This window comes from Anabrus simplex, chromosome 1, assembly GCF_040414725.1.
Source record: "Anabrus simplex isolate iqAnaSimp1 chromosome 1, ASM4041472v1, whole genome shotgun sequence".
Lineage (NCBI taxonomy): Eukaryota > Metazoa > Arthropoda > Insecta > Orthoptera > Tettigoniidae > Anabrus > Anabrus simplex.
In genome coordinates, this window is record NC_090265.1 from 832,391,396 (window position 1) to 832,968,111 (window position 576,716).

Consider the following 576,716-nt stretch of genomic DNA (forward strand, 5'->3'; position numbering starts at 1 on the left):
GCCTGAAGGGCTATAACCCTAGATTTTTACTTACCATTCGTGCACTTTGTCACGCTAAAACAGAGCGGACTATTTCATGCAAGATTCAGCATCAAATTTCGGATACTTTATTCTGTGCTATCTCGTATTTTCTCACAATTTAGAACTATTTTACTCGAAGGCAGCAAAGAACAACTGAAAATTAATGACGAAATATAGAATAGGTAAAAGGCAGATATGCGATAGTTATTTGCGCAGATGTCACGAAAAGTGATTTTTTACGTTACAAGTGAGATGTTAACGCCCGAGCCACAAGTAAGGACGGAATTTCTAAACGAGCAACGTAATCTTATCACTTTAGTGGTTTTGCGTGTAATATTACCTTTCCTCTTCTCCTTTTACTGATAAACATTGAAATTTTGTGTCAATCTTCTGAAATTTGTTCTGTCTTATACTGTAGCGTCTGCTGTTCCAATCTCTATAATATATTATTTTTACTCGTTTGATCCACTGGTTTCCATTCTTTCTCTTGTAAACATCGTTATTATTATTATTATTATTATTATTATTATTATTATTATTATTATTATTATTATTATTATTATATACCAAAGTGGCCAAAGTCATGGGAAGACACTGAATGTGCTGTTAATAAGGAGTTACTCCTCTGCAAGCCCTCAAAACGGGAGCAATATGACGAGGCATCGACTCCACAAGATGTTGGAATCGTTCTGAAGGGATCTGGACCCAAGCATCTTGTCCTGCTAGCCACAATTGGTCTTGTGTAGTTAGTGCGGGGTTCATAGAGCGTACACCAGCATCGGAAGCATGCCATAAATTCTCGACTGGATAAATATTGGGGGATCTACAGGGCCAATCCATTTCACTGGAGTGCCCCTCGAACAACCTGCATGACACCACAGAGCGGTGACAAGGAGCATTTTCCTGTTGAAACATGGCATCTCCATCAGGCTACTCCAGGGCCAGAAAGGGATGAAGATAATAATAATAATAATAATGTCCACATAACGTGCACCTGTCAGCGCTTCCTGCAGCTGGAAAAAGGGGCCTAAATTGCGACCATGAGAGTGCCACCTAGATCAAAACTGAGCCACTTCCCACCTGGACACAACCTTGTTGGCACGCAGGATCCATAGCTTCGTGGGGCATACGCCATACAATCATGCGACCATCAGCTCAATACAACTTGAACTGGGATTCATCGGACCATACCACACGCCGCCACGCTTCCACGGTCCATTGCCGAAGTTCGTGGAACCATGCTCGTCGTTGAGCTCTGTGTCGAGGTGTCAGCGAAGGGACACGAGTAGATCGTCAGCTGGTGAAGCCTATTCGGTACAGTTGCCTCCTTGCAGTCATGGTAGAAATGAGTTACTGGATCCCAACATTCAAGTGGGCGATGATTTGACTCACAATCGCCCGTCGAACGTCCAGTATAGTTCTATGGAGACGATGTGATATCCGTTCGTTAAACACCTGTGGTCTTCCCGTGCGGTGGTTTACGCGGGTGATAATATTCTCCCTGCGATATTGAACATCCACCCGCGACACTGTTGACCTCGTAAACCTGAATTCGCGTGTAATCTCCGCAATGATGCCTTTGCTGGCGAGATGTAGTGTTTATAGTGCACTATGTCTTCTGGTATGGGCTATATCAAATTTGTTACTTTCATTGACCTGTCTCAGTCTCATCCTTGGCTTTGACAATGTGAAAGTGACTGAGGTATGAGTGATGCTAGTAATACAATTCCTTATGCAGCCAGTCCCTGTTATGAATGGTGTGAAAATATCGCTCATAGGGTTGGTTGTTGCATGCATTTCAGTGGGCTTGGCAGACTGATATGTAATAGCAACAGCTGACTCAGTGAGGAAAGCAACGGGAAACTACCTCACTCCTCATTTCCCTAGTACGCCTCTTCAGTGACGCCTAGGCTATTTATGACAGCTGTTGGCGGAGCTGCGAGTATCAAACCAGCCTTCGGGCTGAATACCCAACATACACATACACTCCGCAATGCTACGACCCGTGCGCCGTGCGCCGATGATCATCCCATGTTCAGTTTTCTAATGGGACATCCCTTCCCGTGACTTTTGGCCACTCAATGTGTAGGTATTTGTACCAGGAAATTATTTGATAATAAGGCACGACTAGATATGTCGGAGAATAAATGTCTTCAGTACAGTGTACACTCGGCGTAGACCTGATCTGGGTAGAGAAAGTGGTTCTAGCCACAATGAGTTTCAATTTTTTTAAACTGAATTTATTCACGTAAGGTTCACCTTACTATTGTGCTTGTTACATTGAAGTTGTTTCCATAGATTCTCCTTGATGGACAGCGACACAAAAAACACGATATCTCGTGTGCAGCAACCGAATCATGGAACCACGATCCCTTATAGGCAGCTAACAAACCGTGGAAACATGATCCCTCGTGTGCAGCAACCAAACCATGGAATCACGATCCTTTGTAAGCAGCAACGAAACCATAGAGCTGCTATTATTTGTAAGAAGCGATGGGTCGTCGTTGATTCTTGAAGGTCTCAGCGCAGGGAAACCACTCACTGATTATATTACGCGAGTGTCCATATTTAACTAACTTCTGAGTGTCGGAATGATTCACACAAACCACAGCACTTCGTGAATTGTAATTGTTGACTCAGTTACAATTTAGAACCTAAACGTAAAATTAGAAAAATAAGTTGCACTTGCGAAACTTGTGGTGGCTTTCCACAAGAAAAGAGTTTCACTTCTATCACTTGCATAGAGTATTTATGCCAAATTAATATATGCACTGATCATAGAAACTCGTCACAACACAGTTTAATCCTATTCACGTTGAGAAATAGAACGTCTGATGGAATAACTGCACTTTTAGAATTATAATTCTAAAGAAACCGAATGTATTGCAGCGACCTACTAGAAGCACAGTTCACTTGAAAATTTCACTTGCATGACATAATAATAATAATAATAATCGTATGGCCTCAGCTACCGCTTGCAGACATTTCGATTTGACGCCATCTGGCTGTCTGCTCGTCAATTTCGACGTTCCGGTTTACTCTGTCTGCCATCTAGCAGACCTAGAGTAAACCGGATCTCTCTTGGGCGTCTATGGCTGAGATTTAATTAATTTTGTCGGGTAAATACCAAATGTATCACCAGAGATCTTTTACATGCCGACATCGTACGACATGGAGTGTCGAATGGACTTTTTTCCGCCCTTAAAAAATCCGACTACCTCTGCCGGGTTTGAACCCGCTATCTTGGGATCCGGAGGCCGACACTCTACCACGGACCCACAGAGGCAGCTACTTGCATGACATGAATGTCTATAAGTGCACTTGTGTCCATGTAGTGTAAATCACTAGGAAATTTCGCTATCATTCCTAGCTACTGCATTCTATTATTATTAATATTATTATTATTATTATTATTATTATTATTATTATTATTATTATTATTATTATGAAAAGTATGTTCGAAGGAAAACAACAAATCACTTTCACTACCGCATTTGATAGAATGTCTAAGTGAATGCTTAAACGTTTGTTGTACGAAAGGTAAGTCTGAATATTCTGTTATTCACATCGGAATGTTAAAGTTTAAGTCAAGTTCACTTGGAAAAATCACTATTATGGCTTCTAGCACACAATCAAATGTTAGTTATATAAGTCTCAGAATCACCTTCTTCAATTTACAAGTTCTTCAACGAGGTTCTACTTACTGAAAGCTTACAAGTACCGTAACGCCAGAATTATTCTATGTTCCACAACTCGCACGTTTTTTTTTTTTTTTTGGCATAATCTCGCCCTGCAGGCTGACCCTGTATCATGCAGCGAACGAACGTCGTCGTGTTGCCGGTGTGAACTTGCGTGCCAGGACCATAGTTCTACCTCTGACGTAATGTTTTATAAAATCTTGAATATCTCCGTAATCCCTTGATCGATTTGGGAGAAATTAGCACGAGGATAATTTTCAAATGTGCACTATTAATAATTGCCCTTGTTTCTGAATTGATACTTCAATTGGTTTAGAATGTATGAAAATTCCTTGGATGGATGTTTCCAGACTGTATGACGCTACCTGTCCTTGACACCTCGCTGGACGTGGGAAGACGAAAGTAACGTTGTGTGGGTTGACTACTTGCCCCTGCGAGCCTTAGTTAGTATGAACTCTGAAAATACACTCGTTATACTTCATAAATTCTTTTTTTTCTTTTTTTTTCTAGTTGCTTTACGTCGCACCGACACAGACAGGTCTTACGGCGACGATAGGACAGGAATGGGCTAGGAGTGGGAAGGAAGCGGCCGTGGCCTTAATTAAGGTACAGCCCCAGCATTTGCCTGGTGTGAAAATGGGAAACCACGGAAAACCATTTTCAGGGCTGCCGACAGTGGGCTTCATAAATTCGTTATGGCGTATTTTATTTAAGAAATACTTGATATATATGGTCAGTCCAGGTACAATAAGCCCATTAAGCCTACGCAAAGTACTTAGAGGCATACATTTAACTTCATTTGTGCCCATATTTCTTTCATTCTTTTACTGTGGGTTTCCTTTCTTGTCTTCAGACCAGGTTGTTCCAGTCTTCTTCTTTGATCTTTCCTCTTGGTCAACTTGCCATTTGCGAATTTTGATCTGAAGGCTTCCCTGTCCTCGACATCTGCTGGTGTAATTCCTGCCTGTTTCAACTCGTTTTTGATTTCACCAATCCATTTCATTGTGTATTTTTTTTTTTGCTTTACTTCTGTTTTCGTAGAATTACCTGTTTGGTAAATCTGTCTGGATGCATTCTTTTAATATGTCCATAGAATCTTAGCCTGCGTTTTCTAATGTCACTGGGAATATTTTTGTATTATTTGATTTCCTGTGTGCCTTTAAGTTAGTATTTTCCGTCGGTGAGTTTTAGACCTAGAATCTTAGGATTTTGCGTTCCTTTTTCTCTATGTTGTCAATGTCTACATTCCTGCTCAAAATTAGCGTCTCTGATCCACAAAGACATTCTGGTTTAATGATTGTATTGTAATCTCAGCTTTGTGTGCTTGGGAATACATTTTCTGTTACAGATATTTTGGGTTAGTCGATATGCAGTTCCCACCTATTGGCATCTAATTTCATTGGCTTTCGTTTCGAGTCCATTTTCCTGAAATTTTTCACCAAGATACTTAAAGTGTGATACTCGTTTAATTTTGCCATATTTTGTCTCCACGAATGTTGGTGCTTGTTTCTTGCAGGTCATGAATTCTGTCTTTTAAAAAAAATATCTGAAGGCCGACTCTTTCCACAGTTTCTCTCAGGAGTTCAATCTGACTTCGGGCTGTTCAGATGTATGGGGTTAATATTGCTAGTTGGTCCGCAAATGCTAGGCAATCTATCGCTATTTTTCCTCTGCCTAATGTGATTGGTTGGTGAATTTTGATGACCAATTTCTGTTGCGCAATTCTTGTATCACTTTTTCAAGGACGCAGTTGAAGAGTAAATATGAGAGTCCTCTTCATAATATTTAGTATTATTAATATTATTATTTCACGGTAACATAAATTCAAGTTCTCGTTGCGAAGTGGTGCAGGTCTTTCCAGTTACAGTCCCAGTCGAGTTGAGCTGCATGAACCATTTTAACCACACACCAGTCCTCCTGCCTATCTTAAATTTCTAGCAGTACCGGGAATCAAACTCGCACTTCCGAGGATGGCAGTCAATACTGCTAGCTGTTGTGCTACGTAGGTGGACTAATTTATGGTAAGTTAATCTCTGGAATGGGTTTTCTGATTGTTATGTCATGCATTCCCAATGCTTATTGACATTTCTCCAGTAATACCTTCCGACAAAGTGATTCAGTTCTTCTGAAAGAATGTTATGTAACAGTGGCATTTCGTTAACGTAAGGCAGGAGTACCATATTTTGTCCCCTTAGCAGATTTGAACTCGTATAAATTCAGGAATATTATGGATAACTCTAGAAATTGGTATTTATACATCACTGAATATACTGTACACTTAGGGAGAGTTAACAATGAAACTCTTATAAACGTAAACACTACAAAACTAAAGAACACTTGTTCACAATTTCGTCCCCCATCAAATTGACGAAATGTACAATTCATTTTAATATATTTTTTCTTTCCGACCTTACCGGACACTTTCCATATAATGATTTACTTGAAGGCCATTAAATGAAAATGTTTTCTTTTAGCGTAGTCTTTTAGCGTTGCTCGTACGATGTTAAACGCTTTGGATGCACGCTTTTAACCCATTATCTTGTCCCTCACTGCCTTAATAGCCTCCTTATCCCACTGTTTGCGTTTTCCTATCTGAAAATAATAATAAACATAAATAACAAACAAAATGAAGGAGGTGAAATTACGAACATACCCTGATTTATTATAATGGCCGCTGCAGTAACTCACGCCAACCACCTCACTGTAACGATCACACTCCAGGAACTACACCACACGACTGAAACGCAGTCCAGTATTTCACACACGTATCAGTGCTCACTCTAGGAATAACAAGCTCTTAATTGGAATACTGCACTAACTCAGCTCAGCATGAAATATGAATCCTCTTTGTACACGTAAACTAAACATGGTGCTCACAACTAACTCTCACAACAAGACAACGGGTTGAAGCTACGCGTGAGCGTGCGTCTAAACATTAGGTACCAACCGTACAAACTGAAAATCCCTAGAGGGATGAAATTCTGTGTGAGGACGTAATTTGGTCCCCCTACCTTACGAAGGGAGAAAAGCGATAACAAATTTCGTGATCCCCTCAGATTTTAAAGATGGTATCTCCGAGGAATTGAGAAAACTCTCTTTGTGTTCAATTGTATATTCCATCCTTTTCCCATCCGCATTCATATATTAAGGGTGTTACGCGTTACAGATAGTATTTCTCGTAAGTGATGACCATGGGGAACAGGAACAGTGGACAATGCAAAGAACTGATTGTCTATTGTGACGCCATTAGGTGTGGTTACGGTTGTTTTCCTTATATTACTGGGAATTGTTTGGAAACGCTTATCGAATGCATTGTGTGTTCGTCTTGGGTGATACGATTGTCATTTCCTTTACGTGTAGTATGGAAAGTAGAAAAGCAAGCTGTCCTGCTTCCTTTCCAGTTTCGTGAAGTTATTTCTGGCAAGTAATAATGCGTCCACCTCTCTGGTGTAGTAGTTTGTGTGAGTAGTTGCTACCCCCGGAAGGCCGGGTTCGATTCCCTGCTCTGCCACGAAATTTGAAAAGTGTTATGAGAGCTATAACGGGGTCTGTCAGCCTAGGGAGGTCAACTGTGTACAGTGGGGTTCGATTCCCACCTCAGTCATCCTTGAAGTGGCTTTCCATGATTTCCCACTTCTTCTCCAGGCAAATGGTACCTAACTTAAGGCCACGGCCGTTTCCTTCCCTCTCCCTTGTCTATTCCTTCAGATCTTCCCATTCCCAACAAGTCCTCTGTTCAGTATAGCAGGTGAGGCCCCCGGGAGAGGAACTGGTCTTGCTCCCCAGTTTTATCCCCCGACCCAATGTCTTACGCTCCAGGACGCTGGCCTTGAGGCGGTAGAGGTGGAAACCCTCGCTCAGTCCGAGGGAAAAAACAACCCTCTGGGGTAAACGGATTATGGAAAGAAAGAAAGAATGTAATATTGCTCCTCATAGGAATATATTGGGAACTAAATTAAATAATTAAACTAGTGACCGACAATATTTGACCACCATTACTCAAAGTTATGAAAAATCGTCTGCCTATCCCTTGATATTTCAATGTCGGACGAAAAAAAACAACCCAAATTCTCATAGCATAAATTGTTGAGAATACATGGGTAAGTAGTGTAGTTATATCCGGCTTCAACCATCGGTCACCACTGATTTGCATTTTGGGGCTGTCGGCCAGTGACATATTACCTACCAGTAGTTTACCTAGTCTTTTCTTAAATGATTTTTAAAAAGTTGGGAATTTATCGAATATCTCCCATGGACCGAGCAAGTGGCTGTGAGGTTTGGGTCACGTAGCTAACAGTTTGCATTCGGGGGATAGGGGGTTCGAACTCTACTGTCGGCAGCCCTGAAGATGGTTTTCCGTAGTTTCCCATTTTCACACCAGCCAGATGCTGGGGCTATACCTTAATTAAGGCAGCAGTCACTTCCTTCCCACCCCAAACCTCTCTCTATCCCTTCGTTTCCATAACATCTAAATGTGTCGGTGTGACGTGAAGCAGACTGTTAAGAAAATTCCCTTGGAAATTTACTACAATCACTAATTCTTCTTCGTATAAACGAATATTTGACCCATTTTCTCCTCTTTAATGGCATAAGTCTATACTTATAATATATATCTGCTGTATTTGTCTGTGCAGCGCTTCAAATTACGTTTCAGTCTGTTGCCTAAATGAACAAAATTTTACGCCTCGCACAATCATGTCTGAAGTTCGTCAACATTATTTACTGACAAAGGGTTGTCATACAGAATCTATAGTTTTATCATGTTCTGCACATTTTTAATGCGTAACAAATCTGGGGAGCCAGTAAGCCATTACATGTGAAATCGGGGGTGTAAGTGAAAATTCTAACTAATCGTATAAGGTATTTCTTTCTTTTTATAGTTTGACGTATGTATTAATTAGAGGCCGGATGTTTAGCAGTAAGAGTTTAGAATACAAACTAACCTGGGGTAGTAGGAAGTGCCGCCTAGCCCTCTATTTCGTAACGTAACGAGAGTAGCATATCTTCTAGGGGTTCTAATAGGCCGGACCCCTAATGTCTATGCAAATCTAATAACAAAGCTGTTGTCCGGGCAAGAGTATACTTGTGACTCGTTTCAGTTTTGCATTCCTATCTATAAATGTCTAAACATCCGGATTATAACAATAATTGCACATTACTGTATTTTAGTAACAAGTGGACATAACTGTACTGGAGAAAAGGGAATGATTTATCCTCAAATTTTTCTAATACATTCTCGGGATGTTTTGTGAATTTTCGATTTTCTAAGGATCATTGGGGTATCAGATTCTATGGTACTAAGTCATAAGACCCTGAGGTGACTGGAATAGCCTCATAAACTCTGTTAGTACCGGACTTATGACCCTCGGAATACACTTAGAATGCCAAACTAATGTACAGTGTTTTGCAGGTTTTAATTCAAAATGACTGTATATTGATGAACAATTAAATTAGGGATCGGTTTAGCGAAATGACTGTACGGTACGACAGTAAAATATAATACTACGAGGACCGTTCACATGGGATGAAATTCAACCCCTGGAATATCCTCCAACACCCATTTGTTACCCTAAAGCACCCTGCGAGGGACCTTTACCTAAAGAGAAAATATGCGCCGACATATCGCCCCCCGGATAGTGGTCGTTGAGGATTCTTTTCTGGCCCTAAAAATCACCGGACCTAAGTCCTATAGAGCTAATACTGAATACTGTCGAGAGAGATGTGTTCGCCCCGGGTCCTATCTCCATGCATTATGGGAGGCTATGTGACGTTTATGGACACGTAAGGCTCCCTAATGTTTCTAGTATCTTGTGGAGTCCAAGTCTCATCGCATTGCCACAACCATTAGATGTTTTACGAGACACTAACCAGGTATCTCTAATTCAATTACTCGTCGGTATATAATTAACCAGACTTCCACCTGTAACTTATTAGTAACTAGCTGATATACCCGTGCTTCGCTACGGAATTCTCAGAAAGACTGTCTTTGTGGTTTTCCTACCTGAAGTCGTCAGGAATGTAGTGATTAAAAGCAATGTTATATAAAATATTCGATCAAATTAATAAACCGCACATTTTCTCACTTTTGACGAACAGTACCACGGTGCCGATCTAACAGTCCAAAGTTCCAGTGCTGCAATGACCAGCCCGCAGACAGCCGTAAACACTTCTCTGCCATCATTCAGTTAAATATGCACACTGCTCATTCCAATCAGTGCCTCAGAGTAGGAATTAAATAGCTCGAATGCTATGATGAACCAGTTTGTTACGTATCAGTAGTATCAGAAGTTTATCTAACTCCCCAGCTACTTCCCGCCAATTTTCAGGCAGGCTGTTATACTCGGTACGACTGGGTGAGTTGGCTGTGCAGTTAGGGGCGCATAGCTGTGAGCTTGGATCCGGGAGGTAGTGGGTTCGAACTCCACCGTCGACAGCACTGAAGATAGTTTTCTGTGGCCTCCAATTTTCACACCAGGAAAATGCTGGGGCTGTAACGTAATTAACGTAGGGGCTGCTTCCTTCCCACTCCTAGCCCTTTCGTATCCCATCGTCGCCATGAGTCCTATCTGTGTCGGCGCGACGTAGAGCATTTAAAAAAACTCGGTATACAGCAGTAATTCCATCTATCGGAGATCAATGGCAACAGAGACATAAAGCAAATCACAACAAACAATGGTCAATGTAATGTTATTGTTGATCAATGTTATGAGCTTTTATTCAGTTTTATTTCGACTCTGTAATATAAGGCCGTCTTATAAAATTAATTATAGCGTAGACTGTAGTTCCTTAATCCCCGACTTTACATACTGATTTTCATTCAATTCTGTTTACCCATTTTCTCGTGACGGCGCTGATATGATCTTAGCAACAAAAATACATATTCATGAATATCTCCCTTATCATAGCCGATACAGTCAAAATGTATAAGACATAAATGATCGGAAATGTAATACTATGTAACTTTATTTATATAGTAATTGTCCATAAGACTACTAATAACACAAATATTCGAGAATTAAATTTTGGGCCTTCCCCTACACTACCATTCCGTTCAGCGTGAATAAAGTTATTTATGGCCTAGATTGTAGCGACTTGTTTCCCGACTTTGCGTACCGGTTTTATTTACGATTGGACAACTAATAACAAATATTTGAGAATTAAATTTTGGGCCTTCCCCTAAACTACCATTTCTTTCAGAGTGAATAAGATTATTTATAGTTTACATTTTAGTAACTTATTTTAGAACTTTACGCACCGGTTTTCATTAAGATAGGATCACTAATAATATAAATATTTGAGAATTAAATTTTAGGCCTTCCCCTAAACTACCATTTCTCTCAGTGTGAAAAAGATTATTTATGGCCTAGATTGTAGCGACTTATTCCCGGACTTTACATACCGATTTTCATTAAATTCTCTCCAGCCGTTTTCTCGTGATGCGTGTACATACATACATACATACATACATACATACATACATACATACATACATACATACATACATACATACATACAGACAGACAGACAGACAGACAGACAGACAGAAATTACGGAAAATTTAAAAAATGCATTTCCTTATTACTATGGACGTGACTGATACAGAAATATGATTATTTTCAAATTTTGAGCAATGTGCAGACAAAACTCTTCTATATATATAAAAGCAAGTCGGGCTGGAGCGATGTATATATAAATATTTAAAAATGAAAAAAGACGTGAATTAATGAGGCACTTCCAGAAATCTCAGAAATTTGAAACTTGGTACGAGGGAAACTGATGACCCCAGGATCCCTAGAAAAATCGGAAATTCTCAAAATTCCCTGAAGGGGGCACGCTGGGGGGGCTCAAATTTTGGGCTCAGTATAAGAACACAGTCGTATAGTATATCCAAAACGATAACCTATAGGTTTCGTGGGCTAAAAATTTTCGGGAATTTCCTCATTTTTATCCCCCATCTCCCCAAATCAAGATGGCGGCACAACCTGCGAGACGAGGTAGACAATTGAAATTTGGTGACATTATAGCTTTTGGTCCCTAACCGACGGGAAAATTCCAAGATGTTCAAATTTTTCACTTTTTACCCCCAAAGATATCGAAATATGGAGGCAATTTTAATGACTGTGCAGACATTCCTTTTGAGCTATTTTTTAGCTAAACGGTAAGTCGTATCACATAACGGATGGCACAATGTCGCTTCAATTCGGAGTGATCTACAACTTTTGTCCTGTGACATTTTGTCGTATCTCTCTCCCTTATACGTAAAATTTGGCCGTATTTCTGGATTGTTCGTAAATTTGGTGATTTTTACAAGTATATTTTATTGTTTGACACACTTATAAGAATGATAGGATCATCACGTTGTGTGCGCACATTGGTACGATTAAGGGACATATGTGTACCAAATTTCATGATTCTAGCTTATACATAAGTAGGCAAAATGTAATGTAAAATGTTAAAAATGCACCCAAATTTCACCCTATTCAAAATTTGAACTCAATTTACCCCCTTAATATGGGAGATACGACGAAATGGTTTAGAAACAAACATGTATAGCGATAAATGAGGCGTCTGATGGCGCAAACCGTTTCCTAATATCATAAACCGTTTAGGAGATATTAATCTCGAAGTGGAAGTCTGCACTTTTCAACGTGCTCATGCTTATCCGTCATCTATATAAATAAAATCGTAACGACCGTGTGTCTGTACATTGATTATTTTGGCGAAATTTCCGTACAGTTATCCGTTTCAGGTGTAATAATGACCATCTGCATCATTTTTAGCTTTGGTGTCTGTTTGTCTGTTTGTTTGTCTGTTTGTCTGTTTGTCTGTCCTATAACTTGAAAACTACTGGATATATTTCCACCAAACTTCATATTTAGAATCCACCTGTCCTTGGGTAGGTTTTAGCGCAAAAAATAAAATCGTAACGACTGTGTGTCTGTACATTAATTATTTTGACGAAATATCCGTACAGTTATCCGTTTCAGGTGTAATAATGACGATCTGCATCATTTTTAGCTTTGGTGTCTGTTTGTCTGTTTGTTTGTCTGTTAGTCTCTTTGTCTGTTTGTCTGTCCTTCTATAACTTGAAAACTACTAAATATATATTTCCACCAAACTTCATATTTAGAATCCACCTCTCCTTGGGTAGGTTTTAGCGCAAATATCGTTTATAAATCCCTGAACTGAGTGGGGATTTTTACGAAACCGAAACCGTGATTTTGCACTCCCTCAAAGTATACACAACCGAACTTAATGGAAATCAACCTGCCTTAAGGAAAATTAATTTCTAAACCTGTTTTTCTCATGTGCATCATTTCGATAACAGGATTTAGTAAGGGAGATATCATTAACGGACCGTTTTTCGGTACAAATCCCAGCGGACTTAACGCAAGAGCGGGTGCGTGTAAAGCGTACTTCTTACAACTTGAAAACTAACAAGATATTTGAACCAAATTTTATATATAGCATCCATCTATCCAAGGGTAGGTTTCCTTGGTGTCTGTTAGTTAGTTTGTTTGTTTGTTTCTTTGTTTGTTTGTTTGTTTGGTCTGTTTGTCTTTCTCTAACTTGAAAACTACTGGATATATTTCCACCAAACTTCATATTTAGAATCCACCTATCCTTTGGGGAGGTTTTAGGGCAAATATTGTTTCTAAATCCCTGAACTAATTGGGGGTTTATACGAAACCGAAACCGTGATTTTGCACTCCCTCAAAATACACACAACCAAACTTAATGGAAATCTACCTGCCTTAATGGAAATTAATTTCTAAACCTTTTCTTCTCATGTGCATCATTTCAATCACTTACAGGAAAGATAGTATGATCAAACTCTACACGAACATTGGCCCACCCAGTACCCATATGTGAGCCAAATGCTATGTCACATAATTATCCGAAAAGTAATGCAATGTAAGATAATCTTACACAAATTTCAACCTATTCAACGTTTCTGATTCAATCTGACCCATGAATAGATTAGATGCGAGAAAATGTCATAGGACCAGCCATTTAGATCGCTAAATACTGCGCCTTACGGTACAATCCTTTGTCGATATGACGTACCGTTTAGCAGCAGTTAATCTGTAAATGAAGGTCTGCAATATTGTATACATTCATATACTTTCGTATGTCCATCTGTATATATTCATTGATGTCGATTTGTAGCGATCGAGAAAGGATGTGTCTGCTATTGTAATCAGTACTCCCTACACCGACTTTGACTGCTGGCAGTAGGAATGGGGTCCTTCTCCAACTCCTGTGTAACTGGCATTAGTAAGGAGGGCCTACCATTTTAATGAATAATTCACTTTTCGATTTGTCTTGCAGAAGGCAAGGGATCATGCAGTTTTGTTCGAAAGTCCCCTACTCTATTGTGTTTGGCTCTAGGCCAGGGTACCCGCCATTATAAACAAATGTTCCAATCTAAAATGTGACTAGCATTAGGCATAGTGGCCTGCTATTTTCATGGAAACTCACTAATTCTGTGTGACTGGCAGTAAGCTGGCTAGCAGCAGTAAAAAGGGACTGTCATTATAATGATAACTGCACAACTCAATTTTGACTGGTGGTAGGGAAGTTGCCTGGTATTATAATAAAAACTCCTCAACTGTAACCTGTCTGAAAGTAGGAAATGGGTCTGCCATTGTAACTAAAACTCCCCAAATCGATTGTGACCGCGCAGTAGGCATTGGGGCCTGCAATTATAATGTAAACTTGCCAACTCGATTGTGAATGGCAGTAGGCAAGTGAGCCTGGCGTTATCATCACAACTCCGCAACCCTCACTTTACATTGGAAACAGCGTATGTGGACCTCCCCATGCTATTTCTCGGATAAGGCCAAGAGACATGCAATTTTAAAACAATCTCATTTGCTGCACGCACAGTATTTACGTCGATATCCGTATACAGTGTAGAATACCGTAGCGAAGCACGGGTACATTTGCTAGTATTACATATATAGATTACTATTAGTAATTTACTACAATCGTGGCACTTGTAAATATTTCTTAATTTTTCAGATCTTTTGTTGATGTGAAAAAGTAAATATATTAAGTAGAAGGATAATTAATACCAAAATTCAACTTCTATGGGAATTATTTCAATTTTTCAACAATGCGTAATGTCCAAGGGAGTAAGCACATAAAATATCACACACAAAAAATTATTAGTTATTATTTTATACTTTACTGAACCTAACACAATATCTAATTTAAATAATTTGCGACGAAACAAGTAGGATACTGTCACCCCTCCAATTTAACCACGTTATAAGCAGGGAGTAAGTTGCAAGTTTCAGACATCGATGTCGTGTTGCTAGCACACGAAAGCTTAGTTACATTTTGTTTTACATTTATACCTACCTCAATGTGTCACAATCATTCTACTTTCAATAGGTCTGCTTACTTCCTTATTATGTCGAAAATTTCCCTCAACACTTTTTCGGGCTTCGAAGTTAAGAATTTAATAAATCTTTCAGGAAAATATTAAGGCCACGGAAGACAGTTTTTCACTGGATGAAAAGGTGCTTACACTTGTATTCTTATGCTTTATTGCTTCTGAGCCCCAGTTTCGAATACCTCAATTTAGCTTTCGCAGGGAGTTTCTACACTTCTTTTTATTTCTTTGGTTATATTGGGGGTATCAGGTTACCTGGTACCGATTTATAAGTTTCTAGAGTACTCATTATTGCATGTTTATTTTTATATCTACATTCATAAATCGCTACACTTCGAGCTACATTTTTTAGTATAGATAAGTATTATCTCTTAAAACTACATTCAAGTACGCACAGAGATGTATCTATACTATGAATGAAAATGAGATGGTGTTTGTTTGTTTGTGTTTGTGTTTGTGTTTGTGTTTGTGTTTGTGTTTGTGTTTGTGTTTGTGTTTGTGTTTGTGTTTGTGTTTGTGTTTGTGTTTGTGTTTGTGTTTGTGTTTGTGTTTGTGTGGGAAGGATATAACTCGAAATCCAGGGTCATGCAGAGGATACTATTTTTGATATACGTAATTTTGCCGTTTCATAATAGTGGGGGAATTTACCTGGGCACGTCTCCAATTTGGACAATTTTGGCCCTACATCAACTAATATAACAGGCAAAGGGTTGTCCATACCGAAAAATACAGTGCGCTGTGTGACCTTAAAGTTACATTTTCTACAGTAAACGTTATATGCATTTTTTCGTAACTTTAAAGATTTTCCGAGATAAATTCAGTTATCTTGTGATTTTGGCTGTGGTTGCTGAGACGAATAGACTACTCATTCCTCGTGTAAGTCATTGTTCGTTTTTAAGCAGGTCATCTGAAGAACATATATTTGACGAAACAAACGCAGAGCTACTACTTTTAAACAGCTTCTACTTTGAATCAGCTACAAAAAAAATAAAAGAAGCAGCTTCATAAACACATTGTTTTAAATGCGTCCACTTAACAGCTTCCATCTAAGGAACACAGAGAACCTTGTGAAGCATGGAATAAACCAGAGTGTAACGCAGCTTCTGCTGATTCTACTCCGACTGCTCCTGGCTGCTTATCTACTTTTCCGCTACGAAACTTCTGTCTCTGGTCAACGACAGAAGGGGAGAGTAAGGAATTTGTCCGGACGTCATCCCCGAACTCCGATTAATGAAATGTCCAAGTTGTCGTATGTACGTCATCCTACATATAATCTTCCTCTTGTAAAACCTTCAATTATTACGTTCCATATATTTTTATTATCTTTTGTTAAATGCTAAGTACGACTATACCCTGTAAACATGTATTGTACACTTGTATAACCTTAAATACGTATTGTGAATACGTCTAACCTCAAAATCTGAGCAGTCAAAAACTGTAGAAAACTTTGTAATATTCGTACATTGGGTATAATCCACTATAATTCTCATACATATGGATGTTTCTGGAAACTTACTGTAATGATTTATTTTCCAGATACTTTTCAAAAGATCCTGAATATGATATATTTCGCTATGTGTGTTTGTAAACTGCAATCAAACATTCGAGTTTGATCTACTTCAATCGAGAGTAGTATGTTCCGATGTGTTCCATTTAAAGTGTTTCAAGAACATTTTTAGAAGTCGATATTTGTAGACTGTTTGTCGATCGGTATATATATCGATCTGACAGGACGAGAGACCAGAGAGTGGGAGCACATGAGAGTTTGTTACAGAGAGAGAGAGAGAGAGAGAGAGAGCGGGAGTTAGTGGGAGAGTGTAGAGTGTGGGTTAGAGTGAGTTACAGGGAGCTGAGGATTTGGTTTATATCTGAACTTGTCAGAGTCGATTTGAGTGAGAGAGTAGTCAGTCTTGCCTTGTGATGGTAAAGTGCATAATCAGTGTGTGGACTTGTTGATATCTGTACTTTTCAGTGTGATGGTGAACTGAATGATCAGTGTGAGGAATTGTTGATATCTGTGCTTGACAGTAAACTGCTTGTGTGTTTACCTTAATAGTGTTGTGTTATGTATAACTGTGTGTTGTTCAGGAATAAACGTAGCGGCAATAAAGCGGCTTTATGAAAGGAAGTGAACGTATCTCATGTGATATTTATTTACACCAAAATAAAATCGCATTGAGAACGACAAAGCGACGCTAGAAATCTGTAAATACTATGGTTCCTAGAATAGTCCATTTTAAGCCGAGATTGAAAATGACGAGCTAGACACATATATCGTCCCCACTATGGAAAACTAACGCAGGTGACAAACTAGGAAATGTTTAGTTCTGAAGTTTTGGTCTAGATTTTATTATTTATGTAATACCTACCCTCTGACAAAGTCTCACACCTGCAGCTCGTTCTGTATAGCTAACACATAAAACCAATCATTAAATATAAAATTTTATTTGACATGAGACATCACAAATTATTTCAGATCACCTAATTTTTTGGCAATTTAGAGATTCCTTAGTTTGCTAGAGGAGGGGGGGGGGCGATATTTTGGTCGCATTAAGCAAGGCAACACCTTCCTCATGAAAAATATGTTAATACTACAGAATAGCCAACATCAAAGACAAGGGGTTTCTAAAACAGATGATGTATAACAAAGTACTACAGAATCTGTCTAACCGTGATAAGTTATTATGTTCTTGTAGGAACACTTCACAGTGATGTCTTTTCTTAGTCATACGACATTTAAAAGTTCAACTTACCATATGTAGTAACTTAGGCCTATTGTAATCATTTATGTGAACCTCTTCTGGTGGAAATAATTATATAGCACAAACTAGAGTTAAGATAATATTTAGTGAGAAGTTTGAAATGTTTTTAATGTTTATTTGTCCAACCCTTGTCCAGTTTCTCTACGGGTACGAGGTGAGTTTTTATGACCAGATGCCGTTTCTGACGTCAACATCATCAGAGGAGTTAATCAGATGAAATGAATGACGTGCTATATGATAGTAGATAGGGAGAGGGCAAAAACGGTGCCAGAAAATAGCCTACTCCTGTCGAATAGCACCAAGGGCTCTGCTCGAGGCTTAACTTCCACATCTGACGGACCAATCACCATCAACAGCGGCATATTCCCTCATTCCATATGAGCACCGCGGGGAGGTTTGGAATTTAATCCAGGCTTTTGGAACGCAAATTAGTGATTAGAGATTGTATACCAAAACTTCCCCTATCCTGTCGGCCAGCGTTCAGAAGGTGAAAATGTTTTCGACAAACCGGATAACAACTGTGTCAGACATCAATGCCTTAACGATCAGGGCCACCAGGCGGGGTGAAGAGTTTATAATGGAATGAATATATAAATCATAAATATTATCTACGGTTATAGCCCCAATATAACATATGCAAAATAGGTTTTGTACTTGGATAATAAATAATAATCAAAAACAAAAGAAATAGCGCAACAGCCCCGAAGGTTCTTGTCTTACCAAGAGACCGCTTCTCAGCCCAAGGGCCTGCAGATTATGAGGTGTCGCGTTGTCACCACGACGAATTCCTCGGGCCGTTATTCTTGGCTTTCTAAACCGGACAACAATAATAATAATAATAATAATAATAATAATAACTACGGTTGCCTGTTGCATATATCAATTTATAATTTACTGTCTTCTCTTCTTTAACTTATCAGCTAGTACTTCAATGGTACGTGTTTTAAAAATACCGCATATGGATCTTACATGAACATTTACTCCCTGTCAATATTAGGAATTATGTATATAATACCTAACCTCAATGTTTATTGATAATATGTTTCATAATAATTATAAATGCGTTCAGCAAGTACCCTATATTATCAGTACGAGTTGGACGGCACTGTGATAAAATATATGGCAACAATAAGACGGAGGAGAAAATAACTGATATTCTAAATGTTATCACCGTCACTTCTAAAAGGGCTCATTATATTTACCGCATTTTCACAGTTGCACTGGATAACATTAAATATGTGGGATTTTTAAAATCTGACTGAGGATACATTTTTTATCAAGAGTTTATTTCTTTGTACGGACTTATATTACTATCCCACTTTAACAATTTCCAACATCCAAATTTGATATCACTATATACGCTTATGGTATTTCAGAGGGAAAATAAATTCTGATGTCCGTTTTATTTGTAGCAACACCTTTCACAACGTTCCCTGCTAGTATTTTACATTCTCCTCCTTCACCTTTGTATGAACAAATATAAAACATATACTTTTACTGTTCTTTTCTGTTTTCCTGTGGGAACCTACGAATGTACATTCACTAATAACTTTTTGTATTTCTTCCCTACAAGTAACATTTTTCAGAAGCAGTGTGTCACTTCACAGGTATCACACAGTTTACACAATAATCCCAACTGTAACACACAGAGCAGACATTGTATGTTTTTGTTTAGTATCAATCAAATCATAAATATTTCCTGATATAGTAGCATTCAGCATTTTACAAACACGATGGAAATTATCCCTTAAAAAGCAGTTTACTATTTCTTTTAAATAATGTCGTTTTTAATTCCAAAACTAATACATTATTAATCAGAAAATATGTTTAAAAGTATTTGTCAAAATTTATTTATTTATTTATTTATTTATTTATTTATTTATTTGGATCAGTCAAAATATTAAGATTTTTGAATGTTTTACATACCGATATATACAAAGATGTACGATTACTGTAGCTAATGCCACACTTCAATCTTAGGGATGTCCTTTCTCATAAATTATCTGAATTAAACAAAATTATATTTGTTTTACTTTAACTGTTTAAAATGTACACTTCACTACAGTTGATTAGCAAAAATATCATAAAATAAGAGATTCTCCTTTTTTTAATACACTAGCGATCCCTAGCGTGTTCGCCTGTACTTTTGCACTGGTAAAGCAGATTATAACAAGCAAATATTCGCCTTTGTTTAAATCGTAATAATTACGAAGCAGTCTCAGTACACTGCTACTCTCAGTTCATAAATAGTAGAAGCATAACAATCACAAGCGAAGAGTCTTAACTGCTTAACCAATGAGAAAACGAGATCGCTTCATGAAGCTGCAATTTTGAAGGTGCTTCAAGAAAACAGCAGTTTTTCCCAGCCGCACTGAGGAATGGGCGCGCGTTTGGATTCTACAGTTATGTGGTTGAGAGTGATAAGCATGCTCTTCCATATTATAGAATTGCTATGGCTGTAGTTTATTCTTTCAGCCATTTTCATTATCATCATTGTTTTAGTATCATATGGATATGCCGTATTCCTGTCTTTTTAATACAGTGTATGTTTAGAATTTATATTTAATGGGTTTATAATTCGCATTTCATTTCGCTTCATTATCTAAAGCAGTTAGCGTCATCTCAGAACGAAACAACTTCGAAGCAGCTGAGCGAAGGGAAGTGCATGACGTAATACGTACTGAAGGCCAGTGGGGATGCACGCTATTCTCACACCACACGACATTCAAGCATATATTTTAATTCAATAAATGCACGTACTTGAGTTACTTAATCGTGAAAATGTATTTATTCAGGATTTACTGCCGCAATTTTCCTTTGTCGATGAATAATAGTCTGGCTGGTATACTCTGTAAACTGTGTCCCATTCGCTCCGCATGATCCATGCTCCAAATTATATTAGGGGCGGATTTCTACGACAAGTCATATTTTTCCTTAACATTATATCATGTAGTGTTATATTTTCAATAAGTTTCCAAGCAGGATAATAAAATTTAAACGGGTGCCGTTGGGCATATAAATGCATATTTAGGCTGTTTTAATTTTGTAGCATATTTTGAACAAAATCTCATTATAACGATATACTTTGGTAATTGTCATCTGAGAATCGGAGTAAACTCTAGAAATTAATTTTCAAGGTAGACTGGAACATACTACTACGGAAGAACCATCGAAACGTAGTGTATAGAATGATTCAAACAGGTAATAGCTGTTGTTTCATGGTTGGGTCAATTACTTGAAATCGGGCTATTGTTTTCAAGGAAGCAGAGGAAATTCTGCACTTATTTTCTACAGATTTCCAGAAATTTTCTCCAAGTGATTTAACTCAATGCAAGTACGCTCCCATTACATCTTCTGATGTCGAAAGAAGTTTCTCTCTCACTCTACAAGACGATACTCAGCGACAACAGGGAAGGATTCTCATTCTACAATCTTAAGGTGCATGTGGTCATGAATTGCAACAGTCCTAATAATGGAGACAAGATCAAGTACGAAAGCTTCATTTACAAAGCACATATGTTGCGTATAACGTAAAACTGATTGAATACTGAACAGTGAAAGTAACTGTAGTGCTTATGTCTTCCACAGAGTCCATCATTGCCTAGGAGTAAGCAGTGAAACCTTAAAGAAATCGTGAACTATTCAGCATTATAGTTGATTTTTAGGTTAAGAATTTCGAAAATTTAAAACTAATTTTAACTCTGCATTACTTGCAGCCTGCAGCAATCGTTATAAAAGTGTTTCTCTATGTAATGCAAATTCTATCCATTAAATCATATTTTGACTTTGCATACATATTAGGTCATAGAAATCCGCCCCTTATTATTTTTGTTATTATTATTAATATTAATATTATTAGGCCTATTCTTCTTTCTTTCTTTCTTTCTTTCTTTCTTTCTTTCTTTCTTAATCTCGTTACCCTCCAGGGTTGGTTTTTCCCTCGGACTCAGCCAGGAATCCCTCCTCTATTGCCTCAAAAGCAGTGTCCTGGAGCGTGAGACTTTGGGTCGGTGGATAAAACTGGGAAGGAGGACCACTACCTCGCACAGGCGGCCTCACCTGCTATATTGAACAGGGGCCTTGTGGGGGGATGTAAAGATTGGAAGGCATGGATATGGATGAGGGAAGGTAGCGGTCGTGGCCTAACCCCTACACCACAGAGGCGGACATTAGGCCTATTATTATTATTATTATTATTATTATTATTATTATTATTATTATTATTGTACCGGGCGGTACACCTCTACGACGCAAGTTCAAATCTTGCGCCAATTGAAACTTCTCTACTGGAGAAACCCGGAACTTTAACAACTGAACTAACTCTACTGGTTATCAGAAGATGTCACTGTGTGTTTTTGATTTGCTTTTGTTTTTCATTGACCAAGAAGTGTGGACATTCTCTAACAGATGTCCCTACCAAAAACTATGATAAGGAACTCTGGTGCAAAGGAATGAACCTTCTTGGAGAAATGTTGTATTCATAAGTTTTGTCTTTCCTAAATTTTGTTCTGTGGTTTGTGGGTTGGCACCATTAATCCTTTCCTTCCGCCTGTTTTGAATTTAGTCAATCAGTAATTTCTGTAATTAATTTTCCTCCAATCATAGCTTTCTTCTTCGAATTTCCATGTGTAACTCTTAGTCAACCAATAAAAATTGAGTGGGTGTGTCTACTCATTCCTGAAAGGTCTCGAATTTTCCGCGAGGGTATAAAACTGCTGATTTTCTTGTCTCTGGGCCACTCTTATAACATCTTGCTCAGTGTGTGAATATGTAGCAGGGGGCGGGAAGCGCCTCGTTCTTCAGGCAGCCGTTCTTCAACAAGGTAATGGCCTTTTAACATCTGTATTTCTTGCTATCTCAGCAGTTTAACTCTCGGGGAAGGTTCGAAATCTTTAATATGTAACCTATATCTTTAAATATGTAAGCCTTTTCTACCCTTGTAAAAACTTCACATAACTTGAACTGTAATTCGGGGATAGAGAGTGCTTTACCCTCTCGAGCTCCCCTTCATTTTGAAGTTGAGGTGACTACGTTTCATAACCATTTCTTCTCTTCCTTAATGTATTAAAGTTTTCTCATACGAGTCACCTCCCTAGCTTGGGATTAGCCCCTGTGTAATTGGCCGAGAGCCACTTAGGTTTCAAAATGTGTATTTAGGAGTGCAAGTTCACGCCTCCAGTCCTCTCTGTACTTTGGGCCAGTAACTTACCCTGTTGTTTTTTCTTCATTGCGAAGGCCCTGTAGGTTGGGTACTAGTTACCCCTGTTTATTTATAAGTGTGCCTTAAGGGCAGTTAAGTGTACAGTCTGTTTATGGCCTTCTGATAGGCTTGAATTATTGAGAGCGGGTCTGCTCTTTCCTAAATTTGATCTCTGCGTGCCTCTAGGAGGCTTAACATTGTAATTAGGAGCAAGTGCTCCTTGGTATGATGGCGTTTTCTGCCCCTTAGTTAAAAAGGTACCTTGGCAAAGTTGGGCTTGAAGCTCAAAGATGTAAGGTGGGGCTTGAAGCCCAGGACTTGTAATGAACATTGGACTTGTTCTTTCATTTGGAAAATCATACTTGTACCTGGATTTTGCCTTATGGTAATTTCACCTAGTGAAAATATGTTTAATCGCCTCTAAATTTTAACTTTCCTGGTCTTGGACCTTATTGTTGGTTATTGGTTGACTTGCTGTTATTTGTTGAAGTCTAAAGCTTTGTTAAATCTTGTTAAGTATTGGCATTTTTGAAAATATAACCTTTCTTGAAATTTTAATTCGCTTTTCGGACTTGTAGTTAGACTCATTCCAGCCCGCACCTTCTTTCACCTCTGCCTTCCACGGATAACTCCGTAACAATTGTTGTTGTAGTAGTAGTAGTAGTAGTAGTAGTAGTAGTAGTAGTAACATTGTCTCCATGCAGTTACTGCAAGTACCGCCACTGTATGTAACCCGCCTGTCAGCTGCTAACTTCTCACGCGGCAGCCAGCCGTCGCGAGTGGAACAAGTAGCACCTGCACCTTAGAGCAACTGCTTGATGACGTCTCGTGTAAAGAACCAGTGCGTCAGTCACAGCCGGCTTTACGTGGCGTGCCCCAGAGTGTCGAGGGAACATAGCCCGTACATTTATGTACTGGATGAGAAGGCCGTCAATATTGTCTGTATGATACACATATAATTGCGGCCAGTGTTGCCAACTAATATTTTCATGATCCGCTATAGGATACAAAAATCCGCACAAGAAATTCTATCTCAAATAATAATAATAATAATAATAATAATAATAATAATAATAATAATAATAATAATAATAATAATAATAATAATAATAATAATAATAATAATTTTAAAAGTAAATGTCTGCACTCAGCTGATCTGTGAGTTTCACTGGGATTAACCCCCTGCCTGCGAGCTAAAACTTGTAGGCGTTTTACTGCCGGGTGCAAACTACTGTAGGTGAATCCTCTACCTCAAGGGCCACACACAGAACAGACCCGTTCATTAAACGGTCTTCCTTCATAGCATATATAAATATAATTGCTACTCTCTCACAGTTTCATTATCTGTCGTCATTAGTCAACTAAGAGATAAGTTCCCTTTCCCTACGCATTACAAATTTATGTTACCATGATCTCATAACATCAAATCCAAATACAGTAACATGTTTTCCTCATGTGACTGCTAGCTCCTGACAAGAAATACGGAATAGCTTGGAGACAGACTGGAGTACAAATTTAAAAAAGCGTAAAATGGATAAAACACTAAATTCCGCTATAATAAATCCAAAATTCCGCCAAAAAATCCGCTGTCCGCTAAATTATATTTTTCTCCGCCGACAGTCTTCTAATTCCGCCAAATTTAGCGGAAAATCCGCTAATTTGGCAACACTGCTTGCGGCCCACCTCAATTTAAACACTTTAATCCTTGGTCATAATTCCATACGAAGAACGGGTACGTTAGCAAGTTATTTATAATCAAGTCCACCGTCAAACATTCTAAGCTTTTGAATATGCCCTATTAACGTCGAATTGCAATTAAAATGAAATGGTACTTGATTTGAGAGGTATTGTGTATAAGCGAACTGTAAACATCAACAGTTCCTATACATTCACGTTCATACAGCTGGTCAGAAAATGGGATGCTCCCTTGTTTACCTCATCGTGAGCAAACAGGAGAACTTTGTTCCTGCTCATGTTCAATATTAATAACCGCATGTAACGTTGTCATCTAAAATATTGGATGAGCAGCCACTTTGGAGTTGGAATTTTTCAACTGTTCTTATCGTGGTTATTACATCATAGCTGTAAACTCGTCGAGCTAAAACAATTTCATCTCTCTGAACATCAAATGTTTTTTTGTATCAGCGAAACAGCAGTATGCTATGTTCGTTCTAGCCCTCATACAATCATTTCTTACGCCACTCTGGAGTTATAAAACCACAAATTGAATTCACCAGAGAGGAAACTTCGACCTGAAGGCTATATATCTCCAAGGATGTTTCCGCTTGCCAAATTCTGGAATAAATACACCTTTATGGTGAAGTTTATTATTTTTATAACTGTTAGGTTCTTTAGTCAGCCTAAACTAATTTAGAATCAATAAATTTACAAAATACCTGACAAAGAAACAACATAATTGTTTTAATTTTTTGCAAGCTGCTTTTCGTCGCACGGACACGGATAGGTCTTATGGCGCCGATGGGATAGGAAAGGGCTAGGAATAGGAAGAGAGCGTCCGTGGAAAACCATCTTCAGGGCTGCCGACAGTGGGGTTCGAACCCACTATCTCCCGAATACTGGATACTGGCCGCACTTAAGCGACTGCAGCTATCGAGCTCGCTCACATAATTTATAGAATGAAATGTTTCATTCTTGAAAGGACATCATCAGGTGCTATCAAATCTCACTTGAAATATTCAGAAATATATGAACATTTATGTTTTACTTTTGTCTAAATCCTTAAGGATGAAAATTTGGAACTTATCTTAATGAAGTCCTCTCTTCTCTCCACTCCACCATGGATTTTTGTCAAACCACTCTCCGTTATATTAAACAGCTTTTAAAATAATGATTTTGGTTTGATTTTTAAACATTCAAAATATTCATTTCCCACTTTGGATCTTGCATATTGTTACTTTTTTTTTTGCTAGTTGCTTTACGTCGCACCGACACAGATAGGTCTTATGGCGACGATGGGACAGGGAAGGGCTAGGAGTGGGAAGGAAGCGGCCGTGGCCTTAATTAAGGTACAGCCCCAGCATTTCCTTGGTGTGAAAATGGGAAACCACGGAAAACCATTTTCAGGGCTGCCGACAATGGGGTTCGAACCTACTATCTCCCGAATACCGGATACTGGCCGCACTTAAGCGACTGCAGCTATCGAGCTCGGTGGTTCCATATTGACCAGGCATTATTTTTTAATGCGGACCAGTCAAAACCAAAGTGGTGTAAGTCACATTTGTGTATTGTTAGCTAGTTAGATTTAATTGCTCTCTTTAATAAAGTCAGTTATGTAAATTTACTACCAATAATTAATTTCTTCTTATTAATCTACTTACCCTCCAGGGTTGGTTTTTCCCTCGGACTCACCGAGGGATCCCACCTCTACCGCATCAAGGGTAGTGTCCTGGAGTGTGAGACTCTGGGTCGGGGATACAACTGGGGAGGAGGACTAGTACCTCGCCCAGCCTACCTCACCTTCTATGCTGAACAGGGGCATTGTAAGGGTGAGAGGATTGGAAAGCATAGGCAAGGAAGAGGGAAGGAAGCGGCCGTGGCCATAAGTTAGGTACCATCCGGGCATTTGCCTGGAGGAGAAGTGGGAAACCACGGAAAACCACTTCGAGGATGGCTGAGGAGGGAATCGACCCCCCCTCTACTCAGTCGACCTAACGCGGCTGAGTGGACCCCGTTGCAGCCCTCGTACCCCTTTACAAATTTCGTGGCAGAGCCGGGAATCGAACCCGGGCCTTTGGGGGTGACAGCTAATCACACTAACCACTACATCACAGAGGCGGACAATAATTAATTTACAAGGTAATAATGCCGGCGTTTACAATACCAACAGGAAATATACTACAAACAAGATAAACTGACTTATCTGGTTCAAGCCACTTTCATTAAAATATTCAGAATATTAACAATATAATTCAACTTATCTAATTCTTACCGGTGACTCTTTTGTATTCTGAACAATCTGTAAGAAAAATTTGGCTATTTCTTCAGTATCATCATCATCATCATCATCATCATCATCATCATCATCATCATCTGTTTACCCTCCAGGGTCGGCTTTTCCCTCGGACACAGCGAGGGATCCCACCTCTACCGCCTCAAGGACAGTGTCCTGGAGCTTCAGACTCTTGGTCGGGGACACAACTGGGGAGAATGACCAGTACCTCGCCCAGGCGGCCTCACCTGCTATGCTAAACAGGGGCCCCTTGTGGAGGGATGGGAAGATTGGAAGGGATAGGCAAGGAAGAGGGAAGGAAGCGGCCGTGGCCTTATGTTAGGTACCATCCCGGCATTCGCCTGGAGGAGAAGTGGGGAAACCACGGAAAACCACTTCCAGGATCGCTGAGGTGGGAATCGATCCCACCTCTACTCAGTTGACCTCCCGAGGTTGAGTGGACCCCGTTCCAGCCCTCATACCACTATACAAATTTCGTGGCAGAGCCGGGAATCGAACCCGGGCCTCCGGGGGTGGCAGCTAATCACGCTAACCACTACACCACAGAGGCGGACTATTTCTTCAGTATTATGACGAAATGACTTATCTCGTTAGTGTCAAGAGATAGAGAGCACTGACTGTAGAAGATACTGCAAAAATTTTAAAAAAACAAAAAAAAACAGAAAACAAGACATCTTTCTTTTCCCGGGGTGAGTGATTTGCAATAGATGAAATTCCTCCTGGTAACTTAATTTTTATTTAAAATCCAAAGGCGGGCATGTATATAAGTGGAGGTACATACTTTCCCTAGATACACCGCCACTGTATTGTCCTACAAAAGAGTCTTGCATTGGTGTCTCAACGGTGCACTAACCACCTACGTCTTGGAAAGATGTGGCAATCCAACTAATGAACCCACACCTACACTAGGGCAGAATACAGGTAATTTCACAATTGAAAAGGTCTAAAGAGCTTCAATGTTTTTTAATATTTGCAATCGGTGAAAATAAATTACGGTTTCCTTCTGGCAACTTAATTTTTGATACTAATAATTCTGTCTCATGAGTCATGGATCAATGAAACCACAGAGTATTTTGTTTAAAGGTTTTACACACTGGGATTATCAAGTTCTTTGTGATGTGAGTACAGGTCCCGAGTTAGATATCATTTACACATACAATATTGAACCTATGGTTCGGTTTATACACACGCTAACAAGCCCAGTGAAGTACACAAGGAAAAAAAGAGCATTTAATACGAGCCAACTACCCCTTCTACCGACGTGAATATGGACTGAATAACATCGAGGTGACAGGCCTCAAGCGGAAAATATCTGTTTCTTTGAAGAATTTCGCTCAAGATTCAAGCTGCCAGTCAGATGGAGTTGACGAAGAATGTGGTCCTCAAAGGCTTGAAAAGTTCGCTATCAATGATGAGACATCATCTGTTTATTTTTATTTTTTTGTTTTCTTCGATCTGCTTTACTTCATACCGATACAGTTAGGCCTTAGGGCGAAGATGGGCTAGGAGTTGGAAGGAAACGACGGTTGCATTAATTAACATACAACCTGGTGTGAAAATGGGAAACCACTGAAAACCTTCTTCAGGGATGCCGACAGACGGGTTCGAATCCACTATCTCCTGAATGCAAGCTAATAGCTACGTGACACAAACCGTACGGCCATTTGATCGGTGACATAATCTGTATAGTATTAAAGTAATCAGTATACTTTGTCCTCATAGGCACACTTCTCAGAGGGAAAGCGTTTATTCTCAGAAATCTGATAGATCTGTTACCCTCCAGGGTCGGTTTTTCCCTCGGACTCAGCGAGGGATCCCACCTCTTCCGCCTCAACGGCCGTGTCCTGAAGCTTCAGACTCTGGATCGGGGATACAACTGGGGAGGATGACCAGTACCTCGCCCAGGCGGCCTCACCTGCTATGCTGAACAGGGGCCTTGTAGGGGGATGGGAAGATTGGAAGGGATAGACAAGGAAGAGGGAAGGAAGCGGCCGTGGCCTTAAGTTAGGTACCATCCCGGCATTCGCCTGGAGGAGAAGTGAGAAACCACGGAAAACCACTTCCAGGTGGCTGAAAAGGGAATCGAACCCCCCTCTACTCAGTTGACCTCCCGAGGCTGAGTGAACCCCGTTTCAGCCCTCGTACCACTTTCCGAATTTCGTGGCAGAGCCGGGAATCGAACCCAGGCCTCTGGGGGTGGCAGCTAATCACACTAACCGCTACACCACAGAGGCGGACTATGTTTCATTCGATTACTATAAAGTTGAAGGATTTCAATCCAGGACAATTCAGATCATATTGTCTATGCTGAAGAACTATTATGGTGGCAAATTAAATAGTTAAAATTTCGGCCGCAGCCGAGCTGAAACACCGGATCCCGTGAGATCTCCGAAGTTAAGCAACATTGGGCGTGGTCAACATTTGGATGGGTTGCCACGCGCTGTTGGTGGGAGGTAAGGGAATGGAGGAGCGGAAAGGAATTGGCCACTAGTGTCGTGCAAAACACGCTCTATGCTCGGTTCATATTTGGCGAGTATGGCTACGACCGAGCCTCGCTTCTCACAGGCGAGGTGAGCTGTGTGCATTCGAACTTGCCCCTTCACATTCGCTCTTTCACGCGCTGTCTCAGGCACAGGTAGAAGTGCTCGCTTCCCCTCGTTCTTGTTTAGCCGTACTCTGCTGTTTGTCTCGCACACCTTTATCTATCGAAACATTCGCTTTTGCCTCATTGGTGGACTTATGACTGGGCATGTAACTGTCAATAGTTAAACTCGTATTTTTAGACTGTTATTCTACAATAATTATACTGAACTCGGGCGGCTTCGTATATATAGGTAAGCAATACTGGAAATACTGATTATTATATTTCACTATCTATTCATTCCTCGCCTTCTCTATCATTTTAATATTTAATGTACATCACATTTACCATATTAATCAAAACTTAGTAAACATCGCTCGTGTCGGAGAAATGGCTAATGAATTCCACGTGCTGCCACGTGTATTCCTCCTGGCTGGCATACTTTACTGCTTTTACACGGAAACTAAATACACATTATTAAAGCATAAGGTATATATTTTACTACTAACCATACCAAAGACATTTTATGTCAACTGTTCATGTTAACACGTAAAGTTAAATATAAACCTCAAAAGTAATTTACAAAGTCCTCTTTGTTCAAGGTTTTCTATGGCTAGTGCACAAACTATAGTTCCGAAATGGGAATTAATTGCAAACTAATTACTTATTCTTCTGACTGTTATGAATTAATAACAAGTCATTGACTTGGCCTGGGTCTAGTTGACTCCTACAACTCGTTAAAAGCATTCCAGCTTTACTAAAGTTTTTTTCGCTACTTGCACTGGTTGCTGGGATGCACAACGTACGTCTGGCAATTACTGACAGAATAGGCAGACTGGTTTCGTGTTCCTTCCACCATCGCAATAGGTCGTCATCATCTTCACCAGCATTCACACTGCAGTACATCCCTACTTCATCGCCAGCAGCTGAGCTGTCGCTTATCCATTCACTGAATTTGTTCTTTTCCTTCGGAGCCTCTTGTAGGTTGGTCGATGCACGCACAGTGCGAGCTGAAGGATCTATAGAGAGAGAGAAACATAAAATTAGAAATAGAGAAACTTAACGAGATGTTTGATGGACGTTATAATACAATCACTTAAGTAAATGATATTACGAACCTGATGTATCAGATGTTATACAGACGTCTTACTTTGTGCATTACGTCCTTCCTTTCATCTTCTTCTAACATTTTGAGGTGGCGAAATTGAAGCCATAGAAATGTGGCTATTTTGTGTACAGTTGAGACCTGTACCTTTTCACTTAAGAGCTTGTGAGCTCTGACTTTTACTTTAAGGATTTCCTGAAAGCATACTGAAGGTTCAACATAATATTAATGTCTGGCTATATGCATATTACTTAAGTGACATAAAATGAAGAAGTAAATCATTAACAAATACCTCACTGTCTGATTCACTGACTGAGCAGTGTTGCCGCTGTTTATGGAACCACAAGTGTACTAAGTGAATTGTTGGTGTTGTGTCATGTTCCAGATCATCGGTTGCTGCTTTGGATGGTTTAAGGAAAGCTACTATCTCTTCTGCAGCCTCATAACTGAAGCCATCTAACTTTTGGAAGGCATTATGATTTCGCAACAGCGCAACAATATGATCATACTGTTTAAAAACAGACTGCAACATTGTATAGAGACTATTCCACCTCGTCATTACTTCTTTCTGTACGGCTGTTTGAAACTGGGAAGCAGGACCGCCTTATTTTCAGATATCTCACTACTGCCTTGCAGCGTTTATTGTGTTTGCAGATACTGGAGCTTCTTCCACAAGAAATCTCGTTTCATCGAATACGTGCGCAAGTGCTGTATTTATGCAGTGAGCAGCACAAGGCAGACGTCTATGTTCTTCGAAAGCTTTCTTTATGTTTGAAGCCTGATCTGTTACAAAAAACATGTCTTCATAATCACACTGAGGAAGGTTTAATTCAGACATTCTTTCGTGAACTTCCTCAATTACACTTGCACTTGTTTTCTTTGTATTTGGAAATTTTGTAGTAAAAAGCACATTACTAATTAGCTTCCACTCTCTGTCTGTATGCTGCGTAGACAGCGTCAGATAATGGGTTTGGTTGTGTTGGTCAGTCCACATATCAACAGTAGCCGAGCAACATTTGTCGTGCATAGCAGAAATAATCTGCGGCATTATTTCGCTTCGTATTTCATCTGCCATTGTTTGGATATTTCTACTGATGGTGGAAGGATGCGGTAACACATCAACAATATCTACTTTTCCAAAATTAGCACCGATATTTATCAGTTCTTGTCCTAATTCTTTAAAGCCTTCTCCGGCAACAGTGTTAAACGGTCGGAAATCTTTGGCACACATGAAAACACACGCGCTAGTTATGGCTTGCTTTGTAGTGCCAGGCAATACTTGGCGAGAAAAGCCAGCATTAAATTTGCAAACGTGCTTTTTTAAATGAGATGTACCGGATTTATATGTTAATAGTGCATTGCACATTTCACAGGAAACATACCCTGTCTGCTGACTATCTGCAGTGACCACAAGCAGAAACTTCTTCCAAACATCAGAACAAATCCCATCTCTCTTGATTAGTTGACATTCACTGCTTTGAATTTTACCCATAACGCTGTCCGTCGATTCACGTGACATGGTGAACTTCAGCTAAAAACTAACGGGTAACTCAACCATTCCTTCGCCCTTTTATACCTCCGAATTCCCGGGCTTTGCTCTATGTAAATAAGGAACTCCCTATATCTGGAAAAACCACATTGCTTGCAACGTCCGTAAAGCAAGCAAGGCCATCCTTCCTAGTCAGCATGCTTCGCTTCGAAGATGCCCTGTCGAACGAATTGGAGCAGACTCGAGCATTTTAGCTTACACGCTCCACTCATGCGTGATATTGGTTGCATATGCAGTAAGGCACATGATGTTCTGTCTTGGTTACCCGTCTCAAGTTTGAACAATGCACGACACTAACGGCCACCCTACTGCACGTTAACACCGGCTCAGGCACACCTCTGCGGAGGTTGGGACCTGCCTTCGGGCAGAATGCACTCTTACCTTACCTCTCTAAATGCTTTGGAATTATTGAAGAAAAGACTGGGTAAGCAACAGATAGGGAATCGGCTACCTGGGCGACTGCACTAAATGCAGATCTGATTGATCGACCTCATGTACCGGTACAGTAGAAAACAGGAAATAGATATTTATCATTCATCTATCTACAAGTTCGTTATGAGATATATATTTTTTGCTAGTTGTTTACGTCGCATCGACACAGATAGGTCTTATGGCGACGATGGGATAGGAAAGGCCTAGGAATGGGAAGGAAGCGACCTGGTGTGAAAATGGGAAACCACGGAAAACCATATTCAGGGCTGCCGACAGTAGGGTTCGAAACCACTATCTCCCGGATGCAAGCTCACAGCCACGTGCCCCTAACCGCACGGCCAACTCGCCCGGTATGAGATAATTGAGAGAGAGTGTGTTCGTAAAAGAATGATATAGTATAGTTGAGAATCACTGTAACTTTAATGAAAGAAGAAATGATGGGGACATAAATGTACCGTCTACCTAAAGATGTCTTGCGGAAGATTTATATCGCATTATTTATTGCTAAATGGAGCTTTGGTCGGGGGAACACACACGTGCAGCGATGAGTTTACGCCTGACACGCAACGACGCAGAAGGCAACGCCCCAAAAATAATCCAACCCAGTCAGTCGAGAGTTCGACCAGATTAGGAAGACTGAGTTAGTTTTAAGGATAGAATAATGTGGATCTCTGACTTCAGTGTATAGAGGACTTCATCAGGATCTTAGATGTTTTAGGTCGAAGTAATATTTGTCGTTGAGTTAAACTATTTTAAACAATGGAAAATTACCTGAATGAGAATGTTCATGCAAGCCATTTCTCGGTGATAAAGTAGGAGAAAATAAATATCAAGGCCCAAATATATCTGTTCATGTGCTTGAACTTGCACTGATCAAATGAGTTATGGAAGCTCAAGCTCATTCGTTTTTTTATTAAAACTACAGTTATTACACACTTGTACCTAAGCCTGTCTTCATCAGCCAAAATTACTATCTATAAAGTAATTGGAAATTCTTCTTCTTCTTCTTCTTCTTCTTCTTCTTCTTAATCTGTTTACGCTCCAAGCTTGGTTTTTCCCTCGGACTCAGCGAGGGATCCCAGCACTACCGCCTCAAGGGCATTGTCCTGGAGCTTCAGACTCTGGGTCGGGGGATACAACTGGGGAGAATTACCAGTAGCCCGACCAGGCGGCCTCACGTGCTATGCTGAACAGGGGTCTTGTGGAGGGAAGGGGAGATTGGATTGGACAGGCAAGGAAGAGTGAAGGAAGCGGGAAGGAAGCGGGAAGGAAGCGGCCGTGGCCTTAAGTTAGGGACCATCCCGGCATTTGCTTAAAGGAGAAGTGGAAAACCACGGAAAACCACTTCCAGGATGGCTGAGGTGGGAATCGAACCCAGCCCTCGTACCACTTTTCAAATTTCGTGGCAGAGCCGGGAATCGAACCCGACCCTCCGGGGGTTGTAGCTAATCACGCTAACCACTACACCACAGAGGCGGACAATTGGAAATTCTTATGGATAAAAGTTACAGTTTATACAGCATTTGAATGGAATCAAAACAGGTATTGGAGTATTTCCTTATAAAGCATATCGAGTACAGTTGTAGCTCAGAGTATTACTTTGAGATCTATGGGTCTCCGTACTCTTCAGAAAGCTACATACAACAATCCAAAAGGAATCACCATCAACAGCGACATACGCCCTCACTATATATGAGCACTGCGGTGAGGTTTGAAATTTAATCCAGGCTTTTGGTACGAATTCTAATGATCAGAAATTCTATAACATCACCTCCGAAAACCTACCGTCCAACACCCTTATGATAAAGACATTTTTAACGAACGGGACTCGAACCGACTAACCTGGGTGTCAAACCAAGTAGATCTGACTCGTTAACAACCATGGCCACCAGATGGGCTGCTCTATCTCATGTTTATCGATAAACTCCAGAAGGGAAACAAATTATTCATTCATTTCACTGAAAGGTAGTATTTTTCACTGAACAGTTCAAGTATCATGGTCATCGTAGCATTGTTCTTGAAACCCGTAACTGGTAGGTACCATTTTAAGTCTCAAATGTATCTTTGGAAGGCAACAGAAGTCAGGATGTACACAGTTCGATACCTGCGTCATCATGGCGAATATGCGATAACACTGACAGAAACGTATTTTTCTTTTAAAAAGTACAAAATTAATGATCGTGAGAAATTAAGTGTATTTTCCTTATAAAGAAGGCGTAACATTTTGTAACTGGTACCAATAGCAGGTGTTAAAACCTTCTCGTTTTCTCAAAATCGCTGTGAATGACGGACTGAATTAGACGTTCAATCCACCGCGAAATTTTACTACACGACATGCGGGATCATAGATTCAAATTCTAAAGAAGTTTTGTTTTCTAAATATCCATTTTCACTTCAGGATATACATTATTTGAGGCCTAGACCACTACCCTCCCAATCCCAGTCCTTGCGTCGAAATGATGCGAAATAATCATAGCATCATAGCATAAACATAGAGAATGTTTCATAATATTCAGTTAGGAACTGGCTAATTGAGACAGTGAATGCATGGCCGATTCACCCGGAAGGAACTGGAAGTCGATAACAATGAAAACATCAAAGAGATATTTATCGTTCATCTATCTAACAATATACATGTTCGTTAAAACCTAATTAAGAGAGACAGTTTGTTCGTAAAATTATGATATAGTTGAGAATCACTGTAACTTTAATGAAAGGAGAAATGATGGTGACATAAAAGTACCCTATATCTAAAGATGTCTTCTGAAAGATTTATATTGCAATCTTTATTGCTAAATGGAGCTTTGGTCAGGAGAGCGCACATGTGCAGTGATGAGTTTACGCCTGACACGCAACGACCCCCAAGCCAACGACGATCCTATTGCCTTGAGAAGCTCTTAACCCTAGGATTCACTCGGCCTGCACTAGAAATAGTACCTGGTTAATTCCTGTGGTTGACAATTCTATCCGGCATAGCCTTGAAGCTACGACCAGTCGAAGCCTTTACATTCCACTCCACAAGGGAACCTCAATGATAAGTATGGAAATGGCTTAGCTTGAGTTTTTACTTACCTTGCTCAGTGTTTCATGGTGTGGGTTACAGTAGTCACGTCCTAGTTCGTCAACCATGGCCAACGGTTGAGTGGCCTAGTAAGAGTCCTGAGAGTCGGGACACCAGTTGCTATGGAATGGGAGTGGGCACCTCGGATATATTCATAGTCATCGCCCTACGTGGCTAGGTCTATACAATCCACCGGTGGTCCTTTACCCGTTAGAAGAGAGATCCTCACTTGGACTATGCGTAAGTACGGTAGCATCCTGTTTCATGAACTTACCGAGCTCAAAATATTTTAAGCAAGCCTCGGATCTCTGGGAGTAACGGAGGCCCACTCCCATTTGACAGGCGAGGGACTCCTCGGAAACAACATGGCAAACGAAATGGAAATCGATGGGGAGCTATCAGTGTTAATTGGGCTTATGGAAGAAAGAAAGTAGAACTGGCTGAGTCAGCAAAGTGGATGCATCTTGATGTGCTAGGAGTAAATGCTATCCGGGTAAGAGGAGACATTGAGGAAGAGATATGAGACTATAAAACGTACTTGACGGGAGATAGAAAGGGAATGGCAGAGTGCGGGGGTTGGGCTGCTCAGCAGGAATACCATTGCACGCAACATAGTTTCTGTTAGGCACATAAATGAGTGAATGGTGTGACTAGATTTGGCAGTTGGAGGAATTAGGATGAGAAATGTCTGTGTACTCATCATGTGAGTGTACAGATGAGGATGAATTTGACAAGTTTTATGAAGTGATAAAGATGTCGATTCCCATAGGGAACCTGAAATATTTGTTCCGAATGAGTAAATTTATAATAGGCTACCAATATAGTTGATCAGTTATTGGACATTATAAATTTTCCAAGTAGCCTACGCAGTAGCCTCCAAGGTATGCACTAGCCATGCGTCTTGGTAGATGTGCTATTTACCAACTGACGAGCTCAACATAGCATACTGGGGCGAATGAGTTAGCTGGAAAATTTATAATGTCCAATAACGGACCAGCTATATTGCTATTTTAAGTTATATGAAGCATTGAGTGACATCGTAGTCAGGATCAACAGCAAGAACAGGATAGTGCTAATGGGCGATTTCAGTGCGAGAGTAGGAAATAGAACTGAAGGATACTAAAGGGTGATTGGTAAATGTGGGGAAGGTATGGAAGCTAATGGGAATGGTAAGCCATTGCTGGACTTCTGTGCTAGTATGGGTTTAGCAGTTACGAATACTTTCTTCAAACATAAGGCTATTCACCGCTACACATGGGAGGGTAGGGTACAATCATAATATACTATATCTTAACCTACTTCGAATTCAGGAAGTCTGTTAGGAATGTACGGGTTTTTCGGGGATTTTTCGACAATACAACTACCTGATCTGTAGTGAACTAAGTATCTCTAGGCCTAGGACAGAGAAAGTGAAATCTGTCTGATAACGAATAAGGGAAGAACATCTCTAGGACGAGGATATTAGACAGAAGTACATGGATATGATTAGTGAGAAGTTTCGAACAATGGACAGTAAGCAGGTTCAGGATATAGAAGACAATGGGTACCATACACGGATGCTGTAGAAAAAACAGCAAAGGAATGCCTAGGAAGAACTGCGTGTAAAGACGGGAAAAGCTAACATCCTGGCGGAATGATGGAGTGAGAACAGCTTGTAAACGTAAAAAGAAGGCTTATCAGGAATGGCTCAAAACAAGGGCCGATGCAGACAGAGAATTGTAGGTAGATGAAAGAAACAGAGCGAAACATTCTTGAATCCAAAAAGAAGTCGTGGGAAGATTTTGGTAAAAGTCTGGAAAGACTAGGTCAAGCAGCAAGGAAACCTTTCTGGACAGTAATAAAGAATCTTGGGAATGGAGGGAAAAAGGAAATGAACAGTGTTTTGGGTAATTCAGGAGAACTCATAATAGATCCCAGGGAATCACTGGACAGGTGGAGGGAATATTTTGAAAACTTTCTCAACGTAATACAAAATCTTTCTGGTGGTGTTCGGAACAACCAAGCTCATGGGGATGAGGAGAATAATGTTGGTGAAATTACGCTTGAGGAAGCAGAAAGAATGGCAAATAAACTTCGCTGTCATAAAGCAGCAGGTATAGATAAAACTAGACCTGAAATGGTGAAGTATAGTGGAAGACAGGGATGAAATGGCTTCATAGAGTAGTAATATTATCATGGAGTGTTGGTAAGGTACCTTCAGATTAGATAAAAGCAGTAATTACTCCTATCTATAAATAAATGAACATGAAGGATTGCAACAACTATCGAGGTATCTCATTGATTAGCATACCAGGCAAATTATTCACTGGCATCTTAGAAGGGAGGATGCGATCAGTGGTTGAGAAGAAGGTGGATGAAAACCAGTGTGGTTTCAGACTACAGAGGGGCAGATTTTCAGTATGCGCCAGGTAAATGAAAAATGTTACGAGAGGAATAGACAGTTGTGTTTATGTTTTGTAGATCTAGAGAAAGCATATGACAGGGTACCGAGGGAAGAGATGTACGCCATACTGGGGGACTATGGAATTAAGGGTAGATTGTTAAAATCAATCAAAGTCATTTGTGTCGACAATTTGGCTGCAGTGAGAATTGATGGTAGAATGAGTTCTTGGTTCAGAGTACTTACAGAGGTTAAAAAAGGCTGTAATCGTACACCTTTGCTGTTCGTAGTTTACATGGATCATCTGCTGAAAGGTATAAAATGGCAGGGAGGGATTCAGGCAGATGGAAGTGTAGTAAACAGTCTGGCCTATGCTAACGACTTTGTCTCAATGGCAGATTGTGCCGAAAGCATGCAGTCTAATATCTTGCAACCTGAAAATAGGTGCAATGGGTATGGTAAAGAAATTAGCCTTTCGAAGACTAAATTGATGTCAATAGGTAAGAAATCTGCGAGAACTGAATGTCAGATTGGTGATACAAAGCTAGATAATCTTAAGTATTACGGTTGTGTGTTTTCGCAGGATGGTAATATAGCAAGTGAGATTGAATCAAGATGTACTAAAGCTAATGCAGTGAGCTCGCAGCTCCTGCATGAAACTATCTTTAAATCGGTCTGTTTTCAGATCAACATTGATGTACGGGAGCGGAAGCTGGGTGGACTCAGACTATCTTATTCATAAGTTAGAAAGAAGCGAGGATAATTGCTGGTACAAACGGGTGGGAACAATGGCAGGAGGATATTCGGAATGAGGAGATAAAGGCTAAGTTAGGAATGAACTCGGTGGATGAAGCTGGTACGCATAAAGCGGCTTCAGTAGTGAGGTCATTTGAGGCGAATGGAGGAGGATAGGTTATTCAGGAGAATAATAGACTCTGTTATGGTGGTAAGAGAAGCAGGGGAGACCAAGACAACAATAGTTAGACCCAGTTTCTAACGATTTCTAGATAAGAGGTATATAACTAAATGAAGCCACAGCACTGGTTGCAAATAGAGCATTGTGGCGATGTTTAGTCAATTCACAGAGGCTTGCAGATTGAACGCTGAAAGGCATAACGGTCTATCATGATAATATATGTATTGTACCAGGAAGGCATAGGCCCTGGCACATATAAATTATAAATTTTATTTTCTCGCATACAATTCAGTTCCGCTACATGAACAGCTGTGTGAGAGCATGTTCTCGTACCTACTGCACGACACGAGGGAGAACGCGAGTCAAGCAAGGTCAGGTGACGTCACCGCCGCCTGGAGCTTACTTCCCCTACTGAAATTTCTCGATTGTATTTTATGAACCTTTTAACGCCTGGACCGATTAACACGAGACCAACGCTGAATTATAGCTAATATTCTGGAAGTAAAACCCTGCAAATTTGAAGTCAATCCGTCCTGTGGTTTCCGAGATATGACGATTTAAATTTGGGAGAAATACTCGCCCATATCACCTGATACCAAGCGCTGCCTGCCAGACGTGTATATATAGGCCACTGGGCCAAGGCCATAGTCAGTGCAGTCCCGTGTGCACAGTGTGTGTAGAAAGTAAGCTTCGTCGCTATTTGCGAGGACATAATAGTGGCCGTACTCAAACGCTGTTGAAATAGTAAAAGACGTCGTACCGTACGTGAAGTTTCCGCCGCGCCGCGACGACTGTAAGATTCTAGACGTTTTTCAAGGTGAATTATCGATACTTGTAAATTTATTATAAATGTGAAGCTATAATAGGAAGTAAGAACAGAAGTGTCTAATATTTCACTGACTAAAATACGACACCGTGAACTGTAGTAATTCTACATAATTCTAAACTGTGCTAATGTCATAAATCATTGCGTGTGGTAAACTGAAATCGTAATTTAAAACCACTTCTAAGACATATTGCCCTTACAGTGAACTGTGTGAGACTGTATTTACTCGACATTCGTCCCGTAACAGGGCAATAATCAACTAGTTTCCTTGTGTAATTTCTCGATCTTTCGATCACCACCTTGAGAAATCCAGTGAACATTAAGGACTTTTTCCAATAATATCAAGTAGAACGGACTAGTGTAGTGTGAAAAAAAACATAAAATAGTCTTTTCTGTTCAGCGACTGTGATAGAGACTGTGATAGATTACGTTTTCAAGTGCTTATAAACTGTGTATATAAAAACTGTGTTTTCTGCAGCATGGACTGTGAATGTTAATTCTACGCCGTAAGATCAGTATAAGAATAGAACTGTGCATTACGACGGTGTGTAATATTAATATCCGTAATATTTGTGAATTCAATAGTGCCAATTGAACTTTCCGTGTTCCGACATTATCTCCAAGAACAACGGAAATCTTGGTGAAAGTGCTACGAGATCCTGCTACATCAAACGTCGCTTCCAACGAGGGATTTACATGGTTTCTTCAGTTATGGTACCTATCGAGGGACGTCGACGACAGAGATTGACGTGGTATCTTCACTGAACATCGCCGGTGTTGAGTTCGAGTCTCAGTCCACACTCCGCGGAATGTTCCAGACACCGTACAGCGCAACTCCAACATTAGTAAGATCTTCTCGTAATCTGGGTGAGTAATCACAACTGACTGACTTTTTACAAAGCACTTTGTCCAGTACAGTGTTCTTACAAGTGCCGCGTGTGGATGTCAATTCATAATTTCATCGTCAGTTAAAGAAGTTCATATTTTGCTATAAATTCCTTTCTAAGTAATTGATTAATTGAATACACTTAACCTAGATAAACTTTAGGATTTTCGAGTGCTTTCTTCTTTTAATTTTCAATTTAAACAAACAAAGACATACTGCAAGAGTTCAAATATTTAATTTATCAAACTTTCCATGACAAGTGTGTGTTTATTTTGTGTTTCAAATCTAGAAAGACTGTAGGTCAGCACCATAAATTATGAACTGACAATTTCCAAGGTGCTAAGTAATATTTGAGTGTGTTTGCATTTAAAATGAGAAAGACTGTAGGCTATTCATGATCAATAGAAGAAGAAGAATTATGTTTGATATTATCAAGCAAACAGACGTCAAGAAAATCATAACGTAAATATTTTCTTTTACATTTAGGTAAATATTAACTACCAAATTGAGTTTCAATTGCAGGGTAATATATCTGTGGCTATTATTAATAAATGTCGTAAAAAAGTAATCACCATCTATTATTCGCCCTGCAATACTGTCCGTCTCTGCACCTGCTCCAAGAAACACTGGACACTACCTGATATCCTTCCCATGTTCAAACCCCACAATCATTACTCGATACAGTATGTATGTATGTATGTATGTATGTATGTATGCTCAATGTTTCTGTTAAACGGTGAGCCGACCGACAAAAATGCATTTTTGAAATATTTCATTTAAAACTGAACTTTTCTCTTTATAACAGTGCAAAATGTTTGATATATCCTCAATACTTTTGGAGTTACGACCAAAAACGTGAAGCTCTGGCACTCAAGCAAGACTTTTATCGGTAAGTCTCTACCTCCTTACCCGTAACTGTGTTTTTCATAACCGTTCCCCTGATAACTCCGAAAGTTGTTAAGATATTACAATAAAATTTAGCATGGTTGCACAATTCATAGAAAAGAAGAAGATATTCCAGAATTATTGAGCTACCTTAATTGGTTCAGTTAAAAAAATCGTATAATGAAAATTCCAAAATTTGACTACTTGAAAATAACTACCTGAAAAATATATTTATACTTAATGGACTTGATTGATTCTAGTATATTTTGTAGCTATAACATTAATAATCATAATAAAAAGTGAATCATAGAAAAATATTCACGTGTTTGGAACTTGTCAAGAAAACGGGAAAATAGTGGACATGATACACCGCCATTTCGAATAATTAATTATATATAATGACATAGATTTATATGATTTCAAAATATGTATGCATAATACTAAGGAATATCGTGTTTTTGTCACAGTAAGTTTCCTTTTATTTATTTATTTATTTATTTATTTACTTATTTATTTATGTATTATTATTCTTCCTAATCTGTTTACCCTCCAGAGTTGGCTTTTCCCTCGGACTCAGCGAGGGATCCCACCTCTACCGCCTCAGGGGCAGTGTCCTGGAGCGTGAAACTTTGGGTCAGGGGATACGATTGTGGACGAGGACCAGTATCTCACCCAGGCACCCTCACCTACTGTGATGAACAGGGGCCTTATGGGGGATTCGGAAGATTGGAAAGGATAGACAAGGAAGAGGGGAGGAAAGGGCCTGTGGCCTTAAGTAAGGTACCATCCCAGCATTTGCCTGGAGTAGAAGTAGGAAACCACGGAAAACCACTTTGAGGATGGCTGAGGTGGGAACCGAACCCTCCTCTACTCGGTTGGCATCCCGAGGCTGAGTGGACCCAGTTCCAGCACTTGTACCACTTTTCAAATTTTATGTCAAAGCCGGGAATCCAACCTGGGCCTATGGGGGTGGCAGCTAATCATGCTAACCACTACACCACAGAAACGGACTATTTATTTATTTAATTACATATTTATTTATTTAATTTCATATTTATTTATTTATTTATTTATTTATTTATTTATTTATTTATTTATTTATTTATTTATTTATTTATTTCCATTGCTGCGGGGAAAATGCTTAATACACCCATTTTTTCTATGTTCAAATGTGCAGGTACCTCCTTAAGAACTAAAAGACCCATGTTACTGATTAGAAGGAAAAAAGCGGACAAAGGTACAATGGTGGTTGGTGTAGATGATGGGCGTTCACATTCCATCAGTGGGGCTGCGATTGTGGAGCAGAGTTCTAGTCCTCTTCGGGTATACCGAACTAGCCAGAAGAATATTCCCGAAACGTCGTCATTGTTGTTGCAGCGCCCAGAAAACCTGAACGTACAATTGTAGGTCTGCGTTTTCCCTCAGTGTACTGGGTTTCCGTATGTTTTTAAATGTTTAAGTTACGATGTGTTTGCATCGATTTATACCGGGCGAGTTGGCCGTGCTGTTAGGGGCGCGCAGCTGTCAGCTTACATCCGGGAGATAGTGGGTTCGAATCCCACTGTCGGCAGTCCTGAAGATGCTTTTCCGTAGTTTCCCATTTTCACGCCAGGCAAATGCTGGAGCTGACCTTAATTAAGGCCATGGCCGCTTCCTTCCTACTCCAAGGTCTTTCCTATCCCATCGTCGCCATAAGACTTAGCTGTGTCTATGCGACGTAAAGCCACTATTTCTGTTTGATCCACCTGATATTTGTCACACGCTTAATAATATTAACAATATACTGAGAAAGTTGGCCGTGCGTTTAGAGTATCGTAGCCCTGAGCTTCAATTTAGGTAGATGGTGGGTTCGAATCCCACCGGTTGGCAGCCCTGAGTATGGTTTTCTGTGATTTCCCATTTCACACCAGCCGAATACTGGGACTGTACCTAAGGCTACAGGCGCTACCTCCGCAATCCTAAGTCTTTCCCATCCTTCCGTCGCCGGAAACCTTATATGTGCTACTGCGTTGTAAAGCCAACAGAAAAGAAAATGTTAATGATAATAATAATAATAATAATAATAATAATAATAATTGTACCGGAAGATACACCGGCCACGTTCATTTAAACGAAGCGTCTTAGAAAATGCCATTTTAAATCTAAAACTCGCAACAACTAGCACAAGAAGTCTGAAATTTTGTCAAAAGATGTCTACTAAAAACTGATGTTATGCCCTCCGGTGTGAAGAGGAATTGTTAAAAATTGCAAGTATTTTTATTTTATTTTAGGGTTTACTTCACTGAGTTGATTACTCTTTGCTTTTGGTATGTTAAAGTTGAAAATACTTCGATCTCTTCCCGCGAACTTAATATGTTGACCAATAGAAAAAGTTGTATATTTATTTTTCAGCCAATCAAATTATGTAATAGTATTTATTTATTTACCCAATAAGAATGGGGGATGTGTCAAGCCTTAGACTAGAGCTCTCTAGAACCTTCCTCTCGGGTATAAAAGCTGGCACATTTTCGACCTGGTGGTCTTATTCATCGCTCCAGTCTAGTGTGTGTGTGTGTGTGTTTACAAAGGAGGCGAGGTGCTCGTCCAAATTCGAGCAGTCCATCAGCTCAAGGTAATGGCATTCCGGATTTTATTAAGTGATAGTCTTTGAAAGCTAGCTCGAGGGGAAGGTTTCCTGTTTCTACTAATGTAACTTTCAAACAAGTCAAAAGAACTTAGCCGAGGACAGGGAATAGAGAGTGTGATACCCTCCCGGGTTCCCTATCAATTTGATTTTGAGGTGACTATGATTTTATAACCTTTTTCAGTTTGAATTCCTTGTAATTTAAATATTATCTCCATCTAGTCACCTCGGTAGTATAGGCTTAACGTCTGTAACTGCGGGCCAGAAGCCCAAATAGGGTTTTAATCTTTTAATTGCAAATTTCAAGGAGTGCAAGTGTCCGCCTCCATATCATTTTGCTCTTTGGGCCAGTTACTTTACCCTGTTGTTTTCCACAAAGGCCCGGTAGATTGGGTACTCGATACCCCTGTTAAACATTTTCATTCCACTATAGTTAAGATGTTAGACAGTTGAGCATCTAAGACAGTGAATACTGTTGGAATTTGTAAAATGTAGGTTGTGCCTTTGACAGGCCTGGAAATTTCTGGAAATTGATTCCTAAGTGTAAATTTTATAGAGCATAGATGCTCTTTCTATTCATGTGGAGGTGCTAGTGTAAATATTGAATGAGGCCTTTGGAAGGCTGTAACGTTGTAATGTTTGGAGTGTGGTCTCCTAGATACTTTTGTGGAGCAAAGAAGTGCTCTTGGAAGACTGTTTATTTTTAATACTCTGTCTCCTGGTGATGTAAAAGAAATTGGGAGGTTCGTCCCCTGGACTGTTCCTAGAAGGAGCCGCAGCGCCTTGGAGAATGTATAATTAGGGAGCTGCAAGCTCAGGTTTGCTAATATGTTAGTTGTTGATTGTTCTGATTTTCTGAACGTTTTCACCTAACTTGTAAGCAAATTCTGGTATCTGAAATTGTAAAGTGTAACTTTGGAAAGAAATATAAAAGGAGAAACACCGAGCTCGATAGATGCAGTCGCTTAAGTGCGGCCAGTATCCAGTAATCGGGAGATAGTGGGTTCGAGCCCCACTGTCGGCAGCCCTGAAGATGGTTTTCCGTGGTTACTCATTTTCACACCAGGCAAATGCCGGGGCTGTACCTTAATTTAAGGCCACGGCCGCTTCCTTCCAATTCCTAGGCCATTCCTATCCCATCGTCACAATAAGACCTATCTGTGTTGGTGCGACATAAGGCAAATAGCAAAAAAAAGAAGAAGTAGGAAATATAACTCTAATTTTAAAGTTTTAAATTAATCTTCTGATTGCCCTAGTTTGACCCATTCATGCCCGCACTTTCTTTCACCTCTGTCCACCACGGTATCTCCGTAATAATAATAATAATAATAATAATAATAATAATAAATAAATAAATAATAATAATAATAGTTTTAAGTGGAAGTACGACTGGGCTCCAAACTCTCTCAAACCTAATCAGAGGAAGAAGTGGAAGATAATATACAATGGCGTATGGCCTCCGTAGAGGCGTGGTACAGGTCTTTCTCGAGTTGGCGACCTATAGGTGTCCTGCGTGGCAGCGAAAATGGGGTGCTAACTATGATGGATTCTAATGAATGTACACGATGGAAACAGCCAGCCCCGAGCCGAGGAATTAACGAAATAAGGTTAAAATCTCCAACCCTGCCAGGAATTGAGCACGAGACCCCTTGGACCAAACATCAGCATCCTAACCATTAAGCCATGTAAGATATAAGACCCTTACGGAAATGAACGACCATCAAGTCCTGAAAATGAAAGACACTCTACACCTCTCACAAATCTAATACCGTCAGTGTCGAAAGAGAACAAGAAGTCACCAAGTAAGGTTGGATGGTGAGTATGACAGTAAGGAGCCTGGCAGAAGTAATTGGAAGTAACGACAGATAGGGGATCCGCGTTCGCCTCCCCACTCTTCCAAAGTTGGAATTCCCTGGGGTTTACCCCTTTTAATCGACACTTTCTACAGGCAGGGAATATTGTGGATGTATTGTGCTGCCTCAACCAATAGTGGGGTAAAACAAATCTAAACTAAGTCCCCTTTATTACCCCTTCTCCTTTCCTTTGTACCTCGTAACTTCTACACCTCCTAACTAACCTCTTAATACGAGGGAATGCTGGTCACACAAAGATATGCTACACTGTAGTCTTAGCTGTTACCTCTTGCAACCAATAAATCATAAAATGAAGGAGCTTTACTGTTTCATTTTTCAATTTGCTTTACGTCACACCGACACGGATAGGTCGTATGGTGACGACGGGCTAGAGAATGTCTAGGAGTGGGAAGGAAGCGGCCGTGACCTTCATTAAGGTACAGCCCCAGCATTTGCCTGATGAGAAAATGGAAACCCATCTTCAGGGCTGCCGACAGTGGGGTTCGAACCCACTACATCCCGGTAGCTATTTGACCGAAACCGCGCAGCCACTTACTTCTTCCTAGAATTGTTATTGAGAGGTATGACAAATATATTTTACCGTCAATAATCCCTCTGTACATTTTCCTGTTATGATTTACTATGCATTTTTATTACTGATAATAATTACATTTGCATTGAATGGTTTTTTAATCGTTCAATCAATTTATGCAGTGTAATACGAAGCAATTATTTTCGCTGAATTCAATTTCTGCTCTAATTAACTTAGATTGAACGCCACTCCTGTCATGGAATTGGAGAGCAGATAACAATCTATAACCCTAGGATTGCAGTGAAAATTTACTGTGTATTCTTCAACATAAAGCTGTTTTTGAATTTAATTCTAGTGATTGGAGACACCATGTTCGTATTTTTTGTGTGGAATTTCTTCGTAATGGAAACATCAAGCAACCTTATAGGGGAGTCGTTGTTATAACCACTGTATGGCTAATTCCGCAATAATCGAAATTTAATTTTAATGTGGCTTTGCCCCAGCGTGAAGAAAATATCTGACCGTATTATTATGGCCCTTAAACACCTTGTAGCCTGATGGTAAAGGCTGCACATTTTACAGGGGTTTCTTCAACAAACTTCAATCGTATTCTTATTTTCTTCCGCTTTTCCCATATCTGTGGGATCACAGGTGTGAACTGCATCGCAAATTTGGATTTGGCCATATTTTAATGCCGGATGCCCTGCCTAAAGCCAACCCTTTATATAGGGATGTATTCATTATTCTGTGATGGTTGGTAGAGTAGGGTGTCTACTGAATATGAAGAGAATGTTGGGACAGAGGGAAACACCCAGTCCCCAAACAGAATGATTAATCAGACCAGATTAAAATCCACGAACTGGCCGAGAATCGAACCCGGGATCTCCTGAACCGAAGGTCTCAATAATGACGAATCAGCCAAGGAATCGGACATTTAAAAGGTATCTGTCTCATTGAATTACCAACAGGGTGGTTAAAAATCGAAGGAAATTGTAAAAGGTAGATAACCTACAAAAATGAGAATACGGAGCAATAAATCTATTTCTAATACAATGTGGTTGTGAAAATTAAATATTCGTTGCCGAGCTGAGTAGCTTGGACGTTAGAAGGCTGTTCCGCTGAGCCTAACTTGGCTGGTTCAATTCTGGCTTAGTCCGGTGGTATTTAAAGGTGCTCAGATATGTCAGCTTCGTGTCGGTAGGTTTACTTGCACGAAAAAGAACTCCCGTGGGACAAAATTCCCGGCATATCGGCGTCTCCAAAAACATACAATTTTAGTTAGTGGGACGTAAAACCAATATTATTATTAATAAACTAATGTCAAAAAATTATTTTCTTATAAAAATATCTATGCTTGCATGATAGGGATAATCAGGTTGCCTGAGGAGCATTTGTGTACTGAACCAATGTTAGAACGTGGCACGCAACAGGTGATTCTTCTGCTAGGTTCTGAAAGACAATCATTTTCACAAGGACAGTATGAGAATGTAATTCTTGAGAAGCCATGTAGATTTGTGGACGTGTTTATATCCCTCGTACACAGAATATATATCAGTACGAATGACATAACATGCTGTCACCACAACCATGTGTTGCTACTGTTCTAGAAAGGAATTCTTAACGAGTAAAATCCTTGGGTAGGAGGGCAAGATACCTGTACTAATCAGGGAGTGTATCGGACTTCATTGGCACTTTCTTACTTAAGTGCGGTTTACACGATCACTTACACCGCACGTCTTACCCGATCTCCCTTGTGAGTGAAGGTGGTAGTGTACTAGCACGATATCGCTTAACTGTTGTAAAAGGCGAATAAAGGGGACCACAGAGGATCGAAGCATCGAAAATGTCAGTGAAGAAATCATCACTTGAACATCGTAGCGCTTGCTGAATTATCCAACTTCGATCTGTCCCACAGATTTAGAGAGAAAACTTTAACGGAAGGTGTGCAAACAGGTGAAATCAAGAGGAAAGAACCACGCGCAGATCTCACCTGACAATATTATTCATAAAATTAGGAACACTGCACCACGCGGCAGAACATCTACTGCCAGTAAACGTCAGGATAAATAACACAAGAACAGACTTAAATAACATATTTCTGTAAAAATGCAGAATTCTTGGAAGATTATAGCAGCTTTATTCCACTCTGATCAGAGACTTGCATAACCAATGCTTCACTTCGTAACTCCATAACTTGCCATACATTGCATCGACACAGATAGGAAAGGTCTAGGTGTTGGAAGAAAGCGGCCGTGGCTTTCATTGAGGTACAGACCCAGAAAGCATTTGCCTCGTGTGAAGGTGGGGAAAGCACGAGGAATCATTTCCACGGCTGCTGAAAGTGGGGCTTGAACTGACTATCTCCAAAATGCAAATTCACAGCTCCGCGATCCTAACTGCATGGCCAACTCGTTCGGTATTTTACAAATCCGCCAGCATTGCACAATTCTTTTTTATCAAACAAGACCAACACTATCAGTTTCGTTGTATTATTTGTCGTAAGAAACTCCCTCCTTACAAAATTGACGAATTTCTGAAATACATATAGTTAAACAGCGATGTAGAATTGTCAGCCAGTTAGATTACGATCTTGCATCGTGCACTGACTTATATTGGCCTTTAGCATCTAGCGAACAGTACGAGTAACCAGAAATATACGGTATGTTTAAGTAATTTTAAGTCAGTTTCTCAAATAATCAATGGAAAATACAGTTTCTGTTCATCTATTATTAATCAAGTTGGGATATAAAAATAATAACTAGAGCACCCATGCTGCTCAGCAAATTTCGTTATAAATAGGTCAGATAACTCGTCTTGATATGCCTGTCGTAATCATATTGGTTTGCCTACCATTTTCAATGGTTTTATGAATATTCAATAAGAAGCGTATCACTTCGTAGTCAGAATTCGTCCATTCCGTCGTCAGCATACCGTTTGTTTGGTAATAATCTGTCTATGTATCCTGCAGTTATTGATGTGAAGCTTGGTATTGTGTGGTAGAAGGCAATGGTATTTTTAATCGCAGTTCTTCTATATAAAACGGTTGTCTCATAAGTTCATAGGTTAGTCTCGAAGGAGAGTTTTTGTCAGGCAGAGAACTTTTCTAAGATACATGGCTTTTACTCTTTCTGGTGTAACCGGTTATCCTTCGATAGGTGTTCCCAGATAATGTCTTAGGCGTACGTAATGATGGGACCTGTTTGTACGTAGACTTTTTCTCTTAGCAACATGTAACTTATTAGGAACGCTCTGCCATCTGTTGACTGTGAATAATATTTTTCCCTGATCAGAGGAAGTGTACGCTGTCTGGCTTGACTTGACAGGTGGCTACATGCAGTGACATTACTAAGGATGAAAATCAGATTTTTGTTCTGTACTTAACATCTCTTCAACACGTACTAAATATACGTAACACGACCTAGTATGTTGAAAGTCGGTTTCGATTACTATGCGGTCGTGGAACTTCAATATTCATATCAGAATATTATTGAAAGTGTTAGTCGCTTAGCAACCTGCTAAGTACAGAACAACGTATTGCGGGTTAGGGTAAGCCTTCGTCTGCAATTACTGGAGTGATTATTTAATGATTGATTTTATGATTTCTCGAAGTTCACTGAACTTAGAGACCTGTCAATGTATCATAATTCACCGGCAGGTAATTCTGGAGAAAATAAAATAAAAATGAAGCAAATCGGTCCAGTGGAACGGACGGACGGACTTGCCATAACTCATTTTAGTAAACTTTTTCAATATGTTGATAATAATAACAAAAATAAATAGCAAGCTTTCAGACATTACCAGAGAAAATTAGGATTGCCTTTTATGTCCATTTGTCCATAGAGGTTAATGAAGACAATATTTGATCATTTTTATAAAATTGTCAAAACAAAAATGACGGTTCATCGAAGTTAAGCAGGATATGATTGAGCTGGGTATCACAGGAACGAAATATTAGATAGAATCGTTCTCAGAAGAAACAGAAATCTGTCTGGACGGAGGAAAGAAGGGGCAAACATAGTGAAATAAAGAAGAAAGACATTAAGGAAAAGAGATAATGAAAATTATGAAATTACGTCACGTGGGACACAACTGGCCAAGGTCGAAAAAAAAAGGAAGAAATAATAATATCCGCCCCCGTTTTCGTAGTGTTTGTGTGATTATCTGCCACCTCCAGAGGCCAGGGTTCAATTCCCGGCTCTGAAACGAAATTTGAAAAATGGTACGAGGACTGGAACGTGCTCCACTCAGCCTCGGGAGGTCAATTAATTAGAGGAGATTCGATTTCCACCTCAGTTATCCTCGAAATGGTTTCCGTGGTTTCCTACTTCTCCTCGAGCCTCTGAAGCTATCGGTCACTAATCTAAACTTTGTTCGGTTTAGGATGTCTTCCCGATTTAATCCAGAATGCTCAAGAACCTTTCTTGTCTCCCTGAATCATTTGTCGGGACTTTAGATCTACTGTCAAGTGTTTTAAAAATCTGTTTTTTCAGCCTCTTCTAGTCTATTCTAAACAGGTCCATGTACGTTTATAGACTATAATAATAATAATAATAATAATAATAATAATAATAATAATAATAATAATAATAATAATAATAATAATAATAATAATAAGGAAGGGGCCGTGACCTTCAGTTAGGTACCATCTCGGCACTTTCCTGGAGAAGAAGGAGGAAACCACGGTAAACCACTTCAAGGATGGCTGAGGTGGGACTCGAACCCCATCTACTCATTTGGCAGAAGTCTGCAGGCACTATTCCCAGATAACAGGAGAGGGTCACTCTTCACAATGATGCGATATACTGTAAATTATCTCCTTCTCTTCTTTTGCTTCGCTTCCTTCCTGACAAGAATTAGGTCCAGTGACCTGCTCCGGGTTCATTACATCTTCTTTTTGATCTCCTATGTTTATTTGCCAGAGGAGTATTTCGATCTACAGTTCTGCTTGGTTTCATACGTTCTGTCGGGCTGAGTGGCTTAGACGATAGACCGCTGCCTTCAGAGCCCAACATCACAGTTTCGATCCTGGCTCAGTCCGGTCGTATTTGAAGGTGCTCAGATAAGTCGGCACCAGGTCGGGGCACGTAAAATAACTCCAGCGGGACAGAATTCCAGCACCTCGGCGTCTCCGAAAATCATAAAAATGCAGTTGGTGGGAAGTAAAACAAATAACAGTAGTGGTACCGAGCTGGATAACTGCAGTCGCTTAAGTGCGGCCACTATCCAGTATTGAGGAGATAGTGGGTTCGAACCCCACTGTCGGCAGTCCTGAAGATGGTTTTCCATGGTCTCCCATTTTCACACCTGGCAAATGCTGGAGCTGTGCCTTAATTAAAGCCACGGCCGCTTCCTTCCCATTCCTAGCACTTTCCTGTTTCACCGTCGCCATAACACCTATCTGTGTCGGTGCGACGTAAAGCAACTTGCAAAAAAGTAGTAGTAGTAGTAGTAGTAGTAGTAGTAGTAGTAGTAGTAGTAGTAGTAGAACGTCCGTGGCTAAGGCGGCAGCATGCCGGCCTCTCACCGCTGGGTTCCGTGGTTCAAATCCCAGTCACTCCATGTGAAATTTATGCTGGAAAAATCGGAGGTGGGACAAGTTTTTCTCCGGGCACTCCGGTCTTCCCTGTTATCTTTAATTCCAGTAACACTCTCCAATATCATTCCATTTCATCTCTTAGACATTAATCATAGTGTGACAGGCTTCGGCAGCCGGCACAATTTTGATCGTCGCCGCTAGATGGGGGCTTCATTCATTCCGTTCCTGACCCGGTCGTACGACTGGAAACAGACTGGATTTTCAGTAGTAGTAGTAGTAGTAGTAGTAGTAGTAGAAGTGATAGTAGTAGTAGTAGTAGTAGTAGTAGTAGTAGTAGTATTCATATGTTCTGCATGATCTTCCTTTTTCGTCCTATATTTAACTGTTTGCTCACCAAACGACATGACCGTGCGGTTAGGATCGCCCAGCTGCGAGCTTACATTTTGAAAATAGCGGATTTGTAAGCCACTGTCGGCAACTCTGAAGATGGTTTTCCATGGTTTCCCATTTTCACACCAGGCAAATACTGGGACTGTACCTTAATTAAGACCATGGTCACTTCCACCGCGTCCTAGCCCTTTCCTATCCCCTCGTCACCATCTGTGTCGGTGCGACGTAAAAAATTGTAAAAGAAAAAAGAAATATAGAAGTTTCCTGAAGGACAGGCTCCAGATGAAGTCCTGGGTGGATGTTCTCGTTCGGGAATATCCCTGAAGTCTTCGCAATGAATTTCATTTCAGGTGGTTAGATGTGGCTCTTAACATTGCTTTTCAGCATCAAAATTTCACATTCATATGACACTGTCTTACAAAACTTACAAATTAGACCTATATGAATTTTTGGGGAATGCTTAATGAAACCAGAGGATCAAAACGTTACTCAGCAGCAGACGTACACAACTCTTCACACTGACTCAGAGAATTAAAGCACTTGATTCAGAGCGAGCACTTCGGTTAAGAAGAAGTTAAAGATATATTTGTGAAACAGAACTTCATTTATGAGGCAATAAGAATCAATTCGCAGATTTGCGCCAGAAAAAAACGGTCTCATAATGCTCGGTTAAAAATTAATACTTATTATTTTTTCCATACAGTTTGTTTTATTAAGGCCACAGCTGCTTCCTCCCCACTCCTAGCCCTTTCCTGACCCCATCTTCGCCATAAGACCTATCTGTGGTGGTGCGACGTACGGCAACTTGTAAAAAATATTGCTTTACATCGCAACGACACAGATAGGTCTTATGGCAACGATGGGATAGAAAAGGGCTAGGAGTGGGGAGGAAGCAGCTGTGGCCTTAATTAAGGTATAGTTCAGGAATTTGCCTGGTGCGAAAATGGGGAAACTACGGAAAAGCATCTTCAGGACTGTCGACTCTTGGGTTAGAACTCACTATCTCCCAAATGCAATAATAATAATAATAATAATAATAATAATAATAATAATAATAATAATAATAATAATAATAATAATAATGGCGTGTGACCTCCGGAGGGGCCGACAGCAGGTCTTTCGAGTAGACGCCGTATAGGCCAATTGCACATCTGTGAGGATGGAGCCCTTCCTGAGATGAATTCTAATGCTGAAGACGACACAAAATTCCATCCTGCAAACCAGAGAAATTAACCAATGAAAGTTGAAATCCCGACCCAGCCTGGAATTGAACCCGGAACCCCTTGCACCGGAGGCCAGCGTGCTAACCATTTAACCATAGAACCAGATAAAAAATGAATAATGTAGTGAGGGGTTGGTAATGAAAGCATTTGAAGGAAACTTCCGGTTTTATTTTCTTATTTTTATAAGCAAAATTATAAAGAATTGAAATACGTATTAAATATCCAGTTCCATGAACCGAATTCACTCCTTAGTTTCCTCGTTAGATCCTTCATGTTAAAGCGCCCACACCTTGACGTAATCAACTTGAAGTGCGGCTTCCTCCCACGCCCAGGAATCCTTCCAGTACTTACGATCCTTCAGAAAATCCAACTTCGCCTACAAACAAACAAACAAAAGCAACGTCTTAACAACTCCTCCTATCAATGATAAAACATTTTACAACATACACAAAACATCGTTTTAATATTGCAACTTGTGTATATATGAATCAAAATATTAAACATCAAGTCAAGATTTGCAAGCTGAATAGTCTAAATTAGTTTTTTTAAATATCATTATGCTGTAAATGGGTCATTTTTGACGAGTGACTTAAAGATGTTCCAGCTGGATGTTGGGAATTTCATGAAGAAATGCAATGCCAGTTCATAGATTTTAAGAAAGCATATGGCAAGATATACAGGAAAGTGATATAACAATAGATGGAAACCGCATAAATCCCGAAGAAGCCCATAAGGTTGACAAATATGTGTATTAATAGACCAAAGTGCAAAGTTAATATTGATGGACAGCTGTCGGTCAGTCTGATATTTTATTTTTTACAATTTGATTTACGTCGCACTGACACAAATACGGCGACGATGGGATACGAATGTTACAGCCCCAGCAATTGCGTGCTATGAACATGGAAAACCACGGAAAACCATATTCAGAGTTGTCGACAGTCGGGTTCGAACCCACTATCTCACGAATGCAATCTGATCTAAACCACGAATTTTTTTGCTAGGGGTTTTACGTCGCACCGACACAGATAGGTCTTATGGCGACGATGGGATAGGAAAGGCCTAGGAGTTGGAAGGAAGCGGCCGTGGCCTTAATTAAGGTACAGCCTCAACATTTTCCTGGTGTGAAAATAGGAAACCACGGGAAAAAAACACGAAATTAAGAATGGTGTCAAACAATGTGACTGGCTATCTCCTCTGCTCCTTAACTAGGTTCTTGAAGGGGCAATAAGTAGCCGAACTGCATACGGTTCAGGTATCAAGTTCGGTTTCAAGACCAATACACAGGCTTAGGTTTTCCAAACCGGTGATACGCGTACCCCTAGAGGTACACGATGAGCTCTTCATGGATACACGGAAAATAATCATTAAGAGCCTAAAAATACGGAATTTACAAACCGAACAAACAATTCTCAATGTTTCCATGGTTAGTGGTCTGTGTAACAATTATTACAGACATCTCAGATAAAACAAATATTGTTAGATTACGAGTTTTTGGTTAAAATTAAGAAGGGGGAATGGGAGGGAAATGTTGAACCTAGCATACCAACACCAGATGAAACATCTAGATGATGATTATTGCCTGATGAAAGTGAAAAGCATGCTAGACGGAATAGGAATGGGAGAATAATTGGATAAAGAGATGCACAGTAAAGAGAAGAGAGTCATCAAGAAAGTAAAGATCAGAATGAAGGACATTGAGAAGCAGATGATTATGTCAGAATGTGAGACTAAAGGAAGGTTATCAGAATTTCGTGAAATTATCCAATATATGTCAATAAGTAAAGAAAGGCTCCCAAAGAGAGAACTAAGAGTTGTGGTGCGGTGGCTAATGAGGATATAACAATAAGGGGCTGGGAGAGAAACATAATAATCATTGTTCACTCTGTGGAGAAATGATGTAAAAGACTCATCTATTGACAGTATGTAGAGAAACTGATGAACTTAGAATTAAATATTTTGGTGGTGAATATAAATCAAAAATAGAAAGAGAGAAAGAATTCTATACAGTTACTAAAGTGTTATAAAGTGTTAAAGAAAGAATGGATCACACCAGTACGTATAGCATTTTTTTTTTTTTTTTTTTGTATTTTAAGAAGTATGTAACAGAAAAAAGTAAAAGATATTAGCACTAACTAAAATCATGAAAAGAAACCAAGAACAAAGTCAACGTTTATAATCATGGTTGTAGTGTTATTGTTACTATTAATGTGTTAGATTGAATGTGAATCTGCTGAGCTTGCAATAGATGAACTGTGTCTTCCTCTGCTGCCGGAATTCCGTAGATGTAGGTCGAGAATTCACGGTGTCTGTTGTAAGCTGAGGAGAAATCTGTTCGGACTCATAACAATCAAATACCCGCGCCAAGTAATAGTAAAGGTAAGATACATGTTGTTCTAGACAATAAAACACAATGCCTAGAACAAAAATAAATAGTTTTCTTTCTTTAAACTACAATTTAGAGATTAGGTGAAAATAGTAATTAGCTGTAAGTGCAATGTCTAAGGTAGCAGGAGATAAATTTAAATGTTATTCATGTATCAAAATAATATGAATTGCAATAAATTATCACTCTCTCCTCAGTTCCAGGCGAACCGAAACTTGGGGATGGGAGTATTATATTATGTTCTAAATTTCGAGTTTGTTAAATAATCTTCAATATTCATCATAAAACTACACTTATTTGTATATTATAAATGTAACAAAATTACATCACTGGTTTTTAATTATAGTGCTGTAATTTCTCTTCCCCAACTTATTACCTGACTGAATAAAAGTGCCAGTCTTCAAAAAACAGCTACGAATTAACAAGTAAGGGGCACAATTAATAGAAATCGGTCTAAGAGGGGTACTCAAGTGCGAATTTTGAGCAACACTGCACTATCCACTGTATCTATAACGTATCTCACCTTACTCTACCCCACCCCACTCTTCCAATTAATCTACGTACTAACCTTCCCACTATAAGTCACCCGGCCCTCCAGATCAGTCTTTCGGTCTCTCGGAATGAACGAGACCAGCTCTTCGTGCTCACCTTAGCGGTTGCGCATATCGCCTCCCCACCGCATCGTTAACACCGTTTTCATGTCGCCTCTGTCCTTTTGAGTTGGCCTGGTTCAATGCAGTGGTCCGTATCACCCTATCCTGAGCCTGCAATATATTTTCATCGCTACATTATTGGCATATCCTGCACCCATCCTAAGTTGTTTGTCACACTGATCTCTTGGTCTCTGTCGGCCAATCTCATACGTCTCCCTGCAAAACTAACTGAAGGAATCCTGATAGTCTTAGGAAGTAACCAACTGACCTATCTGTTCATCGAGTCTTCACCAACTATTTGGTTCAGTACTTCTTCGTTTGTGACTTCATCAATACATTTCATCTCAAGCATTATTATTTAACAAACACAAGACAATAATAGATTCAGTAGATCTATGGAAAAGAAATGAAACAACCCCATGGTGCTACAGTCCTGGTCGACCTTGGCCTATCAAGCGACTGCTGCTCAGCCCGAAAGCCTTCAGATTATTTTTTTTAATTTCGTGTGGCTGTTTCTAGCCGGGTGCAGCCCTTGTAAAGCAGACCTCCGATGAGGGTGGGCAGCATCTGCTATGTGTTACGTGTGGTGTGTGAGTTGCAGGGATGTTGGGGACAGCAAAAACACCCAGCCCCCGAGCCACTGGAATGAACCAATGAAGGTTAAAATCCCCGACCCGGCCGGGAATCGAACGCGGGGCCCTCTGAACTGAAGGCCAGTACGCCGACCATTCAGCCAACGAGTCAGACGGCCTTCAGATTACGAGGTGACACATGGTAAGCGAGACGATCCTCTCGGCAGTTGGTACGCTTGGTTTTCTAAACCGCGGTCACCATCTCACCATCACATTCGGCAGCTCCTCGTTTGTAATAACGAGGGCTAAGTGGTCCTCAAACTAGCCCTAGGTAAAAATCCCTTACCTGGCCGAAAATCGAACCTGAGTTCTCAATAGTATGGACACGAACAAAACAGATAGAAAATAAACTCATCGTATTTGAGCATAAGGACCTTAGGGATATATTTAGGCCTGTTAATGAAAACGGGGAATGGAAGAGAAAGAAAACCAGAAAGTTGAGAAAGCTTTATAAGAATTCTGATATCGTACCTGTGATCAAGGGGAGGAGATTATGATGGTATGGTTATGCCATGGGGAAATATGTAGACCAGATAAGAGAATCTTGAAGGAAAGAGATCACCGGGAAGACATAGGAAAAAGATGGTTTCCATCAGCAATACAGGATGCCTGAACAGCAAGCATAGACACTGATGTATGGTCAAACAGGAAACACTGGGGCAATTTGGTTAGCAAGGTTACGAACCGGCTAAAATGAGACATTAAATATTTATTTTCCTTAAATTTCCAGTAATTTGAATATTCCTTTCTATTGAAAATCTACAGCCTGTTTCCAGTCATTCGACGGGTCAGGAATGGAATGACCGAGCGAGTTGGCCGTGCGGTTAGGGGCGCGCAGCTGTGAGCTTGCATCAAGGAGATAGCGGGTTCGAACCTCACTGTCGGCAACCCTGAAGATGCTTTTCCGTGGTTTCCAATTTTCACATCAGGCAAATGCTGGCGCTGTACTTTAATCAAGGCCACGGCCGCTTCCTTCCTATCCCTAGGCCTTTCCCATCCCATCGTCGCCATAAGACATATCTAGTGTCGGTGCGATGTAAAACAAATTGTAAAAATAAAAAAGGAATGCAACAATGAAGCCCCCATCTAGCGGCGAGAATAGGAACTGTGCGGCTGCCGAAGCCTGTCGCACTCCTCTGGGTCAATAATTAATGACTGACTGATGAAATGAAATTATACTGGGAAGTGTTGCTGGAATAAAAGATGGCAGGGAAAACCAGAGTACCGGGAGAAAAACCTGTCCCGCCTCCGCTTTGTTCAGCACAAATCTCACATGGAGTGACCGTGATTTGAACCACGGAACCCAGCGCTGATAGACCGGCGCGCTGCCGCCTGAACCACAGATGCTACTATTCGTTTCTATTATGAAGGATAATTGTGTTAAATAAACAACAATTACTACATTTGGAATCAAATACTAGGTTCACAGTAGGGGACCATAATTTTATTTTCAACGACAGAGGATGTTAATTTATTCACAATCCACATTTTGAGTTTGAGAACCTGAACACTACCAGTTTTGTGATAGTATACTTGTTAATGTAATTTATTTTTCTACGGAAATGGCATGAGTTCATACAAAATGAGTGAACATCGGAATCCTGAAAGAAAAATATTAATATTACCCTAGCTAAAAATATCCAATACAAACGTGAAGAACTTTGGAAACACACAAAATTCCTACTCATCAAACATATTAAAATTACAAATAATACCATAATTTGGAAGTTAAATCGATTTGGAGAAGACAAAGGTGATGATGTAGAATGTTGAGTGAATCTTTAATAACCTAATACAGTACATATGAGCACACTCTTTACAGTATTTAGAATAATCCCAGAACCGTTTAGGTGATTCCACTTGAATTTGTAGATGCAACCTCTGTTTTAAAACGGAAAACCTCCATTATCTATAAGTAACGTCCAGATAGGTATGACAGACACGGTTCGTAAACAGACTTTTTTTATTCCTGTCCACCTCGTCAGCTTGGTTTATATCCCTCTCTCGAATCTTGGCTGACGATTGTTGAACCATCAGATGACACTCAATGTACCTCGATCCCTGGTCAATTCAATCCTCACTATATGGTGTCTTGTGCTGAAGCAATTCACCTTTCGAAAGTTTCAAGCTCGCTGTAGTCTGACAACGGGGGTTTCCCTGGCACTGCGCGTATAGCTCAGGTGTTGTCGGACAGTTTTATAGGGCGTTGGTTCAATCGGAAAGCGGTTAGACCTTTACCGATGATTATCCAATAGTTGTCATTAGGATAGCAAGCGTAAACTTTAACTCTATAGAGTTGCCAAGCATGAGTAGAAACTGTCCATACGTTTCCCCATAAATAAAATAATAATAATAATAATAATAATAATAATAATAATAATAATAATAATAATAATATAAAATAGTATACATTCGGATCTCTTTGTCTCCTCTATTTATCAATTACCTTCAAATCTACTTAATTCGCTATGAATCACTGAAAAATGATAAAATGAATTAAAATATTCTGCGTATGGACTCGTTTTGCCATTTTTGGTAAAACTTGAGGCTTTGAAGTGCATTTTCCAAACCTGTAATTTTAAAATATTCATTGTTGTATCAGTGAAGCTTATTGTAGTTCCATTATTATTTTGTGGCTCCAGCGATCCATAGTTTCTGCCATTGAAGAAATAGCCTACTTGCGAAGAAACCGGTGGCAATAGAGGGTGAAGAGAGATGAGGAGCCAGTGCGAAAAGCAAGATGCCATGTTCGCATGAAGGAGGGGAGTACCGGTGAGAAAGAGAGAATATCACTAAAACAAAACTTACATGCGTGAACTGCGGCCATCATCTATGTAAAAACCATTCACTATCGAAAGTTTTGTATGTGTACTAGGTCAATGTGAAAAGTCTCCTATTCACTATGAACTTCCAGACAGAATAAAGTGCAACTAAGACTATGAACCTTACTGGCAATAATATAATTGTTCTCTATTACTCTTTCATCTGTATCATATTAATTATGTGATAATTAATTGGGTTTCAATAATACATACAATAACATGACTTTAAATATAAATCCATAATTATGAAATAAAAGTATCGGCATTTTTTACCCATGCTTGGTGAAACATGTTATCAAAAAAGTCTTGGTAGGCTTATTGTAGGGTTAACCCCTCTATACCGATATTACAGTTTGTAACCAGCCCGAGGTTGAAAATACTGGTTCTGCAATTCTTAAGGGATGACCTGCCCATTCCTTAGTATAATCATATTTAACATGGCACGTGTCGTTTTTTTAATCATCAATTTATCAACACTGATCTGCATTTAGGGCAGTCGCCCAGGTGGCAGATTCCCTACCTGCTGTTTTCTAGCCATTTTTTACTTGATTGCAAAGAAATTGGAAATTTATTGAACACCTCCCTTGGTAGGTTATTCCAATACCTAACTCCACTTCCTATAAACGAATATTTGTCTCAATTTGTCTCTTTGAATTCCAACTTTACCTTCATATTGTGATCTTTCCTACTTTTAATGACAATCACTCAAACGTATTCGTCTACTAATGTCATTCCACGCCATCTCTCCACTAACAGCTCGGAACATACCTCTTAGTCGAGCACCTCGTCTCCTTTCTCCTACGTCTTCCCAGCCCAAACTCTGCAACATATTTGTAACGCTACTCTTTTGTCGGAAGTCACCCACAACAAATCAAGCTGCTTTTCTTTGGATTTTTACAGTTCTTGAATCGAGTAATCCTGATGAGGTTCCCATACACGGGAACCATACTCCAGTTAAGATCTTACCAGAGACTATATGCCCTCTCCTTTACATCCTTACTGCAACCTCCAAAATACCCTCATAACCATGTGCAGAGATCTGTACTCTATATTTACAATCCCATGTATGTGATTACCCCAACGAAGACCTTTCCTAAGTACTTACAATGATTCCCAAAAGGAAAGTTCACCCCATCAACGCAGTAATTAAAAATGAGAGGACTCTTCCTATTTGTGAAACTCACAACGTGACTTTTAACCCCGTTTATCATCATATCATTGCCTGCTGTCCATCTCATAACACTGTCGAGGCCTTTTTTCAGTTGCTCACAATCTTGTAACTTATTCAATACTATATACAGAATAAAAACATGCGCAAAAATACTTACCTCTGATTCCACTTCTTTATTCATATCATTTATACATATAAGAAAACATAACGGTCCAATAATATTGCCTTGAGGAATTCCCCTCTTAATTATTACACAATCAGATAAAGCTTCGCCTACTCTAATTCTCCGAGTTTTCTAGAAATATAGCCACCCATTCAGTCGCTCTTTTGTCTAGTCCAACAGTCCTCATTTTTGCCAGTTGTCTCCCATGATCTACCCTATCAAATGCATTAGATAGGTCAATCGCGATACAGTCCATCAGACCTCCTGAATCCAAGATATCTGCCACGGGCGCCCAAATGACAGATTGTAGGGGGGTGGGGGGGGGACTAGACCTGGAAATATATAGTATTTTTCATATTTTGAAAGATGAATGGCGACTTGTATTCCGCGGTAGAATAACACCCACGGTATCCCCTGCCTGTTGGTGGGGGCAGTACTACCACTTCCGACTTTTAAATCATTTTCTTGAAAGCAAAACATCTGACTATATTAGATTTTTGCCTTTCCCTGAGAGCTAGGGGGGGGGCACCCCTTGCCCCTGGGCATGAGGGCCCTTGATATCTGCTATATCTTGCCGAGATCCTAAAAGTTGAGCTTCAGTGGAATAATTTTCCCTAAAGCCGAACTGCTTTCTGTCGAACCAGTTATTAATTTCGCAAACATGTCTAATATAATCAGAAAGAATACATTCTGATATGAATCTGGGTAACCACGGAAAACCATGTTCAGGAATGCCGACAGTAGAGTTCGAACCCACCAACTTCCGAATGCAAGCTCACAGCTGCGCGCCCCTAATCTCATGGCCAACTCACTCGGTGAATCTTTATGTACATTTCTGTTCGGAATGATTTGAGAACTTTTGTGAAAGTAAATATAATTTAGGTGAGGACTGTAGAAAACACCATTGAACTGAGAATGGAAAGCCGCACAGGCATTGTCTGTTCCATGTCTAAATGGTTAGCGTGATGACCTTTGCTTCTAAGGGTCCTCGGCTCGATTCCCGGCCGGGTCATGGATGTTAACCTTAATTGGTAAATTCCTTCGGCTCGGGGACTGTGTTTGTGTGCCTTCTTGAACATTAGAATCCATCATCCCCATACTCGAAGTTACGCAGTTCACCTATAAGCGACAATTAGAAAGACCTGGACATACCTCTCCGGAGGCCATACAAAAAAAAATCGTTATTTGGTCAAAATTTATAGATTTTGAAGCTGTTTAGACCCTTCAATACATAACATTGTTTGAACTCTCGAAAAAAATCAGAAAAGATAAAGATGATTTTTATGATGATGAAGATGATAATGATATTTGTTGTAAAGGGACCTAATATCTAGGACATCAGCACATAATGGTACGCAATGATATGATTATCAAAATTCCAAAAACCATCTACTGCCTAGAATTCAAGAAGAACACGATGAAAAGGGACTATGAACTTAAAACAATCAGTGGATCCGACCCGCAATGCCCCACCTTCCCATAAAAACAACTTTAAACAATGGTAAGTTACAAACGGAACAAGGGATCGCTTCCAGAACAAAATCCTACATCGATGATGCTTGTTGTCCAAAGGGGTCCAGGTCTCCGGTCCCTCACAATGGCACAAATTACTGGTAAAGTAGACCATGATGTTCCTCATATAGCGGTATAATCATAGGTAACGTAGACTCATGGTAATTCTCACATTGTGCTACTAATCACAGGTAATGTAAAACCCACGGTGCTCTTCCCCTAATGATACTAATCACAGATCAATGGTATTTCTCACATAATAGTACTACTCACAGATAATGCAGACCCCATGGTATTCCTCACATGATGGTACTAATCACAGGCAACGCCCAGACCGTGGTGTATCTCACATAATGGTACTAATCACAGGCAACGCCCAGACCGTGGTGTATCTCACATAATGGTACTAATCACAGGCAGCGCCCAGACCCGTGGTGTATGGTACTATTACAAGTAATCTAGTAGTACTAGCCACAGGTAATGTAAAACCCATGGTGCTCGTCCCCTAATGATATTAATCACAGACGCATGGTGTTCCTAACAGAGTAGTACTAATCAAAAGTAACGTCGACCGATGGTGTTCCTCACGTAATGGTAATAATCACAGGTAGTCTCATGGTTCCGAAAACATCATCCCTTTGTCGCCTCTTGCGACAAGCAGGGGATACCGTAGGTGTATTCTTCATCTGCGTCCACCACCCACAACGGGTAAAATGTATTTATGTACACTTCGTATATTCGTATATGTCTCCGCGTAAACTCATGTATGGAAAAATGGTCAAAACCGACCATTCGCGCAGCTCAAGAAGCCTGGGTTGAACTCCACTTGTCTAGAACATAATAAGGTCAGGTGCGACTTATCATTCTGACCCTGCTCTGAAGCTAATCACCTAGCAAGGTGACTCACGTGTAGATAAAGGGAACAGCACTGTGTCCGTCCCTCACTACGAGTTTCTCTTCGCCCCATGACTGTGTTCTAAACTGTGAGAGCGTGAAGTATTCGGCATCATCATGACAAATTTACAGTATTCTATCACTATGATGCCGGTATTAGCACTACTACTGCTGTGTGTCCCAACGAGTCGTAAGTACCACCAAATTAAAACTAATGTTATTGTTTTTACGTACCACTAACTACTTGTGACTGTTTTCGGAGACGCCGAGGTGCCGGCATTTCGTCCCGCACGAGTTCTTTTACGTGCCTGTGAATCTACCGACAAGAGGATGACGTATTTGAGCACCTTCAAATACCACCGAACACTGCCAGGATCGAACTTGCCAAGTTAGGGTCAGAAGGCCAACGCCTCAAACGTCTGAGCCACTCAGTACGGCCAAAAGGGAATTAACCAGTAATAAAAAATAGGCTACGAATGCCCTTGAAAGTAAATCTTTCCACAATCTTTAACCTTATCACTGGATAGAATGGTTAGTTCTAGTCTCGGTCGCCTTTACCTTCGCCCCCAGGAATTAAACTAATAGGCCTACTCATTTTTCGATTAGGCTTCTTGATTTTCTTACTATCTGATTTACGGGCAATATGGCGACGATGGGATAGGAAAGGACTATGAGTTGGAAGGGAGCGACCGTGGCCTTAATTAAGGTACAGCCCGAGCATTTATCTGGTGTGAAAGTGGTAAAGCACGGAAAACCATTCTCACGTCTGCCGACAGTGGGGTTCGAACCCAAGCTCAGAGCTACGCGACGCTAACCGCACAGCCCCTTGCTCGGTCGTGTAGGCTAGCTGAATATCAGGGCCATATGTCTTTCCAGAAACGGAAATATCGTTTCTTAAACGTTTCCATTTATTGATATATATTCGAACCCAAATCATTCTGGACAAACCGAGCGTGCCTCTACCGCCTTGAACAGGCAGCTTCTTACTATAAAAATGCATAACATTACACATTCCTTTTTGAAATTTGCTTGATATATTAGGCTGTGTCAAAAATTAAAAATGTTTCCTTTTTGGAAATTAAACTAAATATTTTCCTATATTTTGATTTTTAAAAGGAGTTATTATTCAAAGTCTCCTCATTTCTTTCAGTAATTTAAGTTTACCTTTGTAGAAATTTTAAAGATATATCTGCGTAGAATGCCTTTACTGGTGAGACCTAGTGTTTACAGTGCACTATGTCTTCTGGTATGGGCTAGAGAAGTTTTGTTACTTTCATTGATCTGTCGCAATCTTATCCTTCGCTTTGATAATATGAGTGTGACTGAGGAATGCTATTCCATATGCAGCCAGTCTCTGCTATGAATGGTGTTAAAAAGTTGCTTATGAGGTCGGTTAGCGCATGCATTTTAGTGGGCTTGGCAAACTGATATGTAATAGCCTCTGGCTTAGTGAGAAAAGCAACGGGAAACTAGCTCAATCCTGGTTCCCTAGTACGTCTCTTCAGTGATGCCTAGGTTATGTATCATAGCTAATGGTGAAGCTGTTGAGAATCCAACCAGCCTTCGGGCTGAGAACTGAACATGCATACACATGTAGGTAAAATTGTGAAAGCTCGGAGACGTTGAAGTAATTCAAGTGCTTTGTTTTTTTTATTTTACCTTTTACAGCTGCCGTTACGTCGCATCGACACAGGTAGGTTTTATGGCGACGACAGAATAAAGAAGGACTAGAAGTGGGAAGGAAGCGGTCGTGGCCTTAATTAAGGTACAGCCCCCAGCATTTGCCTGGTGTGAATATGGGATATCGTGGAAAACCATATTCAGAGCTGTCGACACTGGGGTTCGAACCCACTATATTCCGAATGCAAGCTCGCAGCTGCGCACCCTTAACCGCACGGCCAACTCGCTCATTATCTTCTTCTCTGTGTCATTGGCTTCCAAGATATTAAAGAGCTCCTGTGGGACAAAATTCTAAGAGCCCGGTTAAAATTTACAATTGAAGTAATATTGGATAAAATAACACACGTAGTAGTAGTAGTAGTAGTAGTAGTAGTAGTAGTAGTAGTAGTAGTAGTAGTAGTAGTAGTAGTAGTAGTAGTATAGTTTCTAAATGCTGAGCGTAGTGGATTTTTTTGTCGAGAAAGTCCTTGTTGCCTAGTTCTGGGATTTAAGCCATGGTTAGCTAGGTGTCCGTGTTTGCCATAATGGCCACGTTTCATTTGCATACCACATTAACAACTACCATAACAACCCAACACATGGGGCAACAGACTCGAAAGGGCATGGCCTACCAAGCACACGCTGCTCAGCCATAAGGCCTGCAGATTTCGAGGTGTCGTGGGGTCGGTGTGACGAATTCTCCAGGCCGTTATTCATAGCTTTCTAGACCGGGTTTACCAACTAGAATAGAAACGAAAAATAGCATAACACCCCTCCACATAATGGGGGAGGCAGGAAAGACACCCGGTCGTAAAACTGGGCCTATTTCTCTTGTACAAGAAAGATTGCACTTGCGACCCCGCTAGGGTGTGGGGAAAATGACGTAGGAAAGAGAAATACTCTTATTGCCATTCTCCTTTTTTACGGTGAGCCCAGCTAGTGACCACGAGTCATTTTCAATTCATCCTTCCCTGATGTTTTTTCTTCCCTTCTTTCCAGTATTCCTTCATTATTGCACTATGCTTTATTCTTCTCTCCTCAGGTCACTTTGGACTGGGTTTCCTTTTCATTCTTCCTTGGAATCCTTCCATTCTTAAAAACTTTCCTTTTAAAAATCTTTCTATACTCTCCTCTTCTTTTATTTTATTTCTTTCTATGTCTTTCTTGAACTCTTGTATCCAGCCCGTTGTTGACTTTTTCTCCCTAAGATACCTGAACCTGTTTTCTCAACCTGTCATCATCCATTCTATATATATATATATATATATATCCAAAAAATTGCAATCTCTTATTGTTTCTGTCACATTTTCTATGCTCTGGTTAATTTCCTTAACACTTCTTATTTTCCATGGTTCTGTTGTTTTCATTGGTCCTAAGATTTTTCTCATGATTGTTCTTTCCAATACTTCCAATTAATCTAAACCTTAGTTCAAAACTTGACATTCACTTGCGTAAAGACATTCTGGTTTCACCACAGTACTGTAGTACCTTATATTAAGATTTTTAGATAAGCATTTCTTGTTGTAAAAATTCTTAGTGCTGCCATACACTCTTTCCATCTTGTGTAAAATTTCTTCTACAGCAGATTTTTCTAAACAATTTTCTTGAGTAATTTCTCCCGGGTATTTGAATTCCTTTATATTGTATACTTTTTCTATTCGACAAATATGCGCTCTCAAAAATTTTTGTGCGTTTTCTACGTTTTTAAAACATTTGATTTTTTCTACAGAGATTCTCAAACGTGTTTTGTAGACGATTCCTTCCAAGAGATTGATTTGTGTTGTTACACTAAGAGATACTCTGATCTGCAAATGCCAGGCAATTAATTTCAACACCTTTGTTTTTCCCAAAATTTATTGGCGAAATTTTTGGTTATTTTAATTTTTCATTCTAAATTCTTTCAAATTTCTATAGGATGGAATTAAACAGGATTGGCGTACACCTGTGTTTATCTTGATAGATTTTGATGTTTTGACCATAAATTTTACTTTGTAACTGTATCTGTGTTTCCCGTATTAGGTTTGATAATTTATATTTCACTCCAAATTCCCAGTATTGTTTTACTTCAGGTTTCTCCATCAACAGAACCGAAGTATTAGTATTATTAACACATAGAACTTTAAAGATATTGAAAGCTTGTCTCACCGTCAGTGCTGAGCTAAAGGGGCTACTAATCAACTTTCCATTGTGTCAATATCTAATGATATGAGCATTTAAAATTCAGAGATATTATCCGACAAGCACCTCACGGAAAAATTTGCTGTTTTCAAACACACTTCGTTTGCACCATTGTAACTGTTCCACCTCATCAAAACACTTGAGGAGATGAAAGTTATTATCTTGGGACACATGAATATTAAATAAACTATTTGTGGCTTGCCCGCAAATTGCCACGCAAATAGAAACAATCAACATTCCATGGTTCCCCATTTCTCTATGTAATGTTTGGGCGCCATGGTTACAATTTTAAATAAAACTGTAAACCAAAATTTATATTTACTAGCATAGAGACTTATACTTAGATCACAGGGGTAGGATTTTAAATAATTAACCATTAAGTATCGCTTAAGAAAGAAAATTAAGCAATATAAAATACAAATGAATTTATTATACAAAAAATGAGATGAATCGGAAAAGTTTCCTTAAAGCGTGGAGGAATTTATAATTTACTGAATTTACTATTGCTTGCTTTATCTAATTGAAGCTCACCAATTGCAGCTTTCGTTGAAGTCATCTGGTTTCCGTGGTTACTCGTACTCTTCTTCTCGATGTAGACTTTGCTCCATGGACATCCTTCCTTCCTTCTCTGATATGGTACGGGCTATCTGGAATAGCACTCCCTATTTGCCTAGTCTTTAAATTAGACATTGGCCCTATACTTGTAATAACTGATCAGCGTTGATCGTATGAGGAGAAAATTCAGAGATATGAATTTTTCCATATTAGTAGAAATCTCAATCCAAATTCCGTAGACTTGAACTAAACATAGTTCTACGTCCACAATATTTACTGAATATCACACAAGCCATAAGCTTGTTTCGTTTCTCGTAGATCCGATAACATAACCGCACCTAAGTACAGTATCAAAGCGATAATACATTGTACAAAAATAACTCTGTCGCGGAGGGACCACACACTGTTTCAAAAATCAAATCACGTCGTTTAAAGTAGATGTTCACAGTAGAAGTAGTAGTGATGGAGTATCACGTAGTTAGGTTGTAAGGTTGTAAGGCTGTAAGGTCGTAAGGTTCCGTTCTCGTGTTGAGAATCAGTATATATCCGGGCTCACCCCCACTCTTGGTAACAGTTCAATCTCAAAACTCATATACAACGAAGTATCTGATTCGATAGATCGAAGCATCAACTCCCCTCCTCTTCTTCCTCGACATGTCCCGAAGGCGATGATATAGCTGACCAGCTTGCAAGCCTCGCGCACGGGTCGCTGTTTACTAGCCTTGGTCATAAAATAAACCCATGACGCACGCAAAATCCCAAGCTTCAAGAATAACCCTCCGTATACACAAATATGAGATGAAATGAAAACAACTATGTCTCAACATATTGACCGTATTTACAACATAATGAATTCTTATCCTACATAATATAATAATTTAAATAATAAAACGATGTTATCATATATACAATATGATTCCAAATTGCCTTGATTACAAATGATTGACGTTGAATAAATATGTTATTACAAATAATTGCCGATGGCGGATAAACTTGATATCAAATGATATCGCGTAAAATGATATTATATTAAGTTAGTAGGGCTGGAGAGGCCTGGACGGTTACACCATGTCACCGACTAGGACTAAAAATTAATTAATTAACTTGACATTGATTGTCTAGCGTTTGCTGATGATATTGGCACTAATTCCCAAAGACATCTCTGATACACATAAACAGATCTCTCTACTCAAAGAGCAAGCAGCAAAAATAGGACTCTCATATGAAGAAACTAAATTTATGACAAATATAAAAAATGTTCCACATGAACTTACCAACGATATGAATAAAATTGCGAGAGTAAAGGAATTCAAGTACTTGGGTGAATGGATCACAGAAAAATGCAATGAAAATAAATCAGCAGCTTCTGAAATTCAGAAAATGGAAATTTCTTTTCAACACACGAAGAATGTTTTAACTGGATTGGAACAGTAAAATTCGTCATTACTTAACAGTGATCAAACCTGAATCTCTTTATGCTTCGGAAACGCTCAATTTATAACATAAAAACTTAAAGGAACAATTAGATATTGAAGAAAGGAAAATCCTGGAAAAAATCATAGGGCCCGACTCGAAATATTTAAAAGTATCTAAACTTACTCATATAATGAGATCGTGACGAATTCGAATTCAATGTTTAAGCCATTTGGAAAAAATGAATAACACTAGACTTACTTTTTTGCTAGTGGCTTTACGTCGCACCGACGATGGGATAGGAAAGGCCTAGGAGTTGGAAGGAAGCGACCGTGACCTTAATTAAGGTACAGCCCCAGCATTTGCCTGGTGTGAAAATTGGAAACCACGGAAAACCATATTCAGGGCTTCCGACAGTGGGATTCGAACCCACTATCTTCCGGATGCAAGCTCACAGCCGCGCGCCTCTAACCGCACGGCCAACTCGCTCGGTACTAGACTTACTTATCGGATACACAAATTTCTACAAATCAAACGTACGAGATCAAAACGGTATAAACATGTAGAGAAAGTCCTCACTGAATCTGCAGGATAGAAATGTAATCAGGAAAATAGTTTACACAAGGGGATTTGAGGAAGATGAGAAGAAACCAACACGAAGTACTTGGTCGAAGGAACTGAAATTATAACAATCCATGAAAATGAAGAACTACTGGGCAAGGAGGAAAGCTCAACAAATGTTGATTCCGCGTGGTCCTAAGTGAATTACTAACCACGTGCCCAAGGCTTGCACTACATACAGAGTTCCTTCATCTTCTTCTTCCGGCTACATATTTGCTCTACAGTGCACGTAAATACCGGGTGGTTAGTATTAAACTTTCCCTACTTAACTGCCTCTATGTAAAAAACCAGCACCTGTATGAACAAGAAAATTAATACAAGAATTGGCAAGGACTTACGGAAGAGAAATAATGCATGAGCAACTCAAACCAAGGACTTTTAATGCGTCCCCATATCACAGGATATGACTGGATTTTACAGATGCATCATCTATCAGACTACGGTAGAAATAGTGCTCGCTGACCAGCTGCTGCCTATCCGAAAGCACAGTCCGGGTGGCAGCAATGTATGCTCGGATCAGATACGAGCGAGCAGATTACTCAACTCAGTGAATCGAGAGGTTAAAAGCACAATGGTTCTCTTATAACGTATTACACAAAGATATACAGTGAATAGCAAAGCAACTTGAAAAGGAATGTACTGTAAGCGTAATGATTATATCACGAATTGGATGCTTTTCAGAAATCCAGAGTCCGGTTTCTTAACTATTTATGTGACCAGTTAAAAAAATATTCTGTCTAATACTCCCTTCCACGATGATAAACAAACCATTGAAATCATTCTCAATAAAAAGTCCTCTTCTCTGTTTCCTCCAACATTAATTCTTGAACGACAGAAAATGTATATGGATAAGGATTTAGCTTCTTTCTTGCTGCTTTATGTGCTGTGAAGACAGATACGTCAATCTCCTGTGGCACGGATTTAGACGGATTTTTATTTTTACAGGTAGCTGTTGTACCCATGCTCTACTACGAGATTCTCAGAAAGACTGTCTTTGTGGTTTTCTAACTGAAGTCAACATAGGTCATTACCAAAACATCAGTAGGAATGTAGCGATTAAAAGCAATGTTATCATACAAAACACTCGATCAAACGGAAAACCGCACATTTTCTCACTTTTAACGAACAGTACTACGGTGCCGATCTAACAGTCCAAAGTTCCAGGAATGTAAGTGTGCACACTGCACATTCCTATCAGTGCCACAGAGCAGGGATCAAATATTTCGAATGCTATGATGAACCAGTGTGTTACGTACCAGAAGTAACAGAAAATTTATGAATCAGAAAGAAGAAAGTTATCTAACTCCCCAGCTACTTCCCGCCAATATTCAGAAAGGCGATGCGACCGGGCGAGTTGGTCGTGTGGTTAGGGGTGCGTAGCTGTGAGCTTGCATCGGAGAGATGCCGGGTTCGAACCCCACTGTCGGCAGTCCTGATGATGTATTTCCGTGGTTTCCTATTTTCACAGGGGCTGTACCTTAACGCCACAGCTGCTTCCTTCCCACTCCTAGCCATTTCCTATTCCATCGTCGCCATAAAACCTATCTGTGTCGGTGCTACTTAAGGCAAATTTTAAAAAAATACTCCGTACGCAACAATAATCCCATCTATCGGAGATGAGTGGCAACAAAAGACACAAAGCACATCACAACAAACAATAGTCGATGTAATGGTATTGTTGACCTATTTTATGAGCTTTCTATATTGTAGGCCTTTACAGTTAGTTTTATTTCGACTCGGTGATATTAGGGCGTCTTATAAAATTTTATATACCGTTTACTGTAGTTCCTTATTCCCCGACTTTACATACCGATCTTCATTAAATTCTGTTCACCCATTTTCTCGTGACTCGGCGATGGTAAGTGTACCGGGCGGTACACCTCCACGCCGCTAATTTAAAATGTGCGCCAATTGAAACTCCTCTGCTGGAGGAAGTCTGAACTTTATTGACGGTATTAATTTTCAAATTTCTCAGAAGATGTCACTACGTGGAAAATTTGGAGTTTTTGAACTGTGTCATTTTCGACGTATTTTTGTTTTGCTTGTAGAAAGAAGTGTGAACTTTCTTTTCTAGAGGACACTACTTAAGATCAACAATAGTGCACCCTAGTCCGGAGTGAAAGAACTGTTGTTTTTTTTTTGGAGAAATTTTTATTTCAAAAGTTTGTTTCTTGTTAAATTTCTTTCTGTTATTGTTTAAGTTGGCTGTATACCCCTCTCTTTCCCCTTGTTTTGTATTTAGCCAATTCCGAATTTCTTTTATTAATTTCTGACCAATCGGATGTATCTTCCCCCAACTTGAATATGTTGCTGTATCCTACCCAATAAAGTTTTTGTGGGAGGGTGTTCTCATTCCCCTAACGCCTCGAACTTTCCGCGAGAGGATATAAACTGCTGATTTTAGGGTCTCCGGGCCACTTCTGTTCCATCTTTCAGTGTGTAAAGTACATAGCAGGGGGCGGGAAGCGCCTCTTTCTTCGGCGACAGTCAACAACCAGGTAATGGCCGACTAATTACTTCTTTTCTTGCTTGCTCAGCAGTTTAACTCTCGGGGCGGGTCCGAAGTTTTTCCATTATGTAACCTTCCTTAAAATGTAAAGAAACTTGTATCTATTCTATCTTTTAAACTACATATTGGGATAGAGAGTGCTTAACCCTCTCGAGCTCCCACTCATATTGTTTTGAGGTGAACTTATATTTTTCTCAACCTATTCTTCTTCGACTTAATGTAAATTGTTTCCTTCTTAAGTCACCTCTTTAGTATGGGATTAGCCCTTATATTAACGGCCTAGTGCCAAGTAGGTTTTAACAAAGCGTATTAGGATCGCAAGTTCGCCTCCTCTCAAATTGTTATTTTAGAGGTCAAGTAATTAATTTTTTTTCACTTAGTAGACCTCAGTAGGTTGGGTATTTTACCCCTGTGTCTATGTCCAGGGAGGACAACTTGAAGGTGGAGTTTGGTGTGGCCTTTGAGAGGCTTAAAGTTGAGAGCGAGTGGCTCTTTCTTGAAAATTAAGTGTTGTATGCCTCGAGGAGGCTTTTCTGTGTAATTTGGAGCAAGTGCTCTGGAACATGAACGGGGTTTTCGGCCCCTCTGGTAAAATTTATTTTGGAGTAAAGTCGGGCTAATTGCTCAAGAATTGTGAATTTGGGGCTCGAAGCCCAAATCCTGTAAATCCTGTAATTGGAACTGTTGTTGCCTTGCTACTCTGTACCTGCCGTAATTGTTATTTCTTAATTTTGAAAAGAAAATATAACCTTGTTAAATTTTAAATTAATTTTACTTTCGTAGCTTGAGACCTGTTCACCACCCCGCACCTTCTTTCACCTCTACCTACCACCAAAACACGGTAACAGTAAGGACTTAAGCAACAAAAATCCAAATTCATGAATATCTTTGTTATCATAGCCGGTACGGTAAAAATGTATGACATAAATTATCGTAAATTTAATAAAATATAACTTTAGTTATGTAGTATTTATCAACAGGACCACAAATAACAAATATTTAAAGAGTCAAATTTTAGGTTTCCCCTAAACTACCATTTCACTCAGCGTTAATAAAATTATTGATAGCCTGCATTGTAGCGACATTGTAGCGACATACAGATTTTCATTAAGATAGGACCACTAGTAACAAATATTTGAAAGTTAAATTTCAGGCCTTCCCCTAAACTACCATTTCTCTCACCATGAGTAAAAGTATTTTGACCTAGATTGTAGCGACTTATTCCTAGACATTGTATACCGATTTTCATTAAATTCTCTTTAGCCGTTTGCTATTGATGCGTGTACCTACAGACAGACAGACAGACAGACAGACAGACAGACAGACAGACAGACAGAAATTATGGAAAATTTAAAAAGTGCATTTTCTTGTTACTGTGGACACGACCGATACAGATATGCCATATTTTTTAAATTCTGAGCAATGTACAGACAAAACTCTTATTTTATATATATAGAATGAACAAAAAATGCCGCACTTGGAGGTCGGCATGCGATTCCTCATCCCATTTCAAGATAAAAGTTTCTATAGCCAAATCGGATCTGGTGCTGTTGGAACACAAGTCGAAAACGAGAAGCTGGCAACACTGCCACATCCTGCAGCGCATCGGAATGTAATAGAGAAACGTTCATCATCATGCCGCTCTACCGTATCCGCCGTCGCAGCTCACTGAGTAGACTGCTGGGTCATCAAACCCACATGCACCATGGATCTACAGCTCGAATCTACGTCAGGTTGTTGGTTTTTTTTCTTTCTTTTTTGTGTGTGACGTCAGGTCCCTAGTTCCCGTCGCGTAACTGCGTTTGTAAACATGACATCCTGTTGTCACATGACAATAGTCGAACACATGAAAGTGTGATCCATTCAACGCCTGCGGGAAACCGGTAATCTTTCGTCCACAAGTAGTGGACAGAGGTGGTCGAAGGACTAGACGTACTCCACAAACAGAGGACGACATTCTTGAAGCCGTTCACCACTCACCTCGGCGAAGTGCCCGTGTTATTGCAAGGCAGTTCCAGGTACCTCAAACACTGGTTGTTGACGTGTTGCACGACGAAAAACTGCATCCATATCATTACACGTTAACTCAACACCAGCGGCAAGAAGACCGCATTCAACGAGTACAGTTCTGTGAATGGCTTTTGCAACAAGTTGAAGATTACGAACATTTTATAAAGAATGTTGTATGGAGTGACGAATGTACCTTCACTCGGGAAGGTATTTTCAACCATCACAACAGCCATTATTGCTCTGACCATAAGCCACATGTCATCCATAAACGTGGCTTTCAGGCACGCTTTGGCATAAACCTGTGGGCTGGAATCGTGGGAGAGTGCTTTCAGGCCCTTACCTATTGCCGGACAAGTTGAATGCGCCCCGATATCGTACGTTTCTGGGCAATACTTTGCCTGACGCTTTAGAAAACGTTTCACTTGGTGTTCGGTGACAGCTATGGTTACAGCATGATGGTGCACCGCCACACATTGGTATGACTGTGCGTAACTGGTTTAATGAAGCTTTCCCAGGGAAATGGATTTGTCGTGGTTGTCCAATGTTCTGGCCTCTACGTTCCCCGGACTTTAATCCACGAGATTTTTATTTGTGGGGACACTTAAAGGAACGTGTTTATAGTACTCCACCCATGGATGTACAAGACCTAATAGCTCGCGTGCATGCTGCATCGGCAATTGTGGATACAAGTGTGTTGCGTAGGGTCCGGCAAGGTATGCTCCAGCGAGTGGCGAAGTGTTTGCAAATGCCAAGCGGTCGCTTTGAACATTTGCTGTGAAGTGAACTTTGCTTGTAAGTATACGTACCGGCCTTGTGAAGATAAGACCCACCATCATCGCATCTCTACAAGAGGACTGAATTCTCCTCCACAGCAGTCTCTTATTTTTTTCGGTTGGGTGACGCCACAACTATACTTACGCACCCCGCCGACCGCAATCAAGCATATAGGCAGGCACCAAGTTGGAAGTCCGCCTCCCCAACATGTATACCCTCGTCGTCCGTGATGTTAATCCTGCTATTTCCGATGAAGACATCTACACGGAACTCCGCTCAACAGGCATTCATTCCACCTCCATGCTCTACGCCGGACCTGAACCATCGCCTGATGTACTCCTGTTTCTTCGTTCTTCAGACGAATACTTCAATCTTCTAGATAATGGAGCATATATTCACCGCCGTCTACATCGAGTCGAAGCTACTCCTCCGAACATCATGGCTCAACTACTCCTTGACGCACCCGATACGCCTGTCACAATCAATTCATCTACAGCAACCACGCCACCTCCATCAACCACACCATTCCATCCTTCGTCATCTAGCTGCACTACCACTACCACCACCACCACTTCTGCTCACACCTCCCCCAACTTTCCGATAATCACTTCACTTATGTCCCATCCTTTCCCCCTTATGACGTCAACACTCCCCATCCCTCCCCTGATCAACTTCGTCCCGAGTGCACCCTATTTCAGCCACCTGCCGCGGGAACTGCCACCGACACGCCTGCAGATACGGCACGTCCACCATCGCCATCGCCACCGTCCGACCGCCCTACCACCTACAGCTGCGTCGTTCGCAGTGTAAACCCTGGCATATCATCTGAAGACATCGTCCATGAAATCCGCCAAGCAGGATTACCAGTGCGCCGAACGTTCCGGATCTTCAACGCAGATGGACCCACGTATTTAATAAGACTCTAACTTCCTACACTCGACGACGCTCAACGAATTATCAACCACGGTATACAGCTCTATGGCCGCCGCCACCACCGGGTTGAACAGTCTCGCTCTTCTCCTCAGCCTTTAACTCGTCCTGCCACACCTCGTCGCCGCCCCGACCTGGCCCTCATCCTCAACCACTTAGTCCACATAACATCCGACCGTATCCACACCCACCCCGTTACTTTTCGCCACCATCGCCAACCTCTCACCTCTTCACCCTCCTATTCACTTTTCTTCTTAACTTCTCCTCCTTCTATCACATCCGTGCACTTCATCTTATCCCTTGCAACCCTTGTTAAACCTTCCCTCCTTTGCATCTCTCCTAAATATGTATTTTTTAATCTGTCCATAAAGCACTAGATAACCTACACATCCTTAACCTCGTCTTATTAACTTATTCATACCGCCTTTTACCCATCTCCCTCTTCTCTCAATTCTTCCCAACCCCATCTAATCTCCTGGCAAGAGAGAGGGCGTTACCCTTTAGGTGTCCCGCCCCACCCCTTCAGGGTGCGGAATGAAAACTTTTCTTTAAAAATTAAAAAATTAAGAAAAGGATAAGACTGGACGTCACAAGTACATTATGGAATTATTGTGCGTAGCATAATGGGCAATCCAGTGTAGCCTACCTACTGTACTGTATTGTGTTTCCTTGTAGGCATTGGATAGAGACGATGTTACTGTATCCACTATTATGTTCTACGTATTGGCGTTATTTGTGCCATGGACGAAACAAAGTGGTCGTTTATGTCTGTACGAAGTTCATGTTACGTTTGAATGTTTAAATAAAGGTAACTGTAACGGTAAGACAGAACATAGTGTATTGCATAGTGGAGGTGTAAATTGGATACAATTTGATACATTAACTGAAAAAATCGGCGCGAAAGCGACTCGAACATCGGCGCGTCCACACAACCGGCATTTATGGCATTACATCGTCTCATTGAGCTCCGGAAGAGCGCCGAGTTCATGCGACCTGTGCTTGGACACGCTGCACACCGTTACAGCGTTGCCAGAGCCTCGTTTCTTAACTCACATTTCTATTAAACCTATTTGTAGGACTAGGTTTTGCAAGATAACATTTTGTCGTGAATTTCGACGAGGAACCGCATGCCGACCTCCACGTGCGGCATTTTTTTGCTCAGCCTGTATATAGATTTGCTTTACGTCGCACCGACACAAATAGGTCTTAGGTTCACGATAGAATAGGAGTACGAAGGAAGCGGCCGTGATCTTAATTAAGGTACAGCCCCTGAATTTATCGTGTGTGAAAAAGGGGAGACACGAAAAACCATATTCAGGGCTGCCGACAGTGGGGTTAGAACCCGCTATCTCAATTGCAAACTCAGAGTTGCGCGCTCCTAACCGCACGGCCAAATCGTTCGGTGACGGACTTTTAAGGAGCCTCTCGGAAATATCCAAAAGTTCATCTCCCGTTAAAATTGGTACTCTAGCGCTCTTCGGAGCATTTAATAATGTAACGCAGCTCAGAAATGTTCTTATTAAATCTCACACAGTACCACGACGCGGTTGAACGGAGTCAGGAAACCACTCGCAAAATCTTCCGTTCACTGCTTCCGTGAATTTGTCACGTTCCCTTCCCAACACATTGCCAAGGATATGTAGAAGAGAAATAATGCATGAGCAACTCAATGAAGGGCCTTTAATGCGTCCCCATATCACATGGTATGACTGGTTTTTACAGATGCATCATCTGTCAGACTACAGTAGAAATAGTCCTCGCTTCTTTTTCAGGCACAAACGTCGACATGATTACTGAACGATACAACACAGACACTAGTGTTTGATGGACTCAACTTATGTGTTTTGGTGTATGTGTCAAATTCATACGCCGCATACCGTTCGCTGGCGCCATCTCTTAGTGAAACTGGAAATTACGCATACACCTGGTACTTCAAGGAGGTGCTTGACATTCAGTATTGAATCTTACAATATTTTCAAAATAATTCACTCATCGCAGAACAAAACCAGGTAATTAATTTTTTCTCAGTAACCTACTAAGGTTCTATTCCCGGCTCTGCCACGAAATTTGAAAAATGGTACGAGGGCTGAAACGGGGTCCGCTCAGCTTCGGGAGGTCAAGTGAGTAGATGGGGTTTGATTCCCGCCTCAGCCATCCTGGAAGTGGTTTTCCGTGGTTTCCCACTTCTCCTCAAGGCAAATGCCGGGATGGTACCTAACTTAAGGCCACGGCCACTTCCTTCTCTCGTACTTCCCTATCCCTTGCAATCTTCGCATCCCCTCAAAAAGCCCCTGTTCAGCATAGCAGGCGAGACAGCCTGGGCGAGATACTGGTCCTCCTTCCCACTTGTATCCCCGACCCAATCTCTCACGTTCCAGGACACTGCCCTTGAGGCGGTAGATGTTGCATCCTTCGCTGAGTCCGAGGGAAAAACCGACCATGGAGGGTAAACACATTAAGAAAGAAAGAAAGAAAGAAAGAAAGATTTATAATAGTGGCTTCAACCAGTAAGTTTGTCTTGTCTGTAGTACATTTTCTGTTGGTATTGTAGACGTGGACACTATTATCTTATAAGTGAATTATTGATGGTAAATTTACACAGCTGCCTCTGTTAAAGAGGCACAAATGTGACACACGATTTCATTTATACTGGTCCACATAAGAAAATAATACCTGGTTAGTATAGGGCAATTTGGGTTTCATACATGATCCAAAGCAGATACATCTCTTATTAATTGTTTGTTTGTCCAATCCTTTTCTCGCTTCTCTACGGGGTTGGGTATGAGGCGAGGTGAATCTTCGTGGCGGGTATTTATGACCGAATGCCTTTCCTGACGTCAACCTCATCAGAGGAGTTAATGAGATGAAATGTATGCCGTGATATATGATAGTAGCAAGGGAGAGGGTGAAACCCGGTGCCGGCAGATAGCTTACTCCTGTCTAATAGCACCCAGGGACTGCTGAAGGCTTAACGTCCCCATCCGACGGACGAATCACCATCAACAGCGTCATATTCCCTCACTCCATAAGAGCACTGCGGAGAGGTTTGAAAGTTAATCCAGGCTTTTGGCACGCAATCTAGTGATTAGGAAATGTATACCACCACCTCCTCTACCCTTCCGGCTAATATTCTGATGGTGAACGTTTTTCGACCAACGGAATTCGAAGCGGCTAAACACGGTGTCAGACCGTTTAGACTTCAACGCTTTAATGATCATGGCCACTGGAGGGCTATTTTTTGAAAACCGTTATTTACAAAGCTGTTTCATATAACTCAGAAAGGTTTGACAACGTTTGGTAAATCGGTGATTTCGTATTGTTTAAGAAAAATGCTTCCCCTAAGAGCTGAATGGTTTGACAACTTTTGGTTAATCGATGATTTCGTATTGTTTAAGAAAAATGCTTCCCCTAAGAGCTGAACGGTTTGACAACTTTTGGTAAATCGGCGATTTCGTATTGTTTAAGAAAAATGCTTCCCCTAAGAGCTGAACGGTTTGACAACTTTTGGTTAATCGGTGATTTCGTATTGTTTAAGAAAAATGCTTCCCCTAAGAGCTGAACGGTTTGACAACTTTTGGTAAATCGGCGATTTCGTATTGTTTAAGAAAATGCTTCCCCTAAGAGCTGTAATTTTTTACTTATCTCGTTTTTCCCTGTGATGAGTGAATTTTGAATGTATCAATCCTTCCTCTCTCTTACCAGTGAGAGGTAATCTTATTCATTATGAACCAACCACTGAGTTGCATGAGAAATGGTGATTGTTGTTTCAAAGATAAACATAACTAGATATCGAAATCGACTTTCAACCTGCTAGGTCGTGTTACGTACATGTAGTACGTGTTGAAGGGATGTTAAATACAGAAGAAAAATGGCCTAATAGGTTGAAAGTCCATTTTGATTACAATGCGGTCGTGAAAATTCAATATTCTTTGATAAGGCCCACAACGGGCGACTTGCACGCACTCTACAATGTGATGGCAGTAGTGCCAGACCTGTAGTTTAGATCTTTTCTAAAAGAACAAAGATAGCTTAGGCCATTGCTCAGTTGGTAAAGCAACCGACGCGAAATCGGGAGGTGGTGGGTTCGGATTCCACAGGTGTCCGGTTGGCCATTTTTATTCTGTACTTAACATCTCTTCAACGCATACTATGTACGTAACACGACCTAATTGGTTGAAAGTCGATTTCAAATACAATGCGGTCGTAAAAATTCAACATTCAATAACTAGATATCCTTCCCGTCTTAACTCCAATCTGAAGTAGGAAAGAAGAGGTCTGACACTTAAAAGAACGTCGGTATCGGCAAAGTAAGCGAAAGGGTCACGAAGGGTGAGGAAATTATCACTACGCCAGGCACACTTACTATCATCAGGTTAGGAAAAGGAACAACAGGTGACCAAATGGGGTCCGATAGGAAGGATGAGAGAGATGTTTTTCTTTGTTCAAGGAACGAAAACACGAACAGGCACATATCAGTGTATTACCTTCGAAAGACCTTTAGTAACTGAATGAATGAATGGTTAAAATGAATATAACACTCTTATGTCCCAGTCACGGATGACAACGAAGAGGGGAGTGAGTATTCGTTTATTGTATCCTAACAATTGCAATTTGTTAGTATTACAAAGTACCAGGGACATTCCAGTTACTGAAGTTATGCAAAAAAATAATTACTGATACAATACCTATCAAGTACACTGAACACTGCTAGCCTTATGAAGTATTTCCGGAAATTTTTAGTTACAGTATATAGTCAAGGATACATCCTCATTTATACCCTTACTGCAAAGGAGGACGACCAGTACCTCTCCCAGGCAGCTTCATCTGCTATGCTGAACATGGGCCTTGTAGGGGATGGAATATTGGAAGGGGTAGGCAAGGAAGAGGTAAGGAAGCGGCCGTGGCCTTAAGTTAGGTACCATCCCGGCATTTGTCTGGAGGAGAAGTGGAAAACCACGGAAAACCACTTCGAGGATGGCTCAAGTGGGAATCGAATCTCCTGAGGCTGAGTGGCCCCGTTCCAGCCTTCCTACCATTTTTCAAATTTCGTGGTAGAGCCCAGAATCGAATTCGGGCCTCAGGGGATGGCAGCTAATCTCGCTAACCCCTACACTACAGAGGTGGACATTATTATTATTATTATTATTATTATTATTATTATTATTATTATTATTATTATTATTATATTATTATACCAGGGGTACACCTTATCCGTCCAGTTAAACTGCGTGCCTTCTATAAGGCCATCTAGGTTATCCAACTTTAACTGATGTTAAGCAAGGTACTTCGGTGTTCAATTTTTCCCCTCTGGCAGGATCAACTAAAATTCATTCTTAAGGAAAAAATTTATTTTTACCATTGGCTAACCTTAGTTTTTAAGGATTATTTTCTTCTTCTTCTTCTTCTTCTTCTTCTTCTTCTTGTCTACACTTCTGCTGCTTCCTTCTTCAAAAGCTATCAACCAATCAGAATTTTGTAAATATTTTCACTAGCCGATTAAAATCGGGGGTGCGTACTGAAATCCAGCCTATTTGTAAAGATTTCCGGAAACTTCCCCTCGAAATACTATAAAAGCTGAGCGCTTTAGGGCCATAATGTCATCTTCATCGCACCAGTTTAGTGAGTGCGGCGTGTTCTTCACGGTCAGGGGCCGCGTCGGCATTCGGAAGGCCCAGCAACTCAAGGTAATGGCAGAATTTTCATAGCATGTGATAGCCCCGGCAGATAGTGTGAGGGGAAGGTTTCAAACCTCATGTTATGTAAATTTATAAACCTGGTGATTTAAATGTAGAACTTTCGGCCAGTCTGAAGACTCTGTTCTATTCCCAGTTGGGAAATATGTAACGGAAGGGAACAAAGACTGATTACACTCTGTTGATTCCCATTCAACTTAGTATGGGGTGACTGAAGTTTCTAGTTATCTAAAATTCTTAACACTCCTTTTTGTATTTAATATTTCTCATTTGTCACCCCGGCGTAGAATAGGCTTAGCCTCTGTATCTTTGGGCCATAAGCCCAATTAGGATTTTAAAATATTCTAGGAAGAGTGCAAGTGTTTCGCTTCCTAGCCCTTTCTTCGTGGCCAATCATGTTCAACCTTTTTATTCTTACATTAAGGCCATTTAGTATGGGCAATCATTGCTCCTGTTTTTGTTTGTGGAACTGAACGTGAAAAATTGTTGAGCAGAAAATAAGCCCAAACCAGGGCTGCGTGACTGTAAATACCTTATTTGAAGATTGTCAGGTATAACCTTGTGCGCTGCAAGAAACGTATACCTCTGAGAGGCTGGACTGTATTAACGGTTGGAGATTAGACTCCTAGGCTATGTAAATTAGCTATAATGCGCATCCACCTGTATAACATCATGTCGATAATTCTCTCAAGTTTTGTACCTGATGTTTTGGACTTTAAGTCGTTGTTGTTGGGTCTGATGAGCTTATTATAAGTTGTTATTGTTCATTCATAACTTCCATTTATCAAATTTTAAATTTAGAAAAAGGTATAAAATTTCGAATTCCATAGTTAAATTATGCTCTAGATAATTCCTTGTCCGCCCATTCATCCCGGCAGCTTCTTACACCTCTCTGATCCACGAAATTTTGTTAACAATTATTTTGGGTAATATCTATATTATCAACTTATTTCTTTGATCTGTGTCTCAGAAATGAAAACGTACAAGGGATTTGATTATGTTTTTCCTTACTTACAGCATTGCCGACATCAACTATCTCAGCAGATGGAATCGAAAATGATGCCACATCACCGAGAATACCAGAAATGCAAGCACATTTGTCTCAAGAAGAGAAAAGTAAATCTGAAACCGGTCTTAATAATCCATATCAGGAGATTCTATACACTTCAAACCCACCATCGTTCAACAACTTCTATCCTCAGTACGGAAATCCTCTGTCAAGAGAAAACCCTTTGCTCAGTGGAGACCAGAATCGATTATTGTACTCTAATCCGTACTCAAGCAATCAACCACATTTCCCAATTCTCTACAGAACTGAGTCATCATTAACATTGCCCAAGACTAATGCTTTAGAACAGCAGAATGTGCGACTTATTAAGCGAAACCAACGTATACTGAGTCTTCGTAGGGGTCGATATAGGTATCCAGTACAAAATATATATCCAAATCAATTTCCGTACTATAACATTCCAGCGCGCAACTTTATTCTTCCTCCTTCTCTTAACAATGATCAGTCATATCCTCAATATTCCAATACGAACCTAAATCCAGGCGAAATTCTAGTGTATCCAAACCAAAATCCTTTTATTCCACAGTACTCTAAGAATGAACAATCGCAGACATCTTCAAGTCAAAATAGACAGCACGAAATACCTCAGCAAAACACAAATAATGCTCCTTCCCAGAACCAGGAAGATCATAATAGCGATGCAAATAAAAATTCTGTACAGAATCAACCCGGAAATCAGAACGTACCCCAGCAACCTAACGTAAATGAGAACGGAAGTCAAAATCATACTGGAAATCAAAATCAAAGCGATTATCCGTCTTCAGATATGCAAAACGGAGGAGGACAGAATATGTATCCCAATGGAATGTACCCTAATCAATACATCAACCAAACTCCCGACGGAATCCCAATTCAATATGCAGGCCTAGGCTACTATGTACCGGTAATATATCAAAATCCTTTCCCTTTTGGATACCAAACACGAAATCAAAATGTCCAGTATCGCCCTATCTCCACTTAAAAAAATCTATGTGCATAGTCCCAAACATTAGAAAACTATTTTCTGAAATAAAACTCAACATTTCAGGCTGCGATTGATATCAGTGAATAGTCGAGGCTGACTTTTGGATAATTAATGGATCAAGGTATCCCACGTTGTTCTGCTCCATACTGATTACTTTAGTTCAAATATAGTATTTGCATCTTGTTATGGAATGTGATTGTATCTGGACAGCGCAATCTTGGGCCATCTGGTCCTCATTCACCGCTTATGTTTCCGAGAATGGCCGATGTTTCTAAACAACCAGCACTCATTATATGACTGAGTTTTGAGAGCCTTATTTTGTGATTTTACTATGCTAATCAGAAGTTTGCCTCGCTGCAGTCTAGAACGACACTACTGGTAGAGTGCAAGTGCTTCCTCGTACATCATAAGTCAATTTCCTTGAATCCTGAAATTCGAGAAGCACGAAACACATTTTTCATTGATCTTCATCAAAGTGTTATTCGATGCTTAAGGACATCAATGCAAACTCTTAAGGACATTGAGGTTTGAGGAGAACTTTCTGAGGTGTTGGTCAAATCTGGGTGATATGGATGAGAGAGAAACATGACCGTAGCCACAAAGCAAAGCCATCTCCGTATAGACCTCGAAAGACCCTGGCAAGGTAAAGGGTTTCCACTATTCGTAAACCTCGATACTAAGGGGAATAGAGTAGTTAGCCCTATGGCCGGCGATGAATCAACCTTGATCTTCATTTTAACTAAGACTTACGTTCCTGGAAAACGGGTACATGGAAAGGAAAATTTCAAGACGCTGTTAGTGTTTGGGTAGAACGCGTTTATCGTCCAGAGTATTTAACTTACGGCTGTGTTTAGTATCTTAATTGACATTTGAAAGAGGAGGCTATCTCTTGTCCAAAAAAAATTTAAAGCTGAAACGCAGTTTTTATGAAGTAGCGCTTAAAATTAAGGCGAAATTTGTGTTAATTACGTGACGTCACACGCATACTCTGTTATAAGATGGCGCTGTGTTGACTCGCGCGCTCAGTTCGAGGTTACCTAAAACAGCAAAAACAATTTCATAAGTCTACGAAACCCTCAAAACTCTCTAGTCGTTACCATGGTGACAGCCTACCACCAATTTCTTTTGATGCGAACATCGCGGCTACATGCTTCTTCAGAAGTGGAAATTTAATTTCTAAATAATTTGAGGTCCTGGTGAGGAATCGAAACCACGTCCTTCGGGTGAACCGAGCACACTTTTATCACCTCAACTAAACATCCCCCGACGTTAGGCACAATTGAACAATTCTTAACTGCAATCAATTCTTTATAAGGAATAACCTTGCGATGTAGCAGGCTGTGTAAATCAGTGACATTGAAAATATGATCACGTACAGAAAGCTTCTTCGGCTCGGGTTAGCAAGTGCTGGAAACAAATCAATAGATTTTTTTAATTTGCTTTAAGTCGCACCGACACAGATAGGTCTATGGCGACGATGAGATAGGAAAGGCCGAGGAATGGGAAGGGAGCGGCCGTGGCCTTGATTAAGGTACACCCTAAGCATTTTCCTGGTGTGAAAATAGGAAACCACGGACAACCTTCATCAGGGCTGTCAACAGTGGGGTTCGAACCCACTATCTCCCGGATGCATGGTCACAGCTGCGCGTTCCTAACCGCACGGCCAACTCGCCCGGTGAAATGAATAGCAGAACGCGGGAGGAAGAGAGGGAAGTGAGCAACGGTTGAAGGTGTCTCTGTCCTCAACTTACCTCAATTCAATATTAATTACGAGCTTCCCAGAAATAGCTATAATATTCAGAAATGCCCTTCGCGTAATGAGCGTAACTACCCAGAAGTGTATGCTCCTCAAAAAGGTAACAACATTTCCGAAAATATAAAATATCGCGCTCAAAAATTAATAGACTATGTCGTTCAAATAAATCACCTTCTGTATCAGTGTGAAACAGCGGATATCTTTGGAGCTTTTGTAACCTGGTGAAGAAAATTTGCGTCTCTGCCTTTTTGATTCAGAAAGTAAAATTCATTGCAATCGGCAAACAGATGTTGTTATTGCCCTGAACGGAGACACCCTGTCATTTTTCAAATATCTAGGAAGTTGGTTGTCTGAAGAATACGAGCCGAATGTAGAAACCAAATCCAGAATCGGCAATGCAGGAAGTGTGTGAAACTCTCGCCTCCGATTCGAAACACATTAGGATGTCTTGAAAGTGTTACATCGATTCGTTACGATGGTGAAGGCTAGACACTAAAGGTTTCGTCAATGCAGACCTTTAAAGTGTGGAAGGGTACCAGAATGTTCAACACACTATAGCTGCATCACGTCATTATCGAGGAACTCCTCTGTGCTAGGAAATCAATCAAAATCGTAACCCTAGCAAATCGCGGGGAAGTAGCCTACAGTATTTCAGTCATATCTTTCGCGATGATAAATACGACCTGATACAACTGAATTTTGAAGGAAAGTTAGAACCGAAACGTATACATAAGTGGAGAAGGTTATCTTGGGGGTGAATCCTGTGACAGTGGTTACAAATCCACAAAACGGCGATCATGATGCGGGTAACACAAAGTGAGAGAAATTCTGTAAGGAGATGACACGAGAAAAGAAGCCATTTTTATCTGACAGAAAGAAGTGCTGTATCGTTATACTGTGCGTGTTTTCTTCTCCCGAGAATTTAAAGTTTTTCCTAGATCGTGCACTGATACCCTGCCTTGAACGACGTCTTGTACAAGCATGCACTAAAATGGTGTCCGGACATAAACAATCATTCTTTTACATGTTCCTTTACGTCGCACAGACACAGATAGGTCTTATGGTGACGATGGGACAGGAAAGGGTTGGAGTATGAAGGAAGTGGCCGCGGCCTTAAGTAACGTACAGCCCCAGCATGTGCATGGTGTGAAAATTGGAAACCGCAAAATACCATAGAGGGGTTCGAACCTACTATCTCCCGAATACTGGATGCTAGACGCACTTAAGCGACTACAGCTATCGAGCTCAGTCATAAACAATCAACACTGCCCCAGTCCAGTACTGAAAAGGAGGAGAGGGAGGTAGTGAAGGGGTAGTGTTGAAGGCCACTCCAGTACCGAAAAGGAGAGGAAGAGGGTACAGTACAGGGAGGCACAGTGATTGGTATACATCCACCACTGTACCCATTTCAATCACAACAGTCTTGTAGCGGGCTGTCTACCTACATCAGTGCGTTAAGCGAGGAGGAGGGTGCTTAGTTTATAAGAGGACACCATAACTGTGCATGCGTGTACCACGCAAATGTAATAATTAGTGATACAAACTGATCTCCACAGCTTGAAGGTTACAGAAATTGTCTATGTAAAATGGTGCTTACTGTATTCCATTTCCTAGTCCAACAGTACAGCATTCACGGCGTACTTGGCACTATCCCGCCACTCTGCATAACACCACGGAAGTGAACCTCAAAAACTCATACTTGTAGACTGTTTGTTCCGTAATCAAATAGAATAAAACAAAACCTAGTCAATAAAAATGTATATCTGAAATATGAATACGGATCATTACGTAATGTACGTTGCGTAAATAAACTCTAAAATAGTTAAATGGATTTCATCTTTTTACCTGTTTTGAAGTGTGTATCTACATCATTGTATATACTTATAGCAGTTCCTTTTCTCAAAAAAATATTTGATATTTCTAAATCATTGTAATGAAATAAATGTTTTGTTTATTAAATAAATCGAAATAAAAATCGAATTTCGTGTTTAATATTAAGAATGGCTTACCTCCTAATATTATGCCCACACCCCTCCCCACCGCAACCGACTCACCCTCTTTATCCTCTGTTTTCTATACGCTTTCTTCCCTACTGCTAAACAAGTTTTCATTCCTGCCCTGAAGGGGAAGGCGGGCCTCAAAGACGGTGACGCCGTCTCTCAGGCCAGGAGATTTGCATCGCAGAAGGAGATGTGCGGTGAAGGTGTGAAGGTTGAGGGTCGTGGCCTATCCTAGGAACTGTCCCGGGATTCGCCATTCTTCAACTCAGTTCTATCCTGCTAGTCTTCCATGCACTTTATTTTATTTCTATTTCTTCTACCATATTCATCCCTGATACGTCTGATGATCTTGATGTTACTTCGCAACGCACATATGATCTAACAAGAAACATCTTAATTGGAACTTTGATGTGTTATCAGCTCCTACTTGGAATGCCAGCTTATAGTGAGCCATCTGGTGACGGATGAGAGTACCACTTACTAAAGACCAGCGGTAAAGCATTCTTAAATTCAAACCCTCATTATTGGAGAAGTCTTCTTGGTGAACAGTCGGGAATTTCATCTGAAGACGCGGAGCAAAGTTCCCTGCGAAACGTAAAGAACCTTGTTTTCTTGACACGAGAAAAGCCGAAAAGATTATTATCATGTTTACCTCTTTCTACGTGATATAGGCTACTCATTTCAAATTACCGTTACGAGAATAAGTCACTTGCGGTTTCTCAATCATGTTGGTTACATCATTCATGTATATTCTATTTTATATCAAAATACTAGAAAGCTATCACTTTTAAATTGAGTATCAGAGATGATGATGATTTGGCTGTTGATGCAACTCCAACTACTTTTTTCTATACGCCAAAATTATGCCTCAGAAATTAGTTATTTTATGTATCAGCGAATTTCCTCTGTTATGTCTAAGGTAATCTTAAGTTCCTGGGGATGTTGATTATACTTTTTTTTAAATACAACTAGGGAACCATCCGGTACTAACACTAATCGCAAAGCCAAAAGGAAGATATCTCATCCCAAACCGTTCAGAGACGTAAACGGATAGCTAGTCTCGTCACCATCTGATGAATGTTTTATTAAATCACGAACCCGTCTCGTAATCAGATGGCGTTTGTGTATTTCCTTTATCTGTTCGGTGTTGAGGAATAGCTCTATCTGTGCATGAAATCGGGTGTCCTGTGAATCGCGCCCAGTAGGGCCCATATACTGTACCGTACCCAAGGGTAAATACCCTCTAGGACGATGCCTCCATTCCTGTATGAACATCCGACTAACTCAGGGTTGGGCAGAGAGTGGGTTGGTTGTCGGTTGGGTCAGGATAAAAAGTCGAAGTTCTACTCTAAAATATCAATCAATGACAGGAAATGGAGGTATAACACGAATGAGAAACAATCATAAGCGGTAAGATGGATTTATTGATAAATATCCCCGATCATATTACGAGAAAACAATTAAATCAAGAAAAAATATGTCAAAATGAACTCAAAAATGTAGAAAATAAGTGGAAATCAAAACGTTACTTGAATGATAAGACAAAATTTGAAATCAAAAATCAAGTTCAACAAAGAACACTATATACATCAAAACTGAGCTTCTTCTTATAGTCCATTGTTTATATTGTATGGCAACAAGTGTACGCAAACACTGACATGTGGTATTTCCGTATGGAGTTACACACTATCGCATCACAACGATAGTGTTTCCAAATTTAAGTTAAAACGAGAGTCGTCGAAATACTACCGTTAAATAAAAGTTACATTATAAAGAAAAGTTACGACGAAAAAGAAAAATAATTAAGACGCAATGGGACGCTATGTAAGTTATGCAAAATACTAGGAGCATATCCTACACTATATTTACAACAATTTAAATAATCAAACTAAACACATCTATATACATCGGATATCGAGTAAAGTCTTAAATGCTACACAGATTCTAATGTGAATCACGGTTCACTGCAAAAGATCTAGACAGAACTAGATAAACCATCAATACTTCAGCACTCGGGCTGTTCCCTTTTAAAACAACGAGACAAGGTATACAACCACATATAACAATGTAAAACATCATCCTGTAAGGGAAGAACATATAAATAACCCTTGATATCACGAAGAAAGCAATGGGCAACATTGCCTCCTTCTGCTGCATTTGAGCGCGTCAACAGCGCGGTCATCCGTCATCTACTTCCGGGTAGATTAGCAGCTGAAAAGAAATGTTGAACTCAACACTATGCTAAAGTTTGGATTCTGTCTCCCGAGGCTGTCACAAGGAAATATCGTCTCATTCGCGCCTACTAATAAACACAAGGCCAGTAATCAGCTTGCCATGAGATAACGTCTTTCGCCGGCTACACGGAAACTCACGTATATTCATTCCTTCTTAGCATGCTTGTGCCATTTAACATCAGACTCAATAGTCTGGAATTAATACTGTCCATTCTAATCACAAAATACACTCAGAAGACACTTAGCAGGCACACACATCTGCACAATATTCTTTCTCTTGTCAGGCATACAATCAGCCTGCACCAATACATTATAATTCAGCATGCAATCTTTATCTCTTATTTCTCATAAATCCCATTGGCCTTCCACATTTTGAGACTCAATTCGTTTCCTTTGCAGACCATCTGGCGAAACAGATTCCAACTTAACTTCAAAGATCTTATTCTAACAACGACGTTCTGCAGCTCCTTCAGTCAGCTTCCGTAAAATCATGCATCATGCAGAATAGCTATACCTGTCTCTCTGAATAACCGAAATGAAATGAACTAATACGTATTGAACGTTGTATAAAGATGAACCTGTCAATCTAGCCCTTCTAGCATATATATATGGAAAACTCGGAATATCCTGTACTAAGTAACATGCGTAAATAAACAACAACTAATCCTATCAATCCCTCATTTTCCCAATCATCTAATCATAAAGCAAAATGAAAAAAATAAACATGCATTATTCTCGTATCCGAATCTATCATAGTAACAAAATTAAACAAACACATGCCGTCAGGCTTACTTTACATGAAGTTAAAAATTCTATCTACACCGCCCTAGTATCTTAACATAATTTACATATCATGCCATAAATAACACATGCATCTTAACTGAATTCCATCCGACGACTCTCGAGATACCAGGATAGCAGCTTACATCCCCGCTTATTGAGGGATTTACTCCATGTTAATCACAGCATTAACATGTGGGAATGCACTTCCTTCTTCTGCACGCATAGCTATCATCTTGCTGGAAAATAATCCACTGGAACACAGAAGACTATGGTTGACAATATCTTCGCTGCTTAATGCTACGAGCCGAAATACCCTTTCTCTTTACAATATCAGCTAAACACACTGATACATATATAATACACACTTCACTTAAAGGGTGAGAATACAGTTTGAAAAGCAGCACACGGTTCGCCACGAAAGTTCCTCGCGAAACGCGCCCGTCTCGAAGTAGTGAAACAATAGCACGTCTCCACTACACTTGCTACACAGCGGTCACTAAGCACCGTCTTTATATATTGAAAGTAAACTCTGCCAAAATATACTATTCCATTTACTCAAGAACAGTAAAATCTTACAACTGCACAATTTAAATTATCATTTAAAACCAGTTACTGTTACTGGAATAACTACGTTAATCACGATCACCAATTCAGAGTCTGTGCTTCCGCACTATCCAAGCATTTAACACAGAGTGACGCTCTCCAGAGCTTGGGTTACTGAGGAGACTTCGGTGACGCCATTTCAATACTGGGGTTCCCGGGTGTCTGAACCAACCACCAATCAAAAAATTCGTCGTATATGATGACACAATATTTATTGTGATATATTTACAAAACACAGCTCCAACACTAGCAAATCGCTTCCACCAATTTTTATATTACATTTCCAAATATATTTGACTTCTGAAACTGTAGAAAACCGATTACCGACAGAAACTGACTTTAATAACTGAGCACGTTGGTCATTCTGGAATTAAGATTTGGCGCGGTGTAGCCTCCATATTTTCCAAACCCTTAAATTCCCATTGGCTGAAATATATTGCTTGGTCAGCATCTACTACACGTGTCGATCCTTGCCAGCGCTTGGTTACGCCACCCTTTCTCACGGTCATACGGAAATATGAAGCAATGTCCAGCGACTCACTGTCTTGCTCAACATCCGGTATCAACTATCTTGGGGTACGATGCTTTAACATGTTAGACTGTAACTTTTATGAATAAATTTTACATATTGGGTGAAATAATACTCTAATTATTATTATGGGCCGGCAGGATACGGCTCAATACCTACAGTACATCTGTCAACCAACGCATTCTTGGAAGCGTGGTGTCTTGTACATAGCGGTCAATGAGATCTGTACCTGTTAATCAAACGTATACTTGGGCGTGAATGTTTTAAATTTCCAATGTATGAAATTGATACTTTTTGAACTGGCTAAGTTGCAATAGTATATTTTTGTCATTTATGCGTACTTAAAATCAACTCATAAGCATCGTCAATTCTTGAGCCTACAGTTAGCTCTATGATTCTTAAAAGCTACTATTTACATTACATACATTTTTATTTACATTACATTATTCAAATATTATTTACATTTATATTTAACTTATATTTAACTTTCTTTTAATTTAATTTTCATTATCGAAGTTTCTGGAAGTTAGAAATGATTTTCAAGCAATCTCTGATATTACTATCACTCTCTCACATTTTAGCTGCTTCTTTTTAGTCTTTCGTCTAATTTCGTGAAGGGTATTTTCCTTCGTTTCCCTTCCATATTGAATTCTGCCATCATTAGCACACACGCTACGTTTTCTGCTTCTGTTTTCGCATTTTCGATGACGTTCTTGATTCTAGAGTTCGGCTGTGTAAGCACATTGTTCATTTTGTAGCTCACAACTATACCCGCAGTATTAAAAGGAGCGTTTTGAACAAGTGGCATTGCTCGATGTTGCCACATTCCTGCATTCCTTTCTCCTTCCCTTCGCTTCAGCCTCGTTCGTTCGTTCGTTCGTTCGTTCGTTCTGTTGTACGTAACTCAGAAGTGAGAGGATGTACCTAACACTACACATCCCCAACGAGTTCGACTATCAGTTACATTACATATCCGGGACCTGTTGGATTTGCAGTTATTCTTAACATTACGTATCCGAGACGAGTTGGACTATCCGTTAGTTTTAGCATTACATGTCCAGGACGAGTTGGACTATCCGTTATTTTTAGCATTACATGTCCAGGACGAGATGGACTATCCGTTATTCTTAGAGTTACATTTCCGGAACCAGTTGGACTATCAGTTATTCTTAACAGTACATGTCCGGGACGAGTTGGGCTATCTTTTATTGTTAGCGTTACATTTCTGGGACCAGTTGGACTATCAGTTATTCTTAACATTACATATCCGGGACGAGTTGGAATATCGGTTTCATCTAACATTACATATCCGGGGTGAGTTGTAATATTGGTTTCACCTAACGAGTTGGACTATCAGTTACACCTAACATTACATATCCGGGACGAATTGGAATATCGATTACACCTAACATTACATTTCCGGGACCAGTTGGACTATCAGTTATTCTTAACAGTACATATCCGGGACGAGTTGGGCTATCTTTTATTGTTAGCGTTACATTTCCGGGACCAGTTGGACTATCAGTTATTCTTAACATTACATATCCGGGACGAGTTGGACTCTCCGTTATTCTTAGCATTATATGTACGAAACGACTTGGACTGTCAGAACGTTACATGTCAGTGACGAGTTGGGCTATCGATTACACCTAACATTACATATCCGGGACGAGTTGGAATATCGGTTTCATCTAACATTACATATCCGCGGTGAGTTGTAATATTGGTTTCACCTAACGAGTTGGACTATCAGTTACACCTAACATTACATATCCGGAATGAGTTGGACTATCAGTTACAGTTAACATTACTTATCCGCGGCCAGTTGGACTGCCGAATTTACGTCCAAAAAGTAGGGTCACTCTGAGCCAATCAACTTCAGGATGAGACAGGCTGTGTTCGAAGAATAAGGATATCGGCAACACTAAGTGCAGTTTCATGAAGGACGTGAAAATGAGCCTCCCATAGCCTCGCAAACTATTACTGTCGACATCGGAAGAGAACGATAGTTGACCAAGAAAGGTCGGATTGAAGATAGGAGCTGGCCACAAATAAGTGTAAGCAATGCTAAATTGTGCTAGAGCACCCAGGGAACTTCTAGAGTTGGCATTCGTTACAGCAAACATTGCTTCCCACGGCTTGTAAAATAGTGATTGTACTCATTAGTCTGTATTCTCACCAACAGTACTTTATAAAAAGGTTGCAGTGTTAAAACATGATACTCACCTTAGCACCATTGTTCCTCCACGGTTTTGGGTGGTCTCCGACAGTGGTGTTATCAGGGAAATCGCGGATACCTCCTGCTCCTACTCCCAAAGTAATGTAAAACTGAAAGAGAAAATATGTACAATATTAAACTTAGAATTTGAAGTAAAAATGAATCATATGTGCATATACATACAGGATGGTCAGAAACAACGTGTACTGGGTGGATTGGTCGTGCGGTTAGTGGTGCGCAGCTGTGAGCTTGCATCCGAGAGATAGGGGTGTCGAACCCAACTGTCGGCAGCCCTAAATATGGTTTTCCGTGCTTTCTCATATTCACACCAGGCAAATGTTGGGACTGTACCTTAATTAGGGCCATGGCCACTTCCCTTCTACTCCTAGGCCTTCCCATTGTCATCATAAGACCTATCTGTGTCGGCGTGACGTAAAGCAAATTGTAAATAAAAACAAATAACGCGAACAGAGTATATGACCATTAGAGCGTAGGTCATACTGATGGGTAATTTGAAAAACTTGCATCGACATCTCTCGCCGTTGTCATTTTATCGGCTGCTGAAGTTAGCCAATCAGATCACTTCGCGGGCGAATTCAAATGGGCTTTACAAGGCGGTGTTCCTAAATCTGCACGTGTCTTGGTCGAGCGTGAGGGCCGTACCGAGAAGTGACTATCAAACACTAACACACCGTGGGTTCCAGTCAATGCCACCGTAGCGTGCTTGCTATGAGCCTAGTTCAAGTCCCTCCCCTGGAGAAGTTTATTTCTTTTATTGCCGCTCTCAAGCCGGTCATAAACCACATGCAGATTTAGCAACTCCACCTCACAAATCACTCATCAGTATGACCTACGCTCCAGCGATCATATACTTTGTTCACGTTGTTTCTTTCTTTATTTTATAACAACTTGTGAATGAATAGAGTCTATACAACAGTGGATTTGCTACAAGATCTTCAGCCTCGTCTGTTCCTACATTCATAATTCAAAACTGCATCCAGCGATTGCCACACTGGTTTCGTTTTGCTTTTCTTACCCTTCATAATCAAGTCCGCTCTTCTCCTAGGTATTCTCTCCTCCCCCATTTATCTCACATGAATCCACCGCCGAATCAATTCAATTGGTCACCACTGATCTGCTATTAGGGCAGTCGCTCACGTGACATATTCCCTATTTGTTGTTTACCTAATTTTTTCTTAAATACACCTAATTGCAAAGAATTTGGAAATGATCTGAACATCTCCCTTGGAAAATTATTTCACAACCTAATTCCCCTTCCTATAAATGAATATTTACCCAATTTTGTCAACTTTATCTTCATATTTGGATCTTTCCTACTTTTAAAACCACTATTCAAAGTTATTTGTCTACAAATATCATTCCACACTATCTCTCCACTGGCAGCTTGGAACACAGCACTCAGTCGAGCAGCTCGTCTCCTTTCTCCCATATCTTCCCAGCCCGAACTACTCCTTCGTCGGAAATCACCCACAACAAATCGAACTGTTTTCCTTGGATTGTTTCCAGTTCCCGAACCAAGTAATCCTGACGAGGTTCCCATATACTGGAACCATACTCTAGTTGGGGTCTTACCAGAGACTTATATGCCCTCTCAATCGCAATCTTACTACAACCTCTAAATCCCATTCATACGCACAGCCTCATCCAGTCTACAAGTCCATACCCAATATATGTCCTCTTATTGTGAGTGCCCGTCTGCATTGTTACCAGCTATGTGTATCAACAATAATCATGTCTATTATATCCATCTCATCGATAATAAAATAATAAATTAATAATAACCGGGCGAGTTGGCCGTGCTCGTAGAGGCGCGCGGCTGTGAGCTTGCATCCGGGAGATAGTAGGTTCGAATCCCACTATCGGCAGCCCTGAAAATGGTTTTCCTTGGTTTCCCATTTTCACACCAGGAAAATGCTGGGGCTGTACCTTAATTAAGGCCACGGCCGCTTCCTTCCAACTCCCAGGTCTTTCCCATCCCATCGTCGCCATAAGACCTATCTATGTCGGTGCGATGTAAAGCCCCTAGCAAAAAAAAAAATAATAATAATAGTACACGTAGTATTCACTTCCATACAACAAAGACGGCATAGAAAACAAAAATCGAACCCCATGGCACAGTAGCTCCCGAGGGCCATCGTCTATCAAGCGACCGCTGATCAGCCCAAAATACCTGCAGATTACGAGGTGCCGTGTGCTTGGCACGACGAATCCTCTTGGCTGTAATTCTTGGATTTCTAGAGAGGCCGCTTTCTTACCGTCACATAGCTCCTCAATTGTAAACATGTAAGCTAAGAGGACCCCGAACCACTGTCAGATCCGGATAAAAGACATTGACCTGGCCGGGAATCGAACACGGGACCTCCTGGTAAGAAGCAGGCACGCTACACCTACACTTGTAAAGAGAGCAATAGAAGGATTATTTCGTCCGAGAGCTCACCTCACGCAATACTGTCCATCGCAACATTAGCCTTCCATGCCATGATTCGATTTAACTCCTAACAGTTTGAAATAATCCACCTGTTCAGGTTTTGTATTTCATACAAAGTATCTGACCTTCAAACCACCTAGATTTATGCACCTTCGAAATGCTAAATTTCATATCATACTCGCTGCGTTACTCCTCAAACTTCAATATATTAGACTAGCTGTAGTACTAGGCGTTCCCCAGACAGTTTTTGAATGTACCTTTCACATTTGTACTACCAGTTAGTTACGTGTGAAGTGAATTTTTATAGAATTCCTTTTTGAGATGTTGATTGGTATTTGATGATATATGATGTAGTTTTAGAGTTATTTAGATGTGTTTGATTTCAAGTTTTAAATTATTTAATTCCCTAGTAAAACTTTGGCCATGCGGAAGCTCAAATTGACCTGGGAAATATTTGATCCCTTCAAAAAAATAACAAGTGATAACCATATGTATTTACCCGTCGTGCTATAGATATGATGTACACGAATTCAACTGTCATTGAGACCACCAACAATCAGTCTTGCGACCCCAAAAGCAGTGGATTCAACACTAATCTCGGTCATTTAAGACTGTTTAGACCTTTCAGGCCCCCGTCTCAATAGAGGCTGAACCTAGACTTAAAGGGTATTCAGAGCGTCACAATTCGTCTCAGCGACACATAAACAATGGATTCGACATTAATATAGGTGATTTTCTAGTATTTTTATAATAATCCCCTCCCATTCTCCACCCCAGCGGGGCTTGGGATATTTCATCTCCATAGTATTATTTTCCAGATGGTAAGTCATAGGCCTATGTGTACTAAGTTTCGTTGAGAGCTATTCTGGAACATACCCCCATATATTCATAATCTCGGTTATTTTTACATTAATTTTCACCCGTTCTGAACCTCCGTACTGACTGCGGATGAAGAATGACGTAACCATCCACAGTGTCACAGTTGAACTCTGCGACCTCGTAAACAATATGTTCGGCATTAATATCAGTCATTTTTGTTTAATTTTATATTTCACCACCTCCCATAGCAGTGCTGGGTCTGAACTTTGTCTTAAAAGGCATCCAGAGTGTCACAGTTCATCTCATCGACCCCGAAAGGTGTGGATTCGACACAAATATCGATCATTTTCGGTTATATATATATTATTATTATTTGCTTTATGTCGAACCGACACATATATAGGTCTTGTGGCGACGATGGGATAGGGGAGGCTTAGGAGTGGGAAGGAAGAGGCCGTGGCATCAGTTAAGGTATAGTCCCAGCATTTGCCGGTTTGAAATGGGAAACCATCTTCAGGGCTGCGAACAGTGGGGCTGTAACCTGCAATCTCCTGGATGCAAGCTCACATCTATGCGACCCTAACCATACGGCCAAACCGCCCGGTGTTCTTATATTTCACCACTACTCTAGGGCGGAAGGGGGCCTCTTACTCCCAAGGAATTTTATATTTTAGTCATGCATGTGTCAGTTTTGGTTGAGAGCTATGTTGGAACATATACGCAAACATATAATCTCGGTCGTTTGGTCACTTTCTTTTCTTCACCCCCTTCTCATCCCCCGCCAATTGGAGCTGAACATGTACTTTAAAACAGTCCTGAGTGTCACCTGTCTCAGTGAACCTGGAATTTTGGATTCGACACTATTTTCGAATATTTTTATTTCTCTACCCCTCCGAACCCTATCCCTAGGCGTGCTAAGGTTGCCATAACTGCACGCGGTTTATCTTCTGATAATAAGTCATAAGTATACCAATTTTGTTTGAAATAGCTCCAGTATTCCCGAAAACTGTGGATTGGACACTAGCATTTATATTTGTAATTCACCCCTTCCCCCAGGGTTTCTAGGGGTGTCAAACCCCCACAGAATTTTTCACAGATAGTAACTAATATTTGCACCAATTTTTGTTGACAACTATGCTGGAAAATACACACACGCATCCATAATCTCGGTCATTTTGGTCATGTTATATTTTTCTCCCTTTTTCGCCCCTATGCCAAAGGGGACTGAGCTTCAACATAAAATCTTGAGGGTCACTATTCATATCAGTGGCACCTAAAGCTTTGGATTCGACACTATTTTCGATTTTTATAACTCACTCCCTCCTCACTCCCCACCACCTAGGGGCTGAAATTGGACTTACAAAAAATCCGGAGTGTCACTATGAAACTCAGCGACCCCGAAAACTGTGGATTCGACACTAATTTCGATTTTTATATCTCACTTCCCCCTCACTCCCCACCACATACGTGCTGAACTTGGACTTATAAAAAATTCGGAGTGTCACTATTCATCTCAGCGACCACGAAAACTATAGATTCGACACCATTTTCGATTATTTTTTATATCTCACCCTCTCGCGCCCTCCCATCCCTCTAAAATTGTTTGGTGTGTTCTACCTCCCACGCGGTTTGTCTCCTGATATTAAAAGTGTACCAATTTTGGCTGAAATCGCTGCAGTGTTTTAGGAGGAGATGTAATACATACATACTTACAATGACATTTATTTATATACAAACGCCTTGACTCGTTGGTAATCACTAGTTTCTGTTCGTTAGGAGTTAGTGATAACTCTTGTCGTTCCACTGTTGATATTATACATTTTTCACAATTTCTTAAATATTTTCTCACGTCTAACACACAGAACACAGCTACATTCTTCAAATTGGGCAGACCTATCCAAGTTGGTCTTATGACATGAAAGCACATCTCGATCACGGCATGTTAGATTGTAATTTCCAAACAACAGGCACGGTCATGAATCTCCTATCAAGAAAGGTACTTTATAAAACATGGCGGTGTGTTCCCATCCTCCTATACACAGCATTTTTTACCGGACTATCATGATATAGCGTAAGCTGCTGTCGCGTAGCGACAGTCTGCCCGTCAAGTCGATTCAGTCTTGGTGCGGCTTCGCAGTTAAACAAAATTATCTAAAATTGCTCACAAGCTCAGTGGAACAGGATGGGGAGCAAACGCGACAGTAATACGGACGTTAGCTCTTGCCTTGATCTATCCAGTTGCAGAATGCTGCTGCCCTGTGTGGCTTAACAGTGCATATACTTCAAAAGTTGATACACAACTGAATGACACCATGAGGACAATATCAGGCACCATTAAATCGACACCCCTAAAATGGTTACCCGTTTAATCCAACATCCATCCCCCTCACATACGAAGAGAACTGGCTCTTGTAAGAAAATGGCAGTAATGTCGCAGTAATCCTCAACTGCCCTTACATCAGGACTGCAAACCTCAGAAATCGAAGAGATTAAAGTCCAGAAACCCATCGTGGAAGTTAGGCGAGAAGCTTCTGGAAACAAATTTTGATGCTGATGAGATCTGGCATGAAGAATGGACCTCTTCAAATCCTGACCACCTGGGTTTAATTTAGCACCCTTGTAGACCTCCTCCTGGTTTCAACTTACTGAGAAGGGAATGGACATCTCTAAACAGAATCAGGACAAACCATGGAAGGTATAAATTCTGGCTTCAAAAGTGGGGAAAGACCCATTCTGCGACTTTGATAATGTGCCTCAAACCATCCAGCAAGTTGTTGTGGACTGCCCAAAGAGAAGATTCAGTGGATCTGTTCAAGAATTACATAGTGCCTCTATAGAAGCAGTGGACTGGCTGAAAAGTCTGGACATTAAGTTTTGAATGCTGACCTGTAAATTACATACTTATTTAAGAAATGTGTATTTATATGTATTTATAATGTATCCTTGTTTTGCCATACGAAATAAATTAATAAAATCTAAAATTGCTCATTATAACATTCTACCCATCGGATTTCGTTGAAACCACTTCATAATCCTTCTCAGAAGTAATAAGAACAAACTGTGAAATTTTCAGCGAAGTCAGTCCAGTAGTTTTTGAGTCTATTAATCTCAAATATACCAACATCCACTTTTATATATATATAGATTAAAAAATACCGAGAACGAAGAAATATCTTCAATCTGTATAACTATCAGTCTGCAGTGATAATAATGAGGGTTATGAAAAAAGCAGCAATACAGAAAGGAGTGAGGCAAGGTTGCTTTTCCCACCTCCTTTTCAATGTTCATATGGAACAGGCGGTAAAGAAATTCAAAGAGGAATTTGGAAAGGGAATCACTTCTTTTTTTTACAAGTTGCTTTACGTTACACCGACACAGATAGGTCTTATGGCGACGATAGTACAGGAAAGGGCTAGGAGTCGGAAAGAAGCGGCCGTGGCCTTAATTAAGGTACTGACCCAGCATTTACCTGGTGTGAAAATGGGAAAGCAGGGAAAACCATCTTCATGGCTGACGACAGTGGGGTTCGAACCTACTATCTCCCGAATACTGGATACTGGCCGCACTTAAGCGACTGCAGTTATCGAGCTCGATGAAAGGTAATAAAATAATAATCCAAGGAGAAGGAATCTGAACCCTGAGATTTGTCGATGATATTGTTGTTTTATTTGAGACTGCAGAAGATCTGAAGAAATTGCTGAATGGTATGGACAGAGTCTTGGGGAAGGGGTACAAGATGAAAATAAGGAAGTCCAAAACAAAGGTAATGGAGTGCAGCCGAACGAATTCAGGTGATGCAGGAAATATTAGATTAAGAAATTAAGTCGTAAAGAAAGTAGATGAACATTGCTACTTGGATAGTAGACTAAATAACAAAGGCAGAAGTAAGGAGGGCATAAAACGCAGACCAGCACAAGAAAGGAAGGACTTTCTTTAAGAAAAGAAATTTGCTCACTTCAGACACTGATATAGGAATTGTAAAGATGTTTTTGAAGACTTTCGTCTGGAGTGTGGCATTATATGGAAATGAAGCATGGACGATGACTAGCTCAGAAAGAAATATAATAGGAGCTTTTGATATGTGGTGTTACAGAAGAATGCTGAAGGTGAGATGCATAGATCGAATCAAACATAAAGAGGTACTGAATCGAGTTGATGAGAGGAGATCTGTTTGACTAAATTTCATGAGTAGAAGAGACAGAATGATAGGACACACTTTAAGGCACCCAGGATTGTTCAGTTGGTTTTCGAGAGAAGAGTACGTGGAAAAGTGGTAGGGTAGACCAAGGTGTGAACATGACAAGCAGATTAGAGCAGATTGTAGGATGTAGTACTTACGTAGAAATCAAAAGATTAGTACAGGATAGGCTGGATTGGAGAGCGGCATCAAACCAGTCTATAGACAAAAAAACAACAACACAAGCTTTCATGACCGTCTACCATTACGACCAAGTCGTTTACATAATTCTTACCGCCTACTACATTTCCACCAAACTTAATCCCTCGCCTGCGATTTTATACCTTGAAAACTATAAAAAGGAATGGTTAAAGCCTTGTCTAACCCCCAACGTAATCTCTCCACTGGTAGCTCGAATCATTCCGCTTAGCTGAGCTGTTCTTCTCCTTACTCGCAGGTATTCCTAGTCCAAAGTTCGCTATTTTCCCATAATACTACTCGTTTGTCGAAAATCACCCAGAACAAATAAACTGCTGCTACCCTTGGGATCTTTTCGAGTTCTCGAATCAAGAGAATCAAGTAATCTTCGTCTGGGTCCAATACACTAGAACCATCCTCGAACTGAGAAAGGTGCCCGCGCTTACACAGTGAAAATGAAAATACATAGCCAGTTTCCAGTTCTATGACCGAGTCAAGAATGGAATGACCGAGCTCGATAGCTGCAGCCGCTTAAGTGCGGCCAGTATCCAGTATTCGGGAGATAGTAGGTTCGAACCCCACTGTCGGCAGCCCTGAAAATGGTTTTCCGTGGTTACCCATTTTCACACCAGGCAAATGCTGGGGCTGTACCTTAATTAAGGCCACGGCCGCTTGCTTCTCACTCCTAGCCCTTCCCTGTCCCATTGTCGCCATAAGACCTATCTGTGTCGGTGCGACGTAGAGCAAAAAAAAAAATGGAATGGAATGGAATGGAATGGATGAAGCCACCATGTAGCGGCAAAGAAAGGAATTATGCCGGCTGCCGAAGCCTGTCGCACTCCTCTGGGGTAATGATTGATGATTATGATGAGGAGGTTTGTTGTTAAAGGGGCCTAAGAGCCAGGTCATCGTCCCGGCAATGATTAGTGACTGACAGACGAAATGAAATTATAATGGAGTGTGTTGCTAGAATGAAAGATGAGAAGTAAAACCGGAGTACTCGAAAAATGCCTGTCCTGCCTCCGCTTTGTCCAACACAAATCTCACGTGGAGTAACCGGGATTTGAACCACGGAACCCAGGGATGTGAGCCAGGCGCACTGCCACCTGAGCTACGAAGACTACCAACGCTAACAAAACGTTGCTACCAAAATATTCAGTATGTTTGGCCCTACGCATCTGTCTGAACAAAGTTGTTTTCTACGATAAATAAATTATATTGAAGCCACATCCGTAGGTTTTTTTCATGTCAGACATTTACATATTTCAAAAATTGCTTAAGACTAACCGTGCGCAGAACCTGAACCCTAACACAGAAAAGGTCGTCCAACAAGAAAGATGCCAGAGTCTCTAAATCGCCCCGAATAAATGTGCTAAATATGTCGATTTTAAAGTAGCGAGTCGTTTTTCGTTTTATTTATTCCTGTGAGCTGTAACAGATCCATCCAGCTTGTTTGTATATATTTTCATAACGATCGGTGTATTGTTCAAATGTTCACCACGTTGTTATTCACATGAGCTTTTCACTAATTTCGACCTGAATAAATGTACTTTATTATCGCAATACCAAGTACTCAAATTTACAAACATATCTTACCTATGTTTTCTTGTGTATTTTTTGATAGTTCATTTTCAAACGTTCATCCTAGAAACATCTTAAAGAGATACACAAGAAGGAAATAGTACAAACTACACCGCCTCCTGGCGGTTGGTGCTCTACGACATAAAGGCGGCATCGAGTGTATTCCCCGTGCATAAGAGAATGCACTAACTCACGCATTGTGACCCACATAGCAAGCATGATCCACCGATTCCCCTAGCTGTTGCCCAGGAGCAACCCGATTTTGTGGCATTGATTCAGAGTATTACTTTAAGTCAATAGGTACTGATGTCACGGGGTAAAGTTAATTAGCTGACCAATCAGAGATGATATGTGTTATACTCACTTCTCTGTCGAAAGGAGCCATGGCATTACTACCGCCGTCCCACTGGTTTGTGTCGAATATGAGGCCGAAACCGCCAATAACAGCATTTACTGCACCATACACCTCGTTGTCCACAGACATGACCACTCCTTCTAGAAATTTGAAAAGAAAATAATATTAATACGTTTTCATTCCACTATACCATGATACGCTAATAATAATAATAATAATAATAATAATAATAATAATAATAATAATAATAATTTCGTGTGGCTATTTCTAACCTGGTGTAGCCTTGAAAGGCAGATCCAACGAGGGTGGGCGGTATCTGCCGTGTATGGGAATTGCATGTTTTTCTAGTGAAGGACAGTGTTGTGCGTGAGTTGCAGAGATGTTGGCGACAATACAAACACCCAATTCCCGAGCCAAGAAAAATAACCATTTAATGTTATAATCTCCGACCTTGCCAGGAATCGAACCCGGTGACTTTTGAACCAAACGCGATTACGCTGACCATTCAGCCAAGGAGCCGGACAATACGCTAATTACATGTGATGTCAATGTATCTTAATATATATTAAAGTACAGCCATTCATCAAAGTACTGTTGTTATTCCAACAGGAATCAATTTCCAACTAAACATATCTGATATCATTTAATAAATAAAGCGAAGCAATCCTCAATCCATGACAGAAGCAAACGCAAAAGTGACACTGTTTTCGAATCAGTAACACCAACCCACACACCCACTCCCCGAAGATTGCGACAGGAGCGTTGAATGTTATTAGCAATTTATTGCTGGAAAAGTCAAGGAAGATGATGATGAATTATATTCGCAGTTCATGGACTGAAGAAATATTGAGTTATTACCTGTGTTTTAATGTGTAATATTGTTGTTATTTCTTTCTTTCTTTCTTTCTTAATCCGTTTACCCTCCAGGGTTGTGTCTTGTTTTGAGATTGGAATGAGCATATTAGGGTTGTAGCTAATTATAACATTTGATTTGTAGTCAAAAAGTATTGATCTCTCAATCAGTAAGCCACAGCTCTGTTCCGTGCATATCATCCGTTGAACTAGCCGAGAACACTCATGGTCAGCATACCGGGTGGCCCGCTTGCCTCTTGCGATTTATTTTTATGCAACCCGCCGGTTTACTTCAATTCTGAGGGGAGAAATGTCCATCTTCCTGCTCCGGGCTAATACAACGAGATGGTGTAGTTACGTGCTAGAAGATAGCAGGAATTTTGAGCGCCACTATTAATTCATTATGAGCATCCAGAATGAACCCTTAAAACGAGCACAGATAAGAAGAAGTACGCTACAATAGATGGTTCACACACAGACCAGGGCCGAGCTCGATAGCTGCAGTCGCTTACGTGCGGCCAGTATCCAGAAATCGGAAGATAGTGGGTTCGAGCCCCACTGTCGGCAGCCCTGAAGATGGTTTTCCGTGGTTTCCCATTTTCACACCAGGCAAATGCCGGGGCTGTACCTTAATTAAGGCCACGGCCGCTTCCTTCCACTTCCTAGGCATTTCCTATCCCATCGTCACCATAAGACATATCTGTGTCGGTGCGACGTAAAGCAAAAAACAGACCAGGAACAGGTATTGATAGACTGGGAACTGACCGCTGCATACTAAGCCTCACAAAAGCTCACATGACAGACGCGCGGTGAAGGCTATGATAGTAGACTGAGATCGAAGTTTCGAATCCCACGCACGTAATGTATTTTTTACCACCAATTATTGTGGTTATCCACTGGGTTTGTACCTACAGTACATGGAAGATGTACTATATAATAATTTAAATTCGGATAAAATATTGAATTCGAGGAATAAAGAACAGCATATCTATTTTGAATGAGTACACATTTTCTATTACACACCGTAACCGTATCGGTAATTGGCTGAGGGAATCAAGGTGCATTCTAGCTTTCTTTGGTCGTATGGGAAGGTGTGTTGCATCCTATTGCGCAAGACACCCGACTTTGTGGCACCGTCCCAAGCACTTTGCGGGTTGAAAATCCCCGATGAGATAAAGCTAGCTCAGAAAAGAAGAAAGGGGGAAGACAACATTCTAAACGTCCCGCCCGCTAAAATGGCCGAAATACAGTAATGCCAACTTGCTAACTTGATTTAAAACAGGATATTTAGGGATGACTGCATTAATTAATACGTCAAAGATAAGCAAGTCATTCTTCTTCTTCTTCTTCTTCTTCTGTTTACCCTCCAGGGTTGGATTTTCCCTCGGACTCAACGAGGGTTCCCACATCCACCGCCTCAAGGGTAGTGTCCTGGAGCTTCAGATTCTGGGTCGGGGGATACAACAGGGGAGGATGACAAGTACCTCTCCCAGGCGGCCTCACCTACTATGCTGAACAGGGGTATTGCGGGACGATGGGAAGATTGGAAGGGATAGACAAGGAAGAGGGAAGGAAACGGCCGTGGCCATAAGTTAAGTACCATCCCGGCATTTGCCTGGAGAAGTGGGAAACCACGGAAAACCACGTCCAGGATGGCTGAGGTGGGAATCGAACCCACCTCTACTCATTTGACCTCCCGAGGCTGAATGGACGCCGTTCCAGCCCTCGTACCACTTTTCAAATTTCGTGGCAGAGCCGGGAATCGCACCCAGGCCTCCGGGGGTGGTAGCTAATCACACTAACCACTTCACCACAGAGGTGGACTCAGCAAGCCATACGTGAGCATTTTAGACATCTGATAAAAATATAAAAATTATTATTAAGATTCAGTAACATTAACATTGCGCTGCAGAGGATAAGGTACGCCTTTAAAAAAACTATTAATCTTATCATCGACCGAAATATTTTTCGCATGTGATGATCCGCCATGGAATTACGAGCTACACGTTTTGACCGAATCAACAATGTCAGAAGACGATTAGAACAATAGATATGAACATTGGAGTGGGTACGATTTAACCCCCGCATAGCTAGTTGGGAGTAGTTTACTTAAGGAATCGTCCCGAAGCAGGAGCAGAGATTTACTAACTAGTGTTCGAGGGGAGCAGACCTTGTCGCGAATCAGCAGATATATATTACACTGTTCAAAAAAATTAGGGGAACATGTTTTTGAACGTATGCCTTGTCCACAAAACAATACTTCACACCCAGGTATATTACCTTTATTCTTTACTGTTGAAGTATACAAAAAAACATCGATGGATTCGCATTCATTTTCAGAACATAAACGGAAATATCCGAATAGGGGCGAAAATAAAGTGATAGCAATCCTCCAGGGTGGATTTTTATCACAGGTGGAGAGCTTCAGTATGGTGTATGTCCTCCACGAGCATTTATCACAGCTTGGCACCTACGTGGCACGCTCCGTATAAGTCGACGGAGGTCACGCTGCGGTATCAGGTCCCATTCTTCAATTAGAGCCTGTTCGAGGTCTTGGAGAGTCTGTGGTGGAATAGAACGTTCACGAACACTTGTGTCAATCGTATCCCACACATGCTCGATGGGATTAAGGTCGGAACTCACTGCTGGCCATTCCATCTCTTGAATGTCCAGTTCTCGCAAGACAGCTCTGGCGATGTGCGCTAAATGAGCCCTGGCTTTGTCGTGCATGAGTATGAATTCAGAGCCAACACCGTATGCAGTAACCAACACACGCTGTGGAAGTATCTGCTCGATGTACCCCACAGCGGTAAGATTACCACGGACATCGACAAGATCCGTACAGCCATCAATCCTAATGCCACCCCACACCATCACAGAACCTTGTCCGAATCGGTCGCCTTCCTGAACAACATTTGGCATCACGCTTTAACGTCCATCACGCTGAGTAAGGGGAAATTTGGACTCGTCTGTGAACAACAGAGGTCTCCATTGGCGAAGTTGTCGGTTGAAGTGGGTACGGACAAACGGAAGGCGAGCTGCGTGATGTTGCTGCGTTAAATGGGACATTCAAACAGGACGTATGGGTCGTAAGGACAACTCCCTTAACCTGTTCCTTACTGTATGGTCACACACCGAGACTCCAGTGGCACTCCTGAGGCCTTGATGCAGTTCTCTCGCAGTTGCTGGACGACGTCGCAACGCACAGATGGTCAGATATCGGTCATCCTGTGAGGGTGTCTAGCGTCCACGACCTTGTCCAACCCTCTTTGTGAACTGGCCTGTCTCATTGTAGCGATTCCACAAAAGTTGAGCAACTGACGGAGAGACATTGAGATCCAGAGCAATACGACGAAAAGTCCATCCTCGCTGGATCTTAACGACGGCCCTTGCGACTTGAACCTCGTTAAAATTTCTCATGGGATGTGCTGATTTATGTACAACGTGCTCAAATAACCGCAGTAGTCTGTGTACCTCAGAACAACACACAGACGCACTTCTATTCACTTCGTCTTGAGGTGGCACCTGACAGTTAAATGCATGGCTACGCCTATGGATGGAGTATAACTTTGATTTGACATACCCTGAGTAGCTAAGGTCTCAAGGTAGGCTGTACGACCATTGGAACCCCATCTACCGAATTAACGTTCACATACCAGACGTCACAAAATATGTTCCCCTAATTTTTTGAACTTTGTATTTCGTTTTTGCGGGAGTGATAATGAGTTGTGTCGCGAGGTAGTAATAAGAAACAATTTGTATCTGAGATATATTGTGTACGCATATTATTAGTGAACGGAGAGTGTGGAAATTCCGGTGGTGATGTGAAAACGGTGTGTTAAACAAAGCGGTCATTGAGCGATTGCATTTCAGTATTATCCTTGGAGGCTGTGTATCGCGATGTTAAACGCGAGATAGATTCACATAAACAGTGTTGGAGAGATACTTAGATCTTTGTAAACAGTGTTGGGGGAGTAGGTAGATCTCTATAAACGGTTTCAGAGGAATGAATTACTAGGTTTCGATAAAAGGTATTGGAAAAATAGATCTCTATAAATAGTGGATTGTTATAATCAGTGTAGGAGAAGTGACTAATGTTCTAAAAGCACTGTTTGGGAAAAATTAAATAAATTCCATTCTAACTTCAATAACTACTGTGCAAGTGACGAAGGAAGACGTGGTTAATGGAATATTTGATTGTACTAGCCAGTTCCAGTGGATACCAACTCAAGACCATGGATTTGCAGACGGAGGTCGGAAGAGTAAACTTTAAACCAGTGATCCGTGCTATTAACATGCAGTCCTAAACCATCCACCAGGGGCCTCTTCGAGGCTCTAACCATGGACATCCTAATATTATGATAAGTACACTGATTGGAAGTATTCTGTAGTGATGTAAATGCGGGATTTAATTTCTTGTAAAAATGTTAATAATGTAGGATAGAGTTGTAACAGGTAAAGATGGATGTTTGAAATTAGGGAACAACTTTGAGTTGGTTCGTATTTCATGTGTAGGCTACAGATAACTTAGATAGGGGAGAAATTCGGGAGCATGGTGTTATTTTAAGGTCTACGTAATTCCATTTGATAGTAGTGCATGAGTATGGGTTAAATAATAATATATCTTAGAGTGCTTTAGGTAATGAGGAAAAATTGTTATTTTGTTTAGCATCTCAACCGGTCTCTTTTTCTCTCCTCTGTATTTGGGGCATTTTACTTCATGCTTTTAATGCATAAAGACAGGGTCATCTATATGCCTACGCTGGTAGTTATGTAAATATGTGTGATAGCAAAGCACTCTGATTTAAAATAAATTTTTCATGTTCGTAGAATAGTATAATTGGCTGTATGAATACCGTGTGATGTGTGACATGTCTGGAGCTCGATTACATTTTCCTCCAAATTAGATAGGGAATTTTCTTCATGCGGATAATCTTTTCGTACACCGTTAATAATGGCCACGTTAAGAATCTTAATGATGTGTTGTTTATAGGTTAGAAGAAAACCTTGTGTTTATTTTCTATGCGTTCGGTAAGTTTTGAACACGGGCCCCTCACGATTAAATTCTGTGGATTGTTAGGATAAATGAAGGTTTAACGAGATGAAAGGTAAGCGTATAAGTAAGGTACGTAAGAATAATTGTATCAATTGCGGTTGAAATGAAGACTACACCAATGTTTTTTGAGGCTTCAGAATGCTGCGGATTTAAATAGGGATCTGTGTTTATAAAGGGGCAGTTATCGAATAACAGATGGAATATGCCGGAGGGAGGGAGACCTCTCTGCTCGTCTCGTTTTAGGACAAGCTCCACAGAAAGGTATGAAGATGTAAGACCTTACCATGAAAAGAACAGAGCCCGTAGTTAACAGATTGAGGTATTCCCAATTAAATATTATGTTCGATTTGGTGTGGAATATTATTTATTTGTGATACTGAGTTATCCATGGAAGTCAGAGGTGAAAGAAGGTGCGGGCTGGAATGGGTCTAACTACAAGTCCGAAAGATGAATTTAAAATTTAAATAAAGGTTATATTTTCAATAGACCACAAGAGTTAACAAACGTTTACATAGAATTTGAAAACTTAACAAGTCAATCAGGTACAAGACCAGAAAATCAAGGATTTAGAGACAAATTAATGATCTGGGCTTCAAGTCCCACCTTTTACAATCTCTGAGCTCTCAGCTCACAACCACAAAATACCAAAGGGCAGAAAACCCCTAATTACATGGAGCTCTTGCTCCCGCTTAGTAATGTCAAGCCTCCTAGAGGCACCTTCCAACATACCAGAAAGAGCTGACCTGCTCTCAATTTTACAAGCCTATCAGAGGCCACAACAAACTTTACTCCTAACTGCTCTCAAGGCACACTTACAGTGAAACAGGGGTATCTTGTACCCAACCTACAGGGCCTTCGCATGAAGAAAAAGAAAAAAAGCAGGTTAAGTTACTGGCCCAAAGTACAGAGAGGACTGGAGGCGTGAACTTGCACTCCTACATACACATTTTAAAACCTACGTGGCGCTAGGCCGATCACACAGGGGCTAATCCCAATCTATGGAGGTGACTAGTATACCAGATAAATTTAACACATTAAGAAGGAAAAGAAAAACGGTTATGAAAACATAGTCACCTCAAATTCAGAAATGAAGAGGAGCTCGAGAGGGTAAAGCACTCTCTATCCCTGCTTTACAGTTAAGGAGATTGTAGTTTTTACATAGAGTTAAAAAAGACTTACATTTTAAGGGGCACTGGGAGTGAGTTTTCTAATTTCTTTAGTTATTATCCTATTTTAATATAATTCGGTACACTACATTTGTGAGTTATTATATACCATACAACAAAGTTTTTTACTCCTACCTTTAATAGCTTTTGAGATATTGATAAAACATTATTCGAATTACGCAACTTTTCAAAATACCCCCTGCATAATACTAAGAAAGTTAGTACAATTATTACATTATTTTCTGATGTGTTGTTCCTGTACAAATTAATGTAAGCAATCATTTTAACAGTTTTATATTACTTACTGTGATATAGTAAATTTTCTGATACAACTTTTTTTCTCAAAATAATAATATTTTTAAGTTTGGAATGTTTTTCTGAGCAATCCACTTGTTCAACAGCAAAACTAATGCTTTCCATTGTAGAACATGCATCAAAGGACACACATAAGAATTTACAGCTCATTTGCACTGCAAGGAGGAAATTTTATCTTCAAAAATAGAAATAGGAGAAAAATGCATTTTTATGAAAACAAGCAGTTTTTACACTATGTCAGCTTACCTTATCAACTAGAAATGCCCTGCACTATAAGTAACACCTTCCTTCTTCTTGTTTACAGCCTCCTTTTTCAGTTTCTGAACCTTTGTTTTGCGGCGGGCTGTTTTTCTCTTTTGAGAGGCTGACCGGGCACTTTCATAAATCCTGCGACTATCACGTTTCTTCACAATTTCTTGTGTTGCATGAGGGACTTTTCCTGAAGACCTGAGTTCAGTTGCACCAGTGCATCCCATATTGAATTCTGCTACTGCATTACAAACATCAATACTCAGTCTTTTCTGCGAGATGAAAATCTCTTTCGGACACTTCCGCCATATTAGAGAATGCAAACACTCATTCTGATTTCGTGTTGCTCCTCGAACACATCGGGACAATAACTCATCAGATGCCAGTCTCTGATAGACTGGAATTATTTTTAGTACTAATGGGTCTGATAACTTGATGGACATTTTATCATGGCTCTGCGGCTTTATGCCTTGTGCCATACTTTTATTATAGAAGCACCAGCCTTTGGGACATTTGCCATGCTGTGGTTTCACATCTGTTGAGATGTAATGACTGAGAGTGGCATATATGGCTCTTTTCATGTCTCCTACACTAGGAATATGATTAACAATTGCATTTCTGTAGTATCTGGTAAGTTGTTTTTTTTTGCTAGGGGCTTTACGTCGCACCGACACAGATAGGTCTTATGGCGACGATGGGATAGGAAAGGCCTAGGAGTTGGAAGGAAGCGGCCGTGGCCTTAATTAAGGTACAGCCCCAGCATTTGCCTGGTGTGAAAATGGGAAACCACGGAAAACCATCTTCAGGGCTGCCGATAGTGGGATTCGAACCTACTATCTCCCGGATGCAAGCTCACAGCCGCGCGCCTCTACGCGCACGGCCAACTCGCCCGGTGGTAAGTTTTGTAATGACAGCAGTGGTAAGAGCTCCTGTTCCATGACAACCTAGCTGTACCTCTTTTTTTTTTTCTTCCATGACTGCACTACCTGTCTCAAGCCTGTACCCATTCTCATTGCAACATGGTTGATACATTCCTCCTTCTTGAGTGTTACCTCACTACCATAAACATTTTCACTCACAAGATGTTTGAAAGTTTTAGAGTCACCGTCTGAGAGTATTGTAGTATAGCGCATCTTACAATGAGAAATGGAACGCAAATCTATCAGAAGAGGGCGTTTAAAGATCCATGCACCCTACATTTAAAACCTGTGATAGCCCTTTAAAAATGGTGGAGTGCCGAAAAAAATATCACTAATCGTTCCGCAAAGGTTAGAGGCGTATTTATAATGAAAAATCAGAACATCAATTTTTCGACAATTTTTGGATAAATTTCACTCCCCGTGTCCCTTAAAGAGATGGGTTACATATTAAAGGTTTCGAACCCTACCCGAGAGTTAAACTGCTGAGCTAGCAAGAAATACAGATGTTAAAAGGCCATTACCTTGTTGAAGAACTGCTGCCTGAAAAACGAGGCGCTTCCCGCCCCCTGCTACATATTCACACATTGAGAAAGATGTTATAAGAGTGGCGCGGAGAAAAGAAAATCAGCAGTTTTTATACCCTCGTGGAAAATTCGAGACCTTTCAGGAATGAGTAGACACACCCACTCAATTTTTATTTGGTAGACTAAGAGTTACACATGGAAATTCAAAGAGAAAAGCTATGATTGGAGGAAAATTAATTACAGAAATTATTGATTGGCTAAATTCAAAACAGGCGGAAGGAAAGGATTAATATTGCCAACCTACAAACCACAGAACAAAATTTAGTAAAGACAAAACTTACGAATACAACATTTCTCCAAGAAGGTTCATTCCTTTACACCAGAGTTCGTTATCATAGTTTTTGGTAGAGACATCTCTTAGAGAATGTCCACACTTCTTGATCAATGAAAAACAAACCGCAAATCAAAAACACACAGTGACATCTTCTGATAACCAGTAGAGTTAGTTCAGTTGTTAAAGTTCCGGGTTTCTCCAGTAGAGAAGTTTCAATTGGCGCAAGATTAGAACTTGCGTCGTAGAGGTGTACTGCCCGGTACAATTTGAACGCCAGATTAAAATAAAGTCTTCTACCTTCTATAAAATGAATAGGTAGGGATTTCAGTGACCCGATTCTGGTGACATGCAGAAGAATATCCGTTCGAGTGCCAAGGCAAACCCAGAATTTTCGTCACACACAGTTTTCCATGAAATGCAGCCATCTACGTTTTTTCTGGATTGCGTACATATGTTTATTTTATGATGTCCTTTCACAAATATTTTCTTCCTGTGTGTGTGTGTGTGTGTGTGTGTGTGTGTGTGTGTGTGTGTGTGTGTGTGTGTGTGTGTGTGTGTGTGTGTGTGTGTGTGTGTGTGTGTGTGTGTGTGTGTGTGTGTGTGTGTGTGTGTGTGTGTGTGTGTGTGTGTGTGTGTGTGTGTGTGTGTGTGTGTGTGTGTGTGTGTGTGTGTGTGTCAGACTTTGAAAGCGGGTTCTGTCCCGTTATTTGGGTTGTTCTGTGCGATGTGGGTTCGAATGCCGGGCGTAACATCTGTTTATTTTATGTTGTCTATTGTGTCTTGTCCATGTGTATTTGCATTTTATGGCGATATTTACGATTTTTAACATTTCGTTGGGCGACCACTCAAAGTTGGCTCCAGAATTCGAGAGTATAGAATGTTTTCTTCTAATGTAGAAGGAATAGGTTAATGATAAATCACCACACTTACAAATAAATACATGTATTAGGGAATATTTCAAATTAGTGGTCAAGGATTCGATGTGCTTATCGTATGATCCACAAATATAAGACAGATCATTAATCGAACATTGAGCGGACTCATACCTCCGATTTTATAGTTATTTTGGCAGACATGTATAGCATTATATTCAGGATTACAATTTTGTGTGTGTTTTACGGAGAGTGATTAGATATAGTCAAAAATATATTTTTTGCCATTCTCATTTGCCGAAGTCTTGATAGCGTCCTTATTTTTCCCCGTTCTGGTATGTCTATAATTTACTATTATAATTTTATTTTTGCCCCGAACCCACCAAGCTCCCTGAGGCCGGATGTTGTAACTACAGGAAAAGAGGGATGTGCGGTCGATCCTCGCACGGTCTGAAGGGTATTTTTCCACCCATCAGTTTGTATATTTTCCAGATGAGGTGACATTTGACTCCTGACCCAAAAGGTCCCTTACGTTATAGCAGTATGGCATATGGTCGCTATACCATCTCTCCTGTCAATCGTAATCTTTCGGCTGTACTGGGAATCGAAATCAGGCCTCCGAGGAGGGCAGCTAATCGATACTCATTGGTTTCAGATTTCAATGATTATTAAGTTAAATGTCACACAGGTCAAAAAATACACTATCACTGCTTTGTTTGTCAAATCTCTGTCACTGACCGCATATAATTCATTCATGCTACTGACCTTCAACTTTTCTATCCGACTTTCCCTCCTTAACTATATTTTCCTTCTGATTCCGGCAAGGATTTATAAGGCCTAAGGATTTTTTTCACGAATTTGGTGGTCCTTCCCTTGGTTTACCGAAGGTTCCAAGCCTTCCTCTGACCCTCCTGTGAGTCGGGGAGGTTGAATACATCCACAGTATCTCCATCGTGTTGTAAGGGGAGACCAAAATGCGTAGACCCCAAGAGGGCTTGCAACTTGGGAGCATAGGTCGGTCACCATGCGATCCCTATCTGAGAATGGCATTGCTTGGTCAATTCTTGTTATCTTCCGACCTTGACTGACTTAGAGTAGGTTTTCAAGGCGTAGGAAGCATTTCATTTCCACGCCCTTCGTGTCCCTACCCTTTTTTTTCCTACACCATAATCTCTCATCACTTATTCCACTTTTTCCTTTGATTAGTGGTAAGGGAGTATGGAAGTGAGATACAATTAATATGTACTCAATACCGGGTATATAGGTACAAGTTAAACAACATCCTCTGTAGTTACCTCTTAGAAGATGTTCACTCCTTAAATTAACTCGGTATTGAGGAGCGTAGGATTGCACGGAAGTGAAACATGGACGATAACTAGCTTAGAAAGAAAGAGAATAGAAGATTTTGAAATGTGGTGTTACAGAAAAATATTGAAGGTGAGATGGGTAGATCGAATCACAAATGAAGTGATACTGAATCAAATTTTTGAAAGGGGTATGATTTGGCGAAATTTGACCAGAAGAGATAGAATGACGGAGTCTTGTTCAGTTAGTTTTTGAGGAAAACGTAGAGGAAAAAACGGCAAGGAGAGACCGAGGTATGAATATAACAAACAGTAAATATAGTTGTGTACAAATAAAAAGGTTAGCACAGGATAGGGTGGCATGGAGGGCTGCATGAAATCGGTGTATGGACTGATGACCCAAAGACATTCAGAATGAATATCAAACACACAGTGAACTTACGAGAATTAACGTAATCACTGCAACAATACAATTAAGCAACTTTAGCTGTAGTCATCACATAGATGGGTGACCACTTATACACACGTCACGGTGCCTCTCTGAAACAGTAGTACTAGTACTCTTCAATTAATTACAATTACTGTAATCACCGAGATCCTCCAATGCAGACTCCGAAATGGTCGCCTATAGGAAACAATAATATGTATCCTCATTGCGCCTGCGAAAACCGGGATGTTGTAATTTTGGGAGAGAAATACTGACCCGCAGCACAAATATCATGAAGGACGTGAATTATTTGAATTTACTCGCACATAATTGAACCATAGATCATAGAAATTTACGAGCCAAAGTTCTACGCTGAAATATTTTACATAGCGGTTTTCGCGGACGCAACGATGTTGTCATACTTGAATACCGAAAGTGGAGCCCGACTCCTTGGATGAAGGGTCAGGATACTGGCGTTCGGTTCAGAGGAACTTTGGTTCGATTACTGGATGGGACGGGGTTTCTAGTTGCGTAGAGTTAATTCCTCTGTCTATGGGACTAGGTATGTATATACCCGTAATATTAAAAGAAGCTTTTTGACAGATAGGACTGGGGGGAGGAGCATTGTTCGTGATATTACACGATGTTGCCTGCATACATTTCTCCTTCCCCTCACTTGTTCGTTCGATCAGACCGCTGTGTTATGTTGTACCTAACTCAGAAGTGACAGTTTTAGCAGCTCAAAGCAACACGAGTCGGTCAGCAGGCTTAACTCTATGGCAACCGTAGTATGTGCACCCACGTTTCCATGGCAACAAGTCCCCCCTACTCCCTTCTCTCCACCCAGGAAGGCAATAAACGGACCCCCTCCTGTGGGTGGGGGACGCATGGCGAAGAATACACCCACGGTATCCCCTGCCTGTCGTAAGAGGCGACTAAAAGGGGCAACCAAGGGATGATCGAATTAGGACCATGAGACTAATTGCAATTAGTACCATCACGCAGGGAACACCATGCGTCGCTTTTACTTGCGCGTAGTACCACTATGTTAGGTACACAACGGTTTGTGGTTAGTAGCGACAGTGTGTGCTTCCGGCTGGCTTTTACAGTACCTGTGATTAGTACCACTATATGAGCGACACCATGGGTCTGATTTGCCTATGATTAGTACCCACTATGTGAGGAACACCACGAGACAGTACGTGTCCCTGTGGTTAGTACACTTATGTGAGGAACACCATAGGTTTGCGATGCCTGCAAATGGCACCGCAATGTGTGAAACACCATAGGTCTGTGTTACATGTGCGCGTTACATCACTTGTGAGTAGTATCATAATATGTGGAATACCGCGAGTCTACGCTACTTTTTATTAGTACCGAAACATGACAAATACCATGGTTCTACTTTCCTAGCGATAAGTACCATTATGAGGGGCCGATGACCTGGATTTTGGACCCTTTTAGACTACAAGCATCATCGATTCAGCATTGTGCTTTAGAAGCAGCCCCTTGGTCAGCAATACTATTGTTTAACGCTAGTTACTGGGAATGTGGGCCATTGCATATCGGATCCACTGATTGTTTTAAATTCATATCCATCCATTCATTATCCGTCCTCATGTTTTGAATCCTGGTCATTGGAGGATTTTGGACTTTTAAATTGTCATTACATTTCGCCTCATTTCATACCATTAGGGGCCGATGACCCAGATGTTAGTCCCCTTTAAACAACAAGTATCATCATCATCATCATCATCATCATCATCATCATCATCAATAAACGGACTCCCTCTAAGAACTGTCAGAAATAATCTTTTAATATTACGACTATACACACAATACTGCCAAGAGAAACCGCAATAGTGATCACATCCCTCCACATACGGTTGGCGTCAGGAAGGCCATCCGGCCGTAATGGAGACCCAAACTCACATCAATTTCAGACTCGAATCAAACTGGAGAAAATAGTAATAATAAGAAGAAGCTGGAAGAGGAGCACATTTTATACTGGATCTGTAAGCCATCTTCATCTGATTATTATTAAGATGGTATGATTGTCGCTTGATATTTTCTTAAGGCGAGTCATGACAAACTTGGAACTTCTGCTATTTACCACTTATCACAACCAAATTTGAAACACAAGCACATATTAATAAGATATAGTCCCATACAAAATTTGGAATTGATTAGTTAAAGTGTTGTGAAGTTATTAATAATTTTTATTTTACATGGCAAGTGCTCCTTGCAGCAGAGTTTCCATTATTTTTTAACTATAATTTGGCAGACTTGTCAAAATACTCTTAGGCTTAATAATAACTCTGGGTTTTGCAGTCAGTTATAAACTAATGGAGATACACAGCGTGATTCAGCTTAGTTGTCCACCTTAAATATCCTCTGATCCGCTAAAGTTATCGTCGCTGCAGCAGCAAACACCTCATATCCCACAATGCTCTTCCTATCCATTATGCTCCGTAAGACTGGTCACGCCTCCCAACCACCTATGGATATGCAGTCCATTAGAACAATGTTCATTTGCCTTAATTTTCCTATGCTGTTATGTGAAGGAAAATGAACCTTAAGTTCCTTACACTGTAGGAGTGTGTAAATACATTACAAACATACATTCCTACAGCGCGGTACAGTAAGGTTCAACTTCTCTTACAAATGGGCATACGAAAGTGGTGGAAAATTGAATTACACATTTTTTTATACTTCAGATTGACGACGGTCAATTAGAACGCATTTCATAGGCTCCAGTGGTGGAAAGCTAAATTACAACTGTTTACAGTACTTATTCAAGATAATACTGCTCCGGGCCGATAACAACTTGTTCGGGTACGGTTTAACTCTTTTCAGTACATTTTTAAAAAATACAGATTTGTTCCAGGCCGAAAAGAACGGAATCGTGTGTTCAGCTTTTATTCTGCGCAGGTTGGTAATACAATCTGGTTATTACGATTGATGGCAATGGCGCCATATGCAACATTACGTTAGCCAATAGAAATGCTAGTTCGTACTTCAGGAACACACAAAGGCGACTGTTGCTTTCAATTAGATCATAAGAGTAAATGTACATCTGGGGGTGGGATAGTGGTTCCAGGGCATCGCAATGAACACATCTCCCTTGCAAAAGCATTTCCAATTAACATTTCTAATTCATATTAATGTTACTAAGGTTAGAAGTTGTCGGCTTAAGTTTTACCAGCAATCACCACCACAACCATCACCACTTCTCTGATGAATCCAAAAAAATTCTACTAAATAATCAGTGGCGGCTCGTAATATAGGAACTGAGGGGGTGACGCAGATGAGAGCAGAACTAAATAAATAAATAAATAAATAAATAAATAAATAAATAAATAACCTCACGAGGCGCCACTGAACATTTACGATATTTGGAGACGCCAAAGTGCCGGAATTTTGTCCTGCAGGAGTAATTTTACGCGCCAGTATATTTTCAGACACGAGGCTGACGTATCTGAGCACCTTGAAATATTACCGGATGAGCCGGTTTCGAACCTGCCAACTTGAGCTGAGACGACCGGCGCTCTACCGTCTGAAGTACACAGCCTGACATTATTATTATCACTATCTAGATCGTTTATCTTTACAACACAGAAATGTGAACTGCAATGCACAGAATAGAGTACTTTGTATAGTAAATAGTTAACTGAATACACTAAGTACATTGTACAGTAAATAATGAACACTGAATTAAAGAAAGCAACATCATTCGGACGGTTTTCATCCTTACGAAGAAACTACTAAATATAACGAATAAAGTGTTGGATTTATAAATACAGTGGAACCTCGATATCTCGAATCACCTCGAGAGCTAAATTTTATATCGAGATATCGAAATTTCGAGCTATAGAGAATACCATTTTTGACGATTCATAGCAAATAATTGAATCATATGTATCTCAACATCATCATCATCATCATCATCATCATTTGTTTACCCTCCAGGTTCGGTTTTCCCCTCGGACTTAGCGAGGGATCCCACCTCTACCGCCTCAAGGGCAGTGTCCTGGAGCTTCAGACTCTTGGTCGGGGGATACAACTGGGGAGTATGACCAGTACCTCGCCCAGGCGGCCTCACCTGCTATGCTGAACAGGAGCATTGTGGAGGGATGGGAAGATTGGAAGGGATAGGCAAGCAAGAGGGAAGGAAGCGGCCGTGGCCTTAAGTTAGGTACCATCCCGGCATTCGCCTGGAGGAGAAGTGGGAAACCACGGAAAACCACTTGCAGGATGGCTGAGGTGGGAATCGAACCCACCTCTACTCAGTTGACCTCCCGAGGCTGAGTGGACCCCGTTCCAGCCCTCGTACCACTTTTCAAATTTCGTGGCAGAGCCGGGAATCGAACCCGGACCTCCGGGGGTGGCAGCTAATCACGCTAACCACTACACCACAGAGGCGGACATCATATGTATCTACGGGTTTATACTGTATACATTTTTTAACAGTATTTATAAATATACAAACAAACTTTATGTTACGGGATCACTTTAATTATGTCCGGCTCCATGGCTAAATTGTTATCGTGCTGGCTTTTGGTCAAAGGGGTCCCGGGTTCGATTCCCTGCAAGGTCGGGAATTTTAACCATCATTGGTTAATTTCTGTGGCACGGGGCCTGGGTGTATGTGTTGTCTTCATCATCATTTCATCCTCATCACAACGCGCAGGTCGCCTACGGGAGTCAAATCGAAAGACCTGCACCTGGCGAGCCGAACATGTCCTCGGACACTCCCGGCACTAAAACCCATACGCCATTTCATTTCATTTCACTTTAATTATAACCCCTCCTACAGTAACTTTTTAGAAGACAGGATACAGTACACACGGTAGTGAAACAAGAAACATACCTTGGTTAACATCTTTAGAAAAAATCCGTAATCTCTTCTGTTTGTTACTTTCCTCCCTTCAAGTTGAAATTTCTCGTCAATACCACGCAGCCGAAATTTGTAAATGGAGCTTGTCATCCGCGACTTCGGGGGTTGCTTTCGTACGTGACCGGTAATTAATTCACACCAGAGAAACAGCGAGGCTTCGCCGATTTCCCGATCATTAGAAATTTTAGTTTTTCGGTACTCGTCATATTAGCTCCCAGCATCACTGTAAACCATTCTTTACTTGTTAACTGTTCCTTACCAAACAGATGTGCCGTATTGCACAGTTAATGTTGCACAAAATTCGAGTTACAGAGTATTTTTTTGCTTCAAGGGAGGAAATGTTTGCTTTGAGAATTCGAGAAATTCGTGTTACCGAATTTCGAGTAGGACAGAAATAAATACACGTGAAGAATTGTACAAACGGCCGGTAAATTTAAGTTACTTCGAGATACTAAAAATTCGAGTAATGGAGGTTCGAGATATCGAGATTCGACTGTATTACACACCGCACTCGCACTTGCTTTTGCAATTACTTACACACTGACTACAAATAGTACCGTTAGAAACCCTCAGTCCTCTGTCCCCCACAGTGTCAGCAGTGAGTTCCGGAAACATCGAGCTTGTGACCGAGGCCCCTATAATATTCGCAGTGTTCTCCCTCGTCCACATGCCCAGCGGAAAGGTGTCCTTATACATTTCTCATTCAGACACAGCCCGGCTGCTGCATTTAGCACTGGGACTAGCAGGGTAAAAGCATATGGAACATGCAATTGGCTGTATTTATGCCATGATGACATAAATACCTTAATTTCGATTTCTCATTTTCTTAAGTTTCTAGCTGAAAGCAGGGAGGCTCATTGACTGACTGACTGACTGACTGACTGACTGACTGACTGACTGATTCATCATCGCCTAGCCAAAACTACTGGACATAAAGAAATGAAATTTTGGGTATACATTCATATTAAGATGTAGGTGCTCGCTAAGGGAGGAGTTTTGGATATTCCGTCGCTACGGGGGTGAAAGGGGGGGGTGAATTTTTAAAATGAGGTTATCTATATCTCAAAAACTGAAAAGTTTACAAATGTAAAAATTGGTATTTGGAATCCTCTTTGAAAATAAAGAAACACGTATTTTTTTTCGAAAAATCCCATTGAGAGGGGTAAAAATGGGGGAAAAGAGGTTGAACACCTTTTATGAGGAGACTTACATCTCAAAAACTGAAGATGTTACAGAAATGAAAATTGAAATTTGGAATCTCCTTTAAAAATAAAGAAACACGTATTTTTGTGTTTTGGCATAATGCGATGAATAGGCGGTGAACAGGAGAGACTAAGGGGTGAATTTTTCAAAAGATTATCTCCAAATTATCTCAGACTGGTAACATATTACAGATTTGAAAACTGGTATTTGGGATTCCCTGTAAAACTAAAGAAACATAAATACTTTTTTCGGAAAATCCACTTAAAGGGAACTGAAAAAGGGGGTGAATTTTTAAAAGCGTATCTACAGTATATCTCGAAAACTTAACATGTTGCAGACATGAAAACTGGTATTTGGAATCTCCTTTAAAAATAAGGGAACACGTATTCTTTGGTTTTCGGAAAAGAACCTTAACGGGAGGGGGGGTAAAAGGATTGGAAAATTAGTTGAATTATTTGTATGAATGTATACATACCAAAAAGTTAAAGATGTTAAAAACGTGAAAACTGGTATTTGGAATCTCCTTTAAAAATAAATAAACATGCATTTTTTGGGTGGGAGGAACCAACTTAACGGGCGGGGGTGGAGTGATAAAGGAGTTGAATTCCTTTTATGAGGGTACTTATATCTCAAAAACTGAAGATGTTACAGACATGAAAATTTGCATTTGGAATTTTATTTCAAACTAAAGGAACACGTAATCCTTTGTCTTTGGAAAATCCACTTAAGGGGGGAAGTGAAAGAATTACAAAATTAGTTTAATACTTTGTATGAGGATACTTATATCCCAAAAACTAAAGATGTTACAAACGTGAAAATTAGTATTTGGAATCTCCTTTAAAAATAAAGAAACACGCATTTTGCGGGGGCGGGGGGATCAACTTGGGGGCGGGGTCGGTGAAAAAGGAGTTTAATTCTTTTTTTTTATGAGGATACATATATCTCAAAACTGAAGATGTTGCAGTAGCGATAATTGGCATCTGGAAGTTCCTTTATAAACAAGGAAACAAGTTTTTTTTTTTGTTTTCGGAAAATTCACTTAAGGGGGAGGGTGAAAGGAAGTGAAAAATGTAATTCTTTTTTATGGAGAAACTTATGTCTCAAAAACTTAATGTTGCACACGTGAAAATTTTTACTTGGAATCATCTTAAAAAAAAGTAACACGCATTTTGGTGGTGGTGGTGGTGGAGGGAATCAACTTAACGGGCTGGGGTGAAAAAGGAGTTGAATTCTTTTTATGAGGATACTTATATCTCAAAAACTGAAGATGTTAGAGTCATGAACATTTATATTTGGAATCTTCCTTCAAAGTAAAGAAACACGTGTTCTTTTGTCTATGGAAAATCCACTTAAGGGGGTGAATGAATTGAAAAACTAGTTGAATTCTTTGTGTGAGGATACTTATATCTCAAAAATTAAAAATTTTGTCCGGCTCCATGGCTAAATGGTTAGCGTGCTGGCCTTTGGTCGTAGGGGCCCCGGGTTCGATTCCCGGCAGGGTCGGGAATTTTAACCATCATTGGTTAATTTCCCTGGCACGGGGGCTGGGTGAATGTGTTGTCTTCATCATCATTCCATCCTCATCACGAAGCGCAGGTCGCCTAAGGGAGTCACATCAAAAGACCTGCACCTGGCGAGCTGAACTCGTCCTAGGATCTCCCGGAACTAAAAGACATACGCCATTTTATTTCAACTTAACATGTTAAAGACGTGAACATTGGTATTTGGAATCTCATTTAAAAATAGATACAGGCACTTCTGGGGGGGGGGGAATCAACTTAACGGGTAGGAAGGGGGTGAAAACGCAGTTGATTTACTTTCATGGGTATAATTATATCTCAAAAACTGAAGCTGTTACAGACGTGAAAGTTGGTATTTTGAATTTCCTTTCAAATTAAAGAAACACGTATTTTTTGTTTTCGGAAAGTCCACTTAAGGCGGGAGAGGGGTGGAAAGAATTGAGGAACATGAAGCTGAATAATTCTTATGAGTACGCATTTATCTCAAAAACTGACGGTGTTACTGACGTACAGGCTTGAAAACTGGTATTTGAATATCCTTTAAAAATATTTAAACACGTTTTTTTTTTTTCTTCCTGAAAATCCAATTGAGGGGCTGAAAAGAATTGGAAAAGCACATGAATTTTTAAAATGAGTACCGGTATATCTACATTATATGTCGTCCGGCTCCATGGCTAAATGTTTAGCGTGCTGGCCTTTGGTCACAGGGGTCCCGGGTTCGATTACTGGCAGTGTTAGGAATTTTATCCATTATTGGTTAAATTCCCTGGCACGGGGCAGGGTGCATGTGTTGTCTTCATCATCATTTCAGCCTCATCACGACGCGCAGGTCGCCTACGGGAGTCAAATCAAAAGACCTGCACCTGGCGAGCCTAACCCGTCCTGGGATCTGCCGGCACTAAAACCCATACGCCATTTCATTTTACATTATATGTCAAAAACTTAACATGCTAGGGACAAGAAACTTAGTATTTGGAAAGTCCTTTAAAAACACAGGAACCTGTACCTTTTTGTTTACGGAGAGGGCACTTAACAGGGGATGAGAAGTAGTGAAAAATAGTTGAATTATTTTTTATGAGGATACTCATATCTTAAAGACTGAAAATGTTACAGACGGGAAAAAATTGATATTTGGAATCTCCTATAAAAATAAGGATACATGTATTTTTGTTTTCGGAAAATACACTTAGATGGGGTAGGGGAAGGACTGATCAAGGGGTTGAATACTTTTTACGGGGATACTTATGTATATCTCAAGAACTGAATATGTTACAGATGTGGGAATAGGTATTTGGAATCTCCTTTACAAATATGGAAACATGTATTTATTTTTTGACTTGAGAGAAGACTGTTTCTCGCATGTACATTTCTATGTCGCATGGTCGTCTTAGCCCGAAAAGGCAATACCAAAAACATGGTTTAAAAAGAATTTCTGGGGTAAATGAAACTCAATTTTTGGGTGAGTTTTTATACTTTAGGAATTTTCAGATAGTCTCTTAGCACAATGCCGAGGAACGATTACTCTGATCAAATTACGAAATCCACGCGAACGAAGCCGCGGGTAATTGCTAGTATCTTATAAGAGGAAGTGGGGGTAAGGGCACGTGACCCTGTGCCCTTAAAGAGCAGCCACCACTGTAAAAAATTATTACAACTCTGTTCGCAACGTGAACATGCTAAGAGAATACAGTACCTGGTGTCCACTTGAACTTGTACGTGTGAAAGTCTTCGTTCCATCCTTCGTCGTTCTCCCCACTCTTGGTTTTCTTCCTGAGGCACAGCGAGCGATCAGGCTCCTCTGCACTTAAGATGAGACCACCCAGCAGCAGCTTGGACCCTATATCTTCACCGTCACTGGTTAGCAGCTGAGCGTTGCCACGTGACATGGCGATTACCATACGGCCAGAGCTGTAAAACGGGCCGTAGAACTTCTCCTGAGGTTCGAGCCAAATCTCTGAAACAGACAACAAAAGGATACTACTACTACTACTACTACTACTACTACTACTACTACTAATAATAATAATAATAATAATAATAATGTCCGCCTCTGTGGTGTAGTGGTTAGTGTGATTAGCTGCCACCCCCAGAGGCCCGGGATCGATTTCGGGTTCTGCCACGAGGTACGAGGGCTCAGCCATCCTCGAAGTGGTTTTCCATGGTTTCCCACTTCTCCAGGCAAATGCCAGGATAGTACATGCAAGCACAGAAAAGGTGTCCCGACGTAAACAATCAACACTGCCCCACTCCAGTACTGGAAAGGAGGAGAGTGAGTGAAGGGGTAGTGTTGAAGGCCACTTCAGTACCGAAAAGAAGGGGAAGGGCATGAATGGGTAGTGCTGAAGGCACAGTGTGTGTATTGCTGTACATCCTCCACAGTGCCCATTTCAACCACAACAGCCTTGTAGCGGGCTGTCTCCCTGTAGCAATGCGTTAAGCGGGAAGGTGGGGGGATACAATGCTTCGTTTATATCGGGACACCATTTCTGTGCTCGGGTGTACCTAACTCAAGGCCACGGCCGATTCCTTCCCACTTCCTTGTCTATCCCTTCCAACATTCCCGTCCCCTACCAGGTCCCTGGTCAGCTCAGCTGTTGCGGCCACCTGGGCGAGGTACTGGTCTTCCTCCCGAGTTCCATCCACAGACCCAACGTCTCAAAATACAGGATACTGCCCTTGAGGCGGTGGAGGTGGTATCTCTCGCTGAGTCAGAGAAAAACCAACCCTGGAGGATTTATTATTATTATTATTATTATTATTATTATTATTATAACTATACCGAGTACCGAGCGAGTTGGCGGTGCTCTTAGGGCCGCTAGCTTTGAGCTCGCATTCGGGAGATAGTGGGTTCGAACCGCATTACCGGCAGTCCTGAAGATGGTTTTTCCTTGATTTTCCATTTTCACACTAGGCAAATGTTGAGTCTGTACCTTTATTTAGGCCACGCCTCTTCCTTCCCACACCTAGTCCTTTCCTGTCCCAACGCCGCCATGAGACGTATTTGTGTCGGTGCGACGTAAAAGCATGTTTTAATATATTTTTATCCAGCAATTTTCTTTAATACAATTGAATATCCATATACTTTCTTCCTCCACAATTTTCGACCTTGTGCACCTTCCTCACTTAAAACTCTTCTATCTATACTCCTCCGTATACTATCTATAATTTTCCCAGGTTTTCCACATTTCCTACAGCCCTCAGCTCCCCAGTTTAGCATCATCTTGGGGATTCTGCCATCTGTCATCCTTTTCATATAGCCAAGCCATTTTATTGATCTTTCTTCAATCATATAAAATACATCGTTCTCTGCCCACATGTTTTCCTGGACTTTCTTGCTTTATACTATTTTAATTGTTAAGATGCTCTCCTCCAAAAATTCGCCTCTGTGACTAATTATTTGTTTGCATGTTGTATGTTTATTGTCAGATTTCTGCTCCATACAGTAAATTACTCTGCACAACACAGTAGATTAGTTTCTTTGTTCTGATTTAAATGTTTCTAATCCATAATACTAAATTTAGTGCCCGAGTTGTTCTCTTTCCCTCACTTACACGTCTCTCAATTTCAGATGAAATCGTGCTATCAGCTTTATTTGTTGTTTCTAGATATTTAATTTAGTGTATTTATTTCCTCACTTCTAATCTATAACACATTGACAGAATGTATCTCCATGGGGAAATATTCTTACTATAATTCACATTCAGCCTCTGCATCAGCGCCTCTCAAACGCCCAAAGTCTCACGCGTGCAAACCGAGGTTCGTTTCGGACGAGAGTGTTGTCTTGAGGCGACTCTGCTAATCTCGGCTCAACCCTGCTCGGATGGTGGAGGCAGAGCAAGTTGAAGGGAGAGACAGGCGAAGCGAGCGAGACAGGCGCAGAGAAAGAAAGAAAGAAAGAAAGAAAGAAAGAAAGAAAGAAAGAAAGAAAGAAAGAAAGAGCCCTATTGCTCCAAATCGAGTAGTGGGGGTCTGAAAACCCGTCAACCTAGCGAAGTCGTCTTTTGCACCTTGCGCCGTGCAATGCACCGGTGCATACACTCTGAGAGGCCCTCAATTAACTTCTTCATCATATAAAAGGCGCCATCAGTACCTTGGGTCACTATCACTCCTTCGTCTGCAAATAGTAACTGATGTAACTTACAAGCTCTTCAGTCTCTCGAACGCACAGGTCAAATATAAATATTATAGTACAACATACTTGTAAAAATATTATTAAACAATGGATAAAATGCACACTATTAAAAAAGAATGGCATGTTTCGTTCTTTTAAAAAATACATCAGTTTCTATCAAGTCATATTCAAATATTTAAAAATAATGTTTATGTTCAACTCTGTTTAATATTCAGGAACTTAAGTTCTAGAAATTATCATAATGTTGTCCTGCTTTGTCTCCACATCATCATTAACTGCAAGGTGTCTGGATAACCGTTAATCTGTCATTGGCGTGGGTCCAAACTGTAGTCCGTTTACCTACATTCGCCACGTCGCTACGTCATGCCCCTCTCCTTGACACGTCATTGATAGTTGTGTATTACATTTACTCCTGTTATTATTATTATTATTATTATTATTATTATTTCTCGTATTTCAATTATGTATCTAAACTATGCAAAGGTTACTTAATGAGCATGTTAATGATAATGTAATTTACTTTTAAGTGAAATTGATTTCGTATTTTTTTAATTTTGCATTACTATCAATTTATTTACTTTTATCCTCGTTTTATAAAATGTTTACACTCTGCTGTAGTATAATTTTTAATCTCTGTGTTCGTCAGACTGGAGAAGTTACATTTAACTGAGTCAACACTGGAAAGTACGGCTTCCTTCTTAACAAAAAATAGCAACTGATGTAGGAAGTAATTTTGGCTCATCGAAATTCTGAACGGACCACATTTCTTGAACCAGCCGTAAGCAGACGTCTAAATAAATATTCAGTACTAGTGGCGATATGCCGCTGCAGCAAACCTTTTGTTGCGCGGAATTCTATGGATAAGTAACTTCTAACCTTCATCCGACATTTATTATTTGAGTATACGAGGTGTCGGAAAATTTAAGGGGATAATCAACCCAAGAGGTATAGAACTAAATGAGGCCACAACACTAGTTGCAAATCGAGGATTGTGGCGACGTTTAGTAAATTCACAGAGGCTTGCAGACTGAACGCTGAAAGGCATAACAGTCTATAATGATAATGTATGTATGTATGTATGTATGTATGTATGTATGTATGTATGTATCAACCCAATAATATTAGACTGGAACTATAATCCATGTTTTCCTTAAATGTTTCGTTAATCTCCAGTGGTAACTGGTTCATATATCTTATGTCCTGCCATGTAGTGCACTGAATTCACAACAGAACGGTAACGGTGAAGAATGATAATATTAGCATTCGAAATTATCTAGGAAAATGCATGGGGATACATAGAAATGATCAGAATCTCTTCTAGCGGACGGACTACAGACAAGAGCGCGTGACTAAGGATCGTACGCTCTCAGCTGTTTATATGTGCTGTGCAGCTGGCAAGCAATTCAGTACTGTGCATTGCGTGACTCAACACATGTAGGGGAGGGGAGTGGACAAGCGGGGTATCGGGAAAGAAAATTTAAAGCATCCTTTCCTGTAATATTTCGCGTTTGTGTCGTGTGCCGCGTGAAACAAACTACAGAAATAAAATTTAAAATGTTAATATTCACAGTATATACGACACATAAACAATTAACACAACTCAATTATCACTAAGCATATCTCCTCGAAATGGAAAGCCTCGGCATGTTACGCCAGGAAATCTAAATACCATAAAGATGATGTTTGACACTAATAGTGGTGTACATTTCTCATCAACGCCTATCAAAACACAATAGTAGTGCATATTTGTACCTTCTAGTACAGGGGCACTTGCGTATACATGGGCTCTTATGGGACTAACTCAGCAGAGCTGTGCTAGTGCTCCTGATTGTTAGGCAAGATCGCGACCACTGCCCTTACTCTGGCTCCTTTGTTTTTCATAGCCGGATTTCGTTCGTAGCTTTCGACTATTGGTGGAGTGATATAATAACTAGAGCATTTCCGTTTTATTCTTTTTGTAGGTGAGAGGGTGATGGAATGCTGCTGTAAGAAACGGCCAAAAAGGGTACAAGGGGCTCTTAACTTTCGAACGTGGGTTAGCGGCTGGAGGGCCTCGAGCTGAGTCTGGCATTAAGCATAGTTGTTTTACTTTCTCTGAATAGGGAAACAAGGGGTTAGCTAAGTGGCAGATTTTAACTATTCTGACTCGAGAACAATTTACTACAATGACAAGTGGTTTTCTATAAACTGTTGATCCTGTCTACCATCGTAGAGACAGCGTACTCAAGGACTAGGCGTTTCTTACTCAAGTATAGTGCGGTATGGAGATGGGGGTACTAAGCCGCCTGAATTTTATTGGGATACAATTAGGAGATGAGATTATGTGAAGAGGATGTCCGTTTTCTTTCTAAGAACGTTATTATACGTGATACCGACAGCCACGAGGCTTCTGGAATCTGCTGGTAGACAGTAGACAGCTATCTCAGGGGCTCATAACTTGTAACTTTTGACCTATGAGTTTTATCATCCTAACTTTCAGGTACTGAGGCAAGGGCTACTGAAAAGATGTTTGCTATACACTGTTCTTACGGCCTTAACTCTAGAAAACTACCTCAGCGGCTTACAACTTGTAACTTATGACCCATTAGATGTAAGCAACATCCTTGAATAAAACTGATAGTATAACAGTCTGATAAGTAAGATTGCATGAGGTTAAAATTGACATGAATGAAATATCAGACCCAAGCAAGCCTCGACTCTTCGCCTTGGAATTCAGTGTTGAACGCTCGTTCGGAGCTGGGCCAGATGCAAATGGTGATACATTGTTCTTATAGACCAAACTCTACAGAGCTACCTCAGGGGCTCACAACTTGTAACTTATGACCTATTACTTTTATCGGCGTGACATTCGAGAACTGAGGCAAGGGCTGCTAGACGGCAAGATAGCTGCAATACTCCATTCGTATAGACCTAAATAGCTACTTCAGGAGCTCAAATATGTAACTTATGACCTATTAGTTTTATCAGCCTAACCTTCAGGAATTGAGGCAAGGGCGACTATGCAAGATGGCCACTATACTATATTGTCATGGACCGAACAGTAGACAGCTATCTCAGGGGCTCATAACTTGTAACTTTTGACCTATGAGTTTTATCATCCTAACTTTCAGGTACTGAGGCAAGGGCTACTGAAAAGATGTTTGCTATACACTGTTCTTACGGTCTTAACTCTAGAAAACTACCTCAGCGGCTTACAACTTGTAACTTATGACCCATTAGTTGTACGAGTATGTCCGGCTCCATGGCTAAATGGTTAGCGTGCTGGCCTTTGGTCACAGGGGTCCCGGGTTCGATTCCCGGCACGGTCGGGAATTTTAACCATCATTGGTTAATTTCTCTGGCACGGGGGCTGGGTGTATGTGTTGTCTTCATCATCATTTCATCCTCATCATGACGCGCAGGTCGCCTACTGGCGTCAAATCGAAAGACCTGCACCTGGCGAGCCGAGCATGTCCTCGGACACTCCCGGCACTAAAAGCCATACGCCATTTCATTTTTTGTACGAGTATTAGCCTTAAGTTTGGGAACTGAGGCAGGGGCTACTAGGCAAGATGGCTATTGTACACTGATTATCTGAAACTAGCTTTAAGGAGCTGGGCAAGCGCTCATCATTCTAAACAGCTGCCCTTCCTAACTTTAGTCTAGCACAGGGGCTATTGGTGATGCATGGGCTTTATTGCACTAGCTTGGGGAAAGCTGTGCTACGGTTTTTCGCGTATTGGGCTAATTTGGGGGGTTTCATCCTAATAACCGAATGCCCATCCTAACATCAGTCTACCCCAGACGCTCTTGCGTATACATGGGCTCTTAAGGGACTACACGGCGAGAGCTGCAGTACGGCCCTCGAGTAAAGATGGCTGCAATACATTGGTCGTATCAGACTAAATTTAAGGAGCCAGGCCATGGGCTAACGTGTATTAGATTAATACGGTTGCCTCATTGCTGTAACCAGCTACTCTTTACAACCTTTGTCCAGCGCAGGGGAGGCTAGTAGTGATACATTGGCTCTTATGACACTAATTCGGTGAGAGTTGTGCTAGGGCTCTTGAGGTAAGTTACATTGCATACACGCAAGTACATCTGCAAATCCTAATAGATATTAACATGGTACACTTTATAGAAGCATTTACAAGTAATAAGGCTGAGTGAAGCAGAGCAGGTTAGGTATGAGATTGTCTTCTCAGCACAACAGCTCACCTACGAGCCGGCTCATTAACCTGGAACGAATTCCCTGAGGGAGGAAAATGCAAAGTTGATTGTTTCGTATTTAGGTATGTGCGCCTACTTACGATGTTATCGAATTCTGAAAACGGTACAAACATCTACCTTCCGAGTTTGAAAACTGTCTAGCTGAGGGGTATGACTTGAAAAATGCACGGTCATCAGCATAAAGAGCTGATCTAAGAGTGACAGACAGAGGTGTCATTAAAATCATATCAGCATATTAAGCCTATACATAGGAAAAGTGGTAGAATTTTTATCTTGAAAACTGCATGGTTATCAGCCTAAAAGCTGATTTAAGAATGGTAAGCAAAGGTGACGTAAAAATATTGCAGCATATAAAGTCTACATAAACTAAGCCTGAATAGCTCTGAAGGCAATGTGCTAGCCTTTTGGGTCTTAAAAACAGCATGGCCATTAGCCTAAAAGCTGATATAATAATGAAAGGCAAAGGTGGTGTTGAAATACAGCAGTATATCTGGTCTATGTAGATTGATTTAGGCTAAGTGCCTCAGGCGGCCAAGCGCTAGCCTTTTAAATCTTGAAAACATTCCTCATAGACTTGGTAGTTTATGACCCCCTCCTCCTTTTCCATAAATGGTAACAGGGCAAATGGGCTGTAGGACTAAAGCGCTCATTGGCACTGAAGGGCAAAAGGGCTAAAGGGCACCATAGGGCAAATAGTCTTAAATGCACAAAAGAACTAAAGGTCAAAAGGGCTAACGGGCACTAAAGGGCTTAAGGGCAATGAACGATACTAAAGTTTTAACGGATGCTTAAGTCAGGTACACTCAGTCTCTGATTTTAACTCCAGATCTTATAGATTTGAACTCTAGAAACTTATACTGGCCTACAGTACTTTTTTTACTCACTTAGGTATTAAAACTTCGTGTTCAGAACCGAAAACGATTCACTTTACTTCCCTAATGAAAGAAATGTACTTAGAACATTTCTGAGGCATATAACTAGAACATAGCTTTTTAAGAAATAATAATTACCTGTAGCACGAAACAAAAAGAAACGAAAAGAAGAAAGAATTATACTTGAATAGTTGTTGCATTGCTCTTATGAGACTTAGGACGTAGTGTAAAGGATAATGCGTATGCATATCTACCTCAGGGCTCATAACTTGTAACTTAGGACCCATTTTTCTTATCGGACTAAAGCTGGTGGGCTGAGATGTATTGCGTTTACATTTTTCTGGTATTTAGGTTCTCTGTCCTCCTTTATCCGGGCTTGAGAACGGCTCTACAGCTAGAGTTGGAGTTAACACCCTAAGGAGGGGTAAGGTTAGAAAAGAGTCTGTACCAATATAGCTACCCGATCCACTAATGTAACAGAAGGAGGACTTAGGTGAGGGTGAGGGCTGGGAATGTAGGAATGTGTTTAGGCTGCTGTACTATCGAGATAGGCTTACATGTGAGGTCTTCTCTTTGAAGAGCTATTACTCAATAATACCCGCACGTCGTATTTCATTCACATTTCACAATTCGCATCACCTTATATGCGCACCATGCCTATTCATAATTATCCATCCCAAAATATACAAGCACATATATCCGAAGAAACCACCTTATCATCAAATACGTGTTAGAATCATAGTGTTAACCTGACGAAATACTCACATCCTACACGAATCATATGCGTACATGAAAGTTATCATATAAGAAGATCTCGAAACCACACGTAAATCACATCATCAAAGAAGAATTATCTGCGCAGTAACTAGTATGTCATTTCAATTACGAGGATAATATTTCCTACATTCACAAACAACCTCTAGGAAATCCCGGAATAATTACCACGACTGCGTGTTTTTTAAATTTAATATTGCACATTAAACATAATTCCAATATCTCTTTATTGAAAACTTAACTGCAATTACGGTTATCGTTGAATATTTGCGACGATCACATTATTTTATTCAAGTTGTATCTTAATAATGTCACATCATGACAAATAAAAGAAAAATCTATCCTACTGCTACGCATTCTACATGACAGAATAGAGGAAAGACAACATCTTGGGGTACATATCGTCGACGGATTCTTGTAGCTCATCTCCATCCCCTCATCTGGTTGAATTTAAATGTTATTTCATTTCAACATAGTTCCAGGCCTGTCAGGACACTAATCCTGTTCAAGTCCTCATGCTTGATTTGGTTATGGTTTTACAATAACAATCTTCCACCTTCTGACCTGAAACTAGTAAAATCGGAATTAGTACACCGATATGTAACACATAATATTTCAATGTTAATCCGAAACACTCGCCTTATTTCTTATGTTAAACGCTGGATCTTACTATTATTGTTACAATTTCTTTCCGTATTCTCCTCACAATAACTTCTCAAATCTTACAATATTTTAAGTTAGCTTCCTTCTTAAATTAACCAGCAGTTCTTTCTCTCCACCTTCAATCTCAATGTTTACATTATCATTGTTCATTAAAAACAAAATCCTATTTAAATATTACAATAATAACATTGGCTCGCATTATATAATTTCTGAAAAATCGCTGGTTTCTAATTTCCTTTCTATCTGTTTTTGACATTTGAGGAATGCCTTCTATGACAAAGTTACTCTCTTGATTAAGAAATCATGCAAAGGAACACGCTTAACGATATCTTCTTGACGTGTACAATCGATTGTCTCATCAACGCCTTCTTGATCACTGAACCATGGCCTTCGCCGCATGTGCCATGCTGGACCTGAATGTCACATATAAAACTTGCTTTATTCTCCCGCTGATGTTTGATCTTTCATTTACTGGTTTCCGTTTATACACTAGATGATGTTTTATGAATATAATTATCCGATGATCACGGGGTTTCGAGCTTATGAATTTACGCCTTCATCCTATTTCTATCAAAATTTCCTATTCAAATGAGCGAGACGTCTCGGCCGACAGACACAGTTGGACGTATAGCAACTGAACGTACTATGGCTGGACGTATACTTCCACGTAATTTCCATTGGCCTCTTCTTCACCCTAACCTCTATAACTAATTTGGACACCATGGGAAGGTTATACTATATTCTAGTTTTATGCCTCAGAAATGTTGTAAGTATATTTCATTAGGGAAGTAACGTGGACCGTTTTCGGTTCTGAACATGAAGTTTGAATACCTAAGTGAGTAAAAAAGTACTGTAGGGCAGTATAATTTTATAGAGTTCATATCTATAAATCTGAACTTAAAATCAGAAACTGAGTGTACCTGACTTCAACATCCTTTAAAACTTTAGTATCCTTCATTGTCCCTTAAGTCCTTTATTGCCCGTTAACCCTTTTGACCTTCAGTACCCATGAGTTCTTTAGTCCTATAGCCCATTTGCCCTTTGTCCATTTATGAAAAAGGAGGAGGGGATCATACACTACCAAGTCTATGAGGAAGGTTTTTCAAGATCTAGAAAGTTAGCGCTTGGCCGCCTGTGATACTCAGATTAAATCAATCTACATAGACCAGACATGCTGCTATATTTCAACATCACCTTTGTCTTCCATTCTTAGATCAGCTTTTAGGCTAATGACCATGCAGTTTTCAGACCCAAAAGGCTAGCATTTTGCCGCCTGAGCTATTCAGCCTAAGTTTACAAGGACTTGATATGCTGCTGTATTTTTACATCACCTTTGACCCCCATTCTAGGTCAGCTTTTAGGCTGATAACCATGCAGATTTCATTATTAAAATCTAACACTTTGCCGCCTTACTCAGCTAAGTGTATACATAGGTTTATTATGCTGATATGTTTTTAATGACACCTCTGTCTGTCATTTTTAGATCAGCCCATTACTCCTCAACTAGACAGTTTTCAAATGCGGAAGGTAGATGTTTGTACCGTTTTCAGAATTCGATAACATCGTAAGTAGGAGCTCTGAGCTAAATGCGAAACAATCAATTTTGTATTTCCTCCCTCAGCGAATTAATTGCAGGTTAATAAGCCCGCTCGTAGGTGAGCTGTTGTGCTGAGAAGACAATCTCATACTTACCCTCCTTCACCCAGCCTTATTACTTTTAAATGATTCTATAATGTGCACCATTATAATATCTGTTAGAATTTATAGATTTACTTGCGTGTATGCTATGTAACTTACCTCAAGTGCCCTAGCATAGCTCTCGCCGAATTAGTGTCATAAGAGCCAATGTATCAATACTAGTCTCCCCTGCGCTGGACTAAGGTTGTAAAGAGCAGCTGGTTACAAGAATGAGCCCACTGAATTCCGAATTAACCTAATACACATTAACCCATAGCCCGGCTCTTTAAATTTAGTCTGATATAACTAATGCATTGCGGCTATCTTTCCTCGAGCGCCCTAGTGCAGCTCTCACCAGGCTAGTCCCTTAAGAGCCCATGCATACGCAAGAGCCACTGCGCTAGACTCATGTTAGGAAGGGCATCCCATTAAGAGGATGAAACTCCCAAATTAGCCCAATACGCGAAAAGCCCTAGCAGAGCCCTCCCCCAGATTTGTATCATAAAAGCCCATGATCATCAATAACCCCTGTGTTACACTAAAGTAGGAAGGGCAGCTGGTTAGAAAGATGAGCGCTAGCCCAGCTCTTTAAAGCTAGTCTCACATAACCAACGTACAGCAGCCATCTTGCTTAGTAGGCCCTGCCTCATCTCCCAAAAGTTAGGTTGGTACAACTAATAGGTCATCTTACAAGTTGTAAGCCCCTGAGGTAGCTCTCCACAGTTAGGGCCATAAGAGTAGCAACCATCTTGCCCAGAAGCCCTTGCCTCAGTTCCTGAAAGTTAGGCTGATAAAAATAACAGGTCCTAAGTTACACGTTGTGAGCCCCTGAGGTAGCTCTGCAGAGTTAGGCCATTAGCCTCTGGCTCTGCTCGGAACAGGTGTCGAACACTGTGTTCCAAGTCGAAGAGTCGAAGCCAGCTCGGGTCGTATATTTCATTCATGTCAATTGTAACCCTATGCAATCTTCCTTATCAGACTCTTGCCCTTTCAGCTGTGTTCAAGCATGTTGCTTACATAGCACATCCAGGTTCACCATCAGCAGATTCCTGAAGCCTCGTGGATGTCAGTATCACGTATAACAACGTTTTTAGAAAGCAACCGGATATCCTCTTCATATAATCTCATCTCCTAATTACACCCCAATAAAATTCCGGCGGGCTAGCACCCCCATAACCATACCGCACTATACTTGAGTGAGAAACGCCTAGTCCTCGAGTTCGCTGTCTCTAAGAGGGTAGACAGCATCAACAGCTTGTTATTGTAGTAGAATGTTCTCGAGACAGAAGTATTAAAATCTACCACCCAGCTAAACCCTCGTTTCCCTACTCAGGGAAACTTAAACTGTAATTAATGCCAGACTCAGCTCTAGGTCCTCTAGCCGCTAAATCACTCTCGGAAGGTAACATACCCCAGTACCCCTTTCAGTTGTTTCTTACAGCAGTAATCCATCACCCTCTCACCTAAAAAAAATGAAAAAGAATATGCCAATAGTTATTACATCACTTCACCAAGCGTTGAAAGTTACGAAGGGCATGCGGTTAACATAAAAAGCTAGAGTAAGGGCAGTGGCAGCTATCTTGCCTCACAATCAGGAGCCCTAACACAGCTCTGCCAATTTAGTCCCATAGGAGCCCATGTATACGCAACAGCCCCTGTGCTAGCCGCCATCTTGCCTCAGGAGCCCCAGCACAACTCTGCCAAATTAGTCCCATAAAAGCCCATGTATACGCAAGAGCCCCTGTGCCAGAAGGTACAAATATTCGCTGTTCACAATAATAACCTACTGATCAACTTTGCACTTAGTTTTATTAGCCTATATCCTAGGGTACTCTGTTCTAAACTTAGCCACTAATACCTGTCAATACCACAGGACATGCCTGTAATGTTTACTGTAATTACGTAAGTTATCTTACGTGGGTATGTCACTTCAGTAATTATTTTGTAATGTGGCGCACTTTGACATCTGCGAAATGTACCGTGTTTACCGATATGCTTCATAAAACATATTCAGTGTGCTCACCCGAAACCGGGAGGAGTTTTACTACTAGGATTTCAGTTTTGTACACCGCTACCCCACAGGTGTGGGAAAAGCGGTAGAAGAAGAATATTAATAATAAGATGATGATGATGATGATGATGAAGAAGAAGAAGAGGAAGAAGAAGAAAAAATTCAGTTTTTTACGCCAGTCTGTTCAGGATATCATGGCGCCTGATAATCAGAATAAAGACGCTACGTTATCCGGTCGTGATGATCAAATGCTGCTGTATGATTCGCCGCCATTACTAGCAAGTTTCGTATGTGAGCGAGCGACACGTCAGTGTAGCGCACCACCCAAAGTTATCAAGACAGCTTGGCCGGCTACACGCTGCATAGGCTGTCCAAGAAGTTGCTAACGACTTTATTTGTTTTTCTCGTAAGCTTTTACTGAGAAGAAATAACCATCGCTAGCGATCCTAGGCCTTTCCTATCCCATCGCCGCAATAAGACCTATCTGTATCGGTGCGACGTAAATCCACTACCAAAATAACAAGGAAATGCACTTTTTTTAATTTTCCATCACGTCTGTCTGTATGTATGCTGTATGTACGTACGTACGTATGTACGCACGCACATCATGAGAAATTGGCTGAACAGAATTTAATTAAAATCGGCATATGAAGTCGAGAAATGAGCCACTACAATCCAAGCTATAAATAATTGTATTAATTCTGAGTGTAATGGTAGTTTAGGGTACAGCCTCAAATATTTACGTTATTAGTAGCCCTATCGATAAATACTATAAAACGAAAGTTATACAGATTTTTTTTTTTTTTTTTTTGCTAGTTGCTTTACGTCGCACCGACAGAGATAGGTCTTATGGCGACGATGGGACGGGAAAGGGCTAGGAGTTGGAAGGAAGCGGCCGTGGCCTTGATTAAGGTACAGCCCCAGCATTTGCTGGTGTAAAAATGGGAAACAACGGAAAACCATTTTCAGGGCTGCCGACAGTGGGGTTCGAACCTATTATCTCCCGAATACTGGATACTGGCCGTACTTACGCGACTGTAGCTATCGAGCTCGGTTTATACAGAATTAAAGTTACCATCATTTATGTCTGATTAATTTTTACCGTACCGGCTAAGATAGCAGAGATAATTTGGATTTTGGTTTCTACAATCTCATCAAAGCCGAGCTACGAGAAAACGGGTGAACAGAATTTGATGAAAATTTGTATGTAAATTGGGAGAATAAGTAGGCTAACTACACTCTCGGCTCTAAATGATCTTATTCACCCTGGATTAAATGGTAGCTCAAGGGAAGGTGCCTATCTTACAACGTGTACACTACTTAATCTAGAATTCTGTATACAATGTAGTATTTCGTAGCGAAGCATGGGTACATTAGCTAGTACACAATAACCCACATGTACATAAAATCGTGCTCAACATTTACGAACAATGGCGCTCTAAAACAATGTTAGAGTAGAGGAAATGCGTGGGCTTAATAGCCAATCAAATTCCTCCAGCAAGTGACCCGGCAATGTTTTGTCAGCAAAATATTTTTTATATTTTGTTCAGGGAGTAATGTCTAGTAACATACCAATCTATGAAGTATTTCCTTGTAAGTGAAGTCGAATATCGCAATGAAAGGAAAAAGTCGAATGTCGCAGCGCATCATAAGGATTAATGCTTGCCATGTAGCTTTCTAGGAGCACAGTCATATAAATAACACTTTTACCGTGATCAACGAACACAATTCCTATTTTTTTGATTTCTTTGTGCATTTTACAAAAAGGAGACATATGGAAATATGCTCGATGCATTATCTCGCCGCCGAAAGACCACACTGCATTCCTGTACCTCAGTACGGGTTCTTCGAATGTTCTTTTCTGACAATGGAAGAGGTTTTCATTATACTATAGGAATCATTACACAGATTCCATGATACTTAAGATTAAAAATATAAATGTTATTTGCTTTACGTCCCACTAAATATATTTATGGTTTTTGGAGACACCGAGGTGCCGGAACTTTGTCCCGCATGTGTTCTTTTTACGTTCCAGTAAATCTACCGACACGAGGTTGACGTATTTGAGCACCTTCAAATACCACCGGACTGAGCCAGGATCGAACCTGTCAAGTTGGAGTCAGAAAACCAGGTCGTCAACTGTCTGAGCCACTCAGCCCGATTGATTCTTAAGATTAACAATAATAATAAAAAATACCCAAATACATTCATTATAGACTGTTATGCATTTCAGCGGTCAGTCTGCAAATCTCTGTGAATTTACTAAACGCCCCCATAATCCTCTATTTGTAACTAGCTCTGTAGCCTCGTTTAGTTGCGTACCACTTATCTTTAAATCGTTAGAAACTTGATCTAGCATGGACTGTCGGATGGATGTTTTTCCACCATTAAAAACTGGACTACCTCTGCCAGAATTTGAACCTTTGACCTTGGGACCCGAAATTCGACAGTCTACCATTCAACCACAGAGGGAGCTGAGCTTTGTCCACATTTATTGTCGACCCCAAGTAATTAGTAAATGGCGAAGAAGAAGATGAAGAAAAATAAGTTGAGAATCGAGCATGTAGCCATCTTCGACAGTCAAACGCAGATCCTAACACTGTAATAACTAAATTCTAAAACTTACGTGGGTAGAGCCAGTTTCCGTCTGGAAGTTTAGCTCGAATTTCAATTTCACCATACTTGAAACTGAAGGACTGAGTACTTTTGATGCGAGCAGAGAGCACAGGTGGCAGGATGTTGAAGGCTGATGCGCTCTGCTGACACTCCTCTTGAGATTCACCCGTACACCTGAGAGAGAGAAAAACACTATTAGCTAACTGAAGTAAACAAGGAACAAGCTAAACATCTCGACCGTCTTCCAACATTGAATGAATCGTCGCATTGAGGCTGTGTAAACTCCAGCACAGAGCCGACTAAAATCCCGCACTGAGACGGTATAAACTCCAGCACACAGACATAGTAGACTCCTGCATAAGAAGTGAGTAAACACCAGCATCATGAGTTATCCACCGAATTCCATATTTCCTTCACCTTTGTAACATTTTCCTTCCCACTTTACCAGACTTAGGAATGACTTTGCTCAAAGTACATAAGTGTGATAAACGAATATTTGGTCAGTTACTTGAAATTCTTAGTCAAACGTACGAAATAATTTTTTTTTATTTTAAAAGGAAGCCCTTTTGTTGGAATCAAATCAATCTTGTTACGAGGGTGAGTCAATAAATAAGTCGCAAAACTGAATTGAGGCAAAAATAATCAAAGTAACTTTCTGACATTGATTTCACTTCTCCACATATTCACCCTGTACATTCAGTCACTTATCCCATCTCTTTACAAGTCCTTGAAAGCCAGCAGCAAAGAAGTCCTTTGGTTGCTGTTGCAGCCAACGTGTAACCTCATAGATTACGGCATCATCTGTATCAAAATGACGGCCACCCAACTGATCTTCTAGGAGCCCAAACAGATGAAAATCACTGGGGGCTAAGTCAGGACTGTACGGTGGACGTTCCAAGTGCTCCCCATCTCTGATGCTTTTCCTTCCATGGTTAAACTTCTGGGTCCAATTGAACACAGCTTTCCGTGAGAAACAGTTTTCAACTATAGACGGGATGCATTTCGCGATGTACCTCTTCTGTGGACAGTTCTTTGGCCCACAAAAAACGCACAACTGCACGCTGTTCTTCTCGTGTACAGTCATGCACGGTACTTCTTGCTGACTGCTTCAGATCTTCGAGTAGGTTTACACTTCAAAGGGCAATATAGTGCTTGCATCATACATCTTCATTATAGAATGGTACGCTTTTCAGCATTCAGTCTGCAAGCCTCTGTGATTTTACAAAACTCTTCCATACTTCTCTAACCAACTCTCCGGCCTCATTTAATTATATACCTCTTATCTTTAAATAATTAGAAACTGAATCTAATCATCGTTGTCTTGGTCTCCCTCTACTTCTCTTACCCTCCATTACCGAGTCCATTATTCTCCTAGGTAACCTATCCTCCTCCATTCGCCTCGCATGACCCCACCACCGAAGCCAGTTCATGCGTACAGCCTTATCAGTCTAGTTCATTCCTAACATAGCCTTTATCTCCTCAATTCGAGTATCCTCCTCCCATTATTCCCACCTGTTTGTACCTGCGATCATTCTCGATACTTTCGCGTCTGTTACTTCAAACGTGTGAATCTGAAAATGTTCGAATCACGACGATAAGTTTTAGGATACAATATACTGTATTAAAATAAAACATTTCAAAGGAAAGACCGAGACATTTCATACGATAGATTACATCCCTGGTATATTTTGAACCTTAAAGAACTCGTGCCGGACTTATTACGTTTGTGAATTTGTGCTACCTATAGTGAGCAACAAGGACTTACTACAAGGGAGTTTACTATCACTCGATGAAACTAACCAAGCGATATTTTATGGTCTTGAGTTTCTTATGAATTTTATACCCGAGTTTTTAACCGATCGTCCAACATTTAAAAAATCTCTCTGTTTCAGTATGGTATAAACTCAGAATGCTGTTTACTCCATTGGTGTTAAATAATAATGTTATTTGCTTTACGTCCCACTAACTACATTTTGAGGTCTTCGGGGACGCCGAGGTGCCGGAATTTAGTCCCGCAGGAGTTCTTTTACGTGCCAGTAAATCTACCGACATGGGGCTGTCGTATTTGAGCACCTTCAAATACCACCGGACTGAGCCAGGATCGAACCTGCCAAGTTGGGGTTAGAAGGCCAGCGCCTTAACCGTCTGAGCCACTCAGTCCAGCCATTGGTGTTAAATGAGCGATTCTACAGCCTCTCTGTGTATATGGTACTGTTAGCTAAAAGCTAAGAGAATGTGACTGTGAAATTTACTGCTTGTCGTGAAATATAAACTGGTGGTCTAGTAAATTATGTTTAGAAAATATTGTGTTTTTTTTATATATGAGACAATAAAGGAGTAGCATGGTAAGACATTTTCTCTATACCAAACAGTTTGAAAAGAACAGGATAAACATATTTTCCGTTTTAAGTCTGACAAACTACTTTTACGGATTTCGGACATACCGATGAGCCAGAAATGTGTCCTGCAGAATTCCTTTAACGTGATGGCGTATTGAGCTTGTTCATATATCGCCGGACTGAACTGGGATAGGACCTGCCAACTTGGGTACTCTGTTCGATGAATTATGGTATCTAGAAAATCGATATACATTGAGGGTTGGTTAAAAAACGTTCATCTAAGGAAAGAAGAGTAATCAGATGAGTTAGATTGTGTCAAAAAACGTTATTTATATTTTCCATCTGTGGCAATATCACATTATAATGAGAAACTATCTCGACCATGTTTCCAGACAGTAGTAATACTGTATTATGTAAACATAAAAGAATTTGTTATTTATTATGACTTGTGCCACGAAGTTCTGACGACAGACTGGAGATTAGCACATCCTCTTAGTGAAATTACAAGGAAATGTCTACTAAATAACATAAAGAGTATTCTGAAAATTTATGGGATATATTATTTTGAATAGCCCATGCAAAAATTAGCTATCTTGAAACTTTCGAATCCACACTTTTCGTTAAGTTCCATTACAATTATATTGAGAATTAGCTAATCCTCCCGTTAATGATGGAAAGGAATGGATTTCCACACAACAGAGCTGAATTGAATATACATTAACAGCAGGTCGTGTAGATGCTAAAGTGGAAAAATAGCAGTCTCATTGAAGACCGATGGATGGACTATTAACGCCGAACATAACACTCCCCATTGCCCCCATAAGTGTTTGTTTGATGAAAAATCATGAGTACCGTTTTGAAACATAATTCGTCTTTCACATTTGTGATCGCCACTTCACAGACTTCATGGTCCATGTACTATGCGACTTTGAACAAAGCTGGAAACCCGTGTCATTACCTGTTTCCGATAATTCACAGCTAATGACCTTATCAATATAGGCATTTAGTATCTTATATTTGAGCCGTAACGGCACATGCAAACCATGCATCTGCCACTCAACCGAGGACATAAAACAAAGAGTCTCTCCAAATATTTGTCCTTTGATTATTAAGTCAATTAGAGCTTTCAATTTCAAGTAATATAATGTGACGATCAGTGGGTGAATGGCCGTTTTAGACGGCATTTTCCCCCACATTTGGCACATTGTAATTGAAATTTTAATCAAAAGGTAATGATAGGAATATTTACGCATGTAACATATTGAGTTTATTCATGTGTATATCCAGATCCTCCGAAGAAACTGCTTGAAAAGTACAGTAAGCTCTCTCGTCCTGACTCCGGATATAGATGAAAGTATCTCTCAGCTCATTTCGTGAGTTCTTATACAGACTTCCAACTAGAATTCATCAGACAGTTGACGACATAAATGTCAATAATGTTATCAAAACATGGTAAGAATAGGGAGAGAAAGACGGTTTATTTACAGGACTCTTTCGTTCTTTTAAAAGCCCCGCTTTTCACACTTCTTCCACACCATCAATACGACGATATTGTCTGTTGTTGGCTTGTTATAGTCGCTCCAATGACAATAATGACAATATGGTTAATTTTCTTTCACCAGGCAAGTTGGCTGTGCGGTTAGGGGGGCGCGGCTGTGAGCTTGTATCCGGGAGATAGTGGGCTCGAATCCCACTGTCGGCAGCCCTGAAGATGGTTTTCCGTGGTTTCCCATTTTCACACTACGCACATACTGGAGCTGTACCTTAATTAAGGCCACGGCCGCTTCCTTCCCACTCCTAGGACTTTGCTATACCATCGTCGCCGTAAGACCTATCTGTGTCGGTGCGACGTAAAGCCACTTGCAAAATTAAATAATGATATTCTTTTTCAGGAATAAATTATATGTTTTCTTTTTTCAGGACGTTTCTAAATGTTATTTATTCTTAAATTAATTTCAAGAGACTGAATAACCTAACAGTTATACTTTTTATACACCACTTCAATAATTTTGTTATGTCATTGTCGCGAAACACTTCCTACATCAAAGTAACTTTGTGAATGCGGGTTATTGAGTGCAACGAAATTTTCGGTTTGCTATACACACTACAACATCTTGTTTAATCACAACAACTGGGCATAAAAAATTTCCTGCAACAGCCTTTGTGTTTCATTTTTTTAAGGTATGTCATATCGTGGGCTCCTCAAAGTACTTTACACCAGCACCCACACTTCCACAAAGGTATTAAGTTCCAAATTTCAATATACATTACATATGCACCCTTCGTAACAACTATATTTTCCCCACTTATTCTTATATTTCTATCGTTATGGAGATCGAGTTATTTATAATACATGTTTCACACTGACATTCACATAGTCCAAAAGAAACATATCACAAGACATCTCGTGCTGTTTACAGCCGACTGAGACAATTGTTGAATGAAACATGTTCGTCTCGTGGTAACTCACATTCGCATCACATTCTCGCGAATTACTTTCTAGAACAGTTCCCGTTTGATGCTACTGCATATCTCACACCTAAACGACTGCACGTCAACACCGTCCGTAATACATTGCTTGATGCTAGTACACATTTCACTTCTAAGCCGTCATGTCGATACTGGCCGCAATACATAGTTGTGATGCTACCGCGCATCTTCGTATTCCTATACTACCCATCATACATGTAGCTTCATGACGCTTACATCTATCGCCTGTAGTGTTCTTTATGTAAATATCGAAGCAATAATAATAATAATAATAATAATAATAATAATCCTCAAATATAATCCGTGAGTACATGTATTATTAAATACAGATAAATCCCGCTAAAACGGAAGTTCTGAATTGTACTAACAGAGGACAACACACTGAATTTTCATTATGAATTCTTAGCCCATCGCACCCTGTGAACATAAACAGGATCAGTCATCAATGATCAGCATTTAGAGCTGTCACCCAGGTGGCAGATTCCCCATCAATAATTCACCTAGCTTTTTCTTAAACATTTTCAAAGAACGTGGAAATTTACCGAACATTTCTCTTGAAAATGTAATCTGCTATAAATTAATATTTGCCCCAAATTGTCCTCTTGAATTCCAACTTTATCTTCATACTATCATCTTTCCTACTTTGAAAAGCTCCACTCAGGCTGTCGTCGTTCCACGCCAACTCTCCACTGACAGCTAGAAACATACCACCTAGTCGAACATCTCTTCTCCTTACTCCCAAGTCTTACTAGCCCAAAGTTTGCAACGTTTTCGTAACACTACTCTTTTGTCGGAAATCACCTAGAACAAAGCATGCTTCTTTCCTTTGAATTTTTTCCAGTTTTTGTATCAAGCACTCCTCGTGAGGGCCCCATACATTGGGGCAATACGAGTACCCTATCTATGGTCTTACGATAGACATATATACCCCTTCCCTTACACCCATACTGCAACCCCTAAATATTCGCATAACCATATGAAGAGATCTGTAACCTTTCTTAACAACCACATTAATACCACAATTAACACCTACGTACTTATAGTGTTCCCCATGGTGTACTATCACCACATCGACACAATAAATTCCTTCTTGGTGAAACTTACAACTTGACTTCTCAACCTATTTCCATTCATACCATTGTTTGCTGTCCGTCTCACAACATTGTTTAAGTCCCACTGCAGTCGCTCACAATCCTGCAACTCGTGTACTACAGTACTTTATACTGTGTAACATCGTTAGTAAATAGCCTCCTCTGTGATTCCACTTATTTACTCATATTGTTTATACATAAGGAAACATAAGGATGGTGCGGGGTCCTTATACACAGACAAGTGACGAAATATGATATCTACAGGCTAAACGGGAAATAAAAATAGAAACATCAATGGCGTATGGCTTTTAGTGCCAGGAGTGTCCGAGGACATGTTCGGCTCGCCAGGTGCGGGTGTTTTAATTTGATGCCCGTAGGCGACCTGCACGTCGTGATAAGAATGGAATGATGAAGACGACACATACACCCAATCCCCGTGCCAGCGAAATTAAGCAATGATGGTTAAAATTCCCGACCCTGCCGGGAATCGAACTCGGGACCCCTGTGACCAAAGGCCAGCACTCTGACCATTCAACCATGGAGCCGGACATCACTGAACAGAAAATAACTAACATACTTACAAAAGAGCTCCTGAATAATGAACGTCAAATCAGTTACTACAAGAGTATATGAGAAAAGTAGTAGAGGACTGCAGTGACTGAAGCTCGGTAAGAGGCAGAGCCAACAGAAACCTTACGTTCGCTGAAGATACTAGCGTCATAACTGCGGGTGTTAGGGAGATGGAAGTCATAATGAAGCAGCTGATGATAGCCAGCGTGGAGTATATAGTCTAGACCGAGTTGAGCCAAGCTTAGCCGAGTAGCCCAGAGACGAAGCGTTGGTCCGAGCCGAGCCCAGTGGGACCGATGCACTGTGCACAGGAACTCTGCGTCGCTGTTTGGACGCGTGAGATTTTGAGTGTTTGAGCGGCCCTGGTCTAGAGATCAGCCGCCAAAACAAATATTATGGTCGTAGAGAGGACAAACAGTCACTTGCAAAATATCAGAGAGGTAGTGGTTTTGAGGTAAGGAAGAATTCATCTTCTTAGGAACACTGATAACAAACTGCTCTGAAGAAATCAGGGAAAGATTAGCAACTAGAACAGAAACTGCCAAGATGGCTAAAATACTCTACCTGTTCAATTTCCTGATATTTATTATCGTCTTATATGCCGTGGATAAACGGACCATTAAGAAAGCAAATTGGAACAAAATCGAAGCTTTCGCAATGTGGGTATATCGCCTGATCGAACGAACGCGGAACTAACGCATATGTTCTGAACAATGAAAAAGATTCAATTGTAGGGTAGGCTCATTAGAAGATTCTTCGGACAGGTCTCACGAAGACACGATGCCATGCACAATATTATGGTGCAGAGGAAAATACAGTAGAAGTAAAGCAGTTCCGGCCTAGGTATTCCAGCAGGTAGATTGATAGTTGAAAACCATGCTTGTAATATCACCCGATGAGGCGATATAGCAGGTACGGAGCTGGAGAGAATGGCGTCTACTCTGCAGTAATATATGATATGACATACCACTACGATCTGGTCAAGGATGTATGGATTGAAGGGAAGGGGAGCTTGTGAAATGTCTGATTTATTTCAAGCGACCACACCGTAAAATCGAGAGCCAACGATCTGTTATCCACCAATGTGCATGGATAGTGGTGTACAAAGAAATTATTAATCTGTCAGTAACGAACCTACTCTCCAAAATCCTCATTTCCTTATTCACCATCATCATCGCCATATTCCCTGTAGATCGAAATAACATATGATACTTCGGTATTTCAAGTTATATTCTGATGGCACATTTATTTTAGGTCGCACCGATACAGATAGGTCATATGGTGACGTTGGGATAGAGAAGGAAGTGGTCGTGGCCTTAATTACGGTATAGCCCCAGCATTTGCCTTGTGAGAAAATGGGAAACAAAGGAAAACCATCTTCAGGGCTGCCGACAGTGGAGTTCGAACCCACCATATCCCGAATGAAAGCTCACAGCTGCGCACCTCTAACCACATGGCAAACTCTCTCGGTCATAACGTGTTATTATTAAAATTGTATTGGTATATTAATGTAAGAATATTTGAAGCTGCAATGTCTCATGTTAGACGTTAGTGATTTATTTTGTACAAGTAGTTTGGAAACACACAGCTATTTCTAGGTTTGGAAACAATATTATGTGCGCAGATTTATGTACACGACCCGGGAGAGAGGATTATCATGCTCTATCAAAATTCGACGAAGCAATTTTGGTGAACTCTGGCGCCCAATTTTCGGGGCATTTCAGCGAATAATTTTATTCATTCCACGGTTATTATATTTACCTTTATAATACAATATCCACACTGGCGGAAAGTAGAAACGCAACACAATGAGAGGAAACTGACTGGGGTTTGAAATTGAAAATACGCAATAGGCTTAAATATGAGTGCAATATATTTGCTTTCCAGAGCGTTCATAAACCGTAACAAACATTTTCAGAGTGTATACATCATATGTATCCGAGTATTCTGACGTAAAGGTGCTGAATGCACTGCTGCAGCACAGCATCCCGTGTGTGTTCAAGATACGTACCCAACTAAGCAATATTGATGATGATAATGATGATGATGATGATGATTATGCTTGTTTTTTAAAGGGGCCTAACATCTGAGATCATCGGCCCCAACATTCATTGCAGATATTTGGAGACAGCAGATGTATAGTTCCATTCAGTACCACGCATGCTCAATCAGGGAGAGATATGAGATATGATCATAATGAGGTAGGGAAAAGGTGAAACCCGGTGAGGGCACATAGCCTACTCCTGCCGAATAGAACTAAGAGGTCTGTTCGAAACCGAACCTCACCATCCGGCCGACGAACACTATCAACAGCGTCATATGTTAAAATATTTTGGAATGAGAAAATTTCCACCTTTACAATATTATAAATTGTTTATTCGATTAAGAATAACTATAAAGTTAATGGCACATGTTTCTTCTCCTATTTAGAGCTTCAGCCATAGAAATGTGAAACAAAATCAAGATACCGGTATACATTTTTTTAAACGGGTACAAGGACAGAACGCCCTTGCTGGCAGGACCTAGTATTTACAGTGCACTATGTCTTCTGGTATGGGCTAGAGCAATTTTGTTACTTTCATAGATCTGTCTCTGTCTCATCCTTGGCTTTGACAATATGAAAGTGACTGAGGTATGAGCGATGCTAGTAATGCCAATCATTATGCAGCCACTCCCTGCTATGAATGGTGTGAAAATGTTGCTCATAGGGTCAGTTGGTGTATGCATTTCAGTGGGCTTGACAGAATGATATGTAATAGCAACTCTGGCTCGGTGAGGAAAGCAACGGGAAACTACCTCACTCCTCATTTCCCTAGTACGCCTCTTCAGTTATGCCTAGGCCATCTATGACAGCTGATGGCAGAGCTGTTGAGGATCCCACCAGTGGCATCGCTGATGGACTGAACATACATACATACATACATACATACATTACATACATTACATACATTACATACATACATACATACATGCATACAAGGACAGAGTTAAACTGTTCTTTCCATGTAAACGTATCTTGATACGTACACTACTATCATTAAGGTAAAAGATTAGTCATTAAGACAGTCGAATGTGCTAGTATGGAGCATTATTAAATCTAAAGTAAACATGTTTTTAAGATGAAATTGAATCGTGACATTGGAATGCATTCTTTTACAAGTTATATTTTAAGTGTAAAACACGCCCTTCCTGACGGCAACTCTATACGGTATGGAGCGATGTGATCACTATTGCGTGTTTCTGTCGTAGTTGGTAGTGTGATGTATTGTATGAATATGAAGAGGAAATTGTTGGGACAAACACAAATACGCAACCGAGCTGGGTAGCTCAGGCGGTAGAGCGCTGGTCTTTTGGCTGGCTCGATCCCGTTTCAGTCCGGTGGTATTTGAAGGTGCTCAAATACATCAGTCTTGTGTCGGAAGATTTACTAGCATGTTAAGGAACTCCTGTGGGACAACATTCCGGCACCTCATCGTCTCCGAAAACCGTAAAAGTCCACTGGCAAGAAGAATTAATCAGACGCGATTAAAATCCCCGACCCAGCCGGGAATCAAACCCGGGGTCGTCTAAAATGAACGCATCAACTCTGACCACCCAGCCAAGGAGTCGGACCTCCAACAATGCTTATTGACTACCTTTATAAATTAAATTCACGTTTTACTTCTACATAATAAAAATTATAATCGTATTTGACTAAGCAAAATATTCAATGTCACATAATGACCTCAGAAACCAACGATTGTCTGTCTGTCTGTCTGTCTGTCTGTCTGTCTGTCTGTCTGTCTGTCTGTCCATCCGTCTGTCTCAAATAAAAACAAGCTGAAGCAGTGCTGCACCGGCTAGGGCCCCGCGGTTGCCAACTATGCTCCCAGTTGGGAGACCATGGAGGTCCTCCTGCCAGTCACCTCCTGGGATAGGCAGAGGTAGTGGTGGTGATTATTGTTTTAAGAGGAAGTGCACCTGGGCAATTTTCCTCTATTCATTAGTCAGAGGGAGAAAGGAAGAGGTTTGACACTTTGAAAAATCAAGGTATCGGCAAATGAAAGAAAAGAGCTACGAAGAGCATGGAAATGAAAGGCTCCCTTTGAAAGCAAAATAAGAGTAGTGGGATAAATCATTTTTATTTACTTTATTTCATCCGCTTACCTTCCAGGGTTAGTTTCTCCCGGATTCAGCGACGGATCCTACCTCTACCGCCTCAAGGGCAGTGTTCTGGAGCGTGAGACTTTGAGTGAGTGATACAAGTAGGGATGAGGACCAATACCTCACCCAGATGGCATTTGCCAGGAGAAGAAGAAGAAAATTACCGAAACCGCTTCGAGGTTGGCTGAAGTGGGAATCTAAACCCCTCTACTCAATTGACCTCCCGACAGTCCTCGTACCACTTTTCAAATTTCGTGACAAAACCGGGAATCGAACTCGGGCCTCCGGGGTGACATCTAATCACACTAACCACTACATCACAGAGGCGGACAATATTAGAATTGTATTTCAAACATTATTTGAATTAAATCTTCTTTTCTCCTTTAACATATCGAAGGTTTCTGGGGACGCAAGGATAGTAAAGGGTTGGGATTGCGAAGGTAGCAACTATGGTCTTAATTAACGTACAGCCCAGCATTTTCTTTATGCGGAAATGGAAAACCACGGAAAACCATCTTCAGGGTTGCCGAAGGTGGGATTCGAACCCACCATCTACCGAACTCATTTACAGACCTGTTTGTGTGAAAATTGTAATTGCACGAAAAAGGGAGTCCTAGTTTACAGTTTGCACATGCTGTGGGTCCGGTAGGTAAACAGTTTTCTTCAGCAAATCTTCTTCTCATATTTACAGGAGCTTAGATAATATCATTAAATCTAAGCGTCTCAAATACTCAATTTTGATACACTTAACCTACCACCATTCCTTATTTAGGAAGCAAATTGAAGCTAATATCATTGTGCTATCTCTTTCGAACTCAAGCTGGCACAAATTTTATCTTGCATTTCGGTTTGACTGCACTCTCAATTATTGTTATATTTAGCAAGCAATGTGTCATTTATTGGAAAATTAATCTATGTTTATGAAAAATTACATATAATCGTTCTCCAACCATTCATCACTGATCTGCACTTATTGCTGTATCCCAGGTGGCGGATTCCCTATCAGTATTTTACTTACGTTTTTCTTGAAATGATGTCGGAGAAGTTGGAAATATTTCTAAACACCTTCCTAATTACTCTTCCTATAGACGAACATTTTACCCAAATTGTCCTCTTGAATTCCAAATCTTCATATTATGATCCAAGTATTTAATGACAGGTCATGTCTGTTTCCTAGCTTATCATGAAGATGGTTACTTAGAATTCCACGCAATGCAAGAGAGATTTTCGCAATGGATAATCACGTCTCAATCGTTTGAATTCAACGTAAAACTGTAGGTCTGGAGAGATTTTGGAAGTCAAGAAGAACTACCGTATTAGTTGTTCCTCAGAAATTCCCGGAGATACCTAATCAAATGTGAACGTCCTACAATTGCTTCCTTGCGTTATTTAGGTGGAAAAGGAGGTGAATTTTGGACTTTATTATTGTCCAAATTGATAACAGTATAGAGCAATTCCATGTGTGACTGACTGGTATTTGCAATACTCTTCAGCAAATAAAAATCTATATAAACGTTGTGGTGGGTGTAAATTGAAAATTCTAATAACGCAATAGGATAAAGGAACGCTGATAACTGCAATGGCATATAAAACATGGTTTAAAAATAAAAATCATACTAAATACTTGGTTCCAAAGTTTCCGTGACTGACATAAATGTCAACTCTCTATTCGCGTGAGCATGTTTCTTTGCATATTTCTCTGAACGTTTACTTTGAATACTGTTTTCTAAACTATTGTTTGGAGAGCAAAGCTCAAGGTGCACCTTCATAAAAGAACTTATCTGAAACTCAATTTATAAGGACAATAATGTGATACGTTGAAAGATTGCACTAGGCAGCGTTCTTCGCAGCAGTGTGAGTGACATGTACGCGGATGTTGCGTTATGTGTTCCGTTACCATGCACAGATATGTAAACATGTGGTGTGCGAATGACTGATCTCGTTATGTGACTGACTGATATCTCTGAAATTTTACATTTCATACTGAGTTAATTTACTGATTATAATTCTGTATTCACATGATTTTACTCTCAGACAATTTTACAGGCATAGGTTTATTACAAAAAACGTAACCAATACACTGTGAATAATATAAATGCAGGTTTCTCACTTTAAATAACAAAAACGAAAATATAATGAGTGAATAAAATAACATTTTTAACATCAACACATAATGTAGTTGACAGTCAGTCGAGCATGATGCTGTGTTTTATATGTAGTTTGTAATTTACGTCATAACCTTCTTCAATATCTGTGCATGGTAACGGAACACATAACGCAACATCCGCGCACATGTCACTCACACTGCTGCGAAGAACGCTGCCTAGTGCAATCTTTCAACGTATCACATTATTGTCCGATAGTTCTTGTTTTAATTGCGAAACTTGTGAATCCTTCTCACCGACTGTTCACACGAATGATTTGCATATTGCAAAATGTTTTTTCTCATGCTTCCTTCTGTAATAAAGAGATTTTAAACTATACAATCATAATCCTTGAACAAAAAAAAAAAACAACGGTAATATCACTTTGGCAATTTATGCCTCGGTATGACATTCTTGTGTAATCATTCTATACCTTATGAAATCAGTCGTACAGAGTATAACGAAGTAATTGAGAATCATATCTTTTTGGGGCACGCCGTAGAAATTACGGGACCATGATGTAAGGAGGCCAAAAAGCTTTATTGACATGAATGTCAATGAATGTCATCTGAAAATTTGCCTTACGGAAGTGTAACCCTAGCAAAAGTGCAGGGGGTGATGTAAGATATGGATGGCCAAACAGTGTTACCTAGCAACCGTGCAGGCTATGTCTTATGGCTAGTATGTATGTTCAGTCTGTCAGCGATTCCCCTGGTGGGATACTCAACAGCACTGCCACCAGCTGTCATAGATGGCCTAGGCATCATTGAAGAGGCGTACTAGGGAAATGAGTGAGGTAGTTTCCCGTTGCTTTCCTCGCCGAGCCAGAGCTGCTATTACATATCAATCTGCCAAGCCCACTGAAATGCATACACCAACCGACCCTATGAGCAACATTTTCACACCATTCATAGCAGGGACTGGCTGCATAAGGATTGGCATTACTAGCATCGCTCATACCTCAGTCACTTCATATTGTCAAAGCCAAGGATAAGACTGAGACAGATCAGTGAAAGCAACAAAATTTCTCTAGCCTATACCAGAAGACATAGTGCACTGTAAACACTAGGTCCTGCCAACAAAGGCATTTATGGCTAGTGGTCATGTGAAATTAGCAGCCGTTAATGGATGGCCAGGACCGAGAGACATATTTATGATCATTTGATTTTCGCAAAGTAAAAAAGGGTTTTTAGGTTTAAACACATGGGTGACGGGCCCCGAGAAATCTCGGTTTTATTCACGACATTGTTTTCGGTCTTCCTGTGACATCTCTTGACCATGTATTGAACTATTTCGAACTTGCACATTGAGTATAATAAGTCGTAGATGTATATCTGCCACTTATCTTTTATTCACGGCCTCTTTTATTCTTTGATTTAGTTTCGAAACGTCGACTTTCTTTCTGCCGGTTCAGTCAATGACAAGATGGAGCGCCCGCGGAATACGGTGTTACCTGACGACGATAAGAATTATATGCCGACGATCGTTCAAATGGATATAGTGATAATGAATTAATGGAAACTGAATGTGAGAGTGATAGTGGAAGTGATATTCAAGCCTCTACACGCCGTAATTTACCTAGTGTGCTTATTTATTCAAGTGACTCTGACGACGACAACGATGTAAACATTAATGATGTGTTGTTGAATTAACACGCATTTGCTTGCTTATCTTAGATATGTTGAAGTACTACTAGGGGCATTGATGAGTACTCATACCAACTTTAAACATAAAATCTTGACTGGTTTAATATTTATGTACATTTTATAATCAAGTGCACCCTAGTATGCTTAGTAGAAAAATGTCCGGTCCACAGGGTATGTGACAAGCTCAAGCATCCGGTCAGCAATGTGTTAAGGAATTGGCAGACAACTAAATTCTATTGCAGTAGAGCTACGTTCCATTGAATTCCTGCAACAATACACTGGAGTTGCGACTCAGCGAGGAAATGAGGCTAGTGTGATGGGTAAATTCCCTGACATCGCACCATTGGACGAAATTTTATATTGCCTTCAAATTTAATTGTATTTTTAAACTAGTAGTAAGATTGTAAAAATGTTAAAACTGAATATATCGAGCAAGTGGCAACGCGGTTTGGGTCCGTAGCTATCAGCGTGCATTCGAGAGATAGTAGATTCTAACCTCACTGTCGGCAACCCTGAAGATGATTTTCCATCGTTTCCCATTTTCACACCAGTCAAATGCTGAAACTGTACCTTTTCTTAATGCCACAGCCACTTCCTACCCATTATTAGCACTTTCCTATCCCATCATCACCATAGGACCCATTTGTGTCGTTGCGACTTAAATAAAATATTGTAAAAAAAAAACTGAACATTCTACAAACTTCATTACGTTATAAACATTGTATGATGAAACCCACCCTAGCTCAGTCTCCGTCTGCGAAATGTCACAAGTCCCACAATGTTTTCCAGACAATATCGTTTGTTACAATAAAATCTCTCTTTTTTCTTTTTCTTGCAATTGGCTTTACGTCACGCCGACACAAATAGGTCTTATGACGACTGACGACGTTGGGGTAGGAGAGGTCTAAGAGTGGGAAATAAGGGCCGTGACCTTAATTAAAGTACATCCCCAGCATTTGCTCGGTGTTAAAATGAGGAACCACGGAAAAGCATCTTCAGGGCTGCCGACAGTGGGGTTCGAAGCCACTATGTCCCGGATGCAAGCTCATAGCTGCGCGCCCCTAACCGCACGGACAATTCGCCCGGTACGATAAAATCAGCGAGCTCATTAAAATCAGCCTCAGCAGTGTAGCAAGTAACACATCTATATAGATATAGATATAGATATATAAGAACTTGTTCTGACTGACTGACTGACTGACTGATTCATTATCGCCGAGCCAAAACTACTACACATAAAGAAATGAAATTTTGAGGATACATTTATATTACAATGTAGGTGCTCGCTAAGGGAGGATTTTTGGGTATTCCGCCGCTAAGGGGGTGAAAAGGGGGGGCAAATTTTTTAAAATGAGAGTATCTGTATCTCAAATCTTTAAAAGTTTACAGATGTAAAAATTGGTATTTAGAATCTTCTTTAAAAATAAACACATTTTTTGTTTTCGGAAAACCCCAATAGGAGGGGTGAAAAAGTTTGAAAAAAGGGTTGAATGCCTTTAATGAGGATACTTATATCTCAGAAACTTAAGATAATATACACCTTAAAATTGGTATTTGGGATCTCCTTTAAAAATAAAGAAATACGTACTTTTTTAAGGAAATCCACTTAAGGGGGGGGGATTTAAAAATTAGTTGAATTATTTGTAAGCAGATACTATTATCTCAAAAACGAAAGATTTTGCAGACGTGAAAATTGGTATTTGGAATCTGCTTTAAAAGTAAAGAAACGCATATTCTCGGAAAATCCAATGAAGAAGGGGGAGGTGAAATAATAATTGATAAATAAATTGAATTAATTGTATGAGGATACTTCCATCTAATAAAAACTAGAGTTGTTACAGACGTGAAAATTGGTATTTGGATCTCCTTTAACAACAAAGAAAAACGCGTTTAGGGTGAATCATCTTGGGGGGCTGGGGTGAAAAGGAGTTGAATTCCTTTCATGAGGACACATATCTCAAAAACTGAAGATGTTAGAGTCATGATAATTGGTATTTAGAAGATGCTTTACTATTAAAAGAAACAAGTATTTTTTGGCGGAAAATTCACTTAAGGGGCGGGGGAGTGTGAAAGATAGTGAAAAAAGAAGTGAATTATTTTCATGGGGATACTTATATCTCAAAACTGAAGGTAACAGGCGTGAACATTGGTATTTGGAATCTGCTTTAACATAAAGAAACGCGCCTTCTTTTATTTGGGGGCGGGGGGTGTAAATCAATTTAACGGCGGTGGGGTGAAAAAGGAGTTCAGACCAATTGATTTTACTGTCCATAATGTACTTATTCTACTCATAAACCGATCATTTTTAATCTTTCCTGAGTTCGTTTTCAAGAGCCATATTTTCCTTTGGAGAACTTAAAGTTAGATTACAGTAGATTCTCCTGGCATGTAAATAAAAATTTGAACATATTTGAAATAAATGGTAGAAATGTTATTCACCGTGCAATTGTTCACCTCTATAATAAGGTCAATAATGCACGGAAGTATATCATTCGTATCGCCAGAAGTCCCGCGCAATTGCCAACGCGCGAAAATGGTGCTGGTCACATTGTCAGCAATGGCAGCAGATGTAATTTACCGCCAAGTAGCGGTCTAGAACCTTGCTGCGGGATCCAGGGCAGCATTAACAATAATAATAATAATAATAATAATAATAATAATAATAATAATAATAATAATAATAATAATAATGATTATTATAATAATAATAATAATAATAATAATAATAATCTAAATTCAACTAATATCACCCACACTAATAATAATGTTCAGGACCGTCGTCAAAATGTGCGGACAGCGCTGGAAACGGGTCCTGCCCGGGTAATGACTACGAATGCAGTCCAACCGCAGGTTCAGTACTGCCAAGGCACCCAAGAAGACACCACGCCGGATCCCTCCAAGGATGTGATCTATATTAAAAATGCTTATAGGAAAAGATGGCAAAGATGTAAGGACCCAACTGGCCGGGAGAAATAACTCGAGCTAGCCCGAGAAGTACTAAATCGATTGCTGGAAAGAAAGATTGAAAAATGGGAGGAACTTTGCCGTCTCATCGCGAAATTTGGGGGGATTATAAATATAAAATATTAAGCATTCAATCATAAATTTCGGTATAATACCGTAGCGAAGCACGGGTGTCTTGCTAGTTTAAAAAATAAAATACCTTCTTGAACTCCGCTATCTACCATAAAGAAATGGTTGGTAATTTAACTCGTCAGTTGACTTTGTGTGGCCGACGTTTCAGGGCGTACGAAAACCAGATGAAGAAAATTCATTAATAACACTCACCCTTTTTTCCGTAAATCTACACGGCCAGTTTGGGAGAATCTCTGTACATTGTCAGGGACTGTCGGTTTAAGGTGAAGTATCCCATCTTTCACGAAGCAGTTTGCCGGAGAATTATCATACATAACGAATTCAAAATCCTGAAACAAATAACGAAATAAGAAAATGAACAAACAACTTGACAATTACAATATATTAAGGCACTAAAAGAATAAAGTATAAAACGGAACAAGTGGAGTATTATAAAACGTACAGTAAGCAATATACAAATCCAAAAATATGATCTGTTGGAAATATAAATATTGAGTTTGTGACAAAAAAAATTGTAAAAATATAACCCAAAATTTCGAAACGACGTAAGGTATAGAGGAAATAAATATTAATATATATAAAGTGGATAAGTAAGTCTATCATCATATTTTACACACAAAATAAGACATCAAATACAATTTATGGAAGTATGTAATGCCTTACTATCGGTTGTAATTGTTCTAACAATTGTTCTTGTCTGGCAGACCTCCGTATATTATAAATTCAGTTCACATGATAAACAAAACAAATAAATAATCAACCTCCAAGGTGTATATAAAATTGAAAGCGCTGTTTGTTCATTCCAGATCATGACAGTGAACTAAACAATGCAGTGCTGAAAACACAGCGGTTTCTCGCGCCAAGAACATGCATCTTCACATTCTGAAAATAAATAGTTGTACTTCCTTGGAGTTGATTCCCAGTACATTTGATAATAATAATCATGTTACTGGCTTTACGTTCCACTAACTACATTAACGGTTTTCGGGGACGCCGAGGTGCCGGAATTTAGTCCCGCGCGAGCATGTATTTGAGCACCTTCAAATACCACGGGACCAAGCCAGGATTGAACCTGCCAAGCTGGGATCAGAAAGCCAGCGCTTCAACCATCTGAACCACTCAGCGCAGCAGTACATTTTTAAACAAACCTTTATTTGTACGTGACATGACACAAAACATATTTATTCGTTTTCTGATTACCCTTAGATAGGATTGCAAAACGTAGGACTTCCCCGTATTCTTTAATATTTACATATCTCTCGACTTTGAGAATTTCATCAAAATCCTAAGCAGAAGTTCATGTTCTTTCTTCGTAAGTAACACAGGGAGAATGAGACCTCGAAGTGAGAGGGAGTTATGATGAGAATAAACACACACTTCAAAAATTGTCTGCATCTGGATAAATGGAAAATTATAACAATGGTAATGAAAAATGTTCGTGTCCAAAAGACACGCACTATCGTCTCTAGCGGCTAGAGATATAGAGATACAGGCTACACCAATGAGAACTATTTGGTTGTTGAGATATTTTCGTCAGTGAAACGCGTTGCTGAATACAAATAATATCCATTGTATTTTGTACATTCAAATGTAACTCGTTAGCTGAATTCGTGAGGTCTTCGTTTCAAAGGCAGCCGAACATTACGTTCCTTTCTACTTCTCTTACGAATGTGAGTGAATACTGGAGACCACTGCTCTGGGTGCATTCAGAAAGTCCGTACCTACTTGTATTGTGCGTCCCACAACAGCTTCCGTAGCTACTGAAGCTCTCTCTAATATTACTACGCTGTATTGTGGAATCTACAATGGACGTATGAATTGTGTTATTTTTAGAACTACCATCCCTATAAGAGAAATTTGTACTTCAACATGTCCCAGTAAGCAGATAGCTACTGTATGTACAACTCTGCCCAAGAACACTATCATATAAAATGTTAGACATTACCTAGGAGAAAGAAAGACCCGAGTCAAACCCTATTCATTTATCAAGCAGGGTCCTCTCAAAATACACCCACGGTTCCTTAATTTTCGACTGAAGATCGTTCTTATAGCAACGAACAAGGTAAAGTAACAAAATATTTCTTACGGAGTGAGTTGGTCATGCGGTTAGGTACGCGCAGCTGTGAGCTTGCTTTCGGGAAATAGTGGGTTCGAACCCCCACTGTCGGCAGCCCTGAATATGCTTTTCCGTGATTTCTCATTTTCACAACAGAAAACTGCTGGGGCTGTACCTTAATTAAGGCGACGGCCGCTTCCTTCTCTCCCCTAGCTCTTTCCTATCCCATCGACACCATAAGACCTATCTGTATCGGTGCAACGAAAAGCCAATTTTAAAAATCCTTACTTCAACAAACATACATACACACATGTATCTTCATTTTACTCTGTTATCTCTTTCAACGATCAGTTTGCAGTCTTCTGTGAATTAACAAAGCATCTACACAAACCTGAAAACTAAGTTTCCTCATATAGTCCCGAAATCCTCCATTATATAATATAGTATTAAACACATTGTGTACACGCGAGTACATGATTGTTACATTTTACATGTTTACATTGTACATTTTATCAGTCTTTAGCAAATGTGCTGATGGGTTGTGTTCTTTTCCTGCAGGCCATTAAGTGATATCTAGAGCGGGTCATGTCACAGAGGCGACAGGTACACCTTCCGTCCAGAACATGGAATCTAGAGTTTAGACATACCCTTCCATGGAATCCGTGGACACCAAATCATTAAGGACGTAACGTAGCTGGTACTCTGGTCCTCTCCATTCGTCGCTTATCATTACATCAGTGTAGGAGCCTTCAGGGATCTGCTGGGCTTTGTGGGGTCTCTTTCTTCCAGGGCAACTATCAATGCGGCTGTGTCAAGAAGCCCAAAGTCAATTTTATATCTTCTAGTAAAAAGATCCTTTCTTTCTTTCTTTCTTTCTTTCTTTCTTAATCTGTTTACCCTCCAGGGTTGGCTTTCCCTCGGACTCAGCGAGGGATCCCACATCTATCGCCTCAAGGGCAGTGTCTTGGAGCGTGAGACATTGGGTCGTGGGATACAACTGGGGAGTATGACCAGTGCCTCGCTCTGGCGGCCTCACCTGCTATGCTGAACAGGGGCCTTTGTGTGGGATAGGAAGATTGGAAGGGATAGACAAGGAAGAGGGAAGGAAGCGACCATTGCCTTAAGTTAGGTACCATCCCGGCATTTGCCTGGAGGAGAAGTGGGAAACCACGGAAAACCACTTCCAGGATGGCTGAGATTGGAATCGAACCCACCTCTACTCAGTTGACCTCCCGAGGCTGAGTGGACCCCGTTCCAGGCCTCGTACCACTTTTCAAGTTTCGTGGCAGAGCCGGAATTCGAACTCGGACCTCCGGGGGTGGCAGCTAACCACACTAACCACTACACCACAGGGGCGGACGTAAGAAAGGTTCATTTGATAAAATGTATGCCAATTGGTTCTCTGTGAATTTTGAGAGCTGAAAGATTCGCTTTACACTTACAAGTCTTTTTAAATGTGTAACGGTTGGCTTGTGCCATATTAGCTATAATCCTCCATTCAACTCACATGACTGCACTATCTAAGTCATCAGGATCCATGGGTAAATAGCATACTGGCCTTCCTTCCAAAGGGTCCCGGGTTCCATTCCCGGCCGGGTCGTGGATTTTAGCTTTTTATTAGTTAATTCCTCCGGCTGGGGGCTGGGTGTTTGTGCCGTTTTCAGCCGTTTTGCACCAGGCCTTTTCGTAGGCCACTCGCCATTATTATTATTATTATTATTATTATTATTATTATTATTATTATTATTATTATTATTATTATTATTATTATTATTTACATAAATACGTGTTAGGACTGGGGGGGGGGAGATTCTTATGAAAATTGCAGTCACGAAATTAGCTAATATATACAAAATGTGTGATGCGATGTTACCTGGTAACTACGCAGGCTGTCAATTGAAGTACCTATGGATGGCCACGACTGAGCGACATACAAAAGGTTCTTTTACCAAAAAGGCGTCGTCGTCATCATACTCTAGAGCAATTATTTCATTCGCGGTAGTTTCATAGGTCCCTTTCGATGTGATAAATCCTACACTTGTCGACTACAAATTGCATACAGATGTCTCTCGAAAACGATTCGTTAAATTTTAATGTATATATATATATATATATATATATATATATATATGCATGCATAAATGTCATTGTATGTGGCTATGTATGTATTACATCTCCTCCTAAAGCACTGGAGCGATTTCAACCAAACTTGGTACACTTTTGATATACTATCAGGAAACTAACCGCGTGGTGGCAAAACACACCTAGCATCTTTAGGAGGAGGGATGGGGTTGAGGTGGTTGGATATAAAAATAATTTAAAATAGTGGCGAATCCATTGTTATCGGGGTCGCTGAGATGAATAGTAACACATGGGAATTTATAAAGTCCAAGTTCACCCTCCTTCGGTGTGGAGGGGGGCGACGGGAGATATATAAAAATAATAGAAAATGATGTCGAATCCATACCTTTCGGGGTCGCTGAGATAAATAATGACATTCGTATTTGTTAAAGTCTACGTTTAACCCCCTTTCGCATAAGAAGTTGAAAAGGGTAAAAAGTAAATTGTCCAAAATGACCGAGATAATGGATGGAGCCTATGAATGTTCCAGCTTACCTATCAACCAAAATTGATACAACTATTACTTACTATCTGGAGGAAGTATTGTTTAGGATAGGACACTTCTAGAACCACTAGGGAAGGTGGTGAAATTAATTAATTAATTAATAAACACGAACAATAATAATGTCGAATTAATGGTTTTCGGGCCTACTGGAGCGATTCCAACCAAACCTGGTACATTTACGACTTACGATCAGGAGATAAACCCCAGGGGGGTATAACAACCTAAGCACTTCTCGGAGTAGGTGTTGGAGGGAGCGAGATATAAAAATAATCGAAAATAGTGTCACGTCCATAGTTTTCGGGGTCGCTGAAATGAATAGTGACACTCCGGATGTTGTTCAAGTCCAAGTTGAGCCCGACGTTGGCAGACAGGTGAGAAAGAGTGAAGAAAAGAAAATGTCCAAATGACCCAAATTATGGATGCTTGTGTGTAGGTTCCAATATACCCGTCAACTGAACTTGGTACAAGTATTACCTACTATCTGGAAAAAATGCTGTGGCGGCAAGACACCCTTAGAAGCCCTAGGGAAGAGGGCGAAATATAATCTATATAAATAAAATTGTTCGTGTCTGTTTGTTTGTCTGTTTGTTCCACCATCACGTCGAAACGGCTGGATAGATCTCAACCAAACTTCATATTTAGAGTATACTCATCCCGGGAAAGGTTTCGATATGCATATCATTTTAAAATCTTTGAATACACGGGGGTTTATAGGAAAACCAGAATGATTTTTCCACCATCACGTCGAAACGGCTGGATAGATCTCAACCAAATTTCATATTTAGAGTATACTCATCCCGGGGAAGGTTTCGATATGCATATCATTTTTAAATCTTTGAATACACGGGGGGTTTATAGGAAAACCAGAATGGTTTTTCCACCATCACGTCGAAACGGCTGGATAGATCTCAACCAAATTTCATATTTAGAGTATACTCATCCCGGGGAAGGTTTCGATATGCATATCATTTTAAAATCCTTGAATAGCTTGCTTGTTGTTTTAAGGGGCCTAACATCGAAGGTCATCGGCCCAAATCCTTGAATAGACGGGGGTTTATAGGAAGACCAGAATGGTTTTTCCACCATCACGTCGAAACGGCTCGATAGATCTCAACTAACTTCATATTTAGAGTATACTCCTCCCGGGGAAGGTTTCGATATGCATATCATTTTAAAATCTTTGAATACACGGGGGGTTTATAGGGAAACCAGAATGGTTTTTCCACCATCACGTCGAAACGGCTGGATAGATCTCAACCAAACTTCATATTTAGAGTATACTCCTCCCGGGGAAGGTTTCGATATGCATATCATTTTAAAATCTTTGAATATACGGGGGGTTTATAGGAAAACCAGAATGGTTTTTCCACCATCACGTCGAAACGGCTGGATAGATCTCAACCAAATTTCATATTTAGAATATACTCATCCCGGGGAAGGTTTCGATATGCATATAATTTTAAAATCTTTGAATAGACGGGGGTTTATAGGAAAACCAGAATGGTTTTTCCACCATCACGTCGAAACAGCTCGATAGATCTCAACTAAACTTCATATTTAGAGTATACTCCTCCCGGGGAAGGTTTCGATATGCATATCATTTTAAAATCTTTGAATACACGGGGGGTTTATAGGAAAACCAGAATGGTTTTTCCACCATCACGTCGAAACGGCTGGATAGATCTCAACCAAACTTAATATTTAGAGTATACTCCTCCCGGGGAAGGTTTCGATATGCATATCATTTTAGAAACTTTGAATACACGGGGGTTTATAGGAAAACCAGAATGGTTTTTCCACCATCACGTCGAAACGGCTGAATAGATCTCAACCAAATTTCATATTTAGAGTATAATCATCCCGGGGAAGGTTTCGATATGCATATCATTTTAAAATCTTTGAATAGACGGGGGTTTATAGGAAAACCAGAATGGTTTTGCCACCATCACGTCGAAACGGCTCGATAGATCTCAACTAAACTTCATATTTAGAGTATACTCATCCCGGGGAAGGTTTCAATATGCATATCATTTTAAAATCTTTGAATAGACGGGGGGTTTATGGGAAAACCAGAATGGTTTTCCTCCATTTTCTCTTATACTATTGATTTTCTGTAAACTTCGTTTACCGTACGTGAAACGTCTCTTCATTATAAACAACTTTCGTTATGTTCATAATTTACCTTACTCTTTACATGACGGAGAAATTTACAATTTTCTGCTGGTACCATGCTCTGCATTGAGTGACCGACAAACCGAAAACGAACCTACAGGTTACCATGGCAACGTCTCTGACTGCATGTCAGCAGGGAAGTAACGTATTGCAATTTTCCTCATCATGCTTTTAAATTCGTGGTTGTTTCTTAGGTAGAAGGCAATAGAGGCGTCAATCGGCCTATCTGCGGGATATTGGCGGAATATCGTTGGATGTTATAATCGCCTTCGAATAGATTAAGTAATAACACCATTAGTCATCTTCTTATTATTTGTTTACCTAGGAATCAATGGACCTAAATTTCTCCTCTGTTACCGCTTTATTATATCCATAACTCACACTAGCATAATTTATTGAGGGGCATTTGATTTTCCAATACATTAACTTGGCATTTACATATTTGTCGTTATCCGGCTGTCCTCAATTATAATCCATTTTCTATTACTTTCAACTTTCTTAACTGTATTATTTTCTTCCTTAATTACGCCGTATGTACGCAAGTGCTACAAACTACTGGATGTATTTCCACCAAGACTCATATTTAGAATACACCTGTCCTTGATAGGTTTTAGGGCAAATATTGTTTCTAAATCCCTGAACTGACTGGGGGTTTATACGAAACCGAAACAGTGATTTTGCTCTTCCACAAAATATACACAACCAACGTTAATTTAAATCTACCTGCCTTGGTAGAAATTAATTTCTAAACCTATCTTCTCATGTGCATCATTTCGATACGAGGATTAATAAGGGAGATATCATTAACGGACCGTTTTTTTTGTACAAGTCCCATCGGACTTAACTCACGAGCGGGTGCGTGTAAAGCGTATTCCTTACAACTTGAAAACTACTGAAGACATTCGAACCAAAATTCATATTTAGCATCCACCTGTCCAAAGGTAGGTTTTAAACGTAAATAACATTTCATGTTCCGGAATGGACTGGCGGTTTATAGGGAAAAGAAATGGTGATTTTACTCTTCCACAATATATACAGAACAAGACCAACCTGACTGGAAATCGACCAAACGTGATGGAATTCCACCTCTAAACCTTTTTTTCATGTGCATTTTTTCGTCAGGAGGATTAATAAGGGAGATATCATGAATGGTCAGTTTTGCAGGTTAAGTCCAGCGGACATAGCCAAAAAGGTGTTTTACATGGAGCAGATTCCTTATCTACATAAATCAAATCGTAACGACTGTGTGCCTCTACACTGACTATTTTGGCGAAATTTTCGTACAGCTTTCCGTTTAAGGGGTAATAATGACCATCTGCATAATTTTTGGTTTAGTTTCCTGAAAGTCCTAATTTTTACCCCCCTCGCCCAAAATCCAGATTGCGGCATAATCTGCCAGAAGAAAAAGAAGATAATTGTAATTTGACAAAATTATACGTTTTAGCCCGTAACGAACGGAAAACATCCAAGATCATTAAATTTCTCACTTTTTATCCCCGAAGAATATCGAAATATGCAGGCAATTTTAATGATGGTGCAGACCTTCGGAAATTCCTATCACATAACAGATTGCACAATCTCCGTTCAATTTGGAATGATCTACAACCTTGGTCTTATGACTTTTTGCCGTATCTGTATCCCTTTTACGTTTGATTTTTCTCTATTAATGGATGTTAAGTCAATTTGGAATTTTCACATGCATAATTCATACCTTCGATTACTTATATGAAATACAGAATCATCAAACTCTTCACGAAAATTGGCCCACCCAGTAGCCATATATGAGCCAAATGCTATGTATGTAGCTGTCACATAATTATCCGAAAATTAATGTAATGTGCGATAATCTTACAAGAACGTTACCCTGTTCCACGTTTCTAACTCAATCTGACCCAAGAATAGATGACATATCATAGGACCAGCCATTTAGGCCACTAAATCCGGCGTGTCTTATGGTATAATCCTTTGTCGATATGACGTACGTTTAGTAGCAGTTAATCTGTAAATGAAGGTCTTCAATATTGTAAACACGCATATACTTTCGTATGTCGATCTATATATATTCACTGATGTCGATTTGTAGCGATCGAGAAAGGGTGGGTCTGCTATTGTAATCAGTACTCCCCACACCGACTTTTTAGACTGGCAGTATGAAAGGGTTCCTTCTCCAACTCCTGTGTAACTGTCATTAGTAAGGAAGGTCTACAATTGTAATGAATAGTTCACTTCTCGATTTGACTTGCAGAAGCCAAGTGAGCATGCAGTTTTGTTTAAAACTCCCCTACCCGATTGTGTTTGGCATTAGGCAAGGGTGCCCGCCATTATAAAGAAATGTCCTCATCTAAAATGTGACTGGCATTAGGCATAGTGGCCTGCTATTTTGATGGAAACTCACCAACTTGGTGTGACTGGCAGTAAGCTGGCTGGAAGTAGGAAAATGGGCCTGGCATTATAATGATAACTGCACAACTCAATTTCGAGTGATAGTAGGGTAATTGCCTGCCATTATAATAAAAACTGTAATCTGTCTGGAAGTAGGAAAGGCGGGCTACCATTTTAACGAAAACACCCCAAATCGATTCTGTCCGCATAGTAGGCAATGGGGCCTGCAATTATAATGTAAACTTCCCAACTCGATTGTGAATGGCAGTAGGCAAGTGAGCCTGCCGTTATATCACAAATCCATAACAAACACTTTACATTGGAAACAACGTACGGGGACCTCCCCATGCTCTTTCTCGGATAACGCTAAGAGACATGCAATTTTAAAACAATCTTATTTACTGCATGCACACTATTTACTTCGATATTCGAATACAATGTAGAATACCGTAGCGAAGCACGGGTACATTCGCTAGTTATAACTAAAAACGACCCATTAATGTTGAATCCATACTTTTGGGGACTACGGGAGTGATTTCGTCCAAACTATACTTATGAGTTACTATCAGCAGACAAACTGCGTGGAGGTATAACAACCTTAGCACCCCTACGGAGAAAGGGGAATTTAGAAATATTCGAAAATAGTGTCGAATCTATTCTTTTTGGGGTCGCTCCGGATTTTTTTAGAAATCTAAATTCAGCCTACTTTCGCACAGAAGTGAGAAAAGGTGAAAAGCAAAATTTCAAAATAACGGATATAATGGACGTATGTGTGTATGTTCCAGCATAGCTCTCAACCAAAGTTGGACTTACTATTTGGAAAAAACGACATTAGGTATAAGAGAATCCTAGCCTCTGCAGTAGGGACGAAATGTAAAGATTTACCGGAAACGACCGATATTTGTGTCTAATCCATAGCTTTCGGAGTCAGTGAGGTGATTAATGAAACTCCTAAAGTTGTTGGTGAGCCCCCATCGGCATGGAGATGAGAAGGATTGGAAAAGAAAATTTCAAAGTGACCGACATTACGGAAATATGTGTGTTTCTTTTACCACAGCCCTCATACAAAATTGGTACACATATGACTTAATATCTGAAAAAATACTGTTGGAGTAAAACACCCCTAGAACCTATAGGGTAGGCGGTGAAATATAAAAATTAACAAAAATGACTGATATTAATGTCAAATAAATTGTTTACGAGGTCGCTGAGTTGAAACAGTGACACTCTACATGGTTAAATCATACCTCAGCCGCAATCAGTACGGAGATTGAGAAGGGGCGAAACTGAATGTGGGTATGTTCCATAATAGCTCTAAACGAAACATATGACTTACCATGTAAAAATAATACTATGAGGATGAAACATCACAGCCCCCTGGGGGTGGGGAATGGGAAGAGTTGACGTGCAAAAATAATGGAAAATAACCGATATTCATGTCGAATCCATTGTTTATGTGTCGCTGAAACGAAGTGTGAAGCTCTGGATACCGTTTAAGTCCACGTTCAGCCTCCATTGAGACTGGGTGCTTAGAGGGGCTTAAAAGTAAATAATCTAAAGTGACAGAAATTAGTGTTGAATCCACTGTTTTTGGGTTCGCAAGTCTGATTGGTGAACAGTCTCAGCAACAGTTGAAATCGTGTACATCATATCTACAGCGTGACGGGTAAATACATATAGTTATCACTTATTATATTTTTGAAGGGATCAAAATACTTCCCAGGCAATTCGAGCTTCAACAAGGACAAAGTTTTACTAAAAATTTAATAATATAAAACTTGAAATCAAACACATCTAAATAACCCTAAAATATCAAAAAAAATCTCAAAAAGGAATTCGATGAAAATTCAGTTCAGACACAATTAAGTGGTAATAGAAATCTTAAAGGTAAATCCGACTCGTTGGCTGAATGATCAGCGTACTGGTCTTCGGTTCGGAGGGTCTCGGGTTCGATTCTCGGGCGCGTCGGGGATTTTAATCGTTTCTGGTTAATCTTTCTGGCTCGAGGACTGAGTGTTTGTATCCGTCCCAACACTCTCCTCTTCACATTCACACAACACACTGCACTACCAACCACCACAGAAACACGCAATAGTGATTACATCTCTCCATAAAGGGTTGGCGTCAGGCAGTAAAACAGGGCCAAATCCACATATGCGACGCAGTTCGCACCCGCGACCTCACAGGTGTGGGAAAAGCGGTAGGAAAGAAGAAGAAGAATAAATCTTAAAGGTAAACATTCAAAAACTGTCCGAGCAACGCCGAGTACTACAGCTAGTAAATTAATAATTTTCAACTTGCATTTCATTTACTCTAAGACATATTTTTATGGTCATTTGATTTTCCCAAAGGAAATTTGAAATTACTATTTCTTCGATTTTTGCCTACTTTGGACCATGGTAAACAATTGGCTTGTTGGTTATTCCTTTTTTTCTTCTCCCAGAACTTCCTCTTCCTCTCCTCTGACCACATGATCTTGGATTTTTCATTTTATTTTTCTTAGAACCCCTTGAATTTATCAATGTTAGCTCAAAACATACCTCTATCAAAGATTTCTTTTGGATTGATGCCAACTTCCTTCATGTCTTTTTTTGTTTCTTCTACCCATTTAGTTGTTGCTTTTAATTTGACGATGTAGTAAAATATTTTGTTTATTAGTCGACTCCCACTCATTCTTGTGAGGTGCCCGTAAAACTTCAGTCTCCTCTTACGTATGGTGCTTGTGATCTTCTCTGCCTGTCTGTATAGATCTTCATTTCTCCTATTCCTCCATGTACCATCCTTTCCTTCGAGTCCTAAGATCTTCATCAAGTTTTCTGTCCTCTCTAGCTCATTTTCGCGGTGTGAAAATTGAAAACCACGGAAAATCAACTTGAGGGCTGCCGACAATGGAGTTTGAACCCACCATCCCCCGAATTAAAGCTCACGGCTAGGCGACCCTATCACGGCCTCGCTCTGTGTGATCACTTTTAAGGTACGAAGTGTTGTATATTGGTCCGCCTCTGTGGTGTAGTGGTTAGTGTGATTAGCTGCCACCCCCGGAGGCCTGGGTTCGATTCCCGGCTCTGCCACGAAATTTGAAAAGTGGTACGAGGGCTGGAACGGGGTCCACTCAGCCTCGGGAGATCAACTGAGTAGAGGTGGGTTCGATTCCCACCTCAGTCATCCTGGAAGTGGTTTTTCGTGGTTTCCCACTTCTCCTCCAGGCAAATGCCGGGATGGTACCTAACTTAAGGCCACGGCCGCTTCCTTCCCTCTTCCTTGTCTATCCCTTCCAATCTCCCCATCCCCCACCAAGGCCCCTGTTCAGTATAGCAGGTGAGGCCGCCTGGGCGAGGTACTGATCATTCTCCCCAGTTGTATCCCCGATCCGATGTCTGAAGCTCCAGGACACTGCCCTTGAGGCGGTAGAGGTGGGATCCCTCGCTAAGTCCGAGGGAAAAGCCAAACCTGGACAATAAACAGATTAAGAGAGAGAGTGTTGTATATTGTTAGGAATACAACAACCACTGTTTGTTACTCTGAATGAAGCAATTAATACACACAAATACATATACAGAATGGAGCGAAATTCGCGCACTCGGGCGTCGCAGCGTGACTCCTCACATGCCACCAATAAAAAAATCTCTCTCACAAAAGTCCGTCCTGCGAGTATATCCGGCAGAAAAAGGACGTTGAAGAGTGGCAATCTGTCAACACTGTAACCACATGTAGGGTAACTACCTCTGTCAGCACGTATTAGTCGTGCTGTATAGTTGGTACAGTGGATAGAGTTTTGGGTTAGCATGCAGGAGGTCGAGGGATCGAGGGGTCGATCCTGGGTTGAGGCATATGTGTTTTATTTCGTAAATGTAGTCCAGGTGGTATGGTATCTGGCATCTTAATCGTCAACAGCGATTGCAGCGGGTCCTCTAGATAACATTTGCACTTACATACTACGATCGTAGAAATGGACGAACATTCGTTTTCGTTGGTCGGCTTTGAAAGACGCCCTTTCCACGTCGTGGGCGTAAATTTATTCGCACCACTTCATCTACTAGATGCGTTACAACGTGTTCAGCGTTACTAAATTTTGTAAATGTAGGATACATGTGACCTAAGGAACGGTGTCTTACTGTATTACAGTATGTAATGTCCGATGGAAATTAGCAAATAAAAAAGCGCCTCAACCCAGGATCGAACCCTCAACCCCCTGCATGTTAACCCAAAACACCACCCACTGCACCAACTGTACAGCACGACTAATATGTGCTGACAGACGTAGTTGCCCTATATGTGGTTACAGTGTTGCCAGATTACCACCCTTCAACGTTCTTTTTCTGCCGGATATACTCGCAGGACGAACTTTTGTGAGATACTTTTTTTATTGCTGGCTTGTGAGGAGTCGCGCTGCGATGCCCGAGTGCGCGAAGTTCGCTTCACCCTGTATATAGAGGGTTATTCGAAATGATTGTCGGGTTTTCAAAAAATCATAGGCCTAATACACAGTACAATTGACGTAAAAATGCGAATCTTGTTTTATTGTGTACTGTAATTCAAAAAGTTTTTTGTACATACATTACAAATGCTCAATATGTGCGCCTTTTGTCACTCTACACACATCTACTCGATAGTCTAGCTCTTCCCACACACGCCCCAACATGTTAGCGGCGATATTTAAGGCGGCGGCTCGGATGCACTGCTTCATTTCCGAATATTCACTTGTAGAACAGGAAAAAACATTTGATCTTTAACGTATCCCTACAGGAAGAAATCACGCGGTGTTTAATCTGGAGAACGTGGTGGCCAGTTTAAGAGCATCTGATCACAATCCATTCCGTGTCCGATCCATCGTTGTGGTAGTTCTTGGTTTAAAATCTCTCTGACCTCCCTGTGGAAATGAGGTGGTGCACCATTCTGTTGCAACACGTAATCGTCCCTGGCGTCACTAACAGCCATTCTGTAAGTATGTCCAGGTAAGTCGACCTGACAATGTCTGTTTATTGAAGAAGAACGGGCCATAAACCTTTGTCTTCGAAAAAGCACAGAACACATTAACCTTTGGGGAGTAACACACATGTTCCACGTAACAATGAGAGTTCGTCTGTCCACAAATTTGAACATTTTGTTTATGCACCTTTCCATTCACATGGAAGGTTGCTTCGTTGCTGGAAACTAGTCTGTCACAAAAACCATCATCTTCTTCACAAAGTTCTTGCAGTGCGATACAAAATTCTGAACACAGGACTTTGTCATTTCCTGTTAAAGCCTGACGCAACTTCAAGCAGTATGGCTTTATCTTCAGACGCCTTCGTAACACACGCCATAAAGTGGTTTGAGGTACATTCAGTTCCTTTTTTTTTTCTATTTGTTTAACGTCGCTCTAATACATCGAAGGTTTTCGGCGACGGAAGGTTGGGAGATTGGGAAGATAGTGGCCGTGGCCTTCATTAAGAGACGGCTCCAGCATTTGCCTGGTGTGAAAATGGGAACCCAGGGAAAACCATTTTCAGGTCTGCCGACAGTGGGGTTCGAACCTACTATCTCCCAAATGCAAGCTCACAGCTGCGCGACCCTAACCGCACGGCCACTTGCTCGGTACATTCAGTTCTCTGCTGCCTCTTGTAGTCTATTTCTTAGGGCTAGGGAGAAAAGCGCTCCTGATCCTATTCACTCCCGTTTCTGACACAGCGGGACGCCCACGGCTTTTCCCTTAACGCAAACAACCTGTGTCCACAAATTGAGCATACCATCTGCGAATAGAGTTGTCGGAGGGGGGGGGGGGGGTCCTTCCTGTATTTCGTTCGAAAATGGCGCTGGACTATGGTAACGGACCGATATTGATGATATTCAAGAGTACAAAACACTTCGTTCTTACCGCTGACCACCATTTTGTAAAGGGCGTAGCTGCCATCTGATGGGAACTGATGTCACTATAGTCGATGCAGAACAAAACTTTGAGAGTTTGTCTACCCAATGCTGCAACAATAACAATACTATGTTTTCCATTGTGTCTAAAACAAAATCACGAAACCCCGTTAATCATTTTGAATAACCCTATATATACACACACAATTCTAATCAATCATTGCTGGCTATTTACAAGTCTCTGTTCTATCCACACAGCAGGCGGTCCGGCTCGTTGATATTAGCTGGAGAGAGCTATAATTCTATTCTCAGGCTCGCCTTACTTTCACTTCTCTAAGTCCATTTCCCCCTCACAGCAGGTGCGTTCAGACCACTACGTTTGGTCACAGACTACTGGCCACACATTACACGATGACTGTTCCTTGGTTCTACTCCAGTGATTTAAACAGTCGCATACAGTGCACAACTGAACAGCAATAGTTCAACAGTGTCAAACAGCAGACAGTACTTACAAGACCACCATTAACACCGTTAAAATTACACTCACGATAAATGCTCCAGTCGTTGACTCAATTCACAGAAGAATACACACACACACAGTACTTTAAGGCAGCGTACACAGTATTCCGCTCCGTACGTGACGATATCCTGACTCCCGTGGGACAAGGACGGCTGCCAACAGCTGTTCCAGACCAACTATTCACTGCACACTACGACACGACAACAACAACCACCGCAACTCTTCATTCAGACTCCGGTCAGACACTAGCGACAGCCCACTCCGCTGTTGCCCTCAGCCCAGTCACCGAACCCCAGCACACCGAGTCTCACATTGAATCCAACACTCTAACACTGTGTAACACTGACTGTCCGCGGCTAGCCTCCCTGTTTGCAGCTCGGGCGATGTGTACCAGAATATTCGCAAAGTGGCTAGACGGAACATTCTCGTTGCATTTCCCAAGAACTCACAGGTAAACCATCCGACGAGAAAAGCCGGCCCCATCCTACAGGCCGGCTGGGAAATCCCCGGTAGTCTGACTTACCAGCCCCTTCCCCTACTGAAATGGGCTACCACGGGGCTAGCACATAAAAGTATTTTTTGGCAGGTGATCCGTTTATATTTCATTGCCCCGTATTTATACACGTAGTAGAATAGTAGAACTAGCCCAGGATAAAATTCTGGCGCCTCGGCATAACTGAAAACCGTAAAGGTAGTCTCGAATTTTTTAAAATCACACAAATATTAAACACGACATTAAGATAAGGGTTATAAAACACACTAATTTAAACTAATAAATCATGATCGAAAATGCACCAAGTTCGTAAAATGAATCCACGACTTGAAAATCAGATATAAAGTTTAGTAGAACTGTCAGTTATTAGTTGACCTTGAATTTTCAATACATGAGATCGATGGCATCTGAATATGTTTACAAGCGACAACTTTGTGTCATTGACTCTCTGACAATTAATGGATACCTGTGGGACAAATCTGATACCTCATTGTTAGTAGTGGATAAGAAGCTAATATTAATAGAAACAGCAAGGGAATTCTCAAATAACAGGAAATCATAATCTTACAGATAACTAACAGTACATTATTTTATTTCATATTACAACATAATTGCTTTCTCCCGTACACATTCCGCACTGTTTTATTACAAATCGCCTCTGATTGATTAAACTCCGCTTCACAGCAATGTAAACACCTATAGTCAGAAAGATTATGAATCAGCGAACACCAAACTTAACTTTGTGGCACTGTGGTTACGTACCCATCCACAAAAAAAAAAAATGGCGGTAGGTTGTTACTATGGTAACGGCCGCAGGGTTTTGAGGGTTTCGTAGAGTTGCTTGTTAGAAATAAGTGACGATGTATTCACATCGCCATCTTATAAGAGAATATGTGTGTGACGTCAATCTTCCTTTTCCATTATTAAATTTATTGTTCTAAGCAACCGACCACGATGTATTCACAACGATATCTAACCTCCAACTGAGGGCGCGAGTCAACAAAGCGCAATCTCATAACAGAGTATGCATGTAACGTTACATTTAGCACAAATTTTGTCTTACTTTCAAGCACTATCCCATGAAAACTACTTCTCAGATTATCAGTTTATTTATTTATTTATTTATTTATTTATTTATTTATTTATTTATTTATTTATTTATTTTAGTCTGTTGCCATTTCTTGATGAATGCAGTACTTTTGTATCCATCTTTTGGCACAGGCCATAGCAAAGTGTAGCTTCCACCGAAGTCCCAGTCTCATCTCTCGCTGTGACAAGAAGGAAGCTGCTGGGGTATGGGTGGTTGCTGAGTAATGACATTTGGAGCACAACTAGTGTCTGAGTGTTATGAAAGGTGTTGCTCATAGGATCAGTCGTGCTGCAGTAGCACCTTCTGGTCCAGTGAGGAAAACAATGGCAAACTACCTCACTCCTCATCTTGCCTAGTATACCTCATTTGGGCCCTGTCATTGGTTTTTGTGGTTTCCCTATAACTGCATAGCATTTTGTGGTGCTATTTGAGGATCCAACCAGCCTCTGGGCTGATGACATAACAGACAGACAATATTTATTTATTTATTTATTTATTTATTTATATATATTTATTTATTTTCCAATACGTACCCTCCTCTTTTGTCTGCCAATTGAGACATTACAAATAATTGTAAGTTAAATACTCTCAGCGAAATACGAGTTCTAACCAAGGGCCTCTCAAACGCCCAAAATCTCGTGCGTGCAAACCGAGGCGCTGAGGTACTGTGGGCCGTGGATCGGTCCAACTAGGCTCGGTTCGGACCAGTGTTTTCTTTCGGGGCAACTCGGCTAAGCTCGGCTCAACTCTGCTCGGACTGTGGAACGCTGCAGGGCAAGTGAGGAAGGGCGAGACAGGAGGAGCGAGCGAGACAGGTGTAGGGAAAGAGAGATACAGCACTATTGCTCAAAATCGAGGAGTGGGGGACTTCACTCTGGTCAGCCTAGCGAAGTCGTCTTTTGCACTTTGCGCCATGCAATGCACCGGTGCATGCACCCTGAGAGGCCCTGTTCTACCCAAACACTAAAAGCGTCCTAAAATTTTTCTTTTCCACGTATCTGTTGTCAAGGAACGTAAGTCTACGTTAAAAATGGCGTCTCTGCGTTCCCAGATAAAATAACCGGCCGCTATCACCATGTTCACTAATGTGTATAGGTATAATCCATTTTCGTCAGATAAATATTGCCAATATTACAGTATATATGAATTTCGCATTACCTTCATTAACCCAGAACTGGATGACCATGTTTATGACTCTAATAGCTTAGAAGGCTATTCGCTGCCCCCTGTTTTATTATCACATAACTTCAAATACATCCCTCTAATATCTTTATTGGCAACATTCGTGTAAGGAAACAAAACACGTCCCTGCATGAGTCAGGGATTATGTGCGTGGCGACTTGTCAAAAACATTCATAAATATTTAATGTAAGTAAACTCATCACAGTATGAAATAAAATACTGTACTGAACAGCGCACGGTTATAGTAACGATGTAAGGAAGAGGGCATGTAAGTCTCTGGTAAGACCCCTAATAGAGTATAGATCCATTGTTTGGGACCCTCACGAGGATTACTTCATTCAAGAACTGGAAAAATCCTAAGAAAAGCAGCTCGATTTGTTCTGGGTGATTTCCGACAAAAGGATGATGATGATGATGATGATGATGATGATGATGATGATTGGAATTTAAAGGGGCCTAACATCAAGGTCATCGGCCCTTCCGACAAAAGAGTAGCGTTGCCAAAATGTTGCAAAATTTGGGCTGGGAAGACTTGGAAGAAAGGAGACGAGCTGTTCGATTAAGTGGTATGTTCCGAGCTGTCAGTGGAGAGATGGCGTGCGAGGACATCAGTAGACGGATAACTTTGAGTGATCTTTAAAAGTAGAAATGATCACAATATGAAGATAAAGCTGGAATTTAACAGGACAATTGGGGCAAATATTCGTTTTTAGGAAGGGGAGTTAGGGATTGGAATAACTTTTTAAGGGAGATGTTCAATAAATTTTCAATTTCTTTGAAATCATTTAAAAAGCTAGGAAAAGAAGAGATAGGGAATCTGCCGCCTGGGCGACTGCCCTAAATGCAAATCAGTAGTGAATTGATTGATTGATTGATTGATTGATTGATTGATTGATTGATTGATTGATTGGATTGATTGATTGATTGATTGATTGATTGATTGATTGATTGATTGATTGATTGATTGATTGATTGATTGATTGATTGATTGATTGATTGATTGATTGATTGATTGATTGATTGATTGATTGATTGATTGATTGATTGATTGATTGATTGACAGCCACTAAAGCGATAAGCGGACATGACAAAGTAAAATGTCACTTCCCGCTTGTTGCGTAAATAACTAATGAGAGATCAAAAATCTTCACTTACAGGTTTGCTCGCTATCATGATATCTCTGCGCCATCGTGCCTCGTCCAGAGTATTAAAGTCGTCCTGGAACACCAGTTCTTTATGGCACACTTGCTTGCCATTGACGGTGGTTACAGACGGCTCACAGACCTCTCTGGCTGGTCTCTCTGCAAAAAATAAACCAGACAAATTATTGTTTGTACATCGAACATTTCACTATTGCTGACAGAAGGATACACACAAAATATTTCCTTCTTTTTTCTTCATCTGTTTCCCCCCACCCCCAAGTTTGGCATTTCCCTCGGATTCAGATAGGGATCCAACCTCTACCGCCTCAAGGACAGTTCCCTAGAGCGTGAAATTTGGATCGGGGATACAACTGGGAAGGAGGACCAGAACCTCGCCCAGGCGTTCTCACCTGCTATCCAGAACATGGGCCTTGTGAGGGGTGGGAAGGTTGGAAGGGATAGACATGGAAGAAGGAAGGAAGCGGCCGTGACCTTAAGTTAGGTACCATCCCGGCATTTGCCTGAAGAAGTGGGAATCAACGGAAAACCACTTCGAGGATGGCTGAGGTGGCATTCTAATCACCTCTACTCAGTTGACCTCCCGAGGCTGAATGGGCCCTGTTCCAGCCCTCGTCCCACTTTTCAAATTTCGTAGCAGAGCTGGAAATCGAACCCAGGCCTCCGAGGGTGGCAGCTAATCACACTAACCACTACACCACAGAGGAAGACTACGTAAAAACATACTACACAAATTATCATCTCTTTATTTATTTATTTATTTTTTATTTATTTATTTATTTATTTATTTTTTTTTTTTGCTAGAAGTTAACCGCCGCACGAACTCTGATTTTCAGCGCTGAGGACAATGGGGTTTGAACAAACCATCTCTCGAATGCAAGCTAACAGTTACCTGACCATAAGCACACAACTAATACACGTAACACACTCAGTTTAATAATAATAATAATTGTACAGGGAGGTACACCTCAACGCCGCGCATTAAAAATCAGCGCCTTACGAACTCTCCTATCGATCAAAAAGTGAAACTAATAACACAACAAATTGGAACTTTAATAAAAAGATGTCACCACTGAAATATTAAGTAATTGTTTTGTTGTGAAGTTTCCTAAACTGACAAATTCTCCTTGTTTTGTTTTGTTATACATCAAGAAGTTTGGACATTTTCCTACAGATCACACTACTAAAAATTATGATCATACACTCTGGTGCAAAGTGAAAGAACTTATAATTTAAAGAAGTTTTGTATTTCTAGGTTCTCCATAACTGATCTCCGTTCTTTTATTTGTGGATTGGCAATACTTCCTTTTCTTTCCGCCAAATTTGAATCGGACCAATCATAAATTTTGGTAATTAATATTCAACCAATCCCGCATTTCTTGTTCACTTTGTGTTAACCAACAAAAATTAAGAGGGTGTGTCCTGATTAGTCTTGAATGATCTCGAACCTTCCCTGAGGGTTTATAAACTGCGGCTTTTCACGTTTCCTTGCCAATTGATCATCGTCAATCTGTGTGTGTGTTAAAACAGGAGGTGGGGCCGCCTCTTTCTTCAGTCAGCAGAACATCTACAAGGTAATGGCCACATAATTCCATCTTTCTTGCTGTAGCCGCAAATTATTCCGAGGGGAAGCTCCGAAACTTTCCTATGTAACATTTTCTAAAATGTAACTTTTCTTTCGGCTAAAGTAAAAACATAATATCTTTAATTGTAAATCGGGGATAGAGAGTGACTTACCCTCTCGAGCTCCCCTTCATCTTGATTTGAGGTGTCTGCGATTTAGCAACCTGTTTTCTGTAATGTATTACCGTTATTTCCATGCGAGCGAACTCAAGTAGCTTGGGATTAGCCCCTGTTTCATTGGCCGAGAGCCCTGTAGGTTTTAATTTTCATTATCTGGGAGTGCAGTGTTCGCCTCCATTCAGTTTGTGTTTCGGGCCGTTTACTTAACCTGTTCTTTTTCGCAAAGGTCCTGTAGATTGGGTACTGGATACCTGTGTACAAAATGATTTTCAATTTGTAAGTAGTGCCTTGAGAAGCCAAAGATTGTAAATATTGATATTGCCTTGAGTGGGCCGTAAGAAACTGAAAGCCTGTTAGCTCTTTTTCCAAAGTTTGTAAAAGTAACGTGTGCCTCTGGAAGGCTAGATATTGTATTTTGGGAGCAAGTGCTCTTGAATTAGGAGATTTCTGCCCTTGACTAAAGGATTCCTTATTTTAAATTCAAGTTCTGTAAACTGGATCCGGTATATCTGGAATTGTAAAACTACGGGCCTTAAGCCCAGAATCTGTAAGGTTCACTGTTTTTGAGTTTTGCTAGTCTTGCTTCAAGATTGCTTTTGTACCTGTTATGTTCACGTAGTGAAAAATTGTTAAGTTTGAAGTTCTAAAAGAAATATAATCTCCAATTCAAAGTTTTAATTTTGATATTGTAGATAGACCCATTCACCCCGGTACCTTCTTTAACTTCTTTCTGCTCCACAATAATAATATTAATAATAATAATAATAATAATAATAATAATAATAATAATAATAATAATAATAATAATAATAATAATAATAATAATAATTCTCTTCGGCGTTTATCCCTCATGCTGGTGGGATCCGCTACATGGATTCGTTGTCTGCATTTAGTTCTATCCTGAGCCATGTCAGGGTGAAGACTGACGCTCTTCAGATCTTTGTGAAGTGGTGGTCGTGTTAGTGACTATTGTTGTAAGAGGAAGTACAACTAGGTTACCATCCTCTTTATATAACTAATCAGAGATAAAAATTGAAGGGAATAGACACTAAAAATGAAGGTATCAGCCAAAGAGAGAAGGGCACGAAGGGAGTGGAAATGAAAGACTCCCCAGGATTCGCCAACCTAATACCGTCGGGGTCGAAAAAAACACGAGTTGACCAAGGGAGGTTGGATAGGATAGATGAAAGCGAGGAGACTGGCACAAGTAAGTGGAAGCAATGTCAGGACTCAGCTAAAGGGCCCGTGGTCGCCAACCCACGCTCCCGTAATGAGACAATCTGGGGCCCCTTTTAGTCGCCTCTTACGGCAGGCAGGGGATACCGTGGGGGTTACTCTACCACCCTCACCCACAGGGGACAGATCATTGCGAATGGTATCGGACCATCGCTGTATTGGTCGTCCTTTTGGTCTCCTACCGGCGACTGGTAACATGTAACCCGTCTTCGCGATAGTGGCGGCACCTGCCCTTAGAACATGTCCAGTCATCGTAGACGACTCTTGCGCATTTTTTTTTCTTGTATCGCTGCAACGCCAAATCTCTCCCTGCTAGAATCATTGGAGTGACGCCAGCTTCCCATCTCAGCATTTTAGTCTCCATGACCTCTGTGTTTGTCGTAGTCGGCCAACATTCGCAACCATACATTGCAATAGGTCGAATGACAGTACAGTACATTTTTGATTTGAGATTCTCTTAAAATCAAATAATAATAGGAAATTTTACGAACATATTCTTAGAATGAGTAATCAAAGATAGACCAAAAGAATTATGATCCTTGCACTATCAATGAAAGTAAAAAGCAATTGGGTGTTCGAAAGTGGAAAAGATCTTCAGGAAATAGGCATCGCATACGACATTGTATTTGACAGTCGCCAATCAGCGCTTCACACGGCATCCAAGCACTGCCTCCAACGAAACCTGGTCCGAACGCAAGCAACGGCAAAGCGAGAAGACGAAGAGATTAATAAGTTCAATTGCGCTCTTTAGTAGAGCTTAACGAAATAATAATAATAATAATAATAATAATAATAATAATAATAATAATAATAATAATAGTACTGGAGGTATACCAACTCCGTTCATTTAAAGTGAGCGCCTTTTAGAAGGCCCTCTGTTATACGAACAGTTAAACTTATTTCAGAAGAATTTACGAACTTGATCTTCAGTTGCCTCTATTCTCGACTTATAGTGGAGAGATGAACAATTAATTTTCAAAGAAGTATGTAGTTTCTAATTTTGCAAAACTTTAATATTTGTAGATTCCTTTCTGTGTTCTTAGGTTACTAGCACTACCATATCTTCCTTCTTCAAAATTTTCGACCAATCAGGAATTTAGGATCTTTATTACATTAACCAATAGAAATTGTGGGTGTGTATAGGGCTTCGGCCCAGAGATGACTGAAACCTTCCTCTCCGCTATAAAAGCTGGGGCATTTGGGCCATGTTCTCTTTTCCATCGCTCCAGTCAAGAGGTTCAGAGTGTGTCGGAGGCAGGGGGCAAGTGTCGCTCATCGTCAGAAGGCCCACCAGCTCAGAAAGCTGACTTGAGGGGAAGGATTCCAAATTCTTTTGTAATGTCAATTTCAGTCTTTCAATGTAAATTTTCAAACAAGTCTAAATACCTTATTCTAACTTAGGGAATAAAGAGTGGGAAGCCTCTTTTAATTCCCATTCAACTTGATATTGGGGAGACAATGAATTCGTAAACTTTGAAATGTATCTCTTCCTTTTGTAATTTCAAATTTTCTCTCCATCTAGTCACCTCTGTAGTATAGGCTTAGCCTCTGTAACTTCGGGCCATAAGCCCACATAGGGTTTTAAGAATTTTCAAGTGAACTTCGAAGGAGTGAAAGAGTTCGCCTCCTAATATTTTGGTTTACGACCGACATATTAAATGTTTTCTTTTTTTTCACTAAGGAGAGGTAGAATGGGCATCTATTGTATCTGTTAATGTTTAACTATTATTATTTAAATGTAACTTAGACTGTCGAGCGAAGATGACAGTGAAAACTGTTGGTATTCGACAACATGTAAAGTTAGATTTTGCCTGGGAGAGGCTTCAATCTTGTAAATTTTGAAGAGAAGTCTCCTAGTTAATTGTGTGGAACGAAGACGCTCTTTCGAATGTGGTAAATTTTGGAGCTCCGTCCCCTTATTTGTAAATAAATGATTAGAACAATAGCGCTCTTTGTAATAGTGTAACATTTGAGCCACCTAACTCATCTCTTAAAAGTAATTATGTATTGTTCCTGGTTATTCTTAGGTTTTGAAGTAACTATTGTTATACGAGCTGAAGAACCCCCTTTCTGTCTATCCAACTTTTATTTGTTATTGTTTAACAAAGTTTAAAATCTGAAAAGACGAAAAAGATAACAAGGAAAGAAAGAAAATTTCAACTTAAGATTTGTTCTTTTCTCTGACCATCCATTCATGCCCGCACCTTCTTACACCTCTGTGCTCCACGGACAGTCAATAATAATAATAATAATAATAATAATAATCATAAAATGGACCCAAACAGAACTTCAGCACTTACAAACGAAAACAGCAGTTTCACTCACCCGGTACCATATGCACCATCCTAAATCTGCAACCGAACGTCTTACACTCCCGAGATCAGAAGGTGGTAGGGGCTTCTTATCCATTGTCAATTTACATACCAATCTGATATCAAGTCTAAGAGAATATTTCCACTCGAGAGCTGATACATCGTGTCTTCATCATGCTGTTTGCAGAGCTGATATAAACTATACACCACTCAATCTGTCGTCGCCAGAAATACCTGTTTCTACCCCACCCACAAAAGAGATGAATATGGCCATGTGGAAGCAAAAACCTCTTCACGGGAAATACCCCCATGAACTGGATCAGCCTCATATCGACAAACCTGCGTCGCACGCTTGGCTGACCTACTCCGGTCTTTTCCCAGAAACAGAAGGATTTGTTCTGGCCATCCAAGATCAAGTAATTGCTACACGGAACTACCGTAGATTTATCATGAAGGATCCAACAGTTGTCTCAGACAACTGCCGCCGCTGTTCCAGAACTACAGAGAGCATACAGCACGTCATCTCTGGTTGCTCACACTTGGCCAACACCGATTATAAGCACCGACATGATCAGGTAGCAAAAATCATTCACCTGAAACTTTCTGTAAAATGTGGATTTCTTCAGTCACCAACTGCATATTGGAAATATACACCTCCACCCATTCTCGAAAACTCTTCATATAAACTACTATGGGACCGAGAAGTCATAACCGATGTCACGCTCAGCAACAATAGGCCAGATATTATTCTAATCGATAAATCAAAAAGATCTGCATCCCTTATAGAAATTGCTTGTCCAAATACCTCCAATCTGCAAACAACAATAGCCACAAAGATATCAAAATACACAGAACTGGCAATAGAAATACAACGCCTGTGGAAACTAGAGTCAGTCACCACAGTTCCAATAGTAATATCATGTACTGGTGTTATTCCAAAATGCTTGCACAGCTCTCTGGCCGCATTAAACCTGCATCATCACACATACGTAGAATTACAGAAAGCCACCCTCCTGAGCACCTGCCACATTGTGAGAAAGTTCCTAGGAACGACTTTTCCTCTGACTCACGCCAAACATCATGGAGTTCCAGGCCGCAGTTCCAGTAATACTGAAGAACAGATTCCCAAAACGGGGACATAAGAAGTCTGTAGTTGTTTGTATTTATTGTATAAATGTATATGTTGGAATTATTTCTGTTGTAAATATTTGTACATATATGTACCTGTAGTTTCATAATCAAGAGGGTGACTCCTTGCTTAGGCCGAGTCAGCCCATTATGTTACCGGCACAAGCCGAGCCTTCCTAAATTGATACTAATAATAATGAAAATCTACAGCCTCTTTCCAGTTTCAACCTTGTCAGTAATGGAATAATTGAAGCACCCATCTAGCGGCGAGGATAGAAACAGTGCCGGCTGCTGAAGCCTGTCACACTTCTCTGGGGCAATTATTAATGACTGACAGTTGAAATGAAATGATATTGGAGAGTGTTGCTGAAATTTAAGGTGATAGGGAAAAGCTGGAGTACCCGGAGAAATAACTGTCCCGCCTCCGCTTTGTCCAGCACAAATCTCACGTAGAGTGTTCGGAATTTGAACCACGGAACCTAGCGGTGAGAGGTTAGCGCGCTGCCACTATCTAACCATCAGCTAGTTCCTGAAATTTTGTCACTCTGACTGAGTAGACCTCGACTCGAGGCCTAGGGAGTCTTTCATTTTCACGCCCTTCATGGCCCTTGTGTTCCTTTGGCCGGTATTTTCATTTTCCGAAGTGTCAGATCCCTTCCATTCTAGCTCTCTTATTATATAGAGGACTGTAGCCTAGTTATACTTCTTCTTAAAATAATAATCACCACCACCAGCACTATAATACTTCTAATTAGTAAATCTACTAAACCCTCAAATCCCTGCATCCGTTACAATAGTAACAGCCTACCACAATTTCTTTTACTACTTGGTTTACAGCTCACCGACGATGGCATAGGAAAGGGCTAGGGGTGGGAAGGAAGCGACCATGCCCTTAATTAAGGTACAGCCCCAGTATTTGCCTGATGTGAAAATGCTGCCGATAGTGGGGTTCGAACTCACTATCTCCCGAATGTAAGCTGATAGCTACGTGACGCAGATGATGGTGTCATAAGATGATGTGAAAAGATTTGGAGCTTAGAACTGATAGACAATTGTCAAAGTGAGGGAAGCCTTGAGGAAAGTCCTGATCGATCATCATCATCATCATGTCGTCCTTTGATCCTTTCAGCTTAGAATCTTAAAAGATTTGCCTGTATTTAGCGAAATAAAATGTGTATTTAACAACATCGGAAAACCAGCAAACGTTTCGTCAGAGTGTAGAATACAGCGATAATAGCTATTGCAGTGCCTTATTGACACGTGTTATCCTTCATACTCGCAAAATATAAGCGCAAACAACGCGCATGCTACTGAACGAGGTCACATGTGAGCACAGCATATGTATACATGTGGTCAACACGTGTCACCTCAGAATTCTTAAGTAATTTCTGCTCCACAGAATTTACCCTCATCCTGCCTTGACGAACTCGTTATAAAGATAATCACGACATTACTTCGGTCTGAAAGAAGAATAGGACCACTGATTACTCAACAAAGAACAACCCGAGAAATAGCTTGATGACAATCAGAGAAACCGAAGTGAGACAGACGGTGGTGGCCCTGGTAATGATGGCTGGTGTTGATTATTGCTTTAAGTAGAACTGGGCAGCCATCCTCTCTTAGAATTAACCAGCTGGGATTGAACCTTAATTAAGACCTCGGCCACTTCCTTCCCAATCGTGGCCCTTTGCTGTCCCATCGTCACCATAAGACCTATGTGCGTTGGTGCGACATGGAGCAAAATTGTTTAAACAAACATTAATCAGGCGAAAAATCGAAGAATAAAGACATCGGCAAAAGAAAGAAAGAGCCACCAAGGGCGTGAATATAAAAGACACCTCGAAAAACTAAAACTATAGGGATCGGAAAAAAACAAGAGGTGATGAAGGGAGATCGTATAGAAAAGATGAAAATGAAGGGCCAAGCACAAGTAAGTTGAAACAATGTTGGACTCAGCTAGGGACATGTGGTCAACAATCCACGTTCCCAGGACGTGGTGATGGTGGTGGTGGTGGTGGTGGTGGTGGTGGTGGTGGTTGTTTATTTTACAATTCGCTTTACGTCCCACCGACACAGATATGTCTTATGGCTACGATGGGCTAGGAAAGGGATAAAAAAGGGATGGAAGGGGACGTGGCCTTAAGTAAGGTACAGCCCCAGCATTTGCCTGGTGTGGAAATGTGAAAAGAAACCATTTTCAGGGCTGCAAACAGTAGGGTTTCGAACTCATTATTTCCCGAATGCAAGCTCACAGTTGCAAGACCCTAAACGCACGGCCAACTCGCTTGGTCTGCGATGGTAATAATAATAATAATAATAATAATAATAATAATAATAATAATAATAATAATAATAATAATAGATATAATGTAACTGGCTCTACGTCCAACTAACTACTTTTACGGTTTTCGGAGAAACCGAGGTGCCGGAATTTAGTCCCACAGAAGTTCTTCCACGTGTCAAATATACCAACACGAGGCTGACGTTTCTGAACACCTTCAAATACCACCGGACAGAGCAGAATCGAACCTGCCAAGTTGGGGTCAGAAGGCCAGCGCCTCAATCGACTGAGCCACTCAGCCCGGCCCTTGGTCTGTGGTGTTAGTGGTGATGGTAAGTCTCTTAAGCGAAAGTACAACTGAGAAACCATCTGTATTAACACTAATTCGAGGGAAAAATTGGAAGGAGAACGACAGTTCGAAAACTGAAGGTATTGACCAATATAAATTCAAGGGCCACGAAGGGCGTTAAGATGAAAGAGCCCTCGGGTCTCGTAAACCTAAGTCCGTTGGGGTCGGTAAAGAACAAGAGCCTGTCTTCCACCGAGATATTCCGCGGTTTAGCAGCTTCTTTCTCTTCGTTATACCCTCAACCCCGCAACTTTCTTTCTAAAAATAATCCTCTCCATTATGTCCTCTAGTCTTCGTTTACCCGCATGTCTTCATGCACCTCCTTCGACCAGCGGGGACGAGATTTCCATTTTTTTCCTGGAAGCAATGTGTGTGCCGATCTCTCCGGGTTCATTCTTCATTCTCTTCACGTGACATGAAAGGTTAATTATGTTCTCATAACGGTGGTGAACTTTTGGACTCTCGCATACAGTTCCTTGTTTGACCTCAGATGGAAGACAAAACCCTCAGACACTTTCTTAGCACCAAAAATCATTCTGAGGAACTTCCTTTCCTTCTGAATCGACATCTCTTACATTTTTGCTAGTGTTTCTGTAACGTAAAAACATGCCGGTCTGACAACTACGCAGTTTATTATTATTATTATTATTATTATTATTATTATTATTATTATTATTATTATTATTATTATTATTATTATTATTATACCAGAGGTACGCCTTCCTCGGCTACTTAAATTGCGCACCTTCTCTATTGCAATCTATGACAGTGAACACGAACTTAGACGGTTAGATGGCTCCGCCATCTATTTTCTAGTGACCCCTTATGGTTAAACGCAAACTAATTGCTGGAGATATTTCTGTCGTTGTAGTTAGTAAACCTCCTTTTTTCCGATGATTGTTTTTTATGAGGTGTTTATGGAAATGTAATCTATCAGTTTTTTTTGTATTTTGATTTAATATGCAACTTTCCACTACGGAACTATTTAAGGAGAGCACGTTAAAGTCGTCTTGTCTGATTTGGTCCAGTTATTGAGAGTGCGACTTGACGGTGGCTAGAGAGGGCCAGGGGCAGGTTGCGGCTGGCTAGAAGAAGATCCAGCATCATAAGTTAATGGCAGAATTTACCTAAACCTGCAATTGTACCTGCGGGTAGTTCGAGAAGAAGGTTTCAGCAGTTTTCTTGAAATATAACATGCAATCTATCCTTTTGAACTGAAATGTAGGACCTTCTTCGCAGTATTCGGACTCAATTTAGATTCCCTACTGGGAAAACCTTTAATTTAAGGGAGCACGAGTAGTGACCCTCGGATCTCTCCCCTTCAACTTTTGTACTGGGTGACTAAAGTTTACAACCACTTAAGTTTTGAAATCTTGTCTCGGTTTTTAAATTCTCCCCCTCGCCCTTTAGTTACTTTTTAGTATGGGATTTAAAGTTTTCAACCTCTAAAGTCTTGAAATCTTGTCTCGGTTTTTAAATCTCCCCCACCCCCTTTAGTTACCCTTTTTAATATCGGATAAGCCCGTGCATCATTGGGCCTTAATTTCACGTAGGTTCTCTTCTCTTCCAGAACGCTCGCTAAGGAGTGCTTCGCTTCCTTGCCTTTTGTTAATGGCCAGTTGTGTGAAATATTTTCCTTTTACCCTTAAGTCCTTGTAGTCTGGGTAATTATTCCCCTGTACATTCTTTATGGTTTCTAGGGTAACCACTTCTATGTTTTGGTTCCCTTAAGGAACAGGACTTAAAACTGATTGTGTACCTTCGTAATAGAAAAGTCTGCCACGGGGCAATCGATGTTTGAACACTATGAAATGAGATCACCCTAGGGGTTACTGAGTGTAACGGAGATTGTAAACAACAACTAATTGCTCGACTGAGGCAAGCCTCTATTGTACCCTGCAGCTGAGACTCCTATAATATTGTACCTGTTCGGAGTAAGTACGCTCTATCATAATATTGTACCGGTTAGAACCGGTTAATATTGTACCGGTTAGAACTCATTTTCTATAACTCTACGTAGTATGCATTAATCATGGGTAATACACAGGAACAGAACGTACCAACATACACCATGAAACTCTTTCTTACATCAAATATCCAAAATGTCCTCCGTTAGCATTGTATCCTGAAAGCTTGGGCTACCTTATTATTACTCCCTGTAGATAGGCATAGTACGGAAAAGGCATACTAGGGAAGTGAAGAGGGAGATAGTTTCTCGTTGTAAATGATATTAACAGAAGTCAGACTACCAAATCCACTGAACATATGTATATACCAACGAACTTTTTCCTTGGGTAGATGATGTCACCAACGAGCAGGTATTTCGTAATGCCGGAAAATAATGCACCTTCTTATCCATCACAAAATGCAGGAAGCAGCCTATTTCACTCACATCTTCCGAAATCTACAAAAACAAAGTTGTAGAGGGTCCGCTGTCTGTAATTTCGTTTGTATTGCCAGTTTTTCTGATATTTATCCGTTTCAGGTCAACTCAAGACGTATCAGTGGTTTTAATTTTTCGTATCTGTTTGTTTGTTCCACCATCACGGCGAAACGGCAGGATAGATCTTGACCAAACTTCATAATTAGAGTGTATTCATCCCAGAGAAGGTTTTGATATTTATATGCCTTAAGAATCTCTGAATAGATAGGGAATTCATAGGAAAACAAGAACAGTTTTCTTTCTCTTATACTACTGATTTTCAGTAAAATCAGTGGACTATATGTGAAACGTCCCTTCATTAAATTCAACTTTTGTTATGTACATAATTTCGCTTACCGGTACTCTTCAAATGACGGAGAAAATTACTATTTCCTGCGGGTCTCATGCTCTGTACTGAGTGCCCGATAGACCGACAACGAACCTACAGGTTACCTGCTTGCCAGCAGCGAAATAATAACGTGTTGAAATTTTTGTTGTCATTCCTCTAAACTCGTGGTTGTTCCTTGGGTAGAAAGCGAGAGAGACAACAAGCGGCCATCCTGTGAGATCATCCTCGAATAGCGCTAAGGGGTGCTGTAAATATTTGAACAGTGCCGTGAAGTGTAGCCCATTATTTCACACTGTAAGGCGTTTTCTGGCATTTGCTATAAATTTTACTGTATTTCTATTCTACTTCTGTTTTCCGCTTTAATTTCTTGCCTCTGTCTTGCCTTTTAAGGGTCAAGTAATAACACCATAAGTCATGTTCTTATCTGTTTTCCTAAGAAACCCTGGGCCGAAATTTCTCCTTTGTTACCGCCTTCTTATATCCGTAAATCATGCCATCGCAATTTATTGAGGGGCATTTTATTTTCCAATACATCAGCTTGGTATTTACATATTTGTCCAATAAGGCTGTCCTCAGTTATAATCCTATATTAATTTCAACTTTATTAACTGCATTACTTTCTTCCTTAATTACTCCGTATGAATGCGAGTGCTAATCTCGAAACGTGGACAGTCTTCTTTGAGGTAAAATTCCAAGCTCTTCAAATGTATAACTTTTGGCCTCGAAAAATACAAAAATATGGATGCATTTTAACGACGATGCCGACCTTCGTTTCGGGGTAGTTGGTGGCTAAACGGTAAGTCGTATTACAAAACAGACAGCACAATCGCCGTTCAATATGGAAAGATCTACAACTTTGAGCCGTTTGCCAAGTGAGCCTGCCGTTTTAGTAGAAACTCCCATCCTTGCGTCATCCAAAACCTCCAATGTGTTAGTGCGACGTTAATCCACTAGCAAAACAATGTGGTGGTAAGGTGTCACTATCGTAACGGCCGCAGGGTTTTTCAGGTTTTCGTAGACGTGTTTATTTCTATACAACTGACCACGATGTATTCACAACGACAGCTAACTTCCAACTCAGCGCGCGAGTCAACACAGGACCATCTTGTAACAGAATATGCGTGTGACGTCAATCTTTTCCGTTATTCTATCAGGGGCGTATTTTCCTTGCATGCAAGGCATTCATTGCATGCGTTATGATAGCGCAAAGAACTGTCTGAAGTATGATTGTAGGTTGCTTCAAGTCAAGTATTATTAATTTCATCTCTCAGAAGTTCCGCGCAACTGCATTATTTCCGTGTCTTGACTACATGTGGCGCTGGTGTAGTCTCGCCATCGAATCCACCGTCAAAAAAAAGAGAGAGCAAATGGAGAAGTTAAGGAGGTAAGGAATTCAATCTGAAAATTGCATTCGGTGTCAAACATAGTTCTGAAACCCTCCGCATGATGTCACAACACTTGAACTATCCACGTCCTACCCTCTGTCAACTGTTAGCAGCTTGGAGAAAGTCGGAATGTCCAAGGTAACGTCGAGCGAGAAGCGTGGATCACTCTGGTGAGAAGAGCTCCATTTTCTAGGACTGGCCTTATCGACGGCAGCCAGCCCAAAGCTGTGTGGGAGTTTTTAATTGAGATTCTGTTGCTGTCAATCCATTCAAAGAGTTGCCAATATTTCTGTACCTTGTTCTAATGCAGGGGTAGAAGGTCCTTTTAGTCAGCTGAACTTAGTGAAAATAAAGATGCGTAACAGATTCCACGTTAGAACCGCTTCAAGCTTCACGCCATAAAGCGCTCTTAAAAGTGTTAGGAATACCTCTTATACGTAATTATGAATTCCCTGAAAGTTCTTTGCGTAAGATAGGAACCTCAGCTGCATATTCATATTCCAAGTGCAATAACACAATGAGTCCTCCGTCCTCTACCACAGCAACGACACTAGACGAAGAACCTGAGTCTTTAAGTTTTAAATAATTTAATGGTTCAATATTCCCCCCATGTAGATCTAGTTCTCAAAATTTCATGTAGTGACATTTTATTTTAACCCAATTAGTGACTTCGTGATAGTTAGCAAGATTGAAATTTAGAAGCTGTCCAAGTTCAGTAAAGACAACCGAACATACACTTAGCCTAAACTGAGCAAACAGGTCAATTCAATTTACAGTAATATAGGTTTTCCTGCATAAACAAAAGAAAATAACACAAATATTAAAATTTTCATTCGACTGAACAATTTATAGGCTAATCTAACGAAAACGTTAGGGCATATAAACTGGAATAAAAACGTCATTAAACGCAAGATGTCATTTCATCAAACAAAGAGGGCATTTTCCATATTCCTTAAATCATCTTTATCTGTTTATCCTCCAGGGTCGGTTTTATCCCTCGGACTCAGCGAGGGATCCCAACTCTACCGTCTCGAGGTCAGGGGATACAACTGGGGAGGATGACCAGTACCTCACCCAGGCGGCCTCACCTGCTGTGCTGAACAGGGGCCTTGCAGGAGGATGGGAAGATTGGAAGGGATAGACAAGGAAGAGAGAAGGAAGCGGGCGTGGCCTTAAGTTAAGATACAATCCCGGCATTTGCCTGAGGAAAAGTGGGAAACGACGGAAAACCACTTCCAGAATGGCTGAGGTGGGAATCAAACCCGGGCCTCCGGAGGTGGCAGCTAATTACACTAACCACTACATCATAGAGGCGGACTCCTTAAATCATGCCAAATAAAAATGAAATTAATTTGAAAATACATGCAAGTACCAGGCTATATCACCGTTGCGTCTGAAAATATTGCTAATGTGACAGTGTTGCTGAATAAGTACTAACACGCGGCTCATATACCATTAAGAACGATAATTATTTGATATAAATTCGCACAATATCGAACCTTAGATAACTGAACCTTACAAGCTGAAATATTTCACACGAGTTTTCTGGGCACCACACGATGATTGCAAGAAATGTTCATTTTTCTGGCGATTTTCCTAAAGAGCAATTCAGTAAATTGTGCATATTGCTTACAACTATTCCCACTACATCATCATCTGTAGAACATTATTTCTCGGTCCTAAAGCGAATAAAACCTTTCGTCCGCAATTCTCAAAGTTAGAGTCGTCTCTCTGTATTAGTAATGATGTCTATAGAGAAGAATCATCTTGTTGAGATGAAAGCACGTGAGGAGTTCCGCAGAGACGTCACCAAGGAATTCTGAGAAAAAAATCGCCGGGTCGAGTTCAACCTACATGTAATTAGGAATTTACTAAATACATTGTGCTACTGCATGGTTACTAGTTGCATGCCTCAGTGGGGAATCCAGGATACGCCACTGTATTCTATTCACCTGACCACAATGTATTCACAACGATAGCTTACCTCCAACTGAGCGCGCGAGTCAACACAGCGCCATCTTATAACAGAGTATGCGTGTGACGTCACATATTTAGCATAAATTTTGCCTTACTTTGAAGCGATATTTCATGAAAACTTAGTTTCAGATTTTCAATATTTTCTTACAAAAGGTAGCCTCCTCATTTATCTGTCAATTGAGACTTTAAACATAATCGTAAGTTGAATACTTTCGGTGATATACGCGTTCTACCCAAACACTAAAAGGTCTTAATTTCTTTCCGTGTACCCATTGTCGAGGAACGTAAGTCTACGTTAAGAAAAGTACCCGGACCGGTCAGAAATCGAACCTAGCGCCCTCTGAACATAATGCCTGACCACTGACCATTTATCCAAGGAGCCGGGCTATTTAGCAACAGTGTATATTCTTTCAAAATTCACGTCGTTCAAGATAGAGCAGAGTCTGTCGTTGAGTCCAATTTTAGGACGTCAATAAGCTCATTAGTGACCAATACCAAGAATTATAATCCTGAGAAAAAATGTGGGCTGTGTATTAGGTGAAAATAAACTTCCCAGGAAACTTTAAAGGGAGAAGCAGTGGGAGCTGGGAGTTCATAGACCCTACTACACACTCTTCCCTCGGTCGTGTCAACAACCCCTTAAAGAACTACGAAGCCAATTAGAGCAAGGTCATCCAGGCGATATAGACCGGAGTAACCTGCAATTAAGCCGTATCTTTTCCGTGGATGTAAGCAAAACATTAAATAACCAGTTAATGGGGATGATATTGCAGGGTTTGAACCCCCATCCCGAATAACAAAAAAGTGTAAAATTTTAAACAGCTCATGTGTGTTTTCGAAAATTCAACCTATTCGATCAGAACTACAGTATTATGCAAACACTGCAAATTTAAAGAATTGAATTTAATCTAAAAAATGGTGTCCTCATTAAATATTTCTCTACAAATCTAGTTAACAAATTTGCTGCAATAATTAATGAAAATTTTACATTTCGTTTCTTTGTTTTTAATAAATTATGCACCGTTATTCAATTATTTACGGTATATTCCAGACAAAGTTATTCTTGTCTAATTTTCTTTGCTTCAATCTTTTATTAGCATCGCATAAATACGGAAAATAGTAAATATAGTCTACTTTCATAAAAAACGTAAGTCTTGAAATACATTGACTATATACTTGAATGTTTATAAGCGAAAGAATGACAATATTTTGTCTTCAATGTTTGGCATATTTTTAATGAGTTTATGTGCATCATATTTTAGAAATATTGAAGAACCTGATATTTTAAAAGTTAGGAGCATTTTCCGTAATGTACAGTATAATAAAGAGTTCAAATAACCGAGCAGCTTTATAAACAAGGTACGAAGGTTTTTGTTCTCCATTCTTCAGTGTCCTACTAGACTTTGTTTCCAATAATTGTCGTGCTCATGTTTCTAAATGAAAAATTTATTTTTAATTAGTTCCTGGTGTTCAGTAAAAGAAAATGTGTCACTATTTCGAATTTTCCTTTCAGTAACTGCATTTGCAAAATCTTTACCTGAGTCAGTCGATTGACCCAGAAGCACGAAAATAAAAGTTCGCAAAGAGAACCTTTAGCCCAAGGAAAAGGCAACGAATTCAGAGACATAGAATCCACATGTTAGCTGTATTAACTGCCCTCCGCGGGGTTCCGGTTTCGATTCCCTGTATTGGTGAAAATTAAAGGTTGTCAGGGAAACTAAATGAAATGAAAATGTCGTATGGCTTGTAGTGCCGGTATATCCCAGGACGGGTTCGGCTAGCAAAGGTGCATGTCTTTCTATTTGACTCCCGTAGGCGACCTGCGCGTCGTGATGAGGATGAAATGATGATGAAGACAGCACATACGCCCAACCCCCGTGTCGTGGGAATTAACCAATTAAGGTTAAAATCTCCGACCCGGCCGGGAATCGAACCCGGGACCCTCTTAACCGAAGGCCAGTACGCTGACAGTTCAGCGTCAGGAGAACTGATATGTGTTTACAGCAGCTCATCTCCGTTCGGGGCGTGCCTGAAAAGTGCAACACTTCGGGACAAGGACACTAACTTTGCTTCTAGTTAGTCTAGTTGGTCATCGCAAGTCTCACCATCATATAGATTCGACTACCAGTTAACTTGCTAATTTATTATTAATAAGGATAGTTTGATTATGGCCGCCTAGTGGCCATGATCGATAAAGCCGTCTATATCCTCTGATACCGTGGTTAGTAGGTTCGAGACCAATTGGTCGAAAACATTTCACAATCAGTGTGTTGGCCGGCAGAGTAGGAGAGGTGTCTGTATACAGATTCTAATCACTGGATTGCGTGCCAAAAGCCTGGATTCATTTTCACATCACATGGATTAGGGACATACGACACTGTTGTTTGCGATTCCTCCATCAGGTGAGGATGTTAAGCCTTGAGCAGACCCCCGGTGCTATTCGACAGGAGTAGGCTATGTGTTGGCACCGTGTGTCTCTCTCTCTCTCTCTCTCTCTCTCTCTCTCTCTCTCTCTCTCTCTCTCTCTCTCTCTCTCTCTCTCTCTCTCTCTCTCTCTCTCTCTCTCTCTCTCTCTCTCTCTCTCTCTCTCTCTCTCTCTCTCTCTCTCTCTCTCTCTCTCTCTCTCTCTCTCTCTCTCTCTCTCTCTCTCTCTCTCTCTCTCTCTCTCTCTCTCTCTCTCTCTCTCTCTCTCTCTCTCTCTCTCTCCTCTCTCTCTCTCTCTCTCTCTCTCTCTCTCTCTCTCTCTCTCTCTCTCTATACTATCATATATATCACGTTATTCATTTCATCTCATTAACACCTCTGATGAGGTTGACTTCAGGAAGGGCATCCGGTCGCAAAAAATCGCTACAAAGATTCATCTCACTTAATGCACGACCCCGTAGAGAAACGGGATAAGGGTTGGACATACAATGATAGTTTGATTGTGATCTTGTGATTCACTTATTCTAAAATTAGAAGGCACCCAACAGATACATGAATACATACAATATACAAATAACAGTAAATGATGACCGGCTCCGTGACTAAATGGTTAGCGTGCTGGCCTTTGGCCACAGGGGTCCCGGGTTCGATTCCCGGCAGGGTCGGGAATTTTAACCTTAATTGGTTAATTTCCCTGGCGCGGGGACTGGCTGTATGTATCGTCTTCACCATCATTTTATCCTCATCATGGCGCGCAGGTAGCCTACGGGCGTCAAATCAAAAGACCTGCACCTGGCGAGCCGAACTTGTCCTCGGACACTCCCGGCACTAAAAGCCATACGCCATTTCATTTCATTTCATTTCATTTCAAGAGTAAACGGTAATGCAATACATATTTATTTGGGAATGAATGAAATTGCATATGGCTTTTAGTGCCGGGAGTGTCCGAGGATAAGTTCGGCCCGCAAGATGCAGGTCTTTTGATTTGACACCAGTAGGCGACCCGCGCGTCGTGGTGAGGATGAAGTGATGATGAAGACGACACATACACCCGGCCTCCGTGCCAGCGGAATTAACCGATCATAAATGGTCAACACACTAACCAATTTGAAAAGGAGTCGGACTAGAACCCGGGACCCTTTGAACCACAGGCCTCAACGCTGACCATTCAGCCAATGAGTCGGGCATGTTTGATAAATTTCTAACCTTTGAAATCATTTGAGGACAGACTAGGTAAAGAACAGTCAGGGACTCTGCCACATGGCCGACAGTCCTAAAATAGAGATCAAGATTGATTGATTGATTGATTGATTGATTGAAAAGTATTAATTAAAACAGTACATAATTAGTGAATATACAGTACAATCAGTTGCAAAAAAAGAAATGCGTGCCATAAAATATTATTATTGTGATGATGATGACGATGATGATTATGATGATGATGATGATGATGATGCTTGTTGTTTAAAGGGGCCTAACATCTAGGTCATCAGCAGCCGCCATGAAAAAGTTTTCATTTCGCAGCAAAACTCAGCATTGAAGGTGCTCAAATACGTCAACCTCGTGTCGGTAGATTTCTGGCACGTAAAAGAATCTTTCTTTCTAGCAATCGATTTCGTACTTCCCGGGCTAGCTCCAGGAATTCCGCCCGGTCAGTTGGGTCCCTAAATCTTTGCCATCTTTTCCTGTAAGAATTTTTAATATGGATCAAATACTTGAGGATATCCGGGTACCTTGCCGGTACTGAACCCACGGCCGGACTACATTCGCAGTCATTACCCGGCCAGGAATCGTTTCCAGCGTGGTCCGCACGTTTTAAGGACGATCCAGAAAATTATTATTATTATTAATATTATTATTATTATTATTATTATTATTATTATTCATCTTCGCTAATCGGCCAACTAGGGACCACGATAAGCCTCACTTTACATTCTGGCATTTGTTCATTTTTCGCTTGATCCACATCGCCTTCATTAGCTCACTGTGTTTAGCACGACGTTCTTCTGTCCATTTAGCACCAGTTGCCCGTTTTTCGTCCCGGAAAGTCCCAAAAGTCTTGATGGCTGCTCTGAAAAGATTTCGGTCTTGTGCATCTTCTGCTTGTAGGCCCAGTTCTTTAAGATCTTTCTTGACATTAACGTACCGTACCATGACATTGCCGTTTATGGTTTTGAGTCAAATATTCTGAAGATACGTTTCGTCCATCGAAAGTCGATCATCCGTCGTATATGACCGTAAAAGCGAACTTTGTCTTTACGCATTGTGTCCGTAATCTTCTCTATCTTAGAGTATATTTCTTGCCTGGATTTTCTAATGCAGATGCCATTTTTGTAGTTTGGACCAAGTATGGTGTGTAGGATCTTTCTTTCTATCCTCTCTAAATCCGCAAGCAAACATTTCTCGGACAGGATAAGGCATTCAGATGCATACAGCGATACTGGTTTGATGACAGTGTTGTAGTGACGAATTTTTATGTTCAGGGAAAAGCACTTTTTGTTTTATATGTTGCGGGTGGTTTGGAAAGTGACTTCCATTTTCTTGATTCTTGCTGCTATGGCCTCTTTTTCAAGTCCATTTTGCTGAATCCATTCCCCAAGGTATTTAAATTTACTAACATGGTTTATCGTTCAATATTTGGTGTTTATTTGTGCCGTATCATCTTTGATATTTGACATGACTTCTGTCTTTTGAAAGGAAATTTGCAAACCTGTTTGATCAGCTACTTCCTTCAACACATTGATCTGTTCTGTTGCGCTTTCGAAATCTTCTGTCATAAGGGCTATATCATCAGCGAACGCTAAGCAATCTATTTCCACTCCATTTTCTTTGTCCCAATCCTTACGGGTTTGTAAAGGTTTCTTTCTTTTAACGCCTTTCGCCACTCCCGTATTACCTTCTCAAGTACGCAGTTGAACAAAAGAGTTGATAGGTGATATTTCAGTAACATTACTGAAATGCTTAGCCTCCGTGGCTCAGGCGGCAGTGCGTCGGCCTCTCACCGCTGCATACCGTGGTTCAAATCTCGGTCACTCCATGTGAGATTTGTGCTGGACAATGCGGAGGCGGGACAGGTCTTTCTCCGGGTACTCCGGTTTTCTCTGTCGTCTTTTTTTTTTTTTTTTTTTGCTTTACGTCGCACCGACACAGATATGTCTTATGGCGACGATGGGATGGGAAAGGCCTAGGAAGTGGAAGGAAGCGGCCGTGGCCTTAATTAAGGTACAGCCCCGGCATTTGCCTGGTGTGAAAATGGGAAACCACGGAAAACCATCTTCAGGGCTGCCGACAGTGGGGCTCGAACCCACGATCTCCCGATTACTGGATACTGGCCGCACTTAAGCGACTGCAGCTATCGAGCTCGGTCTGTCGTCTTTAATTCCAGCAATACTTTCCATTCTCATTTCATAGCATCTATCATTCATTAATAAAATCACTTTGGGAGTGGCGACCCCATCGTACTAATAGCCTATATATGATTCATTCATTTCATTCTTGACCCGGTCAATGACTGGAAAACAGGTTGTAGGTTTTCATTTACTGAAATGCTTCTAATGCCTGTAAGTATCTACCTTTGCAAAATTCAAAATATTGTAAGAGTTAAAATCAAATAAATTTCTACACAGTTTTTTAAAATTCATAACGCTATAAATGCAAGTTGTAGATCAATGAAATTTACATATAGGCCTAATATGTAAACACAAACAAATTATTACATTAAGAAATATACATTCATATGGCCTTTCTTAAACTTTATCAGTAATAATAGTGTTATTGGCTTTACGTCTCACTAACTACTTTTACGGTTTACAGAGACGCCGAAGTGCCAGAATTTAGTCCCGCAGGAGTTTTTTTTACGTGCCAGTAAATCTACCGACACGAGGCTGACGTATTTGAACACCTTCAAGTACCACTGGACTGAGCCAGGATCGAACCTGCCAAGTTGGGGTCAGAAGGCCAGCGCCTCAACCGTCTGAGCTACTCAGCCCGGCAAACTTTAACATGACATACAGTATAGTAAACATATAGAAATATTTCCATGTTACCGAAGCGCTAGAGGATTTTTTCAAATGTATCAGACTTGTAATCATCCTTAATAATTATAGTGAATAAATGTTAGTTACCTCGACTTTTAAAGAAATGATAGAACGTTTTGTGGACTGACTTTCCTACTTCACTAACTGGGCAGCGCCCACTAGAATGCTATGGACTGACTTTCCAACTTCACTCATTGGGCTGTAAAATGTACAGCACCAAAACTATGAAAAGATTTTTATTCTTTAAAATCTATTCACACACACACACACACACACACACACACACACACACACACACACACACACACACACACACTATGGCACTACAGCCCTTGAAGGACCTTGGCGTACCAAGCGACCGCTGCTCAGCCCGAAGGCCTGCAGATTACGAGGTGTCGTGTGGTCAGCACGACGACTCCTCTTGGCCGTTATTCTTGGTTTTCGAGACCGGGACCGCTATCTCACCGTCTGATAGCTCCTCAATTCCAATCACATAGGCTGAGTGGACCTCGAACCAGCCCTCAGGTACAGGTAAAAATCCCTGACCTGACCGGGAATCGAACCCAGTGCCTCCGAGTAACAGGCACGCACGCAACCCCTACACCACGGGGCCGGCCTTTAAAATCTATTTAATATCCTAAAATACAATTTTTATTTGCCCCCGTAGGTGTTGGTTTTTGGAAGCCCCTCTCCCCCCCCCCACCGGTCCTCCGAAAAAATCTTCTCACCCCAGCCGAAAAAGAAGATCCTGGGTACAGCCTTGACGTAGAGCATGTCGTACTACTCTTCGTCATTGGCTACGGTGTTCAACCAGTCGAGTTGCTTTCTCCAGGTCGGTGTTGACCAGAGTTTCTACTAAGTTAGTCCAACGTGTTGGGGTCCAACTCGTTGGCTGAACGGTTAAAGTACTGGTTGTCATCATCATTTTATCCTCATCACGACGTGCAGGTCGCCTACGGGAGTCAAATAGAAAGACCTGCACCTGGCGAGCCGAACCCGTCCTGGGATATCCCGGCACTAAAAAGCCACACGACATTTCATTTTTTTCCAACGGGGTTAGTGGCCTAACGCGTCGTCATCCTGTCCGATTCACTGAGTGTACTGACCACTTTATCAACTCCAATATTGTGTCGAAAACCCAGGGTTCATATCATCAACATACTAAAGAAAATCAATCAACTGACCAACATGGCTATCGTGTCATTTTTCTATGGATACCAGCCCACAGCGGAATCACCCATAACGAATATGTGGGCAAACTCGCCAAACAAGTGGCAACCTCTGAGATGTACCTTGAATCCACTGGACCTAATTTCCAGGGCTAAACGGTGAGCATATTATATACGAAATGGAGAATAGAATATATCCAAACAACAGCGTGGACGTTGTTATTCCCAGATACAGCCTCATCCACCGTCGAAGGCATTGTTCTTTAAATGGAATTCGAACAGGCGATACATCACATCCATCATCAGAATTAGACTCAATCATGATAGCTTCCGCTGTCATCTATTTCGAATTGGTGTTGCCGAAACCCCGTATTGTACATGTGACAGAGAGTCGTTGGAGAATCCAGAACATACATATTTTTTCAGTGCAACCATTTTATTTCCCAGCAACAAACACTTCTAAGGACAATAGTAGAATCATACGAACCGCTACCAACCAGAATGTCAACTTTGCTCGCCACAAAATGCGCCGCGGTGTACTCCGCTAAACATAATTTTTTAATCCATGAACATTTCTCACATTACCTCATCAACAACGAGAAGTCATTTTGAACATTTTATTTATTTGTGTTCATTTTCAGTGTATTTTACTGTGTTTTAGAAAATGTATCTGAGCTGGCTGTATGGCCATCCCCAGGCCGAAAGTCATAATTTTTTTAACGCGTCATCACTACGCATTGTACTTCCACTGGACCTACATATTCTCCGTGGGGGGAGGGGCGGGGTGAAAATTAAATGATCAAAGAGTGCAAGGATCCTTTTGTGTATCAGAGAGCACTATCTTCCGCGAGGTCAGATGCGTTAGGTCTGTGTGCTGTCCATGCAATGCATTCATCGCCAGCACCACATCTCAAATGCTGCGATACGGTGGCGTCAACGGTGTGTGAATTCGATGTCTCTGATGCTTAGAACATAACACCGCGCTGTTGGCATGATTGATTTTTGTCGCATAGTTTATTGAAGTGCTTCACTATCTTTCGGTCAGCTTCTCTCAGTTCTTTGTATCAATACTGTATATCTGCAACACACAGTCGCCATCATTGTTATAGCCTACGATCTGATTCACTATCTCATGTCTGCTATTTCACGTACATGCTTCGGGCACCGGATTTTCGTTCTCCGGGAAACGTCAGATTAGACTTGCAGACAAGTTCCTGGAAGTAGTGGAGACGTTCAAATACCCGGGGAGTAAATTAATGGAGAATGCTCGACTGGATGGTGAAATTAATAATTAATAAGAGGATTCAAGCTGGAAGCTGTTTCTATCATAAAGTAAGAACCATGTTATGGGACAAAGTTGTGCCAATGAAAGCAAATGAAACTATGGACAAGATGGTTTGGGTGCATAAAGCGAATGAGTGATGAAAGAATGCCCAAAATGGTGATGGCGATGGAAACGCAAATGCAAGAAAGGAGAGGCTGCGGACGACTACGATTGAGATGGAAGGACACAATCCAACGCAGTATTAAAGAAAGAAACCTGGACTGGAACACAGTGTTGGAGGAGGAGTGGTGGAAGACCGAACAAAGTGGAGAGGAACCATATTTGCCCCTACCCGGCTACAGCTGGATAATGGGAAATGATGATGATGGTGATTAACACAATGATGATGATGATGATGATGATGGTGGTGGAGGACGCCATAAGCAACGATATTAACAGTCCGAATGAGGCCGAAGAAACTCGATTATAGCTTTCCGTAATTACTCATCACTCTTTTGTTGTGATTTGAAATAGTTTATTCCGTTATTAAAATATCTCTACAAAAGCCAGAAACATACTTTCCTTAGCATGTAAATGACTAGGGAAAGGATATTTAGGCACTGGTAGGTTAGAATGCAAACGTATTTGAACAAGGCGCTCTACAATTATATAAGTCAGTTGCTTACATTTTAGGGGTTTTGGTAGTTCAGATCGCTAATATTTTTGCAAATCTCAGTGCAAAACTGTTGTGCGGGTAGAAAATATTTGCGCTTGGTTAAATACATAGTTCAACAAAATTAGGGGAACATGTTTTTGAACGTATGCCATGCTCCACAAAACTATACCTCGCATCCAGGTATATTACCAACTAAACAGTTATTCTTTACCGTTGAAGTTTACAAAAGAACATCGATGGATTCAAATCCATTTTCAGAATACAAACGGAAATGTCCAAATAGGGGCGAAAACAAAGTGATAACAGTCCTCCAGGGTGGATTTTTATCACAGTTGGAGAGCTTCAGTATGGTGTATGTCCTCCACGAGCATTTATCACAGCTTGGCTCCTACGTGGCATACTCCGTATAAGTCGACGGAGGTCACATTGCGGTATCAGGTCCCATTCTTCAATGAGAGCCTGTTCGAGATTTTAAAGAGACTGTGGTGAACAGGACGCCCATGAACACTTCTGTCAAGCCTATCTCACACATGCTAGATGGGATTAAGGTCGGGGCTCACTGCTGGCTATTCCATTTCTTGAATGTCCAGTTCTCGCAAGATAGCTCTGTTGATGCGCGCTGCATGAGCCCTGTCATTGTCGTGCATGAGTACGAAATCAGGACCAGCACCGTATGCAGCAACCAACACATGCTGTTGCAGTATCTGCTCGAGACGTACCCCGCAGCGGTAAGATTACAACGGACGACGACAAGATCCGTAAGGCCATCAATACTGATGCCGCCCCCCCCCCCACACACACACCATCACAGAAACTTGTCCGAATTGGTCGCCTTCCTGGACAACATTTGGCATGTAATGCTCACCACGAGGTCTCCATACACGTTGACATCCATTACGCTGTGTCAGGGAAAATCTGGACTCGTCCGTGAACAACACAGGTTTCCATTGGCGAAGTTGCCATTTGACGTGGGTACGGGTAAACAGAAGGCGAGCTGCGCCATGCTGCTGAGTTAAACGGAGCACTCGATCAGGACGTCTGGGTCGTAAGGACGCTTCTCTTAGCCAGTTCCTTACTGTCTTGACAGGCTCCGTGACTCCAATGACCCTACTGAGGTTTTGTTGCAGTTCTCTGGCATTTGCTGAACGACGCCGCAACGCACAAATGGTCAGATATTGGTCATCCTGTGGGGTTGTCATGCATCCACGACCTTGTCCAAACCTCCTTGTGAACTGGCCTCCTCGTTGTAGCGAATCCACAAGCGTTGAATAACTGACGGAGAGACATTGAGATCCACAGCAACACGCCGAAAAGTCCATCCTTCCTGGATCAAAGTGACGGCCTTTGCGACTTGAACCTCGTTAAGGTGTCTCATGGGATTTGCTAGTTTACGTACAACGTGCTCAAATAACCGCAGTAGTCTGTGTACCTAACAACGATACACGGACGCACCGGTATTCACTTTGTTTCGAGGGGTCACCTGAGAGTTTAATGCATGGCTACGCCTACAGATGGAGTGTAACTTCGATTTGACATACCCTAAGTAGCTAAGGTCCCAAGGTATGCTGTACGACCATTGAAACCACATTTACCAAATTAAAGTTTACATACCACACGTTAGAAAACATGTTCCCCTGCTTTTTTTATGTATGTACGTCTGCATTCTAAGTTACTCTTGCCTAAAATTCCCTTCCCTATAAATGACTACGAGGAAATACAATATGTTTCCCAAGGTTAAGCGAGTTTGGCCCCACTATGCAGCGTGCACTGCCGGTGGTACAGATGCGTCGTTCTCAGACGCCACCACGTACAACTATTTTCTATGTCTCCACCTTGTCATCAATTTCTCAGGAATTAAGTTCTCGTTATACAGCTACGGGAGGAGTCGTACTGTATGACGTGACAATCGGACGTGCCAAGATGCAATAATATGGGGCGTACAATGGCGAGGAAAATTTCGAGGAATATTTCCCGGAACCGTCAATGGGGGTGGTGTTTGAGTCATCTGTCCATAGACTGTTTTGATGCAGCCCTCCATGCCGCCCTATCGTGTGCAAACCTTTTCATTTGTACGTAACTATTGCAACGTACATCTGTTCTAACCTGCTTGTCATATCCATACGTTGGTCTGTCCGTGCCGTTCTTACCGCCTACACTTCCATCAAAGACAAATTGAACAAATCCTGGGTGTCTTACGATGTTTCCTATCATTCTATCTCTTATTCTCGGCAAATTTAGCCTAATCGTTCTCCCCTCACCAAATCTATTGAGCACCTTGTCATTCGTGATGCGATCTGTCCATGACACCTTCAGCACTCTTCTGTAACACATTTCCAAAGCTCCTACTCTCTTTCTTTCTGAGCTAGTTATCGCCCATCAACAACGACGGGAAAACTTGACGAGTGTACAAATCTCTGCAGTTTTTCAGACTGTGGTAATGAACGCGAAGTGAAAATGTTTGTAAAGAGAACTGAACTTTCTTGTACGGTAGCTTTGATGAGAAATGAAAAAAAAAAAAACACATCGCTTGAACACCACCAGTGAAACATGCCCGACGTTCCTGTAGACCAGACGTGCTTACGCTGGACATTTCGGCCCGCGGGTGCCCAGGCGATAAGCATATGCTATTCAGCCAGTGACGTTGTGGTTACATCATAAGCCGTGGAGGATGGGCGAAGCACGGTAGCTAAAGAGAGACAGTAGGCGTCACGCGCAACACGCCAGGAGCGTGTGACGTCAGTGGACCCTAGTCTGCCAGGCGCTGTAACTTAACTGCACAAGTCAGTGCACAAGTACGTTTATGTTGTAATATAATATTTTCACATGATATCACTAATATATTGCATAAAACTATTATTTTTATTATTTTGTTTGTGTGCTTTCGTAAATATTGCAGATACTTTTAAATCCAGAATAGTGAGACCTCCTGCTAATATGTTTAAAAATCATTTTAAATGTTCCAGTATACCGGAAATTGTAGTATTTACAGTATCGGATTACCTGAAAGAATTTAAAATAAGTACCCTATACAGGTACAGATTAAATAAATCAAAGGTTAACAATCAAGAAATAATATTAACCGATAAAGTCTAAATAAAATACAAAAGATTAAATACTGCATGTTACTTTTTCTGAAAATGGTAAATACTGTACTAACATTATTGCTTCTTTTATTACTAACAAACATTAATAAGAAGAATAAGAATAAGAATAATAAGAATAAGAATATTGAATATCAAGTACAGAATGAAGCCCTATTTCATATTATAATCACAAAACATTTCAAAACAAAATATTAACAGTTCAATTTGTTAAAGATAACAACAATAATAAATCTATATAATAAAAATAGCATCACTATTAATTTTGGCGTACCTTTCAGGACTTAATTTTGTTCATCTTCGATTTTTTCCGTGCAGCCCCAGCGTGCGCATCCGTAGTCCGGCTTTCATTCACTGACCTCTTGAGTCATCTCTTATTTTTCATTCTATTAACTGTTCCTTTTTTCAACAAGCGCTTAGTGGAAAGGCCTAACAGTTCAGATTGCAAATCTTTTTCAAAATCAGAGGACAAAAAATGTTCGGAGCATATACTTGCTATTTTTGAGTTAAAAGCGTCTTTTGTTTTACAAAGAATGTACCCATTGTTTGAGTGGAGTTGGGTCTTTTGGGAATCTATCAAAGGACAACTTAAGATTCTTTGCGTTGTTACGATAGTTTGTACAGCCTGCAACCGCACAACAAGGCATTTTAACAGCACAAACACGACATATACCCTGGAATTCACTTCATTCACGAACGATATGCACAAGTTCATGACTTTCAAAACATTCGCAAGTCTCGAAAGTAATAAATAATTAAAGAAACAATGTGCAGACCGCAGACGAACAGCAATGCACCGCACTTCACTGCTTAGAATGAAAACACCGACACCAAAGAATATATAGACTTATATTAACGCGCCAAACAATGCGTAGTGTAATGGGAGGGACGGTCCAGTGACGTCACGACCACAGCAGTCTACGGCGCATCCGTCTCGTGACACCTACCGTCTCTCTTCTAGCTACCGTGGGGCGAAGTTCTCCCAGTCACTCTCGATCACTTAGGCGATACAAGAGTTTGAAATGGAGGCAGAAAATAATGAAAGAAGGAGGGCAGAAATCCACGTCTTTTTCAATTTACGTTGTAAGAACTAAATTATTTATGTTCATTGCACTTTATGTATTTTGAACCGAGCTCGATAGCTGCAGTCGCTTAAGTGCGGCCAGTATACAGTATTCGGGAGATAGTAGGTTCGAACCCCACTGTCGGCAGCCCTGAAAATGGTTTTCCGTGGTTTCCCATTTTCACACCAGACAAATGCTGGAGCTGTACCTTAATTAAGGCCACGGCCGCTTCCTTCCCACTCCTAGCCCTTTCCTGTCCCGTCGTCGCCATATGACCTATCTGTGTCGGTGCGACGTAAAGCAACTAGCAAAAAAGTATGTATTTTGATCAAATACAATAAAGAGTCCTATAACGTCAAATGCTTGTCTAATGTACGTAATGAATTATAATTTTCACTATTTAATTTTAAGACGTGCTTTAGAAGCATGTCTAATATAATACGAAGATAAGGTGGATAAACTATGGCTTGTGGTTGCTTGGCTTATCTTGGCTTATATGATGAACTCACCAAAAATACAATCATGCTTACTGGAAATAACATCAGTTAGGTTATTTATTTGAAGGCATATTGTACATCAATTTGGTAGATACATTCACCTTTTTGTTGTACATTAATCATGGATAGTAAATATCTATGTCCCCACTCTATATGAAACTCTCTCGCCTGATAAGTTTTAAATAGACTACCATTTACAAATTCAGTGAATAGGTAAATTCAAACAACACAAAAACACTATGCAAAATCAAACAGTAAACTTGTTGAATTATGTAAATAGATTACTTTTTGCTGAATGAATAAAGGGAATTTTACGTCTTAAGAAATATAAATCGAAAAATCGCAGCTTGTACGCTTAAAACTGTAACACACAAATTATAAAGTATTAGTTTTCTTTGAATGTATAAGTATAAGAAAATAAAGCTGACTGTTTACATCGAGCGCAGTATAAATCAAACCGGAATATACTGAAACGTTCGGTTTTATTGCGATTATAGCGTTTTGTTCTTAAACACTGTACCGCATTCAGCATTTCGCTGAGTAGTGATGGAGAGTTTCGTATTGATAATCGAAGGTCACTGTTCCCTTCCCTGTAAAGTGCGTTCGCTCTGACGTATGCATGCCACGTAAGCTGCCCGCATTTACGTCACGCCAGCTCGGCCGCACTGGGTCAGCCTCAACGAACGCCCAGCTGAGCACCTCTGCTGTAGACCGTCATGTCATACTGGTGCAAAGTAAAGCCTTTTCGGTACAGGCCATGAAGGTCCTTGGAGAAGTTGAAGATGAAGATAAAGGCTTTCACTACCAGTAACCTCGCCACTTGGTGGGAGAGAGTGATTTCATGCTCGGCCATAATCTCGTTCAATACCCCCATATCTACTAATTCTGTTGACATTTGGCCGGTTCAGATTTTAGTGGACATGCTTTGGGCACCGGATTTTCGTTCTGCGGTGGGCGACAGCAGCGACGACAATGGCAGTCCGAACAAGTCCTTTTTGTACTCATTTCCTGTACAGACCGAGTAAATCTCAAGGCCTTGTACCACTCTGGAAGTGGAAATCTCGTTTCTGAATATTTCGACTTCCTTGCGAGGACTCGAACCCAATCCTATCGGATGAGCCGAGTAGGCGGTAAAGCATCGAATATTGACTGTCAGCGCTGTTAAAAGTACCTGCTCACTTAGTCAACCTCCTGTTGGTAGACTTACCAGCTCCTAGAAGAAGCAGTGCGAGACAAAATTTCAGCATCTCTAAACCCGCAAAAGTACTTAGTGTGGCATAATACCAATAATATGATGTCTTTTTTAATGTCCGCCTCTGCGGTGTAGTGGAAAGTGTGATTAGCTGCCACCCTCGGAGACCCGCGTTCGATTCCAGGCTCTGCCACGAAATTGGAAAAGTTGTACAAGAACTCGAACGGGGTCCACTCATACTCGGAAGGTCAACTGAGTAGAGATGGGTTCGATTCCCACCTCAGCCGTCCTCGAAATAGTTTTCCGTGGTTTCCCACTTCTCCTTCAGGCAATTACTGGATAGTACCTCACTTAAGGCCACTGTCGCTTCCTTCCCTCTTCCTTGTCTATCCCTTTCGATCTTCCCATCCCCCACAAGGCCTCTGTTCAGCATAGCAGTTGAGGCGGTCTGGCCGAGGTACTGGTCCTGTATTCCCCGACCCAAAGTCTCACGTTTCAGGACACTGACCTCGAGGCGGTAGAGATGGAATCCTTCGCTGAGGCCGAGGGAAAAGCCAACCCTGGAGGGCAAACAGATTAAGAAAGAAAGAATCAAGTCTATTTGAATAAGTTGAGCTATATTTTATACAATTCATACTTATAAAACGAATGATTTTGTTTAAAAACCTTCTTTATTTCATTTCGTTTCCTTTATCACTCACTGTATTTTTACTCCCTTGTTAAAACAATTTACTCAGGGAAGGCATTAGGAATACAAAGTTGAAAATATTGTCTTAAATATCCCGCTGAGTACTGAACTGTTTTGTATTTTCCCAGTAGTATAATGTATAGAAACTGTGTGAGAAAAAATGAGATCGAATAAATATTTCTACTACAAAGGGTAGCCAGCAGAATAACTCAAAGTTGTTAAAAGAGAAAACAAAAATGTGCAAGAGAGAAAATAACACTCTCAAGAGCAGCTGGTTGGAGATAAAATAAATGGTTTGGAACAGAGGTAGGAGTCCTTTAAAAACAGGTAAAAGAAACATTAACAACGGATGTTAAAATACAGCACTCCTCTGACATAGAAGAGAACTGCAATAATGGCCCAAAACAATACTAAATAATGTGAAATTGTTTTCCAGGAACAACTGTATCCCCGTAACGTGTTTTATTAAAAACAGCAGTTTATACCTTTACAGAGACAGCCATGGGCATAAACGTCAGAGTAGCACACATAACTTTACTAAGGAGAGAGTCCTTTCTTTCTTTTAATACGCGAACACCCTCAATGTGGGAGTCAGTCCAAAAGAAATGTGTTGCGTTATGTTTCCAGGCAGAATGTACTTTACTACCATTTCGGCACTAGCCTTTTCATCAGCTCACTTAAAGACTGATATGAAACTAGAAGACTATCACGTTGCAACCCAGTACTTTCCAGCTTCCCGAATGATATTGGGGCCGATGACCTTCGATGTTAGGCCCCTTTAAACAACAAGCATCATCATCATCATCATCGAATGATATTATGAAACCCGGTAGGCGATTTGACCTTGAGCCACATCTTCGCAACTCGGTATCCCAGCAACTATTGGTTGTACAGGGCTGGAAACAGTCAAGCTGATTAAATGTAGCTCATTTGAGTGTTTCGACGTGAAGAAGAAACTTTTTGGTCTCTTAGGACACCATGAGGAGCCGTTTTGGAGATACGGAGTCCGTGGTATGTCACATGCACCCTCGGGCTTGAAATATCTGGAATTGTGTTGGTGTTGGAGCACATTTCTTTTGGAATCTGGTATTTCTCCTGCCATTTTCCTCAGTTCCACAGTTCAAACCACCTGTCATCTAAGTGGTGAGGAACGGGAATTGTCAGTTGGAACGTTTCATTTCCCTGGCACTTTCCTTCAACAGACCTGTCATTAGAATGGATCATCATGGTTACTTTTTGGATTATTCTGTTTCCTGGCAATAATATTATGTGGTCTGGCTCAAGAAGCGTACAAACTAAGTAGGATTTCTTCTTCCTAGTATTGCGCACAGTGGACAGATTATAATACATTAGGGTACTGTAAACCTTAAACATATTACTACTATGATGAACATGGCGGGTACAGCACGTAAACCTGAATAAGGCAAAATTCATATACGCGCCATCAGTATTGTGAAAAAACCTAACTTGCGAGAACTACGGCAGAACTATAGAAGTAGTTTTGTTAATTTTGATCCCTATATAATATCACTGTTTCTACCAACAGAACAAAGATGACCTAGCCCACCATAGCTCAATTGGTAGAGAAACCGACTCGAAATCGCGAGGTTGTGGGTTCGGAACCCACTGGTGTCTGGTTGGCCATTTTTGTTCTGTACTTAACATCTCTTCAACACGTACTAAATGTACGTAGCACGACCTAATAGGTTGAAAGTCGGTTTCGATTACAATGCGGTCGTGAAAATTCAATATTCAATAATAATAATAATAATAATAATAATAATAATGCCAGGCTGAATGGATCAGACGGTTGAGGCGCTGGCCTTCTGACCCCAACTTGGCAGGTTCGATCCTGGCTCAATTCGGTGGTATTCGAAGGTGCTCAAATACGCGAGCCTCGTAAATGAACTCCTGCGGGACAAAATTCCGGCACCTCGGCGTCTCCAAAAACCGTAAAAGTAGTTAGTGAGACATAAGCAAATAGCATTAATAATAATAATAATAATAATAATAATAATAATAATAATAATAATAATTGTTACGGGATTTCCGTGGTTTACAGAGGTGTAAGAAGCGGCTGTGGTGAATGATTGGACGAGGAATTAACTAGAGCATAACTTAACACAAGAAATTCCTTTTTTAATTTAAAATTTGATAAATAGAAAACCTGAATAAAAAATAACAATATTATGATAAGCGTCAGCTTCAACAACAATAACTCAAAGTCCAAAAATCAGGTAGGCCTACAACTTGCGAAAATTACAAATACCAATTTCCACAGAATAGAGCGGGATTGCTCTTGGCAGGTACAAAATTTCATAACAGCTAGAAAGCTCCAGGTAAATACCCTTTGTAAGGAGTCTGCGCTTAAAACTCTATCATCCTCCAGGCTCTCAGAGGCATCAGTTTATAATTGCGCTCTTCCAACCTATCGGTTTCTCTAAATTTAAAACTTCACACAAGTTAGTCCCAAGGTGGGCTTGTCAATTGCTCAACAGTTCATAACCTTCTATCCCTCAAGGGACTTCACACCAGACTTAATTCTACACACCACAATACATGTACAGGGGCATTTTTGCCGATTCTAAAGGGCCTTAAAGACAAAAGAGAAGGTTGGTTGTAACTGACCATAAACAATATGCGAAACACTTGCACTCCTTCTAGAAAAACTTAAAACCCTAAGTGGGCTTATGATGGTGGTGGTGGTGGTGATTATTGTTTTAAGAGCAAGTACAACTAGGCAACTATCCTCTATATAACACTAATCAGAGGGAAAAAATGGAAGGGGTCCGACACTTCGAGAAATTAAGGTATCGGCCAAAGAAAGAGAAGGGCCACGAAGGGCATGAAAATGAAAGACTCCCTAGCCCTTGCAAACCTAAAAGCGTCGGGGTCAGAAAAGAACAAGAGTTGACCAAGAGAGGTCGGATAGGATAGATGAAAGTGAGGAGCCTGGCACAAGTAAGTGAAAGCAATGCCAGGACTCAGCTGAGAGCCCCGTGGTCGCCAACCCACGCTCCAAAGTTCAGAGCCCCTGGGGCCTCTTTTAGTCGCCTCTTACGACAGGCAGGGGATACCGTGGGTGTTATTCTACCGCCCCCACCCACAGGGGGAGTGGGCTTATGAGCCAATGATACAGAGACTAAGCATATTCCACAGCGAGGTGACTACAGTAAATGAGAAACGTTAAATACAAAAAGAGTTTTAAGAATGTTAAAGGTTTAGAAACTTTAGTCACCCCATACGAAGCTGAATGGGAATCAACAGACGGTATTCACTCTTTGTTCCCTTACATTACAGATTTCCCAGTATGGAATAGAACAGAGTCCTCAGACTGGCCGAAATTACTACATTTAAGCCACCAGATTTAGAAATGTACATGAAATAAAAGAGGTTGAAACATTCCCCTCAAGCTATCTGCAGGAGCTACCACATGTTTATAAAAATTCTGCCATTAACTTGAGTTGCTGGGCTTTCCGAACACCGCCCGTGGCCCCTGCCCCCCCCCCTCCTTAGTACACGCCGCATTCAATAAATTGGAGCAAGAAGACTACAATACAGCCCTAAAGCGGTCAGCTTTTAAAGCATTTTTGAGGGGGAGATTCCAGAACTCTTTACTGATAGGCTGGATTCCTGTACACAACCCCGATTTTAATTGGCTAGAGAAAATATTTACAAAATCCTGATAGGTTGGTTGATATTGGAGAAGGAACCAGCAGAATTGTAGACAACTTCGACACTTGAACAAAACAGTCTTCAAATAACTAAGGTTATTCAACTGTGAAATTACACATTTCTTAATAAATTAGATTTCGACCTGCTAGGGGGAGCAATTAAACCTGTGTTAGAGACATCTAACGGTTGAAAATCGAAGTATCTTGTATAACATCAGTTCAAGTTCTATTACATAGAATACAGACCCACGGTGTTCCACACATAAGGGTACTACTCACAAGCAACGCAGTCCCATGGTGTCCATCACATAGTGGGACTAAACATGGGCGCCGGTATTCCCGTGCTGTTCTTCATTTAGTGGAACTAATCACAGGCCACGTATACTCATGGTGACGCTCGCATAGTGGTACTGATCATAGGTAATATAGACCCATGGTGTATCACATTATGGTAATACCACAGGCAACACATACGCACCGTGTTCCTCACATAATAGTACTATTTTCAGGTAAGGCAAACCCATGGTTTTCCTCACACAGCGGTACTGATCACGGGCGCCAGCCAAACCCGTGGTGTTTCTTACATAGTTGTACTAATCACAGGCAACGTAGACACATTGTGTTTCTCATAATGTGGTACCACTCATACGTAACGCAGGCCCATTCTGAACACAGTAGAATCGACTGGTGGAATACATACGATGACACATCACAAGCAACACCCAGACCCGTAGTGTTCCTCGCATAATGGCACTGTACCTATGTAACGTAGACCCATGGTGTTCCGCACTCAATGGTACTAATCACAAGAACTCTCATGGTTCCAATGTCATCATACCTTCGTCGCCCCTTTTAGTCGCCTCTTTCTCGTTTAAGGCGAATGCAGGGTGGGCAAAATGAAACTATAAGACTGGCGCGGAATTGTCCCTTGTTAATGAACTTGACAACTGCCCATCACAGGAAATGCTGGAAACCGTGATTTCGATGCACCAATCAGTTGCTGTCACATGTCTGCGGATGCGCATCTCCCCCATGCTGTGTCCCGAGTGCGTCGCTGTGTAATTATGTGTGTGTGAGTGAGAAGAGCAGACGTGTTTAGTGACCAGTTGAATGCAACACAAAATTGTGCTCTTCATCGTTGAGTGTTGCGTTAAGTACGATTCGTAGAAAAACTGTGCGGAACTGATTGTGCAAGAGTTTAAGACAAGGAAGTGTTTTCGCAAAACTCCAACAAAGCCTGCAATGCAAAACTTAGTGGCAAAATGGCGCGAAACGGATTCTGTTGCGAATAAAAACCGTAACTATCCGAAAAGAGTTCGAACACCAGAAAACATTGGTCGAGTGAAGGAATGCCTGGAACGAAGAAGAGTCCCAAGGAAACTTTCGCACGCTGAGCATGCGGGAGATGCGCACGTGCAGACATGTGACAGCAACTGATTGGTGCATCGAAATCACGGTTTCCTGCATTTCCTGTGACGGGCAGTTCTCCTGTTCATTAACAAGGGACAATTCCGCGTCAGGCTTATAAATATTTTCCCGGGCCACTTTTATTTTGCCCACCCGGCAGATTGATAAAATTAAATCATAGTAAAGAAGTAACCATTTTAATAACGTAATAATTAAATACGACAGGTTTTTTAACGTCCTTTCTCCTTCTTAGCCTTTTACAAATTACCCAGCGTCGGCACGTCATATGAATTTAGCCTAATTTTACCCCCGGATACTTTTCTTGATACCAACCCTATGTGGAAGGATGCATTTACTATTATTTGTTTCTCCAGTGGTTCACTGAACTTGTGTGTTAATATAGGCACAAATACCGTGCCCCTGAGGTAGAGTAATTAATCAGGCGTGGTTAAAACTCCCGACCCCGCTAGGGATCGAACCCGGGACCCTCTGAACTGAAGGCCACAATGCTGACCATTCAGCCAAAGATTCGGACGAACTGATTGCCTCTACATTCCTTAATTTGCAACTATTTCTCTGTTCCCGTTACACATTTCTTACCTTTAAATCATTCAAAAATCAGTATATTCATCATTTCAATTGTATCCCTCTGATTGTCCTAGCTGTCTGGCCGAGTCAATTGATCTCGTACATATTCTATACTTCTCCATTCGCCTCACAAGACCCTATTACCAAAGCCGCATTCGTACAGCTTCATCCATTGGGCTCATTCCTATCTTAACCTTGGTTTCCTCATCCGGCCATTGTTTCCATCTGTTTTCGTACCAACCAGTTCCTTAGCAAGTCTCATACCAAGAAGTGAAAAAGTTGTCAAAAAATTCTAATAAGAAATGGTCACAGATCCCAGGAAGCTAATGCTGGAGGTTGATATGATCTTACTTGTTTCGTTAGGTGTGTCCTTGGTTATTCTGAAACAAAGAAAGAGTTTTCTAAATTAATATTAATATTTTTATAACTATCACTATTAAAATGTAAATCTAACAGTAGAAAACTTCGTAATATAGGTTACTAATCTTAATGTACATACAAAACAATATCATTCATTCAATACAATACACAATACAATTAGCCCAGTGATGCAACTAAATTTGTTCTTAATAACAGTTACGATATCTCTTGGCTCCATTGTAAACTATTCCATTCTTAGGTCTATGGCGGTGTGTATAACTTTACTTGTTCGATGCTATTATTTGTATACGCATTGCTCGCTTATGTATTTATTTGTTTATTTTTTCATTATCTATGACAACAGCAGCAGTCAGACTTTTTTATTTACGCCACATCGACTGACTATCCCTTTCTTTCTTTCTTTTCTTACCGAGAGAGTGGCTGCGGAGTTTGGGTAAGGTAGCCGTCAGCTTGCATTTGGGAGATAGCGGATTCGAACCCCACTGTCGGCAGCTCTGAAGCTGGGTTTCCTTTTTCACACCAGACAGATGCTGAGGTTGTACCTTAATTAAGGCCAGGGTCACTTCCTTCTCATTCCTAGCCCTTTCCTATCCCATCGGGCAAAGAAAGATACTGATTACGAATGGGGTGAAAATGAAAGACTCCCCAGGCCTAGAAAAACCTAATGCCGTCGAGGTCGGGAAAGAAAACGAGTTGACCAAGGGAGGTCAGACAGGATAGGTGAAAGTGAGGAACTGGTACGAGTAAGTGAAACCAATGTCAGGACTCACATAAGGGCTCCGAGGTCACCAACCTACGTTCCCAAGCTAAGAACCCCTGGTACCCGTTTAAGTCGCTTCTTACGACAGGCAGGGAATACCGTAGATGTTACTCTAACGCTACCGCCCTCACCCACAGGGATATCCTATAACAATAGGTCATGATAAAATAGATCAGGACAGTTAAAGTGAGGATCGGAACCAACCTTATCACTCGTAATATCCATGCAGATTCAAATGAGGCAAATAATGTACCTATGTATTGTTGTTGACAATGTCTCCCACAACATGTTAAATCACAGTAATGTTGTGAAACTCACCCTTTGGGCGTCTAGTGGCCATGCAACGCAAATGCCCACCAAAAACCGAATGTCGAATTTGTGCTTGAATAAAATATATTCTGCCCTTGCTCTAGTCTTTACACTGTACTACGTAGGCCTACTGTATCTCCTGATATGGGCTAGAGCAATTTTGTTACTTTCATTGATCGGTTTCAGTCCCATCCTTAGCTTTGACGATATGAAAGTGACTGAGGTATGACCGGTGCTAATAACAGTAATATTAATATGTATTTATTTATTTATTTATTTACTTCAGTAAGAAGCTATAACTTGACATAATTGTGTAAAGTAATGTAATAAGTATTATAAAATAACAATTGAGTAATTCCGTCACTAAAGGAAAAAAATAATGAATCTTCGCCCAGAATCGCGCAACAGTAACCGCATTTTCTTCAACCTTTAATAACTCTTCATCATTGTATGAATCAAGACAGAGTGGGCACTGTCTGTTCTTCTCCACAGTCAAATTGTGTTCGCCCCATTTGACAAGGTTGTATCTAGATTTTCCAACACCTGATCGCAGTCTGTTCAATGGTCTCCAGGTTAACCAGTCTAAAGTACATCCAGGAGGTAAACATTCAATAGGTTTCATCCACGTTTGAAGATGGTCAGATCTAGCAGCCCACAGTTGTTCTCTGGCTCATTGCGGAGACATAGTCAGCGTGAAGTTGAACTGAGGAAACTTTTCCTGGATTTCAACCAGTAGCGGCCGGCCCTTAAGGACTTCCGGACCGTATCCTCCCTAGAGAAAGAAAAAGTTTTCATTTTCCCTCGACATTTGAAGTCAAATAATGGACTCGAATAATTCTAAAAAAAATTACGTTTCATTGTAAAACTGTAAATCAATAATAAAGGAAGACTGGTGTCCGATTCGTTGGCTGAATGGTCAGCGTACTGGCCTTCGGTTCAGAGGGTCCTGGGTTCGATTTCCGACCGGGTCGGGGATTTTAATCGCTTCTGATTAATTCTTCTGGCCCGGGGACTGTGTGTATGTGTCCATCGCAACACTCTCTTCATCATATTCAGACAACATACCACACTACCAACCACCACAGAAACACGCAATAGTGCTTACATCCCTCCATATAGGGTTGGCGTCAGGAAGGGCATCCGACCGTAAAATAGGGCCAAATCCTCATTTGCTACCCCACAGGTGTGGGAAAAAGCGGTCGAAAAAGAAGAATAAAGGAAGACTGGTCGGCAATAAGTTATCAAAATTAGGCGATTGACTTTCAGCGCGCAGTTCGCTGGTAAATGTTTTCAGGTTGAAGGTAAGGGTTAGGGTAGAGGGTTTCACGTGGGCGGAGTCCGTAGCAGTGTAGCAGTAAAGAAGTTCCTATAAACCCCTAAACAGCTGTGAGCTTGCATCCGGGAGATAGTGGGTTCGAACCCCAATGTCGGCAGCCCTGAAGATGGTTTTCCGTGGTTTCCCATTTTCACACCAGGAAAATACTGAGGTTGTACCTTAATTAAGGAAACGGCTGCTTCCTTCCCAACCCTAGGCCTTTCCTGTCCCTTCGTTGCCATAAGGTCTATCTCTCTCGGTGCGACGTAAAGCCAATTGCAAACAAACCCATATACGAGCATGCACCAGCCAAATCTCCATGGTTGCATACAGTAAAATTAAATAATAATGTATGACCTTGTTTCCCCTATCTCCCCTATTATTTATATTTTAAGAAGAAAAATAATAAATAATTGTATTGAAATGTAACATTTTAGAACAGGAATTTTTGATTCAAATTGGGCCTCTGGCTTGCATCCCGCGGTTTGTGAGGGCTAGCAGCAGTGAATTAAGTTAGTTTCTTTCCGGGCGGATGACTTGAATGCGTGCGGTAGTACTGGTAAGTAGCAAAGAAAGATTTGTGGGAAAAAGGACTGTGACCACCCCTTCGACCTGAGAGTCCATCGGCCGCCACTGATTTCAGCCTCCCCGAAGATTGTCATTTCAGGAAACAATTGTACAAGAAAGCAATTGGGTGTACACTGGGCAACGTCAGAAAATGAATGAATACTTCCTGGCGGCTGATCGTTTCTACTCCAGAAGCGATTACACTATACGGTCCTTTTCAAGACGAATTTTGATAATAATAACAATAATAATAATTGATATATAACATAAGAGTTTTGTCTGTACATTGTTCAGAATTTAAAAAGGGTATTTTTTATATCAGTCGTGTCCACAGTAAGAAGGAAATGTACTTTTTAACATTCCGTCATGTCTGTCTGTCCATACGGGCATCACGAGAACATGACTGAAGAGAATTTAATGAAAAGTAAAGTAAAGTAAATGTAAAGTCGGGGAACGAGCCGCTACAATCTAGGCTATGAATAATTTTATTCACACTGAATGAAATGGTAGTTTGGGGGAAGGCGTAAAATGTAATTATTAAATAACTTTGTTATTGGTCCTATCGAAAGTTAGTCTACACATAAAAGTTTTAGAGAATACAAATTCCGATCATTTTTATGTCTTAACTAGCTGATGTATCCGTGCTTCGCTACGGGATTCTCAGAAAGACTGACTTCGTGGTTTTCCTAACTGAATTCAACATAGGTCATTACCAAAAAGGTCAGTAGGAATGTAGCGATTGAAAGCAATGTTATCATATAAAATACTCGATCAAATGAATAACCGCACACTTTCTCACTTTCAACGAACAGTACTACGGTGCCGATCTAACAGTCCAAAGTTCCAGAGCTGGAATAACCAGGTCGCAGACTGCCGCGAACACTCCTCCGTCATTATTCCGTTAAATATGCACACTACTCTTTCCAATCAGTGCCTGAGAGTAGGGATTGAATAGCTCGAATACTATGATGAACCAATGTGTTACGTACCAGATATATCAGAAAATGTATGAACCAGAGGAATGGCATGCTAAAGAAGAAAGTTCTTACACCCCAGCTACTTCCCACCAATATACAGGCAGGCTGTTACAGTTGGTACGACCAGGCGAGTTGGCCGTGTGGTTACGGGCGCGCAGCTGTGAGCTTGCATCCGGGAGATAGTGGATTCGAACCCCATTGCCGGCAACCCTGAAGATCGTATTCTGGAGATAGTGGGTTCGAGCCCCACTGTCGGCAGCCCTGACGATGGTTTTCCGTGGTTTCCCATTTTCACACCAGGCAAATGCCGGGACTGTGCGTTAATTAAAGCCATGGCCGCTTCCTTCCACTTCCTAGACCTTTCCTATCCCATCGTCGCCATAAGACCTACCTGTGTCGGTGCGATGTCAAACAAATTAAAAAAACCTCGGTACGCTGCAGTAATCCTATCTATCGGGGATGAGAGGAAACAGAAGACAAAAAGCACATCGCAACAAACAATGGTCAATGTAATGTTATTGTTGATAAAGTTTATGAGTTTTCTATATTGCAGGCCTACACATTAGTTTTCTTTCGACTCTGTGATATTAGGGTGTCTTACAAAGTAATTTATATCGTAGACTGTAGTTCCTTATTCTCAGACTTTACATATCGATTTTCACTAAATTCTGTTTACCCATTTTCTCGTGACTCGGCGCTGATATGGACTTAGTAACAAAAATCCAAATTCATGAATATCTCCTATTATATGCGGTACGGTAACAATGTATAAGACATAAGTGATCGGAAATTTAATAACTTCTTACATAACTACTACTAACTTACGACATAACTAAAGTTATGTTAGCTATGTAGTATTTATCGATACGACCACTAATAACATAAATAACTTATTTGAGAATTACATTTCAGACCTTCCCCTAAACTACCATTTCACTCAGCGTGAATAAAATAATTTATATCCAAGCTTGTAGCGGTTCATCACCCGACATTACTTGCCGATTTTCATTAAATTCTCTTCAGCCGTTTTCTATTGATGCGTGTACAATCAGACAGACAGACAGACAGACAGATAGACAGACAGACAGACAGACAATATGGAAAAGTAAAAAATGCATTTCCTTGTTACTGTGGACATGACAGATACAGAAATACCATTCATTTCAAATTCTGAGCAATGTACAGGCAAAACACTTATTTTATATATAGATTACATTTCAGGTCTTCCTCTAAACTACCATTTCACTCAGTGTGAATAACATTATTGATAGCCTAGATTATAGCGACATATTTCCCGACTTTGCATACCAATTTTCGTGAAGATACGACCACTAATAAAATAAATATTTGACAATTACATTTTAGGCCTTCCCCTAAACTACCATTTTTCTCAGCGTGTATAGCCTATATTGTAGCGACTTATTTCCCGTCATTGTCTAGCGATTTTCATTAGGACACGACCACTAATAACATAAATATTTGAGAATTAAGTTTCAGGCCTTCCCCTAAACTACCATTCATTAAATTCTCTTCAGCCGTTTTCTCGTGATGCGTGTACAGACAGACAGACAGACAGACAGACAGACAGACAGACAGACAGACAGAAATTACGGAAAAGTAAAACATGCATTTTCTTGTTACTGAGGACATGGCCGATACAGAAATACCATTATTTTCAAATTCTGAGCGATGTACAGACAAAACTCTTATTTTATATATATAGATACAGTTTTACCGTACCAATTATAACAGAATTCATATAGGCTATGTGTTAACTGGCGATGGTTTTTGTCATGATTGTCTTAAAGTATAAAACTACGTAGTCATTGGTCCATATCGACAAGAAAAATTGTGAAGATGATTACAAAAATGAGAAAAATCGTAAGGGAAGGAGGCCCTTTAAGAATAACGATCGCTTGAAGAATAAGACAAGAGGGAGTCACGAAAGAAGGAAGACATCTCTTTACATTAGATACCCTAATATCACAGAGTCTCTTCTGCTGCCACTCATCTCCGATAGATGGGATTACTGGTTCGTGCCGAGTAAAATAGTCTACGTCAATATTGACGGGAAATAGATGGGGAGTTAGATAACTTTCTCTTTTTTTAATATGGTTCATAAATTTTCTGACAACTATTGGTACGTAACACACTGGTTCATCGCAGTATTCCAGGTTTTCAGTCCTCACTCTGAGAGGCTGATGAAATGAGCAGTGTGCAAACCACCCAGCCCCCATGGCACTACAGCCCTTGAAGGGCCTTGGCCTACCAAGCAACCTCTGCTCAGCCCGAAGGTCTGCAGATTATGAGGTGTCTTGTCGAATCCACTCGGCCATTATTCTCGGCTTTCTAGAACGGGGTCGCTATCTCACCGTCAGATAGCTTCTCAGTTCTAATCACGTAGGCTGAGTGGACCTCGAACAAGACCTCAGGTCCAGGTAAAAATCCCTGACTTGGCGAGGAATCGAACCCGGGACTTCCGGGTAAGAGGCAGGCACGCTACCTCTACACCGCGGTGCATGAGCAGTGTGCAACCTTAACGGAATACGGCAGAGGAGTGTTCGCAGCTGTCTGCAGCCTGGTGACACCGTAGCGGGCACGTCACCTAATAATAATAATAATAATAATAATAATAATAATAATAATAATAATAATAATAATAATAATAATAATTTCGTTTGGCTATTGCAAGCCTAGTGCAACCCTTGGATGACAGACCCTCCAACGAGGGTGGACGGCATCTACCGTGTATTGATAATGCGTATTCTTGCAGTGGAAAATAGAATTGTGTGTGGTGTGAGAGTTGCTATAATTGGAGAGTACAAATACCCAGTCCTCGTGCCAGGGGAAATAATCATTTAAGGTTAAAACCTCCAGCCCGGCCGAAATCGAACCCACGGCTTTCTGAACAGAATTCGACTACGCTGACAATTCAGCCAAGGAGCTGGCCAGCGATGTTACTAACACCATTTCTTATGTAGCCAGTCCGTTAATGAATGGTGTGAAAATTTAGTTCATAGGGTCAGTTGGTGCTGGCATTTCAGTGGGCTTGTCAGACTAATATGCTATAGCAATTTCTGGCTCGCCGAGGAAACCAACTGAAAACTCATTTCCCTTTAATGCCTTTTCAGTAACGCAGAGGCTTTATATGCCAGCTTATGGCAGAGGTATTGAGGATCCAACCAGTCTTCGGGCTAAATACTCAAGATACTTTCATACAGTATTAAACTCACACCGCTGTTGGAAGAAAATATCGAACTGAAACCAAATAGAACGATCCCCGAAACTATAAGCTAATAAATGGTTGCAAAAGTACAAAATCTTACAAAATAAACTGAAAACACAATGCATGTGCTTGCTAACAATAACTGACCCTAAAGCAAGAAAAATAAATGATTATGTATACTAGTATTATTGCCCTTACGTCCGACTAACTACTTTTATGGTTTTCGAATACGCCGAGGTGCCGAAATTTAGTCCCGCAGGAGTTTTCTTACGTGCCAGTAAATCTAACGACACGAGGCTGACGTATTTGAGCACCTTCAAATACCCCGGATTGAGCCAGGATCGAACCTTCCAAGTTGGGATAAGAAGGCCAGCGCCTCAACCGTCTGAGCCACTCAGCCCGGCAATTAACACTAGAACGCCCGATGGAGCCATTTTGACTCCTAGAGGGATATGCATACAAATCATGCCCCTTTTCATGTTAATTTGACATACATTAGTAGGCAATCAGGGTGTCGAACGTAACACCGTAATGGCTTAGTTCATTATTGTTTAGGATGGCGTTATGCTGTTGTGTTTTAAAACCATGGAACATTAACTCCACTCACCGAAAGTTTGTAAGAATGATGATATGGCCCTTACTGTGTGTCAAGGTAACCGCAGGAAGAATGTGGTGCTTCTGAACACACTCCACCGAGACGTAGATATCTGACAGTGAGAAGAAAACACACTCGACAGTGACTTGTTCTAACGAGACACAGGATAGTGTCGACGTAGTGGATCACATGGTCCGCAAATACTCTTCCAGAACTGGGTCAAGGCGGTAGCCAGTTCACTCTTTTCAGAATATTACAGATATGGCTAGAATTAATGCTTGGATTCCATACAAGTAAAAAACATTAGAAAAAAACAGCAAAATCACAATTTCTGCATAAGCTAGTTGAAAAATTGATAAATCCTTACATGAACATTAAAAAAGCTGTCCATATCAAGCGAACAATCCCACGGTGGGTCATTGACAAAGTACTGTCAAGTCAAGGAAAGTTCCAAGAAGAATAGGACAATGGAAAAATGTAACACATGCAATAAAGCAGTTTTTGGGTCTTTCACTGTCATCTGTACTAGGAAGAAAAAATTTCAATGGCCTCTTTTTGTGTATTGAGCTGTTCATACATATTTTATTCCTTTTACAGTACATTGCAAAGTACAATCTATGTATGAATGTTTACAACTAAGGTTCTATACCAAGTTACTGTGTAACTCATATTTTTAACACTTACATAAAATGGTTGCTCATTATTCGATTTCTTGCACTTATCTCTTTCAAAACCATACTTCGAATACCATGAAATGTCTTGACAAACTTCGCCAAAACTACCAAAAATATAATTACACGGCTTATAAATCCAATTATTGTCCCGCATTTGTTTCAGAGGTCCGCCTCTGTGGTGTAGTGGTTAGCGTGATTAGCTGCCACCCCCGGAGGCCCGGGTTTGATTCCCGGCTCTGCCACGAAATTTGAAAAGTGGTACGAGGGCTGGAACGGGGTCCACTCAGCCTCGGGAGGTCAACTGAGTAGAGGTGGGTTCGAATCCCTCCTCAGCCATCCTGGAAGTGGTTTTCCGTGGTTTCCCACTTCTCCTCCAGGCGAATGCCGGGATGGTACCTAACTTAAGGCCACGGCCGCTTCCTTCCCTCTTCCTTGCCTATCCCTTCCAATCTTCCCATTCCTCCACAAGGCCCCTGTTCAGCATAGCAGGTGAGGCCGCCTGGGCGACGTACTGGTCATACTCCCCAGTTGTATCCCCCGACCAAGAGTCTGAAGCTCGAGGACACTGCCCTTGAAGCGGTAGAGGCGGGATCCCTCGCTAAGTCCGAGGGAAAAACCGAACCTGGAGGGTAAACAGATGATGATGATGATGATTTGTTTCAGAGGCTGTGTCAAAAGGATGTTGAAGTTATGAAAAACTCATAGAAAACAGAAAAAAACAAAAGATCCTATTCTTACATGTAAACTGGGTTAAAATCAAGCATGGAGTCAAAATAACTCCCTTAGGGCGTTATAGGAATGTTGTAAACCCTGGGCGTGCTATTAAGTATATGAGTGAATGAAAAAAAAAAAAACAATTTAATCAGCATTAATTGTTTCTCAGTCAGAATATTGTACCTTATAAAGGGAGAACACCACTAACCTGAGAGTCACTGGAATTCTCTAATATCACTATCGCCATCACCCAAATTAAAGTCTGCATTTTCAACGCAGTTCTCCACTATTGCTTGACATTCTCACGCCTAACGTAACACTGTTTCTGTATGGCGTACAAATTTCCCCCAGCCATCCGTACTGATATTCTCCACAGCTAACAGGTTTTTATACTTAGAAAAATGTGATATGCGTATTCTCTGCAGCAACGTAACCCTAAATCTGAGCGGCAGGCAACATTGTAGCACCGCTCTCTTTTGCTTGTTCAAAGTACTCGCCCACATAGGACATTTTTCAGATCAGGCTTCTGAATTTCCTGTTGCACACCCGTCTATTTCCTCATACTTGCTTTCTTTAAAAACTGACACATCCACACACCCACACCGTACACACTGAGCGAGCTAAACAACATGGAGAACGTAAACAAGAGAGTTTGCAAGCAGATTTCGAGATTGCGCTCTTTCGATATGAAGGGCAACTTTGGATTGGTTTTGACTTTTCTACACATAGTCACTAGACAGTCCCAAAATGTTAATTTAGAAGTCATGATATTCAAAGCATGGAAACATATCTAGCGTTCACTAGCCATGCAGACCACGCGTTGCTTCCACAAACTCCCTCCAGTCTCCCCTGCTTTGTGCTTGGTTCCTTCAGGTGTCATCGAGGCCAAGGGCTGTTCATCATTCCAGAGTAGTTGTGGCCATCCTAGGAGGCACCTGGTGTTCGGCTTCCCCTCGAGAGTCTTCTTCACTATTTTCCTTGTCCATGCTGTCTTTCTGGCCATCATATTCGATTCTTCTGTTCTTCAGCTTCTGCATAATTGTTAGTTACGCAGCAGTAGATAGATTACTTCGTTCTTGCATCCTCACCATATTCTGTTTTTCCAACACAGGACCCCATGAGTTTCCTTTCAAAATAGTCGCTTGAATTTTTGCATAACTTCAACAAAATATTATCCCTCAACAGTCTTAGAAATAAAATACTCAAGATAGAGTTGTTCATCGCCGGAAATCGAACCTCAAATTGACTACCGTAGAGAGAAATTACTCGTACTTTTTCGGATACTATTGTAATATTTTGGAAGTAATTAATTTTGTGCGCTATATAAGGTTTCTGTTTTATTTCAACCGTTGTCCCATACGTTCTCTCGACGAATGTCTAAATTTACTGCTTGTATATTTCCTCACTAAACACTAAGCGACGAAAAAAATCCGCTATTATGTTAGTTGTGAGTATGGATCGGTAATCTTATTCGTGCTATTGTAGAATACAGATCAACTCAGCACTTGCAAGTAGAACTACATGGCCAGCCACCATAATGAAGTCATGTACAAACGTCTTATGGAATCTCCACTAAAGTTCAGGATCTCGGTAATCCTCCAGATGTCCCACTCAGTAGTGGCGCTAAAAAGGTTGCCGCCCCACCGCAATAATTTAAAATGAGCCCTCGCTTCCTGATAAGGAAAGTTACAAGTTTATTTGGTTGTAGAAGGTTGTATATTATTACAATGAACAGCAACTACGATAAGAAGAAGAAGAAGAAGAAGAAGAAGAAGAAGAAGAAGAAGAAGAAGAAGTTACACAATTTAGTTTTCAAAGCCGAAGGAATAAAAACAATACACTTTTAGGCTTATATGATACGAGCACACACACACACAAACATACACAAACACACACACACACAAGAAATGTATATTCCAATTATAGTACCGTAACCAAAACACGCTGACCGCCACAACATTTAAAAATAATCTCGTTCCTAGGACCAAATAATTTATTACTACATAGGTCGAGTCATAAGTCATGGCAACTACTTTTTTCTCGCGAACAGAAGACAACACGGAAAATCTAAGATATGCATTTCGAAACGTACGGTATGTGCTTGCGTATGATGCCACTAGATGGTGTATGGAAACAACAGTGTGGGTCTAAAAATTCCCCCAAGCTCAGTGTGTGAGTGAGAGCGTCACAAAATGGAAGTCAACAAGCAGGAGCAACGATCGCGGATGGGATGGTGATAGGAGGTTCTTCCACACCCGCCTTATTCGCCTAATCTGAGCCCATGTGACTATGATCTAATCCCCAAAGTCAAGAAGCCATTACGTGGACAACGGTTTGCTAACAAAGAGGACATCGTAACAGCATTTCGGAGAGAGGTGTCACACGTTAGCGATACACATGCAGCGAATGCTATTCAGCTCCTGCCCCACCGCTGGCAACGCACAGTGGAAGCCTTGGGTGATTAATTCAAAGGTCTGTAACCAGTGGAGACCTGTCCTTTGTACGTAGCCTTGTGTATTTGCTGGCTATACCATAATAAAACAATGTTTACCAATGGCCTGTGTTCTGTCACTTTCCTACGAAAATCGCCTGAAGTCGGAATTTATCTTCAGGCACTATGCATAAATACATGGCCTTATTTCCAAATGCATATATTAGATTTTCCGAGTTATCTCCTGTTCGCGAGAAAAAAAATAGTTGGCATGACTTATGACTCGACCCTCGTATTTACAACTCAACCGTCCATCGTACGCCTACTTAGCTACACTGACTGCCGAAAGTTATAAACAGGCTCGAAACTTCAGTATTTAGAGATTAGATTATGAGGATGTCATTGTTATCGCATATTCGCTGACTACTGGGTTCTCAGAACTGGCTAATTACTTCAAAAGCCTTGTTGATTGTTGTGAGTGGCAGCAAGAATGTGGGTTTCTCAACCAGTTCCAATAATATTCTTTCAGAAATAACTATACCGTACTCCTACTGACGAAAGAAGCTCTGCACTACCGCAGTCTAAGTTTGGAATAACCCTCTGTAATACAAATAATACTGTGTTGTGCGCTGTAGCTTTGATGATGCTTGTTCCTTAAAGGGGGCCTAACATCTAAGATCAATGGCCCCCGCTGTAGCTTTATCAATATGTAAAAATCACTCTTCACCTAGTGAGGGTGAGGGCAGAGGATACATCCGCAGTAGCCAGTGCATTTTGTAATAGGTGATTAAAAGATGTAGCCCCAGCTGCTCTCAACATTTAAACGTGTATTGGTGACCACGGAGCACGTAGCTAAGTAGGGCATTTCCATTCATACTAGTTCCCTCGCTTTCAGAATTGGTATTTGACTTCACTCGGTCAGCTCTTCTGATCGAACGATATCAGGTTTGCAAGGGCTAGAGCATGGCGTCTCAAACGCCCAAAATCTCACGCGTGCAAATCGAAGCGAAAGAGCTCCGTGCACTGTGCATCGGTCCCTCTCGGCTCGGCTCGGACCAACGCTTCGTCTCTGAGCTACTCCGCTAAGCTCGGCTCAACTCGGCTCGAATTTGGAGCGCTACGGAGCAAGTGAGGAAAAGGGAGACAGGGGGAGCGAACAAGACAGGCGTGGGGAAAGAGAGAGACAGCGCTATTGCTCCAAACCGAGGAGTGGGGGTCTGCACTCTGGTCAACCAAGCGAAGTCGTCTTTTGCACCGTGCACAATGCATACACCAGGTGCACGCACCCTGAGAGGCCCTGGGCTAGAGGTTCTTCCATTTTCACTCCTCCGTGGCCCTTGCACTTCTTTCACCGATACCTTCGTTCTTCAAAACATCGGACCTGCTCCCTTTTCTCCTCTCATTAGTGTTAGTAGCAGATGTTTGCCTATTTGTAATTCCTTTCAAAATGATAATCATCACCCTTCCAGGGTTTCACAAACTTTTAACCGTGAAGTGTTAACCAAGGAATCCAGCTGAGTCTGGCATTCATTCCATTTACTTCACCACTCTTCTCCCTTTTGTCTTTCACATCCTATGTCACTAAGTCTACCTCCTCTTCCTCGTAGGACGTCGAACATACTGGGTTTTCTAAGCATCTGGAGTCTTTCATCAACATACTTTAATGGGCATTCCAAATTTTTAGCCGATACACTCGTTCCTAAATGTCAATACTATTTCCCATTTCCCTATGAATGATGTGGAGGGAATCTAAGAATGCCCATGGCTTCCTTACTTAAAAGATGCACAAAACGAGTCCTTGAAAGCAAGAGCTCAGCTCTGGGCTCAAGTTCCAACTACTCAGCTTACACCCAGCTGTCCTCTATTCCTTAAGTCATGCACTCATCAAGCTGTCGCTAGTTCCTTGCCGCAACCCTACCACCCAAATTAGTTTCCCCTAATGAAACATGAAACATTTAGTGTTAAGATAAACTTATATCTTATGATATCTTAGGATACAAACTTTAGGCTTCGGTTCACGTAAGGTGACCAAACTATCCCCACCTGAAGTAGAAACATTAGCAAAAAGAAAAACGTAAAAATCCAAAACACAGCTTTCCCAAGTCAACTATCTTCCTCAGTTGTAAATATTATCTTTAGTTTTTTTATTAGCTTTACGTCGCACCGACACAGGTCTTGTGGCGACGATGTGATAGGAAAGCCCTAGAAGTTTAAAGGAAGCGGCCGTGGCCTTAATTAAGGTACAGCCCCAGCATTTGCTTGGTATGAAAATGGGAAACCACGGAAAACCATCTTCAGGGCGGTCGACAATGGGGTAGCTTTAGCTTTATCCATATTTTAGAATTCATTTCTTCAGTGGTAACTATGTATTATTTTGCATTAATACTTCGTCTACCGAACGAGTTGGCCGTGCGGTTAGGATCGCGCAGCTGTGGGCTTGCTTTCGGGAGATGGTGGGTTCGAATCCCACTCTCGGCAGCCCTGAAGATGGCTTTCCGTGGTTTAGCGTTTTCACACCAGACAACGCTGGAACTATACCTTATTTAAGGCTATGATCACTTCCCTCTTACTCTTAACCCTTTTCTGTCCCATTGTCCCCAAAAGACCTACCAGTGTCGGTGCGACGTAAACCAAACTGACGGGCTGAGTAGCTCAGACGGTTGAGGCGCTGGCCTTTTGACCCCTACTTGGCAGGTTCGATCCTAGCTCAGTTCGATGGTAATTGAAGGTGTTCAAATACGTCAGCCTCGTGTCAGTAGATTTAGTGACACGTAGAACAACTCCTGCAGGACCTAATTCCGGCACCTCGGCGTCTTCGAAAACCGTAAAAGTAATTAGTGGGACGTAAAGGCAATGACATTATTATGATTATTAAAGTGAACTGTAAAATAAAAAAAGATACTTCGCCTAAAGAGTAAGCACGACCTACAGGTAATCTATATATATAAAATAGCTTGTCCTGACTGACTGACTGACTGACTGATTCATCATCGCCGAGCCAAAACTACTGGACATAATGAAATGAAATTTTGAGAATACATTCATATTAAGATGTAGGTGCTCGCTAAGAGAGGATTTTTGGATATTCCGCCGCTAAGGGGGTGAAAAGGGGGGGTGAAATTTTAAAATGAGTGTATCTATATCTCAAAACTTTAAAAGTTTACAAATGTAAAAATTGGTATTTAGAATCTTCTTTAAAAATAAGGAAACACGTATTTTTTTGTTTTCAGAAAATCCCAATAGGACGGGTGAAAAGGCGTGAAAAAGAGGTTGAATGCCTTTAATCAGGATACCGGTACTTATATCTCAGAAACTGAAGGTATTACAGACCTGAAAATTAGTACTTTTGATCTCTTTTAAAAATAAAGAAACACGTATTTTTTTGTTTTTGGAAAATCCAATGAATGGGAGGGTGAAAAGGGGGTGAATTTTTAAAATGAGTGAATCTATATCTCCAAACTTTTAAAGTTTGCAGATGTAAAAACTGGTATTTAGTATCTTCATTAAAAATAAAGAAACACGTATTTTTTTGTTTTCGGAAAATCGCAATAGGAGGAGTGAAAAGGGATGGAAAAAGGGTTGAATGCCTATAATGAGGCTACTTATATCTCAGAAACTGAAGATAGTACAGACCTGAAAATCGGTGTTTGGGATCTCCTTTAAAAATAAAGAAACACGTATTTTTTTGTTTGTGGAAAATCCAATTAAGGGAAGGGGGTGAAAAGGGGGTAATATTTTAAAATGAGTGTATCTATATCTCAAAACTTTTAAACGTTATAGATGTGAAAATTGGTATTTAGAATCTCCTTTAAAAATAAAGAAACACGCATTTTTTTGTTTTCGGAAAATCCCAATAGGAAGACTGTAAAAGGGTGAATAATGGGTTCAATGCCTTTAACGAGGCTACTTATATTTCAGAACCTGAAGATATTACAGACCTGAAAATTGGTATTTGGGATCTACTTTAAAAGTAAAGAAACGCGTATTTTTTTTGTTTTTGGAAAATCCAAATATTGGGGGGTGAAAAGGGGGGTGAATTTTTTAAAATGAGTGTGTCTACATCTTAAAACTTTAGAATTTACAGATGTAAAAATTGGTAGTTAGAATATCCTCTAAAAATAAAGGAACACGTATTTTTTTGTTTCCTGTAAATCCCAATAGGAGGGGTGTAAAAGGGTGAAAAATGGGTTGCATGCCTTTAATGAGGATACATATATGTCCGAAACGAAAGATATTACAGAACTGAAAATTTGTATATGGGATCTCCTTTTAAAATAAAGAAACACGTATTTTTTAACTTTGGAAAATCCAATTAATGGCGGTTAAACAGGAGTGACAAATTGGGGTGAATTTTTTGAAAGACTATATCTACAGAATATCTCGGAAACGTAAAATGTTACAGACGTAAAAAGTGGGTGTTTGGAATCTCCTGTAAATGTAAAGAAACATAGGTGATTTGTTTTTGGAAACTCCACTTAAGGGGAACTCAAAAGGGGTGAAATTTTAAAATGAGAATTTTTACAGTATATCTAAAAAAACTCAACATGTTACAGAAGTGAAAAATGGTATTTTTTATCTCTATTAAACATAAAGAAACGTGTATTTTTAGTTTTCGGAAATATCACTTGGGAGGAGGGGGGGGTGGGAAGTGACTGAAAATGGTGTTGAAGTATTTTAATTAGGCTACTGATATATCAAAAATGAAGATGTTACAGACGTGAAATTTGATATTTTCAATCTGGTTTAAAAGTAAAGAAACACGTATTCTCTTAAAATCCTATGAAGCCGGGGGGGGGGGGGTGAAAGAATTGAAAAATTAATTGGCTTAATTGTATGAGAATACATACATCTAATAAAAACTAAAGTTGTTACAGACGTGAAAATTCGCATTTGGATCTCCTTTAAAAACAAAGAAAAACGGGGTTTTGGGCGGGAAACCATCTTGGAGGGCGGGAGTGTAAAGGAGTTGAATTCCTTTCATGAGAACACATGAATCAAAAACTGAAGAAGTTAGAGTCGTGATAATTGGTATTTAGAAGATCCTTTACTATCAAATAAACAAGTATTTTTTGCGGGAAAGTTCACTTAGGGGTGGGGGGGGGGGAGTAGTTTGAAATGAAGTGAAAAAAGTAAATTACTTTTATGGGGATACTTATATCTCAAAACTGAAGGTAATAGACGTGAACATTGGTGTTTGGAATCTCCCTTAAACATAAAGAAACAAGCCTTCTTTTAATTTTTTTTTGGGGGGGGGGGTTGGCGGTAAATAAACTTAACGGCGGTGAGGTGTAGAAGGAGGTGAGACCAATTGATTTTACTGTTATTAATGTACTTATAAGGATCCTCCGTTGCTCAGGCGGCAGCGCGCCGGCCTCTCACAGCTGGGTTCCGTGGTTCAAATCCCGGTCACTCCATGTGACATTCGTGCTGGACAAAACGGAGGCGGGACAGGTTTTTCTCCGGATACTCCGGTTTTCCCTGTCATCAGCCATTCCAGCAACACATAATAGTTATAATAATAATAATAATAATAATAATAATAATAATAATAATAATAAAAATAATAATAATAATAATAATAATAATAATGTTCCGGGCCGTCGTCAAATGTGCGGACCGCGCTGGTAACGGCTCCTGGACGGGTAATGACTAAGAATGCAGTCCGGCCGCGGGTTCAGTGCCGCCAAGGCACCCAATATGACACCACGCCGGATCTCCTGAAGGATTTTATCCATATTAAAAATGATTAAAGGAAAAGATGGCAAAGATTTACGGACCCAACTGACCAGGAGGAATACCTGAGCCTAGCCCGGGAAGTACGAAATCGATTGCTGGAAAGGAAGATTGAAAAATGGGAGGAAACGTGCTGTAAAATAATAGAAAACGAGTCAGATCGGGAATTTTGGTGGATTCTCGCAGAAAACGAGTCAGATCGCGAATTTTGGCGGATTATATATCTAAAACAATAAGCATTCAATTATAAATTTCAGTATAATACCGTAGCGAAGCACGGGTATCTTGCTAGTTCAATCATATTTGTCAAATTTACCGTCCTTTCTTTTTTCAGTTGAATATTGAAATGTATCCTCAACTGAGCACATAATACAATGTAAATAAACATGAACTTACAAATAGCATAGCATTCACATCGTTTTTATACGCTAGCATCACACCTGTACATTACAAACACCGCGCACTCTCATGGTCCATTGTACTACAGTGACCTTGGCAATACTCAGTCAGCCAGCCTTGCAGATAAGGCAGCTCTGCACCGTAGTCTGTATCTCGCGGTGGCTCCAAATGTACAGTGAGAGTTACTTTTGTGTGCAAGTAGTATAATAGGCGGGTTCTGCGGCCACCTCCACCTCAGGCTCCCAGTGGCCACCTCCACCTCCACCTCAGCCAGAGGCCTCCCAGATGCCTCCTCCACCTCCACCTCAGCCAGAGGCCTCCCAGAGGTCTCCTCCACCTCCCGCGGGAAATTTGAATTTGTAAACAAAGCCACGTGCTTTTTGACAGCTGTCATCGACAACAACGCATCGCTAACCTCAGTACTGCCATCTTGACGGGCCTAAACCTCAGTAGTGCCAACTTAACCTAACTAGCGCGAGGTAAACAAAGCCACGAGCTTTTTGACAGCCACGTGCTTTTTGACAGATTTGTAAACAAAGCCACGTGCTTTTTGACAGCTCTCATCAACAACAACGCATCGCAAACCTCAGTACTACCATCTTGACGGGCCTAAACCTCAGTAGTGCCAACTTAACCTAACTAGCATGAGGTAAACAAAGCCACGTGTTTTTTGACAGCCACGTGCTTTTTGACAGATTTGTAAACAAAGCCACGTGCTTTTTGACAGACAACAACGCATCGCTAACCCCAGTACTGCCATCTTGACGGGCCTAAACCTCAGTAGTACCAACTTAACCTAACTAGCGCGAGATAAACAAAGCCACGTGCTTTTTGACAGCCACGTGCTTTTTTGACAGCTGTCATCCGCCATCTTTAAACCACAAAGCACTGTGCCGCCCTCTATATCGCAGTAGCTGCAAAATTCGTCACCTGTCATCGGCAGTGCTGCCATCTTGATGGGTCTAAACCTTAGTGCTACCAACTTAACCTAACTAGCGCGAGGTAAACAAAGCCACGTGTTTTTTGACAGCTGTCATCCGCCATCTTTAATCCATAGAGCACAGTGCTGCCCTCTTTAGCTACTTACCTTTGAAATGTGGTGGCGGATAATTTGAAAAATGCTTTTTGACAGCAGCCATCTTGCATCGCAAACCTCAGTGCTGCCCTCTTTAGCTAGATACCTGTGGTAGCAGACAATTCCACGTGACAGCAGCCATCTTTAATCAAGAGAGCACCGTGCTGCCCTCTATGTGGTGGCGGCAAATTGAAAAATTCCACGTGCTCTTGTTTGGAAACAAACTCACGTGCTTTTTTGACAGCTACCATCCACCATCTTTAATCAACAGAGCACAGTGCTGTACTCTTTAGCTAGATACCTTTGAAATGTGGTGGCGGCAATTTGAAAAATTCTATGTGCTCTTGTTGGGAAACAAAGCCACGTGCTTTTTTGACAGCTGTCATCCGCCATCTTTAATCAATAGAGCACTGTGCTGCTATCATGCGGGCAATTTCGTTAGCTGTCATCCGCCATCTTTAATCCAGAGAGAACAGTGCTGCACTCTATGTGGTGGCGGTAAATTCCATGTGCTTTACAAACCTATGTGCTTTTCTGACAGCTGTCATCCGCCATCTTTAATCCAGAGAGAACAGTGCTGCCCTCTATGTGGTGATGGCAAATTCCACGTAGAAACAAAGCCATGTGCTTTTTTGACAGCTGTCATCCGCTATCTTTAATCACCGTGCTGCCCGGTGGCGGCAAATTCCACGTGCTCTTGTTTGGAAACAAACTCACGTGCTTTTTCGACAGCTACCATCCGCCATCTTTAATCAACAGAGCATAGTGCTGCCCTCTTTAGTTTGAAATGTGATGGCGGCAAATTCCACGTGCTCTTGTTTGGTAAACATAGCCATGTGCTTTTTTGACAGTTGTCATCCGCCATCTTTAATACAGAGAGCACCGTGCTGCCCTCTTTATCGTAGTAGATGTAAATTCGTCACCTGTCATCCGCGGTGCTGCCATCTTTAGCTAGATACCTTTGAAAAGTGGTGGCGGATAATTTAAAAAGAAAAATTCTACAGCAGCCCTCTCTCAACGCTAATTGCATAAGATGGTGGCTATACATGACTCCTTAAGGGTGCTTACGCAAGATGGCTGCTATACACAGGTTCTTATGAGACGCCCTTGGGATGCTTGCGCAAGATGGCAGTTATACATGGCTCCTTATGAGATACCCTAGGGATGCTTGCGCAAGATAGCGGCTGATCTTATGGGATGGCTTAAGGGTCCTTGCACAAGATGGCTTGAGACGCCCTAAGGATGCTTGCGCAAGATGGCGGACACAAGATGGCAGCTATACATAACTCCTTATGAGACGCTTTAAGGGTGCTTGCGCAAGATAGTTGCTACTCTTAGCTTAGAGGCTAACGTGTCGTGATAGTTCGATTCATTAAATTTAGGGCTTAAATGCAAAATGTTAAATATATCGAAAACGGTGCACCGTAGAGCAAAACGGACAAAATTTTTCTGCCTAATACCTAGGTTCGCAGTATGAGGAACAAGAAAATCATAGTCTAATGATGAGATCAACGGTTCGGTTCCTACTTAGGCCCTTTGGCATTCGCAGCTATCTATTTCTACAAGATGGTGGCTGCTCTTATGAGAAACAAGATGCCTTGAGACGTCCTAGGGATGCTTACGCAAGATGGCAGACACAAAATGGTGACTATACATAGCTCCTTATGAGACGGCCTAGGGGTGCTCGCACAAGATGGCGGCTACTCTTATGAAGAAAGCTAGCTTAGAGGCTACTGCGCAAGATAACAGCTGCTGTTATGCATGTGGTGGAGGGCAATTTGAAATTCTATGTGCTTAATCAACAGAGCACCCTGCTGCCCTCTTTAGCTGAAATGTGGTGGTGGATAATTTGAAAAATTCTTTTGACAGCTATCATCTTTAAAAACAATGGCGACTATACATAGGCTGTTAAGGTCTTATCATTCTCCTCCTCCTCCTCCTCCTCCTCCTCCTCCTCCTCCCCCTCCTCCGCCTCTTATGTCAAGGCATAGCTTTATATCGAACAAGTTTAAACCTGCATCGCCAAGGCAAGCGTGTGCAGCGATAACATTATTGTGCATGTTTAGACTTTCGAAACATAAGAAGAGTAGAATCAAACGCTGTACTCGATACGACATGTGATCAGAACATTGATTGATGCGTTCAGAAAAACAAAATAAGTGATCAAGACTAGAATCGAACAATGTACTCAATACATCATGTGTTTAGAATATGTCAGGGGATACGCTTGTTCTAAGAAGATCAGATTGAAACATAACAAGACTAGAATAGAACACTGTAATCGATGTTGTTAACTTCAACATGTGATCAGAACATTGATTGATGTGTTCAGAACACAAAATAAGTGATCATGACTAGAATCGAACACTGTACTCGATACAACATGTGATCAGAACATTGATCGATGTGTTCAGAACACGAAATAAGTGATCAAGACTAGAATCGAACACTGTACTCAATACAACATGTGTTTAGAACATGTTAGGGGGTACCCTTGTTCTAAGAAGATCAGAATGAAACATAACAAGACTAGAATCGAACACTGTAATCGATGTTGTTAACCTCAACATATGATCAGAACATTGTCTGATATGTTCAGAGCAAAAGTACAATTTTGATGACTGGCTTAGTGTAAAATCAAAAACTATGGAAACACACTGTGCACATATCGCGTAGCTAACTCGCTCAGTAAGCAATATTGCAAAACTACAACTTCAATGATTTGCATAGTGTAAAAATCAAAAACACACTGTACCCATACTGCGCAGCTAACTCGCTCGGTAAACGATATAGCCAAAGTATAACTTCAAATTATTTACCTTCCATCATTCGTCTTGTGTGTAAAAATCAGTCGAACAAGTTATCGCATAAACATGGCTGAAAAAAAATCGTGATAGGGTATGGAACCCAGGGGTTACATCTTATCAGAAGGGCAAAAAGGATGAAAGGACTCTTTCTCCTCCTTACCGCACATTCCTTGAAGGGCTAATTGGCTGAAGGGCTAATGGGCTAAAGGGCTAAAGGGCTAATGGGCTAAAGGGCTAATGGGCTAAAGGGCTAAAGGAGCAACAACCTCGTCGATCGCTATCAGCAAGAACGCTTGTACTTTGTTAAGTGTAGAAAATTAATCTTTATTTGTAAATGGTTTCATGTTCAGAACAAGGAATGGAAAATCCCCGAGGTGCGATGAGTTACGTTTTTCGAACTAGTGTTTGGAACACTGAACTTTTCAAGATGATAGCAGAGAGTTTAGCAATGTTCTGTTGGATTTTAAATTCCGCGCTACAACATGCATAAGGTGGTAGCCTTGAGGTTTACCGCCGTAAAGATGGCAAGAGTGAGGTTAACAATGTTCTGTTGTTGGATTTTAAATTCCGCGCTACAACATGCATAAGGTGGCAGCCTTGAGGTTTACCGCCGTAAAGATGGCACCAGTGAGGTTAGCGACGCTCTATTGTCCTTCAAAGTGAGGTTATGGTTCGTCAAGAAGACAGCTGTCAAAAAAGCACGTGGCTATTTTTACCAAACAAGAGCACGTGGTCGTGACGTCACGGTCACGTAGTATGTTGCCTCAGCATGTAAAGTTCAATGTCTACACCTACGTAGTTAACACTCTGCTATGTTCACAAGATTTTTTACACATAACTATTCTTTATGCTTTAAGTTCATGCACATAGGCTATGCTAAGATAGCAGTACAAACCCATGCGAACTTTGTACATTCTAATGGAATAAGTTTAGTACTGTGTGCATCATGGATACATGATGTGTGCACGCATTTAATCTTGACTATACGTAATGCTGCTGCTTTGTTTACAAGATTTTTATACATTACTATTCTTTATGCTTTAAGTTCGTGCACGCACAAGCGATACTCGTACGCTCTAGCAGGAGAAGTTTAGTACGATATTCGATACATACATTATCGATAGGTGATGTGTACACGCTTTAGAACATAGCTCATCTTTATGCTTTAAGTTCGTGCACAGGGGTTTGGGATACACAAAAGCGATTGCTACATGCTCTAGCGGAAGAAGTCTAGTACGATAGTCGATGCATGTAAAATCGATAGGTTATGCTAAGATAGCAGCACACTTACATGATTTTAGCACAATCTAGTGGAAAAAGTTTAGTATGATAGTCGTTTCGTGCAAAATCATTAGGTAATGTGTAAACGCTTTGAAACAAGGCTATTCTTTGTACTTTAAGTTCATGTGTATGAGTTATGCTAAGATAGCAGCACAACCTAGCGGAAGAAGTTTTGTACGAGAGTCGATACATGCAAAGTCGATAGGTAATGTGTACACGCTTTGAAACATGGCTATTCTTTGTACCTTAAAGTCATACGTATAGGTTATGCTAAGATAGCAGCACAATCTGACGGAAGAAGTTCAGGGTGATCTGTACACGCTTTGAAACAAGGCTATTCTTTGTACTTTAAGTTCATGCGTCTTAGTTATGCTAAGATAGCAGCACAATCTACCTGAAGAAGTTTTGCACGAGAGTCGATACATGCAAAATCGATAGTTGATGCGTACACGCTTTAAAACATGACTATTCATTGTACTTTAAGTTCATGGGTATAGGTTATGCTAAGATAGCAGCACAATCTAGCGGAAGAAATTTAGTACGAGATTCGATGAATGCAAAATCAATAAGTAATGTGTACACGCTTTGAAACATGGCTATTCTTCGTACTTTAAGTTCATGTGTATAAGTTATGCTAAGATAGCAGCAAAACCTAGCGGAAGAAGTTTAGTACGATATTTGTTGCATGCAAAGTCGATAGGTAATGTGTACACGCTTGGAAACATGGCTATTCTTTGTACCTTAAGGTCATGCGTATAGGTTACGCTAAGATAGCAGCACAATCTAGCGGAAGAAGTTTAGTACGAGAGTCGATGCTTGCAAAATCGATAGGTAATGTGTACACGTTTTGAGACATAGCTCTTCTTTGTTCTTTAAGTTCATGCGTCTTAGTTATGCTGAGATAGCAGCACAATCTACCTGCAGAACTTTAGTACGAGAGTCGATACATGCAAATTCGATAGTTGATGTGTACACGCTTTGAAACATGACTATTCATTATACTTTAAGTTCATGGGTATAGGTTATGCTAAGATAGCAGCACAATCTAGCGGAAGAAATTTAGTACGATATTTGATGCATGCAAAATCAATAAGTAATGTGTACACGCTTTGAAACATGGCTATTCTTCGTACTTTAAGTTCATGTGTATAAGTTATGCTAAGATAGCAGCAAAACCTAGCGGAAGAAGTTTAGTACGATATTTGTTGCATGCAAAGTCGATAGGTAATGTGTACACGCTTGGAAACATGGCTATTCTTTGTACCTTAAGGTCATGCGTATAGGTTACGCTAAGATAGCAGCACAATCTAGCGGAAGAAGTTTAGTACGAGAGTCGATGTGTGCAAAATCGATAGGTGATGTGTACACGCTTTGAAACATGGCTATTCATTGTACTTTAATTTTATGGGTATAGGTTATGCTAAGATAGCAGCACGATCTAGCGGATGAAGTTTAGTTCGATGGTCGATGTATGTAAAATCGATAGGTCATGTGTACACGCTTTGAAACATAGCAATTCATACTGCTGCTCTGTTCCCAAGACTTTTAAGCATAGCTAACCCTAATACTGCTCTTAACGACGTCGAGCTAAGGATTGATTACGTGACCGTGACGTCACGACCACGTGCTCTTGTTTGGTAAACATAGCCACGTGCTTTTTTGACAGCTGTCTTCTTGACGAACCCTAACCTCACTTTGAAGGACAATAGAGCGTCGCTAACCTCACTGCTACCATCTTTACGGCGGTAAACCTCAAGGCTGCCACCTTATGCATGTTATAGCGCGGAATTTAAAATCCAACAGCAGAACATTGTTAACCTCACTCTTGCCATCTTTACGGCGGTAAACCTCAAGGCTGCCACCTTATGCATGTTGTAGCGCGGAATTTAAAATCCAACAACAGAACATTGTTAACCTCACTCTTGCCATCTTTACGGCGGTAAACCTCAAGGCTACCACCTTATGCATGTTGTAGCGCGGAATTTAAAATCCAACAGAACATTGCTAAACTCTCTGCTATCATCTTGAAAAGTTCAGTGTTCCAAACACTAGTTCGAAAAACGTAACTCATCGCACCTCGGGGATTTTCCATTCCTTGTTCTGAACATGAAACCATTTACAAATAAAGATTAATTTTCTACACTTAACAAAGTACAAGCGTTCTTGCTGATAGCGATCGACGAGGTTGTTGCTCCTTTAGCCCTTTAGCCCATTAGCCCTTCAACGAATGTGCGGTAAGGAGGAGGAAGAGTCCTTTCATCCTTTTTGCCCTTCTGATAAGATGTAACCCCTGGGTTCCATACCCTATCACGATTTTTTTTCAGCCATGTTTATGCGATAACTTGTTCGACTGATTTTTACACACAAGACGAATGATGGAAGGTAAATAATTTGAAGTTATACTTTGGCTATATCGTTTACCGAGCGAGTTAGCTGCGCAGTATGGGTACAGTGTGTTTTTGATTTTTACACTATGCAAATCATTGAAGTTGTAGTTTTGCAATATTGCTTACTGAGCGAGTTAGCTACGCGATATGTGCACAGTGTGTTTCCATAGTTTTTGATTTTACACTAAGCCAGTCATCAAAATTGTACTTTTGCTCTGAACATATCAGACAATGTTCTGATCATATGTTGAGGTTAACAACATCGATTACAGTGTTCGATTCTAGTCTTGTTATGTTTCATTCTGATCTTCTTAGAACAAGGGTACCCCCTAACATGTTCTAAACACATGTTGTATTGAGTACAGTGTTCGATTCTAGTCTTGATCACTTATTTCGTGTTCTGAACACATCGATCAATGTTCTGATCACATGTTGTATCGAGTACAGTGTTCGATTCTAGTCATGATCACTTATTTTGTGTTCTGAACACATCAATCAATGTTCTGATCACATGTTGAAGTTAACAACATCGATTACAGTGTTCTATTCTAGTCTTGTTATGTTTCAATCTGATCTTCTTAGAACAAGCGTATCCCCTGACATATTCTAAACACATGATGTATTGAGTACATTGTTCGATTCTAGTCTTGATCACTTATTTTGTTTTTCTGAACGCATCAATCAATGTTCTGATCACATGTCGTATCGAGTACAGCGTTTGATTCTACTCTTCTTATGTTTCGAAAGTCTAAACATGCACAATAATGTTATCGCTGCACACGCTTGCCTTGGCGATGCAGGTTTAAACTTGTTCGATATAAAGCTATGCCTTGACATAAGAGGCGGAGGAGGGGGAGGAGGAGGAGGAGGAGGAGGAGGAGGAGGAGGAGAATGATAAGACCTTAACAGCCTATGTATAGTCGCCATTGTTTTTAAAGATGATAGCTGTCAAAAGAATTTTTCAAATTATCCACCACCACATTTCAGCTAAAGAGGGCAGCAGGGTGCTCTGTTGATTAAGCACATAGAATTTCAAATTGCCCTCCACCACATGCATAACAGCAGCTGTTATCTTGCGCAGTAGCCTCTAAGCTAGCTTTCTTCATAAGAGTAGCCGCCATCTTGTGCGAGCACCCCTAGGCCGTCTCATAAGGAGCTATGTATAGTCAACATTTTGTGTCTGCCATCTTGCGTAAGCATCCCTAGGACGTCTCAAGGCATCTTGTTTCTCATAAGAGCAGCCACCATCTTGTAGAAATAGATAGCTGCGAATGCCAAAGGGCTTAAGTAGGAATCGAACCGTTGATCTCATCATTAGACTATGTTTTTTCTTGTTCCTGATACTACGAACCTACGTATTAGGCGGAAAAATTTTGTCCGTTTTGCTCTACGATGCATCGTTTTCGAGATATTTAACATTTTGCATTTAAGCCTCCAAATTTAATGAATCGAACCTGCACGGTACGTTATACTCTCTACCATAGCTAGACCTGATCATGTTACGAAGACTCGCTTCAATACAAGCTAAAACAGAGCAAATGCCAAAGGGCCTAAGTAGGAACCGAACCGTTGATCCCATCATTAGACTATGATTTTCTTGTTCCTCATACTGCGAACCTAGGTATTAGGCAGAAAAATTTTGTCCGTTTTGCTCTACGGTGCACCGTTTTCGATATATTTAACATTTTGCATTTAAGCCCTAAATTTAATGAATCGAACTATCACGACACGTTAGCCTCTAAGCTAAGAGTAGCAACTATCTTGCGCAAGCACCCTTAAAGCGTCTCATAAGGAGTTATGTATAGCTGCCATCTTGTGTCCGCCATCTTGCGCAAGCATCCTTAGGGCGTCTCAAGCCATCTTGTGCAAGGACCCTTAAGCCATCCCATAAGATCAGCCGCTATCTTGCGCAAGCATCCCTAGGGTATCTCATAAGGAGCCATGTATAACTGCCATCTTGCGCAAGCATCCCAAGGGCGTCTCATAAGAACCTGTGTATAGCAGCCATCTTGCGTAAGCACCCTTAAGGAGTCATGTATAGCCACCATCTTATGCAATTAGCGTCGAGAGAGGGCTGCTGTAGAATTTTTCTTTTTAAATTATCCGCCACCACTTTTCAAAGGTATCTAGCTAAAGATGGCAGCACCGCGGATGACAGGTGACGAATTTACATCTACTACGATAAAGAGGGCAGCACGGTGCTCTCTGTATTAAAGATGGCGGATGACAGCTGTCAAAAAAGCACATGGCTATGTTTACCAAACAAGAGCACGTGGAATTTGCCGCCATCACATTTCAAACTAAAGAGGGCAGCACTATGCTCTGTTGATTAAAGATGGCGGATGGTAGCTGTCTAAAAAGCACGTGAGTTTGTTTCCAAACAAGAGCACGTGGAATTTGCCGCCACCGGGCAGCATGGTGATTAAAGATAGCGGATGACAGCTGTCAAAAAAGCACATGGCTTTGTTTCTACGTGGAATTTGCCATCACCACATAGAGGGCAGCACTGTTCTCTCTGGATTAAAGATGGCGGATGACAGCTGTCAGAAAAGCACATAGGTTTGTAAAGCACATGGAATTTACCGCCACCACATAGAGTGCAGCACTGTTCTCTCTGGATTAAAGATGGCGGATGACAGCTAACGAAATTGCCCGCATGATAGCAGCACAGTGCTCTATTGATTAAAGATGGCGGATGACAGCTGTCAAAAAAGCACGTGGCTTTGTTTCCCAACAAGAGCACATAGAATTTTTCAAATTGCCGCCACCACATTTCAAAGGTATCTAGCTAAAGAGTACAGCACTGTGCTCTGTTGATTAAAGATGGTGGATGGTAGCTGTCAAAAAAGCACGTGAGTTTGTTTCCAAACAAGAGCACGTGGAATTTTTCAATTTGCCGCCACCACATAGAGGGCAGCACGGTGCTCTCTTGATTAAAGATGGCTGCTGTCACGTGGAATTGTCTGCTACCACAGGTATCTAGCTAAAGAGGGCAGCACTGAGGTTTGCGATGCAAGATGGCTGCTGTCAAAAAGCATTTTTCAAATTATCCGCCACCACATTTCAAAGGTAAGTAGCTAAAGAGGGCAGCACTGTGCTCTATGGATTAAAGATGGCGGATGACAGCTGTCAAAAAACACGTGGCTTTGTTTACCTCGCGCTAGTTAGGTTAAGTTGGTAGCACTAAGGTTTAGACCCATCAAGATGGCAGCACTGCCGATGACAGGTGACGAATTTTGCAGCTACTGCGATATAGAGGGCGGCACAGTGCTTTGTGGTTTAAAGATGGCGGATGACAGCTGTCAAAAAAGCACGTGGCTGTCAAAAAGCACGTGGCTTTGTTTATCTCGCGCTAGTTAGGTTAAGTTGGTACTACTGAGGTTTAGGCCCGTCAAGATGGCAGTACTGGGGTTAGCGATGCGTTGTTGTCTGTCAAAAAGCACGTGGCTTTGTTTACAAATCTGTCAAAAAGCACGTGGCTGTCAAAAAACACGTGGCTTTGTTTACCTCATGCTAGTTAGGTTTAGTTGGCACTACTGAGGTTTAGGCCCGTCAAGATGGTAGTACTGAGGTTTGCGATGCGTTGTTGTTGATGAGAGCTGTCAAAAAGCACGTGGCTTTGTTTACAAATCTGTCAAAAAGCACGTGGCTGTCAAAAAGCACGTGGCTTTGTTTACCTCGCGCTAGTTAGGTTAAGTTGGCACTACTGAGGTTTAGGCCCGTCAAGATGGCAGTACTGAGGTTAGCGATGCGTTGTTGTCGATGACAGCTGTCAAAAAGCACGTGGCTTTGTTTACAAATTCAAATTTCCCGCGGGAGGTGGAGGAGACCTCTGGGAGGCCTCTGGCTGAGGTGGAGGTGGAGGAGGCATCTGGAAGGCCTCTGGCTGAGGTGGAGGTGGAAGTGGCCACTGGGAGCCTGAGGTGGAGGTGGCCGCAGAACCCGCCTATTATACTACTTGTGCATTCTTGTCTCAAAACTAAATAATTTATCTCACAGATCCTCAATACGTTCTCCATACATCTGTTATCCTAAACTTCTGAGGACAATATTCCGACATCTAGGTGTCTCCGAAAACCATCAAAGTATTAATAGAACGTAAAAAATTATTATTATTATTATTATTATTATTATTATTATTATTATTATTATTATTATTATTATTATTAAACATCAGAAGAGTATTTTATGACACCTCTTAAAAAGGACGATTACAGTACAAAGTTCGGAAAAACACCGTGATGTTCCCAGTGGGAGTGAACATGAGGTCGGATGACACACATATCCTACTGAATTTTGTACAACTCCACTGAAAGTGTATATTCGACGTAATTCATGAAATAACTGCCTCTGGGGAGTATTTAAGTTATAAGAGTGTCCGAGTTTTGATTCTAAATTCACAAGTTCCATCTTGGCGATATTTGAAATGCGATAAATATTCCTGACACTCCATGTCGTAGTTTTTCGCATACAGTATAAAAGGCCTCCGGTGGCAAGCATAGTAGGCTATATACTCGATAAAATTAACGCAGGGTTAAGAATATGTCCATAGAATTCCGCTTTTGCAGTTAGACAGCAGCACTATATAAACTTCGAATTAAGTGGGTACGCTACCCACATTATACCACTTCAGTAATTTGTCCCGGAGGCTGAAGATATTATTTTTCATTTTTTTTAATTTTTAACAATTTGCTTTACGTCGCACAGACCCTAATAGGTCTTTTGGCAACGATGAAACAAGAAAGGGCTAGGAGCAGGAAGGAAGCGACCGTGACCTTAACTTAGGAACCATCCCGGCATTTGCCTGGAGAAGAAGTGTGAAACTACGGAAAACCACTTCGAGAATGGCTGAAGCAGGAATCGAACCCCCTCTACTCAGATGATCTCCCGAGGCTGAGAGGACCCCATTCCAGTCTTCGTACCACTTTTCAAATTTCGTGGCAGAGCGGGAATCGAACCCGGGCCTCTGGGGGTGGCAGCTAGTCACACTAACCACTACATCACAGAGACGGACATGCATACATAATAAATACTCGAAATTAACTCAGGCTTAGGAATAGTCCAATAGAATTCCGCTTTTATAGTTAAGACAGCAGCACTTTGAAATAAATGGGTAGGCTACCCATATTACACCACTTCAGGAATGCAAACTGAAGGCTGATGATATAAATTATCGTTATAGAATAATGGTGAAAACCTTGCCCGATCTCGTGCCAAATACGAACGACGCTCACTGGGATGTTGCAGTGTGTCCTGGGCTGTTGTGGCAGGTGGACAATACGTATGCTTCCGCCCTGATCGATTCCATGGCCACCCGCCTGGAAATGGTCGTGCAAAACGGCGGAGCGTGGTCCTCTTTTTGAGATGATCACCCAACGAAATAAGCCCGCTCACTGTCAATAATAGCATGATAAATAAAAGGAAATTACGTGACTCGCCATGTTAGTCAGCATAGGAATAAATTTAAACGTAAAATGACTGGACCCTGCAAAGACTCACACTCTTGACATAATAGGTGAACGTCAAAACTCACGATTTAGCACGCAAGACTGCTTTGGGTGGCTGAACCTTTACGTTTGGAGCACTTCACAAAACTATAACACGGCCGCCGGACAAAATACAGTGCATGCATTACATCACGACTAATGAAGCCACTGGACGAGTATAGTATGTCCCACACCGAAAGACTAACAAGCCTTGTCCTTTGGCCGTATAAGGATAACGAAATAGAACGTAACTCGGCAAGGTCATGTTGCATGTCCTATCTGTACGTGTTGCAGGCAGCCATACTTTCCAGGGGATACTCACTTTATGTATCTGCAATTATACAGCTATTAATGATCAAGTAGAAGTTTCAATAATCCTTGTCATTCATCCTCTACGTCACTAATCCGCTTCAGTAATAGAACAGGGGGGCCTTTTCTAAAAGTATTACCAAGTACCATTACCAAAAACGAGTGGTCTAACTATTTGTACAATTCCCTATTTACTATCGCAAATATGCTTAATTCTGCAACTGCAGGCCAGACCATTTTAGGAATGTTATTGTCCATAAACCATTGCCACACAGATGCAGCTTTATGAGAGAGTGCACCGTCATGCTGATACAATTATCTCCTCCGAACTCGTCCTCTACTGTACGCAGTACACAATAGTTTAAAAATTGTTCATATCCAACATCATTTAGAGTTTTCTTAAACGCAATAAAGGGACCACACCCTCGAAACGAAAACACCCCCACTATAACACCACCTCCTCCTCCGTACTTCATTGTTGGCACTACACATGACTGCAGGCAACGTTTTCCACGCATTCGCCGAACCCAAACCCTTTCATCAGATTGCCACAGAATTTAGTATGATACGTCACTCAAAATCACTCGTTTGCAGTCATCCACAGTCCACTGACGTGGCACATTTACAGCACCTCAAGCATCTCTTAACACTGACTACAGAAATATTTGGCTTATGAGCAGCAGCTCGTCCACTGTACCACATTCTTTTTAAATCCCAACGCACATGCAGTGTGCTGGCTGGACAGCTGGTAGCACTTTGGAACTCACGAGTGATTCCTTCCACTGACTCCTTGCGACTGTTTACAGCCTCCCTCAAGAACGCTGGACGATCCCTGTCCAGTCATTAAATGAGGTTTGCCTGGTCTTCGCTTAGTTACGGTTGCTCCTTCGCGTTTCCACTTGACAATCACATCACCAACAATGACCTGGTCAGATTTATAAGGGTTGAAATATCCCTGATGGATTTGTTACTCAGGTGACATCCAATGACTAGTCCATGTTCGAAGTCACTGAGTTCTCCAGACCTACCCATTCTGCTGTTATTATTTCTCTACTGAAAACACGATACTCGCTGCCTCCCTTTATAGTGGCGGGTCCACCTCTCGTGACCGGATACTTTTGATCAAGTATTGTATATACGAGGGTCTATCAAATATAAAAGGGATTTTTGTTCCTGAACATCAACAATTGGTAGGACTGGCCCCGTGCTTCTGCTATGCTTAGGTGGGACTGTTAGGAGTGGGGATAGCGTGCTGTTAGATATTTCCCGCCGTTTCATCAGTAACGCTCACGATGTCGGAGCAACAGGTGCACCCCTCCAATGCGCAACGCATAATTATAAAATTTCTTGCTCGTGAAGGAGTCACAGCGGTGGAAATTTGCCAGAGATTGACGGCACAGTTCGGTGATCAAACGTTGCCATGGATGCGTGAGTGTAAGGAGTGGCGGAGGAAAGGGGAAGCAGCACCAGTGAAAGCCAAGACCCAGCTGTCAGCTGGCAAGGTTCTTGCAACAGATTTTTTTTTTCGATCGGCGAGGCATTTTGCTGATTGGTTTTTTTGCATGTGCGACGCACAATAAATGCTGCTTACTACTGTGAGCTGTTGAACAAGGGGAGGGTTGCATATCACCGCAAAAGACGAGACCAGCCGATTCAACAATGAACGGCCCCATACCGCAGCTCTGTCTCCAAGCTACAAGAAATGCACTGTGATCATCCTCCTTACAGCCCGGACTTATTGCCCAGCAATTTCCATTTGTTCGGGCCGCTTAAAGAAGCTCTAGGAGGGCAACGATTTGAAGGTGACGAGCGTTTGGAAGACTTTGTGTGCAACTCGATGGTGACAGGGCCCTGTTCTTTTTACGATGAGGGCATCAAAAAGCTGCCCACGCGCTGGGAAAAATGCATTTCCAAAGCAGGAAATGATGTGGAAAAATAAATTGTATTTGCTTTGTGTTTTTTCAATAAATGAATTTAAATAAAAATAAAGTCCCGTTTAATATTTGATTCCCCCTTCATATGAGGAAGGTTGCCCAGTTGTAAATCCCCTTAAAACAATAATCACCACTCTCGGTGGCATTCAAATACCTGAAGGCTATGTGGCTGAGCTTCAGCCGCCTTGGCATGGCTGAAAGTGCAACGGTTTTGCTCAGTTTCTCTTTCTAGTGTTAAAAATAACACTACAATAAATCGAGAGCACGAACACAAGAATTGTTTAAACCATCAGCTCACTATTCTCTATAGACGTCACAATTTATTTTAGCCATATACGTAACGATTTTACCTCTTCTGAAATCTGCAATAAATGTGCCTCATAGCTGCAAATTACGAGTACATTTCACTCATCATTTCTATAGACTTGTTTTTAGGAAAGCATGCCTTATATTTATATGGACTGTAGAGCTTCAGTTACTGGATATTATAATTTTCGTACAGTACGTCTGGAAGGGAAATTGTTTCTTTGTGCTCCAAGTATCTCTATGTTCTGAACTTCGATAGAAATACTGTCGAAATCTGTTATAACGACTCCGGAAGGACTGCCAATTAACGGCCGTAAGAGGCGATAGTCGCATAAACCGAATTTTGTTACTAAAAATGTCACATCTGTAAGTATTAGACTGCACGATTACATGGTTAATTAACGGAATAAAGTTCAAACTTCAAAAATCATATGTAAAATAAGTATTGTATTTGCAATACAATATCTGTGAAGTGGGACAGAGGATTTTTATAATCCATACACAGTACGTACAGGAATAATATGCCAACAAAATATAAAATAAAAAGTGAGGAAAAGGTAGTAAAAATGTAAATTGGTCAATAATGTCACACACGGTCTTGGCTAATAGATGAAATTGTCTCTCTGTCTTTTCAAAGTTTAGGAAATATTGAGTGTGATACACCAAATTCTTTCCCGATGCTGACGTTCGTTTCCCCATTTTGTAATCGCCATATTATTTGCGAATTTTCTTTAACATTAAACACTTTACCTTTCATTTTCGACATCTTCACAGCGATGCTTATCTTGACTATTTAACATAAATACTGATTTGAAATCTTCAATCTACTGAAAACAAGAGTTTGAAAATATGCCTTACGTTGTTGTCAGCAATTCCCAAACGCGAAACAAACAAAAATCAACGTTGGACGTTACAGTCGATACATTTCTCCGAAAATGTGATAAAAAATTCGCTGTTTTTTTACCATAAGCAATGTCGTACTAAGCGATTTTTAAATACAGTATTTATATAGGATTAAGATGGGGCCGTTAAGTTTCTCTGTTATATCCAACACGGCGTTAAAAGCAATGTCGCAATGAACGTTTTCGACTGTACTAACTCAAAGTTGCTTCTTCCAAGTTTCTATCACAGAATAGTCAAATATGGACTTCGGCACTTCTGTGTTCTTCCCCTTCATTAATCGTCCGATAGTGCAGAAGTAGCTCATAATATAGATGAGACGCCTATTGGATACAGAATATACAGTAGGTCCCATTGCACGAACACAAGAAATGATTGAACCATTGACTCATCATTTTCTATAGACATCACAATTTCTTTTAGCCATCTGCGTGATGATTTCACCTCTTCTAATAAAAGGATGTCCAACCTCTTGGCTGAATTGTCAGCAATGATTTCGGTTTATAGGGTCCCGATTTCGATTCCCGGCCGGGTCGGATATTTCAACCAAGTTTAGTTAATTCATCTGACTCCAGAAAGGATTTTTGTGTTTGTTCCAACATATTCTTGTTCATATTCACACAACACTCTTCGGTATCATTCACTTCAGAAACGCGGTATAGTGGATACATCCCTCCACACAGAAGGGGCAAGTCCTCGTGTGTGACACAGTTCGCACCTGCGACCCCATCAGATCGCGGAAAAGCTAAGGAAGAAGGAGGAGATCATGCATACTGACTACGTTACATTAGGAGATAACTGTCCTTGAACTGCGTTCAGCCGCTTATGACAAAATACAGAAGGTCTTCGAGGGTTTGTGGTGACGAGTTTGAACGCCGCTGGCTGCGCTATTATCACCTTGAACACGTCAAAACGGGTACTGATGATTCACGTCAATACCGAGAACGTACACCTCTCGTTCGACTTGTGACATTAGCTACAACAATGACGAAGCGGATTGACCCTTACTGAGAGGGCTACATAACATCCCTTAATACAGCTATTCTGCAATCTAAAGAATGCGCAAGAAGCATGATTTCTTTATTTAAAAAACGGCATCAGTGCTGTATTGAACAAAAAAGGCAAAAGCCGACTGGGCATAATTCCAGAGGGGAAATACTAGGCAAATCCACGACCAGCTACCAGCCGTACACCAGAAGTGGTGAGGGAAGTGAAGGCCCTTGTCTCAATTGGTAACCCTGCCTCCCAAAGGAGTATCGCCCATACAGTCACTCCCATAAATATTCGGCCACTGATGAAATCGGCGAAAAAGTGATGACAATAACGCAACCACGAGCATAATGTTAAACCAAATGTGTCCAAGTAATGGAACTACATGTGGTTGCTTACGCCTTAGAGGAATCACGGAACATTGATGTACAGTATGCTGTAAAACAAAGGACATGGTGTACATGGGTGAAATGACACGCCCCAAATATATTCGGTCACCCCGAAAGGCCGGGATTGCCATTGTGGTCATTGACAGAGACGGGGCAGATAGCGTTGCAAAACGTTCAGTTCAGTAGTGCGGTGCCGCAAGATACGTCGTACCGAAATCATTTTCTGCAGTGTTGGGGAATGGTTTCAAATGGGGCGCAAAAGACAACACAATATCACATTTGAAGAACGCCAGCTCGTGATATTCCATCATGCTCGAGATAAATCGCATAGAAAGATTTCGCAGATGCTTAACATAAGCAGAATAACAATTGGAGATATAATAAGACGATTTAAAAATGAAGTCAGAATTGATTCATTTCCCCAGACAGGCAGACCAAGAAGGCTGACAGAACGAGAGGAGCGGTTTGTGCTTTGGAATGGGAAACGAAATCCGAAAATTAGTGCTCCGAAACTGGCAGCAGCTGTTTTAGAGGAGTATGGAAAGAAAGTGGGTACTGAAACCGTGCGAAGAGCACTGCGAAGGAACTCGTTCCTTCGGAGAAGAGCTAGTAGGAAACCATACATTAGTGCGGTAAATAAAAACATGCGTCGAGAGTTCGCAAAAACCTACGTAAGCAAACCCAGTGCTTGGTGGCAGGATGTGTTATTTGTTGAAGAGTCGAAGTTCAACGTCTTCGGGTCCGATGAAGAGCAATTGGTGTGGCGGAAACGTCACGAGGGACTGAGAACAAGCAATTTACAAGTAACGGTAAAAATGATGGAGGAAGTACAATAGTGTAGGGATGTGTTGCATCGAACGGGGTTGGTGCACTGAGTTTCAATGAACGTACTTTGACAAAAAAAAAAAAAAAAAAGGCTATTTGGCTATCCTCAAAAACAATTTGCGACAATTTGGTACACAGCGTACTCTCCACTTCTACCAAGATAACAACCCCAAGCACAAGTCGTAACTCGTCAGGGAGTGGCTGCTGTACAACTGCCCGAAGGTTTTGAAACTCCACCGCAATCACCCGATCTGAACCCCATCGAGAACGTGTGGAGTCGTATGAAGGCAGCTCTGCAATTGCAGCGGCCAAGTTCCCTCACAGACTTGAAGAGGAGACTGCTACAAGAAAGGGTGGCATTAAGCTCTGATTATATCAGGAAAGTTATTGCCAGTATGCCGAATCGACTGGAATAGGTCCTAAAACATCAAGGTGGACCTACAAAGTACTGAGTATTTAACAGTGTTGTGAATTATGCGAGTTGATGTTGCTTTTTGTGTAGTGGCCGAATATTTTTGAGGCGGCACTGGAATTATTGCTTTTATTTAATGTACAACAGAGAGCGTACTAATGGCTGTCAGAAGAGTTTGACTTACATCACAATGTTTGTATAAAGTTTTATTATGTTTTCCTACATGATTCGTTTTATATACGTTATCATTATAGTGTAAGAATAACTACCCAATAAAAGTGTGTGAAAAATCTGAGTGACCGAATATTTATGGGAGTATCTGTAAGTCGGGGATGTCTGTTTCAACAGGTAACACCATAATCAACAAGTACCAGTAATTAGAAAAGTGGGGTAAGCGCCGAGTTCACAAGCTGTTTTCTTGTCACAGTTCGGAACGTCACACTAACGCAAGAAAGCTGTACGAGGACTATCTTGCAAGGGAGAGATGGAAAACTGTGGTGTTATTAGACGACGCATATGTGTACCTTAGTGACTGTAACAAACCCCGTTCGATTTACTACCAGCCTAGAAACAAATAATTATCAAACATTGTATAAAGACCCTACTACAATGGCAAGTTAACAATTCGCCTGTACCGAGCTCGATAGCTGCAGTCGCTTAAGTGCGGCCAGTATCCAGTATTCGGGAAATAGTGGGTTCGAACCCCACTGTCGGCAGTCCTGAAGATGGTTTTCCGTGGTTTACCATTTTCACACCAATCAAATGCTGGGACTGTACCTTAATTAAGGCCATGGCCGCTTCCTTCCCACTCCTAGCCCTTTCCTATCGCATCGTCGCCATAAGACCTATCTATGTCGGTGTGACGCCAATTGTAAAAAAAAAAAAAAAACGCCTGTCGCTAACAACGTGAAGGTGAACTCTACATACTATCAGAAAGAGGTTTTAACACCCATTTACAACACAGATATCCCAGCACTGTATGGGAAGTCGAAAAATCAGCATAAAGAATCCATCCGCACCTCTCTCAGAGAGAATGTTAAAAACTGTAATCCATGCAGTTACTTTTACTGACTTTCTGCTGAAGGCACCCGATGGACTTCTGTACATTTTGACTCCAAGAAAGGGCCTTAGGAAATAGACGTCAACGCACTATCAATGGCCTTTGGAACACCTGTCAGGAGGAATGTGATAACGTAGAGATGCTAGCTCTGCGAAAGTCTGCTGCAATGGAAATTACGTTGTCGGGCTACAGCTAGAAATGTTGGCTTTCTAATATTGAGCATGATAATTGGTGAAGACATGGCTTTTCATAAGCTAATTACCCTTCAAACTTCGTCCCTAGAGATCCCGAACGACCTTTTGTAAATTACATAGACTAGCTTCCTTGTACGTGTGTTTATAACATCCATGAAGGTTGAATTACATTGCTGTCGAGACTTTCAACGAATGTGTCAAGGTGAAAAGAATGTTTCACGTACCATCACTTCAACTCTTGAACTGTAAATACAAGATAATAATGAAGCATGATTTTGTTAGTCAAACATTTATCAGACTAGAGAATGGGAGAGATAGCAGAGGTCGTTATTTAATGATCATACAACTCGAAAATAATAATAATAATAATAATAATAATAATAATAATAATAATAATAATAATTACTGTAATGGTATAATACTAACCTTGATCAAAACTAAGACCCTAGCAGCAGATAGGAAGGTTAAAATGGTATCTGTGAACTTCAAGAAGGCGTACGATTTCCTAGACCAGAAAATGGTAAAAAGGCTGAAAGGATTCCGAGAAGATCATAAGAGAGAGGTAATGGTAGTAGTAATTATTATTTTCAAAGGAAGTACAACTAGGCATACGCCTCTGTTAACAGCAATAAGAGTGAAAATTTATGAGATCCGCCCGATATTAATAATAATAATAATAATAATAATAATAATAATAATAATAATAATAATAATAATAATAATAATAAGTGTCACTAACTGCTTTTATGGATTTCGGAGTCACCGAGTGCCAGAATTTAGTTCCGCAAGAGTTATTTTACATGTCAATAAATCTACCGACACGAGGCTCAAGTATTTGAGCACCTTCAAATACCACCGAACTGAGCCAGGATAGAACCTGCCAAGTTGGAGTCAGATGGCCAGCGCCTCAACCGTTTGAGCCACTCAGCCTGGCAGAGATCCGTATTTTCGAAGAATAAGGGTATCGACAAAGGAAATGGAAGGGCTACGAAGGGTTGAAAAGAAAGACACGCTTTGCCTCGCGAACGTAATAACGTCTGGGCTGGAAGATAGCAAGAATTCACCAAGAGAGGTCGGATAGGAAAGATGAAATTGAGAAGTATCGTGTTAATAAGAAGAAACAATATCAGACTCACCTAGAGAAACCGCAGTCATCAACCCACGTTACCAAATTGAGAGGTCTCCAGGAGCAGAAGAAACATTTACGAACATCCTTAAGGAACTGTCAAAATCACTTGAAATTATAACAGTATGAGACGAGGAGAGCAGTTCAGTTCACATGCATCTATAGAATGTTGTCAGGAGATGGCATGAACCAGTACAAAATAAAATTACGAACAGTATCCCGTTTGGCCAACAGAAGAAAGGGATTAAATCTGAATATCTTGCCTTTGCAGGCGATGTTGTATTTTTCGTAAAGGATTCGGAGTTTACAACCAAAGATGTATCCTAGAAGTCTTAAAGTAAACACCAGAAAAGGCAGAACACAGAAAACATGGTAGACCCGTGTGAAAATAGACAGCACAGATCCAACTTGGATAATGAATACAAAATACGGTGTTTGCATTTTTTTTTACTGCTATGTTCTTCAATCTGCCAAAATTAATTTTGAATAAATAAATGTACAAGCTACCTGAAAAAGAAAACATGTGGTAATAGAATTATACCTGAGAAATGAACAATTTAATTATGACATTTTTCGATCTTGAAAGAACATCATCAGATTCTATCAAATCACACACAAAATATTTAGAAATGTTTGTATAATTGTATTAATTAAATCTTTTCTTTTTCAGGTATAATTCTGTTAGTATATGTTTTGATATACACTCATGCTCATGAATTAAGGATAATTGCATATTGTGGTGCCACACAACGTGGCACTACACAAAACTGGTGCTAATAGCATAGGCACATAGTGAACACAAACGAAACATCTGTGAGTCAACGGTATTGGTGATAAGTTGAGAAAACCGTCCCAAAACACATGTGCTACAAAACGCCACTGTTTCCTGCGCATGTACCCTGACATCAATATGAGATATGATCACCATGCACACGTACACAGGCCGCACAACGCGTTGTCATACTCTGGATCATGTGGTCGAACAGCTGCTGGGGTATAGCCTCCCATTCTTGCACCAGTGCCTGTCGGAGCTCCTGAAGTGTCCTAGGGGTTTGAAGACGTGCAGCGATACGTCGACCGAGAGTATCCCAGACGTGCTCGATGGGGTTTAGGTCTGGAGAACAGCCAGGCCACTCCATTCGCCGGATATCTTCTGTTTCACGGTACTCCTCCACGATGGCAACTCGGTGGCGCCGTGCGTTATCATCCACCAGGAGGAAGGTGGAACCTACTGCACCCCTGAAAAGGCGGACATACTGGTGCAAAATGACATCCCGATACACCTGACCTGTTACAGTTCCTCATTCCAAGAAATGCACGGGTGTACGTGCACCAATCATAATCCCACCCCACACCATCAAACCACTACCTCCATACAGGTCCCTTTCAAGGACATTACGGGGTTGGTATCTGGTTCCTGGTTCACGCCAGATGAGAACCCGGCGAGAATCACTGTTCAGACTATACCTGGACTCGACCGTGAACATAACCTGGGACCACTGTTCCAATGACCATGTACTGTGTTCTTGACACCAGGCTTTACGGGCTCTCCTGTGAACAGGGGTCAGTGGAATGCACCTTGCATGTCTCCGGGCGAATAAACCATGTCTGTTCAGTCGTCTGTAGACTATGTGTCTGGAGACAAGTGTTCCAGTGGCTGTGGCAAGGTCCTGAACAAGGCTACCTGCAGTACTCCGTGGCCGTCTGCGGGCACTGATGGTGAGATATCGGTCTTCTTGTGGTGTTGTACACTGCGGACGTCCCGTACTGTAGCGCCTGAACACGTTTCCTGTCAGTCGCTAGCGAGCTTCAGCCGAAGCAAGTCACTCCGCGCTCTTACCTCTCGCTTGTGTTTACAGTGTAGTATAACGTATACGAGTATTGTGTTTTCGTTCTTCAGGGTGTTTGTGTAATTAAACTTCGTGTGCTTTCACACTACGAACTTACACTTCTCTCAACATGGCTAATGGAATCAACCCTGATACGGGGACTATATTAAAAGAAAGTTTATTAACATATTATTCGTCGTCAGCGGACATGGATTCAACACAACCAATTCAACCCAGTCAACAAGTCAACACAAACCAGCCTTTAGTGAATGTTTCCTCAACTCTACAGCATCAAGCAACTTCACAGCAGCAGCATTTACAAAGACGGGAACAACAACATGTAAGTCCAGAACTTCTTAATCAACGTTCTATGTCTTCCACCCCATCACGACCTATTTTACAACCAAGTAACTTGCAGAACTTAAACGTGCGCACGAAGCACTTGCTTCTCACGATCCCCCGTTACAACAGGACGATGGTTTTCAGACTCCCAGTAAAAAGTTAACTGTATCAGCTGCAAGACTAAACAATAAGTACATGGTAGATCTCACAGCCGTTCATAATAAGTATGCTCCTCTTGAACGCATGGATGATAACACTGCAGGCGACAATGTTGCCCCATTAACACCTGAAGTTAACATGCCACCAATCTTTCTCCACGAAGTAAATAATTATCAGCAAATTGTTAGAGACTAGAATACTGTAACCAGCAGTGATTACACTACACAACAGCGCGGCAAAGTTCTGAAAATAAATACTACCACTATCAGCGATTATCGTTCTGTCACCAAATTTCTAGAAGAATCCGAACTTCAGTTTCATATCTTCCAGGACCCTACAACCAAAAACTTGAAGTTATCATTCGTAATGTCTCATACTCTGTTACTGACTCAGAACTTCTTTCAGAGTTACAAGAGCTTAACTTACCGGTACGCAAAGTTACTCTGCTTCTTTTCAAAGATAAGCAGCCCATGCCTCTCTGCGCCGTTGAATTGGACAACACGGAAGATGCAAAAAGAATTTTTGACATGACACACATTCAGCGTGCCATTATTTCGGTCGAGCTTCGTCGCAAACCACAAGACATCTCACAGTGTACCCGATGTCAAAGGTTCGGTCACACTAGAAACTTCTGCAAGTTGAGTCCACGCTGCGTCAAATGCCCTAATAATCCACACTATTCAGCATGCAATTAACCACGACGAGTACCTCCTACGTGTGTCAACTGCGGCCAAGATCATGCTGCAGATTACAAAGGCTGCCCATATTATCTCAATATGAAGAACAAGATCAGGCGTGCAAGTACTTCTCTTTCAACACCGATGTTCACCGGCACCCAGCCCAACAGTATCGCCCCCACACCACCAGCTAATAATGCTACGAACTTTCCTCCGCTACCATCTCGACATTCGCTAGTTCGAACCCCTAACCCATCAGCATGGCAACGCCCTCTTTCCCAACCTTCTCCGCAAACCCCAGTATATTCAGATTAGAATCCACTGCAAAATTCTTCTCAACCTGCATCGTCTTCCAGCCTTGTCCAACAGATGATAGCCTTTCTTGTGTCTTTCATCCCCCAAATCATACCATTTATCATGAAATTACCCTCAGAACTCCTTAACAATGGTTGTTAGTGCCAATCCTCTGTTTTCCCATCCAACATTTCTCAACTGGAATGCTAACGGTTTGAACATCAAACGTGCCTCCTTCTTGGAGTTCATGTCTCGCCATAATATAGATGTAGCAAGCATTTCTGAAACTCATCTCGTTGAAGATAAACGTTTTACAGCACCTGGTTTCAACGTCTACCGATGTGATCGCCAGATCCTTTTGCCTCCGGTGGAGTGGCAGTCATCATAAAAGAAAAGACTTAAATATTATCCGATATTCCTACCACCGTAAACCACTATCGAAACTTGTGCTGTTAAAATTGAATTAAGCAATGGAACTCCTTTGGCAGTCATAGCAGCCTATAAACCCCCATCAGCTCTACTCCACGTAGAAGATATAAGATTATTGTTTCAAGACCAGTTACCAACCTTACTAATGGGAGATCTTAACAGCAAGAACGATATCTGGGGCTGTCGTGTAACAACTCCTAATGGTAGACAGCTGTTTGCAGCAACTGAACTTCATGCCATCCACGTCACTGCTCCAGAAGAACCGAATCATTACCCATCTAACTTCAATCACCAGCCGGATATTCTCGACTTAGCCCTAATCAGAAACGTCGCATTCCCCCTTTATATGAGACCAGTGACTGAAATGCATTCGTATCGTTGTCCAATAATTACATCCTTTTCTGCTGAAACTTTCGTTCAACAACCACGCAGTTTTACTCAGGGTTATATTAATTGGGACATTTATCACCAACAACTTGACTCCTGTCTTCAACCAAATATTCCCCTGAAAACTAGAGAAGATCTTGACAATGCCATTCGCCACTTCACCACCATTATATCTACTTCACTCAAAGCAGCTACTGTATCCCAAAGGAGACAGCAACAGCCACCTCTTCACTCAACATTTCCTCTCAGAATTTTATGACTCATCAAGGCTAAACATAAAATGCGACGACTGTGGCAGGCTCAACGTCTACCTGGCAACATCATAGATTAAACCAGCTTATCAGATTAGTACGCACAATTTTAGATAATCACCGTTATGCTTCGTACCAGCATCATCTCTCTGGTCTGTCGCCTGATGATTGTACACTCTGGAAGGAAACCAAACAAATACTACACGAACCAAGCCTTATTCCTCCTCTGAAAGCATCTGATACCCATTATTTTAGTGACTCTGAAAAATGCGATATACTTGCAGATGTTTTTGAATCTTCCTTCACTCCAAACCCACCACTCAACCACGAGTATAACAGTGACATAGAAGCGTTTCCAACATTCTGCCCTACAGTTCCGGAAAGAATCAAATTTACTCACCGGGAGAAATACGAAATCTGATCAAGAACCTGCATCTATATTAAATTCCCTTCTTCGTCTTAGGTACTTTCCCGACACATGGAAGCATTCAGAAATAATTGCAATTCATAAACCTGGAAAACCTTCGGCACTACCCACGACCAATTAGTTTATTACCAACGTTATCCAAATTATTTGAGAAAATCATCCTAAAACGTTTAAATAATTCCTTAGAGGACACATCTCCCCTCCCACATCACCAGTTTGGCTTCCGTCAACGGCATTCGACAACTCATCAGCTACTACGTCTTACGGAACACATTGTACAAGGTTTCGAGTTCAAACATCACACTCTTGCAGCATTCTTAGATTTTACAAAGGCATTTGATAAAGCTTGGCATAAAGGACTATTGTACAAAGTGCACACAATTGGAATCCCTTCTTGAGTCAACGTAGCTTTCGCGTACGTATCATTTCCACGCATTCAGCACCTCGACTCATCAACACCGGAGTCCCTCAAGGTTCTATTCTTGGTCCAACCCTCTTCAACATTTATACCCATGGCATTCCATACCCTCCATTCGTCAACATCGCAATGTACGCAGACGATACTGCTGTCTTCACATCCCACCATGACATTTTAACTGCCACTCGCCGACTGCAAGCCTCTCTGCAAACCATATCAACGTGGTTAGATGACTGGGGAATTTCACTGAATGTCCCAAACTGTGAAACCATGATATTTACTCTTCGACGTCCATCTCTCCCACCACCAATCATCCTAAATGGACCCCTAACGACAAGGCCGTGAAGTACCTGGGAGTATTCCTTGACCGTTGCTTATCATGGAAATAGCATATAAATCAGAAATTAAATCTAAGTTATGCAGGACTAAAAAGAATATATCCTCTCCTAAACAGGAAATCTTCCCTCAAATTTGAATTCGGATTACTACCCTACATATCACTGCTCCGTCCTTTATTCACCTACGCCTGTCCAGTCTGGGGAGGGGCGGCTCGAACCACTATCAGACGTCTGCAATCATTCCAAAACAAAGTTCTCCGTATCATCACCAACTCCCCTTAGTACGTTCGAAACAAACAGTTACATCGTGAACTTCAGTTAGACACTCTGGAACACATTATTTCAACGCAAGCCAAGACGTTCTTCAAGAAACTCCAAAATGTGCCTGGTGCTGTGTTTTTCGCCCTTGGAAAACGATCCACACTTCCACGCCGGATTAAAAGTAGACTCACCGGGCGAGTTGGCCGTGTGCGTAGAGGCGCGCGGCTGTGAGCTTGCATCCGGGAGATAGGTTCGAATCCCACTATCGGCAGCCCAGAAAATGGTTTTCCGTGGTTTCCCATTTTCACACCAGGCAAATGCTGGGGCTGTACCTTAATTAAGGCCACGGCCGCTTCCTTCCAACTCCTAGGCCTTTCCTATCCCATCGTCGCCATAAGACCTATCTGTGTCGGCGCGACGTAAAGCCCCTAGCAAAAAAACAAGTAGACTCCCTCAAGATCTTTTACTTTCGCCAAGAGAAGAATCTGAAGATGATCAGTTAGTGTTCGTGTCTAAAAAAAATGAAATAAAACAAAGTGTACGAATTTCTACTCGAGTGCTATTGTTGCTCAGTACTTCTTTTAATCAACTGCCAATTTACTTCTCAATGAAATATTTAGTATAACAAGCATCACAAAGAAAAAAGTTAACTTGAAAAGAAAAACAGGAACATCCCTTTGTGTTTGAGAACAATTGCTTTTTTTTAATGTGTGTGTGTGTGTCTCTTTCTTTTCCAGCACTTTATTACAAACTCTCCTCACTTATTCTAGTTACAGAAGGGCCTACAGGAGGTCGACTTCAAATCTCGTCCTTAGTAAGTGATTATTTTTGCCTTGTATTATTATTATTATTATTATGTACTCAGATTTTTGTTTGTTGTTTGTTTGGTTGTTTTTATTTTATCTCTTGTCAACAGTAATCCGTTATAGCATGTATATATGCTGAACGATTAAATACTATATTAAAAAACGTTCCCTGTCTGCTGGAATCGATGCCATAATCTTGAGATTACACTTTGTGGAACACGGAGGGCCCGTGCTACGACCTGCTGTGTTTGACCAGCCTCCAGTCTCCCTATTAGTCTACCCCTCATAACGTCATCAATATGTGTTCGTTGAGCCATTTTCATCACACAGTCACCATTAGCACGTCTGAAAACATCTGCACACTTACTCGCTGCACCATACTCTGACATGCACCAACACACCTCTGCGTATTTGGACTGCTGCCAGCGCCACCCTGCGACGATTGCAGGTCAAATACACCACAGGGTCATACCCCGAGGTGATTTTAAACCGCAAACCGCCCACCATAGCGTTGTTTCACCATGTATCAGCATTATCCTGAATTTCTGAGCATGAGTGTAGATATTGCCTCCCATATGGAGCCTGGCCTAGCAGTCATCAATTTTCGTTAGAGACCAAGTCTCTCATAGTGCACTGACACTGCCTGTGGCTTCAAGCAGTCTACGCAGTGACCTCCGCTTGGTCGGTGGATGCAGAGTGGGTCTCGGCTCACAAGTGGCTACGGCTGGTCCGTCGTCCGACAGCTCTGCACTCCGACCTTCCAACCGAGCAGAGGAGGGGTTGCCATGACTCTAGCGTGGCTCTACGCCTCTGCATTCGGGAGACAGGACAGGGCTGGACCTCATGGCTGGCCCCAACCGTAGGCTCTCCTGAGAATGGTTTTCCGTGGTTTTCCATTTTCCTGCACTAAGGCGAATGCCGTGACAGTTCCTAATATAGGCCACGGCCGCCAACCCCATCACCTTCACCGTGCATCTCCTTCACTGTCACAAATCTCCCGGCCTGAGAGACAGCGTTATCGTCTAAGAGGCCGCCTCTCCCTTCAGAGGAGGAATGTAAACATTTTAGTAGTAGTAGTAGTAGTAGTAGTAGTAGTAGTAGTAGTAGTAGTAGTAGTAGTAGTAATAGTAGTAGCCGGGCTGCCAATCTGGTGATTTTGTCACCAGATCTGGTGTTTTCAGGAAATCGTATGGTGACAAAATTTGAATTTTGCGATATTTCGAAAATATGGTGTTTTCCTTTCAAATCGGGTGACATATTTGGTGATTTTATAGTAAAATGTCAATTAAAAAAAGAACTGCGGTCATAAGACAAGTAACTTAGTAAAATATTATAATATATCATATAAAATATTATATTAACATGTTTACGTAAGCGACTCGCAAGGATTGGACTCCTCCTCTTCCCGTTGGGGTGGGGATGGGGAAGTATCTTCGGCACTCGGTGCAACCACGACGTAGTAGAATGAATCATGCGAGGAGCCCAACTGCCAGTGCCAATGTTGCTATGTTGATTAAAAATAGCGCGCTGGATTTTTGGGTTGTGACTGTGTGATAGTGTCTTCCTTCTTAATTGATGTCAAATGTGTTAATTAGAGTGTTAGTGTAGTTGTGAACAAGGGGGAAGCCTCAGTATAAAGAGCGATTTAGAGACGAATGGCTTAAAGATGATAGGTATAATAAGTGGTTGCTAAAAGTAGAAGGAAATGTCTCAAAAGGCTTTTGCAAAAACTGTAAAACTCAACTAGCTGCTAAATTAGTAGATATTGAAAAACATAGGAACACTGCTAAACACATCAAGGCAGCCGAACCCTTGAGTTCTAATAGGCAGAAAATCTTAGTCTAAATTTTAAACCGGTTAATCTTCAGACGAATTCGGTGGAAGGAAGAACGGCACTTTTCATAGCAGAACATTGCCTGGTTCAAGTTGTTGACCATATTAGCGAGTTGTGTAAAATACATTTTTCCCGATAGCAAAGAGATTAATCATTTGAAGCTGCATCGTACAAAATGCACTGCATTAATACAAAACATGCTAGCTCCTCATTTAAAAAAAGACTTGATAGATGCTTTACGTGAAAGTGAAAACGGTTATACTTTGTTGTTGGATGAAATGAATGATATTTCCGTTACCAAGTTACTAGGCATTGTTATAAGATACTATTCAAAAAGTAAAAGAGAGATTGTCGTGACAAATCTAGAGTTATTAGAATTGTCAGAACGTACAGCTGATGCTATAGTTGAGGCTTTGAAGAAATGTCTGTGTAATAAAGGTGTGGATTTGACTAAATTACAAGCAATAAGAACAGACAATGCGTCTGTTGTATGTATGTTGGGTATTCAGCCCGAAGGCTGGTTCGATCCTCTACAGATCCACCAACAGCTGTCATAGATAGCCTAGGTGTCACTGAAGAGGCATACTAGGGAAATGAGGAGTGAGGTAGTTCCCGTTGCTTTCCTCACTGAGCCAGAAGTTGCTATTACATATCAGTCTACCAAGCCCACTGAAATGCATGCACAAACCGACCCTATGAGCGATAGTTTCACATCATTCATAACAGGGACTGGCTGCATAAGGAACGGTATTACTAGAATCGCTCATACCTCAGTCACTTTCATATCGTCAAAGCCAAAGATGAGACTGAGACAGGTCAATGAAAGTAACAATTCTAGCCCATACCAGAAGACATAGTGCACTGTAAACACTACATCCTAACAGCAAAGGCATATGCGCTATTATGGCAGGCATAAATCGTGGCGTTTATATAAAGTTAAAGGCTGGAGTGCCAAATCTACATTTAATCAGATGCGTTTGTCACCCTCTACAATTGGCAGTTTTACGTGCATCAGGGTGTTTGCCGAGGAACTTAGATTTTCTCATAAGGGAAAGTTACAATTGGTTTTCACAATCATCTTTACGGCAGGTAGTATACAAAGAACTATATGAGACAATAAATGAAGGAGACTCTCCCTTGAAATTAGTACGGTTAAGCCAAACTCGGTGGCTGTCCATCGAAAGTGCAGTGACAGGTCGCTGGATGCAGAGTGGGTCTCGGCCCACAAGTGGCCACGGCTGGTCCGTGGTCCAACAGCTCTGCACTCTGACCAGCCAACTGAACAGACGCGGGCTGGCCACGGCTCTACCGTGGCTCTACACCTCTGCATTTGGGAGATGGGACAGGGTTGGACCTCACGTCTGGCCCCAACCGTCGGCTGTCCTGAGAATGGTTTTCCGTGGTTTTCCGTTCTCGTGCACAAAGACGAATACCGGGTCAGTTCCTAGTATAGAACACGGCCGCCAACTCCCTCACTTTCTCCGTGCAACTCCTTCACCGTAACAAATCTCCCGGCCTGAGAGACGGCGTTACCGTCTAAGAGTCCCGCCTCCACCTTCAGGGGAGGAATGAAAACATTTCCAGTAGTAGTAGTAGTAGTAGTAGTAGTAGTAGTAGTAGTAGTAGTAGTAGTAGCCTCCACTATATGCACGGACCAATGCGTCTTGGCAGGTGTGCTTGTTACCAACTGATGAGCCCAAATTGGCACACTGGGGCGAGATTCTGGCAGCCAAGAATGAGTTAGCTGGAAAATTTATAATGTCCAATAACGGACCATTTACTGTACAGTACCGATATACTGGAATTATAACAATATGTTTTCCTTTTCAGGTAGTTGTAAATTTATTTCTTCAAAATTAATTTCAGCAGACTGAAGAACCTACCAGTTATAAAATGACTGAGTCGAAACTGAAAAGAGATGGCTTCAGATATCACCAAAAAATATGGTGGTGCCAAAAGAACAAATAAACCCACGCGCTGGGTTTAGATTCTTACCCCGTGATACATTTATTCTTTTATTTTTTTATAATTTGCTTTACGTCGACCAACATAGAAAAGTCTTATGGTGATGATGGGATAGGAAAGGGCAAGGAGTGGAAAGGAAGCGACCGTGGCCTTCATTAAGGTACATCTCTAGCATTCGCCCGGTGTGAAAATTGGAAACCACGGAAAACCATCTTCAGGGCTACCGACAGTGTGGTTCGAACCCACCATCTCCCAAATAATGGATGATGGCCGCACTTAAGCGACAGCAGCTATCGAGCTCGGTTTCTAACGAAGTCGGGGAAGGGGCGATAAAGATGGCAGTGTCAGGAGACGTACGAATCCAAATCCCTGTCTTATCGAGACAAATTATGCATCATATTGTAGTAATCAAACCACAATGCTTCTCAGTTTTAGCCAGATTCTTTCTATGAACACATCAAAAGAATGGATCCAGAAAGGACAGCAAATAAGATCCTCACCATCAAGAAGATTCAGGCAACGCATATAAAAGAAGTTCTTTGACATTTAAAATGAATTGTGAAATCAAAACAGAGGTCACGGAAACAGAGGTGTATTCAGAATGGAAATTGTGAAGGTAAAGGACCTTTCCGGAGACAAATCAGATGAAGAAATAGCGTAATCTCAGAGGAAGAAATTGCAAGAGTGATCCAGACAATGAAAGAATACCGGCGAAAGATAGAAAGGAAATAGTAGAAGAAGTTGTGTCACCGCAGCTCAAAGTAGGATGAAAAGAATCTAAATATATAAATGCCTAAAAATAATTACATTAAATAATAATAATCAAAGACAACGCAAGAAAGGAAAATTATACGGAAAATCTTCAGCTCAGTTTGTAGAGATGGAATCTGTATAAAAAGAAATTCTCAGAAAATATATTGTCATGCCGAAAAATATCTCACACACCTTCAGAAAAAGTCGGTAGAAATTCTATGGGCATATTCTTAGAATGACCAAAAGAATTTTCAGCCTTACACTTTCCTTAAGAACCAAGAAACTGAACCACACCTCCATGAAAACAAACATCACATCTTCCCTCTCCCTTGTCTATCCCTCCCAATCCCCCCGTCCCCCACAATGACCCTGTTGAGCATAGCAAGTGAAGCCGCCTGGGCGAGGTACTGGTCCTCCTTCCAGTTATATCCCCCGATCCATAAGTCTCACGCTCCAGGACACTGGCCTTGAGGCGCTAGAGGTGGGATCCCTCGCTGATTCCGAGGGATAGTTGTAAATTCCGAACACTAATCAATAATCACAAATTCGCAGACAAAACCAACACCAGAACCACTAACATCTTGACAGAAGAACGCAGGAAAACACTTGGTGATTGGATGAAGAGATTTTGGGAGAATAAGGAAGCAAAAGCATCAGCTAAACGAGTTCAACCACGTTCTTTAGTCGGGCATAACGATGTAAAATAATTAATAATAATGTGTAATAGTTGTATGAGCCCTCCTCTGTGGTTTAGTGGTTAGTGTTATTAGCTGTCACACTCGGAGGCCCGGATTCGATTCCCGGTTCTGCCACGAAATTTGAAAAGTGGTGCGAGGAGTGGATAGGAGTCCACTCAGCCTCGGAAGGTCAACTGAGTATAAGGGGTTTGATTCCCACCTCAGCCATCCTCGAAGTGGTTTTCCGTAGTTTTCCACTTATCCTCCACGTAATGCCGGAATGTTTCTTAACTTAAGGCCACGGTCGCTTTCTTCCCTCTCCCTTGTCTATACCTCCCAATCCCCCCGTCCCCCACAATGACCCTGTTGAGCATAGCAAGTGAAGCCGCCTGGGCGAAGTACTGGTCCTCCTTCCGGTTATATCCCCCGATCCATAAGTCTCACGCTCCAGGACACTGGCCTTGAGGCGCTAGAGGTGGGATCCCTCGCTGATTCCGAGGGATAAACCAAGCCTGAAAGGTAAACGAATTAAGAAAGAAGAAAAATAAGTGTATGAATAGACTGTTACAACAGTACTGTACATTTATTTCATAATACTGGTCTATAACAACATGTATCATGTTGTTCGATGGTGGTGTAAAGATTCGGTATGGTGCATGTTCACCCCGGAAAACTCCTTATTTAATCTTCCGTTAGTATTCAGAACAACAGACTCCATACTGACGACAAGATTGCAGAGGAGTAATTAAACTTCTGAGTCTCTCTGGCAAACTGAGGTACATGATGCACTCTAATACAATATCCGAGTGGGTCCCAAGCATGTTTGAAGCATGAACAGGCCAACCAGTAAAATGGGTGACATCCTTGGTTTCCACTTGGTAGTCCGCCAACACCACTTGACCCATTAACAGTGCCTGTAATTATAGAATATTTTCCTTCGACTTCCACCTATAACCACCCCCCCCCCCCCTTCTCCCCCGCCCGCCTTAAAAGTTCAATGTACTACTCGAGGATGCCATCTCTATGCATCCCTTGACACAAAACTAAGCGAAATTTTGTAGGACTGCCGAAAAATCAGAATACAATTCTTATGCGCCTCGTCCTGTAGTGTGGTGTGTTGTGTGTAGATTAAGATTTGTATTGAGACGAACACACTCATCCCCCGAGCTAGAGAAAGAAACCTAACCAGGTTAAAATCCTCGATCGGCCGGGACAAGACGGGACCCTCTGAACTAAATTAAATAGGCTATAAGTTGGTGCATTCAGAGAACATATTTTGATTGTTTAGGCATCATCTTCTTGGCATTTTTCCTACCCATTGTGATACTTATTAAGAACTAAACAGCTATTCTGGAGAAGCATACATATTCTTCTTACAACTGTACTGGTACTGAAAATTCAGTTAGAATCTTCTGCTTCTTGTGGCACCATTTTTAACACTTTACTTTCGATGTATCTCATTAACGTTTGTTCTTAACGTCTTATCCCGTTTTGTGGAAATAAAAATAACCTACCGACAGGTGTTTTCATGCGTCTGCATATGTTATTGCATAAACTCCATATTACGATCTCCTTGGCGTGCTGAGGAGTGCCCTCAACATGGCGGTACACGCATCGACAGCGAGTCACACGCTACTGCGCAGTCAGCGGTGTGGGGACTTGTATGCCTCTTCCTTTCGGTTGGGCTTGTTTTCGGGGACATGAAGACAATCAGCCGATAAAAGCCAGCAAGCAAGTGTGCAACTTCTATAGAACCCACGCTAGTGGTGAATGTTACCGAGTAACACTTGTCTTGAGATTGACTAGGAGAAAGGTGGGACTAAATAATGTCCTCCCCACCTCCTACATTCCAATATTCACCCCGTACTACTAGCCACAGCATTTTCATGGCGTATTCAGCCTGTCTGAAGTGTTCGTTGTTCGCGAACGCCAAATGCACATGCAGAGAGTTTCATAAGTTTCGTGCGAAAATTTGTAAGGTGTGCACGTGTCCTTGAAGTGGTAGTGCATAACCCGAATAATTTTCATACAGAAATACCAAATCGCATGAGTGCCTAAAAATTTAAAATAAGAAGTACATAGTAGCAAGGCAATGCATGACGCCGTTTGTAAAAGCTTCGCAACTACACTGAGTATAGATGGTTCTGGTGTTCAAAATGCTAGTGGCTTTACGTCGCACCGGCACAGATAGGTCTTATGGCGACGATGGGATAGGAAAGGCCTAGGAGTTGGAAGGAAGCGGCTGCGGCCTTAATTAAGGTACAGCCCCAGCATTTGCCTAGTGTGAAAATGGGAAACCACGGAAAACCATCTTCAGGGCTGCCGAGAGTGGGATTCAAACCCACTATCTTCCTGATGCAAGCTCACAGCCGCGCTCCTCTAACCTCACGACCAACTCGCCCGATGTTCAAAATGTGAAGAGCAGAATAAACTGTGCGTACCTCTTCTTACGATCCACTTTCAAGTCCATCTCCACTTTCATAAATTGTCCAACTCATCTTCCAATGCCAACGGCCGTAGCCGTGTTGAAACACCGGAACCCGTGAGATCTCCGAAGTTAAGCAACATTGGGCGTGGTCAGGAGTTGGATGGATTACCATGCGCTGTTGGTGGGGGGTAAGGGAATGGAGGAGCGGAAAGGTACTGGCCACCCTACCGCACGTAAACTCCGGCTCAGGAACACCTCTGCGGAGGTTCGGACCTGCCTTCGGGCAGAATAACCCTTACCTTACCATCTTCCAATAGCTCAGTAAAAGTAGGAATACAATAGAACTCTAATTATCCGGAATAGTTGGAGGCTGACATGATCCAGATCAGCAGAACTGAGAATAACTGGATCAGAATGAACGTGTTAAGAAACATGTTACTGTGCTGAAAATTTATAGTATGGCACTAAATGTTTTAAAGAATAGAAGTTTTCAATATTTGAACACAAATTGTTTTAAATACAACACACATGAAACGTTAAAAGTAACTTTTCATACTGCACTACAAAAAAAAGTAACTTTCTTTATGTGCGTATTCTCTAAAACAACACTTAAATATATCCAACGAAGTTAGTTGTTTTGAGGCCGATACTCTCTTGCGTTCAGCCAGGTCTCGCAGGCGCTTGACGACAAGAATTTGCGAAGGATCCCATTCAGTTTGTCGTTCCAACCAATTTAAGATAATTTCAAAACAGGCCAAAACTTCAACAGCAGTATATCCCATTTCCGGTTCATTTTCAATCATGTTATCGTCCTCACTGTCCACAATCTGAGAGTCTTCCATAACACTTCATATAATGTTATCATCACACAAAAGCTGAAAGTCTAGGTCTATTGAGTCTCACTGTAACCACACATTTACGTCATCTGCATCAAAACCATAAGAGCCAGGAAGTTTTACAATAATATCATGAATGTCTCCCTTAAAAATCAATCCGAATATTTGGCTTAATCTTACAATGTTATTGTCCTGTTATTACGACCACTCATTTTGCAAACTTTCTCAACTACACTAAGTCGAAAGCGTACTGTCTCCTCAAAATTTGCTCAACGTGTAGACACACACTCGGTTAAGAATGGTGTTCGGACCAGTAATAAAGAACCGGTAAGTGTCTCGATAGAATACTCATCAGGTGTAAATATGCCTTCAAAGTTGCCTAAATAGCCAAGCAAGACGTACAGTGGACCCACGTAATATCATCTCAAAGCTTGTGTGAACTTTCATCTTGGGTCTGTCGTTGTACATCGTATCTGGCATTTTTGGACTCCCTCCAAACACACTACCAATAGACGACATTCATCGGTAAACAATGCATTGCACCAATGCGGCATGCGTGATGTCATGCTCCATGAAACGGAGATGAGCCTCACAAAGATCTCCGAAGGTGAAGGCTGATACATGCATCGTCATTCTTACGCTACTGCCACACGAGCAACACGAAACTGAAACTCCAAGGAATACATACTGCAGCATGAAGTTAAAAGCGAAAGGCTCTATGGATCAGTAAATTACACTGGTTTCTCGGTAGAAAAATATATGTTAAGGTCGTGTCGTTAAAGACTGGAACCCATCCCGTTTTCCAGCAGTATTTGTCACTAGTTCTCCAGGACACCGAGCTTCTTTTGTCGCGTGCTTTGATACTTGAGCCTTGTTTTCGTTCGATAAACCTACGAAGTTTATAGACTTCTCGTATTCCAAAATCATCCAAGTATTTACGACATGAAGAGTGAATGTTACGAAGATTATTGCTAAGTCGCTCGTTGGAGAAGAATGATACATGGACCTGGAAGAGGAAAATATAATAGATTGCTGCAACAGTATGACGCTCGATAGCGCAGACAGCTCCATGCGGCCAACCCACAGTCATGACATTTGGCACTCCGAAGAGGAGTAATTTGCTCGGGTGTGGCTACAACATTCGCGATAGTTGCACCTGCTTCGCAGATTTCTTCAATGTCACTACTACAGCTGGGACCATCGGCACAAGTCGTGGCATCCACTATGCACCAAGAAATGTTATTGATCGTAATGGCACTGTTTTTGGAGGTAGGTATATAATTGAGAAAAGTCCCTACCTCAACAGCACTTCGGACCAGTTGTAAAAAATTGATGATGATGCTTGTTGTTTAAAGGGGCCTAACATCTAAGTTATCGGCCCCTAGTGGTACGAAATGAGGCGAAATGTAATGACAATTTAAAAGTCCAAAAGCCTCCACTGACCAGAATTCAAAACGTGAGGACGAAGAATGAATGAATGGATATGAATTTAAAACAATCAGTGGATCTGACCCGCAATGCCCCACATTCCCAGAAACTAGCGTTAAACAATAGTAGTACTGACCAAGGGACTGCTTCTAAAGCACAATACTGAATCGATGATGCTTGTAGTCTAAAGGAGTCCAAAATCCAGGTCATCGGCCCCTCATAATGGTACTTATCACTAGGAAATTAGAACCATGGTATTTGTCATGTTGCGGTACTAATCAAAAGTAGCGTAGACTCGCGGTATTCAACACATTATGATACTACTCACAGGTAATGTAATGCGCACATGTAACACAGACCTATGGCGTTTCTCACATTGTGGCACCATTTACAGGCAAAGCAAACCTACGGTGTTCCGCACATAAGTGTACTAACCACAGGGACACGAAATATCCCGTGGTGTTCCTTACAATGCCCCACATTCCAGAAACTAGCGTTAAAACAATAGTATTACTGACCAAGGGACTGCTTCCAAAGCATATAGGCAAGGCAGACCCATGGTGTTGTTCACCCGTGGTGTTGCTCATACAGTGGTACTAATCACAGGTAGTGTAAAACCCAGCCAGAAGCACACATTGTCGCTACTAATCATAAACCTATTGTGTACTTAACATAGTTTTACTACGTGCAAGTAAAAGCGATCCATGGTGTTCCCTGTGTGATGGCACTAATTACAAGTAATCTCATGGTTCAAATTCGATCATCCCTTGGTCGCCCCTTTTAGTCGCCTCTTACGACAGGCAGGGGATACCGTGGGTGTACTCTTCGTCTCTACCCCCACCCATAGCGGGTAGTTGTAAAAAGTTATGGAGACGCCAACACAGAAGGGAATAGAATATTTCAGTCCACCTTGTATAGATGGAGAATGGTAATAATAATAATAATAATAATAATAATAATAATAATAATAATAATAATAATAATAATAATAATGTTATTTGCTGTACGTCCCACTAACTTTTTTAAGGTCTTCGGAGACGCCGAGGTGCCGGAATTTAGTCCCGCAGGAGTTCTTTTACGTGCCAGTAAATCTACCGACACGGGGCTGTCGTATTTGAGCACCTTCAAATACCACCGGACTGAGCCAGGATCGAACCTGCCAAGTTGGGGTTAGAAGGCCAGCGCCTTAACCGTCTGAGCCACTCAGCCCGGCGATGGAGAATGGAGCAGTGAGTCGTGTGATACGAGGATGACAAGAAAACAAAGAAGGTGAAGTGTACAAAAGTGTCGTAAGCTCCTTACTACAAACAGTACCTATGTTCAGACCACCGGGAAGAAAACTGGAGATCGCGAAATGTGGATCCTAATATGGGTTCAAGAAGTGACAACGTTCGATCGAGTGAGGAATGGTACGGTGAGGGTATAACTTCCCAGTGGCAGAGACAATTTACGTAGGAAAGAGATACTATGACTAGGAATAAGATGGAGCAATATCACTGCAGACCTCAAAGAGAAAGATCCGGAAGAGAGAGGATGAAGTGGAGGAGAATAATCCTCATTTGTGTCCCTGCAATATAGGAGGACTAATCAGGCTGAAAATGAAAAAGCATAGGCTTCGAGATTAGTCAGAACAGAAAGTCGCAGGTATCGGTCATTGAGTGCAGGTATAGATCGTGGAGTGTCCGTGGGAATCAAGTCATGTCTCGATCGATACTTGGGCACTAAACTCTCCTTAATATTCCCGTAATAATAAGCCATATTGCTCTCCACCCTAATTACCAGATTAATAATTGGCGATAAATGATGAAATTCTCCCCAGTCTTCAACTGTTACCCATATGATGAGTGATATTGCCTATAACGTGCTCCAAATCTTTCAACCATTCTACGTGATTCTACGTCTGCTACGCTTGACATGCTGCTACTAACCTGCCTGTGTGTGCTCTCTTCGCCCGTCCAGTTTCTACTGTCCGTGCTCCTTACCCTCCCTCCTTCTTCCCCTACCACCTCGCTGTGCAATGTGTAGCGTCTGCTCTCGTCTTTTCTGGACGTTTCCATCGGAGTATAAATAAGGCCTGCTCTGGGCTTGATCGGCGAGTTCGATGAAGACGACGACTTGTGTGGAGGGAGGACTTTATTTTACTTACGCTAGCGGCTGGTCCGTGTGCAATGTTTCTTTTTTAAATGGTGCTTAATGTTCATGATCGAAGTTCAAGGACTGCTGGACGGGTGAGCGAACTTTGAATTTATATTCCCTTGCCATACTTAAATTTTCTTTTATTGCTGCACTTCCTGATTTCATCATGCCATATTGGCTAGTATGACTGTTCACGCTAAAAACATTTGCCAGTCTGAGCTGTTGACAGTGGTGTTTTTTCTTGCAACTGCATTACGAACTCTTTCCAAAATTTGACTTTCTACTACGTCAAGTGATTACTGTGATATGAACCATTGGATTCCAATAGACTTGCTGAACAAACGCAAGAATAGGACTAATTGTAATTAACGCCTAGCCTCTGTTTGTAATTTTGAATTTCATCAATGCTTGTAGGTTCTATTTTTCCTAATCCCTGTTGCCAGCCTTAGGTACTGTTCTCTTTCACGTCCTTCCCTTTTTCCCCACGTTCCTGTCCCGGGTTTTATCTTTTCTTCTACTTTGCTATTGTACAGTGGCCTAATGCCTTTCAAAACTTTCTTAAAATTTTCGTATTAATGGGTAATAATCTGTTTACCGTTTTGTAGGATACTCCTAATGTATACTATTGTAAAAATTCATCTTGCCTCGAGTCTAACTGTTCTCGTTAAATTGAAATTACTGTTGTTAAATGGTCGTCCCATATGTTTTTTTTTTTTTTTTTTTTTTTTTTTGGAAATCAGAAGTATCTAATCTTTAAAATATTGTTGGATTCTTTATTATCTGTTTCACTTTCTTTGGCTTGTAAAAATCCTTCTTGGTGTTTCTGCTAATATATTATTGTTATGAAAAAACTGTTCCTTCTTTTTCCCTGATTTTTATCACGCGCATTTCCATGTCCTTCAATTATTTGTACTTACCTCGGGTTCTTCTAAAAAAAATGGGCACAGTAAAATGCTTCCCTATGCGCTCTGCTGAAATCCTTCTCTTTGAAAATTGAAATCTGAGCACTTGTGCATGTGTGGATTTTTCTCGAGAGTTGTAAAACCTTTTCGTGGTATGCCATCACTTGTGTAGATTGGTGTTTGTTTATGATACTGCGTGAGTCGGATTAGCGTCCAAGTTCATGCCTTGGTTTTTTGTTCGTATATTGACTTACCATTTCCACTCTGGTGTATTGCGAGATTATTCTGAGTGTACTTACTTTTACGATACCATACCCATCCCCAATCAAAATATCTAACGTCACATGCCTCCTTTGAAAATATCACTAGATCTATAACACTTCCTCCTGCTTCTGTTGTGATCGTAGTTATCCCTTTCATCTACTAGTCACCATCTGATAAAAATGTATAGTTCTTTGCTCAAATAGTTTTTTTTCACTATATCTTTATTCCTTTTACCTTGACTTTTTTAAATTACTATTTCATCTGCCTCTTTGCAATACACTGGTTTCCGGTTTGCAACCCTCGTACTGATGTCTGCCATCAGCACAATACCCATGTTCTCATACATATTGTTTAACCACCGAGCGATTTGGCTGTGCGATTAGAGGCACGCAGCTGTGAGCTTGCATTCGGGATATAGTGGGTTCGAATCCCACTACTCGCAGCCTAAATATGTTTTACAGTGGTTTTCCATTTTCACATTAGACAAATGGTAAGGCTGTACTTTAATTAAGGCCACGGCCGCTACCTTCCCAATCCAACCCAAGCTCTTTCCCATGATTCTATCGCCGAAAACCTTCCGCGTGCCCAGTGCAACGTTGAACAAGGAGGAATAAAATATTCATTAATGCACTGTATGTATTTCTGATGTAACTCAGTGAAGAACTATTTATACGCAAATGGTAAGCCTTTGTGGGAGGATACAGACAAAACCAAAGCATAAGTTTGCATCTCCCTCTGGTTCAACCTTTTATTTTTTATCTTTTCTGGCGGTTTAACATCACGCAAACACACGGAAGATTTTCGGCGACGCAAGGATGGAGAAGGACTAGGATTGAGAAGATAGTGACCTTGTGTTCAGTACTTGCCTGGTGGTAAATGGGAAACCATAAAAAAACATCTTCAGCACTGCCGATCGTACTATACGAACCTATCATAGCCCGAATTCAAGCTCTCGGTTAAATGGCTCAAAACGCACGGCGAACTCTGTCATCCTTTTCTTTTTACCAAAAGTATTAATACTTAATCTTCATCTTCTTCACTGAGTTGAATTTCTTTCCATATATCTTCCTTTACGTCCCCGTCTGTGGTGTACTGGTTAGTGTGATTTACCACCACCCCCCGGAGGCCGGGGTTCGATTCCCGGCTCTGCCACGAAATTTGAAAAGTGATATGAGGGCTGAAAGAGGGTCCACTCAACCCCTCAACTGAGTAGAGGGATGTTCGATTCCCTATCCCCAAACTGGTTTTCCGTGGTTTCCCACTTCTCCTCCAGGGAAATGCCGGGATGGTACCTAAGTTAAGGCCACGGCAACTTCTTTCCCTCTTCCTTATCTAACCCTTCCAATCTTCCCATCCCCCCCGAGGTAAGGCCGCCTGGTTGATGTACTCGTCCTCCTTCCCAGTTGTATCCCCCGACTCAACGTCAATAGGGGAAGAAAGAGTCTGCACCACTGTAGGAGCATGCGTCAATGCTGAGAGCATTTTGAACATTTCATTTAAGAAAAAGTTTGATGTCTTATGCTGCTACGTTCTGTTCCTCTGTGTTTCCCATTATAAATGTACTATGTAGAGTTGTGAAAATGAGTTCTGACATGGAAATAAAAGTTTCACAACCCATGTCCAGGACACTGCCCTTGAGGCGGTAGAGGTGGGACCTATATCTGAGTCCGAGGGAAAAACCAACCCTGGAGGGTACACGGATTAAGAAACAAACAAACAAACAAAGAAAACTATATGTAATATTAGCCTGAAGATAGCCTGCAGACAATAACGGCGTGTGAGAGAGGGTCTTTCAAGGACAGTGAATAGCTTGCTGACTGTACGCCAAGCATGACTATAGTGAAAAACACTGACGCGAATAATATTATCAGTAGTGTTCATTCTCCGGCTCATTAATGAATATAGTAAATGACAGGTCATTATATGTGAGCGCCCTTGAGTTGTATCGGCCGCATTTCTGGACGGGCTCCACAGAGGTGATTTCTAATATTACTGCCAGATAAATAGCCTCTTTATCCTGATTGATGTGATAACGTCTATATGCAATCAGGCAATCAACATTCAAACGCTGACAGTGTTGATGTGATGTTGAAGCACTTGAGATAGGGGAGTCCTCAGCACTTGCCTGTTCAGCATAGCAGGTAAGGCCACCTGTCCGAGGTACAGGTCCTCCTTCCCAGTTGTATGCCCCGACTCAACGTCTCATGCTCCAGGACACTGCCCTTGAGTCGTGTGATAAGAGGATGATAAAGAAACATCCTTGACTTTTTTAAATTACTATTTCATCTGCCTCTTTGCAATACATCGGTTTCCGGTTTGCAACCCTCGTACTGATGCCTGCCATCAGCACAATAACCATGTTCTCATACATACTGTTTAATCACCAAGCGAGTTGCCTGTGCGGTTAGGGGTAAACAGTTTGCATTCGGGAGACGACTGCATACAGTCAATGAATGTGTAATGTGTCTTTAAGTCAGACTTGGGTCTGGCGACTTTGTCACAAAAACCCAGCGGGGCAGTCACGTATTTATTTGTGAAAGGAGTTTGAGATTATGTATCATTACTTGTAGGTGTACAGGACTAATTTTGTTTATTCCTTAAAGATACAGTCAGTTAATTGGTACTTATTTACTCAATTTTGTTTATTCTTTAAAGATACAGTCAGCTTATTGACCTTTATTTCTTTTTAATTTTGTTTTATTTTTATATATTTTGTTTCTTAGTAACCAGCTAGACAATTTAGTTCGCAATAAGCCATATCAGTAATATAACAGCCGTGAAGATACAATCAGTTATTCGGCCTTTATTTAGTTAATTTTGTTTAATTTAAAAGCTAGAGTCAGTTAATTGGTCCTTATTTAATTCTGTTTATTCCTTAAAGGTAGAGGCAGTTAACCGGTTTTTAATGTTGTTTTATTTTTTAAAGATTCAATCAGTTAATCGGCCTTTATTTATTTAATTTTGTTCATTTTAAGAAATAGGGGAAGAAAGAGTCTGCACCACTGTAGGAGCATGCGTCAATGCTGAGAGCATTTTGAACATTTCATTTAAGAAAAAGTTTGATGTCTTATGCTGCTACGTTCTGTTCCTCTGTGTTTCCCATTATAAATGTAAATACTATATAGAGTTGTGAAAATGAGTTCTGACATGGAAATAAAAGTTTCACAACCCATGTCCATATAACATAGGCTACCTTCGTCTTCTACGTGTGAGGAATTAGTCCTGAAAATTTGGCCTACCGTATCAGCACAACCTGTAAAATTACCGTCCGTGTTTCTTAGTAACCAGCTAGACAATTTAGTTCACAACAAGCAATATCAATAACATAACAGCTGTGAAGATACAATCAGTTAATCGGTCCTTATTTATTTCTGTTTATTATTTAAAGTTACAGTCAGTTAGTCTGTCTTAATTTAATTATATTTATTCTTTAAAAACACAGTCAAATAATCAGTCTTTATTCATTTTCTTTTGCTCATTTTAAAAGATACAATCACTTAATCGGTCTGCGTTAATTTATCTTTGTTAATTTTTATAGAGATACAATCATTTTATCGGTCTTTATTTATTCAATTGTGTTAAATTTTTAAATATACAGTCAAAATTGGTCCTTGTTTAGTTCATTGTATTTTCTAAAGATGAAATCAGTTAATTGGTCTTTATTTATTTTCACTTTTTTTAAGGATATAGTCTGTAAATCGGTCCTTATTTATTTAATTCCGTTTATTCTTTAAAGTTAAAGTCAGTTAAGCGATATTTATTTAATTTTGTTTAATTTTTAAAGATACAAACAGTAAATTGGTCTTTATTTATTTTTTTCTACCGCTTTTACCCGCACCTGTGAGTCGCGGGTGTGAACTGTGTCGCACATGTGGATCTGGTCCTCTTTTACGACCAGGTGCCCTTCCTGACGCCAACCCTATATGGAAGGATGTAATCACTATTGCGTGTTTTGTGTGGTGGTTGGTAGTGTAGTATGTTGTATTAATATGAAGAAAAAAGTGTTGGGACAAACACAAACACCCAGTCCCCGAGACAGAAGAATTAATCAGACGCGATTAAAATCGCCGACCCAGCGTAGAATCGAACCCGGGAACCTCTGAACCGAAGAACTCAACGCCGACTATTCAGGCAAGGAGTCGGACTAATTGGTTTTTATTTATTTAATTTTTGTTTATTCTTAGAAATACAGTCGGTTAATTGGTATTTATTTAGTTAATTTTATATATTTTCAAAGACAATCAGTTAATCGGTATTTATTTTAATTTAAGAGATAGTCAGTAATCTTTCTATATTTATTTTTGTTTATTTTGATACAATGAGTTTATCGGTCTTTATTTTTTTTTCTTTTTGCAATATGCTTTACGTCGCACCGACACAGATATGTCTTATGGAGACGATGAGATAGAAAAGGCCTAGGAGTTGGAAGGAAGCGTCCGTGGCCTTAATTAAAGTATAACCCCAGCATTTGCCTGGTGAAAAAATGGGAAACCACAGAAAACCATTTTCAGGGCTGCTAACAGTGAGGTTCGAACCCACTATTTTTTAACGTGGTAATTGCCCACTACGATGTCATTCATCTCTTACTGTACTCATCCATCAGCCACTTGTAAACTAAGTTGTATTGAACTGAATGTGTAACGTGTGTGCGACTCGTTGGCTGAATGGTCAGTATACTGACGTCAGGAAGGGCATCCGGTTGTAAAACAGAGCCAAATCCACATGTGCGACGTAGTTTGCACCCGTGACCACACAGGTGTGGAAAAGTGGTAGGAAAAGAAGAAGTGTAACGTGTCTTTTACGCCACACCTGGTTCGGGAGACTTTGTAACGAAAACCCAGCGGGGCAGATAGGTATTTACTCATTCAGTGAAGGGAGTTTGAGGTGATGTATATTACTCTTAGGTGCACGAGAGTAGTTGCATATAGTTCTATTATCGTGCTCTAGAACAAACAACCTCGTGTGTGTAACAGCAATGGACTGTGGGTTCGAAAGTTGGAGAGGGCAAAGTCTGATAAGTGATTTTAATTTGCTCCTGAATAGCAGTGGCCAAATTGAATTAAAAAAATCACAGTTTACATGACAGAATTTTTTTTACTATTTGTTTTACGTCGCAGGGACACACATAGATAATATTATTATTATTATTATTATTATTATTATTATTATTATTATTGCTATTGGCTTTACGTCGCACCGACACAGATATCTCTTACGGCGACGATGGGACAGGAAAGGGCTAGGACTGGGAAGGAAGCGGCCGTGGCCTTAATTAAGGTACAGCCCCAGCATTTGCCTGGTGTGAAAATGGGAAACAACGGAAAACCATCTTCAGGGCTGCCGACAGCGGGGTTCGAACCTACTATCTCCCGAATACTGGATACTGGCCGCACTTAAGCGACTGCAGCTATCGAGCTCGGTTTTATTATTATTATTATTATTATTATTATTATTATTATTATTATTATTATTATTATTATTATTATTATTATTATTATTAACAAATACATCGCAACTGGGAAATATCCCGGTGGCAATGGTCTCTTACAGTAGTGTAATAATAAAGTAAAGTTAAAACATAATTAACCAACAACAACTGTAACAACAAGAGTAAAACAAGCAATTCCACGGACCGAAAATATTACAAGAAATTCTACTAGTTTAACATTCCAAATCCAGCAGAAAATCACAAATTCAGTGTCCGTCATTTACAACTTTCACTTTTCACTGGTACTAATGATCTTCTTTAATGTGTTGATACGGGAAGGGAATCTGTCAAAGACTGTTGCAAGTAATTTATTCCAATCCCTTACTGTCCTGTTTACGAATGAAAACTTGTCCACATCCGTATGCTGGTTTCTGGACTTACTTTTATGCTTGTAATCATTTATCCATACGTATGAAGGAAGCTCCAACCGATTCATAATATTACTTCAGGAAGCCCTTCCCGTTCATTTCTTACTAGCAAATGTACCCGTGATTCGCTACGGTAGTATACCTTGTATTCGGAGTTCTACGTAAGTTACTGCACACGCAGTGAGTAAGATTGTATTAAATTGCACATCTCTTAGCGCTATCCGAGAAACAAAACGGGGAAGACTCCATACGTTGTTCCCGATGAAAGGTGCACGTTGCGGAAATTTCGATGATAATGGGAGGCCACATTTCCTACTGCCATTCACAGTCGAGTTCGGGAGTTTCTACAATAATAGCAGGCTCACTTGCCAGCTGCCATTCCCAATAGAGATGCATAGTTTTCATTATAATGACAGGCCCCCTTTCCTAACGCCAGTCACTACCGAGTTGGAGAGGTTTGATTGTAACCGAGGAATGCTTTGCTATCTAAAGTAAAAAGAGTCGAGATACGACAATAAGGCATAGGACCAAAGTTGAAGATCTCTCCAAATTAAGCGGTGATTGTGCAATCTGCTTTGTGAAATGACTTATCCTTTAGAAAGCAGTTACCACGACACGAAGGTCTGCGCCGACATTGAAATTGCCTCCATACTTCGATATTTTCCGGGACCTAAAAGTAATACATTTGAAAAGCCTTGAATATTCTCTCAAAGGAAAGAGTGTCCAGTGACAAAGCAAAATTATGTATATAACAAAGGGACGTAACATATAAGGGACGTTTCGCATGTAGTCCACATATTTTACAGAAATAGTGTACGAGAAGATGGAAGGAAACGGTTGTAGTTTCCCTATAAACCCCCATTCTGTTCAGTGATTTTTAAATCAAATTCATATCTAAACCTTTCCCTGAATTATTATACTATGTATATGAAGTTTGGTCGAGATCTATCCAGCCGTACCGCCGTGATGGTGGAACAGACGGACAAACAGACAAACAGACATGAAAGCTAAAAACCACTGAAACAAAACGGGGAAGACTCCATACGATTTTCCGATGTAAGGTGCACGTTGCGGAAATTTCGATGATAATGAGAGAACACGTTTCCTATTGCCATTCACTGTCGAGTTCAGGAGTTTATACAATAACAGCAGGCTCACTTGCTCGACAAACAGACGGACAAACAGACAAACAGACACGAAAGCTTAAAACCACTGATACCGTCTTGAGTTGACCTAACACTGACGTGAGATTTCTAACGATAACCCATATGAGAAGTCGAAATTAATATTTGTAGATCCAAAACGCCATGCCATCAGATATTATCTTATCATTGCAAAATAGTGACCTCCTCCATAGCGTAACGGTTGGCGCTATTAACTGCCGTCCGCTGCGGGTCGAGGACACGAATTTTCTTTACTTTACTATTGGAAAGAAGACAAATTCACACAGATCTAAGACGGTATGCTGCATGGTATGCTAAAATACTGAAGTTCCAATTTGATGAGAAGCAGACTAGAAGTGTAGGGATCTATATGGAAGACCGTTGTCCACTATGTTGTATCTTAGGCCACTTATGACAGATCGACTCCCTCAAACGACGTAAGATATCCAGATACAGCTGCTTGGGAGCTGTTTTTCCCTAAGGAATAGGTTCCTGTAATTACCTCTATCCCTTGGCTGGCCACCAATTTCCTTATTAGTTATTGGTTGGATGAATGATTGGCATAATGCTGACTTTGAATTTTAGAATTGGTATCCCTTATCTCTCATGTGTTAACTAGTATACTAACCATGTACAATACATCACGCCTCGCAGAGATCGCAGATTCGCATATGGTACGCGTCTGTAAATGGTTTTAGTAGAGCAAATGAGTGCTTGTGAAGCTATCGGATGTCTCTTGATGATCGACAGACAGACAAGTAGGAGACATGGCCGTTTACATTAAGACAGACAAAAACAGATCCAACAGCTTCCTTGTCGAACCCGGGATCCCCTGAACCGAAGTAATAATAATAATAATAATAATAATAATAATAATAATAATAGGGCCTAATAATAATATTGGCTTTTCATCTCACTAACTATATTTGACGGTTTTCAGAGATGCCGAGGTGCCGGAATTTAGTCCCGCAGCTGTTCTTTAACGTGTCAATAAATCTACCGACGCAAGGCTGACGTATTTGAGCACCTTCAAATAACACCGGACTGAGTCAGGATCAATCAACCGTCTGAGCTACCCAACCTGGCAGGGTAAGGGAGGTGGTGGTATACAATTTCTAATTACTAGATTATGTGCCAAAAAGACTCGATTAAATTCCAATCCTCTCCGCAGTGCTCATATGGAGTAGGGACATATAACGCTGCTGATGGTGATTTGTCCGTCGGATGGAGACGTAAAGCCTTGAGCAGACCTCTCGATGCTATTCGACAGGCGAAGATTATGTGCCACTACCGCGTTTTACCCTCTTCTTTCCTACTATCATATATCATGTCATTCATTTCATCTTATTATCTTCTCTGATGAGGCAGACGTCAGGAAGGACAGCCGGTTGTAAAAATCCATCTTGACAGATTCACTTCATCACAAACTCAACACCTTAGAGAAACGGGATAAGGAATGGACAACGTTAGGTTTTAACGTCATGCACCCTTAGCCAGCAGTCTGCATTTCAAATCACTCACGCTGTGACGTCACAGCTCTGTCAGGAGAAGGCATGAGCGTTCGGTTATGTGAAGATAAGCATGCATTTCAAATCGCCCGCGCTTATTACGTCAGAGCTCCGTCACTCCTCCAATGGGAGACGGCAAAGAGCCTATGTGAGGTTAGGTTACCGTTCGTGCCAAAGGTTATCACCCACGCTGTGATGTCACAACTCCGTCCGGAGAGGGCCTGCGCGTTCGGTTATATGAAGATAAGAATGCATTTCAAATCGCCCGCGCTTATTACGTCAGAGCTCCGTCACTCCTCCAAGGGGAGACGGCAAAGAGCCTGTGTGAGGTTAGGTTGCCGTTCATGGCCAAAGTTAGGTTAACATACACGTGTTAACCACATCTACAAGTCACCTCACAAGTTCGGCTCCTCCAAGGGGAACTTGTAAATAGCCTGTCTGTGGTTAGGTTAGCGTTCCTTGGAGCTAGGTTAGGTTAACACGTCATCATTGCTTCATAACCTCAACTACCAGTCACCTAAGCAATTGGACTCCTCCAAGGGGAGCCGATAAAGAGCCTGTGTGAGGATGGGTTAACGTTCGTGCACAAGGTTAGGTTAAGACGTCATAATGACGTCTTAACTTCATCTGTAGGTCACCTAACCGAATCGTGGCTCCTATAAGGGTGGCCGATTGGTTCGGCTCCTCCAAATGGGTCCATGATCTTCCTGATTCGGCCCCTCCTAGGGTGCCCGTCCGATTCGGCTCCTACAAAGTGGCCCATGAGGCTACCATTTTTCTCGTACGTAAGGGTATGGCGTCATAACCTCACCTATGGGTCAAAAACACTCCAGGTTGGCTAGTGAGGTTAACATCGCCCTCATACGTATAGGTATGACGTCATAACCTCACCTAGGGGTCAAAAGCACCCCACATCATTCCCTGACCAAATAGGCCCCCACAATGAGTCTGAGATTAGGCTTGCTCTCTATGCAAGGTTATGACATTATTCAACTTAACCTCACCGAGAAGTCCCCGTACCCCTAGTTTCATACGTTTCGTATTATTTTGTTATATTATGGCATGGACAATTGAGTTTGTATAATTGGGGAATTCAGTAGTTGTTTTATTGGTATTGGTATCCCTGCTGCTAACGTTGTTGTCAGTCTCATTTCAGTTGTTAAGTCATGGCGGACGTGAGCGGACACAGCTACATTGTTGAGGAGCGATTAGTGGCGTGTCTTTGGGTGGACGAACGTGCACATACGGGGCACACAATGACAGTGATAATGAGTGCATTTAGGGATCGTTTTGGCAAACCCCCATCTCGTAAAGCTACTCTGCTTGATTGGGAGAAACGTGCGTTTGCTTCAGGCAGTGTCAAAGACAGCCCGCGTAGTGGACGTAAGAAGACGCGGGAACAAACGTGTTTCACCGTCGCTCATTCATTTGAGCAGTCTCCATTGAAATCCATTCTCAAAAGAGCAGCTGAACTTCAAGTACCGCGGTCAACAATGCATGACCACATTAAAAGAGATTTGAAAATGAAAGGATTTAGACCGATGCATGTGAATGAATTATCTGACAATGGCATGGAGCAAAAAGTTGCAGCCTGCCATGCTTTGTTGGCACCCCCAACTACCGTGTCTCGCTCAAGAGTGTTATTTTCTGATGAATGTGCGATATATCCCAGTTCACATAGGAGGAATGTGGTTTTCTGATGTAAGGAAAATCCTCATTATGTGCAAGAGTTGGAAATGAACCCCCCTCATGTTATGGTATGGGCCGGGATATCATCACGTCACGTGTGCGGACCGTATTTTTGTGATGGGTAGGCCTATGTAAATGGAAAATCTTATTTGCATATGTTACAATCTTGGTTAATACCTCAGCTTCAAGACAAGGGAATCATGGGTCATGTGTGGTTACCGCAGGATGGGGCTCCAGCACATTTTGCTATTCACGTGCGCGAGTTCTTTGATGAACAATTTCAAGGCCGCTGGATTGGCCGTGGCTCACCAACATCTCCAGCCCCGTTGAAATGGCCACCACGAAGCCGGACAACTCATTATGGGGAATAATCAAGTCCCATGTGGCTCAACGTCGGTACACGACTAATGAAGAATTGCTCCAAAGTGCGGAAGAAGCCTTTCGTTCCATAACTCCTAATATGCTCCGCAAGATGTCAATGAGGACTTGGAGAAGGATATAACTCTGTGTAAGGCATGATGGTGCACATACAGATTCCCTGGATTCATAGTTTTTATATGTAAGTACTCCACTATAATATGAAACTAGGAGTACGGGGACTTCTCGGACACTCTGTACATAGCATGATTTAGAACCTACATAGCTATATTACTCAAAAAAGCGTCGGAAAATGCTGACTCAGCACCCATTGTTTTAGAACATACTTTGCCCTTCTACTGAGGCAGATTAGCAACTTCGTCTTCTAATGAATTGTTTTCTAGTTGCTTTACGTCGCACCAACACAGATAGGTTTTATGGTGACGATGGGATAGGAAAGTGCTAGGAGTGGGAAGGAAGCGGCCGTGGCCTTAATTAAGGTACAGCCCCAGCATTTGCCTGGTGTGAAAATGGGAAACCACGGAAAAGCCTCTTCAGGGCTGCCGACAGTGGGGTTCGAACCCAATATCTTCCGGATGAAAGTTCACAGCTGCGCGCTCCTAACCACACGGCCATCTCGTCAGCTAAACTGAAAATTCATCCTCTGACTCATGACGGTCTTCGTCTCACTAGTCTCAACCACAAATTCCCCATCTGTATCCGATAGTTCAATTTCATATTCAACATCTGAATTTTCTAGCATAGGAGGCACTTCGTTATTACAAAAACGATCTAACACGACATATCTGTAAGAAGAACACTTTCTAAATAATTAGATGTATACAATAATCCCTCGTACTGGAACATTTACCTGACAGTCAGAGCTCAACAATACTAATAATCCAGGGCCGGGTACATGCTATTGTTTGACAATGCAAAACTGCCGCGTTGTAAAAAGGAATGTACAGGTGTCAAAATGAACTATTCCAACGCAATTTTTGCTGGGTGCGATACATCACTGTAAACAGGAAAAGAACTATGAAAAGATGTGAAGAGAAAAGGAGTAAGAGCGCGCACATTATTAATGAAACATTGAAGCTGAGGGTTTTGACCCTTTTCGCAGTTGTAGTGTTAAATGTACAGAGAGTCCATAGTGTCCATAACATGTTCGTATAGTTCCAGGTATCCAAGGGCGGAGAAAGATAGCTGGAGTTTGAGGAACTCCTTCTTGGCTTTTCAATGACGCTGTATAGCCCTGACATTTGTGGTCTTGTCGACGTTTGAGATCACATGCCAGCCTGTGGCATACGAGTAGCTTGTCTGCCTCCTTTGCAAATAAACTGGGTTCTATCCCCAGTTTGTCCAAGAATTTAACTCCTCCACTGAGTATTGCAACGAGATTCAAGCAGCCTTGACTTGAAAATATTGAATATGATTGCAACTTTTCATTTCTTAATGTTCATCACTTCTGCCACACACGAATTATGTATATCTGGTATGATTTTCTCACGGGCACACGGTTCCATCCTACAAGGCATTATAGGAGAAAACCCGATTCGTCCTTTTGATTTGCACACCAGTGTGTACGAAGAATATCAAGCCAACATAAAGCTCTAGTAGCCCTCAAAAATATGGAGACCGTAATCTTTTAAATGAGATTGTGAGTATACTGTACAGCGATGTTCTTGATGCTTCTGTCCCAGTATTGAAGTGCGGCAGGAAGCTCTGGTATTGCGGTTATAAACTGCAAAGTCTGATAGCCCTATAAACTTGTGTTTTATATGAAAATTGCCATGCGAGGTTTTTCCGTATAAAGATTCAAATCTCACACAGTGTGTTCCAACTGGTTGTAAGACAGCAATGTTTACAGAGGAGTGTCAGGCTTGTGACTTTCGATTGATTCTTGTGTCGCTGCTGATAGAGCCTTAAACTCTCGTTCACCTCAGTACCTATGCCGTAGTAAATATATTTAATCATAAAACCTTCCTCTAAATTGTAATCATTTGGATTACGGATAAATGACAGATTCGCTGAAGATACAAGAATTTCGGCAGACAATGAATCTAAACACGCATAGTAAATAACATTTTTTCTGATAAATTGAAAAGTTAATTTACGATAAATATAAAGCAAACAAACACTATGTCTGAAGGACAGTTTAAAGAAACAAAAAAAATTTAAAGATAAAAATAAAGCTGATGAACCAGCTCTGTTATACACGACCCCACATGCACTTGGACAACGCTAACTTTACTGTGAATCTGCTGTTAGAGGTAGTGGTATAATCTGAGATGATCAGAGAACCGAGATATCTAAAATTCGTCTTTTGTTAAGTTCTAACCATCGATGATGCTAGTGCCATAATTTTGGGAACCATATCCTAAATATTCATTCTTCTGTTTTTAATAGCAGTCCATTCTCATTTAGCCTGCAGGTCCATAGTAATAATAATTATTATTATCATTATTAATAATTGTTAATATTATTGTCGATATTATTATTATAGTATTGGTTTCGATGCTTGTTGTTTAAAGGGCCTAACATCTAAGGTCATCGGCCCCTAATGGTGCGAAATGGACGACATGAGATGATAATTAAAATATTAAAATGTATCCACTGACTAGAGTTTAAAATGGTGATGAAAAATGATTATGAGATTAAAACAATCAGTGGATCTAATTCACAATGCCTTATAGCGGTGATAATGGAAAAAAGGTATTACCTGGAAATACAGATATAGGCCTATATATTTAATTCAGGTCAGAAATTAAAATAACACATTAAAATACGCAGACACGAACTAAAATAGAATCAAAAGGGATAAAAGCGCAGTTAACACAAATGCACTAAGACAAAGTACATTATTAAACGCGATAAAAAAGACCACTATCCATCATAAAACGGAGGACGAGGTCAGTATTGGTTTTACGTCCAAACCAAACCCCATAGCGCAACAGTCCCGAAGGGCCATGAATTACCCAGCGACCGCTGCTCAGTTCGAAAGCCTGCAGATTACGATGGGGCGACGAATCCTCTCGGCCGTTATCTTTGCCTTTCTAGACCGGGGCCGCTATCTCACCGTCAGACAGATCCTCAAATATGATCAGGTAGTCTGAGCGGTCCTCGAGCCAGTCCTCAGAACAAAGTAAAAGTTCCTGATCTGGCCGGGAATCGACTTCGGAGCCTCCGGGTAAGAGGCAGGTATGTTACACCTACAGCGCGGGGCCGACTTGTTTTACGTACAAGTAACTACTTCTACGGTTTTCGGAGACACTGGCGTGATGGAATTTTTCCCTCAGGAATCGTTTAACATGCCAGTAAATCTACCAAAAGGAGGCTGACGTATTTGGGCACCTTCAAATACCACCAGAGTGAGGCGGGATAGATCCCGTGAACACGAACTCAGAAGGCAGAGCTCTACCGTCTGAGCTACTCAGCCCTGCACGTCACACTTATCAGAAGGGAAGAGATGAATAGATCCGTCCGACTCTTTGGCTGAATGGTCAGCATTGAGACCTTCGAATCAGAAGGTCTCGGGCTCGATACAGCCGGGTCAGGAATTTTAATCGAGTCTGATGAATTCTTCTGGCTCGTGGACTGGTTGTTTGTGTTTGTCGCAACAATCTGCTCTTCATATTCAGACAACACATCACACTGCCAACCACGAGAGAAACGCGAAACAGGCAATAGTGATTATATCCCTCCATATAGGGTTGGCGTCAGGAGGGGCATCCGTCCTTAAAACAGGGCCAAGTCCACATGTGCTGAACAGTTCGCACCCGTGACACAACAGGTGTGGGAAAATCGATAGTAGAATAATACAAATAATAAGAAGTCCGCTTCTGTGGTGTAGTGGTTAGTGTGATTAGCTGCCACCCCCGGAGGCCCAGATTCGATTCACGGCTCTGCCACGAAATTTGAAAAGTGGTACGAGGTCTGGAACGGGGTCCACTCAGCCTTGGGAAATCAACTGAGTAGAGGAGATTCTATTCCCACCTCAGCCATTCTGGAAGTGGTTTTCCGTGGTTTCCCACTTCTCCTCAAGGTAAATGCCGGGATGGTACCCACTTCCTTCTCTCTTCCTTGTCTATCCCTTCCTATCTTCCTATCCACCCATAAGGCCCCTGTACAGCATAGCAGGTGAGGCCGCCTGGGCGAGGTACTGGTCCTCCTCCACAGTTGAAATCACCCCGACCCAACGTCTCACGCTCCAGAACACTGCCCTTAAGTCGGTAGACGTGGGATCCCTCGCTGACTTCGAGGGAAAATATAACCCTGGAGCGTAAACGGGTTAAGAAATAAAAAGGAGAAGAAGAAGAGAAAGAACAACATAGATCCGACCTTTCAAAGAATGAAGGTATCGGCATAAGAAAGGAAAGGACCACGAAGAACGTGGTTCGAGGTCCACCCAGTCTGCGTGAGAATAACTGAGAAGCTATCTGACGGTGAGATAGTGGCCTCCGTCTAGAAAGAGAATAATAATAGCCGAGAGAATAAGTCACTCTGAACACGCATCATCTCCTAAAAATATGGCTTCGGATTGAGTAGCGGTCGCTTGGTAGACTGCAGCACCGTGGGGGAGAGTTCTATTTTGCATCCTTCGTCTTTGTACTTTAAATTCCACGAAGTACATCAACTGCTAAAGTAACATACAGAAAGTCCTGTTCACAAATAGGATATGCCAAATGCAGGCGAAATGCAAGTATTTCCGCTAGAGTCGGTCCTTATTTGTGTTATTTCTACCTGTCCTGTCTGATCTTTGATGCAGAAATACACAAAATGTGACACAGATGTCACTTCCTGCTACACTGTTACTTCGGCCACTTTCTTTCTATAGTCGATACACAGACATCTATATTCTCTACGAGGAGCGAAGAGACTATCAAAAATGTAAGGAGGTTCGAGTCCCTGCACGTATTTCTGTATACTTGCAACATTTTATTTTCTTATTTTTTTACAATTGGCTTTACGTTGCACCGACACAGATAGGTCTTATGGTGACGATGGGATTGGAAAGGGCTAGAAGTGGGAAGTGACCGTAGCCTTAATGTAGGTACAGCCCCAGCCAGCATTTGCCTGGTGTGAAAATGGGAATCTTCTGTCTCCCGAACACAAACTCCACGGCTGCGCCCCTTAACGCTCGGTACAGGTGAAACAGCTTAACAGTAAAGTCCGTCTTGGATGCCATATGAAGATGATAGACTATCAGTTGAACCCATCTTTGACGGGTTAATTTTTATGAAATCGCAGTGGAAGAGGAAAAGATTATAATCTGAGTTCATTTTTTTAATGCTATTTGTTCGGGGCGTCGACCCATGTGGATTTTTGTATGAACCTGCGTGTAATTGGAATGGCGGTAGTCTGGAATGTTGTGTGTGAGGAAAGGAAGATTCAGGACGTCACAAACACCCAGTCCCCAAGCCAGGGATGGTAATCATTACAATTAAAACCTCTGACCCGGCCGGGAATCGAACCCGGGGCCGCCGAGTGACAGGCGGACGCGTTGCCCCCTACACCGTGGGGCCGGACTACCTCAGTTCCTAACAGACAATATAATGTTACTGTTGATCATTTTTATGAGCTTTGGACATTGTTGGCCACCGCGTTTACATTTCTTGCGTCTAGGTTATATTGGTGCATCTGAGGTCACGGGAGTCTTTCATTTCAACCTCTCTTCATACACTCTCTTCTCGTACAATTTTCTTTGTGTTTCTCTTCTCATGTCGATGGATATTTTAATAACAATCAATGTGGGCTAATGTTATAAAAACAATCATGACAACAACAACAACCATCATCACTTTTTAACTCTTTACCATGATGACTGAACAATCTTTCTATGTCAGTCTAGTTGATACCATAACACAGCTCAAAAATTATTAGTTCCTGAATGACAGGAAGTAATTCTAACGGAATGCATGCTAAATACAAATATGCCTTCAGTTTTCTTATCATGTATAGTTTTTTAGAAATGGTAAGTTTATCACTTATCAAATTTGGTAAATCTCAGAAAAAGTTAAGTAAGTTATGTTGTTCAATATAAGCTCACCAGACAAAAATTTAGTCACTAGTGCGCAGAAATGCCGCAGCGAACGAATCCCTTGCTCAACCGCAAGCGCACTGCCTCTACGCTGGCATAAGGCAGTAGTGATCAGTGAGATACTGATGTTTCAAGCGGAATGGGTAGATGTAAGTATGTGACAGAATGGCAAAGAGAAGCAATCGTGTTTTGGCCGTGCCCATAGCCATACGGTGGGTGAAGTTGCTGGATTTATTGGTGTTTCGCAGCGGACCGTTCAACGTGTCTATAAGCAATTGTGTACTATACGTGGCCACAAAACACGACGTCAGAATTGTGACTGAAGGACCAGAGACGCGTTTCACGGATTGTGAATCAAAATCGCTTCCAAACCCGACAGGAACTGCTGCAGTCAATGAATGAAGGTCCATCCCAACCTGTTAGCGAGAGAACATTGCGACGGGAACTGCATGCAATGAAAATTTTGAGTCCGTCACCTCGCAAGAGGCTATTTCCTCTCACAGGCACATAAACATGCGCGTTTTCAATGGGCTAGAATTCATCGAACCTGGACAGTAGCTGACTGGTGGAACGTAATGTGGTCTGACGAATAACGTTTTTACTTGTCGTCGTCGAGTGCATCGAAGGCCAAATTAAGTAATTCATCCTGGATGTGTGCGAAGTCAGGTTCAAGCCGACGGTGGGTCTGTGATGTTTTTGGGGTGCTTTTCGTATCATGACCTGAACCCGCTCACTGAGGTGAGCACTGACACCACCATGTTTGTTTAAACATTCCTGATGATCAGGTGTTACCTTTCAGTCAGCATCTGCATGATGAGTATGCTACTGATACCCTGATATTTCGAGATGACAGCAGTAGTTCATCGGGCTGGACGCATATGTGACTGGTTTCATGAACACTCCCCCACCCTATTACATCTCGATTGGCCTGAAAAATCACCTGATTTGAAACCCATTGAAAAATCTGTGTGACATTTTAGAACAGCGAGTAAAACGCCGATATCATTATCCCCGCAATTTGGTGGAAATGCACGATCGAATCCTCAGCGATTTGCTTAACCTGAATGCGACGTTCCTGCACAACCTTGTGGACGCACTTCCTAACCGAATCCAGGTGCTTATCAAGCCCAAAGGCGGAGTTACACTGTATGAAATGATTTTTGTAAATATTTCTCCCGGGATGACAAATTTTTGTCCGGTGATCTTAGTTCCTTTACTGCATGGACTTCTTGGCCCTCCTCCGTTTGTATTGCTGGTGTTTCACTCATTGCTAACCAACAGCAATCTGTTAACGTGGCTGAGTTCCATCATTCCTGGTAACGCTTTTCAATTGTCAAAATGTTCTGATCGAACAGCTCTCCATGTTCGTCACTGACATTCGCTAAACTTTCCTGAAAAATGTCCAAGTGGAAGTGCAAAAATTCAAGCTTCGAAGACATGTTGCACTCCATCTCACGGTAAGTCTCAAATATTATTTCCACATAATCTCCGTAGCCTTCGGATTTCTGTCCCCTAAGAAATGTGTTTTAACATTTTTAAAGCATTCCCAGGGAGTTTTTTCTTCGTTTTGCTCTAAAACTTTATCGAATTCAATATCTCTCATCAAATTTTGAATTTGTGGACCTTCAAATATGCCCTCTTTGATTTTTCCTTACTAACTTTTGGGAACTTCTCTTTTATGTACCGCAATCTCCTGCCGTCCGCCTGTGTGGTGTAGCGGTTAGTGTGATTAGCTGCCATCCCCGGAGGCCCGGGTTCGATTCCCGGCCCCGTCATGGGCCACTGGGTCCACTCAGCCTCGTGAAGTCAACTGAGTAGAGGAGGGTTCGATTCGCACTTCGGCCATCCTCGAAGTGGTTTTCCTTAGTTTCCCACTTCTGCGCCAGGTAAATGCCGGGATGTTATCTAATTTAAGGCCGCGGCCGCTTCCTTCCCTCTTCCTTGTCTATCCCTTCCTCAAGGCCCCTGTTCAGCATATCAGATGAGACCGCCTGGGCGAGGTACTGGTCCTCCTTCCCAGTTTTATCCCCGACCCAAACTCTCACGCTCTACGACACCGCCCTTGAGGCGGTAGAGGTGGGATCGCCCGCTGAGTCCGAGGGAAAAACCAACCTTCAATGGTAAATGGATTAAGATAGAAAGAAAGAAAGAAAGAAAGAAAGAAATTCCCTGCCATTCCTGCCCATACCCTTGACAAATATTTTCATTAACCCTGTCTTGATGTTCAAGGGTGGAAGGTAAATATCGCAAGGTTAACAAAAATTTCGTGCAACAACCGGGTGAGATGGTTGTGCGGTTAGAGGCGCGCAGCTGTGAGCTTGCATCCGGGAGATAGTGGGTTCGAACCCCAGTGTCGGCAGCCCTGAAGATGTTTTTATGTGATTTCCCATTTTCACAAAAGGCATTTCATGCAACCCATTCTTTTGGTCTACTTTCAGTTGTCTTCATGGCCAATCACGGACAATGCAATATTTAGGTCTAGCTACGTGACCCAAACCGCACAGCCACTTGCTCAATGATGCAATTTAATAGGTATTTCATAGTTTCAAAAGATTCCCTCAAATGCCTCGAATGGCAACTCACCCGGTGGAAGAAAGCTTAATGTTGTGAAGTACTGTTTTGAGTTTCGTGATTGAAATAAGTTTAACGAGCGTATATCCAGTGTTCTGTAATAGTGTAATATAGTGCCAAAATGTCCGACTCGTTGGCTGAACGGTCAGCGTACTGGCCTTCGGTTCAGAGGGTCCCGGGTTCGATTCCCGGCCGGGCCGGGGATTTTAACCCTAATTGGTTAATTCCTACGGCACGGGGGCTGGGTGTATGTGTTGTCTTCATCATCATTTCATCCTCATTACGACGCGCAGGTCGCCTACGGGAGTCATATAGAAAGACCTGCACCTTGGCGAGCCGAACCCGTCCTGGGAGATCCCGGCACTAAAAGACATACGACATTTCATTTCAGTGCCAAAATGATTTACTGTGTGTCATTCTGTACATAATAATAAGGGATTTAGCACGAATGGATGACTCACGATTGACCAAGGAAATATTTTTCGTTACCAATGGAACACGACAAACCTAAAAGCGCTGGCTAGTAGAAACCCAAAAAGATCTCGCTGAAGTCGACATTAATCCACTGGAAAACACAAGGACTTCCTATAGACAAAAGATGAAGCCCAACAAGTTTGCGCCCAAGAAACCGACGGCAAGATATTTGAAAATCAACAACGCGTGGACACAAGAAACACGACAGGCCAATAGTGAAAGGATGAGGAAGTTTTGGGAAGATAAGAAGAAGAATAAGATCAAGAATACCAATGCTAAATATTGGTTCTATGTGCTCCTTAGAGGGCCAAATGCATGGATATATATATATATATGTATAAAATAAAGGGATGTGTGATTAGCTACCAGTCCCGGAGGCACGGGTTCGATTCGCAGCTCTGCCACGAAATACGAGGGCTGGAGCGGGGTCCACTCAGCCTCGGGAATTCAACTGAGTAGAGGTGGATTCGATTCCCACCTCAACCATCCTCGAAGTGGTCTTCCGTGGTTTCCCACTTCTCCTCCAGGCAAATGCCAGGATGGTACGTAACTTAAGGCCACGGCCGCTTCCTTCCCTCTTCCTTGTCTGTCCCAATCTTCCCATCCCCCACAAGGCTCCATAACAGATGAGACCACCTGGGCGATGTACTGGTCCTCCTTCCTAGTTGTATCCCCGACCCAAAGTCTCACGCTCCAGGACACTGCCCTTGAGGCCGTAGAGGTGTGATCCCGCGCTGAGTCTGAGGGACAAAACAACCCTGGAAGGTAAACAGATTTAAACAATAATAATAACAACTAACAAATTGGGCTACTAGAGTACTACGTACATCAATCTGGATAGCCGAGCGACATGCGTATGCCCTAAATAATACTTTTAATTAATGTTTAATGTCTTAAGGCAGAAAATACTACGCGGAAACTTGGATAATTCGGAATATATTTATGGTCCCTTGCTATTTCGTTTTGAGCAAATTTTATTGTATTTTATTTCGGTTAAATAGTTTGTGCCCACAGTGACTGTCAATGCAGTCTTAATTCCAATAACTAATACGGTTCTCATTGGCTTGCAGGAGTAGCGATGTGGTCTCTCTTATCATTGTGTAAGACTGCAATATTAATTAATATCTCGGTACTGACCATATTTTCAATTTTTATGTCATATTTGGCTACTTTTTAAGAGCATACTGAGCAATTTTTATCTCCTAAACACCCGAACCCTAGTCATTCCTCAGCACCACTCATACCTCACAACCCCCCATATTGTCATAGCCATCGATGAGACAGGAACTTCGGTGGAAGCTACACGTTGCTGAGGCTTCTGCCAAGAGACAAATGGTTTTCCGTTATTTGCCATTTTTACACCAGGTAAATGCTGAAGCTGCACGTTAATTAACTGCACGTGGCTTGGTTACAACAGCTAGGGAGCTGAAGAATGGGCCATATAATCGATATAACCAATGTAGAGTATGGTCGGCTGATCAGGGAGCGAACGGCAAGGTCACAAATCCTGTAGCTTCTTTTGCAGTCCTATTTCTAGTCCTTTTCCATCCTACCCCATCCTCGGCATATGACCTTCCTGTGTCGGTGTGACTTAAAACAGAAGAGCATAAAAAGATACCTAATCTTTCTTTTATTTTATTATTTTTTTTTTTTTGACAATTTGCTTTACGTCGCACTGACACAGCAGGTCTTACGGCGACGATGGTAGAGGAAAGGCCTAGGAGGGGGAAGGAAGCGGCCGAGACCTTAATTAAGGTATAGCCTCAGCATTTGCCTGGTGTGAAAACGGTAAGTCACAGAAAACCATCTTCAAGGCACCGGACAGTGGGGTTTGAACCCACTGTCTCCCGGATGCAAGCTCACAACTGCACGGTAAACTCTCCCGGTAGATATCTACCAAATTTAAAGTTCACTGGAGGAAATTTCGCTTCAGTAATGTATAATATTATTACTTCGATTGCTACCGCGTGTACAATCTACAAGCAATCTCTGAGGACCAAGTTAGTTGGCGACGAGGTACACCACATGTAGCTATAAGCTTGTATTCGAGAAATGGTTTCGAGCCCCACCGTCGGCCCTAAAAATAGTGTTGCGCATTTTCACAGTAGATATATGAGAGGGCTGTACCTTAATTAAGGTCCCGGGCATTACCTTCCAAAGTCCAAGGTCACAGATCCTGCCGAATATTTGAACTATCAATGATTACCCTGATGCCTTGCGAGTTGTATAGGATATCAGCAGGCTCAGAAATATTTTTCTTCTATAAAACTGTTTTCCTTTTTTTTTTAGAATTTTGTATTACGTCACACCGACACAGTTAAGTCTCATGGCGACGATGGGATAGGAAAGGCCTAGGAGTGGGAAGGAAGCAACCTTGGCCTTAATTAAGGTACAGCTCCATCATTTGCCTAGTGTGAAAATGGAAAAACTCGGAAAACCATCTTCAGGGTTGGCGACATTGGGGTTCGAACCCACTATCTCCCGGATTTCTATATAACTGAGTGGCATTAGGAGAAAATTCACTTTCTGAGTTTCGAAGTAAATTTGTAACAAACAAAATAAAATCCATGGCGCAATAGCCTCGATGGGGCATGGCCTACCAAGAGACCGCTGCTCAGCCCGAAGGCCTGCAGATTACGAGGTGTAGTGCGGTCGACACGACGAATCTCGGCCATTATTCTTGGCTTTCTGGACCGGGGCCGCTAGCTCACTGTCAGATAGCTCCTCGATTGTAATCACGTAGTTTGAGTCCGCTTTTAATTTACCAGTTAAGGACTACCTACGGCGATATGAAAGGTGTTAAATTATACACTTTATCACAGTGTATGTATGAGTAAAGTAGAGAGAAGGAGGTAAAACAACTCTGCGTGTCAACACCATGTTTCATACGTAGCACGAATCGAACAGGGCAGCCCCAGCTGGCAAATGAAACACGTTAGAATACACCACATTTTCAAAATAATCAAGCTGCTGAATTTATAACATTTGTAGATTTAAGGCTAGGTGTATAAAACAGTGTAGTTGCATTTACGAAAACAATATTTGTACCATTATATGAAAAGAAGTACTGTAAGTCCGATTATGAACCCTTTGGTATCATTACTGAAAGTAAAAACAGAATGCCAATATCTTCAACTGTTCACGACTTGTTAAAGTTGGACAACTTAGTTTAATAACCCTGATTAGTCCTAAATAAATCTCACATTTATGAGATTTGATTTGACAGACTCGAGACTAATTTTAAGTAATTCGGCAAAGAAGAAGTAGTGAGAATTGTATTTATTCCACAAACATAATATGAATAGAAAGAGTACGTAATAACTGACGTAACTTACCCCAAAGCCTCGCCTGCCCAAAGTCCGGCAATAACCATCAACACGCTCGCGTTGAGATTCACACACAACATCGTCTTTCTCTAGCGGAGTGCCAAGGACAACTAACTCAGCCAGCTCAGATCAGAACCGGATCGCACTTTCCTGTTTTTTCTCCTACCAAGGTAATGTCTTCTTCTACGAGATGGCGTTCAATAGAGTTATTTGTTCCGCGCACTCTTCGCGATGTTAACAGACCTCAAGAGTAATCGTGACCACAGAGGACGCCTTGCGGTGGACTGCACCTTTAAATACATACATAGATAAATGTCCGCCTCTATGGTATTGTGGTTGGTGTGTTAGTGTGATTACTGCCACCCGTCGAAGGCCCGGGTTCGATTCCCGGCTTTGTCACCAAATTTGAAAAGTGCTACGAGGGCTGACAAGGGGTTCACTTAGCCTCGGGGGGCGGGTCAACTGAGTAAAGGGGAATTCGATCCCCGCCTCAACCATCCTCGAAGTGGTTTTCCATGGTTTCCAGCCAAACGTCGGGATGGTACACTCTGAATCTTTAGTACCTCGTGTCCAAAAATATTCATTTCAGGTAAGAAATCAGTACAACCCTCAGAACCACCCAGTACCTGTTTACACACTCTCTCTCGTTGGTCACAACAATTAGACTCGTTAACAAATGCACACATCTGAAGAGTGAGGGGGTGTGGAGAAAACGAAGTACGAGGATATCCAGCATGAACGAAACACACGCGGAGGGGAAGGTACTTACTTCCCCGCTTGCCCACACGTCCACTGGCTCGAAAATGAAGGGAGGAACCACACTCCTCCTACAAGGCAACAGAAGTAATATGTATGTCGACTCATTCAGGGGCAAATTCTCCAGTTTCTTTGTAATTCTTGTGTGCGAGGTCTGGCTGAAATGTTAGTGGTCTCAACTATGGCTTCATTATCAAATGGCATCGCGCTCAACCACTGTAAGAAAGAATGGCCCTTATTTTCTACTACTACTACTACTACTACTAATAATAATAATAATAATAATAATAATAATAATAATAATAATAATAATTGTTGTCCTCAAAACCCAAAGTAAAAATAACCTGGCATTAAATAATTATGATTATCAGAGACGCAAGTGCGGTTGGAAAACCGTTCCTATGAAGTTATTATCAGCGCTGATCAGACAATTAAATGCCTAATATTGGGGTGGAATTACATCGTGCACACAATATCGTAATTAAATTACAATTAATTAATTGTTTTCCTTGATTAGGAAAAACTAGTATAGCCAGGATGTTTAACCATAGAAACGTCTATCAGTTCCCGAAAAAATGGGGTTGGGAGTGGCCTCTGAGTGCACAACGTTGCAAGCCATACATTCTGGAAGACGAACACATGTGACGTAGCCTCGGTTACTTCTCTTTCATCCTCAGGGTTGGCCAAAATCTTCGCCCAAACGTTACCTGTTTCCTTTTCCACCCGGAATTATTGTGATCGCGATTGTACCTACCTTAAGGCTACGTCCGCTTCCTCCCCTCTTCCCCATCTACCCCTCAAATCTTCCCATCCCCCCCCCCCCACATTATCCCAGCATAGTAGATAAGGACATCTCGGCGAGGCACTGGTCATCCTCTCCGACCCACTTACGCTCCAAGGCACTGCCCTTGAGGCGGTAGAGGTGGGATTCCTCGCTGAGTCCGAGGGAAAACTAACCCTGGGAGGTAAACGGATTAAGAAAGAATGAGAGAGAGATAAATAGTTGCATCCATAAAACACATTGCGCAACAGCCCCGAAGGGCTATGGCCTACCAAGTGACCGCTGCTCCGCCCGAGGGCATACAGATTACGAGGTATCGTGTGGTCAGCACGACTGATCCTCTCGGCCGTTATTCTTGGCTTTCTAGACCGGGGCCACCATCTCACCGTCAAATAGCTCCTCAATTGTAATCACTTAGGGAGAGTGGACCTCGGACCAGGCCTCAGATGCAGGTAAAAATCCCTAACCAGGCCAGGAATCGAACCCGGAGCCTATGGGTAAAGGTCAGGCAAGCTACCCCCACACCACGGGGCCGGCTCAAATAGACACACCACCACCATAGTTATGATCGGTATAGCGGTAGTTCTATATGGTCTGTCACTGTGATTGGCCAGTTCGAGTCCCGTTGGTGGAAAAGGATGTCATCATCAGAATGTTGGCTGCCAATTTCTAATCACTGGATTGCGTGTCCGCCTCCGTAGCGTAACGGTCCTCGGGGGCACAGGTACGATTCCCGGTACGGCGAGAAATGTCTTCCTTTTTCCTTTCTCAATCCGTTTACACTCCAGAGTTGGTTTTTCCCTCGGACTCAGCGAGGGGTCCCACCTCTACCGCCTCAAAGGCAGTGTCCTGGAGCGTGAAAAAGTTTGGGTTGGGGGATACGACTGGGGAGGAGGACCAGTAACTCGCCCAGGTGGCCTCACCTGCTATGCTGAGCAAGGTCCTTGTTGGGGAGATGGGAAGATTGGAAGGGACAGACCAGGAAGAGAGAAGAAAGGGGCCGTGACCTTGAGTAAAGTACCAACAAGGCATTTGTCTGGAGGAGAAGTGGGAAACCACGGAAAACCACTTCGAGGATGGCTGAAGGAATCGAAACCCCCTCTACTCAGCTGACCTCCCGAGACTAAGTGGACCCCGTCCCAGCCCTCGTACCACTTTTCGAATTTCGTGACCGAGCCGGGAATAGAATGCGGGCCTCCGGGGGTGGCAGCTAATCGCACTAACCAGGAACTTATGTGGTTAAAATGGTTGACGCACCTCCATTGGGGGTGTGCCTTAAAAGAGCTGCACCACCTCAGGATGAGGACACGGTTTTACTAGTTAGTGTGCCAAAAGCCTGGATTAAATTTCAAACCTCTCCGCAGTGCTCATATGGAGTGAGGGCATATGACACTGTTGATGGTGATTCGTCGGTAGAGGCCAGGCTCGATAGCTCAGGCGGTAGAGCGCTGACCTTCTGAAGTCAACTTGGCGGGTTCGATCCCTGCTCAAGCTGGTGGTATTTGAATGTGCTCAGATTCGTTAGCGTCATGTCGATAGATTTACTGGCACCTTAAAGAGCCCTTGCGAGACGAAATTCCGACACCCCGGCGTCTCCACAAACCATAAAAGTAGTTAATGGGGCGTTAAGCCAATATTATTATTATTATTATTATTATTATTATTATTATTATTATTATTATTATTATTATTATTATTATTATTATTCGTCCCTCTGGTGGAGAAGTTTAGCCTTGAGCAGACATCTTCGTATTATTCGACAGGAATACACTGTGTGCCGACACCGGGTTTCAAACTCTCCCTGCCTAATTACCATCATCCGACACGCAGACGCGCAGGTCGTCCATGGCCGTCGAACGAAAAGACCAAAAGACCTGCAGCAGGCGAGCGGAACATGTCCTCGGACAATCCCGTCACTAAAAGCCACGCGCTAAATATGCAGGGTGAAGCGAAATTCGCGCACTCGGGCATCGCAGCGCGACTCCTCACATGCCAGCAATAAAAAAATGTCTGTCACAAAAGTTCGTCCTGCAAGTATATCCGGGAGAAAAAGGACGTTGAAGAGTGGCAATCTGGCAACACTGTAACCACATGTAGGGTAATAAGATTAAGGTTCAATTATGCCTGTACCCCTGAACATTTATTTAGAATAAAGGTGATCGAATCGAATATCTGTGAATGTGGTATATTAGTCGGTAAAACAAATCATGTTTTTCTTTCCAGTGTGAGAAATTCAATTATCAACGGAACAAATTTATTCAGAAATTATGAAGTTTTCTACGTTTTCTACATTAAAATCTCAACTCAAGTTTATTCGTATATTAATGCCATTCCATTCCATCCCTCAACTGTCAGCTTGGAACGTACCTCTTAGCCGAGCAGCTCGTCTCGTTACTCCCAGCCCAGCCCAGCCCAAAATTTTCAACATTTTCGTGACACTTCTCAATTGTCGGAAATCACCCAGAACAAATCGTGCTGTTTACCTTCGGGCCCTTTCCAGTTCTCGTATCTAGTAGTCCTGGTGGGTCTCCAATACACTACTACCAAAGACTTAACACATCCTCTCACTTACACCCTAACGGGGGACGCGGAGCAGCATTTGTGAAGCTTCTTATTCTGAGCTTCCATTTCGTCTTTCTTCTGCGGTACCCGCATTTGAAGGTAAAATACCTTTCTCGGTGGACCTGCTTGGTCTAAAGGGATACACGGACACCGTTATCAACGGACGTGTTACCTGCCGTGGTCGTAGTTACTGTAGTTGCTGGTTTGTTATTGCTAGTATGTAAAGTTGTCATCATCATCATCATCATCATCATCTGTTTACCCTCCAGGTTCGGTTTTTCCCTCGGACTCAGCGAGGGATCCCACCTCTACCGCCTCAAGAGCAGTGTCCTGGAGCTTCAGACTCTTGGTCGTGGGATACAACTGGGGAGAATGACCAGTACTTCTCCCAGGCGGCCTCACCTGCTATGCTGAACAGGGGCCTTGTGGAGGGATGGGAAGATCGGATGGGATAGGCAAGGAAGAGGGAAGGAAGCGGCCGTGGCCTTAAGTTAGGTACCATCCCGGCATTCGCCTGGAGGAGAAGTGGGAAACCACGGAAAACCACTTCGAGGATGGCTGAGGTGGGAATCGAACCCACCTCTACTCAGTTGACCTCCCGAGGCTGAGTGGACCCCGTTCCAGCCCTCGTACCACTTTTCAAATTTCGTGGCAGAGCCGGGAATCGAACCCGGACCTCCGGGGGTGGCAGCTAATCACGCTAACCACTACACCACAGAGGCGGACGTAAAGTTGTCTAGGACAGAAAAATGAGTGTGTAAAATGTAATTTGAAATTTGAAATGAATAGGGTAATATATCTTAGGAAAAATTTACACTTCCCATGTTACGTACATGCCAACTGTATAGAATCGTAAAAGGAATTATGAAATTTCCTCATGGGAATTGTATTTTGACATTATTATGGATCTGCGAACTCTTGAGTTACTCCATAGGCATATATCTACGGGTACACATGAAATGAAATGAAATGAAATGAAATGAAATGAAATGAAATGAAATGGCGTATGGCTTTTAGTGCCGGGAGTGTCCGAGGACAAGTTCGGCTCGCCAGGTGCAGGTCTTTTGATCTGACTCCCATAGGCGACCTGCGCGTCGTGATGAGGATGAAATGATGATGAAGACGACACATACACCCAGCCCCCGTGCCAGCGAAATTAACTAATTAAGGTTAAAATTCCCGACCCTGCCAGCACGCTAACCATTTAGCCATGGAGCCGGACTACCGGTAAACAGTGGAGTGGGGAGATTTATCCCAAATCTATGTATGTTTGGTCAAGTTTGTCCATGTGTCTTGTTGCCTGTGACAGAGGAGGCTAAATTCAGAGTGAATTGCCTCCGCTTAAGAATTAATCGTATGTCAATATTTCCAAATCTATTTCTTGGCAAAAAAAAAATACGTTCTTCCTTAAGCTGAGCCCATTCAACTTTCTGCATGAACAATATTTTTGTCTACCGGGCGAGTTGGCCGTGCGGTTAGGAGCGCGCAGCTGTGAGCTCGCATTCGGGAGATAGTGGGTTCGAACCCTACTGTCGGCAGCCCTGAAGATGTTTTCCTGTAGTTTCCCATTTTCACACCAGGGAAGGGAAGGGCAGGGAAGGGCTAGGAGTGGGAAGGAAGCGGCCATATGGCCTTAATTAAGGTACAGCCCCAGCGTTTCACAAGTTTCCAGTGAATGCTCATTGTTCGAAACATTATACAGAGGAAGTATTAGGCATGAGATACGACTTCAAGTTGATGAAATTAGGCCTCTGTTCCTAAGTTTTGATCCGAGTTACGTCATAAGAATCGGGCGATCCCAAAATTTGTCACTGGACTTTTTTGTAAACAATGCTACTGTGACCGGCGATCATTTGAGAGGCCTCTTCAAACTCAGAAATCTTAAATTAGGAAACCAACAAGAAAAATAATTTACCCAACAAATTTGGAGAAAATGAATAAAGCATGTGCTTGATAAGAAGCCTCTCAGAAGGAAAGTTTTGAAACTTCGATGACATATCCAAGCCAATGCAGCACCGCTCTATAAATAAAGTACTGTCAATACTCGCAAAAATATTCAGTTCTTTTTATTTAGAATATAATTTATATATTGACATATACGGCCATGCGAACACAAGGGGGCAAGAACGCGATCCTAGCGGCTGAATGGTGAACTAGGATGCCACCTGTTTCCATGAGTACATTTCAAGGCCTTGTATTATATCGTAGGCAACGAGCGAATGCATTGCGGAATGAGTCGCCATCTCTTCGTTATTCTGTGCTCGTTGGCAATCCTTTACAGAGAAGCTTCAGATACGTAATTTTCTTTTAAAAAGTGCCACATTCCTACTTTTGAGAGTTTCGTTGTTCTTTTTGTAAAGGGAAGGCAACAACATATATCTGATGGGAATTTCAGCTATTGAAACCGTCTCGTTTTTAATAATCGCTGTGAATGACAGACGGAATAGGGATTTTATATGTAGATTATTATTATTGTTATTAGTATTATTATTTAAGAAATTATAATTATAATAAAATCGTAAGGTCTCAGCTACCGTGTGAAGTTGTATGTTATGTTGTGCACTCAGCCCGAAGGCTGGTTTGATCCTCAACATCTCCGGCATCAGTTGTCATAGATGGCCTAGGCGTCATTAAAGGAGTCATACTAGGCAAATGAGGCGTGAGGAAGTTTTCCGTTGCTTTCCCCGCCGTGTGAAGTATGGCTTCAGAGTGTGAACAATAAGCCTATTCATATATATATATTGTTAAAAATGAAGCTACACTTTTCAGTGGCGACTCTGTTAATGTAATTAAGTTCTCCAGTCCTTCCAACACTAATTAAAACAATTACTTCCCTATAATATAACCTGTAAAAATCACATTATTAAACAAAGAATAAAAAATTCACTATAAGTTTTAAATTTCAAATATTGAAGGGAATAAAAAGAATTTAAACATAAATGTTTCTATATTTCTAAACTATTTTCATTAATTTATAATAAATAAATGTAAAAAGGTGATTGATAGAATCTGATGAGGTGCTGTCAAGAACGAAACATGTTATTCTTTGTTTAATAGTGTATTTTATTCTTTGTTTAATGCTGTAATTTTATTCTTTGTTCACTTTTAATCGTTTAAAAACGTGCTTTTATTCTTTGTTTAATAATGTGGTATTATTGCGTATTTAATATTGTGTTTTCATTCTTTGTTGAAAAGTATGTTTTTATCCTTTGTTTAATGGTGTGCTTCCATTCTTTGTTTAACATTATGTTTTTATTCTTTGTTTAATAGTGTTTTATAATTCTTTGTTTGATAATGTGTTTTTATTCTTTGTTTACTAATGTGGTTTTATTGTTTATTTAATATTGTGTTTTCATCATCATCATCATCATCTGGTCACCCTCCAGGTTCGGCTGTCCCTCGGACTCAGCGAGGGATCTCACCTCTACCGCCTCAAGGGCAGTGTCCTGGAGCTTCAGACTCTTGGTCGGGGGATACAACTGGGGAGTATGACCAGTACCTCGCCCAGGCGGCCTCGCCTGCTACGGTGAACAGGGGCCTTGTAGGGGGATGGGAAGATTGGAAGGGATAGACAAGGAAGAGGGAAGGAAGCGGCCGTGGCCTTAAGTTAGGTACTATCCCGGCATTCGCCTGGAGGTGAAGTGGGAAACCACGGAAAACCACTTCGAGGATGTCTGAGGTGGGAATCGAACCCACCTCTACTCAGTTGACCTCCCGAGGCTGAGTGGACCCCGTTCCAGCCCTGGTACCACTTTTCAAATTTCGTGGCAGAGCCGGGAATCGAACCCGGACCTCCGGGGGTGGCAGCTAATCACGCTAACCACTACACCACAGAGGCGGACTTGTGTTTTCATTATTTAAAAGGGCGCTTTCGTTATTTAATAGTGTGCCCTTATTTATGTATTGTTTAATAACGTATTTTTATTATTTGTTCAGTGCGGTTTTATTCTTTATTTCGTATTGTGTTTTCATTTTTTGTTTGACAGTACGTTCTTATTCTTTGTCTAATAGTGTGTTTTCATTCTTTGTTTAATAGTGTTTTTATGCTTTTTTTAATAATGTGCTTTTATTCTTTATTTAATATTGTGTTTTCACTCTTTGTTTTTACTCTTTGTCTAATAGTGTGTTTTCATTCTTTGTTTAATAGTGCTTTTATGCTTTGTTTAATAATGTGCTTTTATTCTTTATTTGATATTGTGTTTTCAGTCTTTGTATAATAGTATGTTTACTCTTTGTCTAATAGTGTGTTTTCATTCTTTGTTTAATAGTGTTTTTATGCTTTGTTTAATAATGTGCTTTTATTCTTTATTTGATATTGTGTTTTCAGTCTTTGTATAATAGTATGTTTTTACTCTTTGTCTAATAGTGTGTTTTCATTCTTTGATTAATAGTGTTTTTATGCTTTGTTTAATAATGTGCTTTTATTCTTAATTTAATATTGTGTTTTCAGTGTTTGTATAATAGTATGTTTTTACTCCTTGTCTAATAGTGTGTTTTCATTCTTTGTTTAATAGTGTTTTTATGCTTTGTTTAATAATGTGCTTTTATTCTTTATTTAATATTGTGTTTTCAGTCTTTGTATAATAGTATGTTTTTACTCTTTGTCTAATAGTGTGTTTTCATTCTTTGTTTAATAGTGTTTTTATGCTTTGTTTAATAATTTGGTTTTGTTCTTTATTTAATATTGTGTTTTCATTCTTTGTTTAATAGTGCGTTTTTATTCTTTGTATAATAGAGAAATTCTGCTCGGCCGATTTGCCGTGACGACGTAACTAATAAACAGTCAAAAATTAAGCTGGGCCCACTTTCGACTTTCTTTGCCTAAATCGAAATAGAAACGAAGTATGAGGCAACGATATGAATGTTTGTGACAAAATCATAATTGTATTTACATAGATTACGTCCAATCCACCATTATTTTTTACATTCATAGATTTTAACTAAAACAACAGCAGTTCAAATCTCTATCAGTGTTTCCGAATTTTTTGATGGAAAGTCACAAGATTAAAAGTTAGGAGTTTTTTATTGAAAAACTACGTGCTACCTAAAGGAAAAAGCCTGTATCTAGCAAGTGGGAGGTTGATCAATGGTTAACGACCCACTAGGTCAAGGTGTGCTCTCCAGTAGCTAACCTGTAGATGAAGGACATATTGATGACTAAGAACCAGAAGAACCTGCTTACGAGTGCTTACCCGTACCTCATTGACGACGTAACCGAGAAATTGATTGTATCCGTGTCGTATAATAAATTTCCTCCTAGAGCTGGGGACTACTCAACCATCTTTTACAACATTTTGATCTGAATGCAGGTCACAAAAACAGATTAGTTCTTGGCACGAAGAAAGGACTCTTTCGTATCGAGCTATGAAAACACTTTGATCACAGTGCGTCGACCCGTTTGTCAAGGCCGGTAAGGAGCTAGCTAGAGCGATGCATCAAGTCGGCCATGGTTTTGGAATGATGCGCATCTTCTGCATTCCGTGTTCATTAATGAGTGGATATTTTTCACCAATATGTGGGTGATATACACAAGACATTACTAGTACGTTCACTTTATACAGTCTCCTCCCTTTATTTTTCTTTATTTTACAAGAATTAAAGAACAAGGAATATTATATCCTTAAACTGTGAACACGATTATTCAGTGAGACTCCGTGGCTCAGGTGGCAGTGCGCCGGCCTCTCCCCGCTGGGTTCCGTGGTTCAAATCCCAGTAACTCGATGTGAGACTTTTGCTGGACAAAGCGGAGGCGGCACAGGTTTATCTCCGGGTACTCCGGTTTTCCTTATCATCTTTCATTCCAGCAACACTCTCCATTACCATTTCATAGCATTTATCAGTCATTAATAAAATCACTGTGGGAGTGGCGACCCCAATGTGCTAATAGCCTATATATGGTTCATTCATTACATCTCTCACCCAGTCAATTGACTGGAAACAGGCATATTCATTTTCATACAGGGTTATTCAGTTAAGCTGATCCTTTAAGGATATAGGTATTCTGATTTCAAATTCTTAAGTTGTATTAAGGGGCTCATAAAACACTGCCCAATTCGTCTCCATCGCGTACGTAATAACCGAGAAAATGGTAGCAACTTTCTTTTTTAATAGGAATTTACTTACGTTACCCAATGGTCCGGCTCCATGGCTAAATGGTTGGCGTGCTGGCCTTTGGTCCGGAGGGTCTCGGGTTCGATTCCCGGCCAGGTAGGAGATTTTAACCTTCATTGGTTAAGGCCAATGGCTCGGGGGCAGGGTGTGTGTGCCGTCTTCAGCATTAGAATTCATCATAGTTAGGGTCCAATCTCCACAGATGAGCAGGTCGCCTATACGGCGTCAACTCGAAAGACCTGCATCAGGCCTCTGCAGAGGCCACACGCCATTAATTAATTAGTATTACCCAATAGAACAACTAAGAATCGAGCAACAAGTTCAGTGATGTGCTTATTTTGCAAATCCGATATGTATGTTTAGAGATACTAAACGGTTTCATATGTGCAGGCATTAGACAAAAAGCGATGCGCCACTCTCTCTGATGAAGAAGGCGATAATTACGTACGTTGAAAAACACACATACCTCAACCACTTTTTGATTGACTACGTTTTCCTGCTTGACAGAAATTGTTGCAAAAAGGAAGAATGAAAGAATGCTCCTAAATATAAAAGCACCTGAATCATATTGTCTAAACAGCGGTGTGTGTTAGCATACCAGAGTAATTTATCCTTTCAACTCGACCATCGCCTGTTGTAAAGTACATCGATCTTAACATATTGGCTTTAAGGAGGACCAAAGAGCCTAACAATAACGTTCTACGTTAATTTTTGCATCCATTATTCCGATGACCATGTCATTCACAGGATTCTGAAGTTGTGGATTTCATTTCATGTTCTGTGTACTCGTGAGAAGGACAATAAATTACTCTTGAATGTTTACAATTTGACTGTATTATATCGTCTCTTTCCTATTCAACGTCAGCGAAACAAAAGTTTTGTAACTTTGAAATGGTACATCGTTTTCTGTCTAATGCATGCACATCATCATCATCATCACCTGTTTACCCTCCAGGTTCGGCTTTTCCCTCGGACTCAGCGAGGGATCCCACCTCTACCGTCTCAAGGGCAGTGTCCTGGAGCTTCAGACTCTTGGTCGGGGGATACAACTGGGGAGTATGAGCAGTACCTCGCCCAGGCGGCCTCACCTGCTATGGTGAACAGGGCCCTTGTAGGGGGATGGGAAGATTGGAAGGGATAGGCAAGGATGAGGGAAGGAAGCGGCCGTGGCCTTAAGTTAGGTACCATCCGGGCATTCGCCTGGAGGTGAAGTGGGAAACCACGGAAAACCACTTCGAGGATGGCTGAGGTGGGAATCGAACCCACCTCTACTCAGTTGACCTCCCGAGGCTGAGTGGACCCCGTTCCAGCCCTGGTACCACTTTTCAAATTTCGTGGCAGAGCCGGGAATCGAACCCGGACCTTCGGGGGTGGCAGCTAATCACGCTAACCACTACACCACAGAGGCGGACATGCATGCACATACTGTGTGAAATCCTTTAACATCTGCTCAAGTACTCGTCAGAGTTGCAAAGTAAGCACATACTGTAATTGAACTTATCGCTTCGTTCTTAATTGTTCTATCGGGTGAGATTAATATAGTCCTACTAAAAACAAAAACAAGTTCCTACAGGTTTCGCAATAATTACGTACGTGATGGAGACGAATCGGGCAGTGTTTTATGAGCCCTTTAATACAATTAAGGAATTTTAAAACAGAATATCTATATTTTGAACGGAACAGAAGATGTTTGAGGTGGACAGATTAGCTGAATGACCCTGTATACATGTATTATTTTCGTCCACCAGGTACCGTGGCAACGTACAACATACAGTAGATTAGTTCACCTAGCAGAATGAGAGGTCCAATCCTCAAGAAACCTATCTCATGTGGTGCCAAAATTAGTTACTTTTCGTGGTCTTCATGGCCGGTATGGAGAAGGTTTTGCTTTGCTCCTATTTTATACCCGCAGTAGGATAAGGAGTTCATTTCAGCCACCACTACTACTACTGCTGCAACCAGCAGCTATCAAACTCTAGATGAACGGATATCAATCCATTAGGTCGAGACTTTCTCCTAATTATTATTATTATTATTATTATTATTATTATTATTATTATTATTATTATTATGAGGTGGACAGGTGGTGGTGGTGGTGGTGGTCATTATTATTTTAAGAGGAACTACAACTTGGCAACCGCTCGCTATTAACACTAATCAGAGAGCAAAAAATTGAAGGGGTTCGCCACTTCGAAAAATGAAGGTGTCGGCCAAAGGAAGACAAGAGCCTCGAAGGGCGTGAAAATGAGACTCCCTAGGCCTCGCAATCTAATACCGTCGGGGTCGGAGAAGAACAAGTGTTGACCAAGAGAGGTCAGGTAGGATATATGAAAGTAAGGAGCCTGGTACAAGTAAGTGGAAACAATCCCAGGACTCGGCTAAGAGCCCCGTGGTCGCCAACCTACGTTCCCAGCTTAAGAGCCCCTTGGGCCCCTTTGAGTTGCCTCTTAAGACAGGCAGGGAATACCGTGAATGTTATTCTACCACCCCCACACTCAGGGGGATATGAAATGGACAGCAGGCAATGGCATGATGATAAACGGGGTTAAAAGTCAGGCTGGGAGTTTCTCTAATAGCAAAAGTGTTTTCATTTTAAATTACTGCGTTGTTGGGATGAAAGCTCCTTACAGGGATCACTGTAAGTACCTTGGTGTTAAAATAAGAAAATATCTTCATTGTGATAATCACATCAACGGGATTGTTAATAAAGGGTAAAGACCTCTGCACATGGTTATGTGGGTATTTAGGGTTTGTAATAAGGATGTAAAGGAGAGGGAATAAAAGTCTCTGGCAAGACCCCAACTAAAACATGGTGTCAGTGTATGGGATCCTCACCTGTCTAACTGATTCGAGAACTGAAAAAAAAATCTAATGAAAAGCAGCTTGATTTGTTCTGGATGATTTTCGACAAAAGAGTAACGTTACAAAAATGTTGCAAAGTTTGCGCTTAGAAGACTTGGGAGGAGACGAGCTGCTGGACTAAGCGGTATGTTCCGAGCTGTCAGTGGAGAGGTGGCGTGGAATGACAGAAATAGACGAATAAGTTTGAGTGGTGTTTTTAACAGTAGGAAAGATCAAAATATGAAGATAAAGTTGGAATTCAAGAGGAAAAATTGGGGTAAATATTATTTTATAGGAAAAGGAATTAAGGATTGAAATAATTTATCCAGGGAGATGTTCAATAAAATAAAATAAAATTAAAATAAAATAAAATAATAAATTTGGAATTATTCAAAATGCTTTGCAGTTATTTAAGAAAACACTAGGTAAACAACAGATAGGGAATCTGCCACCTGGGCGACTGCCCTAAATTCAGATCCATGAAGATTGATTTATTATTATTATTATTATTATTATTATTATTATTATTATTAGTATTCTCCCTCCTCCTCCTCCTCCTCTTTCTGTCCTTTTTCCGACCACTTTGGGTCGTTACTGTATGTGGATTAAGCCGAGTAAATACGGTCGGATGCCCTTCCTAACGTCAACCGTATGCTGAGGACTGTAATTACTATTGCGTGTTTCTGTGGTGGTTAGTAATGTGATATGTTGTATATAAATGAAGATATGTATTAAGGCGAACGCAAATACCCGCCCTCCAACGTGGAGAAATCAGCTAAAAGCGATTAAAATAATTCGACCGGTCGGGAATCGAACTCGTGAACTCTGAACAGAATGTCACTTCGCTGACCATTCATCCAAGGAGCCGTAGTTAACAGTAATAACGAAGATAAGAAAAAGAATTGCACATCCTCAGCTATCGTGTGCAGGCATTTTGTCTTGACGTCATTTAGGCTACCTGCATATCAATTTGGAAGTTCGATTTTACTCTTTCAGAGAAGTACCTCGGTTGGACAATGTATTGCTGAGCTTTAATTAAATAATTTTGTTGGGTGAAGAGTAATCCTGTCACCAGTCACGAGAGTTCTTTTACATGGTGTCATTATACAATATTAGTGTCGAATGATATTTTTTGTCCCCTTATGGATGTGGGCGGTAGAATAAACACTCGCGGTAGTTCCTGTCTGGCGTACGAGGTGACTAAAAGTGGCCCCGGTTCGTACCCCACTGTCGGCAGCCCTGAAAATGGTTTTCCGTGGTTTCCCATTTTCACACCAGGCAAATACTGGGGCTGTACCTTAATTAAGGCCACGGCCGCTTCCTTCCCACTCCTAGCCCTTCCCTGTCCCATCGTCGCCATAAGACCTATCTGTGTCGGTGCGACGTAAAGCAACTATGAAAAAAAAAGTGGCCCCAGGGGCTCTGAACTTGGGAGTGTGGGTTGGTGACAAAGGGGCCCTTCAGCTGTGGTCTTGCATTGCTCTTGCATTGCTTCCACTTACTTGCGCTAGGCTCCTCACTTTCATCTATCATATCCGACCTCCCTTCGTCAACTCCTTGTCCTTTACCGACCCCAATGATATTATGTACGAGGGCTAGGGAGTCTCATTTCCACGCCCTTCGTGGCCCTTGTCTTTCTTTGGCCGATACCATCATTTTTCGAAATGTCAGATCCCTTCTTAATGTTTTGCTCTGTGATTCGTGTTAATAGAGAGCGGTAGCCTGGTTGTAGTTCCTCTTAAAACGAATAATCACCACCTCCATCACCACCTGTCCTCCTCGTAGTAATACACTAGAGTCCCGTTAATCCGAAAGTCCGGTTAATCCGAACTGAAATATTCAATTTTAAAAAATTCTCCATATTGAAATGAAAGAACATATTATAGAATGATTTACTTGCATTTTATTAGTCGTATTTTACTAGAATAAATTAATGTAAACATAATTACACAGCATAAACCATCAATCACTGGTCGTTTATCTTTACAAAGTCTGTTAGTTTCTTTTGCAGTAGTGATTGGAACCTACTCGAAGATGCAGTGTTAAATCAGTGTCTCGTAAACGTCACATCAGTGGGCGTAGCAGTGGAGTGTTGCTCGACGTAGCGTACGGCAAGTTCTAAGGCGGCCGCGGCATCTGAATGTGACACTAGTTGTTCATTGTGGTCTTCATCGTCGTCACTCTGTTCCTCATCAACTCTAGATTCTTTCTCCACCATAGCTACGATTTGTTTGCCCTTTGTAATTGATGACAGTCAGCTTCCATCCACTCGCTAATGTCATTTTCATTGGCTTCCTTAACACCCAGAAAGTAGTTGAACGATTTCAAGGAGATTAACATTTGCAGGCGCTTCTGCTGGACTCTTGATGAATGCGAGACTCGGCCAGAATTTCTTCCACGTTATTAATGTAACTGCTAAAGAATGGACATTTCAAATTACAGTATGTACTGTACTGTATTGTAGAAACTGTTTTCCTCAGACGGTTGAGGCGCTGGCCTTCTGACCCCAACTTGGCAGGTTCGTTCCTGGCTCAGTCCGGTGGTATTTGAAGGTGCTCAAATACGCCATCCTCGTGTAAGTAGATTTACTGGCACGTAAAACAACTTCTGCGGTAAAAAATCCTGGCACTAGGCGTCTCCAGAAAACGTAAAAGTAGTTAGCGGGACGTTAAAAAGATAACATTATTATTAGAAGATATTTTCCGGTTAATCCAAAATTTCGTAATCCGAACAGACTCCGGTCCCAATTACTTCGGATTAACGAAACTCTACTGTAATAATAATAATAATAATAATAATAATAATAATAATAATAATAATAATAATAATATATTAGAGGACTAGCTGCAGTACCCGTCATTGAAGGGATAATCGCATAGCATGTGCAAACTTATCTAATTCCCCAGCCACTTTCCGCCAATATTCAGGCAAGCTGTTTTACTCCTATCGCAGTAGTAATCCCATCTGTTGGAAATGAGTGACAGCATAAGAGACAAATCACACCACAACAATGATCAATGTAATGTTATTGTTGATCAGTTTCCGTCTTGTATTATTCTTCAAGCGATCGTTCCTTTACACAGTTTTGTTTTCATTTTATAATTTTCTTCAAATTTTACTTGCCAACACGGACCGATGACCACACGGTTTTACGCCTTAAGAAGATAATCATGACAAAACCATCGCCAGTTAACACGACTGAACAATATTTACATGTTACCAATGCTCGGCGTTGATATAGACTAAGTAACAAAGACTATATTCACGAATGCTATTATCACAGTCGGTATGGTGAAACTGTATGACATTAATAATTGAAAAACTTATTACCTTTTGTTATGTAATACTTTTCCATAGGACCAATAACATGAATACTTAAAAAAATTAAATTCTAGGCACCTTCCTCTAAACTACCATTTCATCCAGCATGAATAACATTTATTTATAGCCTAAACTGTAGTACCTTATTCCCAAACTTTACATACCAATTTTTATTAAATTCGGTTTACCCAATTTCTTGTGGTTCGGCGTTGATGTGGACTTAACTATAAAAATCAAAATAAGTTACATGAATTATCTCTGCTATCATAGCCGGTACGGTAAAAATGTATAACACATAAATGATCGGAAATTTAATTCTATATAACTTTGGTTATGTAATATTTATCGATAGGACCGCCAAAAACATAAATATTTGAGAATATTTTTTCTAGTGGCTTTAAGTCGCACCGACGTTGGGATAGGAAAGGCCTAGGAGTTGAAAGTAAGTGGTCGTGGCCTTAATTAAGGTACAGCCTCAGCATTTGCCTGGTTGGAAATGGTAAACCACGGAAAACCATCTTCTCTTCAGCCGTTTTCTCGTGATGCGTGTACAGACAGATAGGCAGACAGACAGACAGAAATTACGGAAAGTTAAAAAAGAGTATTTCCTTGTTACTGTGGACACGACAGATACTGAAATACCATAAACAATAAAACAATAGTGGGATTCGAACCCACTATTTTCCGCCCGCAAGCTCACAGCCGCGCGTCCCTAACCGCACGGCCAACTCGCCCAGCAGAATTAAATTTTAGCTCTTCCCTTAAACTACCATTTGTCTTAACGTTAATAAAATTATTTATAGCCTAGATTGCAGCGACTTATTCCCAGAATTAACATTCCAATTTTCATTAAATTCTCTTCAGCCGTTTTCTCGTGATGCGCTTACATACAGATAGACAGACAGACAGAAATTACGGAAAATTAAAAAGTGCATTTCCTTGTTACTGTGGACACGACCGATACAATAATAGGCTACCATACTTTTTAAATTCTGAGCAATGTACAGACAAAACTCTTATTTTATATATATATTTGATTACCTAGTTGTACATCGTCTTAAAATAATAATCACCACCACCACCACGTAGAATTTTTTGGGCCATTTTAAAATTCAGTTATATCTACGAGGTCTGAACCCGTTGTCTTGCGATTCGGAGGCTGGCATTCTACCACTGATACACAAATAATTAAAAGGAATACCGATAATAAAAACATCACTAACTATTGCTACTCTACCATTTATTAAACTACTACTACTGTAATCAACAACAGACAGACTCAAGATCAATGACTACAAACCCACTGTGAAATTGTTTCCTCCTAGTGATTAAGCTGTAGATGAAGAAAGACCTGTTGTCACAGAAGCAGAGGAAACCGCTTTCAGAGTGCTGATTCTAAACTGACTGATGACGTAAGTTAATTATTGTTTATGTGTTATTTTGCGCTTCGTTAAAGAGCTGTCGAGAATTCCATTGTGTTCTGGATCGATCGAGTGTCGCAAATGCAAAGGTTTTTTCTTTTCTTCAGAAAGTTAGTCATTACGAAGTGTGATATTTTCCTTCAGCTTACGGAGAATACCAGGATAGTTATCAATATACAGACAACAGCAATTTCCTTCCCACCGAACAAGATGGCCGAGCGGATCAGGACCTGTAGCTTTGAGTTTGTATTATAAAGATTGTGGGTTCGAATCCGAATGTCATCTGCATTGAAGATGGTTTTCCGATCTTTCTCCTTTCCATGACTGTGAAATGCTTTGCTTTCCCTGCCCATCCTAGAGTCGCCGAACACCTCCGATGAGTTAGTGCGATGTTAACCCCTCAAGCGTGACATTGTAAAACTCTGGGCTGTACCCACAGCGTGCTTTATTTCCAGCCTACTCCCAATGCTGCATGCAGTAGCGTACGAATTTCGCGATAATTCCCAAACGGGCAGGCGAGATATTGTCAAATAAAACGCACAATAACAATAAGGTAAGGGTTATTCTGCCCGAAAGCAGGTCCGAACCTCCGCAGAGGTGTTCCTGAGCCGGAGTTTACGTGCGGTAGGGTGGCCAGTTCCTTTCCGCTCCTCCATTCCCTTACCCCCCACCAACAGCGCGTGGCAACCCATCCAACTCCTGACCACGCCCAATGTTGCTTAACTTCGGAAACCTCACGGGATCCGGTCTTTCAACACGGCTACGGCCGTTGGCAATAACAATAAAATATTGCATAATACACTCATGTTCATAAAAACCAGAATACATTGAAAGACTAGAGATAGGAAGTTCATATTCACCGGACGTGTGCAATTGCATGTTCTGAAGAAATGATCAGCATTTGAATCATGTCGGCCCTCAGGTTCAAGGTCCACATCGATATATCAGCGCACCACCACCGACTGGTAAAATGTGCCTGCGGCTCTCGTTGTCGCTATAAACCGAAGGTAATTGATCATTGTGACTTGTGCGGACGTGCAGGATGCCTCGCAGATGTATGCGAGAACCGTGCCGTCAAATGAGTAGGGATGGGTTGCGAACGCAGTCGCGAAGAGTCGAGACTCCTGCATCTGGAACCGACACTCTCGACTTCAGTGTCTACTCCACTGATGCACTAACGCCATCTATACTGCGAGTCAACTCAAGAGCTTAGCGGTCCCTTTGATGTTAGTCAGACTTCTGGTCGGTGAAAAGGCTTCCGCAGCGCCAAATAGTTCCCTAAGCTTGTTACTTGTTCCTGAAGTCAGGAGCTTCCTTCAGTTTGGTTAGATATTCTGGTGAACTGACTTGACGAATTAAAAATGTTTGCCCTATATAAATATGGAAAATATATCACAGGTTGTATATTATTCGGGTTCGTTACCAACTCTTATATTTCATACGTAGATGGCTATGAATAGTTATTGTTCTCAGTGGTGTATGTAGCAAAATAACAATTATTTATTATGATATTGATATTTTATTGCACTGTGTACTTAGTAAGTTTTGTTCGAGTTCATTCCTTTGCTGATAAGTTCGCATAATATGTGCGACGTTGAAGATGGATCCAAGAAAACTGTTGGCAATACTGGCTGCAGCAGCTTGTTGTCTTGTTCAGTATTCGTAATGGCTGCCAGCTGTGAGCAAGACGTGTGTGATGCTGTGACGCTTGAGTCACCTGTGAAATACTTCAAAGCTAACAAAAGTGCAGACAAATTAAGTAGGAAATCTAAACCAAATTGTTTTAAACGTTCACAGTAGCCTACGAGATGAGAATCCGCTGTGGACTGTGGAAGACGTGGTAAAAAACACCGCGCAGCTGACCGGCGTTTCTGAGCACAGTGTTTATGCCTCCACGGAAAATCCAAGTCTCCAGCAAAAGGTCGATGTGTCAGCTCAGCACTCGCCGTAAATAAAACAGGAAGGGCCTTAACACGCTATGGGAATAGGGTCCTTGGCGTATTCGATAATAATAATAATAATAATAATAATAATAATAATAATAATAATAATAATAATAATAATAATAATAATAATAATAATTTGTACTTTGCTTTATATTCGTAACAGCCCTCTACCTGCAGAAATGTTGTCATGAGAGGATCATGAGTTCATTTTTACTTTCCGAATGACGAGACTACAATATTTACAACATTCCTGGAAACAGTGCATTTTGCAATCTCACTCACAGGTGTTTTTTCAGCTGTTTGAACTGTGAGAAACTGCCACTGACAGTCGTTGCACGAGAGCGGAATCGTATACTTATGTAGTAAGTCCCCATGTGCCTCACACAAATTGCATTATGAAATAAAAATAAATTTTGCTTCTCTTGCCTCAGTTTTCATCAGTAATCTGTAGGTTTTACATGGTCAATAAAGGAATAAATAGGTATGGTACGTAATCAAAGTACAGCTATGTAAAAGGATGTGATTTCGTTCGATGCTTCACTATTTCAGAATGAAGTACTTTTCAGATAGACGCACGGCGTTAATAATAAGCTGGTTGTGGCGGAGATGGAGAACGGAGAAAGGGGGAACAGGGGACATGTTCACGTACGGAAGGATATATTATTTTTTTCCTATTTGCTTTACGTCGCACCGACACAGATATGTCTTATGGAGACGATGGGATATTAAAGGCCTAGGAAGTGGAAGGAAGCGGCCGTGGCCTTTATTAAAGTGCCTGGTGTGAAAATAGGAAACCACGGAAAACCATCTTCAGGGTTGCCGACAGTGGGGCTCGAATCCACTATCTCCCGATTACTGGATACTGGCCGCACTTAAGCGACTGCAGCTATCGAGCTCGGTAGAGTATGATATTACAACAATTATTTTTCCAATTATTGTGCATCATAATAGTCGCCTCCGCAGTCTAGGGAGGCCTCGGGATCGATTCCGGCCAGGTCAGGTATTTTTACCTGATTCTCAGCTTTCGTGATGGCGGTGAAGTAGAAGCCGTTGTCTAGAAAGCCAAGAATATCGGTCGGGAGGATTCGTCGTACTGACCACACGTCACCCCGTAATCTACTGGCCTTCGAGCTGGGCAGAGGTCACTTGTAGGCCAAGACCCTCCGGGTGTCGCGAAAAGGGTCGTTTGTGCATGGTAATTGAACCGGGAGGTACACCTCTACGCCGCACATTTAAATATTGCGTCTGAAAGAACTCCTCTTCTGGAGAAATCTTGAACTGGAAACTACACCTACTTAAACCGTTACTCAGAAGATGTCACTATAGAAATCTAATGAAATTTTGTTATTTTGAAGTTTCATGTACTGTGTGAAATTCTACGTGTTTTGTTTACCATTTATCAAGAAGTTGGGACTTTCTTCAACAGAGGTCACTGCTAAGAAACTATGATCATGCACCCTGGTGCGAAGTGGAAGAACTTTGATTTGAAGAAGTTTTGAATTCCTATGTTCTTTTTTTTTCTTTTTACTAAATTATGTTCATTTATTTTTGGGTTAGCAATATTGATCTTTTCTTTCCGCCTGTTTTGAATTTAACCAATCGTGAATTTCTGTAATTAATTTTCCGCCTATCACAGGCTTCTTCCTCGATTCTGAGTGTCCCTTTTGATGTTAACCAATAAAGTGAGAGTGTGCGACTGGTTTATTCATGAAAGGTCTCCAACTTTCCCCGAGGGTTTATAAACTGCGGATTTTCACGTCTCTTGGCCATTTGATCGTCATGTCACTTAGCGTGTGTGTCAAGCGGGAGGCGGGAGGCGCCTCTTTCATCAGGCTGCAGTTTTTCAGCAAGGTAATGGCTAATTAACATCTTTATTTCTTGCTAGATCTGCAGTTTAACCCGATGGAGAGGTCCAAAACCTTAACTATGTAACCTACTTTTCTGTAAATGTAACGTCTGCCGGCTTTTGTAATAACTTCATAAAACTTTAACTGTAAATCGGGGATAAAAAGTGATGTACCCTCTCGAGCTCCCCTTCATATTGGTTTGAGGTGACTACGTTTTGTAACTGGTTTTCTTCCTTTCCGTAATGTCTTATATTTTCTTTCGTATGCGAGTCATCTCCATAGTTTGGGAATAGCCCCTGTTTCATCGGCCTAGTGCCCTTTAGGTTGTAAGTGTTCATATCTAGGAGTGCAAGTACACGCCTCCCTTCAATTTGTGTTTCGGGCCATTTACTTAACCTGTTCTTTTCCGCTACGGCCCAATAGGTTGGGTACTAGATACCCCTGTTTCAAATTTGTAGGTTGTGCCTTGATGGCAAATGATTGTAATTTTCTGATATCGCCTTGAATAGGCTTGGAAAACGGAGAGCACGTTAGCTCTATTTCAAGTGTTGTAAAAGTGCCTCTAGGAGGCTTGATATTGTAAATTACGGAGCTAGTGCTCCATTGTATTAGGGGATTTCTGCCCTTGTAAAATTGTGCTCTTTGGTAAATTTGAGCCGAGTGCTCAAGAATTGTGAAGCGAGGGGCTTTCATTTTTTACCTCCGAAAGATATCGGAATATTGAGGTAATTTTAATGTCGGTGCAGACCTTCGTTTCGAGGTATTTTATGGCTAAGCGGTAAGTCTATCACAAAGCGAATGACACAATCTCAGTTCAATTTGGAGTGATAAACAACTTTGGTCCTATGACGTTTCATCATATCTCTATTACTTATACGTTAGATTTGTCTCTATTTCTCGATTATACCTACATTTTGCTCTTTCTACAAGTATAATTCGTAGTTCGATTCACTTATACGAAAGGTAGAATCATCTAATTTTACACGAACATTGGCCCACACAATATCCATACGTGAGCCAAATTCTATGTTTGTAGCTGTCATATTAGTACCCAAAAGTAATGCTCTGTGAGAAAACCTTACCCAAATTTCACCCTATTAACAATTTTACCCGTAAATAGAGGAGACAGGAGAAAATACCTTAAGACCGGCCATTTAGACCGCTAAATGAGGCGTCTTATGGTACAATCCGTTTGTCGATATGATGTATGCTTTAGGAGCAGTTAATCTGTAAATGAAGGTTTTCCATATTGTGAACATGCATATACTGTACTTCGTATGTCGATCTATACATATTCATTGAAGTCGATTCGTAATGATGTAGAAAGGGTGTGTTCGCCATTACAATTAATATTTTACATCGATAGTGACTCTCAACAGCAGGGCGTCTGCTATTGTAATCATTACTCTCCACATCGACTTTGACTGGCAGTAGGAATGAGATCCTTCTCCAACTCCTTTGTAACTAGCATTAGTTAGGAGGGACTACCATTATAATTAATAATTCCCTTTTCGATTTGACTGGCAGAAGTCAAAGGAGCATGCAATTTTGTTCAAAACTCCCCTAACCGATAGTGTTTGGGAGTAGGCAAGTGCGCCTGCCATTATAAACAAATTTACCCATCTAAAATATGACTGGCATTAGGCGTATTGGGATTGCTATTATAATGGAAACTTACCAACTCGGTGTTACTGTCATTAATGGTAACAGCACAACTCAATTTTGACTGGCAGTAGGGAAGGTGCCTGCTATTATAATAAAAACTCCTCAACTGTAATCTGTCTGGAAGCAGGAACGGGCGCCTGCCAATGTAATGAAAACTCCTCAAATCGATTGTGACCGCGTAGTAGGTAATGGGGCCGCACATTATAATGAAAACTTACCTACTCGATTGTGAATGGCAGTAGGCAAGTGAGCCTGCCGTTATCATCACAACTTCGCAACTCGCACTTTACATTGGAAACAACGTATGGGAACCTCACCTGCTGTTTATGGATAACGCTAATAGACGTGCAATTTAAAAAAATCTTATTCACTGCATGTACAGTAATGTACTTCGATATCCGTATACAATGTGGAATACCGTGGCATTTGCATTTGCTAGTTAGAAATAAAAATACGGTATTTCATCCTATGTACCTATGTAAAAACGATGTGTGTTAATAAAATATAATGTATTATTGTGCTTTTAAATAAATACTTTAAAACATCTAACGGCCGAATTAATACACCCAGATGAAGCCGCAGGTACATGCTAGTATATATTTATGTACCAGGCGGCCCGGGAGAGCCGTACATTCTACTTACAAATGTCCCGCGTGCACTAGTGATGTATGGGATGCCTAATCACTTGATTTCGAAGGAGTGCTACAACGTGCTGTATTTTGGATGTTGTGAAACAAATATCAGTCATTTAACTACACATGTTCCATAACAGGGTGCATTTGTAAATACGCCCAAGATGCAGAAAAGAACATTTAATAAATTAATAACACGTGTAGACGCACTACTCTATAAAATAATTGTTTGCATGAAACAAGAACTAACACAGTTAGGCGAAATACGTGTGTAGAAGGTAGACGTCTGTTTGGAAAGTCCTGTGTATATGGTCTGCGAGCTTAGGCTGATGGATTCAACAGATGTCTATGGATTTGTCGTTGCTGAACACACTAGCCATTGCCGATATGAATACAGCAAATATAGTGCTGCTGTACCACACACCAGCCTAGAACTACGCGGTCAAAAACGAGGTTTACTAATGTAAGGGGTTACATTAGACGGGTAGCGTTGAGGAACATGCTGCGAGCAACCGTCCGGTTGTTATTTCTTCATATTCTGACGTAACCTGCCTACTGATAGTAGTGCCCCTATGAAAATCAATTAGTAGATATCCCATTCATCGTCTGTGCATGCGGGACATTTATAAGTAAAAAGTACGGCGGTCGCGGGCCGCCTGGTATATGCTTCATATGTCATCAAATGGCCTGTTCTGACCTGACAAGCAAGACTGAACAGAATCGAGACGGCCTATCTTCGAAGAACCGGGCAAGTGGCCGCTTGTGTCACGTAGCTATCAGTTTGCATTCGCGACATAGTTGGTTCGAATCCCACTCTCGGCAAAGCTGAAAATGGTTTTCCGTGGTTACCCTTTTCACACAAGAAAATGCTGGGGCTGCACCTTAATTAAGGCCACGGTCGCTTCCTTCTACTCAAAGCCCTTTCCTATCCCATCGTCGCCATAAAACCTGTCTGTGCCGGTGCGACGAAAAGCGGATTGTATCTTCGAAGAGCTCTAGAGTTTTGAAATTCGCTCCATCACTTTTAGTCTACACCTTAACTGGAACTTCCTGATTCACTGAAGAGCTGATGACATCGCACAACCTCCACCAAATACAAGCAAGTAGGAAACTCGTACAGAAAAATACGAGGAAAAAATGAAATGCAGTCAGCTTTTTACTCAACTCCAAATACTACTACCGGAGTGTGGAAAGACGGCAATTTCGAACTTCGCCATCTGTACACAAGAACGGATACCCACGGATTCCATTATTACGACTACTAAATGTTTTCATTCCACCCCTGAAGGGGGAGGTGGGCCTCACAGACGGTGACGCCGTCTCTCACGTCTAGAGATTTGTTTCGGAGAAGATGTACTGATAATGTGAGAAGTCTGGCGTCCGTGACCAAAGTTAGGAATTGTCCCAGCATTCGCCTTAGTGCAGGAGAATTGCAAACCACAGAGAACCATTCTCAGGACAGCTGATGATCGAGACCAGCCCCTCTCCGTCTCCGGCATACAGAAGTATAGAGATTCGGTACAGCCGTGCCAACCTGTCGAACCACGGACCACCGTGGCCTCTTGTGGGCCGAAACCCACTCTGCATCCGCCAATGGATTCCATAGAGGATTGCCTGCGACATGATTGGCACAACGTGGATCCCCTCCGCCTTTGTTCACAATGCGGGTAGCACTGCTCCCGGTATCGCATGCTGGACTGACCAAAAGAACATAGCACCTGAATTCTTGTGGAAACGACGAAAATTTTATGCATATATTTAATGTTTAATTTTATGTTAGTAGTACGACTATGTGCGTCCCACTCCAGGAAATGACGTCAACATGTTTTCTGCTGCGTCAGCACCCGAGATCCGCCACCGCCGCAGGCCCTCCGCAGAGGCCTCATACGCATTGACTGCGCTGGCTAAGACTGCATGCTTAACCTCACATCCGCCATCTTGGAGGGGCTTAACCTAACGTTTTACGCATAAGAGACCAAGGCTAATGGAGGGGCCTAACCTCAGTTTTACGGCCAGATACTCTTCCTGACGCCTAAGAGAGCGAGCTTAACTTCACACATGCTATCTTGGAGGGGCTTAACCTAAATTTTTACGCGCAAGACAGCAAGCCTAACCTCAGAGCCGCTATCCTGGAAGGGCCTAACCTCAGTTTTACGGCCGGATGCTCTTCCCGACGCCATCTTGAGTAGTAGAGCAATGGGTATTCTCGAGACGTTATTTTGAGAAGTAGGGCAATGGAGATTAGCATATGTGAGCACACCTAACCACATGGAGGAGCCTAACCTCAGTTTTACGACCGGATGCCCTTCCCAACGCCAATCGCACAAGATGGCGATGTATAGAGCTCCTTATGAGACGGCTTAAGGGCGCTTGCGTAAGATGGCGTCTATCTAAATGCACAAGATGGATGCTATACACAGGCTCTTATGACATCCTAGGGACGCATGCGTAAGATGGCGGCTATCTAATTGCACAAGATGGCGACTATACAAGCTCCTTATGAGACGGCCTAGGGGTGCTTGTGCATGATGGTGGCTATCTAATTGCACAAGATGGGTGCTATACATAGGCTCTTATGAGAGGCCTTAGGGACGCTTGCGCAATATGGCGGCTATACACAGGCTCTTATGAGACGGCCATAGGCGATTGCACAGGATGGCGACTATACATGGGCTCTTAAGGAGAAAGATGATGGCTATGGACGCTTGTGCAAATGGCAGCTATACACAGCCTTATATGGAGAAAGCTAGCTTAGAGGCTACTGCGCAAGATGGCGGCTATACCCAGGCTCATATGAGGCTAACTCCTAGAACGTGGGTCAGAGCAAGATCGCGGCTGTACATAGGCTCTTATGGAGAAACCTGGCACAGGGGTGACATAGGAATTAAGGTGACGGCCTAAGGCTGATTGCGCAATATGGCGGTCGCGTACAACTTCCTAGTGCAAGGGACCCCGAAGCAAGATCGTCGCTATACATTGGTTATATGAGACAAACTTTAGGGAGATGGACTAGGAGCTAATGGCGATACATTTTTCTTATAGGCTTAACTCTAGAGAGTTGCCTCAGGGGCTCACAACCTGTAATGACCTATTAGTCTGATCTGCTTAACATTCGAGAAATGAGACAAGGGCTACTATGCAGGATGACTGCTATACTGTATTCTTATAGGCCTTAACTAGAGGGCTGCCTCAGGGGCTCACAACTTGTATCTTATGACCTACTAGCAAGATACCCGTGCTTTGCTACGGTGTTATACTGAAATTTATAATTGAATGTTTATTGTTTTAGATATATAATCCGCCGAAATTCGCGATCAGACTCGTTTTCTGCGAGAATCCGCCAAAATTCTCGATCTGACTCGTTTTCTAATAGATTACGGCAAGTATCCTCCCATTTTTCAATCTTTCTTTCCAGCAATCGATTTCGTACTTCCCGGGCTAGTTCGAAGTATTCCGCCCGGTCAGTTGGATCCCTAAATCTTTGCCACCTTTCCCTATAAGCATTTTTAATATGGATCAAATCCTTCAGGAGATCCGGCGTGGTGTCGTCTTGGGTGCCTTGGCGGTACTGAACCCGCGGCATGACTGCATTCTTAGTCATTACTCATTACCCGTCACAGGGCCCGTTTCTAGCGCGGTCCGCACATTTGACGACGGTCCAGAATATTATTATTATTATTATTATTATTATTATTATTATTATTATTATTATTATTATTATTATTATTATTATTATTATTATTATTATTATTATTATAGATGTTCTGGACCCCACAGCAAGATGTAAGACCGCTACTTGGCGGTAAATTACATCTGCTGCCATTGTCATTCTTGACAATTGACCAGCACCATTGTCGCGCGTAGGCAAGTGTGCGGGATTTCTGGCAATACGAATGACATACTTCCGTGCATTATTGGCCTTATTATAGGGGTGAACAATTTGACGGGCAATCTCATTCCTATTGTTTATTTCAAATGTGTTTAAATTTTTATTTATATGTCAGGAGAACCTACTGTAATCTAAGAACGTTTTCCGAAGGAAAAGATGGCTGTTGGAAACGAATCCAGGAAAGATTTAAATGATCGGTTTATGACCAGAATAAGTACATCGAAAATAGACAGCCTGTTTCCAGTCATTCGATAGGGTCAGGAATGGAATGAATAAAGCCCCATCTAGCGGCGACAATAGGAATTGTGCCGGCTCCCGAAGCATACCTCTGGGGCAATGATCGATGAATGACAAATGAAATGAAATATTGGACAGTGTTGCTGGAATGAATGATGACAGGGAAAAGCTGAGTATCCCGAGAAGAACCTGTCCCGCCACGGTTTTGTCCAGCACGAATGTCACATGAAGTGACCGGGATTTGAACCACGGAACCCAGCTGTGAGAGGCCGGCGCCCTGCCGCCTGAGCAACGGAGGCTCCTTATAAGTACGTTGTGAACAGTAAAATCAATTGGACCGGGCGAGTTGGCCGTGCGCGTAGAGGCGCGCGGCTGTGAGCTTGCATCCGGGAGATAGTAGGTTCGAATCCCACTATCGGCAGCCCTGAAGATGGTTTTCCGTGGTTTTCCATTTTCACACCAGGCAAATGCTGGGGCTGTACCTTAATTAAGGCCACGGCCGCTTCCTTCCAACTCCAAGGCCTTTCCTATCCCATCGTCGCCATAAGACCTATCTGTGTCGGTGCGACGTAAAGCCCCTAGCCAAAAAAAAATCAATTGGTCTCACCTCCTTTTACACCCCAAGTTTATTTACACCCCCAACAAATTTAAAAGTGGGAGTGTTTCTTTATGTTTAAAGGAGGTTCCAAACACCAATGTTGACGTCTATTACCTTCCGTTTTGAGATAAGTATCCCCACAAAAATAATTAACTTGTCTTCACTTCCTTTCAAACTCCCCCCCCCCCCCTAGTGAATTTTCCGGCAAAAAAGTACTTGTTTCTTTAATAGTAAAGGATCTTCTAAATATCAATTATCACGACACTAACTTCTTCAGTTTTTTATTTAAGTGTCCTCATGAAAGGAATTCAACTCCTTTTCACTCCCACCACCCCCAATATGTTACCCCCCAAAACGCGTTTTTCTTTGTTTTTAAAGGAAATCCAAATACCAATTTTCACATCTGTAACAACTTTAGTTTTTATTAGATGTATGTATTCTCATACAATTAAGTCTATTAATTTTTCAATTCTTTCACCACCCCACCTTCATTGGATTTTCCGAGAATACGTGTTTCATTACTTTTAAAGCAGATTCCAAATATCAAATTTCACGTCTGTAACGTCTTTATTTTTGAGGTATCAATAGCCTAATTAAAAGAATTCAACACCCTTTTCAGTCACTTTACCCCCCCCCCCCTTCACACAAGTGGTATTTCCGAAAACTAAAAATACACGTTTCTTTAATCTTAATGGAGATAAAAAGTAAGTTATCATTTTTCACTTCTGTAACATGTTAAATTTTTTGAGATATACTCTAGAAATTCTCATTTTAAAATTTCACCCCTTTTTAGTTCCCCTTAAGAGGAGTATCCACAAACAAATCACCTGTGTTTCTTTACATTTACAGGAGATTCCAAATACCCACTTTTTACGTCTGAAACATTTTACGTTTCTCAGATATTCTGTAGATATAGTCCTTCAAAACATTCACCCCAAAATGTCACTCCTGTTTAACCGCCATTAATTGAATTTTCCAAAAACTGTGTTTCTTTATTTTTAAAGGAGATTCCATATACAAATTTTCACTTCTGTAATATCTTCAGTTTCTGAGATATATGTATCCTCATTAAAGCCATTTAACCCATTATTCGCCCTTTTACACCCCTCCTATTGGGATTTACGGAAAACAAAAAAATACGTGTTCCTTTATTTTTAAAGGAGATTCTAAATACCAATTTTTACATCTGTAAACTTTTAAAGTTTTAAAATGTAGACACAATCATTTTAAAAATTCACCCCCCTTTTCACCCCCCATTATTCGGATTTTTCAAAAACGAAAAAATACCTGTTTCTTTATTTTAAAAGTAGATCCCAAATACCAATTTTCAGGTCTGTAATATCTTCAGCTTCTGAAATACAGGGTGTTAGGGGTATACGTGCAGATATTAAGCTAGTCGGCAAAGAAAAAGACATCTCACAATATATGCTATGTACTTTTTACCTTGTCCTATTAGTTTGCCCATAACTGAACCAAATATTTCAGGACCCAATGTGTTTTGAACGGCCGTAGCTGGATACGCCGGTGATGTCATTCTGTCCACGCGTAGTCCAAGTACAGTAGCAGAGTATAGAGTTTTTTGAACCTGTTTCTTATCGCAGGCCAACACATGTTGTGCACTTCCCCTAAAGGCTTGGCAAGTAGGAGAGGTTGACTCACCTGCCAGGCCACTTGCTGTACTCGAAAACCGGTCTAGGGTAGCCTGTGTGAAAAGTACACAGAATCCTTACGTTGACGTCGAAGATCCGTACCAGCACATGCATGCAAATCAAGTGTTGTGTGGTTGTGTGTGATTTATAAGACGTCAGTGGCATTAATCAGTGACCCAAGCTGACAAAATGAAAGGAAATAGTTAATAAGTAAATGAAAAATGGGCGCAACATTTCTGTGCTGTTATTGCGACAGTCTGCGATGAATTTCTGACGATAGACCATGCGGGTTGTCTATGCTTATTCATAAATATTTTATGTCAATGAAAGGACGATGGACACTGAAAGAAAAGGCTATACATATTCAGTGAAATTATTATTAAAGAGACACATTTCAAAAACCGTAGTTTCATCCATCGTGAACATTGCTCGAAGGAAAAAGAGCTACCGGTACTGTGGAATTGCCGCCGGGCATTTGTAATATAAGGCTTACTCCTTTTCCTAATATTTTTACCCTCCAGGGTTGGTTTTCGCTGGGACTCAGCAAGGGATCCCACCTCTACCGCCTCAAGAGCAGTGTCCTAGGGTGTGAGACATTGGGTCGGGGATACAACTGGGGAGAATGACCAGTACATCGCCCAGGCGGCCCCACCTGCTAGGAGGAACAGGGGCCTTGCGGGGGGATGGGAAGGGATAGAAAAGGAAGAGGGAAGGATGCGACCGTGGCCTTAAGCTAGGTACCATCGCAGCATTTTCCTGGAGAAGTGGAAAACTACGGGAAACCACTTTCAGGATGGCTGAGGTGCGAATCGAACCACGTCTACTCATTTGACCTCCCGAGGCATAATGGGCCCCGTTCCAACTTTCGTACCCCTTTTCAAATTTCGTGTCAGAGCTCGAAATCGAATCCGGGCCTTCGGTGGGTGGCAGCTAATCACACTTATCACTATACCACAGAGGGGGACAGAAGGCTTATTACTGGACAGTAAGTGCCGATAGGTAAAGTGATGACTGTAATGGACCCGCTTAATTAGAACTTCCGTAATAATAATAATAATAATAATAATAATAATAATAATATTAATAATAATAATAATAATGTATTTACGTTCCACTAACTAATTTTCACGGTTTTTGGAGACGCTGAAATGCCAGAATTTTTTACCGCAGTGTTTTTTAATGCAAGTAAATCTACAGACACGAGACTGGCTTCAAAGAGCACCTTCAAATACCACCGAACTGAGCCGCCATCGAACCTGCCAAGGTGGAATCAGAAGACCAGCGCTCTATCGTCCGAGCTACTCAGTCCGGCATTAGAGGTTGGAATAAGTTGGTCGTGTGGTTAGGGGCGCGCAGCTGTGAGCTTGCATTTTGGTGATAGTGGATTCGAACTCCGCTGTCGGCAGCCGGGAAGATGGTTTTCCGTAATTTCCCATTTTCACATCAGGGAAATACTGGGACTGTACCTTTATTAAGGCCTCGAACGCTTCCTTCCCACTTGTATCCCTTTTCTCTCCCATCGTCGCCGTAAGACCTACTTGTGTCGGTGCGACGTAAAACAATTTGTAAGTACATGTTTCGGTAATTCCGGAGATATGTCCGCAATTATAAGATTAATAATAATTCGGACTTGTTAAAAGTTCACTATTTTCTTTAGTGTTTTCTGACAGATTACCAGCTACGAAGTTTGAGTGGGGCGTTTAACTTTTATTTTCGTAATAGTTAGTAATAATGGACTAACACGGTTTTTATTATAATATTGGTAGGTGGCTTAACGACGAAAGCAAGCTGACAGCCGCGCGCTCCTAATCACACGGCCAACTCGCTCAATAATAATAATAATAATAATAATAATAATAATAATAATAATAATAATAAATGTTTACGTGCCAATGGAGACGCGCGGTTTCGGAATTTTGCCCACGGTTATTCTTTAACGTGCCTGTAATTCTACCGATCAGAAGCGGACGTATTTGAGCACCTTCAAATACCAGCGGACTGAGCCAGGATCGAGCCTGCTAAGTTCATGAAACCAGAGCTTGAATCGTCTGAGCCGCTCAACCTGGCAACGTTTATTTTGATAAGTTTAATAGGCACTGCAAAAGCAGAATGCTTTAATTTACCATTAAACAAGTTCTTTTCGTTTGGAAGCACGAAAAGGAAGTACGTTTAATTTATTTATTTTTATAACATGTCCCTTATTGATATGAAGCAAAACGTTCGATGTGCTTTGACAATTCAGTTCTGATACTACTCACTTGGAAATCCTATCCCACGCATTCTTTCGTTGACGTAAGAAACGTTATTTACGTACACGTCAACACGGGGTGTTTCTGCATACGGCGAGTTGGTCTCCCAAGAATCCATGGTATTGAAATCACACTGTGGGAGAATATTTCACGTAAGCAGTTTGACAAATTCACTAGACCTGTCACGGGCCGGTCGGTCGTCTGCTGTTTCTAGCGACGGGGGTGTGGTGGGACGGGTTCCCGCCCCTACATGAAACCACCGGACTAGAGGTATGAGCTGTCTGTCTGACCTTGACCTGAATAACAGCTGTCAGAGAGGCGAATTATCGTCCATACTAGTACGCGAGTTACTTCGTAGTAGTATTTGAATAATGCCAGTGTATGAATACCACGAATACCATGATATGCTGCTAGTGTATCGTGTGGCAGAACAGAACACGGGTCGCCCTCAATGAATCTATCAGAAAATCGGAAAAGGCTTTCCAACAGACGGGTGCCGAATCCAGCAACGATACTTGCTGTACTGCAGCGTATTCGCAATGCAGGTTGTGTTACATCACGCTTTCAGAAGCGATGGCCTAAACGGCCACGTGTAATTCTAGACGCGGAAGAAGACATCCTGACAATGGAAATGAAATGGCGTATGGATATTAGTGCCGGGAGATCCCAGGACGGGTTCGGCTCGCTAGGTGCATGTATTTTGGTTTGACTCCCGTAGGTGACCTGCGCATCTTGATGATAATCAAATGAGGATGAAGACAACACATACACCCAGCCCCATGCCAGGGAAAATAACCATGATGGTTCAAATACCGACGCTGCCGGTAATCGAACCCGGGACCCCTGTAACCAAAGGCCAGCACGCTAACCGTTTTGCCATGGAGCCGGGCATCCTAACAATAGTAAACGATGATCCCGGGCGCCGTACGCGTAGTATAACACGTGCCGTTGGTGTACCAACTTGGACCATACGTAGGGCACTGCATGAAGAACGAGTGCATCCTGACATATTCAACGGGTGCAGTGTCTTTGACAGCTGATTACCATTTTCTTACGAGCTGATGTACGTCGCCACGACACAGATAGATATTACGGCGACGACGGGACAGGAAAGGGCTAGGATCGTGAAGAAGCAACCGTGGCCTTAATTAAGGAACAGCACCAGCATTTGCCTGGTGTGAACATGGCAAACCACGGAAAACCGTCTTTAGGGCTGCCGACAGAGGAGTTCGAACCCACTATATCCCACTCATGGGCTGTGGAACGTCCCCATTCAGTAGGAGAAGGCAATTTCCAGCACCGGTTATGAATGAATACCTGGATGGGTGTAGTAGGAAGTCGGTTACGTGGACTAATCATCTTTTTATTAATGTTACCTTGCTCCTCTAGATACAGTACGTTACTTGAGCTTTCAGAGGACGTGTCGCTTCCACTAGGCAGAACCACGTGGATTTTACACGATGGTGCAGACATTTCCTCAACGGTGGACAGGACGATGTGGAACTATCAATTGGCCAGCCAGATCTCCAGACGTTATTCCAATGGACTTTAATGTCTGGGGGAACATGAAACACAAAGTATATCGAACTGAAGTAACCACTTCGGACGACTTCCGTGAACGTATTGTTTAAGCAGCAGAGGATATTCTGAACAACCCTGGTGTAATGAAATGAAATGAAATGAAATGAAATGAAATGTCGTATGGCTTTTAGTGCCGGGATATTCCAGGCCGAGTTCGGCTCGCCAGGTGCAGGTCTTTCCATTTGACTCTCGTAGGCGACCTGCGCGTCGTGATGAGGATGAAATGATGATGATGAAGACAACACATACACTCAGCCTCCGTGCCGTTGGAATTAACCAGTTAAGGTTAAAATCCCCGACCCGGCCGGGAATCGAACCCGGGACCCTCTGAACGGAAGGCCAGTACGCTGACCGTTCAGCTAACGAGTCGGACACAACCCTGGTGTCTTGGCTCGAATGCGTCGCAACTGGATTCGGAGAAGTGAAGCCTGCAGGGAAGCCCAGGGTGATCACTTTGAACAATTGCTACGAGTTTTGCTTTGGTATGTCAGATGTTACGCCATTTCTGCAACGTAATGGCTTGGGAGTACAGTACAGTATCGCCTTAGTATTTTGAGTCACGATAGGTCGATATTCTCATAAATCCGAGCAGGGAAATTGATGTACCGCTAACAAAAATTATAAATCGAGAGTTTCAGTGCGCGAGTGCGGAAGACGTGCTTGTTAAAACGCTAGACATTGACCTTGAACGCATTTCGGCAGTTGCTCAATCCTACACTGCATGTGTTTTTTTTTTGCTACTTGCTTTACGTCGCACCGACACAGATACGTCTTATGGCGACGATGGGACAGGAAAGGGCTAGGTGTGGGAAGGAAGCGGCCATGCCTTAATTAAGGTACAGCCCCACCATTTGCCTGGTGTGAAAATGGGAATCCACGGAAAACCATATTCAGGGCTGCCGACAGTGGGGTTCGAACCTACTATCTCCCGAATACTGGATACTGGCCGCACTTAAGTGACTGCAGCTATCGAGCTCGGTTTTTTGATTCTTTACGTGTGTTCGAGAAATTTATATTTTGTTTCTTATTCACTACGAGTTAAAACAGAAGACACTTTGCGTTTTTAAGGGCCGATGACCTTAAAACAGCAATCATCATCATTAACACGTAGAAAAATTCAAAAAATGCTTGTTTTATATTCATCACTACTGAAATATGAAAACAATTCAATCAAATTAGTTATTTCATTCCCACACTCGTAGAGGGGTGGGTGGGCCGTCAGCTATACGTGTAGCTCTTGGGCCATGGAGTAAGGAAGTAGAGTTGTGAGGATGAAATAATTCATGTTGGACGTATGTCTTGTACATACAATAAATTGAATTGAACATGTTAGTAAATACCTGAACGCGCAGAGAGATAACCGCAGCAACAACACGGACCCCAGAGGAGGCCCGCAGAACACACCACCCAGGACAGAGACCCCCCAAACACCCCGTTTATTGAGTACGTTTTCTTGGTACGATGTTGACATAGTACAATGTTGACATACATACCTGGGTAAATAAATAAACAAACAAACAGATAGAAGTGGTTGGCCTTGAACTTGCTGTGCCGAGTGAGACGAGTTCTTAGTCCAGATATGTGAACAAAACAAGCACTGAGGTCATTGACCATGCTACACGTTTAAAGGCTGCAGAGCAGATTAAAGGCGATGTATCACAAGGCCAAACTTAAACATGTAACAGAACGTAAAATGTAACTCTGTCACATGAGAAACGAAACACACCCGGGCTGGGGAAACAAACACAGATCTTACACCACTGTCTTGAAGCACAGGACAGAAGTACACCGGGACACGACACAAAAGGTGAATTAAAGACGGAAAAAGTATTGTGTCACATGAAGCTAAAGAGATGTTATAAATAAACGAAATAAACTAAATAATAAAAAAAATAATTATATAAAAATAACAATAATATTAATAACAAAACATCAAATATGAATAACAAGTATACGACTTAAAAGGAGAGTAAAAAGAGGAATAAGACGAAAGTATGAACAGGTGAATAATAATAATAATAATAATAATAATAATAATAATAATCATAATACCGGTAATGTTATTTGCTTTACGTCCCACTAACTACTCATACTGTTTCTGGAGGCGCTGTAATTTAGTCCCGCAGGAGTTATTTTTACGTGCCAGTAAATCTACCGACACGAGGCTGACGAGCACCTTCGAATGCCACCGGACGGACCCAAGATCGAGCCTGCTAAGTTGGAAACAAGAAACCAGTGCTTTAAACGTCTGAGCAACTCAGACTGGCCACTTTTATTTTGCTTTATTTTACCATTACACATATGCTTTTCGTTTGCAAGCACGAAATAATAATGTAATTTTTTACGTCCCAATAACTACTTTGGCGGGTTTTGGAGACGCCGAGGTGCTGGAATGTTGTACCGCAGGACTTTTTTAAACGCAAGTAAATCTACAGACACGAAACTGGCGTATTTCAGCACCTTCAAATACCCCCGAATTGAGCCTCCATCGAACCTGCCAAGATGGGATCAGAATACCAGCGCTCTATCGTCCGAGGTACTCATCCCGGCATTAGAGCTTGGAATACGTTGGTCGTGCGGTTAGGGGCGCAAAATTGTGAACTTTCAGTGGGGAGATACTGGGTTCGAACTCCACTGTCGACAGCCCTGAAGATGGTTCTCCGTGGTTTCCCATGTTCACATCAGGAAAATGCTGGAGTTGAACCTCATTTAGTTCACGAACGCTTCCTTCTCACTTCTACACCTTTTCTGTCCCATCGTCGCCATAAGACATATCTGTGTAGGTGCGACTTAAAGCCAATTTTGAAAATCATCATAATTAGGACATTATACAACTGTCGAGATCCATAGTTATAAACGATGAGAAGTATTTTCTAGGCAGACATTATTGGCGAGTAGTCAATAATAATAATAATAATAATAATAATAATAATAATAATAATAATAATAATAATAATAATAATAATAATGGTATTTGCGTTACGTTTACGGTTTTCGGAGAGGATGAGGTGCCGGAATTTAGTCCCGCAGGGGTTCTATTTACGTGCCACTGTATCTACCGGCACGAGTGTGACGTATTTGAGCACATTCAAAAACTAACGGACTGGGCCAAGTTCGAACCTGCGAGGTTGGAGTCAAAGGACCAGCACCTCAACCTTCTGAGCCACACAGCCCGGCAGGAGGCACGAAATGTAGGTACGTTTAATTTATTTATTTGTATAACATGTCCATTATTCATTTGAAGTAAAACGTTGGCTGTGCTTGCCTAATTCAATTCAATCCCATGCTTGCTTTCGTTGGTGTAAAGACATAGGTTTTCAGGTCATTTCCATACTCACTAGACCATGGGGCTGACGACCACAGATATCCCAATCCCCTAAATGACGTAACAGCAAATGAACCAGTATTAACGCTGACAATTCGATACAGCTCCAGGTCCGAAACCGATAACTAGGGTTGTCTGACGGAAACTAAATACTAACAACAAAACCAGTCTGGCGAGAATGTAACGTAACATGGTGAACACCGGTAGCAGCCTTCAGCTGTTATCGTAGTTCAGTTGCTCGTAAACATAAAACTAGTTTGGCAAGTATATTACGTAACATCTCGTGGCATTGCATTAGCGTTCAGCTGTTACGGTAGTATATTTGCTCTGAAACATAAACAGAAACCGGTTTGGCACGGATGGCGCGTGACTTGCCTGTTATCAACGGAAAGCTATTCATTCACAGAACAAGGCATACTACCTATTCTAAAAACATCGTATCTCTTTGCTCTCGAAAATAACTTCCGCGGATTACTAAAAGTTTGATATATAGTGGTTCGTCACATCGTTCTCTATTGCTACAAGAAATATCTGCACGTATACACCTAACACCCTGTATAAGTAGCCTCATTAAAGGCATTCAACCACTTTTTCACCCTTTTCCACCCTTCCTGTCGGAATTTTCCAAAAATAAAAAATACGTGTTTCCTTATTTTGAAAGGAGATTCTAAATACCAATTTTTACAGCTATAAACTTTAAACGTTTTGAGATATACATACACTCATTTTAAAAATTCACCCCCCCCATTAATTGGATTTTCCAAAAACAAAAAATACTTTTTTCTTTATTTTTAAAGGAGATCCCAAACACCAATTTTCAGGTCAGTAATATCTTCAGTTATTGAGATGTAAGTATCCTCATTAAAGGCATTCAACCCACTTTTCACCCCTTTTCACCCCTCCTATTGGGATTTTCCGAAAACGACAATATACGTGTTTCTTTATTTTTAATGAAGTTTCTAAATACCAATTTTTGCATGTGTAAACTTTTAAAGTTTTGAGATATAGATGCACTCTTTTTAAAAATTCAACCCCCTTTTCACCCTACCATTAATTGGATTTTCCAAAAACAAAAAATACATGTTTCTTTATTTTTAAAAGAGATCAAAATACTAATTTTCAGGTCTGTAATTTCTACAGTTTCTGAGATATAAGTACCAGTACCCTGATTAAAGGCATTCAAACCCTTTTTTCACCCTTTTTCACTCGTCCTATTGGGATTTTCTGAAAACAAAAAAATACGTGTTTCTTTGTTTTTAATGATGATTCTAAATACCAAATTTTACATCTGTAAACTTTCAAAGTTTGGAGATATATGTATACACTCATTTTAAATATTCACCCCCTTTTCACCCCCACCCCCCGATTAATTGGATTTCCCCAAAACAAAAGAATACGTGTTTCTTTATTTTAAAAGTAGATCCAAAACACCAATTTTCATGTCTGTAATATCTTCAGTTTCTGAGATATAAGTATCCTCATTAAGTGCGTTCAATCCTTTTTCATCCCTTTCCACCCCTCCTATTGGGATTTTCCGAAAACAAAAAAAACTTGTTTCTTTAGTTTAATGAAGATTCTAAATACCAATTTTTACATCTGTGAACCTTAAAAGTTTTGAGATATATATACACTCATTTTAAAAATTCTCCCCCCTTTCCCCCTCCAATTAATTGGATTTTCCAAAAGCAAAAAAATACGTGTGTCTTTATTTTTAAAAGAGATCAAAAGTACCAATTTTCAGGTCTGTAATATCTTCAGTTTCTGAGATATAAGTACCGGTATCCTGATTAAAGGCATTCAACCATTTTTTCACCCTTTTTCACCCGTCCTATTGGGATTTTCTGAAAACCAAAAAATACATGTTTCCTTATTTTCAAAGAAGATTCTAAATACCAGTTTTTACATTTGTAAACTTTAAAAGTTTTGAGATATAGGAGCACTCATTTTAAAATTTCACCCCCCCCTTTTTCACCCTCTTAGCAACGGGATATCCAAAAATCCTCTCTTAGCGAGCACCTACATCTTAATATGAATGTATCCTCAAAATTTCATTTCATTATGTCCAGTAGTTTTGGCTCGGCGATGATGAATCAGTCAGTCAGTCAGTCAGTCAGTCAGGACAAGCTATTTTATATATATAGATTAGCTTTATCAGCCTAACTTTCGAGGGACTGAGGGAAGGGTTACTATGCAAGATAACTACTAAACTCTATTCGTATAGACCTTAACTAGAAGGTCGTCTCAGGGGCTCACAACTTGTAACTTATAACTTATAACTTATGAGTTTGATCAGCCTGAAATTCGAGAAATGAGGCAAGGGTTATTATGCAAGATAACTGCTATACTCTATTCGTATAGACCAGATGGCGACTGCTCTTTTGGAGAAAGCCGGCTGAGGAGGCCTACTGCACAAGATGGCGGCTATACACAGGGTCTTATGAAGAAAGCTAGTTTAGAGGCTACTGAACAAGACGGCGGCTATACATAGGCCGTTATGGCCTCCTCCTCCTCCTCCTTCTCTTCCTCCTCCTCCTCCACATCCGTACAGCAAAAGGGTAAAAGGGCACCTCTTCCTAGAAAAGGGGAAAATGGGCATAAAGAACACGTCCTCATCTGTAGGGCAAAAGAGCAAAAGGACTTCTCTTCCTGGCAAACGGGCACTCCTCCTAGCAAAAGGGCACCTCCTTATAGCAAAAGGGCTAATGGGCAAAAAGAACACTTCCTCCTCAGCTGTAGGGCAAAAGGGCTACTCTTCCTGACAAAAAGGTAAAAGGGCACCTCCTCCTAGCAAAAGGGACAAAAGGGCAAAAAGGGCACCTCCACCTAGAAAAAGGGCAAATGGGGAAAAAGAACACTTCCTCCTCACCTATAGGGCAAAAGGGCTACACTTCCTGGCAAAAGGGCTCCTCCTCCTAGCAAAAGGGCAAATGTGCTCTTCCTTATCTGTATGGCAAAAGCGCGAAAGGGCTCCTGTTCCTCGCAAAAGGGCTCCTCCTCCTGGAAAAAGGACTTTTCCTTACAGTTACTGAGGTTAGCTCTATCCGTCTTCTTACAAACAGATGCTTTCCTGAATTGAACATTACATTACAAACAAATATACTTACGTTATGTAGCGTTATCCTAATCGCATACGTTTTTCGATTGAGAAGAAAGCGGTAGGAGGAGGAGGCGGTAAGGAGAAGGTAATAATTTTTCAGCATGCAAAAATATTGTGGATACGTCAATGCTGTATCCGACAAGACAAAACAGGTTCAATCTAGTTACAGAATGCAATTGTAAAAATATATTGACATGCTGTATGTCTTTATCCGACAAGACAAAACATGTTGACTATTAAGCAGAAAACTTTTATCGCTACTGTGCTTCATCAAGACAAGTTACAATTAGCACACACTAGAATTGATTGTAGAACAAGACGAAACATGTTGGCTCTCAGTGTTCAGAACAAAAACTTAAACGCAAAACATTATAAGATTAATCTCTCTGTTGATACAATCGCACTCTTATGCAATCGGCACGCACACATAAAATTCCAAATGTTGTATATCTCCATAAGACATACTTCTTCCTAATTACTGCAGATAAAATGAATACTACATAGCAGAGGATACCTTTGTCCTAAGAAGACGGATTTTTCGGGATTCGAACCCATGCAACAGAAAAAATCGGTTTAGTTACCGTAACAGAATAAAAAATCATACTACTGTGAAGATAAAATGATTTTACTATTTTATTTCTTTATTTATTCTTTCTCCAGATCTACATAATATGTATATGATCCATTTATGTGGAGAAAAAATAACAAATCTTACCTAAACCAGCTCACAAGGAGAAGAAAAATACTGTCACCTGGTAATCAAACAGATACAAAAAAAACTAAAAAAAAATCAACCACTATTGATAGTCTGTTGTCCGTGGCAGAAAAGTAGTCTGAGTATAATAATCAGAAATTAAAACAATAACGCATTGCTGCATATAGATATTAAACAAAAACATATTGCTATGTAGAGTGCGAACTAAACCCATGATACATTGCTGTGGAAAGTGTCTACACAATGACATATTGCTATGTAGGATACAATAGTGTAAGCAGACGGTGTCTGTTCATTAAACACGCGGCATGTCTCTTCCGGCCTGGTACATTACTCAGCACAATCTTTTCTGAACACTGACCTTCCTGTATTTTTACTACGTTGCAATCCCAGCTATCTTGTAACCTCCATTGCCGTGTCCTTGAACACTCATTCTCCTCCCGTTACATTGTTACCTCCACTAACGTGTCGCTGTGCACTTTTTCTCCTTACGTTTCATTACTATTGTCCGATCTTGAATTCCACTGCCTCGCTACGCTTCTTTTCTTTTATCCATACACACTTCACCTCTTACTAATTTAATACTTGATCACTCTTATTTCAACTACAAATAACACACATCCTCCACTGTTCCCTTTAGCTTCAACAATTTACTTGCTACTACTGCTTGTTTTTTTACTTCTTGTTATTACACCTACGTCCAGGTTACTCGTCTTCTCCCACATTTCTTTCAGGCTCAAGCTCCTCCCTTTTACCAAGCCACCTCGTGCTTCTGACTTCTCCCTTTCACTCCGTTTATGTGCACTCGTGACGTCTTGTGGTTCCTCCCCCCCATTCACTCCGTGTTTCTTCCTTTCGTCTCTGGCACCGAACTCCGACCTCAGCTCCTCAATCCTCGCCTTGCACTCCCTCCTCATCTCTTCAACGATAACCTGCATGGCCTCCTCTACTGTGAAGTCTCCTTCTCGTTGCGAGCTCTTTTCTAATGCTCTATTTTCCTTGGTTTTTCCTTTGTTTCCATGCCCGTCTTCATGAACTATACTATCTGTAGTTCGCATTTCCTCCATCCTCTTCCCCATTACCACTTCCTTCTCTTTCTGCTCCATTTCACGTAATTTCGTTACTGTCCAATATTTGGTCCATTGACCATTGGTTACCACTAATAATTGACCGTTGATGTAGGCTCTTAACCCTTGCAATCGAGCCCGGACCAAATGTCTTTTCAGGGTGTTTATATTCTTGATCCCATCTCTTCCCATATCTCTTTTAATCCGAATTGTTGCTCCCTGTATATTAACCGCTCCTCTTAACACTATTTCCGCCATCAGGGTGGAAAACAACTTCACTTTTATCGGTCTGTTGGCCCGTGCTTTACCTACCCTTCCCACATCGTCAATGTCAGCTTCGCTGAAATTGATTTTCATCACTTTTTGGATGACTTCCACCACTTTGTATATAGTCAGCACTTTGTCCTCACTTTTTTCTTCCGGCACCCCATAGATGAATAAACATTTATTCCTGCTTTCTTGATTACCATCTTCTACTACTGACTTCAACTTTACCATCTCTTCCTCCATCTTCCTTATCTTCGTCTTGAGTGATGTAATTTCTCTCTCGTTGGTTTCCACTTTGGTCATTGTTTCCTCCGTTTTTACTTGTATCCATCGCCTTATATTTTCAAGTTATTTCACTTGTTCCTTCATCACATTTTTAATCTGTTCAAACGGACAGACCTCTTCTACAACTTCTTTGACCACTTTTCTTATAACCTCCACGTCTTCCCAGTTCATGTTGCCACTGTGAGTCGGACCGGGATTTGCTTCCACACCCCCTATAATTAACAGTACCATAATCACCGCTGCCACCAGTATTGTCTCACCCATAATTCTCGTTTCCACTTTACCTCCTTCACTCCAGGCTGTTTCCATCTTCCATCTTCCCTGCCATCTTCCAATAACCACCCGATATTGGTCCACACCAATCATCTTCCTCTTCCTTCCCGTCTTTCTTCCCACTCGCCGCACGCACTGCGCTCCCGCTCTACCGGCACTGTCAGCTCCGAACGTCTGCTTCCGTCCGCTGTTTAGGTAAGACTGATGATTTTACTACTTAGCAGGGGATACCTTTGTCCTACATCATATTGTGTTAAGGAGAAAAATTACGGATTCAAACCCTGTTCCGACATAATAAAAAATCATAGGATTGAAACATTGTTTTACAAGGGAGAGGAATAGAAGTGTACTTCCTCTTAAATCAATAATCATTACTAGCATGCAAATAAAATGAGCTGTTCGAAAGGACTCTTCCTCCTCCTTACCGCGCCTTCCTCGTAGGGATAAGGGGCTAATGGGCAAAAGGGCTAATGGGCTAAAGGGCTAATGGGCTAGGGTGCCTCTCCTCTCTTTATCCGGGCTTGAGACCGGCTCTGCATCTAGAGGCGGAGTTAACGCCCTAAGGAAGGGAGAATTTTGGAAAATAATCTATACGAAAATAGCTACTCGATCGACTATATACTACAGAAGGATGACTTAGGTGAGGGTAAGCGCTGGGAATATAGAAAGGTGTTTAAGCTGTTGTACTGTCGACAGAGAGCCATTACTCAATAATACCTACACAACGTAATTCTTGCTCTATTTCAAAAATATCTGCTTTATACTCTGTGTAACCAGCATCTTGATAGGCTCTTAGCAGTTGCAAACGTCTTACGAGTACGTTGGGGTCTTTACAGTATCTTATGTCTACATAGGGTAACAGAGGCTTGTTGTGAACTTTGAGCCGATATGCAGACAGTTGATGTGTAGGGACTTGTTTTGAATTAATACGTGCTTCAGCGGTAGCGTTTCCGGGTACAAACTTAACTTATTTCGACAGCAACGAAGCGTTGAAATTTTTTTCTTCTTCATCTTACACCTCTTCTTGAGATGTTTTCACGGCGACAGAACGTGTAGAAGGCTTAGAAAAGTAAAATCATCAAGCTCTAACGGCAATGAAACATTGAGATCTTCTTTTCCAATTTCTTCTTCTACTTTTCATTTACTACTGTTTTGATCAACATCATTATAAGCCTGTGTATAGCCGCCATCTTATGCAATCGTCCATAGCTGTCTCATAAGAGCCTGTGTATAGCCGCCATATTGCGCAACTGTCCCTAAGGCATCTCATAAGAGCCTATGTATAGCAGCCACCTTGTGCAATTAGATAGCCGCCATCTTGCGCAAGCACCCCTAGGCCGTCTCATAGGGAGCTGTGTATAGTCGCCATATTCTGCAGTTAGATAGCCGCCATCTTGCGCAAGCGTCCCTAGGGCGTCTCATAAAAGCCTATGTATAGCAGCCATCTTGTGCAATTAGATAGCCGCAATCTTGCGTACGCGCCCTAAAGCCGTCCGATAAGGAGCTGTGTATAGCCGCCATCTTGTGCGATTGTCGTAGGGAAAGGTATCCGGCTATAAAACTGAGGTTAGGCTCCTCCATGTGATTAGGTGTGCTCTCTTATGCTAATGCCCATTGCCCTACTACTCAAAATAACGTCTCGAGAATACCCATTGCCCTACTACTCAAGATGGCGTCGGGAAGGGCATCCGGCCGTAAAACTGAGGTTAGGGCCTTCCAAGATAGCGTCTGTGAGGTTAAACTCGCTCTCTTAGGCGTCAGGAAGAGCATCTGACCGTAAAACTGAGGTTAGGCCCCTCCATGATGTTAGGCTTGCTCTCTTACGCGTGAAAAGTAAGGTTAAGCCCTCCAAGATGGCGGATGTGAGGTTAAGCATGCAGTCTTAGCCTGCGCAGTCAATGCGGCGGAGGCCTCTGCGGAGGGCCTGCTGCGTTGACGGACCTCGGGTGCTGACGCAGCAGAAAAATGCTGACGTCATTTCCTGGAGTGGGACGCACATAGCCCTACTAATTATGTTCTAGTACACGAAACCTAACCCCATGGTGTAACAATCTCGAAGGGTCAAGTCTACCAACTGACCGCTGCTCAGCCCATAGACCTGCAGATTACGAGGTGTGGTCAACACGAAGAATCATCTCGGCAGTTATTCTTGGCTTTAAAGTCCGAAGCTGCCATCTCACCGTCAGGTAGCTCCTCAATACTGTAATCACGTAGTATGATTGGACTTCGAACCAGCCCTCAGATCCAGGTAAAAATCCCTGACCAGGCAGGGAATCGAACCCGGGAACTACGGGTAAGAGGCAGGTACGCTTCCCCGGGGCAGGCTTTTCTTGTACACAGTATGTTTAATTAAGCTGTTGATTTATTATGATACATGTGGCTGAGATTTGTTTCAAAATCGCCATGTATTGCTCGGTAGTTAAACTTCTTGAAACGCTACTGTCTAGCTGACTTACAAATAAAATGACAGATGGCTCTTGCACGCTGTAAAAAATAACCGCACGTAAATGCGTTATAATGAATTTCCCCGAAAATGAGATCCAGACTGAACGTTTTCTAGACTCGTAAAACCACTAGTCTGTGATTTTTATCGAAATAGTTAAGCGGTTTCCGAGAAAAGTAGTTCATAAATTGAAGAACTCCTTTAATAGTATAGGATATGTTCATTATAGACTGTTGCACCTTTCAAGGTTCAGTCTGCAGCCTTGTGTGAATGAACTAAGTGCCCCCACAACGCTCTATTTGGTCTGGTCTAGTTCCATGCTCTTTACCTTCATCGTCGTTGGAATGTGCGACTCGTTGGCTGAATGGTCAGCGTACTCGCCTTAGGTTCAGAGGGTCCCGGATTCGATTCCTGGCCGGATCGGGGATTTTAACCTTCATTGTTTAATTCCAATGGTTCGGGTGCTGTGCTATCGCCAACTTCCCAGCAATTCACACCCACACATAACACTATCATCCACTACAATAACACGCAGTTACCTACACATGGCAGATGCCGCCCACTCTCATCGAAGGGTCTGCTTTACGAAGCCTGCAACCGGCTAGAACTTGCCACAGGAAATTATAATAATAATAATAATAATTATTATTATTATTATTATTATCGTTGGAATCCAAAGGGCGCTTTCGACTCAAACACAGTTCAGTGTCAAATACGCCCGGCCCGTGTCTGTAGATATACGGATTTAAAAAGAAAAAAAATTATAATCTGCTTTAGGTCGCATGAACACAAATAGGTCTTACGGCGACGATGGGATAGAAAAGGGCAAGAAGTGAAAAAGAAGCGGCCGTTGCCTTAATTAAGGTAGAGCTCCAGCATTTGCCTAGTGTGAAAATGTGAAACTAATGAAAACCATCTTCAGGGCTGCCGACGTGGGATTAGAACCCACTATCTCCCGAATACAAGATCATAGCTTCGTTACCCCAACCGCACTGCCACTTGCTCGATTTACCGATATGTAAATCGCTCTGTACACAAAGAGCAGATTATCGCCCTCCGGATCCCAACAAACCAGACAGAGGGAGTCGATTTTTGGATTGTGGTAAAAATATTTTGTCATTCTATACCGCACGATGTCGGCACGTAAAAGATCTCTGGTGGCACATTTGCTGTTTACCCGACAAAATTAAAACTAACCCTTAGATCGCCCAACAGCGTTCAACGTCTTAATCATTTTCTTTCCTTTTTTTTTTCCTTCCAGTTACCGAGTGAGTTGGCCGTTCGGATAGGGTCACGCAGCTGTGAGCTAGCATTTAGGAGATAGTGGGTTCGAACCCCACTGTCGGTATCCATGAAGGTGGTTTTCCATGGTTTCTCATTTTCACACCAGGCAAATTCTGGGGCTGTACATTAATTAAGGCCGCTGCCGCTTCTATCTCACTCCTAAGTCTTTCCGATCCCATCGTCGCCATAAGACCTAACTGTGTCGGAGCGACGTAAAGCAAATGGCAATGAAAGATATTCCAGTTATGTGGGGCGGCGCTAATGTAAACAAAGCCCAGTTTTACATCCGGACGGCCTTCCTGACGTCAACCCCACCTAGAGGGATGTACTCTATTCACTATTGCTTGTTTCTCTGGTAGTTGATAGTGTATTGTATGCAAATGAAGATGTACGTTAAGAAGATCCGAAACATCCAGTCCCCGAGCTAGAGGAATTAAACAAACTCGGTTAAAATCCCCAGCCCGGTCGGGAATCGAATTCGGGTCATATGAACCAATGGCAACAATGCTAACCATTCATCCAAGGAGCCGGATTTCACACCTGTTAGAGTAAAACAGAACGGCCAACTGAAACAGACTGCTAACTATAACTGAGGCCATACGATTATCCTATTATTATTATTATTATTATTATTATTATTATTATTATTATTATTATTATTATTAGGGGCGTGATTAAATCAGTGGCTTAGCTGCTGGCTTTCTACCCGGAAGGCTGAGATTCGAATCCCAATCAATCCTGGGTGAGATTTGCGGTTACGTGCCAGATGCGACCGTGCCGGATGCGACCCGGCCATTATCGTGCCAATAGCGACCGAGCGGATACGCATCGTGCCGCATGCGACCCATCAATCACTTACAATTGATCTGCATTAAGGGCTGTCACCAAGTGGCAGATTGCTTATAAGTAGCTAACTTGGTCTTTTCTAAAATAAAGGTCTAACACCGTTGTTAGCAGGTTCGAGTGTCGTTAGTCGAAAGAAAAATATAATAATGTTGCTGGCTTTACGTCCCAGTAACTACTTTTATGGTTTAAGGAGACGCCGAGGTGCCGTAATTTAGTCCAGCAGGACTTATTTTACGTGCCAGTAAATCCACCGACACAAAGCTGACGTATTTGAGCACGTTCAAATACCACCGGACTGAGCCAGGATCGACCCTGCCAAGTTGGGAGTCGGAAGACCAGCATCTCAACCGTCTGAGCCGTTTGACCCACTTAGCCTGGATGAAAAAGAAATTCACCATCAAATTGTTGGCCGGCAGGGTAGGAAAGTTGGTGGTAGACAGTTTCTAATTACTAGATTGCATTCCAAAAGCCGGGATTCAAATCCAAACCTTTTCGCAGTGTTCAAATGGAGCGAGAGGTTTAACTTTTTTGATGATAATAATAAATAAATCATGAATAAAAATATATAAATAAAATTACTCAAAAACTTAATAAAATTAATAAGCATAATTAACCAAAATGTCCGTAGTATGGGCGCCAGAGTTCACCAGAATGGATCCCTCGAATTTAGATAAGAGCATGATAGACTTTATATCCCAGGGCGTGTACATAATGCTGCGTACTGGTACATCTGCTGCAGGCCTTACCTAACCTCCTGAAAACGACTAATTAGGTAGGAACTGCACCTAGGTTTATCAATAACACTGATTCTAAAATAGCTAACTATATTCTGAACAAATTCCGTGCATGAGCACCTCATCAACATACAACATTATACATATAACACACACAAAAATATTGCTGGAAGACTCCATATTTACAACAACAACAATAATGAAAACCGTGGGAAAACGAAAGCGAGAACTAAGCTACCATTTGTAGATGGTCCGATGAACAATGTACATGTATGAAGATAAACACCCTTCACTGTCTCTATATCAATTCGATTTACCGATTCGCATAATCGGCAGTTATCACATCACACAGATACTGTACCTTGTACTACTGTGTTCACATATTTTAACACTTGTTGTAAAGATATATACACACGTCTGTCGATCCTCAACATATAAATTTATGGAAAGTCTGAGATAGCTTTCACCAACATAAATGCTAGGCCGCCACAAGTGCTACAATACTTAATGCGCAAGCACTCTCCACAATCAGCCACTTTCCACAAACATAACAAGACTACGCTCCACGAACGTTTGAAGTCCAGTCCATTGCAGCCGTGTCACTCCAGTACCGTGTATCAGCACCACTTCCTTCCCGTACAGTGCCTCAGTTGTAGTTGTAGTTGTAGTTATCTTCCTTCTCGTTCCTTTGCAATCACCTCTACAATCACCCCTACAATGTCCATTACAATGTCCTTCATAATGTCCTGGTTGCCGCCGTATGATCAACCTTTATAGACATCAACATCCCCCTCCTCTCAGATGATACGTCTGGATTGGTGCTTGCCAGCCAATCATGGGTGGTCCTCTTCTCAAGTCCAAACCCTGAACTACTTCTTCCTCCCAAGACAATAACAAACTCTGGGGAGTTTTACATGAATCATCAAATTTCCCTGGTACAACAACAAGCTCATCTCATCAGGCTGGGATATATACATGACTAATGGAATTTCCTTACACAAGTACATCACAACACACACTGGGGTAGCCATATGACTCATTCAAATTACCAGAGTTATTAAAGCAATGTTTTCCCACTCGTGCAAAACAAATTACTCATACCTACATATGTGGATATCTTCCAGCTTACCAATATAAATGACAAAACATACAAATGAAATACTGATAATAATAATAATATTAATAATAATAAATCGAATACTGACAATAATATCTCTAACTTCTACATATAATTCTGGGGTGTGATATATGTACTATCACATAACGCCCCCTTGGTGAATCGATTTTATCATATATTATGATTAACCATAAAACAGGACTTCATACATAACCTTATAATGGCATAACTGAACACATAATTTACTGTATTAATGATATATACATTGCGTCTACTGCATTGTATTCGCACACACGAAATACAATTTGTCCAAACAATAATAATAATAATAATAATCTGGCTATATACACACAACTCTGATTGTTTCATATAGCATTGAACACAATCCCTTCTTGCTACTGTACACATACATTAACATTGATAATATATACATCCAAGGTGCAGATCCTATCTCTTATATCTGCGAAGGCTCTAGATATTAAATGTCCCAAGGACCTTTTTGTCAGTGGTTAGGAGCCTATAAGCACACTTGCCTATTCTACTGTCCACTGTATACGGACCCTAATATAAATGAAAAAACTATACATAAACTTAACATCAGCATCGATAAGCGAGGAATGCGTACCGCAATAAAATCTAACTACGTCTAGAATCCACTCTATCTCACACACACGCATTCATCCCATCCAGTCACACAAGAATCATACAAACTTTCATTCGGAACATTCATAGAAAGGAAATCCCTCTTTCTGAAATGCGCAGGAATCTCACAACGTTTACTCTTCCACAAAACCATAATTAATGCAAGCAAACGGGTCACATACTTTTTCACACATTCCACATCGATATCACTCAGCAAGTCATTCACACAACTCTCAGTCTTAAATAAAACGTTACACACTCGCTTGAATAGACATTCTTTCATCTCACGCACACTTCCATTCTCACACACGCTCACTCTATTACTGAAATTCTTACCATAATACACTTTGAAATTGCTGTCATTACTACTTAATGACCCAACAATTAATCCATCTTCACCACCTTCCATATCAGCTACTACTTGCACCACTTTCATGCCAACAACACTGCTACTTTCGACTCTCTTACCAGAAGTTTCATTAATCTCAAAGTCACCATTTTCACACATAATGGACCTAACTTTACTCTCCTCACTTACACTTAAATCAACACAAACATCCTCATGATGTATACTCCGTGAACACTCTTCACTTACTAAACAACCTTCATCAACTTCACAAAAAACTTCACTTTCAATTTCAGAAACTTCTACAAGATTATCGATCGCAGCACCGCTATTACCATCACCACTAGCACAAAGTAAGACATCCGACACATCTTTCTTACTTTCATCACGCCCCCTATACACAAAATCACCCTGAACACAAAACACATGGTCATACAATAATTCCTCTTTCACGTCTACCTCGTAACTTACCTGTTTCATCACGTGAATAGGAATTTCGGTATCGGACTGCCTATCTGACCCAACTAAGAAGTCCGATTCCGGTTTAAATTACTTGACGTAGCTTGTTCACTGTTATCATGTCTCTGCACTTGATCTGGAGGTCTTTGATCCGTACGCCCCCTACTTTCTGATTCCCCTTGATTAGGTCTTCTGCCATAATATTCCTGGTAATTACCTCCTTGATTAGAGTGTCTGTTTCCCCTTCCGGAATTACCACCCTGATTCCCTTGCCCAGAATGACTGAAATTCTGATTATTCCTATCTCCCGCTACCTGATTACCTTGTCTCCCATTATCCCCTTAATTCCTACCTTCACTTTGCCTAGTCCTCCCTTGCCCTTCCAAAGCATCAAACCTCTCTAACAGCTGGTCTAATTCCTTGATTGTAACAATATTCTGCATACATGCAGCTAATCCGACCTTCTCAGGAAAATGCCTCAACATCTGGCGGACTGTATCTCTCTCCGATGCTAGACCTTCAATATTCTGGCTGATCAGAACATGCGCCAAGAAATACTCCGTCATAGATACACCTTCCTGAGGTTTATACTTTCCAAATAGCACGCGATCTCTTTCCCTTCCCTGAATAGCTTCACTCCAAAATTTAGAACTAAATTTCTCCCTAAATTCCTCCAAACTCGAAATACCCTGTCTGTAAACTTGAAACCAGGATCTCGCTTCTCCAACAAATGCAACATCCAACATCTCATCAACCATACTCCACTCGATCAAGCCATCGTCAAGATTCTTGGAAAACCGTTTCTCCACCATTTTCAAGAATTCCATCGGATTAAACTGCCGACCATTAAACTTGGGTAATTCAGAGTCCTTCGTACAAGATACGTACCTATTACATATACTGCTACCTACTTGGATTTGACTGATCTCCTACCTTAATTTCACATGACATGATTTAATTCCTTCTTCCACTACCATTCTGGCATTTCCTTCTATTGACTTGAGGTCATCTTTTACCGACTTAAGGTCTTTCTCCAATTTCTCATTCTTCTCATCTATTCGCTTCGCTAAAACATTCTGATTGGTTTTAATTCTATCTATTTCTTCGACTTTATCTACCACTATTTTTATTCTCTTATCACATTCCTTGCTATTTTCAACAAATTCTTTCCTAACTACATTAAATCGGTCTTCAATTTTCTCAGTCAATTCCAAGCGTTGAGCTTCTATCTTATTGTTGACTTCCTGAATTTCCCTGCTTTGATGGTCAAACTTCTGGTTTAATTTGTCTATTCTACCATTCACAGCGCTACTTAAACTATCAATTTTACTAGACAATTCAACACTAGCTAAATTTAACTCTGCACTCTGCTTCTCAATCTTACTGAACAGCTCCGTACTAACTGAATTTAATTCACTATTAATACTGTATATTTCATTACTTAAAAAACTCAGTTCACTCTTCAACTCTTTACTCTGACTATCAATCTTGCTAGACAATTCAACATTATTATTATCGATTTTACTGGACAATTCAACATTATTATTATCAATTTTACTGGATAATTCATCACTCTTACTGGACAATACATCACTTTTACTGTTAAATTCACCTTTCAACTCTTTACTGAACTGAATAAATAGTGATTGAAGCATACTAAGAGTTAAGGTCGCCCCTTGATCCCCTACATTCTGAGTTTGAGACGGGTTACTCGGTTCCTCACCTATCGTTGTCAATTGATCTTTCCTACTATCAGCCATTTCGCTATTCTCACTTAAATTAGATAAACTCAATGTGGTGGAATTCTTTTGACTTCTCTTATCCTGATTCATGGTACCAGCAACTTTAACAACCTCTCTACTTCTCAATTTTATAATACTCGACTCGCTACAACATTTCTTCATACTCCAACATACATATCACGTACATATAAAACACTTCACTGACATAGTTTGTAGAATTCCATCCACACCTGACAAGTGCACCTACGCTTATAAGCCTAACAGATGTACCAATCATTCAGCCACACGTTGGGAAGCCAATTTTAACTATTATTTGATGATAACAATAAATAAATCATGAATAAAAATATATAAATAAAATTACTCAAAAACTTAATAAAATTAATAAGCATAATTAACCAAAATGTCCGTAGTATGGGCGCCAGAGTTCACCAGAATGGATCCCTCGAATTTAGATAAGAGCATGATAGACTTTATATCCCAGGGCGTGTACATAATGCTGCGTACTGGTACATCTGCTGCAGGCCTTACCTAACCTCCTGAAAACGACTAATTAGGTAGGAACTGCACCTAGGTTTATCAATAAAACTGATTCTAAAATAGCTAACTATATTCTGAACAAATTCCGTGCATGAGCACCTCATCAACATACAACATTATACATATAATACACACAAAAATATTGCTGGAAGACTCCATATTTACAACAACAACAATAATGAAAACCGTGGGAAAACGAAAGCGAGAACTAAGCTACCATTTGTAGATGGTCCGATGAACAATGTACATGTACGAAGATAAACACCCTTCACTGTCTCTATATCAATTCGATTTACCGATTCGCATAATCGGCAGTTATCACATCACACAGATACTGTACCTTGTACTACTGTGTTCACATATTTTAACATTTGTTGTAAAGATATATACACACGTCTGTCGATCCTCAACATATAAATTTATGGAAAGTCTGAGATAGCTTTCACCAACATAAATGCTAGGCCGCCACAAGTGCTACAATACTTAATGCGCAAGCACTCTCCACAATCAGCCACTTTCCACAAACATAACAAGACTATGCTCCACGAACGTTTGAAGTCCAGTCCATTGCAGCCGTGTCACTCCAGTACCGTGTATCAGCACCACTTCCTTCCCGTACAGTGCCTCAGTTGTAGTTGTAGTTGTAGTTATCTTCCTTCTCGTTCCTTTGCAATCACCACTACAATCACCCCTACAATGTCCATTACAATGTCCTTCATAATGTCCTGGTTGCCGCCGTATGATCAACCTTTATAGACATCAACATCCCCCTCCTCTCAGATGATACGTCTGGATTGGTGCTTGCCAGCCAATCATGGGTGGTCCTCTTCTCAAGCCCAAGCCCTGAACTACTTCTTCCTCCCAAGACAATAACAAACTCTGGGGAGTTTTACATGAATCATCAAATTTCCCTGGTACAACAACAAGCTCATCTCATCAGGCTGGGATATATACATGACTAATGGAATTTCCTGACACAAGTACATCACAACACACACTGGGGTAGCCATATGACTCATTCAAATTACCAGAGTTATTAAAGCAATGTTTTCCCACTCGTGCAAAACAAATTACTCATACCTACATATGTGGATATCTTCCAGCTTACCAATATAAATGACAAAACATACAAATGAAATACTGATAATAATAATAATAATAATAATAATAATAATAATAATAATAATAATAATAAATCGAATACTGACAATAATATCTCTAACTTCTACATATAATTCTGGGGTGTGATATATGTACTATCACAGAGGATATAATGCTGTTGATGGTGATTCGGTCGTCGGATGGAGACGTAGGCCTAAAGCAATGAGCAGACCCCTTGGTATTATTCGAGAGGAGCAGGCTACGTGCCTAAACCGGGATTCATCTCTCCCTACTTCATTATCATAATCCCGCATCCAGACGCGCAGACCGCTCAAGGGTGTCAGGTAGAAAGACCTGCACCAGGCAAGCAGAACACGTCCTCGCACACTCCTGGTACTAATAGGACACGATAAGTAAGTAGGCCTAAGTCGTAAATAATTTCAGAAAATTAGGATCTTTTTTATTGCTAGTGGCATTACGTCGCACCTTCACAGACAGGTCTTAAGGCGACAATGGGATAGGAAAGGGCTAGGAATGGGAAGGAAGCGGCCGTGGTCTTAATTAAAGTACAGCCCCAGCATTTGCCTGGTGTGAAAATGGGAAACCAGGGTAAACCATCTTCAGGGCTGCCGACAGTGGGATTCGAACCCACTACCTCCCGGATGCAAGCTCAGGCCCGCGCGCCTCTAACCGCATGGTCAACTCTCCCGGTGGGAAAAGACGTAAACGCATCACCATGTTTCGTGTTGTAAAACTAGTTTCCCCCAGAAGTGTTATGTAAATTAGGGGCAGTAGCTGCTTATAGGACTTATTGAAATGGCATTGCACTTTGTTTAGCTTACCTTATCTTGGGTGTTGACACAACTTATCAAATGACAATTTGCTTGTCAACGCCGGTCGCATCCGGCACGGTTACAGATTATGCGGTCGCTAGTGGCACGGGTCGCATGCGGCACGGTCGCATCTGGCACGCCACCGAGATTTGCATCTCAAATTTCAAGCGGTGTCAGGAAGGGCATCCAGCCTTAAAAAGCCGAGCCAAAACAAAAATAAGCCTGAGTGGCTCCATCGACCCTAGGGATAAGCTGGATAATTACATTATTATCATTAATATTATTAATAATAATATTATTACTGATCCGTTATACCGAACTAAGGAGCACATTAAAACTTATTTAGCACAATGTTTCTTCTACCCCACCAAAACATCTCTTCATTCCTCCGTGGCTCAGGCGGCATCGTGCCGGCCTCTCAGCAATGGCTTCCGTGGTTCATATTCCCGTCACTCCATGTGAGATTTATGCTAAACAAAGCGGAAGCGGGACATGTTCTTCTCCGGGTACTCCGGTTTTCCCTGTCAACTTTCATTCCAGTGACAGCCCAATATCACTGCATTTCATCATCTTCTTCTTATATCTCTTTTCGCACACTTAGTGCGATCGCGGGTGCGACCTGTGCCGCACATGTGGATTTGACCCTGTTTTACGGCCGGATGCCCTTCCTGACGCCAACCCTATATGGAGGGATGTAATCACTATTGCGTGTTTTTGCAGTGGTAGGTAGTGAGTCCGAATATGAAGAGAAGGGTGTTGGGACGAACACAAATACCCAGTCCCCGAGGCAGATACATTTATCACACACTATTAAAATTCCCGACCCGGTCAGGAATCGAACCCGCGACCCTCTGAACCGAAGGCCTCAATGCTGACCGGTCAGCCAAAGAGTCAGACATCATTTCATTTCATCTGTCAGTCATTAATCATTTCCCCAGGCTTCGGCAACCGGCACAATTCCTGTCGTCGCCGCTAGATTGGGCTTCATTCATTCCATTCCTGACCCTGTCAAATGACTGGAAGCAGGCTAAGGATTTCTTAAATCTCTTCATTTGTTTCCCAATATATTTTTTTGCGTCCTTTTGTCAATCCTGCCTATTTTCCTTCAAGTTGTTTTCCTGCGAAATTGAGCCTGCGTACTAGGATTCTAAACGCGATGGGGTTTGAAAGTTCCACGTGGGGTACTTCCCATGAGGCAGGTAGGTGGGCTCGCAGGACTTGCGGACCACAAACAAGCATAGCTAGAAAAATATCTCGAGGAAAACTCTAAGACTTGAAGAATGTCCTCATTTTTCAACTTCAACTCCTTAATCTTCTAGCACTTGCGACAGAATGTTTACTTTATATGACAAGAACAAGGAAATTTTGTGTTTATTCTATTCTTCAATCCCATGGCTGTATGATGTAATCACTTGACTAATTCACAACGCACTATATGAATGTCAAGGTCACTCCCAACCTCCTGACATAAACGTAAACTTCTTGATGGCCAGACCGAGACAAGCGAAGTAAGTCACGTGATCACTTTCTTTTTCCCAAGGTTCGAGGATCGAATTACGCTGCAGACACTTGGCATTTAACCTGAGAGTGGTAACGCGGAGTGCTGCCGGACCCGCACTGTGAAACCTCCAACGACTACGTCCGTGTTTGGTTGGTTATGCTGCTAATACTTTGTCTACCTTCATTCAGACGTTCTACAAGTTCTTGCATGCAGCTCCAGTGATCTTTGTCATAGAAAACGGCCATTTAATGTGACTGCAGGCTGCAGCGCTCGTGGACCGCTCAACTTTACATCGATTGCTTAAGCCTTGAAACAGAGTGAATGGGAGATCCACGAAGAGGTTCACTGTATCTCTACCGATGACTCTCATCGAAGGGCCGAAAAGGTAGTAAATAAATTGTTTTAGATCCCACCATATGGTTGAAAGAGGTTCGAATCAGGCTCACAACGTGGACCAAGAAAAACAAGCTATTTATGTACCATGCTTGCCTTACCTGTCAGCAAAGTACAAAATACCTATCGATCAGTGAATTTTCAGAAGCCTGCTATTCGGAACAAGACTAGTCAGACATAAACCTTACTTCAAAATTTGAAAATTCCATTCCGCGAAATAGAAACAATAAGACAATAACAGCATTGGCAATTATAAATAATTGCCGGGCTGAGTGGCTCAGACGGTTAAGGCGCTGGCCTTCTGACCCCAACGTGGCAGGTTCGATCCTGGCTCAGTCCGGTGGTATTTGAAGGTGCTCAAATACCCCAGCCTCGTGTCGGTAGATTTACTGGCACGTAAAAGAACTCCTGCGGGACTAAATTCCGGCACCTCGGCGTCTCCGAAAACCGTAAAAGAGTAGTTAGTGGGACGTAAAACAAATAGCATTATTATTAATTATAAATTTTCCACTTGTTGATGTTTGTATATTCTATTGAAATTGTAACTTGATTGTATTCCGAATCCGAACTGTCACCCTCATTGGAGGACGGACGATTTATTATTTCTTTAATAAATCTATCTCTCTTTGTGTAACTATTCGTGTACTTAACTCTTGCTCATTCTGTTGCAGGTGCTTAAGACATACAGGATAATCGGAAACAACGTGAACCGAAAATAGGAACGTTAGAGGGTTGGTCATACTGATAAATAATTTAAAAAATTAGATATCTCGCACCGTTGTCATTTTATCTGCTATAAAATTCAGCCAATCAGATCGCTTAGCGAGCGACTTCAGGTGGGCTATGTAAGGCGGTGTTGCTAAATCTACACATGGCTTATGACCGGCTTGAGAACGTCAATAGAAGAAATAAACGTTTCCAGGGGAGGGACTTGAACAAGGACCTCCCTGCTGATAGGCTCGGCCCACAGCAGGCACACCACGGTGACACTGGCTGAAACTCACGGTGTTTTAGTGTTTGATGCTCATTTCTCGGAATGGCTCTCAAGCCTGATCAAGCCACGTGCAGATTTAGCAACACCACCTCGTAAAGCCCATTTGAATTTTCCCGCGAAGTGATCTGATTGGCTAACTTCAGCAGCCAATAAAATGACAACGGCACGAGATATCGACGTAATGTTGTTTTCTTTCAAAGTACTTATCAGTACGACCAACGCCCTTACGCTCATATACTCGGTTAATGTTTTTTCGACCAACCTGTATATGCATGATGCACATGAAAAATGTTTGCGAGCCTTGCATTGATTCCGGAGAACGCACACCTACTGAATCTGAATGTGACTTACAGAGAAACAGAACTGCATTAAAAATACAAATGTTGGCAAACCGAGTTTTTGTTGAATCTGTGATTTGTATCTGTTTGTTGGCGTAACAGTGAAGTGCTTTACATAACATGGTAGTTCTATTCTCTGTTACCACCTGTCTTACTGTTTAGTTAATGAAATGCTGATTTCGCGTTCATTCCAGGATCATAGAAGACGAGAAAATGACTGGAGTTCGAGGATTCCCCACGTTGCTATTGGCGTTACGAAAAGTCACGTTACCTCTCGCGGGTTAAGAGGACCTAAGTGATGTTCCAGGTTAAAACATTGAAAGAAATATGATTTGTATTAATGAACTTGACCATTTTCGGTTTCAGCTGCATTCTAAAAACAGAGAATGCAAACCAGCTATATAGAATAATAATAATAATAATAATAATAATAATAATAAATATATTAAAGAATGCATTAGTTCTCACTCGGGTCGATAACAGGTACGGAAATAAATACATTTTTGAACGAGCTATGAAACATTTTCCGTAAATTTTCTTCATATTTCTTAAAATATTTCTTTTCGAGAAAATTTCCCCCGGACGCAAGTTGCAGTTTATGAGGTGAGGCGTGGTCAATAGAATACTGAAGGTTTACAAAAATATAGGCTACTCTCCTATATTATTTTCTACAATACATTATCTCTCTCTAAACAGACTGAAGCACGAAGTTAACCTATCCAGTATTCCTTGTCTGTCAGATTTAAGCGGAAGTGTAAATGACAACCTTTCCCTACAGTATTCTATATTTATAATCTCGTGTGGTGGTGAAACCTCATTCGTTCGCCTTTGACTTGTGTTTTACATCAGAAAATAATTATAATTGTATAAAAGTTACAGAGTACAACTACTACAGTGGAAACTCAATTATATCGTAACCATCCCACAGGGGAGAAGTGTGAATTCAGCCGGAACATACATTTGTAAATCGAATTATACCACAAATGCATGTAACGTGAAGCATGTAACTTTATGCTTGGGTCACACAGTGGCGGACTGAAACTCGAGCTGAATCTGCGAAGGAAAATTAAGGCCTAACCCTGTTGATGAAGACTGGGAGATGTGTGCGCATCTGAAACAATGAATCGTTTATCACATACTAACATGCATCAACAACCATCACTAACTCTCAACTTTCTAAAAAAATTAGTCAATGAATGAGTCAATAGAATATTTTAATAACAATAATGTTATTGATTCTACGTTTTACTAACTACTGCTATGATTTACTACATGTCCTATTACTGCTAGTACTTACAAACCACACGATTAGAACGAGACACTAACTAGATACCTCTTGTACCCTGATCAATAGGGCCTGTTGACCACGCAGTTATGCACCTTATAAAGCAATCACGACAACAATCACCACCATCGCCAATTAGTTCTTGACTATGACGACTGAATAATATTTTTACGTCAGCGATGTTCACCGTTGATGTACTTGGAAATCATTGGAAACTGCATTTCATACATTTGTTTTGTTATGTTCACATCTTAGATAGAAGTAATATTATTCCTGGTCGTGCGGTTAGGGACGCGGAGTTGTGAGCTTGCATCCGGGAGATAGTAGGTTCGAACCCCAGCCTCGGCAGCTCTGAAGATCGTTTTCCGTGGTTTCCCATTTTCACACCAGGCAAATGTTGGGGCTGTACCTTAATGAAGGCCACGGCCGCTTCCTTCCCACTCCTAGCCGTATCCTACCTCGTCGTCGCCATAAGACCTATCTGTGTTGGTGCGACGTTAAGCAAATCTAACAACAGTAATATTTCCGCAAAATGAACATAGAACAATTGAATTGATTATTTGAGAAAGCACTAGTATTGAGAAAGGTAGAAAGCTGCCTACAGCTTCTAATGTTTGGAATTTATGTCTGCTTTTTATACCAATTTATTTACCAGATCATTTGTAATAATTCTGGTAATTTTTAAAAAATAATTTTTCAAAGAAAGTGATATGGGGAGTGGAAGTTACTGGACATATGTCAATTTTTAAATAAATAAACTCACATAATAAAATGAGGTTATTTAATGCTTTAATTATGCAATTCAGTTTCATCTTTACATTTCCCGTCATACAACAACATTAAAATTAACATTCAGAACATTTCCCATCATCGTCCGCCTTAACAACATCACTTATTAAGGGCCCCATAGACGGTCCGTCTTAGCGTCCGTCTTACCTGCTCAGTTCTAAGATGACAGGTAAGACGGACCGTGTGTGGTAGAATTTTCATCCCTGTACCGTCTTAGGCTTGGCTCGAAGTGAATCTGGCAGCGCCTGATTTTTCTGTGCGTGTACAGGTAAGTCGGCGAGCAAGTTGGAGCGTATGTGGGGTCTTCAGACTTAGCATCAGTTTTAACCAATTGCTCCTATAGTGCAGTTCGCTCGTAGGCCATAATGTCGGGTTTAAGAATCATGCCTCGAGCGTTTCTAATGGAATTCGTACAGCTATACCGTTGTAATCCGTGCTTGTGGAAAATCAAAAGTAAAGAGTACACGGATAAGTAAAATGTTGCTTGTGAACAGTTACGCATAAAGTTGTCGGAAATTGATCCCGAAGCTACGAAAGAAGCAGCGGTAAAAAAAAAGATCACTTCGAAGTTGTTTCTGGAAAGAACTGAAGAAAGTTAAGGAGTCTCAGAAGTCAGGCAATGGTACAGATGACAGTTATATACCAAGTTTATGGTACTACGAGGACCTATTGTTTTTAATGGATCAAGAACTTACCAGACAGAGTGTGACGGGAGACATGGGGAGAGTCCGAGTTATATCCGATTCTGCTGTATTATTTTAATTATTATTGGGGGCGTGATTCCGCAGTGGCTTAGCTGCTGGCTTCTCACCCAGGCGTGCGGGATTTGAATTCCCGTGACTGCAGGGTGGAAATTTTTATCTGAAAAACTACGTGGCGTCAGGAAGGGCATCTGGTCTTAAACTCTCGCCCAAAAATCCAAATGAGCCAGGGTGAAATATGCGGAAGATTATTATTATTATTATTATTGTTGTTGTTGTTGGAGAAGATTATAAATTAACGTTATGCACCTCCGTGGTGTAAGGGTTAACCAATTTGCTGCCGTCCTCGGGGACCGAGTTCGATTCTCCGTACAGAATCATTAAGCAGTGCACAACATGGAATTCATTACTTCACAAAAAGGGATAAGCTAAATTTAATGTACAAAGGTTATGCCGGCCTGCGTGGCTCAGACGGTTGAGATCCTGGCCTTCTGATCCCAACTTGGCAGGTTCTATCCTGGCTCAGTCCGGTGGTATTTGAAGGTGCTCAAATACTTCAGCCTCGTGTCGTTAGATTTACTGCCACGTAAAAGAACTCCTGCGGGACTAATTTCCGACACCTCGGCGTCTCCGAAAACCGCAAAAAAGTCGTTAGTGGGGCGTAAAGCAAATACTATTGTTGTTATTATTCAAGTTATAATTGCAAGTGTCAATAGCGTCTCAAGTGAAACAGCCCACCAGTTGATGTCCGTGGATTTCTCAACCTCCTGTCGCGTATACTTTGTGCGAGGCTACACGACAGGCTCTTGAAGACAGCTGTTCCAATTACGAGATGGCAAGCACTTCCGACCAGGGTTGCCAACTCCTAGATACTCATTATCACCAGATATGGATGTGAAAAACACCAGAAATCGCCAGATCTGGATTTGAAAACTCTATAAATTCTCCAGATGTAGTAAGATAATGCATTAAATTTACACTTACCTCCTTTCAGTTGTGCTGTTCTGCCTCTAAAGTTTAGTAAGTCTAATGGTGTCCTCTTGTAAAGATAGGTCTAGCCTATATTATAGCCATATGATCAACTGAATACAAGTCACACTCAAACACTAGCACTATTATAATAATAAAATGTTCACTGCGTGTTATCAATTGTCGTAATCCTAACATAAGTGTATTAAATTGCAAACTATATACACAAATTAAAAACTGTACTATATTTGTTTATTTATGGCTGATCTGTATAAGTTGAGGGTACTTGACCCGGATAGTTGTATGACTCTAATGTGCCTATTTTCTGCAGTACTTCTTTCGGTAGATCGTATGTATAACAGCATTTCCCTGTCCTATTCAATCCAAATTTTACACACAAGACCGAATGGAGAGTTCGTATTGACATTCTATTTCTCAGTTTAATTTTAGTTATATTGACTTGGCTGAACACTCGTTATACATCCGCATTAGAATGAGGAAGTACGAGAGTCGATATAGCTAAATTTGCAAGTTCGCTGAAAGGGTTTTCACCAGTTGAATCCCTATACATATCAACTTCTGCCCAAAATTTCACAGTGTCCTTAACTTCAGTCCACTGGATATGATGCAGATTTCTCCACTGGTTCTCTACTTTCGCAATAACATTATTGTCAGCATAAAAGAGTTGTGCTATATCAATAATTTGCAACTTGAAAGGCCTTAAACAATTTTCGGGTGAAAAGAGAGACATTTTTTCAAGGATCCCTATATTTTCAGGTAATCTTTGCCTTAATTGTTGGGTAAGTTCAATAATGAATTGCACGCATCTATCGCGTAGTTGTTTCTGTTGGTCTTCAGAAAGCGAGGACGATGATACTTTAGTTTCGAAATCATAACCTAGATAGGGCTTTGGGTCCAGATGATTATTAATTTCTGTTTTCAGGACATCTACTTTGACAGTGGACAGTAGAACCTTGGTGCATAATGACTTAATGAGAAGGATTAGGTCACCTAATAATTTTGTAGGATCTTGGTTTCGACTTTCGAACTTCTTATTTACGGTCTGCACTTCAACCAAAATTGGCTTCAGAAAAGACAAGTACAAGTAATTCTGAGGGTCGCTATACATTGAATATAAAATATCGGCTGTATAACAGCGATCTTTAAGACGAGCGATTCCAAAGTGTGTTTTTAACTCGGTCCACTGTTGTATTATTCTTGTCACTGCACTTTCGATGGACAGCCACCGAGTTTGGCTTAACTGTACTAATTTCAGGGGAGAGTCGCCTTCATTTATTGCCTCGTATAGTTCTTTGTATACAACCTGCCGTAGAGATGATTGTGAAAACCAATTGGAACTTTCCCTTATGAGGAAATCTAAGTTCCTCGGTAAACACCCTGATGCATGTGAAACTGCCAATTGTAGAGAGTGACAAACGCATCTGATTAATTGTAGATTTGGCACTTTAGCCTTTAACTTTACATACACGCCATGATTTATGCCTACCATAACAGACGCATTGTCTGTTCCTATTGCTTTTAATTTAGTCAAATCCAAACCTTTATTACACAGACATTTCTCCAAAGCCTCAACTATAGCATCAGCTGTACATTCTGACCACTCTACTAACTGTAGATATGTCACGACAATCTCTCTTTTTCTTTTTGAATAGTATCTTATAACAATGCCTAGTAACTTGCTAACTGAAATATCATTCGTTTCATCCAACAACAAACTATAACCGATTTCACTTTCACGTAAATCATCTATCAAGTCTTTTTCAAAATGAGGAGCTAACACGTTTTGTATTATAGCAGTGCATTTTGCACGATGCAACTTCAAATTATTAATCCCTTTGGTATCGGGAAAATTCACTTTATACAACTCGCTAAGATGGTCAACCACTTGAACCGAGCAATGTTCTGCCGTTCTTCCTTCCACTAAATGTGTCTCAATATTAACTGGTTTAAAATTTAAAGTTTTCTGCCTATTAGAATTAAAGGGTTCGGCTGCCTTGAGATGTTTAGCAGTGTTTCTATGTTTTTCAATATCTCCTAATTTAGCAGCTAGTTGAGTTTTACAGTATTTGCAAAAGCCTTTTGTGGCATTTCCTTCTACTTTTAGTAACCACTAAATCCTTAAGCCATTCCTCTCTAAATCGCTGTTGATACTGAGGCTTCCCCATGGTTCCCAACTACACTAACTCTGTAATTAACACATTTAACATAAATTAAGAAGTAGACACTATCACACAATCACAACTCAAAAGTCCAGCGCACTATCTTTCACAGCGACATTGGCACTGGAGCTGGGCTCCTCGCATGATTCATTCTTTTCCAGTTACAACTGTTACAAGTAAGAATGATGTCGACCGCGCTATTATTCACCTTAATAATAAGATCAATAATGCACGGAAATACAACATTGATGCTGTTAAAAATCCAGCGCTCTTGCTCACACGCGACAATGGCGCTGGTTTTATTGTCAAGCGAGTCGCTTACGTAAACATGTTAAGATCATATTTTATATGATAGGTCATAATATTTTACTAAATTATACGTCTCATGACCGTAGTTCTTTTTTAAATTGACATTTTATTATAAAATCACCAAATATGTCACCAAATTTTAAAGAAAAACACCATATTTTCGACTTGTCGCAAAATTCAAATTTTGTCACCATACGCCTTCCTGAAAACACCAGATCTGGTGACAAAATCACCAGATTGGCAACCCTGCTTCCGACTGGCGCTAACAATGGACCATTCCGCACAATTCCGATTACATTTTCAAATATCTACAGTCGTTATATGGGTATGGTAGGCATTTATTTATCCATTCAAAGAAGAACTGGCCAGGCTCGTGAGTTTTGAGACTGGCCGAGGTAGAGAAACCTACTGTTACAAATCCTCTTCTTAGAATTCGTGAATTTTGATACTCGTGAGTTTTGAGAGTCGTGAGTTGATGGTCGTGTCTCGGAAGAAGTGTATTTTATGAAAGGAATCCGCCAAGGCTGTAATTTTTTCACAAATGCTTTTCAACATCTACGGAAAGACTCAAGTTGTGGTTAATGGAATGAAATGAAAAACCACAGCCTGTTCCCAGTCATTCGACCGGGTCAGGAATGAAATGAATGAAGCCCCCACCTAGCGGCGAAGCTCATCTGGGGCAATGATTAATGAATGATATATGAAATGAAATTATGTTGGAGAGTGTTACTGGAATGAAATATAACAGGGAAAACCGGAGTACCCGGAGAGAAACCTATCCCGCCTCCGCTTTGTCCAGCACAAATCTCACATGGAGTGACCGGGATTCGAGCCACGGAATCCAGCGGTGAGAGGCCTGCGCGCTGCCGCCTGAGCCACGGAGGCTTGTTGTGGTTAATGGAGTCTTCATAAATAACATCAAGTATGCCGATGACACTGTCCTACTTGTGACCAATCTACAGGAACTACTCAATGTTGTCAGTGAAGCTAGCAACGTCATAGGCTTGAGGCTGAATGTAAAGAAGAGCGAGTGGATGGTTGTCAGTAGAAAAGAAGACGATATTCGGGTCAGTCTCAAAGCAAAAAAGTACCGGATTGCGAGAATGGCAACATTTAAATATCTGGTATGTCACATTAATGATGACTGGTACTTTGCTCCTGAGATCCGTTGCAGAGCTGAGCAGGCCAGAATTTCTTTTCAGAAACTTAGAAAACCAAAAACTATCCTTTGCTGTTGTCAATGTGCCACGCCTCCCACATGCAGTCCATACTTTATTTTTTTTTTCTATTTGCTTTACGTTGCACCGACACAGATATGTCTTATGGCGACGATGGGATAGGAAAGGTCTAGGAATTGGAAGGAAGCGGCCGTGGCCTTAATTAAGGTACAGCCCCGGCATTTGCCTGGTGCGAAAATGGGAAACCACGGAAAACCATCTTCAGGGCTGCCGACAATGGGGCTCGAACCCACTATCTTCCGATTACTGGATACTGGCCGCACTTAAGCGACTACAGCTATCGAGCTCGGTAAATATTTTTATACATAGGCCTATTTGTAATTCGAATACAACCAAATCGTTTAGGGATCTAAGAGAAAGCACTCCTATGACCTTAAATAGCCACTGATTTTTGTTTTGAATTGAAATTTTAGGATGGAGTCTGCCCTTAAGTCACCTCTTTAACAAAGACGATACCGTAGATGTATTCCACAGCGGTTTAAGATGCGGGAAAGGGCCTTGCTAGGTAGTCTTCCTTGCTCATTATCCATACTTTATGCATATAACAGTTTTGTGCCAAGTAAGCGGCGCACTGCGTTGAATGCTCGTTGTCACTGGTACGGGCCCAATTCTTGTTCTTCACTATGCTGCTGTTTATATGCTACTTCGTCACTTTTTTCAACAGTGTCTCCTTCAACATCAGAAGTGGTGGTGATGGTGATTATTGTTTTAAGAGGATGTACAACTAGGCAATCATCCTGTATTAACACTAATCAGAGGGAAGGGGTCAGACATCTTAAAAAATGAACGTATCGGCAAAGAAAGACGAGTGTCATGAAGGATGTGAAAATAAAAGACTTTCTAGGATCCGCAAACCTAATAATTTGGGGATTGAAAGACAACAAGAATTGGCCAAGGGAGGTCGGATAGGATAGATGAAAGTGAGCAGTCTGGCACATGTAAGTGTAAGCACAGCCAGAACTCAGGTAATTGATGCCAAAATATCACATTTCAATCAGAAAATGATACTCTGTTGAAGTGTAGTGCACCTGAGATGGTATTTTGCACAAATTTGCTGAACATTTAACTGTTGACGTACCTTTATTAGACAACAATGTAGAATGCCAATATGAAAGTGGTATTACTACTAAAATCCACAGTTGTAGTCCTTCAGGGAAGCAACTCAATGTTGAAAACATCCTAGGAATATGAGCTACGAATTTTAAGTAAATAAAATATAATAAAGTATGAGAATATATTCTTTCTTTATTCCTAAAAATTGCAATCCTTTTCTTAAACATCGTTATCTGGTCGATTAGACTGGCAGTTTGCCTTTTTCTACCACTACGAGCGCTGATGTGAGTCAGTGCATTGTTTCACTTAAGCACCACTGCGAGCGCTAATGTGAGTTAATGCAGAATTGCACTTAAGCCCTTATAACTACATTCGGTGAGAACATTTTTCAAAAATGCCTGAGGGTATTGAACCAAGGAACACATTACAGAAAGAATCTATATATATAAAATAAGAGTTTTGTCTGTACATTGCTCAGAATTTGAAAAGAATGGTATTTCTGTATCGGTCATGTCCACAGTAACAAGAAAATGCATTTTTTACTTTTCCGTAATTTCTGTCTGTCTGTCTGTCTGTCTGTCTGTCTGTCTGTCTGTCTGTCTGTCTGTCTGTCTGTCTGTCTGTCTGTCTGTCTGTCTGTCTGTCTGTCTGTCTGTCTGTCTGTACACGCATCACGAGAAAACGGCTGAAGAGAATTTTATGAAAATCGGAATGTAAAGTCGGGTGATGAACCGCTACAATTTAGGCTATAAATTATCTTAATCACGCTGAGTGAAATGGTAGTTTAGGGGAAGGCCTGAAATTTAATTCTCAAATATTTATGTTATTAGTGGTCGTGTCTTAATGAAAATCGCTAGACAAAGATGGAAAATAAGTCGCTACAATATAGGCTATACACGCTGAGAAAAATGGTAGTTTAGGGGAAGGCCTAAAATTTAATTGTCAAATATTTATTTTATTAGTGGTCGTAACTTCACGAAAATTGGTATGCAAAGTCGGGAAATAGGCCACTATAATCTAGGCTACAAATTATTTTAATCACGCTGAGTGAAATGGTAGTTTAGGGGAAGGCCTGAAATGTAATATATATATAAAATAAGAGTTTTGTCTGTACATTGCTCAGAATTTGAAAAGAATGGTATTTCTGTATCGGTCATGTCCACAGTAACAAGGAAATACACTTTTTACTTTTCCGTAATTTCTGTCTGTCTGTCCGTCTGTCTGTCTGTCCGTCTGTCTGTCCGTCTGTCTGTCTGTCTGTCTGTCTGTCTGTCTGTCTGTCTGTCTGTCTGTCTGTCTGTCTGTCTGTCTGTCTGTCTGTATACGCATCACTAGAAAACGGCTAAAGAGAATGTAATGACAATCGGTGTGCAAAGTCGGGAAATAAGTTGCTACAATCTAAGCCATAAATAATTTTATTCACGCTGATGAAAATGGTAGTTTAGGGGAAGACCTAAAACTTTATTCTCAAATATTTATGTTATTAATGGTCCTATCTTAATGAAAATCAGTATTCGAAGTCGGAAAATAAGTCGCTACAATCTAGGTCATAAATACTCTTATTCATGCTGAAAGAAATGGTAATTTAGGGGAAGGCCTAAACTAAAATTCTGGAATTTTTATGTTATTAGTGGCTCTATCTTAGTGAAAATCGGTATGCAAAGTTGGGAGATAAGTCGCTATAATTTAGGCTATAAATAATTTTATTAACGCTCAGTGAAATGGTAGTTTAGGGGGCGGCCTAAAATTTAATTCTCAAATATTTGTGTTATTAGTGGTCCTATCGACAAATACTACATTACTAAAGTTATATAGTATTAAATTTCCGATCATTTATGTCTTATACATTTTTACCGTACCGGCTATGATAACAGAGATATTCATGAATGTGGTTTTTTGTTGCTAAAGTCCATATCAGCGCCAAGTCACGAGAAAATGGGTAAACAGAATTTAATGAAAATCGTTATGTGAAGACGGGGAATAAGGAACTACAGACTACACTATAAGTAATTTCGTAAGATGCCCTAACATCACAGAGTCGAAAGAAAACTAAATGTGAAGGCCTACAATACAGAAAGCTCATAACACTGAACAACAATAACATTACATTGACCATTGTTTGTTGTGATGTGCTTTGTGCCTTTTGTTGCCAGTCATGTCCGATAGACGGGATTACCACTGTATACCGAGTATATTTTTAATTTGCTTTAGGTCGCACTGACACAGATAGGTATTATGGCGATGATGGGATAGGAAAAGGCTAGGAGTGGAAAGGAAGCAGCCCTGGCGTTAATTACGGTACAGCCCGAGCATTTGCCTGGTGTGAAAATGGAAGACCACGGAAAACTATCTTCAGGGCTGTTGACAGTGGTTTTCGAACCCACTACCTCCCGGATGCAAACTCACAGCTGCGCGCCCCTAACCGCACGGCTAACTCGCCCGGTCGTACCGAGTATAACAGCCTGCCTGAATATTGGCGGGAGGTAGCTTGGGAGTTAGATAACTTTCTTCTTAAGCATGCCAATTCTCTGGTTCAAAAATTTTCTGATACTACTGGTACGTAACAAACTGGTTCATCATAGCAGTCAATCCCTACCCTGAGGCACTGATTGGAATGCGCAGTGTGTATGTTTAACGGAACAATGGCAGAGGAGTGTTCATGGCTGTCTGCAGCCTCGTCATTCCAGCACTGGAACTTTGGACTGTTAGATCGGCATCGTAGTACTGTTCGTTAAAAGTGAGGACATGTGTGGTTTTTCATTTGATCGAGTATTTTATATGATAACATTGCTTTTAAACCTTACATTCCTACTGACGTTTTTTTAATGGCCTAAGTTAACTGTAGTTAGGAAAACCACAACGACAGTCTTTCTGAGAATCCCGTAGCGAAGCACGGGTACATCACCTAGTTATGTAAATAAATTAATTTGGCTAGGATTTTAATCGAAAAGAAGACGAGTAAAGAAACAAGCGATTTTAGGCTTCTTTTTTTTTTCGGAACTGCATTTAGGATTTTCGAAATTTGTGTTTCAAGTTTGATACAGCTATCTAAGACTCACACATCGTCTGCTAAGAAATATTTTCAACATTAAAATTCCATACCGCAAAACTTATGCGTAAAATAAGAAATCAATTTTTTTTTACAAGTGGCTTTATGTCGCACCGATACAAATAGGTCATATGGCGACGATGGGGCACAAAAGGACAAGGAGTGGGAAGGAAGCAATCTTAGCCTTAAGATGTGAAAATGGGAAACCACGAAAAACCATCTTCAGGGCTGCCGACAGCGGGGTTCGAACCCACTATTCCCCGAATGCAAGCTCCCCTAAACGCACGGCCATCTCACTCGGTAAAAAAAAAAACTACTTAGTCGCTCACAACCGAGCTCGATAGCTGTAGTCGCTTAAGTGCGGCCAGTATCCAGTATTCGGGAGATAGTAGGTTCGAACCCCACTGTCGGCAGCCCTGAAAATGGTTTTCCGTGGTTTCCCATTTTCACACCAGGCAAATGCTGGGGCTGTACCTTAGTTAAGGCCACGACCGCTTCCTTCCCACTCCTAGCCCTTCCCTGTCCCATTGTCGCCGTAAGACCTATCTGTGTCGGAGCGACGTAAAGCAACTAGCAAAAAAAAATAAAAAATTAGTCGCTCACAAATTTTCTTTTTGTTCTACGTATATATTTTAGATGAAAACACACACACTCGTGTCGGATCAAATTTCATAACAATACCAGATATGCAAGAAATATCAACAGTGACTCCTATCACGCTATTACAAAAAATCAACAGCAGGTGAAATGACATAGAACTGGCAAACTTTATATTACCATATATCATACAAAATTGAGACAGTCGGGTGGAGTAGCTCGGACGGTAGAGTTCTGGCCTTCCGAGCCCAACCTGGCAGGCTCGATTCTGGCTCAGTTCGGTGGTATTTGAAGGTGCTCTAATACGTCAACCTCGTGTCGGTAGATTTACTGGCACGTTAAAGAACTCCTGCGGGATAAAATTGCGGCACAACGGCGTCTCCGAAAACCGTAAAACTAGTTAGTGGGTTGAGAAATCAATAACACTACAAAATTGAGGAGCGAAAATTAACTCGTGTCTTCGTGACACGACGCGAGTGTTATAATCTAAATAACTAGTCTGATGCTATAAATAAGATTACAAGAGTACGACTTATGAAATATCGCGTTTCGAATTTAAACGATTCCGATAACAGGATAAAGTTAGGATCTTGTGCGTGGCTGTATTCGGTCGGCAATTGCCACTTCACTGTGCAGGCTACCGACGTAATCAATGAACTGTATGAATATTTCGTTTCGAAGTTCTATTACTGCCATGAATAAACATGAAAGCCTTTTATATAAACAAATATATTAATATTATATTACAAACACATATTAAATTCATCGTACTACTCCGCAATAACATCATATTAATATACAAATAATATCGACATTACAGCAGACTTCTAGTTATATCACCACACACAACTATTTAATTCATTCAAATAGAAATATTTTGAAAATAATTCCCATAAAATTTCTTCAGCCTGTTATGACAATGAATAAGGTTCGTTAATATACAAACTAGTGGGCAACCTATTGGAAAATAAAGTAGTGTGCGAAACAAATACAACAGATTTTGTTATAATCGATCACTTGCAATAGAAATGCCTGATTTTATAGAAATCCAGGTTAGGCAAACATATCACGAAATTCCTTTAGAATGTAAGTGCCGATTGCTGTATTGATGAGTTGAATCTTCTGTGTGTGGGAAACTAATATTTTAGCAGTTGTGCGCTGGAATCTCGATAGAACCATCTGAAAAACACAAGAAATGAATAAATACCTGAAGGCATAGATTTAAAAGAATTCCATATTAGCAACTCTTGGATGTCTACAACGCAAGCATTCTGTACACAGAACGAAACATGAAAGCAAGGGACCTACGTGATAAAGATCAGTCAGTTAAAATTCTCATGCCACCGTCGGGCAATGAGCCTCATTCCGCAAGTTTGGGGCCCGCGTGAGCTAAGGGAGGAAATTATTTATAAATAAAATTCACGTTTTGACTGTACCCACAATTTGGAGAGGACCTTAGATATCACCGGTTCAACGTCTGTTTGTGTTTATTTATTTATTTATTTGTTTATTTATTTATTTATTTATTTATCTATTTATGTATTTATTTATTTATTTATTTATCTATCTATTTATTTATTTATTTATTTATTTATTTATTTATTTATTTATTTATTTATTTATTTATTTATTTATTTATTTATTTATTTATTTGTTTGTTTATTATTGGGTGCCCAGATAATTTTTTGTACAACCAAGTCAAACTTGCCAAATAGTCCCACTGGATGATATTATTAGGATATATTGTGCTTAATAACTAAGGGGCAGATTTTAATGACATAAACATCTTCGAAATATGCAATCAAATATGACCCAAAAACCTTTAAAATATGACCGAAAAAAGGAAAAATATGATCTCACATTATAATTGATTAATTTAGGCCTATAAATGAACGTTTGTCCGTTTTCTTTGTTACATTCAACTGTTAATCACAAAGGTCTTTTTTTTATTTTCAGATATGGCAGCAACGGATGATCTGATGAAGTATTTAACTAGTTATGAATCGGCAAATTTCTATAAAAATGACGATGAAAATATCCTTACCTAGTCTTAGTATTCCTTTCTGGCAGTGAAATTGAACTGGATGATAGGAATGTTTCTGTACATGGAGAAACTCCGCTCAACGTCACACGATGTTACGGGGGTAAATTTGTACAAGGTTATGTTCTCCGGGGAAAACTGCTGCTGAAAAAGGAAAAAGATCTTCACTATACTGGGGGACTAAATTAAGAGCAGATAGTTAAAATCAATCAAAGGCACTTATGTTGACAAATGGGCTGCAGTGAGAATTGATGGTAGAATGAGTTCTTGGTTCAGGGTATTTACAGTGGTTAGATAGATAGATAGATAGATAATGCCTTTATTGGTGGCACTTAACCACTAGATGAGTATACATATACATAACTTATAATTTCGAATACAAATAAAACAAATAATACTAATAGCAATAATAATAATAATAATAATAATAATAATAATAATAATAATAATAATAATAATAATAATAATAATAATAATAATAATGAAAGAATCCTTAATTTTAAAATACACAAAATAACGTACACTTAAATTATGTAACTGCAGTAATCCATTCATTCATCCCATTCATTCCTTCATTCACTCAACAATTATCTAGCAAGTCAGCGGGATCTACCCAGCAAATGCTCCCGGCAAGCCACTTTAAACTTGCGATGAGAAGGATTTTCTCTAATGTTCGCAGGTAGCGAATTCCATGACCTAGACACAGAGATTATGAAGGAGCGGTTGTACACAGCAGTGCGGTTTATAGGTATGGCAAGAGAGGAACCAGATCTTGTATTGTGTTCATGATAGGACGAGAGGTAAGAAAAAGATGAAGACAGATAGTCGGGAGTATTAGTGGAAAGAACTTTGTGCAGAAGCGATAGCATGTGAAGTTCACGGCGCTGGTGCACTCGAAGCCACGACAGCTCCTTATAATAAGGTGATATATGAGCATCATATCGCAGATTAAATATATATCTTATGCAGCTGTTCAGGCTCCGGTCCAGTTTCTTGTTACTGTCCCAGGTTATTCCAGTCAACACAGTGTCACAGTAGTCAAATATACGTAGTATAAAAGAGCGAATTATTTGTACTTTAAGTCGAACAGAGAATATATTAGCGAACCGTTTCAGGGGATATAAGCTTTTATGTACTTTATTGCATGTGCTTATCACCTGTTGAGTCCAGTTTAGAGTCTCAGTCATGATAATTCCTAAGTTGGTCACTGAAGTAGAGTAGGGTATGATTTTATTGTTTAAAATTATTGGGGGGATGTTCTGTTGCTTGAGGGAATAAAGGTTTTTACTGGTACCGATAATAATAACTTGAGTCTTATTTGGATTCATTAATAAACTGTTTTTATTTGCATAGTCACTAAGATGTTGAAGGTCAGAATTTATTTTAGTAATTGCAGTATCAATATCACTCGGTTTTGAATGATAGTAAATCTGTATATCATCCGCGTACACTTGCAATTTGCAGAATTTAAGAGCTTTTGATATATCATTTCGTCGCCATAAGACCTATCTGTGTCGGTGCGACGTAAAGCCCCTAGCAAAAAAAAAAAAAGATATATCATTAATTTGGATGATAAATAGCAGTGGTCCGAGAACCGACCCCTGAGGGACGCCGAGGGTCTTCCTTTGCCATCCTGAACTCAAATTTCCAACTGTTACACGTTGCCGGCGATTTTCAAGATAAGATAAAAAGAAACGAAGTGATACACTGTTAAAATTTAGCTCTCGAAGTTTCTGCAGTAGTAACTGAGGATTAACAGTGTCGAAGGCACTACTGAGATCTAATAATGTCAATAGAGTCACGTCCCGTTGGTCCATTGCACGTCTGATATCATCTGTCACTCGCAGTAAAGCTGTCGCAGTGCTATGTCCTTTCCTGAAGCCGGATTGAAAGGGATTAAAGAGGGAATGCTTGGTAAGGTATTCAGTAACTTGTGTATGAACTAGACGTTCAAGCACCTTGGATAAGGGTGGTAGAATGGATACTGGACGATAATCTGAAGGAGAATCCAACTTGGAGCTCTTCGGGATGGGTCTAATTAGTGCATCTTTCCAAACATCTGGGAAAACTCCGTTTGTCAGGCAGTAGTTAAATATATGAGTTAGTATTGGCAGAACAGCTCCTAAGATATCCTTTATAAGCGATATAGGAATGTCATCATTACCTGTGGCATTAGATGTTATAGCGTATATCACACGTTTAACTTCATTCGAGCCGACATTTCTAAAAGAGAATTGCTCATACACAGGCTGCTCTTGTAACAAGGGTAGTGAATTTTCTGGGAAGGAGGTAGAGGCTATTCTTGGCCGTGCGAAATGATAATTTAAAACATCTAGCGATATGCTTGGCACATGTTGCTCTACGGCTTTACCTATACCTAACGTGCGTAATTTATTCCATTTTTGTCTCGGGCTGTTATTGTTCATCAGTTCCTGAAAGTATTTATATTTAGCATTCCTAATTAACTGCTTGGTTCTGTTTCTCAGAATCTTGTATCACTGGAAATCATCTGTGTCATGCGTCTGTCTGTATTGTCTGTACAGTTTGTCACGACTGGCCATAGCAGATCTTATCTCGGCCGTTAGCCAAGCGGAAGAATGGCGGGTGATTCTTACCTGTTTCTTTGGTGCGTGCTTGTCAAATATTTCCAGTACCAGTGAATTGAATTTGTTTACTTTAGAGTTAATGTTCTGAAAATTACGTATACTATCCCAAGATAAGTTATATGCATCGTAGCGTAGTTTATTCCGGTCCATATGTCGTAAGTCCCGTATTGTAATGTAGCGTGGTTTGTACTTAGGTATTCGAGTAGAATAACACACGTACAGTAGGTCATGTGAAGAGATGCCAGGAGCAGGGATCTGACCGTGCTTAATTACTTTTTGAGGTTGATTTGTCACAAGAAGATCAATTAAGGTATGACTTGTGCGGTCAGAGTAATGAACATGATTAGTAGCGTTGAGGGGTAAAATTGGCATGTTTGTAGCGATAAATAAATTCAGTAGATTGTTCGCGTCACTAGTCTGCTTCAAAAGGTCAGTGTTAAAGTCGCCCATGATTATAATGCCATCGTATGCCGAGATAAGATTTGCTAATGCCTCTTCAAAATCATCAGTCTGTCTTATTTTAGGCGGCTTGTATACAATCCCTATCAATATCTTTTTATGGCAGTCTAATTCTACAAACATAAATTCCGGTCGCAGTGTAAGTCGTGGGTCAGAAGTGGAAATTATCATACATTTCAGGTCATTTCTGTAATAAAGTAGAAGTCCACCGCCTATTTTGTCAATGCGGTCATGGCGTAATATTGAGTATCTGTCAAGGTTAGCTGTCGATGACGGCATGTCTGTACGCATCCAGCTGTCACTGATTCCAATAATATGTACATTGTTCACTTCAAAAATAGCCTGAACCTCTTCTATATGAGCTAATAATGACTGGCCATTTAGGTGACAACAATGTAACGATCGCGGGTGGCTACTGAGCTGCTCTTGCAACACAAGTCCTGTTGAAGGTGGTAGGGACGAAAGAGAAGGGGAGGGTGAGGGCTGTGGAGAGGAATGCAGGTCAATAGTATTACCGTTATACTGGTCAACAATCATAATAAAGTAAGCAGTATGAAAAACAAAAGTTAAGTAAGATGTAAAATAAGCTTACCCCAGCAACCTGGTGAGTAGATTCACTGACTTTCACAAGCACACACATACACACACACAAATATAAATTAATTATCGGTACTACACACAGAATTTCTTTCTCTTAATTTCACGAGTTCATCCTACTCCCTGCAATGTTTTTTAACTGTGCCATCGTGGATATTTGAGATTTGGTTCCATCTTCTCTTAATACACAAACGCGTCCATCTTGAGTCCAGCATTTCTGCAGTCCCCATAAATCCCTTGCCTGATTAAGTATATGTTTTCTCGCACTTGTGAAAGACTCAGTTAGCATGAGCCCACTGCCCTTCAAAGCTCGCTTTGCACGCCACACTCGATCACGATCATGGTATCGTAGGAACTTTATAATGATAGGCCGATTTCCCTGTGAGACCACTTCAGCAGACGTTCTATTTCGGCGGCCTAGCCTGTGGCAGCGATCCACATCAAGAATTGAAAATTCAACCGAAAGTTTATTTTTCAGTGTGTCCAGCATTTTAATGTAGACGTCCTCGGACGGCTGTTCCGGGACCCCATGCAATAAAAGGCAGTTCCGGCGACTGTACTGTTCGGCCTCGTCCAACGCGTTGTCTTGTTTCTGGAGCCGATCTTCAAGAGCCTTCAACTCCCCTTTAAGCATGGAGATGTCTTCGCTGGCCTGTTTCTTGAATTCCTGGAACTCGGCACCAAGCGCTTGGAGCACGTTCGGTGGGTTGGCGGCACTGACTGCTGAGTCTAGGCGAGCTTGAAAGTCTTTCATGCTATCTTCGAAAGCCGATATCTTCTTAGCTACTTCCTTTACCGACATGATGATTATTTTTCAAAGAAGAAGTCACTTAAATATATCACTTTTTTTTAACACGGATTAGCACTTTCAGCTGATTAACTTGCAATTTAAACAGGGTATAGCAAGAGCAACTTTACTCTACCATCTCATTCGGCGCCAAGGTTGTAATATTTCACCTTTGCTGTTCGTAGTTTACATTGATCCTCTGCTGAAAGGTATAAAGTGGCAGGGAGAGATTCAGTTAGGTGGAAAAGTAGTAAGCAGTCTGGCCTATGCCGACGACTTGGTCTTAATGGCAGATTGCTAGTTGCTTTACGTCGCACCGACACAGATAGGTCTTACGGCGACGATGGGATAGGAAAGGCCTAGGAGTTGGAAGGAAGCGGCCGTGGCATAATTAAAGTATAGCCCCAGCATTTTCCTGGTGTGAAAATGGGAAACCACGGATCACTACCTTCAGGGCTGCCGACAGTTGGATTCGAACCCAATATCTCCCGGATGCAAGCTCACAGCCACATGCCCCTGACCGCTCGGCCAGCTCGCCCGGTGATGGCAGATTGTGCCGAAATCCCGCAGTCTAATATCTTGGAACTTGAAAATAGGTGCAATGTGCATGGTATGAAAATTAGCCTTTCGAAGACTAAATTGATATCAGCAGGTAAGAAATTCAACAGAATTGAATGTCAGATTGGTGATGCAAAGCTGGAACAGGTAGATAATTTTAATTATTTAGGTTGTGTGTTCTCCCAGGATGGTAATACATTATAGTAAGTGAGATCGAAAAGGTGCAGTAAAGCTAATGCAGTGAGTTCGCAGTTGCGATCAGCAGTATTCTGTAAGAAAGAACTCAGCTTCCGGACGAAACTATCTTTACATCAGTTTGTTTTCAGACCAACTTTACTTTACGGGTGCGAAAGCTGGGTGAACTCAGGATAAGTTAGAAGTAACGGTCATGAAAATACCGAGACTGATTGCTGGTACAAACATGTGGGAACAATGGCAGTATACTACTCGGAATGAGGGGCTAAAGGCTAATTTAGGAATAAACTCGATGGATGAAGCTGTACGCATAAACCGGCTTCGGTGATGGGGTTACGTGAGGCAAATAGAGGAGGATAGGTTACCTAGGAGGATAATAGACTCTGTTATGGAGGGTAAGAGAAGTAGAGGGAGACCAAGATCACGATGGTTAGACTCAGTTTCTAACGATTTAAAGATAAGAGGTACAGAACTAAATGTGACCACAGCACTAGTTGCAAATAGAGGATTGTGGTGACATTTAGAAAATTCACAGAGGCTTGCAGACTGAATGCTGAAAAGCATAACGGTCTATAATGATTATGTATGTATGTATGTATGTATGTATGTATGACAGGAAATATGACTTTAGTGGGCATCAAGCAGAAATATGACCAATATCTTAAATTTGTCATGTCATTAAAATCCGCCCCTTATTAATAACGTATGATAATTCCCTCTGCATTCTGTATTGCGCCTCCTGTTAGTGTGATTGTGGAGGCTATTAGGCCTATTGTTTTAAGAGAAAGTACAACTAGGCAAGTATGAAGTGCATTTCATAAGTCTCTCTAAGAAGATCGGGGGCAAATGAGGCAACCCCCTCCCAAATCCCATGGCACTACAGCCCTTGAAGGGCCTTGACCTACCAAGCGACCGCTGCTCAGCTCGAAGGGCTGCAGATTACGAGGTGTCGTGTGGTCAGCACGACGAATCCTCTCGGCCGTTGTTCTTGGCTTTCTAGACTGGGGGCGCAATCTCACCGTCAGATAGCTCCTCGATTCTAATCACGTAGGCTGAGTGGACCTCGATCCAGCCCTCAGGTCCAGGTAAAAATCCCTGATCTGGCCGGGAATCGAACCCGGGGCCTCCGGGTAAGAGGCAGGCACGCTACCCCTACACCACGGGGCAGGCAAATGAGGCATAAACTACTGTTACGTACTGTAATGTAACAGAAGTCATGCCTCAAATGTTAATAATTTGGCAATAAATCGTTCATGACCAGCGAATTGGCTACACGGTTTTGGGTCACGTAGCTCTGAATATGGTATTCCGTGATTTAACATTTCATTATCAGGTAAATCATGCGCTGTACCTTAATTAAGGCCATGATCGCTTACTTCCCAATCGTAGCCTTTTCCTATCCCATCGTCACCATAGGACACGTCTGTGTCAGTGCGACGTAAAACAAGTAGCATAATTGTTCACGAGAAAAGGTTTTCTTTTACATTTTTACATGTCTTTACATTAATTGAAATCAGTTGACCAAGCTCCTTCCCATATCGCCCTTGAAATACACTAATGTCATAAAAAACAGAACACCCTGACAGACTAGAGATAGGAAGTTCATATTCACAGGACATGTTCATTAGTATGTTCTGCAGAAACTATTATCATTTCAGACACCTAGGTTCAGCATGTGTCCGGTTGCCTACAGGCACTGGGTCCTCCATGGGCACTGGTAACTTGTTCCATGCATGATGGCATCGACGCGTATAAGGCGCGAATGACGTCCTGGAGTATAGCTATTCATGCTGCATTCACCTGGTTCCACAGTTCAGCTTTAGTGGTTGGCATTGGGTCACAGCGCCGCACCCGTCGGTTCACCATATCCCACACATTTTCCATTGGCGACAAGTCTGGTGATCGGGCAGGCCAGGGCAACAGTCTGACATCGTGTGACAACAAGAAAGCACGTGTTCGTGCAGCAACATGTGGTCGCGCATAGTCCTGCGGAAATATGGCTTCTGGGGTGTCGTGCAGAAAGGGTATGGCTACGGGTCGCAGGACGTCATTCATGTAGGTCAAACTGGTCACAGTGCCCTGGACACGCAGCAACTGTGATTTGAGGTTGTGCCCAATAGCACCCCACACCATAAGGCCTTGAGTTGGCGCGTATGTCTTGTGCGAATGCAGTCAATATAATGCATCTCCCAAAATGTGGCCATCATTTTCAAACAAACATAACCTAGATCCGTCCGAAAACACTATCTGCTGCTGCCATTCCTGTCCCCAGTGAAGTCGTTCCATACGCAATTGCTGTCTACCATGTTTATGTACATTAGTCAAATATAGGGGGAGAAGTGGACGACGCGCCGGTAACCCGGACCGTAATAAACAGTGACGGACTGCCACTCGTGATAGTGCACGATGTGTTACACTTTTCTACTCTTGCGCCAGACTCAGATCTGCCCTGCAATTCCATTCGGATTAGGTGTCGATCTTCTCGGTGGGGGAGGGGCCTTGGTGGTGCGACCAGACCCATCTCGTCGTGTTCTACGGCCTTCTGTTAACCATTTTGTATAACACCCGTTTCATTGACGACACACTACGTCCCAAATGAGCAACAATTTCCCGGATGGATGCATCACGTTCTCTCATGCCAATTATGTGCCCTCTTTCAAACTCGTTTTGACGGTACAGTTCTCGCATACATCTGTGAGGCATCCTGCACGTCTGCTCAAGTCACACTGATTCATTACATTAGGTTTATAGCGACAACGAGAGCCGCAGGCACATAGTTCAGTCGGTGGTGGTGCGCCGAAATATCGGTGTGGACCTTGAACCTGAGGGCTGACATGGTTCAAATGCTAATCATTTATTCATACTGTAACCGTCCAGGCTTCTCCAGCCCTACTAATTTAATATATCAATTTACGCGATATCATTTGATATCAATTTTATCCGCCATCCGCAATTATTCGTAATAACATATTTATTCTACGTCAAGCATTTGTAAATAAGGTTTTTGCAATCATATTATATATATTATAACATCATTTATTATTTATTATTATATTATGAAAGATAGGAATTTATTATGTATTGGATTTGGTTAATATGTTGAAATATAGTTGTTGTCATTTCATCTCATATTTGTGTATACGGAAAAGGCTATTTTTGAGCGTGGAAATTTGCATGACTCACTGGGTTTAACACATGAGCCAAGGCTAGTAAACAGCGACCCGCGCGCGAGGCTTGCAAGCTGGTCAGCTACATCATCGCCACGCCTACTGGACTTGTCAAGAAAGAAGAGAAGGGGGGTTGATAAGTCGATCTACGAATCAGATACTTCGTTGTATATGAGTTTTGAGATTGAACTGTTACCAAGAGTGGGGGTGAGCCCGGATATATAGAGATTCTCACCACGAGAACGGCATCCTGACTACTACTTCTGCTGTGAACCTAACTACAACTTCTGCTGTGATCCTAACTAACTTCTACTGCGAACATCTACTGTGAACGACGTTATTGATTTTTGTACAGTGTGTTGTCGCTTTGATACAGTACTTAACTGCGGTTATGGTATCGGATCTACGTGAAACGAAACAAGCTTACGGCTTGTGTTATATTCAGTAAATCTTCTGGACAAAGAACTATGTTTAGTTCAAGTCTACGGAATTTGGTGCAAGTCTGTACCGTATAAATAGTATAGCTCAGTTGGATTGAGATTTCTACTAATATGGAAAAATTCATATCTCTGAATTTTCACCTCATATGATCAAGGCTGATCAGTTTTTACAAGTATAGGGCCAATGTCTAATTTTAAAGACTAGGCAATTAGGGAGTGCTAGTCCAGATAGCCCGTACCATATCAGAGAAGGAAGGAAGGATGTCCATGGAGCCAATTCTACATCCAGAAGAAGAGAACGAGTAACCACGGAAAACCGATGACTTCAACGAAAGCTGCAATTGGTGAGCTTCAATTAGATAAAGCAAGCAATTAGTAAATGCAGTAAAGTAAATTCTAAATCCCTCCACGCTTTAAGGAACTTTTCCGATTCATCTCATTTTTTGTATAATAAATTCATTTGTATTTTATATTGCGTTAATTTTCTTTCTTTAGCGATACTTAATGGTTAATTATTTAAAATTCTACCTCTGTGATTTAAGTATAAGTCTCTATGCTAGTAAATATAAATTTTGGTTTACAGTTTTGTTTAAAACTGTAACCCTGACGCCCAAACATCACATAGAGAAATGGGAAACCATGGAATGTTAATTGTTTCTATTTGCGTGGCAATTTGCGGGCAAGCCACATATAGTTTATTTGATATTCATGTGTCCCAAGGTAATAACTTTCATCTCCCCAAGTGTCTTGATGAGGAGAACGAACAGTTACAATACGTACTAATGCACATGCCCTGTGAATATGAATTTCCTATTTCTAGTCTTTCAGGGTCTTCTGGATTTTATGAACATGAGTGTATTATCTTCATGACTCTTGAAGACGTCTAAAGGCATAACGTCTCATCCCTCAGCACTTGCTTCATGGATGTAGCCCGACAACCTGGTATGACAACTCAGCTCGCTGTTCGAATAGCTCTTGGCTGTTGCTCAAAATGGTTCAGGTTTGACGCCGAATACAGTAGCGTGTATAACTGTGTTAACCAAGGCTGGGATTTCTGTATAAATACAGATTTATTTGTTCATTATCTAAAATAAAATAGGTTTTAATTTTGCATATTCCCAGCTTCAGCACATGTTTTTATGTATTTGAGGAAAACTCCCATAATTATATTTACATAATTCAACACTTTATTTTAAATATCTTCCCTAGTTTTTGGTTTCGAAGTTGTTCTTACCAGGAAATAATTTAAAGGTTATTTTACTAGCATCAATAATTCAATTCTAGATTCTGGTACAGTATTTTCTATGAAACATGGAAAGAACATTATTCTCTATGCACATTTTTCCTCTTGCCTTTGGTCTTGTCACTCAGCTCGCTGTGACCTAAAACATTCTGTGACTTTAATTCTTATTTTTCGGACTTTCGTGTTTAAGCAATAAATCGTTATTTGTACTCTTTTTATAAGCATTAAAATTGGTACAGCATTATTCTTTACATTATTTTTCACCTACTTTAAAAAAAAATAGTTTAGACTATATTTCACTCCATATTTTGAAATGTTTTAGCCCGTATGTATGCCCATATTTAGCTATGTTTATTACATAGAAATCCTAGACGTATAATTTGAACACATTCCCCAACACTTGAAACCATTTAAGTGAGTTATCTTTCGATTGAGAATGTACAATAAACCAGAGCACATTACAACTAGAGATTGCGGATGAAGGTAAATTTATCCCAGAATAGAACAATTTAACAATGGCTTCCCTACCTCCGCGTAGAACCCGTTTAACTCACCTACGATGACGCATGGCAATATTCAGATCGTGCATCACATTTCTAAGAAGCCTCACAACGTCTACCTACGCAGTATGGTGAAATTACAGAGCACCACAGTAAAGTCGTGCAGTATTTGACTACCTTCAGCGTGGTCCGTTCTAGCGGAATCCCACTTGGAAAACAGGAGAAACGGATTCGAGCCCCAGAGAACAATCATACTTTCTACTCCTTCATCTTAAGTGTTCTATTATATCGCTGTCCGGTTCCATGGTTAAATGGTTAGCGTGCTGGCCTTTGGTCACTGGGGTCCGGGGTTCGATTCCCGGCAGGGTCTGGAATGTTAACCATCATTGGTTAATTCCGCTGGCACGGGGCCTGGGTGCATGTGGCGTCTTCATCATCATTTCATCCTCATCATGACGCACAGGTCGCCTAAGGGGCGTCAAATCAAAAGGCCTGGACCTGGCGAGCCGAACATGTCCTAGGACACACCCTGCACTAAAAGCCATACGGGGCCCCTTTAAACAACAAGCATCATCAGCAGCAGCAGCAAAAGCCATACGCCGCTTCATTTATTACATCGGTAGTAATCAATATTCTAGGGAGTAGGGTGAGGTACGAAAATAGATATGCAGTTGTTAACATTCATTTCCTTAAATATTTATGTTCCTAATACACTTAAATAACAAAGGTGGATAATCGAACAATATTATAACAGAGAGAATACCGACGTCCGCCTCTGTGGTGTAGTGGTTAGCGTGATTAGCTGCCACCCCCGGAGGCCCGGGTTCGATTCCCGGCTCTGCCACGAAATTTGAAAAGTGGTACGAGGGCTGGAACGGGGTCCACTCAGCCTCGGGAGGTCAACTGAGTAGAGGTGGGTTCGATTCCCACCTCAGCCATACTGGAAGTGGTTTTCCGTGGTTTCCCACTTCTCCTCCAGGCGAATGCCGGGATGGTACCTAACTTAAGGCCACGGCCGCTTCCTTGCCTATCCCTTCCATTCTTCCCATCCCTCCACAAGGCCCCTGTTCAGCATAGCAGGTGAGGCTGCCTGGGCGAGGTACTGGTCATACTCCCCAGTTGTATCCCCCGACCAAGAGTCTGAAGCTCCAGGACACTGCCCTTGAGGCGGTAGAGGTGGGATCCCTCGCTAAGTCCGAGGGAAAAACCGAACCTGGAGGGTAAACAGATGATGAATGAATGAATGAGAATACCGACGGTGACAGGTAGAAACGAGCTGAAAATTGTAGTGCTATTCCATCAAATGAATTGTCCGACTCGTTGGCTGAACGGTCAGCGTACTGGCCTTCGGTTCAGAGGGTCCCGGGTTCGATTCCCGACAGGGTCGGGGATTTTAACCTTAATTGGCTAATTCCAATGGCACGGGGGCTGGGTGTCTGTGTTGTCTTCATCGTCATTTCATACTCATCATGACGCGCAGGTCGTCTACGGGAGTCCAATAAAAGCCATACGCCATTTCGTCAAATGAATGAATACGTTATATTATACGACTTTTAACAAACTGGATCCATCTTCAGAGTGCCAAAGAATATTTATTGTACTGTACAAGGAAGCCTATATCAAGCTATGTGTTGCGTAAGAAATGACTTTCCGCTTAATCAAATTATACCATCAAAACTAGCGGCAGTAGCTCCGATGCAGCTCCTTTCAAATTTCTATTTCGCTCTTTAAAAAAATTCAGCCTCCGTAGCTCAAGTGGCAGCACGCCGGTCCCTCACCGCTGGGTTCCGTGGTTCAAACCCCGGCCAATCCAAATGAGATTTGTGCAGGACAAAGGGGAGGCGGGACATGTTTTCCTTTCAGGTACTCCAGTTTTTCCTATTATCTTTAATTCCTGCAACACTCTCCAATATCATTTCATCTCATCTGTCAGTCATTAATCATTGGCCCAGAGGAGTGTGGCAGGCTTCGGCAACCGGAACAATTCCTATCCTCGCCGCTAGATGGGGGCTTCATTCATTATATCCCTGACCTGGTCGAATGACGGGTGTGGATTTTCATTTTCACCTCTCCACCTTACCCCAAGTTTCATTAATCAAATTACTCTCGAAACCGTTTATTGCGGCACCGCTTTTAACGTCGTGTTGGAAATAACGGCAAAACATAACGGTCCCATCTAAATCCTATATAAACACTGAATTTAAAAATCACTCAGTACGACATCGCTTATCGACATCGTAGGCCTATAAAACGGCGTACTTTTATCACATTTTCGGAGAAAACTACAACGTCCAATGTTGGTTTTTTAGTTATTGCACGTTTGGGGATTGCTGACGGCAGTAGATTGAAGATTTTAAATCAGTTTGTCTGTTAAATAGGCAAGCATCGCTGTGAAGATGTCGCAAAAGAATTTTTCTTTTTTTTTTTTTTTTTTTTTTTTTTGTTATTTGCTTTACGTCGCACCGACACAGATAGGTCTTATGGCGACGATGGGACAGGAAGGGGCTAGGATTGGGAAGGAAGCGGCCGTGGCCTTAATTAAGGTACAGCCCCAGCATTTGCCTGGTGTGAAAATGGGAAACCACGGAAAACCATCTTCAGGGCTGCCGACAGTGGGGTTCGAACCCACGATCTCCCGAATACTGGATACTGGCCTCGCAAAAGAAAGGTAAAGTATTTAATGTTGAAGAAAAGTTACAAACAATATGGCGATTACAAAAAAGGGAAACAAACATCAGCATCACAAAGGAATTGGGAGTATCACAATCAACGATTTCTATATTTGGAAGAACGGAGAGAACACTTCATTTATTAGTCAAGACCGTGTGCGACGTTATTGGTCAATTTACATTGTTGCTACTTTTTTCCTCACTTATTATTCTACATTTTGCTGACATATTATTGCTGTGTAATTTGTAAACATTAGAAAAAATATCCTCTCTGTCCCACTTCACAAATATTGTATTGCAAATACAGTACTTATGTCTTCTTCTTCTTCTTCTTAATCTGTTTACCCTCCAGGGTCAGTTTTTCCCTCGGACTCGGCGAGGGATCCCACCTCTACCGCCTCAAGGGCAGTGTCCCGGAGGTTCAGACTTTGGGTCGGGGGATACAACTGGGGAGAATGACCAGTACCTCACCCAGGCGGCCTCACCTGCTATGCTGAACAGGGGCCTTGTGGAGGGATGGGAAGATTGGATGAGATACGCAAGGAAGAGGGAAGGAAGCGGCCGTGGCCTTAAGTGAGGTACCATCCCGGCATTTGCCTGGAGGAGAAGTGGGAAACCACGGAAAACCACTTCCAGGATGGCTGAGGTGGGAATCGAACCCACCTCTACTCAGTTGACCTCCCGAGGCTGAGTGGACCCCGTTCCAGCCCTCATACCACTTTTCAAATTTCGTGGCAGAGCCGGGAATCGAACCCGGACATCCAGGGATGGCAGCTAATCACGCTAACCACTACACCACAGAGGCGGACCAGTATTTATGTCACTTGCGTTTTTTTTTTAGTTTTAATTTTATTCCGTTAATTAACCAGGTAAGCGTGCAATCTAAAACTTGCAGATATGACATTTTAGTAACAAAAAAAAAAAACCGGGTTTCTGCGACTATCCGCTATAACGGCCGTTAATTGTGGTCCCTTCGGAGTCGTTATAAGCGATTTCGACTCTAATTATATTCTTTCCGATTATATAGTTATTCAGCTAGACGCGCAGAGGATCGCAGTAAAGCACCGGTACCAGTGTCTCCAGACGTTCTCTAAAACGACTGACAGTAATCATTCTAATTGTTAAAGAATTACTAGAACTTCCCGTGGTTACACTTCACGTACAAACTAACTCACAAACCTTCTCTATTCATAATATTATCACAGATATACATTATGCGGTTGCAACAATGTTAAGGAAGATCTTCGAATGGAATGCGGAGGTCACTACATAAGTGTGAATTAGAACATTTTTTTCAAGAACACGACGTGATTTCTATTATAAATATTCACTGACTAGGATGGGTAAGGCACGTTGTTTGAATAGAAAAATGAAATTATGTGACCCACACAGAATCGTTACGGATGTTGAAAAAGAGAAGACCAGAACTACGCTGGTTAGATGATGGAGAGGTACATCTGAAACTTATGGAAGTGAAAGTCTGGAACAAGAAAGCGTCCAGGCGGGATGGCTGGAAGAAAGTCTTTGAGAAGGCCAAGATGATGGTGCTGATTATTATTTTTTGAGAGGAAGAAAAACTTGGCACTTTATTTATTTTATTTGGCGTATGATGAATAATGGCAACCTATAAACTATTTACATAACCAGTGAAAGGTGAGTACAAAGTAATTACAAATTATATCTATACAGTCAAAGAAAGCAATTTACAAAGTTTGAAAGAAGAAGAAAACACAATATATTTACATCACTATCCACCTAGCACATTCGTATATACACATTGAGTGCAAGTGATGTAATTACATCTCACTAAATGTGAATGTCCAAACCCGCCATCCACTTCACTGTTTCGGGTATTGCTCAGTTGAGGTCTTCTATGGTGCCAGTGAAAGCACGGAGTGGACATTCCTGCACTACATGTTTCATTGTTTGTCGACCCTCCCCACAATCACAGTATGGAGAAACTGACCAGCCCCAGGTGTGTAAAGTAGATGCTGTTCGACCTACCCCACATCTCATGCGATTTAGTCTATTCCAGGTGCAGCGTGGCAGATCGAAGCCTGCCAGTTTTGTTGATGGGTTATTAATATCCACTATTGCCCGAGGTGGGGATAAAGACCACTCTGTTAACCATTTAAAGGTGGGGTTGAAGTCGCTGGATGTTATCTTCACGGCAGTCTTCCAAGCAGGCTGGCCAGATTTAAGGCGTGTACATTTCTGTCTGATATCCTCATGAACAGATAGATGTTCATTCTTCAGCATTCTGGTCCAGAGCTGAAAAAGGGCCTTCTGTCTCATGATATGTGGAGGTAGTATATTGCTGAGAACCGGTAACCATTGGGTCGGTGTAGCACGAAGTGTACCCAGTTATGATCCGCATGGTTTGACGAAGTTGTGAATCTACTAGCTGTGTGTGAGCACTGTTAAGCCAGACACCAGAGCAGTATTCTGCTGCAGAATAGACCAAGGCCAGAGATGTTGTCCTTAATGTGTTTCCATCCGCTCCCCAAGAAGTTCCAGCCAGTCGTTGGAGAATATCATTACGACTTTTTAGTTTGTTGGCGGTTTTCTGCAGGTGATTTTTGTACGTAAGGGACCTGTCCATTGGACATTGGACTAGGCACTCATCCTATATTAACACTAATCAGAGGGGAAAACTGGACGAGGTCCAACGCCTCCAAAAATTAAGGTAATCTGCCAAAGAAAGACAAGGGCCGCGAAAGGCGGGAAAATGAAACACTTCCTAGGTGTCTTAACCTAATACTGTCGGAGTCGGAAAGAACAAGAGTTGACCAAGAGAGGTCATATAGGATAGATGAAAGTAAGGAGTCTGACACAAGTAAGTAAATGCAATGCAAGGACTCAGCTAAGATTCCGGTGGTGGCCAACCCACGCTCCCAAGTCAAGAGCCTGTGAGGCCCCTTTCAATCGCCTGTTACGACAGGTAGGGGATACCGTGGGTGTTATTCTATCGCCACCACCCACAGAGGGTGAGGAGGTCAAGACCATACGGATGTACTGTCATAGAAGACGAAGAAAAAGCATGTGTTACGATTACCATCATTCCTTCCTTTATTTGTATGCAGCAATATTTCCAATATTAAAAGAAGTGTCCGCATCTGTCGTGTAGTAGTTAGTGTGATTAGCTGCCACCCCCCGCGGCCCGAGTTCGATTCCGGCTCTGCCACGAAATATGAAAAGTGGCACGAGGACTGGAACGGTATACTTTGCCTCGGAAGGTCAACTGAGTAGACGGGAGGGGTGGGGGTTTGGTTCGATTCATCCTCACCCATCCTCGGAGTGGTTTTCTGTGGTTTCCCACTTTTTCTCCAGGTAAATACCGGGATGGTACTGAGGATTTCTAAAAGGGTGTGGGGTAATAAGCTTACTTAGACAACATACCATATAGGTTCTGGGAACAGGAGAGTGTCGTTTTGTTTCCCCATTAAATTTGAGGTTATCTAATTCTACCCTTGAAATAAAACGATAAATTAATTTGATAAAACAAAATATATTCTTTAAATTGTATAGAAAAAATAGTAATTTTGCTGCGATAAATAAGATGAAAATATAAAAGGATGACATAACAACTGAAAAAAACTAGGCATTAATTTGAATTCCTCTTGATCGGACATTTAAAAATTATACAAGAAATTTATCCCTCACTGGTTCACTTGAGTGTACCTTCAACGCTTTGAGTGTAATTACGACGTATTCCTTTGCGTTGGTGTTTGCTGTCGGTGTTTCAAGCCTAATTTGGTGATGTATCCTTTTTGTTTCACTGACGACGAAGTATACATGTGACTGCTGCTTCTCCATCCGGATGACTGACTACTATCATCTCAGTACAACACTGCTTGGCAAGTGTCTCCATCCATATGACTTCATGACAAGTCTCTCCTTCTATATGACTTCATTGCAAGTCTCTCCTTCTATATGACTTCATGGCAAGTCCATATGACTGACCGACCAACTGTGGCCTCACCCTCCCAATGACTCCTACTAACTGACCGACTGAGGTCTCTCCATCCATTTGACTATCTCACTGTTCACTACCCATTTGACCGACTCTATAAGACGCTGGTCCTAGTATTTATAACCTTAGCTGACACACCTACGCAATCTCCAGAAATAACCATAATATTACTCCCATCCGGCTCCAAATGTTACATATTATATTGAAATTGCCTGGGGCGGCAGTAGGTTTCTCCAAAAATTGAGCTCACCGCTATATGCATTCATTGACAGAGTGATGAATCGGCAGTTACGCTAGCAGTATTTCACAATATTGTAATGTCACAAGTTATTACACACAATAGATCCACCTCTGTTATCATATAGCAACTCTCACTATACATGTCTTGAATGTTAATCTACACACACACATATATACGTAACAATTTAACTACAATCACACAAGTGATCATCATTGCAGAATTGAATTGAACAATAATAGTAATAATAATACAGACATAATAATTATAATTATAATGTAGATATCATCTTGTAACGGGATTTGAACCGTTACAGTACTAACTTAAAGCCAGGGCCGCTTCCTTCCCTCTTCCGTGACTATCTCTTCCAAACTCCCATCCCCCACAAAGCCCCTGTTCAGCATAGCAGGTGACGCTGCCTATGCTGGGTACTGGTCCTCCTTCCCAGTTGTATCCCCGGACCCAAAGTCTCACGCTCCAGGACACTGTCCTTGATGCGGTAGACGTGGGATCCCCTACTGAGTCCGAGGGAAAAAACAACCCTGGAGAATAAACGGATTAAGAAATTAAGAAAGAAACAAAGATTAAAAGAAGTGGCACTGTTTAGTAACATTTAGATCAAACCGTAGGCTAGAGAAACATAACAATTGCACAATGAACCATCTACCCACTCCCAGGTGGTTATTATTTCAAATTATCATGGAATGTAGTAAGTTGATTTAATTGTAGAGAATTGCACTCTATCCATGTTGCGAACATATTGTTTTACAGAAGTTATTCAACAAATGTTGTTAATTGATATGGACGATCCATCCAAACAGCGCTTGCTTTGTTTCAATCCAGCTTCAATAAATACTTGAAAGCTCTATATTTACTGGTGCACAATTTACACGCATTGTTTGCAGTTATGGTTTCTTCTGCATTTATATTTCAGCTAGTATTGAATGCAAAATGAAATATTTATAAATAGCTCTCTGATATGCCTGTAGGTCACATGAAACATTTATCATCATCATCATCATCATCAAACTCTGGTTCTTTGGCTGAATGGTCAGAGTCAACGCCTTCTGTTCAAATAGTCCCAGGTTCGATTCCGGATCGAGCAGGTTTTTTCAGCCGCATCTGGTTAATTCTTCTGATTCGATGATTGGGTGTTTTTGTCTGTGTTTGTCCTAATACACTTCTCTTCATCCACACACAAAAAAAAAACACTGCCAATCATCATAGAAAAATGCCACAGTGAGTACGTCCCTCCACATAAGGTTGACATCAGGATGGGCATCCGGCTGTAAAACAGGGCGAAATCCACACACATATTGTGACCGTTTAACACATCACCAGGAGTATTGTGGCATTCTACAGTGCGAATATGCCGTTTTATGTTTTTTTGTGACTTGCGAGATATACGTATTGCCACTGCCGTATTTCGAAAATCACTAGTGTTACATTTGCGGGTAAGTAAAGCTTATTTTCTTTTTCTATAGGGTTGTAAATCTGTTTGGGTAATACCAGGTAGGCCGAAGTAGAATTGTGGCAAGTTGGAATAATGCATTTAATAACATAGTTGGCGTTAAATGACAAACCGTCTTATTTCGTCCATTTCGTATGTATAGAATCCAACTGGGATGTACAGTATAAGAAATAAGAAAAATCTACAAGAACTCCTCCAAAAAGGAAAGCAACGTTAATCCTCTATAAAGATCAGTTCAATTGAAATGGAAGGAAAGTTCGTTATCAACCTAACCTAACCTAACCTAATCTAACCTAACCTAACCCAACCTTGTCATATCACGACTTTGGAACGGTTTGCAAACTTAGCCTTTGTGTATTCTTATTGACTTACGGCATGTGTACATGTAATGCATTTGCTTGCGTGTATTATTACAGCGTGGTTTCACTTTAGTTCGACAAGTAATAGCAAATTTCAAGAAGGGAGCTGAATTATTTACACAAGTAATGCGTATATAAAAATAAAGGCAGAAATGAAAAATGAAATGGCGTATGGCTTTCAGTGCCGGGAATGCCCGAAGACATGTTCGGCTTGCCAGGTGCAGGCCTTTCGATTTGACTCCCGTAGGCGACCTGTGTGTCGTGATGAGGATGAAATGATGATGAAGACAACACATACACCCAGCCCCCGTGCCAGAGAAATTAACCAATGATGGTTAAAATTCCCGACGCTGTCGGGAATCGAGCCCGGGACCCTTGTGACCAAAGGCCAGCACGCTAACCATTTAGCCATGGAGCCGAACATAAAGGCAGAAATATTTAACATTAAATTGAGTGAGGGTGAGAGAGAGTGTTCATGTCCTTAATTCCTCAGTGAGCTTGAAAACCGACTTAATTATGAATATCTTGATTAATCATTTGCTTGAGTAAGGGACCCTCCATTATTGATACTTATATTGGGGTTAGTTTGTTGCAGTGGCGGTTCGTGCATGAAGGGCTCTTGGACGCAGCCCCGCCGCCTTTTCAAAAACATTTAATGTTATTTCACTCTGTAATTGGTTACTTAAAGATGTGGACAAATGAAGCGAAGTCGAACTTATGTGATGTGCTATTCAGTTATACAAAGTTTATTATTTTGACTGTCAAAATGTTGCTTTTTCTATTTTCAACGAAATGGCAAAGGCTTTCAGACCGTGGCTGCTGTTTAGCAAGCACGATGTTTTCTCTTTAGCCTTGAGGCTCTCAGGCTGTGACAGGAGAGCCCTCGGTAGGTCCCTAGAGTTTGGCGAGTGTGCCGGGTGCGGAAGGAGTCTGGAAGGACGATATTGGCTTGTCAGAAGAAGGAAGAGTGCAAGTGGGTGTAAGCGCTGTCCGGCGGAGCCCTCAGCAACATCGCAACGATTTTACAATGTACCTGGGCTTTTCACCCCACGTCTTAACACTAATTGTTGTCAGAGATAAATTCCAAAACATTTTACAATGCAATGAATTCCATTATACTGCCTATTTATGCAATTCATTTCTATAAAGAAGCTAAAATAAAGATTTAAAAATATAACCATAACGTGACGGCACTATTTGTAGGGTGGTCAAATTATTAAATATGTCGTCATGCTTTGAAATTTCAGCAAGGCGAGAGAAATTCGGGCGTGCACTGTTTATTTGACTTCGTGAATATCGTTATTGCCGGCCCCGTGGTGTAGGGGTAGCGTGCTTGCCTCTTACCCGGAGGCCCCGGGTTCGATTCCCGGCCAGGTCAGGGATTTTTACCTGGACCTGAGGGCTGGTTCGAGGTCCACTCAGCCTACGTGATGAGAATTGAGGAGCTAACTGACGGTGAGATAGAGGTCCCGGTCTCGAAAGCCAAGAATAACGGCCGACAGGATTCGTCATGCTGACTACACGGCACCTCGTAATCTGCAGGCCTTCGGCCTGAGTAGCGGTCGTTTAGTAGGCCAAACCCTTCAAGGGCTGTAGTGCCATGGGGGTGCGAGTAACGTTATTGATAGCCTAGATTATAGCGATCTATTCCCCGACATTGCATACCAATTTTCGTGAAGATACAACCACTAATAAAATAAATATTTGACAATTAAATTTTAGGCCTTCCCCTAAACTACCGTTTTTCTCAGCGTGTATAGCCTATATTGTAGCGAATTATTTCCCATCTTTGTCTAGCGATTTTCATTAAGACACGGCCACTAATAACATAAATATTTGAGAATAAAATTTCAGGCCTTCCCCTAAACTACCATTTCACTAGCGTGATTAAAATAATTTATAGCCTAGATTGTAGTGGTTCATCACCCGACTTTACATTCCGAGTTTCATTAAATTCTCTTCAGCCGTTTTCTCGTGATGCGTGTACATACATACATACATACAGACAGACAGACAGAAATTACGGAAAAGTAAAAAATGCATTTTTTTTGTTACTGTGTACATGACCGATACAGAAATACCATTCTTTTCAAATTCTGAGCAATGTACAGACAAAACTCTTATTTTATATATATAGAGATGATAGATGATATGAGTAAAGAATTGGAATCAGAGAACAGGCTTTTTACGGAAGATATTAATCTGTAAAGAGTAATAAATAAGTTATAAGATTGTGAGCAACTGTAAAAAGACCTCGACAAGGTTATGAGATGGACAGGAGGCAAAGGTATGATGATAAATGGGATTAACTGTCAAGTAGTGAGATTCACTAAAGGATCACTTTTATACACCTCATATAGTAGTATAGGCTTGCCAAGTTTGAAGACAGTCAGGAAAAAATTGTTGCACTTACAACACTTTTTAATAATGAAGAACTAAGTTCTGAGAAAATCTAATTTTGTATAAAATTACAGTAGCTAAATCAGTATTTCCCAGCACCGTATATTTCTCTTTTTTGTCCCTTTTCTTCTACTCAGCAACAGTTTTTAACATTATTCTCTACTTATTAAAACCTTTATAACCGACCTCGGTAGCTGCAGTCTCTTAAGTGCGGTTAGTGTCCAGTATTCGAGAGATCGTGGGTTCGAACCCCACTGTCAGCATCCCTGCAGATGGTTTTCCGCAGTTCCCCATTTCCACTCCAGGCAACTGTTGGAGCTTTACCCCAATTAAGGCCACGGCCGCTATCTTCCCACTCCTAGCCCTTTCCTATCCCATTGGCGCCATAAGACCTATCTGTGTCAGTGCGACGTAAATCAACTTGTAAAAAAAACCTTAGCCTATACAGGGTTATTCACCTAACATGTTACACATAAATAACTTCTAAACCATTAAAGATATCGGTATTCAGTTTTCATATTCGTAAATGGTACCCAGGGCCTTGTAAAATAACGTGCTATTTATTCTCATGGGGTGATTAATGACCGAGATATTGATACTAACTCCACATTTTTGAATGGAATGGCACAAATTCATGCAGCTGGCCTAAAAGATCAACTGCGTACAAGTTTAAATATGTAAATATTTTCAAAATCGGACAATTACTTTTTGAGATATAAATAAGAACAGCATGCGCGGTTTTGCTGCCGCATCAGACGGCGTGAAGTCGGGCAAGGACAGACTAAGGCGCAATCTGCTTCCTGGCCTTGATTCCAGCCACAGAACGGACACCAAGCATGTACTGTAAACATAATGTGATGTTACCCTGGGTGTGCAACGTTATTGTATGGCTGGCGAACACCCAACGGGGAAGGGAGATTAAAGTTGTATTGTTTTGTTTTGACATGTAATAAGTTGCGCTCAGTTTAGCGTTTTAACTTACGAATGGGAATGGAAAGGATTTGGAAAGGAAGTCGGCCATGGCCTATCACAAAGGTACCTATCCGGTGTTTGCCTGGTGTTGAACATGGGACACCATGAAAATCAATGTCAGGTTGGGAGAGGCAGGACACGAAACTACGCTCTCCCGAACGCACGCTACTACAGTCGCACTGGAACTCTGCGGAGATTAATGCGTGTAAAATAAAACATAAATAATAGTTGCTGCCATCTCACCACGATCAGCTCTGAACATTTGCTTTTCTAGAAGGAGCTCTTCCGGTGTTTTGTGTTATGTTTATTTCTCAACTCATAGAGTAGTATGAACTGTACATTAAAACCAGTGACAATTATAGCTTTCGTTATGTTCCTTTCAAGGCAAAGTACTTATTTTATTCGTTTTAAACACATCAACCCTTTCTGTCCTGTCATGTGTTCGTCTGTCATACACACTTTGCAAACCCATAACATGTGTACGAGGTGCTTACATGCCTGGTATCCGTTCTGTGGCTGAACTCACTCCCAGGAAACTGCTTGCGCCTCAATATGTCCTTGCCCGACTTCACGCCGTCTAATGCGGCATGCAAAACGGCACATGCTGATCTTACTTATATCTCAAAAAGTAATTGTCCGATTTTGAAAATACTTACATATTTGAACTTGTAGGCAGTTGACCTTTTAGGCCAGCTGTATGAATTTGTGCCGTTCCATTTAAAAATATGGAGCTAGTATCAATATCTCGGTTGTTAATCACCCCCATGAGACAAAGTAGCACGTTATTTTACAAGACCCTGCGTACCATTTAAGTAGTATAATTGGACAGTTCGGCCGCCACCGCCACCTCCGGCTCCCAGTGGCCACCTCCACCTCAGCCAGTGGCCTCTTCCAGTACTGCCAACTTAACCTAACTAGCGCGACAGTACTGCCAACTTAACCTAACTAGCGCGAAATTTGAATTTGTAAACAAAGCCACGTGCTTTTTGACAGCTGTCATCGACAACAACGCATCGCTAACCTCAGTACTGCCATCTTGACGGGCCTAAACCTCAGTAGTGCCAACTTAACCTAACTAGCATGAGGTAAACAAAGCCACGTGCTTTTTGACAGCCACGTGCTTTTTGACAGATTTGTAAACAAAGCCACGTGCTTTTTGACAGACAACAACGCATCGCAAACCTCAGTACTGCCATCATGACGGGCCTAAACCTCAGTAGTGCCAACTTAACCTAACTAGCATGAGGTAAACAAAGCCACGTGTTTTTTGACAGCCACGTGCTTTTTGACAGATTTGTAAACAAAGCCACGTGCTTTTTGACAGACAACAACGCATCGCTAACCTCAGTACTGCCATCTTGACGGACCTAAACCTTAGTGATACCAACTTAACCTAACTAGCGCGAGGTAAACAAAGCCACGTGCTTTTTGACAGCCACGTGCTTTTTTGACAGCTGTCATCCGCCATCTTTAAACCACAAAGCACTGTGCTGCCCTCTATATCGCAGTAGCTGCAAAATTCGTCACCTGTCATCGGCAGTGCTGCCATCTTGACGGGTCTAAATCTTAGTGCTACCAACTTAACCTCACTAGCGTGAGATAAACAAAGCCACGTGCAGCTGTCATCCACCATCTTTGAGCATCGTGCTGCCCTCTTTAGCTACTTACCTTTGAAATGTGGTACGTTATCCGCCATCTTGCATCCGAAACCTCAGTGCTGCGCTCTATGTAGTGGCGGCAAATTCCATGTGCTCTTGTTTGGAAACAAAGCTACGTGCAGCTGTCATCCACCATCTTTGAGCATCGTGCTGCCCTCTTTAGCTACTTACCTTTGAAATGTGGTACGTTATCCGCCATCTTACATCCGAAACCTCAGTGCTGCGCTCTATGTAGTGGCGGCAAATTCCATGTGCTCTTGTTTGGAAACAAAGCCACGTGCAGCTGTCATCCACCATCTTTAATCACCGTGCTGCCCTCTTTAGCTACTTACCTTTGACAGTTGTCATCCGCCATCTTGCATCGCCAACCTCAGTGCCGCACTCTATGTAGTGGCGGCAAATTCCACGTGCTCTTGTTTGGAAACAAATTCACGTGCTTTTTTGACAGCTGTCATCCGCCATCTTTGAGCACCGTGCTGCTATCATGCGGGCAATTTCGTTAGCTGTCATCCGCCATCTTTAATCCAGAGAGAACAGTGCTGCACTCTATGTGGTGGCGGTAAATTCCATGTGCTTTACAAACCTATGTGCTTTTCTGACAGCTGTCATCCACCATCTTTAATCACCGTGCTGCCATCTATGTGGTGGCGGTAAATTCCACATGCTTTACAAACCTATATGCTTTTCTGACAGCTGTCATCCGCCATCTTTAATCCAGAGAGAACAGTGCTGCCCTCTATGTGGTGGCGGCAAATTCCACGTGCTCTTGTTTGGAAACAAAGCCATGTGCAGCTGTCATCCGCCATCTTTGAGCACCGTGCATCTTTAATCACCGTGCTGCCATCTTTAGCTAGATACCTTTGAAATGTGGCGGCGGATAATTTGAAAAATGCTTTTTGACAGCAGCTATCTTTGAGCACCGTGCTACCCTCTATGTAGTGGCAGCAAATTCTACATGCTTTACAAACCCACGCGCTTTTTTTTTTTGACAGCCATCTTTAAGCAACAGAGTACAGTGCTGCCCTCTTTGTTGTGGCGGCAAATTCCACGTGCTCTTGTTTGGAAACAAAGCCACATGCTCTTTTTGACGGCTGTCACCCGCCATCTTTAACCAACAGAGCACTATGCTGCGGGCAATTTCGTTAGCTGTCATCCGACATCTTTAATCAACAGAGCACCGTGCTGCCCTCATGCGGGGTAATTTCGTTAGCTGCCATCCGCCATCTTTAAACACCGTGCTGCCCTCTTTATGACTACTACCTTAAGCACGTAGTAGCGGGCAATTTCGTTAGCTGTCATCCGCTATCTTTGAGCACCGTGCTGCTCTCTGTAGTAGCGGGTAATTTGAAAAGTTCTGTTAGCTGTCATCCGCCATCTTTGAGCACCGTGCTGCCATCTATGTGGTGGCGGCAAATTCCACATGCTTTACAAACTCACGCGCAGCTGTCATCCACCATCTTACATCGCAAACCTCAGTGCTACACTCTATGTGGTAGCGGATAATTTTAAAAAGAAAAATTCTACAGCAGCCATCTCTCGACGCTAATTGCACAAGATGGTAGCTATACATGACTCCTTAAAGGTGCTCATGCAAGATGATCGCTATACATAGACGCCCTTGGGATGCTTGCGCAAGATGGCGGTTATACAAGGCTCCTTATGAGGGATGCTTGCGCGAGATGGTGGTTGCTCTTATGAGGCGGCTCAAGGATCCATGGCTAGAGACGCCCTAAGGATGCTTGCGCAAGATGGCGGATGCAAGATGGCGGCTATACATAGCTCCTTATGAGACAGCCAGTACAACATGTGATCAGAACATTGATTGATGTGTTCAGAACACAAAATAAGTAGAATCGAACACTGTACTCGATACAACATGTGATTAAAACATTGTGTGGTGTGTTCAGAACACTAATCGAACGCTGTATTAGGGGATACCTTTGTTTAGATTGAAACATAACAAGACTAGAATTGAACACTGCACATTGATTGATGTGTTCAGAACACAAAATAAGTAGAATCGAACACTGTACTCGATGTCGTTAACTTCAACATGTGATTAAAACATTGGCTGGTGTGTTCAGAACACTACATAAGTAGAATCGAACGCTGTATTAGGGGATACCTTTGTTTAGATTGAAACATAACAAGACTAGAATTGAACACTGCACTCGATGTCAGAAGATCAGATTGAAAACATAACAAGACTAGAATTGAACGCTGTACATTGATTGATGTGTTCAGAACACAAAATAAGTAGAATCGAACACTGTACTCGATGTCGTTAACTTCAACATGTGATTAAAACATTGTCTGGTGTGTTCAGAACACTACATAAGTAGAATCGAACGCTGTACTCGATGTCGTTACATGTGACCCGATACAACATGTTAGGGGATACCTTTATCCTAAGAACCGAACACTGTACAACATGTTAGGGGATACCTTTGTTTAGATTGAAACTAACAAGACTAGAATCGAACACTGCACTCGATGTCGTTACATGTGATCCGATACAACATGTTAGGGGATACCTTTGTTTAGATTGAAACATAGCAAGCCTAGAATCGAACATTGTTTGATGTGTTCAGTACAACTTCAATGATTAACATACACACTGTGCACATATCGCATAGCTAAAAACACACTGTGCACATATCGCATACCTAACACTTCAAATGATTTGCTTAGTACGAAAATAAAAATAAAAAATCTATACCGCGTAGCTAACTCGTTCATCACACTGCTAAGACGCTTAGTAATTGTGAATACACTCATACGAAAATCAAGAAAGCACACTGCGTAGCCAACTCGCTCGGCTCACTCGCTTAGTAATTGCAACACACACGGATAAGAATGTTCCGAGATACTTACATGTTTTTTAAGGGGGGTGAAAGATCATAAATTATATGTACACACATGTTGTCTCCTCCAAGTTGTAAGATGAAATAGACGCAGTACTGCGAGTTTCCACTCTAGCTGGCGAACGGAAGTAGCATGATATCTCAGCAAAAAATAAAAATACGCGTGAGCTTGCAAGTCAGACACAATGATGGATACCGCGATTCAAATCCTGGTAACCTATGCCGTCGGGAAGGGCATCCGGTGAGCATCTAGCTGTAAATCCCCGATTCTCGACAGATTCTTAATCCGAGTTCTTTGACGTCAGGAAGGGCAGCCGGTTAACAACAATTATCGAACACGCATCGCGAAGGTAGGAGTGTGCAGCGATATGCATGTTTAGACTTGCAGTTACGAAAGAAACATAACAAGACTTGAGTCTTAAAACAAAATTCTTGCGATTTAAAATCTTAGTCGGGAAGGGCATCCGGCAGTAAAACAATAGTTCGTGATTTAAAATCTAAGAAGAGCATCTAGCTGAAAAACCCCCCGATTCTCGACAGATTCTTAATCCGAGTTCTTTGACGTCAGGAAGGGCAGCCGGTTAACAACAATTATCGAACACGCATCGCGAAGGCAGGAGTGTGCAGCGATATGCATGTTTAGACTTGCAGATTACGAAAGAAACATAACAAGACTTGAGTCTTAAAACAAAATTCTTGCGATTTAAAATCTTAGTCGGGAAGGGCATCCGGCAGTAAAACAATAGTTCGTGATTTAAAATCTAAGAAGAGCATCTAGCTGAAAAACCCCTCGATTCTCGACAGATTCTTAATCCGAGTTCTTTGACGTCAGGAAAGGCAGCCGGTTAACAACAATTATCGAACACGCATCGCGAAGGCAGGTGTGTGCAGCGATATGCATGTTTAGACTTGCAGATTACGAAAGAAACATAACAAGACTTGAGTCTTAAAACAAAATTCTTGCGATTTAAAATCTTAGTCGGGAAGGGCATCCGGCAGTAAAACAATAGTTCGTGATTTAAAATCTAAGAAGAGCATCTAGCTGAAAAACCCCCCGATTCTCGACAGATTCTTAATCCGAGTTCTTTGACGTCAGGAAGGGCAGCCGGTTAACAACAATTATCGAACACGCACCGCGAAGGCAGGAGTGTGCAGCGATATGCATGTTTAGACTTGCAGATTATGAAAGAAGCATAACAAGACTTGAGTCTTAAAACAAAATTCTTGCGATTTAAAATCTTAGTCGGGAAGGGCATCCGGCAGTAAAACAATAGTTCGTGATTTAAAATCTAAGAAGAGCATCTAGCTGAAAAACCCCCCGATTCTCGACAGATTCCTAATCCGAGTTCTTTGACGTCAGGAAGGGCAGCCGGTTAACAACAATTATCGAACACGCATCGCGAAGGCAGGAGTGTGCAGCGATATGCATGTTTAGACTTGCAGATTACGAAAGAAACATAACAAGACTTGAGTCTTAAAACAAAATTCTTGCGATTTAAAATCTTAGTCGGGAAGGGCATCCGGCAGTAAAACAATAGTTCGTGATTTAAAATCTAAGAAGAGCATCTAGCTGAAAAACCCCCCGATTCTCGACAGATTCTTAATCCGAGTTCTTTGACGTCAGGAAAGGCAGCCGGTTAACAACAATTATCGAACACGCATCGCGAAGGCAGGAGTGTGCAGCGATATGCATGTTTAGACTTGCAGATTACGAAAGAAACATAACAAGACTTGAGTCTTAAAACAAAATTCTTGCGATTTAAAATCTTAGTCGGGAAGGGCATCCGGCAGTAAAACAATAGTTCGTGATTTAAAATCTAAGAAGAGCATCTAGCTGAAAAACCCCTCGATTCTCGACAGATTTTTAATCCGAGTTCTTTGACGTCAGGAAGGGCAGCCGGTTAACAACAATTATCGAACACGCATCGCGAAGGCAGGAGTGTGCAGCGATATGCATGTTTAGACTTGCAGATTACGAAAGAAACATAACAAGACTTGAGTCTTAAAACAAAATTCTTGCGATTTAAAATCTTAGTCGGGAAGGGCATCCGGCAGTAAAACAATAGTTCGTGATTTAAAATCTAAGAAGAGCATCTAGCTGAAAAACCCCTCGATTCTCGACAGATTCTTAATCCGAGTTCTTTGACGTCAGGAAAGGCAGCCGGTTAACAACAATTATCGAACACGCATCGCGAAGGCAGGATTGTGCAGCGATATGCATGTTTAGACTTGCAGATTACGAAAGAAACATAATAAGACTTGAGTCTTAAAACAAAATTCTTGCGATTTAAAATCTTAGTCGGGAAGGGCATCCGGCAGTAAAACAATAGTTCGTGATTTAAAATCTAAGAAGAGCATCTAGCTGAAAAACCCCTCGATTCTCGACAGATTCTTAATCCGAGTTCTTTGACGTCAGGAAAGGCAGCCGGTTAACAACAATTATCGAACACGCATCGCGAAGGCAGGATTGTGCAGCGATATGCATGTTTAGACTTGCAGATTACGAAAGAAACATAATAAGACTTGAGTCTTAAAACAAAATTCTTGCGATTTAAAATCTTAGTCGGGAAGGGCATCCGGCAGTAAAACAATAGTTCGTGATTTAAAATCTAAGAAGAGCATCTAGCTGAAAAACCCCCCGATTCTCGACAGATTCTTAATCCGAGTTCTTTGACGTCAGGAAGGGCAGCCGGTTAACAACAATTATCGAACACGCATCGCGAAGGCAGGAGTGTGCAGCGATATGCATGTTTAGACTTGCAGATTACGAAAGAAACATAACAAGACTTGAGTCTTAAAACAAAATTCTTGCGATTTAAAATCTTAGTCGGGAAGGGCATCCGGCAGTAAAACAATAGTTCGTGATTTAAAATCTAAGAAGAGCATCTAGCTGAAAAACCCCCCGATTCTCGACAGATTCTTAATCCGAGTTCTTTGACGTCAGGAAGGGCAGCTGGTAACAACAATTATCGAACACGCATCGCGAAGGTAGGAGTGTGCAGCGATATGCATGTTTAGACTTGCAGATTACGAAAGAAACATAACAAGACTTGAGTCTTAAAACAAAATTCTTGCGATTTAAAATCTTAGTCGGGAAGGGCATCCGGCAGTAAAACAATAGTTCGTGATTTAAAATCTAAGAAGAGCATCTAGCTGAAAAACCCCCCGATTCTCGACAGATTCTTAATCCGAGTTCTTTGACGTCAGGAAAGGCAGCCGGTTAACAACAATTATCGAACACGCATCGCGAAGGCAGGAGTGTGCAGCGATATGCATGTTTAGACTTGCAGATTACGAAAGAAACATAACAAGACTTGAGTCTTAAAACAAAATTCTTGCGATTTAAAATCTTAGTCGGGAAGGGCATCCGGCAGTAAAACAATAGTTCGTGATTTAAAATCTAAGAAGAGCATCTAGCTGAAAAACCCCCCGATTCTCGACAGATTCTTAATCCGAGTTCTTTGACGTCAGGAAGGGCAGCTGGTAACAACAATTATCGAACACGCATCGCGAAGGTAGGAGTGTGCAGCGATATGCATGTTTAGACTTGCAGATTACGAAAGAAACATAACAAGACTTGAGTCTTAAAACAAAATTCTTGCGATTTAAAATCTTAGTCGGGAAGGGCATCCGGCAGTAAAACAATAGTTCGTGATTTAAAATCTAAGAAGAGCATCTAGCTGAAAAACCCCCCGATTCTCGACAGATTCTTAATCCGAGTTCTTTGACGTCAGGAAAGGCAGCCGGTTAACAACAATTATCGAACACGCATCGCGAAGGCAGGAGTGTGCAGCGATATGCATGTTTAGACTTGCAGATTACGAAAGAAACATAACAAGACTTGAGTCTTAAAACAAAATTCTTGCGATTTAAAATCTTAGTCGGGAAGGGCATCCGGCAGTAAAACAATAGTTCGTGATTTAAAATCTAAGAAGAGCATCTAGCTGAAAAACCCCCCGATTCTCGACAGATTCTTAATCCGAGTTCTTTGACGTCAGGAAGGGCAGCCGGTTAACAACAATTATCGAACACGCATCGCGAAGGCAGGAGTGTGCAGCGATATGCATGTTTAGACTTGCAGATTACGAAAGAAACATAACAAGACTTGAGTCTTAAAACAAAATTCTTGCGATTTAAAATCTTAGTCGGGAAGGGCATCCGGCAGTAAAACAATAGTTCGTGATTTAAAATCTAAGAAGAGCATCTAGCTGAAAAACCCCCCGATTCTCGACAGATTCCTAATCCGAGTTCTTTGACGTCAGGAAGGGCAGCCGGTTAACAACAATTATCGAACACGCATCGCGAAGGCAGGAGTGTGCAGCGATATGCATGTTTAGACTTGCAGATTACGAAAGAAACATAACAAGACTTGAGTCTTAAAACAAAATTCTTGCGATTTAAAATCTTAGTCGGGAAGGGCATCCGGCAGTAAAACAATAGTTCGTGATTTAAAATCTAAGAAGAGCATCTAGCTGAAAAACCCCCCGATTCTCGACAGATTCTTAATCCGAGTTCTTTGACGTCAGGAAGGGCAGGCGGTTAACAACAATTATCGAACACGCATCGCGAAGGCAGGAGTGTGCAGCGATATGCATGTTTAGACTTGCAGATTACGAAAGAAACATAACAAGACTTGAGTCTTAAAACAAAATTCTTGCGATTTAAAATCTTAGTCGGGAAGGGCATCCGGCAGTAAAACAATAGTTCGTGATTTAAAATCTAAGAAGAGCATCTAGCTGAAAAACCCCCCGATTCTCGACAGATTCTTAATCCGAGTTCTTTGACGTCAGGAAGGGCAGCCGGTTAACAACAATAGCGTATGATGTAAGAGCTTAGATACTACCAGTTTTGCGTCAGGAAGGACAACTAGTCTTAAAACAAAACAGATTCTTAATCCGAGTTGTCAGGAAGGGCAACCGGTTAAAAAACTATAGTGTATGAGGTTAGATACTGCTAGTTTTACGTTAGGAAGGACAACTCAACAAATTCATGCGATTTAAACACATTTTATTCCCAAGAGAATCGAACCCGAGACTACCGGGTGAGAGGCATGCATACTGTAGGCTATAGGTTTGTTCTACAGTCCTTGAAGTATCGGCACAGTCATTCTGAGCGAGCAGCGGAATGCGTGTGTTAGCTGAAATTGTACACGTATCTTCCGGCTCAACCTTGAGCGAGGACACTGATAAGCGACTTGTAACTCGCGAACGTCTTCTTAGCTGAGTGTAAGCTCTTAAAACACAGTACCAATTAAGGTTGTAAAATATTCTGAAATTGTCCTCCTCTGTGGTGTGATTAGCTGCTACCCCGGAGGTCCGAGTTCGATTCCCGGCTCTGCCACGGGATGTGTAGCATTTAGCCTATGTAAGTTCCTAACGTAAAATATCATGATTGTACGGAGAGGTTAAAACACACACAGTGCCTACTCCTATCGAAAGAACCTGCACGGTACCGGCATGTAGGCTTCTCCTGGTGAAGGAGCCTGCACATAGTTTAACGCCTCCTATCAACAGCCCTTACTTAATGCTGGCTTTTTTGCACACCCCGCCTCACACCATAGTTTTATACGACCGGCTGCCCTTCCTGACTAGGATTTTAAATCGCAGTATACGCGATAAATTTGTTGTAGCGGGTTTTATAACTAGATATCCCGGTACCGATACATAGCCTACTCCACTGAAGAAGCCTGCACAAGGCTTATTGCCTCCATCCGACAAATGAATCAGCATCAACACACTTGTACTCAAAAAATAATTTTCGAAGGAGTCTGCACAAGGTTTAACGTCCCCATCAACAGCCCTTACTTATTGCTAGCTTTTTTGCACACCCCGCCTCACACCATAGTTTTACGACCGGCTGCCCTTCCTGACTAGGATTTTAAATCGATATCCCGACATAGCCTACTCCTACCGAAGAAGGCAGCTTAACGCCTCCATCCAACAAATGAATCACACTAAAACACTCTTCAATCATTCTCGCTACTTCGGATGATAGCGGGTTCGAACTGGAAGCTGTAAATGCTAGGCGTGGGACCTGTGCGATCATCATTACATGATCTAGCCGGATGCCCTTCCCGACGGCATAAGTTACCAGGATTTGAATCGCGGTATCCATCATTGTGTCTGACTTGCAAGCTCACGCGTATTTTTATTTTTTGCTGAGATATCATGCTACTTCCGTTCGCCAGCTAGAGTGGAAACTCGCAGTACTGCGTCTATTTCATCTTACAACTTGGAGGAGACAACATGTGTGTACATATAATTTATGATCTTTCACCCCCCTTAAAAAACATGTAAGTATCTCGGAACATTCTTATCCGTGTGTGTTGCAATTACTAAGCGAGTGAGCCGAGCGAGTTGGCTACGCAGTGTGCTTTCTTGATTTTCGTATGAGTGTATTCACAATTACTAAGCGTCTTAGCAGTGTGATGAACGAGTTAGCTACGCGGTATAGATTTTTTATTTTTATTTTCGTACTAAGCAAATCATTTGAAGTGTTAGGTATGCGATATGTGCACAGTGTGTTTTTAGCTATGCGATATGTGCACAGTGTGTATGTTAATCATTGAAGTTGTACTGAACACATCAAACAATGTTCGATTCTAGGCTTGCTATGTTTCAATCTAAACAAAGGTATCCCCTAACATGTTGTATCGGATCACATGTAACGACATCGAGTGCAGTGTTCGATTCTAGTCTTGTTAGTTTCAATCTAAACAAAGGTATCCCCTAACATGTTGTACAGTGTTCGGTTCTTAGGATAAAGGTATCCCCTAACATGTTGTATCGGGTCACATGTAACGACATCGAGTACAGCGTTCGATTCTACTTATGTAGTGTTCTGAACACACCAGACAATGTTTTAATCACATGTTGAAGTTAACGACATCGAGTACAGTGTTCGATTCTACTTATTTTGTGTTCTGAACACATCAATCAATGTACAGCGTTCAATTCTAGTCTTGTTATGTTTTCAATCTGATCTTCTGACATCGAGTGCAGTGTTCAATTCTAGTCTTGTTATGTTTCAATCTAAACAAAGGTATCCCCTAATACAGCGTTCGATTCTACTTATGTAGTGTTCTGAACACACCAGCCAATGTTTTAATCACATGTTGAAGTTAACGACATCGAGTACAGTGTTCGATTCTACTTATTTTGTGTTCTGAACACATCAATCAATGTGCAGTGTTCAATTCTAGTCTTGTTATGTTTCAATCTAAACAAAGGTATCCCCTAATACAGCGTTCGATTAGTGTTCTGAACACACCACACAATGTTTTAATCACATGTTGTATCGAGTACAGTGTTCGATTCTACTTATTTTGTGTTCTGAACACATCAATCAATGTTCTGATCACATGTTGTACTGGCTGTCTCATAAGGAGCTATGTATAGCCGCCATCTTGCATCCGCCATCTTGCGCAAGCATCCTTAGGGCGTCTCTAGCCATGGATCCTTGAGCCGCCTCATAAGAGCAACCACCATCTCGCGCAAGCATCCCTCATAAGGAGCCTTGTATAACCGCCATCTTGCGCAAGCATCCCAAGGGCGTCTATGTATAGCGATCATCTTGCATGAGCACCTTTAAGGAGTCATGTATAGCTACCATCTTGTGCAATTAGCGTCGAGAGATGGCTGCTGTAGAATTTTTCTTTTTAAAATTATCCGCTACCACATAGAGTGTAGCACTGAGGTTTGCGATGTAAGATGGTGGATGACAGCTGCGCGTGAGTTTGTAAAGCATGTGGAATTTGCCGCCACCACATAGATGGCAGCACGGTGCTCAAAGATGGCGGATGACAGCTAACAGAACTTTTCAAATTACCCGCTACTACAGAGAGCAGCACGGTGCTCAAAGATAGCGGATGACAGCTAACGAAATTGCCCGCTACTACGTGCTTAAGGTAGTAGTCATAAAGAGGGCAGCACGGTGTTTAAAGATGGCGGATGGCAGCTAACGAAATTACCCCGCATGAGGGCAGCACGGTGCTCTGTTGATTAAAGATGTCGGATGACAGCTAACGAAATTGCCCGCAGCATAGTGCTCTGTTGGTTAAAGATGGCGGGTGACAGCCGTCAAAAAGAGCAGGTGGCTTTGTTTCCAAACAAGAGCACGTGGAATTTGCCGCCACAACAAAGAGGGCAGCACTGTACTCTGTTGCTTAAAGATGGCTGTCAAAAAAAAAAAAGCGCGTGGGTTTGTAAAGCATGTAGAATTTGCTGCCACTACATAGAGGGTAGCACGGTGCTCAAAGATAGCTGCTGTCAAAAAGCATTTTTCAAATTATCCGCCGCCACATTTCAAAGGTATCTAGCTAAAGATGGCAGCACGGTGATTAAAGATGCACGGTGCTCAAAGATGGCGGATGACAGCTGCACATGGCTTTGTTTCCAAACAAGAGCACGTGGAATTTGCCGCCACCACATAGAGGGCAGCACTGTTCTCTCTGGATTAAAGATGGCGGATGACAGCTGTCAGAAAAGCATATAGGTTTGTAAAGCATGTGGAATTTACCGCCACCACATAGATGGCAGCACGGTGATTAAAGATGGTGGATGACAGCTGTCAGAAAAGCACATAGGTTTGTAAAGCACATGGAATTTACCGCCACCACATAGAGTGCAGCACTGTTCTCTCTGGATTAAAGATGGCGGATGACAGCTAACGAAATTGCCCGCATGATAGCAGCACGGTGCTCAAAGATGGCGGATGACAGCTGTCAAAAAAGCACGTGAATTTGTTTCCAAACAAGAGCACGTGGAATTTGCCGCCACTACATAGAGTGCGGCACTGAGGTTGGCGATGCAAGATGGCGGATGACAACTGTCAAAGGTAAGTAGCTAAAGAGGGCAGCACGGTGATTAAAGATGGTGGATGACAGCTGCACGTGGCTTTGTTTCCAAACAAGAGCACATGGAATTTGCCGCCACTACATAGAGCGCAGCACTGAGGTTTCGGATGCAAGATGGCGGATAACGTACCACATTTCAAAGGTAAGTAGCTAAAGAGGGCAGCACGATGCTCAAAGATGGTGGATGACAGCTGCACGTAGCTTTGTTTCCAAACAAGAGCACATGGAATTTGCCGCCACTACATAGAGCGCAGCACTGAGGTTTCGGATGCAAGATGGCGGATAACGTACCACATTTCAAAGGTAAGTAGCTAAAGAGGGCAGCACGATGCTCAAAGATGGTGGATGACAGCTGCACGTGGCTTTGTTTATCTCACGCTAGTGAGGTTAAGTTGGTAGCACTAAGGTTTAGACCCGTCAAGATGGCAGCACTGCCGATGACAGGTGACGAATTTTGCAGCTACTGCGATATAGAGGGCAGCACAGTGCTTTGTGGTTTAAAGATGGCGGATGACAGCTGTCAAAAAAGCACGTGGCTGTCAAAAAGCACGTGGCTTTGTTTACCTCGCGCTAGTTAGGTTAAGTTGGTATCACTAAGGTTTAGGTCCGTCAAGATGGCAGTACTGAGGTTAGCGATGCGTTGTTGTCTGTCAAAAAGCACGTGGCTTTGTTTACAAATCTGTCGAAAAGCACGTGGCTGTCAAAAAACACGTGGCTTTGTTTACCTCATGCTAGTTAGGTTAAGTTGGCACTACTGAGGTTTAGGCCCGTCATGATGGCAGTACTGAGGTTTGCGATGCGTTGTTGTCTGTCAAAAAGCACGTGGCTTTGTTTACAAATCTGTCAAAAAGCATGTGGCTGTCAAAAAGCACGTGGCTTTGTTTACCTCATGCTAGTTAGGTTAAGTTGGCACTACTGAGGTTTAGGCCCGTCAAGATGGCAGTACTGAGGTTAGCGATGCGTTGTTGTCGATGACAGCTGTCAAAAAGCACGTGGCTTTGTTTACAAATTCAAATTTCGCGCTAGTTAGGTTAAGTTGGCAGTACTGTCGCGCTAGTTAGGTTAAGTTGGCAGTACTGGAAGAGGCCACTGGCTGAGGTGGAGGTGGCCACTGGGAGCCGGAGGTGGCGGTGGCGGCCGAACTGTCCAATTATACTACTCATTTACGAATATGAAAACAGAATGCTGATATCATCAATGGTTTAGAAGTTATTTCTGTGTAACATTTTAGGTGAATAACCCTGTATATAAAAATACGTACCGCTAACAGTAATGATCGATCTCTGAATGTTGAAAAGTTAGAATAGTTTTCACTAAAAATTGTTTGTATATTCCATTATGGTAAGCCACGTCATAATTATACGAGTTTTAACTTACTAATTCCAGTTAACTATTATGGGCATATCTAATACGATTTTGTAATATTCCTCGGCAAACGTTAACAAGTACACAAGGCACATGCGGTGGGCATGTTCTGCTCTACAAGATTTGTCATCTATAATGGGGAATGGGTTAATTTGACTATTTCTAATGTTCCTCTGCGTACATAACGACGAATACTGTCCACAGATGAAAACACAGACCAATACGCCAGGAATCGTCGGGAACTCAAAAGCGGAATTATGAAATACAGTGAAATTCTGAAGGTATGCATCGAGGAAATGGGCTTGGCCTTTCGAAGGAGTTTTTAAATACCTCAGCAGGATATTTAAAAAGAACCGCCCCCGAAATAAATTATATCACCATGTAGCCCAAGGAATGGGGTTACTTTTAGGGCAAACACCTCAGTCTTGGTTTTTGGAGCATTTTGGTTTGAAAACTCAGTAAGGTCTCCCCTTAAGACCAATAATCACCGTTGCCTACTTGCGAAGCAGTAATGGTGATTTGCCCTGCCTGTTGGTTACAACAATATATGCCTACTGTAGTTAGGTTTAAAATACTCCTCTCACGCTACTTTCGTTCCAACGTATTATTAAATCATTTTCCGATTCATAATTGGAAAAAATTCTTGTAATACTTCACTAATTTCACAATCCTCTTAGCATTTACTTCCAGTACAAGACCTAATAAGTAGCCTCCGTGGCTCAGGCGGCAGCGCGCCGGCCTCTCACCGCTGGGTTCCGTGGTTAAAATCCCGGTCGCTCCATGTGAGATTTGTGCTGGACAAAGCGGAGGCGAGACAGGTTTTTCTCCGGGTACTCCGGTTTTCCCTGTCACCTTTCACTCCAGCAACACACTCCAATATCGTTTCATTTCATCTATGATTCATTAATCATTGCCCCAGAGGAGTGCGACAGGCTTCGGCAGCCGGCACAATTCCTATCCTCGCCGCTAGATAGGGGTTTCATTCATTCCATTCCTGACCCAGTCAAATGACTGGAAACAGGCTGTGGATTTTCATTTTCTCAAGACCTAATAGTTGGTTTCATCCAGACGTTAGAAGAACGTGTTATTTTCAGTGAATACAGTAAATATCGCATTACGATACGCAAATCAAATCGATACCCCAAACTTATTTTTGCTCGTACGTGAAAATATGTCCATAAACGTGCTTGGCAGTGGCATCAGCAAAACCGTCCATCGAACTGTTGACAGTCAATGTGTTACCTATAGTAAACCATTTATGAACGGTACCTTTCAATTGTAACCAGAGTCAGCCATTGCTTTCAAATTAAAAGATTATGTCCTTATTTGCAGTTAACACTCATTACACTTTAATAAACCCGGATCGTAAATACAAGAAGAGGGAACAAGTCGTTTGAAGGAGCAGCGAATCGGTGTCAAGTGGGAACGTAAGATAACACTGCCTCTATGTTCATTTTGGACGCTTGTCTTACAGCCAGCCTGGAAACTTAATGAAGCTCTAATTTGGAGACTTGGCGAAGGGAGTTCAAACTGCTCCGTAATAGGGCCCGCTGTGTTAATGCTCGTCCTTACAGTGGCCTACATACGAAGACTGAGCGTAAATGAGATTAGAAAGGATTCGGCAGATAAATGGAAGGACTTCCTTTAACTCTTTAAATGACCTGCTAGAAACGACTAGATTACATAAAGCTGACACTTGAGATCTTGAGTTAGATATCTTCAAGCTCTTCCCCGAAACACTCCTTTCCAGTCATTTGGTGGAGGCGGTAGAATAACACCCACGGTATCCCCTGCCTGTCCTAAGGAGTGACTAATAGGGGCCCCAGGGGCACTCAGCTTGGAAGAGTGGGTTGCTGATCACGGGGCCCTTAGCTGAGTCCTGGCATTGCTACCACTTAATTGTGTCAGGGTCCTCACTTTAACCTATCCGATCCGACCTCCCTTCTTCAACTCTTGCTCTTTTCCGACCCTGACGCTATTAGAGCATTCGAGGGCTAGGGAGTCTTTCATTTCTTTCATTTTCACGCCCTTCGTGGCCCTTGTCTTTCTTTGGCCGATATTTTCATTTTTCGATCCCTTCTCTTTTTTCGCTCTGATTAGTGTTATATAGAGGACTAGTTACCCGCGGCTTCACTCGCGTGGATTTCGTAAAATAATAAAAGTAATCTTTCCTCGGTACTGTACTAAGACATTATCGGAAAATCCCTAAAGTATAAACGTTCACCGACAAATTGAGGTTCATTTACCCCGGAAACTCCTTGTAAACCACGTTTGTGTTATTGCCTTTTGGGGCTAAGATGACCATGCAACATAGAATGTACATATGAGAAACAGTTTTCTACAAATCGAAAAAAAATGTTTATTTTTAAAGGAGATTCCAAATATCTATCTCCACGTCGTAACATTGTAAGTTTTTGAGATAGGCTATAAGAATCCCCATGAAACATATTTTACCCCTTTATCAGTCCTTCCCATTTTCCGAAAACAAAAAGAAACACGTATTCCTTTACTTTTAAAGGAGATACCAAATACTAATTTTCCCGTCTGTAACATCATCAGTTTGTGAGATATAAGCATCCTCATTAACAATTACTCACTTCCTTTCACCCCCCGTTAAGTGTCTTTTCCGAAAACAAAAAGTACGTGTTCCTGTATTTTTAAAGGACTTTCCAAATACAAAGGTTCATGTCTCTAACATGTTAAGATTTTGACATATACTGCAGATATACCGGTACTCATTTTCAAAATTCACCCACTTTTTCAATTCTTTTCAACACCTTAAGTGGATTTTCCGAAAACAAAAAATTACGTGTTTCTTTATTTTGAAAGAAGATTCTAAATACAGTACCAACTTTCACGTCTGTAACATCTTCAGTTTTTGAGATATAAGTGTATCCTTATAACGTGAATTCAACTTCTTTTTCCCTTTTTCCACCCCCTCATCCTTTAATTGGACTTTCCGAAAACAAAAAATGTGTGTTTCTGTATTTTTCAGGGAGATTAAAATACCAACTTTCACGTCTGTAACATCTTCAGTTTCTGATATATAAGTATCCTCTTAAACAGAATTCAACTCCTTCCTTACTTATTGACACCCCTCTCGCCCCCCAAATCGATTTTCCGGAAACAAAAAAATACGTGTTTATTTTTAAAGGAGATTCCACATACCAAGCTTCACGTCTGTAACATCTTTATCTTTTAGAGATATTAGTATCCTCATACAAATAATTCAATAAATATTTCAATTCTTTCCCCCCGTAAGTGGATTTCCGAAAACAAAAGAAGAAGTGTTTCTTTGTTTTTAAAGAAGGTTCCAAATACCAATTTTCATGTCTGTAACATTTTTTGACATAGTGTATAAGTATCCTCACAAAAAGAATTCAACTGCTTTTTCACCCCATCCCCGTTAAGTTGATTCTCCCCCAAAATGCGTGTTTCTTTATTTTTAAAGGAGATTCCAAATACCAATTTTTACATCTGTTTCGAGATATAGATATACTCATTTTAAAAATTAACCCCCCTTTTCACCCCCCTTATCTATGGAATATCCAAAAGTCCTCCCTTAGCGAGCACCTACATTGTAATATAAATGTAGGTATCTTCAAAATTTAATTCCTTTATGTCCAGTAGTTTTGGCTGGGCGATGATAAATCAGTCAGTCAGTCGATCAGTCAGGACAAGTTATGATATATATATATATATATATAGTTTGCCTATGTGTACTTCCTCTTAAAACAATAATCACCACCACCACCACTCTCATCAAGGCTGCCGCGGTTCGAATTCGGGTCAAAGCATTGTGGGAATTTTTTATGAAAAATTAAAGGTTCTGTGGCTATTATCACGATATCAACAATGACAAGCTTGTTTACTCTGCAAGGATTCATACCTCAAAGTAGACTATAGCAGCTGGGAATGGTTTTAAATAAAATAAAATTGGTGTCAAATTTCCTTTGGGAAATTCAAAAGATTATAGATATAACCCAACCTAACCCCATGGCGCTACAGCCCTTGAAGGGCCTTGGCCTACAAAGCGATCGCTGCTCAGCCCGAAGGCCTGCAGATTACGAGGTGCCGTGTGATCAGCACGATGAATCCTCTCGCCGTTATTCTAGGCTTTCTAGACCGGGTCCGCCATCTCACCGTCAGATAGCACCTCACTTCTAATCACGTAGACTGAATGGACCTCGAACCAGCCCTCACATCCAGGTAAAAATCCCTGACCTGGCCGGGAATTGAACCCGGGGTCTCCGAGAAAGAGACTGGCACTCTACCCCTACACCACGTGACCGACAGATTATAGATACGCCATTCAATAAGTGAAACTAAAATTGATAATGATTCATTTATTCGCATCTAACGAATCATTTTCGAGAGACATCTACGAGTATATGGAAGTAGAAGTCGACAAGTGTAGAATTCAGTTCATGGAAAAGGAGGGGGGCGGGGGGGAATTGACTCAGGGCCTTTGAAACTACCATGAAATTATCAGTTCCCTAGAGATGAGATGAGACCTGTTTAATAAAAGAGCCTTCTATGTGTCTCTCAGTCATGGACATCCATCAATATTCCATATCACAGCCTGCAAGATCACTCAACCATCTGTACTCTAACTCTCCTCTTTAAAAATGTGTCTCTCAGTCATGGCCATCCATCAATATTCCATATCACAGCCTGCAAGATCATATCAACCATCTGTACTCTAACTCTCCTCTTTAAAAATGTGTCTCTCAGTCATGGCCATCCATCAATACTTCACATCACAGCCTGCACGGTTGCTAAGTAACATCGTGTCACACAATTTGTATCGCCAATTTCGTGACGCAAACTATCAGATGACCCCCAGTTATTATAAGATATTTCTGTCAGCATGGATTACATTTGATAAATACATGTTCATCCTGCTAGTACTGTTTAATCTTGCTTCATTTATTCCATACAAATTCTTAATGAATGAGTGCACATATTTTCACTCGTTAATAAATTAAAGCCAGAAACCTCCATGGCTCAGGCAGCAGCGCGTCGGCCTCTCACCACTGGGTTCCATGGTTCAAATCCCGGTCAGTCCATGTGAGACTTGTGCTGGACAAAGCGGAGGCGGGAGAGGTTTTTCTCCGGGTACTCCGGGTGCCATCTTTCATTCCAGCAACACTCTCTACTATCATTTCATTTCATCTTTCAGTCATTAATCTTTCTCCCAGAGGAGTGCGACAGGCTTCGGCAGCCGCCATAATTCCTATTCTCGCCGCAAGATGGGGCCTTCATTCATTCCATCCTTGATCCGGTCATTGACTGGAAGGCAGGTTTTAATTTTCATTTTCAATCAGTTAAAACCATATCCAAACAAGTCATGTTTTAACTTACTTTTATTTTCGTCGCACTGATAGGTCTTACGATGTCGATGGGAAGGAAAGTGACTATGGCCTTAATTAAGAAAAAGTCCCAGAATTTGCCCGGTGTAGAAAAGAGAAACCATGGAAAATCAACTCCAGGATCGCCGACAGTGCGGTTCGAACCCACTAACTCCCGAATGCAAGCGTGACCCAAACAGTGTAGCCACTTGCTCGGCACCGACTTAGACTTATTTCCTTTAAGTCCAGGTGGAACATAGGGCCTCGACGAAATTTCTCCAGCTTGCTCTATCTGCCGCCAATGCTTTCACCTCCCTCCATGTCTTGTTAAATCCAGCAATCTCCTTGTCTATGGTTCTCTTCCAAGTAATCCTCGGTCTGCTTTGCCTGCGACTGCCTTGTGGATTCCAACTCAATGCCTGCCTTGTGATACTTTCTTGTGGTCTTCTCAGCGTGTGCCCAATCCATCTCCGTTTTCTTCTCATTATCTGTTCCTGTATGGTACTTTGACTTGTGGCCTCCCAAGGTCTTTGTTTGAGATGGTCTTTGGTCACCACATTCTCATAATATATCTCAAACACCGATTTATAAAAGTCTGTAACCTTGTGGTAATATCTTTGGTCACTTTCCAGGTCTCACTTCCATACAGTAACACAGATTTAACATTATAGTCGAATATCCTTAGCTTCGTTTTTACACGAAAGATCCTTTGGCTTTATTTATACGACTCACCACATCTCTAAAAGCACCTCCATCCTAGCTTATCATGCTTCCTGAGTAGCAACATTCCTCTACCCGTTCTATATCCATTTCATCTAGAGTCAAGCTACAATAAATGGTTACGATGGTTAGTGCACATTTCCTTAGTTTTTTTATTCAACTTTAAGCCTACTTCTTTAGCTTCTGTTTTAAGTCATTCAGTTTGATTTCCATGTCCCGAAAACATTCTGCAAGAAGACAGAGATCATCCGCATAATCCAGTTCTTCCATTCGGTTATTCAGTCCCCACTGAATGCCACGCTTTCTATTCGTTGCCTCTCTCAGCATACAACCCAGTGTCATGATAAACAAGATTGGCGACAATAGACATCCTTGTCTTACTCCAGATTTTACAGCAAAAGGTTCAGACAGCTTCCCTTCATGTTCTGCTAGACAAGTATATCCATAATACATTGCCTGTGTAAGACGGACTATCTTTTGTGGAATTCCGAACTTTTCCATAGCCTTCCAGATTTTCCTCCGGTTGACAGAGTCAAAGGCCTTTTCAAAATCAATGAAAACTATATACAGAGATGACTGATACTCAGCAAATTGTTCAATGATTAGCCTTAGTGTGTTAATCTGATCCACAGTAGACCGACTTTCCCTGAAACCTGCCTGTTCTTGACGTAGTCTCCTGTCAACGGCTATGCTTATTCTGTTCAATATGACTCTTGCCATCACATTTCCCGCATATAACAGCAACGTTATACCCCTCCAGTTTTTGCAATCTGAGAGGTCACCCTTCTTCAGTATCTTGATGAGAACAACCTTCTTTCACTCCTCAGAAAGGTGTTCTTCGTTCCATATTAGTATTAGAAGTGGCTCCACGATTTCCGCTGTTAAATCTGGATCTACCTTTAGGGCTTCTGTGATAATGTTATCTACACCGGGTGCTTTGCCACTCTTCATTTGTTTCACTGCTTGTGCAATCTCTTGTTGTGTTGGTGGTTCTACCGAGATGTCTGGATCCTCCAAAATGGTTTCAACTTCTTCAGTTCTTGATTCCTCACCGAGATTATTGAGTACTTCCATGAATTGATGTCTCCATCTTTCCAATTGTTGTGTCTCAGATGTCAAGGCTACTCCGTTTGCATCTCTCACTGGTTTCTGCCCTGAAAAGTTCCTCCTAGAAAGCTTTCTCGTAATGGCATATACTTCTTTGCTGGTGCCGACTCTTGCTGCTTCTTCTGCTTGTGTTGCCAGTTGGTCTGTAAACACTTGTTTGTCTCTCTTCATTTTCTTCCTAACCTCCGTGTTGGCCTCCCTATATTTTTCCATTGCTACTGCTTTCTGGTTTCTTGTTCTACTAGAGTTGACGAGTGCCTTGCACTCTCTTCGCTTTTGGATTGATTCCCAAGTGTCATCTGATATCCATTCTTTCCTCCCTAGTTCTCTGTAGCCCACCACCTCTTCACATGTGTCATGAAAAAGTTCCTTGACCGTGTTATTTAGTATTTACCTCTTCATCTGGTTGTTCGGCGAGGGCTTCAAACCTGTTCTTCAAATGTATCTTTTGCACTCAAGTTTCCTAAATTTCCCGGAGTTGAAACGTTTCATTCGTACTGCTGCCTGTTTTACTGGTGCTGCCACCTTCAATCTAATATCAGCAATCATAAGGTGATGGTCGCTCCCTACATCTGCTCCACGTTTATTCCTCACATCCAGGAGTGCATTGTTGTGGTGTGATTTTTCTTATGTGGAAACAATGATGTCACCTGATCTACGGACAGAAAACCAAATTGATCACTTGGCAATAAGTGAAAGATGGATTCATAGACCTGTGCAGTAATTTTGGATTGGTTATAGGTGGATATTATAATCTCCTTTACACATGTTTCTGACATTTGAAGAACTTTGACAGTACAGTCACTCTCTTCACTCGCAGAACTTCGCAAAGGAAGATATTCTACCATTTATTTACGCTTCCAACACATATGATACGTCACTTCGCACACACAATGGTCAATATAATGTTATTGTTGATAAGTTTTATGAGCTTTCGATCCACGAGATCTTGTTCTTGTTTCTCTTCTGCTGCCACTCTTCTCCGATAGATGGAATTACTGCTGCGTCATAGCGGAAAAACTTGATGGTATGAATCTCTGGCCATTATTATTTTCTTCTCCTATTCCGTGTGTACCCATGAAGATTTCTCTTCCTTCATCTTCACTACCGACTTTTGCATATTGTAGACCTTCACATTTAGTTTTTTTTTCGACTTTGGGATATTAGAGCATCTGTCTAATTTAAAGGCAGCCCTTCCTTCTTTCATGATTCCTTCTTGTCTTATTTTTCAATCGTTCGTTCCTTCTCGATTTCTTTGTCATTTTGATAGTCATCTTCACAATTTTCCTTGTCGGTATGCGCTGATGACCACGCGGTTCTTTACCTTAAAACAATCGCGACAAAACCACACAACACAATTAAACATTATTTCCATGTTAGCGATGCTCGGCTTTGATATGGACTAAGCAACAAAAGTCTAAATTCATGACTATAATCATAAGGTAGAACAGTATAAGACATAAATGATTGGAAATTATATTAACTTTTGTTATCTTCTTTCTTTGTCTCCTCAACCCGAAGGATGGTGGGCAGCATGATCTTCTCCCAATGACTTCCGTTCTTGAGCCAGATCTTTTTATGTCATTTATAAATTATGTTCGTGGTCGAACTCTTTTTGGTCTCCCTTCCACTTTTCCTTCGATCAGTGAGGTGCACCAGGATGAATGACGCAATAGATGGCCAACCCAGCTATTCCGTCGATTTTCAATACATGGTAACAATGAGCGTTTCTCTTCCATTCTATTCAAAACTTCATCATTTGTTACCTTACTTGTCCATGGTATTCGTAGGATTCGACGCCAACACCGCATTTCAAAAGATCTTACTCTTGTCTCGTCCCTCTTCAACAGAGTCCAGGTTTCTGAAACGTTGGTTGTTATGCTCCAAACAAAGCTTTTAGTACAATGTTTCCTCACTGAAAGTGAGGTAGCCTTTGGTGTTAGTAGACTTCTCTTCTTAATGAAGGCTTCTTTGGTCTGAGAAATACGAGAGAGGACTCATTTTTACATCTTCCGTCTGACGAGATGAGACTTCTCAATTACACAGATAAAAAATAGGGAAACATGTTTTGTAACGTCTGGTATGTGAACGTTAACTTTGTAGATAGGGTTCCAATGGTCGTACAGCATACCTTGAGACCTTAGCTACTCAGGATATGTCAAATCTAAGTTATACTCCATCTGTAGGCGAAGCCACGCATTAAACTGTCAGGTGACTCCCCAAAACAAAGTGAATAGCGGTGCGTCCGTGTGTCGTTGTGAGGTACACAGGCTACTCGGTCATATGAGCACGTTGTACGTAAACCAGCACATTCCCTGAGACATCTTAACGAGGTCCGAGTCGCAAGGGCCGTCACTTTGATCCAGGAAGGATGGACTTTTCGTCGTGTTGCTGTGGATCTCAATGTATCTCCGTCAGTTATTCAACGCTTGTGGAATCGCTACAGTGAGACAGGCCAGTTTACAAGGAGGGTTGTACAAGGTCGTGGACGCATAACAACCCTACAGGACGACCGATATCTGACCATCTGTGCGTTGCGGCGTCCTTCAGCAACTGCCAGAGAACTGCTACAAGACCTCAGTCACGGTGGAGTCACGGTGTCTAACAACACAGTAAGGAACAGGTTAAGAGAAGTGTCCTTACGACCCAGACGTCCTGTTCGAGTGCCCCGTTTAACGCAGCACCATCGTGTAGCTCGCCTTCTGCGTGCCCGTACGCACGTCAACTGGCAACTTCGCCATTGGAGGCCTGTGTTGTTCACAGACGAGTCCAGATTTCCCCTGACACAGCGTGATGGACGTCACTGTGTATGGAGACACCTTAGTGAGCAGTACATGCCAAATGTTGTCCAGGAAGGCGACCGATTCGGACAACGTTCTGTGATGGTGTGGGGTGGCATCAGTATTGATGGCCGAACGGATGTTGTCGTCGTCCGTGGTAATCTTACCTCTGCGGGATACATCGAGCAGATACTACTACAGCATGTGTTAGTTGCTGCACTCGGAGTTGGCCCTGAATTCGTACTTATGAACGGCAATGCCAGGGCTCATGTAGCGCGCATCACCAGAGCTGACTTGCGAGAACTGGACATTCAAGAAATGGAATGGCCAGCAGTGAGTCCCGGCCTTAATCCCATCGAGCATGTGTGAGATAGGCTTGACAGAAGTGTTCGTGGGAGTCCTGTTCCACCACAGCCTCTCCAAGACCTCGAACAGTCTCTCATTGAAGAATGGGAATTGATACCGCAACGTAACCTCCGTCGACTTATACAGAGCATACCACGTAGGTGCCAGGCTGTGATAAATGCTCGTGGAGGACATCCATACTGAAGCTCTTAAACTATGATAAAAATCCACCCTGGAGGACTGTTCTCACTTTGTTTTCGCCCCTATTTCGACATTTCCGTTTGTATTCTGAAAATGAGCGCGAATCCATCGATATTCTTTTGTATACTTCAACGGTAAATAATAAAGGTTTAGTTGGTAATATACCTGTGAGTGAGGTATTGTTTTTTGGAGCATGGCATACGTTCAAAAACCGCTCCCCTGTTTTTTAATTGTGCATTTGAACTGTTTCACTTGGGTAAGTCTTTCTCCATCCAAGCAGACATTTGCAGTCTGATTTCCGTCACGTGTGCATAACATTATCTTCGTTTTTTGATTAGTTTATTTTCATGTTGCTGATGCTTCATAAGAGGTCATTCTATTTCTTTAGAGAGATCTCTAGATCTTGTTCATTTTCTGCAATGGATGTTTTGTAGTAGGCCTGTTATTGACAGGAGCGCTAATAACATGGATATTTGAAAATTAAACCTGCCGGGTTGAGTGGCTCAGACGGTTAAGACGTTAGCCTTCTGACCCCAACCTGGCAGGTTTGATCCTGGCTCAGTCCGGTGGTATTTTAAGGTGCTCAAATACGTCAGCCTCGTGTCGGTAGATTAACTGGCGCGTAAAAGAACTCCTGCAGGACAACATTCCGGCACCTCGGCGTCTCCGAAAACCATCAAAAATGAAGTTAGTGGGACGTAAAAATAATAACATTAATCAATTAGAATTAAACTTTAGGCCTTCCCCTAAACTACCATTTTACCCAGCGTGAATAAAATTTATAACCCAGACCAGCTATTCCCAAACTGTGGTCCGCGAATCCCTGGGGGGCCACAACGAAAATACAAGGGGTCCGCAATAATAATGTAAGTTGTTAAATACTTAAAGAGCGAAATTTTATTGTACACGCATAATTCATAGACCATTATATTAAATTTAGTAACTACAGTATGTCTTCACTGTTGTATATTGACATACAGTATATGTAACTCTTAACTTGGCCGATAGATGGTAAGTTACAAGTCAGCATCGGAGAAAAGAAGAAATACAACAAGGCAGTGTAAGTGATGTAATGTGAGACGCTTGGGATTACTAGTATCCACACTCGGACCATATTTTCCACTTCTGGTTGAGAAAATCTCATAGTTCAGAAATCCCTTCTTTGAAACTGAACATGAACTGCCCTCCCTTGAGGAATATCAACTAGCCGAAGTATCTTGGCAGAGAGAAAGTGAAAAATTATTGAAGTATGTTAGGGGTGGAGAATCAGATGGAGCTCCAGGAAGTTCCATGAATGTATCACAACTCAACGTCTCTCTATCCATGACTTTCGTGTCCATGACATACCCTATACTCTACAATTTCTAGAAAGGAAATACTACGTTTAATGCCTTTCATGACAACATCCCAAAGTGCACCTTTTCTTCTCTCACACAAATGGAAACGAAGTACAGAAACAAAGCTAATGTAGAGGCTGATCTTCGGTTTGAGTGACTACGCTTTTAAAACTCTTGGTCTTTGGAAAACACCACCATTGATCCAACAACCGCAAGAAGTGATTTTTTTTTCCAAGTAAATTTACAAATCCAGACTGTCGTAATTATTAGCCAAGTTCTATAACACAGTTCTATAATTTCTGTGCACATATAAAATATCTTTACGTAAATTAGGTTAAATTAAACTTTCAAATAAAGTAAATGTTAGTCCTAAATTATACGAATAAAATTAAACGAGGAATCATTACAAAAATCTTTTTCTGTTTACTAAAGGCAGTATTATGTTCTGTGGCTAAGGAGTCTTTGGACATGCATGCGACATGCTCAGAGGGCCTAAGAGACAAAAAGTTCGGGAAACTCTGGCCTAGGCTGTAGTTCCTTAATCCCAGACTTTATATTTTCGTTCAATTCTGTTCAACCATTTTCTCGTGGTGCGTGTACATACAGTACATACATAAGCTACATAGAGAATGACATGACGAAAAACTGAAATTAAAAATTGCATTGCATCCATATAGTTCACATCGTATAAATAGACAGGATGAGAACGAACGGCAGTGATAATTGTCTCCTCCATTTCTCAACAAACTACGTGACATTTGCGCAGAAAACTCTGTACCGAACACTGCTTGGGTTAGGCTCTGTTCTGCCATGCCTTGACCTGCCTCTCAACGTGCGATGATACAATGAATTGTGTGGATTACAAAATTCTGTTCTGCGCTACGCTGATTTAGCTGCTTGACCTGCGTCCCAGTGTGCGCCCGGCCTGCATCTTTCGCACATTGCTATATGGAATGGAAGGATGGGTACTTACTCAAGCTCTCCGCAAGAAACTGGAAGCAATCGAAATGTGGGGATACAGGCGGATGCATCGCATTTCTTTGACGGACAGAATTATTCAGAATTCCGAGATGTTGGATCTACTGGAAAAGAAGACTGAAGTCATGTTGATCTTCAAAAAGGGGAAGCTGGAATACTTCGGCCATATAATAGGGAGTGATTAGCACAAAATCTTCCAACTTGTCATACAAGGAAGAATAGAAGGAGGTAGGAGTGTGCCTGTGTCGCAGAAGAATTTAATTATTGTCTGCGGTCCGTCAGAAACTTTAAACTCATTTATCTTAGAACCTTTTTTTTTTTTTAGTTGTGTCACTATTGTAATCCACGAGCGATGTCATTGATGGCGATTAGTGGGGTGAGGAACGGAGGTCATTTATTCCAGTTTAGCCACTTGAAACTAGGAATTGTTTTAAAAAAAAGCAATTTGTACAAACCCTGTTGTCTTATCAGCTAATTCTTTCCTTTAATTTCTTTTAAGGAAAATACTTAGCGGAAATACGCACAAAATGTCATTCGTCACTGCTAACAGATTCGTACTGCGTCACAGCAAGTAGTGGAGACTCGCGCGGCAGCGTGTAGTATGTGCTCTATGAAGGGTAGCAGGTGTACATTTTGCCTAGGTCATGGGCACTGAGGTATGATTCATCCGCTTGCCGTGCACATTCGTCAGTCTGGCCGTCTTACTGTCAATGTGTCTGTGCAGTTCTATCTAGTGCGTGTTACTTTGTTAAATTGTAATTAAATACTAGATTACATGTAATTGTATAATCGCACCGTATTTTCTTTTTCAGTTTTGATGGGATTTCTCACCACCACCCCCTCCCACCAGCTACATCCCTCAAACCCGGAAATTTGTCTATAAATGTTTGTGCCCTCCACCCCACTTCTAATTCCCAATCGCCTCTACTGAGCGTTATGGTTCTTGCACTAAGTAATATACTTGTCAGTGGCATTAATGGAAATACAGAACAGTCCGTATTTTCTCCATCACTTTGACGCACCAATGATACATTCAGTGGATGCTCTATTAAGTGAAGCGGAAAGCAGCACTCACCGCATTGTTAGTAAAACATGAAAGTGTTTGTTAACTATCAATTAGCGACAGTGTAGGACACAGAATCCAGGTGAACAGCAGGCTATGTCCCATATCACTTGTTACAAGAGTCGTACCAGTGAAGTTAGTACACAAACTCACATGCGTTTGAATTAAACAGTAATTTAATATCACCATCATTTCCCTAGCGTTGCCCGCTCAATGCTGTCGAAACGGCAATTCAACAGATTTTCAAAATACCTTATTTCATATGATACATGACTTCTTATTAAATTCGGTTCGTGTGTTTCTGATTGCATAGATAGTTGCAGCAAAACTGAATTAGAAATTAGGGTAAGGTAGCCCCTTCAGTCTTTACAACTCTCTTACAGGTGAAGTAATACCAATGACTACAAATCAGAATACGGGCATTTTTCTCAGCTCTGTGCTATGTGGTTATCTTGACTGAGGGAGAGTTCCATTATATCATTGCATCTTTCAGTTGACCATCCCAACACACTGGAAGGTTACCTATTAATTTTACATCGAAGTAAGCAAGCCTGTTACTTCACATAAACTTTTTTTACCAGGGTCTCTAGAAAAAGTTTCCAGTTCCCCGAAAATAGGGGGCCTGACCTGAACAAACTACTGTGTTAACTTTGACTGAAAACGTCCTGTTTGTTAGGTTTTAAAATGGAATGTCCTCCCGCTCTTCTTCGTCGTCTTTTCCTTTAGGAGGGGGTAGGGGTCGGTGCTGAAAAAGAGAAAGAATGAGGGAAAGGGAAATTTTGATGTAAATGGCGGAGGGGTGGAGACGGGAGAGCGAACGTAAACCACGTGAGTGGTTAAGCAGAGTTGGTCTAACCTGAAGCACTTCTCAGTGCTCGCATTCTCTTTCAGGAGGACCAGGATGACTATAGCGGACAACGGGACGGAGTTCGACGCCTACAGGGATGGGTGTGACCCTCCCTGATACCTTCCAGTTCCAGGGACCGGAGCGACCCCGGAGAACCAGGCTCTCCTCGTATACTACAGGGAGGGGTACCCCGCCAACCTAGAAAGGGACATAGTCCTAAATATCATACAGAACCCCTCTACCGGGCTTCCAAGGGTATCCCCTTCTGGGTATATCGAGAGCTTCCTTTCGGGAGGCCTGATCGTCCGGCACCACAGCGAGGAGCACCAGGAAAGCTTGGCGAAAGAGCTTTCCGTCCGGTTCGAGGTCGTCGGACTACCAGGGAGGGACGGCGCAGCAGGGGTGAACGCCGGCGCCCTCAGGGCGGAGACCAGGTCAGCTATCACCCAGACGGCTAGGAACGTCAGATGGCTGAGGAATAATGCGGTTAATACCGACTTAGTCCTCCCGTCCACACCGAAGACCAGCGACGCCACCACGGATGTGGAGCATGCCGTCCCCTGGCGCCGCGAGTGTGCGATCCAGGCCGAACGGCTCGGCACTGCGAAGTGGACGCAGACAGCTCCTCCAAGGACCACCTCTGCGAAGTGTACGCAGACGAAGGCAAACTAGGAGGGCCTACCACCAGAGTGCAATCCAGGAAGGCGCTCCAGACGGCGGAGAGCTGCACGGCAGTAGAAGAGGACGCCCCCTGGCGTTCGGAGGCTGCTATAGCCAGTCTGTCATGTTGCAGACATCGATGTGCGCCCCACAGGACAGGGAACGCAATCAGGTGTCGGCAACGAGCGACGCCGCCGCCGCCGCCAGCGAGGAGGAGGGAGAAGCCGGTGCTGCAGCGGGGCCGCCCGCTACCCCAGGGTCTCCAGGCCGAGAGGAACGCCATCAGGACGTGGCCTCTTCCCCAGCTGAGAAGAAACCAACCCAGCCAGGAAACAGGCGCCCCCCCCCCCGCAACAGGCAGAAGAAGACGTCCCCGGCCTCCCAGGAGAGGGCCACCCACCCACAGCCCAGGACTGCTCCCAGGACAGCAATCGACCGAGGAGCCAACCAGGAGAGGACCTCAGCGGATAGCTGCAACCAGGTGAGACCGAAATGTCCCCCTCGGCAGCTCTTGCAGTGTTTCCGCTGCCTGAGGTGAGGCCATCGTCAGGATAGGTGTGGGCTCTTAGTGAGGGACAGCCGTTGTGGGGGTGATCACCACTACACGGTACGCGGAGCACTTAAAGAGGCGCCGCTGTGCGCCAACTGCGCTGGGGGCCACCCGGCCTCTCATCGCAGTTGCCCAGTTTACCGGGCCATGGTGCGGGCAGAGAGGAAGGAGGCCCGGCGTCATGACCCACCCCCATCCAGGAGGCCTTCACCCAGGTGGGCTTGGCCTAATTCTCCTGGATCGGAGACTGGGTACGAGGGACCCCAAGAGGGCGGCGCTGTGCGGTGGGCCCTAGTGACTTCGACGCATGACTCCGCAAGCGGCAAGGCGGGCGCTAGGCACGGCAGTGCCCAGAAGGACTGATCCCTTGATAACTGGACTGGTGGAAATATGGATCATGGCTGATGCATGATACCTCTTCTCTACTAACACCTGAACCTATACAAAAACCACATCCTTGCATGTACTATCAAAATTTGTCAGGTTTTACATGTAGGCTCTTTCTTTTTTTGCCCATGTGTTTTCCCTGACCCTTAACACCACGCCTCAACACCACATACTGCTACCTTTCCACCCCACGCCATTTGCCGTATAGAACCAAATGACTGCATGATAATCCCTAAAAAAATCGGGATACTGCCATATAGCACCATACGCCAAAGCGCCTGATGGAAAGGGACCTTTTTAGTCTAGAGTCAAATGCCACCTCATCAGGAAGGAACAAAAAAAATTCAGAATGATGGGTGAGCAAATGCTCTTCCGACCGTGCAAGGGTCTACTGCACCCTTCCGTTCCAAAGAATCAAACCACCGACCTCCCAAGGCCATGGTACGTTCGCGGCAGAAGATCAAAGAAAATAACACATAACTAGCTTAAAGGCATAAATGAACGGAAGGAAACCTGGGATACAATGTTATTCGGCAAAATGACAGGCAGACAAAAATTTAAATACCTATTTATTGAGCCTTGATAAATCAAATTAATTAAAGGTTAATCCTGAATATTTATAATATCTCAATGTTGAATATGCAATGTCCAACGGACTAAATACAAATTGTAAAGTGTCAAAAAAATTTATATCTCCTTTACCTCTTTCTTCTTCCCGACATGATGATAAATATTACATTATAATTTGTATAACATACATTTCTTTTAAAGTCAGAAATATCCTTATAAATGCGACGGTTATCATTACGAACTTTCTTCACTATCAGAAGAAGCAATTATTTATACAACAAAATAAATTGAAGATAACTTGAAGTGGTCACCTAGCTAAATTAATTATATTACAAAAATAAACAAAGAATAAATGAATGCTAGTCGATATAATCCTAATCAAAATAAAATGACTGATGTCGGGTCCAGAAATCGAACCCACATCCCAATGAATCCAATGACAAAAATTACGAAAATAAAACCCGATTTGTCATCCACATAAAGAGTGAAACACGACTAAAAGAATGTATAAAAAAAGAAAATATGTACGCAATATGAAAATAATCAATAACAATATACACATGCAATTGGCTGTATATATTAAAAAAATGTGACAACAAAAATCCATGGTTGCCTCAGAACTCGAACCAATGATATCCAAGATAGCATCGACAAACGGGACTAAAAAAACTGCCTTTCTTAATTAATCATATGGTCAACAAATAAATGATAATACTGGCGTTCCAGTTAGTTAAATATTATTATAAGATCATACATGAAAAAGTCAAAGAACCCTTTAAACAATAATCGGTTTCGCACGGCCTTCATTCTAAGTGGAATAGCTCGAACAATACAGCATACAGTAATCCTTTAAAAGGGACAAACCTTCTTCACTCTCCCCTCATCGTAAATCTCTGGACGTCAAAGCCCGGGTAAATAATGGCCCAGTGTGGCAGAAATATCCTTTCAACATCTCAAGGTGAAAGCAAATCGTTTCCCTTGGAACACATATTTGTTAAATAATCTTATTTCATTATATATTCTCATATCATATTTCCAAAGCTCCACTGGCTTATAAATTCACTGTCGTGCCATAATTCTATAATACAATATCAATCCACTGTTCATTTTCTTATATTCACATCCATCAACTCAGAATGACCGGCTTCGATTCCATCCGATTACAGAATAAGCCTAGGTTTTTCCTACGTTTAAAATCAAATCAATAAAATCAAATATGGATTTTAAACATATCCATAACGTTTTTCGCATATATAGAAAGGGAAAATATTTCACATAAAAGGAAAACGCTAATCTCAATGGGAGGGCGTCTGTTCGATGTCTAGGCATGTCACAAGTTACGCATATAATTAATACAGCCATCTACAAATATATCATCATGCGAATTACATGAAAATAAGAGTGCCTTGCTATCCTAATGTTAACAGTCGATAATCCATTTTTACAAGCATATTCACATGCATTATCATAATAAGCTTGGATATCACGTAAATAAATATACAAAATCACGGCTCGGCTCAGTGCCAAAAACAAATCCACTATCTATTACATTTACCTAATCTAAGCACTCTCAAACTAACTAATATTTTATCATCACGTCAAATACATGCATTACGTTAATTATATATATATTTAAGCCCATGGAGTAGACTATAAATTCCATGAAATGAACATAAATGAATATGAAGACCACTCACAAGTTCTCTTTCTAATTAAAAAAATACATGCAATTTTCATGTCTAACCTAATTTACGTGATCTGCATAATGAATAACCGCGCATTTATAAAAAAAAATTTTCATTTTAGTACTTATCATCATGTCGTAACAATCCAAGGTTCGGGTCCCGGGTAAGACCCTCATTCTTTCCTTTTAAGCTTCCATGGTGTTGACGTTGGTCACGGGTTCATGTCCGTTGCTACTCCCGCTGAGCTCGTTCATATTCCAATGGTTATCTTCTACACTTATAACAGTTTTTATAAGATTAAGACTTGTTGCGTCACTTTAACACAAAACATACAATTATTACACTATAATGAAAATACTTGTTGTATCACTTAAAAAATGACAATTATACCGTTCTTGCGATCACATAACTTCAACCTTTTTAAAATACTATTGTTTGTAGACAATTACAATATTCTCGAAGATATACACTGTACATTTACAGTCTGAAATACTAAATAGATCAGAACACCATCAAACCGTGGTTCTGCTTTGGATCTTTCGCGTGAAGTGGAATGGGTTGTCATCATCGCGGTTCCTTTTATAAACTTTCCCCCTTCCATGCAAGAGACAATGGATAGTCCCCACTACTTTTTTTAATTAATAGTTCCACGTGTCGTATGACATCGGTAATACACTCAAACGTGTGACTCAGATTCTTAAGTAGTCTGGTTATGTGCGGAACCTGAAATGTTCGGCCATTTATTCAAAATTAATTATCAAAATAATGCCCCAACAATGTCTTCCATGAAGGTGCTGCGTACAAGGGACGCTTAGCTTGTTATATAATGCAACGATTGCGTATTCTTCCACACGTTAATATATTATAAAGAATTAGAATTTTGGCAGATGTCTATAATTAAATCATATCACATCCCGAGGTTTCCCATATTAAATATTATGCATGTCTCGAAATCTCATCATAATAATGCGATTCGCGAGCTGGCAACATCGTGTTCGGCCATTTTTTCAACGGGTGACGGTATCATTATCGATTTTTCTGGCTTGAGATTTTCTTCCCTCTCTCTCTATCTGTGTATCCTTTTAGTTAAGACGGAGTGGTGTTCAGCAGGTTACAAAGGTTGTGTAAGCATGTGCAACCTAATGCAACTTTTTGTAACAAGTACGAGGGAGCTTTACAAAGGTTTTTCACTGCCAAATAATTAATAAATAAATATGTACATGGCCGATAAGGTCACATCTGCCTCTCCGTCGGACTCAAGAAATTTGGAAAGGGTTACAAATTTCTTGACTGATTTCAATTTATTGAAGAGACTCTCATTTACATATTTAATTGTGGTCTCTTCGGCAGTGTATTGTTCTCATGAGCTCTCGGTTTTCAACCCTAAACCTTTGGTTATCCCGTTCGAGTATAACAGCAAGTTGACCCAAAACTTCTCGACGTTGTTCTAATTCTTCACAATTTTGACACCATGGGATATCCTCGTCTTCCTGGTTTTCAATCCTTGTCATCTGGACTTCAGCTTCCTCAAGATTCTCATCTTCTTCATCCTGTGGAATGTTGTCATCATCTTCATCTTGATTCTCTCCTTCCTCCTCGGAGTTCTGGCCTGGCTGGTCCAAATCTACTCTAATGCTTCCTGGTGGATAATATAATTTTTGATTTTATTGTATCAAGTACAGTTTCCTTTAATCGGCGATCACAATCTGAAATATAGGTATTTACTTTAATGTCCCTTATACTACTACTCTGAAGATAGAGTTTGACACTTTAATCTTTCTTCTCTCTTTTCCTGTCAGAATGTCCTAATGACGTCGATGCTTCTGGATCGTATGTCATCACTAAAAACTTCCATTCAAGATCCCTACTTATGTCTCCTTGAGTTTGCAACTCTGGACCTCCATATTCGGTTGCTTGCTGCAACGCGGCTGTCTTCCGTCTGTTCTGTCGATTACGTTCCCGCTGCTCCACGTATCGTCTGGGATTCAAAATTCGCCCATCTACTTTTTCTTTCCACTTCGCGGGTTGTGGCTTCGATCCTCTTCTGCATCGACTTCTCCTCCTCGAGTACCATCTTCTCGGAGTAGTAAACTGTCCGTACTTGTAACAGTACCGTTTGATATGATACTGTCCTTTCCGTTGGCCTGACGATCCATTCTTCTTTCTTCTAAGCTGTGGTCTCCAATTCAAACCTTTCATGCTACTGTGCGTCTTATTTTTCTTCTTTCTTATGCCTGAATTCTTCGATGAGATAAACTGTTTTGCCTCCTTTTGGATACGCACTTCAGTTTTACCTGACATACTTAATGTCTGAGTCTCAACACCTTCGACGCGTTCAATTACCGTTTCCTCTAAATTCTTACTCGTTTTATCTAACTGTTTACATATTTCTTCTTTACCTTCCTCTATAGAACCGTTCATCTTTTCACTACTCTGTCATATCTTGACCTAACTTTTGAAAATTATTTTTAATGTTCTCATTCAACTGATCGAATTTCTGATCAATCATATTTTTAATGTTGTCACTCCACTTATCTAAACCCTTATGAATCACGTCCTTAATGTTATTATTTCTCTGATCTATTTTCTGCTCAATCACTTTCATATTTTTATTAATGTCCTCTTTCATGTCCTCAAACCTTTTATTTCTCTGATCTATCTTCTGATCAATCATGTCCTTAACTGTTTCACTACTCTTTTTAATGTCTTCACTATTCTGACCTATCATATTTTTAAATTCCTCTTTCATGTCCTCTATCAGAGCCCTCATGGCTTCCACATCCATTTTACACAATATTTCAATAAAATGGGCCCCCCTTAACTCGAACCTCGGATTAGGAGAAATCAACTTGAAAATGAACTCAATTCAGGGTTACCTCAATCCCAAATCATAAAATTTTCACATCAAAGTAATTTGAATTAAATTATATAGCCTGAATACAGCTATCTCAAAATTATTCAACAGTATAATTTATCAAGGGTACCTTTCATCACAATATTTTGAATATGTAGCCTATCATTATTATATTTATTATTATTATTATTATTATTATTATTATTATTATTATTATTATTATTATTATTATTATTTTTGAATAAGTTCGTATAATAAAAATATCGCAAGTTAAATACCAACACAGGTGGTATATGCCAATAAATTAGGCCATCCTTCCAGTATTGAGGCAGATACACGTAATACACTGGGTAATATCGTCCCAAAACTTTTCACATGAATCCTAACTTACTGCCACTTAACAACAAAACACTAAAGGCCTGAGGTCACCTTTACCTATCACGAAACACTAACACAAATTTAATAAATGATTCACTATGAGTAATGAGGCCTGTTACAACCAGTACCTCCTGACAAGTACCCATGAATACGATTACCTGAAGGGTATCGATATTCATTTTTCCTCAGATTTGGGAAAACCATTTTATTGTTTCCCGGGATTTAATTAAATCCCTACATGATTTTGGGTACCTCAATTACTATGAATGACTGTCCTGGTTATCGTCACTTAGACTATAACCACGACTATGTTTTCATTTTGCCATAAATATCACATTAATTTTAATCTGTCATTCACTTCGCATACTGATCCAATTATCAGCATCCCATAAATTGAACAACCATCGTGTTCCTTCATATAATAATTGGTCAGATCAATATTCCTAAATATGGCATTGCCATGTCTGACGCCCATTTTCGCAAAAGTTATCATTTGAAATTATCTCTATCGAAAACATCGAAAAATTCTGAAAATGCCGAAAAATTCAAAAATTCCGAAAATGCCGAAAATACCTAACATTGTAAATGCCCCACGCTGGGCGCCAAATGCTACCTTTCCACCCCACGCCATTTGCCGCATAGAACCAAATGACTGCATGATAATCCCTAAAAAAATCGGGATACTGCCATATAGCACCATACGCCAAAGCGCCTGATGGAAAGGGACCTTTTTAGTCTAGAGTCAAATGCCACCTCATCAGGAAGGAACAAAAAAAATTCAGAATGATGGGTGAGCAAATGCTCTTCCGACCGTGCAAGGGTCTACTGCACCCTTCCGTTCCAAAGAATCAAACCACCGACCTCCCAAGGCCATGGTACGTTCGCGGCAGAAGATCAGAGAAAATAACACATAACTAGCTTAAAGGCATAAATGAACGGAAGGAAACCTGGGATACAATGTTATTCGGCAAAATGACAGGCAGACAAAAATTTAAATACCTATTTATTGAGCCTTGATAAATCAAATTAATTAAAGGTTAATCCTGAATATTTATAATATCTCAATGTTGAATATGCAATGTCCAACGGACTAAATACAAATTGTAAAGTGTCAAAAAAATTTATATCTCCTTTACCTCTTTCTTCTTCCCGACATGATGATAAATATTACATTATAATTTGTATAACATACATTTCTTTTAAAGTCAGAAATATCCTTATAAATGCGACGGTTATCATTACGAACTTTCTTCACTATCAGAAGAAGCAATTATTTATACAACAAAATAAATTGAAGATAACTTGAAGTGGTCACCTAGCTAAATTAATTATATTACAAAAATAAACAAAGAATAAATGAATGCTAGTCGATATAATCCTAATCAAAATAAAATGACTGATGTCGGGTCCAGAAATCGAACCCACATCCCAATGAATCCAATGACAAAAATTACGAAAATAAAACCCGATTTGTCATCCACATAAAGAGTGAAACACGACTAAAAGAATGTATAAAAAAAGAAAATATGTACACAATATGAAAATAATCAATAACAATATACACATGCAATTGGCTGTATATATAAAAAAAATGTGACAACAAAAATCCATGGTTGCCTCAGAACTCGAACCAATGATATCCAAGATAGCATCGACAAACGGAACTAAAAAAACTGCCTTTCTTAATTAATCATATGGTCAACAAATAAATGATAATACTGGCGTTCCAGTTAGTTAAATATTATTATAAGATCATACATGAAAAAGTCAAAGAACCCTTTAAACAATAATCGGTTTCGCACGGCCTTCATTCTAAGTGGAATAGCTCGAACAATACAGCATACAGTAATCCTTTAAAAGGGACAAACCTTCTTCACTCTCCCCTCATCGTAAATCTCTGGACGTCAAAGCCCGGATAAATAATGGCCCAGTGTGGCAGAAATATCCTTTCAACATCTCAAGGTGAAAGCAAATCGTTTCCCTTGGAACACATATTTGTTAAATAATCTTATTTCATTATATATTCTCATATCATATTTCCAAAGCTCCACTGGCTTATAAATTCACTGTCGTGCCATAATTCTATAATACAATATCAATCCACTGTTCATTTTCTTATATTCACATCCATCAACTCAGAATGACCGGCTTCGATTCCATCCGATTACAGAATACAGCCTAGGTTTTCCTACGTTTTAAAATCAAATCAATAAAATCAAATATGGATTTTAAACATATCCATAACGTTTTTCGCATATATAGAAAGGGAAAATATTTCACATAAAAGGAAAACGCTAATCTCAATGGGAGGGCGTCTGTTCGATGTCTAGGCATGTCACAAGTTACGCATATAATTAATACAGCCATCTACAAATATATCATCATGCGAATTACATGAAAATAAGAGTGCCTTGCTATCCTAATGTTAACAGTCGATAATCCATTTTTACAAGCATAATCACATGCATTATCATAATAAGCTTGGATATCACGTAAATAAATATACAAAATCACGGCTCGGCTCAGTGCCAAAAACAAATCCACTATCTATTACATTTACCTAATCTAAGCACTCTCAAACTAACTAATATTTTATCATCACGTCAAATACATGCATTACGTTAATTATATATATATTTAAGCCCATGGAGTAGACTATAAATTCCATGAAATGAACATAAATGAATATGAAGACCACTCACAAGTTCTCTTTCTAATTAAAAAAATACATGCAATTTACATGTCTAACCTAATTTACGTGATCTGCATAATGAATGACCGCGCATTTATAAAAAAATTATTTCATTTTAGTACTTATCATCATGTCGTAACAATCCAAGGTTCGGGTCCCGGGTAAGACCCTCATTCTTTCCTTTTAAGCTTCCATGGTGTTGACGTTGGTCACGGGTTCATGTCCGTTGCTACTCCCGCTGAGCTCGTTCATATTCCAATGGTTATCTTCTACACTTATAACAGTTTTTATAAGATTAAGACTTGTTGCGTCACTTTAACACAAAACATACAATTATTACACTATAATGAAAATACTTGTTGTATCACTTAAAAAATGACAATTATACCGTTCTTGCGATCACATAACTTCAACCTTTTTAAAATACTATTGTTTGTAGACAATTACAATATTCTCGAAGATATACACTGTACATTTACAGTCTGAAATACTAAATAGATCAGAACACCATCAAACCGTGGTTCTGCTTTGGATCTTTCGCGTGAAGTGGAATGGGTTGTCATCATCGCGGTTCCTTTTATTAACTTTCCCCCTTCCATGCAAGAGACAATGGATAGTCCCCACTACTTTTTTTAATTAATAGTTCCACGTGTCGTATGACATCGGTAATACACTCAAACGTGTGACTCAGATTCTTAAGTAGTCTGGTTATGTGCGGAACCTGAAATGTTCGGCCATTTATTCAAAATTAATTATCAAAATAATGCCCCAACAATGTCTTCCATGAAGGTGCTGCGTACAAGGGACGCTTAGCTTGTTATATAATGCAACGATTGCGTATTCTTCCACACGTTAATATATTATAAAAAATTAGAATTTTGGCAGATGTCTATAATTAAATCATATCACATCCCGAGGTTTCCCATATTAAATATTATGCATGTCTCGAAATCTCATCATAATAATGCGATTCGCGAGCTGGCAACATCGTGTTCGGCCATTTTTTCAACGGGTGACGGTATCATTATCGATTTTTCTGGCTTGAGATTTTCTTCCCTCTCTCTCTATCTGTGTATCCTTTTAGTTAAGACGGAGTGGTGTTTAGCAGGTTACAAAGGTTGTGTAAGCATGTGCAACCTAATGCAACTTTTTGTAACAAGTACGAGGGAGCTTTACAAAGGTTTTTCACTGCCAAATAATTAATAAATAAATATGTACATGGCCGATAACTCCGGCCTTGGCAGCCTGGCCTTGGTAGCATGTTTGACATGGAAACAGGCAGGTACTCCTTTTATCACTTCCACTCCCCCCCCCTACTATCTCTTTTCTCCTTAGAAATTAATAGCATATCGGAGGCAATGTAGATTAGTGACGATTGCCACGCGACCTCTTTCGTCCTACGCCAAAATGTCATAGGTCCTTTTTTTGTTGCAAACCTTGCCTACTCTACGTATTTCTAAGCTTTATTTCACAAAAAATGCAAAACCACATTTCTCCGGGGTTTTCTCAAAGTATCGAGGAGTTGCGGGGAGAATTTTTGGCGAGAAGTTAAAAATTTGGATTCAATGACTCAAAAACTATCAAATAAGCCAATTTCCAGAACTACTAATGATCAATTTATGCTCGTTTTTGACCCCGACAGTGTTAGGTTTGCAAGTCTTTCATCGTCATACCCTTTGCGACCCTTCTCATTCTATTGCTGATATCTTGCGTTTTCTTCCAACTGTATTACCCTTAAAACAATAATCACCAACAATCACACTCATGCGACACCAACTGAGTCTCGTGTTCCCTGTCAACTTTTGTTCTTTTCCAGCCCTGACAAAATTAGGATGTAAGAGCATAAATTATAAATATATAATATGTTTGCTCTAATATCACCGAGATTGAAGAAAGCAAAGTATGGTGGCCTACAGTGTTCTAAGTCTGTAAAACTCAGTATAGTTAGCTGAGGTGTTCTGCCACTTAACTGCCTAAATTATACAAACAGTAACCCATTAACGACAGGTGCAACAGCTAGTTCCGTTTCTATGAGTTTCGACTTGACAGTTAACCGGAAGTGAGATATTGGTGCCAAACTGTTACGAGTACAAGCAGCTGATTCACTCACCCAACACGAACGGAATCAAATATAACTCCACAATCAATTTTTCTTTGTAGCAACATGCGTAACTCACATAAGATTAACAATAACACATAGGCCTAATATATTTAGGATAAGGCTATACTATAAAAATAGACCAGTTGTCAAACAAATAAAACGCAAGAAAATGAAATAAAATTTCTACTCACCATCTGGAAGAGCTCGCGACGCTGATAGATTCACTTTCTCCTAAAGGCCTTACAAAGGGAATACACCACTCGTTCGTGAGTCACTATCGGTACTGCCATCGTCTGTTGAGGATCCACTCTCGCTTAACCGTAACGAGATATTAACGTCTTCAACATAATCGTCTGTGATACTTTCTTTCTCCCAAGCTTCATTTATCTCGGATTGTCTCTCACAGCCTCGCTCCAGTCTTCTGCACTTACACGGCCTACGGCTTCCCTAAGATGTCTCCACTTCCGAAGCTGTCGGTGAGCCGGTTATTGGCAGCTACATATTCCTTCACTTGGGTCCCAATCAGTTCTATGGCATTAAAATGGCAATGGCATGGCGGAAGGCAAACAACTTTATGCACATGCCTCCTGGCTATTTCATCTACCACGTAAACTGGGTACTAGGGCTTGTTTTATTTCACAAGATACACGAGATCTCTTCTTCCTCATGTCACCTCGAACCGAAATATTGTTCTCCTTCAACCACTCAATCAACTCATTATTTCTAGCCGTTATTGTTGGAGCTTTGTCAAGAATGACTGAGTAAACTGACAAAGACCGCGAAAAAAAGAATGAGCACAATGCAACACACTGCTGATAGCACGTGGTTATAGTAAACAACAGATCGACAACACTGGTAACCGGAACTAGAGTCTAACGCGCTCTATCGGAGCGATCGGCTGCCTACGATTGGCTGTTTAATAATTCTCTTAGCCTCCACCAAAAGGCAGCGCTCAAATGTCAAGTCGAAACTCATAAGGACGTGTTGTTTTGTTTTTCCTATGTGTTTTACGCCGCACCGACACATAGGTCTTATGGCTACGATGGGATAGGAAAGGCCTAGGAATGGGAAGGAAGTGGCCGTGGACTCAATTAAGGTACAACCCCAGTAGTTGTCTGGTGTGCTGCCGACAGTGGGCTTCGAACCCACTATCTCCCGGCTGTGAGCTCACAGCTGCACGGCTAACTCGCCGGTACTCATAAGAACTGAACTAGTAGCAATGATGGTGTTATAAACATAAACAAACAAACCCTGGGAGGGATATAAAAGGGACCATAGTCTGTCTCACCCTGTTTGCGAGTCGGAGTATGCAAACTGTGCGAAGTTTGATTTTAGGAACGTTCTCCGTACATGAACATCTGCACAAAAATTAACGTTGCTCAACTTACATAGTTTGGAAGAAATTTAACAAGCCTAACATATGATGCTTTTGCTCATTATTTGCAATATAATTTGAGTATTCGTTATTCTTCCCGCATGTATAGGCCTATACAAATACGTTACATCTGCCACACATAGGGACGGAAGAGTTTGTGGGAAAAGACGATCCGTTTCGCAAACATTGTTCTTTGAGCCCAGTTACTGAGACAGTTTACTTGTTTGCTTGTTCTAAGTTTATTGTGAGTAAAAACAATACACAACGTTTATCTTTTATATTTTGTAATTAGTTGGAAGTGTGTGTGTGAGAGAGAGAAAGTGCTGTAATTGTAAACCATTTGTGAACCAGACCAGTCTGTGATTAAACAAAAACAAAAAAAAGGACAACACTAGGTAACGTGTTTTAAATGTGTTTTCCAAATTTCCTGAAGAAAATCCTGGAAGTATTCTGAATGAAGTAACACGGGCAGTGGCTGATGTAACTGGTATCAATATTTGTAAGGCGAGTATTTGCCATGCTAGAAAAGAATTTAAAGTTGACAGGAAACTGGTGAAAATGAAATGGCGTATGGCTTTTAGTGCCAGGAGATCCCAGGACGGGTTCGCCTCGCCAGGTGCAGGTCTTTTGATTTGACACCCGTAGGCGACCTGCGCGTCGTGATGAGGATGAAATGATGATTACAACACATACACCCAACCACCGTGCCGTGATGGTTAAAATTCACGACCCTGCCGGGAATCGAACCCGGGACCCCTGTCACCAAAGACCAGTACGCTAACCATTTAGCCATGGAGCCGGACAGGAAACTGGTTACTCCTAACAAAACATGTAAAGCGACAAAGCTAAGTGAAAAATACGACAGTTTTACGGAAGATGTTAGCCGTAAAAAAATTCACGACTTCTTTTTAAGAAATGACTAATAAAATATTTGATCCAGTAAATAGTGACGATACATTTTCTCGCGCAACTCTTTACAGATTTTTAAAAATTATGAATTTCACTTTAGTGTCTCGAAATCACCAGTGGACGCTTACTGAAAAGAATGAAATGGTGTTGTGGAGAAGAAAGTACGTCAGATTAAGAAATTTCGCGAAATTTCCTTGAAACGTGGGTATATGCAGAGCGCACTACTACGATAATTTGGAAAGATGAAACTATTAAATCTAGTAAAGATAGATTTCTTATGGGATTATCGATTGGGTTGAAATCTCCCTCCGGCAAGGGTAAACGGCTTATTATTTTCTGCACATAGGAAATGAAAACTGGTTGCTCAGGCGAAACAGTCTAAAGAACGAGAGAGGAATGTTTTGGTAGAGGAAGTATTTCAGAATACACATGCTTGCGATTGCTTTCTTCGATTCTCAAACATGGTGAGACAGACTGTAGTTTATTTTTCTGCCAGGCTTGCACAGAATACACCAGGGCATAACAAATGTGATAAAGGGATGTCTGACAAAATAAAAATTTGCCCTCCCCTCTCATACATACATACATACATACAGACACACACACACACACACACACACACACACATATACATACATACATACATACATACATACATACATACATACATACATACATACATACATACATACATACATACATACATACATACATACATACATACATACATACATACATACATACATACATACATACATACATACATACATACATACATACATACATACATACATACATACATACATACATACATACATACATACATACATACATACATACATACATACATACATACATACATACATACATACATACATACATACATACATACATACATACATACATACATACATACATACATACATACATACATACATACATACATACATACATACATACATACATACATACATACATACATACATACATACATACATACATACATACATACATACATACATACATACATACATACATACATACATACATACATACATACATACATACATACATACATACATACATACATACATACATACATACATACATACCGTTATGCCTTTAAGCGTTCAGTCATCAAGCCTCAGTGAATTTACAAAATGTCACCACAATCCTCTATTTGCAGCTAGTGCTCTGGCCTCATTTAGTTCTATACCTCTTATCTTTAAATCATTAGAAACCGAGTCTAACCATCGTCATCTTCGTCTCCTCTTACTACTCTAACCCTCCATAACAGAGTCCATTATTCTCCTAGGTAACCTATCCTCCTCCATTCGCCTCACATGACCCCACCACCGAAGCCAGTTTATGCAAACAGCTTCATCCATTGATTTCATTCCTAACTTGGCCTTTATCTCCTCATTCTGAATACCCTCCTGCCATCGTTCCTACCTGTTTGTACCAGCAATCATTCTCGCTATTTTCATGTCTGTTACTTCTAACTTATGAATAAGATATCCTGAATCCACCCAGCTTTCACTCCCGTAAAACAAAGTTGGTTTGAAAACAGACCGATATAAAGATAGCCCCCCCCCCTCAAATAAAATATAAAAACCTGTAAATAACTAAGATGAATTTAATTACAGCAGGTAGAAGTAATGCAATATATTGTCAAGTTATATTAACAAAGGGATTATTTGTTATTTAAGGATTATTAAAAAATAATTTTAATAGGTTTTATTTGACTGCCTTTGTGGTTTAACGGCTGAGCTGCTTTACTGCCAACCATGCACCACTTAGTTGTTCGTAGTTAAAATTTGTTTCATTTTTCAGTAACTAGTTCGGCCCCGTGGTGTAGCAGGAAACACATCCGCCTGTCAGCTGGCGGCCCCGGGTTCGATTTCCGGCTAGGTCAGGGGTTTTTAATTGTAAATGATTAATATCCCTGGCCTGGGGACTGGGTGTTTGTGTCGTCCTTAACATTCCTTTCCTCAAATTCAACACTCTATACTTCCGCAATTCCAATTACACACAGGTTCATGTCATATGGTGTAAGTAGGGGCAAAAATCTCTATACAGTAGGTTGATATCCCGAACTAATAGCATTAAAAAAAACTACTGAACTATACTCTGTAACCGATACTGAAATCCCAGTTTATAATAGTTTATTCAATTATAAAAAAATAAAAAGCTGTCCAAATAAAGTTTGAAAAATAGGCTATCAAACCACACAACTGATAAGCCTATTCTATCGTTAACTTTACACAGAGAGAGCTCATCTGAAACTGACTGCTACTAAACCAACTTCTCATTGGCATTATACATAGTTTTGAAAAAAAAAGTGTGACAAAAGTTAATGCTCAGGAAAATTTGTGCATAATACTATCTCACCTCACATGACCCCACCACCGAAGCCAGTTTATGCGTACAGCTTCATCCATCGATTTCATTCCTAACTTAACCTTTATCTCCTCATTCTGAATACATCGCCAAAGTATCATTTTCTAACTAAAATATGATATTTCTGTTTGAATTTTCATTGCTGTAATTATTTTTCAATAATTTGGTGAAGGTCGTTTGTGAAGAGCATGTCACAATGTTGCAAGAGATAGCAAGGGCAAGCATTGTTTACAGCTGTGCCACTAGGTGCAACATACTTTAGTGGCAATTCCCCTGCATACAAATTTAAAAAAACAATTTTGACTGATTCTACAAAACCTCGCTGATCGTTTCCATGCAGAGTGATATCAGGCTAGATATATATTATTTCTATTTTTTATTCTTTTGCAAGGAGTCTGCAGGGCCCTTAAAAGCCAGGGCCCATCTGCATTGCAGGCCCTGCAGTCCCTAACATTATGACCCTGGAATACACATCCATGGTTTAGGGATAATGGTGTGAAATATTTCTCTATTCAGAAAATGCCTCCGAATATATGTTAGTCTTATACACAATATTACTCTCTCCCTTATATTATAAGGGGCACTCAAATGAAAACACCTGCTACAATGTGACCATTAAAAAATAATTACCAAAAGCGTTAATACATTTATCCCACTGGGAGACAAGAGAATCAATTCCAGTGTTGTAGAAGGAGGTAAGTCACTGACAGATTCACAACCGCAGCAACCTTTGCACTTCTTCATCCGAATGAAACTGACGTCCACTAATGTCTTTCTTTATGTCACCAAAAATGTGAAAATTACAAAGTGAAAGATCGGGAATGTATGAAGGATGTTGAGGTCATAGGTTATGGTATTGAATAGGTGGACCCTTCTCTACCCTTTGATAGGGATGGTGAAGTATTTCCCAATTTAATCGCTGAGGCATAGCCTTCACCAGATTGGAAGTATGGAGGCAGGCATTATCATGCAACAGGATGACTCCATCCCACAGCATTCCAGGGCATTTTAATTTTAAGACGCATCACAGTTTCTGCAATGCGTCTTCATAGTGCTGCATATTTATTGTGGTTCCATGCTCGAGGAAGTCGACAAGCAGAGGGCCCTTGTAAGTCAAAGAAGAAGGTCATCATGACTTTACCAGAACTTGTGTGAATAGCTTTGGATTTCTTTGGTGGGGGAGAATTGCGATCTTTCTGTTGTTAGCTTTGCCATTTTCTCTCGGGCTCTCCGTGGACATGCAGTGTTTGCCATTCACAGCAGACATGCGATGATGATTTTCACATACTCCCACCAGAAAACGAACCACACTTCTCTGTTCTTCTTTGCCTGTCTCCATTTCTACGGCTGGATGAACACACTAGTCCAATCCATGCACCAACAAAGACATTCCAATAACCCAACAACTGCATGCACCAGTGAATTGTCACCATGCAGTTCTCCTACCACAGTGATGGCAGTATCGATACATAACAACAGTGTTGCCACCTTTCGTGCAGCATGTGCGTTATGATGGTGTTTGGTTTTCATTCGACTGCTTCTTATACATGTGAAAAATATTGTCAGTGTTGTTATGAGGTAAAATAAAGAACATAAGGGTATACTACAAATTTAAGAAAATTTATTGCCTCATTCTTTAGTTTCATTTACAAAATTACTTCTTTTAATCCACATTGCTGTTGATAAAGTCAATGAATGCTGATACTCTCACATAGACCGAAGGTGCACTGACAGAACCACAAGGGATGAAACCCCAGGATACAATACCAATGAGCACAGAGTTGCCATTAGCATCACGCTGAGCAAGAGGGCCACCAGAGTCTCCCTGAAACATGTCATAAACATTGCTGAGTTACTAACAGCTTTAAAAATGAAATACACATAGCATATATCTAAGATATCAACTAAAACTGTGGGGAAAAATCTGTTTCATGCATATTTCGGTCATTACAAGCTTTGAATATATATTTAGGTTTACCATCATGATCTACTTGTGTTTAAGCCATGCTTTACAGCATCAACTTATAAACAGTGAGAATGCAAAATTATATTATTTTGGATTTAAGTCTTGGAAAAGAACGAACAAGTATCAAATCAAGTCATATATAGAGAGACAGCAATAAAAAGTAGAAACTCATAATGGGATGAACATAATGCCAGGTCAGTGTAGGAAGAGGGACCAGAAGAAATAGGACACAGGACAAACATGAAAACACCAAAAAAAAAAAAACAAGGAAAATCTCCATATCTTCATACACTTCAGCAGTATGTAAAGATTTTTGGTTACAAAGATAATATCCAGGTAGAGGAGGTGGCTAATACAAACAAAGTATTGAAATTTACCTGTGATAACTAGAGCCCAGATTTTTATGCATTAATAGATTAGAATGCAAACTTACTGAAGTGAGTAGCAAGTATAGTCTACCTTCACAACGAGTGTGCTACGTGGTTTGCATAAACATTAGGGGTGCGGCCCATCAGAACCCCTATAATTTATGTTACTCTTGCTACACTATGGAAGAGTGGGTGGCCGACATTTCCTGCTAACCAAATTAGTTTGCAGTCTAACCTGTTACTGCATAAAAATCCGGGCTTTAGTGATAACAATGACATTTACAATAAGATACAAAAGCTGAAAAATAGAATATCAGCTGGAATTGATAAGATTTCTGAGCATATACTGAAGAAAATGGGTTAGGATATAGTACAAACAAAAATGATGCTGTACAAGTCATATTTCATTCCCATCCTTACATATTCTTTGGAAACCTGCACACTAACATCAAAGGATTGTAGTAGGATTCGGCCTGTGAAATGAAATTTCTTAGAACTGCCCTCCAAAAGACACGACTTGATCACGTTACAAAATAAAATATTTATAAATTCCTCCTATCAATACAAGTCAAGTCATCTGTTAGATGAAGCAAAGTCTATACATGTTTCAGCCTAATCTCAAGGCCATCTTCTGTAGTTAAAGAATGATTACATAATATACAAACAAATTAAAAATCGTAATGATGTGAAGTGACAGTGATCATGATTAGTGAGTTAAAAACACATTGAGGTGCAAAGTCCTCTCGTCTCTTTACGATTTTTAATTTGTTTGTATATTATGTAATCATTGCTTTACTACTGAAGATGGCCTTGAGATTATGCTGAAACATGTATAGACTTTGCTTCATCAAACAGACGACTTGACTTGTATTGATAGGAGGATTTTATAAATATTTTATTTTGTAAAGTGATAACCGTCAATACGGAATGAGATTCATAACTTGATCACGTGAAAAATTATGAGATCCGATTTAACCTAGGACTAAATGAATCAATGGAGGAAAGGTCATCTAGACTTAAATGGTTTGGGCATGTTAAATGAATGCATTATAGGATCAGATAACACTTCACTTACTCTAATTCTCTGAGTTCTATTTAATTTGGCAACTCTTTAAAACCACTCTCTTGTCTAGTTCAATAGCCCACTCCCATGATCTACCCTATCAAAAGCGTTGGATAGGTCAATAGTGATATAGCCCATTTGACCTCCTGAATCTAAAATATATGCTATATTTTTTCCAGAATCCTGCAAGTTAAGCTTCACTGAAATAACCATTCCTAAATCCAAACTCCCTTCTATCAAACCAGTTAGTAATTCAGAGTTTGTTTCCATTTCCCAACTTCATCAGAAAGGAGGGCTTTAACACTCAATGAGTGGCCATCTTGACAGATCTTCATTTCATGATCTTTAACCACCTTTATCTTTCATCTTTTCTTCCTTTTTAAGGTGTTTATTTGGCTTTCTTCTTATCCTACTTTTCCCACATGAAAACTGAAGACTTGGAAGGAGAACAGTGTCTGTTATGCTGTTTCATTTAGAAGCCACGTACAGAATTCCTGCCCTTGTGGAAAATTCTTGTTGTGCAGGCATTGTACACATTGTATGTGGTATCTTCACAGGCGCTCTTCATGCAAGGCTCAATGCACAGTCCACTGGGGCACACCAATATGACATGCGACACTTTGCATGCTTTTCTGCGGGTGCCATCTAATTGTGTTCAGAACATTTGTTTCTATTGCTAACACTTTCTGCGATGAAACACCAAACGGGAAACTTTAGATCTTTTACAAGCCAACATTGTATGACAGGATCAAAACATTCCAAGAGAAACCACCAAAATGTAGACCCAAACTGGTCATATCTGAGAAAGAAAGGAAGATCAGAAGTGAAAGGATGAAGAGGTTCTGGGAGGAGAAGAAGAAGAAGAGCCTTAAGTTCAATGCGGTCCATAGGCGGCCAAATTCGGAAACAAAAAGAAGAAGACATTCAGTGCCGAATGGAATATTTCCCACCTTTCAAAAATCTGACTACCTCTGCCGGTTATGAACCCGCAATCTTATGATTCAGAGGTTGGCACTCTACCACTGATACACAGATTGATTGATTGATTGATTGATTGATTGATTGATTGATTGATTGATTGATTGATTGATTGATTGATAACTTATCCTGGCAAGATGAAGGCGAAGTGGTTTTCTCTAGGATGCTAAGGTGAAGTTGAAGAGAGTAATGACTGACCTGCCTCCTCTCTACCTCCTTTTCTGTTTATCAAACCTCCTGGACAATGTTGATGAAAGGGACCATATGATTTCACTCTGATAGAGAAACTTTTACCTTACTTGCTCTGTATACTTGCTGGTGTAGACAGCCATTATTTCCCCATTTGTCCAGGGACTTACAATAGAAATTAGCATGAATAATTTTGCTAATGTATATGATTTATTGCAACTAGTGAGTACATATTTCCCCTCAGAGGACAACTGATACTACCAGTTTTGAAGGGGAAGCACCTCGTAAAACAATAATCACTACCACCACCTCCCTCTGCTATACTACAAGAAAGCCAGCCCCACAATCCAGGGATAGCATATCTGCCTCTTACCCAGAGGTTCTGGGTTTGATTTACAGCCATATCAGGGACTTTTACCTGAATCTGAGGGCTGGTACCTACATAATTATAATTAAGGAGCTACCTGATGATGAAACAGCAGTCCCAGACTAGAAAGCTAAGAATAAAGGCCAAGATGATTTGTTGCGCTGATCACGCATTGCTTCATAATCTGCAGTTCTTCACGCTGAGCGGCAGTCACTTTATAGGCCAAGGCCCATCAGGGCTGTGGCACCATTGGTTTCTGTTTTACATATTAGTAGAAATTAAGTTGTAAATAACTTACGGAACATGCTGAGTATCCTCCAGTTAGAGGACCTGTGCAGACATTGGTGGGTGCAAGAGGACCATCAGATCCAACAGCATTAGCACAGTCATTGTAGTCCAATAGAGGCAGAGTAGCGGTCTGCAGAATGTTGGGCATGGATGGTGAGTTGGACTGACTTGTGCTTCCCCAGCCAGACAGGATAGCTTCACCTAGAGTAAAAAAATGCATGACATAAAACAATTCTTCTCATATAGCTTAAATTTATGTTTAACAGTAAGAAGGACATTAATGCAGGTGAGTCAATAAGAAAGTCCACCTCAAATATCTCAAGATTCTGCTTTCATATTCATAAACGGTATTAAAATGCCAGCAAAAAGAAAAAAAGAAAAGAAAACATGCTCCTCTTTTCTGAAGAATTACTAATTAAAAAGGTATTAATATCAAATATTAAATCAGGCAAATTCAGGGGTGCACTTATTTTTAAAGCAGCTCCTTAGGGAGCAAATCAGTATTTCAGACTATTCTCTTGCAAATAAATGAGTATTATATAGTGAGTTGAATTGGGAGAAAAAACTCTGCAGTTTGGTAATGCTAAAATAATTTTTTATTTATTATTTAAGCCATATTTGATTGAATATTTTTACAATTTCCATAGGTTATATACTTTAATTGAATCGGTTGGAGCTGAAAAGCATTCATTCAGTTTTCACTACTTTACAGGAGAAAGAAAAAATGTTATTACCCCAACAGAACATAACAAAAATGTAATATTAGTGTTCTGTATTGTGGGTCACTATTCAGGTTATATTTGTATTAGTGATAGGCCCTTTTTAATGCAGTAAACAATTTCCAGAATCAATTTTGAAAAAGTGACTTAATGTTCTTCAGCATCATGGTCAATTTAATGTGGCATAAAGCCATCCATAACGAATATTTCACATTATATTTTGTCTAAAAATGTATTTGTAACATTAAAAGCACCTAAATCCTGTAAAAATATAATTTACAAAACCAGTCATGACATGGAACGTTACAAAGACTCTCTTTCATTTATCTCTTCCTGTGGGTGGGAGCAGTAGAATAATACCCATGGTATCCTCTGCCTGTTGTAAGAGGTGAATAAAAGGGCCTCAGAGGCTTTCAACTTGTGAGTGTGGGTTAGCGAGAACGGGGCTCTGAGGTGAGTCCTCGTGTTGCTTCCATACTTGTGCCTAGCTCCTCACATTCATCTATCCTATCCAATCTCCCTCCGTCTCCTCTTGTTCTTTTCTGACCTGGATGCTATTAGAGTATTCAATGGCTAGGGAGTCTTTCATTTCCGCGCACTTCATGGCCATAGTCTTTCTTTGGCTGATATCTTCATTTTTTGAAATGTTGCATCCCTTCAATTTTTTCTCTCAGATTTGTGTTATATAGACGATGGTTACCTAGTTGTACTTCCTCTTAGAACAATAATCATCACTACCTGTCATTTGCCGTACTTGGCTACTTATGGTCAGTTAGACTGTCTTTGCTTATCTGCAATCTTTGCTTCTTTTCTTCTCAATGGTGTGTTTCCTACAGTAGTTTGTGTAAGGAAATCTTTTCTGTTAGCATGTTTTATGATGTTATTCGTGTGAAGATTGCCTTGTCATCTTTTGGGAGAGATATTACCCAAGTAACACATGCTTCCCCTATAATTAGGTTCTCTAAAGTAAACAATATCCAACCAGGAAATGCCATGAAAATAACGTGCGGAAATCTTGCAGTGTGGCGAACATTAAGTAAGGGTACAACGCTGAAAGCAAGCAAGTCATTGACTTATTGCTTTCTTCCTCCAATCGTACTACACTTTGCAGTGGTTTCTTGTATAAAGAGAAGGCTGGCTTAATTCTTTCTTATGCCATTCGAAGGCCCCTGCTTCAATACTTCGGAATACTGAATGTTTAAAAAATGTGCAATTTTGACTTAATGCTTTTCAGCTCCGGCTGATTCAGTTATGTTCAGCACTGAGTATGTGAGCTATTACTGACAAAATATGCCTTTTTCAGCCTTGCTATGTACATTCAACCGCACAAAAATTAGCCGTCGCAGATGGTGATTTTATTTCAAAATTATCTTCTGTGATATACGGTGATATACCGTATTTACGTGATTAATCCCCGCCACCGAATAGTCCCCGTACCCTAACTTTACGAAGGCTGATTTTGAAAAAAAAATGCCAACATTGATGCAAATAAAACCCGCACCCCAATTTTGTACCTCAATATTTTTTAAAAATATATGCGGGTATTATTCACATAAATACAGTATTGTGCAGGTGGTTGGATTCCAAGCATCATCCCTTCAGCCACCGGCTATCCACAGTTTATGAATATCCTTGTGTTTTGAGAATGTATAAAATTAAATATTTCTGTAGCAGCCAATTTCTGTGCAGTTATAAATAATTTTGTGGGGCTATTCCAAGCCTAGTGCAGCTCTTGTAAGGCAGACCCTCTAAGGACGGTATGGAAATTGTGTGTTTTTGTAGTGGAGGATAAGTACGTGGTGGGTGAGTTACCATTTAGTTATTTATTTAAGCTTTTTATTTGCCTGTACGTTAACTGATTTTGTATGGCTATTTCTAGCCGAGTGCAGCCCTTGTAAGGCAGACCTTCCAATGAGGGTGGGTGGCATCTGCCATGTGTAGGTAACTGCGTGTTATTGTAGTGGAGGATAGTGTTATGTGTGGTGTGTGAGTTGAAGGGATGTTGAGGACAGCACAAACACCCAGTCCTCAGGCCACTGAAATTAACCAATGAAGGTTAAAATCCCCGACCCGGCCAAGAATTGAACCCGGGACCTTCTGAACTGAAGGCCAATACGCTGACCATTCAGCCAATGAGTCAGTGACTGTATGTTATCTGTTATTTAGCGGTTTCTAGCTGTTTTTAACATAACGCTTAACTACATTTTGTGAACATGAGTTGTCAACACTGCTTAAAATTTGATGACGTGGTGCAAGAGAAGTGTGTTCCTCAAAATTTGATAATATGGTATGAAGTTCGGTAAACATCTGAAGAAATTTCAGATAGTAATTTTGAAATTATTGAATGATACTTTTAGGTAACTAATTTACAATAACCCTGTAGTTCAATTTCATTGGACTTGCCTGCAGGTAGAGCAAAGCATTAAAACCAATTCAAATTAGTCTTGGTGTAAGAAATGCAGATTTAAAGTGATGCAGGAATAAGTTTATTTCTGAAGATTTTTGGAGTGTAACCTGTTGCATGTCTAGATACTCTCTTTTGCCCTTTCCATTACATGTCTTAGTCTATTTAATGTTTATAAATAACAATGATACCTGCAATGATTTCATGTACTGTTTGTTAGTTTTACAAAATTACACTTACCTGTGGGAATTGCATTAGGTGCTGGTAGAGAAATAGGGGCCACAGCAGCATTGAAGGTGAGTGGAGACTGCAGCTTCATAAGTGCAATGTCATTGGGGCCCACACCACTGCACAGAGACAATTTATAATTATAACTTATAGTATCTTCCACCTTAATACCAGAGTTGGGAAGTAATAAATTGAGTAAAACTAATCAAATTACTTGTAACGATTACATTCTTAATAATTTTTACTTGTAATTATTACTTTTTACTTCTTGAAATGAAATTGTAATCATTACACACTAGTAACTTATATACAGGGAAAAATAAACAGTTTTACTTCAGCAGAATCACTAACTTCACCAGTTCAGGATGATGTACTTCCTTACTTCTCCATTCATTGCAATGATGTTCTTAAAATTAAACACCGGTTTTCCTTCAAATGCCCTTGTGGGGCGGGGCATCTTTTCAGATGTCAAGTATTAGCAAGGAGAATTTTAAGAACGAATTAATTGATTTGCAAAGTAAATGAAAAATTAGTTGAAATGCTAAAAGTCATTACCTATAAAAAAGGTACTTTTGCAAATGTTTCGTCTCATCTAGTGATGAAAGCCACTTAATGTCTTTGTCTTAAAAAAAAAATCTTTTCCTTGGAAACTTTTGTATTATTTGTATATTAAAAAAATAATAAAGAACAGTGAGCTCCTTAAGGCTAACATTCCGTTAACCCATGAGGAGCCATGGCAAAAGAGTTGTGTGATGGGTCGGTGCACAGTCGATTTGTTCAAGGAGTATAAAATACCAGTTTTTGTAGCAAAATGCATTGTATTTTTAAGGAAAAACATGTCCATGAAATGAAATACCAGTTTCTCTTACACAACGGATTGTATTACATAAAAAATTTGTTATCAATGAAACAAAATACTAGCTTTTATAGCGAAACAAGCTGTTTTATTAAAGCAAAGCATATCCATAAAACAAAATACCAGTTTTTATAGCAAAACACATTGCATTATTAATGATAAATACATCATGGGATGCTGATGCCAACACTCTCAGGACTACTGCTTTGGCTGTTGTATACTCTCCAGCTGAATACTGTGTAGGAATATGGTTGAACAGCTCCCACTGCCAACTGATTGATATCCATCTCCACCAGACAATAAGGATAATCTCTGGCACTCTTCACTGCACTCCATCTCAGTGACTACCTGTACTGAGTAATATTGTTCCCCCTCACATCAGGATACAGCAAGCTCTTGTCCGTCTGTGGCGTAGAATAATGAAGAATGACGTTCTCCCAATCCAACAAGACTACTGAGTATGTTATTACGGTTTTTTAGTTTTGCAGCCATTTTTTTCAATATGATGGCTGTAAGTCAGTGCTCCACCCAATATCACTCCTACAGTAAGTACTTAGGACAGCTGTTGTATTTCAAATATTGATTCTTGAACATCACTCTAGGTTGGTATTTTGCCTGCAAGTTGTTGAGGTGAAATGTGGTTACCGGTACCTCAGATTTGGAAGGATTTGGTCGAAGACACCACTTTCTGAATAAACATCCAGCTTCTGAAGGTCATTGTTCAAAATATTCTCTGCTTCTTCAAAGGAGGTACTCTGGACTGTGAGATTCATATTGTCTGCACAGATGAACTTACAGGATGCCGTTTCTGGCAGATTGTGAATGAATAAGTTAAATAGTATAGGGGATAAAACTGATCCCTGTGGTAGACCATTATTGAGTAAATGGAACCTGCTTTTGGCATTTTCACTGTGAACTTGGAATAGCCTGTTACACAACATACTGTTGATGTGAGTGACTGTTTTAAGACAAGGAATTGTCTTCATGAGTTTGAGAAGAGTCCTTTCCTCCAGACGGTATCAGAAAGGCAGAGACACTCTTAAGTATCATCTCAAAGCCAATCTAGAAATGTAATTAAGGCAAGGACTTGATCAGAGCAATCACGTTTAGGGCAGAATCCAGCTTGTTTGACGGGAATCACATGCTCATTTGCACGAGCAATTCTATTCAGTAAGAGTCTTTCAAGTAATTTATAGGTGACGCTGAGTAAGGCAATTGGCCTGTAACTTTGAGGCAGCTGGGGGTCTTTTCCTGGCTTCAGTACTGCAATGATTTTGGTCTTCTTGATAGATGATGGTAAATGTCTGGATTGTAGAATGAAACTGAAAAAGTTTGCAAGCCATCGTTTCGTAGCTGGACCACATTTCTTGAGAAACTCAGGATATACACCATCAAATCCCACTGCTTTTCCAGTCTGAAGAGCATCCACTGCATGTTGTATCTCTTCTGAAGAGAATGGTCGTCAATAAAATGAGTGTGATTGGATTTCTCATTTTAACTTGTTGAATTCCGATCGTACCTGTCTACTAAACCTCTTGTCCCTGTCTTGGATGTAGAAATAAGGTAGCTATGGATTCTACACTGATAGACAAATGCTTTCTTGTAGGTACAGATGTTGAATCCAGTTTCCATATTAGAGACCATGCTTTCCTACTTAAATGGGTAAAGTTCAAGTTTTCAACAGTCTTGTGCCATTTCTCTCTTCTAGCATTGTCCAAGGATTCCAGCAATTCAATAGCTTTTTCATGACTACTGTTCTTATCAAATTCACAACTTAAGGGAGATGTTTCTTCACTCCAGCCAGGGACATAGTCTTTGCAAAAACCTCTAGGAATGCTTCTTTTGGCAGGAGATTTGATTAAACCAACAAATAGGTCATAGTTCTCAGGTGTTAGTGTAACCCATCCAATGTTGGCATCAGTATAACTGGCGTACAAATCCCAGTCAGCTTTCTGGAAGTTCCAACGAGGGCGGGGTGTAATTTTACTGATTGCTTGTTGAAAAAGTAATTTGTAATCATAATTGAGAAAAATAATTCTCAGGTAGCTGTAATCAAACCCTATTACTTTTTCTTGTACTCTTCCCATCACTGCTTACTACTGATGTACCATATACTTGTTACAGTGAAAAGAAAATATTAACCAACGATAATTTAGAACAGCAGTAAAAACAGACCAATTAGTGTCATGACAGACATCCAGCTGTAAAACTGGGCTAGGTCCATATATGGCACACAGTTCTCACCCATGTTCCCATAAGAGCTTGGGAAAAATGGCAGAAAATAAAAGTAAACCCTGATCAATAATTTATGTTCTAAATTTTCAGTACAGTATTTAAACTGAAGATGAGAGATTTTATTTTGATTAGAGCAGATTTTAAACATCGGAAAAGCCTCTGACAGGGATAATTTTACAGTAGAAGGATATAAGCACCCTATAGTGAGCTAACCTTGATGAAGTTAATAAAGAAATCAAGATCAATAGGAAGCGAATAAATGCAATCCGCTATACAGATGACAGCTGGCTACTTGCTGACAATTTAAAAGACTTTCAATTCCTTTGGAATATGATCAACAAAATAAGCAAAGTGTTTGACATTAAAATAAACATTCAGGAAATAAAATTCATGGTAATAAGCAAGCAGAAAATCACCAATGCTGTCATCTCCCTGGATGGAAATGTAATTGAAATAGTATCCATTTGAAGTGCTAACAAAAGAATGACATCCAAATGTAGAAATTAAGACATGAATCAGTATTACAAGAAGTGCTTTTATAAAATGAAAACATTTTGTATGCAACTTGACCTCTAATCTAAACTCGGCATGTTGTGAAATGGACAATAAAGGCTTTGTTAATTAACCATTTTGCAGGCCTTTGCAATGTGGATGTATCCCAGAATGTTCAAGATGCCATGGGTAGACCATGCCACCAACAAGGAGATACTCTTGTTATGCAAGTGGATCATGCAATATCTTAATCCTCGCAAAATGTAGGAAAACAGCCTATTTTGATTTTCTTCTTCTTCTTCTTACCATGCCATCTTCTATCGAAGGTTGGCAATCATCATGGCCATTCTAGTCTTTGAGTCTGTCACATGAAAAAGTGACATTGTGTTCAACTCGAAACAGTACCTCAGGTTCTTTAACCAGAAGATTCTTCTTCGGCTAGGTCTTTATTGTGCTGAGATGCCCTACATCACCAACTGTGGGATCATGTACTTTTCATTCTGCATCACGTATCCAAAATTTCCAAGTTTCCATTTCTTGATGGAAAGGACTACTTTGGTCTTCTTGTTTAGTCTTTCCATCACCTCAGTATTCCTTTCTTTTTCAGTCCACAAGATACCTAACATCCGTCAAGGGACCCACATTTCAAAGGCTTCCAGCTTCTTGCACAGGGCTTGGATTAGAGTACACCCTTCTATTCTATGCAATAGTGTGGGAAATACATAGTCCCTGACCACTTGTAGCCTCACATGCTGAGAACCTTCTTCATTTTAACGAAGGTGTTTTCTGCATGCTCAGTTCTTGCCTTGATCTCTTGGCAAGGAGGTGAGTGACTAGATGGGCACTTAGTTCACATTTTAATTGAATTTTATTCTTCAGTTCATTCATATTTTCTTTTTCTTTTTTAGGCCCCTATTGTCAACACACAATCAGATTCAACTTGGATCATCAATCACCTCCTAATCAAGAAAGCTATTTTAATGTGGCATCACCACAACACTGTTTTATGTACAATATGCACATAATTTTATTCACACAGCCACTTACGGTGTTTTATAATTGACAATTCATTGTTTTGAACAGCAATTTTAACATATGATTTTAATTGGACTTCATGCTTCATATCATGTTCACGCCGCACCATTTTAATATTGAAGATTGACAAGACGCCATCACGCTGCGTCACAGAATACAAAGACTTTTTATTTACCTATTTCAACATGTCCTTGGCTTATTTCTAATGTTTTGTATTTGTATTTGTGACTGAAGATGTCCCATAAGAGGATGAAACATGTTTCACAGGTGTAATTTAATGTATTCTTTTCAATAAAGACAATTACAGTATTGTAAAGGGGGAATTATAAAATCCAAATTTTCACAAGTTGATACTTTGACAATATGGGCTCTAATATGAAGTTTATAACGTGCAATCTCTTGGCTGAGTTACCAATGTTCATTCAGAATACAACCAAGGAACATGTAATGTCAAACACACTTGAACTCCTCAGTGACTAGCACGAGTCTAGCCTGGATGCAGCTCTGCATCTTTCAAAATGACAAGTACAACCTGCTACAACTGACCATAGAAGGAAAGTGCACAGAAGAACATCCAGGCTACAGAACCTCTAAAGTGGTTCAACATCCACAATACGGCAACTCTGATATAATAAATTGCTAGGCTGAGTGGCTCAGACGGTTGAGACACTGGCCTTCTGACCACAACTTGGCAGGTTCTATCCTGGCTCAGTCTGGTGGTATTTAAAGGTGCTCAAATATGACAGCCTCGTGTCGGTAGATTTGCTGGCACGTAAAAGAACTTCTGCGGGACTAAATTCTGGCTCCTTGGTGTCTCCGAAAACCGTAAAAGTAGTTAGTGGGACGTAAAGCAAATAACATTATTATTGATATGAAAAATTGTGCCATTATAGTTGCTAAACCAGAAGAAGAAGTGAACTGACAATTATAAGTAGAGGCACCTGTTTTTAGCGAAGTGCAGAATTGCAAAATTTTTGAAAATTTGGCTAAAAATTCAAGACTGTTTCCCTTTAAACAAAATCACAAAATTATGGGAAATCATTTCTGATTCAAGAAGCTTAATGAAATGTGATTTTTAAAATGATGAAGTCTCTCATCCATCCTACGAGAAATTTCAACGTCAGAATATCTGTGTTTAGGGATCTAATTGGTAGTTTATGTAGAGCAGGTAAATATATTGATTTGACTGCCATTCTTCTTTCCTTGAAATGAGCATACAGATAGATATTTTGTGGAAGCTGCAGTGAAGGTTTTATGAATCCCAGTCAGTAATGTTGATAGTGAGAGAGTCATTTTCAACATATTGTAATATAATATCTGACAAGCTCTGACTCCCAGTAATATGGAACCCATAATATCTCTGCATTTTCAAGACCGATGTGTAAATTAAGTACATAGGCTAGGTCCTACTTGTTCAAGTGGTAGGATTCATTTCCAAACATTCTTGCTCCGATATATGTAATATATGAGGGGCCGATGACCTAGGTGTTAGGCCCTTTAAACCACAAGCATCATCATTATCATCATGTAATATATTTTTCACCAGAATCATAACTCTCATGTTTCTTGTACATACGTAAAAACAAAATATGATGTTTTGCTGCAAATATACTGTCAACTACCATTTGTTCTAACTTTATTGGGTGTCCGGACATTTCGTACCACGGACATTCCGTACCACTTGATTTTCAAGGACATTTCGTACCACCTAGGTCGTTATCTACCTGCAAACAGTTTTGCCATAATCCCCAAATAATTACGTCAGGACAATCCGTATCACTTGATGTCAAATTGGAATTCCGTTTCCACGCCAGCGGGCATAATGAGCCTGACAGACACACTTTAGAAATCAGAAACAAGAATAATTTACAACATTTGCTGAAGAAAAGTATATTATTTGAATAAATGCCCCTTGAACTATGCCTATCACGTATGATTACCTAAATATGGTCATAAGAAAGTCGATTTTTTGAAGTATAAATCCTGAAACAAAACAGTTCAGAAGAAATATACAAGGTGTTCGGGCACAATGTGCCTGACGAGCATAAGGATGGATAATATTACTGTTATTTTGAATATTTATAAACTACCGCATTTTTCAGTATCAAGTAAGTAAAATGAAAGATTCTGATGAACTGGCCAATATGAGTTTGAAGGTCACGCGGAAACAGGAAACTACTGAAAGGTGGAAGTAGCGCAGTTGCGCCCGAGTAGTAGTTACACCGTGAGAAGACTCACGCGCCAGTAGTGGGCAATGGATATACACATGAATACATTCATTAGGATATCGTTTTTACTTCGCAATACTTCCCACTCTTTCAAATGGTACGGAATGTCCTCTCTTAAATATTTTAAAGTCATTAGCTGACACTTCACAGGTAATCAGCTGGTCAAGTGGTACGAAAAGTCCGGTGGTACGAAATGTCCGTGGTATGAAATGTCCTAGAACCCTTTATTGCTGAAAAGTGGAGATAAAATATAGCAAAATTATTGATAAGATAAATATGGCAAAAAAATACCAAAATGATGTTTTTTAAATTACAAAATTAGCCAAACATTTTTACCAAAAACAGGTGCGTTTAATTACAAGATATTAAGGTTCCCGATAAGAAATTACTAAGATTAGATTCCCTTTTATATAAATGATTTCTTTCCATGTTCCCTCTTCCGAATTCCACTTACTTCACTACAAAATAAGAATGGACAAGAACAAACCATGAGCTACAAGTTCCAGTCTCCTCTGTGGCCAACATTTTGTACAGAAGATGATCTCCTACAAGCCACTCTGAGTGCATTGGACATTGCAAACTACTGGGCATGTGTAATATCAAGATCTGATATCTCACCGAGCTCGACAATTGCAGTCGCTTAAGTGCGGCCAGTATACAGTATTCGGGATATAGTGGGTTCGAACCCCACTGTCGGCAGCCCTGAAGATGGTTTTCCGTGGTTTCCCATTTTCACACCAGGCAAATGCTGGGACTGTACCTTAATTAAGGTCACGGCCACTTGCTTCCCAGTCCTACCCCTTTCCTGTCCCATCGTCGCCATAAGACCTATCTGTGTTGGTGCGACGTAAAGCAACTTGCAGAATCTCATCTGATATCTTATGTTTTGTTTCTTCAAACTGACTTGTACATTTACTGTAAATTTGGATGTTTCCAACTCAAGTATAGACCTAATAGTAATAACCAAACCTCTTAGAGATATTGTGAAGAATGTAAAATATATTTCCTAGTAAATCTGCCTATGTTGTATGTACGATATAGGAGATCCCTGCTCATCGTTAAAAAAATAGACCTAGAATACATCTATAGATTTGAAGCCATAAACATTACCAAAACATGTCAGTTTTGAAATCAATATAATTTCTAGACACAGGTTACCTAGCAGAATAACTGACTCTGTTATGGAGGGTAAGAAAAGTACAGGGAGACCAGGACGATAATGATTAGACTCGGTTTCTAATGATTTAAAGGTAAGAGGTATGGAACGAAATGAGGCCACAGAACTAGTTACAAATAGAGGATTGTGGCAGCATGTAGTAAATTCACAGAGGCTTGCAAATGAATGCTGAAAGGCATAACGGTCTATAATGAAGATTGTAAGTAAGAAACTTCAGTTATCAAACAGTTCGCCAACACAATTGACATGAAATGTAAATGTCGTATGGCTTTTAGTGCCGGGATATCCCAGGACGGGTTCGGCTCGCCAGGTGCAGGTCTTTCTATTTGACTCCCGTAGGCGACCTGCGTGTCGTGATGAGGATGAAATGTTGATGAAGACAACACATACACCCAGCCCCCGTGCCGTTGGAATTAACCAATTAAGGTTAAAATCCCCGACCTGGCCGGGAATCAAACCCGGGACCCTCTGAAGTGAAGCCCAGTACGCTGACCGTTCAGCCAACAAGTCGGACACAATTGACATGTAAGAGGACAACAAACAGTTTCCTTAATAATCCGATCCTATTCGACATGGTCAGGAGAATACTTTTGGACCTGTCCAACATAATTGCATCACCTTTCATTTTAATCAGAAACCTCTGGATACATGTTATAACAACATTATTACAAGTGATTAAAAAAAAAAAAGTTTTAACTTAAATGCCAATATCTTGTATTGTATTGAATAGGTGGAAATAAATATTAAAAATTTTCCTATATACATTTTATAGCCACATGTCGGATATATTGTTTATAATCTAAAACAGCAAGTCATTTTATCAATATCAATCTGAGAAGACAATCACAGTAGAGCTGAACAGTGGATCCTCAACATCAAGTTGGACATACATGTGGTGATTAAATGTGGGAATTTCAAATAAGTTAACATAAACGAAATTTGACAAAGCTTTTATTGGCTGATATAAGTAATTTAAAGTGTTTTTAAGCTCTGAGTATGTAGTATTTTAACATGTTTTTATGTTTTTAGATGTCTTTTTCTAGGTTTTAAATGTTTTTTATACTTTCATTAACTTGCCAATTTTAAATTACATGGATGAAGGTGACCCTACGTAAGGGTCAAAACCGGTCCCATACACATGAAATGGTGTAAATTTTACTTATGCCATTTAATTTTGAACTGAAAGGTGGATAATTCATTTCCTATTCTCCTGTAATGAAGGGGGGGGGGGGGGGGGTGCGCGCGCGCGTATGTGTGTGTGTGCGCGTGCGCGTGCGTGTGTGTGTACAGAACACAGTGGTGTTCGGTATGGCATTGTACATACGAAAACTCAGTCTCTCTAATAACATGACTCTGATGTTGATATGATGTCTAACGGGTGATTCAATGGTGCCACCATTGTAAGGTACCGGTACTAAATTCACTCTGCCGCTAGGTTAACAATTAGGGTAGCTCCGGGGTCTGACATAGTAGTACCTAATGTTAGGTGTGTGTTCTATAATAAACAAAATCAATTTGTGAATATTTGAGGAAATTGTGGTGCAAAGAATTAGATTTTTTTAAAGGCTTTCTTTAACAAAATGTCAAAATGTGTGGATAATAAATTACTTCAGAATTATCAAAAACATATTCAAGATGACAGAGTGGCCTGTCAGATTCCAAAATGTCCAAAATCATCAAAATTTGAGCTACAAAAGGCTTATCAGAAGCATCAAACTTAAGTTGGTCGAGTGTCGTGAGGTGAGGTGAGTTGAAGCTTCATTCAAGCACATCTGCTGTCGTTGAGGAAGAAACTTATTTGAAATTCATGGTCTTGAAGGTGTGTAAATTTGTGCAGAATTGAGAGTCAAAATATCAACAAAAGAATTTAAAATCCATTTTCTGCAATACCTATCATGCAGATTGTATTCTACATCAAAAATTGTGTCTGTGCTCCAATGTATCCCCGCTGGAATTTTGCTTAGTTTCCTTAATATATCCTACCATCAGAAAAGCAGTCAATACAGTATTTTATAATGAATAAAAATAAATTGATAGATCTATTAAATATTTAAAATAAGGCATGAAAATGGTACTTACCCCGTGTAGTCAGGGTGAACGATGGATTTGGATACACGAATTCTCTGTTCAGTACCATCATTTGAATTCAAATTGTGCTCACCAGCAACAGCCTAATGAAATAAAGACAGGCTCAAATTATATTTCGTTCTCTACATTAGAGAATATTCAATAAAAATTATACAGCAATTTTTTTTTTTTTTGGGGGGGGCTATTGCCAGCTAGGTGCAGAATCAGCTCTGCAATGTGCTTTTCATATCGGTGACATGACAGTCATTGCCAGGTTCAATGCATGGGAAGTGTGCAGGCTTCTGTCCTGGCCTTGGATGCAAGGTAAGTTTTCTAGTTACAGTAGTGAGTGTGAGTTGCATGCTGTTCTAGTTTGTGTATTAAGTCACGAATTCCATTACAGCTCAATATATGTTTAAAACTGCATAACATGCAGGATTCCCATTAAGTGTTATCTCAATCAATCTGTCGAGTCCAACCAAGATTTCAAGAAAGATTTGGAGTGTAAAAGTTCCAGCTTATATAACAATTCATACTCTTTATAATTTCAAGCCATACAAAGGTTTCATCCTACAGTATGAGATCATATAGAAAGAGTAGAGTTCTCACCAAAGAAAAAATTAGATGACATTCATCACCATTTGGAATCCAGCTCCATGGCTAAATGGTTAGCGTGCTGGCCGTTGGTCACAGGAGACCCGGGTTCGATTCCCGTCAGGGTAGGGAATTTTAACTATAATTAGTTAATTTTGCTGGCACGGGGGTTGGGTGTATGTGTCGTCTTCATCATCATTTCATCCTCACCATGATGCGCAGGTCACCTACGGGTGTCAAATCAAAAGAGCTGCACCTGGCGAGCCAAACTTGTCCTCGGACACTCCCGGCACTAAAAACCATATGCCATTTCATTTCACTTCATCATCATTTGTAAAATGCTAAATAAAAAATTAATATTAAAATTTTGTTACATACCACGACGTGAACTCCAGCAATAACTTTGTGTGGTTAATGTTAGCCTGGTGCAGCCTTTGTAAGGCAGACCCTCTGACGAGGGTGGGTGGCACCTGCCATGTATAGGAAACTGTGTGTCATTGTGGTGGAGGATACTGTTGTGTGTGGTGTATGAGTTGCAGGGATGTTGGGGACAGCACAAACACCCAGACCCTGAGCCAAGAATATTAAACATTTAAGACTGAAATCCCCAACCCGACTGGGAATCGAACCTGTGGCCCTCTGAAACAAAGGCCACTATGTAGGTTTTTCAGCCAAGGAGACGGACTACTACAGCACATGATGTATAGTTTCTTAAAGTGGTGCCAAATTTGTGTGTACAATGAAGGCGGGCAATTTTAGCATCTCCTTTCATAACATTGGTAAGTAAAAAAACTTTTTAACGTAGTGTAATTCGTGATACTGTTATACGGTTGCATCACCACTACTGAACTCTGCCAACACACAGCAACAACTTGCACTTGCCAATAGGAGAAACACCGCACAGCTGGTTCTTAGTAAAATGCTCCCACTGTAGTGGGAAAAGTTTTGTGACTAAAAAGATACTTCTATTATGCTACTGTTATGATAATGTACACTCTTGAGTAAATAACGGGGCCAGGTTTTTAGTATAAGAAAGATTACTGACCACATAGTGACCAATTGCTGGCACTTCTGTGACACAGTGAGCAGCAGTAATGATCCAGTTTGGAGTGTAGATGGAACCACCACATGAGTGTTGAGTGATGAAGATCAAGACATACTGCAGAGATACTTGATATGGGAACTGGCCTGAAAAACAAACATTCAATATATGTTTTTCTTATTTCAATCTTGGCTTCATTATGGACTGAACTTATGTTATTGGTTTAAAAAGAAGAGTCTTCAATCCAGTATTTCAACTCCAAACTTATGATAAATATTATTTAGGGTGGAACCACGATTAAGAAAATTAAGAATATTAACATAGGAGACCATGTCGACCAAAGCACTGGAAAGGGAACTAGAGGTCACTGAAATGAAAATATTGTAGTGGACTTGAGGAGTAATTAGGAGGGTCAGAGAAAGGTATGATATTGTAAGGGATAGTTTCCAAGTAACACATATTAGCAGTACGACAAAGAGTTCCCACACCCATCAATACTGTGTCCTGAATCCACATTTGAGCCTGCACCATTATTCACATCTGAAGAAGTCATGTTAGCCTTCAGAAAAATTAAGTATGGGAAAGCAACTCGCCCTAACATATCAGCCAATATCTGGAATTCCTTGTCTTTTTGTCAATGTCTTCCAGATCTCTGCTGCAGTATGTCAGTACTGGGCAGTAGTACACCTTATACATCACCTCTTTATAATTTGTTGGTGCTTCCTTCCACCACACAAGATTTCTCACACTCTGTTAGAATGCATTTCCATCTTGAATTCTTTTACCGATCTCCATGTTTAGGCCTGTATCCTGCATCAGTTCACTTCCACAATTTCAAGGTTTTGTCCCTTTATTTTTATAATTTCTTCCTGTTCCCTTTATTCTCTAGTCAACACCATTGTCTTCCTCTTTTCCACACTGATCTTCATTCCATAATTTTCAATTATCTCACTCAACACGTCAAGTTGCCTTCCCTGTTTGCTCCCACACCGCAATATCATTTGCAAAGAGACTGGGTTTTTGTGTACAACTTAATAAACTTCTCTTCATCTACATACAATAAATCACACTACTAACTATCACAGAAACACGACACATTGGTCAATATATATCCCTCTACATGAGGTTGCTTTCACAAAGGGCATCTGGCTGTAAAACTAGGCCATATCCACGCCAAATGCTGACCCAAGTTAATTTGGATAAAAACCAGGAAGAAGAAGAAGAATTGAATTAAATATCTACAGTACTGCTTTTCATACATAAATACATTAACACAGTTATATGGCCTAATGCAGCCAAAACATGTCCTGTTATTTTAATATGATGTTTTTACAACTTTGAATTGTAAATAAACTTATAGGTATTGACAAAGTGGAACCATTATACTAATTTTTCAACTTATATAACATAATTGTCAATACAGATTCAAATGAGATTTATTTCATGAACACAGTTATACGTGTCACCATAGGGAAATAGATTAAGATGCACTTCCTACTACCATATAAGTTCTTAGGTGAAACTTCCAATCTGGGATCCGCTTGGCTTCAAAACTCGACCATTCACATGAAAAGCCAGCACCTAAGCTGCAAAGCTAATCATGCTAGTCATCACATAATAATAGAACTACTTGCTGTTTGCCTTGACGTAATTTTGAAGCCTGTTGATATTATGTGAGATTTTTAATAAGACCAGTGCAAATTGTTAAATATGATAGGCACCTGGGCTTCATTTGAATTCAAACATCAATTTAGGTTTTAATAATTTAGGAAGTTTACATTATCAGTTAAAATGATAGTTATTCAGCTTACCTTTTTGAGCATCAGTACCGCCAACGATGCGTCCTTGGTTGAAGCCAACCCTGGCAACTGGCCGTTCAGCACCTGAAAGAAGAGGAATAAACTGCATTCAGTAACTGGAATATGTAAGCCAAGTTCAATGTACTATCTGTATTACTAACAACTAAAGAACAACAAATAATCCATAGCCTGTTTCCAGTTATTCGACAGGGTCAGGAATGGTATGAATGAAGCCCCCATCTGGCGGTGAGGACAGGAATTGTGCCAGCTACTGAAGCCTGTCTCACTCCTCTGGGGCAATGATTAATGAATGACAGATGGAAAAATTGATTTAAGAATACAGCAGTCTGCAAGTTTCTACCAGTGTATGAGAGACATTGTATGGAACAAAGATGTGCCAATGAAGTGCAAGAAGGTTTTATTCTCCTCCTATTACAAACCTATACTGCCCTATGCTTCAGCAGCCTGGACGTTGACTAAGCGGAACCAAAGTAAGATACAAGCAGCTGAAATGAGGTTCTTAAGGAACATACAGGGAAAGACAAGACGAGATAGAATACAAATGAGGAAATAAGGAGAAGCGTGGGAGTGTGCATTCAAAAAGATTGATATAGCAAAGCTAAAATGGTTTGGACACATGATGTGAAGGCCAGGAGAGAGAATACCAAAGGAAACATTCATGGATACAGAGGCCTAGGACACAGCCTAGAATGAGATAGAGGAGCTCTGTTGTGGACTTTATTGCAAATAGAGGAGTTGATAGCAATAAAGTACTAGAAGAGGAGTGGTGGAAAGAACAATTAAGGTGGAGGGCTTTGGTACACTACCCTACCTAGAGAAAATCTGGAAAAGGGAATGGATGAAGAAGAAGATTAAGTGATATTGGAGAGTGTTGCTGGAATGAAAGGTGACAGGGAGAACTGGAGTACCCGGAGAAAAACCTGTCCCGCTTCCACTTTGTGCAGCACAAATCTCAAATGAAGTGACTGGTATCTGAACCACAGAACGCAGCAGTAAGAGCCTGGTGCACTGCCGCCTGAGCCACAGAGGCTCATTAATCATAACTAAAGAAACGTATTAAAATTTTACATCCAAGGAAAATACTTTTAAAGTGGAATATTCTTATAATTTCATTTCCACTTCTCAGTATTCTGTTCCAGTTGCTTTTACACACAAGAGTTAATTTCCTGAAGTTACATATTTGTTGTTTAAGAGCAAAATCCTCTTTTTTCATGATCAGTTTGAAGAAGTTAAGGTTTTTAAAATTCACATACTAAATCACATTAGGCTGTTTTATTTAACTACTTATCTTGAATCAAACTAAATGTTTTTGTCATCAGTAACATGTGAAACACATGAATTTACAATAGGTCTCATTTTACTTCACTTTTTACTCACCAAGGGTGCAAGCCACAAGGGCAAGGACAAGGACAGTTGTAAGCTTCATCATGGCCAGTACCGTACTCTGCTAGATTGTCCACCAGCTTCCTTTTTATATATTTGGGAAGCATGTGTAATGAACTCACCAAATCATTAGAGATAACAGATGAGAGTTAACAAACCTATCAGCTGGTTAATACCTTTAGAAGATCAGAGGCTTAAAATGTCCTTAGAGAAGAGATAACTCAAGATACTGATAACATTATGGTAATCAGTGATTTCTATTTAATTACATGGCTCCCTGTTAATGATTACTGTGATGATGATTTATATAACAGACTTTGGACAGTTTATCTATCAACAGGGCCTGAATTCTGAAGACATATCATCTTCCAACAGTGCATCATAGATATTGTTAATTTGTATTCAATGCTGATTATAGCCTAGGGTTCTCATTCATCATATTTTTCTTGGGACAGCCCCAGGTGTTGAATTTTTTCTGATTGTCCTGTATTTCAAGTGTATTTCCTAAAAGAAATGTGGAATGCGGAAATAAAGTCCATTTCAAACATGTAGTTGTAAGTACGGTATTAGAAAATGGAAGGACATAAAGGCTGCTGTAGACTTCTATTTCACCTGTAATGAATGTATTCAAGAATGGTATGTACCATTTTCTAAGCCTCCCTGGACAATGGATTGGATCACTTTAAAAAGGATACCGACCAGAGTGGACTTCGACCCAACAGTTTAGTTTAGTTTTGTTTATTGCCTTTCTTATATGGTGGGGCTCAGGCTATGAAGGCTGCTATAATGCCAAACCATAAGATACAGCACCATTATACAGTTTATAGAATAATGTGATTAGTATACATATAATCATTAGTAAAATATCATATTTCTAAATATCATTAAAATTAATTTATGTAACCTTTATAATTTTGTATCCTTATCGATGACTGAGAATTAAATGTTAGTTTTGTTATGTTAATGAGATCTACTTTCTACAGGTTTCAGTACCACATTAAACATTTCCTTTTTAACAGTCTCAGCTGGGACTGAGTTCCAAGAACGTATGGTAGAAGGTATAAATGAGTTGTTATATGCACTGCAGTAATGAATGGGAATGGACAACAAGGATCGTGTGGATGACCTTGAGGGAGCTCTATCAGAAGGGGAGAGGTATTTAAAGTCTGTTCTGAGATAGTCTGGTTTGCTTGTTTGCAAAACACTGTGGAGGAGGGAAACAGCATGGTATTTACATCATTCAGGCAATCTTAGCCATGACAGCTGAGAGAGGAAAGGGTTGATATGAGTTTGGACTGGGATATTTAATACGAATCAAACACAAGCATTGTAGGTTCACTGTACTCGACATGAAAGTGTTATGCACATGCTATTGTAAACTACATTTCCATAGTTAAATATTGGGAATATTAGACTCAACTAATAATTTTCTTGTGTTTAGTGGAAGGAAATCCCTCATCTTTTTGGCAGAATGAAATGAACAGAATACCTTTTGACAAATTTTTGTGACATGTTTCGACCAAACTAAATATTTATTGAATACTACTCCAAGGTTCACTAAATATTATTGGTATTCCACTGAGTTTAACACAGGGTATGGATGAGTTTTGCAGTTTAGTGTGTAATTTATAAATACCAATTATGATGGCCTGTAATTTTGATGGCTTCACTTTCAGGCCATGTCTGCTAGTCCAGTCTTTGACATTTGTTAGGTTTGTTTAACTTAGTGATTGCATTGTTAAAGTCATTAGGCTTTGTGTGAATGTATAATTGAATATCATCCGCATAAAGGTGATATTTACATTTGGTCAACATCTCAGATAAGTCGTTCATGTATAATGAAAGCAGAATTGGTGACAAAACTCCAACCTGTGCCAAACCCATCTCAGTGGTTTGCCACAAAGATGTATAGTTTCCCACTGATACATGCTGCTGACAACTGCTAAGATAGGACTTAACCCAGAATAAAGTGCTGTAAGAAAATTTCATCATCTTCAGTTTAGCAAGTAATATGTCTCTGTCTACACAGTCGAAGTCCAAGAGAACAGGTATAGTCATTAGTCCTTTATCCACTGCTAGTTGCATATCATTTGACACTTTCACTAATCAACAAGAATAATTAAAGAACCACCTAATTGATACTTTATTTTTTGCATTGGGCAAAATTAAATAAACATTATCACTCACAGAACATGTTTTGACCACTTAGTGGTCACCATCAGCAAATTTGCAAATATTTTTTCCATAACCTAAAGATTAATGATTGTGCTTATTGTCCAATATTTTTCATCTAAGTTTCCTTATACAGCTGATGGTGACCACTAAGTGGTCAAAACATGTTCTGTGAGTGATAATGTTGATTTAATTTTGCCCAATGCAAAAAATAAAGTATCGATTAGGTGGTTCTTTAATTATTCTTGTTGATTATACTCATCGATACGGTCATGAAGTGGACTACTTGCAATACTTTCACTAATGTCATGCTAGTACTGTAGTTTGGTCTAAATCCTGATTGATATTTATAAAACCGGACGAGTTGGCTGTGCGGTTAGGGGGGTTCGAACCCCACTGTCGGCAGCCCTGAAGATGGTTTTCCATGGTTTCCCATTTTCACACCAGGTAAATGCTGGGGCTGTACCTTAATTAAGGCCATGGCCGCTTCCTTCCCATTCCTAGGCCTTTCCTGTCCCATCGTCGCCATAAGACCTATCTGTGTCGCTGTGTTGGTACAACGTAAAGCGAATAGCAAAAAAAAAATATATATATTTATCAAGTAAGTTGTAAAATTATAAGATATCCAGTCATTCACTTATGTACTATTTTTTCTAATATTTTTCCTAATATAGGAAGGATATTAACAGGACAGTCTTTGGGACTGCTGGGGTTATTATTTTTAGGTAAGGGTCGGACGATGCCTAGTTTCACAGAATGTGGGAGGCAGAGGGACTGGTCTCCACCATCAACTGTCCTGAGAATGGTTAACCTTGGGTTTCCATTATCCTGCACTAAGGCAAATGCCAGGACATATCATTTCATGGGCCACAGCCACCATCCTCTAATTTTCTCCACACCTCAAATCATTGCTTCACATCTCCTTGCCCTGAGAAAAAGTATAACCCTTTAGGAGGCCTGACATACTCCTTCAGGGTACGGAGTACAGAATGAAATCAATGTAGTAGTAGTACCGTAGTAGTAGTAGTAGTAGTAGTAGTAGTAGTAGTAGTAGTAGTAGTAATAGTAGTAAAAATAAAGGAACCTGGAATATGGAGATATGCAAGAAAGCTTCTTATTCATCAAATATTACTGTGAATGAAGAGCATTAGTTTGATGACCTTTCATATAAGAAAAATTATTTGTGGAAGCAAACTTGAAGAGTGAAATGAGTTGAAAGATCAAAGAGTCAGTGATAAATGGTGCAGAGTATTATTTTCATTTTAAAAAGCAAGATACAATTATTGAAAACCTGAAATTGCTGATAAGTTTATGTTTGGCACAATCAGGATCTAACTGTGCTGAGGAACATGTATTTTTATTAATGGACAGATGAAAAAAATCTATATACATGCTTAAATTTCAGATAGTGAAATTTTAACAATTGTAAAATCTCATTTTTAAGGGTTGTCTTGAGTTCCATGACCAAATACTGAACGAAAAATGTTTTTGAATATCTTAACTAGATACTCCCATGAATTTAGAATTTGAGCTTTTCTGTGCTTTTAGAAATTGTATAAATTGCATTCTCCTTCTTAGTAGGCCTATAGCCTACATGTGATTGTAATTTATATGTGGTGGATTTATTGCCAATATTCCTATTAATTTTGAACATGTTCTTCTTTTTCACAAAATTTCTTAGATTTCTGTATGAAAAATATTGACATGTTCTGTTTTATAAAATAAAAACATTATGGGAATCATATCATGGCCCCTAGATCTCATAAATGTGTATTTATTGACTCATTTTCTGATTATTAATTATAATTACAAAATTATGAGCAACTGCAAATAGACCTTGGCAATGTTGTGAGATCGATAGCAGGCATTGGTATGATGATAAACAGTGTTAAAAGTCAGATTACGAGTTTCACTAAGAGCAGAAAAGCATTTGGAATTGATAAGATTTCTGGGGATATACGAGATAATGAGTTGGAATATAGTAGATAAGATTTCTGGGGATATGCTAAAGACAATGGGTTGGGATATACCAGTAGTACCATATCTGAAGTACCTACTTATTTGATTACTGGTTGCATGAAGGAGCTATACCTAATGAACAGAGAGCTGCTACAGTAGCCCCTCTGTATAAAAGAAAGTGTGATAAACATAAAGCCAAAAATTATGGGCCAGTCAGTTTGACATATGTTGCATAGTAAGCTTTGGGAAAGCGTTCTTTCTGATACGATTAAACATGTTTGCAAAATTAATTACTGGTTCGATGGATGGCAGTTTCGGTTTAGGAAAGGTTATTCCAATGAAGCTTAATTTGTAGGATTCCAGCAAGATATAGCAGATATCTTAGATTCAGGAGGTCAAATGGCTTGCTTGATAGATTGATTGAATGATAGATCAATCAGTATTTATTTAGTTGTTTTAGCATTTGGAAGTAAACATTAATACTCAAATTTCATAAGTTTCAGTTCAAAGCTTTTTAGTGAACAAGAATGAGCAGGCTGGCAATCAAAATTCTCTTGCATTCAATAACCTGTGTTTGATGACTGTCATAATGAGGTACATCTTGGAGTCTATACAGATGTATCTTATTTTTGATATGTTTTTGTCCAGTAACATTCCGTATTTGATTTGTTAACAGCAAAGTTCTTCTTTTCATTTTCAAGTATTTTCCACTTAGAGATTCCACAATTTCTTGATACAGCTTGTAGGTACTGAATTATCTTTCTTTCAAGAACTGCTTATCAAAAAAAAAAAAAAAATCCAGAAATATTATCCAAAATTATTTTGTATAAGGCATACTTTTATAATTACTTTTTATACTTTGCCGGCCCCATGGTGTAAGGGTAGCATGCCTGCCTCTTACCCAGAGGCCCCGGGTTCGATTTCCATCCAGATCAGGGACTTTTACCTGGATCTGACGGCTTGTTCGAGGTCCACTCTGACTACGTGATTACAATTGAAGAGCTGGCGGTGAGATAGCGGCCCCAGCCTTGAAAGCCAACAATAACGGCCGAGAGCATTCGTTGTGCTGACCACACGACATGTCGTAATCTCCAGGCCTTCGGGCTGAGCAGCAGTCGTTTAATAGACCATGGCCCTTCAGGGCTGTTGCTCCACGTGGTTGGGTTTGTTTGGTTTCATAATTTTATAGGTGAAAATTCTTTTTGCAACAATAATATTATGCAAAATCATGATAAATGCTTGAATTTTTGTATCGTCACTTTTCATGACTGGGAAACCACACATTTTACACTTTATATATTGACTGGGTCAGGGATGTTTATGAATGAACCACATATAGGCTATTATTACAATGGGGTCACCACTCCCAAGGTGATATTAATGACTGATAAATGCTATGAAATGATAATGGAGAGTGTTGCTGGAATGAAAGATGACAGGGAAAACCGGAGTACCCGGAGAAAAACCTGTCCCGCCTCCGCTTTGTCCAACACAAATCTCACATGGAGCGACCGGGATTTGATCCATGGTATCCAGCGGTGAGAGGCTGATGTGCTGCCGTCTGAGCCATGGAGGCACTTAAAATATAACTTTTTTTTTTTAATTTCTGGAAATTTAAACTGAATAGTTTATGCACCGTGGAACTGCCTGCAAATGCAATTGGCTGTTAAGCTCAAATACAAAGTTTGTCCGAGCAGCCTTGCAATATATTTAGGGCCCTAGCAAGATTGTAGGTGTGGAAAGATATTTCAGTAAACACAATTTCATTCTAAGTGATAGGAAAACACCACGGATGGAACAAAACATTCAGGTACATTCTACAATTTCTCTCAACAGTGTCCCCGATTTATGAACATGACTTTAGTTAATGTCATATATTTTATTTTATTTATACTATTGTAATTTTGCATCAATTTACTGAACCCTTGAACTTACCATTCCATCGTTGGTCGGCCACGGCTGCTACAGTAGAACAATATAGAACTCTTAAATCATGGGTCGTTGCGGGAATAAAAACGGTCACGATCTTAACCAAACGATGGCATTCAGAAGAGAGCCTAACTACTTGAAATGAGGAGCAAATATGTGCTAACTAACTTTTATTAAAATCGAAATGACACGACAACATTGTTATTTTAATATAAATCCTTGAGAGAAAAAAATTATAAATTATTTATTATTGAATGTTTCAAACGCAGTCACATTGCATAGCGTTGATTTATTTCTCACAATATTGAAGAGTTGCTTCGGTGAAATTAGTACATTAGTGGACAGCGAAACTGAAAAACTGAAAAAGGAAAGACCTGAAAACCGGGCACCTATTACTCCAAACGAGAACTGAGAATTAATCCACACGATCCGTGGAAAATCTGACTTTCAACAAGTAGAACGCCTGATTTCCTCTCAATTAAGGTTATCCATCAGTCGAATACCCTTTACGGATACGGAACACCCGCCGAATGGACCCTTAATCGAACCAAATTGACTATCAGTTGCTTTGGATAGGTTGCGAAATATTGTGGGAAAGCATGGTGTTCACTACAAGTTAACAGCATCATTCACAATTGAAATAAAATTCCACCATGTATTTGTCATTCATGACACCCTTAAGTGATAAGGTAATCCCGATGCTAAATGTGCACAAATACAGTAGAGACAATACACGACACGGATTTCGCCTTGCTAAAATGGGAGACAATTCGACAGTGGCGCTCCTAGTGACTTGACCTGAACAAATCGCGCTAAATTCAAATATCAATGGAAATGTATATACGGAAATGGATAAATAAATTACGTCTAGAAAGACAGTGGTATTGAGATATTAACTTCGAAGTTGCTAAAGCAATTCTGGATAAATGAATGAAGAATTATTTAAAAGGTTATTATTCAAAGACTGAAATTAGACACATAAACAAGGTGTGAAATGGACTGCTGTGAAATGGCTTGATCTTTCATTTATGCATTACTTTTTTAGCTTTAGCAGACCTGCCTGAAATCTTACGGTTGGATTTGTCTTTTTCCTCATTTAAAAACAATGTATCATCACATTAAGACATTTGTCAATAAAAATATCGGCACATTCCTTACACATATGATGCAATGAATTAACATTTAATAGCTGGACAATTTTCCTCTTAACATGAAGCCTATTAACAGAAAGAAAATCTATAAAATCCCGGCTTTAATCTGAGAAGAGGGATAAAAGAAAGAAAAGTTTGAAAATGTTGTCGATAGTGATGCTTTGAGGAATATTTACGTACAATTAGAGTAAAAATGTAACATACCCTTGGCTGTATAGTCGAGGATTTTTAAAGTCGCTGGCCTGGAAATGATCTGAACAGATCTTATAATTCTTATACAAGCGTAACGTCCCTTCTTTCTTGTACACCTTATCCAAATCGCTTCTGTGACATTTCAAAACCCACAGATCACACCTACAACAACACATCGGTATTGAAGGTTAACTGTTGCACTATACAATAAAATATGCGTATTATATTTTAAGCCCGTTAAAACATGGGTCGAGCAGGTCAGAAGATTATGAAGTACTATAAAAATCTCTGTCACTGGAAGAATATATATGCAAACACAATATTACTTACATGTTCTTGTCACGAGGGAACCTGAAGAACGAGTGCGCATTTTTCTCTACTTCGTAATTACTGCAGCCAAACACAGCACATACCTTTCCCCTCATGTTGAGAGGAGATATCAAGGAATGACACACGCTACTATTTAATTATGTCAACTCACTGAAAACGCATAAATAACACCAAAAACTTCACACAAAAATACACGTGCTCTTACGACAGAATCAGTACCGTTCAGGTCTATCCGCTAGAGTGAGCTCCAATAGCTGTCCCTCGATATCTCGCTCAGTGTCGCGTATTGTCTCTACTGTATTTGATGTGCATCACCCAAACAGCTGTTCGGAAGGAACCAACAACAACATGATCCGCGAGGATCTTACGTTACATCGTTCTAAAGGAACAAAACTGCGAAATGCAGGAAACACTTATTCATCACGCATTTAGAAGAAATGCCAAACACTGAAGTTAATTAAAAAGTGGTAAATCACTTGGAAAGTATTATTACCAAACCGATTTTCAGGTTAGAAATGGTTATGTTACGCTTAATGAAATTACCAGTCCACATTGAAAAATATTACAACTTTAAGGATTTCTTTCCTTAAAAAAAAAACAATGACTACCTTTACAGATCCGTCTACTTATTGTCTGTCCCAACACACTACCTATAAAATGATTACTTAATCGAATTCAACTACGAATAAAATGAAAGTACGACAAAGATTGAAAATAAAATAATATTACTGGCTGACGAATCGAAACCGCATTCGCAACTCAAGTCTCACGCTAATACACTGAGTGTCAATATGCAGACTATCAAAATGAAACGGACGTCAGAACGACAAAACAATTAAGTCCGTAAAATAAAATAACATATCGAAGTCATTAAAACTCAACACGCATGGAGAATTACAGTAAAAATATTTAATCTCCATCAGGTCGATATCCAATATTTGGGCAACCCTCATTCACCGATAGCGGCCCCGTTATCTCAAGGAACACCCTTCAGCTGTTGGAGCTACGCACTAGTTGGCCTCATTATTGTCGATCTAACCCTCTTCATATTCCATATTTTACTGTAGAGGCTACCTTCGCCCAAGTCACTTCGCAAAACAAAAGAAACATCTAATCTGAGACTTGAGTATGTACAGCTGACATCCCAGACCTATCGTCGGGCTCACTTAAAATCTGTACATCCTAACACTAATCTCTATGTACACGATACCTTCCAAATTCTATCATCGGGCGTGAACTAGGACATCTCATCATCAGTAACCCCAATGAAGTTTTTAGGGAAGCAATGATAACTCCCAACACACGTCTACCATTTATTGGATGTATTCAAAATAATAATCATCACTACCGCATTTAGAAACTCTCAAATCGCCTACCGTCAATTCCAAATATTTATATCAATGGCATATCCAGTGAAACGAAATTCAATACAACACCAACCATGTATTCAAAATGCTCTTTTATCCTTGAGGTCGCATTATCTTAATATTCATACAGGCTTTACGTAACTAGTCACTTGACTTTTACTACCAAGATTTTTAACCTTTTACTAGAGTCGTTTTCACTTGAGATCTTACTAGAAATCTACGATGCCTCACACAGTAGTCATCTCAAATTTCGGATTGGTAGCGGAATACTCTACAGCCTGTCACAATACAGTCTGTTTCACAAATCCCATCTCTGCAAACATAGCCTGTCTCAAACTCATTCTCCTCGCCTTATCCCAGCGGTATCACTTAAAATCCAGGCTTCATTTCATCTTCAATATTCCTATCCCTCTCATCTCCACATATATAAATTCTTCCCTCTCAACCCATTTTTCTTATATTTCCAAGACCCCTTTCATTTTTCAATACTCTAGTGAAAACAACAACCATTATGAAATACACCTCTTTATTTTACTATTACTATGACTTTCGGACCTCGAGAATCCAAGAACACACCGCGACTTTCCGTATCATTGATATACACGATGTCCCAAAATTTTTATACTTCCCATGAATAAATATAACCCTATCGAATTTCACTGAAATATTCTAAGTGCCTGTGATCCTTGTAAAATATACAGGTTATATGCACTTTTAACATAGACAAATTTCTTTATCCCACGGTAGACATTATTATTATTATTATTATTATTATTATTATTATTATTATTATTATTATTATTATTATTATTATTATCGACAAACATTTCTGAATTCAACTGATATTTGAAATTAAGATATTCGCTACGACTATTTTACAATTATAGCTTTCCTAAATTTACTCGCTTTGGACAATATCTCATAGAACATTAACACCAGATTTAAACGTCGCATTTTTACGGTTTCTTGACGTGAAATTTACAAACTAAAATTTTCACACGCTGACCAAAATTGTAACACTTTCGCCTGACAATTACAAATATCAACCCGACAATCATCTTGAAAAATTGTTGGGACAGAACAAACAAAATCTAACTACAACATAATACAAATATAGACAGACCTACAAAATGGCGCCATCCTCAATATTCTGTCTACATTGTCGCCAGATGACCTCGTGCCTTTAGCCGTACATTTGCACAAATAACATCATCATTTCCAACATATCACTCTTACAAACACTGCCTTTTTCACACGATATAAAATTATAACACAAATCACGCACTTTCCTCGTTATAATGTGTACCACGAACCTCCCTCGTTCTGCAGTCAACTGCTCCTGTCTGCTTTCGTCACCCACAAACACACCAGGTGTTCAACAGATAACGAAATCAAAACTACTCTGACTAGCTTCCCAATTCTCTTACCACTTTCAAACGCACATAAGGTGATACAGTAACATTTGCTGTGTACTTTAACAGACGCCTATACTTTCACAATTTGTCGGCAATAGTTCAGAAATTTTCTGACACCTTCCCTTTCTAACCGACTGGGTGGACCTCAGCCATGAACATGTACTAAGTCGTTTGTAGATCAATCTGGTACAATTTTCTGCTGACGACGGGCGTAAGCTACCGCCGCTTCAAAAACCAGATCGACACTGAAAAATATGCAATGGGGGGTTCCTCTTATAGTCTATAGGAGGGACGCTACACACACTACTAAGCTTGATTGCGTAATCTGCTAATTTCGCGTCCAATATACCGATTTTTATGAGACTTGTCCCAGAATTCCGGACAGACTTGTAATTATTTTAGATGTTAATCTCATAATTTTACCACACTCACAACAGGTGAAATAAATTATTTCTGCCCGGACGTTTCGCGTGTTTTCTTTATCCCTTGACCTTGGCACGTGGAGCTAGTTCACTGATCTGACGCTGACTTGTACTTAGGCTTAACTGCATTTATAATTTACCCTGGGGGATCTGTCTTCATGTAGGGTTTAAGAATAATTTAGATGATTTATTTCTTTATTTACTGTATTGCCAAAATCCCTCGTTACGCAGAATTCCGTGAATTTAAAGAATTATCGGGCACTCGAAGTCCACCGAGTTGTCACGGTATTTCACGAGCCTGCCGCGGGTGAGATCCTTCCCACGCGACATCGAGGCTCTTAGGAGCGCAACATGGCTGCCCTCAAAAAATAAAAGTAGCTTGTTGATTTGAAGTAAATATTGAAAAATAAAAAAATATTTTTCTCATCGTGGAATTATGGGTTCAATACTTTTGTTCTGTTTTTTATATAATGCTGTAGCCTATATCAATTTAAAACAAATGTAGAAGTTCAATATACTTTGTTCATTATCATCTTCTTCTCAACCTTAATGTTGGTGGGTAACATACATGTTTTCCAAGTGTTTCCTTTCTTTGGCCAGCAGCTTCAAGTGACAATCAGAGTGCTTGCTTTTAAAGACTCTTGGTCTTTGTCTGTTCCTTCCACCATCCATTTTCCCTTCAAACAGGGTCGTGCACCAGTCAGAATGAGAAAGCAAGTGGCAAACAAGATATTTCTTTTCCTGTTTAAGGTTTCAACCTAGGTGCATATCTCATTTGCACTTTTGAGAATATTCTCATTTGTAATTCTATCAGTCCAAGGCATTCTTAGCAGTCAATGCCAGCACCACATTTCAAATGCCCTGAGTTTAAATACATCTGCTGTTTGCAACGCTTGTGTTACTGACCTATAGCTTACAGCACTCCATACAAAACTTTCCACAAGGTGCTTTTGTAATCCATGCTGATGGTCTTAGATGTTCGTAGACACTTCCTTGCTGAGGAAGCTTCCTCTGCCTGTGCAAATCCAGCATTTACTTCTCTTGTATATTTTCCATCAGAAATGGTCAGACTTCATTATTCATTATCTGTTTAACTTCTAGGGTTGGTTTTTCCCCAGACTCAGTGAGGGATCCCACCTCTACTGCCTCAAGGGCAGTGTTCTGGAGTGCGAGACATTGGGTCAGGGATACAATTGGGGTGGAGGGGAAACACACACACCAGTACCTCACCCAAGTGGCCTCATTCGCTGTGCTGATCAGGGACCTTGTGGAGCAATGGGAAGATTGGAAGGGAGAGTGAAGGAAGTGACCGTGGCCTTAAGTTGGGTATCATCCTGGCATTTGCCTGCAGGAGAAGTGGGAAACCACAAAAATTCACTTTGAGGATGGTTGAGGTAGCATCGAACCCTCCTCTATTTAGTTGACCTCCCGAGGCTGAGTGGACCCCATTCTAGTCCTCGTACCACTTTTCAAATTTTATGGCAGAGTTGGGAATCGATCCCGGGCCTCCAAGGGGGGGCAACTAATCACACTAACCACGACACCACAGAGGCTAATTCCTTTTAGGTTATAGACTAATTATGTAAGTTTGATTTGCTATGTTTTTCTTCAATTTGAGTTTGATCATGTAATAGTAGTAAATTGAAAATGAAAACCTACAACCTGTTTTCCAGTCATAGACCGGGTCAGGGATTGAATGAATGAAGCAGATATAGGCTATTAGTACGATTACTCATTTTTTACAAGTGGTCATGTGGTAACAATCGTAAGATTGATCGCACAACTCACATACACAGTTATTCCTGGGATCATGAAAATGCTTGTTCTTGCATACTTTGTGGTGGTACCTATGCTCAGCTATTGAAGAACTGTATATGTTCTTGAATTTCAGTTCATGAAAGATAATGTTCCATTATCTCATAGGGTTCAGTCTGCTTTCCACATCCTGCCCTTTAGTGGTTGTTTATTTATAAATTTTGTTTGATCTTAAAGATTAAAGGTTCTATATCTAATAATTTCCCAAGTTTTAATCCGGCTCGATGGCTAAATCGTTAGCGTGCTGGCCTTTGGTCATGAGAGTCCCAGGTTTGATTCCCGGCAGGGTCGGGAATTTTAACCATCATTAGTTAATTTCCCTGGTATGGAGGCTGGGTGTATGTGTTGTCTTCATCATCATTTCATCCTCATCACGACGCGCAGGTCGCCTTAGGGCGTCAAATCAAAAGACCTGCCACTGGCGAGCTGAATCCGTCCTGGGATCTCCCAGCATTAAAAGCCATACGCCATTTCCATTTTTCCCATGTTTTAAATTTTCTTGTGTTACCCACTTAGAGGTTACATATTTAAACTTCTAACAAACTAAGACAATGGGGTTCCTTTCTATTTAGGAGTAGGAGGTATGGTCTTTTCAGTCAATTGCTCACGTAGATACAGAATGCGAACCTTAACATCCACAACAAAACTGTAGTAGAGAGTGTCCCTTATCTCTTCAGCAACTTGGTAAGGCCTTGTCAGTCATAAGTCTTTCTCATGTGTGTTATACTCCTCCAAATTTCATTTAGAAGTGGTCCTTTAAAGAGGTCAGACACAGAAAATGCCTAGTTGGTGGTTCAAATAGAGGTACAAAATACATTATCCTAATAGGATTTTAACTTAGTTTCTTAGTCTTCACGAGGGGTGGTCTTCCAGACAGGTTTCACATGCTTGGCTGCAAGAGTAGTAGGCAAAAACTAGCCATTCTGCCACAAGTAAAATCAGGAGGCCTGATCATTAATTTGCTGATTTAGCTACATGTACAGATTAGGTCCCAAATATTCAGGTTTGCATAACATTCAGATGTTAGGTGTATAAAAGTAGAGATGTATGTAAATCTGTACATGGCATTTGACATTACCGAGCAAATTGTCTGTGTGTGAGCTCGCATTCCGGAGATAGTGGGCTTGAATCCCACTGTTGGCAGCCCTAAAGGTGGTTTTCTAGGGTTTCCCATTTTCTCACCAGACAAATACTGGGCTGTACCTTAACACAGCTCTGCTCACACAGTGAATTTTAACGCAAGTGCTCGCGCAGATTACACATATCATCCATTTTAATTCTGTTGTTCTATCTCAAGTATTAATATATATATTTTATAGGTTGTTTTACCTATTAAATAACAACCTTGTTTATTCAGAAAAGTGTATGTTTTATTTTTGAAACTTAGTATCAGATGCTACAAACAACTTGTTAAAGAATACGACAGAACTTACAAGAAATTTCCAAATGCTTACATCTCTTTGTGTACTCAACCACTTTCGTTCTCTGTTGCCTCCACTCTTGTTTCACATGAATAATGGAGGTAGACTGCATCTGTGTGATCAGGGCAAATCCATTTGGTTTTCCAGGAGGTCTTGTTGCAACTTTTTATGCACATGTAGCAGCGTTCTTACCCTCCGACTTATGGATGGTTAGCAGGTCTCTCATCATTTTCAATTCCCACAAATAACTTGCAACTCCTTTTCAGTTCCTTCGGAATCATTTCTTGTTGCATCCTTCAGAAAATATGGGGTTTGATGAGACCCATTGGCAGGCCATACAGTGATTTTCTTCTCAGAAAATTAGGAAAATCATGTTCTGTTTTATAAACTGATGCAGTCAGTTGTGTATCAAAGCACAGGAACTCTCCAGGCTTGAAAAACTTTTGGCAGTTCCTCACAAACATGTCAGATCTCTCTCTGATTGGTGCAAACTTGTCTACTACCCTCCGTTCTTCCTTACTGTTTATGTCATAAACATGTATGCATTTCATAACCTCTTTGTTGGTGTAGCTGGGTAGGAAGGTCATGTCTTATAGAGAAGATCAGATTGAATGCTGCATACTATGATCACTCTGGAAAACATTGTGAAGTTATAGGTGAGTTAAACACTAAAATTTTAACACTATTGCCCACATGGATGATTATTGTCATACACTTGCATGGGAGATGTCATGATAATAGAAGTATCTTGAGAAATTAACTTTAAACTTCAGAGACTTTTTAGCAATTGTTTATTGAGGATTACCGGTATATAAAATACTCAAACTAAATTTTTAAAATGTATACAATTCTAAGTGAATTCTTAGAGAAGTGTACCCCTGGATAACAATAGTCATAGCATCAATTAAGGCCACAGCCACTTCCTTCCCACTCCTAGCCCTTTCCTATCCCATTGCCGCTATAAAGCTGATCTGTGTTGGTGCGACGTAGAGCAACTTAAAAAAAAAAAAGCATTTGGCATTCTGCCACTGTCATGCTTGAAGCAAAATTACAGCACAATCTATGCTGTGACAGTGATCCTGAGGATATTTTATTTTTGTATTGATTAAAAAAAGAAACCTTTAAAGCATTGCTTCATGTAAAGAAACAGAGTACAACTGACAGATTTCTTACTGGCAAACAACAATGTGTAGGCTACTTTCTTTCCCAAAAGTACAGTGTGCAATGTTATAGTGATTCCATTGGTTTTCAAATTTTGTATGTGTTAGGTCTATTGAGTTACACATTATCTCCGTTTAACTTCCAGGTTTGGTTTTCCCCCCTGGACTCAGCGAAGGATCCCACCTCTACCGCCTCAAAGGCAGTGTCCTGGAGCGTGAGATGTTTGGTTGGGGATACAACTGGAGAGGAGGACCAGTACCTCTCCCAGGCTGACTCACCTGCTAAGTCGAACAGGGGCCTTGTGGGGAGATGAGTAGATTGGAAGGGATATACAAGGAAGAGGGAAGGAGGGGGCCATGGCCTTAAATTAGGTACCATTATGAAATTTGTCTGAAGAGGAAGTGGGAAACCATGGAAAACCAATTCGAGGATGGTTGATGTGGGAATCAAACTCCCCTCCACTCCGTTGATCTCCTGAGGCTGAGTGGACCCCGTTCCAGTCCTCGCACCACTTTTCAAACTTCGTGGCAGAGCCAGGAATTGAATCTAGGCCTCCAGGGGTGGCAGATATTCACACAAACCTCTACACCGTAGAGTCTGACAGGCCTATTAACTTATTACACTGAATATTACTGGTATGTATAGTTGCTCAAGAAAGGAAAAAGAATGAGCTCATGGTATTATATGTTCCTCGTATTTAATCCAATTAATGGGAGGGTGAAAAGGGGGTGAATTTTTAAAATGAGTGAATCTATATCTCCAAACTTTTAAAGTTTGAAGATGTAAAAATTGGTATTTAGAATCTTCATTAAACATAAAGAAACACGTATTTTTTTGTTTTCGGAAAATCGCAATAGGAGGGGTGAAAAGGGGTGAAAAAAGGGTTGAATGCCTTTGATGAGGCTACATATATTTCAGAAACTGAAGATATTACAGACCTGAAAATTGGTGTTTGGGATCTCCTTTAAAAGTAAAGAAACACGTATCTTTTTGTTTTTGGAAAATCCAATTAATGGGGGGTGCAAAGGGGGTGATTTTTTAAAATGAGTGTATCTTTATCTCAAAACTGTTACAGTTTATAGATGTAAAAATTGGTATTTAGAATCTCCTTTAAAAATAAAGAAACACGTATTCTTTTGTTTTTGGAAAATCCCAATAGGAAGGGTGTAAAAGGGTGAATAATGGGTTGAATGCCTTTAATGAGGCTACTTATATTTCAGAACCTGAAGATATTACAGACCTGAAAATTGGTATTTGGGATCTACTTTAAATGTAAAGAAACACGTATTTTTTCGTTTTTGGAAAATCCAAATATTGAGGGGTGAAAAGGGGGGTGAATTTTTTAAAATGAATGTGTCTACATCTTAAAACTTTAAAATTTACAGATGTAAAAATTGGTAGTTAGAATCTCCTCTAAAAATAAAGGAACACGTATTTTTTTGTTTCCTGTAAATCCCAATAGGAGGGGTGTAAAAGGGTAAAAAATTGGTTGAATGCCTTTAATGAGGATACATATATCTCAGAAACGGAAGATATTACAGAACTGAAAATTTGTATATGGGATCTCCTTTAAAAATAAAGAAACACGTATTTTTTTAGTTTTTGGAAAATCTTATTAATGGCGGTTAAACAGAAGTGACAAATTGGGGTGAATTTTTTGAAAGATGATCTTGGAAACGTAAAGTGTTACAGACGTAAAAAGTGGGTGTTTGGAATCTCCTGCAAATGTAAAGAAACATAGGTGATTTGTTTTTGGAAACTCCACTTAAGGGGAACCCAAAAGGTGTGAAATTTTAAAATGAGAATTTTTACAGTATATCTAAAAAAAAATTAACATGTTACAGAAGTGAAAACTGGCATTTTTATCTCTATTAAACATAAAGAAACGTGTATTTTTAATTTTCGGAAATACCACTTGGGTGGAGGGGGGGGGTGAAAGTGACTGAAAATGGTGTTGAATTCTTTTAATTAGGCTACTGATATCTTAAAAATGAAGATGTTACAGACGTGAAATTTGATATTTGCAATCTGCTTTAAAAATAAAGAAACACGTATTCTCGGAAAATCCAATGAAGCGGGGGGAGGGATGTGAAAGAATTGAAAAATTAATTGACTTTAATTGTATGAGAATATATACATCTAATAAAAACTAAAGTTGTTACAGACGTGAAAATTCGTATTTGGATCTCCTTTAAAAACAAAGAAAAACGCGTTTTGGGGGGGGGGGGGAAATCTTGGGGGGCGGGAGTGTAAAGGAGTTGAATTCCTTTCATGAGGACACATAAATCTAAAAGTGAAGAAGTTAGAGCCGTGATAATTGGTATTTAGAAGATCCTTCACTATTAAAGAAACAAGTATTTTTTGCGGGAAGATTCACTTAGGGGGGGAGGGGGAGTAGTTTGAAATTAAGTGACAAAAGTAAATTATATTTATGGGGATACTTATATCTCAAAACTGAAGGTAATAGACGTGAACATTGGTGTTTGAAATCTTCTTTAAACATAAAAAAACAAGCCTTCTTTTAATTTTTTTTTTTTTTGGCGGGGGGTGCCGGTAAATAAACTTAACGGCGGTGGGGTGTAGAAGGTGAGACCAATTGATTTTACTGTTCTTAATGTACTTATAAGGATCCTCCGTTGCTCAGGCGGCAGCGCGCCGGCCTCTCACAGCTGGGTTCCGTGGTTCAAATCCCGGTCACTCCATGTGACATTCGTGCTGGACAAAACGGAGGCGGGACAGGTTTTTCTCCGGATACTCCGGTTTTTCCTGTCATCATTCATCCCAGCAACACATAATAGTAATAATAATAAGAAGAATAAGAATATCATTAATAATAATAATAATAATAATAATGTTCCGGACCGTCGTCAAATATGCGGACCGCGCTGGAAACGGCTCCTGGACGGGTAATGACTAAGAATGCAGTCCGGCCGCGGGTTCAGTGCCGCCAAGGCACCCAATATGACACCACGCCGGATCTCCTGAGGGATTTTATCCAGATTAAAAATGATTATAGGAAAATACGGTATGGCAAAGATTTACGGACCCAACTGACCGGGAAGAATACCTGAGCCTAGCCTGGGAAGTACGAAATCGATTGCTGGAAAGGAAGATTGAAAAATGGGAGGAAACGTGCCGTAATCTAATAGAAAACGAGTCAGATCGGGAATTTTGGTGGATTCTCGCTGAAAACGTGTCAGATCGCGAATTTCGGCGGATTATATATCTAAAACAATAAGCATTCAATTATAAATTTCAGTATAATACCGTAGCGAAGCACGGGTACCTTGCTAGTCTATATATATATAAAATAGCTTGTCCTGACTGACTGACTGATTCATCATCGCCGAGCCAAAACTGTTGGACATAAAGAAATGAAATTTTGCGGATATATTCATATTAAGATGTAGGTGCTCGCTAAGAGAGGATTTTTGGATATTCCGTCGCTAAGGGGGTGAAAAGGGGGGTAAAATTTTAAAATGACTGTATTTATATCTTAAAACTTTAAAAGTTTAGAGATGTGAAAATTGGTATTTAGAATCTTCTTTAAAAATAAGGAAATACATATTTTTTTGTTTTCAGACAATCCTAATAGGAGGGGTGAAAAAGGGTAAAAAAGGGGTTGAATGCCTAATCAGGATACCGGTGCTTATATCTCAGAAACTGAAGACATTACAGACCTGAAAATTGGTACATTTGATCTCTTTTAAAAATAAAGAAACACGTATTTTTTTGTTTTTGGAAAATCCAATCAATGGGGGGGGGGAAGGGGTGATTTTTTAAAATGAGTGTATCTATATCTCAAAACTTTTAAAGTGTATGGGTATAAAAATTGGTATTTAGAATCTCCTTTAAAAATAAAGAAACACGTATTCTTTTGTTTTCGGAAAATCCCAATAGGAAGGGTGTAAAAGGGTGAATAATGGGTTGAATGCCTTTAATGAGGCTACTTATATTTCAGAACCTGAAGATATTACAGACCTGAAAATTGGCATTTGGGATCTACTTTAAAAGTAAAGAAACACACGTATTTTTTCGTTTTTGGAAAATTCAAATATTGGAGGGTGAAAAGGGGGGTGAGAATTTTTTTAAATGAATGTGTCTACATCTTAAAACTTTAAAATTTACAGATGTAAAAATTGGTAGTTAGAATCTCCTCTAAAAATAAAGGAACACGTAATTTTTTGTTTCCTGTAAATCCCAATAGGAGGGGTGTAAAAGGGTGAAAAATGGAAAAGTGGGTTGAATGCCCTTAATGAGGATACTTATATTTCAGAACCTGAAGATATTACAGAACTGAAAATTTGTATATGGGACCTCCTTTAAAAATAAAGAAACATTTATTTTTTAGTTTTTGGAAAATCCAATTAATGGCGGTTAAACAGGAGCGACAAATTGGGGTGAATTTTTTGGAAGGCTATATCTACAGAATATCTTGGAAACGTAAAATGTTACAGACATAAAAAGTGGGTGTTTGGAATCTCCTGTAAATGTAAAGAAACATAGGTGATTTGTTTTTGGAAACCCCACTTAAGGGGAACTCAAAAAGGGTGAAATTTTAAAATGAGAATTTTTACAGTATATCTAAAAAAACTTAACATGTTACAGAAGTGAAAAATGGTATTTTTTATCTCTATTAAACATAACGAATCGTGTATTTTTAGTTTTCGGAAATACCACTTGGGTGGTGGGGGGTGGGTAAAAGTGACTGAAAATGATGTTGAATTCTTTTAATTAGGCTACTGATATCTCAAAAATGAAGATGTTACAGACGTGAAATTTGATATTTGCAATCTGCATTAAAAGTAAAGAAAGACGTATTCTCGGAAAATCCAATGAAGGGGGGGGGGGGTGTAAAAGAATTGAAAATTTAATTGACTTAATTGTATGAGAATGCATACACCTAATAAAAACTAAAGTTGTTACAGACGTGAAAATTCGTATTTAGATCTCCTTTAAAAACAAAGAAAAACGCGTTTTGGTGGGGAAACCATCTTGGAGGGTGGGAGTGTAAATGAGTTGAATTCCTTTCATGGGGACACATAAATCAAAAACTGAAGAAGTTAGAGTCATGATAATTGGTATTTAGAAGATCTTTTACTATTAAAGAAACAAGTATTTTTTGCGGGAAAATTCACTTAGGGGGGGGGGGAGAGTAGTGTGAAATGAAGTGAAAAAAGTAAATTATTTTTATGGGGATACTTATATCTCAAAACTGAAGGCAATAGACGTGAACATTGGTGTTTGGAATCTCCTTTAAACCTAAAGAATCAAGCCTTCTTTTAATTTTTTTTTGGGGGGGGGCGGGGATGGCGGTAAATAAACTTAACGGCGGTGGGGTATAGAAGGAGGTGAGACCAATTGATTTTACTGTTCTTAATGTACTTATAAGTATCCTCCGTTGCTCAGGCGGCAGCGCGCCGGCCTCTCACAGCTGGGTTCCGTGGTTCAAATCCCCGTCACTCTATGTGACATTCGTGCTGGAAAAAACGGAGGCGGGACGGGTTTTTCTCCCGATACTCCGGTTTTCCCTGTCATCAGCCATTCCAGCAACACATAATAGTAATAATAATAATAATAATAATAATAATAATACTAATAATAATGTTCCGGACCGTCGTCAAATGTGCGGACCGCGCTGGAAACGGCTTCTGGACGGGTAATGACTAAGAATGCAGTACGGCCGCGGGTTCAGTGCCGCCAAAACACCCAATATGACACCAAGCCGGATCTCCTGAAGGATTTTATATATATTAAAATGATTATAGGAAAAGATGGCAAAGATTTACGGACCCAACTGACCGGGAGGAATACCTGAGCCTAGCCCGGGAAGTACGAAATCGATTGCTGGAAAGGAAGATTGAAAAATGGGAGGAAACGTGCCGGAATCTAATAGAAAACGAGTCAGATCGGGAATTTTGGTGGATTCTCGCAGAAAACGAGTCAGATCGCGAATTTCGGCGGATTATATATCTAAAACAATAAGCATTAAATTATAAATTTCAGTAAAATACCGTAGCGAAGCACGGGTATCTTGCTAGTCTATATATATAAAATAACTTGTCCTGACTGACTGACTGACTGACTGACTGATTCATCATCGCCGAGCCAAAACTACTGGACATAAAGAAATGAAATTTTGAGGATAAATTCACATTATGATGTAGGTGCTCGCTAAGAGAGGATTTTTGGATATTCCTTCGGTAAGGGGGTGAAAAGGGGGGGTGAAATTTTAAAATGAGTGTATCTATATCTCAAAACTTTAAACGTTTATGGATGTGAAAATTGGTATTTAGAATCTTCTTTAAAAATAAGGAAACACGTATTTTTTTGTTTTCAGAAAATCCCAATAGGAGGGGTGAAAAAGGGTGAAAATGGGGAAAAATGGGTTGAATACCTTTAATCAGGATATCGGTACTTATATATCAGAAACTGAAGATATTACAGACCTCAAAATTGGTACTTTTGATCTCTTTTAAAAATAAAGATACACCAATTTTTTTGTTTTTGGAAAATCCAATTAATGGGAGGGTAAAAAGGGGGTGAATTTTTAAAATGAGTGAATATATATCTCCAAACTTTTAAAGTTTGCTGATGTAAAAATTGGTATTTAGAATCTTCATTAAAAATAAAGAAACACGTATTTTTTTGTTTTCGGAAAATCGCAATAGGAGGAGTGAAAAGGGGGTGAAAATGGGTTGAATGCCTTTAATGAGGCTACTTATATCTCAGAAACTGAAGATATTACAGACCTGAAAATTGGTGTTTGGGATCTCCGTTAAAAATAAAGAAGCACTAATTTTTTTGTTTCTGGAAAACCCAATTAAGGGGTGGTGGAAAGGGGGGTAATATTTTAAAATGAGTGTATCTATATCTCAAAACTTTTAAAGGTTATAGATGTAAAAATTGGTATATAGAATCTTCATTAAAAATAAAGAAACACGAATTTTTTTGTTTTCGGAAAATCGCAATAGGAGGAGTGAAAAGGGGTGAAAAATGGGTTGAATGCCTTTAATGAGGCTACTTATATTTCAGAACCTGAAGATATTACAGACCTGAAAATTGGTGTTTGGGATCTCCTTTAAAAATAAAGAAACACGTATTTTTTGTTTGTGGAAAATCCAATTAATGGGGGGGGGTGAAAAGGGGATGATTTTTTTAAATTAGTGTATCTTTATCTCAAAACTTTTAAAGTTTATAGATGTAAAAATTGGTATTTAGAATCTCCTTTAAAAATAAAGAAACATGTATTCTTTAGTTTTCGGAAAATCCCAATAGGAAGGGTGTAAAAGGGTGAAAAATGGGTTGAATGCCTTTAATGAGGCTACTTATATTTCAGAACCTGAAGATACTACAGACCTGAAAATTGGTATTTTGGATCTACTTTAAAAGTAAAGAAACACGTATTTTTTCGTTTTTGGAAAATCCAAATATTGGGGGGTGAAAAGGTGGGGTGAATTTTTTAAAATGAGTGCGTCTACACCTTAAAACTTTAAAATTTACAGATGTAAAAACTGGTAGTTAGAATCTCCTCTAAAAATAAAGGAACACGTATTTGTTGTTTCCTGTAAATCCTAATAGGACGGGTGTAAAAGGGGTGAAAAATGGGTTGAATGCCTTTAACGGGGATACATATATCTCAGAAACGAAAGATATAACAGAACTGAAAATTTGTATATGGGATCTCCTTTAAAAATAAAGAAACACGTAATTCTTAGTTTTTGGGAAATCCAATTAATGGCGGTTAAACAGGAGTGACAAATTGGGGTGAATTTTTTGAAAGACTATATCTACAGAATATCCTGGAAACGTAAAAATGTTACAGACGTAAAAAGTGGGTGTTTGGAATCTCCTGTAAATGTAAAGAAACAGAGGTGATTTGTTTTTGGAAACTCCACTTAAGGGGAACTCAAAAGGGGTGAAATTTTAAAATGAGAATTTTTACAGTATATCTAAAAAAAACTTAACATGTTACAGAAGTGAAGGTATTTTTTATCTCTATTAAACATAAAGAAACGTGTGTTTTTAATTTTCGGAAATACCACTTGGGTGGAGGGGGGTGGTAAAAGTGACTGAAAATGGTGTTGAATTCTTTTAATTAGGCTACTGATATCACAAAAATGAAGACGTTACAGACGTGAAATTTGATATTTGCAATCTGCTTTAAAAGTAAAGAAACACGTATTCTCGGAAAATCCAATGAAGGTTGGGGGGGGGGAGGAGGTAAAAGAATTGAAAAATTAATTGACTTAATTGTATGAGAATACTTATATCTATTAAAAACTAAAGTTGTTAGGGCCTACAGACATGAAAATTGGTATTTGGATCTCCTTTAAAAACAAAGAAAAACGCGTTTTGGGGGGCAAATCATCTTGGGGGCGGGAGTGAAAAGGAGATGAATTCCTTTCATGAGGACACATAAATCAAAAACTGAAGAAGTTACAGAGTTACAGTCGTGATAATTGGTATTTAGAAGATCCTTTACTATTAAAGAAACAAGTACTTTTTGCAGGAAATTTACTTAGGGGGGGGGGTGTAGTGTGAAAGTGGGAAAAAAGTGAATTATTTTAATCTCAAAACTGAAGGTAATAGACGTGAACATTAGTGTTTGGAATCTCCTTTAACATAAAGAAACACGCCATCTTTTAGTTCCTTTTTTTGGGGAGGGGGGTTAGCTATATAAACTTAATGGCGGTGGGGTGTAAAAGGAGGTGAGACCAATTGATTTTACTGTTCATAATGTATTTATAAGGAGCCTTCGTTGCTCAGGTGGCAGCGCGCCGGCCTCTCACAGCTGGGTTCCATGGTTCAAATCCCGGTCTCACCATGTGACATTCGTGCTGGACAAAACAGAGACGGGACTGGTTTTTCTCCGGATACTCCGGTTTTCCAATGAAGGGGGGGGGGGAAGAATTGAAAAATTAATTGGCTTAATTGTATGAGAATACATACATCTAATAAAAACTAAAGTTGTTACAGACGTGAACTTTCGTATTTGGATCCCCTTTAAAAACAAAGAAAAACGCGTTTTGGTGGGGAAACCATCTTGGAGGGCGAGAGTGTAAAGGAGTTGAATTCCTTTCATGAGGACACATAAATCAAAAACTGAAGAAGTTACAGAGTTACAGTCGTGATAATTGGTATTTAGAAGATCCTTTACTATTAAAGAAACAAGTACTTTTTGCAGGAAATTTACTTAGGGGGGGGGGGGGGTGTAGTGTGAAAGTGGGAAAAAAGTGAATTATTTTAATCTCAAAACTGAAGGTAATAGACGTGAACATTAGTGTTTGGAATCTCCTTTAACATAAAGAAACACGCCATCTTTTAGTTCTTTTTTTTGGGGGGGGGGGGGGGTTAGCTATATAAACTTAATGGCGGTGGGGTGTAAAAGGAGGTGAGACCAATTGATTTTACTGTTCATAATGTATTTATAAGGAGCCTTCGTTGCTCAGGTGGCAGCGCGCCGGCCTCTCACAGCTGGGTTCGATGGTTCAAATCCCGGTCTCTCCATGTGACATTCGTGCTGGACAAAACAGAGACGGGACTGGTTTTTCTCCGGATACTCCGGTTTTCCAATGAAGGGGGGGGGGAAGAATTGAAAAATTAATTGGCTTAATTGTATGAGAATACATACATCTAATAAAAACTAAAGTTGTTACAGACGTGAACTTTCGTATTTGGATCCCCTTTAAAAACAAAGAAAAACGCGTTTTGGTGGGGAAACCATCTTGGAGGGCGGGAGTGTAAAGGAGTTGAATTTCTTTCATGAGGACACATAAATCAAAAACTGAAGAAGTTACAGAGTTACAGTCGTGATAATTGGTATTTAGAAGATCCTTTACTATTAAAGAAACAAGTATTTTTTGCGGGAAAATTCACTTGGGGGGGGGGGGAGTATTGTGATATGAAGTGCAGAAAGTAAATTACTTTTATTGGGATACTTATATCTCAAAACTGAAGGTAATAGACGTGAACATTGGTGTTTGGAATCTCCCTTAAACATAAAGAAACAAGCATTCTTTTAATTTTGGGGGTGGGGGGTGGCGGTAAATAAACTTAACGGCGGTGGGGTGTAGAAGGAGGTGAGACCAATTGATTTTAGATGTTATTAATGTACTTATAAGGATCCTCCCTTGCTCAGGCGGCAGCGCGCCGGCCTCTCACAGCTGGGGTGGTTCAAATCCCGGTCACTCCATGTGACATTCGTGCTGGACAAAACGGTTGCGGGACAGGTTTTTCTCCGGATACTCCGGTTTTCCCTGTCATCAGCCATTCCGGCAACACATAATAGTAATAATAATAATAATAATAATAATAATAATCCGGACCGTCGTCAAATGTGCGGACCGCGCTGGAAACGGCTCCTGGACGGGAAATGACTAAGAATGCAGTCCGGCCGCAGATTCAGTGCCGCCAAGGCACCCAATATGACACCACGCCGGATCTCCTGAAGGATTTTATCGATATTAAAAATGATGATAGGAAAAGATGGCAAAGATCTACGGACCCATCTGACCGGGAGGAATACCTGAGCCTAGCCCGGGAAGTACGAAATCGATTGCTGGAAAGGAAGATTGAAAAATGGGAGGAAACGTGCCATAAAATAATAGAAAACCAGTTAGATCGGGAATTTTGGTGGATTCTCGCAGAAAACGAGTCAGATCGCGAATTTCGTCGGATTATATATCTAAAACAATAAGCATTCAATTATAAATTTCAGTATAATACCGTAGCGAAGCACGGGTATCTTGCTAGTATTTTATATGAATTTTAATCATTATCAAAATATAATTCACCTCTCACGTAGATACAAACCCTGTGGATACCCAAAACAGACATTATATTTATAGGTTCAGTTCCATTTGAGAAAAGTGTACCTTCAATGAATTTATACACTATCACGTGCTCAATGTAATTATTCTATTCTTTGAGTGATTGCACATAACAAAGAGTAAATACAATATATTTAGAATTTATATATATTTTTTCTTTTCTATGAAACCACAATTCATAGTATAGAAATCCCCATCATCCAGCTTTCCAGTAATCTGGCACTCCACCAGAAAGGCAGGGACCGTGCAACCCATACCACCAAACGTGGCTTTTACAAGGGTTTTGAATTTGGCCCACAGTACCTCTGTTGTAAGTTGCTTGACGCTGGTAAGTTCTTGTCAAATGGACAGTTCAAGATTCTCAGAGAAAGCCGGGGGACTGCACATGAGGGGGTTTAAGGCAGTCGTTTTTATTGGTGCCTTGAGCTTGATATAAAATATGGCCATTAATAATTGGAGAGATGAGCTGGAAATTGCTCCTGGCAGTGTCTAGCTCTGATTGTGGCACCAACTTTAAGATTGGTAAGCAGAACTGTGGTCACCAGCTCATGCACCAAGTTGAGGGATCCTGGTCTCCCCTTTTAGTTACCTTCTACGACATGCAGGGGATACATTCTACCACCACCACTCACAGGGGAAATTTTTTTTTTTTTTCGCTAGTTGCTTTACGTCGCATCGACACAGATAGGTCTTATGGCAAAACCATCTTCAGGGCTGCCGACAGTGGGGTTCGAACCGACTATCTCCCGAATACTGGATACTGGCCGCACTTAAGCGACTGCAGCTATCGAGCTCGGTAGGGGAAAATTTATGAACTGTAGTATGTTAGGGAGTACAGTAATTTATTGGTCTGGATAAATGAATGTTATTATTGGCATATTTTGATGGGGAGTTGGGTCAGGACAGTGTGTGGCTGGCTTGGGGTGGGAGATAAGCAGGGGAGGGAGTAGCAATGTGTGTGAAGCCAAAAATATATTTCTACAGGTACGAATTTGGTTTCAAGCTGCCCCTGCCCAAGACAGCCAGATTACTGAGATTGTACTGTACTTGTTATAATATAGAGGGAAGAGAATAAGAGAGAAACATGCAATGTGATAAACAGGGTGAAAAGAGGGATGAAAAAAAACAGGAGACAAACATGAAAACACAAACACACACAAAATTTAAAAAAACAGTTCTTTTGCATTAATTTCTTCTCCACCCAGTTTTGCAAGTTCGTAAAGTGGGGTCAGTAGATGCAGAGTGGGTCTCGGCACTCAAGTGGCCCTGGCTGGTCCGTGGTTCAACAGCTCTGCACTCTGACCGGCCAACCGAGCAGAGAAGGGGTGGCCACAGCTCTACCGTGGCTCTATGCCTCTGCATTCGGGAGATGGGATAGGGCTGGACCTCATGGCTGGCCCCAACTGTCGGCTGTCCTGGAAATGGTTTTCCGTGATTTTCCATTCTCCTGCACTAAGGCTAATGACAGGACAGTTCCTAGTACAGGCCACGGCCGCGAACCCCCTTACCTTCTCCATGCATCTCCTTCTCTGTAACAAATCTCCCTGCCTGAGAGACAGTGCTACCGTCTAAGAGGCCCGCCTCCCCCTTCAGGGGAGGAATGAAAACTGTTTAGTAGTAGTCATCATGTGGGTAGAGAAAACTTATGAAGTAAGGATTCTTAAGTTTTATGAGGAAAGAGAAAAATGCAGGTTCTAAGAGATCAGCATTACAAATTTGATTATATTAATAATGTAATGATGACAATAAAGACTAGAATGACTTTGAAAACAATTAATGATTAAATTTACACTTATTACGTTGAGCGCATATCTTTGAGCAAAAAATAGACACTGGCTGTGCGCATTAAAAAGTTAATATAAATAAGACTGTTGTCTTATGACACCTGGAAATATTCAGAATATCTGAATCGTTACATTAATCTGAAGGCTGCTCAAAACCAGACCGATAATTAAAGCTAAATAACACGAATAAGTAAATAAATATTAAAGTTATCAAAAGTATTACAAAGTTGAATATATGAAGTTTTGATAGCAAAAGCTTACACAGTAAAGTTACAATTTGAATCAGAAAATCTTAAGTTGAATCTTACAGCACTCAATTCTTCTCCAGGGAGTTAAAAGTTCAAAGAAAACTGTAAAAAACCTTAGTCCAGCAGCTTCATTGTCTGGTAGTGAGCTGCAATTAATAACTTTCAGAGACAAACCAGCCGACATATAAAATAAATGTGTCCTTTCCAAGGATTAGACATGACTGGTTAAAATAGTCAATAAATTCTCAGTAGATTAGCACATATCTCGCTATGAAGAAAATCAAAATCCAAGCTGGCAATTACTTCATATCTGAAGTAAAAAGGCGCAGGTCAGCTAAGCCAACAATGGGTGCAAATGTGTTGATTGAAGAGTCATGCTGTAGCGCTCAACACATGAGCAAAAGGCGAGGTGATTGGCGAGAAGACGCTATTGCCAGTGCGTGCGGCCAAGTATCTTGCCTAGACGAAGGTGCAGCATAGGAGCTGCCATAGAATACTAGTGGCAATTCCAGTAAGACTCGGAGAGAGAGCGTAAACCCTCGGTAAGGCAGGCCTTTTGTAGTGCTGCGGAGTCCGACTCATTGGCTGAATGGTCAGTGTACTGGCCTTTGGTTCAGAGGGTCTTGGGTTCGACTCCCGGCCGGGTCGGGAATTTTAACCTTCATTGGTTAATTCCAATGGCTCAGGGGTCTGGGTATTTGTGCTGTCCCCAACATCCCTGCAACTCACACACTGCACATAACACTATCCTCCACCACAATAACACGCAGTTACCTATACATGGCAGATGCCGCCCACCCTCATCGGAGGGTCTGCCTTACAAAGGCTGCACTCGGCTAGAAATAGCCACACAAAATTATTATTAGTGCTGCGGAAGTTTCTAGATGCAATGAAATATAGTGCTGATAGACTAACGGTAAAAATGACTGCACAGAACATAGAAACCTTACAAAAAACACAAAGTAATAGAAGAAAGAGGAGTCCAGGTAGAATATCAATAATTACGATAATAAATAATACAACAAAGGCGCAAATGAATTACTAAAGATAGCCAATGAGAAAGTAGAAAAGTGCAGAGAGATATATTCTGGGCACCAATTGAAAGTGAAGTTGCCGATGACGCAAGCAGCCATGTCCAGGTGAGTAGGACCAATCACAAAACAAGAAATGATTGACGAAGGTTCAATGGTGATAGTGAGAGAGAAAGGCAAACAGTATCCATTAAGCTAGGACATGAATGTATGCTGAGGGTAAACTTATATGCAATTCAGTGGCGGCGCATGACTTTCGTCACTGGGGGTTCAACAGAAGAAAAAAATTGCACCCCTCCTCCACCTCTCCCGTCGTGGGCCATAACCTCCCAAAATAAGATGATAGAAGTTTTGAAAATGTGATCGAATACGAGAGAAGCAGACAATACATGCCGATATTTACCACATGCAAAATTAGAAATGTTTCAAAATCGACTTACCCTATGTAGACAGCTTATACAAAAAATCCATCCTGTGCTCCTTGAGGGATGCAAATTTATCTATAACTGCTTTCTTTGAAGTTCACAGAGTCTTGAACCAAGTCCTTTTCAATTGACAGCATAGCAAGAGCATTAAGTCTATCCTCGGTCATTGTGCTGCGCAAGAAAGTCTTTATTCTCTTCAGGGTTGAGAAGCACCTTTCTGCTTCAGATGTCGTCATGGGAATAGTAATATTTAAAAGTTTTATGCTTTCACCAAAGACACTCTGCAACTTATTTTCTAAAAGAAACTGCAACAAAGTCATAGCCCCAGAAACAGTTCGAAAATCATTACTCATGTATAATATTTCAAGTTCAGTTCTCAGTTTCGGTTTGTCGAGAAATGGGTAGGCCTCACACGCTTTGTACAGAAGTGAGTGGGGAAACTGCTTCTCAAAGCTGCCAAAATTTTCAGCTTGAAACAAGTTTGCTGCGAGAAGGTGGTTTGTGAATTGAAACCGTTCCTTTGCTTGAAGAATGACTGTGTCACAAACTTCTTTTGCCGTAACTCATTTCGAGGTACGCAGCGGCCCTCGTGATACCTTCACTGGCGGGGACAGTATATCATGTTCGTCAGCTATGTGGTCAATTTTATTTTCCCGAACCATTTTTATAGCAGCCTCGAAACCTGAAAGTGTGCCTTTGACTTCCAACGGATCTGAATTTCGCTTTTGTAGCTGACTGTATCAAATGTCCACATGAGGCATTATCTGATGGAAAACAGCCAACCAGAACTGAAAACAGCCAACCGGAACTGAAATAACGGGTGCTCCAATTTTAAACGCAAACCTCTTGTTTGCGATATGATGTTAGGCTGTCGAGAGGTAGTTTCCAGTTGATCCAGGCATTCGATGAGGGCATCTCTGTTCTCGTAAACTACGGTACTTCAACGGTCCTTGATTTAAAATTCCACCTTGTGTTTGAAGCATGAGGTACTCTTCTATCACCTACTTCGGTCAATACACCTGATCGCTGCGGGGATTTATTAAAAAAGCTGGGGATTTCACTTAAATCCGTAAAAAATATACGGACATCCGTATTCTGGCTTGTCGCTTGTGCCATGACTAAGTTCAAAGAATGGCCATAACAGTGAACATAATGTGCATGCTTAAAATCTTCCCTGATAAGAGCTTGCACTCCTGAATGGCGACCACTCATTACATTCGCCCCATCGTAACTTTGTGAAATTAACTTATCTGGGCTATCAACAACATCGCTCAAAGAAGATTTTAAACACTCTGCTATTGTCTTAGCATCATGACTAGTGGGTGATAGGAAACCCCAAAATCTTTCAACTGGCTTACCGTTGGGAAGAACGTAGCGCAGTTCAATAACTAATTGTGCTGAAGTTGATATATCCGTGGTCTCGCCTGCGATTACCGAAATGAAGTGCGCAGTTGTGATTTCTTGTTTTATTTTCTCGCGACAGATTTCAAACATGCACGAAAGCAATTAATTCTGAATGTCTTTCGAGGTGCCTTTGAAAACAGTAGCTTTGGACAGATGGTCCTTTAATGCAACGTCAATTTCAGAACTAAAATTAACGAGGCCTCGAAATATGCCAGGATTCAACGATTCACTTGTTTCGTCATGCCCGCGCAATGCCAACTCAAACGCGCCACAGAACTTTACACAGTCGATAATTTTTGACAGCACATAACGATTTTTCCGTATTTGATCGTTGTGTCTTTCGACAGACTGCCTGTAAGCACAATCAAGTTGCTGCCGGATATCGTGTTTTCCCAGAAGATCGAATTCTAACTGGGCAAGCATATGAGATTTAGAACTTTCGTGTTTCTTTATTTTTTGGGACAAATGTCCTAAATCTACCACTCCGACTTTGGTCCAAGTCCCTTAGCTTTCATCACTCACGAAGCATAAACACGGAAAACAAAACAACCTGTTAGTAACTTCGCACCCACAGATCCACTCAGTTCTTTTGTATATATCCATTCTGAATTTATGCACGATTTCTTTACTTTTACTTTTAGTCTGTCTCGTTATAACAAGATCAGGCATTGGACGCCCGGCATTCTTAATCTCAAGTTTTCGCTCAAGAGAGAGACAAGAAAAGTTTTTCTTCTTAAGTATCTGGACACTGTTCAAACTCATTATGTAGCTCCTTACCTTTCCGGGGCACAAAGATTGTGGACGGAACTACAACGCACAAAAACACACACACGCATACGGACAAAAGATTGTAACTTCTTTATATCCTAAAAATTAAGTTTCAGAACGGCACAATGGTGCAGAAAAACACTCACATGCTTGCACAGCGAACAATAATATTACGAATTATGATAATTACTAAGTACAAACGTTTACAAACACTGGTTTCACACTTGAAAAACACGAGGAAACTATATGAATGAATGTTCGCACTTTTCACAATGTTGGTAACTTAATTTTAAGAACTAGTGTGAGCTGGTCAATTAGCGTTTTCGTTGGTATTACCTTCCTGCTACTCTTTGCCTCAATGATTTTTAAGCTATGTTTCTCTCCAAAAAAGTAATTATTCCAAAGAAGGCAAATGAATAGATGTTTAGTAAGTATTGATATATTTGGGACAAGGTATCAATTGGAATTTGGCAATTTAATATGACTTTTGGTAGTAATGATGCTGTTCAACACTAGTGCTAATTATGTGCACTATTCTCTGCTGCCTGGTGAAATTCCTGTAAGGGCAACAGATGGCAGGCATATACTATTACAGTTTTCTTACCCCAACAACACGACTTGCGACAGACTTGAGAGAGTGGCATACTGCGCATGCCTACACCACGGATATTCTTTTCTGCGATATCCAGGTCTTGCCTTAATGCTGACAGACTTCCCCCCGCACCTCACTGGTCCCTTCGCCTAAGTACGGACGGAGATGTCGCCTTGTATGGGGGTTCATTCCAGACGAGTCTCCAGCCACAGACTATGCGCAGCCCACATGAATTAAAAGCCAGTACGAGTATATTACGGACAGATGGGCTTAGCACGAGCTTTGAGAATGACAAGGGAATCGTGAAAATTAAGTAGCTGAGTACAATTTGATATAAACTGGAGGCGCATTGCTCCATTGCGTTATACCAGAAACTGCCACTGATGCAATTACATAAGAATCAGGGCCCTAGTGATTACCCCAGAGTCAACTGGGAGAGTGTAACGTCATCATCATATAGCCTACAGTTTCGAGCTGTTGGCTGGGTCTGCTTGGAACATAAGCCTCTCTGTCTCCTCTTATCTTCCCACCACTTCTCCCTCTTGCTCAGTCCTCTGCACACACTCTCCACTCCTTTTATCCACCTGTCTCTTGGTCTTCCTCTTGGTCATTTTTCCTGTTATCTCCATTTTGTTCATCCTCCTGGATATCCTTTCCTCTGTTATTCTCTTCATATGCCCATACCATCTAAGTCTAGATACCTCTATCCTGTTCTGCAGTGGCTCATCTTTTACTATATCCCTAACCTTCTCATTTCTCATCTTATCCATTCTTATCACTCCTATTCTGTTTCTCAGAAATTTTATTTCACCTGCCTGCATCCTAGCCACAGGTATCTGCTTCATCAAGCAAGTTTCTGCTGCATACAAAAGAACAGGTGTGTATTACGTCATGTATATTACTCTTTTGCTTCTCTGAGGGACATTCTTGCTCCAAACCAGGCTTCTGACACTTTTCAGAAATGCCCATACTTGCCTTCCATGCTCGATTATTTTATCCACTTTCCTCTATGATACTTTCCAGGTACTTGAAACTCTCTAACTTCCTAAGCTATTCCCCTCCAAGCATTATCCCTCTCGTAGGTCTATTCTTCTTTCTGGTTGTGATCATGATCATGTTCATTTTATTTAGCATTAACTTCATTCCATATTTTTCCACCTCATATTCCCACACATTTAACTGTTTCTGGATATCTTCCTTTTTCTCTGCAGATTAACAATTCATCTGCAAACATCATCACTTTCATTTTTTCTTCTCCAATTATCCTTGTCACTTTTGTCATTAATTCATCCATTACTACAATGAAAGGAAAAGATGACAAGAACACTTCCTTCTCTTAATCCACTTTTTTTGCTCAAACCAGTCTGTTCTCTCTCCCCCTATTTTCACAAAATAGACACTCCCATGGTACATCTCCCTCATTCTTTCTATTGTCTACTTCATGACACCATTTATCTGCAAGGTTTCACGTAGGTACCTTGTTTCTGCAGACATGATCACATGCTTTCTTGAAGTCCAAGAAGGCCATATGTTGAAGATTCTTATCTTTATAATTCCATTCATAGTTTTGGGTTATCAGTCTTATCTGTATAATTCCATTCATGGATTTGTGTTATCAGCCTTAGATATAATGTATGTTTAAAAGTTATCTCATTCTTAGAGTTCAAGTGCACAATTTATAAGTGCATACCGGTAATCATTAAACTCTTGTCTTGAGGTTGTTGAAATACAACAAAAGCATTTCTAAACTGATGAGTGGTATTTCCAAAGCTTTTACATAAGACTTGGAATATCAGATTAATGCCAAACAATTATGGTAATCCTCTTTCTTTAGTTAATTGCCTCATAATTATTTTGAACTCTGAAGGTCACTTATAATTAAAACTAGCTGCAGGAGCCATCAGCCACCAGTTACTAGTACTTAAATACTGCTAATAGTTTCTTGAATGCTAAAACTTGCTCATTTCTTTGAATGAAAGCAGTAGTTAAAAAAGAATTTAAATAGTGCAGAAGTTTCTTTTTGAGTGGAGTAGTGAACTGAATTGAAGGTGGAGGAGCATATAGAAAACTGTTGAAGTATATGCAGCAGAAGGAAATAAATAAAAGTTGCTGGTACACTTTTACCATACCGGCTATAACAGAGATATTCGTGAATTTAGATTTTTGCGGCTTAGTCCATACCAACGCCAAGCCACGAGAAAATGGCTGGAGAGAATTTAACCAAAATTGGTACATAAAGTTGAGAAATAAGGTACTACAGTTTTGGCTATAAATATATATACACTGGGTGAAATGGTAGTTTAGGGGAAGGCCTAAAATGTAATTCTCAAATGTAGATGTTATTAGTGGTCCTAATGATACACACTACATAACAAAACTTGTATAGAATATGATATCCGATCATTTATGTCTTAAAAAGTTTTGCCATACCAGCTATGATAACAGAAATATTAATCATTTAGCTTTTTGTTGATTAGTCCATGTCAACGATGAGCATCGCCATCATGGAAATATTGTTCAGTCATATTAACTGGCGATGGTTGTGTTTTTGTCATGACTTTTTTAAGGTGAAAAACTACGAGCTCATCAGCCCAACACCGGGCGAGTTGGCTATGCAGTTAGGGTCACGCAGCTGTGAGCTTACATCTGGGAGATAGTGGGTTTGAACCCCACTGTCGGCAGCCCTGAAGATGGTTTTCCGTGGTTTCCCATTTTCACACCAGGCAAATGCTGGGGCTGTACTAAGACCACGGCTGCTTCCTTCCCACTCCTAGGCCTTTCCTGTCCCATCGTCACCATAATAGCAAAAAAAATATATCATCAGCCCATATCGGCAAGGAAAATTGTGAAAATGGCTATCGAAATGAGAAAAATTCTTGAAGGAACATAATGAAAAGAGGAAGGTCTCCCTTTACATTGGATAACCTAATATCACAGTCAGAAGAAAATTATAATTACGTGAAGACCTATAATGAAATTCACTTCTCTAGAATGCCTACAGTATCATAAAACAATACAAAAAACTAATCAACAATAACATTACATTGACTACTGTTTGTTGTAATGTGCCTTGTCTGCTGCCACTGGTCTCCAATAGATGGTATTACTGTTGCATGCCAAGTAGAACAGCCTGCTTAAATATTGGTGAAAAGTAGTTGGGAAGTTAGATAATATACTTTTTTTTAGTATGCCATTCCTCTTGTTCATACGTGTTCTGATAACTGCTGGTATGTGCCACACTGGTTCTTCATAATATTCCAGCTATTCAATCCCTGCTATGAGGCTCTGATAGGATAACTGAAAATGACAGAGCAATGTTCACCAGTGTTTGTGGGAGGCCCTTTCCAGCTCTGGAACTTGGTATTGTTAGAACCCCAGCGTTGTACTGTTCATGAAAAGCGAGAAACTGCAACGTTTTTAATTTGAGTGAGCATTCTTTTAAACATGACATAAAGTTGTCTAAAAGTTTTACCAGGAAGGGGTGCTTCAGAAAGAGAACAAAGCATAAACATCAATGTAACACACTTTATTATTATTTGGATCAATCTAAATGTTAAAAGTTCTTAATGTTTTACATACTGGTATAGGCAAAGCTGTACAATTACTGTAGGCACTGCCACATTTCTGTCTCAGAGATGTCCTTGCTCATGATTTCTATGATGTTAACAACATTTTAATTGTTTTACCTTAGCTGTTTAAAGTTTACACCATTCCAGCTGATTAGCAAGAAAAATTATAAAAGAAAACATTCATATTTTGCTACTCTATTCATCTGCAAGGTAGAAGTAAATGCAGACTTATAAACTCATAAAGCAGATATAACAAGCAAGTAAATTCTCCTTTGCACAAATTCAATGCTGTGCTTTTAAGGGATAAGTTTATCAGCTCCTCTTCGCTTGAAAAAGAAGGGCATAAGCTAAAGAAATGGGAAGGCTGTGTAAAAGCCTGACAAACCTAATATTTTCATCATCATAGCATTGTCCTGCTACAGCAGAACGTGCATGTAACTTGGTGCGGTCTAGCGCATCCAGCGCTCATGGTGTTCAACTATCGTAATGTAGGTCTTGCTCATCGTTTCTGACAGTCGATAATAAGATGATAAATTGAAAAGATGAGATACGTGCTGTGATTCTGGGTAGTTTAGTGACTTTCCTGGTAGATAATCCAAGGCACTATAATGTTTTATCTTGATCAATTTTGCTGCAAACTATTTTGCATTGAAGTAATGTACTGGAGGATCATTTATTGAGATAAGGAAGCAGATTTGAAAGTGCAGCAACATGTAAACTGTTCTTTTGATTAGTCAGTGTTAGATTCACAGCACTGAACACCTGCTCAGATATGACTGTAGAAATGGAAACAATTTGAATTGAAATGATAAGGTCTTGCAAGATGGTGGAATGCATTTTGGATGTTCTTTTAAAAAATGAAGATCTTCACAAGTGATATGCTCATGTTTTCATTTACAGTGAATTTCATTTTTCTATAAATGAGTACTGACATATTGATACAAAACACACATTCATCAATGGCTGGGTTTAAAATAGCTGCATTAAAAAAAAAAAAAGTTTACACCTTCTAAATGGCTTTCAGTATTGTCCACTAAAGACTGAAAAGGTTTCTTTAGGAAATTTTCATATTTCTGTTGTTCATGAGCATTGAGCAATAGTCTTCAATTGAGATCTTCCTCTAATTCCGAAATTATTCTGCAGTCATGGTGAAATAATTTTATTGTTACATCAATTCTTGTTTCAGTTTAAGAGCTCATAATAAGTTTGTGCAGACCCTCCGACGAGGGTGGGCAGCATCTACCGTATGTATGCAACTGCGTGTCATGGTGGTGAAGAATAGTGTTGTATTTCTGTATGAGTTGAAGAGATGTAGGCAGCAACTCATAGTCCCTGAGCCCTGAGCCATGGGAATTAATCATTTAAGACTGAAATCTCCAATCTGGCCAGAAGCTGAATCCAGGACCCTATGATGATCATTCAGCCAAACAGAGCTGAGGATGTATGGTTTTGCATATACAATGATAAATCTTTCAAAAGTCTCTAGTCTCATACAGTTATAGCTAATTCCATTATAAACTACAATTTTGAGGAAAGCAATGGGAAACTACCTCATTCCTCATTTCCCTAGTATGCCTCTTCAGTGACACCTAGGCTATCTATGACAGCTGCTGGTGTAGCTGTGGAGGATCAAACCAGCCTTCGGGCTGAATACCCAACATACATGACAGATATTTTATCAATCTTTCAAATTTAGAATGCTGTTGGGTTGATTGGGAACCATCTCAACTTTGTTGTGCAAAAAGGGATATTAGAGCACTGTAATTTTAACTAGGTGCTTGAACAGTGTTAAAGGAAGAATAACCCAATGCAGCCTACAATAATACATGTCCTAGTTTTAGTATATCAGTTGGCAGTTCTTTTGAAATATATTCTAGTAAACTCTGAGTTTCCGTAAAAGTAGGTAGAGGGATGTAAAACAATCACAAGCAACCCCTTCAAAAGAGACATGCATGTAAAAAATTAAAGAACTTTTGTTATTGTTGCACTTTTGTCTACCATGATACTAAAATTAGAACCAAGCTTGATAGATGCAGTCAATTAAGTGTGGCCAGTATCCAGTATTCGTGAGATAGTGGGTTCAAACCCCACTGTTGGCAGCCCTGAAGATGGCTTTTCGTGCTTTCCCATTTTCATACTTCAAGGCTATGGCCACTTCCTTCCCACTCCTAGCCCTCTCCTGTCCCATCGTTGCCATAAGACCTACCTGAGTCGGTGCGACATAAAGCAATTTGTAAATAAAATCTAAAATTAGAACATGATTCAATATAGACTAAGCTAAAGTTTGTTTCATTTCATCTCTTACAAATTTATAAACCTCTGATTTTTGGACTTTGAGAAAAATACCAAATATAAGGTGTCTAAGAAAGACTGGATATGATATATAGTAACTCTCCAGTATCATGTGTAATATAATGTACAGCAGGTTTGTGTTGTGAATCATGCAGTTTGCAACAATTAAGTTCTTTAGAACATGGTTATGCAGCAGAGCAGCTACATCTTTGTTACAGCCCAGCAATGTTGTTGGCTAGTCAGTAGCAAAACCCACCAAATGGTCTTTTAACCCGAGAATAACGTGACTTTTCGTAACACCAGTAGTAACATGGGGTGTCCCCGGACCCCCATCAGTTTCTTGTCTGTTGTGATACTAGAATGAAACAAAACCAAATTTTATTAAGTAAATAAACAGTAAGCAAAGTTTTTAACAGAAAATGAAACTGCAACATTGTGTAACGTACTTCATTGTCACGTCAAAAAACAGATACAACAAAAATACCCAACATCACCGTTTGTCATCATTGGAGTTTTTATTGCAATTCTGTTTCGGTGTAAGATGGATTCAGATTCAGTTGTTATCTGTTCACCAACATCAATGGAAGGTTGGCAAACATATATTATAATCACTTTCAACAGCATGGCCTAGTCTTATGTAAATTAAAAGTTCCACGAACGGTGACGTGGGGGTAGTCACATTAAGTGACTGTTTTCTTTCTCCAAGGCACAGAACACTGGAGATGCATGCAGGAACTTGTTAAGAGAACACCTGAATGACGGTAGACCAAGTATTAGTAGTATAGTCAACCAAACACGGACGCAGTAGTTCCAGAAATCACCGCGGGGGTCTGGCAGCAAGTTACCTCTCCCAGCTTAAGTGTATCTTCTGTAATATTATGTTTAACAAGTGTATTTAACAATATCCAAAAGATTCCTTCCCCTGTTGCAGTTTCTAAATGTTAATATAAAACAAAAATAATCATGAGTAACCCCTTCAAAAGAGACATGCATGTAAACAATTAAACAACTTTTGTTTGAAACTGTTGTACTTTCCTCTGCCATGATACTAAACTGAGAACTTGATCTGATATAGACTCAGCTACAGTTTGTTTCATTTCATCTCCTATGAACAAATTTTTTTTTGCTAGTTGTTTTACATCGCACCGAGACAGATAGGTTTTATGGCAACGACAGGACAGGAAAGGGCTAGGAGTGGGAAGGAAGCGGCCGTGGCCTTAATTAAGGTACGGCCCTAGCATTTGCCTGGTGTGAAAATGGGAAACCATGGAAAACCATTTTCAGGGCTTGGACACAGGTCGCACTTAAGCGATTGCAGCTATCGAGCTTGGTATGAACAAAATAATACTGTAACAAGCATGATCAGGGTAAAACATATTTCCAACTGAAATTCCATTCACGTGGTGGTGGTGATTATTTTTAAAAGGAATTATAACTAGATAATTATCCCCTATTAACACTAATTAAAGGGAAAATGAAAAAAAAGGGCCATCACTTCCAAGAATGAAGGTATCAACAAAAGAAAGTGAAGGTGCATGGAGGGCATAAAAATAAAAGCATCCCTGGGCTTAGCAAACCTAATGCTGTTGGGGTTGGAAAAGATCCAAGACTTAACCAAAAGATAAAAAAGAGGAGGCTGGAACAAGTAGTAGAAGCAATGCCAGAAACTCCATCAACTTTTGCAGTTGTGACTGCTAAATAAGTTATGAATGACAAGTTCAGTTTATCCACCACATACACTGATCTAAACAAACTTGCTGTTGTGTTGATTTTCTCCTGACTTTGTTAAATCCATACACTCTCATTTTCACTCAGAGTTTCTTCAGTACGTTTTTCTTTCCATTGTCTGTTATATTCACACATTTTATATGAAATTTACATTATTTTGTGGATTATTAGCTGAGAAACCAACTCAAAATGCATTATTAATATATACACAGGCCAACATTAATGGTGTATGGCTTTTAGTGCCAGGAGTGTCCGAGGACATGTTCGGCTCACCAGGTGCAAGTCTTTTGATTTGACTCCCATAGGCGACATGCACGTCGTGATGAGGATGAAATGGTGATGAAGAAAACACATACACCCAGCCCCCATGCCAGTGAAATTAACCAATGATGGTTAAAATTCCTGACCCTGCTGGGAATCGAACCTGGGACTCCTGTGACCAAAAGCAAGCACGCTAACCATTTAGCCATGGAGCCGGACAGAAAAGACATTGAATATGTAATATAAATATATTGAATAAATAAAATACTGGATGATGGTCGGGCGTTAATTGAATTCTTAACATAATCACAACATAAACTGAACGGAATTTGTGTGCCAGAGTACACCAAAAATGGATCCTTTGAATTTTGATAGAGCATGATAATTCCCTCTCCAAGGGCATGTACTGCATACTGGTACATCAGCTTCAGGCCTTACCTAACCCTCTGAAAATGATTAAACAGGTACGAACCACACCTAGGTTCTCCAATGAATTCTATACTGATTCTAAAATAACTACCTACATTCTGACTTGTATTAGGACACGAGCTCTTCATCAATAAACAAAAATATACACTTCATACTCCAAACATTAACAACTGCTGCAAGACTCCCTATGTACACTGAATACTTCTAGAGAAAAAAAGCAATGGGAAACAACGAGGACTGCACTGCCATTTGTAGTGAGCCCAATGACAACTAGTTACAATACATACATACATACTGAATCTGCATGGTTCATATCATTGTCTTAGAATATTGTAAATTATAGAAAGATATGGGGAGAATGGAGTACAGTTACATGAGAGGCCGGATATGTGTTGCAATTCCGCTTGCCTAAGCTTGGAGCTAGAGTCCACGTGTCAGGGTCATTTGATGGCGTAATATGGAAGTAATGGAATATTCCACGTTAGAGTGAGAGAGGTATATGATCGAGGTACTCAGATTTTAAGTTGGCAGCATTTTTGAGTATCGGATTGGAGCACAGCAAGCCTGAGGTGATGGGGGAAAAGAAATATGGAAGCCGTATATGAAAGTCCTCCAATATTGACTAAATCCACCGAGGGACAATGTAGAATCAATTTCAAGCTCTCCCGTAGATGAGATTTTAAGACGACATTTTCCTAATGAGCTATCGTGATTAATAAATGCAGCCATATACGACGGGATATTGCACCACTGGTGAGGGGATTCCCTGAACTCCGTACCCGGAAGCCAGCGTGCAAGAAGAAGCCAAGTGCTGATCGGAAGAGACACTCTGCTGCGCATTTCGGAACCAGGTGGACGGAAGGCGCATGGTGTTCGCTGTAGACTAATATCTTGAGCATTTCTCAGCCAAATAACTTTAACTATCGATAGTCTCACAATATCAACTTTAATGATGCCGTAAACTGGAACGATATTGAGATACGGACGCTTTGCAGTGCGTGTTGAGAATCGCAGAATATAGCAGAGACGGAGTATATTTTTTGTGTAAATAAGTGTTTAATGAGTACTTATAAGTCATTCATAAATGTTAAAGCCTGCAAGAGTGAAGAACATGGGTATCAAGAAAGGCACTGGTTCACATGGTAATGCCACCAATATGATGGAATAAACCTCATCATGGGGCCAACCTGAGGCTGTGTAGCTGAAGACGGAACGTCACCGAACTCGATTAGTACCTCTGATTCATTATTTTGCTTATACACTGTTGCTGTTAACTTGTAAATAATTTGCATGCATGATAGTTCACTTACTTTATTTTTCCTTTTACTGTAGCAAGGGTAGTTAGCTGTAGGGAGTAAATTGTATACTGATGCCTTGGGGGGAGTGATTATGTAAAATAAGAGGCGTGTGTTGTATATGATTTTCTTGAATAATAAGATAATATGTGTAGAAATATGATCTTCTATAGTCATAAGATATGCGTGTGAAAATGTGTGCGATCTTCTGATAAGATATCCGCGTGTGTGTAAATATTTTAAGTGATATAGATGGCAATCAGTATGATATTAAGTTAAGATCATCGAGAGAAATATCATTGACCGTGAAGATACGAATCCTTGACCATCCAGGCACATTACAGTGAAATTTTAGAGTTTATTTCATCAGTAAGTAGCATGTGTTTAACCTGTAGATGAAAATGTGCTGTGAGGGAATAGATATTCTTTTATATGATTTACTTGAGATTTAGTGAGGTTAGCATCAAAGTAGAACCTTTAAGATACAAATGATGCCAGCAGCAGGAGATGAACCGACGAGATAGCGGAGCGCAGTATGTGAAACTGTACCGGCAAAATGATATATGTGTTTCTTAATATGTTATGAATTCTGTGAGGAATGTGGAATTAAATGCGTGATGTATGGAGTAAATAATGTGCATTGAAAGTGTTGAATGCTTATAAATAATGGTTATTGTTCACCCAGATAGGCAGTGATACGAAAGATGATTTAAGAGAAACAGATGGATTTAATTAAAAGCGGAGAGAGATATTAATTTGGTGTTGACGAGTCGAGTGCCGTGTTAGTGAAATAAACAGATATGAGTTGCGCTCGAGATTAAGATGTTCGTTTTACCGGCTGGGCATGTATATTAAAGGAGTTTCAAAATGCGTTGATTAGGGCCGTAAAAAATGAAAGGATTTTATTTAATACACAATTCTGCGTGAGGAATTTTAGGAACAGCACATTGAAATTAAAATGCTAGATACACTTCGCGACAGTCCATTATGATGTAGGGAATGATAGATCACTGTAATGTTGCGATGTTGAAGGTCGGAGATCGATGCCCGGCCAGGTCAATGATCATGATTTCCTGGTGGTTATTTATTTGACTGATGTGTTTGTTGCATATATGATATGTGTTTTTATTATGGTTGGGCAATGCAAATTCTGGTTTGCAGTTGCATATTTTCTTGTTGATGTGTGAATTCATTTCGCTTATGGTCGATTTATTGCGACAATATGGTTCTGTCCTATTGTCAGAGAGTCAGTGCAGAATAAGTTGTTGACTTAAAATTTAGGGTAGGTCCTTTGCTACAGAGCTTGCGTTTATTTAACGTATTATTGAAACAGCTGATTGTGTATATGCGAAATATTTTTCTTTTAATGATGAATCAGAATAATAGGTTAAATTTATTAGTATCAGGGGTAACTATCGATTCGGTCACGCTGCGTGTTAATTTGTACATAGTTGAGAGGAGGATACTATATGAAAGAATGAGTTGAGATAATTTCGGACTTAAATAAAAGTAGGAATGATTTAAGAAAATTTGCGGACTTAATAATTAACTGATTTTATAAATTGAATGATTTAATAATTTTAAGGATTTCAGAGGTAATGATTTTTAATGATATAATAATCTCATACTTAATGATCATTAATGATTTAATAATTTTTATTTAATAAAGTGAGGAGTTCATGAATAATACAACAAATGTTAGGATATAATACTTTCATACAGCTTCACAATTTCATGATGGAAAATATTGTAATAAAATTAAACAATTTAATAACTATAATTACAAGGTTTAGGACATAATAATTGAATAATTTTGAAAGTATGGAAAGTGGATATAGATTAATGAATTCATGAATAGATGGATGTATTTTGGATTTATTTTTTTGGATATCAGAAGTCACTCTGATGAAATGGTGGATGTAATGATGGTCAACTATATTATTATTATTTTTGAAATGTGGTGTCAACCAAGCATAATGAAGGCATAGATGAATTAGCTAAATGGAATTAGTGGAGTAAAGTAATGTTGGTAAATGGTGTGAGATGGAATAGGAACCAAATTAAGTGATTTATTTGGAGGAAATTTTGAATTCATGGATAAGATTGTTGGTTTTTCATGGCTAGAGTTGATGTATTAGAAACATTAATTTTGGTAACTTAAGTTGACGAATTCCTAACAGATGATGACGTATGGAGTGACTTATAATAGATAATTACGTACATTGAACAAATTTCAAATGAATTGAATAAGATAATGAATGATGTATCCATGTATAGTCCGAAATTTTGTTTATTTGTGTAGGAGTGTTACTTTGCCAAAGTTTAGCTTTTTATTTCAATAAATCTGTGTTTATTAAAAGGTTCTCATTCAGATCTTATTTAAAATTTATCTTCTCTCTTATCCTTCCTGCTTAGTAATTTAAGGTTAGTTTGTAATATTTGAAGATGTCTCTGTGGGTAGTACCCAGTCAGCGACCCTGTGATTGTCTCATGCCAGTGCCACATTTAAAATGCTGGAAGGGTAGAATACATACATACAGTATATACATGTACAGTGCCCTTCAATGTTTTTGTATATAATAATAATGTTATTGGCTTTACGTCCCACTAGTTTTTGTATATCAACACAAATTGATGGCTCTCACCGTCAACCATGTTGATACAGTAGCTCTTTAAGCACCGACACCAACACCAAACAGGGTGGCCTAGGGAGCGGTGTTAAGGGAACAGGGAACTGTAAATCAAGTAGGGATGACATAAAACTGTTAGTGCTCAACTGTAGAAGTATTGTAAAGAAAGGAATAGAATTAAGTTAATAGATATATACTTACCAGATATTGTAATAGGAGTTGAATCATGGCTGAGATATGATATAATGGATGCAGAAATTTTCTCACAGAACTGGAGGGTGTATCGTAGAGATAGGATAGGAATGGTAGGAGGGGGAGTATTCATTCTCGTGAAAGAAGAATTTGTAAGGTACGAAAAAGTTAAAGATGACAAACACGAAATTCTAGGGGTAAGGCTCATCTCTAAAGATAATAGGCAACTTGATGTCTTTGGAGTGTACAGACCAGGAAAGGGTAGCGCAGATGCTGATTCAGAATTATTTGATAAGATAATCAGCTATGTGGGAAACGATAAGGAAAGGAACGTGATTGTAGCGGGTGATCTCAATTTACCAAATGCCAATTGGGAAGGTAATGCGAACGACAGGAAGTATGCTGCTTTGCTTTGGATCTCCTCAGTTCTCGAATTAAGTAATCCTAGTAGGGGTCCCACACACTGCAACCATACTCTGATTACGGTCTTACCAGTGACCCTTTACATCCTTACAATAACCCCTTATTAACCTTATAACCCTAAGAAGAGATCTGTAACCTTTATTTACAAACCCATTAATGTAATTACCTCAGTGAAGATCCTTCCCACTTACAGTATTCCCCATAAGGTACTCTCACCATGACCCTGCATTGGGTCAGGCCAAACCATATTTATGGAGAGCGGCTGAAGTGTCAAACAAATATTTCCACCTTTATCTGTCAAAAAATTTTCACCTTCATCTGTCACAAAAAGAGAGTTTCTAAAAAGTTCTTTTTCCTAGTCTGATTCTGTAGCCTTGACAATTAGAACATCATAAATGCTTTTCCTCGTATGTGGCTCACCATCGGGAAAATTGATATTAAACATAATGCTATTCTCAAGTTCCCAGTTAAAAATGGAATATGCGGTTAAGGTGATGTAGGAATTGCAAATGTATTTGTCTGTCCACTCATCAGTTGTATAATCAATATACTGTTCTTGCAGTGCGGTCTTCTATACTTCTGACATACCTACCAACTGCACCTTCCAAAGCATTTTGGGCAATGCTCTGGATACAGTAGTCAGATGTAGTACTAATTCTTCAGCATTCACCCTCCCATGAGTCGTCCCCATGTCTATAGTAGTTTGGATTAAATTTAGCAATCCATGAACTTTCATAGACTCAGAAGGCCAAAAATCCAGTGCACTAAATTCCATAGAAGCCTTTTTCACTGGCCTTCTTGCATTGTCTGTAGAAGCAGCCGATCTTAGATTGTTATTATTTATATTTTTCCCCTACAACATGCGACAGAAATTATAACTGCCCTCAAATGTTGAAAGATTTAAAGTACAAAGGAAGATGTCTAAAATAAATACTCAAAAACTTCTCTCGAAACTATGCTCATCTCTGTTTTGTTAACACTTAGGCCGGTATTCATAGACGGCAACTTATTTCTCTAATAAGAACAACTTAACAAAGTACTTATTCGTGAAGTCGACTTAAACGTTTCTCATATTCATAGTCGTCGGTCAAGTTCTACTTTATTAAGCTGGACTTGATAAAGTATTACTTATTATGCAGACGCTCTGCACAATTAAGTTGAACTTTATGGTATGAGAAATAGTACAGCCATCATCACAACAATTGAATATGTGAGTCATCCTTCAGACACGGCCATCTAGATATACGCTGCGCTCCTTATTACGAGTTTATTTGTTTATTTATTTGTCCTTTTACCTGTTCCTCTGCGGATAAAATTGTAGTTACTTTTTCTTAAGTGCATACGAAAAGCAGTCGCAAGCATTTTGCTTCCGCTGAAAAGGAGGCTTTCGGGGATATTTTATGGAAACATTCTCAAATCATATATCTGTCTATATATATTAGCAAGTCGGTCTATATAAATATATATATATATATATATATATATAAAGGTACAAAATGAAAATAGACGTGAATTAATCAAACAGTTCCAGGCATCTCAGAAACTTATAACTTCGTACCAGAGAAGCTGATGACCTCAGAATCCCCAGAAAAATAGAAAATTCTCAAACTTCACTCAGGGGGCATGCTGGGGAGTGGAAGAGGCTTCAAATTTTGGGCTCAGCATAAGAACGCAGTCGTATATATATTTACCCATTGCGATAACCTATAGGTTTAGTGGGCTTAAAAAAATGTTCAGGAAACTCCTGATTTTTATCCCCCTTCCCCCCAAATCAAGCTGGCGGCACAATCTGCCAGACGAGCTAGAAAAGTGAAATTTGGAGAAATTATAGCTTTTAGCCTGTAAGCGATGGAAAAATTCCAAGATGTTTAAATTTTTCACTTTTTACCCCTGAAAAATATAAAAATTTGGAGGCAATTTTAATGACAGTACAGACCTTTATTTCGAGGTATTTGGTGGCTAAACGGTAAGTCGTATCACAAAGCGGATGGCACAATCTTGGTTCAATTTGGAGTGATCTACGTCTTAGGTCCTACGACTTTCTGTCATATCTCTCTCCCTTATACGTTAGATTTGGCTGTATTTCTCGATTGTACGTAAATTTTGTGACTTTTACACGTATAGTTCATAGTTTGACACACTTGTAGGAAAGATAGAGTCATCAAATTTGGTACGCACACTGACATGACCAATACTGGCCATATGCAAGCCAAATTTCATTACTCTAGCTTCCACATAAGTAAGTGAAAAATAATATAAAGTATTAAAAATGTACCCGAATTTCACCCCATTCAAATTTTCTAACTCAATTGAACCCATAATATGGGAGATACAAGAAAACGTTTTAGAACCAAATATGTAGAACGATAAAAGGGGCGTCTCATGGCTTAAACCGTTTGTCAATATGATGAACCATTTAGGAGCAGTAAATCTAGAAATGAAGGTCTGCACTTACAAACGTGCCCGTGTTTATCCGTCATCTATATATAAAAGCAGGTTGGTTTGGAGCAATCTAGAAAGTGTGTGCCTGTCATTATTATTATTTTTTAGTACTTTACAAATTGATAGCGACTGTCAGCAGGAGGGCGTCCCCTGTTGTAATCAATTCTCCCCACATCTACTTTGACTGGCAGTAAGAATGGGCTCTTTCTCCAACTCCTGAATAACTGGCATTAGTAAGGAGGGCCTACCATTTCAATGAATAAATCCCTTCTTGGTTTGACTAGCAGAAAGCAAGGGAGCATGCAATTTTGTTCAAATCTCCTCTACCCGATTGTATCTGGCAGTAGACAAGGGTGCCTGCCATTATAAACAAATTTACCCATTAAAATGTGACTGGCATTAGGCAAAGTGGCCTGGTATTATAATCGAAACTCACCAACTCGAGTGTGATTGACAGTAAGCTGACTGGCATTAGGAAGTGGAGCCTGTCATTATGATAACAGCATGACTCAATCTTGACTGGCAGTAGGAAAGGTGCCTGCCGTTATAATAAAAGCTCATCTGTAATGTGTCCGGATGTAGGAAAGGAGGCCTGCCATTGTAACAAAAATTCCCCAAATCAATTGTGACTGGCAGTAGACAAGGGGGCCTGCCATTATAATGAAACTTTCCAACTCGATTGTGAATGGCAGTAGGCAAGTGAGCCTGCCGTTATCTTCATAACTTCACAATTCGTACATTACACGGGAAAGAACATGTGGGGTCCTCTGCGTGGCATTTCTTTGATAACGCTAAGATACATGCTATTTAATAAACTCTCACTCACCGTGGGTACAGTAATTCACATAGAAATCCGTATACAATGTAGACTACCGTAGCGAAGCACGGGTACATTTGCTAGTAGAGAATAAGAAGATGGACGCGGTACCTCTAAGCAAAAAGATGCTTGGTTAAGTATTGCTGAAGAATTCAATTCCTCAATACATACTGTAGAAAATGTAAGTAATATTCAGGCATTCATGATGACGTGAATATGACCACGTCACACTTCATCCTTCACAGATTTCCCCTGTGAAAATGCTAGTGCCATTCCTGCACATGACTCAATGACAGAGCACGTTTTAAATACTGTAGACAGCCTTCATTTGCTGATGCACTTTGTGAACTCCAACTCCTCCTGCCACTAAAAAAAAAAAAAAAAAAAAGAGCTGCTTTTCTTCACTGGCAAACATTCTACCACCACAGGTGACAGCTTGTCTGCTCACCTTCTCGGACAATACTGTTGCCGAACTACCAACACATCTCAGGTGCACGCATGGATTAGCCTATTATGTAGTAGTTTTGTTTACCTCCTGTTCTATCTCTACACAGGGTTGTCACCACATACATACATAAATATAACACATTATATCCAGTGTTCCATTTCATTTGATCCACCTTTAAGATATATAAGCTCCTTAATCATGTTCTCTTCCAAATTTGTTTTATAAAACTGCACAGCGTGGATCGAGATAAACCAAACCCAAGCCACGTAATAAACATATGGATTGCAAAGCTATTTTATTTTACATTTTTTAATACATGCATCCCTCACCCATCAGGCCTATAAAAATATTCCCCACCGAGCGATTTGGCCGTGTGGTTAGGGGCACGCAGCTGTGAGCTTGCATCCAGGAGATAGTGGGTTTGGGCCCCACTGTTGGTAACCCTGAAGATGGTTTTTCATGATTTCCCATTTTCATACCAGGCAAATGCTGGGGCTGTACCTTAATTAAGGCTATGGTCAGTTCACCCCCCCCCCCCCAATCGCCAGCCTTTCCTATATAACATCGTCACCATAAGACCTATCTGTGTCGATGCGATGTAAAACAAATTGAAAAAAAAGAAAGCATTCCTCTATACTGCTATAGCCCATTCCACATTAAGAAAACAGTATTGGTCTTATGGACCTACAAGGAGTGAACATACCCCCTCTGAGACACCTATAATTCCTCATGATTAAGGAATATTGTACTGTACTTTGGAATGTATTATGAAAGACAGATAAAAAGGATGAGGTATTTTTGCCTTAAGTTATTAAAATAACTACATAACATTTTCTTTCTCATAAATATATTCATAGGAAGGAAGCACAATGGCAGAAACAACAATTGCATCCTTGCCTTCCTTAATTTTTCTTATTCTGCATTGCTCTGGTACAAGCATCATGTAGTCCCTCACTCTGTGAACCACTGGCAGCTCACTTCTGTAGTGAAGTCGTCTACAGTATTTATTTGTTGCGCGTTTGTTTTTAGGCTTTAAATCAGTGCAAACTTGTCTTGTGTTAAGTGAGAGCTGGTTGTATATTGCATAGGATTTGTGTGTGTTCTTTTATTTTCATACTGTACAGAAGTTGTTACTGAAGAGTTTGGTGTTCTGGTGTGCAGCGATACGTCATGGCATAACTTGTACTGATAAAATATTTCCCGCGTGTTTTATATGTGCTTGGTTTTGTTATTTAGCGGTCCTTTCTTAAGTGCATTTTAATTTTACCACTTTATTTATGAGTGTATTTGATTATTACTATTGCTTTTGTGCACAATATGACAGCACAGTAGTTGTGTGGGGAAATTTATTAAATGCAATTAAATGCATCCCTCACCCATTGGGCCCAATTCGCCTTACACTTCAATGCTGAGGCTTGTCATGTCCCATAGTTTACCTCTGATTCTGTACAAACCAAAAATAGCCCCTGTAAACCTCCGTCTCCTTTATTTCACAAAAATAATTTGCAGCTTAATTTCTTCCTCTTTTTATCTTGAACTTAAATACTGAATTTCACAAATTTATATGCCGCCGTTTTCCTGTGTTGGTGTTGAGCAGAGCCGTTTGATATGGCAACCCTGCTGTCATAAGAGCAATACTGTTTTCTTAACATGGAATCACCTATAGAAGTACTGACCAATATCTGCAGGCACAGGGTGACTTGATGGATCAAGTTCTGTGCGACATGCTGTAACTCATTCTGTTGGATGTCTGTGATAGCAGTATGCACGTTCTCTTTCAGTTAATCTATAACATCTATCTATGCATCAATAGTTTGTGGATTGTCGAGGTACACCTTACCCTTCAGATTGCCCCACAAATCAAAATTGCAACTGGATAGATCAGGAGACCGTGATCCTGTATTGCTTCAGGTTATAGTCCTTCAAGATGCACCGGCGCGTTATTTGTAACACTGATGCCTGCTGTGACGGGCATCTCGTGCGGACTTAGTGGGGCTCTTCAACATCCGCTTCATCATGGATGACTTGGCATGTGGATCCCTGTTGAATTTGGCACAAAATTTTTCTTGTACTCTTTTCTCTAATCTGCCCCTTGAATAATATATTTTTACAAAAATATCCTGGCCTCCTTCGTCAGCTGTATTTTTGTCTCTCCACTGGTGAATAGCTTTCCCTTGACTGTTTCCTTCTCAGGTACAGGTTTACCCCTTTACCCCTCTCTGTTAAAGTTAAATGTCAGGTCAAAGACAATGCGCAACGCTCACAGCTTCCCACACAGAAAAGGAAAAATTATGATTGCATGGTGCTACATCGAATATCTTCTCCCATGTCGGGTTTGGTTTATTTTGGCCCGCCCTGTATATTTACCTTGCTTTATATATTATTATTTGTTATGTCATCTGTAATTGGAGTAATATTGTATTGATGATAAATAATCAAATTAAATTTTAGTTTATTCCAGTTCGTCAAACCCAAATTCATGAATGAAGCCTGAAGCAACCTTATTTATCCTAGATGACAGCGGTGGGAGAGAGTTCACTCCATTTCAAAGAAGCCAAATTAATCATCCAGTCAATATTATTCACAAAATTTATTTTAGAGTAAGGTATTGACTAGTTGATTCATTTAGATTCCTTGAAATATAACATTGCCAATGTGGTTTGAAAATGACATTTTTTATTCTCTAACAGAGTTCATATTCATATACGAAGGTCGATCAAATATAAACAGGCTTTTTGTTCCTGAACATCAACAGTTGGTAGGACTGGCCCCGTGTTTCTGCTATGCTTAGGCGGGACCATTAGGAGTGGGGTGAGCATGCTGTTAGATATTTTCCGCCATTTCGTCAGTAACTCTCACAATGTCAGAGCAACAGGTGCACCCCTCCACTGCGCAATGCATAATTATAAAATTTCTTGCTCGTGAAGGAGTTACATCAGCGGAAATTTGCCAGAGATTGACTGCACAGTTCGGTGATCAAACATTGTCAAGGACGCGTGTGTTTACCTGGCATAAAAAGTTCAAGAAAGGACGTGTGAAAAATCAGCAACACGATCGCCGTCCTCGGACCAGCATTACAAATGAAAACATTCGTGCAGTTAAAGACATTATTATCGATGCGCGAGAGTATCAGAAATTGCAGAACAAGGCTGAATCAGTTATGGGAGTTGTCAAGCAATCATCACAAATGGGCTACAATACCGTGAAGTGTGTTCCAGATGGCTCCCATGCCTTTTGACCGAAAATCTGAAGTTGAGACATTTGGAGGTCTGTCAGAGGCTTACAGCAAGGTTTGAGTCAGATCATCACCTGCGACGAAACATGGGTCCACCACTACTCTCCTGAATCCAAACAAGCCAATAAGGAGTGGTGGAGGAAAGGGGAGGCAGCACCAGTGAAAACCAAGACTCGACTGTCAGCTGGCAAGGTTCTTGGAACCTTTTTTTTCAAACGGCGAGGCATTTTGCTGATTGAATTTTTGCATGAGCGATGCAAAATTTTTGAGTCAGATCATCACCTGTGATGAAACATGGGTCCACCACTACTCTCCTGAATCCAAACAAGCCAATAAGGAGTGGTGGAGGAAAGGGGAGGCAGCACCAGTGAAAACCAAGACTCGACTGTCAGCTGGCAAGGTTCTTGGAACCTTTTTTTTCAATCGGCGAGGCATTTTGCTGATTGAATTTTTGCATGAGCGACGCAAAATCAGTGCTGCTTACTACTGCGAGCTGTTGAACAAGGCGAGGGTTGTATATCACCACAAAAGACGAGACCAACCGATTTGACAGGTCATCCTCCTCCACGACAATGCGTGGCCCCATACTGCAGTTCTAAGTATCTCCAAGCTATAGGAAATGCACTGGACTACACTTGATCACCCTCTTTACAGTCCGGACTTATCGCCCTGTGATTTCCATTTGTTCGGACTGCTTAAAGAAGCTCTAGGAGGGCAACAATATGAAGATGATGAGAGTGTGCAAGACTTCGTGCACAACTGGCTGGTGACATGACCCTGTTCTTTTTATGATGAGGGCATCAAAAAGCTGCCCATATGCTGGGACAAATGCATTTTCAAAGCAGGAAACTATGTGAAAAAATAAAATTGTAATTGCCTTGTGTTTTTCAATAAATGAATTTAAATAAAAAATAAAATCCTGCTTATATTTGATCCCCCTTTGTACTACAGCTGAGAATCTGCATTAGAGTAAGTAAACAAGATTTGTAATAAATTTTTGTAAGAAATTTCATCAAATTACAAAATACCAACACAATAAAAAAGTGTATAAAATGACAAATTGGTAACAATTGGCAATAACAATATAGGCTACAAATTATTCACCATAAATATTCAAAGGTTGTTGCATTAATTACAAATCAATGTTCTCAAAAACTAGCTAGTCTCTCGAGGTTGAGGTACATAACCAATACGTTCATGAACAGCTGCTTGGGATGTACCCTGTTTTGAAGTGCTTGGTCCCCAGGTATCTGCTAGGCCAGACCCTGACTGTTGTTCTTTGCGAGCCTCTTGGTCACGTCTCAAATTTTCATATTCTTGAAGGTCATCCAATTTTAATTCGACTCTTGTTGGGCTTCGGCGGATCATTGTGCACTGAAATGAAATGGCAATTTATTGAACAGTTAATACTTGCATTTGCTTGTAAATACACAGTAAGATCCTTTTCAAAATCAGTTTGTTATTTTATTTGAAGTTGTTTACAATTATTAAAATGGACATGCATTCTTGAGTTGTTTGTTGTTGCTTGGTTTCTGAGGCAACAATGAGCCAGTACAACACCAAATCAAAACCCACCATCAGAAGTCTTGGAAGTCATTATGTGATTTCTATATCAATCTAAGAGTTGTTATTTTCCCATCAGTTTTGTCATGGCAGAAGCATGATCTTATGGAATAACAATAATAATCAAGAAATGCTTGCTGATGATGCTTGTTGTTTAAAGGGGCCTAACATCCAAGATCATCGATCCCCTAATGGTACGAAATGAGACAAAATGTAATGACAATTTAAAAGTTCAAAATCATCCATTGACTAGAATTCAAAACATGATGAGGAAGAATGAATGGATGAATATGAATTTAAAAGAATCAGTGGAACCGACCCACAATAGCCACGTTCCCAGAAACTATCGTAAAACAATAGTATTACTGGCCAAGGAACTGCTTTTAAAGCACAATCCTGAATCGATGATGCTTGTTGTCTAAAGGGGTCCAAAATCCAGGTCATCGGCCCCTCATAATGGTAACTATCGCTAGTCAACTTGAACCATGGTAAATGTCATGTTGCGGTACTAATCAAACGTAGTGTATACTCGCAGTATTCCACACATTATGGTACTAGTCACAGGCAATGTAATACGCACATATAATGCAGACCTATGGTGTTTCTCACATTGCAGTGCCACTTACAGCCAATGCGAACCTATGGTGTTCCTCACATAGGGGGTACTAATCATAGGCAACGCAGACCCACGGTGTCGCTCATTTGGTAGTACTAATCACAGGCAACGCCCAGAACTGTGGTGTTTCTCACATAATGGTACTAATTACAGGCAACATAAGTCCATGGTGTTCTGCATGTAGTAGTACTAATGGTACTGTAAAACCCATCCTGATTCACACTCTCTTGCCATTAATCACAAACCTAATTGTGTACCTAACACAGTGGTACTACTCGCAAGTAAAATAGACCCATGGTGTTCCCCGCATGATGGCACTAATTACAAGTAGTCTCATGGTTCTAATTCGATCATCCTTTGGTCGCCCCTTACGACAGGCAGGGGATACCGTGGGTGTATTCCTTGTCTGCGCACCTGTCGGCACCTTGCAAACCGAAGATCTGGTGGCGATTTGTGGATGATACGTTCGTCGTATGGACAGAAGGTGAAGACAATCTTGGTCACTTTCTGGATCACCTTAATCGCTAGCACCCTTCCATTTGTTTCACCTTGGAAATGGAATCTGACGGCAAGATACCATTTTTAGATGTTCTCGTCACCAAGAAAGAGGATGGATCTTAAGGACACAGTGTGTATCGTAAGCCTACACACACCAATAGATATCTCCACGCAGATTCTCACCATCACCCTGCCCAGAAACATGGTATCCTTACAACTCTGACTACCAGGGCCAGGAGGATTTGTGAAGCGTCAGATCTACAAGAGGAAATTAACACCTTGAGAACCACCTTTGAGAGCAACGGTTACAGCAGAGCTTTGATCTCAAGGGTTCTGAAATCGGCACGTAATCGGACGTCTGTTAAGAAAAAAGACGTAAAAGGAACTGCTTACCTACCTTACATACATAACACGACGGATCGTATTGCTAAAATCTTACGTAGGTACCATGTATGAACTGTTTTTTGGAACATCAGTTAAGATTAGGCAACTTCTATGACCAACTAAGGATAGTTTGCCTAAATTACAACAACCTGGTATCTACAGAGTTCCCTGTACTTGTGGCAAGGTTTATATTGGCCAGACTTTGAGAACGGTGTGTACTTGCATCAAAGAACATACCAGATGTATCAGACTCAACCAACCTGATAAATCAGCTGTTGCCGATCATGCCTTAACACCTGGTCATGATGTCTTGATCCAAGAAGTGGATGTTCTTGCCCGTATAAAGCAATATCGCCCAAGAATTATCAGGGAGGCGGTTGAAATATGTAAACACCCAGATAATTTCAACCGCAATACAGGTTACAACCTCAGGGAATCATGGCTACCTATAATCAGAACCATTAGAGAGTAATGCTTTGCTGTTATTATTCATTGTCTCTAGCATTGGGCTAAAATGGCATCCCCTTTACATCTTTGGGCACCATTTGAAGCTTCCTTGTTGCTTTCTCCTAGCAACCATCAATACGTTGTTTCTTTTCTCTTTTGTCTCCTGATGAAGAAAGGCAAGGTTCCTTTTGAAACGTTGAGTCTTTATAATTATTTACACGGAATAAGCCCAAAAATATAACTCATGAATAGTTACACGGGCCATGAAAGTCTAAATGATAATATTGGAAAAATATAATTTCCTCTTAGGGGTCAATTTTTTATGAAACCTACTTTTTGTTTAAAATTATATATTTTATTAACTGGTGCCATGATGGCAACAGTCACATTCGAAGAAAACAAGAAATAATAATAATAATAATAATAATAATAATAATAATAATAATAATAATAATAATAATAATAATAACAACAACAACAAAAACAACAACAACAACAACAATAATAATAATAATAATAATAATAATAATAATAATAATAATAATGAGGGCCTCAGGTACAGAGTTGCAGGCCTTTTGAAGTGGTGCCATCTATAGTAATTGCCACGTAAGGAAATACCCCAGAAAGTAAATATCGCCGCCCGATGCTCTTCTTTTCTCTTTTTTGTAATGGCTGATCACTGCTGCCAACCTGCCTGGTTACATATTAAAATCATCAGACATAACCATAACAAACTAACCTCAATGTAAACACCGATAATGAATGTTTCCCTACCCTAGTAAATGATAAAAGATAAGATGAAATAAATCAAGATAATTATGAATATCTCCTCAATGAGGAATTAAGGAAATAAACACACTTTCTCACTTAAATTATCTGTCTTTATTTTGATATACAGTAGGCGTACTATAACCATATTCTTGAAAAGAGGGGCGTGTTAAACGATGCAATTTATTTAATAAGTCTTTGCAGTGTGATTTTCGAAAGTTCCAGACATCCAATGACTTCCCTTTCTTTTGCGCGAATATTTCCTTCTCTCTTCAATACCGGTAACCAGTAAGGAGAGAGATTATTGGGCATATTTTCAGCCTGCAGGCTGGTTATATCTTCAAGCTTATCAGGAAACATATAGGAATACTAATGTGCCAAGCTCCGTGAACGGAATTTAGGTCAGCTTTCAAGTTCACTGCGGATTTGAAAATATTAATGTTATAAGTTCTACTGCCAAAATTTCGTCCCGCAAGAGTTATTTCATGTACCGGTAGATCTAGACATGAGACTGACGTATTTGAGCACTTTCATCATTTCACACAAACTATGTTATTAAATGCATTATCCGAACATGCCACAATCCTATTTACCTGGTATTAGCCAAATAGATTTACAATCCCACAGAAAAAGAAAATATGCTTTAAATATTCTCGCAAATGTATCACTAGTGACTTTAACGTCGATGCGGTGGCAACACGCACTTCACGCTAGAGCAGTGATTGAACGTTGCCAACGTGCCAGATTAAAGGTAAATGTAAGACGTCGTATCGGCAAGTAGGGTCCCTAAACTGTATGGTTACAGACACTGAAAAAGACCCAACAGCAAGAAAAGTAACCATAAATCAATATCTTAATATTACAGGGGAGAAAGGGTAAGGTTGCACCCTTAGGGTACGTCCTTACACGGAGAGGACTATAGGTGGTCTGCCTATTAATGCGATATTCCAATTGTGCTACTATCTAGGAACGAAAGTGGAATTTTATGGGGTGGTTCTTACAGCTGAGTTGATTTAATTTTGTTGGATGACACCAACTGTGCCACCTGAGATTTTTAACATGCGACCAACAATTATGGAGTGCCAAGATTTTAAACTGCTCTTCAAAATTTGACTAGCTTGGCTGGAACCAAACTTGCAATCATTAGTCGAACACTACCAATGATCCACCAAGGCAGCTAAAAAGAAAGTTATTAGTATTTCTACAGGTCCACAGTGTGACTCTTCATAGAATGAGTTTCTCACAAGTTCCTTGACACTTCAAAAGAGAAGATGATAAAAGTATGCAGTTTCCTTTCAGCATGAGGTACACAGTTTAGGAGTGTGAATATTAGAAATCTTACTTTGTTTAACATGTAGAAGAGAGAGAGGTGTGTGCTTGTTACCAATGCCAGAGAGCCACCAATCCAGCCCAGAAATATATTTACTTTTACAGCAAACTATCAGAAATTATGAAACATTTTTCATACAACCTGAGTGAAGAGCCACTGCCATTGGCTAAAACTGATTAAACATAGTGCGATTTCCAGAATTCATCACAGCTGGATTTCATTATCGACTACCAAAGAATAAAGGCTCTGTTGCTTTACACCAATTGCCTGATAGGAAACGGTACAGCTCACTTATCTGGACTGCAAAATATAGGTTAGACATCCTGAAGGAAGAACTTGAACATCACAATGCACCGAACAGGCTTGCCAGTATTGGCACATTAAACGACAAAGTAGACAAAACTTGAATTAGTAAACAGTGAAGCACATTTTTGATTTCCCGTATGGACTGGACCCTCCTACAAATTGACAAGAAAGGACAGTGGTTTGTTTGGGTCTGGCGAGAGACAAGACCATTGGTCTGCTTAAGTTAGGTTCCAGAAGTACATGGCAAGCAAATGGGGTCTAGGCCATAAAGCAGCATACAAGCCTCTAGTATCCCCAGTGACAAGACCACATTGGTCTGTTTTGGTTAGGTCTGGTGAGTGACAGATCGATGATCTGTTGACAGAAGATAAGCCAAGTGGATCACATTAAGGATAGAGCACACGCCATGACAGTTTCAAACTTGGCAGTTTCCTTATTTTCAGAGGGTAAAACTACCATTGAGCATTCACGGAAGGTAGGTTAGAGATCCAACATGGCACGAATGAGACAATGTCTCTTAGTAATAAACAGTCTGACTCGTTGGCTGAACGGTCGGCATACTGGCCTTCGGTTCAGAGGGTCCCGGGTTCGAGTCGGGGATTTTAACCTTAATTGGTTAATTCCATTGGCACGGGGGCTGGGTGTATGTGTTGTCTTCATCATTTCATCCTCATCATGACGCGCAGGTCGCCTACGGGAGTCAAATAGAAAGACCTGCACCTGGCGAGCCGAACCCATCCTGGGATATCCCGGCACTAAAAGCCATACGACATTTCATTTTTCAGTAATAAACAAGACTTGCCAATGTTAGTAATTTTTTTTTAAGCTGCTTTACGTCACAATGACACAGATAGGTCTTATGGCAACGATGGGATAGGAAAGCGTTAGGCGTGGGAAGGAGGCAGCTGTGGCCCCAGCATTTGCATGGTGTGAAAATGGGAAACAACAGAAAACCATCTTCAGTGCTGCTGAAAGACAGTGGGGTTCAAAACCAGTATCTCCCAAATGCAAGCTCAGAGGTGCGCGTCCCTAACTACACGGCCACCTCACTCAGTTAATGTTAGAGAATTAAGAGGAGAAAAGCCCATCAGTATGGATAGTCTGGTGTGGATAAAACCACTGATCTGGATAAGATATGGTCTGGACAAGACCACTAGTCTGGAGGCAAACAAAGGGGGTTTGGGGGAAAAAACATGTTAGGGTTGCGAAGCAACTAACAGGCCTCTAGCATCACCTGGAGTCCAGCTAAAATGTGACAAAAATTACAAAGTGACAAAAAGTAATGTTATCCAGTGCACAACATGACGAATACAAACTGCACAGATTTCTTTTTTTTCTTTTACTGAAAGTGGCAGTCTTGAGGTCAAACAGTATGCAAGCTTTATTGGGGACAATAAAAAACTTGTCCTCATCACAGCTGACCCTAGCCGACTAATAGGAACACACAAACTGTTCTCAATTATCATATTTATAAAGTCTCTGATTTAATTCCTCTCTATATAAGCAAGTATACTTCTATGAGGCAGGTTGGTGGGTCCTGGCAATCATAAATAAAGGATCTTTCCTCTGCGCTATTTTAGGTATATTTTCTTATAATTGTTCTAGGATTTTTCACCCATGATTGATTTTTTTTTTTTTTTTTTTGCTAGGGGCTTTACGTCGCACCGACACAGATAGGTCTTATGGCGACGATGGGATAGGAATGGCCTAGGAGTTGGAAGGAAGCGGCCGTGGCCTTAATTAAGGTACAGCCCCAGCATTTGCCTGGTGTGAAAATGGGAAACCACGGAAAACCATCTTCAGGGCTGCCGACAGTGGGATTCGAACCCCCTATCTCCTGGATGCAAGCTCACAGCCGCGCGCCTCTACGCGCACGGCCAACTCGCCCGGTCCCATGATTGATCAACGGTAGTACGACCTATCACAGAATACGGCAGCCCTGTGGCCAGATATGATGTGAGCTCTATTGGAGACAATAGGAACCCATCTTCATCACAGCTGGCCAATAGGAACATAGAAAGTGCTTGTATTTTGCGGACTTATACAGTCTTGAATTTTTTTTTTGCTAGTTGCTTTACGTCGCACCGACACAGATAGGTCTTATGGCGACAATGGGACAGGGAAGGGCTAGGAGTGGGAAGGAAGCGGCCATGGCCTTAATTAAGGTACAGCCCCAGCATTTGCCTGGTGTGAAAATGGGAAACCACGGAAAACCATTTTCAAGGCTGCCGACAGTGGGGTTTGAACCTAGTATCTCCCGAATACTGGATACTGGCCGCACTTAAGCGACTGCAGCTATCAAACTCGGTAGTCTTGATTTTAATTATTCTATATAAGTAAGGATACTTCTTGGGGCAAGTTGGTAGGCCCCTGGGAAGAATATAAGTATCTCGTACTTCTGCTTTTAGCTACTTCAGATACCGCTTTACATCATTTCCTTATAATTCTTCTCTTTCTTAAACATACGATCATCAGGAGGTGTCACCTACGAAACATTGTCTCCCCTTTTGAGAGGATCTATGATATGCACCGCTCATATGTTAGACCAATGGGTTTTATCACTATCCAGGATATGTGCTGACCAATAAGGTACATACCTTGGAGTGTTTAGTCAACAGTTCATAAATGTGTGAGAAAATTAATAGGAACAACAGATCATCATCATGCACGGCACGCTCTACAAGTCTTGGCCAAGGGATAATTGCATATCCTTTCCAGAAAGACAGTGAAAATATTTCCAATAAGATTAATCTGAGACAAAATAATCATCAATACCAGATCACCTTATTTGCTATCTGAGCAACTGTTTGGATTTATACGTAACACCCATTCAATTCTACATTGCATCTAAAACTGATAAGATATGAAGACTGAATTTATAACAGTTCTAAATCTCTTTAAGACATAATCAAAGAAATTCAGTATCATCCTATTATGTTAGATTAGTGAACCAATTCATGGAACTCCCAGAAACAACACCACAGATATTCTAATTGATTGTCTTCACTGCAATTTTTCCAGAAAAACTTTTTAACTTATTGTTATTGTAGTAATTCCTCAGATAAACAGGTAGGAGATCTGTCTTGCCTTTCTCAATCCCGACCACAGAGGTCTGTCTTTTTTCAAATAAAAAGCACTGGTATGAACAATCCAAAGAAGTAAATAGCAACACACCTATTTCAACAATTTCTAACTGTTAAGTTCTTCAGTCTGCTGAAACTAATTTATGTATAACTAAATTTAGAAACTACATGAAAAATAAAATATATGATAACAGAATTATACCTGGAAAATAAACAAGTTTATTAAAAACTGAATGACATGTTTCGTTCTTGAAAGAACATCATCAGATTCTACTACATCACGGCTTGAAAATATTTAGAAACGTATAGGGGCCTAAACATTTATATTTAAATACTGTACTACTTAATTCCTTAAATACTTGAAATTTGGAACTTATCTTAACTCTTAACTTGTGAGGTGCAGTCACACAGACCATGCAAAACCTTTCAAGATTTATTTTATCCTCTTATGACTTTAGCTCCCGTCTTTTCTTGTGTTTTGTCTACCTTCCTAGCATGTGAACTTGAGTCACTACACAGCTCAGTGTTGCTGTAGCTGTTGACATGCGAGACTGATTGCATAGTAAAATGTTTGAGTGGTATCACAGACCGCACCTCAATGGTTACGTTACACACTGTTCATGCATGCGGTTGCGGGAGCTTCTCGCTTAACTCGAGTAGGAGAGTGTGGATTTGAAAGCACTGTGCAGTCATTGCTTGAGGAGGATATAAGTGGTGCTGAAACTGGCTCTGATGAAGATTATTGATGATGATGATGATGCTTGTTGTTTAAAGGGGCCTAACATCGAGGTCATCAGCCCCTAATGGTACGAAATGAGATGAAATGGAATGACAAATTAAAAGCCCAAAATTCTCCACTGACCAGAATTCAAAACATGAGGACAAAGAATGAATGGATGGATATGAATTTAAAACAGTCAGTGGATGCTACCCGCAACACCTTACATTCATGATGATGATGCTTGTTGTTTTAAGGGGGCTAACATCGAAGGTCATTGGCCCCCTTACATTCATAGAAACTGACGGAAAAAACAATAGGATTACTGACCAAGGGACTGCTGCTAGAGTGTAATACTGAATCGAGGATGCTTGCAGTCTAAAGGGGGTCCAAAATCCAAGTTATCGGTCCCTCATAACGGTACTTATCGCTAGGAAAGTAGAACCATGGTATTTATCATGTTGTGGTACTAATCAAAAGTAGCAGAGACTCGCGGTATTCCACACATTATGGTACTACTCACAGGTTATGAAATTTGACATACAATACAGACCTATGGTTTTTCTCACATTGCGACACCATTTACAGGCAAGCAACCCTATGGTGTTCATCACATAAGAGTACTAACCACAGGGACCTTCCCCTATCTCGCGGTGTTCCTCATATAGTGGGTACTAATCATAGGCAAGGCAGAACCATGGTAGCTATCATCCCATGGTCCTGCTCATATGGTGGTACTAATCACAGGTACTGCAAAAGCCGACCGCACGGTGCTCCTGTGTGCTACTAATCACAAACCTATTTCGTACCTAATATAGTGGTATTACACGCAAGTAAAAGCGACCCTTGGTGTACTCCGCGTGGTGGTACTAATCACAAGTAGTTTCATAGTTCTAATACAATCTTCCCTTGGTCGCCCCTTTTAGTCGCCTCTCACGATAGGCAGGGGATACCGTGGGTGTATTATTTGTCTGCCTCCCCCACCCACAGGGGGTAGTGTGTTTGATACGCGAGAGGTATTTTATTTCCCTCAAGTCCACCGGCAAGCTGGTTAGGACCCCCCTATCTGCCACCTGGGACACGCCACGTGGGAGTATCACCTCTCCCCCTGTTATGCCTGCATAGCAGGTTTGTGGATAACTGTATTACAAAGAGTGCAAATATTTCGGAAAGTGTATTTTCTGTAAGTCGCATCAGTGATGGTGCGGAAGGGGAAGAAGAAGAAAATAAGGCTGAGAATGGAGAGGATAACAATTCTTTTAGAGCATACTACGGAAGAAACATATATAAATGGTCACGTGAGCATTCATGAAAAGGAGCAGGACACAAAAGTATAAGAAGTTTGGGTAAAATGTTATATGTGCTTTACATGCCGAGATTTATTATTATCTTGTTTAACTGTCTCACTCTGTCAGTCACATGTATTTGTTCGTAAATTAGTTGTATAATGATATTTTATAAAGGATCCTTATTCTAAAATTAATTAAAACTGATGATCAGTGAAAAAATTCTGCCGTTCTCAGTTAGGAGTGAAAGTAAGGATAACAGATGTGTGCTTTGATTCTATGAAATATTTGCATCTTTGACCCATATTAGACTAATGTAGGCATCAATACAAGCAATTATAAGTTAGTCGTTTGATAGTTACGTGTGGCTATATATAACTAATATACACTGACTTAGCGAATGTCATGGGATAGTCACCTAATAGCGTGTGGGGTGGGGCCTCCTCTGGCCCTGCAAACTGCACTGAGACACCGTGGAAGTGAGTCAACAAGTCCCTGGTAGTCCTCTGGACGCCACTGGCACCAAATCGTTTGCATAGCGGCCGCCAATGCTGGTCTGTTCGTGGGTGCAGGATCCATGGCACGGAGCCTGTGTTCCAGGACATCCCAGATATGCTCGATAGGGTTCATGTCGGGGCTCCTGGGTGGCCATGGCAGTCGTTGGACCTCTGCTGCATGTTCCTGGAACCATTCCCGGGCGACGTGGGAGCGATGTGGCGGCATGTTATCATCTTGAAACACCGCAGAACCGTCTGGGCACTGGAAGGCCAAAAACGGATGGAGATGGTCTCCGAGCAGCTCAACATACCGCATACCATTCAAAGTCTCTTACAGAACAACTAGGGTCCCATTCCATACCAGAAAAATGTACCCCAGACCATAACAGAGACACCAGCGCCCTGAACCACACCTTCGAGGCAGGCGGGATCCATCGCTTCATGTGGTCTGCGCCATACACGGTGCCTCCCATCGGCATGGTGCAGTTGAAATCGTGATTCGTCCGACCATATCACGTGACGCCATTGTTCCAGTGTCCGTCCTTGGTGACTGGCGACAAATGCGCGTCGTTGTGCCCGATGACGTTGGGTTAACAGTGGCACCCGTGTGTGGCGCCGGCTCCCATACTCCATAGAACCCACGTTCCTACGGATTGTCCACTGGGAGAAATGTCTAGCACGGCCTCTGTTGAATTGAGCCGTGATTTGTTGCACGGTTGCCTGTCTGTCATGATTGACAATCCACCTCAGATGTCGCCGGTCACGTTCATCAAGGGTGGTTGGACGGCTGGTCGTTCGTCTGTTGTGAACGGTGACACCCGCATTCAACCATTCACGATACACCCTGGACACGGCTGATCGTGTGAAGCCGAATTTCCGCACCACTTCCAAAATCGCACTTCCCATCCATCGGGCACCGACCACCATATCCCGTTTGAACGGTGTCAGCTCACGACGATGTTCCATGTTACACCTATCACATGCACAGCCACTGCTCAAAAGGTCTCCTGTACAACTGCCGCTGGCACAGGGGCCACGTGGTGCGCAGACAACACACCTGCGCATCAGTGCTCCGCTATCCCATGACATTTGCTCAGTCAGTGTACATCAGCGGTCTCTGAGAATTCACCTCACAACGTACGTCTCAGAAATAGCACCTCACAAGTTGAGAGTTAATTAAGTCCTCACTTGTCTCCAGTCTAGCATAGAATACACTAACAGAATAAAATAACTCACAATCATTGACAATTTTAAGCAACAAACAATATTGTACATACAGTATATACACATGATTTAATAATAATGTTATTGGCTTTATGTCCCACTAGCTACTTTTACGGTTTTCGGAGCTGCCAAGGTGTCAGAATTTAGTCCCGCAGGAGTTCTTTTACATGCCAGTAAATCTACCGACATGAGGCTGACGTATTTGAACACCTTCAAATACCACCGGACTGAGCCAGGATCGAACCTGCCAAGTTAGGGCAGAAGGCCAGTACCTCAACCGTCTGAGCCACTCAGCATGGCACACATGATTTAAAGTGATTTGATAGAATCTGAAGATGTTCTTGTAAAACAAAACATGTCATTCTTTATTAGTGTATGTGTGGTTTTCTTTTTACGTCCAGGCCTATGTTATAGTGGTACATGTGTTATAACTAGCATTTTTGACAGAATGAAAGGCTTTAAATTTACAAAAAAGTTGATAAGGACACAGGCAAGCCAAAAATCAATTTACTGGTATTTCATAATGTCAAGGCTGATTACTATGATGTTAGGCCCCTTTATACAACAAACAACCAACATAATGTCAAGTAAAAGGAACAAAACATATTTCACAGACATAAAATTGTTGCTGTTCAATGAGGTTCTTGATTAAAATAATACAAAATAATCTAGGTGGCATTAAACCAGCAGTCTTGAATAAGTAAAACAGTAAAAATAACCTATAATTAGACAAAAAGTCCTGACATAGCTGACAATTACATTATTTAGACCTACTTGTGAGAATATCTTGCAGTACATGCTTTGTAACGATTGCTGCGACATTTGAAAACCGAAATATTCAAGACTGAGGCACACTAGCGATGTCCACAGTATTTAAATTTGACCCCAGTGTTCCATTATTGGAATTCAGACTCCTGCCATTTACCAAACTTTCATTGTCAGTCAACAATGTGTATGTAGTAGACTGTAATATACCCCACTGTTTATTTTTCGGTTGTGTCATTCAGGTAGAGGAGAAGAAGCTGGAATTCGATTCCAAATGTGCTGGTTTCCTTCAAATATGGCATCTAAAAGGGGGTACTAATTGTTTCAGTAATTAATTACATGATTACTACGCTGATCTTATTAAATAGTAGTTGCAAGTACACAGTGTTGAGTGTAAAAATCATCCGACACATAACATAAAACAACTTAGAAGTAAAAGGTTATATGCACATGATCCAATATTGGAACTGTGGGACCAGATGGGAGGGTGGATTTCAAGTGCGTATTGTTTTCACAGGCTGACTTTTGATGACATAGTGGCCACATTAGAGGAATTTGATACACAGCATAAGCTTCTGGACTCCTCTGTTTACATTGGACCTTCTGATAACCATTTACTATCAGAGAATGATTCAGGAGGAGATGAAATTGACGTTAAATTTGACCACCATAGCCAAAACCAGCAGTGAACAGTTTCAGAGGCAGAAGTAAGAATGGTTATTAACGATGAAATATGAACAGAACAGGTAAATTACTATTAACATTGTCCGCCTCCGTAGCGTAACGGTTAGTGTTATTGGCTGCCGTCCTCGGGGGCCTGGGTTCGATTCCCTCCAATGGGGGTGTGCCTGAAAAGAGCTGCACAACCTCGGGATGAGGACACGAGTTTACTATTAACATCGATGCTTTCACGGCCCGTATTTGGCATGATATGGGCTTGTGCCGTGTAGAGAAAACAAGGTGAAACTCTTTATGTTCCGCAGAGAACTTTGCTCCGCGTCTTTAGAACAAAATCTCGACTGTTCATGAGGAAGGCTTCTACAACAATGAAGGTTTGAATTTAGACGTTAATAATAGAAGTGAAAGTGGTACGTTGATTCGTCACCAGATGGCTTACCGTATGCAGTACAGCACTAACATTCAAAGTAGGAATTGACAGCACCATCAGAATCGGTCTGGGAGGGAGGGAGGGAGGGTAAAACTGGTGTACACACATATGAAAGTATGACTTTGACACAAGCCTGGAATGAAACATCTGGTGGTGAGGAATGTAAGAATTTTGAAAACACCAAAACGTAATAACAATAGTGAAAGGACAGGGAAGAGAACTGCCTACATAAACCCTTAATGGCTGGCAACCACATATTACTTAATTGATAACCAGTGTCCCTGTTGAAATTGTTAGGACTATTTACGTACTTCCAAAGATTCCCAAATAATCCTGGATCTGTAGTGTCTAGTGTGGGTAAGAGCTCGAACATCATGGAACACGACATCATGACTCGATGATAGGGTGTGCTCAGCTATTGCTGATTTGTCTGGCTGGTTGAGACGGATATTTCTTCGGTGTTCCTTGATGCAAGTCCCAATGGACCGTGAGCAATTTTGGTGATGATGCCAAACACGGTTTTACACTGTGTATGCGGAGGACCTTGGCAATTCAGCCTGTGGTCTTGTAGATGTAAGGCAGGTAGGCAGTTCCCTTCACTTCTTCTTTCTGTGAGCTTTGTTTAGTTTTCCCTCTGGGATGCAGGGCTCTATGAATCTGTACATCTTTGCAATCATTACCCTTGAAAGTGACTTTGAGCACACCCTATCGTTGGGTCATGATCTCGTATTCCGAGATCTTTGAGCTCTTACTCACATCAGATACTACAGGTCCAGGATTATATGGGAAGCTGTGGAAATACTTAGAAATCCTAACAATTTCAACAGGGACACTGACTCTTCCTGTCCTTTCACTATCGTTATTTTGTTTCGGTGTTTTCCATTCTCTTCCCTGTCCTTTCACTATAATTATTTCGTTTCGGTGTTTTCCAAATTTGTACGTTCCTCATCACCAGATGTTTCATTCCAGGCTTGTGTCCGAGTCATGCTTTCATAAGTGTGTACACCAGTTATATCCACCCCCATCTCTCCCAGACTGATTCTGATGGTGATGTCAGCTTCTGCCTCGAATGCTAGCGCTGTACCGCATACAGTTAGCAATCTGGTGACGAATGAACGTACCACTTTCACTTTTATTACTAATGTTTAAATTCAAACCTTCATTATTGTAGAAGCCTTCCTCGTGAACAGTTGAGATTTTCTCTGAAGACGCGGAGCAAAATTCTCTATGAAACGTAAAGAGTTTCACCTTGCTTTCTTGACATGGTATAATCCCAAAAGCCCATATCATGTCTATAGGTAAATTATTTTATTTATTAAACTACAACTTATAAAACCTGATTTAATTTGTCATCCATGTACATTATTTTCAAAACATAAGCGAGCATGTGTTTCACTTCGTATTATGCTCGAAAATTTCTTGTCACCATCTCCGAATGCTAGCATGGACTTGGATCCCCCTAGGAGTTGTAGGAGTGAACAAACCGCAATGAAGAGGCTTTCAGGAATTCCAGTAGATAGAGAAGTTAGACGAAGAGAGAAAGCTCTAAGGAAATGGAAATGAAGAGACATTTCAGTAAGTTTTTTGAATTATTTTTTGATGATAAAGTAATGAAGATGTTTGTATATTTTACAAATACCTACACCTAGCAAAAGGGAGACAGCGCTTTTCATACGAATGTTGGTGAGATGAGAACTTTTTTTGCAATTCTTTTACTCACGGGGTACAATCCTTTCCCTAGATATAAAATGTATTGCAAACTGAGTGAAGATTGCCATAATGCTGCCGTGTCCAAAGCCATGACAAGGGGAAGGTTTGAAAGAATTGTAAAGTATGTGCATGTGCAACAACACAGCCTTATTAGAAACAGACAAGTTCTCCAAAGGTAGGCCGTTATGGAATATGTTGATCGAGAGGTGGCTTCAGGCATTGAATAATGAGAAAATGCTCTGCAATGATGAAGCCATGGTTCTGTTCTACGGCAGGCATGGTACCAAGCAGCATATGATGGGAAAATTAATTAGATTTGGTTATCAGCTTTGGTGTGTTTGCACTAGACTTGGTTACCTGGTAATACAGTGTGAACCATATCTAGGTGCAAAAACAGGAAATACAAGACCAGAATTAGGAGTTGGTCTTGGAGCTTCTGTAGTACTGGATTTAATATCCATTTTACCCGAGTCTGAATATGATTTTTACTTTGACAACTCCTTTACTTCTCTCCCTCTACTGGAGATTCTAAAGGAAAAAAGAAATAGAAGGACTTGAACAATAAGAACAAATAGATTGCAAAGTGCTCTCCTAAAGGATTTCAAGCTGCCCAAAAAGGCTCTATATCACTGGTGAGATTTCATGATAATAATATAGTAACAATAGCGTCCAACAGACTGAAGTACATTCAACTGGCAATTCGAAATGATATAGCCAAGCATGTAAGAAGTATGGTATGTTGAAATCTCTACATGAGGTATGATTCTTGATTTCAACTCATTTATGGGGTACCAACAGGATGGATGAAAACAGTGGAAAATTGAGAATACATTTCCGAATGAAGAAGTGGTACTACCAGCTGTTTGCTTTTCCAATCAATGCTCCAGTGAAAAACGCTTGGCTCCTCTCCAAGAAAATACCATGCGGTAAAGAAAAACCATTAGATTTTCTTGGTTTTACGTGCTACATAACAAATGCTTACGTTATTTCCATAAGTATTCTTAACGCCAGTCACTTGGTCACCCTCTATAAAAACCCAAATCGCTGGACAAAAGGGTTTTCAAAGATGTGGGATACAACAGAGTAGATCAAATCATTGTGCCATTAGGCAAACAAGGCAGGTGTGGAGAATGCAAGAAAGACACGATGAAGATGTGCAGCAAGTGTAACATTCCTTTGCATGCTTGCTTGTAGTTTAAAGGGGCCTAACATCTAAGGTCATCGGCCCTGTGACTCCTTTGATTACAAAGCTGATAACCCTATTAGTGCCATATAGAATACACATACAGTAACGTATATGATCTACTAACACACTTTCGATACAAATACTTGGCTTATGGGAAACAACATTTTTTTTTTTGCTAGGGGCTTTACGTCGCACCGACACAGATAGGTCTTATGGCGACGATGGGATAGGAAAGGCCTAGGAGTTGGAAGGAAGCGGCCGTGGCCTTAACTAAGGTACAGCCCCAGCATTTGCCTGGTGTGAAAATGGGAAACCACGGAAAACCATCTTCAGGGCTGCCGATAGTGGGATTCGAACCTACTATCTCCCGGATGCAAGCTCACAGCCGCGCGCCTCTACGCGCACGGCCAACTCGCCCAGTAAACAACATTTTATTGGAATAACTAATTCTATGAGGCTTCTTAAACACGACCCTACAACAGGCAACGTGACCTGCTCGATGTGAGGCTTTCACATCACGGCAAAAAACAAAAAGTATGTAAATGGTAAGTTACACGTAAAGTAAACTCAACGTCGCACAGGATAAAAGATCTCTATCTAGTCAGCTTTTACAGATTGACTTCAAAATTACGTCTACAGTAACCAATAAAGGAAGATACACACTACACTTGTTACATTAAAAAAGCATACTTTTAGTTAACTGAAGACCTGCACAACAAAACCCACTGCCCAATCGGATGGACGAGTGATTCTAACCTCAATGATTTTCATAAATCCTCCAATGGTTCACACAAAAATTATATTTCCTATGCCACAAATTTATAACGCCAAGCAACACTTGTTCTGATACTTAAAACTCATAACTGTACGTCAATTTTTAACGTATTCAGGGAAAACATGTGTCTAACCTAGTCTACTGCCAGTTACTTCGCACAGGGCTACGTCCAGTTGTTTACAGAAACAAAATAGTTACATAGTTCAGTGTTGCCATACGAATGGATTAAAATTGTATGCCAACGTACGAGAAGAAAATCTCTCAACAGTTATTGCACGTCCATGCAAATTTTTGCAAGCAAATTCTTATTTCATGTTCACCTTACATAATATAATAATTATGGAAGGTAGTTTATTAATAGTAAGGGAAACCCGGAGAAAATGGTAGTTAAAACTAGGACATTCAGAAAATCGAAAATCCACAGCCTGTTTCAGTCATTCGACAGGGTCATGAATGGATTGAATGAAGCCCCCATCTAGCGGCGAGGACTGGGGGCAATGATTAATGAATGACATATGAAATGAAATGATATTGCAGAGTGTTGCTGGAATGAAAGATGACAGGGAAAACCGGAGTATCCGGAGAAAAACATGTCCCGCCTCCGCTTTGTACCACGGAACCCGTCGGTGAGAGGCCGGCGCGCTGCCACTTGAGCCACGGAGGCTCAGGACATTCTAAGACTAGATCATTTGTTCGTAAATCTGGACATAATCCACATAAGGTGTCCACCCTAGATGATTAGGAAAAGGCCAGGAAAGTAGGAAGAAAGTACTATACTAGAACTCTCATAGGCCTACTAACAATTCTCCGGAGATCTGTGATATTCTCAAATGGGAAAATGGGGGACAGATTTCACAATATAGATAAACTGAAATTTCAGAGCTTAAGAGTTGTCCCATAAGATCCTGCAATGTTGAAAGAAGCTCCAGTTCATTTAAGTACATTCTTAAGTATAATTTTGCCCGAAAAAAAGTTCATTACTTTATTACAAACTAGTTGAAACCCGTCAAGATCTGAACGGTTAATTGGATAAATAATTATTGAAGGGTTTCCTTATATACGACATTTCCTGTAGTGTATTATTTTACAATTTTGTTTTACGTCACACGGACACATATAAGTCATACGGCGACCATGGGATAGAAAATGGCTAGAAGTGGGAAGGAAGTGACCGTGGCCTTAATTAAGCTACAGCCCCATTTGACTGGTGTGACTAAGAAAACGCGGAAAACCATATTCAGGGCTGCCGACGGTGGGGTTCGACCCTACTATCTCCCGAATGCAAGCTGATAGCTACGTGACCCAAACCAGACAGCCCCTTGCTCGGTGCAACCTTGAACCTTGTACCTTTCAGCACTATTTCAACTATAAAATATCGCTCTCTTGACATTGCAACATTTAACTGGGTAGGTAAACAGAGACCTTCACGTCCCTTGAGGTCTATTGATAGCGATTCAGATTTCTAAGGAAAATAACTACGGTTCCAAGTTTTAGAATAAGAATAAGAATATGTGGAGGCAAACAATACTTCCAAGGATTCAAGAATTATGTAGGAAATTGAAGTAGCTAGCTTTCATCTTCAGTATTAATCTGTTGACGCTAGTATATTGTTTTGAATACCGGGTATAAATCCAATTACCTTCACATTAATTAACTGAGAATGACAATTTTGAGGAAATGACATCTCTCGCAGAAGTGAACGTTTTGCTAAAAATTTCAAATACGATATCATCATGTGCTAAAATTCTGGCCGGTAGTTCAATAACAGTCACCGTTACCGATTTCTTGCAAAACAAACCAGTGAATTCCATTTCTTTTGTGGTTTTGCCCGCATATTTTAATGAAGTTACGTGGTGTATTTTGAACAAGTTTCAAAGAGGAAATTATTTAATATAAATATTAATAAACACGGTCTAGAATACCGGTAAGTTGGCCGTGCAGTTAGGGTCGCGCAGCTGTGAATCCGGAACATGGTGGGTTCGAACCCTACTGTGGGCAGCCCTGAAGATGGTTTTCCGTGGTATCCCATTTTCACACCAGACAAATGTTAGAGCTGTACCTTAATTAAGGCCACGGTCGTTTCTTTCCCAGTCCTAGCTCTTTCCTCTCCCATCGTCGCCATAAGACCTGTCTGTGTCGGTGCGATGTAAAGCAAATTCTTTAGAAAACAAGAATAACGGCCGAAAGGATTCGTCGTGCTGACCACACGACACCTCGTAATCTTCAGGCCTTGGAGCTGAGCAGCGGTTGCTTGGTAGGCCATGAGCCCATGACCTTCGCGGATCTTACACCATGAGGTTTGTTTTTATAAAGAAATAATTGTTTGGCGATAAATATATGGCAAAACAGAAAATAAACTTTTCTGAAATCTCTCCCAAGAACAATAATTTTCCCACCGGAGGGAATGGAATGACGTTACCCATGCTATATTTTAGAAGACGATTCACAAACATTAATAAAGGACTACTGTATTTGTCATTGGGGCTCTATCCCATATTGTGTTAATCGAATATCGCTAGCTGCTTTGGAATTTAATTTTAAACCAGTCACCGAATTCTCATTTAAATTTAGGGGAATGTCGAATGTAATGTGCACTGTTCAACAGATGGGCAGCGAAAGAGCAGTTTTTCGTGTCCAGGAAGTATCAGCTCACCAGCGAACATGCGTCCCTACTCCCCTTCTACCTCCCCTATCGTGTCAGTTGTTCAGCGCTCTCACGGTTCAGGTGGACTTGGGCTCGCCAGTACGCGAGCGCATTAGCCAATCAGAAAACTACATTTTTCTGTAATAATTTACGGCAAGGAATGTTCATGCTTTTAAAGACACTCTGCAAATCTACAGGCCAATAACTTTCGTCAGAATGCTTTACGACGTCCATCGGTTCAGCCGCTCTCAAAATCGATGTAACAAAAATCAGCCTGGTGTTTTACACATATAGATGCAAGAGAACTTAATAACATAATAAAATGTCACAGTAATTTGATGTAAAACAGGGAAATTTGGTTGCCTTGGATATGAATTTAGTTGCTTGCTTTTCGAACTTATTAATAGAAATTAGCCAAGCTAGGAGATTTAAATGGTGACCTATTTTCAATTAACACGTAATCGTTTAGTGATTAATAGGAAGTGATCTACGAGTACCGTACTTCACTAAAGTGTATTATTATTATTATTATTATTATTATTATTATTATTATTATTATTATTATTATTATTATTGTTGTTGTTGTTGTTGTTGTAGGGCACCTAGTGGCCATGGTCCTTATAGAAACAAGTTTATTTTGTCTGACACCGTGATTAGCCGGTGCGAGTCCCGTTGGAGAAAAAATGTCACCGTCCAAATGTTGGCCGGCAGGGGACGAGTGAAGGTGGTATACAATTTCTAATCACTAGATTGCAGGACAAAATCCTGAATTCATTTCCAAACCTCTCCGTAACGTTTGTTTGAAGTGAGGGCATATGACACTGTTGATGGTGATTCGTCTGTCGGATGGCAACTTAATCCTCGAGCAGACCCCTTGGTGTTATTCGACAGGAGTGGGCAAACATCATTATCATCATCATGATCCGGGAAAGCCAGTAGCGGATGGGGAAGTACCGAATTCTTGCAAAATGAAATGTGTAACTCTTATGTATTATAGAGAGACTGTCCTCTGTCCTCTAGACCACATTTATATACCATAAAAAATTTCCAGAATCATCATCATCATCATCTCATACCCAGACGTGCCAGCATTCCATGAGCGTCAAATAGAAAGATCTGCATCAGGTGAGCTGAACATGTCCTCGGACACTTCAGGCACTGAAAGCCATTCGGTAAATACCTCTTCAGGTTTGCCGACAATTGGGTTCGAACCCACCATTTATCGAATTAAAAGTTCACAGTTACATGGCCCGAACGCGCAACCAATTCACTTGATTCTTTTGCGATGATAAGAGGCATTCGTATAGCATTACTTCATGATCTATTTCACCACACATAGCAGTGCACAGTGAACCATTTGAAGATAGATGGGAGAAGCAAATGTCTTCGCAAAACGAAAGCTGTTTAGATATCCTCCTGCATGGTATAAGCCCGAAAGACTACCCTGTCTTGGATTTAAATCTGTAAATAGGCATTTAATCAAAACATAAAGAGCTCTTTCCACTTAAACAATAGAAGGATCCTGCAAAGTTCTCCGTCTCCTGTATTGACCTACTTTATGTACAAAGAAGAAACTGGAGCAGTCACTTTATTTGAACTCTGATTTGTTGTTTTCTACTAATGGTCATTAAAATAAACTTTCTCTTTCTTTTTTCTTCCCTTCTTAATCCGTTTACCGCCCAGGGTTAGTTTTCCCTCGGACTCACCTCTACCACCTCCAGGGCAGTGTCCTGGAGCGGGAGACTTTCGGTTGGGGGATACAACTGGAAAGGAGGACCAGCACCTCGCCCAGGCGGCCTCGCCTGCTACGCTGAACAGGGACCTTGTCGGGAATGCGAAGATTGGAAGGGATAGACAAGGAAGAAGAAAGGAAGTGGGCCTTAAGTTAGGTACCATCCCGGAAAAGTGGGAAACCACTTCGAGGATAGGAGGATGGTTGAGGTGGGAATAGAATCCCCCTCTACTCACTTGACCTCCCGAGGCTGAGTGGATCCCATTCCAGCCCTCGTACCACTTTTCAAATCTCGTGGCAGAGACGGGAATCGAACTCGGACCTCCGAGGGGTGGCAGCTAATCACACTGACCTACACCACAGAGGAGGACAAAATAAACTAGTCATGAATAAAATACTTCTAGATTTCACTCGTTTCAATAACTCATTGAGGGCTTCATAGCCGAGGCGGTAAAGGAGTGCTCGGCTCATCCGGAGGGAGATGGATGCAACTCACCGTCAGGAAAACGAGAAATTTCGAACTGATATATTTTCACATCTGGAAAGCGACTGGCTCTGGGATTAAGGCAGTCTACACAAAAAGTAATCACCAAGTTAAATCTTGGTGACAAAGGCTGCCAGGCAAAGAGTTAACAATTTCCGATACCTTCATTCTTCGAAGTGTTAGACCTCTTCCTTCTTAATGGTTTTAAGAGGAACGGCCGCAGTGCCGAAGTGACGAAAGCATTACTTAAAAGTAAGCACTCTGGCGTCGACAAGGATGAATAATATTGACATAAATGTATCTTATGTTTGGGGGTCATCCGAAAATTTGTGTAACGCAGTGGCGGCTCGTGGATATCAGCAGTGGGGGGCGCCTTAGTTTCATAATTCCAAATATCTCAAGTTCTTCAAACCATGTTATCAAGATACACAGTTCGGACACTATACGGTGCAATGCATATGCAATTATTTATTATTATTATTATTATTATTATTATTATTATTATTATTATTATTATTATTATTATTATTATTTTCCTGTTCTTGTCCACGATCGAATTATGTTTGCGAATATTTTCACTGTCGTGATCACTTAAACAAGACACGACATTGACTTTACCATGCATTTCAAAGTCCATGGTACTATTGATATCACCCCTGTGGCGATCCATTTATCTTTTCCTAGAACGGGAGAATAGCAGGCAAGGAAAGCAGTAAAAGGTTTCTGAGATATCACTTCCACATATCCGCGGGTTCGTGTTATATACGGCAGGAGAATTAATTTGTCTTTGAAAAGCCCTATTTTCATTTCCCTTGGTCTCCGGTGTTTTCAACAAGAAGTCTGGTGTCGGCCTACCACACTCCTTCAGTTCGACTTTCTTCTCGATAGAAAGAGAAGAAAACGTTAGTTCTTTAATATGTTCGACGGTAATCATACTGCACGAAGTGCAAACATAACACTACGCCTACATATAAATCACAACCTTTCCCCTAATTTCACCTTGTCACAGTCACCTCACGAGATCATTCATCAACACAAAGCTAAACATTGCGCTCTCCAATGAGTATGGCCAACATGAGTCTAGTGCGAGGAGACAGTAGTTACAGTCGTTACTCGTTTCGTTAGTTAATAGTCCTAAAAATTACAAGACTATTTTAAATATATACCAATGTGTCATCAACATGGTTTGATAGGCACCGAAGCGATATCCTCCTCCTCAAAATGCCCCATAAAGAAATTAGCCACTACTGGCGATAGTGGACTTCTCATAGCCACCCCATATGCCTGTTCGTAAAATTGCCCACCCCACAAGAAATAGCTTGAAGTTATGCACTGGTGAAATAGCTTAGTAATGTCTTCTCAATGAGAGACATGAACAAGTTAATCGACCAATGTTTTGGGTAGGTTGGCTGCAACGATAGGCCGCGGCAGAAACGCGCCGGAATCTCCGTTAAGCTGCGTTTACACTAGCAAAACTCCCTCGCGAAAGTCGTTAGGCTGAAACTTACTCGCTTCGAGTGAAATTTCGCACCACTCAAAACAGAGCGCAATTCAGAGCGAAAAATAGCGCGAGTGGGGCGAGCCGCCTTCGACAAGCCTGAACGCTTCTGTTCTTGTTTTGCAGCCAACATGAAAACTTGTTTTGTCCCTCCAACCGCTGCAGCCGCGTTTCCCATCATACCAATGTCATTTTTGATCAAGAAAGGAAGAAGAAAAATCGGCGCCCTCGACAATGGTGGAGCAAACAATTATTCCTTGGAAGAAGCCAATATGGAAACAGCCTTATGAGAGAAATAGTACAGGAACCCACTGATGATACAATATTAAAAACTTCGTCCTCATAAATACCCAATATTTTTAACAACTCGTTTCACTGATCAGTCAAAAAGTTGAAAAACAAGACACAACATTCAGAGAAGCAGTACCGGTAACAGTGAGAGAAAGGTTGGCTGTCACACTGCGTTTCTTGGCAACTGGTGATTCGTACACAAGTTTGCAGTATTTATTTAAAATATCGAAGTGCACAAGATCAAAAATCGTCCCAGAAGTTTGTGATGCGTTGATTGAAACACATCAGGATTATGTGAAGGTAAGGATAATAATTAATCGCATTTAAAACAGTAAATCTACTCGGTGTTATATATGCACTTAAAAAAGTCAAATGAACAAATAGGAATGCTAATAATTAAAAATTAAAAATCACACAATATTAATTCAATTTAGAAATACATTTCGTATCCAAACCGCACCCATTTAAAAATAGCGTTTGATATATTTGTTAATTGTTGTGGATCAATACAAAAATGGGTGAAAGTGTAAAATCAAGATAAAATAATGGAAGAAAAAATAAATCACAAACCAAGTAAAATTAGTCGCAAGCGCAATAGCCCATCTAAATATGACGAATCCAATGTTCAGGGCTTGTGCCTTCTGAATGTGGTGTTGTCTGCCCACTAGTGGAAGTTCTTCACAATGACCCAATAATGCTTCAAAATAGGTACCGCTAGATTAGAAAAAAGTAATGAAATGACACAATTTTGCATTATAAAATAATAGTAATAGCTTACCTGATTTAGTGACTCTGCTCTTATTTTCTTACGATCTTTCACTTCGATATGATCCCAGTAATGCTTTCATCTTCGTTTTCACTGAAGAGATAGGAAAGTTTAGTTGAGAACTAATTTTCTTCCACCCTTCTTCTCTTTTATTGCGATTGAAATAGTTTTTTTTTTCGGATTCCACATAAAATCTCTTTTTGTAGAGCTCGATGAGCTGCAAACACTGTTCTTGATTCATCCCTCGCGCAACTATGGGGACCACGTTTACACTGAGAGAAATTCGATGAGCAAAACCCTTTGATGCGCGGACAAAAACCGACTGACATCCGGCTCGTAGCGAGGGCCCTCACTCCGCAATTACTCAGGGGTGAGGGAGCGTCTACACTAGGCGCAATTCCCTCGCGAAATTATTTCGCGAGGAAATTGCGCTTAGTGTAAACGCAGCCCGCTATGAGAGAGCGCCCTCCTGCGCAGGGCCAGCAGCGCATCGGGCCACAGTTCAACTTGCGCCCTTGATAATAATCTTATAGCTAAATATTTCCCTTGTTAACATTTCTCGAATTTAATGGAACCCCGTGGGGGGCGCGCGCCTTCGCGCCTCCCAAACGAGCCGCCACTGGTGTAAAGTAATGTGTGACGGAAGTGTAACCGTAGCAATCGTGCAGGCAGTGATGTAAGATGTGAATGGATGGTCAGGCAATGTCACCTAGCAACCGTGCAGGCTATGTCCTATGGCTTGTTGCCATCTGAAATTAGCAGTCGTTGATGGATGGCCATGACCGGGAGACATATTTATGATCATTTGATTTTAGCCAAGGGAATGTTATTGGCTTTACGTCCCACTAACTACTTTTACCATTTTCGCAGACGCTGATGTGCCGACATTTAGTCCCGCAGGAGTTCTTTTTACGTGCCAGTAAATCTACCGACACGAGGCTGACGTATTTCGCCCCAAGTGAAAAGTGGTTGTTGTCGGAAAGTTCGTGTGTTTAATTTCTTGCATTTTCTAGTACTTTGTTCACTTTGGCGTTGTTGTAGAGTATACTAACTAGAATATGGATGGATACATTGGTCGTTAGAATTAAAACTCGCAAATGTAAGGAAGAAACAACGAATACGCAACTCAATGAAATGCGAAGTTCAAATGTTTGTTTCTAAAACGGCAGACCTCATCGTTTCTATTAGTGATACAAATAGGAATGTGTTTCCAAATAAGCCAGTTAAACTAAGTAGTATAATGGGAGAGTTCGGCGGCCGCCACCGCCACCGGGCTCCCAGAGGCCACCTCCACCACCACCACAGCCAGAGGCCTCCCAGATGCCTCCTCCACCACCACCACAGCCAGAGGCCTCCCAGAGGTCTCCTCCACCACCCGCGGGAAATTTGAATTTGTAAACAAAGCCACGTGCTTTTTGACAGCTGTCATCGACAACAACGCATCGCTAACCTCAGTACTGCCATCTTGACGGGCCTAAACCTCAGTAGTACCAACTTAACCTAACTAGCGCGAGGTAAACAAAGCCACGTGTTTTTTGACAGCCACGTGCTTTTTGACAGACAACAACGCATCGCTAACCTCAGTACTGCCATCTTGACGGGCCTAAACCTCAGTAGTGCCAACTTAACCTAACTAGCGTGCGGTAAACAAAGCCACGTGCTTTTTGACAGCTGTCATCCGCCATCTTTAAACTACAGAGCACTGTGCTGCTCCCTTTATCGCAGTAGCTGCAAATTCGTCACCTGTCATCGGCAGTGCTGCCATCTTGGCGGGCCTAAACCTTAGTGCTACCAACTTAACCTCACTAGCGTGAGATAAACAAATCCACGTGTTTTTTGACAGCCACGTGCTTTTTTTGACAGCTGTCATCCGCCATCTTTAATCCAGAGAGCACCGTGCTGCCCTCTTTATCGTAGTAGATGTAAATTCATCACCTGTCATCAGCAGTGCTGCCATCTTGGCGGGCCTAAACCTTAGTGCTACCAACTTAACCTCACTAGCGCGAGATAAACAAATCCACGTGCAGCTGTCATCCGCCATCTTTAATCTATAGAGCGCAGTGCTGCCCTCTTTAGCTACTTACCTTTGAAATGTGGTGGCGGATAATTTGAAAAAATGCTTTTCTGACAGCTGTCATCCGCCATCTTTAATCCAGAGAGAACAGTGCTGTAATCTTTAGTTGAAATGTGGTGGCGGCAAATTCTACGTGCTGTTGTTTGGAAACAAATTCACGTGCTATTTTCTGACAGCTGTCATCCGCCATCTTGCATCACAAACCTCAGTGCTACACTCTTTAGCTAGATACATTTGAAATGTGGTGGTGGCAAATTCTACATGCTCTTGTTTGGAAACAAACCTATGCGCTTTTTTTTGACAGGTATCATCCGCCATCTTTAATCCAGAGAGCACCGTGCTGCCCTCTTTAGCTACTTACCTTTGAAATGTGGTGGCGGTAAATTCCACGTGCTTTACAAACCTATATGCTTTTCTGACAGCTGTCATCCGCCATCTTTAATCCATAGAGCACTATGCTGCCCTCTTTGTGGTGGCGGATAATTTGAAAAATGCTTTCTGACAGCAGCCATCTTTGAGCACCGTGCTGCCCTCTTTAGCTACTTACCTTTGAAATGTGGTGGCGGTAAATTCCACGTGCTTTACAAACCTATATGCTTTTCTGACAGCTGTCATCCGCCATCTTTAATCCAGAGAGAACAGTGCTGCCCTCTATGTGGTGGCGGCAAATTCCACGTGCTCTTGTTTGGAAACAAATCAACATGCTTTTTTTTGACAGCTGTCAACCGCGATCTTTAATCACCGTGCTGCCCTCTTTAGCTACTTATCTTTGACAGCTGTCATCCGCCATCTTTAATCCAGAGAGAACAGTGCTGCCCTCTATGTGGTGGCGGCAAATTCCACGTGCTCTTGTTTGGAAACAAATCAACATGCTTTTTTGACAGCTGTCAACCGCGATCTTTAATCACCGTGCTGCCCTCTTTAGCTACTTACCTTTGACAGCTGTCATCCGCCATCTTTAATCCAGAGAGAACAGTGCTGCCCTCTATGTGGTGGCGGCAAATTCCACGTGCTCTTGTTTGGAAACAAATCAACATGCTTTTTTGACAGCTGTCAACCGCCATCTTTAATCAGCGTGCTGCCCTCTTTAGCTACTTACCTTTGAAATGTGGTGGCGGTAAATTCCACGTGCTTTACAAACCTATATGCTTTTCTGACAGCTGTCATCCGCCATCTTTAAGCTGTAAATCCCCGATTCTCATGTTAAAAGAGCATCTAGTTGTAAAACAGATTCTTAATCCGAGTTCTTTGACGTCAGGAAGGGCAACCTGACGAAAACAATAGTGTATGATGTAAGAGGCTAGATACTGCCAGTTTTGCGTCAGGAAGGGCAACTAGTCTTAAAACAAATTCTTGCGATTTAAAATCTTAGTTTTGCGTCAGGAAGGGCATCCAGCTGTAAAACAATAGTTCGTGATACAGCGATTTAAAATCTAAGAAGTGCATCTAGCTGTAAAACCCCGATTCTCGTGTTAAAAAGAGCATCTAGTTGTAAAACAGATTCTTAATCCGAGTTCTTTGACGTCAGGAAGGGTAACCGGTCGAAAACAATAGTGTATGATGTAAGAGGCTAGATACTACCAGTTTTGCATCAGGAAGGGTAACTAGTCTTAAAACAAATTCTTCTGATTTAAAATCTTAGTTTTGCGTCAGGAAGGGCATCCGGCTGTAAAACAATAGTTCGTGATACAGCGATTTAAAATCTAAGAAGAGCATCTAGCTGTAAATCCCCAATTCTCGTGTTAGAAGTTGTAAAACAGATTCTTAATCCAAGTTCTTTGACGTCAGGAAGGGCAACCGGTCGAAAACAATAGTGTATGATGTAAGAGGCTAGATAGTCCCAGTTTTGCATCAGGAAGGGCAATCGATCGTAAAACGGATTCTTGCGATTTAAACTCTGTAAAACATATTTTTAATCCCAAGAGAATCGAACCCGAGACTGCCGGGTGAGAGGCAAGCACACTAAACCAAACTGTAGGAGCCGGTAATTCTCTTTCTATATAATAATTTCGTGTGGCTATTTCTAGCTAAGTGCAATCTGAAAGAATTAAATCCTAGTCTTGTTACATCAGGAAGGGTAACTAGCTAAACACCGGATTTAGAATAAGCAGACTCTAGAACGAGAAAAAATATCTGGGATATGTTTTGAAGCATGCCTACACACACGCGCGCATGCAAGCTGCATCCAGCTAGCTAGCTCCTACCTGGAATGCGTTTGCCTCAGCAGGTACGAAGTCCGCTACACGCGTACAGTTCGCATTAAAATTATTAGCAGCTTCTCGAGCTGAGCTCAAACCTTCCCGTTTAATCATAGTACAAATACGTCAGCTTGTAGAACTTATATATTTCGGTACCTCAGCGTTTCGTGTTGTAACTAACAGGTAGGGGGTACTGTGGATGTAGACTTAGCTTAGTAAAACTCATGACAATGTCCGACCTCAGTAGGTTGAAACTTGGTTTCTTCCGAACATTGCAACTTTAGTCTATTGATAAATAGTTGTTCTCTTAAATCCTCATGCTATAGAAGAGGTCAATCTTATAATTTCAAACTTACAATTATGACTGATCTCTATATGTTGAAACTTAGTTTTTCCCCCTAAAATTGCGATCGCGCGCTAACTTTCCAAGGCTCGAACCGCTGCAGAACTCTTAAATTCTAACACCTCGGCATCAACAGCAGGTTCGACCCCGGCTTAAATATGTCAGCCTGCGGGACTCAGCGTAAGACCTTCAGGAGAGCTCTTGTTGCATAAACATTTCGTTCCGACTGTACAGCAAACGTCTGCAATTTTTGATATCCGCTTGGTGATATAGAGCATATTTACTCGCTACAGTCTGCGTGAAGTGCTCCTCACAGTTCTCAGTATGCGTTTATCACATGCACAACCTCATCTAAGTACTGTCTGCTGCGAATATTATTCTTCAGCCTACAGCTTAAGATAAGCCCGAACAGTTAGTTACTGTTTGCAAAGCAACTTCTACGCTAGGTAATAAACATCTACATTCATATATGTTTATTCTTTTCTTTTTTAGGTACCGTTCGAGTAACAAGCTTGAAAGTATGCATTTTATTCACCTGAGTAACAGTTTGCTGCGCGTGCATTTTAAGGTATGTTTCGAACTTTTTCTATCGATCTTATATGTTTACGTTCTTTTTAGCATTATAAGATAGGGGGATTAGAAGGTGTAGACAAGGAGGTAGTTAATCTTGTAATTTCAAACTTACTACAATGTCTGACCTTAATAGTCTGAAACTTGGTTTCTTCTGCACGTTGCAACTCTAGGCTAGCTGACTTGTCCTTTCGATATCCTATTATCACATTTGCTTTTACGCTAGGCAGTAAAGGTCTTTAAGTTAAAGATAGCTGGGTTACCTGCTAACAAACCAAGTGTCTTTTGTAACCTTCATTGTTTTTAGCATTTTACGATTAGAGGATTAGAAGGTGTAGACAAGGAGGTAGTTATTATTGTAACTTCAAATTCACGACTATGTCTGACCTTAATAGGCTGAAACTCGGTTTCTTCCGAGCATCGCGAATTTAGTCTAATCTCTATTGATGAATAGCTGCTCTCTTTAATCTCACATGTTGGTTAATCGTTAGTAATTAAATTTTCGTTTTTTCTTTTTGACTAGAGGAAAGGATATTGAGTTACTATATTTTTTATCAACAAGAGTGCTTCGACGTTGTTAGGTATAGAACATTTATCTCTTTCTGTTTGCTTTTAAAAACTCACGACTATGTCTGACCTTAATAGGCTGAAACTTGGTTTCTTCTGCACGTTGCAACTCTAGGTTAGCTGACTTATCCTTTCGATATCCTATTATCACATTTGCTTTTACGCTAGGCAGTAAAGGTCTTTAAGTTAAAGATAGCTAGGTTACCTGCTAACAACCCAAGTATCTTTTGTAACCTTCATTGTTTTTAGCATTTTACGATTAGAGGATTAGAAGGTGTAGACAAGGAGGTAGTTATTCTTGTAACTTCAAACTCACGACCATGTCTGACCTTAATAGGCTGAAACATGGTTTCTTCCCAGCATCGCGAATTTAGTCTAATCTCTATTGATGAATAGTTGCTCTCTTTAATCTTACATGCTGGTTAATCGATAGTAATTAAATTTTCGTTTTTTCTTTTTTGACTAGAGGAAAGGATATTGAGTTACTATATTTTTTAACAACAAGAGTGCTTCGACTTTGTGAGGTATAGAACATTTATCTCTTTCTGTTTTGCTTTTAAAAACTCACGACTATGTTTGTTCTTGTAACTTCAAACTCACGACTATGTCTGACCTTAATAGGCTGAAACTCGGTTTCTTCCGAGCATCGCGAATTTAGTCTAATCTCTATTGATGAATAGCTGCTCTCTTTAATCTCACATGTTGGTTAATCGTTAGTAATTAAATTTTCGTTTTTTCTTTGCGACTAGAGGAAAGGATATTGAGTTACTATATTTTTTATCAACAAGAGTGCTTCGACTTTGTTAGGTATAGAACATTTATCTCTTTCTGTTTGCTTTTAAAAACTCACGACTATGTCTGACCTTAACAGGCTGAAACTTGGTTTCTTCTGCACGTTGCAACTCTAGGTTAGCTGACTTATCCTTTCGATATCCTATTATCACATTTGCTTTTACGCTAGGCAGTAAAGGTCTTTAAGTTAAAGATAGCTAGGTTACCTGTTAGCAAACTAACCTTTCTATATCCTATCATCACAAGTACTTCCACGCTACATCTATATATTTTCCTTCTTTTTTAGGCACATCGACATCTCAAGAAGTAAAGGATTATACTGTTGCAATGTCCGATATGAAGATCAAGAAGATCTAAGATAAGATAATATAAAATAAATAATGTAGAATTAACATATTCTTTTATTTCAGTTTAGGTATCACATTCTCCTCCTCCTACTCCTTCCTCTCGAAGGAGAAATAAGAGTAGGTGTTGATTAAATTTGAAAGTATGTTATCATCTAGTTCGGTAAGTATGTTGAGAACAGAATTTTTTTCCCTAAAAGTGTTTGATTGCAATGCAGTGTTCTACAACATCGTACTATAAACAGTAGTATGTATTCAAGTCTAAACCTAATTTTTTTCTTAGAACAAAGGTATACCCCAGACATGTTGTAAACACATCTACCGATGGTCTGATCATATGTAGTATCGGGTACAGTGTTCGAATCTAGTTTAGGTATCACATTCTCCTCCTCCTACTCCTTCCTCTCGAAGAAGAAATAAGAGTAGGTGTTGATTAAATTTGAAAGTATGTTATCATCTAGTTCGGTAAGTATGTTGAGAACAGAATTTTTTTTCCTAAAAGTGTTTGATTGCAATGCAGTGTTCTACAACATCGTACTATAAACAGTAGTATGTATTCAAGTCTAAACCTAATTTTTTTCTTAGAACAAAGGTATACACCAGACATGTTGTAAACACATCTACCGATGTTCTGATCATATGTAGTATCGGGTACAGTGTTCGAATCTAGTTTAGGTATCACATTCTCCTCCTACTCCTTCCTCTCGAAGAAGAAATAAGAGTAGGTGTTGATTAAATTCGTAAGTATGTTATTATCTAGCTCATGTTGAGAACAGAATTTTTTTCTCAAAAGTGTTTGATTGCAATGCAGTGTGCTAAAACATCGTACTATAAACAGTAGTATGTATTCAAGTCTAAACCTAATTTTTTTCTTAGAACAAAGGTATACCCCAGACATGTTGTAAACACATCTACCGATGTTCTGATGATATGTAGTATCGGGTACAGTGTTCGAATCTAGTCTTGATCACTTATCTAGTGTTTGAACACATCAATTAATGTTCTGATCATATGTAGTATCGAGTGCAGTGTTCGATTCTAGTTTAGGTATTACATTCTCCTCCTCCTACTCCTTCCTCTCGAAGAAAAAATAAGAGTAGGTGTTGATTAAATTTGAAAGTATGTTATCATCTAGTTCGGTAAGTATGTTGAAACAGAATTTTTTTTCTCCCAAAAGTGTTTGATTGCAATGCAGTGTTCTACAACATCGTACTATAAACAGTAGTATGTATTCAAGTCTAAACCTGAACACTCCCGCTTTTGCGATGCATGTTCGATAAAGCTATGCCTTAGCAGAGTAAGGAAGAGTTGCTATCTCGCGCAAGCTGTTCAGAATTCTACTCTAATTTTTTCTTAGAACAAAGGTATACCCCAGACATGTTGTAAACACATCCACCGATGTTCTGATCATATGTAGTATCGAGTGCAGTGTTCGATTCTAGTTTTAATCACTTATCTAGTGTTTTGAAAACATCAATTAATCTTCTGATCATATGTTAAGGTTAACAACATCGAGTGCAGTGTTCGATTCTAGTCTTGCTATGTTTTAATCTGATTTTCTTAGAACAAAGGTATGATGCAAGAGTTTAAATCGCAAGAATCTGTGTCACAAAGCATGTTGATTTGTTTCCAAACAAGTGCACGTGGAATTTGCCGCCACCACATAGAGGGCAGCACTGTTCTCTCTGGATTAAAGATGGCGGATGACAGCTGTCAGAAAAGCATATAGGTTTGTAAAGCACGTGGAATTTACCGCCACCACATTTCAAAGGTAAGTACCTAAAGAGGGCAGCACGGTGCTCAAAGATGGCTGCTGTCAAAAAGCATTTTTCAAATTATCCGCCACCACAAAGAGGGTAGCATAGTGCTCTATGGATTAAAGATGGCGGATGACAGCTGTCAGAAAAGCATATAGGTTTGTAAAGCACGTGGAATTTACCGCCACCACATTTCAAAGGTAAGTAGCTAAAGAGGGCAGCACGGTGCTCTCTGGATTAAAGATGGCGGATGATACCTGTCAAAAAAAGCGCATAGGTTTGTTTCCAAACGAGAGCATGTAGAATTTGCCGCCACCACATTTCAAAGGTATCTAGCTAAAGAGTGTAGCACTGAGGTTTGTGATGCAAGATGGTGGATGACAGCTGTCAGAAAATAGCACGTGAATTTGTTTCCAAACAACAGCACGTAGAATTTGCCGCCACCACATTTCAACTAAAGATTACAGCACTGTTCTCTCTGGATTAAAGATGGCGGATGACAGCTGTCAGAAAAGCATTTTTTCAAATTATCCGCCACCACATTTCAAAGGTAAGTAGCTAAAGAGGGCAGCACTGCGCTCTATAGATTAAAGATGGCGGATGACAGCTGCACGTGGATTTGTTTATCTCGCGCTAGTGAGGTTAAGTTGGTAGCACTAAGGTTTAGGCCCGCCAAGATGGCAGCACTGCTGATGACAGGTGATGAATTTACATCTACTACGATAAAGAGGGCAGCACGGTGCTCTCTGGATTAAAGATGGCGGATGACAGCTGTCAAAAAAAGCACGTGGCTGTCAAAAAACACGTGGATTTGTTTATCTCACGCTAGTGAGGTTAAGTTGGTAGCACTAAGGTTTAGGCCCGCCAAGATGGCAGCACTGCCGATGACAGGTGACGAATTTGCAGCTACTGCGATAAAGGGGGCAGCACAGTGCTCTGTAGTTTAAAGATGGCGGATGACAGCTGTCAAAAAGCACGTGGCTTTGTTTACCGCACGCTAGTTAGGTTAAGTTGGCACTACTGATGTTTAGGCCCGTCAAGATGGCAGTACTGAGGTTAGCGATGCGTTGTTGTCTGTCAAAAAGCACGTGGCTGTCAAAAAACACGTGGCTTTGTTTACCTCGCGCTAGTTAGGTTAAGTTGGTACTACTGAGGTTTAGGCCCGTCAAGATGGCAGTACTGAGGTTAGCGATGCGTTGTTGTCGATGACAGCTGTCAAAAAGCACGTGGCTTTGTTTACAAATTCAAATTTCCCGCGGGTGGTGGAGGAGACCTCTGGGAGGCCTCTGGCTGTGGTGGTGGTGGAGGAGGCATCTGGGAGGCCTCTGGCTGTGGTGGTGGTGGAGGTGGCCTCTGGGAGCCCGGTGACGGTGGCGGCCGCCGAACTCTCCCATTATACTACTAAACTACAAGACTACTTTTCCTGTTCAAAAATGGAAAGGACGAACCATTCAGTTTCAGGTTTCATGTTTTAAGGACTTCAAATTAGTTAAGTATTGATCAACACATAAACAGAATTACATGTTTCTACTGCAATCGGTATTGTAATTTAAATCCAGACAAAACACTTATGTATTAGCTTGTATTCAGGAGACAGTGGGTTCGAATCAAACTGTCGGTAGCCCTGAAAATGGTTTTCAGGCCATTCCCATTTTCACCCCTGCCAATTGGGGCTGTACCTTAAAATAAAGGCCACGGTCGTTTCCTTTCCACTCCTAGCACTTTTCTATCCCATCGTCGCCATAAGAGCTATCTGATGTTGTTGCGGCGTAAAAAAAAAGGTAAAAACAAAAATACGTTGCAAAGAAAATGGAAAACTTCCTTCACTGCGGAGTGTTTCAGGAATTGGATAAATCGGTAAAAACATTTCGTGTTCTCTTAAGCAACACCACTTTTAAGTTGTCGCCTGTTACGTCAGTCTATGGAAATGCAACTGAGTCCTGCTAAACAACAAAATCAGAAAGTAGGTAAAGAAAGACTTCTAAAAATATGTAGTTTCATTAGATGTTTAAATTGGCAATGTTTGGCATTAAGAGCACATCATTTAGACAGTATCCGACTCGTTGGCTGAACGGTCATCGTACTGGCCTTCGGTTCAGAGGGTCCCGGGTTCGATTCCCGGCCGGGTCGGGGATTTTAACCTTAATTGGTTAATTCCAATGGCACGGGGGCTGGGTGTACGTGTTGTCTTCATCATCATTTCATCCTCATCCCGACGCGCAGGTCGCCTACGGGTGTCAAATAGAAAAACCTGCACCTGGCGAGCCGAACCCGTCCTGGGATATCCCGGCACTAAAAGCCATACGACATTTCATTTAGACAGTGGTAACCTACAGTGCTCTGCTTATTAAAACTGTGATCAGAGAACGTTCTTGCTCTGAACTAGCAGCATGAAACGTTTACTTCTGGAGCAATTCAGAATAAGATGCTTGTTAAGCTCACAAATGAAATTATTAGGTGTATTTGAAATAGTGGCCGTCCACCAAAATCTCTCAATATTTACGTTTACCTGCGATGTAAGTGGTACTGAAAAATTAAGTGTACGCATTCACAAGGTTGACGGAGATCGTGAACCGAATGAGACCTTTCTTGGCCTTTGCAGTGCAACGGACACAACAGCTCAATCTCTAGCATCTGTTGTATGGGGCATATTACCTAGACTGGATCAACCCGTCAGTATGCTGAGACAGGTGTATGATGGCGCTATCAATTTGAGCGGTATATATAATGGAGTGTAATGGTAATTAAACCAGGCAGCCATTAGCATTATTTGTACATTGTGGCACTCACTGTGTTAATCTGGTGATAAAGAAAAGTTCCGAAGTGTCTGCCATATTGAACAATGCAATGCAATGGGCTCATGAGTTAAATGTCTTGTTTTATCATTCAGTTAAAGCACTCAATATTTATCAGACGATAATATCTCTACCCAGGGTGTACTGTATAATATATTGCATATTTAACTTTCCTGGTAATTCAAGATCCATTTAGTCATTATCAGATAATCATCCTTACAACGGGGATCTATAGATCTATGCACTTTCATTCCCTATGTAAATACCGGCTGCATGGTCTTCCGCGGCTGAACGGTATTTATAGATAAAAACAGTCGTTTACAAGTGCGACACAGTTCGCAGCTGCTATCCCACCGCGATGTGAAAGAAACAGGCCGGTGGAAGTAGCAGAAGAAAAAGAAGAATGTTGATCAAGTCCATCAGGATTAAGTTGGAGTTCATTATCTTGAAAGAAACATTGAAGAAATGAAAATAAAGGCATACTACTTGTTCCAGTCGTCAAGAACAAATAATAGACCAGCAGTTTCACTTCTTTGCCCGACTCCTTGGATAAATGGTCAGCGTTGAGGTCTTCGGTTCAGAGTTCGATTCCCGACTGGGTCGGGGATTTTAATTACGTGTGATTAATTATTCTGGCTCGAGGACTGAGTATTTGTGTTTGTCCCAACATTCCCCCTTCATATTCAAGCAGAATACCACACTACTAATCATCACAGAAACATGCATTAGTGATTACATCCCTCCACATAGGAAGAGTATCCGGCCGTAAATGAAAATCAAGAAAGTTGCTTTACAGACACGTCTTATGGCGACGATGGGATAGGAAAGGGCTACAAATGGGAAGGAAGCGGCCGTGACCTTAATTATAAGGGTACAGCCCCAGCATTTGCCTGGGGTGAAAATGAGAAACCACGGAAAACCATCTTCAGGGCTGCCGACAGTAGGGTTCGAACCGATTATCTCCCGAATACTGAATACTGGCCGCACTTAAGGTAATGCAGCTATCGAGCTCGGTAAATGAAACTTCACAGCCTGTTTCCAGTCATTCGACCGGGTGAGGAATGGAATGAATCAAGCCCCCATCTAGCGGCGGGGATGGGAATTGTGCCGGCTGCCGAAGCCTGTCGCTCTCCTCTGGGGCAATGATTAATGACAGATGATATTGTAGAGTGTTGCTGGAATGAAAGATGACAGGGAAAACCGGAGTACCCGGAGAAAAACCTGTACCGCCTCCGCTTTGTCCAGCACAAATCTCACATGGAGTGACCGCGATTTGAAACACGGAACCCAGCGGTGAGAGGCCAGCGCGCTGCCGCCTAAGCCACGGGGGCTTCTTATCCGGCCGTAAAACAGGGCGAAATCCATATTTCAACCCCGTTCGCACCCGCAACCCCACAGGCGTAGGAAAAGTGTTAGAGGAATAATAATAATTTCTCCTTCTTTGGTTCATAGAGCTTGGATTGCCAAATCGAGTGAGAAGGACTAGGTTGGTAGTTTGTCGAGAATAATATTGTGCACTGAGTCACAGGCAGTTGGTCTAAAGTAATTTTTAATTTATGATGGTTGTTTCAAACTAGCCTTTCGCATTAAAGCAAACACAGTTAAATTTGATCATTTAGTTTGGTAGAAATATAGAGTCCGCTCCGCAAGGATTATTACATAATATGTTAGTTTCAATGGTGCTATTCTTATCTAGAAATGATTCTGGAGGACATATGTGTTAAATACGCCTGCCACCCGCCCCTAGAAGTATATTTACTTTTATAACCTAAAGTAGTGGTCCAGGCGCCATTATCCATTGCTTCTGCCAAGGATCTCGGGCATTGGCCGACGTTACCAACCACTGCAAAAGGAAAAAGAGTAAAGAAACCCGCGAAGTTTGAAAGTGTCATGGCTGCGGACGGTAACCTTACACTTTCTCAATTCCTCATTTAATCTCGGGACTTACGGCAAGAAATAAAGGTAATTTATTAGCTTTAACGTATTTCGGGGCGACACTCCCTTCGAGAGGCTCTTTTCTATCGTAGCGACGCATACTGTACGCACGGCAAGAAAAGAAATATGTAACTATATCAAACCAACAACCAACAGTTGGCAGCAGTGCTATTCTATTCACTTCTACTTACCTCAACGCTACTATAGTGGAAACCTAAGTATTAAACAAAGGCCAGTCACTTCGCGTGCGCCACATAGTGGTGCCTCGTGTTACTAACATTGCGGGGCGGACTCTATAGTTTTGCTTAGTTTGGTCATTATTACTTGACATATTTTGCAGTGATAAATCATAACTTCTCGTCACGTATTTGAAACATACGAGTTATCATCTATCCTCATTATCTTCATTACAGACATTCGCTCACTAGCGAGTACTCCCCGCTGAAACAACTACTACTCTCTAACAAGTATAATTGATTTTCAGGAACAGCAGCTTTGTTCGTTGTGGAGTCTTGTGGCAAATAAGACCAATTCTAGAACCGCTGAGTAAGCCACAATGCTGGGACAAACAACTTGCGTTAGCAGTCTGCTGCTGTGTATTGTCTCTTCTCAGGCTATTTCAGGCAATACCATTTCTTCCTCTGACGTCTATTGAGGAACTCATTCCTCTCCTCTAGTTGTTTAAAGCACTATGGCCCTCTGCTGCAGGTTTCCACTTAAACTAGTCAACTTTACGTTTATTCAGGTATGATTTAAGTTTAAATACAGTCGAAATCGGTTATAACCGTCATTCAGTGCTCGTTATAGCCGATAGTTGCATAATCCGGTTTTATTTCTTGTTGCTAAAATGTTATATTTGTAAGGTGGTGGTGGTGATTATTGTTTTAAGAGGAAGTACAACTAGGCAACCATCCTCTATATAACACTAATCAGAGAGAAAAATGGAAGGGATCCGACACTTCGAAAAATGAAGATATCGGCCAAAGAAAGACAAGGGCCACGAAGGGCGTGAAAATGAAAGACTCCCTAGCCCTCACAAACCTAATAGCGTCGGGGTCGGAAAAGAACAAGAGTTGACCAAGGGAGGTCAAAAAGGATAGATGAAAGTGAGGAGCCTGACACAAGTAAGTGGAAGCAATGTCAGGACTCAGCTAAGAGTCCCGTGGTCGCCAACCCACGCTCCAAAGTTCAGAGCTCCTGGGGCCTCTTTTAGTCGCCTCTTACGACAGGCAGAGGATATCGTGGGTGTTATTCTACCGCCCCCACCCACAGGGGGGTTATATTTGTAAGATTTAGGCTGCACACTTGCATGGTTAATTAACAGAATTAAGTTAAAACTTCAAAAGACGTAACTGAAATAAGTGCTGTATTTACAGTACGGTACGGTATTTGTGAAGTAGGACTGCGAGGAATTTCATTGGCTTTCGCCTGAAGAATAGGTCCATTGGTTGGCACATTATTTATTCTTTCCTACTTAAATCATCTAAGTAAAGATTCTTCAATATCTTTGTACTCGCTTGACTTTTAAAAATTTTTCTTCGAAAGGAGACTGTATTTTCTTTTTGTCCTTCAAAATGGTAGACATCGTTTAGAGTGATACACCAAATTCCTTTGCTATGCTGACGTTTGTATCCCCATTTTCTAATCGCCATATACTGTGTGACGTTTCTTCAGTATTAAACAGTTTCCTTCCCTTGTGCGACATCTTCACAGCGATGTTTGCCTTGGCTATTTCACCGACAAACTGATTTGAAATCTAAAATAATAAGCATTACATTGTTGACAACACCCCGCCCCAAATACGTACCAAATAAAAATCAACACTGGACGTTATAGCTGATATATTTTTCCGAAAATGTGATCAAAATATAGATTTTTATACGATATGTCGTAATAAGCGACGTTATACTAAGTGATTAGTTAAATACAGTGTTTATATAAGATTTATTTGGGACCGTTTGATTTCGTCGTTATATCCAATATGTCGTTAAAAGCGATCTCGCAATAAACGGTTTCCACCGTACTTTCATACATACATACTGTTAGAAAGGGGAACAAGAACTTAGGCGACCCTGTCAGCGAGCTAAGGTTAGTCATATCGCACTTTAAACTACACATTAGAAAGAGGAAGCCGGGCAGAGTAGCTGAGATTGTAGAGCGCTGGCCTTCTGAGCCCAAGTTGGTATGTACTATCCTGACTCAGTCCAGTGGTATTTGAAGGTGCTCAAATACGCCAGCCTCGTGTCAGTAGATTTAATGGCACGTAATAGAACTCCTGCAAGACAAAATCCCGGCATCACGGCTTATCCGAAAATTGAAAAAGTAGTTAGTAGGACGTACAAACCAATAACATTATTATTAGAAAGATGAAGTTACGAAAAGTTGTTTGTAAGTCTAGTATCAAATAAAAGTACAAGGATCTTATGTTACTCTGGCAACTCTGGGTAGAAGTAGTGGGGTATATCCAAAGTGCCCTCTGCCTGTCTGAAGAGGCTAATAAAAAAAGCCTTTGGGACTCTTAACTAACGAGTGAGGGTTGGGGACCACGGGGCTTGGAAATGTCGTACCTCTTCCACTTTTGCCTCTTCTTTTTTCTACTTTTTATTCAGTGTTTGTCCCTCCTGCTGGCGAGGTCCGCTACATGGATTCGTTGCCTCCATTTAGTTCTGTCCTGGGCCATGTCAGGGTGGAGATTGATACTCTTTAGATGTTTGTGAAGGGTATCGATCCATCGCTGTTTTGGTCGTCCTGTTGGTCTCCTAGCGGCGACTTCTAACATGTAACCCGTCTTCGCGATAGTGTCGGTGTCTGCCCTTAGCACATGTCCAAGCCATCGTAGAATTTTGATTTGCGATTAACTTTCATCCTCCGGTCGCAAGTGACGCCATATTTTTTCTATTTCATCCAGGCTGCGGATATCCTTGCATTGCATCGACAAGTCGGCCATCATCAGTGATCGTCGAGCCAAAGTACTTGAATCTTGTCACTCGCTGCAGGACCTCACCGTCTACCTGAATGGTTCCTACTGATTGTGGATCTGACGTCATATATTATTCAGTCTTACTTTTATTTAAGCGCAGGCCGTATCGCGCCAGGCGGTCGCTTTCATTCTTGGGCTTGGCATTGCAGATCAATCTGGGTCTCAGAGGCCAACATGACATCGTCTGCGTAGAGAAGCGTCCATAGCAAAGAACGGTGCAGGTCTGCTGTAACAGTGTCCATCACTATAGTGAACAAGAGCGGTGACAGCACTGAACCTTGATGAACGCCGATGGTGATGGGAAAATCACTGGATGCTCCTGCGGCGGCCTGAACATAGCCCCCGTGGGTCTACATAAAGCAGCTGAACCCAGTTGACAAGGTATTCTGGTATGCCATGGTCTCGCAGTGTTAGCGGTCATGCGGTACGCGATCAAAGGCCTTCTCAAGGTCCAGGAAAGTTAGATGGATCGGCTTGTTCTTCTCACGATGCTTTTCAACCAAGAGCCGTGCAGCATGGATTGCATCAGTTGTGCAACAATTCTTCAAAAATCCAGTCTGGTTTCTGGAAAGCTCAACGATTTCACGTATCCTTTTATCAAGAACTCGTTCGAATACCTTCATCGCGTGACACAAAAGTTGGATCGGTCGAAAACCAGCACATTCAGCTGGGCTCCCCTTCTTTTTGAAGATGGGTACTGTGATGCACCGTTGCCAATCGCCACTTTTCCCCTCTAATCAGTGTTGATGAGAATGGTTGCCAAGTTGCACCACCACCACCCCTACCCCCACCACCACCACCAGACAGCACGTGTACCATCGGCTGTATACCAATTAAACGATGTGTCCTATTCTCCAAAGATGAAGGAAGTCAATATTTCTTACACAAATAAAACAGTCCCTGCATATGGAAATAAAAAGAAATAAAAGGCTTGTTCTCCAATACAACTTTTGTTCTTTCCTTAAACGCGATAAAATCTTTAATAAGAAGCAGAGTAGATGATATTCCGCTGGCGTAAAATGCTTACGTTTGCAAGACGTTGCAGTCATTTGTTCCCAGTCTTGAGAATAGAAATGCACATCCTATTAGCCAGATCTTGGATTGAGAATCCAACCCATTTATTGATACAGATGAAGTCTGGCTCTTGCATACAGTAATACCTTTTAATGAATTTGCGATTCGGAGACTCTAGTGTTCGAAAATAAAATGTGAAAATCTTTGCAAAAATGATTAAGAGTCGATAACCAGTTTTAGCACTTAATTTTGTTCAGGTATTTGTAATGGCAAATTTCGTATCGATCTAAATTCCATATAATAATAATAATAATAATAATAATAATAATAATAATAATAATAATAATAATAATAATAATAATAATAATAATATTGACCTGGCACTTTTACCTAATTCAATAGAAACTTCAGTGAAACAATTCAATGTTCTCAGACAACAAGCAGAAAAGTTAGAGCTACACATTTCACTTAAGAAAACACAATACATCACCAAAATCAGTGAATCTCTGTGTACACAGTATCTGAAGCAGGGAAACGATCCCGAAAACCAACAGCTTTAAGTAGAAGCAAAGCAAAGTCACCCCCGTATAGGCCATGAAGGCCCTTGGAGGAGTGGAAGGTAAAGGCTTCCACCATTGTTAACCTCGGCACGTGATGGGGTAGAGTGGTTAGCTCTACGCCCGGCCGCCTTTGCCCCCAGGTATTAACCTGGTACTCATTTTTGGTGTAGGCTGAGTGAATCTCAGGGCCATATGCACCTCCGGAAGTGGAAATCTCGTTTCTTAAATTTTACGACTTCCTGACGGGGATTCGAAAACACGTACTTCCGGGCGAACCGAGCACGCCTTTACCGCCTCGGCCAGGCAGCCCCTAAACAGCTTTAAGTACCTGGGAGAATGGCTGGAACCCAATCTCCCCAAAGGAATAGCATTATAAACTCGAATTAACAAGTTAGAACTAATAATAATAATAATTTCGTGTGGCTATTTTAGCTGGGTGCAGCCCTTGTAAGGCAGACCCTCCGTTGAGGGTGGGCGGCATCTGCCATTTGTAGGTAACTGCCTGTTTTTGTGGTGAAGGATAGTGTTATGTGTGGTGTGTGAGTTGCAGGGATGTTGGGGACAGCACAAACACCCAGCCCCGAGCCATTGGAATTAACCAATTAAGGTTAAAATCCCCGACCCGGCAGGGAATCGAACCCGGGACCCTTTGAACCGAAGGCCAGTACGCTGACCATTCAGCCAACGAGTCGGACAAGTTAGAATTGATATACCAACTGACCAAGAGCACCTACAATAACAAGTGTCTCTCCTGAAACACCAAAATGAAGCATTACCAGACAGTCATCCACCCTGAAGCATTATATGCTTCAGAACGTTTAATATTAAACAGGAAGGGACTCTCGGACAAGCTCGAGATCCCGGAGACAAAAATAAAGTAGGGAAGATATTTAAGACCAGTGAAGGAAAGGAACGAATAAAAAAAGGCGACCCAACCAAGAGCTTTACAAATTACGCGAAAAATTCATGGACGTGGCCAGGAAGAAATGCGTAACATTTTATTGATACGTCTTCACATTGACCAACCAGATTCTCTTTTGCGATTAGTAAATATAAAACCAAAAGATGTATGGAAATGGCTAAGATGTAACAAAAATTTGACACCTTATATTTATATAACAAAATAGTCCGACTCTCATGGCAAGAGAAAGGCTCAAAATTTGAATTTGGGAAACAGGGTTTGAAAATTCGATGATAAGACCACCTAAATATGAATTCCGATTTCTCATGTGGGATAACACTAGAAAAGTCTCTTAGGGACAGAGACCACAACGGTTCGCCTACGACTCTTGGGAACAAAGTTATGCCGGGACCGAAAACCTACCATTTCTTAATTTGTTCTGTTCCGACTCCTGAATGTAAATCCCGACCCATGTTGTGTGTGTGTGTGCATCAATGAATAGAGAACCTTACGGCAGTTTTGTAGACTTAGGACATTTAACCCGCGAGTGGTTGCTATATGATATTTTCTCTCACATTATTTTTTATTGTGATATTACTTCATAGTGATGAAAGAGAGGTGACTGTTTCCTGAGTTTTTAACTGTCGTGAGTAGAGCCATTCGATTTTAAAGGGTAAGCACCCTCTCCCTAGTCAGAACAAAGGTTCCTATGTGTCCGTGCGCGCTGCGTGAGAGTTTCATCGCACGATTAATGACGTTGGTGTTATGTTGAAGTGGAGCGGGAAACTTACTCCTGTTGTACGCGTTAGTATTTGTATTATGAGCACTTCCCGGCAGGGTCGGGAATTTTAACTTTAATTGGTTAATTTTGCTGGCGCGGGGGCTGGGTGTATGTGTCGTCATCATCATTCCATCCTCATCACGACGCGCAGGGCTCCTACGGGCGTCAAATCGAAAGACCTGCATCTGGCGAGCCGAACTTGTCCTCGGACACTCTCGACACTGAAAGCCATACGCCATTTCATCTTTCATTTCTGAAGGAAACTGCTAATTCCCGTGCGAAAAACGGGTACAAGTGATAGTCTTAAATACATTATACTGTAGGAGTGCGTGGATACGCCATGCAGAGATACATTCCTACAATACGTTAAGGTTCATTTTCCTAAAAATAGTAATAATACAGTGTACTGCCATTAGACAACATACAGTTGTAATAGACAAAGTCAAATACAATACATCAGTTACAGTTAAAATATACAGGGTGGTCAGAACCGGCTCTACAAGCGTTAGAGGGTTGGTCATACTGATGAATGATTGGATTTTTTTTAAGATATCCCGCACCGTTGTCGTTTTATCAGCTGCTGAAGTTAGCCAATCAGATCGCTTTGTGGGAGACATCAGATGAGCTTTGCGAGGCGGTGTTTCTAAATCTGCACGTGGTTTACGTCCCGCTTGAGAGCGCCAATAGGAGAAATACATTTTTCCAGGGGAGGGACTTGAACAAGGACCTCCCTGCGGATAGGCTCGGCCCATAGCAAGCACGCTGCGTTGTCATTGGCTGAACCCCACGGTGTATTAGTGTATGATGCTCATTTCTCGCAAGGTTCTGAAGCCCTACCAAGCCACGTGCAGATTTAGCAACATCGCCTCGTAAAGCCCATTTGAATTCGCCGGCAGCTGATAAAATGACAGCGGCGCGAGTTATTCACGTAACTTTTTCAAATTACTTATCACATCAGTATGAGAAAAGCTCTAACGCTCATATGCTCTGTTCACGTTGTTTCCGATCACCCTGTATAAACACATCTCTCTCTCTTAGTCCAACCCTTCGTAAGGGTGTAGTGGCATCACGTGACAATACTTTTAGTGATATTCCTCCAGGAGTCTCTGCTTTGGGCATGGTGACTTGCTTGCTGTAAGCTCATCCTGGTTAAGTTCTTGATCTGGTCCATCCATCGTAACGGCGCACGTCCTCTAGGTCTTCGGCCTTCGACTTTTCCCTCTATGATAAGTATTTCCATTGCCTCCTGTCTTCTGGCAATATGATCAAAATATCCGAGTTGTTTTTGGTTGATAAGGGTCGACAGTCTTGTTTTGATGCCGAGCTGTTGCAGGATCGATTCATTAGTACGGTGTGCTGTCCATAGTATTCGCAGTAATCTCCTATAGCACCACATTTCTAGAGCATCAACCGCGGCAAATATGGAAAGTGAAGTGAAAGCTTTGGACCATTTGTCTATTGAATAGTAACCTTGGAGATGATCAACACTACCAGCGTTTTATTATGAGGTGCTGACTTTCATATTCGCCGCCTGACAGTAGCGTTACCTTTTCTTCATATTCTGATAATGAATAGAAACTGTTTAATAACACCCATTTTGAGATATGTTTTGAAATTACCTTAGGCATATCTTTTCATTGGGTACACAGCTTATTGAACAATTTACTCCCATTATATTTGTAATTTTATTGTGTCTTTATCAATTTGACATGTGGTAAATCTAAATATTTCCTTCTCCGTGTATCGTGTGAGTGAATGTTTCTACGAGATATCAGATCATCGAGATATGCAATGAAATATGTATAGTGAAGGGAGAGTCATAATAGCAAGTTCTTGAAACACAGGCCTGCATGACTTCCTGTTAGCCTTTCCTTTTATACATCTTATTGCCTTCTTTTGCCACTTAGACACATCTTGTGCGTCTGTCGAATTTCCACATAATAAGGTACCGTATGATAAATATGAATGGAAGGAAGCATATTATGCAAAAACATCTGATTACTATTAACTGACTCTTTCAGTCTTCGAAGTAAAAGTAACCCTCTAGCCAGCTTTTACATAACTTTCGTGAGTATACCAGGTTAACATATAATCCAAATATATTCACAATAACTTGACAGAACTAAGTCCATTCTCATCTTAAGTTCATTTAATTAAGTTAAAGAAAATAATTCCCTTCTTGTTACTATTTAAGCATAGTTTATCAGCCTGCAACCAATTGAATGATTTGTGTAACATTTCTAACCTTTTATTTTCCACATTTGTTAACTCCTTACCACTTGTTATGGCAGCGATATCATCTGCATAGAAGGCTGACCTGCAAGTTAAATTACAATAGCATTTAACTTATATACACGAGAAAGAGAAAATGTCCAATAACTGAACCCTGAACTACGCTTGTTTTTACTTTGAGTGCTATAGATTTGTGGTTTCCAACCTGTACAATTTCAAGGATTTCCACGTGTGCAGAGAAAAAGGAACACAATGAAAATTGTTCTGATAGACTGCGTAGCCATATATGGCTGGGAAGCGTGAACAGTTTTGAGAAAAATAATGGCTAGAAGTGCATTCTCAGATATGTTTTATTAGAAGTAGGCCATCGATATTCGTTCAAGGTATCAAAGTTTGCATTTATATTCTGTGTCAGCAACCACGTTATTTAAACTGTAAATGTGATCCTATCTGTACGAATTAATTTCACATAAATCTGTTAGGCTACGTACAAAATAAAAACACATTTTGTTAAATTATGAAATCAATTTTATTGTCACAATGTAAAACATGTAAAAACAACATTAGATATATTGAGAATATTACATTTCGTTTAAGTCTTCTAACATCTGTGCGACAACTCACAGTTTCGTACAGCAGTAGATTGGAATACTTTTTTTTTTTAAAATAGCAACAGATTTTCTTCAAATACAGATTGATAGGAAAGCACTCACAAAACCTTTCAGTGTTGTGTGGCTGAGGGAGCACCACCCCGCTCCCCCTCTGGAGCGTGGCGACCAACCGGTGTAGTATGTCGCCTCCGCCTGCGCGTATAATATCATACGAAAAAACATGAGGACGGGCACCTCCGCCCCAGAATCGCTCTCGAATTACTTCAGGGGGCATCGTGCTTTTACACAATCAGGGTTCTCCTTTATTGACGTTCATGAGCATCCAAATATTACTCTCTTTCTCTGGTAGGATACTTTCTGCATATACATCTATCTGATCCCTACATTCCTGGTTCCGTAGCATCACTAAGACAATTGGTTCTGGTGTCAGTTCTCCTTGCTCAACTTTTAAACATCATCTACGAGTAGATACACATACAAAATAGTTGTGAAGTATATCGTCAGCTATTACAATAAACACACAATGGATTGCTTGCTCTGCCTGTTCTATGTAGAAATTTTCTGAAGTATCCGTGGCCTGTTAAGAGATGCGTAAGGTAATAATTATCTTCACGTGTGCTCGTGCTACCCAGTGGTATCAGCCGCTTAGTCCATTACTCTCGTGGATCTTCCTGCCATATTTGCTGCCATCGTTCCACTCGTCTGCCGTAAGCCAGCTTATGCAATTCTTAAAGCTGATCTGCGCTGTACTGCAGCTATCCATCGCTGGTATTCTTCATGATGATGATGATGATGATGGTTTAAAGGAGTCTAATATCTTGGTCATCAGCCCCAAATAAATATATTTATTACTAGCAAATGTACCCGTGCTTCTCTACGGTATTCTGCATTGTATACGAATATTGAAGTAAATACTGTACATGCAGTAAATAAGATTGTTTTAAAATAGCATGTCTCTTAGCGTTATCCGAGAAACAGCATGGAGAGGTCCCCATACGTTGTTTCCAATGTAAAGTGCTTGTTACGGATTTGTGATGATAACGACAGGCTCACTTTCCTACTGCCATTCACAATCGAGTTGGGAAGTTTACATTATAATTGCAGGCCCCATTGCCTACTGCGCGGTCACAATCGATTTGGGGAGTTTCCGTTACAATGGCAGTCCCCCTTTCCTACTTCCAGACATATTGCAAATTGAGGAGTTTTTATTATAATGGCAGGAAACTTCCCTACAACCAGTCAAAATTGAGTTGTGCAGTTATCATTATAATGACAGGCCCCTTTTCCAGCTGCCAGCCAGCTTACTGCCAGTCACACCGAGTTGGTGAGTTTCCATCAAAATAGCAGGCAAGTATGCCTAATGCTAGTCACATTTTAGATGGGTACATCTGTTTATAACTGCGGGAACGCTTGCCTACAGCCAAACACAATCGGGTAAGGGGAGTTTTGAACAAAACTGCATGCTCCCTTGCCTTCTGCAAGTCAAATCGAGGAGTGAATTATTCATTACAATGGTAGGCCTGCCTTATTAATGCCAGTTACACAGGAATTGGAGAAGGACCCCATTCCTACTACCAGTCAAAGTCGGTGTGGGGAGTACTGATTACAATAGCAGACACACCCTTTCTCGATCGCTACAAAATCGACATCAGTGAATATATATAGTTCGACGTACGAAAGTATGTGCTTGTTTACAATATTGCAGACCTTCATTTACAGATTAATTGCTGCTAAACGGTACATCATATCGAGAAAGGATTGTACCATAAGACGCCGGATTTAGCGGCCTAAATTGCTGGTCTTATGATATCTCATCTATTCATGGGTCAGATTGAGTTAGAAACGTGGAATAGGGTAAAATGTGTGTAAAATCATCTCACATTGCATTGCTTTTCGGATAATTAAGTGACAGCTACATACATAGAATTTGGCTCATATATGGCTACTGGGTGGAACAATTTTCGTGTAGAGTTTGATGATTCTATCTTTCCTATAAGTGATGGAAGGTATGAATTATGTATGTGAAAAGTCCAAATTTACTTAACATCGAGAAATAGAGAAGAATCAAACGTAAAAGGGATAGAAATACGACAAAATGTCGTAAGACCAAGGTTGTAGATCACTCTAAATTGAACGGGGATTGTGCCATCCGTTATATGATAATACTTCCCGAAGGTCTGCACCATCATTAAAATGCCTCCATATTTCGATATTCTTCGGGATAAAAGGAAAAATTTAAAGATCTTGGAAGTTTTCCGTCCGTTACAGGCTAAAACGTATAATTTTGCCAAATTTTAATATCCTTCTTCGACTGGAAGATTATGCCGCAATCTGGGTTTTCGGTGAGGAGTGTAAAAATTAGGACTTTCAAGAAACTAAACCAAAAAATATGCAGATGGACATTATTACCCCTTAAAGGTGTAGCTGTACGAAAATTTCACCAAAATAGTCAATGTACAGGCACACAGTCGTTACGATTTTATTTACATAGATATATAAGGAACCTGCTCCACGTACAACACCTTTTGGGTTATATCCGCTGGACTTAATCTGAAAAACGGACCGTTTATAATATCTCCCTTATTAATCCTCCTGTCGAAAAAATGCACATGAAAAAAGTTTTAGAGATGGAATTCCATCACGTTTGGTCGATTTCCAGTCAGGTTGGTCTTGTACTGTATATATTGTGTAAGAGTAAAATCACCATTTCGGTTCCCTATAAACCGCCAGTCCATTCCGGGAACATGAAATGTTATTGACGATTAACACCTACCGTTGGACAGGTGGATGTTAATGTTAAGTTTGTCTCAAATATCTTCAGTAGTTTTCAAGTTGTAAAAAATACGCTTTACACGCACCCGCTCTTGAGTTAAGTCCGGTGGGACTTGTACCGGAAAACGGTCCGTTAATGATATCTCCCTTATTAATCCTCGTATTGAAATGATGCACATGAGGAAAAAGACTTAGAAATTAATTTCCATTAAGGCAGGTAAATTTACATTAAGTTTGATTGTGTATATTTTGTGGGAATGCAAAATCACGGTTTCGGTTTCGTATAATCCCCCAGTCAATTCAGGGATTTAGAAACAATATTTTCCCTAAAACCTACCAAAGGACAGGTGGATACTAAATATGAATTTTGGTGGAAATATATCCAGTAGTTTCCAAGTTATAGACAAACAGACAAACAAACAAACAAACAAACAAACAAACAAACAAACAAACAAACAAACAAACAAACAAACAAACAAACAAACAAACAGACAGACAGACACCAAAACTGAATATATGCAGATGGTCATTATTGCACCTGAAACGGATAACTGTACGGAAATTTCGCCAAGATTGTCAATGTACGGACACACTCTACAAGTGCAGACCTTTATTTCGATAGTTACTGCTTTGAAACTGTACGACGTATCTACAAACGGACTTCATCATCAGACGCCCCTTTCAGTGCTCTACATGGTTGGTCCTATGACATCTTCTCGTATCTCCTATATTTATGGGTTAGATTGAGTTAGAGTCATTGACTGGGGTGAAATTTTGTACAGTTTTCACATACTACTTTATATTTTTGATACTCATGTGACAGCTAGAATCATAAAATTTGGCTATAACATGGCCAATTGTCATGTCAATGTGCGTGCCGAATGTCATGATTCTACCTTTCCTATAAGTGTGCCAAATGATAACATATACGTGTAAAAGTACAAAATCAACTTGAAATCGAGAAATACAGCTGTATTAACGTATTAGGGATAGAAATACGACGAAAAGTCATAGGACAAAAGTTGTAGATCTCTCCAAAATGAAACGCCATTTGCTTTCTGACTTGTGATACGACTTACTGATTAGCCACCAATTACCCCGAAACGAAGGTCTGCACCGTCATTAAAATTGCATCCATATTTCGGAATTTTCCTGGGCCAAATGTTATACATTTACATAGCTTAGAATATTTCTAAAGAAAAGAGTGTCCAGCATTCGGGATTAGCACTCGCATGCATACGTGGTAATTAAGGAAGAAAATAATACAGTTTAGTAAGTTGAAATTAATAGAAAATGGATTATAACTGAGGACATCCGGATGACGACAAATATGTAAATACCAAGTGAATGTATTGGAAAATCAAATGCTCTTCAATGAATTATGCCGGTGTGAGCTATCGATGAAAGCGGTAATCGGAGAGAAATTTAGGCGTAGGTATTCTTAGGTAATCAGATAAGAAGATGAATATTTGTGTTATTACTTAAGCTATTCGAGGACGGTTATAACCTCCAATGATATTCCGCCAATATCCCGCAGAATGGCCGATTGACGACTCTCTTGCTTTCTACCCAAGGAACAACCACGAATTTAAAGGAATGATCAGGAAAATGGCAATACGTTACTTCCCTGCTGGCAAGCAGAGACGTTGCCATGGTAACCCATATATTCGTTGTCGGTCTGTCGGTCACTCAATGCAGAGCATAGTATCGGCAGAAATTAGTAAATTTCTCCGTCATTTGAAGAGTAAGGTAAATTATGAACATAACGAAAGTTGTTTATAATGAAGAGACCTTTCACATACGGTCCGCAGGGTTTACAGAAAATCAATAGTATAAGAGAAAATGGAGGAAAACCGTTGTGGATTTCCTATAAAACCCCCGTCTTTTCAAAGATTTTAAAATGATATGCATATCAAAAACTTCCCCGGGATGAGTATACTCTAAATATGAAGTTTGGTTGAGATCTATCCAGCCGTTTCGACGTGATGGTGGAACAGACAAACAGACAAACAAACAGACAGACAAACAGAGAAACAGACAAACAGACAAACAGATACCAAAAGTAAAAACCACCAATTCGGTCTTGAGTTGACCTAAAACTGATATTTGAAAATTTGGCAAAACAAAAGGAATTACAGACAGCGGACCCCCTACAACTTTATTTATAAGATATACCCTTCTGCACTGTTCACCCTTGGAGCTCTGTACCGATTGTATCAAGTAGTACCTCAATTATTTCATTCTGGGCTGTGTGACTCCTGCACAGCAGGCAACACCTTAGGCGAGAAGAACCCTGTAAAGGGCTCGTAATTGAACTCAGTACCACCCATACAACAGCCAGACACTCTAACCGATTAATAAATTCTCTCTTATCTAATAATATCATGCAGTATGAAATTTGTTACATAATAACATTCGTACATTACAACCTGTAAAACCCAGCACACCCACCCACCGACACCCACAGCAGGCAACACCTTAGGCGAGAAGAACCCTGTAAAGGGCTCGTAATTGAACTCAGTACCACCCGTACAACAGCCAGACACTCTAACCGATTAATAAATTCTCTCTTATCTAATAATATCATGCAGTATGAAATTTGTTACATAATAACATTCGTACATTACAACCGGTAAAACCCAGCACACCCACCCACCGACACCCACCCACCCACCGACACCCACCCACCCACCCACACCCACCCACAAACCTACCCACACACATACACCCACACACACAAACCCACCCACAAACTCACACATACACACACAAACCCACCCACCCACCCACACACACACACACACCCACACACACACACACACACACACACACACACACACACACACACACACACACACACACACACACACACACACACACAGCTTAGCCTAATTCACAACCTTCTGAGGGACAGCTGGTTACTCCACAATCTTCTGATGGAGAGCTGGCGACTCCAAAATCTTCTGATGTTCGGCTGGCGATTCCGAAATCTTCTGATGATCGGCTGGCGACTGCAAAATCTTCTGATGATAAGCTGGAAACTTCAAAATCTTCTGATGATCCGCTTGTGACTTCAATACCTTCTGATGATAAGCTGGCGAACCCAAACTCTTCTGATGGTCAGCTAGCGACTCCAAAATCTTCTGATGTCCAGGTGGTGACTTCAAAATCTGATGATGTCCATCGTCAGTCAACTTTACGTCCATCTTGGTAACAACTTGCGAGGACGTTGGTTGCATACAGCAGTCCTTCTACCGAAGGAGTTCGGTTATAGAAATGAAACTACCTCACTGACATGGCTCTTCTCCTAACAGCAGTGTAACTTCCGATATGGAGAAAGCCCCTAAGCACTCAATGTATGTATAATACTTCGTATGATATTATTGGCAGGCTGTGTTGTTGAAAATCATACTCCTTATAAAGCCAAGGTGCGGACCGTACAGTAAACAGCACCACACGGCAGTAATACGTTTATTATTTACTTCGGGCGCAAAATGTTCCCAGAGAAGGAAGTCTTTCAAAGGTTCCTCCATTTTGTGTGTCACATTTATTTTATTTCTGAACAAATATATGCCACTATGCAGTAAATACTGTAACTAAATACAGAACATGGTGGACTTTCATTGAAACTGAATGTAAATCTATTCGGCATTTATTTGCATTTTACTGTTAAGTATCATTTTTCTTATGTTACTATTTCTCATAGTATAATTGTCATATAATCTCGCATTATTAAGTCCCACGAAGGGCTAAGCAAATGTAATTAGTTCAGAATCTTCATAGTCGAAAATTAAATACGATATAAATAACAATATTATTCAAAGAATAAGAACTGTTTCCGTGGAAACTACAACTATTTCCTTCCCAATGCATCACGGTGACATTTGTAGTTAAATAAGCTACCTTGTATTTATACGTTTTTGTTGATACAGTGTTTGTACTTTCAAGTGGAATGTAAAGAGCAGGGATGTGACGGTTTGGTTAAAAAAAATCCACATAATATTGCTTCGAATTGACTGCTGGTTGCCTGCTGAGATGCCAAAGGCGATGTTACCCAGTTATACGCCCCTAGCATTAGTAATTAATTGAAACTAAAATAAACACATTGTTTGTACTTTTTAAAACTTAACCTGATGCTCGGATCTTATGCCGTACTGGACACATAATAACCTATAAAGGACGATCAAACTGTTTCCGTTCGACGGCCGTACAGTCCTGAACCGGAATGCCAGTCAGGTAAAATCGCCATGAGTATTTAGGCACTTATCCCACCGACGCACCAGGTTGAATATCCCCGTGTCCTGCTGCGTGAAGAAGTCCGTTACTGCCTGCTGCACATTCTTGTCTTACAGTCGACCCTTCAAGGCCTTTGTGAGGGGACCGAAGGCGTAATAATCGCATGGATAGAGATCAGGACTATAGGGTGGCTGCTCGAGTGTCTCCCGCTATGAGGCTATTCTCCCAGATCAACCAGCGTCTTGTCTCGAAACGCGACCCGGATGAAACTTGGTGCACCATTCCAGATAGGTGATTTTCGACAGACATGCTGCCCCATACATAGTTTTCATACTCCGATGGATGTCCACCGGTGATTGTCCTTCGGCAGCCAAGAACAGAATAACAGCATGTTGGTCCTGTTTGGACGCATTTGGTAATAACGTCGCCATAATTCACGTGGTCGCATTTTACACACGCACTTCGGCACGGCACCACTGTCACATGAATCCCTTTATCTACATGTCCGTGCTTATATACTCGCATCGGTGTCACGCTACGTTGCTTGTACGCTGCAGCAACGCCCTCAAACGGAATTTTTTGAATCACGCCTGATATATTGGATTTTTTAATTTTTGTATGCTAGTTTTTTAAACATGATTTCATTTATTATCATTTTTTACCATTACGTGGTAATTATAAGGGCCGAAGACTTAGATGCTAGGTCCCTTTAAGCAGTAATAATAATAATAATAATAATAATAATAATAATAATAATAATAATAATAATAATAATCACATTTATCTTTCATCTCACCTCATCCCGGTCCCGTAGCAGGAAATGGAACGAAGGGGTAGAGATACATCCCCCCACACCACATAGGCTGGCGTCAGAAAGGACCCAGCCGCAAAATCCTCATGGGTGTCGTAGTTCGCACTCGTGACCCCACCAAGGAGTGGGAAAAGTGGTAGAAGAAGCATAGGGGCTGTCAAAACTAGGTTTTAAGTAGATTCTATTCGTCGAAAAATATTTTGAGATGAGTAAAGAGCAATAATTGAATCTGAATTTATTACCCATCATCTTACAGAGCTGCCTCCTTATAGATTAATCCGCGAGTGGTCGCTAGCCGAATTGTAACACCAGTGGTTGCACGTGAGACTTTCTCTCACATTAAACTTCATTTAAAGTAAATATATCTCCTATAATTTTGCGGGGCGTAAGAGTGAAACGAATTACGGAAATGAGGCGTAAGGACTGCGTTATACAGTTTAGAAAAAAAAAAGATTATCCGTATATTACAGGAACAAATTACTACTTAATGGAAATTAGTCATTAGTTCAGTCACATGTCAGTACTTAATATTCACAAGAGTGCCGGGCTGAATGGCTCAGACGGTTAAGGCGCTAGCTCTCTACGCCCTAGTTGGCAGAATCGATCCTGGCTCAGTCCGGTAGTATTCGAAGGTGCTCATATACGTCAGACGTAGCTTTACTGGCATATAAAAGAACTCTTGCGGAACAAAATTCCGGCACTTTGGCATCTGCGAAAACCGTAAAAAGTAGTTATTGGGACGTAAAACCAATAACATTGTTATTAATACAGAACTTTCTGACAGTCGCAATACAAAAACAAGAATAAAGTACAATAGGTCTTCTCTCTAACATTTGAGTTAGTTGGAGTTTTTAAAAACGTATATTTCCCAGCATTCTTCCTCGACTCAATAATTTCTGAAGACTCGTTTATCAGCAATTGCAAATGGATAACGTTACGCGCACGAGTGAAGTCAAATACTAACGCCTACAACAGGAGAAAGTTTCCCTCCCGACATCAACATTAACACCAACGCCACTGATCGCGCGATGAGAGAACCTCTCACACAGGGCGCACTAACTTTTACGAATATTTCTTCCGAGTAGAGAAGGGGATGCTTACCCTTCAAATGTGAATCGCCTTACACACGACAGTTATAAACTTACCTAGAAGAGGGAACAGTCTCCTCCCTTTCATCGCTGAGAAGTAAACTCACAATACAAAATAATGTGAGAGAAAATCTCATATAGCGACCACTCGCGGGTTAAAGCAGAAAATGATGTCGAATGTTTCGAATATTACCAAATATTTTGAAACTTGATCGTGAGTTCAAATAGGATTGAACTGTGCCATCGTAACTCTTTTGCGGCACCATATGACATAGGTAAACGTAAGTGCCGACTGGTATGAAATGATACGGAGTGGTATGTTTGCGCTTGGTTGGGCTATAGGCTATACAGTCGAATTTTTGCTAGTGATTTAACGACGCAAGGTTGAGAAAGGGCCAGGTTTGAGAAGGTAGTGGCCGAACCTTAATTAAGGTAGACTACAGCTCCAGAATTTTCCTTATGTGAAAATGGGAAGTCACGGGGTTCGTCCTCTCAATCCATAGCTGATGTTCTACATTTTGCTGCCAATTTACATCACGTTTGGCAATGTCTTTGAAAATTTGCATTTCCCAACTATCACGAGGTCTCCTCCTGGGCCTCTTACCAACATCTTTCGTAGTATGCTCTTCGGGTCCTAATTTGAGCCATCTTTCTCAAACGTCCATACCATCGTAATCTGCTTAATTCTAAGGTTTCCAACAGCCTCCTGTCCAATCCAAAGTGTTGGCGAATACTTTCATTCCTTATTTTGTCTCTCATTGTCTTTTGGATACATGACCGAAGGAACTTCATTTCGGTGACCTGTAGGCGACTTTGTGCAGATCTAGTCAACGCTGCTGCTTGCAGCCCGTATGTTAGAATTGGTATAAGATATGTTTTGTACAGCGTGAGCTTGCAAGCTTGGGGAAATGAGTTTTGATGCAGCTTATATTCTATTGCTTATTTCTTGATTTATCGTATTGTCAGAAGAAACGAAGCTCCCGAAGTATTTGGAGTTATTGATAGCGTCTTGTTCTTCATGTTGCACTTACAGGTGGATTTGGACTCATCACTAAACCGACGGTTTTAGTTCGGCTGATGATCATTCCCAATTATTCAAATTCTTCTTGCCAAAGATTTAATTTAGCTTGAACTTCTGCTTCTGTCTCGCCCCATAGCATAGCATCATCAGAAAATACAAGTGCATTTGTTGTCTGATCCTTCATTTTCACTGCTTTTATAACCTCATCCATTATAGTAATGAAGAGAAGTGGTGATAGACAATTTCCTTGTTGGACTCCGCTCTTGGTTTCAATACAGTTTGACCTGCCTCCTTGAAATTGCACACAGCTCTTTGTCTCTCGATATACGAGGGTCGAGTCATAAGTCATGGCAACTATTTTTTTCTCGCGAACAGGAGACAACACGAAAAATCTAAGACATGCATTTGGAAATATAGGGCATGTACTTATGCATAGTGCCTGAAGACAAATTCTGACTTTCAGGAGATTCTCGTAGGAAAGTGACATAACACAGGCCATTGGTAAACATTGTTTTATTATGGTATAGACAGCAAATACACAAGACTACGTACAAAGGACAGGTCTCCACTGGTTACAGACCTTCGAAATAATCACCCAAGGTTTCCACTGTACGTTGCCAGCGATGGGCAGGGGCTGAATACCATTCGCTGCATGTGTATCGCTAACGTGTGACACCTCTCTCCGAAATGCTGTTACGATGTCCTCTTTGTTAGCAAACCGTTGTCCACGCAATGGCTTTTTGACTTTGGGGATTGGATCATAGTCACATGGGCTCAGATCAGGCGAATAAAGCGGGTGTGGAAGAACCTCCCATCCTCACCGTTGTAAGAGACTTCCATTTTGTGCCGCTTCCACTCACACACTCGATTTGGAGGCTTGCTTAGACCCACACTGTTGTTTACATACACCACCTAGTGGCATCATACGCAACTACATACCGAACGTTTCCAAATGCATATCTTAGATTTTCCATGTTGTCTCCTGTTCGCGAGAAAAAAAAATAGTTGCCATGACTTATGACTCGACCTACGTAGTTGTTTTACTTAGCTTTATTCTCATCTGGCACTTCTTTACGTCTCAGACATTCCCATACTGCTTACGTGGTACATGATGATATGCCTTCTCAGTATCCAAATATACGACTATAACAGTTCTATTCTTAACCCAGTATTTTTCAAAGAGCATTCTTGTCGAAAAAATGAGGTCCAGCGTTGATCTGTTCGCTCTAAATACACGTTGTTCTTCCTCAACTTTAGGTTCAACAAATTTTCTTATCTTCTCTCCTATGAGATAGAAGGGTTACGCCTCTATAGTGGTTACACTTATTTCAGTCACCTTTCATAAGAAGTGGAATAATCACTCCTTGCCTCCAGTCACTGGGAATTTTATTTTCTTCCCAAATAATTTTATTTAGTACTTTGTACAACCATTGTATTCTATTCCAGGTTTTCTAAGTGCTTTGATCATGTTCACGCTGAACTCATCCAAGCCTACAGACTTGTTGTTTTTCATTTTACATATTGCTTTTCTCAAATTTCAGCGAAGTCAAACTTTCTACATTATAATTTGTATGGTTTACCGGGCGAGTTGGCCGTGCGGTTAGAGGAGCTAGGGTGTCAGCTTGCATCCGGGAGATAGTGGGTTCGAATCCCACTGTCGGCAGCCCTGAAGATGGTTTTCCGCGGTTTCCCATTTTCACACTAGGCAAATGCTGGGGCTGTACCTTAATTAAGGCCACGACCGCTTTCTTCCAACTCCTAATCATTTACTACCCCATCGTAGCCATAAGACCTGTCTGTATCGGTGCGACGTAAAGCCTTTAGCAAAAAAAAGAAAGAAAATTATATGGTTTAGAGGGTCATCTTGTGTGTCGTCAGTTGTATAACAGTTCAATAAGTGATTGAAATATCTACTGAACTCCTGTAATATTTCATTCTCATTTCTAGTTACCTCGCCGTTTGGAAGCTCTACTGTGTTGATAGTAGTACTGTATTATCACTTCTTTTGTTTTTAACATTGCTATACAGGAGTTCCTTGTATTTGTCGTGCTCTATTCTATTGGCAAGATCTTCTTAACATTTCTGCTTCTCAATATCAACTATTCTTTTGACCTGTAATCTTTTTTTCTCTGTAAAATGATAGTTTATCCTCGATTTCACTTGGATTTCCTCGCACTCTGGCACAGTAGCGGCGATTAAGGGGGGGGGGCGAAGGGGGCAGTCCCCCCACTTTGTAGAGGAAACATTACATTATTTATTCCATTTTAGCCGGTTGAAACTATGAATTATAGGAATTATTTTAAAAAATATTACAAGTCCTCTTGTCTTATCAGCTAATTCTTTCCTTTATTTTTTGAATTATAAACAAAATGATTAGCGGAAATACGCATAAAATGTCGTTCGTCGCGGCTCACCGATTTGTATAGCGTCAAAGCAAATAGTGGAGAAATTTTGCATCTGCTGTGAGGAAGGGTAGCAGTTTTTTTTTTCCAAGATCATAGACACTGAGGTATGATTCACCCACTTGCCGCGCGCATTCGTCAGTCGGACAGTCTCTTTAGTGTCTGTTAGCTTCTTAGTGTGTAGTCAAATACTAGATGATTTTTAATTTTATAATCACGCCATACTTCTATTTAATTGTAATACATGTATAATATTCTTTCTTTGGTGAAAGTTTTATTGTATAGGATTGAATAAAAAAAACAACTATTACTGCTCTTGAGTTGGTAAACTGTTAACACTCAACTTTCTGTCGGAATTCGCTTTTTTTTTCTTTCTAGTTTTGATGTATATACCCTGTCCCCTTCCCCTCCCACGCTCGGTAGATCCCACAAACCTGGGTACCTTTTGTTGTCTGAAGATTCTTTGCCTTGTCACTTCATATTCCCAATTGCCGTTACTGCTCTGGCACCGGTACAAAGCTCTTCTTGCGCCATTTCTAGATTTGACAGCGGCTTTTACATCCTCATTCCACCATGCTGTTTCTTTGGATTTTCTTATTTGGCTCTGCCTTCCACATAGGCCTACTCTCTAAGCTGTCTTCACCAGGTTATCCCATTCCTCACTTGCAGATCTCAGATTTTCTTTTGGTAACATCTTCCGAACATTTTCTCAAAACGTTTCCTTTACGCTTGGTTCAGAAAGTCTCCAAGTTTAAATTTTTGGTGTTCTTTTGTTGCAGACTTTAGGAGGTCTTCTCTTTGTGATATCTACAACCAACAGCCGGTGGTATCCATCCAAATTTTATCTAGGAATTACTTTGACATCATTTAAAATCTTTCAAACTTCTTCGTCGGCGAGTATTTAATCAATCATAGTTCCATACTGATCGTCTAAACTATATCTTGTGATCTTATGCGTGTCCCTTTGTTACTTACCTAGTGTTACTTACAACCATATTGTTCCTCATACGATAATCTAGAAGATGTTTGCCCTCTGTCGTCCATCCTCTCTTAACACTAATGCGAGGAGAAATGTAAAAGGGTATTTGCAAAAGAAAGAAAGGAAGGGTGTGAAATGAAAGACTCCCTAGATCTCGCAAACCTAACACTACCAAGGTCGGAAGACAACAAGAATTGACTAAAAAAAGTCTGATAAGAAAGATGGAAGTTAGGAGCCTGGCACAAGTAAGTGAATGCAATGACAGTCTCTGCTGGGAGAACTGTAGTGCTCACTCAAGTTCAGTCGTCTCTTACGAGAGGCAGGGCCTGCTGCGGGTGTACTCTATCGCCCCTACGCACAAGGGGGAATAATCTGTGTGATAGGCGGTGTTATTGTGTAGGCTGTAGAAAGTTGTCTACTGTAACCTTTTAGGGCAAATGTGTGGTTTTTCAGAAAAGAACTGAATATCCTGAAAAAATTTATATATACGTTGATTTGATAGTTAAATTACATACTTAGGCAACTTTAGGAAACGAAATAGTTGTTTGATAATGAGTTCGCTACAATCCCGTAAATATGTGATAATTGTTTGTATCTGATAGTTTTCTTGCATCAGCATATCTGTATATTTAATATTGCTGTCATTGCGTGCCAGTTCTTTTAACATTTTAATGTATTACTTCTTGTATTACGTTACTAGCAATGCACGTCACGGAAGGCGAAATGGAAGCATTGACCACACCTTAGACGGAAAGATGTGTGAGAGTTTGTCCACAAAGGCATACCTACAGACCACTGTCAATTGTCGATTATGATCAAATATTCTGCTTTTAGAAAAGAACTGAAACATTTGTAGTTGCAGTTCAGCTGAGGATGTTTTATCCCCAGTCTTTGGTCACTCCAGTTTTCTGTTCTACTAGTCCATAGTTGTTAGAGCATGTCGTGACCTTATGTAATGTATAAACTCCATGGAGCAGAGAACGTTCTAGCGACAGTGGGCTACACGTGACGCCGCCCAACAGATGGATGCTGGATCAATATGCAACGCTCAGCGCCTGGGATAAGTAGGCCAGGGCTGGCTTCGCTTTGGTGGGTGGCTAGACCTGCTGACCCACCGACTGCAGAACCTATATTGGGGCTCACTTACCTCACGACATAACTT

The 576,716-nt window shown here is 40.6% G+C and overlaps 3 protein-coding genes across 3 annotated transcripts; 1 reads left to right on the plus strand and 2 right to left on the minus strand.

Annotated features, from left to right (window-relative positions):
* Positions 1 to 53,976: 53,976 nt before the first annotated feature.
* Positions 53,977 to 297,281, minus strand: LOC136873944 (beta-1,3-glucan-binding protein). Its single transcript, XM_067147324.2, has 9 exons — positions 297,140 to 297,281; positions 215,095 to 215,123; positions 177,776 to 177,921; positions 158,445 to 158,581; positions 140,744 to 140,907; positions 125,473 to 125,733; positions 104,150 to 104,280; positions 94,570 to 94,671; positions 53,977 to 54,206 (listed from the first exon to the last, which is right to left on the minus strand). Exons 1-9 carry the CDS (start codon positions 297,208 to 297,210, stop codon positions 54,105 to 54,107), a joined length of 1,143 nt encoding a protein of 380 aa, XP_067003425.2. The 5' UTR covers positions 297,211 to 297,281; the 3' UTR covers positions 53,977 to 54,104.
* On the plus strand, positions 64,117 to 88,124 carry LOC136873940 (homeobox protein 3). The gene is made up of 2 exons (XM_067147311.2): positions 64,117 to 64,253; positions 83,423 to 88,124. Exons 1-2 carry the CDS (start codon positions 64,181 to 64,183, stop codon positions 84,433 to 84,435), a joined length of 1,086 nt encoding a protein of 361 aa, XP_067003412.2. The 5' UTR covers positions 64,117 to 64,180; the 3' UTR covers positions 84,436 to 88,124.
* Positions 297,282 to 440,033: 142,752 nt separating the features above from the next.
* Positions 440,034 to 462,012, minus strand: LOC136873949 (trypsin-1). Its single transcript, XM_067147338.2, has 7 exons — positions 461,928 to 462,012; positions 460,542 to 460,613; positions 458,734 to 458,876; positions 457,107 to 457,198; positions 447,017 to 447,123; positions 443,664 to 443,854; positions 440,034 to 440,259 (listed from the first exon to the last, which is right to left on the minus strand). Exons 1-7 carry the CDS (start codon positions 461,977 to 461,979, stop codon positions 440,098 to 440,100), a joined length of 819 nt encoding a protein of 272 aa, XP_067003439.1. The 5' UTR covers positions 461,980 to 462,012; the 3' UTR covers positions 440,034 to 440,097.
* Between the last annotated feature and the right edge of the window lie 114,704 nt (positions 462,013 to 576,716).

Bases quoted from the DNA above. Each gene is read 5' to 3' on its own strand.
- LOC136873944 (XM_067147324.2), bottom strand. From the start codon at position 297,210: ATGTTGTGTGTGAATCTCAACGCGAGCGTGTTGATGGTTATTGCCGGA. The intron at 140,908-158,444 runs GTGAGTGTTATT...TCTCTCTCTCAG, and splicing joins GTAGATTTACGGAAAAAAGG to GTGTACGGGTGAATCTCAAG. The intron at 125,734-140,743 runs GTAAGTTTTAGA...TGTCTGTTTCAG, and splicing joins CGGAAACTGGCTCTACCCAC to AGATTTGGCTCGAACCTCAG.
- LOC136873940 (XM_067147311.2), top strand. From the start codon at position 64,181: ATGACAAATTTACAGTATTCTATCACTATGATGCCGGTATTAGCACTA. The intron at 64,254-83,422 runs GTAAGTACCACC...CCTTACTTACAG, and splicing joins GCTGTGTGTCCCAACGAGTC to CATTGCCGACATCAACTATC.
- LOC136873949 (XM_067147338.2), bottom strand. From the start codon at position 461,979: ATGATGAAGCTTACAACTGTCCTTGTCCTTGCCCTTGTGGCTTGCACC. The intron at 443,855-447,016 runs GTAAGTGTAATT...TTTTTACTCTAG, and splicing joins ACCTAATGCAATTCCCACAG to GTGAAGCTATCCTGTCTGGC. The intron at 440,260-443,663 runs GTAAGTTATTTA...GACATGTTTCAG, and splicing joins GAGGATACTCAGCATGTTCC to GGAGACTCTGGTGGCCCTCT.